Raw genomic sequence first — 514,204 nt, forward strand, 5'->3', positions numbered from 1 at the left:
CGAGCAAAGGCACATCTTACATGGTAGCAGGCAGGAAATTCATGTAGGGGAACTCCCCTTTATAAAACCATCAGATATCATGAGACTTATTCACTATCACAAGAACAGCACAGGAAAGACCCACCTCCAGGATTCAATTACCTCCCACCGGATCCCTCCCATGACATGTGAGAATTACGTGAGCTACAATTCAAGAGGAGATTTGGGTGGGGACATGGCCAAACCATATCACCCTCTCCCCCCAGCCCCTGGCAACCATCATTCCAACTTCTGTCTCTGTAAACATGAACACTCTAGGTACCTCAGATAAGTGGCATGATACAATATCTGTCCTTTTGTGGCTGGCATATTTTACTTTGGTGTGAGGACCTCAAGGTTCATCCGTGTTGTCGCATGTGTCAGAATTTTCTTCCTTTTTAGAACTGGACAATATTCTGTTGCCTATAGATACCATATTTTGTTTATCCATTCATCTGTCATGGATTTGGGTTATTTCCACCTTTTGTCTATTGTGACTAATGCTGCTATCGACATTGGTATAGATTTTTTTAAATAGCTTAACAGAAAGTCCTGCTGTCTGCTTTAATTGGCCACCCTAACTACAAGAGAATTTAGGGCAAGCAGTATTTTACCTGGACACATTTGCAATCCCAAATAATATAATTCACAAATAAAAAAGAGAGACAGAGAGCACTTTGTATAGGCAACCAGCAGACCATGCCACTCTGCTAAATAGTATGAGTCTCATCAAAATGTCTATGGATTCCTAAGAAATTCCCAATGTGCTCCCATGCCTGAACTTTCCTCCGAGACAGTTTGTCTGTGGGCAAAAGGACTGTATCTCCAGAAAGCCCTTTCCCTTAAAAGACTGGCATGTTCATGCCTGAATAAAAAATTCTGCTTTATGTTTTAGGAGTATTTTCACATATCTGTTCTCTCATCTGAAGACCTACATTGGCAATGTTTAACATCCCCTCTTGGAAATCCACTGGCATTTTTACTCAAGAGATCAGAAAAGGTACTTTTCCTCCCCGTGCTCCTCACCTCCCAACCAGCTCTTCCCTCTGACTTCCTTATTTCAAGTCAAATAGATTTTCTTCCTATAACCATAAAGAGTCTTTAATATGATAGTTTATATTGTGAAGCTCCAAAAGAAAGATTTAGACTAGAACACTTTTCAAATGTATTTGTCCAAGGAACCCTTTTCCCCATTTATGAATTAACTCTTGGGGCAGGTGTGCTGAGCAACACATTATGGGGAAACAGCCAACAAGCCTGGAAATGCAAAATCATCTTCAAGTTCTTACCTTTAGTGATTTCCAAGTCACCTCAGTTCTGCCACCACAAAGTCTCTCTCACCTCTCCATTCCCTCCCTTCTCTGCCTTCCATTTCAACAGCCACCGTTCCATCTTTCTCAGTATGACTTCTACCCCTGAGCTAGGGTGTTTGTTTCATTTATCCATTCCACAAACCATACACCAGCAACTGGGTTGGGCACGAGGGATGTAATGGTGAACAAAGCAGTGGTCCCTGTCCTTGTGCTGCACATCCACTACAGTCCAACGAGCATGGAGAGACAGACATCGAGTCACCCCACAGTAAGTGTCAGATGACAAGTGTGTTCACTGCTGCAGAGGAGAGGAGCAGGGTGCTATCTGGCCCTCTGGGACAGTCCCTGGAGAGTGATGTTTGACCTGAGAGCTGAGGGATGCCTAGAAATTAATTAGGCAGATGAGAGGGAAGAGTTCACCAGGCAGAGGGGAACCTCGTGCAAGGCAGAGTTGTGGCGCAGGCAGCCTGGTGAGGAGGGCTGAAAAATGGCCCAGAAGCTGCAGGACACAGAGGAAGGCTGAAGTGGAGATAAACGAAATGGGCCAAAAGAGTGAGGGGGGTCTTGAAAGCCTTGGTAAGAATTTTAATCTTTAGCCTCTAAACCTGGGAGAGACTTATCACCATTTCCACTTTGAAAAGATGGCTTTGTCCACTATATGGAGGATGTGGGACTGTAAACAGGCAAGGACGGATGCACAGAGACCACATGCAGGTCATTGCAAGCCTCCAGGTCAGTGATGGTGGCTTGAGCCAGAGAGGGTTATGGCTATGGAGAAACATGGACAGATCCTAGTGGCATCTAAGAGATAAAACCAACAGGACATTGGATCGGATTGAATTAGGTTATCTGTGGATAGGCCTCATTGTCACTAAGATTTTAAATTCCTTGAACACAAAAATCTGTATCTTGCTTATGTCTTGGTTTATCACACTGAATGGCAAACCTCATATTTAGCAGGAGAAGGCTGCTAAATGTGTTGAAGTGATTATTCACAATGAATATTCAACCTACAGAGAGCAAAGGTCTAAGAAATCTACCCCAAATAGGTACATTTTGATGCAGAAAAGAAAAGGGACACATCCCACCCTGCCAGACAGTCCCTGAGGAGGGCCAACTGAGTTGGCTACCACCGAGGAGCATGTCTGGGCCTATCATGGGGACACAAAAGGCAACGTTATCTCCCCCCTGCTGTACTTGATAGCACAGACATGGAACCACTCTGTGTCAGGAATGTGATAATGATCATGTTCCTAATGCATTAGGGAGACAGACAAAGCCCTACTGAAGCACACAGCTGCAACTATAGAAGAAGACTCGAAGGCCTTTCTTCAAATTAACATTCTGCAACACAGAGCAATTGCTGGGCCATTTCAATTCATTTGGCAATTATTGTTCTTAGATGTTGGTTGTACCTAAAAATTGGAAAAAATAAACGAACCCACAAACAGTAGTCTAAAGAGCTTTTGAAGTAATTGCTGTAGTTCAACACTTAATGTGGACACCGAATAATGGTCAGCATGATCCACCTCTCTTGTGAAGACTGGAAATAAAGAAACATTTTGTTCCAGCCACAAACAGTTGATTTGTTATCCCTGCCCGAGATGCTAAAGAAAGTTCTACGCTCGGGGTTCAATCCTTGCCATTTTCTTCCGTGGTGAAGTGATGGTCCGTCAGAAACAAAGGCCTCCTTGTCCTCATTTGTCTCCTTTTTAACTCTAAGAAACATTAGTGTTCTCCCCAAATCTTGGTCACTGACCCCACACCATCATTACAGCCCAATCTGAAACTTGTCTAGAGTTCAATGGCTTGCACCCACGTGATACACTTAGAAATAGAAAAAGATTGTCTTTGAAACACCACAATGCCATCAAAGCCTGTGCTGCTTTGTAAGTGATCAGACAGCACAGGAACAGCGATGGAATGGGAGAATTGTGAAACAGTAACTGGTCATGGCATAAGAGGAGGAAAAGGCAATGCCTGAGGGGAATTGCTGCTGCTAAGTCAGGACATTTTTCTTTTCCTTTGCTCTGCATTTTCATTAGTTGCTGTCTGGATCTGAAAAGGTCATAGGCCTAATTATACCTATGGATGCTACATAATAGCAGCATTGACATGGTGCCCAATGACCCATCAGGGAGCCCCTCCCCACCAGCCTGGAAGTTCTCAAACCAATTAAGTCAAAAAATCCATGAAATGTGGATGATATTAAAGAACTATTATTGAAATTTTTAAGGCATGATAATGATACTGTGGGCATGTTCAAAAAGGAGAGAAAGAAAGAGTCATAGCTCTTAGAGATACACAGTAAAGTATCTACAGATTAAATAATATGATGTCTGGGAGGTGCATCGAGATAATCCTGTTAGGGATGGGGAGAGAGGGGTGGAGAGTAAATGAAGCGCTGTCTGCTCCTGTGAATCACTGCTGATGCTGGAGGATGGGCAGATGGGGTCAGTATACTATGCTCTACTTGTGTATGTGTTTGAAATTTTCCAGGATTAAAAGGTTTTAAAATATCCTAGGCATTTTCTTCTTTTTTTCAGAGACCCCTAAGAAAGCCAGGCTTTGACACCCAGAAATCCCCTTTCTTGAGGCCAGGAAACCAATATAAATGTGTTTGTGTTACTGCATGATCTTTGTGTTTCTCAGCCATTCAATGTTGCACTCTTTGCCCTCAAAGGAGGGCAGGAAAGCTAGAAATGAGGTGGAGACCCACTCTCACTCCATAAAAATATGGGTCACGTTAACATTTTTTTCCTCACTTCTAATTGCATGTGCCCCACGGCCTGCCAGATGTTAGCCAACCGATTCGTTTCAGGGGAATTTATGAAATTCTACTACTGTCCTCATCAGACACAAGGTGCTGTGGGTCATACACTCTAAACAGGAACAAAGCTGTTATCTGGTTCTGAATTCCATGTTCAGAATAGCTGCCCCTCAGAAGCTATATCCACAGTCTCCCTAGAAAACTTGCCCTGTTTGGAGTTTAAGGATTTCTTGGCCCAGAAATCCAGCTCTTGAAGTTCCTCTTAGATGGCTCAGTTCTCAGCCTTCTTCGTCTCCTTTCGCAGCAAGAGACTGATCGGTCTTCTGGAATTTTCCTCCCACCCTTCTGGCTTGTCCTTCTCCTGCAGAGCGGCGCAGGACAACCTCCTTCAGAGCTCCTGCTACTGCCACCGTCCCAGCAGACACCGCCTCTGTCTGACCAGGCACTCTCCTCACCCAAATCAAGCAGGAGCACAAAGTATTGGTGCCTTCTGTGTAACCAAAGCCCTCCTAAGTCCTGGAAGAAGGAAAGGAGGAGAGTGGGAGGGAGAAATAGAGAGAGAAAGAGATGAAAGGGGCAAGAAGAGGAAGAGCAGGAGGAGGGGAAGGAGGGAAGAAGAGAAGGAAGAGAAAAAGGAAGCAAAAATGACTTCATAATAACCATCTTCCTTGTCTGCAGGACATGAGATTACTTTTTTCCAGAAAATATCTTCCTCAGATTGGCCAATACAGAAACTACAAGAGAGAAAGAACTAAGCCTGATTTTCAAGATTTTTTTCTTCTTTTTCTCTTTTCATCTTCAGTCACCTTGGGTTCAGAAGCTATTTCTGTAAGCTGCATCAGCTGGACTTGGACCATATGGCGGAGGCAGCATCTACATTTGATGATTCAATTGACCCGGCGGATGACTAGATCGTTTTAAAAGCCCTTTGCGTTCTCGCAGGTCGTTTGTCTATATCAGATGCAAAAGGAAGCGCTGTAGCCACCTCAAATCGCCCTGGAATGCTCTCTCAAATGGGCTGGACTCCGTGATTTGTCAAGGAAAATTGGACATTACCTGGTAAAGTTCTTCCTAAACCATGGGCCCAGATGTCTGCTTGACAAATGTCCCTTATGCTTGTTTCAATTTAAAGAGTGTGGTTAAAAGACTTTGGCATGATTTATTTTTTAGTTTGGCGTATTGGTGGAGTGGAGGGAAGGGGGCAGAAATTATATGGCAATTTAAAACGTAACAGATTTTGCTTGGCACTCTTTAGTGGGAATGTGAAATCAAATACAGTAGCAAAGTCATCTGTCAGGGGCAACTTGCTCTGAGGTCCAAGAGAAACTCCTTAAAAATCTATAAGTCATTGAGGTAAGAAATAAGTGACATTTTCATTCCTTCCATTCCTCATGTCTTAGGGATATAAGATGCAAGGAATGAGATCTTGACTTGTAAATCATGGTGACCAGCTGTTAAATCTAAGACAAGGCACTAGGTTAGCCTGTGTGTTCAGCTTGGTTCTAGTTTTCTCTCACCCCACTCTCTCTCACCTCCCAGACTTCTCAAGCCCTGTAGGCTTGTTATACACCTTCATTTATCTTGGTAAGGAAGACATAATGGAAAATTGTTAAGGCTTGAAGGAATTACAAGAAAACGGTCATCTGAAAGATTAAACATAGTCATGCCTTCTTTTTTGAACTTGTGATAAAACTTGTGACAAATGAGGGTGGGGCGAGGGGGAAGGAATTGAATTAAACCAGAAAGTTTTTCTCATACTGAAAAAAATATGTTTTTTGTTTTTCAATTTTTTGACTTTTTTTTGGTGAATGTGATTCAACATTGGCATCTGCTTGAAAGATGTTTAATAACCTGAAGGTACAACTAAGAAGATAAATTCCAGGCTGTTTATGTTCCTTGCACCTAAATGAAGTCAGGTTGTATAGGTTTACCTAGAGTACAAAGGAAAATCAGCACAAATGCGGCCTTGAGTCTTATTTAGAGTAGTGTTTGTATGTGTACATGTGTATATATGTGTGCACAAAGGTGTGTGAGAGTGTGTATGTGGAGGGGCACATGCATGTGAGTGTGTATTTGTATATCTGTTTGTATTGTGAATGTGTGTGCATGTATGTGTGTGCACATGTGAGTGTGTGTGCATGTGTACATATGTGTGTATGTGTGTTGGAGGGGTGTCATGGGAATGTAAGGAGAGGAGTAAGAGGTTGTGTCACTCTGACCAGAGCCCTGGCCTTTTCCAATAATGTGCAGCTGGAGCCCTTCTGCTCGGAGTTCAAGGCTCCCATGTAGACCTGGAGCGTGTGCCCCCAGGGGCTGCCAGCGTGGGTCTCTGCTCCACTCAGTCTTGGGCACAGTCAAGCACAGAATCCAGGAGGGGCTGGGGCTGGGAGGAGGAGTAATTATCTCTTTCTGCCGTGTTGAAGGGCACGCTGCTATTCCATCTCCCCAAGGGCATAAGAAGGGTCTGGCTGACTCCATCTTTTTGCAGAAGGAAAAAAAATGTTATTTTAGTCAAGAAACTGACACTTTGATTTGCATTGGTTCTGGCAGGAAACTGGCAGGAAAGTAAGTTTTTACAAATGAGCAGTGGATGCTGTGGCCCTTAAAATGGCCTACAGCTGTCAGTCATTCACAGCCCCCACATCTAAATGTGGCATCCCCATGAGCAGAAATTTTATTTTTATATGTGATTACTCAGGTTCTCTGAGAATAGTAAGAGATCAAAGGGAGTCAAAGTAGTGGGTAGAAAGAAATGGAAGTCAATTGAAGTACACATGAAACTGAAGCACAAGCTGGTAAATGAATGCAGAGTCACTCTCCAAGTCCAGTCTATAGAATGAGAGTGGCCAACAGCTCCCAGGGAAAGAGAGCAGCCCCCAGGCCCATAGACAGCAGGTTCTCTTCAAGACCAGGAAGACTCTGGCTACCAGTCGTCTTATGTCTCAGGTCAAGGAGAAAAGTGTGTTCCTCTACACCCCTTTCCTCCTTCTCTCCTTGCTCTGAATGCTCTCTATGTCATATTCACCAAAATCACAGGAGATTGGCCAGCAATCCAAAATTCTAGTGTATTACTTTAGGAATAAACATAATGGCCATTTGACCAGACTTCTCATGTTAACCTCATAGAGCCTTCTGTTCCCAGCAGGAAAATCAAAATAATAGCAGGAGGCCAGGCATGGTGGTTCACGCCTGTAATCCCAGCAATTTGGGAGATCAAGACGGGCAGATCACTTGAGACCAGGAGTTCAAGACCAGCCTGGCCAACATGGCAAAACCACATTTCTACTAAAAATACAAAAATTAACCATGTGTGGTGGCATGCACCTGTAAACCCAGCTACTTGGGAGCCTGAGGCACGAGAATCCTTGAACCCAGGAGATGGAGGTTGCAGTGAGCCAAGATCATTGAGATCGTGCCACTACATTACAGCCTGGGCAACAGAGTGAGACTCTGTCTCAAAAACAACAACAACAATAATAATAATAATAATAATAATAGCAGAAGCTTGCTTGATGAATAAAGTTGTTGCTAAGAGGGTTGGACTTGAGGAATATTTTTATTAAGGTATTACAGCTTGGGAAATCATCTTTCTCCTCTAAAGGAATTCATCTGCTACTTGACCAGAGCTGGTTTGTCCTTCCCTTGAGTTTACAGCCTGGAGAACTTTAGGTACACCCCAGATCATCCTGCTGAGAAAGAAGTCAGGAATTTGAGGTACACGAACAATCTATGTAGAAAAAACTTTCGGCCAGGTTCAGTGGCTCACACCTATAATCCCAGCATTTTGGGAGGACGAGGCAGATGGATCACTTGAGGTCAGGAGTTCAAGACCAGCCTGGCCAACATGGTGAAACTCTGTCTCTACTAAAAATACAAAAATTAGGCAGGCATGGTGCCGGGTGCCTGTAATCCCAGCTACTCAGGAGGTTGAGGCAGGGGAATCACTTGAACCTGGAAGAAGGAGGTTGCAGTGAGCCGAGATTGCGCCATTGCACTCCAGCCTGAGTGACAAGAGCAAAACTCCATCTCAAAAAAAGAGAAAAGAAAAACTTTCTCTCTCAGAACACCAAATAAGAATAGACAATTCTCAAAAGAAGACACAAATGACCAACAAACATATGAAAAAATGCGCAACACTAATGATCAGAGAAATGCAAATCAAAACCACCATATGATATCACCTCACTCCTTCAAGAATGGCCATAATCAAAAAATCAAAAAATAAGAGATGTTTTGCGGGCATGTGGTAAAAAGGGAACACTTTTACACTGCTGTGGGAATGTAAATTAGTGCAACCGCTAGGGAAAACAGTGTGGAGATTCCTTAAAGAACTAAAAGTAGAGCTACCACTACTGGGTGTCTACCCAAAGGAAAAGAAATCACTATACAAAAAACATACTTGCACACGCATTTTTATAGCAGCACAATTTGCAATTGCAAAAATTTGGAACCAGCCCAAATGGCCATCAATCAAGTGGATAGAAAAATTGTGGTATATACAAACCACGGAATGCTCCTGAGCCATGAAAAGGAACGAAATAATGGCATTCACAGTGACCTGGATGCAATAGGAGACCATTATTCTAAGTGAAGTAACTCAGGAATGGAAAACCAGACATCATATGTCTTCACTCATAAGTGGGAGCTAAAAGCTATGACGATGCAAAGGCATAAGCATGATACAATAGACTCCGGGGACTCAGGGGAAAGGGTGGGACAAGGGGGAGGGATAAAAGACTGCAAATTGGGAACAGTATATACTGCTTTGGTGATGGGTGCACCAAAATCTCAGAAATCACCACTAAAGAACTTACTTATGTAACCAAACACCATCTATTCTCCAAAAACCTATGGAAATAAAAAATTAAAATTATAAAATTTAAAAAGAACACCGTGAGGCAAGAGTGTAGAGAATTATAATCACAGTAATGGTTAAGAGCTTATGCTCTGGATACAAAGCCTGACTCCACCACTCACCAGCCATGTGACCTTGATCTGGTTCTGCATCCTCTCTGAGCACAAGTTTCTTTGCCTATAAAATGTGATAATAAGGTTGCTGGGAGGATTAAATGAGCTATGAAGCAATAATACACAGTGCCTGGTTCATGGTATATGTTCAATGCATGTGAGCTAGTATAATAATAATAACAATTATTATTATTATTATTATTATTATTATTATTATTATTATTATTATTATTATTATTTTGAGACGGAGTCTCACTCTTGTTGCCCAGGCTGGAGTGCAATGGCACGATCTTAGCTCACTGCAATCTTCGCCTTCCGAGTTCAAGCGATTCTCCTGCCTCAGCCTCCCGAGTAGCTGGGATTACAGGCATGTGCCATCATCCCCAGCTAATTTTGTATTTTTTGTAGAGACAGGGTTTTACCATGTTGGTCAAGCCAGTCTCGAACTCCTGACCTCAGGTGATATGCCTGCCTCAGCCTCCCAAAGTGCTGGGATTACAGGTATGAGCCACCATGCCCAACCACAATTATATATATCATCAGTTGTCTTGATTTTACCATTTTTACCTTATACACTCTCAACCTTGCTTTCGATTTATCTATTATGCAAATAGATAACTGCATAATTATAATTAAAAATAGATAATTGCATATTATCTTGCTTTGGATTTATCTATTATGCTTTCTACTTAGAAATATGGGTTCCACTGACCCACTATATTGCCAGAAATGTTCTTATCAAAGATGAACGTAATTTAAATATTCCACTGGAAAGGAGAGAAAGGACTCACCTTAACATTGCATTCCTTTTTTCTCAAAGAGAAAGTCTGTGGCCACAGTGCCCACTTGGCTGGCACCAGGAGACTTAGGTGCCTCACTCTGGGGCACGGAGGCCACAAAACCATACAAGGGGCATGGAGACCACAAAACACTGTCCTCTGAGTAGGGCCTTCATTCTACCCAGAAGCTAGGCCTTTCATCACCCAGGCCCCATTAGCTTCTGAAAAGATTATATACATGATCTACCTCCCCCATTGCCTTGTCCTCAGCCACCTCTGCCAACTCATAATGGGGAGAACAAAACATTCTCTGGCTTTCTCCAAGTCCAGGGTAATTTTATGCAAAGCAGCTTTCTTTCCAAAGGACTATTCATTTGGGTGTCTCTGTGCATTGTTTGGTGTCCAAGGCCTTGTAACCTATGTGCTCCTGGGATAGAATTATTTTGAGTAATAGCGTATTCTTCAACTACAGATGAGGACAGGTATAGCTTCTAAAGGGGACTTAGGAGGAAAAGACTATGAAAATAGAAATAGAAACCAAAATATCTTTTATCACAAACAAAATAGATACACCATAACCCACATGTAACTTACTACTACCTTTCCCTTGGTTCTAGAAAATAAAAATCTTCATACCCTTCTACCCAAAAATTCCACTTATAAATTTGGCCTGTGTAAGTATATTCATTGTAGTATTGTTTCTAATGATAAACAAAATTGGAAGAAGTCTATGAAACCATAATAAATTATACTCCTATATTTTAGAATACCAAGTAGTAGTTTTAAAAAATGATACAGATCCTCAGGTAGAAACTTGGAAAGATCTCTAAGACATATTCAGGGAATAAAGAGCAAGTTGAAAAGCAAATATAACCCCATGTATGCCAAAATATATACACACATACCAAAACAAAAACAAAATATACTTTTTTATATGCACATATACACATATAAATGTAAATGCATAGAGAAAAGAAAGGAGACTGGGCACGGTGGCTTATGCCTATAATCCCAGCACTTTGGGAGGCCAAGGCAGGTGAATCACCTGAGGTCAGGAGTTCGAGACCAGCCTGGCCAATATGGTGAAATCCCGTCTCTACTAAAAATACAAAAATCAGCTGGGCATGGTGGTGGGTGCCTGTAATCTCAGCTACTCTGGAGGCTGAGGCAGGAGAATTGCTTGAACCTGGGAGGTGGAGGTTGCAGTGAGCCGAGATCGCCCCATTGCACTTCAGCCTGGGCGACTGAGTGAGACTCTGTCTCAAAAAAAAAAAAAAAAGGGGGAAAGTGGGTCTGAGTCACTGGAGAAAGGAGAATGGGACAATTTGGCAAGAGAGCTTTGATTTTCAGTGTTGTTTTAATATTTTACAAAAAAATGTGTGGATTATTGACATATTTAAATATAGATTTATTTGTAAAGAGTTCTTAAGAAATTTAATGAAATAGTATAACCTAAATTAGATGAAAATACTATATCTAACTGCAATGTCATTTTACAGCAGGAGAATCCTTTTGGCATTTACCAGTCATTTCAACAACGGAAGCAACCATTTTGTTTGGCATAGAAGAAAAGCCTGAGGCAAAGATTTAAGGGAATCAGAGGACTACATATTTTAATGAAATGAGGTTTAACAGTCTGGTCAAATTAACAATAACCCCTCACTTGTTGAGAGCCACAAATCATTTACTAAATATGAACCTACCTACCATGCAGGCAAAAATTAACTTGCCAAGCCCAGCAGTGATTCAGCCAAAATCACTGCTCTCCTGCTAATAATGCCTTTACTAAATAATTTTCTGGTTCTCTTATGTTTATAAAGTGGAAGCAAAGAACTGAAGTCACATCTCACACAGCAGGGTAGCCAACATGCATTAGGGAAGATGAACGATTTCCATAAGGTTTTCATAAACTCTAAACTCTTCATTCAGTATCCTGGTGTGGAATAAAATAAAAGTACGATGGATGCTATAAACACGGAGGTAACTGTTAAATTATAAAGTTTATATTCATCAGCTTATTTTTCAGCCATTCAGCTGTAAAATCTCATATTTTAAAAAATAACCCTTCTTGATAAATAAAATGATAAAGAGACATTCTGTATCAAGTTCACACTAAGGCCTGCAAAACACAAATTTAAGCTTTGCCACCCTCCTACCTTACGCCCTCCCTAAAATTGGCAGAGGGGTGAAGAAGTATTACTTATATGGTGAGTAGCCTACTTTTGAAACTCATTTCCCCAGGGCATTGTCAAGAAAAGTTTGAATAAATTCTAAGGACAAAATGAGCATAATATTACGTGGTTGCTACAACAGCCCTATGAAATAGGCACGCTGATAATGATGTTCCCATTGCCCAGTTGCAGAAATTATGAGAAAGTGAACTTAAAAGTCCAATATTGTACAGCTAAACCCTGACACAGCCAGGGCTAGAGTCCAGGTATTGGTTGACCCTCAACCAAGGTCTCCAGAATTGTTTAAGTAAAATATCAGTTTCCTAATTGGAAAAAGGATACTTAATTCGCTAAAAATGACATGACTGGTGATTTAATCAAGTCTTATAGAAAAGACCTCCTGCCTAGGGTGGGCCTTCAAGGTTCCTTAGAGAAGAGCAGATCCATACTTCCCCAGTTTGACTTCTACTCTTACTGTTTTGCAGGTCAGCCTTGTGCAGAAACTTCAAGTTGTATTCAAATATTTCTGGCAAGCCATTGTCATTGCCTGGAATGTTTCTATCCAAATCATGTCAAGTCAAAACGTGGGCACCAGAAGCACATTGGAAAACAGGTGCTATCTGCTTTCTTATTTTAAGACCCACGTGCTGCCCACAGGATCTCTGGATAAAAATTTCAATACATCTCAGAATAAGCAGCAACTTGTCTTGTTGATCCGTCTTTCAAGCTTTTCCACCAAGACGGCAATCTGCATCCTATTAGTAATGCTTCTCCAAGTCTCCCAGCGCCTAGAAATGAGAGCTTCATGACTTTGGAGAGGACTATAGCTATCTAGTGACATCACCCTTGATGCTATTCAGCAGCAGCTTTTCCTTCCCTGGAGAAGTGACTTGCACAAATGACTTGGGGCTGTTATTGCAGGATCAATGACCTGAATATATGGGTGTAAAACTCCCCTAGAGAATTGGATTCAAGAGACTTGGAGCTTCCCAAGAATCTGAAAGAAATGGCATTTAGGTTTTCATGGCCCACTAGAGCCGGTTAAAAGGTCAGAAATAAAAGGTTATTGACCTGAGAGATTTTCTTGAGAGGAGGAGGGCACCAGGACTGTGGCCCCTGGGTCCCTCCAACTCAAGGATCATAAAGGAGCCCACAGGTCACTGACTCCAGAGAAAATGAAAGTGGAGAAACAAATGGAAAAAATCTACTCTGCATTTTACTTGATTTTTACTTGTTACTAGATGAAGTTCTGCTTTCAGAAAGAATAGACCAGCCCTGAAATAAGCTGTATCAGTCTGTTTTGGGTTTATCATCTAAATTCATATTCTTTTAATAATTCCTGCACTGGGACTTCCTGGGGTCCACACAGTTGGGTTCCTGGTCTCCAATTAAGTGAAGAACTGTGTATCTGGCTGGTTCTCTATTATCTCCTAAAAATTACCCCATTGACTTGTAACTGGGAAACAGAGCAAACAAAATCCTTCTTAGCTTTGATCAAGACAAAATGCCAATCATCTGAAACTGCATTTGAAAGGGTGAATGTGCAATAGGAAGTGAACTAGTAAACTGGGCTATGAAACTGGAGAAAAAGAAAAAAGAGAAAGTTCACCGATCAAAAAACCATCACAGCAATTAAGACAAAACATCTCCAGCCATAACACTAGACACTCTTGTGGAAAGATTAGCCTGTAGAAAGTGCAGTTGTGTGTTTCCTTAGCATGTCTGAAAACACTCCATTTCAGAATAATCAGGAGCCTGTGAAAATGCCATTCTCCCTCACAATCCACAACAACCTGGAAATGCCCCGTTCCTGGCAATTTATTACAACCAGCCTGAGCCATTAACATGCAGCTTCATAGACTTCTTGGAGTTTGACACTGGTTGAGCTTGTTTTTCTGGTCCCCTGGAGCAAAAAACAAGCAATAGCCAATAGTAATTTTACATTTTAAAATGTCCTTTCCGCTCCTAAACTTCTCCCCACAACCACAGTGCAATACCTGAGCTCATATTTACAGGAGAAATAGGAAAGCAGATTTGACACAGCTCAGCAGCCAACACATCACAGTGAAACAATAAGGCCATTGGTCATGGAGAGTTGACCACCAATGACTGGACTGAGACCAGAGAACAACTTTGCACAGGCCTCGGAGCAGCCATTAAATGGAAATGACTTGGAGCTGAGTGAGGCCTGAATCAAGTGACTTATTAAGGCATTTTGGTCTGTCATCGATCTCAAACATTATGGTTTCCTATGCCTTTTGATGCTTTTTTTTTTCCAGCTTTTATTTTAGATCCAGTGGGTACATGTGCAGGGTTGCTATCTGGGTATGTTGTGTGATGCTGAGGTTTAGGATACAAGTGATCCCATCACCCAGGTACTGAGCATAGTACCCAGTAGTTTTCCAACCCTTTCTTCCCCACTCCCTCCCTGCTCTAGTGGTCTGCAGTGTCTGTTGTTCCCATCTTTATGTCCAGGAGTACCCAGTGCTTAGCTCCCGCTTATAAGTGAGAACGTGCAGTGTTTGTTTTTATGTTCCTGGGTTAATTCACTTAGTATAATAGCCTCCAGCTGCATCCATGTTGCTGCAAAGGAGTGAGTTTGTTCTTTTGTACAGCTGCATGCTATTCCATGGTATGTATATATATATATATATATATATATACTACATTTTCTTTATCCAACCTGCCACTGAATGTGTACCTACGTTAATTCAATGTCTTTGCTATTGTGAATAGTGCTGCGATGAACAAACAAGTGCACATGTCCTTTCTGCAGGACAATTTGTTTTCTTTTAGATATATACCCAGTAATGGGATTGCCGAGTCCAATGGTAGTTCTGTTTTAAGTTCCTTGGGAAATCTTCAAGCCACTTTGCATGGTGGATGAATCAATTTACATTCTCACAAATAGTGTGTGTAAGTGTTCCCTTTTCTCCACAGCCTCACCAACATCTGTTGTTTCTTGACGTTTTAATAATAGCCATTCCGACTGATGTAAGATGGTATCTTACTGTGGTTTTGATTTGCATTTCTCTGATGATTAGTGATATCGAGCATCGAGCATTTTTTAATATGTTTGTTAGCTGCTTGCATGTCTTCTTTTTAGAAGTATCTGTTCATGTCTTTTGCCCCTTTTTAATCGGGTCATTTATTTTTTGCTTGCTCAATTGTTTAAGCTCCATAAATATTAGGCCTTTGTTAGATGCATAGTTTGTAAATATTTTCTGCTATTCTGTATGTTGTCTGTTTACCTTGTTTGTTGTTTCTTTTGCTGTGCAGAAGTTCTTTAATTAGGTTCCATTTGTCAGTTTTTGGTTTGTTGCAATTGCTGTGCAGAACTTAATCATACATTCTTTCCATATCCAATATCCAGAGTGTTTCTAGGATTTCTTCTAGGATTCTTTTTTTTTTTTTTTTTTTTTTTTGAGACGGAGTCTCTCTCTGTTGCCCAGGCTGGAGTTCAGTGGCATGATCTCGGCTCACTGCAACCTCCGCCTCCCGGGTTCAAGTGATTCTCCTGCCTCAGCCTCCCAAGTAGCTGGGACTACAGGCGCCCGCCACCACGCCTGGGTAATTTTTGTATTTTTAGTGGAGGTGGGGTTTCACCACATTGGCCAGACTGGTCTCAAGCTCCTGACCCTGTGATCCTCCCACCTCAGCCTCCCAAAGCACTGGGATTACATGCATGAGCCACCGCGCCCGGCCTCTTGTAGGATTTTTATAGTTTGAGGTCTTCTATTTAAAACTTTAAAAAAAAATTTGTCTATTTTTATTTTTATTTTTTGTGGGTATGTAGTTACATTTAAATCTCTAATTCATCTTGAGTTAATTTTTTATATGGTGAAAGGTAGGAGTCTAGTTTCTTTCTTCTGCATACAGCTAGCCAGCTATCCCAGTACCATTTATTGAATAGGAAGTCCTTTCTCCATTGCTTATTTTTGTCAGCTTTGTGGACAGTTAGGTGGCTGTAAGTGTGCAGCTTTATTTCTGGGTTCACTATTCTGTTCCATTGGTCTGTGTGTCTGTGTTAGTACCAGTATTATTCTCTCTGGGTTGCGGTAGCCTTAGTATAGTTTGAAGTCAAGTAAGTGATGCCTCTGTCTTTATTCTTCTGCTTAAGATTGCTTTGGCTATTTGGACTCTTCTTTGGTTCCATATGAATTTTAGAATAGTTTTTTTCAATTCTGTGAAAAACAACATTAGTAGTTTGATAGGAATAGCACTGAGCTTTGGGCAATATGGCCATTTTGATGATATTGATTTTTCCAATCCACGAGCATAGAATGCTTTTCCATTTGTTTGTGACATTTATGATTTATTTTAGCTGTGTATTGTGTTACTCCTTGTAGAGATCTTTTACCTCCTTGGTTAGATGTATTCCTAGGTATTTTATTTTCTTGTTTGGCTATTGTAAATGGGATTGCATTCTTGATTTGGTTCTCAGCTTGAATGTTATTGGTGTATAGAAATGCTATGGGTTTTTGTATATTGATTTTGTATCCTGAAACTTGACTGAAGTCATTTATCAGTTCCAGGAGCTTTTTGGTAAAGTCTTTGGGGTTTTCCAGGTATAGAATCGTATCATCCACAAACACAGATAGTTTGACTTCTTTTTTCTATTTATGTGCCTCTTATTTCTTTCTCTTGCCTGATTGCTCTGGCTAGCACTTCCAGTACTATGTTGAATAGGAGTGGTGACAGTGGTCATCCTTGTCTTGTTCCAGTTCTCAAGGGAAATGTTTCGTTTTTGCTGTTTCAGTATGATGTTGGCTGTGGGTGTGTCATAGATGGCTCTTATTATTGAGTTATGTTCCTTTAATGACTCACCTATTGAGGGATTTTATTATGAAGGGATGTTGAATTTTATTGAAGTTCTTTCTGCATCTATGGAGATGATCATATAGGTTTTTTATTTTAATTCTGTTTATGTGGTGAACCATATTTATTGATTTGTGTATGTTGAACCAACTTTGCATCCCAGAAATGAAGTCTACTTGATCATGGTGAATTAACTCTTTCATGTGCTATTGAATTTGGTTTGCTAGTATTGTGAGGATCTTTGTGTCTATGTTAATCAGGAATATTGGCCTGTAGTTTTCTTTTTTCATTGTGTCTTTGTCAGATTTTGGTATCAGAGTGATCTTGGCTTTATAGAATGATTTAGGGAGGAGTCCCTCCTCCTCGATTTTTTGGAATAGTTTCATTAGGATTGGTACCAGCTCTCCTTTGTATATCTGGTAGAATTTGACTGTGAATCCATCTGGTTCAGGGCTTTTTTTTGGTTGGTAGGTTTTTTTAATTACGATTCCATTTCAGAACTCAATGTTGGTCTGTTCAGTGTTTCAATTTCTTCCTGATTCAATATTGGGAATTGCATATTTCCAGAAATTTATCCATTTCCTCTAGATTTTCTAGTTTGTATGCATAGAGGTACTCGTAATACTCTCTGAGAAGCTTTTGTATTCTGTGGGATTAGTTATAATGTCACCTCTGTCATTTCTAATTGTGCTTATTTGGATCTTCTTTCTTTTTTTGTTTGTTAATATAGCTAGTGGTCTATCAATCTTCTTTACCTTTACAAAGAACAAATTTTGGTTTTGTTGATTCTTTGTATGGATTTTGGGGTCTCAATTTCATTCAGTTCTGCTCTGATTTTAGTTATTTCCTTTCTTCTGCTAGCTTTGAGGTCAGTTTGTTCTTGTTTTTCTAGTTCCTCTAGGTGTGATGTTAGATCGTTAATTTGATATATTTCTAACTTTTTGATATAGACATTTAGCACCATAAACTTTCCTCTTAACACTACTTTTGCTGCATCACAGAGATTTTTGCTGTACTGTATATTTGTTTTCATTTATTTCAAAGAATTTCTTTATTTCTGCCTTAATTTTGTTGTTTATCCAAAAGTCATTCAGGAGCAAGTTGTTTAATTTCCATGTGTGGTTTTGAGAGATGTTCTTGATATTGAATTCTACTTTTATTCCACTATGTTCTGAGAGTATGGTTGGTATGATTTCAATTATTTTGAATTTATTGAGACTTGCTTTATGGCTGAGCATGTGGTCAATCTTGAAATATGTTCTGTGTGCAGATAAAAAGAATGTATGTCTTGTGGTTTATGGGTGGAGTATTCTGTAGATTTCTATTAGGTCCAATTAATCAAGTGTTGAGTTTAAGTCCTTTAGATGGCTTCTGATTAGTGCTACCTGTCCAAGGGGAAAAAAGTAAATATATTATTTGTATAGCACTACATCAAAGTATAACAGTCATGTAGGTATAATTCCTACAGCAGCACACCTAGGAAACTCTCAGAGACAAAAGTCATTATTGTGTGTGTTCACAGCATACCTTTCTTTCCTACAGGCTTTTTAAAAAGTGGTCTTTGCTCATTTAGCTCTGCTCTCTGTACTTGTATGATGCAGAATCAGGGAAATGGAAAGAGAACTGGAGAGCAGAAGGAATGGAAGAGACAGGAAACAACAAGAGAAGAAAGGGAGCTGGATATGGGAGAGTTTTTGTTTCTTGGAGGTTGGAGTTACTTATTGGTTGGGATTTAAGGGTGCTGGAGAGAGATATAGGGAAGGACAGCTCATTTCTGTAAAGACCACCCTAAGAGTGGCTGAAATGGAAAAACAAGACTTTGAAGATAATATGGTATAAATTAAGGATGTATTTCCTTCTCTCCTTTTATGGTTTCTCTAGACAAGTTAAAAGTAAAGTTGGTATTATTCATATTTTTCTATTGAACAATGATTTATTTGAAACACTTTGAGACTGGGCCACATGGGGCCCAAGTTATAATCAAGCCCTTGAAACCAGTACTGGCAAAAGGAAGCTCAAATAGGATCCTGTAGTCATTGCTGATTCGGGTTCTATTCAGCAGAGACTAATTTTGCCAATATTAACCAGTCTTACTGACTGATAAGAATGACACCTACATGACTATTTTCCGTTAATGTACTTGAAAGATAAAAGTATATCAGACTAGCATCAACGATATCATTATACTAATAAAAATGTTCAATTAACCAGATGTCTATCTTTGAGTAAACAAAAGATGTAGATGATTAACTAGACTTTTCATTTTCATCTCAATTCTTGCTGTCAGGGAGATATGGTCATTGACTCCTTCAAGTGTCAAAACTCTAGTAGGTCTGGTACAAAGCAGGCTGGTATTTCAGTAGAGAATAAACTAAGAATAAGGAGACTATGTTAAATGATGGTGATGGGGTTCAGAATATGCTACCCCAAAATAAGGGACCTTGGCATTTGAACAAACTGCAAAAGCAGGAAGGTCACTCTCACCTTCCCCTCACCCTTCTCCCCTGAAGCAGGTCATGAGACCCTCATTTCAGAGATGCTCTCCCCATACCCAGAGAAAAAGAACATCTTTATCTCTGAAGACACGGGGACAGAGAAGAATCTGAACAAAACAGGCCTTGCTAAGCTCCCCCAGTTTATTACCATTAGATCATACCCTCTTTGTCCAATCACGCATTTCACAACTGTCCACTCTTCTTCAAACCTAAGCATAAAAATAGACAGGTTTCCCTGCTTCTTTGGGCCTCATTTCCTTCTGAAGGCTCCCATACTACATAAAACTTCTATTGAATATTTTGTATGCTTTTCTCTTATTAATCTGTCTTTTGACAGAAAGGCCTCAGCCATGAACCTAGCAATGGGAAAGAAATATTTTCCCCCTATACTGGAATGAGTCCGCTGGGGAAAAGAATAGCCCATAATCCAAACCACAGTGTGAAAGAAGTAGTGTGAGCTCGGATTCAGTGTTGTAGCCAGAGTATTTGAGACCTTCAGTGAACTATTTTTAACACTCTCCGTAGAAAACAATTATTTTTAGTAATAATCATGTAATAAGCTTAATAATCATGGTTAAAAAAAGCACACTGAAAAAATTTTTTATTGAACTGCCTATGTATAATCATCCTGTTAAAACAATAATAATAAATAACAAAATACATATTAAAATACATAAAAGGAAAAAATATATTAATACTTTCTGATTTACATTTATGAATTTTTTGAAAGGAGAAAAAACTCGTACATACATATTGGTCTCTTATAGTAATGAATCTTGCAGTTCACATTGTTTCCCTGTTTAAAATTTTAAACACACGTAAAAACTCCAAGTGATCATGTTTTTCATGTCACTGTTTTATCACTTTCATTTTTAATCCCCTGGTTAAATGCAGGAATATTTGCTCCCACAGGAATAGAGAGACAAACTTGCACCCTAATTGAACTCAAATGTTTTTGAATCATTACAAACATGGGTCTGAGTCTGCCTCTGTTGGAGACCAATTGTATCACTAGGAGTCCTTAGAATTAGATTCCATGGAAAGTACAATGTGTAAAGGACAATAATAAAAATGTGCTCCTTTGAAGCTTATGTAGAAGCTTATTATAATTATTAAAAGTCAGTTGTTTAGTACTTAGACCAACAAAAGATTTGGCAGAGCGTGGGAATATTTTGTCACTGACATTGTTTAGGATGGTCAGCTCCTGGTGATAATAAAAGATCAAATTTATTTCCTTTTATTATTTCTTTTTAAATGTCTACAATGTGCCCCCTTGTTTTCTGCACCCTGTCCTTTTCCCCCTGCCCTTAAAATGCAATTGTCCAACCAACCTCTTTTCTGGGCAAAGGTTGTCTATTTTGATAAAGGGAACACAGTAGTAGAAATCTCTAAGTCGAGGGAAATGGAGTAGAAATCAGAAACTAGATGCACACAATGGGAGTTGAGATGGTTACAGCTCACTGGGCACTTAACACTGACTCCACACCTTACCTGCTCATAAGAATTAGGTGTTTAGGCTGGGCGCGGTGATTCATGCCTGTAATCCCAGCACTTTGGGAGGCCGAGGCGGGCGGATCACCTGAGGTCGGGAGTTCGAGACCAGCCTAGCCAACATGGTGAAACCCTGTCTCTACTAAAAATACAAAAATTAGCCGTGCATGGTGCTGCACGCCTGTAATCCCAGCTACTCAGGAGGCTGAGGCATGAAAATTGCTTGAACCCGGGCGGTGAGGGTTGCAGTGAGCCAAGATCGCACCACTGCACTCCAGCCTGGGTGACTGAGCAAGACTCTGTCTCAAAAAAAAAAAAAAAAAAAGAAAGAAAGAAAAGAGAAAAGAAAAAGCAAAAGACTTAGGTGTTTAATTTTCTGCCAAGTTTGTTCCTGATGGTTCAGGACCAACTGGATGGGCCAGGGATCCAGAGACAGTTGTTTGATCTCTGCAGTGGAGTGGAGCTGGAGCAGGCAGGTGCCAGCTTGAAGTGGCCCTTCAGGAAGTGTTTTATCAATACCAGGTGATGATTGGAAGCTTGTCAAAGTTCTTCCAATCAAACATGTTCACATTATTATTCCAAAATTGTAATTCTTTATAAAGTGAGTGTTAATTTTGAAAAGTCCTCATCTATCTTTTTCACTAAATAATCGAAGAAATAAAATGGTTAAGTATAAAGATGCTATGGCAATCATTTCTTTTGCTACCTTTCTTTGGGTTTCCGATGTGGCCACTTTTGAAAAACGTTCACAGCCAGGCACAGTGGCTCATGCCTATAATCCCAGCACTTTGGGAGGCTGAAGCAGGCAGATCATTTGAGGTCAGGAGTTCAAGACCAGCCTGGGCAACATGGTAAAACTATGCCTCTACTAAAAACACAAAAATTAGCCAGGTGTGGTGGCACATGCCTGCAATCCCAGTTACTGGGGGAGCTGAGGCAGGAGAATCACTTAAACCCTGGAGGTGGAGGTTGCAGTGAGTCGAGATCGGGCCACTGCCCTCCAGCCTGGGTGACAGAGTGAGACTCCATTTCAGAAAAAAAAAAAAAAAAAAAAAAAAAACCAGAAAAGAAAAACGTTCACAACTTTCCCAAGTTATTAGATGACTATAGTGCTTCAAAAATCACTTGTTCAGCAGGTTCCTGTGCAAACCTTGATTTTTAATTATTATAACCACCATTTATTGGGCATTAACTGTGTTCCAGCACTGTGTTAAGCTACATCTATAAAAGTAATAATAATAATTGGTCTTTTCGGTGCAGATTTAAAAGAGATAGCTCCCCATCACAAATAAGAACAACAAGCAGAGAATAGCTCAAAGGAATTAGTCATAGTCCCAGCTGGTAGATGTAATCATGCCAAAGTATGTCAGAGTCAGGAAATGCCACGAGGTTAAGACTACAAAGTATAAAGATGACTATAATTACTCACCTTTAACTGAATAGTATAATTGAATCACATAATTCATTTCCATTATCTGAGTTCCCGGCTTAGGCTCTTTGAGTACCACGAATCAGGAATGACTATGCTCCACTTCACCCTTCGCTAGTCAAAGACTGCCAGGAGGCCCGGGGTTGTGGTATTCAACGTTACAGACGTAAGGCCCTCCTGCCCACCCAGCACTCCAAATATTTCATGACATATGAAGGCTCTGACATTGCAAACCGGACTACGACAAGCCTTTGACTTCTCCGGGTTGTGAGGAGTTTTAGAAAATAACTGAGAAGCAACTTTTTTGAGGATGATGTATTAAGCAGAGTCCTGTAATAGGAAGAACACAGTATTTGGCAATAGGAAATCTGGATTTGAGTCTCCATTCACACCTAACTGGTTTTGGACTTTAGCAAGGCCACAGCCTCTCAGACTCCTGTCTGAAGTAGCTTGTCTTGCAGGTCACTCATGAGGATTACATGAGACGCTACATGTGAAGGCACTTACGGTGGGTCTTAGTGTTTACAGAAGGAAAAGGTAATCATTAACACACGTATTCCACCTTCCATGCTAAGTGTACGCTAATAACCGTGGTTTTTCTGAGCAACAGATCATATTAAATTGAAAAATTAAATTCAGCCGGGCATGGTAGCGCATGCTTGTATTCCCAGTGCTTTGAAAGGCCAAGGCGGGAGGATCACTTTAGGCCAGGAGTTGGAGACCAGCCTGGACAACACAGCAAGACCCCCATCTCTACTAAAATAAAAATATTAGCAAGGCACAGCGGCACATACCTGTAGTCCCAGCTACTTGGGAGGCTGAGGCAGGAGAATCACTTGTGCCCAGGAGTTTGAGGATGCAGTGAACTATGTTTATACCCCTGCACTCCAGCCTGGGAGGCAGAGCAAGACTGTCTCCAAAAAAAAAATAATAATAATTTCAAAATATACTTTATTGTAACAATTATTTCAGGCAAAGCAATCTTCCTGATTTTCTTTAAAAAACATTGCCCTTTACGAGAAATGGTTTAGTCATTTTGCTTCATACAATCTGCTTTTAATCTTTCTCTCATATTCCGTTGGGCCAAACAGAAACTGAAAGAAGTTAGGCAAGCAGAGGAAGGCTAGGCCAGATTCTTGCATTGTTTCAGTTCCACAGAGAGCTCTGAGAATGACACAGATTTAAGATACAGGGGGTGGGAATGAAGGAAAGCAAGGAAGGGAGGGTATTTCCAACTCTGAGAAAATATCCCTAGCCAGGAAACAAAGCCTCAGGCCTCAGATTCCAGAAAGGCACCAGCTTGGTGACAGCCCGCGCCCACTGGCAGCCCAGCCCTCACCTGCACTGCTTTTTCACAAGAGCCCAGTTGGAAAGCCCACGGGTTGGGCCATAGAACTTGGTGCATTTTGCTGCAGCTTTGTGTTTTGGAGGGCAATATCATTCGTGGCCTGGAGGGCAGTATCAACATCAGAAGAGCGTGTTTACTTAGGTGTGGCAAGGCTGGTTTCATGTATTAGATTAGGAGGCAATTTGCTTACCCTGTCAACCACTCTAGCCATCTCTTTGTTTTGGTGTTTGTGTGCCTTAATGTTTTGTGCCCATTGGTTTGTGTGGCTGAAGGGGGATAAGTTGCAGTGCAGGTGCGTAAGAGCGGTCTCTCAATAGATTATTTCAGATAATCTACAGTCATCCCTTGGTATCTGAGGAAGATTGGTTCCAGGACTCCCCACAGATACCAAAACTCACAAATGTTCAAGTCTTTGGCATAAAATGCTATAGTATTTGCATAGAACCCTTGCACATCCTCCCAGTATACTTTAAATCATCTCTAAATTACTTATGATACCCAATAAAATGTAAATACTATGTTAATCATTGTTATACTACGTTGGTTAGGGAATGATGACAAGGAAAAAAAAAACATCTGTACCTATTCAGTACAGAGGCAATTTTTTTTTTTTCAAATATTTTCCATCCATGTTGGTTGAATCGTTGGCTGCAGAACCCATGAATACAGAGGACCAACTGTACTTCAAATGAAATGATCCATTTTTAATATAAAACAAGCTTTTCAGTGGAAAGTAATAGACCATTAACTAAATCGTATGTCTGGTCCTACCAAACTTCTGCTTGCAAGACATTTAGACTACCTTCACATTTTCTGATTTCCACTTTGCTTTGATACCACGAAAATTTTCTTGCCTGGGAACATATATTATACAAGCGGAAAATCAGTCAAGAGATCATTGAATATTAATTCTCTGTCATTATGTGCCCAACACAGATGCCTTAGGAGTTAAACAGAGGCATGCATATGCTCGACTTAAGACACTGTGTCACCAACCTCCTCCCCTTCTTCATCAGAGGCAAGAGAGAGCCCACAGACAGCAAGCAACCCACCCTTGCCCAGCAGTGACAGGAGCAAGCCCCGTGCCCAGAGACTGCTAAGACCAGCCTTATCATTACAACCTTTTTGGAGAATCTTGCTGAAAGGCTGGGCGCTCTGAAGAGAAGCATGGCATCAGTAAGGGACCAGATTGCCAGTGTTTGCGTCCTGGCCTTGCTGCTTACTAGCTATTCCCCTCAGGCTAGTTTCCAATCTCTCAGCACCTCAGCTTCTTCATCTGTAAAATGGGGATAAACACGGCACCTATTTCATGATGTGATTGTGAAATGTCACTGATTTAATACATGTGAAGCAACTAAAATAGTGCCTAAGTTATAGGAAATGCTTATTATTATTATTATTTGAAAATTACACTACTCAACAATTATACAAAAAAAAAAATCTGTTTTTCCCCTAATCTCTCTAAACAAAGGCACTAAAACTCAAAGAGTTAGTAACAGAGAGAAATAGAACTTTGGTGGTCACAGAAACACTCAACATGGTAGCCACAATCCTAAAACTATGTGTAACAGAAGTAAACCCAGATAGAAATAGCCTTCTTAAGGCAGAGTTCTACAAAGGGGATCCCCGGATTTTCATGCTCTGAGCCCTGATACTGACTTTCAACATCTTGGCGTGTCTACCAAATCAGGTACCTCAATACGACATTACCTAAGAGTTCCTTAACTCACAACCCTGTGAGGACAACAAAAGATACTGTTAGAACAACAAAAAAAAAACGCTCTCCATGAGAATTATGCACAGTTTACTTTGCATGGGTACCATGTATGTGTGCATTTTAAATAAACATAAAGTGTGTATAACTGCTTTTGATCTCAGTTTTAATTTCTCTTTAGCACAAAACCAGTCATAATTTCTTCCCTTGTGATAAACAGGATTGATCAAGATGTGGAGCCTCATTTGTGTTTCCCCAGTTGTTCAGACGATGCCTCTCAGTGTGCACCGCCGGCTTCCGGGCCCTTGTTTCCAACCACAAGTAGTCCTTAGTCTTTGTGGCTTGCTAACCCCAGGAATGACAGCACAGTGTTATCGCTTGTACTCCCAGTAACCACTCTCTCTCTGTCTTACTGTATTGTCCAGCAAATGGAAGGTGTGGCAGCTAAACCCCTTTTTAGTCAGAAAGAACCACTTCCTGCTTAAAGTGAGAGCTAAAAGTGAATCTCTCGTTGTACAAAAATATGGATCCGGGCTGGGCACAGTGGCCCACGCCTATAATCCCAGCACTTTGGGAGGCCAAGGCGGGCAGATCACTTGAGGTCAGGAGTTTGAGGCCAGCCTAACCAACATGGTAAAACCCCATCTGTACTAAAAATACAAAAATTAGCCGGGCATGGTGGCAGGCACCTGTCATCCCAGCTACTCAGGAGTCTGAGGCAGGAGAATCACTTGAACCTGGGAGGCGGAGGTTGCAGTGAGTTGAGATCGCTCCACTGCCCTCCAGCCAGGGCAACAGAGCAATACTCCGTCTCAAATTTATATATATATGCCATGATGCTTTCTCTGAAACTTGAAGATTCTTCTGGCCACAGGAGCAGAAAGTCACTGTTTGATTTTGGGGGGCGCAATATTGTACGAGGGGCTTTCATTTCAGGCAAAGTCTCTCCCAACTTTTTCCTTTCCATGCTTACTGAAAAAAGAAAACCACTCCTAGATACTTGCTCCAGATTCTCTGCTGGAACCAGGCCATGCCCAAGCTCTCCAAAGAGCCTCTGTGAAGCCCCGGCTTTCCAGTTTTGAGGACCCTCGATCTTGAGGTGGTCTTCCTACCCTCAGATTTGGCTAATGTGGGAGGCGAGTTGAGGAATTTTATTTAAAAGCAATATTACTGTTGAACCTTGACTACTAGTCATGAACAAGTTTGCCACTAAAAACAGCAACACTGGAGCCCCACCCTCAAGCTTGAGGCCCCAAGCCACATGGCCTGCTCATCCCCTATTTCTCATGTAGGATCTGTGTTTGTTCCCACACAAATAATTCCCCAGAAGCCTGTGTAGCAGAAATGTGGATAACGTAGTAGTTCTTCACATTTGGGGGAACATAAAGGTATTTAAAGGAATAGACCTATTCTCTAGAAAAAGTATACATCACAAAATTTGCATGAAATTTTGAAAAGCTTTGCACCCATCACCTCCACAGCCCTCTTGGACTTTAAGAGATCTGTGGGACCTGAACCACAGATGGAAGTCAGGGTGAAGGATATACGGAAAGTGTTTACTTCCCCAGGGAGAATGGGAAGCCAGCCCCCACCTGCATTCCAAGAAAAGTCTGTCACCCCATCTTTCATACTTGGTTGATTGTTCCTGGGAACCAACTATGAAAGAACTCAGCTCAAGTAGCAGTGGATTGGGTGCAGGGGGGTTTCAGGAAAAGCACCATCTCGAGATCCTTCTCAGGGACTTGCAGTGAGGAGAGGAAGCCTCGAGCCTCTGCTGCCCACCACAGAAGGCTTAAGCTGCAAACCTTGGAAACTGTCAGGCTATCAGTCGAATTCTCATGAAACACATACTCTGCCTCTAGCTGGAACTAGGTGCTATGGGAAAAGGGGCATTTCCAAAAAAATGCATAAGACAAAGTCACTATCTTGAGTAGATCAAAATCTCTTTGGTGATTGCAAAACACACTTCATTTTAAAAAAACAAAGAGCAAAGCCCTATGGTCAGAGGTCCATCATGGTCTAAATCCAGAATATATTATATCTGGAATATATATACCTAGAATATAGACACCTAGGTCCAAGAGAGCAGAAAGGCTTCCCGGAGAGGGTGGAGCCTAAACTGGACTTATTTTATGTTTCCCTCTGACTACTGTTGTCTTCAAAGAACACTGTCTTCTACCCCACCTCCACCTTAATCCACTAGAATCTGTTTCTCAAATATTGTCTTAGCAACCCGTTTACTGATTAACACTGACAAGCCAAACAGGCCAGCATCAATGCTGCCGCCGAACTCTGACCTCTGGCTCTGGGCTGCTTTTCTTTTTTTTTTTTTTTTTCATTTTGAGATGGAGTTTCGCTCTTGTTGCCCAGGTTGGAGTTCAATGGCACAATCTCGGCTCACTGCAACCTCTGCCTCCCAGGTTCAAGCGATTCTCCTGCCTCAGCCTCCCAAGTAGCTGGAATTACAGGCATGCACCACCACACCCGGCTAATGTTTGTATTATTAGTAGAGATGGGGTTTCACCATGTTGGCCAGGCTGGTCTCGAACTCCTGACCTCGTGATCCACCTGCCCAAGCCTCCCAATGTGCTGGAATTACAGACGTGAGCCACCGCGCCCAGCCTCTGGGCTGCTTTTCTAACATCAAAGAGTGTCAAGGTCAGAGGGACTTTAGAGGTCACCCAGTCCAAATTCCCTTCCCCTCCTTAGGAAAGAGACATCTGGGAACAAGTTCTGCAGACTCCCTAGAAGAGTGAACCTAGTGGCTGTGGAAGTCTGGCCAAGAAAATCAGCCTCAAAGAAGCAGAAGCTGTTAGGACACAAAACACACCTGAACAGTCTCACTGGTGTGAGTAAACGCAATCACCTGGGAGACGCAGGCATCATCACACCCAATTGTGTAATTATAGCCACACATTGAATTAACCCTCAATCCAACCCCAAATCACCAGACCAACCCTGTTGTAGTTATCATGCCTAAATCTCCAACTTGGTGTGAAAGTTAGACAGTTTGTACCCAAGCGATCTTAGCCCAACTTAGAACTCCTGGAGAGCAAGGATTGATCTTCATTCATTTGTGCATCTCAAAGCCTAGTGCAAGGTCTGATATTCAATAGACAGCTTAATGTGGCTTTGTTGAACTGAGCTGGATTGTACTGAATGATACAGAATTCATTATTATGAGTCAGAGCAATACAAACTACAGGAAATTTGAGTGACTGGAAAGAAATCAAAAGAGGCGCCGCAGCTGACGCCTATAATCCTAGCACTTTGAGAGGCTGAGGTGGGTGGATTTTTTGAGCCCAGGAGTTCAAGACTGGCCTGGACAATATAGTGAGACCTCTGTCTCTCCAAAAAATACAAAAATTAGCCAGGTGTGGTGGCATGCTCCTGCAGTCCCAGCTACTCAGGAGGCTGAAGTGGGAGGCTCATCTAAGCCCTGGAAGTTGAGGTTTCAGTGAGCCGTAATCATGGCACTGCACTCCAGCCTGGGCGACAGAGTGAGACACTGTCTCAGAAAATAAAAAATAAATAAAACAAAAAGATGAGGAAACCGACTCCCCTCTTCAATTCCCCAATCACCCTCAGGATCCCTCAATCCAGAGAGAAATATCCATTCATAAGTACTGTAATAAAGGCATTTATTCCACTTAGAAATAATATTCATAATGGCCAACGTATACTAAGAGCTCCGTAAATGGCAGGCACTATGCTCAATTCCTTACATTGAATCCTCACAAAAGTCCTATGAAGTAGGTTCTCTAATGATCTTGATTTTGCAGATGAAGAAACTGAGTCTTAGAAAAATGAAGTTATGATCAGTAATTCTAGAAATGAGGTTCGATTTTGTAGAAGTAGAAATTGGACTGGGTTTCAAGGGATGGGTAAGACTTTCACATCAATATGTAGGTAGAAAAAAAAAAAAGCAATGTGAAAGCACACTGTCAGAGAGGTAGGAAGAGGACCAGGACAGAGCAGTGTCACAGCAGCCAAGAGGAGGTGGGGCCTCAGAGAGAACTCACAGAGTTTCAATGGCAGCAGAGAGGTAAATTAGACAAGGGCTGAACTTTCCATCCAATTCGGCAACTAGGTCAGATTTGACCTTGGCAGGAGAAATGGAATATTTGGGATGGAAGTCAGATTGCAACAGCCAGAACAGGAATGAGAGTCGGAGGCCGTCACGAGAGGCCACTTGGTGGACATAGCCTGAGTGATGGGTGCAGAATCAAGGAAGATTCTTTAGGTTGAGACAAACTTATGTTTGATCACAGGTAAGGAGGCAGGAGCCAGTGAAGTGGGAGAGGCTGGGGAATGCAAGAGAAAGAAGGATGGTAGAGATTGGGGGTATGATTTACCTTAGGAAAAAAGGGGAAGGAACATATACACAAAACGTCCTGTACCTGGCCAACCTTCCTCTTCCTGCATCCTATGCACAAATATTTTTTTAATAGGCTTTTCTTTTTTTTTTTTTTTGAGACAGAGTCGCTCTGTCACCCAGGCTGGAGTGCAGTGGCGTGATCCCAGCTCACTGAAACCTCCACTTCCCAGGTTCAAGCGATTCTCCTGCCTCAGCCTCCCAAGTAGCCGGGACTACAGGTATGCACCACCTAATTTTTGCACCCAGCTAATTTTTGTATTTTTAGTATAGACAGGGTTTCACCATGTTGACCAGGCTGGTCTTGAACTCCTGAACTCAGGTAATCCGTCTTGGTATCTCAAAGTGCAGGGATTACAGGCATGAGCCACCACATCTGGCCTAGACTTGATTTTTTTAGAGCAGTTTTAGGTTCACAGCAAAACTGATTGAAAGTTATAGAGATTTCTTATATATCCCTTGTCCCCACACATGCATAGCCTCCCCTATCAATATCCCCTACTCCCACCAGAGTGATGCACTTGTTATCATTGATGAGCCTACAATGACACATTATTATCAGCCAAAGTCAACAGTTTACATCAGAGCTCACTCTTGGTATCATACATTCTATGGGTTTGAACAAATGCATAATGACATGTAGCCATCATTATAGAATCATATAGAATAGTTTCACTAACCTAAAATCCTCAAAAACCCAGAGTTTTGAGAAAAAATTTAGGTTTGTATTTTTGCTTTTTTGAAAAATGGCAAGGCAAGATGCTTATTTGGTCATTTAAAAGTCTCAGATGCTTAGCTGGCTACAGGAAATAAGACACCAGCCTGGTGACATCTGGTCCCGGTTCTGTGAGGCTGGAGTTCAGGGCATCCAAAATACTTGTGCTGAAGGAACAAGAGCATGCAGCCCACTGCCATCTGCCCACTGAGAGTTCTAGGATGGCAAAGAGAAAAGAATTTATCTTTGGCATTCCCCCGATAGGTCTCTCCTCCATTAGGCAACTCCTAAGTTAGGCCAGTTAATCACCAAATCTTATCATCTTGTCCAGGAAAATAAAGTACCCTCAGGGATGAACAACTTGCTTATTCACTGAACATTTCTTAAGCACCACTATATGCCAGATTGTATCAATTTGATACATAATGATCCACTGCCAAAACAACAAATATGTATTATTTCTCACACTTTTGTATACCCAGGTAAAAATCAAGGATTCTGATGAAGGAATAGTGGTGACCCAAAAATGCACCAGAGTGGCTGTTTCTGCATAAAGAGCCTGGAGAAGGCTCTCAAAAGAGAAGCAATTGATGGTGGCTTCAGATATGGGATAGAAGTTCATCAAGCAGCTGGGCACGGTGGCTCACGCCTGTAATCTCAGCATTTTGGGAGGCTGAGACAGACAGATAATTTGAGGTCAGGAGTTCAAGACCAGCCTGACTAACATGGTGAAACCCAGTCTCTACTAAAAATACAAAAATTAGCCAGGGGTGGTGGTGGGTGCCTGTAATCCCAGCTACTCGGGAGGCTGAGGCAGGAGAATCACTTGAACACAGGAGGCAGAAGTTGCAGTGAGCCGAGCGTCTCAAAGAAAAAAAAGAAGTTCATCAGGCAAAAAAAGGAACCAAGGTGATTGAAGAAAAGGAAATAGAAGGTAACATGCAGAGCAATGTGAAACAACAGCATTGATAAATGCCCAGGAAACCAGCATGAGTAGAGCCTAGGGTGAGGTGGGGGCCAACAGGAGATGACAACGGAAAGGTTGTCATCAGATCTTGAAGGATGGTAGGCTATACAGACAAACCTGAACTCTATCCCATCTGCAGTAGGGAACTGGTGAAGGATTTTAAGCAAGGGAGCCAACAAATCTAATTTTGGGGTTTCTGTTTTGTTGTGTGTGTGTGTGTGTGTGTGTGTGTGTGTTTGTTTTTGTTTTTGTTTTGAGATGGGTCTTGCTCCATGACCCAGGCTGGAGTGCAATGGTGCTTTCAGAGCTTACTGCAGTCTCAAACTCCTGGGCTCAAGTTATCCTCCTGCCTGAGTCTCCTGAGTAGTTGGGACTATATGTTATAGGAAAGGGGTCCCAATCCAGACACCAAGAGAGGGTTCTTGAATCTCACACAAGAAAGAATTCAGGATGAATCTGTAGAGTAAAGTGAAAGCAAGTTTATTAGGAAAGTAAAGGATAAAAGAATGACTACTTCTTAGACAGAGCAGCCCTGAGGGCTGCTGGTTGCCCATTTTTATTGTTATTCCTTGATGCTATGCTAAACAAGGGGTGGATTATTCATGCCTCCCCTTTCTAGACCATATAGGGTAACTTCCTGGCGTTGCCGTGGCATTTGTAAACTAACTGTTGTGGTGCTGGTGGGAGTGTAGCAGTGAGGACAACCAGAGGTCACTCTCATCGCCATCTTGGTTTCAGTGGTGTTTGGCCAGCTTCTCTACTGCAACCTGTTTTATCAGCAAGGTCTTTATGATCTGTATTTTGTGCTGACTTCCCATCTCATCCTGTGATTCAGAATGCCTTAACCATCTAGGAATGCAGCCCAGTAGGTCTCAGCCTCATTTTACCCAGCTCCTATTCAAGATTACCCTGGCTGCTCTCAAATTCCTGGCCCCAAATGATCATCCTACCTCGTCTTCCCAAAGTGCTGGGATTACAGGAGTGAACCACTGTGCCTGGCCTAATTTGTTTTTAAAAGGTTGCTCCGGTAATTAACATGGAAAGGCTGGTTTGGAGGTTGGTATACAGAGAAGGTAGGGACTTAGTGAGGAAGATGCCTAGCTCAGGGCAAGCAAGGCAAAGACTGACCAAATTAAGCCAAAGAAATGGAGACAAGGAGACATTTTCGAGAGCTATTTTGAAGTAGACTTGACAATTGGATGCAAAAAGTCAGACAGGGAGAGAGAAAGATAAGGATGACTCCCAGGTTTGGGGCTGGGGTCATGGAAATTAGTCAGGGTAGAAATTGCTGAAAGAGTAGAGCAGGGTCTGAATGAACAGTGATCAATTTGTGGGGCCTCTGGAACATCCTGAAATGGCTGTTCAATAGGTTGTATCAATTGGTTTGGAGCTCAAAAAAAAGTTCTGGGGTGGGGAGGTGGATTTTCTAGCTGTCAGCATATGTACTATTGTAGGGATATTAAAAAGAATAGAGATCTTAACCGTGAATCATCCCAGCTGGCAAAAAAGGAGAAGAAAAAAGTAATTTCTTTTTAAAAAATGAACAATCATTTTCAAATTATTTTCTCTCCCAACAAAGGAATTAGCCAAGGTTTTGTTTCAAGACCAAACAAAAAGGGGAAAGCAATCAGCTTTCTCCATGAATGCAATGGGTAATTCATGAGGCTCTGGAAAATACAGCTGCAGTTTTGCCAATAATTTCTTGTGCCTGTGTAAACAGTACCATATTCTCTGAAGCTTTTCCCCCTTCAAAAAGGTAAACTTTGCATTGCCAATAAGTAGGGGCAGAACAATATAGTCAGCCTCCAAATTCTTTCTGGGTAAGACCATGTTCTTTACAAGAAATTTCGGATATTCAATGAATGGTTACTCCTATCTACCCTGAAGAACTGGGTTAGGAACATATGAGGTACAAGTGACCAAATACAGTTAGCTGTTATTACTTACATAGCTGATGAAGATTGAGGAGGGGAGGGAAGATGGATGCTGGCAACAGATTTCTCACTGTGTCATTTCCCTTCATTGTCTGTCAGAACTGTTTGCTACTGTTTGAAGAGCATTTTGCTACTCACAAAAAAGAAAAACAAAAAAAGTAAGTTTGTCATCAAGTAAATTTGGAGAATGTTGGATACTAGATCCACTCAGAGGATCACAATAGTGAAGGAACTTGTTTACCTTTAAGTCAGTGTTTCCCCCACATTTATTTGGCTAAGGAAATGTCTTTTCATGGAGTTCTTATTAAGGTCTTATGCAACACCAAAATGCATTTTGGGGAACACTGTCTCCAGGGCATTCGGCCACTAAGCTCTGCAGAATGTTACCAGCGCCTCCCACTAGGCACTTCTAGTTGGGCTAACATGGTATTTGTAAAAAGAGGCAGCACATTAACCCTTCCCCACAGACCTGGGGATGGGATCTCAGCTCTAGGCTATCTCTCCCAGTTTAAATTCTGAATTTGAGTGGTCAAAAACAGCTGCCTCCCTTCCCCAAACCTGCTCAGTTTTCCTATTGAAGAGGAAATCTACCATTTCCTGCCCAAGCAGCGCCTCTGGGCCCAGAGGAGGTTTTGGTGGAGTGGACCTTTGACCTGCTGAATTGGGGGTCTGTCTTTGGGATTTTTTTTCCGGGCAGAGGAAAACCTCCTCTTAGAAAAGATTCTTTGTCCTTGAGCAGTGCACCTCTAGGGAAAACCCCAAAATGAACACAGTCAGATTTTTGTAGCCTTATTTTCCATTCTATTCTGTAAGGTCAATAGGAAGTACTTTTTCTTTTTCCTTCCCCCCAACAAAATCCCATTCAGGAAAAGTAAAAATGTTTATGACAGCATATTTCTTTGAGATATTCTATCCTATTTTATATCAGGAAATACAACATCTGCATCTGCTCTTAAGGATTCTCTTTTTATTTCCTCATCACCAAAGATTTTCTTTTTTAGCTAGCATGTCAGACACTATAAATCTGCATGCACTGTAACTTCCGATGATGATGTTGCACCTTTGAAGTAACTCTGTAAGATGAGACCTGTGATGCTGAGGCAAAGTGCTTAGGAAAAATGGGGAGGAGGGAAGGAGGAAGTGAGTGTTGATTGGCATCGAGCTTCACCTATGACAAACAAATAAATAAATAAGCAAATCAACCATTGCATGGACCTCATTAGGAGATTTCTAACAGCTGGAGAAGTAGGCAGAGAGAAGTAGGGGGAGAGAAGTGTGTCAGTGAATCAGAGACTGGGCCTGTGATGGAGGAGAAGGGTGTCATTATATGAATAACTGACTTTTCATTTTCACTCATAACATATAAAATCGTTAGACTGGAACATTCTAATTGGATCACTTCTTGCATAGGTATAGTGGAGGCAGGGAATAATCCTTAATCTTTCTTCTGAGGTCTTTGACTTGTTCATTCAACTTCTCCCATTATCATCCAGCAAGTGCTCAGGCCCAAATGCCTTTTCCCAGGACTGTATGGATAACCCAACCACTGGAGGTGTCCCAGTGGAAGAAGGAAAGTTGACAAGTTATTATGCTCAGGAAGCTCTTTCTCAAGGGTTTATATCAGTTAGGATTGCGTTCAGCTGCAATTAACCAATAAAGTGACTTAAATAAATAGGAAGAAATCTAGAAGGAGGCTGGTTTCTGTTCAGTACCTTGCCAAAGGCAGACTGATGCCTGCAACTTCTATAGCTTTTCCGTTTCAGCGACAAGATGATTATCTCAGCTGTAGACATCACATCTACATTGAATTTTCTCCTTGGGCTTAAGAAGGGGAGGGTAGATCCAGTGTTGCCTTTCCTTTTTATCAGGAAATAAAAATATTTTTCAGAAGCCTCCGGCAAGCTTTGACTTGTAATTCTTTGGCCAAAATCATGTGACGTGGATATGCCTGGCTTAAGGAAGGCTGAAAAAGAGGGTATTGCGCTTTTCCAGCCTGTAAAATGGAGGCAACAAGAAGATTGTGTAGGTCTGATGGCTTGGTCAATAATAAATGTCTGCCACAGAATTATTATTTTGGGATGATCATCCCTGAAATTAGGTCGGGGCCCCATGATGAAATTAGTAAGGCCACATTCTGTACATCACTCACTGCACTCGACCATGTACAGCTGAGCTATGGTGTGAGTGAGTTAATGTTAAGCAATAACTTTAGGCAACAACTTTGTTACCATTTAAAATAAAAGCTTTTAAATTAGTTTAATGGTTTTTTTCAGGACCACTCATGTCTTCCAAAAACCCTCAAGTTTCTTTGGTTTATATCAAAGTCCTATCTAATTTGCTCCCAAGAGGAAACCTACCACAATAGTAAAGTTGTATATTTCCACAGGGATTTTCCCTAAACTGTTAATGAGTTGTGACTTCCTTATATGTACATGCAGACGAGACTGGTGCACCCCAAGCAGGTAGACAGAATTTGAACCAGATGGTTCAAGGAAAGAAAACTGGATTAGCAGATCATTTCAAACACCTCCATGTGTTGACTGAAATCCGTAAGGGGAATGACAAAACATGTACCTTATTTTCTCAACAAACTGTGCACCGCACTGAATGTTAAACATTAAATTGAGAGAGGGGTAGAGCAAACTCTGGTTTTTCTTTCTTTGTCATTAGAACCATAAGCCTAGTTTTGCCTCATTAATGTATCTAGAGAGATTTTAAAAAATAAATAAATAAGCATGGCTCCTTCATAAATTCATACCACTGAAGGACCCTCTGGTAATCCTGCAGCAGTGGTATTTGAATAAATTGGAGGTGGCAAGGGTGTGTCTCATTTCTATGAGTTCCTGGTTTGGAAAGCAAATCTCATTTTGCTTGTTTTTCCAGTTTAAACAGTAAACCGTAGGGTCATTGAAACTGGGGCCGATGCAAATTAAGGCACTTTCCAGCACTCACGCCCCCTCAGCCTCCCACCTGTTTAATTAAAGCCAAATTTGGTTGGGGAGTAAACTGGCATTTACAAATCAGGAGAAAATCTGGTTCCAGTAATTAAAGGGATTTTCTAAATCTTGTCCTCCATGTTAGAACACTCATTTTAATAGTTAATTAAAGACTCTTTAACCATCCTTTGAGAGAAATTTTAAAAAGAAAAGATTAGGGACCTGCCACACAGATACTACAGACAACAGAAACGGAAATTCTTTTTTAAACCCTTTAGGGGAAACTAAGGTCTTCTTTTCCTTACAATGCTTTGGGCATGAAGACTTTTTTTTTTCTCTTAATAAAAGGAGATACTCATTTGCTTTTGTATTGCTGAGGGTAGCCCTGCAAATTTCACAGCTATTCCATAAATATAAGCCAGCTTGCAAGTCACCCACATACCACTGCCACTTTAGTTAGGGTAGGTTGGGAAAATAGATGTTTTATTCCTTTGGTTTCCCAAGCTATGGGTAGTGCCAAAGAGCCGAACACCTTAGGCAGAGGTCCCCCAGGCACAAGGATGAGCAACATTCCTCCTGGAGATCCATGTGCCTCTCGTATTCCAAATGGTTTTAAACTAGGTGAGGTCGACCAACCAACATTTATCCAGCACTGTGCTAGGTGCTAGGAGGGCACACAGGTGAATACAGTATAGTCCTTGCTGCTCTGGACGTGAACATAATGAAGGAGACAATACATGTTCAGGCAATGCTAATTCAAGGCACACAGATATAGAAGATACACTGGAAGTAGAAACAAAGGACAGGGGGACAGGGAGAGAGACTCTGAACAAGAAGCCCTCCCAGAGAGGTGAGTCAAACTGTTCAATAGGTAGAAGAAGCAGATAGCTGCAGAATAATATTCCCAGACAGAGAACAAAGGCACAGTGGCAAGAGTCTATAGATGCCTGAAGCTGGAGCGAAGGGCTCCTGGGGAAAGGGGTTGAGCAGAGGGGAAGAAAGCATGAGTTCAGCAAAGGCCGTGTTGTGGAGGGACCTTCCCACCAGCTGTGAAATTTGCTTCATAGTACAGAGAAAAGGTTTGGGAGCTATGGAACTAAATGGTTGGGGACCAAAAAGAGACTTAGGCAAAAGACCAATTCAGATGTCACTGCTCAATTCTGTGGCTGTGTTATAGGAAAGGGGTCCCAATCTGGACCCCAAGAGAGGGTTCTTGGATCTTGTGCAAGAATGAATTCGGGGCGAGTCTGTACAGTAAACTGAAAGCAAGTTTTTTAAGAGAGTAAAGGAATAGGCTGGGCACGGTGGCTCACACCTGTAATCCCAGCACTCTGGGAGGCTGAGGCAGGAGGATCATTTGAGGTCAGGAGTTCCAGACCAGCCTGGCCAACATGGTGGAACCCCATATCTACCAAAAATGTAAAAAATTAGCCGGGTGTGGTGGTGCGTGCTTGTAATCCCAGCTACTCTGGTGGCTGAGGCAGGAGAATCACTTGAACCCAGGAGGCAGAGGTTGCAGTGAGCTGAGGTCACGCCACTGCACTCCAGCCTGGGTGACAGAGCAAGACTCTGTCGTGCTCTCATATTCGAAATGAGTTAAAAAAAAAAAAAAGAAGAAGAAAAAGAAAGTAAAGGAATGAAAGAATGGCTACTCCATAGACAGAGCAACCCTGAGGGCAGCTTGTTGCCCATTTTTATGGTTATTTCATGACGATATGCTAAACAAGGGGTGGATTATTCATGCTGCCCCTTTTTAGACCATATAGGGAACTTCCTGATGTTGCCATGGCATTTGTAAACTGTCAGGGTGCTGGTGGGAGTGTAGCAGTGAGGACGACCAGAGGTCACTCTCATCGCCATCTTGCTTTTGGTGGGTTTTGGCTGGCTTCTTTACTGCAAACTGTTTTATCAGCAAGGTCTTTATAACCTGTATTTTGTGCCGACCTCCTGTCTCATCCTGTGACTTAGAATGCCTTAACCATCTGGGAATGCAGCCCAGGAGGTCTCAGCTTCATTTTACCCATTCAAGATGGAGTTGCTCTGGTTCACATGCCTCTGACAGAAGCAGCACCCAGAAGTGAACTCTAAGGCAGACGTCTTCAAAGAGAGCTACTCACATCCCCGCGGTCCGCAGACTTACGGAGGACCATACGCTAAGTGGATCATTCTAAGGGAATCAGTGTCTAGATCCTCAACTTCTGTATGGTGTCTTTTCTAAAACTGTCTAATAAACATAATCACACTTGAAAAAAAAAAAAAGTCATACCCTTAACCTATCCCATATCTTTCTGTAGCAGGGTAATGAGTCATCAAAGTCCCTTAACCCCACAGACTTCCTGTCTTTCCCCATCATCTTGGCTCTTTCTGTTAGGATGAGCCTTGATCTTTTTTGGAGGTAATGAATTCAAAATAATCAACCGCCATACAGATTTGTGGCATTGATTATTTAATGTTCCTGGAACGTTTCCTACAATTATCAACTTTTTAAAAATAAAACCCACAGGTAAAATTATTTATATTTGAATTCATTCTGATTCAGTGTTTCAGAAAGATACTTAAAATCTATTTTATCAAATCTATCATATTTATTTCCGCTATAGTCAGCTCTAATCTTATTTCAAATTATAATATGGTTAATGTTTTCTACCTTCTATTAACAGAGAGTGAACGTCTTTAAATCCATGATGAAAAATTTTAGTTGTTAACTTAAATATTCACGAGGGAACACGTAGTTTTTGAAAAGTCTTTTGGGAGTACCCACACAAACATGTTTGAAGAAACACAATTTCCTTGGAATGTCAGTAGGACTTTGGTAGGGAAACAACATGGCAGAAGGGTGATGGGGCAGGTTTCGGTGGTAACTTAAATTTGAGAAATGCTACATTTCAGTTGAACAGAACTTGGATCCCTTAAGATGCTCATGGACATTAAGATTCTTTCAAGAGGGGGATTTATAGTATTCAGTTTCTCCTGAGTTTTGACCACAGGAGAAGGGCAGCACCAAGGGGTAACTTGAGAGTGTCTTATACCTCCCCTCAGTAATCTCCATTTGCTACGACCACTCCCCATGAAAATAAACTAAGTACAGAATCTTACTATAAACTTGAGCTTCAAGCAGTGTGTGCTGGAGCCTGCTCATACAGACTCACACCAACCTAGGCACAATTGACAATCAAATGTCTCTTCAGAAACACGTTCTGGAGCAACATTTTTTTTTTTTTTTTGAGACGGAGTCTTGCTCTGCCTCCCAGGCTGGAGTGCATGGGCACTATCTCGCCTCACTGCAACCTGCACCTCCCGGGCTCAAGCGATTCTCATGCCTCAGCCTCCCAAGTAGCTGGGATTACAGGTCCACCACCACCACTCCCAGCCAGTTTTTGTATTTTTAGTAGAGACAGGGTTTCCCCATGTTGGCCAGCCGGTCTCAAACTCCTGACCTCAGGTGATCCACCTGCCTCAGCCTCCAAAGTGCTGGGATTACAGGTGTGAGCCACTTCACCCAGCCTGAAGCAACATTTCTCTTTTGTTTATTTGTTTGAGACGCAGTCACTTTGTTGCCCAGGCTGGAGTGCCATGGCACCATCTCGGCTCACTGCAACCTCCGCCTCCCAGATTCAAGCGATTCTTGTGCCTCAGCCTCCCGGGTAGCTCAGATTACAGCTGTGTGCCACCATGCCCAGCTAATTTTTTGTGTTTTTAGTAGAGACGGGTTTCACTGTGTTGGCCAGCCTGGTCTTGAACTCCTGACCTTGTGATCTGCCCACCTCAGCCTCCCAAAGTGCTGGGATTACAGGTATGAGCCACCGTGCCCGGCCGTTTCTCAATATCATTTTGTATGAATACACACAGCTTCTGTTCATAGATCATTTCTGATTTGGGCTTTACAAATGGCATATTCTTCACACCATAACTGTGTAGAAAGAAGCCAGTAGGCTAAAGGCATGAGGCAGAAGTTGAGACAAACCCTGTGATAAAGAACTTCCTGTATCATCAATTCATGCTACAGATCAAATCCTATCACCCATGTATATACCACGTGGTATACCTCCCCAGCGCAACCCAGAATGCTTACAAGTATTGTCTTTCCCCTTCTTGAACAAGATTCTAAAAGTATGCTTGTTGTCCATATAATACCCCTAAAACACCTCTCATTTAATTAATTCTCTGGAAAAACAAAAGATGTCTTTTCAATTCCAAAATTAATAAAATTTCTCATTTGATTTCAATTTAACAAGATGACCTATTGATTGACTGAATCTTTGACTTTTCAACTGAGCATTTTGCCTTTGTGTTTGCCAATGACATATGTCATTGTGCGAAATGGAAAGGCCATCTGGCAAGAACTGCTCTGCTAGATGAAGAATGCTGGTATTCTTACAGCACTGATGCTCAGTATTGAACTATGTTGAATGCTATAAAAATGAAAGCTTCTCCAACAAAAAATGTCCTTCAGAGGCAAGCTTTGTATCTCCCCGTCACATCTGTGCTTTCTCTGCGTGATGACGAGTGATTCTAACATAGCCTTCCTTTGCCCTCAGAGTCCCCACAGAGCAATGTAAAGGAATTGGGTAATTCTCTTATGTAGGGTAAGCAACATATAATTTCAGAAATGAAATGGGAGTCTCTTTTTAAAAGGCAATGCAATTGCCTATTAACTTTCTTTAATTACAACACATCATTACATTATTTTGTAATTACATATTTTCTAAGCCATCTGTTTTGTCTGCTTGACAGAGAGCCCTCCAAGGGCAAGGATTGCTTGTGTCTTATCTTCATATCCCCAATGGCACAGAGACGGACTTGAAGTAGGCAGTCAGTAAGTATTTGTTAAATGAGTGAATGAAAAATGGAATGAATGCATTCAGGATTTGAATCCCTATCTTCTCCTGGACACAGTGATCTGGTCAATCCAAGAACCATCTTAACAGTATCTTTTGGTCAAACTAGTTGCTATGACTTGTCTGCACAACAGTGTAACAGGAAACAACTGACATATCTCTGTCTTAGAAATCTGCTCTGCCCTATATTCTCTGAATAGTTTGACTAAAACGTATTGCCCATTCAATTTTGGAGCTGTTCCAGGTTTAGATTTTCTTTTATACTTTGATATTTAAGTTTCCTACTTTCCAAAATACTAAATACTTCATTTTTCTGATGATGATGACTGCTTTTAAATTTACATTTCTCCCCTGTTCATCTTCTCTGCCACTTTTAAAACACACTAATCCTTTCTGTCTATATTTTCTGATATTGTTCCAGTTAAATTTCTTCTTTGGAAAATAAAAATATCTTTTTTGTTTCCTTTATTTCTTTCCTGTAATTTGTTCCCAAGGCCTCGAGTCTAAAAGCTGTCTTTGACCCTTGAACTTATGCTGAGTTCCCATAGCCACTTCCTCAGCTGGCCTGCCTGGCGCTATCTCTAAAACATTCCTAGAATTGCTCCTTGCTGAGACCGAAACCCATGTGCTCACCTTAATCTCAACTTATCTTGACTTCCAATTTTTCCATATATGGTCCTCATACCTCCCTATTGTCTGAAGGTCCACAGAGGAAATCTGTTCCACATCAAGAAGTATATATATATATACATATATATTACTTTCTTGGTTGTTCTCTTCTCCTCTGGCATTTTGGAACTTTCCTGGGCTAACTTCTATCCTCAAATCTGATATTGGTCTTCAAATTATTTCATTTGAGCCAGTGATCACATGTAGAAGCTTGTGTTTTATTTTGTTTTGTTTTTCCACTGGCTCTGCTACTCACAGGATAAAAAGTTGGAGACAAGGTATTGAACTTGACTCAGTGAGTAGAAAGCAGGGATTTAAAATACTTGGCATATGTCCTGCTTTGGAGTGCAGCTCTAAGAATGAATGAGTCTAAAACCACAGCAAAGAATTTATTATTATAGATCTCTATTAGCAGTACTATCACTTTACTGATGATGGTAATGGAGCTCATAATAATATAAAGAAACGCATTAGCAAACATGGAATCTCAGAAAGACTCTATTACATAGTCTTTAAGAATTACCTGGGCTGGGCTCAGTGGCTCACACCTATATTCTCAGCACTTTGGGAGGCTAAGATGGGAGGATTGCTTGAGGCCAGGAGTTCAAGACCAGCCCGGGGAACATAGAAAGACCCTATTTGTACAATAATAATAATAAATTAATAATTAATTTTAAAATAAGAATTACCTGGCCAGGCGTGGTGGCTCTTGCCTGTAATCAATCCCAGCACTTTGGGAGGCCGAGGCGGGCGGATCACGAGGTCAGGAGATCGAGACCATCCTGGCTAACACGGTGAAACCCCGTCTCTACTAAAAATACAAAAAATCAGCCAGGCCTGGTGGCAGGCGCCTGTAGTCCCAGCTACTTGGGAGGCTGAGGCAGGAGAATGGTGTGAACCAGGGAGGTGGGGCTTGCAGTGAGCCAAGACTGTGCCACTGCACTCCAGCCTGGGCAACAGAGCAAGACTCTGTCAAAAAAAAAAAAAAAAAAAAAAAAAAAAAAAAAAAGTACCTGCCCACAGTGCTACCTCCCTTCTCTAAATCACACTGGATTTTTTCATGACTATCAAACTGCCCAGCGATTAATTGTTCTCTTACCATTTCCTGTGGATTATCTTTGCCCCTGATGAGACCCATGGAAACAAGACCTATGGAGTCCAGCTCTAAGGATGAATAAGTGTAAAACCATAGCAGAGAATTTATTATTATGGATCTCTATTAGCAGTACTATAATTTTACTGATGATGGCAATGGAACTCATAATAATATAAAGAAATGCATTAGCAAACATGGAAGCTCAGAAAGGCTCTATCTTTCTCTTGCACTCTGCAGTACCAGCTTGAGGACAAGTCACATAATAAGCTCACAAGAATACTTTTTGATTGGTGATGAAATTTCATCCTGATGATTCTCTTTATCATAGTGAATAAAGAATGGTTTATGGCTTCTAATAAGATTGCAAAGTTGAAAAATCACTAAGTTCAATTACATCTCTAGGAAAGAATTGCTCTGAGCCTTCCCAAAGCCCTGAACACAGTCCCCAGCAATCCCTGTGCACTTACGGCTGAATTTCCTGCATATTTCCCTGCTCTGGCTAGTCTCCTGCCATGGGAGCCGATGCAGAACAGCACCACCTCTCTTTTTAACTCGCCCACCTTTCCTGACCACATTCCTCTCGGCCTCCTCACGTTTGTAGGTCAAACCCTGGAAAGGCCACATTTATCAGAGACAATTGACTCAAAAGGCATAAAGACCCCCCACAGCCACTCACTGCTGTACTAGCCCCTTAGTCCTCATTCCTCGTCTCTACTGCCAAAGAAAAGGAGAAATTCACATTTGTTAAGCCTCTGCTCTGGGCCAGGGACTCCTCTGTTAGGTTGTTTTACTGGATGTGTGTGTGTGTGTGTGTGTGTGTGTGTGTGTGTGTGTCTTCCCAACTATCTCTCTCCTCCCTTTATTACTCTTTTTGTACTTTCTTCTCTCTCCTTCTCTCTGCTAGAAGTAACTTTGGAACTGGTTTAAGATTGATGTGCTGGAAATGTATAACAAGCCAGATTTTCATGGTGTAATTAGTGCCGTCGTGGCTAATTTCTTTTTTTTTTTCTTCAAGATGGGGTTTCACTCTGGAGTGGCACGTGCCATCACACCTGGCTAATGTTTGTACTTTTTGTAGATATGGGGTTGTGCCATATCACCTAGGCTGGTCTCGAACTCCTGACCTCAAGTGATCTGCCCACTTTGGCCTCCCAAAGTGTTGAGATCACAGGCATGAGCCACTGCACCCGACCATGGCCAATTTCAAGTTACAAACATGGTCACTGAATGCAGACTGAGACGTGCACAATCCACTCCTGTCAGCAGGGTGGAGCGCCTCTGGTTTGGAGTAAGGGTAGGCAGCTCTGCAACTCAAAACTCTCTTTCCCCAGAGTTCTGTGAAACCAATTCATAAAGAATACATACAAATCTGGCTTCTTTCGGTGGGTGTAGGGGGCACAGCAGAGTTCAGTGGGGCATCTTACTTTAATTTTTTTTTTCAGGAATGGTCTTGTTCTGTTGCCCAGGCTGGAGTGCAGTGGTGCAATCACAGCTCACTGCAGCCTGGAACTCCTAGCCTCAAGCAATCCTCATGCCTCAGCCTCCTGAGTAGCTACAACTTACAGGCATGCACCACTACGCCTGGTTAATTTTTCATGGTTTGTTTTTTTTTTTTAATCAAATATTGGGTCTCGCTATGTTTTTGCCCACGCTTGTCTCAAACTCCTGGCCGCGAGCTATCCTCCCACCTTGGCCTTCCAAAGCGCTAGGATTACAGGCGTGAGCCACCGTGTCCAGCCATTACTTTTACATTTTGACTTGTGCCTCTTGTTATATGTGGAGGATCAATTATTTATCCACCACTGCCCAACGTTCATTACAGGAAAAAGGCTGCTCAGCTTGTGAAAAGCGTTTGCTCCAGTTTCTTTCATTTGAAGCATGCAAAGTAGTTTTAACAAATGGCACTTAATAAAAAATAAATGGTACCTTAAGACCGTTCATGCAGAGGACTTCCTGACAATGACTGGAAGTGCCAACTAGCCCATGAGCTAATTATCCTGTAAATTCCCTTTTCTTCCCCAGTGTGGAGGTGAGATCTAATTTGAAAGATTAAAATCTTTGCATGATTACAGTATATCATAATTGTTAAGCTCTATAGTTACATGCTCAATAGCTACTAAGTAAGTGCAAAGAATTACAAGGTGATTTGTGCCTGTAAGATAAATTCCAAGAATTTTGCTTCTAAAAAGGCAGGGAAGTGGAGGTGGCAGAATAAAAAATGTGCTAAGTGAAGTGATTTATTGTGAACTTTAGGAAAGGGAGACTTTGGGGTCTCAGGATTCATAGACAGGCCAAATCATAGAATGCCTTCACATGCATTTCTTAGGTTGTGCTAAACTTTACATAAAAGCACCACTCAAGTGGATGAAGTTGTCTAAGGAGTATTTAGATTGTACTTTGGGAAGGGTTCCAAATGTCTGCTATTCTCATAGTAGAGGAAACCACCAAAGTATATTTCCAACAACCTCAAGCACGAAAAGCCAAGTCCAATCTTCTTCAACTCAGTGCCAGAGAAATAATATGAATACACACACACACACACACGTATGTGAAATAAAAACAATAAAAATGTTAAAGAAGAAAGAAAAATAATAAAGCTTTTAGTAGTTATAGTTCCAACTCCACCACTACTTCGTTTTGTGCCAACAGTTCTTTGGTAGATCTTACTAATTCTTTAGTAGACTTCACACTGGAAAATTCATTCATTAAACAAATATTTATTCAGCACCTAGGGCATACCAGGCTCCTGTTCTTGGTACTGGGGACATGATTTAAAAAAAGATAGATTAAGAGCTCTGCTCTCTTTGAGCTCAGAGTCCAGCAGGAAGAAAGGTTTAAAAATTAAGTATTGGGCCAGGTGTGGTGGCATGTGCCTGTGGTCCCAGCTACTCCAGAGGCTGAAGTGGAAGGACCCCTTGAGTCCAGGAGGTCGAGGGTACAATGAGCCATGATTGAGCCACTGCACTCCAGCCTGGGCAACAGAGCAAGAGCCCGTCTAAATAAGTAAATAAAATAAGTACTAATTACAAGTCCTAGGAAGAAGAAGAACAGGGTGCTGTGAAAAGTGTAAAGGTCTATCCTGGTTTGGGAGTCAAGGAAAGCATGAATGAGAAAGTGACAATGCATAATTTGACCTAAGGATGAGTAGGCACTAGCCAGGAGAAAGGGAGAAGGGCAAAGCCAGGCCTTTCTCCAATCAAGCAATGCAAAAGGAGTTTCTAAAACTATTGTCTGGTAATGCCTTTCTCCTCCCATCCTTGAAGATCCTCAGACTAGTTTGCTCATTATAGCTAAGATCTCTTTAATTTTTCTAGCTGTAACTTCTGATGTTACTGATAGCTGTAGGCATAATTTTAAGAGGACAGGAAATATCAGATTTGATGAAATTGGGCCCTTAGGAAGACAGGCAATAATGAGTTTCTAGAAATTAATTCTCAGAATGGTCCAGGAGTGGCTTGAGAATCCAGTCTGTGCAGGTATCCAGGAGTCTGGCTTACTGACACAACATGGGGTAAATGGCGGCTCACTGGTGGTTGGTAAACAGAACCATCTCAGGCAACCAAAAAGGATACAAAGTGACAAACACAACTAGATAATTGTCCATTTTATACCTCATATTTAATTGTAATGACTCAGCTTAAACCATGTCAATGTCGAGAATTTTTGGAAAATTCACCCATTTCCCTTAAAGGTAGGATTTTTCATCTGACACCAGAATAGGAGCTGCACCATTCACTTATCTTAGCCTACTTAGTATGTTATTATTGGATAGGTTTTAAACCCATATGATTATGTCAATAAATGCAGAAAAAGTGTTTAATAAAATTCAACATCGCTTCATGATAAAAACCCTAAATATATGTAGAAGGAACATATCTCAACACAATAAACACATATGCGACAAACCCATAGCTAACATCGTACTGAGTGAAGAAAAGTTGAAAGCTTTTCCTCAAAGATCAGGAGCAAGACATGGATGTCCACTTTCACCACTTCTATTTAACACAGTACTAGACGTCTCGCCAGAGAAATTAGGCAAGAGAAAAAAATAAGGGGCATCCAAATTGAAAAGGAGGAAGTCGAATTATTCCTGTTTGCAGGCAACAAGATTTTATATATAGAAAACCCTGAAGACTCCACCAAAAGCCTATTAGAACTAATAAATGAATTATGATTTTAGAAGTAGGTTTTGTTCTATAAAGAAAATTAGAAAAGTAAGAAAAAAAAAGTACATCATTAGCCAAATAAAACCATAGCCTATTGTTGGATATAATTCTTTTCAGCCTTTTTTACACATTATTTTTGGGTTTTACTTTTTCTTCTTTTTAATATGACTGATTTAACTCCCCATACAACTGAATGATATTTTATTTTTACTTAACATTCCATCATAAACATTTTGCCTGTTGTGACATACCTTTTGTAAACATTATGTTAAATAATTGTACAATATTTCATGAAGTGAATATGTCATTGTTTGCCTCACCAGTCTTCTGTGGTGGGACATTTAGGGCCCCCATTAACATTCCTTTTAACTAGAAGTTTGTTTTGGTTTGTTTTGGTTTTGCTTTTTGAGACAGAGTCTCACTCTGTCGCCCAGGCTGGAGTACAGTGGTACCATCTTGGCTCACTGCAACCTCCACCTCTGGGTTCAAGCAACTCTCCTGCCTCAGCCTCCCAAGTAACTGGAACTATAGGCACACACCACCACACCCAGCTAGTTTTTTTATTTTTAGTAGAGATGGAGTTTCACCATCTTGACCAGGCTGGTCTCAAACTCCTGTACTCAGGTGATTCACCCACCTTGGCCTCCCAAAGTGCTAGGATTATGGGCATGAGCCACCATGCCCAGCCTTAACTAGAAGTTTTTTTAATCAGTGGGATTACTTTCATAGTAAGGACTCTTAGATGTTGCATAATTGGGTCGAAGGTATAAAACTTTTAAAGATTCCTAAAATGTATATAGTTCAAATTGTGTTTTCAAATAGTATATCAATTTATGCTCCCATTGACAATGTATGAAAGCACCCATCCTTGTCAGCTCGCTCTCTCTCTCACTTTCTCACCATTTACTAAGTGCAACTTTTACTAATTTCTTGGGCAAAAAAAAAAAAAAGAAAGAAAGGATGGTATTTTGTCTTAGTTTGTGCCTTACAAGGCTAACATTACCCTGATACCAAGACCAGACAAGTACACAACAAAAAAAGAAAACTGTAGGCCAATATCTCTGATGGACATAGATGCAAAAATCCTCCACAAAATACTAGCAAATCAAATCCAACAGCACGTTAAAAAGATCATTCACCACGATAAAGTGGGATTCATCCCGGGGATACAAGGATGGTTCAACATAAGTCAATAAACCTGATACATCACATTCAGAATGAGGGATAAAACCCATATGATTATCTCAACACATGCAGAAAAAGTGTTTAATAAGATTCAACATCCTTCATGATAAAAACCCTAATATGTGTAGAAGGAACATATCTCAACACAATAAACACATGTGACAAACCCATAGCTAACATCGTACTGAGTGAGGAAAAGTTGAAAGCTTTTCCTCAAAGATCAGGAGCAAGACACAGTACTAGAAGTCTTAGCCAGAGACATTAGGCAAGAGAAAAAAATAACGGACATCCAAATTGAGAAGGAGGAAGTTGAATTATTCCTGTTTGCAGGAAACATGATTTTATATATAGAAAACCCTGAAGACTCCACCAAAAGCCTGTTAGAACTAATAAATGAATTCAGTAAGGTTGCAGGATAACACTCGACATACAATTCCTAGTGCTATTTTATTTTTATGTAACATCCCATCAAAAATATTTTCCCCATTGTGACATAGCTTTTGTAAATATTATGTTTATGTTAAAATTCTGTGGCATCTGTTGAGAAGCAAGGAGAACAGGAAAAAATTAGTAGCATTTTAATATGCCAACAACAAACTATCTGTAAAAGAAATCAAGAAAGCAATCCCATTTATAAAAACTACAAATACAATAAAATGCATAGGAATAAATTTAACCAAGAAAGTTGTCTAATTTTTCTACAGTGAAAACTATAAAACACTGATTTTAAAAAATTGAACAGGACATTAATAAATGGAAAGCTATCCTGAGTTCATTGATTAGAAGAATTAATAATGTTAAAATATCCAAACTACCCAAAACTGTCTACCAATTTAATGCAATCTCTATCAAAACACCAAGGACATTTTTCACTGAAATAGAAAAAACAATCCTAAAATTTGCATGGAACCACAAAATATCCCAAACAGCCAAAGCGTTCTTGAGCAAAACAACATAGCTGAAGGCACCACCCTAACTGACTTTAAAATATACGACAAAACAGTACTAGGCAAAACAGCATGGTACTGGCAGAAAAACAGACACAGACCAATGCAACAAAATAGAGGACCCAGAAATAAATTCATGCATTTAAAGCTATCTGAGCTTTGACAAAGGCACCAAGAAAACACACTGAGGAAAGGAAGTGTCTTCAATAAATGGTGCTGGGAAAACTGGATCTCCACATGCAGAAGAATGAAACTAGACCCCAATTTCTTACCACTTACAAAAACCAAATCAAAACAGACTAAAGACTTAAATATAAGACCCCAAACTATGAAACTACTAAAAGAAAACATAGGGGAAATACTTCATGACATTGATCTGGGTAATAATTTTTTTAATCAGACCTCAAAAGCACAGGTGACAAAAGTGAAATAGACAAGCAGGATTACATCAAACTGAAAAGCTTCTGCACAGCAAAGGAAACAATCCGCAGAGTGGTGAGGCAATCAACAGAATGGGAGAAAATATTCACAAACTATGCACCTAAAAAGGGATTACTATCCAGAATATGTAAGAAAGTCAAAAAACTCAATAGCAAAAAAAAAAAAAAAAAATCTAACTTTAAAATGGACAAAAGACTGACATTTCTCAAAAGAAGTTATACAAATGGCCAACAGGTTATGAAAAAGTACTCAATATCACTAAGCATTGGGGAAATGCAAACCAAAACCACAATGAGATATCATCTCACCCCAGTTAGAATGGCTACTATCAAAAAGACAAAAAATAAACAAATGTTACGAGGATGTGGATAAAGGGGAACTTGTACACTGTGGTGGGAATGTAAATTTGTATAGCCATTACAGACAACAGTATGGAGTTCCTCAATAAGTTAACAATAAAACTACCATATGAACCAACAATCCCACCACTGGGTGTATATCCAAAGGAAAGGAAATCAGTGTGTGGAAGAGGTATCTGCATTCCCATGTTTATTGCAGCACTAATCACAATAGCCAAGATATGGAATCACCCTAAGTGTCCATCAATGGATGAATGTATTAAAAAATTGTGGTATATATGCACAACAGAATACTATTCAGCCATAAAAAGAATGAAATCCTTTATTTGAGACAACATGCATAAATGTAGAAGACATTAAGTAAAATAAGCCAAGCACAGAAGAGCAAATACCACATGATTTCATTTATGTGGAATCTTAAAAAGTTGATCTCATAGAAGTAGGGAGTAGAGGCTGGGTGCGGTGGCTCACGCATGTAATCCCAGCAATTTGGGAGGCCGAGGCAGGTGGATCACCTGAGGTCAAGAGTTCCAGACCAGTCTGGCGAACATGGTGAAACCCCGTCTCAACTAAAAATACAAAAATTAGCCAGGCATGGTGGCAGGCGCCTGTAATCCCAGCTACTGGGGAGGCTGAGGCAGGAAAATCATTTGAACCCAGGAGGTGGAATTGCAGTGAGACGAGATTGCACCATTGCACTCCAGCCTAGGTGACAGAGATTCTGTCTCAAAAAAAAAAAGTAGAGAGTAGAACAGTGGTTACCAGAGGAAAAAAAGAAGGGAGATGAGGAGAGGTTGGTGAAGAGGTACAAAGTTACAGTTAGATATGAGAAATAAGTTCTGGTGTGATATTGCACAGTAGGGTGACTATAGTAAATAACAATGTATTGCATATTTTCAAAATACCTAGAAGAGAGGATTTTGAATGTTCCCACCAGAAAGAAATAATAAACATTTGAGATAACGGATATGCTAATTACCCTGACTGATTGTCATAACAGTGTATATATGCATCAAAATACCACAATGTACCCCATAAATATGTACAATTATAATGTGTCAATTAAAAACAAAATAGGGCTGGGCACGATGGCTCACACTTGCAATGCCAACAATTTGGGAGGCTGAAGCAGGCGGATCACCTGAGGTCAGAAATTTGAGACCAGTGTGGCCAACATGGTGAGACTCCGTCTCTACTAAAAATACAAAAAAAATGGCCAGGCGTGGTGGCGGGCACTTGTAATCCCAGCTACTCAGGAGGCTGAGGCAGAAGAGTCACTTGAACCAGGGAGGTGGATATTGCAGTGAGCCAAGACAGCACCATTGCATTCCAGCCTAGGCAACAAGAGCAAAACTCCAGCTCAAAAAAAAAAAGAAGAAAGAAAAAAAAAAGAAAACGTTTCAAAAATAAAAAACTAAAAACGATAGTATTTTAATTTGCATTTCTGTGAAATTGACAATTTTCATGTGTTTAATTAGATTGATTTTCTCTTTAATATTCATGTTCCTTTTTATTTTCAATTAGCCCACTGTTATCATTTAAAAAAATTTTTCAGCCAGGCGCAGTGGTTCACGCCTGTAATCCCAGCACTTTGGGAGGCCGAGGAGGGTAAATCACTCGAGGTCAGAAGTTCGAGACCAACCTGGCCAACATAGCAAAACCCCATTTCTATTAAAAATATAAAAATTAGCCAGGAGTGGTGGCGCACGCCTGGATTCCCAGCTATTTGGGAGGCTGAGGCAGGAGAATTACGTGAACCCAGGAGGCAGAGGTTGCAGTGAGCTGAGATCGTGCCATTGCATTCCAACATGGATGACAAGAGCGAAACTCCATCTCAAAAAGAAAAAGAAAAAAAAACTCAGTTTTTGCTTTAAAATATTTTAATATAGAGAACCATTTATGTTAATTCTGACCTGTGACCATCACACAAATAATACAACTTTCATTTGAGATACTTATTTAAATACAACTCATTTTTATCTCAAATTAACTCAACCACTCTAAAACTGACCACAATGTACCCTTTTACTGGACATATAGTCTTTCCTTGCTTATGTTCTTATAGCTTGCCTCTTTTCTTTTCTATATGTATGTTTTTTATGTACAGTCATACACTGCATATTGATGTTTCAGTCAGCAACAGACCGCATATACAATGGTGGTAGTATAAGATTGTAACACTGTATTTTTACTATACCTTTTTTATGTTTAGATACACAAATTGTGTTCCAATTTTGCCTACAGTAACATGCTATACAGGCTTGTAGCCTAGGAGCAATAGGCTATACCATACACCCTAGCTATGTAGTAGGGTATACCATTCAGATTTGCGCAAATACTCTCTATGATGTTTGCACAATGACAAAATCGCTCAGCGACACATTTCTCAGAAAGTATTTCCGTTGTTAAGTGATGCATGACTGTGTATATAAAAGTACATATACAATCATAATACACATGTATATACTTTTGTGTATATACTCCTATTCATACACATGTATATAAAGGAGACATACATGTGTGTGTATATATATGTATGTGTACCTATGTGCACATACATGCATACACAATGTGCAAACAGAGGCAAAAAGAGGAGATAAAATTGAATTTATTCCCTTTGGTTTAGTCACCAGCCCAAGAAAGTATTTGACGAAGTTATAGGTGTCAATTATACATATAGATGTCAAATATTCTTGTCCATAGAAGCATAGAAAATTAAAAACTGAATGTAAAATAAAAATATTAAGTAATGAGAACATTTTATTTAAAAAAAAAAAAAAAAAAAAAGCAGTCATGGGGCCGGGTGTGGTGGCTCACGCCTGTAATCCCAGCCCTTTGGGAGGCTGAGGCGGGTGGATCACCTGAGGTCAGGAGTTCAAGACCAGCCTGACCAACATGGTGAAACCCTGTCTCTACTAAAAATACAAAAAAATTAGCTGGGCATGGTGGCACATGCCTGTAACCCCAGCTACTCGGGAGGCTGAGGCAAGAGAATAGCTTGAACCTGGGAGGCAGAGGTTGCAATGAGCTTAGACGCGCCATTGCACTCCAACCTGGGCAGCAAGGACAAAACTCCATTTCAAAGAAAAAAAAAAAAGAAAAAAAAGCAGACATTTGGGTTTTTTTAAAGTAACTACTTGGAAGGTTGTACATTGATTTCACTGAAAACATTTTCTTAGAGTCCTCATTTGCAATTACCTTCAAAATTAGTTTCTGAGTCTCCTTTACTTTTATTCCAAACGATATTACTCTGGTTGACTATGATTTTTATTCATTTATTTTGATTTAACCTACTTTGGGAGGATTCCAATAGTAAAGTTTCTCTCATGTGAAGTACTAGAGAATTGCCACAATGTATCTGTCCATATTAGTACATATTCCTGAGAATCTAACAGAGGTTGGGAGGAGGTTTTATTTATTTATTTATTTATTTATTTATTTATTGAGACATAGTTTCACTCTTGTTGCCCAGGCTGGAGTGCAATGGCGCTATCTCAGCTTACTGCAACCTCTGCCTCCCTGATTCAAGCAATTCTTCTCCCTCAGCCTCCTGAGTAGCTGGGATTACAGGCATGAGCCATCATGCCAAACTAATTTTGTATTTTTAGTGCAGACGGGGTTTCACCATGTTGGTCAGGCTGATCTTGAACTCCCGACCTCAGGTGATCCACTCACCTCGGCCTCCCAAAGTGCTGGCATTACAGGCATGATCCACCGCGCCCAGCCAATAGGAGGTTTTAGAATACAAATATAAGACATCTGAAGGTGCTGACTTCCAAGGAGTCCAGGTTCATCTGCATATGTTGGTTTCAGTGGGCCTCTCCATCACGTCAGCAAGTGTGCCATGCATAACCTATACCACCAAATGTGATGGCCCTGCTTCTTGAATGTGCACTTGAAAAATCTTTGAAAATCTTGAGTCCTTACTCAGATTTGCTTTTATTTTCCAGAAACTCAGAAAAGTTGTGTAAAATCAAAATTAAACTGAAATTAGTGTAGGAGAGAGAGAGAGAGATCACCTCCACGTCCATCACCCCCACTCTCTCTTAGCTCTCATGTGAGCTCTTTGGCTGTGTCTAGGAACCAAACTGACGTAAGAAAGATGAGCAAGAGAAAAGCATATACATTTTTGTTTTGCGGGGATTTTTTGCTTGTTTGTCTTTGTTTTTAGGGTCTCACTATATTGCCCAGGCTGGTCTCAAACTCCTACAATCTAACAATCCTCCTGTCTTAGCCTCACAAGTAGCTGGGATTACAGGCATGAGCCAGCCACAACCAGCCAAGTTTCATTAGTTTTACATGTACCGGGGGTCTCCACTTTAAGAGTGAAGTCCGAAGAAATGGCCAAAGCAAGATGCTTTTATACTTTTTAGACAAAGAACAATAAATTTGTGAAGAAATGACAGGACAAAGGGGAACTGGCCAGGGACATAAATTCTAGGGGAGTCCCTAGGAGATATATGGCAGAGTATAAAAGCAGTAGATGATAAGGGTTACTTTGGGAAGTTTACTTATTTGGGTCCATTGCAGCCCTAATTCCCAGTCTTCTGGTGATAAGGTCTATTTTCTTGCTCTGGTACAGGAAAGGCCCCCCTCCTGGAGTAATCTTTATGGCTGGCTGCATGCAAGAACAGACAGGTCAGCAAGCCCTTTCTGAAACTATAATTTCTCCAACATTTTCAACTCAAAATAATGAATATAACAATGCAGCATATTTTGGGATGGCATATCCTTCACTACTTTATTAGTAAGACTTCACTATATCAGATTTAACAAGGTTTTGTTAAATGATCTGTGTACCCACAATTTTGAGCACCACATTTTCTGATGAAATATGAATTAGTGAAGTCTACAAAGGTATAATACCACAATTTAGAACATTATCATGTGGCGATCCTTTGAGTATAGAATGGTGTTTATGTCAATATTAATTCTGAAAATTCCTAAGATGCCCATTTTCTGAGGTGAAATCAGCAATGTGATTGATTATTCATTTAAAAAACACTCGGGCATCTCAGCAACCATGAACTAATGTCTTTGGTAGATCAATAATTTTTTCACTCCAATCACAAGAAGAAATCCAGAGCATCAGAAAAGTCATCAGTAAAAACATTAAAAGATATGTGCCAGCTGTTTCTGGCAGAGTGTTGAAGAGGGGATGGAGCAAAACAATAAGAAATGTTTGCCATATGTTGGAAAATGAGGGGTAATGGAAAATATTCATAAACAAAGACTAACACTTGTCTGTATGTTATTCAGGTGCAGAGATAAAGCACATCCATCTTCAGTGACTCTTCTGAATGCAAATGACTCTAAGGCTCAGGCAGTCATTTCCAGAGTCTTGAAATCCCTTATGCAGTCTGAACCATCATTGGTGTCAGTTTTGCCTGCATAAGCACTTTAAGATGAAATCCTAACCTCTGAATTAGCATAAAACATTCTGTATAAAAATCATTCACATTAGAGGCTCTCTGTCAATTTTTGAACTGGCATTGCTATTGTCTTGTATTTTAAATCAGTTTAGAAATCTTTCCCCTTCTCTAATTCGTTTCCTTCGTTCTCAGTCTGACATTCCTCATCATTCCTGTCAGGTGGGTTACATCTGCTGTATTTGCTGGAGCCTACAGAGATTGGGGTGGGGGGAAAGAAAATATGGAATTTGCCCAACTAATGTGGTTCAAATCAAGCTCACGAGAAACCATTTTCCCTGCTTATATTTACACAGGTATGATAGATTTATTTCCCCCAGGAGTCCTCTGTTTTCTCCTGAAATTTGACCATGTGTGACTCATTTGTCTGTATGTTATTCAGCTGCACAGATAAAATACATCCATCTCTTCTAAATGCAAATTCTCAGCAAGAGTAAGCCGAGTAAGCTTTGTCACAGCAAGAAGCAAGAGGGCAGACATAGTGGACAAGAAAAACCCTACCGAGTAAAGGATCTCAAGATGCACACAGCTGTTCCCAAATGTTAGTCAGTGAATGAGGCAGTCATTGATGAATCTGATAGTGAATTTGATAACGTAGTTGGGGCTCAAACACTTGAGAGCTACATCCCCAGGACTTACGGGAGGGCCAGAGAAGCCAGAACTCAAGACTGCAGGAACCCAGGTGTGACTTTGGTGTCCACTATGTGGTCATATGGCCACCGTGTAGCCTCCTTACTCTGGACCACTTTGTTGAAATGGAGACCTATGGAGGTTGCCTAAAAAACTTTGCTTTAAAAATTCTTGAGAAGCAGAGGATTGACTAACTCAATTCTTAAATGAAAAGATATACCCCTGGAGCCATATGGAAATTTGTGGGAGGATTTGATTGTCACACTGATGGGGAGGCACCACTAGCGTTTAGTGGGTGGGGCCAGAGGCAGTAAACACCCTGCAACGTGTGGGATATGGTCCCCATGACAAATTTCCCTAACTTCTGCCCACATTTAAAATGTCCAATCACGGAAGTGAAAAAACACACGATATAATTATCTGAGCCATATATCTAACTCCATTTAACATATACACACAAGGTATTTTTAACAGTTTTAATACACATTGACTTTTTCAAGAACGCAACCATTGTGTGTAAATACTTTGTTTTGTTTGAAATTGACCAGCCTTTCAGTAAATCTCTGAGAACAAGGCATGGGTCTGCATATGTAATGTCACATTTTGTATATCGATACGAATGTACTTACCTTGCCTTTATTTCAAAATGTCAAATATAAAGAAAAAGTGTTGACAATATTCAGTTGAGTATTGTCTTACTTCTGTGAAGCTCAAACTAATTCATTACAAATAGTGGTATCGGACTTAGAACTGTCTTTTAGTTTGGCCATGCCAAAAATATGCACACTTTTATTATAAATTACTTTCCTTTTATTTTTCCTTTTTATTAGTTTGTGCTGGACCCTGCGGGCCCCACTGAGATCCCCACTTCAGGACCTCCCTAGCAGCTGAGAGCACTGATCGTGAGCAGCCAGGGCTTAGGGTCACCACCAACTCCCCACAATTGCTCCTGTCTGAAAAAGGCTGCCTCTTCCAAGGTCCTGCCCCATGACTCCTCCATAGGAGGAGCCCTCATCCACTTACTGGTCACTGGGGGATAATAAGGCCCCAATTAGGCACAATTCTACAAGAGCAATCTGCTCCAGAGCTCCCTGTGGGATCTGCTGGGTCGTGTGGAATTGCATGGCAGCGTGACCCAACTTTTCCCTCTGCCCAAGCCTGCTTCCATCTCCCTCTCACAGGTGTTGATCCCAAGAGTATGTCCCCAAACACCATCTCAAGTTCTTTTTCCTGGGGAACCTGACCTGTGGCACAGTGAAAGCATTATAATTGATTTTGGACATTGGGCATTACATTATATAGCAATTTTAATTTGGGATAGTAAAGGGGGAAAGGAAAAAATATTTGCAATAAATGAGAGGTACCAGATTTCATGGGGTTGAGAACCACTGGACTAGGTGATCTCTTCAGAGTCCCTCTACCTTAAGATCTTCCCCTTTTGTGTAGCAACGCTGCTTTTTCTAGATCCTGAAATTAACCAAGACTCAAAATAATACTTTATGTAACTGTTTTGCACCCACTTGAATAAAATAAGTGGTCCTGTACAGCATCATTGCACATCAGCACTTTTTTTCTAGATTATCCACCCACCATGCGATGTATCCCTGGGGGAGTAATTGCTACATGTGATGCAGCCAGCAAAGCCCAAGGCGTGTGTGCCAGCAGAGCAGTGTGTCTATGCCATAGACTACATTACTCAGGCCTCACAGCAAAGTGGCCGTGGGTATATTTAGCTCTCTCTGAGAGAGAGACACTAGGTATCCAAGAAGATAACAATCTGGCTCAATAACATCAGGCACTTTGCTCTTTGAAAAAAAAATTTTTTTTTTTTTGAGACAGAGTTTCGCTGTTGTTGCCCAGGCGGGAGTGCAGTGGCGCGATCTCGGCTCACTGCAACTTCCGCCTCCCGGATTCAAGCTGTTCTCCTGCCTCAGCCTCCTGAGTAGCTGGGATTACAGGCATGCGCCACTCCACGCCCGGCTAATTGTTGTATTTTTAGGAGAGACGGGGTTTCTCCATGTTGGTCAGGCTGCTCTCAAACCCGCCTCGGCCTCCCAAAGTGCTGGGATTACAGGCGTGAGCCGCCATGTCTAGCCTGCTCTTTGAAATTTTTTAGATGACATAGAGTTTTAATTTTATTCTTAATATCCCAATGTTGTAATTCTCTTTGAACCATCAACTAAAAAAGATTCACAGAGCCAGAGTGCAGCTGAGGAGCATGTGTGCATGTGTTTGAATGTGTGTGTGGTATGTGTGTATGTGTATGCTCTGTGTGTCTGTGTGTGAGCGGGTGCTTGCTGTCCTAAGGGACAGTAGGGGAGGAGAATCCAAAAGTGAGACCAGTGAATACTAAGTTCTTACTTTCTGACCAGGCTGCCCCAAACCAAGAATGCAAAACCCCTTGAAAGCACTTAGTTTCCTCTCATTCCAGAAAAGTGTTATACTCGATCAAGCAGAATGAGGGCTATTTACCTGGTACTGTGACTCCTTTCAAATCAGTTGTTAATCTAAGTCTTCAGTGTGCCACTAGGTCATCAACTTTCTTGGTCATCTGACATTCAACACAGATCAGAGTCTGAAAGCTTGGCCCCACCTCCTCAGCACTAGCCTGCTGCCCCCAGGCTGTCCGCGTGTTGCAGAGGCTGTTCAGTCATTCAGCATCTCTTTCTTAATTCATTTACCTGTAATACTGGGATGCTGGTCAGAGTTCCCACCTTTAATTCTTCTTAGGGGTGTGGGGATGATTAAAGCAATAATGTTTTTCAAGTACAGAGGTATTCCAGATTAAAGACACTACGTAACCTAATGCATTCTGCTTCCAATGACATAAGTTTATGTAATTGCAAGCTAGGAAAATAAAGTTAGACCAGGTGTTCCTACCGCAGCCGCGATACTGTTTGCCTTACTTTCATGATGTGGCGCCTGCCTCAACATTTTTTTAAAAAGCACTAATTCCCAAGAAAGAGGATATTGGTTTAAGAAAGAAATGCTCTCATTCACTGAACTTTCATTTCATTAATACACAAATATGTACAATTCTATTCCACAGTCAGTTCAAGGCTAAAAGTCGAGTTAATAATAAATGGTACATTTACTACTTCGTCATGTCATTTGTACTTCAGAGAGAGCTTTTATAAAGATATTACTTTTGCTTTTAAAGACAGGAAGGCTGTATAAGGTACCCCAGTCAACCTGAGTAAATGCTTTGCATGTTCATTTTCTTCCTGAGATAAACAGGTCACCTTCTCTCCCACATATAATTAGCGTAATATCCTGTCACGCACCTGCTCTGCTGCTCAATGCATCAGCTCTTACATCCCAAGACAGTGTTGATTACTGTAGATCCTGGCACATCACTGTGAGGAGTTCAGCCATGCCAAGCATACCAACCACAATGGGAATATTAAATGCATTGCAAAGATAATAAGAAAAGTGGTTTGAAAGGCTGGGTGTGGTGGCTTACACCTGTAATCCCATCACTTTGGGAGGCCGAGGCAGGAGGATTGCTTGAGGCCAGGAGTTCAAGACCAGCTTGGGCAACAAAGTGAGACCCTGTTTCTAAAAAAACTTTTTTAATTAGCCAGGCATGGTGGTGCACACCTATAGTCTGAGCTACTTGGGAGGCTGAGGTGGGAGGATCACCTGAGCCTAGGAGTTTGGGACTGCAGTGAGCTATGACCATGCCACTGCACTCCAGCCTGGTTGACAGATCAAGACACTGTCAAAAAAAAGTGGTTGGCCAGTCTGAGCTGTTTGCCAACAGACCACTTCTGTAAAATAATGCTATGGAAGATTGAGAAATTCTGTCCCTCGCCAAGCCACTGAGAATACACTACTGATTCCATCCATTCGAACATGCTTGGACTCCCTGGTCTAAACTGATAGGGGAACCAAAGAAGGAAGTTAGAAGTGAAGTACAAGTGTTTATTAGGCAGCTTGAATTGAGGAGGCCAAAGAATGTGAAACAAGAACAAAGACTCTTTCTGGTTGGATGTATCTGGTAATTGAGTGGAAATACAAGCTTAGCCAAGGTGCCTACTTTATTCCTAATGTTTTACATGTCTAACCCCCTTTCAGGGAAAAAGAAAACAAAATGAGAAAAATACTCACATTGAACAAACTCAATATCATATTAAGAGAAAAAGGCAAGTTGCAAATTAATAAGTACAGTATGATTGATCCTCCCTGCTCCATCCATGACCAAATTCACCTGTGCTCAGCAACCAAACAAGTATAGTATTAGGGATCAGCTACATTTGGACCACAAAACTTTGAAAGCCATTATAGAAATTTCACCCATCAAAGATGACATCCTCTCTGGAGAAAGATGTGCCCCAGATTTCAAACGATCAGTTCTTATTTATCAGCTTTTAAATATAAGCCAATCTTAAAGGTGGGCACCAACTCTAATTGTAAAATTACATTCACAGCTACATTAAGCATACATCCCACTTACAAATCCAGCCCCATGCTAGATGAGGCATTTATTAGTAATGAGGAATACATTTTATTTCCCCAAAGTAAAAAAATAAATAAGACTTTTTAAAACTAGTTAAAACTAAAAAGCCTGGTTCTATCCTGGTCCAAAATAAGGGAGAATTGGGGTATGGAATATCATTTCTGAAAAGCTCTCCTTAAAAACTTACTGAAATTGGGACTCCACAGACTTTGAGCCATGGATAACTAATCCAAAAAGCCAGTCCCTATGTGGTATGGTATAGAGAGGGACAAAAATAGGGACCTCCCCAACCCCGACTATCAGAGAAAAGATTCTAAATTTTAAACAATTTTTGTACCCTTCACTGCCACACACACACACCCACACACAAATACACACACACACACACTCATGTGCACAAAACTTGAACTTTCCACACATAAACTCAGGGCAATGGCAGTGTAATTGCCAAAAGTAAATTTGGTCGGAGAAATTCTCTCTCCTCACTTTGTGATTCTGGCACCACCTGCTTGAACTGCTTTGGGATAAAGCACTTAGATTCACCTAAGAAGCTTCAAAAGCTTACAGAAGCATGCACCTGATCCCAGACCAATTAAGTCAGGACCTGGGGCGGGGGCACCAGGACTGAAATTGGGCATAAATAGTTTTTTTTTTTAGATGGAGTCTCACTCTGTCCCCCCAGGCTAGAGTGCAGTGGCACAATCTCAGCTCCGCAAGATCAGCAACCTCCGCCTCCTGGGTTCAATCATTCTCGTGCCTCAGCCTCCTGAGTAACTGGGACTGCAGGAACACCACGAGGCCTGGCTAATTTTTCTTTTTTTTTTTTTTTTTTTTTTGTATTTTTAGTAGAGACAGGGTTTCACCATGCTGCCCAGGCTGGTCTCAAACTGCGAGCTCAGGCAATCCACCTGCCTTGGCCTCCCAAAGTGCTAGGATTATGTAATGGCATGAGCCACAGTGCCCGGCCATTAGTTTTCAAAGTCCTTTGGGTGAGTCTAATAGACACTGAAAGGTTGAGCACCTTCAGGTATTGAGAACCACTGGTTAAACAGGTAACCAATCTGGTCTAGCCCCATTAGCCTGCTATTGGTTGCTGACCCATGGCCTTCATGGATACAAAATGGAACAGGGTGTTTCCTATAGCAATGAGCTAATTAATCTTTTCAAGCAGTTAAATACATTTAGTACTTCTCAGGAGTATACAGTCTTTCAAAAATTCATTAGTTATAAAGGCTTAGCCAAGGATTTACCTTGATTCTTAATTTTTCAAAAGCTGCGTTATTTTAAAAAATTACCTTCCAATAGCAAGCTAAAATGTCAACTTTTTTCAGTTGGGCTCTTGGTGCACTTTTGGGCACCATCCCAAAATAGGTGGGACGTAAAGACCCAAACCTCACTTCCAAAACTGTTTCTTCTAATTCCCTGGAAGATATTCCTATCAGAAACTATGACAATAAGGTTAAATAACAAGTTGAGTACTTATTACTGTTTAAATCAATACAGTTTTATGCACCACACTATAAAAGCAACAGCCTGAGTTACTTAGATATTTTAATTTGGGTAAAAAGAAGATTGAAATTATATTTATCAGGCTGAAATATAAAAAGTCTCCAGTCAACTTTTTCTGCATTGAAAAAACTTGTTCTTCATTATCTGTCATTTCTCCTTCAGTTTAAATTCTAAGATGAATTGACAAGAAGGCAGGTGGCTGTCAGTGATTCTATTTCAGCTCGTCAATATTTCCTCTGGATGAAGGACAACATACTGATTAGGTTTAACTTCATCTTCTTTTAACATTTCAACAGAAGGGGCTCTTCATGGAAGTCGCTGAATAACTCTCAAATTATAAATAATTTCATGAGATAAAAAGGGAGGCCCCAGACTTTTTTTTTCTGTGACTAATATGGTTTCTGCTCCTCCCTCCTTAAGACTTTTAATTAAATCAGAGACAAGCTGGAAACAATGTGTCAGCTTTTTAATGAGCTTTAATTGTCACCACAGAAAATTAAGCATAGGCTGAGAATCAGGATTCAAGATCAGCTGTAAACCCCAGACTGGTAACCAGTTCTGATCCCATGTTGATGTGAGAGCTTTGTCTTTGGGGTAGAGAGAGGGTTCAGAGAAAACCTGCTTGGAACACAGAAAGCTAAGTTGCTACAGACAGGATTCTACCCATTCAGACTACTATCAGTCATTTCCTACACTCTTAGAGTTTGGCCAAGGGATGCAAGATGAGGATTACCGCCTGCAATGCTTGCCCCACTAAGAGGCCCAGACTCTTCTCAGGTCCTGGCAGATGGCATCAAGATAGTTGTTAGGTCCACAACTACGCCAATTGTCAGGTCCAGGGTCAGGTTCGGGCCCGTACTGAGGTCCGAGGGGAGTGGGTGGATAGGCGAATAGCTGAAAGAACACTCGGGGGGCTCTAAGCAGGTGAAATGTAGTTTTATTCAACAGCTCTCTCACCGGCAGCTCTATTACACTGTCCGCCTTTATCTCGGCGGTCTGCTGCGGCTCCGCAGCTCCTCTCAGCAGCCGGCTCTGCGGCTTGGCTGCTCCCACACACAGCTGCACGGCCGGCTCTCCCTTGTCTTCAAGGTCAACAGCTTAACTCTTTCCCTCTGGCCACCAGCGCCAGCCATGTCGAGCTGTGCCATGCCCTGGCTCCCCTCTGTCCATCTGCAAGACAGACAGCTCTGGTTCTCTTTCTCTGGGCGCCAGTGCACCCCCAAGCCATGTCAAGCTGAGCCCAGGAGTGCCTGTACAGTGTCAGCAGGGCAGTTATACCTTTTACAGACCATAGTAAGTAAATTCCGAGCCAAGAATGAGCTTACGTAAACAGGTTATATAACAAGTGGAGGTGTGCACCTGCGCAACAATCCCACTGACTCAAGCAGGCCTGGATGTCAGCCTCAGCCTAATTCTTGACCAATGTACACCCATATACCTTACAATAGTGATGTCAACTTGTAGTCTTTTCCAAGGCATTTTTCTTTAGGCATCTTCCAAAACTATACAGAAGAAACAGAAAACTGACCTGAAGAAAGACACGTGCCGAAGAGGGGTCAGGATATATAATAAACTGAAGGTGACCAGTGTGGGCTTCTCCTGCTTCCAAAGCCAGAAGGTTCTTGCAGATGTATTTAATCAACCTATCTTTTTCCTGAATTACATTCTAGCAGTTTGAAAAAAAATAATGAGAGGAGAAATCGCTGTGGAACTCAGTGTCTTTGTTATCTATTTCACAACAATGCTCAAAGGTCTCCACTGGAAAATCTTGAATAGATGTAATAGGCAGGCATGCTTTTAAAATGATTGGAAAGTGCGGGGGCCATAATGCTATTGTAGAACCACATTATTTTACAATGCACTTTAAATGGTTCCCAAATCCTTTTATTTAAAACCCCAAGATAGGAGGACTAGTTTTTCTCAAAGAAACCACGACTATTTCCTTCTCAGAGAATAAGCTGTTAGAGCTGGTAAGACATTAGCAAATAGCCCATCTGAGCTACAAAGAGCAAATAGCCCATCTGAGCTACAAAGAAAAATAATGGTTTTGTTTTGTTAACCTGGAGAAGCGACATACCTTTAAGGCTTTTTTAATGGATTGCCACAGGATAATTGCTACTGCTGTTAAGCAGAATGTTCTATTTGGATATTAGCTCATTTATGGGGCAGAGTTAGGAAGAGTTTTTGCCCAGGTGACTTGTAACAAAATGAAATAAGCAGATGTTACGTATCTTGAAATTACCACCAGGTTTTTATGCGTTGTTAGGTGCTGAGATGCTCTGAAAATTTTGTCTAAAATTGCAGCGTAGTTGTGAACAGAGCAGTCGTATCACTATGCTCGGGCAGATTGTGCCAAACACTGAGACGTTTTCAAAACCATTTAGTCATCTCCCCAAATATAAAAAAGAAAGGGAAGAAAGAATCCCTCTGGAAGTGAGCTGCTCAAAGATGGGTCACTGGGGCAATCTCGTCCCCTCTAAAGTCTTCCCCTCACCTGCCCCTATACCTGCCCTGCCCACACAGGAAACCACAGGGCCATAAGGATGAGTGATAGGTAGGAATGATTTCAATCCTTGTCTGCAGTTGTAACCCCCCTGATTTAGTTTGAGTCCTCCAAGAAGCAGATGTCAAGGCAGGATTCAGTGAGCAATAGATTTATAGGGAGAAACTCTAGTGAAGTAATGAAGCGGGGAGAGCCAGAGAAGGTAGGGAGCACTTCCAGATCACAACCCAGGCCAGACCCCAGTGAAGGAAAGCAAAGTAAACCAAAGCAAACATTTCTCTAAACTGGGTGTGGTGGTTCACGCCTGTAATCCCAGCACTTTGTGGGGCTGAGGCAGTGGATCGCTTGAGCCCAGGAGTTCGAGACGAGCCTGGGCAACATAGGGAAACCACCATCTCTACCAAAAAAAAAAAAAAAAAACCACACACACACACACACACACACACAAAAATTAGCTGGGTGTGGTGACTACCATAGCCCCAGCTAATAGGGAGGCTGAGGTGGGAGGATTGCTTGAGCTGGGGAGATTGAGGCTGCAGTGAACCACTATCGCACTGCTGCACTCCAGCCTGGGTAACAAAGTGAGACCCTGTCTCAAAAAAAAAAAAAAAAAAAAAAAAAACAAGAAAACATTTTCTCTAAACCCTGATGTTTCCCATTTGGTAGTGGGTAGTGGGGATCCTTTGCTGGGCACAAGCTCCTCCTCTCCTTTACCTGTCTTACTTTGCTTTTCTTGTAGGTTCTACCCAGTAACCATAGTTCACAGAGACTAATGCTATGCCCATTGTAGACTCTGATATCTTTCTAGGCCCCCCTGTGAGTTAGAGTTTGTGTATGTAGGCTAAGCCTGGAGAGAGGAAGATGGACAGGTGGTCTCCTCTCTCTGTCTCCCCTTCTTTCTGCTCCTCGTGGAGGGCTAATGCCTGGCCCCTGGTGTCCAGGTGCAATTCCAGCAGCCCCTTCCAAGACAGCTCCTCTCCCCTCTGGTTCTGAGACAGCATGTACCAGCATCCTTAGAGACAAAGGGAGGAGTCATGCCTATCCCTTGTTCTCAGAGGTAGGAAGACATCTGCTAATGACAGCTCACCACCCAGCCTTCTGTAACTCACTGAATGTTATATGACCAACCACAAGCAGTGCCCACCCAGGGACCTTGGGACTCCAGGGTTCTCTGCCTTTGGTCCTGGTTCTTGGAAAGCAGGAGAACCTGTGAGTGCCATTCCAGAGGTTATGCCAGCAGTCACTGCCCTAGACTCCTCCTCCTCACAGCCTTCTCTCCAGTTTGCTGGGTTCAAAGGGCACCCAGCAGCATCTACACAACCTCATCGTGCCTCTGTGCCCCACCCCATGCATTCTCTACCCCAGGGGTCCCAAGGCTGCCTCTTCACAGGAAGTTCCAGGAACCCTGCCCTAGCCCAGGCCAGCAAGGCCAACCTACTGCCATGCAAGAGGAAGGCTCTGTCTCCCTCCAGCTATCTCCAATCAGCTCTAGTGGAACTCTTTGAAAAGGCCATTGTTCTTCCCAAATGGTTTGGTTTATCTCTTTGAACATTTCCACATTTCTGTCAGTGATTATTACCCTTTTCATGGTTTTTTTTTCCCTGGAAATAAATGAATGAAGAAATAAATTTCTAGTCATATGGACATTTAACTTTCTGCCCCAAGGAAACACCTAAAAAGAAAAATAAAAATATACTGCAGTAATTAAATTTTGAACACTAAGTATTCTAAGAAGTAAAATATTACAGAAATAAAAATTTCTGATTCAGTATTTATACTGGGAGTGCAGATATCTATGGATAGGTATTTGCCAAAATACAGACTAGCATTAACTTATTAGTGAGTTTTGAGTTGGTTGCTGAGAATGTGGGACTCATATCCTCCTAGAAGTGATGTTATAATTGGTAGCTGGGTTCTGGGTCAGCCTTCAGGACTCCATTCTCTGAGTTTCCACTGGTGCTGGCCTGATTCTGGGTCCTGGAACAAGGAATGCAGGAATGAAAATGTTAGGGAACAAGGAATGCAGGAATGAAAATGTTAGAGACAGCAAAAAAAAACTGAATGGGCTTTTTCCCATGCTAACTCAGTCACTCAATACTTTCAACACGAGATGTGGAGTAGGGGTGGGGGTTCCCACACATCAATCAAGCAATTCTGCAGATTCTGCAGCAGACACCAGTGGGATGTCCATTAATACAATTCAATCTGACACAAGCTACATGGAGATAGTGAGACAGGTGAGTTGCCTGACCACTCCCCCTGCCCCCCAACTCCCCCCACCGCCCCCAGCAGGATGTGCGACAGGGGTATGGCTCATCTGTTCAGCAAGCCGCCAAGTGCTCAAATCCCTTAAAGGAGGGGTAGCATGCAGATGGGCAGGTGCAGCAGCTGGGGCAAGTGCTTTTGGGCTCCAGCCCCAAAGTAGCATCTGGAGGTGAGAGCCTGCAACTCCCAAAGCCCTAGTGGGCATGCTACAGTGCTCTTTTAGTTCTGCCATCCACAGACAGCTTAAGTGTTAACTAGCTCAGTGCCCTGTTGGTAGCTGGGATCTTGTCTGGTGTCCAGGAAGAATCCGGTCACACGGACAAATTGAAGGATGTTAAATGCGGGGGATTTTAGTGAGTGATGGAGTTGGCTCTCAGCGGGATGGATGGGGAGCTGGAAAGAGGATGGAGTAGGAAGATGATCTTCCCCTGGAATTTGGCCATCCTGTGGCTGATCTCCCCTCCAACTGTCCCCAGCCAATCTCCTGTCGACATTCAGGCGTTCCTTCTCTTCTCTCCTTCTCTGCCATGCCGCTCTTCTGCTCCTCTGCTCTTCTGTTCATCTGCTCATGTGTTTGTGGAGCCTGGAATTTGGAGTGTATATGGGTACAGGATAGAGGGGTGTGGCAGGCCAAAAGGCAACATTTCGGCGCAAAAAGAGGAATGCCTGCTTTCATTTAGGGCCACGGGTTTCCAGGCTTCAGGGTGGGGCCTTTGTCGGGGAACTGCCCTCTTCTACCCAGTATTTCTGTCTCCTGTCCATACCAATAGTGTCAGATCCCAAAGGCTGAGAGTGTGGTCCCACAAGACTGCCCTTGCTTCAGATGCCTGTCACCACTGTCCAACTGACTGGAAAACAGGGTTCCCACAGCTTCCTAATTGAGTTTGGTACTTTGTTACTTACAGCTGCCCACAGGACACAGAAACACTTTACTTATGTTTACTGGTTTATTATAAGTACAGTAGGAAGGATACAGATGAAGAGAAGCATAGGGTGAGATATATGGGAAGAGACAAGGAGCTTCCATCCCCTCCCTGGATGCATCACCCTCCAGAAACCTCCATGTGGTCAGCTATCCAGAAGCTCTCAAGCCCAGCCCTTTTTGGGTTTTTATGGAAGCTTCATTACATAAGCATGATTGATTACATCCTTAATCATTGGTGATCAACGTAACTTTCAGTCCTGGCATCCCACACAGTTGGAGGAGCTAAAAATCTCAGTCCTCTAATCATGCCTATGCAGCTCTCACCTTGAAGCTAACTAGGGCCCCCCCCCCGCCCCCCGCCCCCGGCCACCAGTCATCTTATTAGCATACAAAAGACACCCATCGCTCTGGCAATTCCAAGGATTTTAGGAGCTGTATGTAAGAAGGGGACCAAATGTATATTTGACAATATTGCAGAGAGAAAGACTTTTCTTTCTTTCCAGTACCTGATGTTCATTCAAGGTAACATTAAAAAAAATATACTCTATGCTTTATTAAACAATTTATCTGACAACCCTAAAAGACTCCTTTTGTTTCTAACGTTTTTGTAGGGTGTTTTGGGGAGAGGAGAGCATTATAGGCTTTAATTTTTAAGAGTAGCTTTAGGTTCACAGCAAAATTGAGCAAAAAGTGCAGAGTTCCCAAATACCTCGAAGCTCCAGACAGGCACAACCTCCCTCTCCTATCAACATCCCAGCCCAGAGTGGTACATTTGTTACAACCTGCATTTCTTAGGCTCCTACTGACACATCATTATCACCCAAAGTCTGCAATTTAATTAGGGTTCAGTCTTGGTGTTGCACATTCTATGGGTTTTGACAAATGTTTAATGGCAGGCATTACTCATTATAGTATCGTAAGAATAGTTTCACTGCCCTAAAAATCCTCTGTGCTCTGCCTATTCATTTCTTCCCCTCTCTAACCATAACACTTTGAAGTAAAAATTTGCCTTTCTCATTCTTCTCCCACACCTCCAAGCCTCCTAATTCCTGGGATTCCCCTAGGTCTGAGCCCCACTCCCAACCCCCCACCCACCCTTCAGATGGACCTGATTCATACGAATGTGTGAATGACTAACAGCCCTCAAAATGCAGTTTAGGTATTCCCGTTTTGAAAAAGGCTGCTGATTGGCCCCCCCCATCTCTTGAATAGGTGGACCCTCTGGAAGTACCAGAAAGGGCTGTGAAGAGGCCACCACTACCAGAAACATTCCGGCAAGGTTGTCTTCTGCTTTTCCTTTCTCCTTTCCTTCTCTGTAGGGGTGGGTTGCCCTTCCCCACACTTCTCCTCAGAGTATAGAAATTATTTCAAAATTACAAAATTTGTTCTCTGCAAATGGTTCTTCTGGCAGCAATGCCTTGGCCAGAATGTATGTGGGTGGGTGAGTGGGGCAGGTGTATTTGCAATTTAGAGTTTTCATATGTGTTCTTTAGAGCCTCAGAGAGACAGAGAGAGAGAGAGAGATTTTAGTTCCCACTTTGCAGGTGCCTAGTTTGTGTCTACCAAAGGGCTGATTTCATCTTCTTTGTGGATACAATATTAGCATATCTCATGGACAAAAAAATCCTCACAGCCTTTCTAGAATATCCAATAAACACTCTCCACGTTATCTAAAAAGCGGGTGTAAAATAACTTTTCATAACAAAACAAATCATCTGATAACACAAGAAAAAGGTTAGTGAGAGTCTTTGCTGAAATTCCAACTGCCTTTTCTTGCTGCAGTCCCCCATCTTTGCAGAGATAAAGATTATGGTTGCCAAGGAAACAGGACCAGAGAGAGAAAGACAGAAACTTTGTCTCATTTGGTTTCCCCAGGACTCACAAAGCGAGCTGGGCTGTAAGCAGAGCTGGACAAGATTATGGTAGATTTATAATTTACTTAGTCAAATTGCTTTTAATTCATCGTCATGCCTCAATATACATTTTTTTCCCTCTGAAAGTTAGGTCTTGCACCTAGTTGTCCAATGTCTGACATATAACAGAGCTTTAAAATTCATTGTCTACGATTAAATTCAAATGCAGGACAGATGGCTTAGTCTGAGTATGTGTCAGACAGGCAAAGCACTTAAGATTTGTGACAGGCAAGACCAGGAATTAACTGCTAAGTTTTTGCTTTTATTCATACATTCATGTGCACCATGAATATGGCTGTAAAACTTATTTAAGTGTTCTCACTTTATTCAAAATATTCCCAAACAAAGCAACTGTTCTCCTTTTGCAAACCAGACTCCCTAATCTCAACCCCATTAACTCAAAATCCATTTTTCTCGTGCTATATGCACTGTGTACATTTTATTTACTCAGACAGTCAGGAGGATAACAGCAACCTTCTGAAAACCCAGCTTGCCTAGAACCCACAATGTTGGTCCCCACTTCATTTTTGTGAACCTTTTTATTGAAACATTTAATTATTTTATCGAGCAAACATTTGTCTGTGGAAATAAACAATGACCAGCCAAATGTGAACAAGCAAAGGCTATTTATTCAGAGCTTGCTATATAGCAAGAGAGTCAGCCACCGTCACTTGCATTTTGGCAGAGACTCAAAGGAAGACAAAGAAAAGGGAAAGTTTCATTGTGGGGAAAAAAGGGATGTCTTCAGGTTTGATTGGAGGCCGTTGGCATGGGGAAGCTGCAAGTGGGCCAACCAGAAGTGGGCATCCTGTGGTGTCTGAGTAGGGGTGCATATTTGGCTTTCTCTGGCTGGTCCTTAGTTAGAAGCAAGGACAAAAATCAGGGAAGTAGTCAGTTATTGGTCAAGTCCTGGCCATTTGGGGCTGACTGTGAATAATATAGGCATTATGATCTGGCTTTCTAAACCAGTTGCCAGAGATAGTGGTCTAACTTCCTACAGGTCTGACTTACGGAGAGCAGGCTGGCTTCCTGGGCTGATCACCATAGACAATGTGTTGGTTTCCTGGGCTGGTTGCTGCAGATTGTGGGTCAGAGTTCCATTTTCATACACGGTCTGGCCATTATCCATGGGTATATTCAATCATTTAGTCAATAAACATTTTACAAACAGAATAGCACAAAAAGCATCCGTGTACAGCTCAATGAATGATCAAGTGTAACAACCACCCAGGAGCCCCCGTTCATTTTTAAATTCTCTACAACTTATCTTCTGAAACTGGCTGTCAAGGAACATTTTGAGTCTCAATCAACTCTTTCCACTGGCTTCTTCAGTCCTCATGTCCAGGGCAAGGCTCACCAGCGGCAGGTCTCCTCGGACCACCTTACAGAGTCATGTGTTCCAGGCACGATGGAATGCAGGGCAGCCCTGGGTTTCTCACAGTCAGGCTCAGCCCTGTGAATCACCTTCCTCTACATTCCTGGACCTGGAGGAGCAGGTCAGAGTGTGTCTTGAAATCCACCTCCACCACTCCCTTGGGCAAGTTACATAATCTCTCAAGACCTGTTTCTTCATCTCCAAAATGAGAGTAATAATAGCACCTGCTCTCACAGGGTTGCCGGGGGGATGAGCAAGGTGAGAGGCTTGCAAACCCTTAACTCAGTCCCTGGCATAGAATAAGCACTCAGATTTTTATGTATGTATCTCTCCCCATAATGTTTCAAAATGGCAACTAAAAATTACTGAGGACCTACTATGTGCCAGGCACTGAGCCTGGTATTTACTCTTAAATTTCTTATATTATTAAATTTTTCTATTAGAAAGAATGTTAGTCATGCTTATTTTACAGATCGAGTATCTATGGCTCAGAGACGTTTAGAAATCTCGCTATATTTACCTCAATTTGTCATGAGGATTAAATGAGATGACTGTAAAGCAGGTCCTTAGCACAATCTCAGCTCATCACTTAATGAATGGGGCTATAGTTTACAATGACTCTTTGATGATTCCCTGTAGTACAGGGGTCCTTAGCCCCTGGGCCATGGCCCAGTGCCCGTGGTCTGTTAGGAAGTGGGCGGCACAGCAGGAGGTGAGCCTTTGGCTAGTGAGCATTACTGCCTGAGCTCCGCCTCCTGTCAGATCAGCGGAGCCGGGGAAGAGGGGGCAGTAGATTCTCATAGGAGCTGGAACCCTATTGTGAACAGCAGATGTGAGGGATCTAGATTTTGTACTCCTTATGAAAATCTAGTGTAGGAATGTCCAATCTTTTGGTTTCCCTGGGCCACATTAGAAGAAGAATTGTCTTGGGCCACACATAAAAGACACTAATAATAGCTAATGAGCTAAAAAAAATCACAAATAATTTAAGGTTATGAATTTGTGTTGGGCTGCATTCAAAGTCATCCTGGGCCACAGGTTGGACAAGATTGATCTGATGCCTGATGATCTGAGGTGAAACAGTTTTATCCCAAAAACATCCCTGCCGCCTCCAGGCCCAGTCCCCATCCATGGAAAAGCTGTCTTCCACAACACCAGTTCCTGGTGCCAAAAAGGCTGGGAACCATTGCTGTAGTAGATAAGCCTACCAACTGCAGAGAATAATCTGTGTATTTCCCCCTCCAACGTCTGCTCTCCCTTTGTTCCTTACTAATTAAATCACATTGCTGTGGGGTGGCAGTGTGCCAGATAAAAGTTCTGCCCTCCCCAAGCTCTCTTATATCTTGGGAAGTTCACATGTCCCAGTTCTGGCTACTGAGAGGTAAGTGTAAGTCTCCCGGTGAGCCTTTTGGGTAAACTATTACTATTCAAAGTAAAAGGGAGAATGTCCTCTGGCCTGAGCCCTTTCCCCTTTGTCTGCCCCACTTTTGCTGCCTGGAAAGCAGATGAGATGCCATGAGATGCAGCTGCCATCCTGCAAGCATGAGGCCTGATGGCCTCATGGGGGTGCTGTCCCGGCCCTGGACTGCCGACCTCCAACCCGTTTGCCTACTGTGGCCAGATTTTTATTACCATAGCTACTGTTTGGTGTGATCTATCTAAATGAAATGAAATTTCCAAATGAATGAAAATTAAGAATTTGAAGTATCTTTTTAATCTGTCTACATGTTCCGACTGAGATGATAAAGAGAAACAACTCCAGAGAATGAAAGATCTGTTCACAATCATGTCTACAGGAACCATTCTCAACCCCTCTAGGGATTAACATCAAGACTTTTTCCTGAGTCTAAATCCCATCCGTCAACTCCTAACTAACCCGCCGTTCTTCCCTGTCATTTGGTGTCATCCATATGGTGTCATCAACAGGGTTTCCACGGGTCTTCAACATCATGCACTTGGAATCTGAAGGCTGACACTGGTCCCCAAAGGCTTGGCTCTAGACCAGCCTCACACAGCACAGAACCGAATGATCCTCCTGTCAAACCCAAGGCATCTGCTCTGGCATCTTGGTCAAAGTCCAAAGGCTGTAATTGCATTATGCCTACTTGTGAGCTCTCCTAGAGTTCCCAATTAGGTAATATTTATTTTCTACCCAGAAAAGGTTATGCCCAACCTTGCTCTGCACACTGAAACAATAAGGGTTCCAACCCAAGTGATAAAGGAGCATCTCAGTGTGACATGAAGCCATCATGAGGTAGGGGCAGGAGGCTTCAACTGGCCTTATGCAGAGCCAGCTAGGACAGCCATCAGCTTGGAACAAACTAAGTATCCCTGAGGGGTTAAACTTGTGCTTTTCTGTGGCAGTACAGAAATAATATGCATATATTTCCACTTTAAATGATTTCTAAAGCAGATGTCAGCAGATGAAAAGAGGATTGAACTCCAGCTCCTTCTCTAACAGCTTTCTGTCAAAATATAACCCACGTGAGGATTTCAAAAAACTAAATTCATTCCAATATAAAGTATGCTGTCTTAATATCGCATGGTGTGTGACTTGTTATATTCCCAGCTATGAATAACCCATAAATGAGGAATTTTGTCTTGCTTAAAGAGATACTCTAATGGTCAGGAAGTTTTATTTAATATGCAAAATTACCTTTGTAAATATCACTAAATGGTGAAATAAAACACGTTCGGAATATCTGAAATGATCCTTCTTTGGATAAACGAGAAAAGGCACACGTTTACAATGCCTCAAATTGTGTCTTATTCAAATGAAGACCCACACACATAATGAAGAGAAAATCTCTAATAATTTATTGACCTTCAGTTTCACATTGTGAAAAAAAAAAAAATAACAGTTTTACAAAACCTCAAAATGTAGTCATAGCAAACAAGTACATATGAACATGAACATTTTCCTTCAACTTATACAGAGTTTTGTACGTGAACCACATGGTCAATAGCCAAGAGAGGGACATTATGCAGCTCTAATCACTCTTATTCAAGACAGGTGTCAAGCCCAAAGAAAAGGGGCTACACAATTATACCAGAAGTGGAGGGCTGCCCTTTGTTATGTGTTTCTACAGCAACCAGCCCACAAAATAAGAAGAACCTTCTCTGTCTTATGCCAAGGTTTTTGTGTGTACTGTGCTGTGAATTGTATTTGCTTCAAAGTGTGGGACGTTTCACAGGGTGAGAATGGTCAAGTAGTGAGACCAAATGCCTATATCGATTCAAAGAGTGGGAGTCCAGAAAGTTCCCTACAGGCTGGGGGCCCAACCCTTACCACAGCTCCCTCTGGCTCACACACAGTAATTAATAGAGGATTCAAGAACAGACCCCAACTTTGAAACAGCTGCAGAAAATTCATCCTGCTTTCAGAAGCCATGCAGTGACACATACATCTCTCTTGGCAGATTTGCATCATAAACTACAGAGCTGTAACTGCTACAATATAAACGACACTGACTATGCCCACTGGGGGACAATTAGACATTTGCATTGCTTAGAACACATCTAGGAACCAGGGACTGACTGCTGGAAAGTACTGTGATTCTTTTCTTCCAACAGCTCATTTATTTAGGCCCAACTACAGCCCACTCATTCATGGCATGGACGGACAAACACAATTAGTCTAAAGTACTAAGGTGGAGAGAAATGTTAAGGATTTATCTGTCATTAGACAATGCAAACACAGTCACAATGTAAAAGGTTGTTATCAGTCTTAACCCCTATTTTCTAAAATACAGCAATGTGAGAAACATGGACGAAAGCAGTTCGAGTTGCAAACTTTGGTCTTCCCCTGCACCTCAGGGGAAGCACCTATCTGAGACTAGCACTAATACCTACGACGGCACATGCTTAGTAAACAAGCACTCCAACTAGCAAAGAATGTATTCACAACTGATTTCCAACTCTACCGGAAAACTTCTCAATAGGGGCCACTGCCTACAATTCTTTGGTGTTTTGTGGCCAAATGTGTTACTTGTGCACCAAAGAGTTTTTTAAAAAGAGATTTGCCTACGGGTGAGCACTGAAGTATACATTGTGCCAATGTAATTATTGTCTTGGAGACCTTCTAGAACTTGCTAAATCATATAGCAAGAAGAGAATGAGTTCAGGCCCAGTAAATCTGGTGAGTTAATTTACATCTGTGATACTGCCGTTTTTCCCATTAAATGTGGTTATGGCAAAGCATTCTTAGGGTAATAAATAAATAAATAAACTTTGGACAATGCCTTTACTTGTGCCCTATATACAGAACTATTCCATAGAATTTTCCAGGATTTCAAGATACTACACAAAGAAAAAAACTGTAAAGCAATTTGGTCCTTTCCAAATTTCAGCAGCTGAGACTGAATTAAGTAAATCAGATGGGAGTGGGGAGAAGGGCAGAAAGCAGCCTCCCCTTACCCTATCAGCACAACCAAACCCCATGAAATCCCATTAAAAGTTGGTGAGTCTGAGAAAAGCGATCTCCACGGTTTCTCTACCTCTAGGATGTCATTTAAATTTCCATTTTGTCATCCTTCCCTGTCTTGACATTTTAAAAATCCACCCCTCCCCAACCCACCCTCCAGTTATGCTCCAAATTGTAACTCAAAAATTTTCATGTTTGTGCAGCAAAGCACATCTCAACAGCCACAAAATGTGCAAAACGTACAACCATTCACACACGTCCATACATGTGAAGACAGCTGTAGGCATTGTTTCAGCATGCAGGCATCGAACAATAAATAGCTAAATCTATAACAAACTTCTTAACAGCCAAGGGAAAGTTTAAAGTCACTTATAAATAGAAAAGAACATCTACCAAATGGCTACCAACAAAGTCCCCATTGTTCAGAAACGTTCCTGGGGAGCAGACCCCTTAGAGATTAACGGAGAGTCCAGTGGTCTTCATTCTTCAGCCAGCCCAGCCAGCTTCCCTCTCGGACCCACAGTTGGGCTTTGAATCTCCAGCAGCAGCTGGTGTGGAGGCTTCAAGCTCTGTCCTCAGAGAGAGGTGACAACCATTTCAAATTCTACACATAAATGGTGGGGCCCATGGAAATCAAATGCTGAATATGGTACAGCAAGGGAAAAGGTCCAGCTTTTCTCTCCCTTTGAGGGGCTGATTAACATTGACATTAATCCACAATTACAAGACAAGGACTAGATCACAGGTTTGTTCATTCATATTTAAACCATGTGCTACTTGCACCAAAAATCCCACCCCCCTCCCTCGCCCCTTTCCTTCATGTCCAGTTAGAGCATTTACAAGGTGCAGCAGATTTTATTCGAGTCTTGCAACTTCTTTTCCTTTTTTTCTCTTCATTAGACTTGGCCTCTCCGAAGTAGAAATCTCATATTATCTCATCGAGTGATGGAGTGAGCTGAAATAGAAGGAAAAGGAAAAAAAACAAAACAAAAAAGCATGAAGGATTTGTGTGATGCCATAGTTTTTAAATTTTTCTTATTAGCCACAAAATTTTTTTTTAAATTAAACTTGGTATGGAGCTGGACAATATTGCTTCCAAAGGTCTTACATGTTCAGTAGGAACTGTGCAAAGATATTTAAAGTACTTGCCTTAAATGCACACACGTGTGCACGTACACATCCATGCAGATGGCTGGCCTGACAAAAACAGTGGTGTCTAAAGAAGGACCTTCACTTCTTTCCTAAGCATACACACTTTCAAATCCAAACCTATATGTCTAGATGCTATTAGGAGTTGCCATCTTCTGCTTCCAACATTCATAAAATTTCTTTCTGTGGTTAAACAGAGCGACTGTAAAGTGATCACTAAGGGGTGAAAAGAAGGGAGATTCCTGTGCAAACCCTCCTTGGCCCATGTACCATGAAAGATTCCAAATTAACTTTACCATCTAGGAGGCAGACATACTAATCCTCTTATTTAAATGCATCTCTGTTATCCATTATGGCAGAAATCAGTCTCGCTTCCTTTCACATGACAATGTATCAGGCCTCAACAGCCCAAGTTTGGAGTTTATTCTCAAAGTTCGTCAGTCCACACGTAGGTGCCAGCAGCTACGGCATGCCAGTGCTACAGAATCTACGTACATCAAGTGTGAATATCAATTCAAAGTGCCGTAACCACAAAGCCTGCACATTTCATAGAGCTTGCATTTCCTCACACTGCTTACTCTTCCCATTTATTTATTTCTCATTTCATCTGGGGAAATTGTGCAGAGGGCTTTTGTATCCCTATTGCTGTAAGTCTAAGTACAGACAAAGGGAATTCTGGAGGAGCCACTCATGACCTTGCACTGAATTCTTTGCTTTTGTGTGTTCAGAAGCCTGATTCATTTCATGAGTTGTTTCTTTTGGCTGTTTCCTAACAGTGATTCAAGCTTTCAAGGCATGCCTTAGACTACGGTGTCATTGCCCCACCTCCACCTCCTTGTAACCTATATGTCAACATTAGGCCAAAAGAATGTATCTTATAATAATATAAAATTTCAAGACAATGCATATTCAAACAGGAAAAAAGGAATACACACACCCTCCCCCCAAAAAATTGCATATTCAAACAGGAACGATAATAAAAAAAAAAAGGACACACAACAACAACAACAACAACAAAATCTAGAGAAGAAACAAAGCAAATCAAAGCCTAAGTTAGGTTGAGGCCACACGGCACCATGAAAACAGAGGATAATCAAAGTAATTTCCTTTCTGCCCTTCCCACCCACTGGCAGAGCAGCAGGAGGCAGATAAAACCTCCTAGGTGGATGAGCTTTAAGACCTAGGGAAACTTTCTGTTAAACACTCTATTAATTCCGTTAGCACCTACATTTGGAGGGCAGAGGAATTTGCAGTTTGGGACTGAGACCCACCTACCCAGCACTTTAAGGCACTCCAACCCCCTCTTAAATGTTTTAGCACTATCTTGTGTAGTAAACTTTAGAAATTTTAACCAACATTCTCCCTGTCGGAAATTCAAAGAGTGGCTTTGATCAGGCGCTTACGCTGCCCTTTAAAAGCAGCAAACTTGGCCCTGTCAAATTTAGTTTTCATGTGCTTGACTCTCTCACTGGTAGCGCCAAGGGTGAAGAGGATGTTATTTCACATATAACTTAACACTTTACTTGCTCTGTTTCCCAGCGACCGGAAGGGTATGATTCAGTTCAAACACCCAGGGTAGGGTGAAGTCAAGTGTTTGCCAACATGTTCACTCTGGGCTGAAAAAGGAGGAACCAAAAGTGAAGTCTAAAGATAACAAGCAGATAATAGTCAAAGAAACCTCATTTTCCTACCACACAGAAAGCTAATTCCACTGCCATTATCTCACAGTAAGTTACTACACGTCAAGCACTGGGCTAGGTATTTTCGCCTCTTTTAACTCCCCTATCAATTGACCCAAGTCTGAGTTGGGACAGATCACAGGAGATTAAAGATCAAACCACTCATTTGACAGAGAAGCAACCTAAAACTCAGGAAGGTCTAGAACTTAAAACTAGGGCCAGAATACACATGTGGCTTCTCTCCTCTTTCTGCCTCAATTTCCTTACCTTGTTCCAAGGATTCCAGCCAGCCTGCCCATTGTCATTTTTTATGTACCACCACCCTGGTAGCAATTTTTATGGCTCTTCTGTGCAAATATAGTCAGTTCTGGACTAACACCCAACTAAGTGTGCTGTTAATTGATGCTTTCGCCTAGGAGGTTCTTTAAACCTGCTTTAGAGGTGAGTCATGCATTCATATCTCAAATGAAATAACCACTTTCAGAGCATTTGTTTATTCAAGATTACTGAGATGCCAGCAAGGCTACAAAAAACCAGTTTGGTGTGAGACACTATTAGCCCAGTTGCTCCCCAGAGGAGGTGTCTGATTGTTCCTGCTGCTTTGAAGGAGTTTCATTCCAGGAAAGCATGACATAACTCAGAACTCTGATAACTGTACGAAGGCTGGAAGAGATAACTGAAGAAGTAAAAAAAATAGCAAGCTGGAGGCCAAGTGCGGTGGCTCACGCCTGTAATCCCAGCACTTTGGGAGGCTGAGATGGGTGGATCACTTGAGGTCAGGAGTTCAAGACCAGCTTTACCAACATGGTGAAACCCCATCTCTACTAAAAATACAAAAAAGCCCGACGTGGTGGCGGGCACTGTAATCCCAGCTACTTGGAAGGCTGAGGCAGGAGAATCCCTTGAACCCAGGAGGCGGAGGTTGCAGCGAGCTGAGATAGCACCATTGCACCCCAGCCTGGGAAATAGAATAAGACTCTGTCTCAAAAAGAAAATAAAATGGCAAGCTGAAATGTGAGAGTGAGGCCAAGTTTAATGATGTTTCTAAATGAGCTGTAAGGGACAGGGAAAGAAAAGACCAATGAGATGAAACCCCTCTGTGCTTAGCTTGCCACTAGGCCTAGATCTCCTTTTCTCCCTTTGAAGTCCCCTTCAAAGGTGTGAAACATACTAGGGAAAACAGAGCCAAAAGTTCCCAAGTAAATGAGTTTGTTTTCATTGTAGTTCCTCCAAAGCAGTTACTTTCTTCTCTTATTATTAGTAATAAGCCCATGAATCACCAAAACAAGTCAACACATCCTGTGTGCGCTGGGCTATACTTACACATGCCTAAGCGATTCCTGGGGCCAATCCTAAGAATGCTTAGCAGCAAAGCAGCCGTGAGCTTTGCGAACTCTGAACTGTGTAGGCCTATTAATTATTTGAGCCAAGAGTATTCTATACTCTTAAATACACAGACAACTATTATGTACTCAGATATATGACTCAGAAACACAACTTTTGTTAGCCTTGACAATAGGGTCGGCCTGACTGATTAACTCTGAAAGGCCATAGTTTGGGAAGTTTAGGTGGCTCTGTGTTATCTGCACAAATTTCTGCTATGTACATGCAACCTTTTACAAAGACAGATATAGATTTATCTTTAAAGGTAATAAACGCCTTAAAGGGGGCTACTTTTTAAGTAAAACATTTAAAATAAGCTAATAATTTTGGAGAGAATAAACTAGGAATGAATTTGAGCAATACATTTTTAAACCCTAATCATTCTACAAAGGGTTTGAGGAAGCAAAATTTGAATATAAATGAAGTATCACCTGGGATGACATTGGTGTCATGGATGTGAAGCTCAAGTTTATTCGGTGGCAGTGCAACACGATGCTCCAGTGCTGATGCCCTAGAGCCAGACCCCCTGCATTGACTTCCTAACCAGCTCCACCTCTTACTAAGCTCTGCTAACTCGGGCAGCTTAGCCTCCGTAATGCATGAAGGTTTTTTCATCTATAAAATGAAGCTAGTAATAATTCCCCACGGGGTTGTTGTGAGGATAGAATGAGATGATCCGTGGGAAACACGTGGCACCGCTGCAAGCACACAGTGAGGGCTCAATAAACATTAGCTGGCATACTTAACAGAGGTCAGGGGTTCTCAACTTGGTTGTTCATTGGAATCATCCGGAAACTTTTTAAAAATACTGATGCTTGGACCCCACCCCAGACCAAATGAAACTAAGTCTCTGGGATGGGCAGTTTTTAAAAAAGCTCTTCAGGGCCGGGTGCGGTGGCTTATGCCTGTAATCCCAGCACTTTGTGAGGCCGAGGCGGGCGGATCATGAGGTCAGGAGATCAAGACCATCCTGGCCAACATGGTGAAACCCCGTCTCTACTAAAAATACAAAAAATTAGCTAGGCCTGGTGGTGGGCGCCTGTATCCCAGCTATTCGGGAGGCTGAGGCAGGAGAATGGTGTGAACCCAGGAGGCGGAGCTTGCAGTGAGCCAAGATCATGCCACTGCACTCTAGCCTGGGTGACAGAGCGAGACTCTGTCTCAAATAATAATAATAATAATAAAATAAATAAAAAGCTCTTCAGGAGATTCTGAGGCTCAGTAAAAGCTGAGAACCACTGGCTAATGCCATGGTGGGGGCTGAGGCTGTGGTCAACACAAGTGGATAAGTTCTAGGGGCACCAGCTCTCTTATTTTTACAGCTTTGGTAGTACTTCTGCAGTACAGTCTCTGTGGATCAGATCTCACCCCATGTACTGAACTTACACAATAGCCTAATTATATGCATACTTACATCTATAGCTAAACTTCTTACCTCATGCTCACTCTCTTTAGAATGTACTGCATTTAAGAAGGCAGATGTTTCCAGGTGCTGACAAATGCAGTAGGAATCAGCGAGTACGGGACAGTGGTGATGCTGTTCCACACGTCTAATGTTGGATCGTAGCAGTCCAAAGTCTTGCATCGCTGAATGCCAAAGTATCCTCCAACCACGTAGAGTTTGTTTCCAGAGGCCACAGCATGGCAGCTCATGCGCTTTGCTGTCACATCTCCCACCTTGGTCCACTGGTAAGTCTCACTGTTGAATTTATAAGCAGAGCAGGCAGAGAATTCTGTATCACCCCCCATAATAAAAATCTGGTTCCCCAGCACAGCTGCTGCTGTGTAACGCCAGGGCTGGGGACAGGTGGCCGGTACAGTCCACCTGTTTTCACACTGATCGTAACACTGAACTTTGGGGAGCTTGTCATGACTGACACTGGTACCTCCGAAAGCAAATAACTTAAGTTTGGCACTCACTACTGCGGCGTTGCTAACGCCTTCTCGGAGTGGGGCCACCATGGTCCATTTGTTGATTGTGGGGTCATAATGTTCTACCTGCTTTAGAGAGACTGAGGGGGAGGCCGGGAGGCAGCCAGTTGCGGCCGTGTGCCCCCCAACCACATACAGGCAGTGCTTCAGTTCAGCAGAGCCATGGCCAAACCTGGCCACCAGCATGGGGGCAGCCTTGGACCACTCCTCGTGCAGGGTATCATAAACCCAGACATCTTTTGAGACCCCATTTTCAGACCCCCGCCCCCCAGTAATGTACACTTTGCAGCCAATCGCACATGCACTAAACTCTTTTCTTGGGCTGGGAATGTCAGCCTTGGGAATGATTTCTTTGGCCTTCTGGTCTACCAGATACAACTTGTCACACATGAAAGTCTGTCCTCCCAGAAGGAAGAGGGCATGGCCAGTTTTCCGAGGTCGGGCACAGAGGCTGGTTACCACACCGTCATTCTGCAGGATTTTCAGTTTGCACCTGATGGCCTCTTCCACAATTTCCTTACTCTTTCTCTGCTTGGTGATGAGTTCCTCCATGGCCACATTCTCCATGAGATAGATGGCTGGCAGAAGTGCCAGCCTTACTGTCTGCAACAGTTCTGGGAGGTAGCAATAGCGCTTCTTCAGGTCATAGCTGATCCAGTTAATTGCAGACTCGTACACAAGCCTTTCATCCTCTGTCTCCAGCTCTTCACTGGACAAGAGTTGCACTACCATGTCCTGGGGCAGCTGGAGGAAATCTTCATTCTTCCTGATGGTTTGGAAGTTGCTGAGACACATTCTCCAAGATAGTTCGTACAGCTTGGTGCACTGGTGTGCATCAGACAGCAGCAGCATGCCCAGGCAGTTGGTGGGATGCAGGTTCTTTTCCAGGAACTCTGCACATGCATCCCGGATGTCTTGAAACTCCAGCATGTCACCAGCTTCCAGGAGCGATTCTGCATTTTCTTCATTGATGATGACCCGGGAGGAGTACGCATAGTCAAGCAGCAGCTCCAAGACTTCTGGGTGGATGGAATTGTCAAAGTTGACCTCACTGTCCTGGCTCTCTTTCAGGCCACCACTGAACATGGCCTCAAAGTAGCGACTGCATGCAGCCAGCACTGCCCGGTGGCAAGGGAAGGTCCTATTTCCGGCATGGAGAAGGACGTCAGTGAAGAGACGCTGCTGGCGTAAAAGATTCAGGTGAGTGAGGACGCTGTCAGCGTAGGAGGACTTGTGAAACAGATAGATGTTAATGGAGCCGCTGCTGGCCCTGGACTTGCGGTTCTCATGCACACTGACTGACATTTTGTTTCCACTCCTAAAAATAATAATAATAATAAATTGAAAATGATGCTCCTGATGTTCAGAACAGCAGAACGAAAGCAACAATGGTTTTGCACAAAAAACAGAACACTTTGTTGTTGACCATGCCACCTACTATTCTAGAATAGTGTATGGCCATTCCAGGACAAAGCCAGAGACAACTACCCGGAAGGAAGGATATTCACTGCTAATACTGTTGAGCTATTTGAACTCTGCACTGTTTAAAAAAAAAAAAAAAATCACTGCATAAAAAGCAGGTTCATCTTGGAAAACCTGATTGCCAACTTTCAGGCCATCGAAGTCTTTTAGAATATAAGTCAGCAAAAGCCAAGAGGAGTGAGTCTCATTCCCACAGCTCCCTGTCCTAGTCCAGCTCATTCACTGCGGGCCACTTAAAATGCCAGGTCTCCTGCTCTTATAATGCCAGGATGGGCACTGGCTTTCATGCCCCATGCAACATAAAGCCATGCGTAAAACAAACACCTAATAATTAATTCCATTAAGAATTCCTTTGGTAAGATCCAATCTCCCAGCACATACAGTAAATGGGAAATGTAAGGCCAACTTCTGCAATGATCAGACCTTTATTTAAATGTTACAGATAATGTATTTCATTTTATATATACTTTTGAGACCAAGTCTCGCTCTGTCACCCTGGCTTGAGTGCAGTGGTGCAATCACAGTTCACTGCAGCCTCGAACTCCTGGACTTAAGTGATCCTCCTGCCTTGGCCTTCCGAGTAGCTGGCACTAAAGGTGTGCACCACCAAACCCAGATAATTTTTTGTATTTTTTGTAGAGACCGGGTCTCAAACTCCTGGCCTCACCTGATCCTCCCACCTCGGCATCCCAACTTAAAGATTAATTTCTAACCAGACAGCTCTACCACTGAAGAGTCCTAAAAGCACCCCAATTTCAACATTAACCATATATTGATCAGCAAGCCTTTAGTCAAAGCACAGAATAAATTCTGGCCATAATCACCAACTACCTGTCTTGCTCGGGACAGCTTCCAATGTGAGGATTTGGCACATAAAAAGAAGAATATTTTGAGTAGCATACTTATGACTGCTGTTTTCTGTTCTTCCCGCTTTATATCAATTCTTGGAAAACCAGCTGCAAGAACAAAAGATCCATCCGTCTTTTGATTAAATAGTGCATCACTAGGACTGTTCCTGTATACCTGCAAATGCTGACACCTGCATAGAAGGAGTTCAAAATGCAAACACTGCTTTATTTAAATCAAAAAATACGTGTGTGTGTGTGTGTGTGTGTGTGTGTGTGTGTGTGTATTTTGCCAGCTGTTGTTAATTTAGGGCCACCCCAGAATTTATTTGCTGACTACAGTGCTTTCCTTGGTATCTACATTGAAATTATAGTAGAATCTAATGCTATCTTTTGGTTTTCTTCAGTAAGAAAACAGTAGGGTAGAGACATAGGAAATGCTTGTCACCCATCTTCAAAAACTGAATCACATGCCTTCATCCTTTTCTTTTACACCATCCCTCTGTTACTTCAAAGGAATGAAGTCCTCAAGAACCTGCCTGTCCAAGGATTCCTAAGGAAGCTGTTTATCCCGCTGTTTATCCCCAGAGGGTAAACTGTGTGGCTGGTTGCAGTATCTGTTCCAGACACATAACAGCCAGTCCCAAAAGCGCAGCTGAAACTCTGTTTCCTTTAACCATTCAGACATTTTTAAATGCATATTCTAAGAATTATTAATAAATGCAAATGAATGATTTGCCACAGATTCATGGGCTAAAATACTAACCTGCACCTCCCCAACCAGATGTGAGCCCCACTATAAGACTGCACAGAAAACCACAAAGGCAGGGGCATGACACATATACCTCATACCATTAGGTGATGCAACTAGTTTTCTTTCCTTTTTGGAATATAATTTTTTATGATGAGTAAACATGGCTGAGTGGAAGAAAGGAAGCAACAAAGTCCTAGAGCTCCAGTGTTAGGAAGACTTTACAAAGCACCCAGTAATTTCCACAGTGACTTGAGATATAAAAAATGGTGAGGAGCCAGCTTCACTCCCACCTCAAGCTAAGCATCTACTGTCTACTCCATTCTAACCAATGCCCAGTGTTTTGGAGAATGACCATATGAACCTATGGGAATGCATCAGGTTTCCAAAGGGTTAAAACATTCATTAGCATTCTCAATGCTCCACCACTGTAGTTGCTATTTTAATTAGTACATTCAATCTGGAGTATCTGGAGGAAGACTTTAAACCTAAACCTCAATAGACTGTCTACTTACTCTTGTGAATCTGCCGCCTCTCTCAGAGCAAATGCTGCCCTGAGTGAAGGAAGAATGAGGCTCCCTGAAACTAGGTGCACAGGCACCAAAATGCTTACACATTGAGCTGGAATCATGCTAGGCCCAGAACACATTTCCTTGAACATTAAATTCAGGATGGTGCAAAACAACATTCACAACCAGACTTACACCTAAGAAAACAATTTGCTTAGAAGACCTTAGGATATAGGATCTACATCTCTCCGCATCCTGTGTTTATGCTCCTGTATGTTCCAGGTTGGCCCAACAAGCCAGAAGGAAGAGCCTAGCCTGTCATCTTGGATACCACCCAGATGGAAAAGCACGTCACAGTCAAAATCACAATCAACATTCTTGCAACAATGTTTGATTAAAATAAAAAGTAAACTTGGAAACCCAAGAGGAAATACTTGCTTTCTGGTTTAAAACTGTGCAAACCTCAAAATATCAGCAGAAACCATGTATACAAGTCACTGAACACACCTTCAACATAAAATGAATCATCTTTCGAGCATTTTTAAGCCCCCAGAGAAATCACATTTGCATACCAAGTAAGTGGCCAAGAAAATGCACACATGTACTTAACCTACGTCTGCAAAGAAGACAGAGAAAGGGCTGCTATTACTGTGAACATCAAAAGGGCTTCAGTTACAGTAACTTCAGTTCACTTCATGCTCCTAACTCAGGCTCTCTGCCTCCAATGCTTAGCGTCCCGCACCCTTCTCCAGGTTTTGAACCTGATCTCAATCCAATCAAAAGAGAAACTAAGCAGATTTTTTTCTGGGCATTTACATTACCGGTAACAATAGAACATTATAAAGATCTTGTTAACAAAAGTAGCTTCTTGCCAGAGTCTTTTTATTAACACTTGCAACGCTATTTAACAAGCTGGCCATGCCTGTGTGACACCAAACCGCATGTGGATAAATTCAGTGTTTCATCTCCAGGCCCACCAATTCCTATCCTTTGTAACTAATAATGTTAACACGACAGATCAAGAAACTAGTTTTTCAGAAAGCAGTTTTCATTCATTCTCTATAGACATTTCCGCCGCAGTGAACATGCCCGCACTCAGGGTGTCTGTGCATGGCCCCAACTTTCCTCCAAGCCGGGGAGGATGCAACGTGGGCCAACCATCCCGCGCGCTCGGCCCTGGAGGCTGCGGGGAGCGACGCAGCGCGACATTCACCCCCAGGAAAGCGCTGCTTTCCGCAGAGGAGAGAGGCTGACTGTATCCTTAGCTCGGCTCCTCGCTTCCCCAGCGGCTCGCCCCAGACATTGCACCGCGGAGGGGAGGCCGGTCGACCTCTCCGGCGATGCCCGGCTTCTGCCTGCTGTGGGAGGGCAGCGGCGGGCACCGTGATCTCCGCACCGAGAAGAGCTCCCCTTGCCCTCTAGTCGAAGCTCCCGAGTGCTCGGAGCACGCTCACCCCTCGCGAACACACCCCTGCAGCCGAAGCAGCCCCTGAAGCCCGCAGCGCCTGCAACAGGTCCGGGGCAGTGGGGGAAACTTACAGCAGTGGCGACTGGCCGCAACGCACAACTGAGTTCTAGCGACGGTCACGGGCAAGGAGGCGACGAACCGGTCGTCTCAGCCCAGGGAAGCGGTGGCGAATGCCCCGGAGAAAGGAGGGCCAGCCGGGGAGAGGACTGCGCCCCGAACGATGGCTCGCGGACCGGCTACCGATGGCGTTCGCCTCCGTCTGTCGTCCCCACGCCGCGGACCCGGTGTCCAGGACCCGCAGAGCGTCTCCGGAGCGCGTCACGGTAGGGCAGAGCAAGCCTGCCACTGCAGGCGCCGCGGAAGGAGGCGGGCTGTGCGCTCGGGGGAGGGAGCTAGAAAGCGCCTTGTGTGCCGGCGGCCGCCAGGCGTCTGGACCGGGTCTCCGCAGCGCCACCGCCGCACCGCCTCCTCTCCGGCTGCCAGAGCAGTCTGCGCCCCGCCGCCGTGCGCCCCGCTATAAGTGGCGCGGCGGGGAGGGGAGGGGGCGCGTATGCAAAGAGACCGACACCGGGGGAGGGAGGAAGCGCATTAGCGCGGCCTGTGGTGTAGGAGGAGGAAGAGGAGGAGAAGGAGTGGGAGGAGGAGAGGAGCTAGAGAAGAGCGTGTCGGGGGAGTTAATCGGGAGAGGAAGCGGGAGAGGGGGGCTGCGGGGAGTGCAGAGAGACAAAGCGGACGCACTGTCTCAGCCGCTGGCAGCTGCAACCCCGGGAACCGAGAATAAAATAAGTTTTCCCGGGTTCGAGTGTCTGCGCCTCTTTGGGCCAGCCTGGTTAATGGACAGCCCCGGATCTGAGGGACCCACCTTAGGGGAGCGCAGCCCGGGGCTGTGCGCTTGGTGATGCCAGAGCCCGCGAGATGCTCTAAAAAGGGCTGCAAGGGGCGAGCTGGGTATCCGCAGGACAGGCCCTGGGCACGCATAGACAGCGCCTTGGGTAGGACACCCAGAGTGGGGAGAGATAGTGGCAATGGACGGGCAAAAGTCTGGACAGTTTAGGGACACTCGGGTTGAGCAAGCCAGGACGTTTAAGTTTCTTGCTGGCAGAGAGCCAAAGAGACTCCAGCCCCAGGCATTTCCTATGTGTCCTCCCTCCCCACTCCCCAGTGGGTGCGGCACCCCCGGCTGGACTCTGCCCTAAGCCAGGCGACTGCAGGGGCAGCCGGGGCGCAGTCCTGCGGGGCGCGCACCACGTGCTTTTCAGCCAATCGCCGCGGCCGCTTGATTCAAAGTGAACTCCTCAAAGCAGCAGCCACGCCGCCTCCTCTCCTAGCGATTAAGCCTCCATCACCTTCTCCTGTTTTTTATCGCTCGGTGGTGTTAGTTTGGAGTTCAGTAAAGAAATGGCCCAGCACACACACACGTTTAATAGTCCCGCGTGTCAGGAGAAGGGAAGGCGATTCGAAAAATAATCTCGCGTGGTGATCACTTTTACGAATCCCATTTATCTTTGCAACTAGAGGCTTGTCTTTCCACTGGGAGTTAAAATATCTGTCTTTTATTCGGTATTTGGAGCTAAGTCTATAAATGAACGGGATAGATGACCGGTCCAGCCCCCTTGTTTTACAGGTGGGGAACCGAGGCCCAGGGAGATGTGAATTGCCTGGCTCGTAGTCACTTAGCAACAATGTCCCAGCTCTGCAGCTCGAGAGTGAGGGCCCCACGACAGAGTTTATTCCGTCCCCGGGTCCCCGCGTCCCCAAGCGCCCGCGCTTCGCCTCCCAGCTTGCTTTAAAACACTAGGCGCAGGAGCGATTTAAACTGGCTAAGGAGGCCCCACATGGCGCTTCCAGAGTCCAGACTGCTGAAACCAAGACTGTCAGTTCTTCATTCTAATTTCATTTTCCTTTATCCTTGTTCCTTCCTGGTATTTGCGCCGAGAAATTTCGCTCCTTGCAAACAAAGAAAGACAGTGCCCTCTGAAGTCCTTTGTTAGCATTAACTCGGCAGCCTCACCACGAACCTTTCAATATATATATTTTTTAATGCAGAGTCTCGGCTTGAGGCTGATTCACAGAGACAGCCCGGATCAATTCATGTCAAGAACCACGTATGGAGAGCCAGGGGGGCTGCGAGGTTAGGAGAGGGCTGGCAAGCAGCACCCAGGTTCTGAAGCAAAGACCAGACAGATGGAAACTCTGTAGACTCCAGAGATAGGTGCTGAAAAGATGGGAGGCGGAAATGTGTAACTATTGCACATATGTCTTTTTAAAACATGTTTCTGTAGCCTGTGGCAAGGTGTGGGGGAGCTCATCAAGGCAGCCACCAACGCACCTTTTAGACACCTCCTAGACCCACTCTGTCTGCTTCCTTTGTGAGTCAAATCTACCTAAAACGGCACCTAGATGACCTTGCCTAGAAATGGACTATGTACATAGCTCAGCTGGTTGGTTGGGGATTTTGCCACAGGAAGCGACAGAACTAGGGACAGGTATGTATCTTTACCACCTAGAAATTGCGGGATGTCCTTAACCAAGGGAACAGCAAAGTTCAGATCCCTTTGCAAAGAACTTTGCTAAGCAGGCAGGGCTGAGAAAGGAAAGAAATCCGCTGGCCATTGTGTCACCATCCGCTGGTGCCACTTTCCTGTATCTTTTCTACCTAATGTTGCCACTTTCTATGCTTCAATAGAAGAAAGGGAAAAAAAGCTGTAGACTGGAAAATCTTGAAATGCATTCAGTGACCGTATACATTCGCTTCATCTGCCTCGGGGAGATAAGCAATACAAGAGAAAAGAAATTAGCTTATGTAAGTCCTAAAAACTGGAAAACATTTTCCTGCTGAAAGTCACAAGAACTAAACTTGCAAGTTTGGAAATCATGGGTGCTACTGATGACCTCCTACAAACTGTACTCTGGTTTGCTTGAGCCAATCTATGACTAGTTTTCGGGCAGTTGGGCAGTTTTTAATGCTTATCTCAGCTGAAAATGATTTGCAAGTTAGCAAATTTATGATCATAGCAATTCAAACGGTGTAATCCCACAGCATCTCTCAGCCAATCCTAAAGGTAACTCTTATCACCCCACTCACACAAAGAAAAGCTGAGCAAGTCTTCATTTTGTACAGGAAGAAACTTCTAAACAGGGCTGTCATCAAAACTGGACGACCATAGACATAGCAGATATCTGAGTCACAAACAAGTCAGGAAATGCTGCTTACACTGTATCCGCATTACACAATAGCCAACACTTCACACAAGACATTAGGCCAGTCCTGTAGGCCCTTGGGAGCAGGTCTTTGCCTCTGTCTTGTGACATCAAACCAAAGTCTCATTTTTTAATGCTATTAAGAAGCTGTGCCCAAGGCTTTGGGCTTGTTATCTCCCCTAACAATGTTATTTTGTTAGGCCGCAAAATAAGCAGCATGCGGTTAAATGTATTAGCTGCCTTCAAACCTAATTTATCTTCATTCCTTCCTAATTTACACTTGGGCTGAATTAATGAGAATGATTTAATTAACACGGTGCGATCATGGTACCAGGGACAGGACAGCTCAGGGAATTAGACCAAACAGTAGGCTAAGCAGCTGCCATCCTGCCTCCGGTGGTCTCCTGAAGCCCCACCCAAATTCAGACATGTTCCCTGCTGGTATTCCAAAAGCGCCCTCTTTGTTTTATGAGGACACTTTCTGAATCTGTGCAAGGAAGATAGCACAGCTTTCCTTCCCCGAGTTATTTGCTAGATGGACTTCAAGGCTGTGTCCTGGAGACAGAGTGTGGCAGAGGGGCCAACTGCCCACCAAAGATTTGTGCTCCCCTTCCATAGTGTCAAGTTCGTGTTGGGAAGTGGACGCCCAGTCAGGGACCACACCTCCCAGTAGCACATATGTTGCGATCAACATCCCTGAAGGGGAAGGGAGGGAAGCAGGGTGGACAGATGGAGATGCTGAGCTGGGATGTGGTCTCAGCCAAGCCTTGGCTGACGCCATGGGGACCTCTGGAGCTGAAATGGCCTCACAGGTTGTCTGCATTTAGGGCAAGAAGGCTTTTATAGGGCTACATCACCCAGTTGCTGAATGCAGCTTGCCCAGGGAAGGGACCATGGCTTTGGGCAAGGTGGTGCTCTTTTGCTGAGGGAGCTGCCAGCACACACAGAGGCTGGAGGAATAAGCCCTCCATTCCCAAAGGAGGATCTGAAGACCTCAGAACAGTGAGAATACAGATATACAAACCTAGGAAAATGAGACCTCAGCTTCCATCAGCAATCCTCTTATTTTTAAAAAGAGAGAGAGAGGAAAGTCTGGCTGTTTATTAAAGAGATGAGAATAAGGAAAAACACAGGTAATCGATACAAGAAATTATCAGCATTTTATAAAACAGTTATCACTTTTTTGTCTGGGGAAGACAAAGGGTCTAAATCGATAGTTTTCTAAATTTTGGTTTGCCATCTTCTATCTTTGTGCGTTAAAAAAAGTTATGTTTATGTTAAATATCTGTCATGATAAACCTTGAGAGTATTCTTCCTCTTTTTTTTCCTTTTTTTTTTTTTTTTTTTTTTTTTGAGACAGAGTCTCACTCTGTTGCCCAGGCTGGAGTGCAGTGGCGCAATCTCGGCTCACTACAACCTCCCCCTCTCAGATTCAAGCAATTCTCCTGCCTCAGCCTCTCAAGTAAATGGGACTACAGGCGCCTGCCACCACATCCGGCTAATTTTTGTATTTTTAGTACAGACAGGGGTCCATCATGTTGACCAAGCTGGTCTCGAACTCCTGACCTCAGGTGATCCACCCATGTCAGCCTCCCAAAGTGCTGGGATTACAGGTGTGAGCCACCACTCCTGGCCTCCTTAGGAGTATTCTTAAGATTGCATCCGAATTGGTTTGATCATATTTTAACATTTCAGTTGCTTCCTACATCCATTATGTGTGTCACCTTATGTGTATTTTGTGAATTAAGCTGGATTGTATAGTATGATTGTTTTTAGAGGTGAGCCCGTGCTAAGTTGCCAGGCTGGAGTGCAGTGGCTATTCACAGGCCGACATGGTTCACTGCAGCGTATAACTCCTGGGCTCAAGCCATCCTCCTGCCTCTTCCTCCTGAGTAGCTGGGACTGCAAGCGGGTGCCATGGTACCTGGCTCCATATAGTATGATTTTTAACTTCAAATTCCAATTGTTCACTACTGCTACATATAAATACAATTGACTTTTGTATTATGATTTTTAATGGAAAATGTTGTGTGAAAGTCTGTCTTTGTCCCGTAAGTACTAAGCACCACTGTTCGTGTTGAGCTCCTCTATTAGGGGCTTGTTATAGATGGGAAATTCATTCTTCCTTTGAGACTCCTTCACCTTATACAGCCCTTCAAGGAGTGACATTTCAAGGAGTAGACAGTTTATTGGCTGCTTACAGGACTGGAGAGAGACATATTTGAGTCACTTTCCTTGTATTACTCTATAAAGTTAGGTCATTAGGAAATCAAGTGATCTAGACTGCTTATGTTGTTTCTACTCCAGGGCCTTTCAAGACAATTATCTTCACAGCCTATTGTAGGTTATAGATTTTAGGGTCAGCATTTAAAACAGCGCTTATTATTTTCTCAGAACAATGTATGGTAGAAATATAGAAAACACAGAAAAGCAAAAGAAGAGCCGCAAACCTATCACTTGGAGATAATGACACTCATTAATCTCCATTTAAGTTCCATTCTTCCTATGTCTGCATACTATTTTTTTTTAACAGTTATGTGATTAAGAGTAGAGACTCTAGAACCAAACTTGGATCCCTACTTTTATATTTAGTAGCTGGGTGTTTGAGGGGCAAGTATGGCAATATCTCGGTGCCTTCATTTCCTAATCTGTAGTATGGGATAGTAACAGTACCTGGCTGGAAGGTTGTTTTGTGGATTAAATAAATTAGTATGTGTAAAGTACATAGAACAGTGCTTGGTATGTGGGAAGGGCTATATAATGCTGGCTTTTATAATGATTCCTTAGTAAACTGCTTAAGGAGAATGATATTCTTGAAACCTGTAGATATTTCCTTCCAAGTAACTCTCCTAAATAAAAGTGACTTGAATCTTTATCAAACTCTTATTTCCACATCTGCTCAGTAGCACTGGGTTAAGGGACACACTGGTGTCTTGAATGAGTTCACAGATCTCTTAGAGTGTTTACTTGAGGCTCTGCTCTTCTTGCACACCCAAAAAGCAGACAGCTTTTGCAACAAAAGCTCAGATTCATGGAGTCTGCCTTTGCCTTTTCCCATCTGTTATTGATACTGTCTTCCTGTTTTGTACTGGGACCACTGGTCTTAAGTTGACAATGAACAAACAATTCATTCTTTTTTTTTTTTTTTTGAGACAGAGTCTCACTCTGTCACCCAGGCTGGAGTGCAGTGGCATGATCTCGGCTCACTGCAACCTCTGCCCTCCGAGTTCAAGCGATTCTCCTGCCTCAGCCTCCCGAGTAGCTGGGATTACAGGCGTCTGCCACCGCGCCCAGCTAATTTTTTGTGTTTTTAGTAGAGATGAGGTTTCACCATCTTGGCCAGGCTGGTCTTGAACTCCTGACCTCGTGATACACCCACCTCAGCCTCCCAAAGTGCTGGGATTACAGGCGTGAGCCACCACGCCCGGCAACAATTCATTCTTCATTCTCCATTACTTTAAAAAACGAAGCTGCTGCAAAGGGAAAAGAATTTAAGAAATCACACGTTTTAAAAAGAAATAGCTAGCTATATTTAGAAGAAGGTAGCCCTGCCAAAACACATCACACATGGAATATAGATGCCTACTTTTTCCTGCCCTGAAGAGCTTGGAGAGTGTGCTTGGTAAAAGCTCACTCAGATCTATCAGAATCACACAAGGCCTCTGTGGGGTGTGGCTTTGCACAACCCAGGGGAATCCTGAACCATTTTTCTCCCTGTTTTTCTTTTGAGTACCCCAAGGCTCCTGGATCCAAACTCTTAATTTGTTCTAAGTAATTACATTCAACAATTGACCGTTGTTTGAAGCAATGAAAATGCAGGTTTTGTTTGGCCTCTATGCTCTGCTTCTAGGGCACAATGCCAAGTCTCTAAGCATGTCTGGGCATGAAGAAGGGACTAGAAGAAGGGACCTTTGTGGTCCAAGGGCTTGCACCTTTGAATGAATATTAAAAGGATTTTATGGTACTCTGCAAGCACAGATGCTACTTACTGCTTATAGCTCAGCTTGGGCAGGAGTCTGAAATCAGGAAGCTGCAAGTTAACATTAGCAGAATGAACAAAGAATGAAGAAAGAGATAGAGACACTGATGCGTGTGTTGTCAGAAAGAAAGTTTCCATAAGTGTTTCTCCTCATGATTTTGAAAACACGACATGAACAAGGATATATACAAGCATCCGCAAATTTCTCTTAGCCTCGTAAGTAATTTTAGAAAACATTCACTATAAGATCCCAAATAAAGTTGGAAGACTTGCAATTTCTTTATCTGAGGATATTTGGAAATATTGACATATCAGGAGGAAATGGTAACTTTTTAAAAGTATGTATATTCAAATAGTTATGTCAGTTTTCATACCCACAGTTATCTGAGAAATTGTGGTTTCATTCATTTAGCCAATCAGTCATTCATTCAACAAATATTTATTTACAGGCATCGTGCTAAGGAATATCCCAGTTTCACTAGGCTTCTCTCCCAGCCTTTCATTGTGATCTTACAGTGTCTAGGCTTGGCCTGCCATCAGTGTACTTGTATTTGCATTTGGAAGGTATCTCCTTTCAACTCTGAAAGACAGAGGTGGTCTAATGGAGGCCAAGAGAACCCATGTTTAGGCTGAAATGCCACCATTTAGCAAATATGTGATCCTGGGCAAAGTATTTATTCTCTCAGACTCAGTTTCTCATCAGTAAAATGGGGCCTAATAATTATAATATCCAGTTTGCAGGGATACTTGAGGATTATAGAGCATAAAAGCACTCTGAAACTGAAGATCTCTGTGAATGGTCTTTTATTTAATGCCTGAGAAACTTGCATTGCCTTAAGAAAATTATCCCAAATGGTCCAAGCATTAGATTATTGTAAGAGATGAAACCATTTCTTCTGACTATTGTATTAAAAAACATATTTACTTTTGTAGTTGACTTTTTAAATTCTTAATATTAGTCAAAGTAGTAAACACACATGGAGGCACACTCAAATAGTACCGAAGGACAAGAGGAAAGGTGCAGTCCCCTGACACCTCCAATCCCCTTCTCCAGCACAATCTGCAGAAAGAACCATGCAACCATTCCTATTTTCTGTTCTTCAGCTTTACCCCACAGTTATATTGCCCTTATACTGTCTTAATAGTGGGAGGAAACATCCCGGGGTTTTCCAAAACTGCACCAATTTCTTCTACACCTCTTCTAGGACACTTGTTGAAAGTGAACAGGAACACCTAGGTACATTCTAATTTTTCAAACAGTGGTTTTCCAGGCAGAATCTTGATCAATGTCATCGGCATACATGTTCATTTTTAAAATTCCATACATAATTTTCTATGGCTTAATAAAATATAAACAACTTTCCACATCCCAATTTTTTGCATGTGTGTTATTATGGACAAAAGTTTGTTTTGCTTTTTTTGCTTGTTTGTGTGTTTCTTGTGCTAGTCACCTAAGAATGAAACTGCCACCCTCAACAAAACCAGGAATGGAACACTGTAGCACAGAACACAAATGCGGGTTTCCACAGACCACAGCACAGAATTTGGGTAAAGCAATAGTGCCCTCTTCTGGCTACAATGAAAAACCAATTATAGAAGGGTCTGAAGATATTCAAAACCAACCCTACCGAAAAAGAAAACAATGAACATTGTGTGTAGACCCTTGTGGATCCGTTTGAGCAGCCACTCTTGCTGTCATAGCCCTAAAGTTTCTGCATTCAAATGAGCAATGCCAAATGTAATCTGGGGTCCGGCCGGCCTGCAACAATGCCGTGAGCTCCTGTGTTCCTTAGACTGGCTAGCAGAGGGCACAGCTGGGTCATGTATTTTCTCAGCAGAGACTGAGCAATTTCCAACTAGCCAACCCAGTGCCACTGCCCCCTCTGTGCACAATAATAATATAAGTTGTCCTGAGGGCCCCTGGACAGGGACTCATTTGTCCAATGGGATGGTCTTGGAGCTAGTAACAATGACTAGAATCCCTAACATTTATATGGTCTTGTGTGCTAGGCACTTTCTATGCTTATTTCCTTTAATCCCCACAGCAACCCTGAAAGAATAATGTCTCACTTCGGTGAAGCCAAGAGCTGAGTGCTTAACCACTGAACTACATTGCCTCCTCTATTTTCCTGATTATCTAAGGCCCATTCTTTTCTGTTCTCTGGAATGCCAGCCTTGAACACCTGGCACATACCCAGTGGATTTCTAAGAAATGATTTTCTTGGTTTACTTTGCTCCATGTTGACAGGCCTGATAAAGGTGTGACAAATGAGAAGCTGGAATCAATTGACTAAAATGGTATAGTTGTGTTTTTTTAATCCACTTGTACTCTTTTACCATAGTTGATTGAATGTCTTACCAGATCATTCTTTCATTCTGGCACACAGTACCCATAAGAGATTGTTACATCAGTTCACAAGCAAAGGAATGTCCTAATCAAATTGCTCTTTTAAATTTAGATCAGACATAGTTCCTTAACTATGGAATGAAGCACTGTTTCCCCAACTATGATCAAATCCCAAATATTGAGAGAAGCATCTTTTTCCCACTTTGAAATCTGTAATCCAAATGTCCAGGCAAGCTCTGGGTATCCTCCTGGAAGGATCTGGAGCAAAAATGCAATGGAAAATGAAGGAAGTGTTTAACTTCTTGGCTGTAGCCAGCAACTGTGACATTATGTTTAAAAACCCACGATGCACAGATTCAGCTGAAGTTTGAAGTCTTTATATAGGACAATGGTTTACAGATGCAAAGCATGCTGTCAGTGAGCGGGCACGGAACCTCCTCGAGCATGTTACAGTGCCTTTCACTTCTTGAAGAAGCCAAACACAGTAAAACCTCAATCGTCTAGAAGCCAGCTCACTAGAATAATTAATAAAACATTTTTCCTACACTGAACTTTTAGAGGACAGATGCTAAACACACAAAAACATATCCCTGTTGGAGCATTCTTTTAAAAGCAAATGATGTTTACCTAAGCAACAAATTGGTAAGATTTACTTGATAAACATGAACTAACAGTATAAGGGCAATATTATTATGGGGTAAAGCTGAAGAACAGAAAATAGCAACTGTTTCATGGCCCCCTCCGCAGATTGGGCTGGAGAAGGGGGTTGGAGGTGTCAGGGGTCTGCTGCCTTTCCTCTTGTCCCTCGGTACTGAGTGTGCCTCCATGTGTAGTTACTACTTTGCCGAATATGAGGAAGTTTTAAAAGTCAACTGCAGGCCAGGCGCGGTGGCTCACGCCTGTCATCCCAGCACTTTGGGAGGCCAAGGCGGGTGGATCACGGGGTCAGGAGATCGAGACCATCCGGGCTAACACGGTGAAGTCCCATCTCTACTAAAAATACAAAAAAAAAAATTAGCTGGGCGTGGTGGTGGGCACCTGTAGTCCCAGCTACTCGGGAGGCTGAGGGAGGAGAATGGCGTGAACCTGGGAGGCAGAGCTTGCAGTGAGCTGGGATCACGCCACTGCACTCCAGCCTGGGCAACAGCGTGAGACTCTGTCTCAAAAAAAAAAAAAAAAAAAAAGGCAACTGCAAAAATAAATGTTTTTTAATACAATAGTTAGAAGAAATGGCTTCATCTCTTACAATGATGTAATGTTTGGATGATTTGGGATAATTTTCATAAAGCAAGTTTCTCAGCCATTCAGTAATATGACCATTCATAGAGATCTTCAGTTTCAGAATGCTTTTATGCTTTGTGATGCTCAGGTATCCCTGCAAGGTGGGTATTATAATTATTGGGCCCCATTTTACTGATGAGAAACTGAGTCTGAGAGAATAAATACTTTGCCCAGGATCACATATTTGCTAAATGGTGGCATTTCAGCCTAAACATGGGTTCTCTTGGCCTCCATTAGACTACCTCTGTCTTTTCACCACTGTGTGTCTAACCCTTAGCGCAGCACACAGTAGTAATGTAACTATTTATAGCATGAATAAATTTAATACGTTTAACAAATGAATGAATGGCTCTTCCTAGTACCTCACAAAGAAATATCAAAATTATGCCCTTTGTTCTATACTCGCTAAGGCAAGAAAGTCTAACAAAACATTTCAAATAAATTTTCACCTTGGACTAACCCCAAATGATTTGCCTTAGGCTATCTAGAAAGCTTCATTTCCAGAATATTTTGCTTAATCAGTTTCATTGGATGCCTCAAGAAATAGGACCACATTCAGGGACATCACTTAAAGGAGGATTCCCCCAAATCTCCAAGCAAGGACGATCATTGACATATGATGAATAAACCTGTACAAATAACCGAGGTCTCTTTTGAAGCATGAACCTTTCTATGGATAAACTAACCAGCATCTCTGTGCTTTTCCTCTCATGATAAGAAGTATTAAATCACCCAAACAGCAAGTCACCCAAAGGCTGAGGTAATTCATTTCTGCTCCTGGGTGATTAATTGGTCTGTATGCCTTGGTGCTAGAAGTGATAAGACTTAGGTAATGGAAAGCCAGAGCATATCTCCAGGTTCACAATAAGTAATGGGTTATTAATTCGAACATGCCAGCACAAATCCTCCTGGCCTGTGGTCAGGTAGGTAAGTCTATTTGCCAGCTCTGTGTAAAACTACTCTTATGCCAGACAAACTAGGACGTGTCTAAAAAGTCAGACACTGCATTCTTTTGCTTGGTCTAATACTCAACTCTGGCATGAGATGTCTACGTGGAAATTAAAATGATGAACTCTTTTACGTGAGTAGGTAATACATATGCATGGATCAACCATAAATAATAATTAATGTCCATTTAGAGTCACAGTGGTTTACCTCTCAACAATCCCAGGAGGTAGATACTATCATTATCTCCATTTTGCTCATGAGGAAACAGGGGCAATGATGCGTTTGAACTTGTGCAAGAATCCAGTTATTAAATGGCAGAATCCAGACCCCTCGCTTTCTTTTTCAGAGCTGTGCTCTCCTAGTGTGTGGGCCTCCTGGCCCACGTGTCCAGCAAGCAAGCCACTCCTGAATACACAGTAGCCGTTTGCCTTCATGTATTTGCTTAATCAATGGTACGAAAATTGCAGCCGCTCCCATGTGTTGGGATGTTTTGCAAAATTTTTTACATTCAAAAGAGTCCTCATAGTTGGGTATAGTTAGGACAAACAGACCATAAGAAAATGTAACTTAATTTTTCTAGAACAGAACTTTTTACCATAAGACCCTAATCTGCTAGTTTGGTGGAAACTTCATTTGAGTCATGTAAGGGATTCCCTCCCTTACCCCCACTACCCCCAGGATTGTGTCCAAGTTCCAAAGTGTTCTTGAGCAGCCAAAAGTCAGGGATAGAGGCTCATCTGGTCCTCCCACATCTGCCCACAGCACCAGCTCCGAGATAACCATCACCCTCTCTGAGCTCCAATAAGGTGGCTACTCAGTCTTGTCTCACTGCAGTCCCAGGCCCATCCCATAAGGAGCAAGGGGGAAAAGCCTCCCTCTTGGGCGACTACACACATCTACGCTAGTGACACATATCCCTTTATATACCAGTCATTTTTAATGCCCTCTTTGCTTTACTGAAATGGAATTTATAGATAATAGACTCTATTGAATATAACTTCAAAAAACTTTAACATTTCTTAACTGTAATGTAAAGGAGGACCCAATAGAAAAGTATAATAAAATTATATGCACTCAAATATGTGAATGCTCTAGCTTGACTACAGTAGGAGGCATTATAAAAAGAGTCAGGTGGTTACACACACATGCAGAGTCATTGTGAATACGCTTCTACAAATGCAGACTGAAACTGGGTACTCTATTGGCCCTTCAAGTACCATGACTCACATTACGTCAATAATTTTTTAAAGTAATTTTTACAAAATGATCAATTCTTGCTAAAGTTTAAAAAAAGTAGCTGTCCCTCAATTTACACAGTAATCCCACTCCTGGATCATTCAGTGAATATTAAAACACTACAAAAATACTATGTAAAAAATATAGGTGGGCAACTTTCCCCTCTGGCCAAGATGAAGTAGCAGGGAATCGCTTTCTGCTCCCACCTGAAACAACAGAAGCCAGCAAAGCATATGAAACCATTGGGTCAGCAAGCTCCAAAAGCCAACCTTCCAGGCCATGGTTTCAGGGCTTCTGTGATCAATTCCTGCAGGATCTCAACTTTAAACCATTAAATACATCCTCTCTCTTTGCTTGAATGTACAATATAGATTTACAGTTTGCTAAGGGGTGCTTTCATAGGAGTTGTGATGTTGATGTCATAGTTACTTTTGGCCAAAAGTGATACTGTCAAGCCCTGATAAAGTTCCTGGAATTGTAAACCTGGCATGACTGAAATCCTTCTGTCAAAATCAGTGGATTGTACACTCTGCTGACCAGAGAGTTATGAAAGGCACAATGGAAAGATAGCACATAAGCCAAAATTCAACAGAAAAAATTTATTGAACGCCTACTATGTGTCTGGTTATAGAGGTCGATAGGTCACATCTTCAAAGAGCTCAGAGACTAGTAGGGGTGTGGTCTAGTTGCAGGCTTCTAAATCAGTAATAAGGCCATGCCCATGCCAAACATCTCAATTTCCCATGCAAAAAAAAGATCAAGGTGTCACTTATCCTATGGACGCCAGCTTGAGGGGCTCCAGGTGTAGACAGTGAGTCCTCCCGGCTCCATCCTGGTGAAGCTGCCCTCACTCCCTTTGCCCCACCCAAGATCATTCTTGTGGACCCAGGTGTAGCCAGCTCACACTAGGTGCTCCTGAGTGTGAGGAGCCAATGCATCTCTGGAATGTGGCTCACTGAAAACATCTGTCTCCAAGACAGCAGGTATTTATCCAGTGCTTCTCAAACTTTAATGTGCACACGAATCACTTGGGGAACTTGTTAAACTGCAGATTCTGATTCAAGAAGTCTGGGATGGGGGCAGAAATTTTGCATTTCTAACGAGCTCCCAGGTGATGCCGACACTGCTGGTCTGCAAAACACACTTGAGTCCAGAGGCCTGACAAGACGCAGCATTGCAGAAGATGGCTGTAACCACAGAATCACACAAAGACATTCCCACGAGATATACTAACAGCTCCCCAATTCCCTGAAATAATGCCTCCTTGGAAGTGAGGTAAACCCTTACTGGTTAAGAGGGTCCAATATATAAATAAATACATTGCATACAGTGTAGAAAAATGAGAGACTTTCTAGGCAGATGAGGGAAGGCTTTCAGGAGGAGGTGATTTCTGAGCTGGGTATGAGAGTTTAGTGGATCTAGAGGGGGAAACGAGGAATAAGGAATGAGCCTCACAAGGCACATGGGGCCTAAAGCCACAGGGAACCTCTGAAAGGTTAAACTAGAAAGACATAATCGAGTATTTTAGAGCAACACTCTGGCTGCCATGTGGGGAGTGCGCTAGAGGGGAGCTAGGCCAGGCCAGGGGCAGCTGTGAATTGAATGTGGGCAATGATGAGGGGCTACACTAAGAGAGAGGCCGGGAAGCAGGACACACACAAACTGCAGATGATGCCATTGACTGGGACAGCGGGGGAGTGGAGAGATGGTGAGCTCAGGACCGCTGAATATGGGAGGTGAAATGTCCAGGGACCTGAAGCTGGTGTTTGACCTGCGGACGGATCTGGATCCCACAGGCACAGGAGCAGGGACCAGGCCATGGGAGCAGGTGAGCCCCCCAAGAGAGGCTCCCAGAGAGGGTGGAGGTGAGTGTAGCACTGGGAAAGCCACACTAGTTTCTCCTTGGTTTTGAGTGCCCCTTCTCATCAGCAACTGCACCAGGTATCTGTTAAGAAAGGGATAGAAAATGACATGGTTGTTCATAACAGGCACTAAAAAGGGCAGCGATAAGAACATCAAGCTTTTAAGAATGTTCTAACCAATACCTGGACAAACATGGAGATAATAACCCTTCAAGCATTAAACTTTTTTTTTTTTTTTTTTTTGAGACAGGATCTCGCTCTGTCACCCAGGATGGAGAGCAGTGGCACGATCTCGCCACTGCAACCTCCATATACCAGATTCATGTGATTCTTCTGCCTCAACTTCCTGAGTAGGTGAGATTACAGGCCTGCACCACAATGCCCAGCTAAGTTTGTTTTTTTGTTTGTTTTTTTAAATGTATTTTTAGTAGAGACAGGATTTCAGCACGTTGGCCAGGCTGGTGTCAAACTCCTGACCTCAAGTGATCCGCCTGCCTCAGCCTCCCAAGTGCTGAGATTAGAGCCATGAGCCACCGCTCCTGGCCTCAGAATCATTCATTTTAATTATTTCTTGAATTTTCTCCACATATATTTAGTGAGCATGTTACTCTCCAAATTGCTAATTAAAAGAAATCAGTTAAAATAATGATTGTCATTTGCATTACTTTTTACATACACAATATCTTTTTATCCTCAAAAATTCTGAATAGAATTTTAGAAAAAATTATCTCCATTTATAGGTAAGAATACTGGCACTTGGAATGATCAAGTGACATGCCTGAGATAATACAGCTGTCAGTAGCAAATTTGAGATTCCTACTGAGATTACCTGTTGCATGATGACAGTCACATAAATATTCTGAAGTGACATAATTCTTCAAGGAAAAGGAAAATATTTAGAATTGACTAGAAAAGGCTATTAAGTAGCTAGTTCATCAATCATTTCATGGACTTTGTAAACAAAAATGAATCCTGAATAAAGCTGGGCCACCTTGGGGTTGGTCTCAGCTGAGCATTGTGTCCAAAAGAATCATGACTCCAACTCCAAAAAAGCCTTGCAACTTAATGTAAGAAGTCCCTTGGAGGCCGGGCACAGTGGCTCACACCTGTAACCCCAGCACTTGGGGAGGCCTAGCCGGGTGGATCACTTGAGGTCAGCAGCGTGGATCACTTGAGGTCAGCAGTTCGAGACCAGCCTGGCCAACATGGTGAAACTCCGTCTCTACTAAAAATACAGAAATTAGCTGGGTGTGGTGGTGGGCACCTGTAATCCCAGCTACTCAGGAGGCTGAGGCAAGAGAATCACTTGAACCCGGGAGGCACAGGTTGCAATGAGCTGAGATCACACCACTGCACTGAAGCCTGGATGACAGAGTGAGACTCTGTCTCAAAAAATAAAATAAAATAAAATAAAATAAAATAAAATAAAATAAAATAAAATAAAATAAAATAAAAGTCAGGAGAAGCAGATGAGGAACCACATTGCACACATTGCATGACACAGAGTGGAACGTTCTAAAATCTTTTTGTTTTGAGATGGAGTCTCCCTCTTTCGCCCAGGCTGTAGTGCAGTGGCATGATCTTGGCTCACTGCAACTTCCACCTCCTGGGTTCAAGGTTCAAGCAATTCTCCTGCCTCAGCCTCCTGAGGAGCTGGGATTACAGGCACATGCCACCACACCCAGCTAATTATTGTATTTTTAGTGGAGACGGGGTTTCACCATGTTGCCCAGGCTGGTCTTGAACTCCTGGCCTCAGGTGATCCACCCGCCTCAGCCTTCCAAAATGTTGGGATTACAGGTGTGAGCCACCACGTCCAGCCTCTAAAACCTTTTTCCAAAGTCTCTCTCATCTCAGTAACAGCCCCCCTTGCTGCTGCTTCGTTGGCTGTGCCCTCTGGATTCCATTGCTTTCCACAGTCACTCCATAACCTTTCTGATAGGAACCCTTTAGCCTCTCAGCTCCCTCTAAGGCTCTTCCACAGTCACCCCTGGTCAACACAGCGACAAGAACAGGAGGCAACACAGAACCTCCCAGACTGTTGGTGGGGAGGGGTCGTGTGTGTGAATTTTTGTTGTCCCTGATAAATGTACACTTTATACCCTCCAGTGGCTTCCATCTCCTTTCCATGAGCCACAAGGCCCTACTTATCCAGTCTCATCTCTGTTCCAGCCACACTGGCTGCCCTGTTTGTCCCCAGATACCCACCACTCTCCAGCCTCAGGACACTGGCACTTACTGTTCTTCTGCCTGGAACTTTTACCATAAATAACCAAGTGACCAGGTCTTTCCTTTCATTCAACTCTCTGCTCAGATAACTCCTATTAGCGAGCCTGTCCCTGAGCTCCTGGTCTAAAATAGCAACCTCCTTGCTCTCCATCCCTTCACCCTGCTGGATTTTCCTTCGGAGCACTTATCACCACTTCACAATGTCTGTTTATTTATTATTTACAACTCCCACAAGGAAGCAAGCTCCACATGGGGAAGAACTTTGTCTATTTTGCTCTCGGCTGATTCCTCATGCACAAAAAATATTTGTTAAATAAAATGAATGGAGAGTTAGCTATTCATCAAAATTTTATTAGAAAGCTAATAAACCCTTAAATAAGAATGTGTTTTCCTTTGAACACTTGACGCTTGTTATTTGTGTAGTCACATGGTTTCTAAAGATCTCTGTGTCCTAGATGCTCCTTTTGCTGCTGTTGTGGCCTCTGTGCCTCACATGTCATGTGGCGTCTTCTGATCTCAGCCTATGTTACCCTTTTGTTGTATATAACAGCCTATGTTACGCTTTTGTTGTATATGAAGTCCGGGTTTTTCAGTCCACTTTCCGATTCAAGCTACTTGGTCTCTTTGAATCCCCTAAGCCTTTGCTCCCAAGAATCTCCAGTGCAAGTGTTCACAGACTGTGACCTAGTTGATGGCAGGTCATCAGCTTCCAGAAATGTCTACTGCCTGTGAATCCCTAGGGTACTGGCATCTTGAAATACTGAAGGCCCCAGAGCCCTTGCCTTGCCAGCACGTCTGATGTCTGTGAGCTTTGGGAACTAGCAGCACTGAGGGCTTCAGCACATGTGCCTCCCAGCATTAGGAGGGCATTCCTGGTGAGAAGGAAAATGGGCCTCAAAGCAACTGCATTTGAAGGCTGGCACCCATGAACACATTTCCTCCTCCAGAATGTCCCTGATGGCCTCTCTTACTGAGCACTCTCCCAGAAGCACCACCACAGATGTCAATAATAACTAAAAAGCAAAGCATTCTGCATGGTAAAGAATTTCGCCTTGCCCAAAGACAGGTCAGCCTTTGCCCTGAGCTGCTTTCTTTGTTTAGGGCAGGGCCTGGACCCACCAGATCTTAGGATGGAGCCAGTCACACCAGAGAGGCCATTTATGTAACTGAGAGTAGAGGCTTTGGGTCACATGGTATCAGTTGACCTAGAGGCTAAGATCAGCTAGGTGGGCAATCAATCAATCAATCAGTCATGCATATGTCTCGGGGCCGCAATAAAACTCCTGAACACTGAGGCTCAAGTAAGCTTCCCTGGGTGGTAATATCCCTTATGTATTATCACTCTTGGGTACCAGGGAAATAATGTGTCCTAGGAATGACAGAAGATTCACTTTTGGAACCTTCCTAAACTCTGCCCTATGCATCTCTTCCTTTGGCTGATTTTAATCTGTATCCTAATCTGTATCCTTTTCCTGCGATAACTAGGAGCATAATAGCTTTTGGTGGGTTCTGAAGTCCTTCTAGTGAATTCTCAAATCTGAGAATGATTTAGGGAACCCACCCTCTAAACTTGCAGTTGGTGTCAGAAGTAAGGCCAATCTTAGGTACTATGTCCTTGAGCCTCACAGTTTGGCTAACTGTGGGTATATCCCCACACCATGAGAAGACTGGAGCTTCTGCTCCAATATGTTTCAATTCAGTACAATATGTAGCTTTCTCCTTGCATTTAACTTTCATTTTAATATATCTTTATATCACATTTAAAAGCTTTTGTGGGAAAAAGAGACTTTTAAAACTGGAAAAAAAAAACTTGTCTTTGGTACTTATATGATATTTGCATCAGTAATCCCAACATACTTTGAGAATACTGAATTTTGAAATTATTTCCCAGAGATGTATAAATTTTTCACCATAAGTCACCTGCCTGAGACCTCACAGCGTTCATGGCAAAACTAAGAACAGAACATGCAGTGCCTGATTTCTTAGTCTGCCCAATAGACCATGGTCAGGGCCAGGAGCACATTAAGCTTGAAACACGCTGGACAGCACACAATCCCCAGTGCAGGGCAGGTGGAGGGCTGATCCTGGAGGAGACAAGGCCACTTGTCTGTCTCAGGGAAATTACAAAAATGATAGCGGGGAAGCCACAGGTGATTCTAAACTCAAAGTTATTGCAGGGTAGTGAAATATGAGTCAGTTAGCAGCAGACATGAAAGTAGAAAGAAAAAATAGAAGGTGTAAAGAAGGATGGGAAGGTTCTTAGAAGATGTGAATATGGAGAAAAAGTGGGGTGGGCCTCCAATAGAAGAAAGGTAAGCGTGAGAGCTGGAGAATAAGCCCAGCTCATTCCTGCTCTGGGAAAAACCATGGATTTTGCTAAATTCTTTCTCCCTTATCTTTTCAATCAGCCAACACTTAACTCTAGGGGACTTCAGCAAAAACTAATATTGCACATGAAGTGCTCTTCTTCAACCCAGGAAATTGAATTTTGATGAGAATAAATGAAATTTAAACCTTAAAACTTTGCTAAATATCTGAAATTTAGTATCATACTTCTGAAGTCAAAGCAAACTCTTAGCGTAGAAATAATGTTCTTTTCCACCTTGAGGATGAAGGGCAGAAGGGGAGGGTGAGGGGAAATGCTCTGTCTATAACTGATGGAATGGAGAGGATTAGGAGACAAAGGCAGAGAGGACATCATCACCTTTACTCAGCAAGAAGCAAAGGGAGAGGAGAGACCCTAATCTTTGTAAAAAAAATAAATGAATAAATAAAGGGACATTTGGAAAAGGAAGAAAGAGGAGGACAGTGGGGTGCAGGGACTCTCAACTTAGCTGGGCTCACTCATCTCATGCCCAACAGCCATTCCTCCCTGATAGCCAAACTCTAATTGTATCCCAAACAATATGTTCAGCCCTAAATAATGACTTGTGATTGATCAAAGCCAACGATTACAATCCTGTTCCTGTTACCAGGCAGTTGATTTCCCAGCCTCCCTTTTAATGAGGAGTAGCTGTGTGACTCAGCTTGTGACAAAGAAATGTAAAAGGAAGCCTGCTAGGAGGTATCTGGGAAAATTTTTGCTTTTCTGTTAAAAGAGGCTGATATGGCTGATGCCACCTCTCTCCCTCTTCCTGCTTCAAACATAGGTCATGATGCCTGAAGCTGTGGCAGCCAGCTTGTAGCTATAAGGGACAAAACAAGAGTGTCACAGGGACACCAGCCATAATATCATCAAGCCACTAAATGGAGCCATCAGCTCCCACTCCAGATGCTCCCAATCCCAGTCAATGAGAAGAATTAGAACTTGTTTGCCTAAGCTACCCTTGGTTGTATCTGTTCTTCCTAGCAGCAGCTGAATGCAATCCCAATACAAAACTCATATTCTAAGAAAATGTTGCCTTTATGACTGGTAAAATCATATTTTGATTACCACTGGAAAAAAAACATAAAAAATGTTCTAGTGCTCACAGATCTCATCAAAGAGGCCTCTGATCCCTGGGGATACACAAATTGCCATTCGAGAAGAACCAAGCTAAGCCAGAGAAGCAACTACAGACAAGTAAGAAAGACAAGGCATTGACTGGAAGAAAAAGATCAACTCGAGAAAGCAAAAATATAGGAAAAAGACACCGGGCATAACAGCATCTCACTTGTAAAGGGAACATGGCAACAAGAAATCCATGGGTCAGTGAGAGAGAGAGAGAGAGAGATAGAGAGAGAGAGAGAGTGGCCTTCACCCTTCATTCCAGACAGCACCAGCTGGAGCCACAGTGAGCCACATGTCTGTGGGCGTCGGGGGCTGCTGAGAAGTTGCCTCTCTGGCTTTTGGGATGACAAGCCCAGAGCTATAGCACAGGCCAGTTGCTTCTGTAATAAGCATTTGTTAGATCACCCTAGCCTTCCAGAAGCTGAACATAAATCGAAATCCACAGTCCTTGAAATCAAGAGTTATCCTCTGACTGAGAACGAGAATGGGGTGAAATCAACAAAAATGAAAAGGAAAATCAGGAAAAACAGGAGGCAAGCCAGCTGGGGACCCATGTCTTCCTCTATCTTCAGAAATCTTTACTCCTTTAGTCCTGAACAGCATGACTCATATTTTTTTAAATAATATTTTCTATTGTTTTAGGACCTTTTGATTGAAGACAGTGGTGTTACAACAAAGAAGTCATGAATTCATTTTCTCTCTCTCTGTGTGTGTGTGTGTGTGTGTGTGTGTGTGTGTGTGTGTGTGTGTGTGTGTCTCTCTCTCTCTCTCTCTCTTTCATCTTGCCAATGTTGCCTAGACTGATCTCAAACTCCTGGCCTCAAGGGATCCTCCCACCTCAGTCTCCCAAAGGGCTGGGATTAAGGGTACAAGCCAGAACATCTGGCCTGCATGACTTATATTTGAAACTGAGTTCTACTTAAAGGAAATCCAATACGTAAAATTCCAAACCTACAAAACAAATTGAAAGATCAATAACTTTTTAAGTGGATAGTTCATTTTCCATACTGCAGGTTTTCTTCATAAAATGAGTTTTCCTAGTACATTTACTCCAAGATTTGAATTAAGCAGGAGTCTTGAGCAGCCTGGCCACATATAGCCAAATACCAAGTGCTTCCTGGTTCACAAAATGACCTGTTTGTCCTCATGACAACCTTATTTGATCTTTATGACAACCCTACGATTACGAGAGGAATAGATACTCTTTCCAGAATGTTTTTTGTTCAAAGAACAAACATTCATTTAAAAAATAGGCTTACTTTTAGCTGAGCATTAAATAAATGTGTTCATTGTAGAGAAGCAGAAAGAAAAAAAGAAATCCTCCATACCCCAGAGAAAACCACCATGATTTTAAGCTTTTTTTTTTCAGTCTTTGTGCTGTGCACAGACATGGTAATACTCATTAGACAATTTTATTTTCAGAAGTTTTTCACCTAACATTATAACATGAATATTTTCTCAGGATATTCAGCTACTCTTACTGTCATTTTTCATGATTGCACAGTATAATTTCCATAATTATTTCTAATAATTGAAATGCTTCTTTGCCCATTTTGTTTTGAGTTACTCTGTGAGTGTCATTTAAGCAAAAATGTAAATGAATTATGCTACTAGAAAATGTAATAAGCTAATCATTCTCCCTATTGTTGAGGTTTGCTTCCTACCAATTATTCTCTGATCAACATCTTTATGTATAACTCTTTTTCTATATCTCAGGTGAATTTTTTTAGAATAAATTACTGGAGATGGAGCTACTGGTCCAAAAGGAATAGATGTTTTAAGGTGCTGTTTGCAAAAGTGCTTCCCAAAATGACTGTACCAATCTACATTCTCAAAATATCCCTTTGACCACACTGTCACCAGCATGGAGTAAGCATTTTAAGAAACATTTGCTTATTTATAGGTAAAAATCATATTTTATTATTATATTAATATGCACAGTTTTATCTCTGAGTTTGAACACCTTTCCAGAAATGTATTAACCAGCTATAATTTGGTTTTTTGTAAAGGATGTGGTCCTAGAGCAGAAACAAACCTCATTTTACTGCTGAGGAAACAAAACCTGGAGGAATTTAAGCCATTTCCCCAAGGCTAAACAATTACTAAACTGGCTAAGTGAGGAATCCAACTCAGGCTTTTTGAAGCTGACCTAAGTAATTTCCCCTCCCCACCACCATCATACGGATTTTTTAATTCTTCAAACCTATCTGCAAGATTTAACAAAATAAGTACTTTTTAAAGTACACACTTCCAAGTCATAGCTTCTCTGTCAGTTTAGAACTCAGTAAACGAAGACCCAAGAACGCATATGGGCATCTGCTACAGACCTAAAGTCAGTGTCTAATTACAAAGATGACCTCTTTCTTTCTTTTTCCTTTTTTTTGGGGGGGTGGAGTGCGGTGGCGGAGTTTCGCTCTTGTTGCCCAGGCTGGAATGCAATGGTGCGATCTCGACTCACTGCAACCTCCACCTCCCAAGCTCAAATGATTCTCCTGCCTCAGCTTCCTGAGTAGCTGGGAGTACAGGCGCCCGCCACCACACCTGGCTAATTTTTGTATTTTTAGTAGAGACAGGGTTTTGCCATGTTGGTCAGGCTGGTCTCTATGTCCTAACCTCAGGTGATCCACCCGCCTCGGCCTCCCAAAGTGTTGGGATTACAGGCATGAGCCACCGTGCCTGGCAAAAGATGACCTCTTTCTAATCACGTGCTGCCTGACTGCTCTTAGGCTTAAGACTTTAGATGCTTGCACAATGGAGATTCATACCATGTTGAAATACAATGGGCAAGCTAGGAGCAAAATGGAAAAGAATTAGTTTCTAAACAGAACTGTTGGGAGTCAAGGGTTTCAAAGTCAGGCAGAATTATGATTTGCAATCAGCAAAAATAGATCAATCCTATCCATTACATATAGATCAAGGGGAAAGAAATTAGTGAATTATCCGTGAAAATAAATACATTTAAGAAAGACCCAGATAGAGAAATAACCTACACTCTCAACGTTTAAAAGATGGATTACTTAAAAATGGAATATTGGGGCCAGGCGTGGGGGCTCATGCCTGTAATCCCAACATCTTGGGAGGCTGAGACAGGAGGATTGCTTGAGCCCAGGATTTCAAGACCAGCCTGGGCAACATAGTGGGATCCTGTATCTACAAAAAACTTTAGGCCAGGCGTGGTGGCACACGCCTCTAATCCCAGCACTTTGGGAGGCCGAGGCAGGTGGATCACCTGAGGTCAGGAGTTTGTGACCAGGCTGACTAACATGGTGAAACCCCGTCTCTACTAAATAAAAAAAAATTAGCTGGGTGTGGTGGCGCATGCCTGTAATCCGAGCTACTTGGGAGGCTGAGACAGGAGAATGGCTTGTACCTGGGAGGTGGAGGTTGCAGTGAGCCAAGATTGTGCCATTACATTCCAGCCTGGGCAACAAGAGTGAAACTCCATCTCAAAAAAAAAAAAATTTAAAAACTAGCCAGGTGTGGTGGTGCACCCCTGTAGTCCCAGCTATTCAGTACACAGTCTGAGGTGGGAGGATCACTCAAGCCCAGGAGATGAAGATCAAAGTAGCTATGATCGTGCCATTGCACTCCAGCTTGGGCAATAGAGCAAGATTCTATCTCTAAAAAAAAAAAAAAAAAAAAAAACAGAGAGAGAGAGAATACTGAATAGATGGCGCTGTTAACCATTTAAAAAAGAATAAATTACATTCTCCCATTTCATGTAGTATGCCAAAATCAGTTCTGGATAGATTTATGTTAAATATAAAAATGAACTATAAAAAAACAAATTTAAGAAAAGTGGAAATCGATAATCTGATTTCAAGCTGGGAAAGCTTAAAAACTGAAAAGGACTCCATAAAGGAAAGGGTTACAGAGAGAAGTTTAAGACTTCTGAAGAGTGTCAGAAGGAGGGAGAGAGGGAAAAAAATCTGGCAAAACAAATAAAATTTTCCAGCTCATCGTCCAAGTTAAGAGGCAAGTATCAAGCTAAGGAGACAATGGCAATTAATAGGGCAGGAAGAGGATGAATATCTTTACTATGGAACTGTTCCTAATGAGAGGACCTAGCACCTGCAGGAAAACAGGATGCTCACACTCTCGTTGTGGGAGGGCACGACATATCCCATTACGCCCTTGGAGAAGCGCATTTGGGACAGTGCATACTAAAACAGACTCAAAAATAAGAGCTCATGCCCTTTGATCCAGTAATTCTACTTTTAAGAACGAATCAGAGGTCTACAAAAAGATTTTCACATAAAGATATTTATCACAGGCTATGGTAGTGAAAATGTCTGAAAATTTAAAATGTCCCCAAATAAGAAAGTGGTTCAATAAAAATTAATCCATCCAGACTCATAACTTAAGAGAATATTTTATAAAAGGAAAAAGTTTTCTGGTATTTGCAGTGATAAAAGCAAGTGACAAAGCAATATAGGAAGCATGGCTAAAATTCTGTAAAATGAAAAGTACATAAGTAAACAGTGGTTATAACTGAATAGAATTCCATAGGATTTTTAAAATTTTCTTTTTTGTACTTCTTTTCCTAACTTTCTAAAAATACATATGGATATCTATACATGTCCTCATGCCCACGCACACTTTTCTCTGTGTGTGTGTGTGTGTGTGTGTAGGAGGAGGAGAGTTGTGCAATAGCAGCCCCGTGGACAGTGTTCTAGGCATCTCCCATGCCCCTGCTTTCCTACACACACATGTTAAAAACATCTTCTTGGAAACCTACAAAGGACTATAAAAATAGAGACTACACAGGTGGGTTACCAGCTAAGCTTTCTTAATGAGAAACTGGGAAGAAGTGAATAGCAAGTTTGATGAAATCATATCTTCAGAAAGCTATAAATATTACAGAAGACAGATAAGAACATAAACAACTGCAAGACCAAAGACTCTGTGGAACAAATTCACTAGGAGAGAAGGGAAATTTTATATACCGAATTCTTTTTTTTTAAGCCAGTTCCCTGTGAGTGTCCAGTTTAATGACTGTTTAAATTATATCTGCAATTTTCTGAGTGGTTCCCTTACTTTTCAAGTTTATAAACCAACACATCAACAATTCTCAGTCAATGGAAGAGCATTTCTCTGGGGAGCTATGAAAATATACCTTGCATTTTAAATGCAATAAAAAGCATGAATAAACATGCCTCTGTTCTTTATAACACAGAAGTACCACATCTGGTCATTAAAAAAATGCATTATACAGAGTTGTACAGATGCCAGATACTTATTACAGAGAACTGTTTTATCCATTTAGCCCAATTTTCCAGATGTTTTATTACTTGGAGACAGGAGAATTGTTGAAACTGATGATTGAAGCCCATTTATTTCCAGGGGCTCGACTGCAAACCATAGAAAGCATTTGAGGGACAAGTAATTTATGACAGGCCACAAGGCAATGCTTGAGGAAGGCTGTCATCTCAATGGGTCACAAATAATACCAACAAAGGACAAAACACCCTATTTTAGTAACCCCAGGCTTCATTTACAAAAATTGCCTCTTAGGCAAGCACTTAGTTGTCATTTCACATGCAAATGTGTATGCACGTAATTGGAGCAATTTTCATAATAGTAGGTCAAGTTGGCAGTGACATTGAAAATGGCCCAGGTTGGCTCTGATTGGAGGCCTGGTTGTCATTGTCTGCAAGCTGGCAAAATTCTCACCTGGATCAGTTGGAAGTCTTGTTCTCATAAAGACAACAGGATCAAGTTCAGCAGGGGCAGGTGCCGCTTCCCCATCCCTTCCCCAACTCCCCCACTCCCTGCTGCCCCCAAAGTCACAGCCCTAAGAGGCCCTGCCCACACTGCAGAGCAGCAGCCTTGGGGCATTAGCAGAGCTGGCCTTGGCAGCCACAGTCATTGCCGCTAATTAGAAGGCACCTCACCATGGTCAATTCTCTCCCTCTATCAATCAACCTGCTCAGAGCAGAAATAGGGACTAGAAAGGGGAGCAGAACCTTTTCTAGCTTCACTCTTCTGAAGCTAGAAGAGTGAACACACACACACATATAGAGAGAGAGAACACACACACATATATATAGGGAAAAGCTCTCAGAACATAATGGAGACGTGTTCTTAGGCCACACTGAAAACTCATCTAAGTCAATGTGTCTAGCAGCAAGTGTTGGGGAATTTAGTTTTTCTATGTTGCTATTTTTGTAAATGCTGGTAGCCTCTGGCATTAGAGACAGTAGGGTCTATAGATCCTCTTCCTGACAACCTTGCTACCAGGTTGCGTATATTACAGTGAAAGGGAATCTGACACCACATTCTGCCAATATTTATTAACAAGCAGGTATTAATTTAAAAATTATTGGCCGGGCACAGTGGCTCACGTCTGTAATCCCAGCACTTTGGGAGGCCGAGGCAGGCAGATCACCTGAGGTCGGGAGTTCGAGACCAGCCTGACCAAAATGGAGAAACCCTGCTCTACTAAAATTACAAAAAAAAAACTATCCAGGCATGGTGGTGCATGCCTGTAACCCCAGCTATTCAGGAGGCTGAGGCAGGAGAATCACTTGAACCCGGGAGGCAGAGGTTGTGGTAAGCCGAAATCACGCCATTGCACTCCAGCCTGGATGAGAAGAGCAAAACTCTCTCAAAAAAAAAAATTACCATACAGTCCATTCTTGTGAGTTTGGGAAAGGTCTCATCTGTCTCTTCAGGCATTACAACAATTCTTTGCCTGAGAGCTTCACTCCAAGGAGGAACAAAATATTCTAACCACAGAATTAGTCAGTTTTCAAGTTCAGTCAGGAGACAGAGTCCACAGGGAAGTGGGAGAAGACAGGGTCAAGTGAATGTCCAGAAGTCAAGTGCTGCTGCAAAGGCTCGGGCTGGGCTTGCTGGGTTTGCTTGTATGAGGGCAGCAGGGCTGGTACAGTCTTTGTAGTCAGCCACAGATTTCAACTTGCATTTCGCTAACTGATCCAATCATTCCCTAACCCCGTGTCGTTAGATTTCAACAACAGTATTCAAATCTGTACTTCTGGAGTGCATCTTCTTGATTAGGGCACTTCAGAGTCACTAATCATCCCTAAGTGTGGATTCCTGATTAAGGGGTCCTCAAATACTAGCCGCCATCACCCCATCACACTGTCTATAATAGATTATATTAACATAAATTACCACACAGGTTATATAACATCCACTGTCCACAAGGAGTAAGACTGGGAAGGGCTAAATGGTTCTCAGGGGACAGACAACCTGTCCTATTGCTCCATAAAGTGACAGAGCCTGGCTCTTCAATATCCAGCCATAAAATGCCTTAATTGTGATCCATTTGGAGACTGGATTACCTGATAGGGACAAGAAACATTTACCTGGGAGAGGGCTTCAGGAGAGTTGCAGCCATACGCCTCTTCCAGCAGCTAGGTTTTTTATTTTATTTTGTTTTTTTGTTTTTGTTTTGTTTGTGTGTGTGTGTGTGTGTGTGTGTGTGTTTCTCAGCACCTTTGTTCTTTGATTTTGAATTCTGCTTTTCTCTTTTCAGTTCTGTTTTTTTATAACTTGTTCATATATCTTCAGGACTGACGGTGGAGGAGGAAAAGCAGTGCAGATTCAGGCTGCAACAGCAGAAGCTAACTTTTTCTTTGCTATGTAAGAGAATTTCAGAGAGGTAGCCTGGCCCCCGTGGCAAGAGAATAGGATGTGCAGTTAGGCCAAGTGGAGTTCAAATCCTGACTCTCAGACTTCCTAGTAGTGCCTCTCTGAGCTTCATATTCCTCATGTGTGAAACAAGACCAGTCCTATGTACCCTGCAGCGTTGTTATAAGGGTTTGAGATACTGTGTGTAAAGAATCTGCTATATAGCAAGGCTGTAAAAATAGTGGCTTTTATTAGCCCCCAGGGACCTCCTGCTATAAGCAGTGGACACATCAAGATACAAAGAAACACAAGTCATGATCAAGAATAGGTAACTATAGTGTAATTCATTAAATGTTCTGATGGTCTCCAATCTTGAGTGATTTAGTCTATGAAGGATTGTGTCTCCTTTTTTAAACTGTACACATATTCAAGTGCAGAAACTGAGACTAAACATTCATCTCTATGTTCATTAAACAATTGCATTTCCTTATTTGGATGCAAGTCTTCTGTCCATTTTTCTACAGAATGTTTATTGGTTTGTGCGGGCATTTTTTTCTTTTCTTTTCCTTTTTCTGAGACAGAGTTTTGCTCTTATTGCCCAGGCTGGAGTTCAACAGCACAATCTCGGCTCACCACAACCTCTGCCTCCCGGGTTCAAGCAAGTCTCCTCCCTAGTAGCTGGGATGACAGGAGCACACCACCACGCCCTATTAATTTTTTGTATTTTTAATAGAAATGGGATTTCACCATGTTAGCCAGGCTGGTTCCAAAGTGTGAGCACTTCATATAGTAAATATACTATGCCATCACTAGCTGTGTTTGCCATGGTATTTTTTAAAGTTCAAAGAGTACCTTTAAATTTAGGTTACTTTTTCGACATACAAAATTTAATTTAACTATTTTTTTTTTCAGTTATGAGCATTATTCAAATCTAAGCTAAAAGGGAGACAGTCCTCCTTCTACCACAGATTTGATAAATATGCACTTTCAATTTCTTCTAGGTTTTAAGTAACTTACCTTATCAATAAATCTGGAATTAATTTTGGGAGGACTGAGATAATTATCTAAATTGATTTTTCCCTAGGGAACTCATCAATTCTTCCTTTGCTATTTATTGAAAATCCTTCTCTTTCTCCCTGATCTGTCATGTCTCCTCCAGCATAAATTAAATTTTTACACTGAATAGGATCTATATCAGGATATCAATCCTACATCATCGATCTGTTTGCCTCTTCTTAAACCAGCACCATGCTGACTGTAGAATGTTGACAAGCAGAGCTAGGGATACAGGGTGCCAAGTGGCTGGCAGAGGAGAGAGGGAGGATTTCCAGGGAAGACAGTGTGGTCTTGGCATAAAGACAGCAAAACGGAAGTTCAGGGCCTCATAAGACAATGAAAAGTCATATCTCAATTTGGCTGAACACTGGGGGAAATAAGTAAGAGACTGGGGAGAAAAAGAACTAGAAGGTAGTGGGCGATGCAGAGACAGGCCAGGAGCCCCAGGTTAACAAGAACTTCCCATGTGCAATACCATAAGTGATATAAAACTGTGGAAGACGTGTTGATAGCAGCAGGAGGCAGACCAATCCTAGGCAGACAGGGGTGGGTCCCCAGTGAAACCTGACCTTCAAACCAAAGAGAGTTTGAAGCCTGAAAGCCAAGGTACTAGTCTTGCATAAATCCATGGACTGATTGAGAACCTCTCTTCCTGTTTGGTGCACTTTCCTCTGATTGATCCCCACCCTTCACCTATTTTACATATACCTACACTTCCCTAACTGGTTTTTTTTGTACACTCTCATGCCCACCTGTGAGTGGTGCCTTTGTTTTAGCCTCTTTTTTTTTTTTGCCTACTCACAAACCAGTCAGTACACACTCCCTATTCTGAGCCCATAAAAGCCCTGGACTCAGCCACACTGAGAGAAACCATCAACTTCAGGCGGGGGACCACCCTCACGTCCCCTCTCTGCTGAGAGCTATTTTATTGCTCAATAAAATTATTCTCCACCCTCCTCGCCCTTCAATTGTCAGCCCAATTTCATTCTTCTCAGAGGTGAAACAAGAACCCAAGACCCACCAAATGCGAATACACAGAAGGCTGTACTACTGTGGCCCTCTGCCCTCCGCCAGTGAAGCGCAGCTGCCTCATGTAACAGGAAGTAGCAGCAGGGCCAAGCCAGCCCCCAGAGCTGCCAGCCAGGGTGGGGCAAGATGCTAACAGAACTGTTAACATGCTGTCAGTCAGGCTGTGGATGGCAAGACTAAAAGAGCTAATTAGCACTCTGTAACACCCCCTCTGGGACTTTGGGGTCATGGGTGCACCTGCCCGGGCGCCACTGCATTCCTCTTGTTTAGATGCTGGAGTCCACTGTGGGAGTGGTTTGCAACACGCCTGGTCCAGCCACAAGACCCACACAGAGCCTGCTCCTGTGCTGCTTGGAACAATTGGCTGGACCCCGCACTTGCTCGCTCACACACCCCCTCCCACCAGGGGCCAAGCACATAGTCACGGTGGCTGCAGGATCTGTACCAGAATGCAGGCCGGGTGCAGCCCAGGAGGCCAAGTGGACAGAGCATCTCTGCAGCAATCCCAGGTCCCAGCAAGGCTGGCAGGAAGTCTCCTGACAGGAAGTCTTCAGCCAGCAAAGTGACCGAGAAAAGTCCTATATCAGTATTATTGTTATCCTCAAGGGATAGGGTGGTACACAGAAAGACTGATGGTAAAAAAACAACTACAGTAAGGGACAACAATGCCACAAGAGTACTGGCAACAAAGTGTTCCAAGACCCATAAAAATAATAATCGTCTCCTCATTAATCTTATGTATTCATCAGACCTTACGTCCACTGAACCCTTGAGTACTGGAAACAACCCAAAGGTCCATCAACTAGTAAATGGATAAACAAATTCCACACCCTGAGTACTACTCAGCAATAACAGGAATAAACTGTGGATACGCACTACAACCTGGATGAATCTCAAAATAATTATGCTGAGTAAAAGAAACCAGACAAAAAAAAAAGCCATATGGTACATTTGTATACAATTCTAGAAAATGCAAACTAACCTGTAGTGACAGAAAGCAGATCAGTACTTGTCTGGATGGAAGGTAGGGCCAGGGGCAGGGAGGGGAGAGAAGGGTGAAGCGGGGAGATTGCAAAAGGGCCTGAAGAAACAAGGGGAGTGATGGGTATGTCCAATATCTGATTGTGGCAATGGTTCCACCGCCATGTATCTAAAACTTACCAAATTGTATACTTTAAATATAGGCAATTTATTGTATGTCAATCACACTCAGTAAAACTGTAAAAATAAATTTTATCTTATACTTGCTGATTCTTTTCTAATAGATCTGGGCCAAAACTCAAACACTGATATTTTTTTCAAAGCTCTCAAGATGAGCCTGATGCACAGTGAGGTTAAAAATCCCAGGTCCCATGATACCTGAGATGCTTCCTGGGTGTCCGATTCTGTCTGTCTGCAATGGGAGGACTCCTTGGTGAATGCTAGGAAAGTATTCTCCTCACATGGAGACCGGCGCCTTGGTGAGAATAGGTGGCGGCCACTCGTTTGCTGTTGGTTATTCCTGCTTCTGTGCCTCACACTGGAATTTGGGCTGATGAGGTCTGTGTGCTTTGTTCCTGCAAAGCTTGCAGTCTGATCCAGGCTTCTGCTATCCCGATATATGTGATGCTTGTTCTCAGGCAATAGCCCCCACCCTGACCCCTCTCTAGCGTCATGACTTTGTGAACTGTCAAAGTGGTCACCACATGCCCCTCATCCATCTCCCTGCCTGTGGTACACACTGCGAGCCCTTCAGGGAATGTACTCCTTGCTCCAATAGGGCAGCCCTCCAGGGAAGCCCAGTGTCCCCTCAGCTAACCAGCATATCTTCAACAAAAAAGCAGTTATTTTTCCACTTGCCTCTGGAGGCTTCCAGCTGAGCTTTCTGGTCCTTTGCACACTGCACAGCTCTTCGTGCCAATATTGCCCAGAGCACTTCCACCAGTGCCAGCTGCCTGCCTGTAAGTCCTGGTGAGAAGTGAGCCCTCACTCCATGCCCCAGAGTCAGATCCACAGCCTCTGAAGCTATAGACCACACTGAATGCCTCTGACAGAGAGCAGAACCAAATTCCAATCCCTAGCCCCCAAGAACATTCTCTCTCACGAAGACAAACTCCCCACCTCTCTCTAGACTTCTTTAAAAGGGAGGAGAGGGCAGGCTGACATGCCAACTGACAGCAATGCCCTCTTAGCAAACCCTGCACTGGGTAGCTAGTGCCATTTCTGCTTCCCTGAGAGATGTCCTGTCACACCTCCTTGTTCATATCCACACGTCAAATTAAGTCCTTTGTCTATTACATTTCCCAGTCCCCTCCCGGTTCAGCTTTCTCCATCATCTCATATACAAGACAAATCGTAGAGAGTGGAAGGAAGGTTAAGAAGGACTATTTTTAAGAGGGGTAGGAGACATGCAGTTGCCAACATGAACTTTGCCCCCAGTCTGGAGACTTTGGATTTAGAAACCTTAGAAGGTTTGCTTCTTGTGGCATCAGAGCAGCCTTTGGTCACCAAAATGTTTCCAGATGGATTCAGATTTTTTTTTCTTAGCATCTTGGTACTTGGTCTGCATTAACAGATCAAATGAATACCCAAATTATATAAATAGTATTCATTAATAGAAAAGGTAGAGAATTGGGGAACAAGATAGTGTGGATTCCCACCAGATGGCACTGTTTAATAGATAAGGAAGAGAAAGTTGTTTTTGTGGCTAATTTTAGCAAAGCAGGGAGAAATGCTTGCCAGTTGCCAGAGCAGATTTAACTCCAAGCCGTCTTCTTGCCCTTCTGGACAGGCCAGTTTAGCTCCCCCTTGCCAGATGGCACTCAATCTCAGTTTTCATAATTGCAGTGACAGAATTCACAAATATTTCGGGTTGCTTATGGATATGTCATGAGAGTAGAAAAATGTGATCATCTAATTTCAGGAGCTCCGTCCCTGCCACAGAATGTTCCCACTTCTGCAGGAGTTAGGCAGCTTTGCTTGCTTGTCTGCCCAGGTCCTAGGCTGTCCACCCACCTCAACAAATTGTATCACTGTCCATGGGGATGCTGAAGTGGCTCACTAGGCATCCATCCATCTCCCCTCCTCCCAGTGTGTCCTCCGGTAGAACAGAGGCTGGCAACTACACTTCCCAGACTCCCTTGCTGCTGGGGTTCCATGTTCTTTAGTTTCTGCTCATTAGATGTGATTGCATGAGCCTTGAATTCAGAAGTGAGTTAGGTGGAGACTGAGACAGGGCATGACGTATCCCTTTGCTGTGTAGACTGGAGCTGAAATGGTGTAATTCTAGAGTTAGCACCTATAGCAGAGGCTTCTCCATCCGGCATGCAGCTTCCTGGTCATGACAAGAGCAGTTACTCAAGAAATTTCAGCCAAGAGCCAAGTTCTTCAGCTCTCACAAGGATTCTGTGAGCCACTCGATACTCTGTAATTAGTTAATTCCTCCTAAAGCTAGCTGGAGTGGATTCTGTTCTGTCAATCTACAATAATCAAAAGGGTCAGAATTTAGTTATACTCAAAGTGTGAGGATGAACCACCCAGAAACACCAACTCCAAAGGAATGGAGTTGGCATTCAGAAGCAGGGAAGTAAATATTTCATTTGTATAGGTGGGAACAGAGGAATTTTTAGCAGAATTACAACATTATTATTCATGTGAGTCTGGCACATTCTTATAGCAATTTAATTGGCTATAGGCCATGTTTCTTTTTGAGAAGGGTACATTTGACATTTTTTAACAGAGGGTGTAATAATCATTGGTTGTTTGTCATTTGGTCTAAACAAACTAGAACAAAGGGGAAGTTAAATCTATAACAAGAGTCCAAGGTCATCAATTAAGAAGAAAGGAGGTTTTCAGCCAGGCGTGGTGGCTCAAGCCTGTAATCCCGGCACTTTGGGAGGCCGAGGCGGGCAGATCACAAGGTCAGGAGATCGAGACCATCCTGGCTAACATGGTGAAACCCCGTCTCTACTAAAAATACGAAAAAATTAGCCAGGTATGGTGGCAGGCGCCTGTCGTCCCAGCTGCTCAGGAGGCTGAGGCAGGAGAATGGCGTGAACCCGGGAGGCGGAGCTTGCAGTGAGCTGAGATTGCGCCACTGCACTCCAGTCTGGGAGACAGAGCAAGACTCTGTCTCAGAAAAAAAAAAAAAAAAGAAGAAGAAGAAAGGAGGTTTTTATCTCAGATGCCATTTATTTATCTCTAGTCATTATACAGAATGAGAAAAATAAGAAAGTAAGCTAATCTATAATCTGAGAACAGAAGTTGTAAGCATATGTGATGCGGATCACAGTCACATCTCTGTCAAGGCTTAAGGCATTTTTGGAGGTTCCAAAAAGCTTCTAAATTTTATTTATTTTCTCAGTTCTCTGTAACTAAGCATTGAATGACTGATAGATTATCTACCTGTAAGTCTGAGCTAGAAATCTGATAAATTTCCTAAATTCCTCTTTTCCTCATTTCCCATAGCTAGCTGATCCACAGATATTGTGAGGATATTATCTAAATAAGTTGTGGTAAAGAAAAAATTATTTGGACACCTGTCAAAATGATAAGGAAGCCTTTATTCAGGACTATTCCAATAGGTGTCAAGACTATTGCAACATGGGAGTCAGATCAGGCTGAACTCTGAATATTGCAAAGACAGCTGGAAATTTATAAGCAACCAGCAGAGTGAGGGGGTCAGTGGATGGCAATTTATTAAAAGGAACCATCAAAGGTAAGAGGATTCCTGCTGAAGGCAGGCCAGGGTGATCAGACATCAAGGATGGGGATGAGAAATTTAATCAGGTATCGAGAGCAATTAAATATCAACAGTGGGGGATTCTTACTAAACTAATTATCTGGATTCTTGCTAGAACTGGGCTATGGAGGTCCAGGGAGAATGGGGGCCAAAGTCGAAGTCTAGTCCAGAAGAGGCTTAGTCAGGTCTCAGAGCCTGACTAAAGTTTGGTCAAGAGAGGGTCTTTGTCAGTTGATACATAAAAAAGTGCTCAGCAAAGAGCAACAAGAGGCTCCACTAGTTCTCTTTCTCCTCCTCATTTTGCTATTATGTGAGGCCATTCTGTGAGGGAGGAGAAAGCTCAGTGGATTTAAGTAAATGAAGGTCACTGCCCCTGGAGCACACAACTGAGGGTGCAAGTGATGTGGTCAGAGAGGTGGTCAGATGCCAGATTCTGCCACACTGTGCAGGCCATATTAAGGATCCTATATTTTATTCTAAAGACAATGGGGAACAAGCCATTGAAATGTTTTAAGCAAGGAAGTGATATGACTGACTTTACATTTTACAAAGATGACTTTGTTAGCTGTGTTTCCACAGCTGACTGGGGTCGGGGGGTGAGGTGGTGGTATAAGCAGCAAGTGGAAAGATCTCTCCAGGCCAACACCTAAAGTTCTACTTCATTCTTGTATAATCTCTCAGAGGAAATTGAGTGGGGAGGGAATCTTATGAATAGCAGCAACAAAAAGAATGAAGCATGCCTAACAGGAAATGTGAAAGACCTAGGTAGAGTATAAGACTTTGGTGACAAGCATAAAATAACTTTATAAATTAACAGAAAGTATTTCTAAGTGGAAAGCCCCAATATGGCAAAGATGTCAGTTTTCTCTGAATTGAGCTATAATGTGAATGCAATTCCTATCAATAGCAGTTTTTGTTTTTTGTTTTGGACCTTGTCAATCAAGTCTTTAATTTCATATGTAAGGAAAAATTATTTTTGTTATTATTATTATTAATACAAGTAGAGGAGTTTATTTGGGCCAAGCTTGAGTAGTGCAACCCAGGAGCATAGATTCAAATTGCCCTGAATATACACTCTGATTACGAACAGTTACAAGTGCACTTTATTTCTTGTAAAGACGGTGTCTCACTATGTTGCCCAGGCTGGTCTCAAACTCCTGGCCTCAAGCAATTAATCTTCCCACCTCAGCTTCTGGACTGAAGTGCCAGTCCAAAGTGCTGGGACTTTAGGCATGAGCCACCATGCCCACATGCAAATTTTTAAAGGGCAAGAAGGGGCTGGGTGCAGTGGCTCACTCCTGTAATCCCAGCACTTTGGGAGCCAAGGTGGGTGGATCGCTTCAGCCAGGAGTTCAAGACCAGCCTGGCCAACATTGTGAAACCCTGACTGTAGTAAAAATACAAAAATTAGCTGGGCGTGGTGGCACATGCCTGTGATTCCAGCTACTCGGGAGGCTGAGGCAGGGGTAGTGCCTGAACCTGGGAGGCGGAGGTTGCAGTGAGCTGAGATTGCACCACTTCACTCCAGCCTTCATGACAGATGAGATTCTCTCAAAAAAAAGGGGAGCGGTGCGGGAAGGTGGAAGAAGGGGCAGTTCCTAGTTGTTTATCCAGAATTTACATTAAAATAACATAAGCTATTGATTGGCTATACATTGTTCTCTGGTTTTTTGTTTGTTTTGTTTTGTTTTGTTTGAGACGGAGTCTCACTCTGTCACCCAGGCTGGAGTGCAGTGGCGGGATCTCGGCTCACTGCAAACTCCACCTCCTGGGTTCATGCCATTCTCCTGCCTCAGCCTCCCGAGTAACTGGGATTACAGGCGCCCGCCACCACACCCCATTAATTTTTGTATTTTTAGTAGAGATGGGGTTTCAACATGTTGGCCAGGATGGTCTCGATATCCTGACCTCGTGATCTACCCGCCTCAGCCTCCCAAAGTGCTGGGATTACATGAGTCACCGCACCCAGCATACGTTGTTCTTTGCATCACAAATTCCAGAAACATGAAGATAATGAATGAAGCAGCTAGAAAAAAACAAAATAAACAATTGCCCCCAAGCATAAAGGGAGGCCAGTTACACATTTGCATGACTAAGTTCCAAACTCTTGCCTCTCTGGGCCTGCAGATTTCACATAGGTCAGACTGCTCTGAGATATTTTCATTTTCTCTGGTGGTAAAGGAGAAATATGATAAATATCAGTTTTACTCTCAGATTCTATTGGGGCAGGACAGCTGTATTGCATTCTATTAAACAGTTTGCATTTCTTTTCTTCTTCTTCTTTTTTTTTTTTTTTTTTTTTTTGGTACTACTCTCAGAGGTCCATGCCAAGTTCAGCTCTCTTTGCCAACACCAGCAATTCAACAGTGCACCTTCATAACAGGTCTTTATTTAATCTTCTTCCTTTCCTGTCTCGCTCTCCCCACTGTCACTGCTTCTTTTTGGAATTATTTTCCAAAGAAACTACCTCAAATTAAGTCTTTTTTTATTATTATTTTTTATGCTTTATTCCAGTAGCTTTTGGGGTACAAGTGGTTTTTTGTTAAAAGGATTAATTATATAGCAGTGAATTCTGAGATTTTAGTGCACTGGTCACCTGAGTAGTGCACAATGTACCTAATGTGTAGTTTTTTTAGCTCCTTTCCCACCCTCCCCTTTCTGAGTCTCCACAGTCCATTATATCGCTCTGTATGTGGAAGGAAAAATTATTTAAAATAGGAAGAAATTTTAGAAATAAAACAATGTGTGTGCATGCTCTTCAAGATATCAAAGCATAACTCAAAATTATAACGATTTAAATAGTGCAGCCAGGAGCAGTGGCTCACACCTGTAATCCCAGCACTTTGGGAGGCCCAGGAGGGTGGATCACCTGAGGTCAGGAGTTCGAGACCAGCCTGGCCAACATGGTGAAACCCCGTCTTTACTAAAAATACAAAAAATTAGCTGGGCATGGTGGCAGACACCTGTAATCCCAGCTCCTTGGGAGGCTGAGGCAGGAGAATCACTTGAACCCAGAAGGCGGAGGTTGCAGTGAGCTGAGATCGTGCCATTGCACTCCAGCCTGGGCAACAAGAGTGAAACTCCATCTCATAAATAAATAAATAAATAAATAAATAAATAAATAAATAAATACCATGCAATATTGACTGCATAGCAAGTGGCCCAGAAAGAAATATGCAGACCAACAGAACAGAATAAAGAGCCTCATCAGAACTATACAGCTTTAAGAAAATTTAGAAGAAACTATACAACATGTTTTAAATCAGTGAGGAATAGCCTATTCAATATATGACATTTTCATGATTGGCTAGCCATTTGGGAAAAAAAAAGCCTTACCTTAACTATGCACAAAAATAAACATCAGCTGGAATAAAGCATACAATTCAAAAACAAAACTATAAAAGCCTTGGGGAAAAAAGGGAATTTTTATCATCGTTGAATGATCATGAATCCTAATCAGGACAAATCCCAAAACCATAAAAGGAAGACTGACAAATTTGATCTAAAAAAAAGTTAAAAGCTACCGTAAAACAACATACCACATAAATAAAGGTAAAAGAAAATTAACAGAAAGGGAGAAAATATTTGTAATATACAGCACAGATGGATACTCCATTTAAAAATCACCCATACAAATCACTAGAGAAAAGAAAACAACACAAAGGGCAAAAAAGGTTCTTAGTAGAAGTTATAAAATGGTTATTTTATTCAATTTCACAAGTAATCAAAGAAGTGTAAATTAAAACAACTTACAAAATTGAAAAAGATTAATAATGTGGAATGAGGTTGTAGAGAAATGGATACTCATACACTGTTGCCGTTTTTGGGGGAAAAATTGGCACTATCTACTAACATTGAATTGTACATATCTTAAGCCTTGGTAATTTGCTACACAGCAATAGATAAATAATCCTTGGGATATATAAACTGATACTTGGAAGTAGGATGCAGCCATAACGAACACCTTAAATATGGGAGTGATTTTGGAATCTGGCAGTGGACAGAAACTGGAATGACATTGAAGATAGGGTTAGTGAAAGCATGAGGTACCTTGAAAAGGCTTTTAGTAGAGGTATAGGCTTGAAGAGACTCACTTTAAAAGAGTGAGGACGATATTATTGGAAACTGGAGAAATAGATCCTTCTTATGCCATGGCAGAAAGATTAGCAACACAGTAGCCAGCAGTAATGTGGAAAGTAGATGTGTCCACCTAAGAGAATTTGTTATCTAACTAAGGAGATTGCCAGCTAGTGTTCAGGGTGACTTCTAGCATGTGAGCAGAGCAAGATATGCTAAAGGGAGGACTGTTGGCCAGGCGCGGTGGCTCATGCCTATAATTCCAGCACTTTGGGAGGCCAAGGTGGTGGATCACTTGGGGTCAGGAGTTTGAGACCAGCCTGGCCAACATGGTGAAGCCCTGTCTCTACTAAAAGTACAAAAATTAGCTGGGAGTGGTGGCCCACACCTGTAATCCTAGCTATCTGGGAGGCTGAGGCAGAAGAATCACTTGAACCCGGGAGGCAGAGGTTGCAGTGATCCGAGACTGCACTACCGCACTCCAGCCTGGTGACAGCGCGAGACTCCGTCTCAAAAAAAAAAAAAAAAAAAAAAAAAAAGTATGGCTTTCAGGCAGAAATCAAGTCCAGGCAACCCCAGGAAAACATGGTCTAAATAGGAAACCCAAGTTGTAATTATAAAATCCCTTAAGACCTCAGAAAGATCTATTGTGGTGTCTTAGAGTACCTTTCAATCAGACAAAATGTCCTCTAAATATTTTAACAGTATGACTGACAAACCCTCTCAAACAATAGAGCGTATCTTGAAGAGATGTGTGGAAGTGGCTTTTGTCTAATGGCATGAACTTCAGTAAGATTAACAAGGAACCAACACAGTCTTTAACAGCAGAAACACTGCCAGCATGAACTGAAAGGGATACTATCTTTCATGAAAAAGGAAGGATGACTCGCAAATCAGAACTGCCCACAAGGTGACATCAAGAGCCATAGGGAATTATTTTCAGTCTTTGAATCCGGATCAAGGAACTTCAACATTTGCCTGGCTGGATTTTGGAATTGCTACAGACTCGTTGTTGCCTCTCATTTTTCCCTTTTTGAACAGGAATGTTTACAGTGGTTATTTTACACCTGTCCACCACTGTATTTTTGTGTCGGGGAGGAGTGGGAGGCAGATAACTTGCATTTAGTTCACAGGTCTTCACACTAAGAGGAACTGTACTTGAAGAACTTTAAGGAACTGCATCCTAGGAATCTCACCCACACCTGGATGTAATTTATATGCTAACATTCTGGATTTCAAGCTGCTTTTCTAAAGGGATGAGATTTTTGGGGTTCTTGGGAGAAAGGGAATGTGTTTTGCATGGAAGAAATAGAAATAATTTGTGGTCAGAAAGTATACTCCTCCCTTCAAAAGGTGGAAGCTAATTCCCCTCCCCTTGAATGTGGGAAAAATAAAAGCAAGGGAAAAATAACAGCAGGTACACATGTTAGGATTCCATTTTGGGGATATTTAGCACACAGTGCACCCAGGTGGAGAAACTTGATTCAGATTCTGATTAGACTAGTAGGTTGATGGTCTTTAATTAAAGGTCTGATTTTACCCTATAGAAAGTAAAAATCCAGTGATGCATTTTAAGCAATGGTGTTACATGTTTAGAAAGGTCCTCAGGGAAACCAGATACCATACAAATGAATTCAGTGGAAACACATTTGCTGTAAATCCATAGTGGTCCACTTTTTCATATTTCAGTCATCTGGGGAAACTTTGTTTCAGCTCCATGTTGTTTCAATTCCATGCGTTAGCTTTAATTAGCTGTGGTATCGTGAGCAAACCATTTAGTTCTTCGGGGCCCTGGAGCCTCAACATAGTCCTCTAAAATGGGGACAATAAAACCTACCTCTTAAGTTGTTTGGGGATAAAATAAGAGGATGATAATAATATGTCTGGCACCTTGTTGTTGGTGAATAAGTTGTAGTGATTATTACTTAGACTAATGGAGCTCAACAAGGTGATATTTGGCAATATCTGGAGACATTTATGTTTTTTACCACTGAGGCTCAGGGGTTGGGGGTGGTGCTACTGACGACCAGTGAGTAGAGCCCAGTTGCTACTAAACATCACGTAATGCACAGGACAGCTCCCCAGAACAAAAAACCATCTAGCCAAAAATGTCACTAGTGCTGAGGTTGAGAAACCCTGATTTAAAATATAACCCAAGCTGGGTGTATTGGTATAGGCCTGTAGTACTAACTATTCAGGAGGCTGAGACATGATTGCTTGAGCCCAAGCCCAAGTCCACCCTGAGTAACATAGTGAGACCCCATTTCTAAAAAATAAAATCTAACCCAACCATGAGTATGTTAATATTGTTCCCGTGTTATAGCACCCTTTTAAATAATGAGTCAGAGTTAATAACGGGGTGCAATAAAAAAGAGATCTGATAGTTTCACAAGATCTCAGGGCTTGGTGAATGTAACTCCAAATCTTCCTGAAACCACCCTCCATCACCCTAATTCCTAAATGCCCACAGTCATTCCCACCGATAATTTATCTCTTCCTAGTCTTCTAGCCTTCAATTTCCTTGCATCTGAGATCCACTCTTAAACTCTTCGGTGACTTACTTCTAAGGAATATAATGTGGTAGCAGTGATGCATGTCACTTACAAGATTACGCTATATAAAGGCATTGTGGCTTCCTCTTTGCTGTCTTTCTCAGATCATTTGGTTGGGAGAAGCCAGCTGCTATATTGTGGGTATGGCAAGTAACTCAGGCTTTCAGCCAGTTGCCAGCAAGAAACTGAGATCTGTTGCCAACAGCCATGCAAGTTAACTTAGAAGTAGATCCTCCGGGGCTGGGTGCGGTGGCTCACGCCTGCAATCCCAGCACTTTGGGAGGCCGAGACGGGCAGATCATGAGATCAGGAGATCGAGACCATCCTGGCTAACACGGTGAAACCCCATCTCTACTAAAAATACAAAAAATTAGCCGGGCGTGGTGGCGGGCGCCTGTAGTCCCAGCTACGCCGGAGGCTGAGGCAGGAGAATGGCGTGAACCCGGGAGGCGGAGCTTGCAGTGAGCCGAGATGGCTCCACTGCGCCCCAGCCTGGGCGATAGAGCGAGACTCCGTCTCAAAAAAAACAAAACAAAACAAAAAAAAGAAGATCCTCCAGCACTAGCCAAGCCTAAAGAAAAAAACCTTCAGACAACTGCAACTTCATGAGATAATCTAATCCAGAATCACCCAGCTAAGACTCCTAAATTCCTGAACCACAAGAACTGTGAGATATTTATCTTATTATTTATCTGTTGTTGTTTTAAGCTCCTAAATCTTGGAGTAATTTGTGACACAGCAATAGATAGCTAGTATGCAATGTGAAGTTGTAATTAAGTATATAGTAATTGCAACAACATAAATTGATGATTGAATCTTGGAAACATTATGCCGTGCTTCCATTGACAGTAAAAAGTGGCAGTAAAGATGGATATTGCAAATTATATTTGTCTTAATTATAAGAATAGGGGAGAATAGTGTGCCACTGAAGTTTTCTTTTATGGAAGAATTTTAAACATGCACCATGTAGGGGTGGAAAGATGTGATACCTTTCCTCATCCATCATGAGTCATGGCTGACACTCTTATAACAAAAGAGCAGATTAACACAAGGAAAGCATAACAGATTTATTTAATCAGTTTTACATGACATGGGAGCCTTCAGAATGAAGGCTCAAAGACCCAGGAAAAGCTGCCTATTTTGATGTTTAGGTTTGATGCAGAGCAGACAGCCAGGCAGAAATGCGATTGGGCAAAAAGGATATGATCAACCTAATGGTAATAGAGAGGAGAAACCTGGCAAGATGTGTCTGTTCAAATTCTTCTTGGCCTCTCTGTGTGGTATTCCTTCCTCCAGGATACGGTGCAGGGCCACTCTGGAACAAAAGTCTTGAGAGCCACTATCAGACAAGGTAGGTCAGAGAACCTCTTTATGGCTGGCTCCTACAGAAAGACACGGCAAGATTAGAGTAATATTTCTAGATTTTATGACTGGCTTTGGGGGCATAGGGGCTCTAGTTTCTTCTTTTTTTTTTTTTCTTTCTGAGACAGAGTCTTACTCTGTGGCACAGGCTGGAGTGCAGTGGTGCAATCTCGGCTCACTGCAACCTCTGCCTCCCAGGTTCAAGTGATTCTTGTGCCTCAGCCACCCAAGTAGCTGGGATTACGGGCGTGTGCCAGCACATCCAGCTAATTTTTGTATTTTTAGTAGAGATGAGGTTTCACCATGTTGGCCAGGCTGGTCTCGAACTCCTGGCCTTAAGTGATCCACCTGCCTTGGCCTCCCAAAGTGCTGGGATTACAGGCGTGAGCCACCATGCCCAACAGTGGCTCTAGTTTCTGTGACCCATTTTGAAAAAGAGGAATTCTAGTTTCTATGGCTTGCTCTGGGGAAGAAAGGGGAGCAGGAGAAAGAAAGGCAGGAGAAGGTCAGAAAGATCTTCTGACTCTCTTTTCTTCAGTTCCAAGTATTCAACATGCCAAAGTGCCACACTTTGGGGTCTCATTTTCTGAGGCCCAATAATCATTACATTTCTTTTCTTTCTTTTTTTTTTTTTTTTAAGATGGAGTCTTGTTCTTGTTGCCCAGGCTGGAGTGCAGAGGTGTGATCTCAGCTCACTAAAACTTCCACCTTCCGGTTTCAAGCGATTCTCCTGCCTCAGGCTCCTGAGTAGCTGGGATTACAGGCGCCCGCCACCACGCCCAACTAATTTTTGTATTTTTAATAGAGACGGGGTTTCACTTTGGTGGCCAGGCTGGTCTCGAACTCCTGAACTTGTGATCCGCCCTCCTTCGCCTTCCAAAGTGCTGGGATTTCAGGCGTGAGCCGCCGCACCTGGCCTAATCATTACATTTCTTTGAAGTCTTTCCTTAAAGCTCTTCCACCCTCATTTTCAGAATACTTATATAGCAGATCTGTGGTTTTGGTCTGCCTAGCGTTTTCTCCTTCTGGTAAGAGAACACCTCTTCTCCCTTTGGCATCTCCAGTCCGTGTTCGTCATGTGACTTCACTGGCTCTTCCTTAGGGATGGGTTATGAAATCAAACTTGTCAGTTGGGATCCTTTATATCGGGACCCACACAGATGAGCCAAGATGTTCTCTCTCAGGATTCCTTGGGCATGCTCTGCCCCAGGGAGTTCTGATAGGAAGGCTTTATTGACCACAGCTGAAGTGCTGTTACAGAAAAGCCTAGACTTAGGAGCAAATAAACTCAGCTCTCATCTCGGTTATCTGGTGGTTGGGCTGAGAGGAGAAAGGTGCTCCTCAAGCTTGGCTTCTCCAGCTTCACCGAAGCCAGGGATCCACAGGAGAGCGCCCGTGTTGACAGCGTGAGCGGCGACCCGGTGTCGGCCTGGCGTCCCGAGCCTGTGCACTGGGCCGTTTTCTTTTTCTTTTCTTTTTTTTTTTTTTTTTTTTTGAGACGGAGTCTTGCTCTGTTACCCAGGCTGGAGTGCAGTGGTGCGATCTCGGCTCACTGCAACCTCCGCCTCCCGGGTTCAAGAGATTCTCCTGCCTCAGCCTCCCGAGTAGCTGGGACTACAGGCACCCGCCATCATGCTCGGCTAATTTTTGTATTTTTGTAGAGTCGGGGTTTCACCAATTTGGCCAGGCTGGTCTTGAACTCCTGACCTCAGGTGATCCGCCCGCCTCGGCCTCCCAAAGTGCTGGGGCTACAGGCGTGAGCCACCACGTACGGCCAGCACCGGGCATTTTTCTTACTTTAGCCATCCCGTGTTTGAGGTTGCTGTCTGGGCTCTGCTCCTACCCGAGGGCACCCCTGGAGGAAATTCTCGAGGTGACCTGGACAGGGCGGGCTGGGCGAGGACGCTCCCGGGGCCTGGAGGCGGAGTCGGGGGCGGGCGCGCGCAGTCATCTGACTCGGTGACTCACCCGCGGCCGCGCTTCCTCTGATCCGGGCCGGGCGGGAAGTCGGGTCCCGAGGCTCCGGCTCGGCAGACCGGGCGGAAAGCAGCCGAGCGGCCATGGAGCTGTGCGGGCTGGGGCTGCCCCGGCCGCCCATGCTGCTGGCGCTGCTGTTGGCGACACTGCTGGCGGCGATGTTGGCGCTGCTGACTCAGGTGGCGCTGGTGGTGCAGGTGGCGGAGGCGGCTCGGGCCCCGAGCGTCTCGGCCAAGCCGGGGCCGGCGCTGTGGCCCCTGCCGCTCTTGGTGAAGATGACCCCGAACCTGCTGCATCTCGCCCCGGAGAACTTCTACATCAGCCACAGCCCCAATTCCACGGCGGGCCCCTCCTGCACCCTGCTGGAGGAAGCGTTTCGACGGTGAGCGCTCCCGGCCCGGCCGGGAGTTGTCCTGGGGGAGGGGAGAGGCGGACCACCCCGGAGCGCTGTGCAGACCCTCACCACCCCACTGCGCAGACGAGAAACCGCCTGGGAGCTGGCAGGCGATCTGCCCAGCGCCACATGGACTGAACCCACGCTCTTGCCCCCACCCTCCTACTGCTTCTTAAGGGACACCTTGGGTGCTCAGGAACCCTGGTTTGAGAGCCGGATAGTAAGTGGAAGAGGGAGTTTGCTCTGAGGCCTTGTTGGGCAAATGGCATGGACGGAGGGGACACCGGAGCTGGGGAGGAAAGTGACAGCTCCTTATTTGAAGGACGTGCAAAGGGATAAGTTACCCGAAGGGCTTAGACAAGCTCTCTTGAGGGACCAGGAATCCCCCAAAGCTGACTGTCATTTATAGGCCAGTTTCGCCCCCTCACCTCTCCTCACATCTCCTGGTAACAGCTCAAATGGCAGAAGTCCTCAGTTTCGAGCACTGCCTAAAACTGCCCTCTCTCCTAAAATCTCTTCCATATAAAATGTGACATGTTTGCATCTGACTACGTTTCTGCGGTCAGTGGTTAGGCAGTATCCAACTTTGTTTCTCAACACCGATCATGTTGCCTGCTCTCCCTGCTTCCTCTTTTACAGACCCCTAGATAGCGCCTCTGTCTCTCTCACCCTTTGGCTGCAGACAGGGTGAGTTTTGTCATGGGAGTCAGCCAATCACACCATAGACAAGGCAGGTTCCCCTGGGGAGATGTTTGAAGACGCCACACACTGTCCCCTCAGTGTGAGACCTGTGTAGGTGGGACTGTCCTGAAGGCGTATCGTGCCCTGCAGAATTGTAATTTGGTGCTAACTGTACTGCCTCCTGGCATTCCCCAAGCCTGTCGCTGTACCCAGTGGATACTATAGAGCTTAAGTGTGCTTGCAGGACCCTGAACAGGTGGGGAGGGAATGTCAAACTAACTGAATAATGTGTTCTGACCCCAGATAGGACAGGTGCCTAGGCTCAAGCTGCAGAGGCCCAAGATGCTGATGGCAGAAATGGTTCATTCTCTACAATCAGAAGGCTCATGGTTTCCTTCTGTTTTGTACAACTAAATGGGTATTATCAGTCTCTATTTTAGACACACACACTAATGAGCCTTTGGTATCCAATCTGCTAAGGCCAGAGTGGGGTTAAGATGTAGAACCAAAGTGTTTGGTTGCATTGGGATATTCAGAAAGATTGCATGGAAAGTACATGAAGGTTGTCTCAGAAGATCATGACTAGGGTTGGAAATCTTTTTAAAAACAAACACGCTTATTATGTTTGCCTTGGAGTTCAGCTTGTAGAATTGGATTTTCCTTCTGTGTCATACTGCTAAGTAAAACAAGGACTTGGTAATATGCTGAACTGACTGTGACAAGAAAGCATGGGTGATGTAAGTTAACAATAGGTAGATAACCAGGACTTAAATCAGCTGAGATGGTTCGAAGGCAAGGCTTGGTATTTCAAGGCATGTGCGGGTGATTACCTGAAGAGTTTGCCTAACTCATGGCCTCTGAGTGAAGCAGCCATTAATTATGCCTGGTATTATTAGGAAGCAGGTCATAAAATGTGTTGGCCCTTATGGCTAAGACTTGAAGGCATGCATGTGAGCATTCTAGGAACTCAGAAGGAGCAGCAGGTATCTCAGAGTAAAAGCACAGTGGAGTTGGAAAGATTTGGAAATATGGGAGTGTTCACAAAGTGCGACGTGGTCAGGAACACACAGTCTAGGCCCCAGATTGTTCAGCATCACATAGCCCCTGTCTCTGAAGAGCCCAGGTTGTATCACAAACCTTGCTTTGAAACAGTATGCTTTTTGCAGGCAGAGAGTTTGGCTGTTAGATGCATAGCTGCTTCTTTAGCTTCTAGAACAGCGTTCATCACATGCTAGTCACTCATTTTTAAAAATAAACAAATAGCTTCACTCCTTCATTTCCTGGAAGGCTAAACTAACCCACATACCTTTGACATACTGCCTCACAGCCCTTTGAGTTTTCTGTTAGAATTTTACTACCTAGGGTCAAGGTTCTAAGCCAGCTTCCAACTCTGATCTCAAAGCTGCCAGCAGCTTTAATTTCTTTTTTAAAAAAATTTTAATTAAGGAAAAAATACACATAACATAAAATTTACCATCTTAACCTTTTGTAAGTATGTATTTCGGTGGTCTTAATTTCCTTTTTAATCTGTCAGGGTTTTCCTATGAGAAGGGCCCTCAACACCTACATCCATTCCATTCTCTCATTGGTTAACTTCCATACACTTCCAAACATGTCAGAATTTTCCGACCTCTTCTGCAAAAAAGCATAAGACGTTCTTACACATAAGTAGCATATATAACCTTCTGGCTTACCAAAATCTGTAAAATATTATTTAAACAGTTGCCCTGAAGCCTATCTGATCTTTTTTATTTAGTGCCTTTACATTTTTATTTAATATTCTGATTTTTGGATACCAAAAACAATTGCTCTGAAGCCTGTCTGATCTTTTTTATTTAATGCCTTTACATAATTTTTATTTAATGCCTTTACAGAATTTTTATGTATTTAACATTTAATGCCTTTACAATATTTAATGCCTTTACAGAATTTTTATTTAATATTCTCTGATTTTTGGATACCAACAAAAGGTACTTTTTTTGTATTTAATATTAATATTAATATTTAATGCCTTTACAATATTTAATGCCTTTACAGAATTTTTATTTAATATTCTCTGATTTTTGGATACCAACAAAAGGTACTTTTTTTTTTTTTGAGATGGAGTCTCGTTCTGTCACCCAGGCTGGAGTGCAGTGGTGCGATCTTGGCTCACTGCTGCAACCTCCACCTCCCGGGTCCAAGCAGTTCTCCTGCCTCAGCCTCCTGAGTAGCTGGGATTACAGGCGCCTGCCACCATACCCAGCTGATTGTTTGTATTTTTAGTAGAGACTGTGTATTTTTAGTTTCACTATGTGGGCCGGGCTGGTCTTGAACTCCTGACCTCGTGATCCTCCCGCCTTGGCCTCCCAAAGTGCTGGGATTACAGGCATGAGCCACTGCAGCTGGCCAACAAAAAGTAAATTTTAAAGGCTCTGGTGAGAATTCTGGACCTTCTTTTGGGGCTTTATATGTAAGCTAGGATACTTTTGCAGGAAGGTAACAGGAACTCTGACTCAATCTGGCTCAAACAATAGGAAAACTTATTTCACACATTAGGATGTCCAAAAGTAGGGATGAATTTAGGGCAAGTTGACCAAGTGGCTCAACAGTGTTACCAGGGATCCATATTCTTTCCATCTCTGCTCTGTCCACTTTAGTGTAGTGGCAACTAGTCCAGCTCTCACATACAGAGAAACGAAGTTTTCTTGTGATTTGCTCAGAACTCCCCCTAACCCCCACATCCTATCACTGGTCAGAATTGGTTTTTCATTCCCAAGAGTGATGGATTACCATGATGGTTTCATTATTGGTTCTTAACGGGGCTTCATATGTCACTTCAGAGTGTGGGGAAGCATTTAAAATTCCCATGCCTGAATCCCATTCTAATAGATTCTGATTCTGAAGGCATGGACGTTGGGATTTTCAAAAAACTTCCCAAGTGATTCTAATGTACAGCTTGGGGTGAGAATCTCTAGTTGGACTTACAATGGGCAGCATGGATTTGAGGAGTTAACTACAATGTTACTAGCACATCTGTTTTAAAAATTTGGCTAAAATCCTTCTAAAATGTGTTTACATTTATTTCTCAAACAGATATCATGGCTATATTTTTGGTTTCTACAAGTGGCATCATGAACCTGCTGAATTCCAGGCTAAAACCCAGGTTCAGCAACTTCTTGTCTCAATCACCCTTCAGTCAGAGTGTGATGCTTTCCCCAACATATCTTCAGATGAGTCTTGTAAGTACCTATGCAATGTGAGTGTATTATATCCCAGGTGCTCGCTGACGGACTTAAGTGCCAAAAACTGACTCCATGCTAGGAACCACTGAGTTCTCAACCAGTGAGTTTATGATTCCTATTTTAAAAATAACCTTTAAAGTCTGATTATAAAAGTAGTACATAGTCTTTGTGGAAAATTTATTAAGTACAGTAAGTGCAGAAGAAGAAATAAATCACTCATAATCCCAGCAGATAGAATTAATCACTGTCATTTTAGGTGTATTTTTTTGCAGAGTAAAACATGTAAACATTTTACATAGACATAAATACAAACATGATAAGCATTGACATGAAAATGGCAGTAATTCTGTACATGTGCTTCTTGTATTTTTGTTGTATTTTTATATCATGCTTTTTTGCAAAATACATTATAAATTAAACATGAATTTCACTAGTTTTCTGTGATATCATTTTCAATGGCTGAATAATGTTCTGTCACTATATGGATGAGCTGACTTGGGTAATCTCTTTTGGACATCTAGGTAATTTCTTAACTTTTTGTCTTTGAAAACATCTGTATCCATGATCTCTATTTATAATCTAATTTTACAGAAAGATAATGCAGAGCTAGGGGAGAGGGTGGGTACAGCAGTTTCATTTGTAATCTGCTGTACAATATAATCAACATTTAGCTGTATGATTTTGTCCTCGTTGTTGCCTAAAACGTTATTCTCTAGGGCTTTTCCCAAATTGTTTTAGAACAAATAAGTGGGCGTGCCATTTCTATAGGGTATACTGCCTGAGAATAATGTGGAATTGCACCAAGGAATCAAAGAAGGGCAGTATAAGGACATGTGTAATATAAGATTCGTGCAAGAAAGAGCAGACAGGGGAACTAAGTGTAAAGATAGAGGCTGGACGCTGTGGCTCATACCTGTAATCCCAGCACTTTGGGAGGCTGAGGTGGGTGGATCACTTAAGGCCAGGAGTTCAAGACCAGCCTGGCCAATATGCTGAAACTGCATCCCTACTAAAAAATACAAAAAGTTAGCCAAGCGTGTTGGTGCGTACCTGTAATCCCAGCTACTCGGGAGGCTGAGGCAGGAGAATCACTTGAACCCAGGAGGCAGAGGTTGCAGTGAGCTGCAATCATGCCGCTGCACTCCAGCCTGGGGGACAGAGTGAGACAGTCTCAAAAAAAAAAAAAAAAAAAAAAAAAAAAAAAAAAAAAAAAAAAAAAAAAAGATAGGATGCCACAAATTTAGAGAAAAGAGCAACTCCATTACCCCCAGACTGCCTCACAGTTAAGTACATGTCTTCATCCTGCTGGTTTAGATGAGATTTCTCAATAATACATCTCTTTGAAAAAAAGCTTTCTTTCTCTTCAATTCCATAGCTGTTCTTAGAAGAGAAATAGGAAAATTCACCAACATCAGGTATCATTTCAATTGATACTCAGCACTCAGACACCATGTGAAGTAGGTTTTGCAACCTGAATTGAGATGGAAATGGTCATTACGTTGCCAAGGAATCTTTGCTGTCCATTGGCAATACAGATAACAGATTGTAAATTCCACAAAATGAAATGTATCGAGACTAGAGAGTCATAGCTTATCTTTCAGTCAGTTCTACAAACCCTCTTTATTCTGAAAGGGAAGTTTCTTGAGACAAGGTTATTGTGAAATTTTCAGCTGAAGAATAAACTAGTTTTTAGTCTTTAAACTAGTTGATGATGATGATAAAAGTAACACATATGAATGGAAATAACAAGATATCAAATGTCCAGAGTGGGAGGACATGTTGGAGGAGGTGACACATGTTAAAGCACCACTATTTATTAAAAATAAAAATATGCATGCCCTGAGAAGTGGACTAGTTTTTACTGCAGATAAATGGACACATAAATCAAGGATGTTTGATGCAGTTTGCCTGTAATGTGAAGAACTGTCAATAAAACTCAATGTCCATCAATAGAGGAATGGCTAAATACATCTTGTCAATCTATACTAAACAGTATAATCACAACAGTTAAGAATAAAGAAGCAGTATTACTGAGAACACACATGGAGAACTGACAAGATAAACTGCTGAGTTGAACAAAGGAAGCTGTATAATTATGTGTAGAGGTGGACCCTGTTTATATATCAACACACGTGCAGGAACACACGCATAAAGCAATACTATATTTTCTCCTTCCGTGTACATCTATGTCAAGCCTAAGAAAATGCCCGATAAGTATTTCCTCTGAGGAAGGTAGAGGGAGTTAGGTGAGTATCTCAAAGGAGATTTTAGCCTTATCTATATTATATTGCTTTTAAACAGAATATATAGATATGTCATTTGTATATTCACCCTCCAAAACAAATGTATTTATGGTGCAAAAAGATACAGAATGGGCTAACTGAAAAGTCAATGATATAATTCCTTTCACACTTCAGGGAAGTGATCATTGTTAACACTAATAACTTGGTTGTGAAGTAAAAATGGAAATTCTATAGCTATGTGTCCATATATTTAGAAAACCAAATTTCTAATTGTTATATGTATTTTCCACTGAGTTGAATTACAGTCCTGTTTAATATCAGCCAGTTGTCAACTATTAGAAAATAATTGGTATCAAATATATGCAATATATTAATGTTTTTTAGGTGACTGTGCTATTTCTGGAAGATCTCAAAACTAGAATGTGGCAAAAAAATGTTTTTAAACAGTGACCAATGGAGCAGTGAGCTCTAGGTAGCTGATTAAGAATTTGATACAGGCTGGGTACAGTAGCTGACACCTGTAATCCCAACACTTTGGGAGGCTGAGGCCGGTAGATGGCTTGAGCCCAGGAGTTCAAGACCAGCCTGGGCAACATGGCAAAACCCTGTCTCTACAAAAAAAAAAAAAAAAAAGAAAGAGAAAAATTAGCCAGGCGTGGTGGCACATGCCTACAGTCCCAGCTACTTGGGAGGTCGAGGCTGCAATGAACCGTGATTGTGCCACTCCACTCCAGCCTGGGCAGCACAGTGAGACTCTGTCTCAACAACAACACAAGAATTTGCTATAGATGTAGAGGAAACATAATTAGACTATGCTCATAAATAGCAATATAGTTCTTAGCCTGGCATTGGCTAACTCATCTAATGGAGTGTGGTTATCTAATGGAAAAGGCTATCTTGTCAGAAGACTATCACCTGAGATGCTCACACTACTGATAGAGCACTTTTGCCTACCTGCAGCTAACTATTCTGTGAGCATCTGAATGGTGGTGGTGGTAGAAGGTGATAAACCACCCCAGAGGACACAGTATTAAATCATTAATCTCCAGCCCATCAGTGTCTTTGCCGTGGCAAAGTCCAAAGCTGTTACACCCTTTAGCTTTCAATCTCTTTACCATCTGTGGGTTTACTATGTGGTTGATTCCACTCCAGACCTCTCTAAAAGACTAAATGACTATTGGGCCAACCTTAGAGTGTGCTTCAAAGATTGAAAGATTAGCCTCTCACCAGAAGCAGCTAACTGGAGTCCCATTCTGGATGATGTGAACTTTTAATTGAGTGGGACAAAGCTGAATTATTTTTATTGAGTGAGACAAAGCTGAACTAAGCTAAAGGGATTTGGAGAGTAAGTCTTAAGGCAGATTTGGATGATACTGAGGGAAGGTGGGTACAGGGCAAGTAGAAAATTCTGAATGCAAAAGAGTGGAGATACTCTCTGGCCTTAAAGGGAGTAGATTTGAGCGACACCTAGGGCGTTACCAAGGATTAGTAGGAACTGAGGAATGTTTGCACTTTCAACTAAACTCTTAGCTTAACTAGGACCCTACTCTGTTGAGGAGAAGTTGGAGAGACTAACTCTTTTAGGAAAATGAGGAAACATGGAGTTGACACCCAAATTCCCGTTCTGAGTGACTCAAGTGACTGGATGGTGGTGCTGTGACTCACTGAAATGAGGAACACAGAAGACCAGCAGGTTGAAGTGTGCGGAGGAGGGAGGGAAGAGTTCTGTTGGGGCATGTGGAGTCGAAGGAACCTGCAGGACATCCAAATGGAGATGTACAGGAGGCAGTTAGAGAAATAGGTCATGTGCTTGGGAGAAAATAATAGTCCAGAAATATCAATGACATGTTTAGGAAACTTATTGTGTGTCATTGAGGGATTAACAAAAGTGTGTGTGTGATTTTAAATCCTCAATACAGATACTTTACTTGTGAAAGAACCAGTGGCTGTCCTTAAGGCCAACAGAGTTTGGGGAGCATTACGAGGTAAGTTCCATGCAGTTTCATTGTTACTTTCCAGTAAAGGAAAATTTTCAGTTGGTGCTTTGTGAAATTAAGCACAGCAAAACTTTGCCGCCTTAGATCCTTTACAGAATGCTTTGTTATGTAGTTCCAAAATGATTTCCATTGAACATGTACTACATAAAGCATGGGAGAGGTCAGCACAGTGGCTCACGCCTGTAATCCCAGCACTTCGAGAGGCTGAGGTAGGTGATGATTGCCTGAGCTCAGAAGTCTGAGACCAGCCTGGGCAACATGGTGCAACTCCATCTCTACAAAAAGTACACAAATTAGCCAGGCATAGTGGTGTGGACCTATAGTCCCAGCTACTCTGGAGGCTGAGGTGGGAGGATTGCTTGAGTCCAGGACGTTGAGGCTGCAGCGAGCCTAGATCACACCACTGCATTCCAGGCTGGGCAACAGAGCAAGACCCCTGTCTCAAAAAAATACAAATAAATAAATACAGCATGGGAGAAAACTCATTTGACCTCTCAAAAAATGTTTGAAGGTTATTACATTCCTGCAGTGCTGTAATTCATTGATGCTCTTGGGACTGTAATGTTTATAGCACTACACATGGCCCCAACCTGTCCTGATTAGGGAATTTTGTTTCAGCTATCACTTCTGTTGACTTCAGAAGCAAGCATCTCTCTTCCCTAATTTTAAATTCCTGTAGATTTAGAAACATAACTAAGTTTGTATAAGGAACAGTGTCAAAAGGCAAATATGCTATAGAGTTGGTTAGAGGCAGTGGGCAGGGAGTAACTTGAAAAGCTTCTCATGAGAATTTCAGAGTCTGAACTTCAAAGTTTGACCTCAGGACATTTGCTGTTCAAAAGTTTCTTTTACCTTTCTTTCTAGGCAGATAAGATACTGTACTGACTTCCGAATAGCAGAGTTTTTAGAAAGGGAATTTAAAAAAACATGAACTAACCAAACTTAGTCATTAAAATAAAGGCTTGGGATTGATCATAGTCACTCACACCTGTAATCCCACCACTTTGGGAGGTTGAGGCAGGCAGATCACTTGAGGTCAGGAGTTCGAGACCAGACTGGCCAACATGGTGAAATCCCATCTCTACTAAAAATACAAAAAAAAAATGAGCCAGGCATGGTGGCGCATGCCTGTAATCCCAACTACTTGGGAGGGTGAGGCAGGAGAATTGCTTGAACCTGGGAGAGGGAGGTTGCAGTGAGCTGAGCTGGCACCACTGCATTCCAGCCTTGGTGACAGAGCAAAACTCCATCTCAAAAAACAAAATAAATAAAGATTTGGAATCTGACTCAGAGTGTTACCTAAAATAATCATTGTTATGCTATATATTTTATACCATAAGATTATAATTTTATTCAAAATAGAATATGAAAATATCTAGATATTTACTACAAATGTAATTTTATTTATGTATAATATTAGTGATTTTAAGCTTTTATTAGTCCAATCTGCCTGTCTCATCTGCGTCTGCTAAGGAGAAGAGACGCTTTTTTTTTTTTTTTTTTTTGAGACAGAATCTTGCTCTGTTGCCCAGGCTGGAGTGCAGTGGTGAAATCTCAGCTCACTGCAAGCTCCGCCTCATGGGTTCATGCCATTCTCCTGCCTCAGCCTCCCGAGTAGCTGGTACTACAGGCGCCTGCCACCACGCCTGGCTAATTTTTTGTATTTTTAGTAGAGACAGGGTTTCACTGTGTTAGCCAGGATGGTCTCGATCTCCTGACCTCGTGATCCACCTGCCTTGGCCTCCCAAAGTGCTGGGATTACAGGCGTGAGCCACTGCGCCCAGCCAAGAGACGCTTATTGATGTTTGTTCTGATCCATACCAAAATAAAGAACTCTAGCAAGGCTGGGCACGGTGGCTCACGCCTGTAATCCCAGCACTTTGGGAGGCCGAGGTGGGTGGATCACTTGAGGTCAGGAGTTGGAGACCAGCCTGGTCAACACAGTGAAATCCCATCTCTACTAAAAATACAAAAATTAGCCGGGCATGGTGGTGCACGCTTGTAGTCCCAGCTACTTGGGAGGCTGAGGCAGGAGAAGTACTTGAACCCGGGAGGTGGAGGTTACAATGAGCCGAGATCGCGCCACTGCACTCCGTCCTGGGTGACAGAGCAAGACTCCGTCTAAAAAAAAAAAAAAAAAGATAAAACCACTCTTGCGAGTATGCAGTGACTAGATTTCTAGTCCAAGAAGTCCATATTTTCTGTTTACCATCAGACTTTCAGAGTAATGTACTCTAAACTGATCATTATTGAACGTAATGTCACTTAACAGAAACTTTCAGAGTTATTCTTCCCAGCATGAACCTGTACTTGACGAGGTTGGAGAGACAGGAAGGCGTAGCAAAGATGACTGAACTGTTCTTAGGTTAAAAATTCCCTGGCTATATAGCTGTCAGCTAGAATGAGGAATCTGAATAAAGTCAAGGCCAGTTAGAAGAATTAGCCTGTCAACTAGTATATTAAGGGAATAATCCACTTGAGTAAAAAATGTTCAGAAGGTAGTCTTTGCAGCTATAAGTAAAATGCTGTATATTGTAAATTGGCCTTTATTTATAGTTTCATGGTTTTTCCAGCCATTTTTCCCTGTTGCATTTAGATACCTTCTAAAAGTGACTATATTTGATTATAAAAATTCTTTCTCATGATGCCATAAATTTATTAAGGAACCAGTATTTTATTAAATTACTATTCTTCTTTTGTCTATATTGAAACAACCCCCAGGGTATGGGTACAATGAAGTAAAGCACTTTTATTAGATGAGTAGAGAAGTGCAATGGATTTTTTTTTAATTTGGCTTTGATTTTAGAAATTATGGTAGAGGGTGTAGGTATAACAATATATTTTAGAGGATAGAGGTATAACACTATATTCAATTATATTTGCCTTACCTGGTTATGAGTCTGTTTGAATAATATAACTTTTATCATCTCAATTTGTTGATTTATAAATTAATGCAATAAATTTTACTTTCCTCAGGTTTAGAGACCTTTAGCCAGTTAGTTTATCAAGATTCTTATGGAACTGTAAGTATGATTATTATATGTTACTAAAAATTGTTAGACAAATTGCTAATAGAAAAAAATGTAACCTGTTTAGCTATTGCTTCCTGAAGATTTCATTTCCCCAGATATTTGTCTTAGCCGGTAAATGTAAATTTCATACATTTTTGTTGTTCTAAATTAATATTTTATGAAATGCTTGTATAAATAGATTTAGTCTTCATTGAGTTCAAGACAACAGAAAATTCTAAAACTAAATCAAAATTTTATTTTGTCATAGTTCACCATCAATGAATCCACCATTATTGATTCTCCAAGGTTTTCTCACAGAGGAATTTTGATTGATACATCCAGACATTATCTGCCAGTTAAGATTATTCTTAAAACTCTGGTAAGTAATTACTTCATTCTAATCTGTTGTCTATTCTGAAGATGTCTCCTTTATGTTGTAACTTTATGTTGGTTACTATTGTGTAGTTTGGAACAGGGGAATTTGTATAAGCACTGGGCATTCTTTCCTCAGTTCCTAGGGAAGTGTATTTCCTCAGCTGTGACGTGGAGGTCCCCTTGAGAATCACCCTCCTGTTTTCAGTGCGAGAGCCACGTATAACATGTATTTAGCCAAGACTGTTAAGAGAAGGACAGTTTAAACACTGCCCATTGGCCCTTTACATATACTCCCATTTGTCAAATCATGTGTCTAGACTTTTGATTAGGAATACATGGCCACCCAGGTGCGGTGGCTTACACTTGTAATCCCAACACTTTGGGAGGCTGAGGCAGGTGGATCACCTGAGGTCAGGAGTTCGAGACCAGCCTGGCCAACATGGCCAAACCCCATCTCTACTAAAAATACAAAAATTAGCCAGGCGTGGTAGCGTGCGCCTGTAATCCCAGCTACTAGGGAGGCTGAGACAGGAGAATTGCTTGAACCCTCCCCGGGTGGAGGTTGCAGTGAGCCGAGATCGCACCACCGCACTCCAGCCTGGGCGACAGAGCAAGACTCTGTCTCAAAAAAAAAAAAAAAAAAAGGAATACGTGGCCACCACACCATACTTCTAGTTAGTGCCATTTAAATTTTGTGACCACCTCTTACTTTTTTTGTAAGTGGCATTAGAAAGGAGTCCGGGAGCTCCTTTATACCTAGGGAACTATTCCAAAGGAATATGGAACCTCAGGGGTGGTATGGGTTAGGAAGAAGGTTGACAATAACTGTTTTCTCCTATGGGCTTTTTTTTATTGGTTAATCCCCACCATCACCTGCCAATTTGTAGGGGTGGGGAGGTTTCCTCCCATGTTTTTTTGCACCTTCACTTGATCATTATGATGAAACTATGCTATTTAAAAATTATTATTATTATTATTTATTTATTTATTTTGAAACGGAGTTTCGCTCTTGTTGCCCAGGCTGGAGTGCAATGGCGCGATCTCGGCTCACTGCAACCTCTGCCTGACAGGTTCAAGCAATTCTCCTGCCTCAGCCTCCTGAGTAGCTGGGACTACAGGCATGCACCACCACGCCCAGCTAATTTTGCATTTTTAGTAGAGACGGGGTTTCTCCATGTTGAGGCTGGTCTCGAACTCCTGACCTCAGGTGATCCACCTGCCTTGGCCTCCCAAAGTGCTGGGATTGCAGGTGTGAGCCACCGTGCCCAGCCAAAAATTATTATTATTATTATTATTTTTTTTTCTTTTTAGTTGAAGTCTTGCTCTGTCGCCAGGCTGGAGGGCAGTGGTGCAATCTTGGCTCACTGCAACCTCCGCCTCCCGGATTCAAGCAATTCTCCTGCCTCGGCCTCCCGAGTAGCTGGGATTACAGGTGCACACCACCACACCCAGCTAATTTTTGTATTTTTAGTAGAGACAGGGTTTCACCATGTTAGCCAGGATGTTCTCAATCTCCTGACCTTGTGATCCGCCTGCCTCAGCCTCCCAAAGTGCTGGGATTACAGGTGTGAGCCACCACGCCTGGCCTAAAAATTATTTTTACATTTACATTAATACTCTGAATTTTTTCTCCAAAAGACAGTCTTGTCACTTTTAAGAAACAGATGCTTAGTGTAAAAAGTTTAAACAATATAAATGTGCATAAAATAGGCAGTCATCCCATAATTTCATTTGCCAAAGATTGACATACATTTTTATGTGCTACTTGTCTCATTTTAGACTTAAAAAATGAATATACTAGGTGGGGTACAGTGGCTCACGCCTGTAATCCCAGCACTTTGGGAGGTGGAGGCAGGTGGATCATTCAAGGTCAGGAGTTCGAGACCAGCCTGACCACCATGGTGAAACCCATCTCTACTAAAAATACAAAAAATTAGCCAGGCGTGGTGGTGCACGCCTGTAATTCCAGCTACTTGGGAGGCTGAGACACAAAATCGCTTGAACCTGGGAGAGGGAGGTTGGAGTGAGCCAAGATTACGCCACTGCACTCCAGCCTGGGCAACAGAGCAAGACTCCATCTCAAAACAAACAAACAAAATGAATATATTAACATATACAATGTGACTTTTTAAAAAACTTAAATGAGACTGTACTTTTGCTACCCCCCACCCCCTTTTTTTTCTTTTTGTGAGACAGAGTCTCGCTGTGTTACCCAGGCTGGAGTGCAGTTGGCACAATCTCGGCTCACTGCTACCTCCGCCTCCTGAGTTCAAGCAATTCTCTTGCCTCTGTCTCTCGAGTAGCTGGGATTACAGGTGCCCACCACCACACCTGGCTAATTTTTGTATTTTTAGTAGAGATGGGGTTTCACCATGTTGGTCAGGCTGATCTTGAACTCCTGACCTCAAGTGATTTGCCTGCCTTGGCCTCCCAAAATGATGGGATTACAGATGTGAGCCACCACACCTGGCCTTTGCTACTCTTTTAACAGTTGAATATTTCATTTTATTTAGTCTCATGCTGATGGACATCTAAGTTAATTAACTATTATCATAAATACTACTGCAGTGTTTTATACATATATATTTGTACACTTGATAAGATTATTTCTGGAGGATAAATTCTTAGAAGTGAATTTCTGGGCTTAAGATGTATATATTTTATTTTTTGGTACATTTTAACTTTTGGTATATACTGTCAGGCTGCCTTCTAGACAGGTCGGTCATAGCCACATATGCTTGGCCAACAGTGTGGTACATCTTTGCCATGTTTGTTGCTGATCTAATGATAAAATATATCTCCTTGTTTTAATGTGCACTTCCTTGCTTTTTAGTGAATATAAGCCTTTTTTTTACATATTAATTATTTGTATATTTTATATTATAAACTGTAAGTTTCCTTTTTTTTTTTTTTTTTTTTTTTTTGAGACAGTCTTGTTCTGTTGCCCAGACTGGAGTGCAGTGGCACAATCTTGGCTCACTGTAATCTCTGCCTCCTGGGTTCAAGCGATTCTTGGACCTCAGCCTCCTGAGTAGCTGGGATTACAGGCATGCACCACCACACCCGGCTAATTTTTTGTATTTTTAGTAGAGACAGGGTTTTGCCATGTTGCCCAGGCTGGTCTCAAACTCCTGAGCTCAGGCAATCTGCCCACCTCGGCCTCTCAGAGTGCTAGGATTACAGGCATGAGCCACTGTGCCCAGCTGTAAGTTTATTTTCTATGTTTATTTTGTCGTCTAGAATGTGAATACCTTCTTTATTGGTTTAATGTTTTAATGTTATAGTTGTCTATAGATTGTGCCACTGATACTTTTATATTTGCTTATATGTATCTTATTTTTAAAATTTAATTAATTTAAATTTTTTATATTTAAAAAAAATTTGTGTAGAGATAGGGTCTCACCATAATGCCTCAAACTCCTGGTGTCAAATGATCCTTCCACCTTGGCCTCCCAAAGTGTTGGGATTATAGGCATGAGGCACCATACTCCACCTTATATTTATATTATATACTTACCCATCATATGTTGTTGTGAATTTTTTCTAAATTTCTAAATTTGTTTTAATAACTGTGTTTATAATGCCTGTAGACATTTACATTTTATTTATTTATTTATTTATTGAGACGGAGTTTTGCTCTTGTTGCACAGGTTGGAGTGCAATGGTGCGGTCTCAGCTCACTGCAACCTCCGCCTCTCAGATTCAAGTGATTCTTCTGCCTCAGCCTCCTAAGTAGCTGGGATTACAGGTGCCCGCCATCATGCCTGGCTAATTTTTATATTTTTAGTAGAGGCAGGGTTTTACCATGTTGGCCAGGCTGATCTTGAACTCCTGACCTCAGGTGATCTACCTTCCTCAGCTTCCCGAAGTGCTGGGATTACAGGCGTGAGCCCCCATGCCTGGCAAAATTTTTTTATTTTTATTTTTTAGCAAAGAACCCTGCTAACATTTTTTTTTTTTTTAAGAGATGGGGTTTTGCCACATTTCCCAGGTTGGTCTTAAACTCCTGAGCTCAGGCGATCCACCTGCCTTGGCCTCTCAAAGTGCTGGGATTACAGGCATAAGCCACCCATGCCCAGCCACAAGTTCTTTAAAGGAGTAGTATATTTCAATGTTATCCTTTCTATCATTTTTGGCTTTGGGAAGTATGCTTAGAATCCTCCTCTACAACAAGGATATAAATATAAAAATAGCCTCTTAAATTTTATTTTAGTATCATTATACTTTTTCTTATTAAATTCTTGATTCTATTAGAATTTACTTTAGTGTATCAAACCTATTAGGTATTTTAATTTTACTTTCCAAATGGTTAGCCAGTAATCCCCTCATTTCTGAGCAATCTACAATTCCCTATTGCTTTCAATGACAATTACTAAATACTAAATTCAGTTATAATTATTAAATACTAAATTCCAATAAATATGGAAGTTACTTTCTGAAGTCATAATCTTTACTACTTTATCTTCTTGGGCCAGTACATGTGGTTTTAATTTCTATAGCTTTAGCAGTTTTTATTTTTGTTTTTGTTTGTATTTTGAAGTCTTAAACTTAGGGAAAAGTTGTAAATAGTGTGCAAAGAACTCCTATATACTCTTTACCCAGATACTCCACTTTAAAATTTTTATTGTATTTATTAAATATTAAATTTATTTAAGCTATATATTTGCTTTATTCTCCCTCTCTAAAAATACGTTTTCTAAACCACATGGGCACATATGATGCATCAATACCCCCTTAATATTTCAGGATGAATTTCTTAAAAAAAGGACATTTAATAACTTCAGTACAACCATCAAAATCAGGAAATTGACACAATACTGCATCTAATACGCAGACCCCATTCAAATTTCGATTGTTCCAACAATGTCTTTTATAGGTTCCACATCCCATCCAAAATCAGGTGTTCCGTTTACTTGTATGTCTCTTTGGCCACCATTAATCTGCAACTGACTATCTTTCCTTGTCTTTTTTTTTTTTTTTTTTTTTTTTTTTTTGAGACGGAGTCTCGCTCTGTCGCCCAGGCTGGAGTGCAGTGGCGGGATCTCGGCTCACTGCAAGCTCCGCCTCCCGGGTTCACGCCATTCTCCTGCCTCAGCCTCCCAAGTAGCTGGGACTACAGGCGCCCGCCACTACGCCTGGCTAATTTTTTGTATTTTTAGTAGAGACGGGGTTTCACCGTTTTAGCCGGGATGGTCTCGATCTCCTGACCTCGTGATCCGCCCGCCTCGGCCTCCCAAAGTGCTGGGATTACAGGCGTGAGCCACCGCGCCCGGCCTCCTTGTCTTTTAAGACCATGACATTTTTGAAGAGTATAGGCCAGTTGCTTTGTAGAGTATGCCTTAGCTTGTCCATTTTCCAGAAGATAATATTCAGTTATGCATTTTTGGCAGGAATAAAGCAGAAATGATGCTGTGTTCTTCTCAGTGCTTATCAGGTGACACAATGTCTTATTTATTTCATTTCTGGTATTGTTCACTTATAACTTGCCTAAGATGTCATCTGCCAGGTTTCTCCACTGTGATGTTAATTAAAAAGCATTTTGTACTTAACAAGTAATTAAGTATCTTGTGGGAAGAAATCTTGAGACCGTGTAAAATCCCATTCTTCATCCAGCGTTCACTCACTAGTTTTAGCATCCACAGATGATTCTTGCCTAAATCAGTTATTACTAAGGTGGCTACCGAGTGGTGATGCTTCTAATTCCATCACTCCTTCTATCATTTATTACTTGGCATTTCAGTGTAAGGTAGAGCAATCCCTTCTCTTTTATTTAAGTATTCGTTATTTTTATCAGTGTGGACTCATGGGTTACTATGTTATTCAGGATTGTAATCTGTTACTTTCCCTGTTTTTTTGTTTGTTTGTTTGAGATGGAGTTTCGCTCTTGTCGCCCAGGCTGGAGTGCAATGGTGCAGTCTCAGCTCACTGCAACCTCTGCCTCCCAGGTTCAAGCGATTCTCCTGCCTCAGCCTCCTGAGTAGCTGGAGTTACAGGCATCCGCCACCACGCCCAGCTAATTTTTCTATTTTTAGTAGAGATGGGGTTTCGCCATGTTGGCCAGGCTGGTCCCGAGCTCCTAGCCTCAGGTGGTCCACCCAGCTTGGCCTCCCAAAGTGCTGGGATTACAGGCGTGAGCCACTGTGCCCAGCCACTTTCCTTGTTTAATAGTCAAATTATCCCAGCTTTGGTCACTGGAAGTCCTTCAAGTTGCCTCTTACATCCCTTGCAGGTTCCCTTTAATTTTGGAGCACTGTCTTACTTTTTGGCACATGATGTTTCAGGCCTGTCTTCCCTGTCCCGGTCTTTTCTGTGTCCTCAGACTTTTCTTCAAGGAACCCTTTTAGTGGTGAACAACATTTTGAAACCAATATCTAGGCTCTAGGTGTGCTCATTGCTACTAGGATGTCATTGCTTGTAGACCCTCTGAGCAGAGAGAGCTAGAAAACGTGTGTACCTGTGTATGTATACATTTGTATGAATACACACACATCTTTCCCTATTTCTATATCTGCTAATATCAGGAGTTGGCAAACCATACCCCAAAGGCCAAATCCAGTTCACCATCTATTTTCACAAACATGGGGTTTTGGTCTCACTGTCACCCCCAGGCTGGAGTGCAGAGGTATGAGCTCAGCTTACTGCAGTCTCAACCTCCCAGGCTCAAGCAATCCTCCCACCTCAGCCTCCAGAATGGATGGGACTACCGGCACTACCGGCATGTGTCACGATGCCCAGCTAATTTCTTAAAAATTTTTTAGTAGAGATAGGGTCTCACTATGTCATGCAGGCTGGTCTCAAACTCCTGGGCCCAAGTGATCTTCCTGCCTCAGCCTTCCAAAGTACTGGGGTTACAGATGTGAGCCACCGTGTCTGGCCTCACAAATAAAGTTTACAGGAATATAGGCACGTACGTTTGTTTACATACTGTCTCACTCTACAATTGCAGAGTGGAGTAGGTGTAACAAACTCTATGGCTTGCAAAGCCAAAATATTTACTGTCTAGCCCTTTATGTAAAATGTTTACCAACCCCTGGTCTATGTTAAAAACCATGAGTTTGTATTAATAAGCTCAATTCCAGTTAACACCTATATTTCTGGCTCCCTTCTCTGAGAGTGAAAACCCTCCTTTTATCCTCAATATATTTATCTGCACAATCCCCTTGTATGTAAAAGATGTCCTAACTCCATCAGCCAAATCCCTTCAGCCTTGATGAAGAGGGAGTCTTTAAGTTTTGATGATCTTGTTGGACAAATCTTCTCCCTTATTGTTTTTCATCTTTTAAAAATAGTGTTTATATTTTATATAAATATTATATTGGTTATTCCTCTAGAGTATATATAAAATTAATAACTCAATTTGCCCAAAAATTTCTCTGGGGGAATTGTATTGAGTTTGCAATGAAATTCTTGGTTGGGACTCAAATTTCAGAACTGTGGGAATTATAAGTCCTGGTACTTAAATGAATGCTCCGTTTTTCCTTTGCTCTATTCCCAAACACAGTGGCAGCCAAGAACCATTTTGCATTCTTGGCAGACTGCTACATATTGGGAATCTTGCTCTCCTCCCATACAGCAAAGTTACAACTCACCGTCTAGAATAAATACAACATCTCCAGAGGCTTTTTGTATACTGATGTGTCATGTGAAGTATATATGATGAAGAATTTCTATTTCTTCTCATTCTTTCTTTGCTGAAAGATAAATTTTAGCCAGGTGTGGTGGCTCATGCCTGTAATCCCAGCAATTTGGGAGGCCAAGGCGGGTGGTTGGCTTGAGCCCAGGAGTTCCAGACCAGCCTGGGCAACATGGCAAAACCCTGTTTCGACAAAAAATACAAAAATTACCTGGGCATGGTAGTGGGCGCCTGTAGTCCCAGCTACTCAGGAGGCTGAAGTGGGAGGATCACTTGAGACTGGGAGGTCAAGGCTGCAGTGAGCCAAGATCATGCCACTGTATTCCAGCCTGGGCAATGGAGTGAGACCCTGTCTCAAAAAAAAAAAAAAAAAAAAAGTTTTAAAGGAAGCAGACATATTGGAAGCAATTCCAAATGTAGATAGGTAATATGGATTGTATATGATATCTGCAGTAAATAATTTTTAAATATGTTTGCTTGCAGGATGCCATGGCTTTTAATAAGTTTAATGTTCTTCACTGGCACATAGTTGATGACCAGTCTTTCCCATATCAGAGCATCACTTTTCCTGAGTTAAGCAATAAAGTGAGTAAATTGTATTGTACTCTGTCTACAAAAACATTGGGTATAGTTTCATTACAAGTTTGTAGCTTAAATGTTTGTTCTTATGGATAGAATCAAAGTGTAAAAATCAGATGTTTATGGTTTTTAATTTTTTTGGCTGTGACTTAGCATTTTACATCCATAAAACTTTTTTTGTTATTGTTATAACGGTTACTGTAATTGTTACTGTGAATATAAACAATCTTGGGGAAGTGTAAATCGAAATTTAACAAGGTAGAAGCCCTGAATAATTCTCAAATTACATATGGTTAAGATAATATATTTATCAAGTTGTCCAACAGTGTATTTGTTTTAAACATAATTGTTTGGAAATCCATAAATGACTATTTTTCTCTCTGAGAAACTACATGAAGTAGGGAATTTTAGAGGTGAGAGTGTTTTCTTAGAAAATAATGGTAGTCTCAGTTAACAGTGTTCAAATTGACTGTATCATGGACCAATGGATCTGGGAGGGACCCTCAGTGTCCCCTAGTTTAATACCCCTGTAATACAAAGAAGGTACCTGACATCCAGAGAAATGATGTGCCTTGTGTAAAGTTGTGGTTAGGAAGGGACAGAGCCAGGACTCTAAATTCTGTCCTCCGGCCATAATTCCAAAACTTTCTCCAATGTTAGGTATGTAGGCTAAAATGTGCTAACAGCACTTGTGTTTTTGTTTCCTTTTGTTTTACTTTTTATTATGGCAAATTTCAAACATATACAGATACAGAATAGTTTAATGAACTCCCATGTTCTCATCATGCCAGTTCAAACATGAATACATGGTCAACCTTGTATCACTTAAACTCCTGCGGACAAGCCCTGCCCCATCCTGTTGTTTTGAATAAAATCCATCATTGTATCTCACTGTAAAAAGGCCTGTTCTTTAAGAAAAAATAACCATAATACATGATTGCAGCTAAAAAATTAAGAGTAATCTAGACAGCTAATCAATATTCACATTTCGGGGGGAGGAGCCAAGATGGCCGAATAGGAACAGCTCCCGTCTACAGCTCCCAGCATGAGCGACACAGAAGACGGGTGATTTCTGCATTTCCATCTGAGGTACCAGGTTCATCTCACTAGGGAGTGCCAGACAGTGGGCGCAGGACAGTGGGTGCAGCGCATCATGCGCGAGCCGAAGCAGGGTGAGGCGTTGCCTCACTCGGGAAGCGCAAGGGGTCAGGGAGTTCCCTTTCCTAGTCAAAGAAAGGGGTGACACACGGCACCGGGAAAATCGGGTCACTCCCACCCGAATACTGTGCTTTTCCGACGGGCTTAGGAAACGGCACACCAGGATATTATATCCTGCACCTGGCTCGGAGGGTCCTACGTGCACGGAGTCTCGCTGATTGCTAGCACAGAAGTCTGAGATCAAACTGCAAGGCGGCAGCGAGGCTGGGGGAGGGGTGCCCGCCATTGCCCAGGCTTGCTTAGGTAAACAGAGCAGCCGGGAAGCTCCACCTGGGTGGAGCCCACCACAGCTCAAGGAGGCCTGCCTGCCTCTGTAGGCTCCACCTCTGGGGGCAGGGCACAGACAAACAAAAAGACAGCAGTAACCTCTGCAGACTTAAATGTCCCCGTCTGACAGCTTTGAAGAGAGCAGTGGTTCTCCCAGCACACAGCTGGAGATCTGAGAACGGGCAGACTGCCTCCTCAAGTGGGTCCCTGATCCCTGAGCAGCCTAACTGGGAGGCACCCCCCAGTAGGGGCAGACTGACACCTCACACAGCCGGGTATTCCTCTGAGACAAAACTTCCAGAGGAACGATCAGACAGCAGCATTCACGGTTCACGAAAAACCACTGTTCTGCAGACACCGCTGCTGATACCCAGGCAAACAGGGTCTGGAGTGGACCTCTAGCAAACTCCAACAGACCTGCAGCTGAGGGTCCTGTCTGTTAGAAGGAAAACTAACAAACAGAAAGGACATCCACACCAAAAACCCATCTGTACATCACCATCATCAAAGACCAAAAGTAGATAAAACCACAAAGATGGGGAAAAAACAGAGCAGAAAAACTGGAAACTCTAAAAAGCAGAGCACCTCTCTTCTTCCAAAGGATCGCAGTTCCTCACCAGCAATGGAACAAAGCTGGACGGAGAATGACTTTGATGAGTTGAGAGAAGAAGGCTTCAGAAGATCAAACTACGAGCTACAGGAGGAAATTCAAACCAAAGGCAAAGAAGTTAAAAACTTTGAAAAAAATTTAGACGAATGTACAACTAGAATAACCAATACAGAGAAGGGCTTAAAGGAGCTGATGGAGCTGAAAGCCAAGGCTCGAGAACTACGTGAAGAATGCAGAAGCCTCAGGAGCTGATGTGATCAACTGGAAGAAAGGGTATCAGTGATGGAAGATGAAATGAATGAAATGAAGTGAGAAGGGAAGTTTAGAGAAAAAAGAATAAAAAGAAATGAACAAAGCCTCCAAGAAATATGGGACTATGTGAAAAGACCAAATCTACATCTGATTGGTGTACCTGAAAGTGAAAGTGACGGGGAGAATGGAACCAAGTCCTACTCTGCAGGATATTATCCAGGAGAATTTCCCCAATCTAGCAAGGCAGGCCAACATTCAGATGCAGGAAATACAGAGAATGCCACAAACATACTCCTCGAGAAGAGCAACTCCAAGACACATAATTGTCAGATTCACCAAAGTTGAAATGAAGGAAAAAATGTTAAGGGCAGCCAGAGAGAAAGGTCGGGTTACCCACAAAGGGAAGCCCATCAGACTAACAGCGGATCTCTCGGCAGAAACTCTACAAGCCAGAAGACAGTGGGGGCCAATATTCAACATTCTTAAAGAAAAGAATTTTCAACCCAGAATTTCATATCCAGCCAAACTAAGCTTCATAAGTGAAGGAGAAATAAAATACTTTACAGACAAGCAAATGCTGAGAGATTTTGTCACCACCAGGCCTGCCCTGAAAGAGCTCCTGAAGGAAGCACTAAACATGGAAAGGAACAACCAGTACCAGCCGCTGCAAAATCATGCCAAAGTGTAAAGACCATCGAGACTAGGAAGAAACTGCATCAACTAACAAGCAAAATAACCAGCTAACATCATAATGACAGGATCAAATTCACACATAACAATATTAACTTTAAATGTAAATGGACTAAATGCTCCAATTAAAAGACACAGACTGGCAAATTGGATAAAGAGTCAAGACCCATCAGTGTGTTGGATTCAGGAAACCCATCTCACGGGCAGAGACACACATAGGCTCGATATAAAAGGATGGAGGAAGATCTACCAAGGAAATGGAAAACAAAAAAAGTCAGGGGTTGCAATCCTAGTCTCTGATAAAACAGACTTTTAAACCAACAAAGATCAAAAGAGACAAAGAAGGCCATTACATAATGGTAAAGGGATCAATTCAACAAGAAGAGCTAACTATCCTAAATATATATGCACCCAATACAGGAGCACCCAGATTCATAAAGCAAGTCCTGAGTGACCTACAAAGAGACTTAGACTCCCACACATTAATAATGGGAGACTTTAACACCCTACTGTCAACATTAGACAGATCAACGAGACAGAAAGTCAACAAGGATACCCAGGAATTGAACTCAGCTCTGCACCAAGTGAACCTAATAGACATCTACAGAACTCTCCACCCCAAATCAACAGAAGATACATTTTTTTCAGCACCACACCACACCTATTCCAAAATTGACCACATAGTTGGAAGTAAAGCTCTCCTCAGCAAATGTAAAAGAACAGAAATTATAACAAACTATCTCTCAGACCACAGTGCAATCAAGCTAGAACTCAGGATTAAGGAACTCACTCAAAACTGCTCAACTACATGGAAACTGAACAACCTGCTCCTGAATGATTACTGGGTACATAACGAAATGAAGGCAGAAATAAAGATATTCTTTGAAACCAACAAGAACAAAGACACAACATACCAGAATCTCTGGGACACATTCAAAGCAGTGTGTAGAGGGAAATTTATAGCACTAAATGCCCACAAGAGAAAGCAGGAAAGATCCAAAATTGACACCCTAACATCACAATTAAAAGAACTAGAAAAGCAAGAGCAAACACATTCAAAAGCTAGCAGAAGGCAAGAAATAACTAAAATCAAAGCAGAACTGAAGGAAATAGACACACAAAAAACCCTTCAAAAAATTAATGAATCCAGAAGCTGGTTTTTTGAAAGGATCAACAAAATTGATAGAACGCTAGCAAGACTAATAAAAAAAGAGAGAAGAATCAAATAGACGCAATAAAAAATGATAAAGGGGATATCACCACCAATCCCACAGAAATACAAACTACCATCAGAGAATACTACAAACACCTCTATGCAAATAAACTAGAAAATCTAGAAGAAATGGATAAATTCCTCCACACATATACTCTCCCAAGACTAAACCAGGAAGAAGTTGAATCTCTGAATAGACCAATAACAGGAGCTGAAATTGTGGCAATAATCAATAGCTTATCAACCAAAGAGTCCAGGACCAGATGGATTCACAGCCGAATTCTACCAGAGGTACAAGGAGGAACTGGTACCATTCCTTCTGAAACTATTCCAATCAATAGAAAAAGAGGGAATCCTCCCTAACTCATTTTATGAGGCCAGCATCATCCTGATACCAAAGCCGGGCAGAGACACAACCAAAAAAGAGAATTTTAGACCAATATCCATGATGAACATTGATGCAAAAATCCTCAATAAAATACTGGCAAACCAAATCCAGCAGCACATCAAAAAGCTTATCCACCATGATCAAGTGGGCTTCATCCCTGGGACGCAAGCCTGGTTCAATATACGTAAATCAATAAATGTAATCCAGCATATAAACAGAACCAAAGACAAAAACCACATGATTATCTCAATGGATGCAGAAAAGGCCTTTGACAAAATTCAACAACCCTTCATGCTAAAAACTCTCAATAAATTAGGTATTGATGGGACATATCTCAAAATAATAAGAGCTATCTATGACAAACCCCCAGCCAATATCATACTGAATGGGCAAAAACTAGAAGCATTCCCTTTGAAACCTGGCACAAGACAGGGATGCCCCCTCTCACCACTCCTGTTCAACATAGTGTTGGAAGTTCTGGCCAGGGCAATTAGGCAGGAGAAGGAAATAAAAGGTATTCAATTAGGAAAAGAGGAAGTCAAATTGTCCCTGTTTGCAGATGACATGATTGTATATCTAGAAAACCCCATTGTCTCAGCCCAAAATCTCCTTAAGCTGATAAGCAAATTCAGCAAAGTCTCAGGATACAAAATCAATGTGCAAAAATCACAAGCATTCTTATACACCAATAACAGACAAACAGCCAAATCATGAGTGAACTCCCATTCACAATTGCTTCAAAGAGAATAAAATACCTAGGAATCCAACTTACAAGGGATGTGAAGGACCTCTTCAAGGAGAACTACAAACCACTGCTCAATGAAATAAAAGAGGATACAAACAAATGGAAGAAAATTCCATGCTCATGGGTAGGAAGAATCAATATCATGAAAATGGCCATACTGCCCAAGGTAATTTATAGATTCAATGCCATCCCCATCAAGCTACCAATGACTTTCTTCACAGAATTGGAAAAAACTACTTGAAAGTTCATATGGAACCAAAAAAGAGCCCACATTACCAAGTCAATCCTAAGCCAAAAGAACAAAGCTGGAGGCATCACGCTACCTGACTTCAAACTATACTACAAGGCTACAGTAACCAAAACAGCATGGTACTGGTACCAAAACAGAGATATAGATCAATGGAACAGAACAGAGCCCTCAGAAATAACGCTGCATATCTACAACTATCTGATGTTTGACAAACCTGAGAAAAACAAGCAATGGGGAAAGGATTCCCTATTTAATAAATGGTGCTGGGAAAACTGGCTAGCCATATGTAGAAAGCTGAAACTGGATCCCTTCCTTACACCTTATACAAAAATCAATTCAAGATGGATTAAAGACTTAAACGTTAGACCTAAAACCATAAAAACCCTAGAAGAAAACCTAGGCATTACCATTCAGGACATAGGCATGGGCAAGGACTTCATGTCTAAAACACCAAAAGCAATGGCAACAAAAGCCAAAATTGACAAATGGGATCTAATTAAACTAAAGAGCTTCTGCACAGGAAAAGAAACTACCATCAGAGTGAACAGGCAACCCACAATATGGGAGAAAATTTTCGCAACCTACTCATCTGACAAAGGAAATATCCAGAATCTACAATGAACACAAACAAATTTACAAGAAAAAAACAAACAACCCCATCAAAAAGTGGGTGAAGGACATGAACAGACACTTCTCAAAAGAAGACATTTATGCAGACAAAAAACACATGAAAAAATGCTCATCATCACTGGCCGTCAGAGAAATGCAAATCAAAACCACAATGAGATACCATCTCACACCATTTAGAATGGCAATCATTAAAAAGTCAGGAAACAACAGGTGCTGGAGAGGATGTGGAGAAATAGGAACACTTTTACACTGTTGGGACTGTAAACTAGTTCAACCATTGTGGAAGTCAGTGTGGCGATTCCTCAGGGATCTAGAACTAGAAATACCATTTGACCCAGCCATCCCATTACTGGGTATATACCCAAAGGACTATAAATCATGCTGCTGTAAAGACACATGCACACGTATGTTTATTGTGGCACTATTCACAATAGCAAAGACTTGGAACCAACCCAAATGTCCAACAATGATAGACTGGATTAAGAAAATGTGGCACATATACACCATGGAATACTATGCAGCCATAAAAAATGATGAGTTCATGTCCTTTGTAGGGACATGGATGAAATTGGAAATCATCATTCTCAGTAAACTATCACAAGAACAAAAAGCCAAACACCGCATATTCTCACTCATAGGTGGGAATTGAACAATGAGAACACATGGACACAGGAAGGGGAACATCACACACTGGGGACTGTTGTGGGGTGGGGGAGGGGGGAGGGATAGCATTGGGAGATATACCTAATGCTAGATGACGAGTTAGTGGGTGCAGCGCACCAGCATGGCACATGTATACATACGTAACTAACCTGCACATTGTGCACATGTACCCTAAAACTTAAAGTATGATAATAATAAAAAAAAGAAATGCTTTAAATTTTAAAAAAAAATTCACATTTCTCCAACTGTCTTTTTCTCTTATTTAAAAAATTATTTTAAAACATTTGCAGTGGGATACAAATAAGCTCCATAATTGTGGTGAGTTAATATGTCTAGTAATTCTTTTTTGATCTACAGGTCTGCTCTTCCCACCTTTTTCTCCTGTAATTGTTGTTGAAGAAACTGAGTCATGTGTCCTACAGTTTCCCACAGTCTGGGTTTTGCTGATTGCACCCCACAGTGTCAATTAATATGTCCCTGTATTTACTATAAACTGGTAGTTGAATCTAGTCTTGATAGAAATTTGATTTGCAGTGCTGGGAGACAAGACTGCTTTTCCGCAACTGAGCACTTATAGGCCATAGTTTGAGAAATGTGCTAAGGAACAGCTCACAACTTTAGTTACAAACAATATTGAGTTCTAATTTTTCAAGTGACCTATAAAGGGACTGAGGTAATCATTAAAAAAAAACAAGTCACTTATTCTGGAGTCTATATGGGAATTTTTCAAGCTTATAGTAATTCAAGCTGATAGTCCTTTGAAGGACAACAGCTATGCTTTGTAATAAGGTGTGCATTTTGACTCTAAAATTGACAAGAGCAGTGTTTTCGGAAGTTTCACTTTGGAGACATTTGTTTTGTTGTATTCTTACATGGAAGTTGAAACAGCATGATAGTAGAAACTCTTGAAACAGGAGGCACTGATGGAGACAGATATTTCTACCAGTAAATCTGCGGTTAGCCCAAAGTATACTGAGAATTTATTGCTAAAATATGGTAAACAAATGATTTGACAAAAGCCCCAAAATGGCTATCATCCTTTGAGTATGTACGACTTAGTAGAAATTTTCTTTCTGAAATTTTCTACTCCTGAAACTATGGCACTATATTATTTTTAAATGAGTCATCTAATATCACATGAAACTAATACATTGTCATAGTGAAAAAATTAGCTGTCAAATATCAAATGCAAGCACAATTGTTAACAATTTCCAGGATCAAATCTACGTTGTACATTTTAACTTGAATAAATATGGCTTTTACAGGGAAGCTATTCTTTGTCTCATGTTTATACACCAAATGATGTCCGTATGGTGATTGAATATGCCAGATTACGAGGAATTCGAGTCCTGCCAGAATTTGATACCCCTGGGCATACACTATCTTGGGGAAAAGGTAAGGAGTTGTATTTTATTTCATTTTATCTTATTTTTTATTTTTTGAGATGGAGTCTTGTTCTGTCACCCAGGCTGGAGTGCAGTAGTACAATCTCGGCTCACTGCAACCTCCACCTCCCAGGATCAAGCGATTCTCCTGCCTCAGCTTCCTGAGTAGCTGAGACTACAGGCATGCGCCACCATGCCCAGCTAATTTTTGTTTTTGTTTTGTTTTGTTTTTTGAGACGGAGTCTCACTCCGTTGCCCAGGCTGGAGTGCAGTGGCATGATTTTGGCTCACTACAACCTCTGCCTCCCAGGTTCAAGCGATTCTCCTGCCTCAGCCTACTGAGTAGCTGGGACTACAGGCGCCCGCCACCACGCTAATTTTTTGTATTTTTAGTAGAGACGGGGTTTCACCGTGTTACCCAGGATGGTCTTGATCTCCCCTCCTCATGATCGGCCCGCCTCGGCCTCCCAAAGTGTTGGGATTATAGGCGTGAGCCACTGCGCCTGGCCAGGAGTTGTATTTTATAAGTTGCAAAAGTGAATATTTGAGGTATTGCATTTCTTATTTTATGACCTAGTGTTTGCTCATTTTGTTCTTAATTGTGATTGGCCTATCAGTAATACTATTGACAGATACAATTCAATAGCTACTCTGTGTCTATTGTGAGCAAGTCATTGTGATTAGGTACTGCCTAAAGTATAAAAAAGGGAATGAAAGAAAACAAAAAGTGATTACAAAAAGTAGAACATGATAAGTGAATTCAAGAAATGGTTTCATAGATGAGGTAACACTTAAAATGCTTTTGAGTGATCACAGAATATATTCATGTTTCTGGTAGAGGAAATGGCATAAGGAAATGTGTGCAAAAAGTGTAAGATATGCTTGACAAGTATGTAGCTGGAGTAGAGTGTAGCAGAGTAGGAGGCATTATAGGGTGGTGATTAAGAACTTTGGCTTTGGAGCCAGACAGCTTGGGTTTGAATCTTGCTTCTGCCATTATAAACTAGGTGACCTTGGGCAAGTTACAATATCTCATCTTCAGTTTCTCCATCTCTAAAATGAGAATTAGTAGTAGCTATCATGTAATTTTTTTGAGAATTAAATAATGTAAAGCACATAGCACAGTACCAAGCATTTATAATTGCTCAATATTATTAGAGTAGACATGGGGAATAGTGAGAGGTAAATCTGGAAAAGCACATTAGCGGGCCTTTGGTGAGGAATGTGAACTTCATCAGGACACACTGGAAACCAGTGAAAATTTCTGAGCAGAGGAGTAACATGATGGGAACCACACTTTGGGAAAACCTTTGGGAAAGTGACAGATTGGAGTTCTGGACCAGGAGGGTGATAGTGGGAATGTAAAATAATGGACAGAACTGAGAGACATTCTGGAAATATCCATAGAATTTGGCAACTGATGGACTCCAGGAGAGAGGAGGTATATACTCTAGGATGACGATGGTACCCTTATTAGAATACGAAAATCAGGAGAAGCTAGAGAAGGGAGCTTAAGGACTGCAGATGTTGTTTTTTGTTAGCTTGTATTTGAAGTACAGCTAGGATATTCAGTTGTATCCAGCAGGGAATTTGAAATATGAATTGAAGCTCAAGAAAAAGCGTTGAGGCAAACTGAAGATTTGGGAGTTACTAACATTTGACATAGATAAAATCTCAGATATAATGGGAAACAAAGAGGCAAAGAGACAGGATTCAGGAAACCCTTCTTATCTGGAAGAAATTACTAGCTCTTAGTAAACATGTTCATCTTTTGTGTATAAAATCTTGTAGCTTCAATAAAATGACGTAGTAAAATCATGTGGAAAACCAGATCTTTATAATGAGTACACTTCTTTTAAAAAGAATCTTAATATTTTCTTCTAGGTCAGAAAGACCTCCTGACTCCATGTTACAGTAGACAAAACAAGTTGGACTCTTTTGGACCTATAAACCCTACTCTGAATACAACATACAGCTTCCTTACTACATTTTTCAAAGAAATTAGTGAGGTGTTTCCAGATCAATTCATTCATTTGGGAGGAGATGAAGTGGAATTTAAATGTTGGTAAGATGATTCCTTAAAACCCCTTTAAAAAAAAAAAAAAGAGAGGCTGGGTGCGGTGGCTCACGCCTATAATCCCAGCACTTTGGGAGGCAGAGGCAGGCAGATCACCTGAGGTCAGGAGTTCAAGACCAGCCTGGCCAACATGGTGAAACCCCATCTCTACTAAAAATACAAAAATTAGCTGGGCGTGGTGGTGGGTACCTGTAATCCCAGCTCCTTGGGAGGCTGAGGCAGGAGAATCTCTTGAACCTGGGAGGAAGAGATTGCAGTGAGCTGAGATCATGCCACTGTACTCCAGACTGAGTGACAGAGTGAGACTCCATCTCAAAAAAAAAAAAAAAAAAAAAAAAATGGAATAAAAAACCTGTTGCATTGAAGTAGCTGTAGAGGGCTCCACACCATAAGGAAGACTTAAGAGTAACATGCCTGCTTGTAAGGGTTTAAACTGGGCAACATGACTCCTGAGATGGTAGATTTGTGGAGAATGTACATTTTGGTATGGCAAAGTAAAGCTTGAGGAAAAACAAGATGCAGAAGAAAATGGAGATTCAAAAAAAGACTACTGTGAAATGAGAACACCTTTAGTGAAAGAGGGCAATCAATGATTAAATAGGAAAGATTTTTCAAATAAAAATTCTCTCTGCAAATAGCTTTAGATGGAGGAGAAAGGTGGTAAGGTAAAGAAAGCCATTTTTAAAGGAAATCAGCTTCTTGAAAAAATTGTTTGCAATGGATAATTAAGATAACTTGTAATTAAGTTTTTAGGCTTCTTTTTACTACCTACAAACTTTAATAGTTTTAAGTCTGCACAACTGATGTTAGGCATGTATACTGCTCTAAATAATAAACTGAGCATATCAAACTTCTAATGAAATTTTAATCACTTTTTGCTTCAGGGAATCAAATCCAAAAATTCAAGATTTCATGAGGCAAAAAGGCTTTGGCACAGATTTTAAGAAACTAGAATCTTTCTACATTCAAAAGTAAGTTGTTTGAAAGCCTATTTCTGTATTAATGCTTTTTGTAAAAGTTTATTTAGTAATGTGCTTTATTTTTTACATTTTCTCTACATCCTTTGCCTAAGTGTAGATGTGAAAAATCACTAAAGGAGGCAATACCCACTGCTTGCTTTAAATCAGTAACATGGTGACTCCAAGTATTTTCCAATAGCTGTTGAAATATAGGAAGGCAGTCATCTGTTCTAAAAACTCAGATTGGGCTGGGCATGGTGGCTCACACCTGTAATCCCGGCACTTTGGGAGGCCGAGGCAGGTGGATCACCGGAGGCCAGGAGTTCGAGACCAGCCTGGCCAACATGGTGAAATCCCATCTCTACTAAAAATGAAAAAATTAGCCAGGCATGGTGGCAGGTGCCTGTAGTCCCAGCTACTCGGGCGGCTGAGGGAGAATCTCCTGGGAGATGGAGGTTACAGTGAGCTAAGATCGCACCACTGCACTCCAGCCTGGGCAACAGAGTGAGACTGTCTCAATCAATCAATCAATCAATCCATCAATAAATATAAAACTCAGCTTGAAGCCCTGGCTACCCTGTGAAGTCTTCACTACCATCCAGCCCCTGGAATTCATTCCATTTTGTCAATTCCAGGAACATATATTTTACTATATACCTGTGCTACCCAATACAGTAGCCATAGCCACAGGTGTCTGTCCATATGTAAATTAATTAAAATTAATGAAAGTTAAAAATTCAGCTACTCAGTTGCATTAGCCACATGTCAAGTGTTCAGTAGCCAGCTGAGGCTAGTGACTGCCATACTGAAAAATGCATATATATATATATATATACACATTTCCATCCCAGGAAGTTCTACTAGACCGTGCTGCTCTAGAGGGATTGGCAAACTTTTTCTGTAAAGGGTCAGAGAGTAAAGATTTTAGGCTTCATGGGCCACATACAATTGCCCATGGACCACATACAATTTTTTTTTAACTTAAAAAAAACCTCAAATTTTAAAACTTAAAAAAAAATGCTTTACAAATATAAAAACCATTCTTAGCCCATGAGACATACAAAAACAGCCTGCAAGCTGTAGTTGCCAACCCTTATGCTGTACCATTTATTTGGCAAGCCCAGATTCCAGCCTTTGCCTGTTCAGCTTTTTGTGTGATGCATTTAAGTGTTATTTATCTGCAGAGCACCTGGCATTATGTAAATATCTGTAAATATTTGTGGATTGTCAGTAACTGTTACATGTAATTTATGTGATATGACAGGCTAGATCGTGGTCCCTACCATTTTAAGACAGCCATAAAATTGTAAGAGATTGCTGTTTGTACAATTTCCTGAGTTGCCTACCAACTCAATTTGAGGCCACTTCTTCCTATCTTAGGGGCATGTTTAACTCATTCATTCAGCAAATGATTATTAAACCCCCATACTATGTTAGGTTCTGTATCAAGTGCTAAAAAGGAGGAACTACTTGTGACACTTCCCAACTTGAGCTGCTTCTGCTATAAAGCTGAACTATACTAAAAGGCACCTCTCAAAATGCAAGAAATCCTTGGTAGAAAATGTACATGTTTTAAATATATTGTTAAGCTTATGATCTAAAATAACTATAATTTTTTTGTAATACTAGGGTTTTGGATATTATTGCAACCATAAACAAGGGATCCATTGTCTGGCAGGAGGTTTTTGATGATAAAGCAAAGGTGAGCATTGTGAAGACTGCATCTGATCAATATAAGAGACTTAATTATTTTTCTTGGGGCAACTGGGAATTTGCAAGTCTAACTACTAGTATTACCTTTCTAGTGTAGTTAGTGACCACTTTGGACCTCATAGTTCCAAGCTAGGTTTGGTAGAAATAAGACTAAAATGCAAGTCTCAGCTTTAGTTAACTGAACCTATGTGGTATCCATATATAAGCAAAAGTTAAATATTCAAACCTAAGGTTGATGAAACTTTTAAGTCCCTAAAATGAGTATCACATGGCACTAACTCTGAAGAAAAGAGGAAAAAGAAAATGCAGATTTTTTTTAAGGATCTTAGAAAATTATGTTCCTAGTAATAATGCCTTAAACTTTCAATTTCATCTACTGTTCTAGGCCTAATAATATGTATTGCAATTTGTAACGTTAATAGCTTGCGCCGGGCACAATAGTTGAAGTATGGAAAGACAGCGCATATCCTGAGGAACTCAGTAGAGTCACAGCATCTGGCTTCCCTGTAATCCTTTCTGCTCCTTGGTACTTAGATTTGATTAGCTATGGACAAGATTGGAGGAAATACTATAAAGTGGAACCTCTTGATTTTGGCGGTAAGTGAAGCAGTTGGTCCAAGTGTTGTGGGTTACTGTGAAGCTGATGGTAAGTGAAGCAACCATTGTTACCTTTGTTTTATGAGTTTTCTTCCCTAACCTCCCACCCCAGAAGTCTTTACCTAGATATTACCTACCAACTATCTTTTATGTTTGATCCTTGATTTTATGTGTTTTTTTAAGTTCAGTATCATTTTAAACTCTCAAGAAACCATACAGTTGCCTAAATTCAAGAACTTCAAAAGTATTATAGATCCCCTTAGATTTTATCTCCATTTTCAGTGATGGCTCCTCACTCTCTACATTCTAAAGGTATTTGATTGCATTAACCTTACATGCCCTCTTCTGAACTGCTTCTCCAATGTAAGACACCTAAGCAAAGCTATAGTTTTAGTTCAGTGGATTTCAGGCTGTGTTGTCTTAGGATTCTGAGGAGTAGAATCCTTGGTGGATGGGACAGGAGGGAACATCTGAAGGGTGGAGCTTCAGGCTCTCAGATCCCCTTCATAAAAAACATTCTAGTTTGTCCAATTTTGTACATTAGCCTTTAGTGAAAAATCACTGAAAAAGGATTTTGCTGTTTAAAAAAGTTTCAAAACCATAGGTCTATTAAGAATTGATAATTTTATATACAATGCATTTTATGAGGACCAAAAAGCGATAATTACTGATTTTTAAAAAGCATTAAGTGGCTGGGCACGGTGGCTGACGCCTGTAATCCCAGCACTTTGGGAGGCCGAGGCAGGTGGATCATGAGGTCAGGAGTTCAAGACCAGCCTGCCTAAGATGGTGAAATTCTGTCTCTACTAAAAATACAAAAATTAGCCGGACGTGGTGATGGGTACCTGTAATCCCAGCTATTCGGGAGGCTGAGGCAGAGAATTGCTTGAACCCAGGAGGTGGAGGTTGCAGTGAGCCAAGATCGCGCCACTGCACTCCAGCCTGGGTGACCAAGCAAGACTCCATCTCAAAAAAAAAAAAAAACACACACATTAAGTATTCAATTTCTGTTTTAAATGCCAAGAGGTAGAAATTAAAGGTAGGCATGGTGGTCACAGTCCACTAAAAAACTAGTATTCCAACTTCTATTCCCTGGCACACTACTAAATAGGCAACCAGGGATTTAAAAAATGGTTTCTGGTGTCCAGGTAAGTTTGCATAAAACCAAAATAAAACTGTTTAATACTGGCCCACTACATTAATCTATGGTGCTAACACGTGCTGTGAACCGTGGGTCAGGGCTGGGGATAAAGTTTGCAACCATTTTTTTGGGGGGTGGGGGAAGAGGAGGGGCCATCTTTTTTGTGCCACAACCATTAGCATCTCCCAAGGTCCTGCTAACCACGGGCAAGAAATGTTGCCCTAGGATAAAGATGGAGGAAACAAATCTTGATGAAATATTGCCTCTGTGTATAAGCTTTGAACTTCTGAACTTAATTCAATGATTTTAATTTAGGTACTCAGAAACAGAAACAACTTTTCATTGGTGGAGAAGCTTGTCTATGGGGAGAATATGTGGATGCAACTAACCTCACTCCAAGATTATGGTATGGGATTTACCTGATAACATTTAAGAATTAAGGTGCCTTAGCTTTCCTTCTCTGTCTAAACACAAAAGTGCTAAACATAAATTTAAACTGCTTGCGGGGGGATGTGTGATTTAAATTTTAGGCCTCGGGCAAGTGCTGTTGGTGAGAGACTCTGGAGTTCCAAAGATGTCAGAGATATGGATGACGCCTATGACAGACTGACAAGGCACCGCTGCAGGATGGTCGAGTAAGAAATCTATTAAGTCCAGTGTGATTTTTAACCTTCTTATTCAGTGTTAGTTTCTTTTGCTATAAATAGAAATGTATGTTACCTAACAAATAGTAATTAGAAGAAACCAGGAATTATTTTTTTGTAAGTAATAATACCTGTAAAGATATATTCAGACTTGTGACTGTTTTATAGATACAAAAAATGTTGGTGTAACTTAGAACTCCATCTTGAGTTGCTTTAATTTTCTTCCCTTATTTTCAGTAATGCTGTGATTTAGTGATTCTAATTTAAGTTTCTAAGATGACATGAATATCAATCTAAAATATCTTTATGAATGATATCAATCTAAATCAATCTAAAATATCTTTATTCATGTTATCTACAGACGTGGAATAGCTGCACAACCTCTTTATGCTGGATATTGTAACCATGAGAACATGTAAAAAATGGAGGGGAAAAAGGCCACAGCAATCTGTACTACAATCAACTTTATTTTGAAATCATGTAAAATAAGATATTAGACTGTTTTTTGAATAAAATATTTTTATTGATTGAACCTTTGACCCTCTATCTTATTACATTTAGAGGCCTGGCATCTTTCTTGTGAGACAAGCTTAAGGACACAAAAGAAACACAACTTTGTGATACCACTCTTCTGAAGGCTACTTATAGTAATAACTTCATAGATGAACAGCATGATTCAGGTACAGTGGCTTTAAACATCAAAGCACATTTCTCATTATATAAATTAAAACGGGTGGCTCCAGTGCCACTATCAAAGCTTAAGTTATATCTTTTATCTAGTTCTCTGAATGTACTGAAACAGTACTTTATTCGTCCAATAAATAAAGCAATAAAAATTGTTCTTACTGAAAATGAAGTAGCTAGGTGCTCCTGAATTTCTCTCCAAAAACTAAAACATTTAGGTCAAACCACTTCTCCGGTTGAGCAGTGTATTTTGATCTTGAGGATTCATGGCTTGATAAGTAGATAGTTCTAAGGCAAAAGTAGCTGAGCCTGATGTTAGCGTTCGAAGCACAGTTGAATAACCCTAATCAAAATAATTTAAGTCATTTATATTATCAAATTTAAGCCTCAAGTTTCTCTTCCTGCTGATTATCTTTTGACTATTAGGGAAAAGTGATGTTGCCACTTTTGTGGCTTAGCCATATCACTTCCTCCAAACAGATGATTTAACTTTTTTCAGGGTAAGTTGGATATAAAAACATTGAGGACAGAAAGCAGAGTAGTGCAAGTGTGCTGCAGATGTATTTGTTAGATGGCTTTGCCGGCAACCCAGGTGCCTGTCCTGGAGCAGAAGAGGCTGACGGGAGAAGAATGATAACTTGCCTTAAAACTGACAATGGTGGAAGTAAGATAAATGCTTGGCAGGGAAAAAATGGTCATATAGGCTGGTACCACATTTTGGGACTGTAAATACCCCCTTGTAGTGCTATAATCCCTGGATTTCGCCAACAATTTAAATTCAAAGTCCTAACCATTCCTGCTGGTTGAAACGAAACTTAACATGTATTCTCTAAATCAAAGCCTTAATGTTTCTTTCAGGTTACTGATTGTCTATTCATTGGCATATAATATCCCCTGAATTAAGAAGAATATGTACTTTTCAGTTACAAAGTACCTACCATAATTTCTGCTAAGGGAACAAATCCAATAACAACTTTGTTGTCCTGGCGAGTCTGAATTTCCTGAATGTTTCCTCTTCTTTGTGCCAGATCTGCCAGGACAGGGCTGAGATAATCTCTAGCTACTGTAACCTCAAGATTCATCAGAGGCTCCAAAACTTGCTTATCAGCTTTCTTCAGAGCCTAAAGAAATTAAAGAATGTTAACTTATCTTTCATAAATAAAAACTTAAAATAAATACAGCCTAGAGCTCATACAAAAAGACATAAGCTTGCTTTAACTCTCTCTTTAAAGATAACGTTTTATAAGATGGCAACAACTATAATATTTGCTTGTATAATAAGCATGATAACAGAATTTATAGATCTTTTGTATGGTATGATGCAAGGGGATGTTTATAAAAAATGCCTGTGAACATGTGGTCAGAGTCACAGAAAGTCCTCCCCTTTCAAAGATTCATTTGTTCATATTTAAACCTCATGTTTCTGTTCCTGATGTCTATAATTACAGTCCATGCCATGCCACATGCCAGAGACAGCAATAAAGGGGAGAGCTTAAAAAAAAGGAAAAATTTAGTGCAATAAGGTAGTAGAAACATTATGTAAAATCTTTTCTTATTTAGAATCTTAGATTTCAAAGGCCAAGAAGAACATGCATAAAGAATGTGGAAACTGAAAATGTCTTTCAGAATAAAATAATGGAATTGAAAAGGATGTAAAAATTAAGAGAAAAAAATCCTAAAAAAGATTGAATTCTGCATATCTAACTAGGGCATACCATGCTCACAGAACTGTTCTTAGTCCTCTTTTCACAATCTTTTCCTGTCAATATTACCTATCTGGAGAGCTTCAAAAACGACTTCAACATGGCTTCCTCAAAAACGTTAAATCCTATGCAGCCCATAGTTTGAGTGCTCCAGTCCTGTACTCCATTGGCCTGCTTTGGGATAGTGTCTGAATATCCGGCAGCTCTCCAACATGTCCCACACTGAGCTCATCATTTTCTTCTCCAAACACTTCTATGCACATCCCTTTTTCTGATGATGACATCAGTAGTCTTCAGTTCACCTTTGACTTCCTTTTCCCCAAGTAAGCTGTAAGATTTTTTTTGTTTTTCCCATTCCTATTGCTGGCATCCTAGGTCAAACTTAGTCCATTTCCTGTCCTCTACTATCTCTTCCCTATTCAAATCCCTTCTGTACTTTGATACTTCTCTCTTCGAAACCTTTAAATTATGCTCCACCATTCTCAGAACAAAGTTCAAACTCTTTAATGTAGTTTTTAAAGTTTTCTCTACAGTCTGAAACCATTTTACTTTTTCAACACACAACTCCCCTGCCTTCATCTGGTACTACAGTTAAAAGGACTCTTATCTGTGTCTGGAATGTCCCCCACCATGCTCACGTCCTCCAAAATCATCTCAGCTCAAATATAAATCTTTCCAAGAATCCTCCCCAATTCCCTGCTTCCTACTACTTTCATGGCATTCACCCATTTTATCTAATACTTTGGCTATATTTAATTCCCTTATGAAATCACAAGCTCCTTTAGGTAGAGTAAAATATAATCCTATTTGTGTCCTTCTCAGTGCCTGGTGAACTATAAGCACAACACAGATGACTCAATAAATACATGAAGCACTTACAAGCAGAGAGAAGGAGATTCCCCATTAGAAGAAGCTTAACAAGGGTAGCAGTACTTCCATTAGGAGTGTTTTGTTTGAAGTAACGAATTAACACTAATGACTAAATGTAAGCCCCCATAAAGTTAATTCTTGTTCTCTGGCATAATCTTATTAAAAAGGCAAATGAACATGGAAATGCAGACTTTATTTTTAGAAGGCATATTACATTTTGAAGGACAGGCCAATATATTGAGGGCTTGGGGTCAATTTAGAAACTGCATTATTTTTCAGATTACCTTAGTTTCAATATTAAAACCAATTTCCAGAGAAACTTTAAAAATTACTTGGGGATGGGCATGGTGGCTTACACCTGTAATCCTAGCACTTTGGGTTTGGGAGGCCGAGGTTGGCAGACTGCTTGAGCCCAGGAGTTCAAGACCAGCCTGGGCAACATAGTGAGACCTTGTCTCTTAAAAAAAAAAAAAAAACAATTTAAAAATTACTTGAGGGTGAATTTTCTCAACAATATCGTCATAACTACTTTGCAGGTAACATTTCCAACATACTCTTAGGTGAACAATATTTAAACTTTTTTCAAAGCTTTGTTTTTAATCAAAAAGCTTTTTAAGAAGTATAAATTTAAACTCATGTCGAAGAGATATCAAGTTTGGCTTTCTTAGGTTAGGGGTTTGGAATACTTAAATTAACTTTGTAATTTCGGATTCAAATAAAACTACAGAAAATTGGGTCTCAAACACAGTCCAAGTATTAAAAAATGGCTATAAAACCAAGTATAAATAATGCAAAAGCAATCACCTAAGAAATTAGGGTAGTTCAATGCTGAGAAGAATGCATGGAATCAGCATTCAGCATACCACACTCCTGGGAGTTAATCCAGTTCTGGTAGGTTCATGAGGCAGGAAGCGGAGGGTCCACGACACTTAAGGACAAACTCCCCAGATAACCACACCAAGAAGACCCATTGCTTGATGCTTTGAGAAGAGAAGGTGCTTAGCCTGAATCTGTTATTCAGTGGGACTTAACTGGTTTCAATGGTCCTTGATTAAAGCAATCTTTATAATTTAATATAAGTAGAGAAATATATGGAACTCTATAAGAATTTGCATGTCATCCTTGTGCAGGGCCATGCTAATCTTCTCTGTATCGTTCCAATTTTAGTATATGTGCTGCTGAAGCAAGCACTAAAGCAATCTTATTTGAATAACAATCTCCAAAACTGGAACCAATATTGGATCTTCAGTGTTCTTTAGATTACAGTCCATTTTGGGCCAAGCTAACCTCAAATCTGGCTTCTACTCAAACCTACCATGCTTGCCTCTAATAGCTGTCTGTCAGGGATGGGGAAAGCAGAAATGTCACTTAAGGAAGCTTGCCTCTTTATCAGAGTATATTCCAATAGCAATCCATGTTACATAGTAATTTCTAAGATCCTCTTTGAAATAAAAACCTGGTGATTAAGAAATCAGAGATTCTCCATGATAAGAACTCTTGTTGACCACAAGGCTGAGGAGGCAAAGACACAAGATAAGGCTCTGTAAACACAGCTGTCTGCAAGATCAGTGGTACTATACTCAGAAGAGTCACCTTAAAGCCATAAGGATTAGGATAGTTCTATACCTTTTGCACGCATCTTGAGACACAGGCAGAAATCATAGTTGTGGAGGTGCCAGGATGAATTGTCAGGGAATGTAAAGTAATTGCTACATCCTGAATTGGGGATCCAAGCAATGGTCCTAGACAAGGGAAAAAAATTGTATCATACTCTGCTAGATGTGAAGTGAGAAGTAACTGAGAAGTGCAAAGGAATAGGGAGAAAACACTAACAAAGTTAGGAAAAAGACTGAAATAATCTGTAATATAAGGAGTGATTAAATGGTTGAGTGGGATACTAATGCTTACTCTCATTTGAGTGTCTTACCTTGGAGACATGCGCTGTGAATTCCATTTTCAATGGCCTCTTGGGAGACCTTCAAAAGGCCTTCATTGATACTTTCAGCATACTCAAACTCAATCACAGGCATAACAGATGATGTTTCAATTGGCCTTGCTTCCACTTCTACAGTCACAAGATGCCTTTTGTCTCCTAAAGTTCTATCTAAGGTATCTGTAAACAAATTGAATATGGCACCTCAGAGATTAATTCTGGAAAGGTATCAAGGTACTATAAACAGCAAAATTATCATCAACAAGCTCAGGGTCTCATACAAGATAAAGTGGGAGAGAATATTAACAATGGCACTAAATACAGTATAAAAATCAGAGTAAAGAGCTCTACCAACAAAGCATCTGCTTCTGTGTTGATCAATGTTAAAAACCTGCTCTGTATCACCTATTGTTTTAACATTAAGATATGTTGAGGCACATGTTACGAAGATTATACTTTTAAACTTTTCAAAATGTCTTGTAGGTGATTGAAATCCTCTTAGTTACAAACTTTTATATTAAAAAAATTAAATGATAAAACCTTTACAAATATAAAAGGTAAGCTAATGAAAATTAAACGACTTTAAATCCTGACAACCCACAAAATGTTTTATATTGTGTATTTTTCCAGCAATATTTTATGCACTTACTGTTTACAATTTCTTTCCCAAAAAACCAGTAAAGTGTTTTTGGTAAGATTGAAAACAGCATCTCTTATTTGCTAAAAACCAACAATCTCCAATATTTTACTATGTCTGTTACCAATCTCCAATATTTTACTAAAACAAAACTATGCCATATTTATGTGAGGGACCATGTAATGCAGTGATTCATGGCCCAAATTCAAAACTAAGAATTATAGTCTATAATTCTTCATAATTCCTTTGTATGCTTACGTTTTATACTGTGAAACATTTTCTATTTAAAATTATACAGGCTGGATGTGGTGGCTTACACCTGTAATCCCACCCAGCACTTTGGGAAGCCAAAGTGGGAGGATTACTTGAGGCCAGGAATTTGAGACTAGCCTGGGCAATATAGCAAGACTCCGTCTCTGTAAAAAATAATAAAAATTAGCTGAGTATGGTAGTGCACACCTGTAGTCCTAGCTACTTGGGAGACTGAGGCGGGAGGATTGCTGGAGCCCAGGAGTTCAAGGCTACAGTCAGCTAAGATCTTGCCATTGTATGCCAGCCTGCTCAACAGAGCAAGACATTGTCTCAATATATACATGTTTATATATAAATATACGTTTATATATGAGTATATACATATTTATGTACAAGCTAAAAATGAGCATTCATGAAACCTAAAACTACTAAAGAGAGTATTACCAATATTTAGATGCCTTCTGAAGCAACCACTATCATATGTTATCCTCATTATTTTCTTTAGTGTTATATCACATATGCATGTATTTCTAAGCAATAGTTTACTTCTGCTTCATTTTAAATTTGTTATGCCATATGTATACGGCAACTTTTTTGTTCTATGTGTTTGGGAGAGTCGTCTGCACTATTTTCCGACTCCAGCCCTACTCCCCAACTTCTAACAGTCAGCACTTGGCATTCCACTATGAGGAAGACCCCTCCCTCTTCTTCCCTATTTACCTATGTATTATTATAAGTATGAACTTAGAAACTATTTTTTCCCAATGGTCTATACTTGGTATTCAAATTAATCCAGATTTGGCCAGCAGAGTCTCTTCAAGCTGGTTCCTGTGTCCTTATATACCCCCTCACCATCATTTTTTGACCATTTCCTCTCTCACACATAGCATGATATTCCATTATCCTTTCTTATGTTTTATTTCATTTTTAATTAACAAATAATTGTATATATTTATGGGGTATGTGATGTTTCAATACATGTATACATCGTGGAATGATAAAAATCAGGCAAATTAACATCTATCATGTCAAAAAACTTATTTCTTTGTACTGAGATTTAAAATATAAATTATTAACTATAGTCACTGTGCTGTGTAACAGATCATGAGAACCTATTTCTCCTGTCCAGCTGAAACTCCGTACCCCACTTCATCAACATCTCTCCTTTCCCCAGCTTTCCAATCCTCAGCCTCTGGTAGCCATCATTCTACTCTTCTACAAGTTAGACTTTTAAAAGTTCCACATATGTGAGATCATGCCCATCGCACCTATTTTTGATCGTTTCTTGTTCCTTACTAACACAAGTGGCCCTTGAATAATGTGGGGGCTAGGCGTGCTAAACCCCCATGCAGTAAAAAATACATGCCTAAATTTTGACTCCCCTGAAACTTAACTACTATAGAATACTGTTAACAGGAAGACTTACCAACAAATAAACAGTCAATTAACACGTTACATGTATTTTATATTGTATTTTTACAATAAACTAGAAAAAAAAGTTACCAAGAAAATCGTAAGAGAAAATATATTTACTATTTATTAAGTAAAAGTAGAACATCATAAAGGTCTTTATCCTCGTCATCTTTGCACTGAATAGCCTGAGGAGTAAGAAAAGGAGGGGTTTGGCTTGCTGTCTGAGGGATGGCAAAGGCAGGACAATAATCCATGTGTAAGTGTACCTGCATACATACTTTAAACCCATGTTGTTCAAGGGTCAACTGTACTTTCTATCGCCTCTCTTATTTCTTCAAAGATAGTATTTTATATTCTACATCTCATAATTCCAATAACTGAAGCCTTTGCTGGTATGACTACCTATTGTTTCTATTGCCTTTTTGCTCATTGTGCTTTTTCTCATGGTTTTCTGATTTAATTTTATTATGAGTTAATATTCTTTTATGTGTGGGGGTTTCTTTTTTTTTTTTTTTTTTTTTTTTTTGAGATGGCGTCTCACTCTGTTGCCTGGGTTGGAGTGTAATGGCACGATCTCAGCTCACTGCAACTTCGCCTCTGGGATTCAAGCAATTCTCCTGCCTCATCCTCCTGAGTAGCTGGGATTATAGGCACTCGCCACCATTCCCAGCTAGTTTTTGTATTTTTAGTAGAAACGGGGTCACCATATTGGCCAGGCTGGTCTCGAACTCCAGACTTCGTGATCTGCCCACCTCAGCTTCCCAAAGTGCTGGGATTACAGGCGTGAGCCACCAGACCTGGCCATGTGTGGCATCTGAGGCCTGGGTTGATGATATCTTTGGAGAAGCCCTTTTTTCCAGGTTCCTTGGGATACTACCAAGCCATGAGCACTTTACACTAAAGAACTAAGTTCTTCTTGGTCTGGAGTTTTTCAGGGCACACTGGTTCTATGAACTTAGGCTAAAGACCTGTATCAGAAGCCTATGATTACAAATTCTCAGAAATCTTGTTCCCTTACCATACAGCCAGACAAGCAAGTTTCCTTGCCCTCTGCTTTTGTGGAAAGGACTTTTCCTAGTTAATTCTTTCCATGAGGATATGGCTCTCAAGCACTAGGTTAGAGACAATTACAGATTCTTCCAGAATAACTCTAGCCTATAGTGCTGACTTATTTTCCCAGATTACTACTCCTACTTCCTTTTTGACTTCTGGAAAATTCTATTACATTCTAGTCAGCTCAGACATTAAAAGTTGTTATTTTGAGTTCTCTAGCATTTTTAGTTTTTCCAGATAAACAGTCCAGAAAGAGAACGCCTCATGCTATTTGCTCCTGTATTCTGCTTAATTTTTCAAGTTTCAGTGAAATGTAACCATCAGGACTTCTCACAAACTAATGAGGAACTTGAAAGTACCTGGTTATCCTAAACGTCTTTTTTTTTTTTTTTTTAAACAATTTCCCACAAACCTTTCCACACTTTCTTCTTGGGGGTGAGTAGCAATAATTGTTGTCATGTTTTTTGGCTTAAGGGAACCAAATTAAAATCATATGCAGAAAAATTGTGAGTTTTTACATTTGGGAATAGAAGTATAAAAACTATAGTTTCTCAAGATTACTATCAGCATAGAATAATCATATTTATTAAGTACTGAAACTGACTTTCTACTTTTACTTTATAGAGTAAAAATAACACATTGACTTCAAATTCTTAGACTAGTTCTGATAGTGAGGACTGGGACAAGCCATCGACTTCAGTGGCTTACTCTATTCCATGACCACTGAAAAGGACACTTGGTTGATGAGTGGTCATCCAGGAGATGTTATGGCTGATAATCAAATAGGGCTTTCTGTATTCAAAACAAAATCCTAAAAAAACAAAAAAACCCCACATACATAAAAACTGTCTCCTCTGATAGAAGACATTAGTGACTATGAACACTGCTTTCAGCAACTAAATAGAGAAAGAAAGACAGAAAGAGAGAAAAAGCAAATCCTAAATGTTTTACTTTTTACCTGTGGCACGAACTGAGTTTAGGATGGTCTCTCGATATGCCACCTGGAGAGGCCCGAGATAGGTCTCCAGTCCATATTCCCTCTTGATTCGATCATGAATAATCTCTATATGTAACTCCCCCATACCACACAGAACAGTCTGGTTACCAGAGGAATGAAATAAAAGATTAAGGGTAAATTATATTTATTGCAGAATACTATATAAAAGTATGATGTTAATACATACTTATTTTTAATTAATTACAGTTTCCTTTGTAATTCTTTTTGGCCCGGGGCTTTTACATCAAAACATTGCTTTTGACTTTTCTGACTGGAATAATGAATCAATAAACAATGAATTACCTGGCCATTCTCTCCTTCTTCTTTGATAGTTGAATTATCTGCTGGGCAAGTAGCATCTGGCTAAGACTAATGATGCCAACACTTAGCTAAATACCAACACTTCCCAACCGCAAAGCCAAATTTCTGGCCAATGGAAGATGAATATAATTGATGTGGACAGCTTCTGGGTGGTGCCTATAAGAGGAGGGTAAAGCCCCTTTTATTTTTTATTTATTTATTTATTTATTTTGAGATGGAGTTTCGCTCTTGTTGCCCAGGCTGGAGTGCAATGGCATGATCTCGGCTCACTGCAACCTCCACCTCCCAGGTTCGAATGATTCTCCTGCCTCAGCCTCCCAAGCAGCTGGGATTACAGGCATGTGCCACCACACCTGGCTAATTTTGTATTTTTAGTAGAGATGGGGTTTCTCCATGTTGGTCAGGCTGGTCTCGAACTCGTGACCTCAGGTAATCCACCTGCCTCGGCCTCCCAAAGAGGTGGGATTACAGGCGTGAGCCACCGCACCCGGCCAAAGCCCCTTTCTTAACGAAAATGTAGGCAACTGTCATGACACATCAGAATGAGGGCTATACCTTGTAAATGGGGGGAATAACCTTTCTAAAAAACCTTTCCCAACAACATGGGCATTTCCCAATCATCCAGGGCACTTTACAGCTTTGTAAGCAGTCAAAACCTTCAGACTAGCTTGAACCTTCATATGAGGGAGAAACTGACTTTTATCTTTTTTGAACCAATGAAGACTAAAGGTATTAGCGTATTAGCTTGAATCTATGGAAGGGACTGGAGACTAAAGGTCAACTACATGGACAGTATGATCAAGCCCCAATAATAATTCTGGCCACCAAAGGCTCGGGTGAGCTTCCCTGGTTGGCAATACTCTGCCAAGAGGGTAACATGTCCCTGAGGATAAAGGAAGCATTGCAAATGTTTAAAACCCTCCCAGACTTTGCTCTAAGTGTCTCTTTGGCTGATCCTAATTTAAATCCTTTTGCTGTAATAAAACTGTAATCACAAATTTAAAAAAAAATCACTTGGTATAGGACTGCTATACTTTAAGTTAAAAAGTGAACTATTTGGGGAAAATAGTTGTAAAATAATACAAATAAAATGACTTGTTTATAGGTATCTGTACATATATACTTGCAAAACTATATTATGCTGCTGCATAACAGCACAGCAGAAGAACATATGTTTGGGTAAAAAGTGTGAAAGGCTATTCACCAAGTTTTCAGTGGTTATTCTGCAGAATGAGATGGAGGAACAGAGAAACGGACTTAATTATTTACTTGGTAGATTTGTGTATTATTTGCTTTTTTTTTTTTTAAACGTAGTGCCAGTTTTTATTTTATTTATTTTTATTTATTTTTTTCAAGACAGGGTCTCGCTCTGTCACCCAGACTAGAGTGCAGTGGTATGATCACAGCTCACTGTGGCCTTGACCTCCCAGGTTTAAGCAACCTTCCCACCTCAGCATCCTGAGTCGCTGGGACCACAGGTGTATGCCATCATGCCTGGCTAATTTTTAATTTTTTTTTTTTTTTTTTTTTTTTGTAGAGACAGGGTTTCCTTATGTTGCCCAGGCTGGTCTTGAACTCCTGGGCTCAAGCAATCCTCCCAAAGTGCTGGGATTACATTTCAATTATTTAAATAATAGGTTTTTTAAAATAAAACATTTCTGTTTTAATTACTGTTATCATACTCTTCAGTATCAATTAAACTAAATTACTACCTCATTTGGCTGGCATTTTGGGAAAACAAAGTACTCCATGCTTTTCCAGGTTAACTAAATCAGTTTATCCTTTTTAAAGATAAATTTATAACCTTTTTAAGAAACTCCTTCTAAAATCTTATGTAAACATTACCCTGTCCTCCTAAAAAGAGGATGCAGAATGTAATTTAATCATTTCTTGATGAATCAAAACATCTGTTCTACTGTGCTATATTATACAGCACAGTTCTGCACCTACTTTAAAACTCCACTTCCTCTCACAGTGTTACATTGTAATCTATCACTTCTCTCCCATTTTAGGTGTTTTACTGTCTTCAAAAGCACCTTCCAATCCTCCTTCTAGTATGCTTCTTTTATAAGCCTTAACGTAAAAGGCTCAAGGCTTTGCCTTGATTAAACCTTATTTCAAAATTTCACAAAAAGCTGTCTTCAGGAATGGTAAAAAATGTTGGGAAATAGTTTATAAATGTGAAGTGTAATTATATAAGGAAAATTTGCTTATTTAGCTTGATAGTCAACATAAAAGCAGAAATTTGTATTATGAGAGAATTTAAAAAGAAAGGTTTTTCTTTCAGGACACAGACTTAATGTTTTAGACACACACACACACACACACACACACACACACACACACACACACACACACACTCTTATAGAAAGGCTTCTGGAGTTTAGCAATAATATACCTACTTGTCCAGAGTCAGGATCTAGCCTCACTTTCAAACTGGGATCTTCACGCTGAAGACATTTCAACGCATGTTCCAAATCTATGGGATAAACAACTGTTATCTTTACATTTCATTTTTTAAATAATTTATTATATGTTCTAGTGGGTAAAACAGATGGATAAGCAAACAAATTTTGAAAAAGAAATTTCGACCAGGTGTGGTGACTCACGTCTGTAATCCCAGCACTTTGGGAAGCCAAGACAGAATGATCGCTTGAGCCCAGGAGTTTGCGACCAGCCTGGGCAACATGGCGAAACCCCGTCTTTACAAAAAAAGAAAAAAAAAAAAAGACAATTTCAAACAGCCATACATACTGCAGAGACAAAAAGAAGCTGATATAATAATAATAATGGGAGGCTACCTGAGACTGAGTGGTCTAGGAAGGCCTCTCCAGGATGACTTGAGACAGAAATGAACAAACTATAAGCAAAATCCTGAAGAAAAGGAATCCCAGATAGAGGGAATGGCTATACAAGGAACAATCTGCTGTTGGGAAAAAGAGCAAGAAGACTAGCAGCTAGAGATCAGTGGGCAAAAGGAAGAATAGCATCAGATGAGGAAGGAGATGTGTGGCAGGGATCATATCATGTAAGGTCTTGTAGGCCATGATGAAAAGTTTGGGTTTGCACTGCGAAGCCACTGAAAGGTTTTAAGAGGAACAGTAACATCATCTGATTTTATTTTCCAAATATCAATTTAGGAGCTGACAAAAAAGTAAAATGCCTTCAGAAAAACTGGCAATAATGAAGTGCCAAAAGGAGGCTAAAATTACATCATGAATAAACAGGTACTAGTATAACTCTATGATGAATTATCACAACCATTGCGAAAATAATGTATATTTTAGATGGCATTAAGTATGCCATCTAAAGTGATATTTTAATACACTCAATTAACTGATAAGTATACTCTCCCTCTTTTTATAAAAGAAATATGTTAGAAGTTCCACAGACAAAGTGTAGCTAAAGAAAAGAGCTGAGCACTGGATTAATGAGCTAACCTTATCAGTCACACATTCAAAGTATCTTAGGTATACAAACCAGGCCTTTTAGACCCACACTATCCAAATGGTAACCACAGCCATTTGGGGGTATTAATGTTATGAACTGCCAGATGCTGTAAATGTAAAATAAACACCAGGTTTCTGAGACTTACTGTGAAAAAAAGAATGTAAAATATCTCAGTAATATTAATAATTTTAATATTGTAAATATTAGTAATTTTAATATTGATATATTGAAGTAATATTTTGATATATTATGAAAATTTATTTCACCAGTTTGTTTGATGTGGCTATAAGAAAATTTTATATTACATATGTAGGTCACATTATATTTCTACTAGACAATACTGTTCTAGACCCTTGACATCCCAAAGTGGGCTCCAAGGACCAGCAACACTGGTAATGCCTGGAGTCTGACAGAAATGCGGAATCTTAGGTTCTGGACCTACTGAGTCAGAGTCTACATTTTAACAAGAATCCCAAGAGATGTGTATGTACGTTCAAGGTTAAGAGGCATTATTGTAGATAATATTTTATTTTAAGCACATACAGATACTCAAACAGAGTACATGCGTATGACACTAAGTGACTTTTGGAATAAAAATAACTTTTACTGTAAAATAAATTATTTTAAAATATTTGTGATGTTAGCATTGTAACAGGTATCGAGGGTTATAACTGGACCATGGGGTAAGTACAATAAAAGCACAAAAAAGAAACATGTAGATCTGCTTGAAAGAAGTCTAAGTAAGGGAGCTTTGGTAAATCCCTTCCTCTTGGGGGCTTAGGACCCCTGAGCTAATGCCCATTAATGAGACTTTGGATACCACACTTTTTCTCCTAAAGTAGTTAAAGGCTTGAGTTCTTAGATGCAAAACTGGCTGGTGCAATTTCACTGCAAGCCCACAATTTGAATTTAGGTGCTCATGCTGCATCTGAAATATAAAATGACTCTCAAATATATTTCAAAGAATCCATGGGTTACTTTGTTTGGGCAGCCCCTGCTCTTAAATGCCTGGCCACTCCTGATACAACCAGCTTGGTTAACTTTGATATACTTAGGCAGCCAGATGCATCATCACCTGATCCTTTTCCACTAGAATAAAAACTATACTTAACTGTCCTCAAGGCATTTAAAGTAACAGAAAAATTGCTGTTAGGCCCATTTTAACTTAAATGCTATTCCTTCAGCAAGTGGACACAAAAAGACTCAGTTTCAGTTTCCTTCAGTACTGGGGGCTGTCTTACATCTATATTCAGATTTCTTTCATGTGAACTCCATTTGGGGAGGTGAGCAACTGTAACCTCTACTGGGCTAGGGATCTTCCTTCTTTCTCCCTACAGGGTCCTCAGGAAGACAAGGGGAGGCAATAGAGATTGCTTTTGTTCTCCCATAATCTGTGAGTCCAACTTGTTTTCAAAGGAAAGAGGGCTTCTAATGCCACTTCTAGAACTAGAAGGTCTGTCCTTAAACAAACAGTCTAATATAGGAATTCAGTGAGAGCCTCATAAAGTGTGATGCTTGAGGTGAGACCTAAAGAAAGGGTAAACCTTTTCCAGGCAGGTTAAGTTCATGGGCTACTATTATAATGCAAGAGAGAACAGAAGAAAAGAAATAGCGATGCAAAAAAGAGCACGGTACCTTCAGGAAATCACAATTATTTTACTGTGGGAGCATAAGGTGTGGCTAGGTACTATAGTTTTATTCTAATTTGGGTTAAAGAAGAGGGTCAAAATGAAGGCGGAAGTTTCACAAGAAATGAAGCCAGGCAAGAAGGCTGTGGCAGAGACTACTAGCAGCCTTCCACTCTACTCTGCTGCTGCCTACTTAAAAGGCTGCTTTTACCAGACTTCCTTGCAACAGGCTGCCATATGTCTCAGTGCTGGCCAATGACATAGAAGAAATCTTAAGAGAAAAGGGGTATTATCTTCTTCCTTCCCCTTACTCCTTTCTGTTGTCAGGAACTCCAAGGTGATGCCCAAGGCTCCAGGAGCTATGCACTCAGGCAGGACAAAAAGATTAGAGCCTGGATCCCTGATAACATTGTGGAGCCACTCTAATCCCTGACTACCAATTCAAGGCTTCTGTTAGGAGATAGAGAGAAATAAATTTTTGTCCTATTAAAGCAATTGTTATTTGGGGGTTTTCTGCTATATGTAACCAAATCTAATTGGAAATTATAATTGGAATCATGGGTTTTACATACCACACTAAAGAGTTTGGGTGTGTGCTAGAAGTAATGAGAAGCCACTGAAAAAAATCTGAGCTAAAATGCTAAAGAACAAAGTTACTAACAAAAGGTCAAACAAGATTATCCACAGTATATAAATATCTTCATTGAGTTCTAGAGGTTGAGGTAGAAAACAAGGTAAAACAGCATTTTTATACATGATGATGACAAACTGAATTGGTTATGAATCAGTTACTGTCTAATCTAATATACTAGAAGGGCAGTTCTAAGGCCAATTACTTAGAATCCCATAGATAGCACTACAAGAGTAAGGAAGAATATAATATGAGAAGAATGGCCAAGAAATAAGAAGAGAAAAAAATGAAGGCATTTGTAAAAATCAAAACATCTTAAAAAACAAGACCAACCACAAGAAATGTTTACCAATATATTCAGATAAAATTTACCTCAATCACATAAGAAATCTCTTGAGGGTATATTGCAACTATTTTATATAAATTATCAGCGCACTAATTAGTTGACACACTAAGACCATTTATACCTGGCTGCTTAGACAGTGATGGGGGTTCTATGGTACAGAAGAAAACAGGTTCTGGAATCTCCACTCCAGCCAATAAAAGTCTCTCTGCTTCATTGTTTTGTCTGTGCTTCTTTTCTCCCTCCCGTTCGGCTCTACGAGCTGCAGCTAATGCACTGGACTTGGATGAGACAATGGTGTCTCCAGTGGCAGTCTGCAAGCAAACAAGATGACTTGGAACGAAAGTGGCATTTAGCAAGCGCTCATCTTACACCAAGAACCACAATATAAGAAAACTTTTTTGTGGCCCTTTCTTTTCATCAGAACTTAAAAGAGAAATAAAATTCAAAAAGCTCATTAATAACTTTGCATAAGTAAAGCTAATTTAACTTGCATAAGAATTCTATCCAAAATACTGTTGTAATAAATTCTAACAAACAATAAAACACACACACATACACATCCAAAATCATTTGGCAAAACAAATGTACCTTCCTAAATTTTCAATCATGACAAGACAGGTTAGGGAGAAGTCCATTAGAGTGTTCTACCACCCATAAGAATTTATTCCTTTTTTACAGAAAATCTCCTATTAACTAAAATATATAATTAACCAGAATACCCTTAACTGTGCAGATTGCTGGCTTCCATGTAGAGCCCAATTATCTTTTAAAAACTGTAATTTCACTTCTAAACTTTTATATTGTGAAGTTCTGTGCCAGTTTCCTTCTCTGTAAAAACAATCCTACTGAAGCAATAGTCCCAATGTATTTGTAGAGCTTCTTCAAATACATACAAGGAGCTCCTGCCTTCAGGGAGATAGAGGGGACATTCCAATGCCAGAAGTCCAGTGACCAGCCTATAGGAATTTTCTACTGAAGGATCTTCAAACTTGAAACTAGTCATGAAGAGTTAAAATGTTTAAAATAACAATGCTTACTACATAAAGGTCAATGAGAAAATATTTGATTTAATCCATATAAATGAAATATCCTTAGTTTTAACCCATGAAAAATAAATACAACATCAAGTATTTTCATCGATTCATCCTACAATTATCTATGGAGTGTCTACTATATGCAAACACTGATCTATGGACTGTAGGGCATTGAACAAAAAAGACAAAAATCCTTGCTCTCATGGAGGCTTTACTAACAAAACATTATAACCTGATCAGTTATAAGTCTAGGTTAAATTTTTTGCAATGCTCAAGATAGGAATAAACCCAATGGGAACAAAACAATATTTTATATAAACTTAAAACACACATATATGTATATACATATATATCCATAAACAGTATGTTATTTTACTTGGATTTGAACTTTATATGAATACAATCCATCCCGTCTGTGGTCTTCCGTAATCTACTTTTCTTCCTAGTAAATGTATGAGATTCAGCCATGTTGACAAATATGCCATAATATTCTTTATTCTACTATTGATGGACATTTGGATTGTTTATGGGTTTTTGATATTACAAGTTGCTTACTTGTAATTAAATATTTAAGCTGTTATTTCCTAGAGAAATCATTTGGTCACTTACATGTTTAAGCCCAACAGTCAAAGCAATGTTACCAGCAGTCAATGAAGGGATTTCTACATGTTGGTCAGCAAACGGCAAAAGCAGACGACTTATTCTCTCCCTGTAAAATCACAATTTTATGTTAGTAAAAGTATTTTTAAAGAAGTGCATACAGTTTTATAAAATAATCTAAGCTTCTACTTACGTGCAGTTTCCATTAATATTATGAATGGCCAACTGGGGTTTTATAGTGCCTGAGTAAATGCGCATAAAAACCAGTGGTCCTCGCTGCTTGTCATGGAGAACTTTAAATGCCAATGCACATAAGTCATCCTTATACCACTGCCTATAAAATAAACATTCCAAAAAGGCCTATAAAATACACTTCCCATAACTGCAGAAACTTAACCTTAATGTCCCCAAAGATCTATTTTATCTTCTAGTAGAGCTACTTAGAGCCACTAAATAATGTCTTTGTTACGTAACTCTCTTCTTCCATTGACTAAATTACTCAATGGAGATCTTACCATTAATTCCTCAAAACTAAAAATAACAGATTCTCTTCCAAATATTACTTCTATTTGTGAATAATTTCATTGCCAAGAGCTCTCCCCATGAAGGCTATACCTGGGAATATCACACTACTTATCAAGAAATCTGCACAGGGTAAATAAATAGGTACTTTCCAATTACTGCTTTTACGCTCTCCTTCCACTTTCTGTCCATTACATAACCATAAAAATCTATACTATAAACTTGAAATTGTTCACATAACCAACACTCTTAACAGAATGATGTTCTTAAACTGGTAATCACTGGTAAGTTTTAGAATTGAGTTCTCCTGCAATTGCCAAATTTTGCGCATCTAAGGAGAGCTCCATATTTTCATTAGTTTCAAAGGAATTCCTGACTTAAAGTAGTTTAAACACTTCTATGACAGAACTTCTCCAATCTTATTCCCATTCCCTCCAATTTTTAACTTTAATACATACTAATATAGAGCTTACTATACCAGGCACTGTTCTTTGTGCTTTACTAATCATTTAATTCTTATAAGAACACCATGAGATAGGTCCTATTCTTTGCATTTTATAGATGAGATGTTAAGGAACTTGGAAAAGCTAGGATTTAAATCCAATAGTACAAAGCCTGTGCTCTTCACCATCATGCCTCTCCAATTTAGAGATATGAAAAGTTATTAATGTCAGGATTAAGATAATTAAAGTCCATTTCTCTGCCATTTTACACATTGCTTACTCAGATTTTAAAGGACTTATTACTTAAGTACAAAGCTTTTAGTGACAATAGGAGTAAAACAATGACCTTTCTTTATAGCCACAAAATATTTTGAGCTTATGAAAAATCCTGAAATCCAGATGAATATAACTATAGAATATTTAACAAACATCCCCAGGATATCACTTTTCTAAGACTAAGATGGCAGGGTCAACACTTACACTTTTACACAGTGAAAAGACATACCTCTTAGCTCTATGTGTAAGACATCTCTTTTTACAAGAGATGAAAAATGTTCCTTTCAAGCAAAAATTACTATGATTCCTTATTACATCATTTGCAATAACACTCACCACTATTATTCAAAAATGGTGATTTAACTACTTTTCATAAAAGTATTTGCCTACTTGTTTCTTCAAAGCTATAGAATTTTAATATATGTGATTGCATACTTACAGAAATTCATAGTTACGCTCTTCAGGTGAAGGTAAGTACATAGTAACAGCATCTAACAAGGGCTGTATCCCTTTGTTTTTCAGGGCACTTCCACAAAGCACAGGCACTGCTGTCTGAGCTAGTGTCACTCTATGTATTGCAGTCTGTAGCTACAGAGCAGAGATACAAATGAGCATTTATTTTGTGTACTGGTCTTGGCGAGAAGCTCAAAATTAGAGGTTTTCTCTAACCAGCCATGTAACCAGCACTCCTCATCACACCTTCATCATTTTGTTGGCTTAGTTTTTAACACTCATCACTATCTGGATGTTAGATATTTATTAGTTTATCTGTCTCCTATTCGCTAGAATGTAAAATCCATATAAGCATTACCCCTGGAAATACTGCTAAATCCCCAGCAACAAGAAAAGTGGTTAAAACAGGTGCTTAAAAATATTTCTTGAATAAATGAATATACTTGTGATTTAACCTTGATAGTCTAACAGAGGAACTGATCATAAATAAAATATGTAAATCTGAGTTACCATTTCTTCAAATAAATTAAATCCATATTAAACAAAATCCTAAGGGAAAAATGAGAAATCCAAGTAGGAAAATTTTTAGAAAGATTTCAAAAAACAAGAAAAGCTTGAGTGTGTTTGCAAGCTATTATTGGTGGGTCAATTCTACTTTAGATTGTGAGCTCTCTGAAAACATAAATCATGTTATGTGAAGATAGGGTACAATAAATATCACATTTAAACACTCAAAAATAAACAGTTTCAAAATTCACATTTCATTCAAAAGAAAAAATACTTTTTTTCATTCTAACTTATGAGTGGCTCAATAACATGTTTCAGCTCTTGTGTTTTTAATTCTTTTAATGACTACTAAGTGAATTTGCTAGGCTCATCTTTGGCTCATTTTACAGATTATTACTTAGAAATACTTTGCTTGGCAACTCTTACGTTTCATAAAGAAAAATAAACAGTAAATTTGCCAAATTCCATGGGGAAAGTCCCTGGCAGAACAAAACAGAGTTTCCTTCAAGAAATCTGTCATAATTCAGTTACTATCAATATTTTAATTGCCTCTTCTCTGGCTTACTGTATGTCAAAAGACAAAAACAAAGAACTGTAATGAGTTTCCATGAAAAATTTAAAAAGATTCAGAAAATAATGTTCTCAGAAAAATGGTAATTGTAGTAGCCTGAAACAACAGTAAATTTTAATATAAACTTTCTGTGATTTCCCTAAACATCCTTAGAGGAATTATCAGAATGAAAAGACTACAGAGAATGAGTAGTTAACTGATGCAGACTCAATAGAAGTTAAACAGATTCAATTTTTAATTTTGTAAAGTATATATGAAAGTAATAAATCACTGCCAATAAGTATTGTATTAGTAGTGACTTTAACTTAATGTTCTCCTAACTTTAAACTTACCACTTTCTAATAATATGCAAAGTTTAAAAAAAAAATGCACACACATCAAAGGCAGAGAAATCAAACTACATCCAATTAGTAAAATTTTGTGAAAGCCATTGAATAATAAAATTTACCTTTTCAGCTGGTAACAAATCAAAATTCTCACTAAATTCTTCTAAAACCAAGTCAGCAAATTCATCATCCAAATCTGCAACCTATAAAGAAAGGTTTTAGAGTTCTATAACTTGCATTTACTTTCATTAACTATTAATTTGTCCAAACACCATAAACAGACAATATTCAAATATTTCAAGACAGCTACCTTACCTAGGCCAAGCAACTCTTCACTTCTTCTAAAGAGATAAAGAAAAATGTTTTTCTTTGAAAGGAAAAGAAATGGAAAACTAAAGATACTATTAGGAGTTTCCTAAATTCACAGAAAGCCAGATCCTGATAAAGCATCTTAATTAAATGCTATCAGTGTGCTCAAAAGAAATCAAAGAAAATGTGCAACTTACAATGATAGCACATACAATGGATTGGCCTTTCTTAGATAAATCTGGAGGTTTTAGTTTATAAAAAAGTTTCATCTGGTTTTCCTCTAATATTCTGAATGTTCACCAGATCTCCCAAGACAGTCAAACTAAGAGAATTAATGTTGCTGTAATCCCGCACTGAAGAAATACATTTATGTTAGGGAAGGGAGGCGTAGGCAATATTTCAATAATAAAAATGCAATTGTCTATTTCACATTCTTTTCATGACCATCCGACTATACGAAATGGGATCATTCAGCTGACAAATTAATAAAACAGCTTCAAAAGCATATAACAGTACAAGGGAGCAAAACGTTCAAACTTGGTAAAAAAAAAAAAAACCACACTGTTAACAGGATTAAGTATAGCAGAAATGTACCTAACCATCCTTCTGGAAAGCATTATATGTGATGGTTAAGCTCAGCTTCTGGAATCAGACTACCTAGAAATGGTTCCACCACTTACCCACTTGTTCAAATTTTGGTCAAGTTATTTCACCTCTCTGCCTTAGTAACTCACAAAGATGATAGTAGTATCTACTTCTTGAGGCTGTTATAAAGATTAAATAATTCAAATTATGCTTTAAGAATATATACTAGTGTATAATAAGTATTAGCTATTATTACTGTGCACCTTCAATATTGGAAGTTGATTCTATTCCACACTAATCTTATCCACTAATTTAAAGGAAAATTTTAAATTATCGCAAAATATACACAACATAAAGTTTACCATTGTACTCTTTTTTTTTTTTGATACGGAGTCTGGCTCTGTCACCTAGGCTGGAGTGCAATGGTGCGATCTCAGCTCACTGCAACCTCTGCTTCCTGGGTTCAAGCGATTCTCCTGCTTCAGCCTCCTGAGTAGCTAGGATTACAGGCGCGTGCCACCACGCCCAGCTAATTTTTTTGTATTTTTAGTAGAGACAGGGTTTCACCATGTTGGTCACGCTGGTCTCAAACTCCTGACCTCGTGATCTGCCCACCTCAGCCTCCCAAAGTGCTGGGATTACAGGCATGAGCCACCACACCCAGCCCACTGTACTCTTGCACAGTTCAGTAGTGTTAAGTACTTTCACATTATTGCACAATAAATCTCCAGAACTCTTTTCAACTTGCAAAACAAACTCCATATACATTAATTAAACAACACTCTATTCTCTCTGCCCTTCCCCAGCCCATGGCAACTGCCATTCTACTTTCTGTCTCTGAATCTGATTACTCTGGATCCATGGATTTGGGTTGCTTCTACCTTTTGGCTATTGTGAAGAATGCTGCTAAGAACATGTGTGTGCAAATATCTCTTTGAGACTCTTTTCAATTCTTTTGAGTATATACCCAAAAAGTGGAACTGTTGGGTAATATAGTAACTCCATATTTAATTTTTTGAGGAATCGCCATATTGTTTTCCATAGTGGCCGCAACATTTACATTCCTACCAACAGTGCGCAAAGTTATAATTCTCCACACCTTTGCCAACACCTATTTTCTGTATTTGACAGTAGGCACCCTAATGGGTGTGAAGTAGTCTTATTCTGTAAATTTTATACATACTTATGTATTTCTTATAATTAGCATATTATTAGCTACTGACAGTCTCAGATTCTTTCTGAGATTTCTGTCACATACTATCACATCCTAGAAGACCATGAGACATGGGCAAGTGTGTGTTGGCTCCTCAACTAGATTACAAGATCCTTCTTAAGTTTATTCTTATAGCTCTTCTGTATTAAAACAACACAAACAAACTCAAAGAGGAATGAATTATTAATAAACGTCAATTCCACTTTTATATCTTCTATGCTCCCCAAATTAAAAAAGCAGTATAACAAAGCGGGTAAGAGCTTTAGCTCTAAACAGATTAACCTGGGTTCAGATTCTAGCTCAGCCACTTTATTAGCTGTGTGACAACTTATTTAAGCATTTGAGCTGCTGTTTCCCCATCTGTAAAATAGGGACAATATAAGGTTCTTGTGAGGGTTTAATTAAAAAGTATATGTAAAGCACTTAACCTAGCACACAGTAGGCCCTCATTAACTCAATAACAAAAATAACAATTATTATGTTAATGATAAAGTTGCAATGATTACTACATACAGTCAGGAATCAGTTAGTGACAGGGATAAGTTCTGAGAAATGTGGTGTTAGGTGATTTCGTCATTCTACCAACATCATAGAGTGTACTTACATAAACCTAGACGGCATAGCCTGCTTTTACACCAAGGCTATGGCCTATTACTCCTAGGCTACAAATCCATACAGCATGTTACTGTACTGAATACTGTAGGCAACTGTAACACAATGGTAAGTATTTGTGTATCTCAACATAGAAAAGGTACAGGAAAAATATAGTATTATAATCTTATGGCACTGTCAACATTCATGTGGTCTGTTGTTGACTAAAATGTCATCATGAAGTACATGACTATACTTAAAAAAAAAAACTATGTACAAAAGATAAGTGAAAAAAAAATGAATGCTGAATAAATTTATTTGGACCAATTCAATTTAGAAGTGAAAAATCAAGGGCTCTGATTCAAACGTTTTTCTCTACCATAATATTCAAGAAATTAAGGTATGTTTTATTTATTGCCATATATACTAACAATATAATATAAAATTACAAATATTAACAATCTTGCTATTTTGAAGATTATAATTTTGAAGGTGGATGAGGCCCAGAGCTATATACCAACTATAAAATTGATGGTTTTAAAATTTTCTAAATAATTTGACATCTGGTGAAAAGTAAAGTAAAAGACATGCATATCCTTTGACCTAACAATGCTACTCCTTAGTTTAATCCTAAAGAAACTATTGCCCATGTGCACAAGTAGATACAAAAATGTTCATAGCCACATTGTTTGTAACAGCAAAAAAGAGAAACAACCTCAAAGCCCATCCACAGGAGAATACCCAATAAAGTGTGGTAAAATCATATATTATAACAATATACAAGATTGAAATGAATAGATTATAACTACACATATTTGCAACATGGATAAAGTTCCAACAATGTTGAGCAATGTCATAAAATACAAACAGTAACATTTCATTTATGTAAAGTTCAAAACATGTAAACCTAAGTTCTTTAAGGATTTATGGTAAACTAAAGAAAAGCAAATGAGGCCCGGCGCAGTGGCTCACGCTGGTAATCCTAGCACTTTGGGACGCTGAGGTGGGCGATCACCTGAGGTCAGGGGTTCGAGACCAGCCTGGCCAACATGATGAAACCCCATCTCTACCAAAAAATAAAAATAAAAAAATTAGCTTGGAGTGGTGGTGCGTGCCTGTAATCCCAGCTACCCAGGAGGCTGAGGCAGGAGAATCACTGGAACCTGGGAGGTAGAGGCTGCAGTGAGCTGAGATTGTGCCACTGCACTCCAGCCTAGGCCGCAGAGCAAGACTCCATCTCAACGAAAAGCAAATGAAAGAGAAATATTGAAATAATAATTTGGGGGACAGGTAGATGATTAGTGGGAGAGAGAGATGAACAAAAAATGGCACATAGCATTTACATTGTATTAGGTATTATAAGTAATTTAGAAATGATTTAAAGTATAGAGGAAGACATCAATAGGTTATATGCAAATACTACATCATTTTATATCAGGGACTTGAGCATCTGCAGATTTTGGTATCCACAGGAGGTCCTGCAACCAATCCCCGAGAGATGCTAAAGTATGACTATATTTTAAGATAAGTGGTGCACACATTGGTGTTCATTTTATCATTCATTATACTTTACTTGTTCAATTAAGGCATTCCTTGCTTCAGTTGTTTCCTTCAGCAATTCAGGATCATTCATTTCCAAGAGGGGCTTTCTCTCAAAGTCTTTTCCATCATTTGAATTGCAATTCCAAAGAAGTTTTTCTTTCATTACTACATCCACCACTCCTTTGAAAGTTTTGGCTTCACCAATTGGTAACTGTAAGTCAGAGTGAGATTAACATTATTACATGATCACTCACTGAAAACTACAATGATGACAAGTCTTTTCTAATTGTACCATTTTCCCCAAAATGTCTATTATCACCATTACTATAATCTGTGGCTATTTCTATTTATACCCCAACTTCTTCAAAAATGATGAGATAGCTTTGGAAATGTATATATTGTCACAAAATAAATTAATGAGGAAACTGAGAAGAAGCTGATGCTATTAACCAATTTACCTGTAAAAGCAAAGGCTTTGCCTTTAACTTCTCTCTGATGCTTTCAACTGCATACTTAAAGCTGTAGAAAGCAAAATAATTATAGTTAAAAACATGGTTAAAAATTCTTTACCAAAGGTATCAAGAGAGGAAAAAAAACTCTTTCAGGTTTTAAGAATGTTTTCTAAAATTTTAACTCACTTTATTCTCCTTAACGCTCACTATTTAACAGTTTTCCATAGGAAAATGTCTGGAATAAACTTTTATGTCAATTTCAGATATCAGTAATTACCCTAATCCAGCCACAGAGCTGTTTAGGGTATTATTATTGTGAGCTTCGCATAACTATACTTTGCAATTAACATTAAATGAATTGATCAAGGTAACAAGGATAATAAAGTGCAGTTGGGATTCCAATGCAAGATTTGTGATAAGCCAAGGATTCTTTCTTCTACAACTAGGTTTACTACCATACAAGGCAACTAGCTTTCTTCCAAGAGCCTGCCTAGTCTTTGGCATTCTTCACATCGTATGCTACGCTATTCATTTCTATGCTAACACTGCAGCTGGCTACCTATAGAACACATGCCATCTTTGGCACACAAGCTGATTTACATGCAGGTCATTCCGGTCCCATTGTTTTTCAGAACCAGCCTATTTTCCAGTCATATCCCTCCCCATTGCCAATGGCACTGCCTGACAATAAATAAGTACTTCCATCTACCACAGGAACTCCAAGCAGAAAAGGGTCAGAACTTGAGGCTAGTACATTTTAAAGGTTGCTGGGCTATTAATAATCAAGACAAGGTTCTTTAAACAAACAGCCTCAGAATTACTATAGAGAGGGAGATAAACACAAAGCATATTAATTACTGTGTAGTTTTAGGGGAGGTATAGTTTATGTTTCATTTTTGCCATTCTCCCATCACAGGCCACAATCTCTCCCTATCACATTTGTTCTAGAATTTTTAATATTCTTGATTCTCTCCCTTTCACATTTTCTCCAAATCTTTCAAATATTCTTGATTATCTGAATTATATTCCCAGGACAATGCATCCACCACTCTGTAAGTCTCTGACCATGACCAATACATCTCAGCATTAACTCTCTTCTGCCCCTACATGCAGGTCTTACAGCATCTACATTCTCTTCTTCCAGTTCTTTATTGACAGTATCTTACCCAGTAGCTAAGAAAATCAGAGAATATGGAAGAACACCTTCAAATGCAGGAAACAGTTCTCTATTCTCTATCTTTAGCGATGATGGGAAGCGCCATACCTTCAGCAATATAGGGACTATACCTGTGTTCTAAAGAGAATCAATGGAATCATCAAGAAGCCACTTTGATCTCAGAAATATGATTCAGTCTCTCTATACTAGAAACAGGATGATTCACCATCTATCAGCTATTACTCCCAAATTGTTATATAACCTATGGATTAGCTGCTTTGAATTTTTTTATGGGAATAAACTGGGATTCCATGGAATATTTATACCCTATAATACAATAGGAAAAAAAATAGCTATTCCTAAATTTAAGTTATAGTTCATTAAAAGCTCAAATTGTAGTTTCACCCTGATAAGCCAATGAAACACATTTCAAATACCTTGCTCCAGTTTTGTCCATCTTGTTTAAAAAACAGATTCGAGGTATATTGTGTTTATCAGCTTGCCTCCATACTGTGAGAGTCTGGGCCTAAAGCAAAGATGAGGAAAAAAATACATACTGAACAAAAGTAACTATGTTACTAGACCTGGAATGAAGAGATCCAAAAATCTACTGTCAGATAAATTGGGCCCTATTCTAGCAGAGAATTAGTGCAACTGCACTTATATTTTTAGGGTCACTCTTTAGCTATCAAGTTAACACAGCCGGGAACGTGATGAAGTGTGAAGGGGAGTGTGCTTCAAACCACTTGAGAATACTCTGGGTGAACTAGGTGGCCACACAAAGAGAATTAACACCTCAGGAGGTACTGAGAATCATGGAAAGTGAACTTAACTGAGAATCAGGAGACCTACTTCTTGTTTGGCTTCACTTTTCCTAGTAAATGTCATATGACACTGAACTCATTTAATGTCAGGTTTCTGATCTATGAAATAGGAATTTTGCCTTAATTATTTCAGACACTTATTTTGAGGTAAAAGAAATATAGGAGTGTACTATAAAGCAGCCAGTTTATTTTTTAGGTAAAATTTATATACAATAAAGTACAGATATTAAGTGTATAGCTCAATGCGTTTTGATAAAAGTACGTTTGTGTAACTACTACCCCACTTAGAACATAGAACATTCTGTTACTCCTGAAATTTTTCTCATCCCTGTCTCCTATAAGCAACCTGTCTTGATTTCTGTCACCATAGCTTCAGTGTCTTATTCTTGAACCTCATACAAAATAGCATGGCTTCTTTGGCTCAACATGTTTTTAACATTCATCCACATTGTTAGGTATTTCCGTTCTTTTTAATTATACATACGTACCAGTTGGCTTTCCTATCCACCAGTGCGGTGGCTCACGCCTGTAATCCCAGCACTGTGGGAGGCTGAGGCAGGTGGATCACTTGAGGTCAGAAGTTCAAGACCAGCCTGGCCAACATGGTGAAACTCTGTCTCTACTAAAAATACAAAAATTAGCCAGGCGTGGTGGTGCACGCCTGTAGTCCCAGATACTCGGGAAGCTGAGGCACAAGGATCGCTTGAACCCGGGAGACAGAGGTTACAGTGAGCCAAGATTGCACCACTGCATTCCAGCCTGGGCGACAGAGTGAGACTCCTGTCTCAAAATAAAATAAAATAAAATAAAATAAATAAAATAAAATAAAATAAAAAAATAAAAAAAAATAAAAAAAATAAAAAATAAAATAAAATAAAATAAAATAAAGAAACTTCCAAATAGTCTTCCAAAGTAGTTGCATTATTTTGCAGTCTTTTTAATTTTTTTTGAGACAGGGTCTCACTCTGTTGCCCAGGCTGGAATGCAGTGGTGCAATCAAGGCTCACTGCAGCCCCAACCTCCCTGCTGGGCTCAAGCAATTCTCCCATCTCAGCCTCTGGAGTAGCTGGGATGACAAGTGCACGCCACCACACCCAGCTAATTTTTTTTGTATTTTATAAAGATGGGGTTTCGCCATGTTGCTCAGGCTGGTCTCTAATTCCTGGGCTCAAGCGAACCCACCTGCCTCAGCCTCCCAAAGTGCTGGGATTACAGGTGTGAGCCACCATGCCTGGCCTCTATTTTGCAGTCTTATCAACAATGTGTAAGATTTCTAGTTGCTCCACATCCTCACCAACATTTGCTATCACTCTTTTTAATTATAAGCATTCTTTTGGGTGTGAAATTGAATCTGTGATTTTAATTTGCATTTTCCTGAGGACTAATGAGATTATACATCTTTTCATGTGCTTACTATTCATTCACATGTGTTCTTTTGTGAAGTGTCCATTCAAGTTTTTTGTCCATTTTCTTCTGGGTTATTATTGATTTATGGTTCTTCATATAGTCTGGATACAAATCCATGGTTATAGATACGTACTATAAATACTTCAGTATTTATTTCCCAAGAACAATCATATTCTCTTATATAACCAATACTATTATTGCATTCAGGAAATTTAATATTTGTATAATATGTTTATCTAACATTACAAGTATCTTCTCATAGTCTATTCCTTGTGTTTTTAATTTTTTTGTTTTAATGAACAGCTGTAGTTTTGATAAAGTTCCAGGAATCAACTTTTGTTATTTATGTTTCATGCTTCTTATGTCCTCTAAGAAATTTTTACCTACCCCAAGGCTGTAAAGATATTTTTCTTCTAGAAGCTATGTATACATAACTTAACACTGTGATCCACTCCAAATTAATTTTTGTGTATGATGAGGTATGTGTGTGAGGCGTGGAGGGTGAATATCATAAATTTTCAAAGAACAAAAACATATTGCAAATCAAAACAAAAAACTCCCACCATTCCACCTGCCAGCTAAAAGCTCATTCATTGTTTAAAACAAGTGCCTTCTCCTTCATGAATTCAGCAACTTCCTATTCAAGCACATTTCAATCTTGTAAGTAATGCAATCTGTTTGAATGATTAAACGTCAAATTTATCTAAAGTTACAACAACAGAAAAATGGAACTATTAGGAAATAAAGTGACCCAGAAAGAAACAGAAATAACAGTGTATAATCAATCTCACACCACAGTGTCTTCTGCCAGAATCCATTAAACTATGGCAGGCTAACTTGTTAGCTCAAAAGTAAGGTAGAATCTCTGATCTCTCAAAGTTCTTGACACCAGCTTTCCTATTTCTCCTTTTACTATGAAATATCTGAGATTACATGTAGATTACATCTCAATATAAATTCTGATTTCCTTTTACCATTATTTGATTTATGTGAACTTACCAAATAGATGGTTACAGTTAACTAAATTTGACATATTCTACTTTTTAAAAAATCATGCTGTTCTAATTCCCTTTACTTTGGCAATATTATTTACCTCTACACCAGCAGAGGCATCAAATACAGCCACTGCACCATCCAACACTCTTAGGCACCGCTCAACCTCCAAGGTAAAGTCCACATGACCTAAGAAAAAGATAAGACGTATAATGCCTTCTTTTTAACAAAACCATCATATGATCCAGCAATCTCACATCTCACTCCTGGGGAGGGGTGTGTGTGTATATATATGTGTATATATATAAAGGTATTGAAAGCAGAGTCTCAGAGCTATTTGCACACCCTCCATAGCAGCACTGGTAGACAAAAGGTGGAAAAAACCCAAATGTCCACTGATGTATGAATGGATAAACAAAATGTGATATACACATACAATGGAATACTACACAGAATAAAAAAGAAAATATTGTAGCACATTGTCACATGCTACAATATGAGAAAATTTGAGGGCTTTATGCTAATGAGATAAGCCAATCACAAGAGGACAAATACGGTATGATTCCACTTACATAAGGCATCTAAGCTAGTCAAATACATAGGTATACAAAGTACACAGTGGTTAGCAGGGGTGAAGGGAGGGGGCAAAAGGGAATTGTTGTCCAATGAATATAGTTTCATTTCTGCAAGATAAAAAAGTTCTGGACATCTGTTTCACAGCAATGTGATTATACTTAACACTACTAAACTGTACACTTAAAAATGGTTGAGATGGTAAATTTTGCAACACATGTTTTTTTACCACAATAAAAAGCAAAACAAAAACCCCAGAAAAACAAAAAAACTCCAAATGACGCAGCATCTCTGTGTTACTGGAATCGTACCATACCTGGTGTATCAATTAGATTGACTCTATAACCTTTCCAATCAAATGTAACAGCAGCTGATTGAATAGTAATGCCTCTTTCTCGCTCTTGGGCCATGAAATCTGTCACTGTGTCTCCATCATCAACATCTAGCCAGGAAAAAGATGATACAGTTTAGTCTTAATAGCAAGTGTATTTTATTCGTGCTCAATATCTACCTGACACAGTTTAACCTGCCTTAAGAAAAATCTTTCCTAAAATATTTGGTTTAATAGAGCCTTTACTCTTTCACTAAGTAAATCCTCATGGTAGAAAAAGTTTTTCAGCTAGATTAGTAACTTTGCCATAAAAGGAATTTTTCATCAAGATGAAAATCTTTTAAGTTTACTGAACTTATTTTACTTACTTACTTCTTTTATTTCTTACATAGCTTAACTATCATTACCCCCTTTTTATCTGATGTCCCTCCCTCCTGATCCCTTGATAGGAGGCCGAGTGGTACAGTGAAAGAACACAGACAGACATAGCTTTAAATCCCAACTTTACCACTTAGCACTCTATGATCTTGAGGCAAACTACTTAACCTAGTTTGTAAAATAAGGCTAGTAAAGCCATCCTTGCTGGGTTGTTATTATAAGGATGAAAGGAGACAATATATATAAAGTACCTAGTCTAGTAGATGATAAATGATAGCCACACGGAATGAGGTAGAGAAAAAAATTCATCCAATATTAAATTATCCTTTACAAACCCATCTCATTACTAAATTTTCCAAAGAGAAGGGATTTAGTTGTACAAGTGCAAGTAGTCTCATACAACTTCTACAGTATAAAGTCACAAAAAAACTATCCTGAACTTTATCCAAAAAGTTCACTGAAATTATTGTGCAGTAAAATTCTGTAGTTGAATTAAGCATATTATTCTAATTAAATTTATAGACAGTAAAAGAAATAAACAGTTGGTCTTTACCATTATCATGGCCTTATACTACCATTTATTTCAGCATTAAACCCCTAAAATGGTAGCTAGTTGCCCCATATATGTGTATGTGTATGTGCATATGTATAAATATGTATACACACACATAGTCTAAACACCAGAGGAGGAAATAGCAAGAAAAATGTATTTGACAGCAACTCAAATATAACTCTATGTTAATATCTATAATTGTATTAGTGTCAGTTATTCCCAACATCACTGCCAAAGAAAATAGTATCATTAAGGATACAGACCAAATAACTAACTATAAGTTCTAAATGAGACAGTAAGTTTTAAAAACACTTACACAGTAGTAAGCATTTTCACAATTATAAAGATCTTTATTTCACATTATCTTTATGATTATTCATATGACTAATAAAGTCAACCTTGGATCAGCAAGTTCTACAACAACCTGGATAGTTTTTAGGCTATGGTCTGAACTAGAAAAGAACTTCAAAAGATAGCCGTACAAAAACACATGGACAATCACTGCAGTTTTGCACTCAGAAAGCCCCATCCTTAGGGGAAGGAGGAGAGCCCCACATCAAGGGAGCACCCCGTGAAACAAAAGAATCTGAACAGTAGCCCTTAAGTGCCAGATCTTCACTCTGACATGGTCTACCCAAATGAGAAGGAACCAGAAAAACAATTCTGGTAACATAACAAAACAAGGTTCTTTAATCCCCCCCACCAAAAATCACACTAGCTCACCAGCAATGAATCCAAACCAAGACAAAATCTAAATTGCCAGAAAAAAGAGTTCAGAAGGTCAATTATTAAGCTACTCAAGGAGGCACCAGAGAAAGGTGAATACCAACTTAAAAAAACTGTTTAAATATTACAGGATATGAACGGAAAAATCTCCAGAGAAACAGCCAGCATAAATAAACAATCACAACTTCTGGAAATGAAGGACACACTTAGACAAATGCAAAATACACTGGAAAGTCTCAGCAATAGAATTAAGTAAGTAGAAGAAACAACTTCAAAGGCCAGGTGTGGTGGCTCACACCTGTAATCCCAGCACTTTGGGAGGCTGAGGCAGGCAGATCACTTGCGGTCAGGAGTTCAAGACCAGCATGGCCAACATGGTGAAACCTTGTCTCTACAAAAATACAAAAATTAGTCAAGCATGATGGTGTGTGTCTATAATCCCAGCTACTCAAGAGGCTGAGGTGGGAGAATTGCTTGAACCTGGGAGGTGGAGGTTGCAGTGAGCCGAGATTGTACCACTGCACCTTAGCCTGGGTGACAGAGCAAGACTCCATCTCAAAAAGAGAAGAAACAACTTCAGAGTTCAAAGACAAGGCTTTTGAATTAACCCAACCTGACAAACACAAAGAAAAAAGAATTTTAAAAAAATGAACAAAGCCTCTAAGAAGTTTGGGATTATGTGAAATGAGCAAACCTAAGAATAACTGGCATTCCCAAGAAAGAAGAGAAATCTAAAAGTCTGGAAAATGTTTTTAAGGAAATAATCAAGGAAAACTTCCCTGGCCTTGCTAGAGATCTAGACATCCAAATACCAGAAGCTCAAAGAACACCTGGGAAATTCATCACAAAAAGATCATCGTTTAGGCACAGAGTCATCAGGTTATCTAAAGTCAAGACAGGAAACAATTTTAAGAGTGTGGGGAAAAAACATCAGGTAACCTATAAATAAAAACCTATCAGATTAACAGCAGACTTCTTAGCAGAAACCCTACCAGCTAGTAGGAATTTGGGTCCTACTTTAGCCTCCTTAAACAAAACAATTATCAACCAAGAATTTTGTATCCAGAGAAACTAAGCTTCATAAATGAAGGAAAGATATAGTCTTTTTCAGACAATCAAATGCTGAGAGAACTCACCACTAGCAAGCCAGCACTACAAGAACTACTAAAAGCAGCTCTAAATCCTGAAACAAATCCTCAAAATACACCAAAATAGAACCTCCTTAAAGCATAAATCTCACAGGACCTATAAAACAATAATACAATGAAAAAAAAAAAAAAAACAAGGTATTCAGGCAATAGATAGTGACAATAGTACCTCACATCTGAATACTAACATTGAATGGAAATGACCTAAATGTTCCACTTAAAAGATAAAGAATGGTAGAATGGATAAGAGTTCACCAAGTACCTGCTGTCTTCAAGAGACTCACCTAACACATAAAGACTCAAATAAACTTAAGGTAAAGGGGGGAAAAAGATACCCCATGCTAACGGACACCAAAAGTGAGCAGGAATAACTGTTCTTATATCAGACAAAACAATCTTTAAAGAAGCAGCAGTTAAAAAAGACAAAGAGGGATATTATACAATGATAAAAAGACTAGTCGAACAGGAAAATATCGCAATCCTAAATATATATGCACATAACATTGCAGCTCCCAAATTTATAAAATAATTACTACTAGACCTAAGAAATGAGATAGCAACACAATAATAGTGGGGGACTTTAATACTCTACTGACAGCACTAGACAGGTCATCAAGACAAAAGGTCAACAAAGAAACAATGGACTGGCCAGGCGCAGTGGCTCATGCATGTCATCCCAGCACTTTGGAAGGCTGAGGCAGGCGGATTACCTGAGGTCAGGAGTTCAAGACCAGCCTGGCCAACATAAAAATACAAAAATTAGCCGGGCATGATGGTGGGCACCTATAATCCCAGCTACTTGGGAGGCTGAGGTAGGGGAATTGCTTGAACCCGGGAGGTGGAGGTTGCAATGAGCCAAGATTGCACCATTTCACTCCAGGCTAGACGACACAGCCAGACTCCATCTCAAAAAAGAGACAATGGATTTAAACTATATCCTAGAACAAAAAGACTTAATAAATATTTACAGAACATTCTTCCCAAAAACTGAAGAATATATATTCTATACATCAGCATGTAGAACATTCTCCCAGATAGACCACAAGACAGGCTACAAAACAAGTCTCAATAAAGTTAAGAAAATCAAAATTATATCAAGTACTCTCTCATATCATAGTGGAATAAAACTGGAAATCAACTCCAAAAGGAACCCTCAAAATCATGCAAATACATGGAAATTAAATAACCTGCTCCTGAAAGATCATTGGGTCAACAATGATATCAAGATGGAAATTTAAAAAGTGAAACAAAAAGCTGGTTCTTTGAAAAGATAAATAAAATTGATAGACCATTAGTAAGATTAACCAAGAACAGAAAATATCCAAATAAGCTCAATTAGAAACAAAACAGGAGATACTATAACTGATACCACAGAAATACAAAAGATCACTCAAAGCTACTATGAACACCTTTACGCGCATAAACTAGAAAACCTAGAGGAGATGGATAAATTCCTGGAAATATGCAATCCTCCTAGATTAAACCAGGAAGAAACAGAAACTGAACAGACAAATAACAGTGAGAAGGAAATGGTAATTAACAAGTTGCCAACAAAAAAAGTCTAGGACCAGATGGATTTGCAGCTGAATTCCATCAGACATTCAAAGAATTGGCACCAATTCTATTGATGCTATTCTACAGATAGAGGGAATCCTCCCTAAATCATTCTATGAAGCCAGTATCACCGTAATACCAAAAGCAGGAAAAGACACAACAAAAAAAGGAAAACTACAGACCAATATCCCTAATGAACACAGAAGCAAAAATCCTCAACAAAATACTAGCTAACTGAATCCAACAGCATACCAAAAAGATAATCCACCATGATCAAGTAGGTTTCATACCAGGAATGCAGGGATAGTTTAACATCTGCAAGTCAATAAATGTGATATATCACATAAACAGAATTAAAAACAAAAATCACATGATCATCTCAATAGACTCAGAAAAAGCATTTGACAAAATTCAGCATCCCTCTATGATTAAAACCCTCCTCAAAATTGGCATAGAAGGGACATACCTTAAAGTAATGAAAGCTAACTATGACAAACCCACAGCCAACATTATACATATATGTGTATATACATACATATACACATACATGCACACCACATTTTCTTTGAAAATGCACATCAAAAGCACAATGCAATACCACCTTACTCCTGCAAGAATGGCCACAATCAAAAAATAACAGATGTTGGAGTGGATGTGGAGTGGACATATACACCACATTTTCTTTATCCACTCATTGATTGGCATTTGGGCTGGTTCCATATTTTTGCGAATTGTGATGTTATAAACATGCGTGGTCAAGTATCTTTTTCGTATAATTATTTCTTTTCCTCTGGGTAGATACCAAATAGTGGGATTGCTGGATCAAATGGTAGTTCTACTTTTAGTTTTTAAAGGAATCTCCACATTGTTTTGCACAGTGGTTGTACTAGCTTACATTCCCACTAACAGTGTAAAGTGTGTGTGTATATATATATACACACACATATACACACCATGGAATACTACTCAGTCATAAAAAAGAACGAAATAATGGCATTCGCAGCAACCTGGATGGAACTGGAGACCACTATTCTCGGATGGAATTGGAGGCCAGGATTCTAAGTGTAGTAACTCAGGAATGGAAAACTGACATCATTTGTTCTCACTCATAAGTGGGATCTAAGCTATGAGGATGCAAAGGCATTAGAGTGATACAATGAACTTTGGGGACTCAGGAGAAAGGGCAGGAGGGGAGTGAGGGATAAAAGACTACACATTGGGTACAGTGTACACTACTTGGGTAATGGGTGCACCAAAATCTCAGAAACCACCCCTAAAGAACTTATGTAACCAACCACCTGTTCTCCAAAAGCCTATTGAAATAAAAAATAAAATAAAATAAGCCTTAGGGGAGAAAACTGTTAACCTAGTTGCTTTTTAGAATATAAAGTCTAAGATTATCTTTAATTATAAATATAATAAACCAGTTATGATAAAGACATAAAATTAAGGGCAATCACAGAGCAAATGTGTGTGTATATAAAAGAGAGAGAGAACATTCTATGTGGGTTCTATTTTTATATATTCAGTTTCTTGGCATCATAAGATTGTGTACATGTCTAGTTTACCTTACTATGAGAGCAAGATCTTGATATTCTCTTTTTTAACTGTAAATAAGTTATTGCCATGACTTTTGTAGGTGATTTTTCAGCTTAGTGACTATAATTACTGTAAAGCTTGATTTCCTTCTTGTTATAATAAACTGCATTAGTTTGAAATAAATAAATAAAAACACATGGAATATTATTCAGCCTTATAAAAGGAATCTTCACTTGAGCCCAGTTTGAGACCAGCCTGAGCAACACACTGAGGCCCTGTCTCTACCAAAAATACAAAAGTTAGCCAAGTGTGGTGGCACCTGCCTGTAGTCCCAGCTACTCAGGAAGCTGAGGCAGGAGGATCTCTTGTGCCCAAGAGTTCAAGGCTGCAGTGAGCTGTGACTGGGCCACTGCACTCCAGCCTGGGCAACAGAGCAAGAGCCTATGTCTCTAAAAAAAAAAAAAAAAAAAAAAAAAATTAAAAAATTAAAAAGGAATCTTGACACATGCTACAACATGGATGAACCTTGAGGACACTGTACTATGTGAAATAAACCAGTCATAGAAAGACAAATACTTACGATTCCATTTATATGAGGTACCTAGAGTAGTCAAAGTCATGAAGAAAAAGTAGAAGGATGGTTGCAAGGGACCGGGGAAAGGGGAAAATGGGAGTTGTTTAATGGGTATAGAATTTCAATTTTGAAAGATGAAAATGTTTTGAAGATTGGTTGCACAATAATGTGAATATACTTAACACTACCAAAATAGTTAACACTTAGAAATAGTTAAGATGGTAAATTTTATGTTTTTTTAACTACAATTTAAAAGACAAAAGATAACTTGGTTAAGGATTAACAAAATCCTCTTTGATGTGAGAATTTAACTTCTGGTTACTTTTTTTGGTTCTTTTCTTCTAGAAACCAGATAACAGAGGTATGTCAACTACATTCCTAGGCAATATAACTTATGGAAAAAACAACTTCTGATTGGTAAACTAAATCTGAATTGCGAAGAACTATAAATGAATTATATATATAAGTACCTTATGGAGATACCGAACTCTGGGCTTCCCTGTGTATGGCATGTACCTTAGGTGACACCTGGAAGCTATGCCTATGAAGTTATAACAAGAGACATTCATTCCTATGGGGCATGAATCTTCTAAGCTAGGGTGGCTCCTATGAATCTTGTCACCTTGCATCTAATCCATTACTCTGGAGCAGCCAAAGAAGATAGCTCCCAGATAGCTACGGGGACTGCTATAAGGACTCTACTAGAAAGAAACACCTAATGCTGGTCTGTTGGTAAGCTGTGGTTCCTGTCCTGTAGCATTCTGAGTAGACGAGTGTCCAGTGGGGCCTATGATAGTCTTACAAGTCTGAATATTTAGTTGAATCTAAGAAGACCCTTTGGTGGGTATTGCAACTATCTTATCTTTAAATTGTGGATTAGACATCAGTAGCTCTATGCCATATTCAAGGTGTGTAAGTTGACTTGTTAACCAAAATATTTTCCAATGATGCTTTTGCTAATGGGGGGGTGGGAAGAGGAGGAATCCATTCTAACCTCCCAGTGATCTTGTATATCCGGAATAGTACAATATTCTTTCTGTGGTGGTAGTTTTGCCTGCATCAATATGAGCCATAATTCCAATATTACGGATTCTGTTTAAAAGGAAAAAATAAGGTAAACTTTACTAAAATTGTAAAACCAAAGTATATATGCTATCCAAATTTCAAAGCTGGTATTTCTATAATTTATAAAACTGTGTAAAAACTAGAAAAATGGAAAACATTTAGAGTATATCCACATTACTCTGATAAGATAGCTAAGTAACAAAAGGGCTAACTACAACCTACAATTTTGAGACTATCTTATATTCATTCTAGAAAAGTGTGCTGTTGTTACATTAAAAATTTTTAGCATTAATTGAGAAAAAATAGCTAAGATACATTATCAACATCTACTTAAAATTGGCTAGGGCAGAAAGTCATAGAAATTACAGCATTCACTCTTGTCCATCAGAAAAAACCTGTAAATTTTCGTGACAGTCTATGGAAAAGCATGATATAATGATAGTACTTACTTAGCTATGGGAGGATTGATGATGGAATGAAGGGATTTGATATCATTTCCTATTAAGCCTAATGAAAAGAAAGTTAAAATTGAACTGTTACATTTATGAAATTTTCCTTTAATTTATAAATGAAAGACTTTAAAATAACTTTAAGCAAATACTGTAAGTCCAAATAAAGTAAAATTCAAGCTAAATAAATCTAAAATAAACTAAAATTTATTTCCTTGCAATGTATAAGGAAAGCTATGGATGACAATAAAACAAGGTAAAAGTTTTAAACATCAAGTTCTAGATCATATCCTCAGAAAAATACAGATTCACCCCAATCTCTGCCACCTACTTCACTTCCATTTACAAAATTGTAGAACTAGAATAAATGCTCATAATAATAATCTTAAGGCAATGATCCTGAATCAAAGAAAAAATTTTAAATGCACAGTCCTATAAACCTGCCTTTTCCAGGGTTTGAAGAGCTAAGAGTGATCCTCATGTCAGCTGATAATGAATTATTATACAATTTGGAACTTGCCTTCCTCAGCAATCCCAGGACACAATACCTTTAAAGACTGCCTGGGAGGTTTCACTGAATAGAAGCTATAACAATTTAATACTTTTGAAAGGCCAAGCAGTATTTCTTAAATAAAAAAGTCCATATGGCTTATTCTATGCTTAATATATAGTTTACTAATATTAAGAAGTAATTTCTAAAGAAACAAGGCAGTTACATTTGTAAATTTAATTAAAGCCTTCCTGTTATTTAAACCATTTCTCCCATGTTTCTATAATACAAAAAGGAGAATTTTATATTATTTTTGAAACTTCATGGTGGTTTGAAGATCAAAAGATAATCTATACTACTACAGTTAAATTCATATTAGCCAAATTCAGAGACCTAGATACACACCAATAACGTAGCCCATTAAATTAATCTGCCCTTGTAAGTCAACAGCCAATCAGTATTTTTATTCTATTATTCTCACATGACAAACACAGTAATGAGAACAGCAACAGAATTAAACTAGTTTCATAGAGTCTACCATACACTTGCTTGTTTCAAACACAGAAAGGACATTCAAAAGTAAGTCAACTCCTCCACCTTCCAGCTTCTGATGCCATGTATCTAACCTAAACAATCCCAAATACTTAGCCAAACTACTTATAACAATCCTCAAAATAAATTATTCTAGTAAATCTCTCTTGACAGAAAACACTTGCATAAAAAACAGAAATAAACTAGAAAAAGAAATTCACAAGAGCACTCTACAATTACACTCACATGTTAAACTTGCAAACTAGCTACTAAAGCCACCAACCTTTCCTTTGCTCAGTTCATCAGCGTGTTCCTCAGATAAGGAGCACAACTCTACTAGTATTTCCTTCTGGCACCTATCTGAACACTCCCGCCCCTAATAATCTCAAGGAAATAGCCAAGAAGTAAAAAATGGTTACAGAGCCCTAATAAGGGAGATTCTTGCAAACAAGAGAGAGAAAAGAGATAAAGCAAACAGCTTAGATAAAATTAGAAGACTCTAACATTTGTACCTGGTAGAGAACTGCAATTTCTTCCAAGCGGCACATGTGGCTTTAATCTTTTTAAACTTGCTCTTATTTTATAGCAGCATATATTCTAGTAAAGAGAAAAAGAAACTTGGCATTAATTTTATTTTAGCATCACTTATTACAGTGTTAATATTGTAATTACGCTTTGTCAGAAGATAAAATATTTTGTATAGCTTTAAAGTAGTCCTAATTTATTAACTCCAATTCTTTTAAAAAGTGACAATCCAAATATATCCTAGGGGAAAGAATAAGGATAAAATTAATACTGATTTGCTATTTTGAGCTGACCTTAAAACAATGGTTTTCCTCAACCTGCAGCATTAGCATGGGCTGAGGGCTTGTTTGAAAAACATGCTTAGGCTCCAATCCAGACAAGAGAATCAGAAACTCTTGGGGATGGAGCCAAACAATCTGTTTAAACTAGCTCTCCAGTTGATTCTAATAGCTACAGATTGAGAACCACAACCCTAAAGTTCTGAAAGTCAGAAGCTGAGTCAGAAAGGTTAAATAAGGTATCTCACCCAGGATACACCTTGGTTTTCCTCTACATCTGCTGAAAGGTCTGTAGGGGGCAATGAACTCTAAAACCATTAGTTGTTTTCAGGATTTATTACAGTTACACATTAGAATCATCTGGAAAGCTTCTTGAAGACACGGGGGTGGGGAGAGAAAATGAGAACTGGAGGAACTGGGCAGTGGCATTTAAAAAAAATTCCCAGGGTGTCTCCAATGTAGCATTCAACTGAGAATCACTGAGTTAGAGCAGGTCTGCTTAAGGCCAAGCCTACCTCCTCTACCTTAGCTGCTTACCTAACCTTCTCATGTTCTCATGTAAAGGCTGAATATTCTCCACCTCAGTTTATGCCCAGACCACTAGATATACATTTAATAGCTGCCAATGTAGTTGGAATTGTTAGTGTATGTAATGATTTAGGGCCACCACAATCTGCTTTTTGTTTCATGAACTGCGTATCTGTGCGATCTATATTATTTCTACATTAGTTACCAAGTTTCTGGCAATAATAAGCTACTATCCTCAGAAAATAATTCCACTGCATAATGACTAGGATAAGACCCAGTGTCTATCACAGCGTGCATAGTCTGAAAGCGTCAGCAATAAAAGCACTGAAGAAAAACTGGGTAACTCCTTGGGCCACTTAATGAGATCACAAATGGAATACAGAAATATATCTTCTTCAAAATGCTGCTCAGGTGATTTTTAAAGTAGCAAAAAAAAATTGTAGATGAATGGTAAGGCTTCTTAGCAACAACAACAAAAAAACTGTAGACGAATGGTAAGGCTTCTTAAGGGTTACAGGTTCTCCCATACAGCAGTCACACCCTATCCACAGGGGTTATATTCCAAGACCCCCAGTGGATTCCTGAAACCTCAGATAGTACAGAACCTAATTACTATCAATCAGAACATGGTTCTGTTCATGTCTTCTGCCCACAAACTGAATACCTTTTCCATCTTAACTGAGCTCTTATCATGTTATGTGACCATAATTTTTGTAGTTTGAAGTGCAACAGTAAAACTAGCAAAAATGTCTTTTTCTTTCTTCACAATTTCATGGATAGAAGATTCATTCCTACCATAGATCTTAGCAACCTCAGCATATGATTTGTTTTTTTCCTTATTAAGCCAAGAATGTTCACCTTTTCACTTAAAGGGAGCACTTTATGGCTTCTCTTTGGCACATCCAAATTGCCAGCATCACTACTCTTGCGCTCTGGGACCGTGATTAAGTAAAATAAAGGTTACTTGAACACAAGCACTGCAGTATCACAACAGTGAATCTGATAACCCAGATGGCTACTGACTCATGGGTGGGGAGTGTATACAATGTGGATATGCTGGGCAAAGGAATGACTCACCTCCCAGGTGGGATTAAGTGGGATGGCATGAGATTTCATCACAGTACTCAGAATGGCACACAATTTAAAACTTATGAATTATTTCTGGAATTTCCCATTTAATTTTCAGACCACAGTTGACTCTGAGCAACTGAAACAGCTAAACAGCAAAACCATGAATAAGGGGAAACTATTGTACTCCCTGTTAAGTCACTGAAGATAAAAAGAAACAACCCAAACAAGCTTTAAAGTAATCTCTCACTTAGCTATAGATAAAAAGGGTATTATTATGTTTGAGATTTAATATCTTTAAGTATACTGAAGATGTGATAGTTTAGAAAATAATTTATAGTGTTTTGAAGAGGATTCAGGAGTCAGACCAGAGCTAAAGACTAAAACAATGTTCCTGAGACAAATATCAGACTGCCGAAGAAGCTGGCTTCCAACAGCTCTGCAGAAGACAGCCAAAAGTAGTTGTATCAACCATTGTATAATTATGTTGTACTTTGATATTAACAGAAACTTTATTTCATAAGAGTCTCAATCCATGGATACTTAATATTACAAAGCACATTATTTGTTAGTAGTTTAAAGATGTGCATTAAGTGATGACATTCTTAGATATAAAACCCTACCCCTCCTTCAAAAACAACTGGCATTTTAGTACTCCATGAGACCAGTATTTAGCTACAGCTGTTCTTTTACTTTTAAATTAAGGTAATTTCCTCTTATATTTCTTAATAAATTAAGGTAATTACTTTCAAATTAGTTTAGCTTGAAGATTTCCAAAGGTTATGACTCAACTAAATTTGGAATCAACAGCTGATGAGATATACTGGGCATTTTAGGCAGTAAAGGAGCTGAGGTTGTTAAAGGACACTTAATTTTATAAGAAATGCTTACATTAATATACACACTGGGTATTGTCTGATGACTCATTGCAAATATCCTCAAGTTGGTCAACATCTTGATCCTCCAAACTGTTACTGTCTGAAAAAATAAATATACAAAATCAAAAAACTAAACTTATGTATTACATGTCAGCAAGGCATATGTAAGTTAGACATATGTAATATGTATGGTAAAATGTATTACTTTTAAAAAGTTGGAACAATATTTTTAGCTACCAAAAATTCAATGCATCATTCAGAAAATGGAAAATTCTGATTAAATATGAGAAATATGGTTTTTAGGTTTAAAATGTCCCTTATTTGTCAATGTAATGTTTAAAGAAAGATATGGCGATACAGTAGAAATCAACTTATTGAAATTACAAAACATTGTATCAACCAAAATGCATTGTTATGTAAATGTATAGAATTAAGCATAAAAAGCTAAGCATCCACATATTAACTTGGTAATTTCTAATTGGCAGTAAAATTTATTGATTCATTTGTATACTCTGATTTTCCTACCATACCATGTAAAAACTAAATCATGTAAAAAATATATAAAAGCAAGTCCTCTTCCTCTCTGATTATAGAAACTAAGCATCTTTAGTTTAAAAACATTTGCTAAATATTCACTATGTTTCAAGTACAATATCAAAGCTATTAGAAATATAAGGACGCAGCTGAGACTGGGGATGCTGGGGAGACAGACAGACCATGTTAAACCAAGCTTGTCCAACCCGTGGCCTGCAGGCCACATGCGGCCCACGATATCTTTATATGCAGCCCAACATAAATTCGTAAACTTTCTTAAAATATTATGAGGTTTTTTTTATTTTTTTTTAGCTCATCAGCTATTGTTAGTTATCATTAGTGATTTTATGTGTGGCCAAAGACAATTCTTCCAGTGTGGCCCAGGGAAACCAAAAGATTAGACACCCCTGTGTTAAACCATTGTGATCCATGTTATTAAGATATGTGAAACCTCATTACTACTCCTAAGTCTGTTCTTTCTGGATCTTAGCTAAGAAACATTCACTACTCTTATTTAGAAAGTCATCTAATACTTACATTTGATTTCCTAAATATATTTGAATCTGTTCCCTTTGTTGTTTTTTTTTTTTTTTTTTTTTTTTTGAGACAGGGTCTTGCCCTGTCACCAAGCCTGGAGTGCAGTGGCTTGATCTCAGCTCCCTGCAACCTCTGCCTCCTGGGTTCAAGCGATTCTCCTGCCTCAGCCTCCCGAGTAGCTGGAACTACAGGCATGTGCCACCACACTTGGCTACTTTTTGTATTTTTAGTAGAGACGGGGTTTCGCCATGTTAGCCAGACTGGTCGTGAACTCCTGACCTCAAGTGATCTACCCACCTCGGCCTCCCAAAGTGCTGGGATTACAGGCGTGAGCCACCATGCCTGGCCTTGAATCCATTCCCTTTTCATTGGTAACGCCAAAGTTCAGGGCCTCATAGTCTCTCCACAGTTGTGACTGTAATAGACATTTTCCTCTTCTTTAACTCAGTGGTTGTCAATAAAAAGATAATTTGCACAACCCAGCCCTCCCCCGCCCAAGCCTATTCGTTCCCATTTATTCAACAAGAATTTACTGTGTGTCTGCCTACCCACTGCTTTCTAGATATCAGCGTTAATGCAGTGAACAAAAGACAACAATCTCTGCCCTCATACTGCCTCTACCGTAGTCAGGGGATACAGACAACAAACAAAAGTAACGAATACAATACATAGTCTCTCCCATGATGATAGGGTGCTGTAGAGAAGAATGAAGCAGGAAGGAGGAATTGGGACAGTTAGAACTGTAAGTAAAGAGATCAAGGAAGGCCTCATTCAAACAGTGACATTTAAGCAAAGACCTGAAGTAGATGAGGGAGGAAATTCGGGGGATTGAGGGACGGCGGGGAGGGGCGCATTAAAGGCAAAGAGATTATATAACGTACTGTACCTAAAATATACAAATGCTAGTTACTATTTCTGGTTTTAAAGAGAATGATGAGATCACCTTAGAAAATGGAGCCTTAAAAAACTGCTTCAAAGGCGGGGCTCGGTGGCTCACGCCTGTAATTCCAGCACTTTGGGAGGCCGAGGCAGGTGGATCACCTGAAGTCAGGAGTTCGAAACCAGCCCGACCAACATGGTGAAACCCCATCTCTACTAAAAATACAAAAATATTAGCTGGGTGTGGTGGCGAGCGCCTATAATTCCAGCTACTTGGGAGGCTGAACCTGGAGAATCGCTTGAACCCGGGAGGCAGAGGTTGCAGTGAGACGAGATGGCGCATTTGCACTCCAGCCTGTGCGACAAGATTGAAACTCCGTCTCAAAACAAAACAAAAACTGCCTCAAAGCCGGGCGCTGTGGCTCAAGCCTGTAATCCCAACACTTTGGGAGGCCGAGGCGGGTGGATCGCTCGTACCCGGGAGTTCGAGACCAGCCTGGGCAACACGGTGAAACCTCATCTCTACAAAAACTACAAAAATCAGCCAGGCTTCGTGGCGCGAGCCTGTAGCTCGCTACTTTTGAGGCTGAGGTCGGAGGATCGCTTGATCCCGGGAGGTCGAGGCTGCGGTGAGCCGAGCTCGTGCCCCTGCACTCCAGCCTGGGCGACTGGGCGAGATGCCGTCTCAAAATACCCATAAAAACAAAAACAAAAACAAAATACTGCCTCAAATACAAGCACTAAGAATTAATGAAAGTATTCTTTTGGTACAGTTCTTTTTGTTCATCAACTGAATCACGCTGCAAGCTGTGAAGTAATTAAGGGAACTTCTGCAACTGTGCAGTAAAAGGGTAAACCTGATAGTGTATTTAAGTAGACGTACTTTCTGGTAGTTAATTACTTCTTGACACTAGGGGGCCACTAAATACAAGTCCACTCAGCATTTGATTCGGTGCACCAAAATGCCTCAGAAATTTCTGGAATCAGTCCTGTACCTCCAAAAAACCAGAATGTTATCTTCTTCTTTTCTAACAGCTGCAAAGCCCCAGTAGTTCCATTTTTCTGTACACTAAGTTTTCATTCCTCAGTATCCTTCACAATCATGCACACATTACACAGAGTGACCGGAACAAAGATGAGTCGACTTCGCCGAATGATAGAGAAAAACTTCCATACTGAGCGAACACCGAGGGGAGTCCGGAGGCCCTGTTGTCCTCTTCCGTGGCTGGCTGTGTCCGTCGCAGCCTGAAAGGTCAGCGGTACCCAGCGCTGTGACAGGGTCACAGGCGCGCGATGTCTCACAGCTCGGAGCAGTACTCACCTGGCATTAGGCCGCGTGCCGCAGGCCAGCTCTCACCGCTGGGCTCTTGAAGCAGGAGGCGCGAGCCGCGCCAAAGTCTGCAACGGCCTCAAGTCTCGACGCCAGCCTAGGCAAAAGGCAATGTATCTAAACGAAAAGAAAATAGGCTTTCTCCGCTCTACCGCCTCGGGCAGCCACACCTCCACACTTCCGGCGGTGTACCGGCCAAATGCCGCCTGCCAGCAACTTCCGTCCTCCTAGCTAAAAGCGGAAAACAGAGGCTCGGAACCGCTGCGTGGTTCTTGCTCTTCACTCGGCCGTTTTAAAGGGTGACTCTTTCCTGTCCCGGCCTGCGTGGTGTGGGCTTGTGGGTCTTTGAGACCCGAAAATTGAGAGCGTTTTCGCACTCCAGCGGCTGCTCCTGGCGGCTCTGCGGCCGTCACCATGGTAAGGAGGATGCCTCGGACGCTCGCGACACACAGCGTCTGAGTTAGTGGGACCTGAGGACTCTGGGGCGCTGGGGTAGGGGGTGAGCGGTGGTAGGCGGAAATGAGAACTGCCAAGAGAAAAGGATGGTAGACCCGTGGGGTGGGCTCTGAGGAGTGGAAACAACTTCACATTCGAGACACAGACGGTATTTGCCAGAACACAAGCTTTGGAGCAAGATTTTACTCTGTCCTGTTTTCTTTTTTCTTTTTGATCCACCGCTAAGAGTCCTAAAAATTCCTGATTTCACCACAAGCGTGGTTATCAGCCCCAGAGCCTAATGGGAATATGGTTGTCCCTTGTACAGTCTTAGATGTCAGTCCCGCCCCCTTCATTTTACTGCTGAGGAAACTGAAGGCGTCCTTGCCAAAGACCAGACAGCTAATGAATTGCGAAGCCGGGCTTAACGGCCCAGATCTAACTGCCAGGTCCTTTCTCTTTGTGTTACGTCTCTATAATCTGCGTTTCTTTGCAAAATGGCATTCCATACACCCTTCATGTGATTGCTGCAAAGTTTATGTGATAGCAGTTGGTAGCAGCACACCTTGTTGGTTGTTACTTAACATTGCTCTCTGTGCTGGACTTGGCTTTGTATCATTTTTATTTTTGCAGCCTTAAAATACGAATAGACTCACGCCTGGCCGCGTGTTTAAAACGTGTCTAAAATGCAAAAAGCATCCCATACATTGCTGGTGAAAAGAAAAATAATGCACTTTTGGAAAACGGTCTGGCAGTAAACACACGTCCACATGAAGACTTGCATGCAGTTGTTTATTGCAGATTTATTCGTAATCACCCAAAACTGGGAACAACCCTGATACCTATCATCTGGTCAGCGGGTAAACAGTGGTGTATCCATACAATAGCATACTACTCAACAATAAAAAGGATTGAAGTTCCTATACCTGCAGCAAATTGGGTGAATCCCAAAAGCAAGAAACCAGATTCAAAAGGCTATGTACTACTGTTGATCCCTGTTTCATTCTGGGAAAGGCAAAACTGTAGGGATAGGTATCAAACTGAGGGTTGGGAAAGAGGATTGACTTAAAAGTTACATAGGGAATTTTAGGGGGAAATGGAAATTCTTTGTATTTTGATTGTGGTGGTTACAGAACTGTGTAGTTAGGAAAAACTTAGAACTGTATACCTAAAAAGGACAGGTTTTACTGTGTGTAAATTATGCTTCAATAAAACTGACTTAAATTTTTTAAATGTGAAATGAAGGTGTTATTAAAAAAGCAAATTATGTCAAGGAAAAAAGATACTGTAATCAGTTCATCCCTTTTGTGGTCCAGTAGATTTTGGACCATTCCCTAATGAGATTATTAGAGATGTAAGCCCTGATGCCTCATATCATTCAAGACCAAAATTTAACTTACATCATGTGAATAAACTTAATGGTGCAAGAATCATTTAAGTAAGTGAACATTTGGATGAAACAGGGTCTTTGTGCTGTGTAAAAGAAAGCATTTTAGAATAATTGTCAGTACTTTAAAAAATTAAAATAATATTTCTTCCATCATTATAGCCACAGAATGAATATATTGAATTACACCGTAAACGCTATGGATACCGTTTGGATTACCATGAGAAAAAGAGAAAGAAGGAAAGTCGAGAGGCTCATGAACGTTCAAAGAAGGCAAAGAAAATGATTGGTCTGAAGGCTAAGCTTTACCATAAACAGCGTCATGCTGAGAAAATACAAATGAAAAAGACGTAAGTGGTCTCATTTATTTGTCATAACAAGTTAACATCTTTTGAGTAATCATTATTAAAACAGATAATCTTGAATCTTTTTTCCTTCTTGGTAGTATCAAGATGCATGAAAAGAGAAACACCAAACAAAAGAATGATGAAAAGACACCACAGGGAGCAGTACCTGCCTATCTGCTGGACAGAGAGGGACAATCTCGAGCTAAAGTACTTTCCAATATGATTAAACAGAAAAGAAAAGAGAAGGCGGTAAGCAATAACAATTGAAGTCTTTGTTTTGTTTAGGAGAATTACTTAAATTCAAATTTGAGGTTCTTGTTTCTCGGTTTAATTTCAAACATGAAGTACAGCTATTATTCCCATTATTTAGATGTTGAAGTCTTTGTAAATTTAATAAAAAACTTGCTTTCTCATCATAAGGTTTTAAAATTTAAGTTATAAAAAAAATTTATTAGAATGCCATATGAAATTAAAAAGCTGGTAAGGAGTGAATTTCAAATTCAATATTTGTCTTCCTGTTTGAAAACCCACAGTGCTATGCAGTCATAAAGAAAAATACAAATGCTTCTTATTTGTGCTGCCCTGTAGTGCCAAACTTGGTTAAAAAGTAGAATGGTGGAAAACTCCCTGAGTTGTCACAAAAAATGTGGCTTTTTAAAACACCTGTAAATAGATTAGCAGAAATCCAGATAAAAGAATATGCAGTATTTATATTTAAAGAATTATTTTTACTGCCTTACACTATTTCAGTTTTTTCATAGAATTTGCACTCAAGGGAGGCATAAAACATCTGGTGAGGATTTTGTCTTGCTAGTGATCTACAGATCCATCTCGGGAAGAAATACAGAGACATATTAAGAGGTGGAAACACTCTTCCAGTATTATGCTATTAAACATTAGTAAACACATATACTGCTTATAGAAGTCACTATCGGCTGGGCACCGTGACTCACGCCTGTAATCCCAGCACTTTGGGAAGCCAAGGCAGGTGGATCACCTGAGGTCAGGAGTTCAAGACCAGCCTGACCAATGTGGTGAAACCCCACCTCTACTAAAAATACAAAAATTAGCTGGGTGTGGTGGTGTGTGTCTGTAGTCCCAGCTACTCGGGAGGCTAAGACAGGAGAATTGCTTGTACCCAGGAGGCGGAGGCTGCACAGTGAGCCAAGATTGTACCACTGCACTCCAGCCTGAGCAACAGAGCGAGACTCCATCTAAAAAAAAAAAAAAAAAAAACCACCACATTACAGGTGGTATTTTCTCACCCATAACACAGCATTAAGATTTTTAGCTTAAGCCAACCATTTATTTAACATACCCATGATATATAAACTTGTTCTGTTTAATTTGCAGCTTATGAGACAATACAGACCTCTAGAAGACGGTTGAGCCAAAAATGTGTTGATGGTCAAGCAAAAAAAATAGATCTATTACTTTGTACAACTAAAACATATTTGACTTATTCTCATTGTCCTTTAATAACAATATAAACTTTTAACTGTGGCATATTTTTAGGGAAAATGGGAAGTCCCTCTGCCTAAAGTACGTGCCCAGGGAGAAACAGAAGTATTAAAAGTTATTCGAACAGGAAAGAGAAAGAAGAAGGCATGGAAGAGAATGGTTACTAAAGTGTGCTTTGTTGGAGATGGCTTTACAAGAAAACCACCTAAATATGAAAGATTCATCAGGCCAATGGTAAGTCCTTGGAAGAGTGTAATGACCGAAATGTTAGTTGACTTTATTAAATCGGATAAAGAACATTATCATTTCCTGAAATTCTTTAAATTGATGTGGAACAGGTTGAAAGATATTTTTATGCAATTTTTGTTATTTTATTGACAGAAGTTATTTAGTACTTTTTCCACTAGTCAAAAATCTTTAGCCCAGTGCGGTGGCTCACACCTGTAATCCCAGCACTTTGGGAGGTTGAGGTGGGTGGATCACCTGAAGTTAGGAGTTCAAGACCAGCCTGGCCAATGTAGTGAAACCCTATCTGTACTAAAAAATACAAAAAATAAGCTGGGCGTGGTGGCGGGCGCCTGTAATCCCAGCTACTAGGGAGGCTGAGGCAGGAGAATCGCTTGAACCTGGGAGGCGGAGGTTGCAGTGAGCTGAGATCACGCCATTGCACTCCAGCCTGGGCAAGAAGAGCAAAAATCCGTCTCAAAAAAAAAAAAAATCTTTTCAGCTTCGTGAGAGATTTGAAAAAGTAGTATCATAAGACATTGTCAGTGAATTCTGACTTTTAAACATGACATATTAGAATCTTCATTTTCCACAGTCATATTTTCCTCATTAAACTAGTGATCTACAATATGCCTGATATTGTCTAGGTCTCAAAACACTTCTTGTCTTTGACAGCAGTTCGAAAACTTGAGTAGGACTGTTTTATAAGAGTCAATTCCAGTTTGATAAGGAAAGTATCTAAATGCTTTTGAAAATCATTGAAAAGCCGGGCGCGGTGGCTCACGCCTGTAATCCCAGCACTTTGGGAGGCCGATGCAGGCAGATCACGAGGTCAGGTGATCAAGACCATCCTGGCTAACACTGTGAAACCCCATCTCTACTAAAAAAAAAAAATACAAGAAATTAGCCGGGCATGGTGGCGGGCGCCTGTAGTCCCAGCTGCCTGGGAGGCTGAGGCAGGAGAATGGCGTGAATCTGGGAGGCAGAGCTTGCAGTGAGTGGAGATCATGCCACTGCACTCCAGCCTGGGGGACAGAGCAAGATTCTGTCTCAAAAAAAAAAAAAAAAGAAAAAAAGAAAAAGAAAATCTTTGAAAAAAGGAAGATAATTTAATATAGCTTAATTTCTGTTGAAGGCAGCAATAGTAATGTGACCCCAAACTTCCCCACCCCTGGGGAGAAACATAGTTGAAGATATATTTTTGCAAAATCCCTTCAAAGAGACTGAACTATTCTCCCAGTTAGATACACAGCCTCAAAAAAACAAAGTATCAGAGAGAGGAAAGTTGCAACATGCCATAATCCTAGTGTTCAACCTGAGTAATTTTTTTTTTTTTTTTTTGGGACGGAGTCTCCCTCTGTATCCCAGGCGGGAGTGCAGTGGCACGATCTCGGCTCACTGCAAGCTCCGCCTCCCGGGTTCTCGCCATTCTCCTGCCTCAGCCTCCCGAGTAGCTGGGACTATAGGTGCCCGCTACCACGCCCGGCTAATTTTTTTGTATTTTTTTGTAGAGACGGGGTTTCACCGTGTTAGCCAGGATGGTCTCGATCTCCGTGATCCGCCCGCCTTAGCCTCCCAAAGTGTTGGAATTACAGGCATGAGCCACCGTGCCCGGCCAACGTGAGTAATTTTTAATAGATTAAAATATTGGCAAATAGCCTGTTTCTGTAAATAAAATTTTAATGGAACACAGTCATGCCTGTTCATTTACATATTGCATAACCCCTACCCCTAGAATTGAGCAGTTGCAACAGAGGCCATATGGCCTGACAAAGCCTAAAGTGTTTACCTATTGGGTTCTTTACACAAAATGTTTGCCCACCCCGGATTATATCATGGACTCGACTTGTTTTGGTTTCATATTCATAGTCTGAATATATTTTGGTAGCCTTAACAGTTCTACAGGGAGAGAATATACAAGTCAGGCTATTCTAGGTTTTCTGTAGTTTCACAGATTTGTCATTATAATCAGATGGCATCCTGAATGGTGTCAGTTTCTTACAAGCTTGATTAATGAGTCTGTTACTAAGAAACTGATTTAGTGATTTTTTCCCCCCATCCCCATGCACACAAAAATGAAGACTGCAAAATGTTGTGACGTTTAAAGTACTACACCCTAAAAGACCTTATTAGGTGACTGGGTGACTCCATAACCAGTTTCTGTAACAAAGACTCCTCTGGGTCTCCTCCAGTCTCATATTGCCATCAACCTAAAGAAAGCTGACAGTCCACTCCTTTTTTCATCATGGAAGGTAGCCGAGTTATATAAAGACTTGGAATCAGGATATTAAGGTTTGAGTCTGTTTACCACTCACCATTTAATCTGGAAACAAGTCATTTAACCTGCTGATCCTTGTTACATCATTTGAAAACAGAGGAGAGGGGATGTGTTTGTTGTGAGGTTATTGTGTTTAAGTGAGCCAGTTGTGAGCTAGCATAGTGGCCTGGTATATATAAAGTCCTTAGTAAGTCTAAGTGTAGATGACTAGACAGTAAAAATCTGGGTATGTTGCTAGGTAGCTATTACAGGGTGAAAAAAAAAAAAACTTTTCAGAGGCTAGCTGTGGTGGCCTGTAATCCCAGCACTTTGGGAGGCTGAGGTGGGTGGATACGTTGAGAGCCCAGGAGTCCAAGACCAGCAGGCAACATGGCGAAACCCCATCTCTACCAAAAAAAAAAAAAAAAAAAATAAGCTAGGCATGGTGGTGCGTGCCTGTAGTCCCAGCTACTCAGGAGCCTGAGGTGGGAGGATGTCTTGAGCCCAAGAAGTCCAAGCTGCAGTGAGCCAAGATCACGCCACTGCACTCTGGCGTGGGCAACTGGGCAAGACCCTGTCTCAAAAGAAAAAGAAATTCTTAAGTATTTGTGTGGGTGTTTTCCCCACATATTTATACTGTAACCATCAGCTTTTTACTCTGTAAAACATATTTTGTTAGCTTCTTTAAGATGACATTATTCAACCATAGTTTTTTGGAGATGGTTGAAAAAGATAAGCGAAAACGACCACTACTCATCACTGTTAACATTTTGGACGTAAACATTCTTATGTTGTGTTTGACTTACTAGGGCTTGCGTTTCAAGAAAGCCCATGTAACACATCCTGAACTGAAAGCCACCTTTTGCCTACCAATACTTGGTGTAAAGAAGAATCCCTCATCCCCACTGTATACAACTTTGGGTGTTATTACCAAAGGTACTGTCATTGAAGTAAATGTGAGCGAATTGGGCCTTGTGACACAAGGAGGCAAAGTTATTTGGGGTAAGTGAATTTTTGAATACAGGGCTGCTGTGTTCTGCAGTACTAATAGAAATACTATTCAAGTTGATGTATTAATAAAATATACAGCAAATTTTTTTAATGCAGTAGAGCTAAAACACTGTAAATCAGATGTAAATATTTAGTAAAAAATACTTTATAGAAAAAGTTGTTATAAATACAATTGTTTTAAAATTTAGCTTACTGGTTTTAGTTACATAAGGTGTAATACATTCTGCTAGATTTATTTTTATCCTTTTTAGCCAGGCACAGCAGCTCACGCATGTAAATCCCAGCACTTTGGGAGGCTGAGGCGGGTGGATCACCTGAAGTCAGGAGTTTGAGACCAGCCTGGCCAACATGGCAAAACCCCACCTCTACTAAAAATACAAAAAAATCAGCCGGGTGTGGTGGCGAGCACCTCTAATCCCAGCCACTTGGGAGGCTGAGGCAGGAGAATCACTTGAACTCAGGAGGCGGAGCTTGCAGTGAGCTGAGATTGTGCCACTGCACTCCAGACTGGGAGACAGAGCAAATCTCCATCTCAAAAAAAATTTTTTTAACCTTTTTAATAAAAATTATTATAAGGGAAGCAGATGCAAAGTTATAACTAAGAAATATTATAAGAAAATAGAATAAATTAACCATGAGCAGAGGAAGGGAGGCATATATCAAACATATTTTAAAAGTGAGGTCAGCTTACATGAAGTATTAGCCAATGACTAAAGATGTCTTCCGTAAGAAAAAATTTCTTTTGCCACAACTTTATATTATGTAAATACTTCTTATATTTACATGCTAACATTAAGAGAAAATACCTATTACATTTAAAGAAATAGAACTATCTGTCCCACGTAGGTAAACTGATCATTGAAACTGCCAGGAGCGGTGGCTCAGCCTGTAATCCCAGCACTTTGGGAGGCTGAGGCGGACAGATCATCTGCAGTCAGGAGTTCAAGACCAGCCTGGCCAACATGGTGAAACCCCATCTCTACTAAAAATACACAAATTAGCCAGGTGTTGTGGCCCACACCTGTAATCCCAGCTGCTCCGGTGGCTGAGGCAGGAGAATCGCTTGAACCTGGGAGGTGGAGCTTGCAGTGAGCTGAGATCGTGCCATTGCACTCCAGCCTGGATGACAGAGCGAGACTCTGTCTCAAAAAGTAATAATAATAATTGAAAGTGATTTAACACAGTTTAGTTCGTTCTGTTAATTCCCATTAACAGGTCTCAGAAATCATGTAGAAGCTTCCAGGCTTTAAAAAGCCCCCTCGCTATCTGGGCGCAGTGGCTGACACCTATAATCCCAGCACTTGGGGAGGCCGAGGCAGGCGGTTCACTTGAGACTGGAGTTGGAGACCAGCCTGGCCAACATGACAAAACGCCGTCTCTACTAAAAATACAAAACAATTAGCCAGGTGTGGTTGTGGGTGCCTGTAATTCCAGCTACTCGGGAGGCTGAGGCAGGAGAATCACATGAACCTGGAGCTTGCAGTGAGCTGAGATCATGCCACTGCACTCCGGCCTGGGAGACAGAGCAAGCCTCCATCTCAAAAATAAGTAAAATAAAAATATTTTGATCTTTTTTAATAAAAATTCTTTATTACAAGGGAAGCAGATGCAAAGTTATAACTAAAAAAAATTGTAAAAAAAAAATAGAATAAATTAACCATGAGCCGAGGGAGGCATACAACATATAATCACACTAGATCAGTAATAATTAAAACAGAAATGTGTCATGCAGTAATTTTAAACGCCCTCATTTGCTTAGTTTTCTACCTTTAGTACCCAGATCCAATTTCTTTGAAAGGGAAGAATACACGCTACAACTTCTTCAGTCATTGGTTTATACTTCATGTCAGCTGACCTCAGTTTTAAAATATGTTGTTACCTTGACTTGAAACTCATTTGAAACTTGATACATTTTCCAGGAAGAATTATGTGAAAAAGTGACAATGCTCAGGTCAATCCACAAAAGCCTGTTAATGCAATGTACTAATAACATGGAGCTGGCCATTATTTGCAAAAACACTATTTGTATGAAAATTGTATTCAGAACTCAAATTTGTCCTTAAATGATTGAATTTTGTAAAATCTCATTTATCCTTTATGGTTCATTTCTTATTTATTGAAAGTGGTAATTAGAAATATTTTAGGCATGGCTGGGCGCAGTGGCTCACACCTATAATCACAGCACTTTGGGAGGCCAAGGCAGGCGGATCATTTGAGCTCAGGAGTTCGAGCCCAGCCTGGGCAACATGGCAAAACCACATCTCTACAAAATACAAAAACAAAAAAATTAGCCAGGCAGTGGCGTGTGCCTGTGGTCCCAGCTACCCGGAAGACTGAGTGAGGAGAATCGCTTGAGCCCAGGAGGCAGAGGTTGCAGTGAGCCAGATCACGCCACCACACTGCAGCCTGGGGAATAAGAGTGAAACCCTGTATTAAGACAAAAAGAAAAAAAAGGCAAAAGTTATATTCTTTAAAATTAATTTTTATTAGCTAACAACCCTCCCTTTTCCCTTTTTTGGTTTTGTTTTCCTTAGGAAAATATGCCCAGGTTACCAACAATCCTGAAAATGATGGATGTATAAATGCAGTCTTACTGGTTTGACAGCAATTTCATATATAATTATTGAGGACTACACACCAATTGAAGAAACTGCCATTACTGTGATGTTTCTGAATACTACCAAACAGCCATACATGTCTGCAATGAAGAGATTTATTAAATTGTAAACATTAAAGTGGTCCAGTTTTATAAATGGTCTTTATTTTGAAATACGCTTTGACCCCATGTTCATAAAACTGAATGATTGAAAAAAAGCAAATATACAAATATCCTACTTCATCAATATCTGCATTTGTGAGTGGGTATTCAGCAATTTCCTGAAAAAACCACCAGTGTTCATTGAAAATGCCTTTCAAAAAGGTTAATACACAATTATGTGTCTGAGAATTTAACTGAAGTATCTTCAAAATCTCGTTAATCATTAATCCTAAAAAAGGTAGGTAGCATTAATACAGATGTTAAGTTTATAGTGTTTGTTTACACTAGAAGTATGTGAGAAGACACTAAAAGTTCAGAAATCTTAGAGAAATCTTTTCACCTGTGAAATCCAGTACAGCAAAGGTCTAGTGAATTCACATTCTAAACATTTTTTTCATCTCATTTACCATGTATAATAATACCTACTTGGCACTATTTTCTACTTGAATCATGAAAATGAAAAAAATATACTAAAGTCTTTGTACTCTCTTAGCATTTTCTGTATTCTAAACAATATATTTATACTTTCAGAATAGTATTAAGAATTAGTTTAAGTAACTCCAGCTAAGTTTTAAAAGGAAAAAGAAGACTGCACTGATTCCCTGAGGAGAAATTTATTTGCAGTTACTTAGATGATGTAAAAAGGTAAGGATTTACGGTTGTAACTTGGTGAAAGCACTTTTGTGATCTGTTATATGTTGTGGTTTTAAGGATGGCGTATATTACATTAATCTATAATCACCACATTGTTTTAAATTGTTTATTTTTTTTTTAAAGAAGTCTGTCTTCAGAGTACAACCAATGTGATTAATTGTGCCTTTAACAAAGTCATTCAATGTCTAAACAAATTCAGTATCTGAAACATCTTCATGAGGAAAACTGAAGGAAAGGAATTTAAAAACACAGACCAGGAAACAATCACAAAATATAGGTTTAATTACTACTTTTAAACTTAAAAAAAAATAAAAACCAAGAAAACAAACATAGGTACTCCAGTAAGACTTGCTACTCTGAATAATGTAACATTTTTTCTAAGTTCTATAAATATATACTGGAAGTTTTAGAACACATACAGACGCTTAGGAAAAGAAAGGCTAGTTCCTTGGAAATGACGATCCAGGATGATACAATCACTTGATGACAGAAGGTAAGCCTTTCTTACAATTAGATTTTAGCAGATAATTTTACCACTAATATAAATGGGTGATGTGTGGATCACAAGTTCTAGAAGGCGAATAAAAATACTGACTCCAGGTAATTTCTGGATACTACAAAAATGAAGTTTGCTTGTTTTTTTTAGAACCAAAAATACTATCTTGTAAGGTACAAAGAAAGCTTGATATTAAGTATGAAAACATAAGCATAACATTTGTAACTAATCACACCCATGAAAGACGACTAGATGACACCTGAAACATTTTTCAAAATACTGTAACACAGATGAGTAATATTAGTATAAATTTTTTATGTACATTAAGATCTGTTTCAGTTTGCTGGTGTGACCAAACCTTAGAAGGTAATCCCAAGGGATAAAGCAGAACATAAGAGCAGATATTTAGATATTAGTACAGGCTCAATTTGATGCAATCATAAACCTTCAAGATTTCTAGTCACTGAAACCCCATTGTAGGTAGTGTTCTGGAGTCTGCTATAAGTAAATCTTTAATGACTAGATGTTTTCCTTACCATCTACACTGAATGGAAATACCATGAATATAGACACATTTTAAGTAGAAGACTGACGTTCTAAATCATGCTGTTTGATTTTATAAAAAAATCATAATAGACCCTCTCACCTTTAAAAGTTGTAGAGGAGCTTTATAATAAATTCTTAAATATACTAATTTCTGTGATGTCTAGCAATTGAATAATTTAAACTTGAAAGAACTAAAATACTAATAACCATCTGCTTTATATTACACAAGGAAATATACACGTATGTACATAAAAAGTGAACTCCCTTCACAAATAAGTTCACAAAGGACTATGTGTAATGTGACTGGACATTCAACAACTAGACTAGCCGGTTGAAATCACATTTTCAGTCCTCTGTAATTGTGAAATTTTTTCTAATGCCTTGCAAAAACTACAGATAACTGATTAAGTTCATGTAGGTTCCTTATTGAAGATAAATTGTGGTATAAATTCTATACTCAAGTTACTGAACATGAGAGTTAGGTTTTTCCAAGTGATCTAACTTTTCCCTCTATAATCTATAAACCCCAAAATAACAATTTCTGTCAGAGAGAATCTGTAACAGAAGTGTTCTTGTGTGCTGAACAAAAAACTTCTAAATTGTTTACAATTCACTTACTATTTAACCCAAACAAGTTTAACAAGAATAAGTTTATACTGTTAGCCCCCAATGGTCATATATGATTAATAAACATTTTTTGTAAACTCAACTATATTCACACATCAAGAGTTGAGCCAGTGAGCTCAATCTTTAAAAAACTACACTTGTCTAAAGAAAGTCTTTTAGTGCTCACTTCGGCAGCACATATACTAAAATTAGAACAATACAGGGAAAATTAGCATGGCCCCTGTGCAAGGATGACACAAATTCATGAAGCGTTTCCATGTTTAAAATAATTTGAAAAGAAAGTATTTTAAACAAATCCAAGTAAAAATAAAATATCTACAAGTGTTTTCAAATCTAAGAAATGAAACATGTAAAGATTAAGAATTTACTGAATCTTAACAGAGTATTTCCCTTTGTGATATTGACAGAAGTTTCTCATAAAATGTATAAAACAGCATAAATGTTTGGTAGATTCACTAATAGTAGTCATACTTTTTTTTTTTTACTTAGTATTAGCATTTGTTGAAAAAATAAATGGCCAAAGTGCTTTAATTTTCATTTAGAATGAAATAATCTGGCTTACCTTTGACTAATTAAAGAAAATATAGGGTAATACAATTGTTCAAAATCTAACACAAATAGGAGCGTTTACTATTTTTGTCTGCTTTAAGATTTTAACTTGATCGAAAATACCAACATCCCCAAACAAAATTTACTGACCTGACATCAGCTTACTATAGACTGAATACACTTTCAACATCAGTCCTTAGCTACCTCAAATAATGACACAAAGTCTTAGTTTCTTTTGCATAAGGATCAAGATCAAGCTATTTTTAAAACAATTTAAATGGTCTCAAAACATTCTCCAACTTAAGTGCAAATTTGAGTACACATAATATTTCCAAAGAGTAGAACTGTTTTTAGATTATCTTTGGATTCTAATAACCATTTTGTCCATTTTTAAATAAATTACAAAAAATAACAGTTCAGTGTTTTTTTTCTTCAAATTTTCCTAGGCCTTTGTTATGGCAACACAATATATACTTAACAGGCCAGCTTGCAACCAGTACTCAGTACAAATCAAAGGATGATTGAAGCCTCCAATATGATTGAAGCCCTTGTAACCACAGCTCCCCCAAAGGCAGTTTACCCCTGCCATATAGGTCTAACACTGGGGGCAGTTTTACTCCTGCCATATAGGTCTAACATTGTGGGGTGCACCTCCAAACCTACCCAAAAATGGACATCAAGGGCATAAGCCGGCAGGCAGGAAGATCTGTTGATTGGAGAATCACTCCATGAGTTACAGAAGTAGATGAAAGCTGTGGGGGAATATAAATAAGACTGTAGAATTAGGGAGGTGGCAAGATTTAAGGAGATGCCTTAGGAAGGAGCCTCATACTTCTGAAATATAGATGTTAACTGGGTTGGGATAAAAGTAAAATCTCCAGCTTAATTTATCTATCTGATCAGGACCAGAAGTCCAAATTAAACCATGTCTCCAAAGTATAGTTGTGATTTTTACCTGATTAAAGGTGAAAGTCTAAACTTCTAGGCGTCTGCACATATGCAGACAAAAAAAATTACAGCAAACTAATACTTCAAATGAAATTTTAAATAATTAGTCCCCACATGCCACAGTTAAATCCCTGACAGTACTGTTAACATCAGATGATAGAATGAATCAGAAACAGATTTTATGTGTACCTTTCCATAGATAGTGAAGTCAAAGGAAAAAACTGCATCTATATCTAGGATTAAGAGGCCAAAACCAAAATATCTTCATGAACCTTTGACCGTAAGTTTCTGTTTTTGTGCTCTCATTTACTTGAAGTTATATTTTTTCTAATTTATTGACACTTATTTTTGTTTAGGCATGCCTACATTTTAAAAAATTGGTGATTAGTTTTGAAATTTAAAACTTCTAGAACCCTCACCAAGTTTTACTATTAAAACCCTTAGTATAAAAGATTTCTGTGATCCTTATAAGTAATGGAAATCCTACTACTTTCACAGCTTTTTAATTATATTTTTGAAATAATGGTCAGATGTACCACCTGATAAAGAAAATATAATATGATCTGGTTTCCCAAAATTGAAACATGGTTAATAAAAATAAAAAATTGCATTTACCAAAAATAGCCTGGAAAATTAAAAACAATGGTGAATTCTACGTTCTAAAGGGAAGCAAAAAACTGCATAGTAAGTAAGTTCAAATTGAAATTTTGGAAATTTTTGTCCTGTGCCCCATGCTGTTTATTAATTACCATATTTTAAAAACAACAACTATGTTACAAAGAAGAGGATTTATCATCCACTTTCTTCTTCCTTCAGGTCAGCTTAGCTTTCTTCTTAGCAGGTCCTTTATGCCCTTTGGCCTTTCTTCTTAAATTCCGCCTGTCTACCACAGGCACTTCCACTTCTATTTCCTCTGAGCTGCTATCCACAGCTTTTTCTGCCGATTGTGTAAACTGATCCAGTTGCTCGGAAGATGCTTCAGACTGCTCCTCTGACTGATTCTTCTGTCCTGCATTCTGTGAAAATGGCACGTCTTCAAGTTCAACCTCTATCAAAGAACTCTGAGGAAGAGCAGTAGATGTTTCCTGGGGCTCAGATACCCCCTCCTCACCCTGGTCTTCCAATGAGGAAGTAGTATTAGGAGACAAATTCTCAGAGACCGGTTCTTCGGAAAATTCAGCTATCACAGAGTTTGGAAAACCACCATCAGATCGTTCTTCATTTGACATAGTAGCAACATTGTCTGAACTCCCAAGATGTGCTTTCTTTCTTGGAAGTAGGGACAATTTCTCTTCCATGTGCCCCTTTTCATCAGATGTGCCTTCATCCATCAACATTTCTGAGTCAGGTATACGTGGGGTCTGAAAATTAAAAACCTGGTCAACAAATAAACTTGTACTACAGTTCTAAAAATAAATTCTCAGGCTCTAATATGCAGTGACACTGAACTAGAATTTAATTCGGTATTCATTACTCAAAATCGAGTATTTTTTTGAATTTCTGTTCTGCTATATGTGTATATATTCTGAATACAACTCAATTTCTTCAAAATTGTTTCACATGGTAATTTTAATACTAAGTTATTACTTTGAGGATATAATGAAATAATTATTTCATAATTAAGACACATTAAGCTTCATATCAAGATTCTTTAAAACCATGAATCAACTCAGTTTTTTTAGTTTCCTGGTGTTACTGGAGCCAGAACCAAAAATACCTTGGGACTTCACTGCGCTACCACACTACGTTTGACTACGATTTCATTAGATAAGTTAGGGCAATGGAAGTTTTATTCTTTTGCTTAGGTGAGACACTAATAATGCCATACAACAGTTTTTTAGCCATAAGTTGTAATATTCAAAAGTAACAAAATTAAATTTCTTTTAAAATACTCCAACAAGTTTTTTCCCCCACTAACCTAATCTGTCTGCCTAATTAAAACAAATATAAATTACTGTTTTGGTCATAGTCTATGTAACAAATATAGGTACTCAAATATTTGGTAAATAATGCTTTATCCAATTTTCTAAGCATTTCCTAACTACAAAGTATTAAAAGTAATAAAACTCATTTTGTTACCACATATCAGATATGAATAAGGTTATTATTTGAATTTATAGAATATTACTGATTTTCTTATAATATCAAATCTAGTATAAAAGTTAATCTTCCTAAAGCACTGTACATGTAAAGGTGGAAGCAAATATATATACCATGCACCCTCCTCGCTAATGTCACCAACATTGGTAAACTTTATTAAAAAATAGCTCATTGCCCCCTTACCTTATCTGGTGCATCTACCTCAGGGGGTTTTGAAGATTCTACCACCAGTGGAACAAGATTTGTAGAGTCTTCACTGGAATTAAAAGGCTGCAATTTTAATTCTTCATCTAAAACTTCACTAGTGGAGTCTTCCTCTTCTGTTATAAGTGAGGTCTTAAGAGAATCGTCCATTATCTCACCATTCATAGGCTCTAATTCAGATTCCTACACCATGAGGAGAGAGGGAAAAAGTAAGGACATGATTACAAACTAACTTATTTGTCATGCATGACGGGTCCCTTCTCAGTGCCTACCTATCCTACACCAAGACTCAAATTTACATTATAGGACATGGGTTAAAGAACAGTCTTACTGGGGGAAGGAGGAAACTCATAAGGCAATATCAGCAAAATAAAATAATCCTGAGTACCCCGTACTCCCACTGCTCTTAAGGAAAGATGGGGCAGGACCAGGATGCTCTGTGGACACACAGTATGGGTCGGAGATTCAATGAAAAGACCCTACCCACTTGTTGTTCCTCCTTCTTAGAGGGCAATCAGGGAAAGAACTTTTTCAGGAAAAAGGCACCAGACAGAGTATAGACTTGATGCTAGCTCTTTACATAACACCAGCTGTTCAGCATCTGGAATCTATGGGAAATTACAGTTTTCTGTGCCAGAGGTAGGAAGCACTACCAGTCTTATGGGAAGTTCAGTTTGGGTGCTGCATCTTGCTGGGAGGAGAGAGCCCTAGTCTCAGTCAACACCAGGGTCATTTCTGAACAGTCCTGCTCCTTGCATATCATTAAAGTATGGAAATGCTATTTGATAACATGAACTCTCCAATTTCTAAAATTCTCCCAATGTTTATCCATTTACTTCTATTTAATATCAAGTATTTCTAATCCTGACATTCTAATAATTAAGGGGAATTTTATTACCATTATTAAAATTATAAAACTGATGCATTCAAGTGTTCACAAATAGATTTGACTGTGTAGGACCCCTAAAAGCATATCAAGGAAATTTTTCCAAAAGAGAAATCACGGTTTTTAATTTTTCTATAGTAAAAAATTTATTAAATTGTTCTAAAATAAAAATTGTCTATAAAATATCTATTTTATTATATCATATGATACACAGAATAGAGTTCACACAGAAGGTAATATAAAGCTCATAAAAATGACCAGAGTCGAGAGACATATAATCTAGAGTTACTGGTCATTCCCATAGATAAAACAGTTGAAGTCATGAGATCGGATGTATTTTCAAAAAAGATAAAATGAACCAAAGTTCAGAAAATCAAGGACTTTTTCTAGAGTGTCCACAATAAGGGGGAAAAGGCAAGTAGGAGAAGAGTCAAAAAATAAAAATAATACTTCAGAGACAGAAAAAACAAGAAACCAGCATGGCCAATATGGTGAAACCCGCTCTCTACTAAAAATATAAAAATTAGCCAGGCATGGCGGCACTCGCCTGTAGTCCCAGCTACTTGGGAGGCTGAGGCAGAATAGCTTGAACCCAGGATGCAGAGGTAGCAGTGAGCCAGAGAGATCATGCCACTGCAGTCCAGCCAAGGGAGACAGAGCAAGACTCCGTCTCAAAAAAAAAAAAAAAAAAACAAGAAACCAAAGTGCAATAGTATTATAAAGTGAGGAGACTAGAGAACTTCAGGAAGAGAGGGTAATCAACCCAGGCTAAAAAAAAAAAAAAAAAAAAAAAAAATAGGCTGGGCCACGGTGGCTCACACCTGTAATCCCAGCACTTTGGGAGGCCGAGGCGGGCGGATCACAAGGTCAGGAGATCGAGACCATCCTGGCTAACATGGTGAAACTCCGTCTCTACTAAAAAATACAAAAAATTAGCCGGGCGTGGTGGCAGGCGCCTGTAGTCCCAGCTACTCGGGAGGCTGAGGCAGAAGAATGGCGTGAACCCGGGAGGCGGAGTTTGCAGTGAGCCAAGATCGCGCCACTGCACTCCAGCCTGAGCAACAGAGCAAGACTCCGTCTCAAAAAAAAAAAAAAAAAAATGAAAATGATAGTTGTCACTGTCACTGGTATATGTCTTATTGATGAAACAGGTTACATGAAGTATGTACAATATAATCTTAACTTTTTAAAAGTGAAAAAAAGGCCAGGCACCGTGGCTCACGCCTATAATCCCAGCACTTTGGAAGCCAAGGCAGGTGGATCACAAGGTCAGGAGTTCAAGACCAGCCTGGCCAAGATGGTGAAACCCCATCTCTACTAAAAATACAAAAATTAGCTGGGCATGGTGGCAGGCGCCTGTAATCCCAGGTACTCGGGAGGCTGAGGCAGAGAATTGCTTGAACCTGGGAGGTAGAGGTTGCAGTTAAGCCTAGATTGCACCACTGCATTCCAGCCTGGGCAACAGAGCGAGACTCCGTCTCAAAAGAAAAAAAAGAAAACCCCACAAATACGTATTTCCATAAACATCTAGATGCATACAAATCCTGTTTTTAAAAAATACGTGCTTTTAACTTCCTATATGTGCTTTTTTTCATTTTCCCAATTTTCTACAATAAAAGTACCATTTAAAAATACAGTTTCCAGCTAGGCGCCGTGGTTTATGCCTGTAATCCCAGCACACTGGGAGGCAGAGGGGAGAGGATCACTTGAGGTCCAGAGTTCAAGACCGGACTGGCCAACATTGGCAAAAACCCCATCTCTACTGAAAATACAAAAATTAGCCTGGCATGGTGGCACATGCCTAATTCAAGCTACTTGGGAGGCTAAAGCATGAGAATCGCTTAAACTCAGGAGGTGGAGGTTGTAGTGAGCTGAGTTCGTGCCACTGCACTCCAGCCTGCATGACAGAGAATCTGTCTCAAAACACACACACACGTATGTATATATATAGTTTCCTATCAAATAGTGGGATAAGGACATGAATAGATAATTCTCAAAAGAAGATATACAAATGGCCAACAAACATGGAAAAATGCTCAACATCACTAATTGTGATGGCTAATACTGTCAACTTGATTGGATTGAAGGATGCAAGGTATTGTTCCTGGGTGTGTCTATAAGGAGATAAACATTTGAGTCAGTGGACTGGGAGAGGCAGACGCACCCTCAATCTGGGTGGGCACCATCTAATCAGCTGCCAGCATGGCCAGAATAAAAAGCAGGCAGAAGAACGTGGAGAGATTAGACCAGCTTAGCCTCCCAGCCTACATCTTTCTCCTGTGCTGGATGATTCCTGCCCTCAAACATCAGACTCCAGGTTCTTCAGCTTCAGGACTCAGACTGGCTTCCTTGCTCCTCAGCTTGCAGACAGCCTATTGTGGGACCTTGTGATCATGCAAGTTAATATTCCTTAATAAACTCCCCTTTATATATACATCTGTCCTATTAGTTCCATTCCTCTAGAGAACCCTAACAGGCTTTGGTACCAGGAGTGGTTCTAGAGGAACAGAATATTAAGGATGGAGTTCTTTCGTAGGTTTTGGGGTTTCTGAAGTTGGCTCCTTAATATGATCAGACACCAAAATGCTAAGGACTCTACTTCTAATAGTATGGAGAACACTGATAGTCTTTGGCATGAACTGTTTAGAGTTATGCAAAATAAATGCATTTGACACTCCTGATACACCGCTCGTGAGAGGGAAGAAGTTTGGTGACTCTAAACATAATACCTTTGACCATATGGAGAACCAAGGAACATAATGAAGTTAGTTGGCTGCTCCTAAGTTCACTGGACAAAGTGATGAAAGACAATGATGAACTCAGGGATTCTAACTCCTGGCTTCAAAAGCAGATACTCGCTTTAAAAGCCCCAAGTGAGAGTCTTATCTCCTGTAGACAAAGAGCTGAAATTGTGGAAAATCAGACACAACCTCTTATCATGTAAGTGGCTGACCTGCAACGAAAGGTGCATGCACAGCCTCGCCAGGTGTCTACTCTTAAAGTGAGGGCCCTGATTGGAAAAGAATGGGACCCTGCAACTTGGAATGGGGACACGTGGGAGGACCCTGATGATGCTGGGGACACAGAGCTTGTAAACTCTGATGAGACTTTTTGCCAGAAGAAACAGCTTCGCCATCCCCAGTAGTGGTAACATCACCTCAGGAGAAGAGAGCCAGCCCTGTTTGCTTCTAGACCTATAACTGGACTAAAGTCCCGGTGGCCTCCTAGAGGTGAAGTTCAGAGTGTGACCCACAAGGAGGTGTGCTACACTTGAAAAGAACTGCTAGAGTTTTCTAATTTATATAAGCAGGAATCTGGAGAACAGGTGTGGGAACGGATGTTAAGGGTGTGGGATGATGGTGGAAGGAACATAGAGTTCGATCAGGCTGAATTTATTGATTCGGGCCCACTAAGTAGGGACTCTGCATTTAATGTTGCTGCTCAGGGAATTTAAAAAGGTTCTAATAGCTTGATTGCTTGGTTAGCTGAAATACGGATTAAAAGATGGCTCACTCTGAGCGAGCTGGAAATGCTGATCTCCCTTGGTTTAATGTAGAGGAAGAGATCCAAAGGCTTAGAGAGATTGGGATGGTGGAGTGGATTAGTCACTTTAGACCTACTCATCCCAGCTGGGAGGGTCCAGAAGATATACCCTTGACCGATGCTTTGCGAAAGAGATTTGTGAGGGCAGCATGTTAATCTTCAAAGAGCTCTATGATTACTCTTCTCTGTATGCCAAATCTAACAGTGGGAACTGCAGTCACTCAACTACAAAATTTAGAACGGGAATAATTGGATCCTGACGTGGCAGAGGCCAAGTGGGAGCACTCAACCATCAAATGCAAGGTGGGCGAGCTACCATAATGGACCGCAGCAGAGGCAAAGCAGCAATCAGAATAATCTGACTTGTGTACAGCTTTTGCACTGGCTAATTAATCACAGTGTTCCCAGAAGTGGAATTGATAGGAAGCCTACTGAATTCCTACTTAATTCATATAAGTGGAAAACTTCCAGGTCGAGTGGACAAAAGACTAATCTGAATTATTAAAAAAAAGAGAGAATCACAGCCCCTCAATTTCCAGACTTGAGCCACTTTATAGACCCAGAACACCTTGAATGAAGCCCCTTGAGGAAGGACCCCACTACAGTAGAGACAATTTATGCTGTGAGTCTTTCTCCCATCCTTCCCCAAGGAGACCTCTGGCCTTTTACCAGGGTAACTGTGCACTGGGGAAAGGGAAATGATCAGACATTTCAGGGACTACTGGACACTGGCTCTGAGCTGACGTTGATTCCGGGGGACCCAAAACGTCACTGTGGTCCTCCAGTTAAAGTAGGGGCTTATGAAGATCAGGTAATCTAATGGAGTTTTAGCTCAGGTCTGACTTACAGTCGGTCCAGTGGGTCCCCGGACTCATCCTGTGGTCATTTCCCCAGTGCCAGAATGCATTAATTGGCATAGACATACTTAACAGCTGGCAGAGCCCCCACAATGGCTCCCTGACTGGTGGGGTGAGGGCTATTATGGTGGGACAGGCCAAATGGAAACCATTAGAGTTGCCTCTACCTAGAAAAATAGTCAATCAGGCCGGGGGCGGTGGCTCATGCCTGTAATCCCAGCACTTTGGGAGGCCAAGGCGGGCGTATCACCTGAGGTCGGGAGTTCGAAACCAGCCTGACCAACATGGAGAAACCCCATCTCTACTAAAAATACAAAATTAGCCGGGCATGGTGGCACATGCCTGTAATCCCAGCTACTAGGGAGGCTGAGACAGGAGAATCGCTTGAACCTACGAGGTGGAGGTTGCGGTGAGCCAAGATCGTGCCATTGCACTCCAGCCTGGGCAACAACAGCGAAACTCCATCTCAAAAAAAAAAAAAAGAAAGAAAAATAGTCAATCAAACACAATATCGCATCCCTGGAGGCACTGCAGAGATTAGTGCCACCATCAAGGACGGTGCAGGGGTGGTGATTCCCATCACATCACGGTTCAACTCTCTCATTTGGTCTGTGCAGAAGACGGATCTTGGAGAATTACAGTGGAGTATCATAAACTTAACCAAGTGGTGACTCCAATTGCAGCTGCTGCACCAGATGTGGTTTCATTGCTTGAGGAAATTAACATATCTCCTGGTACCTGGTATGCAGCCAATGATTTGCCAAATGCCTTTTTCTCCATTCCTGTCCATAAGGCCCACCAGAAGCAATTTGCGTTCGGCTGGCAAGGCCAGCAACACACCTTTACTATCCTACCTCAGGGGTATATCAACTCTCCAGATTTGTGTCATAACCTTGTTCAAAGAGACCTTGATCGCTTTTCACTTCCACAAGTTATCACACTGGCCCATAACATTGATGACATTATGCTGATTGGATCCAGTGAGCAAGAAGTAGCAAACACACTGGACTTATTGATGAGACATTTGCATGCCAGAGGATGGGAAATAAATCCGACTACAATTCAGGGACCTTCTACCTCAGTAAAGTTTCTAGGGGTCCAGTGGTGTGGGGCCTGTTGAGATATTCCTTCTAAGGTAAAGGATAGGATGCTGCATTTGGCCCCTACTACAACCAAGAAAGAGGCACAGCACAAGTTGGCCTATTTGGATTTTGGAGGCAACAAATTCCTCATTTGGTTGTGTTACTCCAGCCCATTTATCGAGTGACCCAAAAGGCTGCCAGTTTTGAGTGGGATCCAGAACAGGAGAAGGCTCTGCGACAGGTCCAGGCTGCTGTGCAAGCTGCTCTGCCACTTGGGCCATATGATCCAGCAGATCTAATGGTGCTTGAGGTGTCAGTGGCAGGCAGGGATGCTGTGAGAAGCCTTTGGCAGGCCCCCATAGGTGAATCACAGCGGAGGCCTCTAGGATTTTGGAGCAAGGCCCTGCCATCTTCTTCAGATAACTACTCTCCTTTAGAGAGACAAGTGCTGTTTGGAGCCTTTGGCAGGCTCCCATAGGTGAATCGCAGTGGAGGCCTCTAAGATTTTGGAGCAAGGCCCTGCCATCTTCTGCAGATAACTGCTCTCCTTTTGAGAAACAGTTCTTGGCCTGTTACTGGGCTTTGGTAGAAACCGAATGCTTGATTATGGGTCATCAAGTCACCATGTGACCTGAACTGCCTATCATGAACTGGGTGCTTTCTGACCCATCTAGTCATAAAGTGGGTCATGCACTGCAGCATTCCATCATCAAATTGAAGTGGTATATATGTGATCGGGCTTGAGCAGGTCTTGAAGACACAAGTAAGTTACATGAGGAAGTGGCTCAAACGCCCATGGTCTCCACTGCTGCCACCCTGGCCTTCTTTTCCCTAGCCTGCACCGATGGCCTTATGGGGAGTTCCCTATAATCAGCTGACAGAGGAAGAGAAGACTAGGGACTGGTTCAAAGATGGTTCTGCATGATATGCAGGCACCACCCAAAAGTGGACAGCTACAGCCCTATAGCCCCTTTCCTGAAGGACACTGGTGAAGGAAAATCTTCCCAGTGGGCAGAACTTCGAGCAGTGCACCTGGTTGTGCACGTTCCAAGGAAGTAGAAATAGACAGATGTGTGATAATACTGATTCATGGACTGCAGCCAATGGTTTGGATGACGGTCAGGGACTTGAAAGAAGCATGATTGGAAAACTGGTGACAAATTTGGGGAAGAGGTATGTGGATGGACCTCTCTGAGTGGTGAAAAAATGAAGTTATTTGTATCCCCTGTGAGTACTCTACCAAAGGGTGACCTGAGCAGAGGAGGATTTTAATAATCGAGTGGATAGGATGACTTGTTCTGTGGACACCACACAGCCTCCTTACCCAGCCGCCCCTGTCATCACCCAATGGGTCCATGAACAAAGTGGCCATGGTGACAGGGATGGTGGTTACGCATGGGCTCAGCAACATGGACTTCCACTCACCAAGGCTGACCTGGCTAAGGCCACTGCTGAGTGCCCAACTTGCCAGCAGCACAGACCAACACTAAGCCCTTAATATGACACCAGTCCTTGGGGTGATCAGACAGCTAATTGGTGGCAGGTTGATTACACTGGACCTCTTCTATCATGGAAAGAGCAGAGGTTTGTCCTCACTGGAATAGACACCTACTCTGGATATGAGTTTGCCTCTCCTGCACGCAATGCTTCTGCCAAGACTACCACCCGTGGACTCGCGGAAGGCCTTATCCATCATCATGCTACTCCACACAGCATTGCCTCTGAACAAGGCACTCACTTTACGGCAAAAGCAGTGCGGCAGTGGGCTCATGCTCATGGAATTCACTATTCTTACCATGTTCCCCATCATCTTGAAGCAGCTGGATTGACAGAATGGTGGAATGTCCTTTTGAAGTCACAATTACAACGCCAACTAGGTGATAATACTTAGCAGGGCTGCGGCAAAGGTCTCCAGCAGGCTGGGTATGCTCTGAATAAGCATCCAGTATATGGTACTGTTTCTCCCATAGCCAGGATTCACAGGTCCAGGAATCCAGGGGTAAAAGTGGAAATGGCATCACTCACCATCACCCCTAGTGATCCACTAGAAACATTTTTGCTTCCTGTCCCCATGACATTACGTTCTGCTGGCCTAGTGGTATTAGTTCCAGAGAGACGAACGCTGCCACCAGGAGACACAACAATGATTCCATTAAACTGGAAGTTAAGATTGCCACTTGGACACTTTGGGCTCCTCCTACCTTTAAGTCAACAGGCTAAGGAGGGAGTTACAGTGTTGGCTGGGGTGACTGACCCAGACTATCAAGATGAAATCAGTCTACTACTCCACAATGGAGGTAAGGAAGAGTATGCATGGAATATAGGAGATCCCTTGGGGTGTCTCTTAGTATTACGATGCCCTGTGATTAAGGTCAATGGGAAACTACAACAGCCCAATCCAGGCAAGACTACAAATGGCCCAGACCCTTCAGGAATGAAGGTTTGGGTTACTCCACTAGGAAAAAAAAACATGACCCACTAAGGTGCTTGCTGAAGGCAAAGGGAATACAGAATGAGTAGCAGAAGAAGGTAGTCATCAACTCCAGCTTCGACCACGTGACCAGCTGCAGAAACCAGGACTGTAATTGTCATGAGTATTTCTTCCTTATTTTGTTAAGAACATGTTTGTGCATGTATACATTTGTACTAAGAAAATATCTTCATTTTATTTCCCTTTTCCTTTATCATGTGACATAAGATTTATTGACATCATATCAGCATTAAGTGTTTATGTAATATTATTTGGGTTGGGGGTTTCCACTTGTACGAATGACAGTTGTATTATGTTAGGCATAATTATTACCTTATTATTGTCTTTATTTGAAGATTATGTATGATCTCAGCAAGTGTGTATGGGTTCAGGCTGACAAGGGGTAGACTTGTAATGGTTAATACTGAGTGTCAACTTGATTGGATTGAAGGATGCAAAGTATTGATCCTGGGTGTGGCTGTAAGGGTGGTATTATCAAAAGAAATTAACATTTGAGTCAGTGGACTGGAAGAGGCAAACCCACCCTCAATCCAGGTGGGCACCATCTAATCAGCTGCCAGCATGGCCAGAATAAAAAGCAGGCAGAAGAACATGGAGAGATTAGACTGGCTTAGCCTCCCAGCCTACATCTTTCTCCTGTGCTGGATGCTTCCTGCCCTCAAACATCAGACTCCAGGTTCTTTAGCTTTGGGACTCGGACTGGCTTCCTTGCTTCCTTGCTCCCTTGCTCCCTTGCTCCCCACCTTGCAGATGGCCTACTGTGGGACTCTGTGATCATGTGAGTTAAAACCCCTTAATAAACTCCCCTTTATATACATCTATCCTATTAGTTCTGTCCCTCTAGAGAACCCTGACTAATACACTAATTATCAAGGAAATGCAAATCAAAACCACAATTTGATACCATCTTACCCCTGTAAGTATGGCCACAATAAAAAATAGATGCTGGAGTGGATATGGTGAAAAGGGAACACTTTTACACTACTGGTAGGAACATAAACTAGTACAACCACTATGGAAAACAGTGTGGAGATTCCTTAAAGTACTAAAAGTAGAACTACCATTTGATTGAGCAATCCCACTACTGGCTATCTACCCAGAAAAAAAGAAGTCATATGAAAAAGACACTTGCACATGCATGTTTATAGCAGCACAATTTGCAACTGCAAAAAATATGGAACCAAGCTAAATGCCCATCAACCAGTGAGTAGATAAAGAAAATGTGGTATATATAGGCCAGGCACAATGGCTCACACCTGTAATCCCAGCACTTTGGGAGGCCGAGGTGGGTGGATCATGAAGTCAAGAGATCGAGACCATCCTGGCCAACATGGTGAAACCCCGTCTCTACTACAAATACAAAAACTAACTGGGTGTGGTGGCATGTGCCTGTAATCCCAGCTACTTGGGAGGCTGAGGCAGGAGAATCACTTGAACCAGGGAGTTGGAGGTTGCAGTGAGCTGAGATCGTGCCACTGCACTCCAGCCTGGAGACAGACCAAGAGTCCATTTCAAAAAAAAAAAAAAAAAAAGTGGTATATATAGACCATGGAATACTACTCAGCCACAAAAATGAATGAAATAATGGCATTCACAGCAACCTGCATGGAGTTGGAGACCATTATTCTAAGTGGAGTAACTCAGGAATGGAAAACCAAACATCGTATGTTCTCACTCATAAGTGGGAGCTAAGCTATGAGGAGGCAAAGGCATAAGAGTGTTATCATGGACTCTGGGGACTTGAGGGAAAGGGTAGGAGGCGGGTGAGGGATAAAAGACTACACGTTGGGTACAGTATACACTGCTTGGATGATGGGTGCACCAAAATCTCAGAAATCACCACTAATGAATTTATCCATGTAACCAAACACCCATCTGCTCCCCAAAAACTACTGAAATATTACAAAAATAGGCTGAGCACAGTGGCTCAAGCCTATAATCCCAGCACTTTGGAAGGCCAAGGCGGGCGGATCACACGGTCAGGAGATCAAGACAATACTGGCTAACATAGTGAAACCCCGTCTCTACTAAAAATAGAAAAAATTAGCAGGGCATGGTGGCAGGCGCCTGTAGTCCCAGCTACTCAGAAGGCTGAGGCAGGAGAATGGCATGAACCCAGGAGGCAGAGCTTGCAGTGAGCCGAGATTGTGCCACTGCACTCCAGGCTGGGTGACAGAGCGAGACTCCATCTCAAAAAAAAAAAAAAAAAAGAAATATTACAAAAATAAACATAAAAATATCATTTCATGAGGGTGGGTATGGTGGGTCATGCCTGTAATCCCAGCACTTTGGGAGGCCGAGAGGAGCGGATCAGGAGTTCAAGACCAGCCTGGCAAACATGATGAAACCCCGTCTCGGCGGATCATGAAGTCAGGAGATCAAGACCATCCTGGCTAACACGGTGAAACCCCATCTCTGCTCAAAATTCAAAAAATTAGCGGGGCATGGTGGCGGGCACCTGTACTCCCAGCTACTCAGGAGGCTGAGGCAGGAGAATGGCGTGAACCCAGGAGGCGGAGCTTGCAGTGAGCCGAGATTGTGCCACTGCACTCCAGGCTGGACAACAGAGTGAGACTCCGTCTCAAAAAAAAAAAGAAATATTACGAAAATAAACATAAAAATATCATTTCATGAGGCCGGGTATGGTGGGTCATGCCTGTAATCCCAGCACTTTGGGAGGCCAAGAGGAGCAGATCAGGAGTTCAAGACCAGCCTGGCAAACATGGTGAAACCCCGTCTTGGCGGATCACAAGGTCAGGAGATCAACACCATCCTGGCTAACACGGTGAAACCCCGTCTCTACAAAAAATACAAAAAAATTAGCCGGGCGTTGTGGCGTGTGCCTGTAGTCCCAGCTACTCAGGAGGCTGAGGCAGGAGAATGGCCTGAACCCGGGAGGCAGAGCTTGCAGTGAGCCGAGATCGCGCCACTGCACTCCAGCCTGGGCGACAGAGCGCAACTCCGTCTCAAAAAAAAAAAAAAAAACAAACACAAAAATTAGCCGGGCGTGTTGGTGTACCTGTAATCCTAGCTACTCGGGAGGCAGAGGCAGGAGAATTGCTTAAACCCAGGAGATGGAGGCTGCAGTGAGCTGACATAACATATGTCATTTCATGAAATAGAGGAAGCAGGAGCTAAATCAGAGTAACTTAAGAAAACAAAATTAGCTGGGCACGGTGGCTCACGCCTGTAATCCCAGCACTTTGGGAGGCTGAGGCGGGCACATCACCTGAGGTAAGGAGTTTGAGACCAGCCTGGCCAAAGTGGTGAAACCCCGTCTCTACTAAAAATACAAAAATTAGCTGGGTATGGTGGGGGGAACCTGTAATCCCAGCTACTTGGAAGACTGAGGCAGGAGAATCACTTGAACCCAGGAAGCAGAGGTTGCAGTGAGCCAAGATCACGCCACTGCACTCCAGCCTGGGTGCAAAGAGCAAAACTCCGTCTCAAAAAGAAAAAGAAAACAAAATTGGTAATATAATTTCACTTATTCACCTGCCTGCTAGACTTGGCAAACAGCTGAAAGATTTTTTCAAGAAATTTATGAACATATGAAAGAAGAAATAGAGAATCTGTGGAAAGGAAAAGATTGAAGATACTAAAGAGAAAAATGGAAATGGATAGAGGAAAGAAAAAAGAAGCTGGGGATAAATACTTTAAAGCTGCAGAAATCAACCCAGATGAAGAGTTTACTTAGTTACCAAGGGTTTATATATTTTTTTCTAGTGTTTAAAAAACATGAATTTAGTTATTTTTCCAGAACTTTGTGAGATCAACAGTCATCAAATTTTTTTTCTGGATTAGTAATTCCTACCCCTCTAACTAAAATGGGGGTGCCCCTGAAGGTTTATTGCACCTGAAAGCATTTTAACTGGTTCTATAAGGTAGATCTTATATCATTTGTGTATGTAAGTGTGTTTAATTCCACAAATTAACTTATACTTTAAATGCACCAAAAGATCTTACTAAACATCTCTATTTTATCTTCGATATAATTCAAACTTTTATAAGCTCAAACTTTTATAAACACAATCATATTTGTAATTTTATCCTCTCCCCAACTCTAGTACCTGACCTTGCTTAATATATATGATTTTTAACACTAAACGCAATTTCTAACACTCTAAAATATATCGCTATACTTTTCTAACAACATGTGATTAAGAAAGGTAAAATTTAGTTTACTTTTTTTCATTTTGCTGAATAAGTGATCTCATACCTTTTCACCATCTTGCTTCTCTTGCTGTGGCTGGGTTTCCAGTGCTGGCCGTGCATCTCTATCACTGCTTTCATCCTCAAATTCAATCCCTCTCTGTTCAGGTTCTTCTTCCAGGAATTCTTCTGAGCTCTCTGATGGGCGTGCAGTAGACTCCAATCTAAAAAACAAAAGAAAACCATTCTGACTTGTTTTATTAAGGATAAATATAAAATCTCAGAAGTCCTTTCTTAAAGTAACATTTTAGAGAATCAACTATGTTGTCAACAACTTCAGATTTTACAAGTCTAAAACCAATCTCTTCATCCTCTTATAATATTACCATCTTCTCAATTATGTAAACTAGACCCTTCTTCTTTTATTCTATCCATATCTTAATGGATCTTTTTTTTTTTCCGAGATAAAGTCTCGCTCTGTTGCCCAGGCTGGAGTGCAATGGCGCGATCTCGGCTCACTGCAACCTCCACCTCCCAGGTTCAAGCGATTCTCCTGCCTCAGCCCCCGAGCAGCTGAGACTACAGGCACCTGCCATCACGCTCAGCTAATTTTTTGTATTTTTAGTAAAGACAGGGTTTCACCATGTTAGCCAGGATGGTCTCCACCTCGTGACCTCGTGATCCGCCCATCTTGGCCTCCCAAAGTGCTGGGATTACAGGTGTGAGCCACAGCGCCCAGCCTGAATCTTTTTTTTTTTTTTAACCTCATTTATACTGAAGGACCATGGATCTTATTCTATTAGAATGAGCATATATCCCAGTTTACCTGGAGCAGTCCCAGTTTACAGACTTTTGTTCATAATTATGGATACTGGCATAATTATTAATAATGCTCCTTTCATTCTCAAAAATGTCACCTTGGACAACACATTATATGGTTTAGTTCTAACTCCAAAACTGCCTTTCAAATATATTCCTGACTTTCTATGCCCATTTTCACAGCTCTGCTTCAGGCCCCAGTTCTCTCTGGACCACTGTACTTCTCCCCAATTCAGCTTCAGACTTGTAGTACATCTTCATCAAGGCTTTCAAAGAGCTGGCTTTCTAATGCACATCATCTACACCTGTGATAGCCCAGCTCAGAAACGTCTGGTGGTTCTCTATAAGCTCAGTGAATAAAGTGTACCTTCTTTGAAAGCCTAACATATTTGTTTGTGTTTGTTTTTGTTTTTGAGACAGGGTCTCCCTCTGTCACCTACGCTGGAGTGCAGTGGCGTAATCTTGGCTCACTGCAACCTCCGCCTCCTGGGTTCAAACGTTTCTCTTGCCTCAGCCTCCTGAGTAGCTGGGATTACAGAAGTGTGCCACCACGCCCGGCTAATTTTTGTATTTTTAGTAGTGACAGGGTTTTGCCATGTTGTCCAGGCTGGTTTCCAACTCCTGACCTGAGGTGATCCACCTGCCTCGGCCTCCCAAAGTGCTGGGATTACAGGCATGAGCCACCGTGCCCAGCCTAGACCCTTATAATTTTATTTACCTTATTCATCAGTTATCCTTAGCAACATCCCTCCTAGCTTTGTGCCTTTGCTCATGTTAGTGCTTTAGTCGAAATCTGTAGATACAATAGCCACGAGACACACTTGACTATTTTACATTTAAATTAAAATTAAATGAAACAATTGAGTTCTTTAGTTGCACTAGCCATACTTCAAGTGTTCAATGGGCACACTGGCTAATGGCTATCATACTGGGCAGTGTAAATACAAAATATTTCCATCACTGCAGAAAGTTCTATTTCTCAGCCTTGGTGTAGATAAGGAGTCAGCAAACCTTTCCTTTAGGCATCGTGGGCCATATGGTCTCTGTTCCAAACACTCAACTCTGCCGTTCCAATGCAAACATTAACTAAAAATATATAAGCTTAATAATATATAAAAATATATATGCTTAATAAACAATAAAAATATATAAGCTTAATGAGCATGGGTGTCTTACAAAAAAATTTTATTCACAAAACCAGGTGGCAGGCCAGATTTGGCCTACAGGCCATAGTTGGTGGACCTTTACACTAGAAAGTCTTCTCTCCCAGCTCTGCTTGTTGAGTTTCTACTTATCTTTGAAGCCCAGGCCCAAATGCCAAATCTCTCCATCCCCTCAATTAGAATCCAACACTCTTTCCTCTGTATCCACAGCATTCTGCACTTTCCATTACTGTTCTATCACAATCCGCCTTACGGTGCTCTTAACTGTGTACATATCTCTCTTTACCCCTAGGCAGTCAATCCTTTGAGGGCAAAGATGATGTTTTGTTCTTCGTATGTTTCAGCAAACAGTCAAGCATAAACTCCTAACTGTTCCGTTTATGAAAAGCAAACAAAATTCCACAATAATTCTGGGAGGTTCAATTTAAAATATATTGTTACCCTTCTAAAAAGGGTACTATATCAAAATATTGCTCAGTGAGAAAACCACAGTTTTCTAAACTCATATTTTTATTACTAGATTTAAATATTTCCTTATATCTATCTTTAACATTACAAATTTTCACCAAAACAAAACATTTACATACTTTATTACCCAAATTTAAAATTATTTGTATAAGGATTAGCACAGCTACAGAATTCTCTACTTGACTAAAATAATTTGACAGTTAAAATGGCAAAGTTATGAATTAACTAAATGGTTGACTCAGGAACAGTTGGCAGAACTGTTAGGGCAGAAATCTTATTTTATTATAAAAGTTAGAGTCTTGCTTTAAGATTCAAAGAAAGAGGATAAAGCTGAGACTCAAGTGTTCTGTTGATTCAGTTGGCAACTAAATTCCTGAAGGAATTCACTGTACTATTTATGGTTATCACTAATTTATATCCAATAGCCCAGTAAAATGAATCAATAAAGTAAAATTGAGGGTATTTTAAAACTGACTAGAGCCCTGTTCACATCGACTGCCCAGAGTCCGTAAATCCTCTGCTCCAAGACCGTCCGGACTGCCCCGACCCCAGCTTTCTCTCCTTTGAAAACACTAAGAATAATGTCACTGCATCAGTTTTTACTAGAGCCAATCAACTGTCGTGCCTGAAACAGGGATCGTACCCAGATTGCCCTCAGTGTCAATAATCACGAAGTGCACATCTATAAGAAGAATGGGCGCCAGTGTGTGAAAGCTCACGAACTCAAGGAGCACAATGGACACATCACAGATATTGACTGGGCTCCCAAGCATGACCACATCGTCACTTGTGGGGCAGACCACAATGCCTATGTCTGGAGTCAGAAAGATGGTGTCTGGAAGCCAACACTGATGATCCTGAGAATTAATCGCACAGCTACTTTTGTGAAGTGGTCCGCCCTAGAGAACAAATTTGCTGTGGGAAGTGAAGCACGACTCATTTCAGTTTGTTACTTTGAGTCTGAAAATGACTGGTGGGTGAGCAAGCACATTAAAAAGCTGATTCGCTCCACAGTCCTCAGCTTGGATTGGCATCCCAACAATGTTTTGCTGGCAGCAGGATCATGTGACTTCAAACACAGAGTGTTTTCTTCCTACATTAAAGAAGTGGATGAAAAGCTGGCCAGCATGCCCTGGGACAGCAAGATGCTTTTTGGGCAGCTGATGTCAGAGTCTGGTGGCGGTGGCACTGGTGGCTGGGTCCACGGGGTCAGCTTCTCCGCCAGTGGGAGCCACCTGGCCTGGGCCAGCCACGACAGCACCATGTCTGCTGCTGATGCCTCAAAAAGTGTGCATGTCTCAATCTGAAGACGGAGTTCCAGCTGCTCCTGAGTGTGTCATCTGTCTCAGACAACAGCGCCGTGGCTGCTGGCCATGACTGCTGACCAATGCTCTTGAACTACGATGACCGTGGCTGCCTGACCTTTGTCTCCAAGTTAGACATTCCAAAACAGAGCATCCAACGCAACATGTCTGCCATGGAATGCTTCTGCAACACGGACAAGAGGGCCACGACTGAGGGCTCCAACATGGCTTTGAAGATGCTGCGCCAGAATAGCATCACTCAAGTCTCTATTTATGAGGTGGATGAGAAAGATTGTCGCAAATATTGCACTACTGGCATCGATGGAGAGCCATGACAATTTGGGATTTCAAGGATAATTTGAAGCTGAGTGAGCCTCCGCCATCCAGCGTGACAAACTATGGCTGACTGCAGCTGTGCCGTGGCACGATGGCTAGGAAGCCAGCCCCAAGGAAACACTGAAAACACATATCACGCCAATATCATGTGGTTTTGTTTGAATATAAAATTGGTGAAAATGTTGGTTTTTTAAAAGCAATGTTTTTGTTTGTTTTTTTTTTGCAATTTCATTCCATTCTTGACCAAAGCTTTTCTTTTAAGTAGTTTATTATGGAAAATTGTCACACTAACTTAAAAGACAGGGAGATATGTAAACTGTCCACTAGAAAATTAAATAAAAGAATTGAATGCGGGGGGAAAAAAACTGACTATATCTCAGCATTACTTAAAACCATACCATCAAATTCAGCGTGGTGATAATGACTAATTTGGGATAATATAATCACTAGAATAGTCTCCTGGATTGTCACACATGAAGTGAGTTTATGCCAGTCTCTTATTAGCAGCTTCTCCCAATAGCATTGTCAAGGCAACACTTAGCACTGATAAACAACTAATAATCTTGTACAATAATTCAAATATAAATAATTCAAATACAAACTCCTACACCAAAGTCATCTGCTACACAAACAATGTAATCGCCTCTACCTTAAATGCTAAATACCAAAAAGTATATTAAAAGTATATTAAAAGTATACCAAAAGTATAATAAACAATATAAAATAGTATATATTATATATAAAATATTAAATATTGATAATATAAAAGTATAAACAAAAAATAAAAGTACAAATAAAAAATGAGAGTAAAATCAACAATTATTTACTTGTTTATTGAAGCTGTAAGTGAAGTCTGGGAGGTCTTTTCATCTTCACCTTGAGAACTGCTAAATTCAGAATCCTGAAACCGCTTTCCAATCTTTGGCCGCTTTAGATTACCACTTCGAGTATGAGTGGAAACAGATGTTTTATCATGACCTGAGGAGAAAAACAGCAAAACTGCACTTAATTGATTATATATTAAAAGGACTACCTATTAAAATACACAGAAATGCAAGAACTACACTAGTTTACACATATCCTCCACATTACACAGGTTCACCCTCCCCTCACTTATGTCAGGCTAAGAAAATTATTTTATAATTTACATCTTTTTCTAAATTATGTAACTTTGTCAAGTTATATGAACTGTGTAAGTCATTCCTCACGTTCCATGTTATCTTGGGCTTTGCAAAGTGTTTTTGTATTTCACTTGCATTCCCTCCCAATAATCTTGGAAAATAAACAACGTAGACATTACCATCCCTATTTTATAGCTAAGGAAACAAGGAAGAGAGAGGTACAATAGCTTACTCAGTGTTCACATAGCAAAATCAGTGGCAGTGGTGGCATGAGAACCCAGATCTAGATTTTAGAGCTGGTTAAGTCTTCACTTTCTCAGGGTGACACACCACACACACATGCATGCACACACACACACACAGCCCTAATTTGAAGTGTCTCAAATACTTACTGATATATCAGTTGAATTTCTTACCTTCGGAAGTGCTTGCAAAGGCATCTTTTAGAGAATCAATCTAAAAAAGAGAGAGATTCAAACCCAAAGTTTTAGACTATTTTTTCTCCCTATGGATCTATTTCACTTATAGTTTCAAAGAAAAACTTGTAAAATGTTTTCCAAATAGCACTTTTTGTTAACAACATTTACTTTAAAAATAAAAAGGTTATAGTTCAGCTTCAGTTTAAAAGACTGAGAACATATGCAAGTCATCTAATATGTCATAGTGTGTCCACTAGTGTCTCCTAGTTCTGTCCTCAGCCACCTTCTCTGCTCAGTCCACATGCTCTCCCTTCACTATGCTTACTTCAGTATCTGCTTATTGATGAATTCAAATATGAGACTTAAGCCTCCAAACTTTCTTCCTGATTTCCAAAGCTTTATTTCCAATGAAATATCTCCCAGTGGATGTCCCATCCAATTTCACACTCAATCATTCCCAAAATGAACTTTATCTTTCCCCAATATTATTCCCTATCTTGCTTAATGACGATTCAGTCAGTCATTCTAGCCAGAAAACAGTGAGTCAGCAATGACTTCTTCCTAACTCACATGTAATCAATCACAAAGCCTTTCAATTTTAACTGAAGAATCTCTCAAAACTGTCCTGTCCTTTGTACTACCATTGCTTTAGTTTATATCTTTAGTCTCTTGAACCAACTATTCCAACAGCCTCCTCACTCATATCCCTCATTCTAATCACATCCCATCTACACCCCTCCACCCTGATGACAAAGTGATACTTTCGAATCACAAATTGTACCATTTTTTTGATAAAAAAAAAAAGAGGAAAAAACTTTTAATGGCCAACCACTGCTTAGAATACAAATTCTCAACCTATTCAATACCAAATACCTCTTTCATATCAAACATGCCATTTCCTTTACACCTCTGTAACTTTTTTACATGCTATCGTCTGGAATGCCCTAAGAAAATTCCCACCCACCCTTTAAAAGTCATCCTCTCCTATGTACCTCCAATTACTTGCTATAATAAAGCAATTATTATGCTATAGTATATTATATATTTCCAACAATGGACCATCTAGTTCTCCCATGTCTAAGAACCATATCTTTATATGTCCAATGCTTGCCATAGTAACTACTTTATTCATCCATTACATGCTTACTAAAACTCCACAATATAGTGGGCACACAGCCTTCAATTTATAGAACAAAAGCAAGGGAGCAATTGTGATAAATCATATGACAAATATCTTGCTTCAACCAACTTGTAGTCCAACAAGAAAAGGTTAAAATGTAGATAAAGATGAATAAATAAAAGGTGCAAAAAGTGTAAGATAAATAATAGGAAAAAGCAGGTAACAATACCATCATCACCTAAAGAATAAATCATGTAGTTGAAATAAACTAAACTATTTGTGGCTACTAACAAAAAGAGATATAAATAGTTTAATATGATAAACATTTCCTTCAACTATTTAAAACATTAAAGTAATATGAAGAATATGAATTTCTAAAATCTTAAATAGGTTAGATTCTAAAATCTAATTTATGCTGTCAACTGTATGATATAGTACCACTGTCATATATTCTCACTCAAATGACACATCTAAAATTATTTGGCTTAGTATTAAAGTAAATCATTGCTCTCGTTACATTTATAGGAAGAGTAGATTTTCTACTTTCCTTGATTTTATAACTGGCCAATACTAAATGAATCTGTGTATCTCTCAGGAATTTGGACTGCAGTAGAACAGGAGCTTATTCTCAAGTCTGAATTTCCAAAAGTAGGAAAAAAAAATCCCAAGAATCTAACTCCTTACATATATTGTTATTCTTAAAAATGTTTACAAATTTGCCACTCGAATAGTCAACTCTCATGCTAATTGAGACAGAAAATAAGCACAAATAATTCCCTAAAGCAGTTGTTTCTAACACTCACCAAAAATAAACTTAGATACACACGTACAACATATGTAGTGTTTCTAACACTCACCAAAAATAAACTTAGATACACACATACAAAAATATGACTGTAATAAATGCCATCCCCCAAAACCCTAGACTTCTAGAGTCCCATCAATGGGCCATATTTTAAGCAGTACCACAAAACATCAGTTCTAGAAAAGGACCTGGTAAGTCCTGTGGAGTTTGGTAACGGGACCTGTCCTTCTACTTTCAGGATACCTAATATTTGCAAAGTGCATTACATTCTACAAAGACTAGCATATACAGCCTCAAACTTTACAACATAACAACTTCATAGTCTTTCACCTACTAATTCCACTTCTGGAAATTTGTATGTTAAGATAAGTAATTACATATACACAAGGATTCATATATAAATGTGTTTGCTCCTGGGTCATTTAAAAATGTTAAAAATTTAAGGATCCTATGTTAAGGAAACAAATAATGATAGTTACATAAAATAGATAATAGAATAGTGTGCTGCTATGTAACAATCACATTTTAATGATTTAATGCCATAGAAAATGCTTCCAATATTACATTAATGGAGAACAGCAGTTAGAAGCAATCCAAGAGAATAAAAATAAAAATACAATATATACAGATACATGCTTTATAATATGCGATATTAAATATATATGCAAAAATTTTAACAGTGGCTATATCTGAATAGTGGGATTATAGATTTTTATTTTCTTCTATATTATTTTATGTTTATTCTAAATTACCCTTAAATTAGCTCATACTTTTAACATCATTAAAATTATTTTTCAAAGAAAATTAAAGTCCTTAGTAATATTAACAGAAGATGCCAGGAAAACTAACACAGTAGAAATTACATAGCTTTGTTGAATGAACTATGACATTTAAAACTCAAATATAACCTGTATCTATTTTTTAAAAACACAAAAATTTTATATACAACAATAAACATATAGACAGTGTACCTACAGTTAGCTGCATCTCACTAGACTGATTGTCTTCAGTTCTTGCTTCGTATTCTGGAACAGATGCAGGACCATATTCTCCAGACATAGGTCTTTTAGGTTCATTTTGAGAAAGTGCTGCGTATAGAAGAATTTTAAAAACTGTAACCGAATCAGTATTTGGTTTTAACTCTAACATTGTACTGATTTTCCTAAAAGCTCTGAAGAGCAGCCTGGACAGAAGGGTCACGAAAATCTAGGTGTGAGATGTTCTCTTCACCAATATCCTATAATGCAACATTGCCATTATATACAATGTTAAATAGTTATTTTAAGTATTTAGTAGCTTTGGGGAGAAGTGCATGAGATTAAGGGGTACTTTGGACCCCCTGGTGCCTATTCTATGCCGTTTGAGTAATCTACGTTTATTTCTTACCCACCAATTCCTACTGGGCTGTTCTAGGTCTCCTTGTTACTAAGGACTCAAAAGTTAATACATTACCAAAATTCAAACCTTAGACAAGAGAGTCTGTTACTAGAACAATCACATTATAATACACTACCACTCTGGACTCTAAGACACAACCATTATTAGCCTCTGCTTTTTAAACTGGACTTATGGGCCAGCAAGGACAGGCTACCAAAAATAAATAAACTGAACTTATGTTCAAACTGAAAACACTCTTACCTAGAATTTTAAGTGCTTCTCTTTGTAATGCTCTGGTGACTGGTATTCGCTGGTACCAGTGTCCAACACCTTCAACTTCCCAAAGGAGTTCATGGTCTCCTGGATACTTCTCAAAGTATTGCTTGCAAGCTGAAAAACACATTTAGAATTTTCTAGAAATCCCAAATATCCACTGTTTTGAAAAACAGGAGTTGAAAAGTAAGCTTCCCAACTCACTTAACGGGGCTAGCATAACCTTGATACCAAAACACCAGCAACACAACTCAAGTATACAGTAGTTTCATTTATAAATAAAAATTCTAAATAAAAATCCCAAATAAAAGTTTTAACACGACTGAACAATAAAAATCCTTTAAAAATGTGCTTCGCTTTTTTTTTTTTTTTTTTTTTTTGGAGATGGAGTCTTGCTATGTCGCCCAGGCTGGAATGCAGTGGCGCGATCTCGGCTCACTGCAACCTCCGCCTCCTAGGTTCAAGCAATTCTCCTGCCTCAGTCTCCTGAGTAGCTGGGATTACAGGCACCCACCGCCATGCCTGGCCAATTTTTGTTAAAAAAGTGCTTTGCTTTTAAAGAAAAAAATGATTAAATGTTACAGAGGGACATAGAAAAACTGAATAAAAAGATTGTCAGACTCAATAGTATAAAAATACCAGTTCTCATCAAATTGATCTATAAATTCCATGCAATTCCAAACAAATCCCAACACAACTTATTTTTTAATGAAACTTAACAAAACTTGATCCCAAATTCAAAAATGAAAGAACAAAGGATAAGAAAATATTCAGTATGTACAACTATTATACATGAATTTAAAAGCTCCAAAAAAAAAAAAAAAAAGAAATAATATTCAGGTCAATTCTGAAGAAGAAAAATAAGGATAGAGACTTGTCCAAGTAGATACCAAGTATTTGAAACAAGTACCAAGTATTTGAAACCAAGCATTTAAAAACCATAGTAATTGAAACAACCTAGTATTGACAGAAGGATATATAAACGGACTGGGAGTGGGAGGGAGAAGGAGAAGAAAAATACCAAAAAACAAACAAACAAAAAATCCACAAATAAGTCACAAAGAAACTCCACTAGGAAAGAACCACACGTACACTACAACTTGCCAAATGACAGAAAAGGCATTACACTTCAGCAAAGAATGGATAAACTACTAAAATAATGGTGCTGAAATAAAAATCCATATAAAAAAGCAATAAAGTCAGATCCTGACCTCACATCAACATAAATTCTAAACAAATTCTAAGACCTAATGTGAAAAACAAAATGTTTAAAAGAAAACATAGGAGAATACCTCTAGGACATTAGGGTTCAGATGGATTCCTTACAAAGACACAAAAATCACAGTCCATGATGAAAAAGTATGATCTATTAAGATTTAAAACCTAGTATATCAGGACTGTGCAACAGAACTTTCTGTGATGATAGACATGTCCTATTACCAGCACTGTCCAATACAGTAGCCACTAGCCACATGTGACTACTGAGGAACTGAACTTAAACTTATATTTAAATTAGTGACTACTGTATTGAACTGCACCATTCTACATGAAAATGATACCAGAAAGACACAGATTAGGAGATATTTAGAGTAAAACAAACAATTAGTACTCAGAATATATAAAGAATTTCTGAAATTGAATTCAAAAGACAAAGTTATCCCAAAGAAAAACTGACAGAGACTATGAACAGGAATTTCACACCTAATGAAATCTGAGTGGTCAATAAACAAAGATAAAGATGATAAACCTCACTAGCTGCCAAGGAAAGATAAGATATGATTTTCACACCTGCAGGATATGACAAGCACCAAGAAGAATAAGGGAAATGGAAACACACACTCTGCTGGTGGGATAATAATTTTGCAACAGTAAAGTTGAAAAGGCTTTTATGATCCAATTCTACTTCTAGGTATAAACCCTAATTCCTTATACAGATGCTCCCTGACTTACACTGGGGTTACATTCTGATAAACCCATCATAAATTGAAAATACCACTAAGTCAAAAATGCATTCACTACACCTAACCTATCAAACATCATAGCTTAGCCTCACTTACCTTAAATGTGTTCTGAACACTTACAGTTCAGAACACAGCCTTCAGCCTATAGCCGGGCAAAATCATCTAACACAAAGCCTATTTTATGATAAACTGTTGAATATTTCACATACTTTATTGAATACAGTACTCTGTAGAGTATTGGTTGGTTGCCCTTGCGATCACCTGGCTGACTGGGAGCTGTGATTGGCAGCCACTGCCCAGCTTCATGAGAGAGTATCATACCACATATCATTAGCAAAGGAAAAGATAAAAATTCAAATGACTGTTTCTACTGAATGAGTATCACTTTTGTACCATCATAAAATCAAAAGCCAAACCATCATAAGTCAAGGGCCATTTGTACATATGCAAAAAACATTTGTAACATTCATTACAGGACTACTTTTAAACTAGGATGACCGGACACAACCTAAGTGCCCAACAGTAGGGAAATATATGAATAAACTGTAATATGTATGTAATAAAAATACTGTGTAGTATTTAAAACAAATGAATTATGGCTACCTAAATCAACATTGATAACTCTTTTAAAAATGCTCAGTAAAAATGTGGGCCAGTAAATGAACAAAATGATGCCACGTATAAAAAGTTTAAAAACACACTAAATAAGGCTAGGCACAGCGGCTCACGCCTGTAATCCCAGCATTTTGGGAGGCCAAGGTAGGCAGATCATGAGATTAGGAGTTCAAGACCAGCCTGATCAACATGGTGAAACCCCATCTCTACTAAAAATACAGAAAATTAGCCGGCCATGGTGGCTACTCAGGAGGCTGAGGCAGGAGAATCACTTGAACCCAGGAGGAGGAGGTACAGCCACAGTGGAAAACAGTTTGACAGTTCCTCAAAAAATGAAACACAGAATTACCGTATGACCCACCAATTTCATCCTCAGGTATACATTCAAAAGAAATGAAAGCAGAGACTCAAACAGGTATCTGTACACCAACATTCATTGAAGCATTATTCACAATAGCCAAAAGGTAGAAACAACCTAACTGTCCATCAATAGATGAATGGCAAAACAAAATACTGTATATTCAAACAAAAGAATACTATCCAGCCATAAAAAGGAATGGAATTTTGATACTGTATATGCTACAACATGATGGACCTCAAAGACATTATGTTTAGTGAAGTAAGCCAGACACAGAAAAATAAATATTGTATGATTCCATTTAGATGAGGTAGCTAGCATGGGCAAATTCATAGGGACAGAAAGCAGAAAACAGGTTACCTACCAGAAGATGGGGGTAGGGGAAAAGGGGAGTTAATTGTTTAATGGGGAGAAAGTTGATGTTGCAGATGATTGAAAAGCTTTGGATATAGACAGTGGTGATGGGTACAAAACACTGTGCATAAGAGCCACTGAACTGTTCACCTACAAATAAGGTATTATGTATAATTTTTTACAACAAAAAATGGTTTAAAAACTAAGAAAGCACACTAAATAATATTTTATAATGTTTACAGACATAAATATGAAACCATAAGTAGGAAAATAAACACTAACTTCAGGAGTGCAATTATCTCTGGGGAGGAAAGGAGAAAGCAGAGTGGTATTAGGGAAGGGTTCAAAGAGAACATCAATTGTATCTTTTATTACAATCAATAAATATTGTATTTAGTTCTCCCTTAAACTAAAACAAATATGGCAAAATCTTCACATTTGTTCAATCTAGACTTGGTACAGAAATTAGGACACTAGTCTATCATTTTTTTCCCTGTATATTTGAAAATATTTCTCATATGTTCTGGGTTTAGTTTCCAAAACTAAAAGGAAGGAAGAAGCTGGAGAAAACCAACACAACAGGCCACAAAACAAAACAAAAAGACATGGCTAATAAACCAACTGTTGAGATAAAATAGAACACTGATAAATACTTCCAAAAGGAAAGAAAAAAGGAGAAAGAACAAATGGGACAAATAAAGAATAAACAGTAGGATGGGAGATGTAAACTAAATAATTTCAAAACTTACTTGCAAAAAATGCACATGGACTAAAGAAAATGAAAAGGCCATGAGAAAGAATTAACAATACACACATATAACAACTCATATCCAGGATACATAAAGAACTCATAACTCGGCCAGGTGTGGTGGCTCACGCCTGTAATCTCAGCACTTTGGGAGGCCGAGGTGGGCGGATCACGAGGTCAGGAGATCGAGACCATCCTGGCTAACACAGTGAAACCCCATCTCTACTAAAAAAATACAAAAAATTAGCCAGGTGTGGTGGCAGGCGCCTGTAGTCCAAACAGCTTGGGAGGCTGAGACAGGAGAATGGCGTGAACATGGGAGGCAGAGCTTGCAGTGAGCCGAGATTGTGCCACTGCACTCCAGCCTGGGTGACAGAGCGAGACTACGTCTCAAAAAAAAAACATAACTCATAACTCAATAAGAAGGCAAGCAATTCAATACAACATAAGCAAAAGATGTGAACAAACACTTTACTTGTTCTACCCTTTTTTAGGGTAGATGATTATCCAGTAATTACATGAAGAGATACTCAAAAATCTTTAGTCTTCAGGAAAACATAAATTGAAACCACATAATGAGTGCTTTCCACTTACTACTAGGAATGATTAAAATTAAAGAGATTGACAAAAACCAAGTGTTGGTGAGTACACAGAGCAACCAGAACTTCCACATATTTATACTAACGGGAATGCGAAATGACATAACTACTTAGCAAATAGTTTTGCAACTTCTCAAAGTTAAACACAATCATAAAACCCAGTAATGACACTCTTAGGTATTCGCTACAAAGAAATGAAAACAAACGTCCATCATACAAAGACATTTTCATGCAGCTTTATTCATAATAGCCAAGAAAGGAAAAAACCCAAATGTCTATCAACAGGCAAATAAATTGTGGTATAATCAAAGGGAGGAATACTCAGCAAAATAATAAAAAATTTAAAAAGGAATGAAGTACTGAGACATGCAACATCAATGAGCCTCAAAAATAAGATGCCAGACATAGAAGTAGAGATACCATATATTTCCATTTTTCATGAAACTCTAGAAAAATCTAAGTGGTACTGACAGAAAGCACATCAGTGCTTGCCTGGAGTGAGAGTTTGGAAGGGAAGGAAGCCGGGGGACTGGTGCACAAAGGGAACTTTTGGAAACAAAGTTATTATCTATCTAGGTTGCGTCTACAGTAGCAAGGGTCCATATGTTTGTCAGAAGTCAGCAAAAATGTACACTTTTGTGTACGGTACATGTACGGTACATGTAGGCTGGGCGCGGTGGCTCACGCCTGTAATCCTACCACTTTGGGAGTCCGAGGCGGGTGGATCACGAGGTCGGGAGATCGAGACCATCCTGGCTAACACAGTGAAACCCTGTCTCTACTAAAAATACAAAAAAATTAGCCAGGCGTGGTGGCGGGCACCTGTAGTCCCAGCTACTCGGGAGGCTGAGGCAGGAGAATGGTGTGAACCCGGGAGGCAGAGCTTGCAGTGAGCCGAGTTTGTGCCACTGCACTCCAGAGCCTGGGTGACACAGTGAGACTCCGTCTCAAAAAAAAAAAAAAAAAAAAAAAGTACATGTTATTGTATGTAAATTATAACTTAATAGATATTTGCCCTTTTTTTTTTTTTTTTTTTTGAAACAGGATCTGGCTCTTTCCCTGAGTCTGGAGTGCAGTGGCTCACTACAGCCTTGAACTCCTGTACTCAAGTGATCCTCCTGCCTCAGTCTCTCGAGTAACTGGGACTACAGGCGCACACCACTAGGCCTGGATTTTTTTTTTTTTTTTTTTTTTCCTTCAGACAGAGTCTCGCTCTGTCACCCAGGTTGAAGTGCAGTGGCACAATTTTGGCTCACCACAAATTCTGCCTCCCAGGCTCAAGCAAAATCTGGTGACTCAGCCTTCTGAGTAGCTGGGATTACAGACATGTGCCACCATGCCCAGCTAATTTTCACATTTTTAATGGAGATGGAATTTCACCATGTTGGCCAGGCTAGTCTTGCATTCTTGGCCTCAAGTGATCTGCCCTCCTCGGCCTTCCAAAGTGCTAAGGCTTTATAGGAAGATAGAAATTAGCTGATAATCATCTGTAAATCATTTGGTATTCAATTTATTTATCATTAGAATCACAGAAGAGAGTAAGTGCTAAGGGATTCTGCCTGCAGTGGATGTCTTTGCATCTCTCCTCAAATTCAGTAAAGCAGTAATTAGGGGGTAATGCATTTTAGGACTATCCAAGGACACACAATGCCCATCCCACTCTCATGTATGGATTTAGAGAGAAAATATGATTCAAGATGGGCATCTAATTCTGTACTTGGTTCCTGTTTTCTGGATTGCTTTTGGTATTAAAGAAGGTGCAGAAGATTTGGAATAAAAATATATTTTCAGTGGAAATAAATGTCAACTGTTAGACTGAAATCAACAGTAAATTATACTTTATAAGAGTTTCTAGGTTAATTACTATCCAGAATTAAATCTTACTTCATTGAGTAGTTGTATACCTTTACACAAATGCAAAAACAAACCCACTAATGGTTTTAAATCACCAAGTGATATGTCCATAAAATGGAATACGGCATTGACGATAAATGGAACTATACGAATCCATATGGATGAATCTCACAAATATAAAGATGAGTAAAGAAAGCAAACTGTAGAATTCATACAGTATGTATTTATAGTTTTTAAATATATAAAGCAACCTGACACATTGTTTGAGAATACACACGTATGTATTACAAGTCTAAGAAATGTATGAGAAAAATAAAGCCAAGTTAGGTACAGTACTCATCCCAGGGAAGGGGAGTGAGTCTAATTGGGTAGAAGTACATAGAAGGCTTCGACCATATTGGCAACAAGCCATTTCTCATGGATGGTACATGCTGACATAGTACATGAGTATTTGATATCTTATTTTTATTTCTTTTTATTTTTTTGAGGTAAGCTCTCAATTTGTCACCCAGGCTGAAGTGCAGTAGTGCAATCTCGGCTCACTGCAGCTTTGACCTCCTGGGCTCAAGCAATTCTCCCACTTCAGCCCCTCAAGTAACCGGGACTACAGGCACAAGCCACCACACCCAGCTAATTTTTTTTGTAATTTTTGTAGCGATGGGGTTTTACCATGTTGTCCAGGCTGGTCTCGAATTCCTGAGCTCAAGCGATCCACCCACCTCGGGCTCCTAAAGTGCTAGAATTACAGGCGTGAGCCACCATACCCAGCCAATGCCTTACTTTTTAAACTTTTTTTTTTTTTTAATTGAGGTGAGGTCTCACTATGTTGCCCAGACTGGTCTCAAACTCCTGGACTCAAGCAGTCCTCCCACCTCAGCCTTTGGAGTAACTGAGATAACAGGCATATGCCACCATTCCCAGCTTCTTTATTTCTTTTTGTATGTCTGAAATTTATTTTGTTAATTTTAAAAGCTACCATAAACAAATAACCCCCCCCCAAAATGGTCAAAGGATCTGAACAGATTTCTCCAAAGAAGATATACAAATAACCATTAAGCACATGAAAAGATGTTCAACATCAAAGCAAAGCAAAACTATGAGATGCCCCTGCACATCCACTAGGATGCCTGTAATAAAATATACAGATAACAAATGTTGGTGAGGATGTGGAGGGCTGTAATAAAATACACAGATAATAACAAATGTTGGTGAGGATGAAGATGTGGAGAAATTGTAACCCTCATATAATATTGCTTATGGGAATGTAAAATGCAGCAATCACTTTAGAACAAGTTGTGGTACAGCCATACAATGGAATATTATTCAGTCATAAAAAGAAATGAAGTACTAATTTACGTACAACAAGAATGAACCTTAAAAACATGCTAAGTGAAAGAAGCCAGACACAAAAAGCCACATGCTATATGATTCCATTTATATGAAAAATGTCCAGAATGAGTAAATCTACAGAGACAGAAAACAGATTAGTGGTTGCTACAGGATGAAGGGGAAATGGATGGTGACTGCGAATTGGTACAGGGTTTCTTTTTGGAGTGATAAGAATGCTCTGGAACTGCTGGCTATGATTGAACAACTATGAATATACTAAAAACCACTGAATTGTACACTTTTAACAGGGCAAATATTATGGCATATGTTGTTTTGTTTGGTTTGGGATTTTTTTTTTTTAGATGGAGTCCTGCTCTGTCACCCAGGCTGGAATGCAGTGGCATGATCTTGGCTCACTGCAACCTCTGCCTCCCGGATTCAAGCAATTCTCCTGCCTCAGCCTCCCGAGTAGCTGGGATCACAGGCACGTGCCACCACGCCCAGTTAATTGTTTATTTTTAGTAAAGATAGAGTTTCATCATGTTGGCCAGGCTGGTCTCGAACTCCTGACCTCAGGTGATCCGCCTGCCTCAGCCTCCCAAAGTGCTGGGATCACAAGTGTGAGCCACTGTGCCCGGCAATTGTATGGTATATGAATTACATTTATAGTTTTTTAAGACTGCCAAACCCCGAGAAAACAAATACATAAGGGCACATTTGCCAAAGTAAGTTCTAGAGAGCCTAAGGTTCCAAATTTATGTGATACTGATATATACACATTTACCGTATTTTGAAGAAACAAGTCGGAAGTGACACAAAGACAAGTTTATTATTTTTTAACTTAGTCCATTTACCTGTATACATGAGAGAAGACAGTGGATACCGCAAGCCAAGCGCATCTTCTGTAAAGGAATCAACAAAGTCCTCCAGCATGTGAAGCCCAAAATCTTTACCTCTGTATTTCTTTCTTAGAAACATTGTATCAAGAACTGGCAATTGGTAACTTTGGGTAAGAAAAGAGGCACATATGCTTCCTGCAGTAATAAGAACAGAAACCCAATAATTTCTCACATTAAAAAATATACATACATTTAGTGACATGAGTTAACAGTCTTTCTAAAAAAAGTTTTCTTCTATATCAAAAAACGTTAAATATATAAATGTTATAATATAAAGTGTTTTTCAGCTACTATTAGACATTATAATGTATAATGTGATAATGAAAGGAGCTATGTATTTTATGTTTGCTAGTAGTATCATCAAATATAGGACAAATAGCTCAGTACCATATTCTAAAATATATACTTCACTATATGTATTATATATATACCATCACTGTCTATAGACTCATGCAACTCTAAAACTCATCAACTATTAAAATTTCAAATTTGAAGAGTATTTGAAGACTATCATTCCAACCTTAGTACCTGAATATCCTTTTTTTTTCTTTGAGGATGTCTCTGATCTGTATTTTTTTAAACATTCATATTTTCCCTCTACATTTTTCCTAACGAGTACCATTTCATTTTTATCTACTTGATGATAGTAAAGAAGTGAATTAGTTCTCCAAATTTTTAAGGACTATAAATTGGGGCGAATTGGAAACATCTGTCTTAGACATGGATAAAATTTCCTGTAGATACAATGCTAAATACATTTTGTATGTTTAAAGTTAAACAGGACAAAAAATTTGTAGTTTCTATATATCTCTCTCCTTATTATACAGCTATGCTGATTTGTCTTTTAAGAACCCTGCTCTATATCTGGGTTTTGACCATTCCAATAGATGTATTAACTCCTTTAATATATCAAAGTAGTTTACAAGTTGAGGGAACGTGGTGGTGTGTCATACTTCCTGTTAATTTTAGAATTCATAGTTATCAGTCATTATTCTATTATTTTTGCCTCAAATAAAATAATCTTTTATTCTCAGATTATTCATATGATTTTGGATAACTCCAATAATGTAGTTCAAACAAGAAACAAAATGTCAAACATCTCACAAATTGTCTTACCAATCATATCATTTAATGAGCTGATCAATATAACAACTTTTTTCAGTTCAACCAAGTAATATGAACTATTTATGACTGAATTGGATTACTTACATAACTTTCTGGAACAATCTCCGAGACTACCGACTAATTTAAATTTAGAATAGGTAATGCATATGGTAATATACTTAGATATTTTTATTTTTTTTCTTTTTTCTTTTTTTTTTGAGATGGAATTTCACTCTTGTTGCCGAGGCTGGAGGGCAATGGCACGATTTCAGCTCACTGCAACTTCCACCTCCTGAGTTCAAGCAATTCTCCTGCCTCAGCCTCCCAAGTAGCTGGGATTACAGGCGCCCGCCACCACACCTGGCTAATTTTTATATTTTTAGTAGAGACAGGGGTTTCACCATGTTGACTAGGCTGGTCTTGAACTCCTGACCTCAGGTGATCTGCCCCACCTCAGCCTCCCAAAGTGCTAGCGTGAGCCACTGCACCCAGCCAATATACTTAGATCTTAATTGCTGACATTTAGTTAGGCTATTTCTAAGGGTCTAGATTTCTTGTACAAATCTAACAAGTAATCTTGTCAGAGGCGTTTGAACTAGCACAACTCCATCTTAAATAGGAACTGGGTAAAATGAGGCTGAGACCTACTGGGTTGCATTCCCAGACAGTTAAGGCATTCTAAGTCACAGGATGAGACAGGAGGTTGGCACAAGATGCAGGTCATAAACACCCTGCTGATAAAACAGGTTGCAGTAAAGAAGCTGGCTAAAATCCACCAAAACCAAGATGGCAATGAGAGTGACCTCTGGTTGTCCTCACTGCTACAATCCCATTAGCACCGTGACAGTTTCCAAATGCCATGGCAACATCAGGAAGTTACCCAATATGGTCTGAAAAGGGGAGGCATGAATAATCCACCCCTTCTTTAGCATATCATCAAGAAATAATCATAAAAATGGGCAACCAGCAGTCCTTGAGGCTGCTCTGTGAAGTAGCCATTCTTTTATTCCTTTACTTTCCTAATAAACTTGCTTTCACTTTATGGACTTGCCCTGAATTCTTTCTTGTGCAAGACCCAAAAACCCTCTCTTGGACCCCTTTCCGGTAACAGTCTCATCAACAAGCTAACGCAACCACTATGTTTTTAATGCCTTGAAATTGAAGGGTTTTCAGAGTAACAATAGCAGTGATCATGAAATTAACACACATTATAAGTAGTGGTAGTCAAGTTTGAAGTACAAAGCAAAAATGAATGAGAAGAGAAAGCACTGTCTAGTTCTAGTTCTCAATACAAAGTCTGAGGATCTATGGTTGTTCATTACTCTACATGCTTCAGGCTCCTTACAAAAGAATACTACTGAAATGCAGAAAGTTTCTCATAAATTGATTTTTTTTTCTATTTTCACAGAAACATTCCTTCTAGTAAAGGGAAATTCCAGTATCTCAGACTAGTGTTAAAATGGCCAGTTTATGGAACAAGCAGTGTGTTCACAACATTTAAATTTCTTCTACTTTTTACTTGCCATGTACATGTTCCTTTCAGAAAATCAGAAAATCATACTGGTTCTCTTCCTTCACCTACACTTTACATATTAATACTTCTGCTCTCCAGGGTCTGACTCATACAAATGCAATCAAATAAAGAGCAGAAAAACTTTCCATATTATCAGGGACTTTTAAGATTCACCAAAAGCTGTGGATTTACCTAGTAAAGCAAAAACTATAACCTGCTGTCTTAGGTAAAGTTTTCATTAAATTTACTAGCTCAGATTACATTTAATTTAGCATTGCACATGTCAGATTGTTTATATTCCTCAAAATTCCACATTTTTCTATGTGCTCTGAGTATTGTTATTCACCCCCCAAGACTTCTGCCATTTATCCAAATGCTGATGACTACTAATGTCTATCTTTAACCTCTATAAAGCATGAGACTTCAAAATCAAGAATGAAAGAGCTCATCTGAATGTAAATAAAACAAAATCTACTTAATCATCTCAATAGCTGGAGAAAAAGCATTTGACAAAACCCAACCTTTCATGATAAAAATACTCAACTTCCTCAACCTAATACAGGGCATCTACAAAAAAACCACAATTAACATGATAATGGTGAACCACTGGATATTTCCTCCTAAGATCAGGAAAAAGACAAGGATATTTACTCTCACCACTTGCATTCGACATTGTACTAGAGGATCTAGCTAGAATAATTAGGCAAGAAAAAGAAAGAAAAGGCATTCAAGATCAGGAAGCTAAATGCAAAACAGTCTCTATTTGCAGGTAACATGATCTTACATATAGAAAATCCTAAGGAATCCACTTAAAAAACAAAACTATTAAAACTATTAAGTTCAGCAAGGTTGCAGGATACAAGATCAATATATAAAAATCATTTGTATTTCCACACATTAGCAATGAACAATCCAAAAAATGGAATTAAGAAAACCATTCATAATAGCATCAAAAAAAATAAATTTAACAACAGACATACAAAACTTGTACAATAGAGATTACAAACATTGTTAAAAGAAATTAGAGAACACCTAAAAAAAATGGAAAGACATCTCATGTTCATGGATCTAAAAACTTAATATGCTAAGATGTCCATATTTCCCAATACAACCTAAAGACTCAAAATCCTAGCGAATTGTTTTGCAAAAAATTGTCAAGTTCATCCCAAACACACAGGAAAATAAGGAGCCCAAATAGCCAAAATAATCTTGACAAAGAACTTGTCAAGACTGATTCACACTTCCAAATTTCAACTTACTACAAAGCTAGAGTAATCAGGACAGTATGTTACTGGCATGGGAACACATACACAGATCGAAGAAATAGAACTGAGGGTCCAGAAATAAACTTTCGTATTTATGGTCAATTGATTTTCAACAGGGTGCCAAGACAATTCTATGGAGGAAAATTATATATTTAACGAATGCTGCTAGTACAACTAGATATCCAAATGCAAAATAATGATGTCAGGTACCTTCCTAGAATCATATACAAATTTTAACTGCAAATGGATTCTAAACCTAAACATAAGATCTAAAACTACTCAAATTCTTAAAAGAAAACATAGGTGCAAGCCTTTGTCACCTTGGGTTAGGCAGAGCCTTCTTAGATATAACACCAAAAGCACAAGTGACAAAAGAAAAAGTAGATAAATTAGACCTCATCAAAATTAAAAACTTCTGGGCTTCAAAGAACATCATCGAGAAAGTAAGACAACTCACAGAATGGGAGAAAACATTTCCAAAGTATGTATCTGACAAGGGTCTTGTATCTAACACATATGAAGGGCTCTTACAACTCAAAAAGAAAAAAAAGACAACCCAGCCTGAAACTAGATTAGTGGTTTCAAGGGACTGTGGGGTAAAGGAAATGGGAAGTGATTGCCAATTAGTACAGGGATTCTTTCTGAGGTGATGAAAATGTTCAGGAATTAGATAGTGGTGATAGCTGTATAAATATATGAATATACTAAAAGTTACTGAATTCTACACCATAAAAAAGTTAAGTCTATGGTCTATGAATTATAACCGGATGAATCTCAAAATGTGCTGAAAGAACCCAGACCCCGCCCCCCCCACCCAACTGCCAAAAAGAGTATATACTGTATGTCCTTATTTATATAAAATCCTAGAAAAAGCAAACTCATCTACACTAATAGGCAGCAAAGTGTTTCCTCGGGAACAAATGGGAGAGAGGAATAGATTACAAAAGGGCAAAGACAAGATTACAGATACGTTTATTATCTTGATTGTGGTGACGGTTTCACAGCTCTCTCTCTCTCTCTCTCTCTCTCTCTCTCTCTATATATATATATATATATATGTCAAAGCACAATTTTCAACTTTAAATATGGGCAGGTTTTCGTATGTCAGTTATATCACAATAAGGCTGGGAAAAATGTTTTTAAAACAACCCAATTAAAAATGACAAACGATGGCTAGGCGCGGAGGCTCACGCCTGTAACCTCAACACTTTGGGAGGCCAAGGTGGGCGGATCACCTGTGGTCAGGAGTTCAAGACCGGCGTGGCCAACATGGCAAAACCCGTCTCCACTAAAAATACAAAAATTAGCTGGGCGTGGTGGCACACACCTATAACCCCAGCTACTCAAGAGGCTGAGGCAGGAGAATCACTTGAACCCAGGAGGCAGAGGTTGCAGCGAGCTGAGATTGCACCACTGCACTCCAGCCTGGGTGACAGAGCAAAACTCGTCTCAAAGAAAAAAAAAAAAAAGGCAAATTATTTGAAATATTTCTATTCAAAGAAGATACACAAATGGCCAATAAGCACGCAAAAAGATGCTCAACATTCTTAGCCACCAGGAAAATGCAAATCAAAATTACAATGGCACGGCTACTTCGTATCTGCTAGGTGAACTATAATCAACAGGACAAATAGCAAGTGTTGGCTAAGATGTGGAGAAACTGCAACCCTCACACATTGCTGGTGGGAATGTAACATGGTACAGTCTCTATGGAAGACAGTTTGGCAGTTTCTCAAAAGGCGAAACGGAGTTACCATATGACCCAGCAATTCCACAACTACATACACACTCCAGGAGACTTGAAGACATGTCCAAACAACAACTTGTATACAATTGTTCATATCAGCATTGTTCAAAATAGCAACAATGACAAAAAACAGAAACAACCCCAAACTGTTATTTATCAACTGATAACAAAACTGGTGTATCTATACAAGGTAATACTATTTGGTCATAAAAAGGAATAAGGTGCTGATACATGCTACCATATGAATAAAACTTAAAAATGTTATGCTAAACAAAAGACGCCAGACACAAAAAGTCACATATTATTCATATAAAATAGATTAGTGGTTGTTGAGGGCTGGGGCCTAGGAGTGAGGAGGAAATGGGGAGAGACTGCTAATGAACAGAGTTTCTTTAGCGGAGGGATGAAAATTATCTAAAATTAGCTGTGGTAATGGTTTCATAATTCTGTGAATGTATTTTTAAAAACTGAATTGTATCCTTTTTTTTTTTTTTTTTTTTGAGGCAGAGTCTCATTCTGTTGCCCAGGCTGGAGTGCACTGGGCCGTCTTGGCTCAATGCAACCTCCACCTCCTGGGTTCAAGCAATTCTCATGCCTCAGCCTCCCTAGTAGCTGGGATTACAGGTATGCAGCACCACACACAGTTAATTTTTTGTATTTTTAGTAGAGATGGGGTTTCACTGTGTTGGCCAGGCTGGCCTCAAACTCCTAACCTCAGGTGATCCACCCACCTCAGCCTCCCAAAGTGTTGGGATTACAGGCATTAGCCACCGCACCCAGCCTGAATTGTATATTTTAAATGGGTGAATTGTATGGTATATGAATATCTCAGGTAGTTGTTAAAAATGTAAAAACAAAATATCAACTTACAAGTGACTCCAATAAACCATTTATAACCAGATTTTGCAGACAGCCCCAAAACCTACTCTACCTAGTTTACCAATTTTTTAGTAAACCTCGCCCCTACTCGCCCACTCTAGGAACTCATGTTTGACTCTTCCTTCACAGCCCACGTACAATCCATCAGAAATCCTGCAGGAATCACTTCATAACTAATCTCAAACATGATCACTTCTTACCACCTCTACCCCATCTCCCTTGTCTAAGCTACTGTCACCTCTCACCAGGGCTTCTACAACAGCCTCTTAGCTAGCTGAACTCAACCCTGCCATCTCTGCAGCACCCAGAACCCCTGCACCCAGTTTCCCACAGAGCAGCCAGATTTGCCTTTTTAAAAGACAAACCAGATGTTACTCCTATACCCAAAACCCTTCAATAGTTTCCCATCACCTGCAGAAAAAAATTCAAATTCTTTCTTTGGCCTAAAAAACCTTTCAGGATACAGTCCCTGCCTCTCTCCTAATCCATATCAATCACTATACTCTGGCCACACTGCTCTTACTATTTCTGAAGTATCCCAAACTTGTTTCTGCCTCAGGGCTTCTGCATTTTCAGCTCTTTGCCTGAAAATTTCTTCTCCTGATCTCACTATTCCATCACTTCATTCAGAGAGACTTCCCCTAACTATTCCGTTTAAAATAGTACCTGCTGTCCCACACGTTCTATTCTTTTAATTTACTTTGGTTGTCTTCACATCATCTGACAGCATATCATCTACTTGTCCATTCATTGCTATGTCTCCTTCTAAAATCTAAGTTCTAAGAGGACAGAGCTTATAAAATATCTATGACTATCTCTCAATTTCTTCCTCTTGCTCTTTCTCACACTTCCCCCGCCTCCCTTTCCCTATCTATATGCACTTAAGATCAACTTTTTAATAAATGAATAAATTTCAGCGACACCATTCAGGTCTATGTATTGAATTCAAGAACAGATATTCTGCCACAACTGAGCAGCTGCTTCTTCTCATAGAATCACCATTCATTCTTTGTCCACCCAGGAATATGCCTTCTCTCCCCTTAAAACTTAACACCTCATGAAGCCATCAGTGTGTGACTGTCTCCATTGAAGACATACATAAAGTGAATTTCAGATTCAGATTATCAGATTCAGATTATTCAGAAATTCAGATTATCCTCAGATGAGCGAACCTGTCATATACCACTAGGTATTCTCATTACAGTCTTCATGCTCTATAAATTAGTTAAGGCAATGCTAGCTGCCGTAACAAACCAAACCTGGAATGTTTAACATAATAAAAGTTCCTTTTTTGTTCAAATTAACAGTTACACGTTCCTGGGAAGTGGATGGTTTCCTCCTCACAATCATGAAGGAACTGTTTCAGTTACCTACTGCTGCCTAAAAACCAGCCCAAAACATATTGGCTTAGAACTAAAATTTATTTCCTATTTATCACAACTCTCATAGGGCATCAGCTAGGGCACTGGGATGGCAGAAGATCCAATGGCCTCACTCCTACAGTGGGACAGTCTGTAGTGGCTGCAGGTGGAAGAAACAGCTGGTCTTGTCAGCCAGAGCCTCAGTTCTCTTCAATGGAGCTGCTGGGGTCTCTTCACCTCAGAGTAGTCTCCAGGTCGTTGTATTTCTTACATGGTGACTAGCTTCTAAGAGTGCCAAAGTGGAACCTGCCAGCCTTCTTAAGGCTGAGCACAGTGTTATGCATTCTCCTGGTTAAAGCAAGTTATAGGGCCAGCCCAGATTCAAACAGGCTACACAAGGATGTAAATACTGGGAAGTGTGGTCCACCAGGGCCACCAAGTTCCTTTTATCCTGTGGCTTCCTCATCCCTTACATCTTCAAAGTCCTCTGTATAGATGAGGAAAAGGAATGCATCTTAACCACTTTGACGCAAAGTCACAGGCATCATCTTTTTCATTATTTTGTAAAGAACTAGTCACACAGCCCCATGTAGTTGTAACAGTGACTGGAAAATAGAATCCCTGACTGGGCAGCTCTGGCCAATGACTAGAATATAGAAAATGAACCACAAATATTTTATGGACAGCTAGCAGCCTCAGCTAACTTTCCTCTTATCTCTCAGCAGATCAACATTTCCTTGTTAACTCTCAGGTCATCAGTGGTCACATCTCAGGAGACACTACCTTTTGCCAGAATACTCCCTCCAGTAATGTTTGGTTACTTTAGGCTGTTTTCAGTGTCATTTCCTCATACCAATATTCACAAATACACTCACTTTATACAACAGTTTTGACTGATCTCATCCACGCTGTAAAATTACTTTAAGTATTCTGGGGCCCACATAAATATCCATACCTCTTCCATGTGCTCCAACTTACATTTCTATGTTATGTCTACTTACATATGCCTTAGGGACACATATGCCCATGTCAAAATTGAACTAAAGTATTATCAAACTACTCCTCTTCTTCTATTCCCAATCTTAATTAACAGCCTCCCACCAATACCTAAGCACCCAAGCCAAAGCCATTCAGATTCATCACTAGTTCCTCCACTCCCCGCCTACACACTATGGAGTTACCACACTCTGTCCACCTGAAACTCTCCCTCAGATGTTCCCTTCTCCACTCCTACTGGTGCTTTCCTAGTTCTGGTCCTTCATTCACCTGAACTACTAAAACAGCTCTTTTAATTGACTTCCCTGACTTTAAAATACAATTTTCCAAGTGCTCCAAACAGTATGTCCCTAAAATATTTAATCATGTTACTTCTACATAAAATTATTTGATAGCTTCCTGGCCAATAAAATGCCACACTTCTTTGTAGGACAATTAAGATCCTTTGCAATGGGACCTCCATCTTCACTTCTCCTACTTGTTAGTCCCACCACCTTATTCAGGATGTAGTTCCAAATATGCCCTAAACTTTCATGACTCTCTGCCTTCTGCATATATTTATATTCCATTCATGTTTACCAAGAATGTTCTTTCCCTTCCCCCTTCTCTTACTGACAAACTACTTACCCTTCAAAACTACTTTTAAATATCACTTTCCCAGTCACACCTCCCTCCAGGCAAAGTTAACTACTTGCTTTCAAAGACTGCCATTGTTGATACCTCAAATGTATTACTTACAAAACTGAATTTTGATTATCTAATAATACAGCTTATCGACTATGATGTTGTGGGTTTTACTGTCTCATCCACTAGATTTTTGGTGCTTTGAGAACTGAACCCATGACAAATCATCTTTGTGTTTCCACTAAAGTCAACTCTATCTCTCGAATAAACAGAACCCTTATTGGCAAGCAAGTGGTTTTTCAGATAGCTAGAACTTCACCTCAACAAAGCAGCCATCTCGTTTCCCAATGATACATTTCAGGTAGCCACAGAGTAGTACGGGACTCTCACATGCCTTTGCACATTTCCCAAAGACAAGAATCACACCTAGACAGACTCAAGTCCTTAAAATATAATCACACTCTCCCAACAAAAAATTCAGCTGGGTTTCACTTTTAGCTATACTATCAATCCTTATAATTTTACATCACAATGTTTGTTATTCCTTAAAATAACCTTAAAAGGCCCAGAAATCTGAATTTTAGTGAACAGGAAGTGAGTAATCTGTCCAAAAAAGTAGGGAAGATCATGGATATAGCCCCTAGTAAAAGGTCTGGAAGCCACAAGGAAAGCTGACGAGTAAATGTGGACAAGAAAAAATGCTTCCATTACAAATCACCTCAAATGAAGATTACAAAAACCAGAAATACACTTCCTGGTATTGGTCACAAATCCCTTCAGTAGTGGGCTAAACTGACTTATAGTAGTTGTTGACTAGATTGTTCTTCCCCAAAATATTAAGTCTTCAAATTGGATCAAGGCAATTGACAGTTGAAGCCAAATAACAATGAGTACTTCAAAAATAGCGACTAATGATAGTGACCTCAATTGTGTTCTCTGAGCTTATCTACACTAAAATACGGTATGCTATTTACACAAATTTGCATCTTTATATACTTCTTGATATAGGCCAAAAGTCACAAAACTTCCACTGAATTAACCAGTGATTTGTTTTGTATTATTTTAGTAACTGTATGAGACTTTTTCATTAATCTTCTAATTAGCACAGCCCTTTAACAGATAGTCCTTATCATTCCAGGCTGAGAAGGATTTATAAAGTTCAGCTAGTTTTGTGGTAGATAGTGATTACACTTTGGACATGGCCTCATTTTTTTAAATGTATACTTCTTGTTTTTAATCAAAGTCATCCATAACATTGTTTAGAATACAATAGTCATATAAGACTTAAGAAAAAAAAAAAGCAGCTCTGTGACCACTTTCCTGATACACACACATACACACACACACACACACACATACACACACACAAACACACTTTCTACACCCCAAAAGCAACCATTTTGAAGTCATTTAGCTGATATTTTCGGTATTTACTTCTACTTCTCTAAGTAACTTACTATACCTCTTGATTTCTATTTCTTCATTTTTCCATTTTAGGCATAGATAGCTAGAACTTGGAAGGTGAGAATTTAGCTCTTAAATACATTCACACACCCCAATCTCAACTCCAACATAAACACACTTCCCATACAAAAAACCCCAACACCCCTAAATAGTAATTTGTGATTTGTTAGATCAATTTTCAGTATTTACATTATGACTATATAAATGCTTTTGACAACTGAGCCATATAGTGTACCATGAATGTTTATTTTTATCTTTATTCTTACACTTTTTGATTTCCCTTAATAATATTTATTACTATCTCTCTCATCCTCCAAAGTCTCCAGTAACTATGTAAATCTTATCCCAATAAATTCAAATACATCAGGTATTCTATGAACTCTATCTTCTTAAATCAACGTCCCAGAGCTTTGTGATCTGCTCCAATCTAGATCAGTCAATCTTTAGAAAAAGAAATGTCCAAAAGATCATTCTGCAATGATGGAAAAGTTCTGTATCTACTCTGTCCAATGCAGTAGCCACTAGTCACATGTGGCCATTGAGCTCTTAAAATGTGGCCAGCATGACTGAGAAACTGAATTTTAAAATTTAACTTCAACAGCCACATAAAGCTAGTGGTTTTAACAAAGAGCAGCTCCACAACTGACATAGCTGTGATGTTGGATCTCCTTTCTTTTCTCTCTTAGTTTCCTAATCCCATCTTTCCTTCTTGATTTTCTTTATCTTAGGAGAGCACAAACTCTACTCACTTCCAGAAAAGGGGTATATAAAAGGTAAATTGTTTTAAGACTGACAGTCTAGAAATTTCCTTCTTTCACTCTCACTCTTTATTAATTTGACGGGGCACAGAACACACTGGAAATCACTTTACCCTTGGTATCTTAAAGGCATTATTCCACTTCTAGTATTCATGTTGCTGTTGAGAACTCTAGTAACGTTTTGATTCTTGATCTTTTGTCTAAATCATTCTCTCACTTTATGGAGGCTTTCAAAATCTTTTCTCTATTCCAGATGCTCTGAAATTTCACAATAATCTTGGTATGAGTGTATCTTAATTCATTGTGATGGATGCTCAATGGGCCCTTTTAATCTGGAAATGTGTGTTCTACAGTTCTGAGAAATGTTAGTGAATTATTTTATTGGTGATTTTTTCTCCTCCAATTTGTTCTCTCCTCCTGAAACATGTATTATTTAAATAATCCCTCTAATTTTATCATCTCTTCCTATTTACCATCATTTAGGTTTGTTTTTTGTTGTTTCTGCACTCCTTTCTGATCAACCTCCTCCAACTCTATTGGATTTGTTTTAGTTTCTAAGAGCTCTGTGAACATTCTTGTTCTTATTTCATAAATGCAATGACTAACTTTTCCAAAAATTTTAAGGGCCACATTTTTTGCATTGTCTTCTCCTCCAAATCTCTTTTACTCTCTTTTGCTTTAATCACCATTTTTCACATCAGTGGCCTTCCTTACCTATGACTATCTGTTCATAATTAAGAATGAGATATTAAAAAGCTAATTAGAAGCTCTGTGTGTATGGTGGGGCTTGCTGGCAATGGACCTCACAGCAGGATGATATGGCTGGAGCCTTTCCTAGGGGAACCATTTATATTGGTATTTTTAGTTTCTTTTTTCTTTTGGCCTAGTCAAACTCCTCAAAGGAGACGTTTTTGCTCATGTAGCCATAAAATAATTTTGAAATACCATATATTCACACATCCTTGTGATATCTAAAAATTTTCATCTAAGTTTCAATCAATAATTACAGAAGATGTTATTTCTGACATATTGTTGACTTTTAAAAAACTATTTTAAAAACAATTGTAGACTTATAGAAAAGTCACAAAAACATTACAAAGAGCTCCCATATACCCTTCACCCTAATGTTAACATCCTATATAGCCAAAATACTATTATCAAAACCAGGAAATTAACATTGCTATAATACTGTTAGCTAAACTACAGACTTTATTCAAATTTCACACATTATTCCACTAATGTTCTTTTCTGTTTCAGAATCCAATCCAGAATTCCTTCCTGCATTTAGTTTAATATATCCCTAAACTCTGGTCTTCGATAATTCCTCCATCTCCCCTTGTCACTCATAACCTTGACACTATGGCTGATTGTCAGTTACTTTATAGAATAACTCTCCTAATTTGGCTTTGTCTAATGGTTTCTCATGAATGAACTGAGATCATAAATTTTGGGCAAAAATGCTACAGAATGATACTGTGCCCTTCTCAGTACATCATATATCATGGGATACATGATGTTGATATGTCTTATTACTAGTGATGTTAACCATAATCTGTTGGTTAACATGGTACCTGCCAGGTTTCTCTGTGTAAATTTACCATTTTTCCCTTTGCAGTTAATAAATAACATTGACTTAAAGAAAAACAAAACTATTACACCCTTCTTTTATATGTATCAAATGGACTCTAGAAACTATAATCAATCTGGTAACTGTTACCATCCATTGAACAAACTATTCCTTAACAGTTTTACACTGCTCCTTCTTCTCCTTGCACTAATATTTCTATGATATTTATTCCACAGAATGTTATCCTGATGTAATATTTTTATGCATGGAAGTTTACTGATTATCCAATCATTTTTCTCTACAAGAATATATTTGTATATAAATTCTAAAAATATCTTGTGATCCTAATGTTCTAAGTATTGATCCAAAAGAAATTTGGAATTATTATAATTATTATATTAGTATACAACAAATCAAAACACATATATCGGGAAAACTAATTACTAAGCAAAATAAAACCAAATATTATTTTAAATACAACTGTTAATGAAATAGATGGAGCTTATCTTTTTTTTTTTTTTTGAGATGGAGTGTCTGTCACCCAGGCTGGAGTGCAATGGTGCAATCTCGGTTCACTGCAACCTCCACCTCCCGGGTTAAAGCGATTCTCCCACCTCAGCCTCCTGAGTAGCTGGAATTACAGGAACCCGCCATCATGCCCGGCTAATTTTTGTATTTTTTTTTGTACAGACGGAGTTTCACCATGTCGTCTAGGCTCATCTTGAACTCCTGACCTCGGGTGATCTGCCCACCTTGGCCTCCCAAAGTGCTGGAATTACAGAAGGGAGCCACCATGCCTGGCCTGGAGTGTATCATTTTTTAATTAGTTTATGAGTTCATGAATTACTTACTACCAGAATGAGACAAAGTTCAGCATTAATCCTATTCCTATTTTTTATTTTTATAGATATAAGTGCTTAAGAACCTTGTTCAAATAAGAAGGAACCAGAAAACCCTTCGTTATAGCAATGTAAGTGTCCTTAGTTATGTGCCACATATCACACAGTGATCTATTATAAAAAATTATCTTTAATAATCTGGCATTATTAAACACAACTCAAATCCTCTTTCATTTTTGTTGAAAACAAATAGAAACCACCTGACTTACAAAAGAATATCATCTAATTATATCCAGTCACTTTTACACTACTACAAAACTATTTAGAGGCCTCTCCCTGCCTTCTTTTTTCTTTTTTTAAAGTGGGACTTCCAGACCTTTTTACAACTCCAGATTAGCAAGATAAAGGTTAGATGAAAGATATACCTTCATTTTGTAAAATGGGAGAAGGAAGATAATTTATTCCCTAACACAAATGTTGCCACCATACCTGAAAGTCTCCATGTGCCCCCAGGAGCAGGTCTTTTCCCAGAGCAAGGCTGGGGTAACTGTCCAGCTGTGCTGCATTAGGGAAGGAACTTTCAGCCAATCCTTTTCTAAGGCTCCACCTCCCAGAAGTAGCTAGTGTTATAATGACTGAACTTTTTAAAGGTTCTAAAATATAAATGTGGTGCTTCCTGCCTTGGGCAATGGCATCTTAGGATTCAGTTACTACATAATCTACCCTTTTCCCAGATTATAAAGTTTTGTTGCTGTTACACTCTCCTCTTACTCACTTCGTCATGTGGGATTTATGCTGTTTAAAAATGTCTTTGGTGTCATTCTGGTGGTGTTTGCAAGAGAGAGTAGAGGCTGAGGCACGTGTTCAACCCACCCTCTTTAACCAAAGCATTAGCACTATAGCCACACCCTGCCTACCACTAGCAATATAAACTCCTCAACATGCCATCCAAATTTTCACTACAAAATTCTGAGAAAAGTTTGCAAGAGTACATGTATGACTTATACAGACTTTGAATACAAAGTTCTACGCCTGAGGTCAATGAATTTTGAACGGTGTCCTGAATAAACTAAAAATATTACATAACTTAGTATAGCAATTATTGTAAAACTCAGTATAGAACAATTTTTTCTTCTTTTACGCTCCCTTCTGTGTCATAAAAAGGCTTTCTCTGCAGTTTTCATCCTTTTATAAACTATTTTTGCAGGTAAGTTTTTGTTACACATGAAGTACTCAAACGGAACGACTATAAAATATCTGATTTTGCAACCATGAACATTTTCTATTATCTTTCATCAAGTGCTTTCCTTTAAGTCTTTAGTGCCATGCCATAAGATAAAGGTATTTGTGGATTTAGCATCTATGGTTTCTTGTGAATGCAAGTCACCACGCAGGTCCAAGATAGGCAATAATTTGTCATTTTCCTATGACACAGATCTAATCTCTATTTGTTGCTAAGCCCGTGTTTTATGAATTAAGTTATATAAACACAGGTACAAAGAAAAGTAATAGCAAGATTTCCTTCCTTAAATAGAAAACTAAAATACTTGAGAGGCTGAGGCAGGTGGATCAATTGAGCCTAGGAGGTTGAGGTTGTAGTGAGCCATGATTGCGCAACTGCACTCCAGCCTGGGCAACAGAGCAAGACCCTAGCTCAAAAAAATAATTAAACGACCCTTTACAAGAAGCCCGACAGGCGTGGTGACTCACGCCTATAATCCCAGCACTTTGGGAGCCCAAGACAGGTGGATCATCTGAGGTCAGGAGATCGAGACCAGCTTGACCAACATGGTGAAACCCCATCTCTATGAAAAATACAAAATTAGCCGGGCGTAATGGCACGTGCCTGTAACCCCAGCTACTCAGAAGGCTGAGGCAAGAGAATCGCTTGAACCCAGGAGGCAGAGGTTGAAGTTAGCCGAGGTCGTGCCACTGTACTCCAGCCAGCCTGGTGACAGAGTGAGACTCCATCTCAAAAAAAAAGAAATATGGGGAATAAAATACAGATCACTTAATGATTTATTCCCTAAGGTGGTAGCATTTTGAATGTTCTACCAAAAGTAATTACTGTATCAACTTTGTTAATCTAATGGTCATTAGGAAAAAGTAAACAGCACAATATTAGAAAAATTAAATAATTCCATTTACCTAGATAAGAATCCCCCTCACACAACAACATAAAAAGAGAGGAAAGAGAAGCCCTTGATGATGGGGAACTTGCAACTTGACTTAAGATTACAGATTACTATAAAACTACCTATAATATAGGAAAAGAAAGAAGTAAACTATAACTCTTCAATGTCGAACATGATGTGCTCAATAAATACCTTTTATTACTAGTCATGATCTGTTGCTACAAGCCTAAAAAACTGACAAGGATAATGAAAACCAAACTTGATAAGTAGAGGGACTGTTAACTATGGATCCTGTGAAGATGTGCTCTAATCCCACTAAGCAATAATGACAACTACAGAAAAAAATACTAACTATCCCAGTGGATTGTGGGGAAGGTGCCAATAGACACAGGAGATTATGAGAAATACAATGCAACGGGTGTTTACTATTAGGAACTATCATTAAATAATTCCTAGCCTTAGAAATGTTATTCAAAAAAACTGCATATATCCCAGTTCACTATAGATCATGTACCTGTCACCATGACTATACATCACATATCTATTTTTTTTTAAACAGGGAATACATAATTTTTACAGTCTGTATTTAAGGAATAACAAGATAATGCCCAAACTTGAAACTATAATGTCTGAAAATTAACCTACTAAGAATAAATCATAAAAGCATTTGACCCAAAATATTGATATATAAATGAGTAGCTGAAGAGTTTTGCATTTTCATAATTTCGCCTATTGAGAAATAATCTTTATTCCTATATAGCATAATGTCTCAGGGTCATACACTGGGGCTTTGATGACAAAACACTACCTGCATTTACTCTTATTGAATCTTCTCTTCTCAAGACTCCAAGAAATAAATCTTCCTTTACTATCTATCATAGTCTTTCAACTTAACAACCTTTCTCTTAAATTCAACTTTTCTTTTGAAAGCCAGACCTGAGACCAAGGATTTCTGCCCACAGACAGTCCCCACTTCTAACCACAGAATTCAGAAAACTTTAGAGCCAAAAGAAGTCTCAACGATCATCTGTGGTCAAGCCTAATTCCCTTATTTAAAGGAGAAAAGTAAAAGCCAAAAAAAGACTGCTACACAACTTACAAGTTAATAGCAATACTATAACAAAACCCAAAATCTCTTTGATACTAATGCTTGATTTTGTCTTACGATAATTTCTGAGTTGTACAGTAGACTAAATAGCGAAGTTTCTAAAGAATAGATTGACTTGTCTGAAAAAGCTGTCCCAATTATTTCATTAATAATTTCTTCAAACTCAAACTCATCAGCAGTCTTGAGGTATGCAAATGAAAAAGAATAGAGAGTAACTAAGGTACAGATTGAATAACCCTTACCCAAAATGCTGAGAACCAGAAGTGACTGGATTTCAGATTTTGGGGGGAATGTTGGAATATTTGCATTTTCCTTTCTTGTTGGGCAACCCTAATCCAAACATCCAAAATCTGAAATGCCCCAACAAGCATTTCCTTTGAGGGTCTTGTTGGCGCTCAGAATGTTTCAAATTTTGGAGCATTTTGGATTTCAAATTTTCAGATTAGAGATATTCAATCTGTGTATTTTCAAATTTCTTATGAATCCTTTCACTGTCCTCGACTTGTGAGGAGTGTGGTATACGTCAAGTTATAAATCATTTTGCTTTGTTCTGCTTCCTCCCTAGAGCTTAAGCACAGATTTGAACCAGCCATCATAACTAAAAACATTATGAGACACGGACAGATCTCAAGAATTAACCATGACTTGAAATCAGTAACAATACCTTCAATCTCACTCAATGTTCTTTTTCAAAAATATTTGATGAAAGAATCAATTACGTTAAGTAAACAACTGTTGGTCAAGGAAGTAAAAACTTATTTTACCAATAAATTAAGATAAATTCAGGAACCACAAGCAACTATTTTCTGAAGCTTTCCTTCAACTGCAAAATAAACACTAATTTAAAAATTTTTTTTACTTCATTTGAAAGACTAGGTTTGAAACATTTGGTGCTTTTGCAGAATTGTTTGAAAATATAAAACATCATATAAATAATGAGAAAAAATGAAACACACCTTAAAGAAATGAGCTCACTACATTAAAATAACAGTAGAAAAAAACAACCAAAAAAACACAAATATCTTTATAAGAAAACTATCTACCTAACCCAAAAAACAAACAAACTGTAAGTCTCTCACAGTGATCTATTTCAGGCAAAGAAGAATTTACATAGTTTCTTGAATTTCATTGTACTGTAAGAGAATTTGACCTCATAAACAAAGTCTCCTTTTTCTATCAAGGCTATTCTATGTCCTAATAGCCCCATAAACTTATTTGCTATTTTAAAAATCATAAATAATAAATGATTTCACAAGACTTTCACTCAACTACAAATCTTCTTAATAAAGATTTTATCTTTTTGCTACTAGTGTAGAAAAAAATATTACATACATATCAGTATATATATGAAATATGTTTATATAAATACATACGTTGTATGTTTATATACTTTATATATATAAATATAACATTTATTTATATATATATACACACACATATCAGAAATACTTCCATCACAAGGTGTTTAGTATTTGTTCTGGACAATTTCTCTAAAATATTTAAATTATGTTTAGGTTTCCTTTGTAGAAAAAACACTTCCAGCCTGAATTAAATGGCTACTGATTCAAAGGCTAGTATAAGCCCACTTAACTCCATTGTTATCTGGTACAACGGGGAAAGAACTAAAATAGTAAAGATGTAAGACAATTAGAGATATATGGAAGGGACTAAAAGTGGCAGATACAGTAGCACCTGGAAACTCAATGCTATAAAATAGTTAACTACCAGAACAAGCAGAAATAGAGGCTAGGTGCCAGAGAAGGAGCCTCAACATGCATAATAAGAAGAGCACACTCCTGCAGTTAAATACTGATCAGAAACACTAAATAGGAAGGCTGTGCCTTTGTGTGTCTTTCATAGAAAGAAGCCCTCAATACAAAAGTATAAACTAGTTATGCTCCAAATGTCTATCAGGTAGGAAACTCCCCTGGAGCCAGTATTAGAAACAAAAAGCCTCCAATTCCCACAGGAATTGCCTTATATAAAATAAATCACAAAGCAATTAATTCACACCCCAACTGCAAACATTAAAACATTTAAAAACAACAAAGTGATGTCTTCTCTGCAATGCACACTAAATTTCCATTGAAAACTCTTTCTCCTCATGTATAATCAGTATTTTTCTGAAGTTACAAAAGTTACTGGTTCTATTTCAAATTTATACAAGAACAGAGACAATAAAGGGCACCCAAAGTATTTACCTAAAGAAAAACCATTTTAAACTGCACATCAGTTTTTTATTCTTGGGAAAAAATGACCTTCCTTTTATGGACTATACGCACTAATTCTCATCACAAATGTGTACTAATTATGGGATCAAGGTATCAGTCACAACTGTTCATTAGATCAGCAGTGAATTTGGTAGGATCTTTAGACTGGATGTGACCAGAAGAACTAAGTTTGGAAAATCTGAAATGGAAATAAAAAGAAACTAAGTGTATTCTCTGTGAAAGGTCTTTTGGTCAAGGTACAAAACAAGGCAGACTTTGTTCTTTGATGGTCACAAGGTGTGGATTGTATGTGTACACAGAGTAAGTAGGTTAGAGCTTCCTGGCTCCAGCTGCTCTAGGGAGCTGAATGAATGGGAGTACAGGTAAAGCAGGTATGAGGTTGCACTATTTTTTAAGGATAGGGTATAGCTGGCTCTTACGATCAGAAACCCAAACTTTAGACTAACAATTTCAAAGCTGTTTGTATTTACTAAATATATTAAAGCATTTTGTTTTTCTTGGTAATTAGCCAAGTTGCTCTTTCATATGTCAGGCTGAATGAGGTGTGCTATGCATAAACAGGCTATGCATTTGGGCCACAGGTAGACTGGGGTTTTAGAAGGAACCTGTAACAGTAACAGCAACAGGAATCAAAGTAAACAACAACTTTTGGAAATGTGAGGGCTAGAAGATAGACAAATATGAGGTTCAACGTACAACTGTGTCTCCATATATATGGAGAAATCTTCTTCGGGATCAAATGTTTATTTTTATTTTGTTTTTTCAAAACACTTTCCCAACAATCCTCACTGTCATAGGATGGTAGAATCAAAGTACTCCCAAGAAATACTAATTAAAATCACCTCAATTTGCATGCTAGAGATTAATTTAACAGAGATATTGATACAGTTGGAGGGGTCTAAAATAGAGATTTCCATAATACACAGTTTAAATAACTTTTAAAGACTCACCTGTAGGCTTAACTGAATAAAACCCAATGGCCTCTCCTTTCTTCCACAGAATCTTAGCATAATCAGTACTGCTATGACACAGGAATGGGATCTCATTTCTCTCCATTTCCTGTTTTCTATAAATAATTCGATTCAGAACATACAGAACCACTCTCTCCCCAAGAGTGCTCACCTACAAAGAGAGTCAAACACCAGGCACAGCAGTTATAATATGCATCAATCACAAGATGCTATTTACTTTGCTCCCTGCTCCCATACCTCATACTGGAATTCAAAGCACTTCAAATGCATTCAAAAAAATTTGCAAAACATTTTATTACCACAGAGATGAGACTAATCATTCACATAGATTACAATCCATTTCCACACACACATATTATGCATAGAATACTGCCTTTCAACAAAATTCTAAATCGGGCAAAAAACAGGTCCCCAATGTACCAATCCCGAGCATGTCTTTCAGCACTCACCATCTTCTTTCTGCTTCCAGCTGCCCAGATCCAGGGTCTTACCAACCCTAATCACAGCCCTCACTATAGTAAACTACTTCAACTGCTTTTCAGTCTCCACATTTAAAAAAAAAAAAAAAAAGGCAGCTTAGTGTTATCCCCTGAACACTTTAAGAACAATTACATCATTTGGTGAGGGAAGCCATAATTACACTCTTGGGAAAGAAATGTGTCTCATCTTTTCCTGGTAAAATGTTCATTTAATAGCCCTATCTTTGCTGTCAACAAAGACGGGGATACCAAAGAAGTCTAATAAAAACATACTTAGGGCAGTAATAGAACAGAAACAGAGTCTCACTTCCTACACACAGGGCTACATGGTCACAGGGACCGCACCAACACTCAGAACTTTCTGATATCAAATAGTGAGGTGTTCCTGATACACAGGCCAGTACGGGGACTCATGCCTGTAATCCCAGCACTTTGGGAAGCTGAGGTGGGTGGATCGCTTGAGCTCAGTTTGAGACCAGCCTGGGCAACATGGCAAAACCCACCCGTCTCTACAAAAAATACAAACATTAGCCAGGTATGGCTGAGCACACCTGTAGTCCCAGCTATTCAGGACGCTAAAGGGGGAAGATCACTTGAGCGCAAGAGGTTGAGGTTGCAGTGAGCTGTGACTGCACCACCGCACTCCAGCCTGGGCGACAGAGTGAGACTGTGTCTCAAAAAAAAAAAAAAAAAAAAAAAAATCTGTACATAAGCCTATATTCCCCCAGGTCTCTTAAAACAAGTTCAGGCTCTAATTAGTTCAGTGGATAGAGAAAAGATTGACCATATACATATACTACTCTCAAAAATATCCCTGGCAGGGGATCTCACATAACAAACATAGGAAATAGCAGCCGACTAGCAATAGCTTCCAAGACAACCCATTCCTTCCTTGAACCCACAGTTCTGACCAACAACAATTCTTCCTTATTCAGAGCTGAAATCTATTTCTCAAAGACTATATTTTGATATTCTGCAGCCACATAGCCTATAAATATTTGAAGATAGAGCCATGATGTTCCCCTAAATTTCACAGCAATGTTAAACATGGTTATAAATGAAGGAAAAGGCTAATCTAACACAATTTGGGGTACTCTTGCCATTTCAGTGCTCTCTCTTGAAATTGCTCCAGATCCATAACATCTCTCTTCATGTTCGGGATGTGGATTTCATGAAGATATTTTGAAGGTGCTGCTGAGACAATGGGGCTTTTCTATATAAACAAAGTTTTTATTAGCTTTTTTGCTTATCTGGATTTTACTGCTAATTAATTAAAGCCCAATACTTTTTCATACGTACTGTTGTTTCAGTTTGGTGTTCATGGTGTACAGTTAATTTTTTGAACCTATAGGTATTACATTTCTCCCTATTTAATTTTATTATGTTAGATCTTTCTCTTTGTTTTTTAATTCTGCCCTTCACAGATTAGCTCCTCCATTCAGCACAGTGACATGCAGAATTGATAAGCATGCCTCTAAGTCACTGACAAAATGAAGGACACAATGGACAAAGTCTTGCAGCATACTACTGAGGACCTCCCGTCCATATAATTGAGCATCAGTTTCCAGGTACAGAGAGGTTTATAAAAATAAAGTCAACTTGCTCCAAGTTAAGTGTTTGTTAAGTACAAAAAGGGTTACACCCTTCTGTAACTTTACCAACCAATTTTTCCTTACTGGCCAGGATTTGACTGGAATAGCAGTCCCCCTTCACTGATTTCTCTATTTAAGAGGGAACGTAGGCCAGGAGTGGTGGCTCACACCTGTAATCCCAGCACTGTGGGAGGCCAAGGCAGGTGGATCACTTGTGGTCAAGAGTTCGAAACCAGCCTGGCCAACATGGCGAAACCGCATCTCTACTAAAAATACAAAAATTAGCTGGGCAAGGTGGCACACACCTGTAGTCCCAGCTACTCGGGAGGCTAAGGCAGGAGAATTGCTTGAACCCGGGAGGCAGAGGTTGCAGTGAGCCGAGATCATGCCACTGCACTCCAGCCTGGGCGTCAGTAAGCCTGTGTCAAAAAAAAAAAAAAAGAGAGGGAATGTTGTCCCTAAGGTAACTAAGGCTGAAAGAGTCCACATAGTTGTAGTCTTATTTTTGGTTTTGACTCCTCCTCTTTTCCCAATCCATATCTGGAGGTTTCATAGTTTCTCCACTTGAACAGCAAAAGCTACAATATACCATCATATTAAGATTTTCCCTTCTCCTTCTCCATCCTTTAGCCTTCATATCTATAATATGCCAAACCTCAGTCATGTTAAAACACATCAGAATGCTTATTTTCTTGACATACATACTTCTTTTCACTATCAGAACTGTTCCTGAGAACATATTATACTCCTTTATTGCTATCTACTCCTCCAATTTTACAGCTTTATGCAGGGATATAATTCCCTCCTCCCCTTCAGTTTCTGTTCAAAGTTTCATATCAGACTGGCAGATAACCAGGTACACACATTCTCCGAGCCTTCAGCAGATGGGCCTACCACTTTGGGAATCTTAAGGCACACTGAAGAATTAATGCAATATCCAAAAGTTACTAATACTTAATAATACTAAGTGCATTATTCTCTTATCCTCCCATCTCTTTCAAAGTTCCCAACTCAAAGGGAAGAAATAAAAACACCCTAGTAACCCGCAAGTTTCTTCAGTTTCTTTTTTTCCTGCTGCCACTGCCCCTTTAAGCAAGCATCAAGTTTTGTTTTTCTGTGAATTGGAGTAACAGGATCAAAATTTCTTGATATGCTTTCCTTGTTTCTTCTGACTGGTTCAACTGCCCACAAAAAAAATGAACAGTAGCTGGAACCCTGCGAATCTGACAAGTTTTTACAGAGTTGGCCTATCCTAGAAGTGTTCTAAAGGAAGAATATCAAGACACATATATATTTCTGTTAAATTCATTCTCCTGTTGGCTGGGCGTGGTGGCTTATGTCTGTAATCCTAGCACTTTGGGAGGCTGAGGCGGGTGGATCACTTGAAGTCGGGAGTTCGAGACCAGCCTGACCAACATGGAGAAACATCGTCGCTACTAAAAATACAAAATTAGCCGGGCATGGTGGCGTATGTCTGTAATCCCAGCTACTCGGGAGACAGAGGCAGGAGAATCGCTTGAACCCAGGAAGCTGAGGTTGTGGTGAGCAGAGATAGCACCCCACTCCAGCCTAGGCGACAAGAGCGAAACTCCATCCCAAAAAAAAAAAAAAAAAAAAAAATTCATGATCCTCATTAAGGCTCTCTTTCTTTTAGGATTAACAAGACACTCTATACTTAATTAATGAATAGTACTGCTTCTCCAAAAAGTCAGTATTCTTTTTAGGTAAGCAAAGTCTAATGCACTTCTACCAAGTCAGTTTCCTATTTCTCCAATATTATTATAAATCTCACTCTTCCAGCCACCAAAGATTTCATCTTTTTTTATTATGCCCTGCCTCCTCAAATATGTTACATCTTGGTTTCTATAGATTTTCCATATCCTGTCCTATTTATCCTCCAATAACTAGAGCACCAGAGATGTCTCTTAAACCCTTTCATCTCTAGCATGAAAACCAGCTTCCTTCCTGCAACGTTCTTCAGCTGGCTGCCTTCTACTATAACCCTGCCGAGGTTGGAAGCTTGCTCTCTCCTGAACCTGGTCATTCCACTGTTAGGAACACTATATAGACCACCTGAAGAGGCCCTACTAATAAACAAGTTTCCTGGTCAGTCTCTCCTAGAGACAGAAGCTAAACAATCACACAAAGGGAACTAGCTTTTCCTCTATCAAATAAGAAAATCAGAAGCTAACTTGGATAAAGGTAGCCAAAGCTCAACTAACCCATAGGTATTCATTCTTCCTCACCCAATCTCAGATACTTATAGAATCACATAAAAATGGAGGAAGCCCAACCCGAATGCTGGCTTCATCGTAAGAATGAAATTCTAGGGTTTAATATAACCTGATTATTTTTAAATGGGGAAGAGCTCAAAAACTATCACTGTTTACAGGAAACACTGTGAAATGGCCTCAAAAGAAACACTCAAAATTAGAGGATCTTGTTACCTGCTTAAGCCCCTCTCTTGAAGGAACAGATGTTTTCACAATATCATCAATAGCCCACCACTGATCAGCAAGGTAAAGTGCCACAGCTAAAATAGAATAAATAATCATTAACACTTGAGTTTTAAAGTACACTTTTAGACTTAATAAGGCCATATTGTACTATAAAGTATCCATATACTTTATATTTAAGAGTATCTATATAAACCTTACCAAATAGTAATATTGTACTTTGTAGCCTCATTTATACCATTTTTATTTCACTGATATGGTTTGGCTACATCCCCACCCAAATCTCATCTTGAACTGTAATCCCCACAATTCCTACATGTAGAGGGAGGGACCTGGTGAGAGGTGATTCGATCATGGGTCAGGGTGGGGGGGTCCCATTATCACAAGATCTGATGGTTTCATAATGTTTGACTGTTCCTCCTTCACACACGTGCGCACACACTCTCTCTTGCCTGCAACCATGTAAGACGTGCCTGCTTCCCCTTCTGCCATGATTGCAAGTTTCCTGGTGGCCTCCCCAGCCATGCGGAACTGTGAGTCAATTTTTAATTTTTTTTTTTTTTTTTTTGAGATGGAGTTTCACTCTTATTGTCCAGGCTAGAGTGCAATGGTGTGATCTCAGCTGACTACAACCTCCACCTCCTGGGTTCAAGCGATTCTCCTGCCTCAACCTCCAAAGTAGCTGGGATTACAGGCATGTGCCACCACGCCCAGCTAATTTTGTATTTTTAGTAGAGACAGGGTTTCACCATGTTGGTCAGGCTGGTCTCAAACTTCTGACCTCAGGTGATCCACCCACCTCGACCTCCCAAAGTGCTAGGATTACAGGCATGAGCCACCGTGCCTGGCTATGAGAGTCAATTAAATCTCTTTCTATTATAAATTACCCAGTCTCAAGAAGTTCTTTATAGCAGTGTGATAGCAGACATTCATCCATCAAACATGTAGCTATAAGCAATTAAGAATTACATTTTAATAAAATTACAATTTGAAACACTTTAAAAAAAAAACCAAATTCCTTCATGTAGCTACCTTTTAAATAAATTTCTAACAGTTTGGAGAAAAATTCCTTAATTTATAAAAATTAAGCAAAAAGAGACCTGTCAGTGAATCTTCAGGTGCAAAGAGAGCAAGAATTTTCTGGGTCTGATCTCCACCATAAAGAGGTACAAAGCCTACATTTGACAGGCTAATAGGAATCTGAAATGACAAATTAATAAAGATTAGTGAACAGTCTGTTAAGAAAATACATTAAAAAAATCAATCTTTTATCAAAGTAGTAAATATTTCCTACGTTAATTTTAATTTATTTTATAGGAGACATTATTTCTAGTCTCTAAAAAAAGAGTAAATCAGATAGACTTCCCTTTTGGAATAATTTTATTGTCTTAGGGAAAATATGAAAAGTTGTTTCATAAATATTATTATGTATCTAGCCACACATCTGAATAAAAACCAAAGCTATAATATGGCCCATAAAGTCATTTAAAAAACAACTATAATTTATCATCTGTTATTTAGCCTACTTGAGGAAGATATTCCATTATCTAGTTAAAAAAAAAAAAAAAAAGCAGGCCGGGCACAGTGGCTCACACCTGTAATCCCAGCACTCTGGGGAGGCCAAGGCGGGCGGATCACAAGGTCAGGAGATCGAGACCATCCTGGCTAACACAGTGAAACCCCATCTTTACTAAAAATATCAAAAATTAGCCGGGCATGGTGGTGGGCGCCTGTAGTCCTAGCTACTCGGGAGGCTAAGGCAGGAGAATGGCGTGAACCCAGGAGGCAGAGGTTGCAGTGAGCCAAGATCGTGCCAATGCACTCCAACCTGGGCGACAGACCGAGACTCCATCTCAAAAAAAAAACAAAAAAAAAAGCAGTCAAGTAAATTAATTTTTCTGGGAAGATACATGCTACTAATATGCTTTAACATTTTTTTGCCTTCATTTAATCCAACACTTATTCCCTATTTAGAGATAACATTACAATTCAGAGAATTATAAAAATATTGGTGCTGGGGAAGACTTTAAAAAATTCTTTAAGTCACCTCCAGAAGAAAAATCTAAGGCCTAGAGAGGTTAAGGAATTTGTCCACCACAGTTCACAGTGAAACCCTAATGGTTCCAAGTCTAATGATCTATCACAAAATATTATAATTTACTGACTAGAAAATTTGATTTTACTTTTTTAGAAAAAGGAAGAAAAGATTCATGGCACAAAAAATATGTAATTTAGTGTTTTGCTGATTTTTTAATTAAAAAATTTTCTAAACTCACAAATTCCAAATCTAAAGTAAATCTGAAGCAGCTCAAATATAGTAAACAGTCTTAGCAAAACTGGTGGTATTCTCACATATAATTTTAAAGCCATAAAGTCAAATAGCAATAACCTGTGGAGTTTCTCTTTTTAAAAACTGATCAACCAATATTTATCCATTTTACTGAATAGATTTCTGTAAAGATTTCAAAAATTAATGATTAACACTTAAAATGATTTTTTTAAAAAAGGATATTTATTTCATGTATAAACTGAACTGAAAAGATTGATGACAATCACTGCAGAACACCTTACCGTAATATTGAGAAGAGAAAAACACTCTGGATTTTCAGGGTCCCCACACCTTAAATCTGACATGTAATCTTCAGCAGAATTTTCCAATTCCTCATGGCTGCAATTTTCCAGCATATCCACAGGGAATGCCATCCTCTTTAACAAACAACATGGAACAAACAATTCAGAATATGAAACGCCATCTTCCTTTACTCACAGAAAATAAATTTTACTACAATGTTGCCATATTTTGTTATAACAAGATTTTTCTGTTTCACTTTGCCCGCAGAATACAACTTGAACCTGCTGATTTAACCATGCATGTCAAAAAGAAAACTTTCAAACATTATTCATTTGTATTAAAAACAGGCAATGAAATAAATTAACAGATACGTCCTTACATAATAAATATGGTCACATAGGCATAAGACATATTTATATGTACATACACACAAAAATACACATATAAATATACTCTCATAAACCACTCAACATAAAAGTCACTGTAAAAGGACACGAGAACTTGTTGGAATAATGAAAATGTTCTACAATTGGATTGTGATGATAGCTGCACAACCCTATAAATTTCAAAAAAAAAAAAATCTAAAAAAAATCACTGCGGGCACAGTGGCTCACGCCTGTAATTCCAGCACTTTGGGGGGCCAAGGAAGGGTGGATCATGAGGTCAGGAGTTCAAGACCAGCCTGGCCAAGATGGTGAAACCCCATCTCTACTAAAAATACAAAAATTAGCCAGGCATGGTGGCAGATGCCTGTAATCCCAGCTACTGGGGAGGCTGAGGCAGGAGAATTGCTTGAACCCGGGAGGCAGAGGTTGCAGTGAGCCAAGACTGCACCACTGCACTCCAGTCTGGGTGAAAGAGTGAGACTCTATCACAAAAAAAAAAAAAAAAAAAAAAAAAAAAAAAAAAAATCACTGAATTGTACGGTTTGCAATAGATGAATATTATGGTATATTATAAATTATAATTCTCATATATATAGCTTTTTTCTTTTTTTTTTTTTTGAGATAGAGTTTTGCTCTGTCACCCAGGCTTAAGTGCATTGGTGCAATCATTGTTCTATGTAACCTTGAACTCTTGGGCTCAAGCAATTCTTCTGCCTTGACCTCCCAAAGTGCTGGGATTACAGACACTAAGCCACTGTGCCAGGACTATCTTGCTGGGTTTTTTGTTGTTGTTATTTGTTTTTTAAGCAAGATTTTAATGGGGAAACACTAAAGGTTTTAACACTAAAGATTAGAAAAACAAGGACTCCACTACTATATAACATTATGTAGGCAATGATCAATTAGACAAGAGAAAGCAATTAGAGGCATAATAACTGGGGTGGGAGTAGGGTAGAAGCGAAGCTATTGCTATATCTATTATTTGCAAATAATATACTTAACTGAAAAATTCAAAAGAATCCATGAAAAAACTATTCCAAGCAACAAGAAAATTTAGTAAAATAGGACATAAAATTAGCATACATAAAGACACCAGTCTTCATACATACAACGTAACAGTAAGAAGAAATAAGGGGGGCGGGGGCAGCAAAGTAAAAATAGAAAAAGAAAGTATAAATAGAGATGAAGACCTCATTTACAACAGCAAAAATCAAAATAGGCTTAAATTCAACAACAGAAACAGTACAAAATCTATATAAGGAAAACTACAAAACATTCCTGAAAGTGAACAAGACAAAAGAGAAACCATGTTCTTGGAAAGAAAGCTTCAGCATCATAAAGGTACTGGATCTCCCTAAGATAATCTATTAATTTAATGCAATCCTAATGAAATACCTTTAAGGTTTTATTTTTTCCTGAGGCAAGAAAAGTTGATTATAAAATTAATTTGAAAGAACAGACAAGCAAAAATAGCTAGAAGAATGCACCCTGTCGGAGATTAAAACATCTTATAAAACTTCTATAATTAAAACAATGTGATACAGGCATGTGAATCAACAAATGGAACAAGATATAGAAATACACATACCTATGGAAATTGAGTATGTAATAATGGAGACATCTCATTTGGCGGGGAAAAGACTTTTTTAATAGGTGGTATTATTTCATTGGTCTATCTTATTTTTAAATGAGACATTAATTTTGCTCATTTTGAACTTCTTATATTTGAAATCATTCAGTATGCTCTTTACTGTGTTAACTCTCTTCACTCAACACTACTTCTGTGAGAAACATGAACACTGTTGCATCTATCAGTTAATTTACCCATTATACTGCTGATGAACATTTGGCTATTTCCAATATTTGGCAATTATGAATAAAGCTGCTATAAGCACTCCTGCATGAGCTTTCTGGTAGACTTACGTGGTCATGGTTGTTAGGTCTATATACCCAGGCTAACCAATGTTACTGAAAGTGAGACAACCCTACTGCATCCTGATGTGATTCAACAAGAAAATCAGACCTAAATCTAACCAAGCCATTAGAGAAATATGTTAAATGATGCCTTAAGTATGCAGTCAACCAAGTTTAGAATAACTCAGTTTCTTCCAAATATATGACATGGAGTTTATAGAAAAAAAGTAAGATGGAAAGAAAATATAAATTAAAAGTAACTTAAGAGACATGTCAATGCACTGCAGAGAGTATCCGGATTTATTTACTCTTGAAAATTTCCATGACAAGGCCGGGCACAGTGGCTCATGCCTGTAATCCCAGCACTTTGGGAGGCCAAGGAGGGTAGATGTAGATCACTTGAGCTCAGAAGATCAAGACCAGCCTGGGCCACACAGTGAGACCTTGGCTCTACAAAAATATGAAAATTAGCCGGGTATGGTGGTATGCACCTGTAGTCCCAGCTACTCAGGAGGCTGAGGTGAGAGAATTACCTGAGCCCAGGAGTTCAATGACGCAGTGAGGTATGATCGTGCCAGCCTGGGTAACACAGTGGGACCTTGTCTCAAAAACAAAAACAAAAAAACAAAAAAAGAAAAGAAAAGAAAAGAAAAATTTCCATGATAAAAAATTAAATAAAAAATAAACTTATGGGCCAGACACAGTGGCTCACGCCTGTAATCCCGACACTCTGGGAGGCTGAGGCAGGCGGATCACAAGGTCAGGAGATGGAGACCATCCTGGCTAACACAGTGAAACCCCGTCTCTACTAAAAGTACAAAAAATTAGCTGGCTGGTGGTACATGCCTGTAGTCCCAGCTATTCGGGAGGCTGAGGCAGGAGAATTGCTTGAACCCGGGAGGTGGAGTGTACGGTGAGCCAAGATCGCACCACTGCACTCCAGCCTGGGTGACAGAGTGAGACTCCGTCTCAAAAAAATAAAAACAAAAAATAAACTTATGATCTAAATCAAATACTAAGCTATTAGTTCTTAAAGGAAGTATAAAGTTAGTATAGAATATCTTGTTTTAAAAGTTACCTAGTTGGCATTTACCCAATAACCTCTTCAATTTTTATTTAAAACAGTTTTATAAAGGGGAAGGCAGAAGATCAACTAAAAGTTACTTTCCTCTTTGAAATGACCTTCAAACTTATTTTATCACAAAAGTATCAGAAGGCAAGAAACTGAAAATCCAGAGAAACACCAAAAAAAGAGATAGGATTGACATACGCTGTAACAGTTAATAACTGAGTATGTTTTTCTGAATTTTCAAGATATGATGATGATAAGAGGAACTATTTTTACCCTAATCTGAAAGTTAAGTCCTAAGGACTTTAAAACTTCATGTACATGCCGGGTGCGGTGGTTCACGCCTGTAATCCCAGCACTTTGGGAGGCTGAGGTGGTTGGATCATGAGGTCAGGAGATCGAGACCATCCTGGCTAACACAGTGAAACCCCATCTCTACTAAAAACACAAAAAATTAGCCGGGCGTGGTAGTGCGTGTCTGTAGTCCCAGCTACTCAAGAGGCTGAGGCAGGAGAATTGCTTGAACCTGTGAGGTGGAGGTTGCAGTGAGCCGAGATTGTGCCACTGCACTCCAGCCTGGGTGACAGAGCGAGACTCTGTCTCAAAAAATACAAATAAATAAATAAATAAAACTTGATGTACATATGGTTGGGAGCCTAATTTTATATAAATATGTACATTTCTACATCAAATTGATTTTTAAAAATCAAAACTTAAAAACAGAAAGCACAAATTCATTTCAACTGTTAGTAAATGTAAATGTCTAAATTAAAGAGAAGGTAAGAAAAACTTGTGAAATGATTTGGGAGTAATACCACAAGATTTGCAGCCAACTTTTCAAAAGCCTATGAATTTCAAGAGAGATCAACCAGGAGCTTATGCAAGTAAGATGTTATAGGTAGAAAAGGATCACAAAATAAAACAGTAGCTCTATTGTGAAGGAAGCTTCTTTGTTAGCTTGGGCAAATCTTTGTATTTCTATCAAATTCTATATGTAAAAGCAAACTAAGGAAATATAACATTATGTTCTATAGTCAGATCTAACAATTCCAATGAAGATTAAAATTGTAGATGAAATTATAAACACGAAACAAATGGTCAATAGTGGATAGAAGTAGTATGACTAGGAAAACAGAACGTAATAACTGTTTTTCTTCTCTTATGGACAAGACTCCTAATATCAAATATCCAAATTGTATCAAAGACTCATACATACAAGTAAAGCACTAAGACATTTATTATACCATATCATTGGCTAGATGAGGCTCAAGGATTAATGTCATAGTATTCTCCTTAAATCAATTCAAAAGATTCACTTGAATATTAGCTACCAAAACAAAGTATGGATGAAACACATTTAAATTTTCATTTACTAAGAGCAATTGTAATCTAAAGAATGAAATGCAAATTTGTATTTGAAGACTGCTGCCAGAAACTCTGTCTATAAAAGCATAATCACAACCACATAAAAATAATATGGCAGCATAAAGAATACAAAATGGACATAAGAGTTTGATAGAACAGCAAGTTCAAGTTCACAAGTGATTTCTTTTTCACTTACTGTTACTATGATACTATGGTTCTTAGAAGATTTTAAATGCTAATTTCATATTTAAAATTCTAAATACGCACGTTATTTTAGATTGATCACTGAAAAGGAGAAAATTCTATTAAATAAGCAATAGGTCATCTAAATAAAGAATCCAAAGTCATAACACAGAATCACAGAACTTTAGGGTAGCAAACAGTCTTAGAAGTCTTGGCCTCAGCCTCCCAAGTAGCTAAGACCACAAGTACACACTATCGCACCCAGCTAGTCTGTATTTTTTATAGAGATGAGGTCTCCCCAGGTTGCCCAGGCTGGTCTCAAACTCCTGGGTTCAAGCAATCCTTCCGTCTCAGCCTCCAGTGTGATTATGTGATTACAGGTGTTAGCCACTGTGCGTGGTCCTAAGAGGCTTTAGATAAGAGTGGTATACAGGCCCACCCTACTACGTCATGGCAGGGGTGAGACTGGAACACAGGACAGGTGTCCCTAAGTCCACTGATCTTTCCTCTATCCCAGTGTTGTCCAAACCTCAGTAATTTGCATACCACCATCAACATTTTTCTGAGTGTCAAGTGCCGGTATCACTATATAATATTTTTCTCAATTCACTTAAAATAACAAAAAACCAAAACGCATTCTTCTCATCCCATCCCTGCTCCCCTTTTATAATTGTGGTAAAATATACATAACAAAATTTACCATTTTAACCATTTTTAAGTATACAGTTCCGTATACTCACAATGTTGTGCAACCAGCACCACTATCCATTTCCAGAACTTTTTCATCACCCCAAACATGGTCTGTACCCATTAAACATTAACTGTCCATTCCTTCCCCCCACCACCCCCTGGTAACCTCTATTTTACTTCCTGTCTACGAATTGGACTATTCTAGGAACATTTTAAGTGAAATTATAGAATAACTGTCCTTTTGTGTCACGTTTATGTCACTGTACATAATGGTCACAAAGTTCATCCACGTTGTAGCATGTATCAGAATCTCAACTCATTTTTTTAGAAACATTTTATTAACCCTAAACTATTAAGACTTGCATGTGGGTACAACAATAAAGGGAAAAATATTAAGACCTATGAAACCACCAATTTGGTATATTAGATTATACATTTTCCTAATCAGCATTAAATTTCCTATAATTTAAATGTTCACCTGAATATAATCTAAAAATATCTACCAAATCGCCAGTAGTATGTCAGCACATTAGAAAACACAGCACTATACAAAAACACACTACTACAGATCAAAGGCAAGTAGAATATCACTAAAGTGTGAAAACAGAAATTAGTGATTCTTCATTCTCTTTTTCAAGTAAGGTTTTTTAACAGAAAAAATGACTTCTCGGCTTATTTTTATTACTGTCAAAGATTTTTTTCATATACAAAATGTTACTTAAATACAAAACAACCCTGTGTCCCAGAGTCTGACAATTTAGATAACCTCAAATTTGCATACAGAAGAGCACCAGGGGAGAAACCCCTTAGTTAAATGTTGTGATTTCTGAACACGGTTTAAAAACAACTGTATCCATCATAGCTTTTAATATGAAAAAAACTGGAAAATACTTCCCTAATTCCAAAGGCCCAGACACACACACACCTATACCTCTCTTCTAAAATATTTTTATGTTTGCAAATCTGTTCTGAAATCCATTACTTTTGTTTCCAGTCATTCTCAGTGCTAAATTTTATTCGAATTTAAAGGAAGATGAAAGAATTAGAAATTATTATTATAAATCAGTAACAGCAGCAGGTAACATTTATTGAGAAATATCCCTTTATCAGGCTTTAGAGAGACTGTCACATTTACTATATAACAAGGAACTCCTATCTGCCCCATTTGATAGATGAAGAAACAGTTTTGGAGTTCAAGAGACTTGACTAACATCATACCACTAGTAAGACTAGAGAAATATGAACCTAGGCAATCAGATATACTTTTAAATATAATTATTTTTATTAAATATGCAAAATCAAATATAGTATTTGTCATGGTTACATAACATTTTCTTTTGTAAAATATAACGATTATATTATTAAATATTCTATTCACATATTACACGAGAAAGAGCACTAGAAATGGAATTCTGTGACCTTGGCTCTGGGGTCAGCTCTGCCGCTAACTAGCTTTATGACCATAGGCAAGTTACTTACCCTCTTTAGGCTTCTGTACTCTCATTGGTAACGTGATGCAACTGGACAGGATAATCCTAAAGACCTTTTCACCTCTAAATGCTTGGAATTGTTTTTTTTGTTTGTTTTTGAGTCTTGGTTAATTTAAGACTATGTAAATTGCAAGCCTAACAGTGGTTCTGCTACTATAGTTTAGAGAGGCAGCGGAAGGGTGGTAAAGTTCCAGAGAGAAATATAGGTTGCTATGATAAATCCCTTGCTTCTCTCTCTTTTTTGTTGTTTTTAAGCTTCTGTTCTATGTTATGTAACTGTAAAGCTGTCAGATCAAATTCTGTCAAGTACTTTATGCTCTGTCCATGAGATAAACCAAAAGGCCTAACTAGATTCTACATGAATGAGAAAGCTTAATGTAGCCTTAAGTGAACTCATCAAAAAACTGACACAGAATGGACAGCGAAGTGTAAAAAGTGTCCAAACTAATTTACAAATTAAGCGAATGGTATGCTCATTAATCCAGGGTAAGCTGTATAAAAACATAATACCAAGACCTCTTATATAAGAGATCTAAGATCATGAGCATCTGCTATATTGTATCTACCTTTTAATAATTCCTTTTTCCCAAAAAAATTATGTATTTGACAGAATGGATAACCTTAAGAAAAGCATGAAAAGAGTTAGAAAACAAATTTATATTATTGTGATTTTTTCCCTATTTATTGTTGATTACTGGATGCCAACTATATTCTGAAAAGATGGGAACATATTCTACATGTTCAGCTCGTAAGTTATTTCATGATTCTTACAGGTTACTGCTATTATTTGGGGGCTTTGTGGAGAGAGGCAGACCCAAAAAGAAGTATGTACACTATAGAGCTGAAAGAATTCTCAGGGAAAAAAATAATTATCTCAACCAATCCAATTCATGATCCTAACTCTCACAATGGTCTCTCCAACACCGAGAATAGGTTAGGTATCCAGGCAACATAATCAGCAATGCTCTCAACCTTATTTCTGAACCTTATTATGATTCCTCTCTTGATCCCTCCCTTTTCTGTTTTCTAACATCATTTCCTTCCCTAATTAACCTGGGCCCTGTACTACATCAGCTCAACTAATCCCTTTACCTTACTTTTTCTTCCATCACTCCTGCCCTACACAAGGTCCTAAACGCTAGATTCCTCTAACCACTCATCTTTTTCTACTATGAGAGCCGAGTTTTTGAATATGACAAAATAACTGCTACAACTATCAAAATCTCAGATGGGCCTCAACACTGTTCAGCAATCCTTTTCTGTTTTCTGGGAAAGTAAAAACATTTAATTATGTATGGGTTAGGACGGCCTATAAATTAGGTAATAGAGCAGGAAGTTGAATGGGATTCATATCTGTTGGCTCTCCTTATTTCAAGCAGGAAGCAAAACCATCTTTTGAAGTTATAACCACTAATCCGATAGTGGACTATGTGCCAGGTTCTATTCCGAACACTTCACGTGTATCACCTGATGTAACTTTTATCTAAAACCCATGAGGTGGGTGTTTTAATTCTCTTCACTTGGCCGAAAAGGAAACAAAGACACAAAGTGGCTGAGTAACTTGTTCAAGGCCACACTACTAGTAAGCAGCAGAGCTAGTATTTGAACCCGGCAGTCGGACTCCGATGTCTGTTTTTTTCCATCACATTGGTATGTCTGAAAGCACAGCATCTCAGGCAGCCCTAATACGGTTAAAGATTGCTTAATATATGTCAGGGGAAGTGTTCCAAGTATTCTTTCCAACTCAAGGTTTAATTCTCTCTTCATGTACAGGAAAATACTCCTAGATAAGAAATCATTTAAGCATGAAGATACTGCGTATTTGGTATGTTTTAGGCCTTCAAAAGCAAAATCCAGCTATATTGCAAAGGATTTTGAGAGTGTGTGAAAGCTGGTATAAAATACTGGTTAAGGGAGTGTATTCTTGAGCCAAACTAACAGGATTACTAGCTATGTAACCATGGGCAAATTACCTGAACATACAGAACACATAGAGGAAAATTCCTTCTGGTTGAGAAAGGAATAAACTGCTGCAACTAATAACTAGAAATCAATCAAAACTTTTGCATCTAAAAAGAAAAAACTCAGAGGCAAATTATAACCAGTATGACTTATACAATCTAATACCTTAATACAGATGAATAATGCAGTGTTTTTTTTAAAAGCTAAGATGCAAATAAATAAGCAAAGGTCATGAATAGAAAATTCATAAAACAGGAAAAACAAACCACTTCTTTTTTTGAAAAAATGCCTACTTGCATTAGTTTTTTGCTTTGTTTTTGTTTGTTGTTAGAGACAGAATCTCACTCTGTCACCCAGGCTGGAGTGCAGTGGCACGAACATAGCTCACTATAGCCTCAAACTTCTGGGCTCAACAATCCTCGTACATCAGCCTCCTGAATGGCTAAGAATACAGGCACATGCCACCACACCCAGCTAAGTTTTTTAAAAGATTAATATGTCTGTACAGCAAAGTCTGGAAGGATACATTATAGTGTTAACAGTAATTACTCCTGGTAAGGTGAAGGAAGAAGAGAGAGGGCCCCAAGGCAGGAAACACAAGAGAAGAAAGTCAATTCCCCTTAGGGCCTCCTTCCTCCAGTAGCTCACTTCGTAGTGCAGTCTCTCTTGGATACGGCCTATCTTGTGATAGGCAAAATTTGGGTTACATGCCTCCATCCTAATTCCAAGGGAGACAAAATATCAATTTTTAGTGTTCCACCCTGGGGAGCCAAAGCAGGACTCATAAGGCTGAAATGAAACTCATAAAGTTATTTCAAAGGTGCTCAACAGTTGGAACACAAAATACATACTGAATTACCACACCCAGGAATGGATGATAAATCATTATCTTAATATCTATATTCTATGAACAGGAAATAGAGAATGCTACTTACTTGCCTCGAAACATTTGCAAAAGCCTAACAATAAATTAATAGATATTTAAGAGAGAAAGAAATAGAAATGGGCTTGTAATTGAAGCTTCCACATGATCCTACTACATACTGTAGTACAGTAAAGTAATACATTTGCCTGTGGAATATGTCAGCAACTCTGGTACTTCACAACCCAGACTACTAAATACTCTTTATAAATCAGCAGTGTACAAAGCTCAGGAAAGAAAAAATAAGCACTTAAATTAATAAATCATAAAATTGTGTCCATTTCAACACTGACAATATAAAATTTCTTACATTATACCTGGCTTCTCTACCACGTATCTGACTATACAGGGACTTTAGTAAAGTTAACAGGGATTGGACATAGTAAACCTCCAGGATACAACCAATTTTTAAAAACACGAGTCTAACTATATGTTCACTGTTGTAGATATTTTTAACATAAAATATCACAGAGATTTGTCTCATTTAGAACAATGAAGACTGATGTTTTCATTTTAAAGGAAACATGTCTAACTCACAACAAAAGCAAAAAGAAACCAAAACTTGGCACTTAATTTTGGCATACCATTTGCGAAATATTCTGCTGAGTCACAATCCCCATCACTACCCGACCAAACTCCCTAGTATTTTCACTAGACAACTAAGAAATATAACCATGGGCTGCCATTATATAGCAGAGTATCTCAGCAATTTGGAAAAATGGCAGCCCCTGAACCACAGGCTCTCCAATTCTGTGCTTTTGGGCCTCTCCAACTCTGCACTTGGAGCTATGGCCTCATTAACCTGCTTGTGCTACTCTCTTGCAAACTCAGGTGGGCTTATTTACCCAGATTCAGTACAATTCTTACCTCTCATTGGCAGCAGGCCCATGGGAAGAAGGTACAAGAGACAGTAGTCTTATCTAACTTCAAAGCATATTTACTAAATAAATGAATGACTGAATAAAAGTTTGTATAAATAAACCAAACACTGGTGCTAGGAGGAAGAGCTGCCACAGATGAACAAGAACATGCTGCTAGATAAAAAGTAACAGATGTCCTTTCAAGAGGCAGATAGTGGGGAAGACCCTCAAAAAGAATATGCTGAATGGATGACTGAAAGTACACCGAGAACGGCAAGTAGTTGGATTTACCAAGAGAGTTAAGGTATATAACGGCAAATGGTGGTGGAAGTACTAGGAAAATAAATTAAGGACAGAACATAGCAGGCCAAGAATCCCAGATTAAAGAATTTAGACTTCACTTGGTATACAAGCAGCAGGCCATTAAGGGACCTTGGGCAGGGAAGAGACATTCAAGGCTATTCTTTAAGACAAATTACCTGACAGCTACATATAGGTTGGATTGGTAGGAAGAACTGAAGGGAGACAAGTTGAGGTGCTGCTATGGTAAGTACCTTGTGCATAAATCTTTTAATATACTTATCACATAACAATACATAATACATAATAATGTGGTTCATTTTTCTTCATCTGTCTCTCCTACCAGGCTCAGACCTCCAGAGAGAAAGAATCTACTTTTTCAGCACATGTAAAAAGTGAGGATGAGCCAAATGATCACTGATAGCCCTTCTCATTAATAACATACAGGTCTACAATGGATTACTTTCCTTCCAAGCACTTATAGCTTAGCTGGAGATGGAAGCTAGGAAGAAAGGTCTTAATTTACAAAAGGATAATAACCTCAAAATGTCATTTACAATCTTTTTTTAAACTCAGAATGTATTTTCTGATGATAATAACAAGAGAACCACCATTTACTGATTGCTTATCTTGCACCTCGCATTGTGTTGAAACACTCTACACATCTCATTCCTCGAAATGATCCTATGAATCAGGTATTCCTATACACCCTTTCTGAATGAGGAGCCTCAGATGTGGAGAGGTTAAGTAAGCTGTCCAAGTTCACACAGTTAGGAAGTGGCCAAGTCCAGCTCTGAGCCTAGGCAATCTGTCTCCAGAGGGGTTTAACCTGGTGGCCAGGTTTAAAGGTCAAGACAACAGGCCAACATAATCCATGATGTATCTAAGTGTAATAAAATTAAAGAATGTAACAACCAGATTATTCAGTCTCTGCTTAGGAGTTAAGTGTTTTCAAACCTTGCAATATAGTTTCTTCGGACTTTCTATATCTAATCACTGTGACCCATCTTCAGAATTTTTTTTTTTTTTTTTTTTTTTTGAGACAGAGTCTTGCTCTGCTGCCCAGGCTGCAGTGCAGTGGCGCCATCTCGGCTCACTGCAAGCTCCGCCTCCCGGGTTCACGCCATTCTCCTGCCTCAGCCTCCCGAGTAGCTAGGACTACAGGCACCTGCCACCACACCCGGCTAATCTTCTTCAGAATTTTTAAATGGTTACTACACAATAAAAATGAAGCCAAGTGTTTTAAAGCTGAAGTTAAAAAAAAAAAGAAACATAAAAACTGATGAAGTAAAATGCCTACCCAATATATCTTTTATTTTTAATTTTTGTGGGTACCTAGCAGTGTATATATTTATGGGATACATGAGATATTTCAATCCAGGAAACAATGCATAATAATCACACCAGGGTAAATAATCATATATAGGTCAGGCGCAGTGGCTCACACCTGTAATCCCAGCACTTTGGGAGGCCAAGATGGGCAGATCACCTGAGGTTAGGAGTTCAAAACCAGCTTGGCTAACATGGTGAAACCTCATCTCTACTAAAAATACAAAAAATTAGCCAGGTATGGTGGCGGATGCCTGTAGTCTTAACTACTCAAGAGGCTGAGGCAGGAGAACTGCTTGAACCTAGGAGGTGGAGGTTGCAGTGAGCCAAGACTGCACCACTGCACTCCAGCCTGGGTGACACAGCGAGACTCCATCTCAAAAATAATAATAATAATAATAATAATCACATCCATCACCTGAGGCATTTATCCTTTGTGTTACAAACAACCCAATCACACTTTGTTATTTTTAAATGTAGAATACATTGTTGACTATCATCACACTGTTGAGCTGTCAAGTGCTAGATCTTCTTCATTCAATCTAACTATGTTTTTGTACCCACTGACCAGACTCACTTCCTCCCACCACCCACTACCCTCCCCAGCCTCTGGTGACCATCACTCTACTCTCTATCTCCATGAATTTAATTGTTCTAATTGTTTTAGCTCCCATAAATGAGAGCATGCAAAGTTCGTCTTTCTGTGTCTGGCTTATTTTACTTAACATAATGATCTCAAGTTCCATCCATGTTGTTGCAAATAATAGGATCTCATTCCTTTTTATGTCTGAATACTACTCCATTGTGCATATGTACCATATTTTCTTTATCCATTCATTCGATGATTGACACTCACGTTGCTTTCAAATCTTAGCTATTATGAATAGTGCTGCAATAAACACGGGAGTGCAGAAATCTCTTTGATATACTGATTTCTTTCTTTCTTTTGGGTATATACCAAGCAGTGGGATTGCTGGATTATATGGTAGCTCTATTTCTAAATTGTGAGGAACCTTTAAACTGTTCTCCATAGTGGTTATACTAATTTACATTCCCACCAACAGTGTATGAGGGTTCAATTTTCTCCACATCCTCACCAGCATTCGTTACTGCCTGTCTTTTGGATGAAAGCCATTTTAACTAGGGTGAGATGATATCTCACTGTAGTTTGTTTTTTGTTGGCTTTTGCTTTTGTTTTTCAGACAGGGTCTGCTCTGTTGTCCAGGCTGGAATGCGGTGGCACAATCCCAGCTCACTGCAGCCTCCATCTCCTAGGCTCAAGAGATCCTCCCACCTCAGCCTCCCCAGTAGCTGGGACGACAGGTATGCACCACCATGTTCAGCTAATTTTTTGGTATTTTTTGTAGAGATGGGTTTTCACCATGTTGCCCAGGCTGGTCTCGAATTCCTGAGCTCGAGCAATCTGCCCACCTTGGCCACCCAAAGCGCTGGGATTATAGGCATAAGCCACCGTGCCTGGCCTTATTGTAGTTTTGATTTCCATTCTGCTGATGATCAATGATGTTGAGTACCTTTTCATATACCAGTTTGCCGTTTGTATGTCTTTTTTTAGGAAATATCTACTCAGATCTTTGGCTCATTTTTTAATCAGATTATTACATGTTTTCAACTATTGAGTTGTCTGAGTTCCTTATATATTCTGGTTATTAATTCCTTGTCAGATAGACAGTTTGCAGATATTTTCTCCCATTCTGTGGGTTGTCTCTTCACTTTGTTGTTTCCTTTGCTATGCAGAAGCTTTTTAACTTGACATGATCCCACTTATCCATTTCTGCTTTGATTGCCTGTCTTGTGGGGTATTGCTCATGCAATCTTTGCCCACGCCTATGCCCTGGAGAGTTTTCCCAATGTTTTATGTTAATGGTTTCATAGTCTGAGGTCTTAGATTTCAGTTTTTAATCCATTTTGATTTGGTTTTTGTATATGGCAAGAGATACAGGTCTAGTTTCATTCTTCTGCGTATGGATATCCAGTATTCCCAGCACCATTTATTAAAGAGATTTTCCTTTCCCCAGTGTATGTTCATGTTACCTTTGTCAAAAATGAGTTCACTGTAGATGCGCAGATTTATTTCTGGGTTCTCTACTCTGTTCCATTGGTCTATGTGTCTGTTTTTACGCTGGTACCATGCTGTTTTGATTATTACAGCTCTGTAGTATAATCTGAGGTCAGATAATGTGATTTCTCCAGTTGTGTTCTTTTTACTCAGGATAGCTTTGGCTATTCTGGGGTCTTTTGTGGTTCCATATACATTTTAGGATTTTTTTTTCTATTTCTGTGAAGAATGTCATTGGTATTTTAATAGAAATTGCATTGAATCTGTAGATTGCTTTAGGTAATATGAACATGTTGACAATATTGATTCTTCCAATATATGGACATGAAATATCTTTCCATTTTTTATGTACTCTTCAATTTCTTGCATCAATGTTTTATAGTTTTCATTGCAGACATCTTTTACTTCCTTGGTTAAGTTTATTCCTAGGTATTTTGTTTGGACAAATATTTATTTAATGAGTTACTCCAAAATAGAGCTAGGGGAAAAATAAAATACACTACATTGCACTATAGTTTTTTAATCATCCATTGCTGAAGGACAGAGACAAAAAAGAAGACCTTGAGATTTAGATGATACTAGATTAAATATGAACCATAACCAAGGTTTTTTTTAAGATTAAATAAATTTTCCATCTAGGGAGGGAAAAACATCCCTACATTTTTCATGGATCAGACAGTATCTGCAGTGTTTTATTCCCTTCCAAGGGGCACATTTTAAGAAAAAAAAAAAAAAGGCCAGGTGCAGTGGCTCACGCCTGTAATCCCAGTGCTTTTGGAGGCCGAGGTGGGCAGATCACAGGGTCAGGAGATCGAGACCATCCTGACTAACACGGTGAAACCCCATCTCTACTAAAAATACAAAAAATTAGCCTGGTGTGGTGGTGGGCGCCTGTAGTCCCAGCCACTCGGGAGGCTGAGGCAGGAGAATGGTGTGAATCCCGGAGCCGGAGGTTGCAGTGAGCCGAGATAGCACCACTGCACTCCAGCCTGGGCCACAGAGTGAGACTCCACCTCAAAAAAAAAAAAAAAAAAAAAATCACACTGCAAAACTGGAATGCCTCCAACGGAGAAGGCCAAGAGGGCAAAGGATCTTGAAACCATGGTACACCAGATAAGGAACTGAAATTGGGAGAAATAATTCTCACTGGGGAAGGGAAGCAAGAAAGCTACCCTTGGCTGGGCATGGTGGCTCACACCTGTAATCCTAGCACTTTGGGAGGCCAAGGTGGGCAGAGCCAATGAACTCACAAGTTCAAGACCAGCCTGGGCAACACGGCAAAACCCCGTCTCTACAAAAAATACAAAAAATTACAGGCCATGGTGGTACGCACCTGTAGTCCCAGCTACTCAGGGGGCTGAGGGAGAATGGCTTGAGTCCGGGAGGCAGAGGTTGCAGGGAGGTAGAGGCTGCAGTGAGTCAAGACTAGACTGCACCACTGCACTCCAGTCTGGGTGACAGAGCCAGACCTTGCCGCGGGAAAAAAAAAAAAAAAAAAAAAAAAAAAAAAAACTTCCCTTAAAATATTTGAAGAAACAATATGCTGATGAAAAGTTTAGAAGTTTAGACTTATTCTGTATATCTTTAAAGGGTAAAAGAACTGAGACTTTCCAACAATAAATTCTACCCAAAAATGAATTAATTACAGTGCATGAAAACATGACCAGCCAACAAACTAGTCAAAGAATACTGTTAGTTACAGTTGGTATGTTTCCAACTAGAGACAGGAGAAACTTCTCTCTGCCCATTGTAAGTACTGTCACAGGCACAAGAACTTCCCTTGGGTCTATCCAAGCCAGTATGCCATTTTTTCCATCCATAGATGCTACTCGGATACAAAAAAATTAGTATTCTCCAAACAAAATTTATTCAGAATCACTTCTATTTCCTCTTTCATGGTTTGAAATTAATTTCAAGTATTTTTAGATATGTATTATATTCTAAAGCCAAATATCAAGATGTCTACAATTTGGGTACTTCATGGAATACTACAGTCAAAAAAAAAAAGAACAAGGCCAGGCGCGGTGGCTCATGCCTATAATCCCAGTACTTTGGGAGGCCAAGGCAGGCAGGTCACGAGATCAGGAGTTTGAGACCAGCCTGACCAACATAGTGAAACTCCGTCTCTACTAAAAATGCAAAAAAATTAGCTGGGCGTGGTGGTAGGTGCCTGTAATCTCAGCTACTTGGGAGGCTGAGGCAAGAGAATTGCTTGAAGCTGGGAGGCCAAGGTTGCAGTGAGCCCAGATCACGCCACTGCACTCCAGCCTGGGTGACAGTGTGAGACTCCATCTCAAAAAAACAAAAAAACAAACAAAAACATCGTGTCCTTTGCAGCAACATGGATGCATGCAGATGGAGGCTATTATCCTAAAGGAATTAACAAAGTAAGAAAAACCGAATACCACATGTTCTCACTTACAAATGGGAGCTAAACACTGGGTACACATGGACACAATGAGGGGAACAACAGACACCAGGGCTTACTTGAAGGTAGAGGGTGGGAGGAGTGTAAGGGTCAAAAAGCTACCTATCAGGTACTATGCACACTACCTCAGTGACTAAATCATTTGTACACCAAACCCCAGCAACACGCAATTCGCCCATTTAACAAATCTGCACATGTCCTCCCGAACCTAAAATCAAAGTTGAAAAATTAAAAAGTAAAAAAAAATTTGGGTACTTTTTTGCTAAATTTAGCTATATTTTCCACTCATGAGTATAAATAATACAGAACAATGCCATATCTAAAATTAGAAGACAGCCTCTTAGTTTGGGATCCATAAAAGCTATAGAGGGGGCTAACATTAATTATTTTCCATTTTTAAAAACAAAACAAGGCTGTGCATGGTGGCTTACACCTGTAATCCCAACACTTTGGGAGGCCAAGGCATGTGGATCACCTGAGATCAGGAGTTCAAGATGGGCCTGGCCAACATGGCAAAACCCATCTCTACTAAAAATATAAAAAATTAGCCAGGCATGGTAGCACATGCCTGTAGTCTCAGCTACTCAAGAGGCTGAGGCAGGAGAATTGCTTGAACCCGGGAGGCGGAGGGTGCAGTGAGCTGAGACAGTGCCATTGCACTCCAGCCTGGGTGACAGAGCAAGATTCCATCTCAAAAAAAGAAAAACCAAAAAACATACATTTCCCCTACATTAATACACAAACTAACAAAAAATGAAGGTTTTCTCTTTTTTTTTTTTTTTTTTTTGAGACAGAGTCTTGCTCTGTCACCCAGGCTGGAGTGCCGTGGCACAATCTCAGCTCACTGCAACCTCCACCTCCTGGATTCAAGCAATTCTCCTGCCTCAGCCTCCTGAGTAGCTGGGATTACAGGCACATGCCATCAAGCCTGGCTAATTTTTGTATTTTTAGTAGAGACGGGATTTCACCATGTTGGTCAGGCTGGTCTCAAACTCCTGACCTCGTGATCCACCCGCCTTGGCCTCCCATAGTGCTGGGATTACAGGCGTGAGCCACCACGCCCGGCGAAGGTTTTCTTAATTTTTAACATTTCTATCAACTCAACTTGTGGTTATACTATATCTCATGTAAATCAAAAGCTGTGATTGATGAGTGATAGATACATCACGATTTTTTTTAAATAAGGAAGCAAATAACTGCTTTGAAATGTACCTCAGCTGAGCATGGTAGCTCATGCCTATAATCCCAGCACTTTGGGAGGCTGAGGTAGAAGGACTGCTTGAGGCCAGGAGATCAAGACCAGCCTGGGCAACAAAGCGAGACCCCATCGCTATTAGAAAAGAAAAGAACCTCAACGAAGTGTCATACATGGTACATGGGGTGGGTGTAGAGAGATAATAAAAGGGAGAAAAGGTAAGAAGATGAGGATCACTGAACTAGATACTAAAAGCTATCCTAATTCCACTGATAATGATATTAGTAGCTCACCATTAATACATTATCACATTGAGGTAATTCTGTCAACAACATTTTGAGATAAATTCTGTAATAACCACTCTTTTACAGATGAGGAAACTGAGGCCAGGAGAGATTCAGTATCTTAATAAAAGGCAGCTAGAAACAGCAAAGTCAGGATTCAAACCTATGCCTATGGGCTTAAACTGTAGATCTGCACTGAGTAGTAACTACTGTTGATGGAAGTATCAGAATAAATTAATCAGGTATATCACAAGCCAATCCAAACTTGAAAGCACTGGCATACATGTATAAAAGCTTTTAGACTACAAAATTCTTTACTAATATGGTTTAGTACTTTATCTTTCATTACATAACAATAAGTCAAACTCACTGACTTTTTCTCCACTTCTATGAATTACTAAATTGGCTTCTGTCCTTATCACTATATTAATACTCCTACTCATAAGATCTCCAATAACCCTCCAAGTCCCAAATTCAATTGATTATTTTCATTCTTACTCCTCTTGACCTTATGACAGACTACACCAAACTGACCACCTTCTGTCACTTAAAAGTTTCTGTCTTTCCTTGACACTCAGGACAATCTGACTTTCTGGAGAGGGATCTAGGCCAATAATACAGATTTGGGAGCTACCAGTGTATATATTTGGTAAATGGAGCCACTAGACAGGATAAGATTTCTAAGTAAGAGCAAGTGGAATAGCCAAGGCTTATAGTTAGGTGAAATATTCTTCTTCTCTCTCTTCTTCTTAGTTTCTTTCAGCAACTGACCCCTCTCCTCTGCACAATCCATAAATGCAGGGATCCCTCCAAATGCAATGTAGCACTAAAAAAAAAAAAAAAAAAAAAAAGTCTAGGCCGGACACAGTGGCTCATGCCTGCAATCCCAGAACTTTAGGAAGTCGAGGCAGGCGGATCACGAGGTCAGGAGTTTGAGACCAGCCTGGCCAACATGGTGAAACCCCGTATCTACTAAAAAGTACAAAAATTAGCCAGGCATAGCGGCGTGCATCTGCAATCCCAGCTACTCAGGGGGCTGAGACAGGAGAATCCCTTGAACCCAAGAGGCTGACCTTGCGGTGAGCTGAGATTGCACCACTCACTCCATCCTGGGTGACAGAGTGAGGCTCCTTTTCAAAAATAAAAACAGTCTAATAAATGGATTTGTTCCCAATTCGTATTTTCAAAAATTGTGTGCATTTAGACTTCAAGGAACCTTTTAACATTTTAACTTATAATATTTCACCTAACTATAAGCCTTGGTTATTCCACTTGCTCTTACTTAGAAATCTTACCCTGTCTACTGGCTCCATTTACCAAATATATACACTGGTAGCTCCCAAATCTCTATTATCTGCCTAGATCTTTGATTCATATTTGCAACAGTTCACGCAATACCTCTACCTGGATTCTCCCTCAGGAAACCCAAAACTAAATAACGTATATCCAAAGTTGACCAGACATAGTGGCTCCCAGCACTTTGGGAGACCAAGACAGGCAGATCGCTTGAAGTCAGGAGTTCAAGACCAGCCTGGTAAAACCCCATTTCTACTAAAAATACAAAAATCAGCCAGGCGTGCTGATGGGCACCTGTAATCCCAGCTACTAGGGAAGCTGAGGAAGGAGAATCACTTGAACCTAGAAGGCAGAAGCTGCAGTGAGCCAAAAAAAAAAGTTAACTTCTCTCCCTCTACAATCCTCTCTTCTTCCTCTCCTCACATTGTATGTTAACAAAGCAACCACCTACCCAGTTGTATGCTAAAACTTATTGAAGTCATCCTTTCCCTTAACACAACTCTTCATTGATATCATTAACAAAATTGGGTGATATTATCATTATGCACGTCAGCCAATGAGCTTTATATACTACTTCTAGTCATTTCAATAAGCTTGCAAGGCATGTCTCATACTCATTTTATAGCTAAAGAGGCCAAGCCTAAGTAACTATCCCTCATTTATACAACCATGGCAACAGAGCCCTGGTGCCCTGACTTAAATCCAGTCTGTGTGACACCAAAGCACATCTCTTTCCACCTCAAATACTGCCTTTCTACTGCAGCAGATGTGTCTCAACTCTAGCCCCTCCTCTGTCACCTCCATAGCCACAGCTTTGCTTCAAGGCTTTGCCAAGATTATCATAAAAGCTCGTATCTTTTCTCCACTCCAATCCAGCGTTTAAACTGCTATTGGAATGCTCTTCCTAAAAAGAGAGAGAGAACCCCATTCTGTTCATTCCTTCCTTTGAAAACCCATTATTGGTTCCCCATCACCATGGAGCAAAACTCATACACATCCATTCACAATCAGGCCCCAACCCACCATGGGACCTGGGCCAGATCAACTGACTTCCCTGTTTTCAGAACAGGACCAGTTATAACTCTATGCTTTAGCATTTGCTGGGACTGTCTCTCGTCATATCCCACATCCCCAAAAGCTTCTGACAAGTTCTCACTCATCCATTGTTCAAGACCAAGTTCAACTGTCACTGCCTCTGTAAAGCCCTTCCAGAGTCACTCAGACAGAATTAATGCAGCCCTCCTCGGCATGCCCCATATCACTTTGTTCAGTTCACTCACAGGACAGAATTATCTGCTTAATGTTTGTCTCATCTTTAAGACTGAATTTCTAGATTACTTTGCACATTCATGTTTTTGTACCCAGCCTAACAGTACACCTTACAAGGACTACTGGAATGAATTTTCCAAATTAAACTAATTCTATACCTGAGAAGTTACAAATAAAGTGTGACAACATGCAACTTGGCGCTTTTTTAAAAATGCAATTTGCTAAATTTGTTCCCAACTCGTATTTTCAAAAATCTTTGTACAGTTAGACCTTAAGGAATTGTTAACATTGTAATCCACAATACTTCACTAAACTATAGACTCCGTGACAGTAGGGCCTGTTTGTGACCTACAACACACAACAGACACTCAATGTTTGTGGAATAAATGAAAGCTATCTTTGTTTAGTCTAAAACTAGCATCTTATTGGAACAGCTAGTAACCAAAACTGTATTCATTTAAAAAAAAAAAAAAAAGGCAGGGGTGGGAGGAATCTAGGTACGTCACAAACTTTCTAGCCTAAAAAATAGGTTAGCATAGATGAGTAGTCCCCTATACAGAGCATGTAAACGTTAAGGTATCATATACCAACTCTAAAACTCCATGAGTCTAATAAGCATTCTAGGATATCTCTGATAAATTATTAGTTTTTCCCTTATTATCTTTAAATCATCACACCTTTTCCTTAATAAATTCTACCTTAAGTGATTTTCTTGTTATCATTGAAACAATTGTGAAATATTCCTACCACCACTGAGGCATACCAAATTTAGAACTTAAATTTCAGAGCTAAATATACAAAAAATAATGGCATGTGAAGAGACTATCGTCTTAAATACAATAATCACACAATTCCTTTTTTCACTTAGAATCATAAAATCTTAGGGGAAGGAACATACAAGTTTTGTTTAACTTCCTACCCAAACAACAATCCTTTATACAGAATCCTTGACAGATATTGTGGGAACCACTACATGAATACTCAACTCTCTTATGTTGTACTTACCTTTAAAAAGTAAATCTTACTGAATTTTTAGGCAGATGACTGAACATAGTATGCTTAAGGCTTAAAACGGAGTATTTAGGTAGGAGCTAATAGAGAAAAATATTCGATTTTTCTTTTCAATTTCTCAACCATTGGTAAATAATGCTCAAAATCTCAAGCAACTTCAAAGACAAAAGCACACCAAGATCACTTCCAAACTGGAGTCAATACAATCTTACCAATTCAGTGAACTTCTCTGACTTGTATAATAACAGAATCAATGTAAAAGTTTAAGAGTTGTGTTTGACTCAGCACTGTTATTTGCTAGAAAAAAAAAAATCTCATTCCCCATAGGCCTAGGATAGGTCCAGACAGGTCACCTGCAATCTCTAGCAGGCAATCTTTGCTTACTTAAATTCCCTAAACCAAGACTCATCTCTAAATGTCCAAGGTTCTTCTCGCCTCCATAATTCTCCCTATAGAATAAACATATCTATAATGGGAAGCACGATATTTTTGCCAGGGATGGTACACAATATGTAATCACTTGTTTGAAGACAAAATTAGTGGGAGAGTCTTCAACAAAACAGAAAATAAATAGTTTAATTTAATAAGGAGGATGGCATGGAAACTTTACCTCAAAAGCACTTAATTATTTTGTTTTCTCCAAATCAAAATCCTTTGTTGGATATATATTCCATCTTGGTGTTTCACTGTTGTTGCCCAGGCTGGAGTGCAAGGGCACGATCTCGGCTCACCGCAACCTCTGCCTCCTGGGTTCAAGTGATTCTTGTGCCTCAGCCTCCCGAGTAGCTGGGATTACAGGCATGTGCCACCACACCCGGCTAATTTTGTATTTTTAGTAGAGACGGGGTTTCACCATGTTGGCCAGGCTGGTCTTGAACTCCTGACCTCGTGATCCACCCGCTCTGGCCTCCCAAAGTGTTGGGAAAACAGGTGTGAGCCACCGCACCCGGCCTATATCCCATCTTTATTAAATAAATACCACTTGTAATGACATGAATACTATCTCAAAGGTCAGACTAATTTGAAGCCTTTTAGAACCTAAAATCCACAGGTAAAACACCTTAATTTATGGTCACTCATGTGGAAGGTCAATGTTGCTACTCACATAAGCTATTTCTAAGTTCCCCAAACAGATCCCCATCATTAACTTAGAGAAAAGTCCACTATAATAGCTACAAGATTTCTGTGAAAGACGATCATGTTTTATCTTTGTTTGCGCTTCAAGTGTTAGGATAAACGGACTTTTCCCAGGTGCCTCTCACCATCTCATTCCTTGCCTTTCCTCCAAAACAAGCAAAACTAAAACACTAAAAATTTTAGTCTGGTCCATACTAGTCAATAAAAATCTTTCCTCTTGTAAACACTTTATAGCACGATAAGGGACGTAGTTTGCAAAGATCATCTGTACATCCTGTGTAAAAAATAAAAACGCATGGCACACCAAACCCAGATCCACTTCGGTGAATTCCCTCCAGGGCCCAAATGTGTGCATTATGCAACAGCCAGCACTCCCGATTGTAATCCCTGTCTGTGATGCAATGACAAAATATAAATGGCTTGGGTATAATCTGCTCAGTTCGTAAGTAGTAATTCGCAAGAAGCCAACGAATTAAAAGAATTCCCAAATTCTCAGGAACCTTGAAAATGACAAATTGTGTCACAGTTCTGTGAGAATCACAATGAAAACTTTCCCTTCTGGAAATTTTTTAGAAATATGTCCCTCCGGTCCCAATCCCCCAAAAACCCGTACACACGTTTTAATTTACGTTAGGAACGGCTCTCCCAGCGGGGGAAGGTGACCTGCATCAGGTGGTTATCTTCGAATCCACCCGATACGATACCCACGCCGCTTCCCAGACGCTGAAAAGCCAGTGAGATGCTTCATCCTTTCTCCCCAAGGACAGTCATGGGAGTCAGTGTAATCCAGACCCCCGAGCCATAAACCACCCAGGGTTCAAGGCTTCACCTCCTGAGGCACAGGCCTCTTGAAAAATGGCATAATGGAGAGCTGAGAACACAATTAGGACAAAACTGCAACGACCAGCATTCCAGAGGAGGGAGAATCATACAATATCTGTTCCAAAAGTAGTTACAGGTAAAGGAAGGCGGTCAGAGCATCTCTGGAGGCCACCTGGTCGGGTGAACCGAGTCTAAACGCTGAAGTTCCACACCTCCCCGAGTCCGCGTCTCCCCAAGCCAAAGCAATCAGCTCGCACGCCAAGCATCCAGGTGGGGAGAGGGCGAGGGGAGGGGGCGGCAAGCCGCAGCTGCGAACCGGCCCGCGGCGGAGGCGAGCGAAGACGGGCATTCCCTCACACAAAATGGTGGCGCCGAGGCGGAGGCCGGCGCACCTGGGGGCGCCACACGCCCTACGGGATCCCCGCAGACCGCCGCCAGCTGGACGCGAGCCCCGGGTCCAGGCGGCCCGCACTGGTCTGCGCCAGGCCCAGCCCGCAGGGGCCGCCCACAGCCGGTGGCCCGCGTCGCCGCTCGGTGTCCGCGGGTCTGGTGCTGGCGGGGGCGCGGGGCCCGGCGCGGCCGTCTCGGCCTCACCCAGCGGTCCGCGCCGGGGAGAGGGAGCGCACTCACCTCAGACGCGCCCCGGGAGCCGCTGGAAGAGCCCGGGAAAGGAGGCGGAGCCGCGCGAATGAATGGAGCCGGCGGCTGCTCGCTGGCGACCTCCGGCCGGTCCCAGGCCGCACAGCTCGCGGCTGCCAGGGCGAGTGCGGCTGCCTCCCGCTCGCCCCGGACGCCCGGCTCCTCGTCGCGGGTCGGCCGCGGCCCACCGTGCCCTCCGACGACGTGACGCACTAGCGCCGCAGCGCCTCCAGCCTTCGCTTCCGCTCCGCGCCCGCGCCCACCGCGAATCCCCCCGCCCGCCAGCGCGGAGCGGCCCCTCCTCGGAGCCTGGGACGCCGCCCTGCCTCCCTCCAGCCCCGGCTTTCAGGCGCCGGCCCGGCAGGTGCGGGCTTGGCCAGCCCGGGGGCGTCACGCGGCCCCCGCCTCGCCACCCGCGCCCCCTCTCTCCGCCCCGGCCGCCGTCACCCGGCAGCGCGACGCCCAGCTCAGGGCAATGGCCTGGTATTAAAGAGTGACCTTGGCTTAGATATAAAAATAGATGCGGTTAAGCCGCGGGGGCTGCAACGCTGATTTTGCGTATTCCTTTAATGCCGACCTTCGCAGGATTCTGTTCGCATAGCCCGGTGGAGTTCTCCAGCCCCGCGTAGGCCCTCCTGAAATTTACCCAGAGTGGGCGCGGCCATCCCGGCCTCGGGACAGGGGTGCAGAGGGCACGGGCGAGGACCGCCGGCCTCCGCCCCACCACTTTCATCCTAAACCTACTGCCACTTAGGTGCATGCAAGTTAGAATCGTGGGCTGCTTTCACAGTCTACAGAAGTCCTAGAGCCCGGACTTTCATCTGGAGATGTCAGGGAAATACCACATTCCTGCGCTGACCTTTTCTCTTTCACCGTTTAACCGGTACAGAATAACCCTGACCCAGAAAGACAACAGGGTTCCATCCGGCTTTCCTCCCGTGCCTCTCCCAGCTCTATTCTACCGTCTTATGGCCTCTGGCGCCTTTGCTAATTACACACTCCTACTGAAAATTAGCCCTCCAGCATTTAAAACATGATAAATTGTCTTTAAGGTAATGCGTATTGTAGTCTAAATATATTTAATAACTGTATTGAGAAACAATATTGTATCTAAGTATTAATGTCAAGACTTTCTTTTACTCATCATCCAAGAACCGTAGTATTATGTTCAGCTCATCCAGAAAAGTTGAAAATTGCTTCTTTCATTCCTGGGAAATATTTAGCAATCACAATACCAACTTTCACGAATTTACTAATGATTAGCAAAATTAGCAAGATCAAAAAATACTTCAAAGAATGCTTGTTGATATAGATATATTTGACCCTGATTTTTAAAAAAAGCTTTTCTGCCATATAAGAATCTATTGTTTCATTTGTATAATATTTAATTAGCCAAAATCTTTACTATTACACATCATTTACCATTTTAATGAAACTTAATGAATTAGATTTAATAGAGCAGGAATTTTGGGTAGTTGGGTTCTACCCATAGCCAGTGATGAATGAAATTATATGACTTGTATTTACATTTCTAGAGCTATGTGTAAGTAGGAGTCCCCAGGGTAATCCCAAACAATTGCCATTTGGGGAAGCTTTGGCTACCAGACTATGCCCTACAGATGTTGAAGCCTCAGGCCTTAGTGTAAAGCTAACCAATACAACTTGTTGATAATATTTGAAATGCCTGGGTGTGATTGACTCTTAGCTATTGTTTTAGAAGTATGCGGGTATTTGTGCCTGGGTCAGGGAGGCCTGGCTCCCAGATGTCTGGCTATTCTGGTAGGAGACAGAACTACATTCACCCAGACCTATAAAAGAAAAGGTCCAATTTTTTTTTTTTTTTTTTTTTTTTTTTTTGAGACAGGGTTTCACTCCCACAGCCTAGGCAGGCTGGAATGCAATGGCGCGATCTCGACTCACTGCAACCTCTGCCTCCCAAGCTCAAGCGATTCTCCGGCGTCAGCCTCCGGAAGAGCTGGGACAGAGGTGCACACCAACGCACCTCGCTAATTTTTGTAGAGACGGAGTTTCGCCATGCTGCCCAGGCTGGTCCTGAACTTCTGAGCTCAAGCGATCCGCCCGCCTCGGCCTCCCAAAGTGCTGGGATTACAGGCGTGAGCCACTGCGCCAGGCCTGATTCTCTTTTCCCTACTTGCAAATGACACTATTTTTGAGAGTTTTTGGTTTTTTCTTTTTAAATCACCATTGACTTCCCTCTTTGGCTGAGATAAATTTTGCTTATCTTAGTGGGCAAAGAACAACAACTAAAAACATGAGCCTTTGTCAGATTAGTATATGCTGAAAATTGTTACCACAATATTTTGAAATATGCTTTGAGGCTTTTTTCTGAACCGTTTTTAGAGTAAAAGGATTATTGCTTTGGTTTTTGTTTTTGCAATGCTTGCTTTAATTATTACTTTGTTATTAGCAAAGGAAACATGTTAAGAGTTCGTTCTGATTGTATTTTTCCTCTATGTTTAAAGAGGAGTGGAACCATCTTAAGTAAAAGAAGCTTGCCACAACCCTGGATTTTGGAGGTTACTAATACACATGACCCAGAAAAGAGCTCTTTAGTTGCACTGGGGAAGAGGAATTCTTAATAGCTAAAATCATAACTGATGTTTTTGACAGCTAACAAATTGCCAGGCACTCTACAGACTTCTTTATGGAAATTAATTCACTTAATCCTCTTACCATCCTTGCAGGTATACACTGTTACCCCCAGTTTACCTAAGAGGAGTCTTGAGGCACACAGAGAAACTAAGCAATTTGCCCATGGTCACACAGATAGTAATCCTAGCATGTTGGCTCAAGAGCACACTCCCTTAACCAGAATTCCATACTGCCTTAAATGTGCACAAAATCCTATACCATATGGATAGATTTTGCTTTTGAAGCCCTAAAACATACTAAATGTCCTATACTTTCAAGTTTAAATAATTTCTTAGATCTAGTATTTTCCCAGACAGGAAGGAAGAATTAAAACTAGTTACAAGTTTACAAGTTAGAAAGAAAACTTGTAAAAACTTCCTCTGGTATATACTAAGCAAAATTTTATAATCTGTTAGTTTTTGAAAAACACATTTTTCATTTTTACATCATTTAAGTGTAATTGCTCTCCAAGTCCCGTCCCCCAGTTCCAGGGCATAATTACAAGTTTTCATTCTGTTTATTTAGCGCGTGGAAAAGACACATTTCCTTAGAAAGATTTATCATCATCTTTGACACTCCAATAAGACATAAATATGTTGGGAACAGGCCCCCCCAAAATCTCGCCATCAACTGGCCCCAAAACTGGCCATAAACAAAATCTTTGCACCACTGTGACATGTTCGTGATGGCCGTGACGCCCACGCTGGAAGGTTGTGGGTTTACCAGAATGAGGGCAAGGAACACCTGGCCCACCCAGGGCGGAAAACCGCTTAAAGGCGTTCTTAAACCACAAACGATAGCATGAGCGACCTGTGCCTGGACATGCCCCTGCTACAGATAACTAGCCAGAGCCCATCCCTTTATTTCAGCCCATCCCTTGTTTCCTGTAAGGAATACTTTTAGTTAATCTATAATCTATAGAAACAATGCTTATCACTGGCTTGCTGTCAATAAATATGTGGGTAAATCTCTGTTTGAGGCTCTCAGCTCTGAAGGCTGTAAGACCCCTGATTTACCACTCCACACCTCTGTATTTCTGTGTGTGTCTTTAATTCCTCTAGCGCCCCTGGGCCAGGGTCTCCCCAGCTGAGCTGGTCTCGGCATAAATGGGTAGATTTAGAATCCATCATATGTTTTAAATACATAAAATCACAGGGATTTTTTTTTTTTTGAGACTGAGTCTCACTGTGACGCCCAGGCTAGAGTGCAGTGGTGTGATCTCTGCTCACTGCAATCTCCGCCTCTTAGGTTCAAGCAATTCTCCTGCCTCAGCCTCCTGAGTAGCTGGGATTGCAGGCACGCACCACTATGCCCGGTTAATTTTTTGTATTTTTAGTAGAGATGGTGTTTCACCATGTTGGTCAGGCTGGTCTCGAACTCCTGACCTTGTGATCCACCCGCCTTGGCCTCCCAAAGTGCTGGGATTACAAGCGTGAGCCACAGGAGAACATTTTAATAACTGAGGTAGCCCAGGGATTTCTAGATTGAAACTATTAGCCAGTCAGCTAACTAGTTAGCTAATAATATCAGCCATGGCAATGTAGAAAGACAATCTTACCTGCAGGCACTAAAAGACGAAAAAGGACAGCTATCCTAGAATGCTTGATTTCTTCCTTTGGTATGTAAGAAAACATGTCACAGGAATGCTTTCAGAATTAAAAGCAGTGTTTTGACTGAGTTTTATTGGTCAAACACTACTATAACTGCAGATTTCAAATTCCTGAGTGATACTGTGCCCTGGGGGGAGAAAAGAACCTGAAGAAAAGAGAAATAAGTTTGAGAAGCCCAGTTGCATTTGTCTTGCTGCTTGATTTGCTTTAATATGTGGTAGAAGGACAGAGAATTTGGTAAGTTTAGTTTAGGTTTAAAAGAAATAAAATGTACAGTTTTTCATATTGTTAATGAAAAATCACATACATATTTACATCCATGGTAGGTACTGCAAGTTGCTTAATTAATATCCATTCTCTTCTTTCTTTAGGACAAACCCAATTTTGTTCATGGTGGCAATGTGCCCCACTAAAACTGTTTTCCTCCCTCAGACTCCTCTAGTAGCTGGGATAGCCATATGGTCATTTTGGCCAACGAGTTGTAAGCAGAAGATTATTAGATGTGTCTTCCAAGAAAGCTTTTATTTTCTGATAAAAGAGGGTGGACTCAATCGGCATATACCTTTATCTTTTGTCAAACATTTGTACTTCTTCCTTCTTCCTGTTTGGAAGGAAGACTTAGGTCTGGGAGCAGAGCAGCCATCTTGGAACCATGAGCTGATCATGAGAATGAAATCCATGTATTAACATGCTAGAGCCAAGAGACGGGAACCTGGGACAATGGTGATGTTATATGGCTGCTACACCAATTCCAGGCTGCTCACCTCCAGTCTTCTCTGTTACTTACCAACAATCCTAACTAATTCTCAAAGTTAAACACTGTCACTTTCATATAGCTAGAAAAAAAGAATACTTCTAGAGTATGTTTACTATACCATATATATTTACCATCCTTTGGCCGGCCATGGTGGCTCATGCCTGTAATCCCAGTACTTTGAGAGGCTGAGGCAGGCGGATCATTCGAGGTCAGGAGTTCGAGACCAGCCTGGCCAATATGTTGAAACCCTGTCTCTACTAAAAATACAAAAATTAACTGGGCGTGGTGGCAGGCACCTGTAATCCCAGCTCCTTGGGAGGCTGAGGGAGGAGAATTGCTTGAACCTGGGAGGCGGAGGTTGCAGTGAGCCAAGACTGCACCACTGCACTCCAGCCTGGGCGACAGAGCAAGACTCAGTCTCAAAAAAAAAGAAAAAAAGAAAACAAAATACCACATATTCTCACTTACAAGTGGAAGCTAACCATTAGATACTCATGGACATAAAAATGGCAATAATAGAAACTGGGGACTTGTGGGGGGAGAGAGAGAGGGAGCAAGGGTTGAAAAACTAACTATTGGGTACAATACTCAGTACCTGAGTGACAGAATCATTTGTACCCCATACTTCAGTATCATGCAATTTACCCATGTAATGAACCTGCACATATACCCTCTGAATCTAAAATAAAATTTGAAAAAGAAAAACAAATACACAGAAAAGTATAATTAAATTTTGCATTTTTAGTTAGAACAAGTAGAAGAATCAGGATGTAGAGAGGGATTCTTTTTTTTTTTTTTTTTTTGAGACAGCGTTTCACTCTTGTTGCCCAGGCTGGAATGCAATGGCACTATCTCTGCTCACCGCAACCTCTACCTCTCGGGTTCAAGCGATTCTCGTGCCTCAGCCTCTCAAGTAGCTGAGATTACAGGCATGTACCACCATGCCCGGCTAATTTTGTATTTTTAGTAGAGACGGGGTTTCTCCATGTTGGTCAGTCTGGTCTCGAACTCCTGACCTTAGGTGATCCGCCCGCCTCGGCCTCCCAAAATGCTGGGATTACAGGTGTGAGCCACTGCGCCCGGCCCGTAGAGAGGGATTCTAAAATTAAAATATTTGGTCCGTGTTTTATAGGCAGCAACCTGGCATATATATCAAAAGTAATGAAAATATGGATATATTTCCCATAATACCACTCCTGGAAACTTATCCAAAGAAATACTTAAGAAAAAAAAGTTATGTGCATGTCACTGAATGATGTCACTGAAACATTTTTTTTAAAAAAAAAAAAAGCCAAAATGTACAAATACAAAAATGTCTAGGCTTGGTGTGGTGGCTTACACCTGTAATCCCAGCACTTTGGGAGGCCAAGGCAGGCAGATCACTTGAGGTCAGGAGTTTGACACCATGCTGGCCAACAGGGTGAAACCCCATCTCATACAAAAATTAGCTGGGTGTGGTGGTGGGCACCTGTAATCCCAGATACTCAGGAGGCTGAGGCAGGAGAATCACTTGTGCCTGGTAGGCAGAGGTTGCAGTGAGCCAAGATCACACCACTGCACTCCAGCCTGGTCAACAGAGTAAGACTCTCTCAAAAAAAAAAAAAAAAAGGATATTTAATAATAGGTATATTGCTATTCATCAAAGAAATACAAAATTTTCACCTATATTATTAAAGACAACAGGGGGCATTTTATAAAATTACTAATAGCAACTTGCAAAGCATATTGGAACATCTATACACTGTAACAGTTTGGCAGAAAGTGGAACACCTGTCTGGATGCAATGTATCATGATCATCATTGTCATTGTTGCTGGATTTCATTTATCAAACGTTTATATGCTAGACATTGTACTAAATATCATACTTAAGTTATCTTATTTAATGCCCACAATATCTGCTTGATGTAGATACTATGATCCTCATTTAACACATGAGGAAACTGAAGCTTAGAGAAGTGAAGAAATTAATCCAAGGCTATGGAACAGGAATTGGACTCTTCTTCTGAAATACTCTAGATTTTGGAGACTAGACTCTAGACTTTACTGTTTTTCAATCAGTATATATCTAGCTTCTAGAAAATATTTATATTAACACTCTCTCACCCAATATTTATGCATTTATTAATTCAACACGTCCTTTGAAATGTCTGTTATGCCAGGCACCATACTAGATATACCCTGTGATGTGATCATGTAACAGTGGAACAGGCAGAGCCAACAAGAAGTTGACCTATGAAACCATGGCTTGTAGCAGAGTGTTGGGTACCAAGAAATGAAGCTGCAGAAATAGGCAGGACCTGTTATTCTTAAAAAAATCCTGTTCAACCATGGTAAGGAGTATGGACCCAGGCCCAAAGGTAATGGAAATCCATTTGTATTAGTTTGTTTTCACACTGCTGATAAAGACATACCCAAGACTGGGCATTTTACAAAAGAAAGAGGTTTAATGGACTTACAGTTCCACGTGGCTAGGGAGGGCCTCACAGTCATGGTGGAAGGCAAGGAGGAGCATGTCATGTCTTACATGGATGGCAGCAGGCAAAGAGAGAGCTTGTGCAGAGAAACTCCCCTCTTTAAAACCATCAGATCTTGTGAGACGCATTCACTATCACGAGAACAGCACAGGAAAGACCTGTGCTGTTAATCACTAATTTGATCACTTCTCACCTGGTTTCTCCCACAACATGTGGGAATTGTGGGAGTTACAATTCAAGATGAGATTTGGGTGGGGACACAGCCAAACCATATCACCATTTAAGGAGTTTAAATTTCAGAGTGACAGGACCATATTTGCATTAGTAAAGAGATGACAGTCTGATCTAGAAGTGACAGTGAGGATGAAGAGAAGTAAATAGATTCTGGAGCTCAAAGGTGGAAAGTAGAATCAACAGGGTCTGGCAAAACAAGCAATATAATAGAGAAGGCAAGCAAGACCATCAGGTTCCTGACTTGAGCCACTGGATAAATAATGGTGTTATTTACTCAAATAGCAATCACTGCAGATAAGGATTTGGGGAGTAAAATTATGAGTTCCATTTTGTCTATGTTGAGTTTTTATGTGCTTGTAAGACATCCAAGTGGGGACATCTAAAATAGTGAGATCTTCAGGACTTCAGGGGAAATATGTAGACTTAAGGTATATTGATCAGGAGATATCAGCATAGGCATGGTAATTGAAGCCTTGGAATGAGTGAGCTTGCTCAGAGAGAATGGCGGGGAAAAGCATAGGTCCAGCCAAAATCTTATAGGGACCACAGAAGATCCTGCAGGAGAAACAGCATGGTCAGAGAGACAAGGGAGAGTGTGATAGCACAGAAGCCAAGAGACAGAGGTGAGTCGGCAGTGGAGTTAAATGCTCCCTTCAGAATTCATCCAAAGAAATAACTAAGGATAAGCCCAAAGACTTGCCTACAAGATTATTTCAATACTGTCTGTAATGGGAAAATATTGGTAGTGGGGAAAGGAAGGGGGAATCCAACAGTAAGATAGTTGTTAAATAAATGTTGGTACATCCATACAATGGAATGTTGTGTAATCTTTAAATCGCATTTCTGAAGAATATTTAATGACATGGGAAAATGTTAAGTAGAAAAAGCATCTGTTTAAAAATTATGATCCCACTTTTGCTTTTAAAATTATGCTTAATCATACAGATATATTCACAGAATATTTAGACCATAATGATATGCAATATATAAAAATGTTAACACCAAAAGTTGGAAATGGATTGGAAACAGGCAAGACTGGGTAGTGGAATTATTGGATGGGTGGTTTGTATTTTGTTGATTATATTTTTCTCATTTTCCATGCTGAACATATAGTCCTTTTACACTAAGAAAAATCTTAATAGGTTTTTGGTTAAGAAACTTATAACACATAACACACAATATGCAGTGATTAAATTTTTGTTTTGTTTTGTTTTGTTTTTTTGAGACAGGGTCTTACTCTGTCACCCAGGCTAGAGTGCAGTGGCACAATCACAGCCCACTGCAGCCTTGACCTCCTGGGCTCAAGCTAACCTCCCACCTCAGCCTCCTGAGCAGCTGGGACCACAGGCATGCGCCACCATGCCCGGCTAATTTTTTTTTATTTTTTGTAGAGACAGGGTCTCCCTGTGCTGCCCAGGCTAGTCTCAAACTTCTAGGCTCAAGGGATCCTCCTACCTTGGCCTCCCAAAGTGCTGGAATTACAGGTGTGAGCCACCATGCCCAGCCCAGTGATCAAATATTATACTTGGAGAAACTAGGTACCAACATGGTACAATATGTGTGCTGTAACATTAAGTTATAGCAGGTTATATTACTTTATAGAAAGATGCAGGATAAGGACTTTGTAGAAGAACTGTCAAAGATAAAGCTGGGGCCGGGTGTGGTGGCTCACGCCTGTAATCCCAGAACTTTGGCCGGCCTAGGTGGGTGGATCACTGAGGTCAGGAATTCGAGACCAGCCTAGCCAACATGGTGAAACCCCGTCTCTACTAAAAATACAAAAAGTTAGCTGGGCGTGGTGGCTCACGCCTATAATCCCAGCTACTCAGGAGGCTGAGGCAGGAGAATCACTTGAACCTGGGAGGCAGAGGTTGCAGTAAGCTGAGATCGCACCATTGCATTCCAGCCTGGGCAACAAGAGCAAAACTCTATCTCAAAAAAAAAAAAAAAAAGATAAAGCTGGATACTAGTTGAAGACAGCAAAGACAGATTTTATTCAGTAATTAACTGTGGTAGGGGAAACAGCTAAGTTCAACTGTGAGTTGCACAGAGGTGTCTTGGAAAATGGGGGAGTAGGGAAGAGGAGCGGGCCTGGCCCCTGTAGCGTCACAGAAGTGAAACATTACAAAAAGTGGGGAAGTGAGGTAGGGTCAATATCCATGTAATTAGGCCATCTGATTCTGCCAACTGGCATTTATCCAAGTTAGGCTTCTACCCTCCCTCAGAGTCTGAGAGACAGAGGCCTTATCCTTCTTCATAACATCAAAGGAATGGGTTTTCAGGGCCTTGACAAAGACACTCCTGAGCTGTAGAAGATACACATCCATCTCAAAGGGACAAAGGGAGTTTTTTCAAATAAATGCTCTGAGAAAGGGATGTGAAGGGCCCATGACCGGGTGTTGCTGGAACAAATGGTAAATTCTTTTGGCAGCCTTGAGCTTTGCTAGACTGGAACTCAAGGTGGGCCAGGTCATCCCAGGCACGTGGCCTTAGGATGCTAAAGCAATGTCAGCCTTTGATCAAGTCTCTTAGAGCAGGGGTTTAGATGGAGATGTTTGTGCCAAATATGCAGTTCTCAAGACCAAAGGTATCCGTGATCAAAGGGTGGGGACAGATCCAAGACAGACGGAGCAGGTCCTTTTCCTGCCCAGCTGGGTAAAGGCCTCTGCCCTGTTAATCATGGAATAAATGAGTCCCTGGACTTTAATGTTTGCCCAGTGCCCCCTACAGAATCAGTTCACGGATGAAGGGACATCCTGGGAACACATGACATATTGTCCTTGTTCTGAGGCCTCCACACACAGCAGGGCCTCACACAAGGTCACGCACACACCAGAGAGGGCACAAGAAAAGGTTGAAAACCTGCCCAGGTTCTGCATGCCAAGCCAAGTGCCCTAACTCTAGGCTTCATCACCCGGAGGAAGAGGTGCCATTTTCTAATCTGCCTGCCCATTGGAAGTACCTTTTCTTTTTTTATATATATATATATATATATATATATTTTTTTTATTATTATACTTTAAGTTCTAGGGTACGTGTGCACAATGTGCAGGTTTGTTACATATATATACATGTGCCATGTTGGTGTGCTGCACCCATTAACTTGTCATTCACATTAGGTATATCTCCTAATGCTATCCCTCCCCCCTCTCCCCACCCCACAACAGGCCCCAGTGTGTGATGTTCCCCTCAGAGGAAGTACCTTTTCTAATCAGAACAAAGTGTCCTTCTATGCTAATGTGACCCTAACTGCATTAGGTTTGACACTGGCAGGCAGATTCAAGATAATTTGGGATCATCTTTTATAGGGCCTTATAACAAGACATAATTCATTATAATTGAAAATTAATTTCAGTACATTATTTTGGTTTTTGGTGGAATAGTCTATACTTTGAGGACTTGTTATACACTCAGTTAGTCAAAACATATGTAGTATTTATACCTGTAAGTGTTTGCTAAAGGTAGAGAGCCATTATCATCCCACCTCCCTACCTCCATTCATCCTCCTGCCCCTCCCATTCCCCCACCCCTCTACCACCAGTTTAATTTACTAATTTAGAAAAATATTGCAAAGCAGAAAGCAACGACGTTACTGCTTGGCTTTCTTTATGTCAGTTTAGTTGCCCAATTGAGGAATTTGATTAACAGCTAAATTCTGTACTGTAGATAATGCTGGAACTAAAAATGCTTTCAAAGTAAAAATTTGCATATGGAAGCAATCGATGTTGTAATAAAAAATACATATATAAAGCAAAGACTATTCCAACTTCAAAAAACAAAAATCAATCACACAAACAAAACCTGTGAAACTGAATACTCCAACTTGACAAGGATGACTTAAAAAAAGATCAGGCAAAACATTTGAATTCTTTTATATTGGAAAGGAGCCAAAATGAGAGACAGGAACAAAGATGAACTTTCAGCTCAAACAAAGACACAACCCACTGGGAAAGGCATGTTCTGCCAAGGCTTAGAGAAGGGACTCTCTTTTTCTTCCCCCATATCAAGGCTGACACAATACACAAAGTCTCTCAATTTTTCATCCTGGCCTTGATCTGAAAATGCTACAGCGAAATGGATTAGTGCTGGGGTGGGGATGGAGTGGAACTAGGCCTTCAGTGTGGGGCAGGCTTCCTTGGGCTCTCCAGTTTGCCCTGGTTCTCAAGCTTCAGTATAAAAAATGCAGAGACCTGGGTCTTCTCTCTCACTGCCTGGGCAACACAGGGAGACCCTGTCTCTACAAAAAATAAAAAAAATTAGCCAGGCATGGTGGTGCATGCCTGTGGTCCCAGCTGGTCAGGAGGCCGAGGTGGGAGGTTAGCTTGAGCCCGGGAGGTCAAGGCTGCAGTGGGCTGTGATCGTGCCACTGCACTTCTAGCCTGGGTGACAGAGTAAGACCCTGTCTCAAAAAACAAACAAAACAAACCAAAACAAAAATGTATTCACTGCATATTATATGTTATGTGTCATAAGTTTCTTAACCAAAAACCTATTAAGATTTTTCTTAGTGTAAAAGGACTATAAGTTCAGCATGTAAAATGAGAAAAATTTAATCAACAAAATATAAACCACTCATCCAATAATTCCACTACCCAGTCTTGCCTCTTTCTAATCCATTTCCAACTTTTGGTGTTAACATTTTTATATATTGCATATCATTATTGGTAGTGAGATTCCAATCCAGGAAATCAGGAATGGGACCAAAGAATTTTAAAATAAGCAATACAGGTCTATCTTTATCAAAACTCTTTATAGCTGGTGAGAAACTGAGACAACAAAACGTAGTATGTCTATGGTGTAGAGAGAAAATGTTGATTAAATTGTTCATCAACTCTCATAGTTCGTTTGCAGATTCTTTTGAGTTTTCTATGTACAAGATCATGACACCTCAAATAGAAATTTACTTTCTCCTTTCCAATCTTGATTGCTTTTATTTCTTTTGCTTGCCTAATTGCCCTGGCTAGAACATCCAGTACAATGTTGAATAGAAATGATGAGAGAAAACATCCTTGTTTTGTTCCTGATCTTAGGGGAAAAGCTTTCAGTCTTTAATCATTAAGTATGACGTTGGATGTGGGTTTTTCACAGATGCCCTTTACTGGTTTTTGTCAAATTTTTTTTCTGTGTCAATTAAGATTATCTTGTGATTTTCTTTTACTCTGTTAATTTGGTGCCTTCCATTGATTAACTTTATTTATTTATTTATTTATTTATTTTTTGAGACCAAGTCTCACTCTGTTGCCCAGGCTGGGGTGCAGTGGCACGATCTCTGCCTCCCGGGTTCAAGCTATTCTCATGCCTCAGACTACCTAGTAGCTGGGGCTACAGGCGTGAGGCACCATGCCTGGCTAATTTTTGTATTTTTAGTAGAGGCGGGGTTTCACCATGTTTGCCAGGCTGGTCTCGAACTCCTGACCTGAGGTGATCCACCCTCCTCGGCCTCCCAAAGTGCTGGGATTACAAGTGTGAGCCACCATGCCCAGCCTGATTCACTTTCATATGTTGAACAAACCTTGCATTTGTGGGATAAATTGATTGGTCATGGCATGTCATCCTTTTTATATGATGCTGGCTTTGATTTTCCAGTATTGAGGAATTTTGCACCCGTGTTCATAAGGGATACTGGTCTGTAGTTTTCTTTCCTTGTGATATCTTTGGCTTTGTTATCAGAGCAATATTGACCTCATAGAATAATTTAGGAAGTCTCCCCTGTTCTATTTTTTGACAGCATTTAAGAAGGACTAGTGTTAATTCCTCTTTAAAGGTTTGGCAGAATCCAGCAGTAAAGCCATCTGTGCTTGGGCTTCTTTTGTGGGTAGTTTTGGATTACTAATTCTTTTTACTAGTTATAGTTCTACTCAGATTTTCTTGAGCCCATTTTTACAGTTTGTGTATTTTTAGGAATTTGTCTATTTCATCTCAGTTATCTAATTTGTTGGCATACTAATCATAGTATTCTCTTATATCCTTGTTATTTCTGTAAGATCAACAGTAATGTCTCCTCTTCCACTCCTGATTTGAGAAATTTGAGTCTTCTCTATCTAAAGACTTGTCATATTTTGTTGATCTTTTCAAAGAACGAATTTTTGGCTTAGTTGACCTTCTCTATTGTTTTTCTATTATCTATTTATTTCCATTCTTTTTTTTTTTTTTTTTTTTCGAGACGGAGTCTTGCTCTGTCACCCAGGCTGGAGTGCAGTGGTGCAATCTCAGCTCACTGCAAGCTCCACCTCCCAGGTTCACACCATTCTCCTGCCTCAGCCTCCCGAGCAGCTGGGACTACAGGCGCCCGCCACCACACCCGGCTAATTTTTTGTATTTTTAGTAGAGACGGGGTTTCACCGTGTTAGCCAGGATGGTCTCGATCTCCTGACCTTGTGTTCCGCCCGCCTCGGCCTCCCAAAGTGCTGGGGATTACAGGCTTGAGCCACCGAGCCCGGCCTTATTTCCATTTTTTATTTACTTCCTTCTTCATGCTTTGGATTTAGTTTGCTCTTCTTTTTCTAGTTTCTTAAGGTAAAAGGTTAGGTTACTGATTTGAGATCTTTCTTCTTTTCCAATGAAGATGTTTACCGGTATACATTTCCCTCTGAGCACTAGTTTTGCTGCATCCTCCAAGTTTTGGTATGTTGTGTGCTTGTTTTAATTCACTTCAAAGTATTTTTGAATTGCTGTTGGGATTTCTTCTTTGATCCACTGTTTACTTAGGAGCATGTTGTTTAATTTTTACAAATTTGTTAATTTTTCAAATTTTCTTATTATTTCTAATTTCATTCCATTGACAAAGACATACCTTATATAATTTTCATCTTTTAAAATTCATTGAGACTTGTTTTATGGCCTAAAATATGGTCTATCCTGGAGAGTGTTCCATGCGCCCTTGAGAGCAATGTGTATTGGGCTGCTTTGCAATGGAGTGTCCTATATATGTCTGTCAGGCCTGGTTGATAAACAGTATTGTTCAAGTCATCTATTTCCTCACTAATTTTCTGTCTAGTTGTTTTACTCATTATTGAAAGTGTGGTATTTAAGTTTGACTATCATTGAATTGTCCATTTCTACTTTCAGTTCCGTCAGGTTTTGCTTCATGTATTTTGGGGCTCAGTTTTAGGTAATTATGTGTGTATAATTGTTATATCTTCCTGATGGATTGACCCTTCTATCATAAAAAATGCCCTATATCTAGTAATTTTTTTGCATTAATGTCTACTTTGATCCTACTATAGCTACTGTAGTTCTCTTTTGCTGTGTGCATGGTATCATTTTCCATCTTTTTAATTTCAACTTATTTCTTTGATGAATAACTTTTTATATGCTTATTGACCACTTGAATATCCTCTTTTGTAAAGTGCCTCTTCATGTCTTTGTCCGTTTTTTATTTTCATTTTTGTCTCTATCTTATTGATTTGTAGCAGTTTTTCATACGTTATAGATACAAGGCCTTTGTAGAATGTACTATTGCAAATGTTTTTTCTGCTTTGTAGAGTCTCTTTTCACTTTTTTCTTTTTTTTTATTTAAAGTTAATAATTTTTATTCAAGGAATTCCATGTTGTGATTTCTTCCACTGTCCATCAACTTCACTTTAGATCCTCTAAAGAGCTGGAGTCAAAAGATTTATCTTCAAGTTAGCCCTTTTTAATAAAACTGATGCTTATTTTAATCCAGTTGTCCTGTCAGCCCATAATTCTTTTATTTTGGCTTCTGTTATCTCCTTTTAATATGGATATACTGATGAAGACTTCAAAATTCACCAAGAATCTTTGGGATCTAATTTCTTCAACCAATTTACTTTAAGGTCCTTTTTACTGTAGGTGGTGGATCTGCCTGGTTCTCAATTTGGCACCCTTCTATTAACATGAATAAGTTCAAATCATATTTATTCCTAAGTGATCACACTTAAGAATGGTACAGATGTGTGGAATATGCCAATACCTTTAACTCCAGACATCATCAAGATAAAGCCTTTAAAACAAAAAGCCATCGTATGTATCAAGTCAATATGAAATTGGAATGCAAAATTAATACTGCTGAGGATTTCCCTCATATCCCATGCTGTTTAACTACCTCTTCTACAGTCCTAGAATCAATTTTTTTTATTAAGAGACAGGGTCTGGGCCGGGCGCGGTGGCTCATGCCTGTAATCCCAGCACTTTGGGAGGCTAAGGAGGGCGGATCACGAGGTCAGGAGATCGAGACCATCCTGGCTAACACAGTGAAACCCCGTCTCTACTAAAAAATACAAAAAATTAGCCAGGCGTGGTGGCGGGCGCCTGTAGTCCCAGTTACTCGGGAGGCTGAGGCAGGAGAATGGCGTGAACCCAGGAGGTAGAGCTTGCAGTGAGCCGAGATTGCACCACTGCACTCAGCCTGGGTGACAGAGCGAGACTCCGTCTCAAAAAAAAAAAAAGACAGGGTCTGTCTTAATAAAAAAAAAGCCTGTTACCCAGGCTGGAGTACAGTGGTGCCATCAAAGCTCAGTGCAGCCTCCAACTCCTGTGCTCAATCCTCTTGCCTCAGCCTCCCCTTCCTGAGTAGCTGCAACCACAGACACATGCCCCAGTATTCAGCTAATTTTTAAATTTTTGTGGAGATGAGGTATTTGTTACTTTCTTGCCCAGGCTGGCCTTGAACTGCTGGCTTTAAGCAATACTCCCACCTTGGTGTGGGATTGCAAGCTTGAGCCACTGTGCCTGGCCTGGAACCAACCTTTATGGCTATCAATACTCCCATCAGTTAACTGTCTCAGGTATCATAATATCCCTTCTTATATGTATCAAAACTCACACTGAACAATGAGTTCTGGGTTGCAAAAGAGAATTTATTTTTGCACCTATCCATAAGCCTTTGTATACAAGTTAAACAAAAACATACATGTCACGCACGTCCGTGTAAAGAGACCACCAAACAGGCTTTGTGTGAGCAACAAGGCTGTTTATTTCACCTGGGTGCAGGCGGGCTGAGTCTGAAAAGAGAGTCAGCGAAGGGAGATAGGGGTGGGGCCGTTTTACAGGATTTGGGTAGGTAGTGGAAAATTACAGTCAAAGGGTTGTTCTCTGGCGGGCTGGGGCGGGGGGTCACAAGGTGCTCAGTGGGGGAGCATCTGAGCCAGGAGAAGGAATTTCACAAGGTAATGTCATCAGTTAAGGCAGGAACCGGCCATTTTCACTTCTTTTGTGATTCTTCAGTTACTTCAGCCATCTGGATATACGTGCAGGTCACAAGGGATATGATGGTTTAGCTTGGGCTCAGAGGCCTGACATTCCTGTCTTCTTATATTAATAAGAAAAATAAAACAAAAGTGTTGGGGTGGCGAAAATTTTTGGGGGGTGGTATGGAGAGATAATGGGTGATGTTTCTCAAGGCTGCTTCTAGCGGGATTAGGGGCGGCGTGGGAACCTAGAGTGGGAGAGATTAAGCTGAAGGAAGATTTTGTGGCAAGGGGCGATATTGTGGGGTTGTTAAAAGGAGCATTTGTCGAATAGAATGATTAGTGATGGCCTGGATGTGGTTTTGTATGAATTGAGAAACTAAACAGAAGACACAAGGTCTGAATTAAGAGAAAGAGAAAAACAGGTATTAAAGGACTAAGAATTGGGAGGACATAGGACATCCAATTAGAGAGTGCCCAAGGGGGTTCAGCGTAATTACTTGCTTTGTTGGTGAGTTTTTGGGCTCTATCCTTGACAGAGTTTTTTTATGTTGTCATACACAAGGCCAGACTGATTTAGGTGAAAACAACACTCTTCATTTAAAAATATACAGAATCCCTTTTTTTTTTTTCTTTTTTAGCAGTGAGTAAGTCGAGGCCTTGGTGATTTTGGAGGAAAGAGAAATGCAAAGCCAGCAATTGTTTGTTAAAGAAGGATTAGAAACAGCTAGGAAAGAGTGAGTGAGATTGACAGTGTGGTGGAGACAGCTGGGGAAGGTATTGTATTTTTAGTAGAAATAGGGTTTTACCATGTTGGCCAGGTAGGTCTCAAACTCCTGACCTCAAGTGATCTGCCCACCTCGGCCTCCCAAAGTGCTGGGATTACAGGCATGAGCCACCATGCCCAGCCAAATTTTTGCTTATTTGGGCTTTTTTTTTTTTTTTTTTTTAACATAGCATTATGGCAATGACTGACTAATACATTAGATATTGCCTACTTCTTCTCCAAAGTGGTTGTCCTAACTTTTACTCAAATCAGCACTATGTTAACATTCCCTTTGCTTTACATCCTCCCTTTGTCAGACTTTTAAACTTTTGAATCGGATAGATGTACAGTATCTTCTTAGTGTGGTTTGAATGTGCATTTTCATAATTACAATAAAATTGAGAATATTTTCATATGTTTATTGACCATTTGAGTTTATGTTCCTATTTATTGACTGTTGATTTCTTATATATATTCTTCCGTACATTTGAAAGATTCAAGAACAAGTTTAAGAAAGAAAGAAAAGCAAAATACAGAATGATATAAGGACACACGTGTGTGTGTGTGTGCTCATGTATATTCAATACATATATATCAATATGTGTTTTTATATGAATAGTTTGTTTTTGTTTTTTAGGCAAAGTCTCACTCTGTCACCCAGGTTGGAGTGCAGGTAATTTTTATTTTTTGAGACGGAGTTTCACTCTGTCGCCCAGGCTGGAGTGAAGTGGCATAATCTCGGCTCACTGCAACCTCCACCTCCCTGGTTCAAGCAATTCTCCTGCCTCAGCCTCCTCAGTTGCTGGGATTACAGGCACACATTACCACGCCCAGCTAATTTTTGTATTTTTAGTAGAGATGGGGGTTCACCATGTTGGCCAGGCTGGTCTCGAACTCCTGACCTCAAGTGATCCACCCCCCCTCGGCCTCCCAAAGTGCTGAGATTACAGGCATGAGCCTGTATAGTGTGTGTGTGTATATATATATATATTTTGTTTTTGTTTTGTTTTGTTTTGTTTTTTGAGACGGAGTTTCGCTGTTGTTGCCCAGGCTGGAGTGCAATGGCGTGATCTCGGCTCATTGCAGCCTCCGCCTCCCGGCTTCATGCGATTCTCCTGCCTCAGCCTCCCAAGTAGCTGGTACAGGCATGTGCCACCACGCCCGGTTAATTTTGTATTTTTAGTAGAGATGGGGTTTCTGCATGTTGGTCAGGCTGGTCTCAAACTCCCGGCCTCAGGTGATCTGCCCATCTTGGCCTCCCAAAGTGCTGGGATTACAGGCATGAGCCACCGCGCCTGGCCCATAGTATATATTTTTTTAAATTAAACAATAAAGTTGAAGAATTATTAAAGGACATTTGTAGTAAACTGTAAAAGCAAACTGACAAAACTTGTAATTTGTTAAAAAAAAAAAAGGTGAAAAAGTAAAGTAAGAATAGTGTTCCTGATGTGGGTGTGGGGAGATGCTTAACATTGCTAGAATTTTGGTGGAAATGAGTAGCACCCAGAGAGTCAGCCAGATGGCCAAGTGAGATTGGATCTCAAGTGAACTCCTGCAAAGTCTTTGATCTCCCTGTGGTAAAGGATTAATGGCCCATGAAGCATAAGTCAATGAACTAGATCAGTAAAACTTCAACCCTGCTGCATGCTAATATTACCTGAGAAACTTCTAAAGTAAGGATCTAGGGCAGGGTGCAGTTCCACATGCCTGTAACCCCAGAACTTTGGGAGGCCAAGGCAGAAAGATTGTTTGAGCCAAGGAGTTCGAGACCATCCTTGGCAACACAGTGAGACCCCCGGTATCCACCAGAAAAAAAAAAAAAAAATAGCCAGGTTTGGTGGCACATGCCTGTAGTCCCAGCATTCAGGAGGCTGAGGCAGGAAGATGGCATGACCCCAAGACTTTGAGGCTGCAGTGAGCTATGATCGCACCACTGCACTCCAGCCTGGGTGACAGAGGGATACCCTATCTCAAATAAATAAATAAATAAATATCTTGGCTGGACGCCATGGCTCACTCCTGTAATCCCAGCACTTTGGGAGGCTGAGGCAGGCATATCACCTGAGGTCGGGAGTTCAAGACCAGCCTGGTCAACATGGTGAAAGCCATCTCTACTAAAAAGAAAAGAAAATTGGCCTGGTGCAGTGGCTCATGCCTGTAATCCTAGCATTTTGGGAGGCTGAGGCGGGTGGATCACCTTAGGTCAGGAGTTCGAGTACAGCATGGCCAAGATGGCGAAACCCTGTCTCTATCAAAAATACAAAAATTAGCCAAGTGTGGTGGTGGGCGCCTATAATCCCAGCTACTCAGGAGGTTTAGCAGGAGAATAGCTTGAACCCGGTGTGACAGGGCAGAGGTTGCAGTGAGCGGAGATCGCGCCACTGCACTCCAGCCTGGGCGACAGATTGAGACTCCATCTCAAAAAAAAATTAGCTGAGCGTGGTGGCAGGCGCCTATAATCTCATCTACTCAGGAGGCTAAGTCAGGAGAATCACTTGAACCCCGGAGGCAGAGGTTGCAGTAAGCCAAGACCGCGCCATTGGCCGGGCGCGGTGGCTCACGCCTGTAATCCCAGCACTTTGGGAGGCCGAGGCGGGCGGATCACGAGGTCAGGAGATCAAGACCATCCTGGCTAACATGGTGAAACCCTGTCTCTACTAAAAATACAAAAAATTAGCCGGGCGTGGTGGCGGGCGCCTGTAGTCCCAGCTACTCCGGAGGCTGAGGCAGGAGAATGGTGTGAACCCGGGAGGCAGAGGTTGCAGTGAGCCGAGATGGTACCACTGCACTCCAGCCTGGGCGACAGAGCGAGACTCCGTCTCAAAAAAAAAAAAAAAAAAAGATCGCGCCATTGTACTCCAGCCTGGGCGATAAGAGTGAGACTCCGTTTCAGAAAAAAAGCTTAGGATGTACCTCAGAATAATTGATCCAAAAATCTTTCTTTTTTTTTCTTTTTTTGAGACGGAGTTTCACTCTTGTTGCCCAGGCTGGAATGCAATGGCGCGATCTCGGCTCACTGTAACCTCCACCTCTGAGGTTGAAGCAATTCTCCTGCCTCAGCCTCCCGAGTAGCTGGGGTTACAGGCGTGTGCCACCATGCCCGGCTAATTTTTTTTTTTCCCCAAGATGGAGTCTTGCTCTGTCCCCCAGGCTGGAGTGCAGTGTTGAGATCTCAGCTCACTGCAACCCCTGCCTCCAAGTTCAAGCAATTCTCCTGCCTCAGCCTCCTGAGTAGCTGGGATTACAGACGCCCGCCACCATGCTCAGCTAATTTTTATATTTTTAGTAGAGATGGGGTTTCACCATGTTGGCCAGGCTGGTCTCGAACTCTTGACCTTGTGATCCTCCCGCCTCGACCTCTCAAAGTGCTGGGATTACAGGCGTGAGCCCCCACACTCGGCCCTAATTTTGTATTTTTAGTAGAGACAGGATTTCACCATGTTGGCCAGTCTGGTCTCAAACTCGTGACCTTAGGTGATGCCTCAGCTTTCCAAAGAGCTGGGATTATAGGCGTGAGCCACCACACCCGGAGTGATCCAAAATCTGAATTGAGATTTTGCAGAAGTCGTGCCTCTGGAAACAGTATTTAAAAAAAAAATTGTCCAGGTGATTACTATGAGCAGACAAGGTTGAAATTCCACAATATAGATGCCAATATGTAAGACATCAAACAACACTGTTTGGGAAAATAAGATTTTTTTGGCCTGCAGTTATTATGAGGTTTTAAACTTTAAGTGTAATGAAATTAGGACAAAGTTGTAGATTTCTGTTAGGTGACATCAACAGAGGGTAAAAGGAAATTATAACTTAAAAAATATTTCTATCTCAAAATAAAGTTTCTTTGAATGACTTTCATTCAATGATTATTTATTGAGAATCAATGACATGCAAAGCCTTGTGCTAGAGCTGTGGGATTTTTAAAAAATGGCTGGGAAATGGCTCTTACCCTCAAAGTTGTTTCAGTCTAGTTAAGAGATACAAAGAATTAGAGACAAAACAGGGCAGAAATAAATGCCAAAGTGGAAGAAACGAAGTGTATGGGAACACTGAGGAGATTAACACTGGTGAAGAGGGTGGGAATGGGGAGTCTTCATGGAGAAACCAGGATTTGAACGCAGTTTGAAGAATGAGCAGCATTTCAGAAGGTGGAGAAGCTGGGAAGGGGCAGAGTCCCAGTCTGGGGAACAGTAGGAGCCACTGTTGATACTTGGAGAGGTATCCATCCAATCTATGCATCTCTCTGTCTCTGTGTCTCTCTCTCTGTTCCTCTCTATATATAGTGTGTATGTAAATTATATACATACATATATAATACATGTTACATATCTGTATACATAAAATAAAATCTTGAGATCCTCAACTCACCATGACAAAGGGAAAGTTAAACTTGGGACCTGAGTCACACAAAAACTGCTTTCCTTTAGTTCACAGATAGCTGTAATTTCACATGCTTACTTTGTCTTATGTAAACTGTAGATGTGAGCACAAGTCAAATGTGTAATTGCCTTTTCCCTGACTCCTTTTTTTCACATGTAAAATGTAGATTCACTGGGTGCTTAAAAAAAAAAAGGCCTCACAAGAATATGACCGCTTGCCTCATTACCTACCCTCTGCCGCTTCTTCCCCTTTCCTCCTTCCCTTCCTGCTCACTATTTCCGCTTTAAATATTGAAGTCCTCCGAACCCTCTTTTGAGGGTTTCCTCTTCTTTTCATATCCTTTGCCCATTTTTCTATTGGGTTATTTTTATTTATCGTTTTGCAAGACAAAGCACAGGACACAGATCCTACTGTGACTTGTGTTTCTTCTTCCTGGGTGTGTCCTCAACCTTGACAAAATAAACCTCTAAATCAATTATTTGCCTCAGTCACTTTTTGGTTTACACATATACATATGGGTTATATACATATACATATGTACATGTATATACACATCACATAGGAATAAACTAAGCAATTGTTTGGGTATATAATTACATATATATTTGATATATTTATGGAGGACCTATCTAATGTCTCTAATATACTGTGTCTATTTATTTATACATTCACATATATGTTTGTGTGTTGCGGGGGTGTGGGGTATGTTTACTCTTTTCCCCCGCTTTTTGAGACAGTCTCACACTGTCACCCAGGCTGGAGTGCAGTGGCTCCACTGCAGCTCACTGCAGCCTCAACCTTCCCAAGTTCAGGTGATCCTCCTGCCTCAGCCTCCCAAGTTGCTGGGACTACAGGCATGCACCACAACATCTGGCTAATTTTGCTATTTTTTTCTTCTTCTTCTTTTTTTTTTTTTTTAGAGAGATGGGGTTTTGCCATGTTGCCCAGCCTGGTCTGAAACTCCTGAGCTCAAGTGATCGTCTCCTCCCACCTCAGCCTCCCAAAGTGCGGAAATTACAGGCAAGAGCTGCACCCAGCCATGTTTACTCTCTAATGTGTGTTGTTTTTATTCAAAAACTGCAGTGCTCCCTTGCCTGAAACCTTTTGCAGACTTCCCATCACTTACCGGGTTAAGTGCAAGCTCTTTGCCTGTTGCGCCAAGCCTATGTGGTCAGGGCTCTGTTTGCCTCTGTCTCCAGCCTTCTCTTGAGCCACTCTGGCCACTTTTCAGAGGGATCTACAGTGGGGGAACGAAAGAAAGAATGCTCCTCCTGAGCACCTTCTTCCAAAGTGGAGTCCTTTCAGCAGTTGTTTTCAAGATTAATATGTCAACAAGACTACTGTTACAGGGATAATGAAAAGACCTTAGGGGAAGCAGCATGAAAGCAAGACTGTGACCATGCAGAGAGGGAGCCAAAGGGCAATGCCTTCTTTATGGGCTCCCTCCCACACTACCCAGAGACAGAGCCACCTCCTCCCAGACTGACTTCCCCATGTTTGGACTTAGCTTTGATGCTGCTGTAGTCATACTGAGAACTTTATAAACTGCCCCTAGGTCCTTGAACAAGCCCAGCTGTTTCACATCTCTGTGACTGTACTCATTTTCATCCCTCAAGCTTGAATGCCCTTACCTACCATGGTCTGCTAGGCAAACTCTAATCATCTTTCAAAACTCAGCTCATGCAACATTGTTTTTTTCCATGTGGAGACCACAGTGAGATATTCCCCACCCAGTGATTTAGAAATAAGATTGCCACAAAATAACACCAGCAAACCACATATATCATAAACGCGATTAGCCCTCTGGAGGAGAAAACCAAGCAATTGTGTATAAATATGTAAATAATTTAGAAATTCTCTAATTTCAAAAAGAAAAAAAGGAGAAAGTGGTGTTGGATACTCTCAAGGACAGAATATGGAAAGAACTCCAATGTAATAAACAGAAAACCATTAATTAATTGTATTTGCCTTGATTACAGCAAGATCATGTGAAGAAAAGGGTCTGGTAAACCCAGGAAACACAGAGTTAGGGTGGGGATGGGGGTAGATGGGTACACATCATTAATTTCCACTGCTATATATTAGCCTAGCATATGAAATCAATTATAATTTATCTTCTACTGGTAGAAATTGATGGTTTTCAATAGTTAGCCATAATAAACAATGCTCAATGAGCATTTCATTCATGTCTCCTTGTGCTCATGAGCTCATATTTTCTTTCTTGAGACGGAGTTTCACTCTTGTCACCCAGGCTGGAGTACAATGGCGCGATCTCAGCTCACTGCAACTTCTACCTCCCTGGTTCAAGCGACTGTCCTATCTCAGCCTCCCAAGTAGCTGGGATTACAGGCGCGTCACCACACCCAGCTAAGTTTTGGATTTTTAGTAGGGATGGAGTTTCACCATATTGGCCAGGTTAGTCTCAAACTCCTGACCTCAGGTGATTCGTCTGCCTCGGCCTCCTAAAGTGCTGGGATTCGAGGCGTGAGCCACTGTGCCCAGCCTCATATTTTCTTTTTTTTCTCTTCTTTAAAATCAAGAGAGGGTCTTGCTCTGTCTCTCAGGCTGAAGTACAGTGGGGTGATCATGGCTCACTGCAGCCTTAACCTCCTGGGCTCAAGTGATCTTCCCACCTTGGCCTCCCAAAATGGAGATTATAAGCGTGGGATTGTAAGCGTGAGCCACTGCGTCTGGCCTAGCTCATATTGTCCCAAGGTATGTGTTCAGGAGTGGGATTACTGAATAATAAAGTGTGAACCTATTCATCTTTATTAGATAAGGTCAAATTGTTCTTTAAAGTGGTTGCACCAGTTTATGCGGCCACCAACAGTGTAACAGTGTTCTTGTTACAGAAATGAAAGACACCTGAGGAAAATGTAAGCAGAGAGGCTTTTTGTGGTTGACCTAGAGTGATGCATGAAGTAGGTATTCAGAGTAACATTTTGCATTATAGTGAGAAACAATCTGAATTTTAGTAGTAAATTGTTTTACCAATTGTACATTTATGTAATAAATTAATAAAATGCTGTAAGTTTAAAAAACAAACAAAAACAACAAAAACAACAACAAAAAAATAGCGTTCTTGTTGTTCTGTATTCTTACCAACACTTGGTATTGTCAGACTTAAATGTTTGATAATTGGATGCAATGGAAATGCTATCTCATTATTGTTCTACTTTGCATTTCTTTGGTTAGTACTGAGATTTCACATCTTTTTATATGGCTATGGCCACTTGAATTTCCTCTTATTTTCATATCCTTTGCCCACTTTTGTACTGGATTATTTTTATTCTATTTATTGTTTTGTGGGAATTCCATATGTCTATGTATGTATTGTGAGAGAGAGAGAGAGAGAGTGTGTGTGTGTGTGTGTGTGTGTGTGTGTGTGTGTGTGTTGGGTTTATTCTCCTGGTTCATAGCTTGCTTATTCATTTAAAAAAAAAAACCTCTCTGTTCCTCAATTTTCTCATCTGTAAATGTGTATGTAAATTATATACATTATTAAACAATGTATGTAATGTCCTATAACAGTACCTAGCATATTAGAAAACACAATATAAACATTTGCTTGTATTATTATCAGCATCTTTGGATGAAGTTTTAATTATTTTTAAAGTATCTTTTAATAAATAGAGAAATTAAAATTTTAATGCCTACATTTATAAATATTTTCCTCTATAGCTTATGCTTTTTATATCTAACACTGGCTTTTTATATTTACTCTATGCTTTGCCCATTCTCTTTTTTTTTTTTTTGAGATGAAGTCTCACTCTTTTTTCCCCAGGCTGAAGTGCAATGGCACGATCTTGGCTTACTGCAACCTCCGCCTCCCAGGTTCCAGCGATTCTCCTGCCTCAGCCTCCTGAGTAGCTGGGATTACAGGCACCTGCCACCACACCTGACTAATTTTTGTATTTTTAGTAGAGACGGAGTTTCACCATGTTGGCTAGGCTGGTCTCAAACTCCTGACCTCAGGTGATCCACTCGCCTCAACTTCCCAAAGTGCTGGGATTACAGGCATGAGCCACCGTGCCCGGCCAATGCTTTGCGCATTCACGAAGTGTTTTCACTAATTGAAAACTTTCCCATCAAACACTCTAGAATCTATTATAATTGGGAGAATATGGAGAATACCTAAATCATTTCCTAAGTGTTTTAAAGGATGATGATTGCTTTTCTAGATATCATCATGAATACCAAAGCCATGCTTTTGTTCACTGAGTTTAACTCCCTAAAACAAGGGTTTTTAAAATCATGATGTCTTGTTGAACACATACTGGTGGTTCTTGTATGGTATTCAAATTTTAAATTTCTATTTCTGTATGTGCTTTTTTTCTTAGAGACAGGGTCTTGCTCTATCACCCAGACTGGAGTGCAGTGATGCAGTTATAGCTCACAGCAGCCTCAAACTCTTTGGCTCAAGTGATCTCCCTGCCTTAGCCTTCTGCATAGGTAGGACTACCGGCACACACCATCACACTTGGCTAATTAAAAAAAAAATGTTTTTATAGAGACAGGGTCTTGCTATATTCCCCAGGCTGGTCTTGAACCCTTGGGCTCACGTGATACCCCCTGCCTTGACCTCCTGAGTAGCTGGGCCACCAAGCCCCACCTTTTTGTTTCTGTTATTTTCTTCCCCCATTTTTTCCCAGCATTGCAAATGCCCCCATCTTTTCAAATGCTGATATTTTACTTATATACCAGAATTATTCTTCTTTTACTCTTGTAAATCTTACTAGACTTCAACAAATATATAAATACTTTAACAAAGACCACGTCTGTTCAGTGAGCTGAGTTGATTTGCTGTTCTGTGAAATAAAACCTTACACATCACATTAGCTATGTATTGTAGTCATCTTGCAATGTCACTCTTAGTGATGAAAATCACTTCCAGAACCCTCAGTGGTGGATTATTTCCTTCTGTTCTACTGAAGACATGATAATACTTGTTGGGAAAATTTCATGGCTACAAAAGTGGTAGCAGTCACTATTCAGTGGAATTGTTGGCAGATACAGAGCAACCCTGTTGAAACACAGAGAGATCAAGACGGGCTATAAGCCACAAAACTTCACAGGACAACTTTGATACCTGAAATAAATGCTATGGAAGTTCCAAAGCTCCTTCCTGAAGAGAAGTCCTGCTTTGCCTAGATACCTCAGGGATTTGTCTCCAGAGCTCCAGTAGTTTCTGCTTAGCCATAAATTTTAAGAATTTTAGCTTTCATGATTAGTTGTCTACTTTGCCACCTTCTTGGGATTTACAAAGAAAAATGCTTGCACACCAAACCCTCCTCAGAGAATATATATGGAATTTTCTGTCATTCAATTTATATCAGAAATTTAGCCCAAATAATATATATTCCAGGAAGATTACTGTATTAGTCCATTCTCGCATTGCTATAAAGAAAATCTGAGACTGGGGAATTTATAAACAAAAGAGGTTTAATTGGCTCATGGTTCTGCAGGCTGTGCAAGAAGCTTGCAGCATCTACTTCTGGAGAGGCCTCAGGGAGCTTTTACTCCTGGCAGAAGGCAAAAGAAGAGCAGGTGTCTTACATGGCAGAAGCAGAAGCAAGAGAGTAAAGGGGGAGGTGCTACACACTTGTAAACAACCACATCTCATAAGAACTCACTCACTGTTGCAAGGGCAGTACCAAGGGAATGGTGCTAAGCCATTCATGCAAAATTCCCCCGCATGATCCAATCACCTCCCAATAGGCCCCACCTCCAACATTGGGGATCACCTCTCCCACCAGGCCCCGCCTCAGATATTGGGGATTACAATTTTTTTTTTTTTTGAGATGGAGTCTTGCTCTGTCATCCAGGCTGGAGTGCAGTGGCACAATCCCAGCTCACTGCAACCTCTGCCTCCTGGGTTCAAGCAATTCTCCTGCCTCAGCCTCCCAAGTAGCTGAGATTACAGGTGCATGCCACCAAGCCGGGTTAATTTTTGTATTTTTAGTAGAGATGGGGGTTGGTCAGGCTGGTCTTGAACTCCTGACCTCAGGTGATCCACCCGCCTCATTCTCCCAAAATGCTGGGATTACAGGTGTGAGCCACCACACCCAGCCAATAATTCTTTTTATTTTATTTATTTATTTATTTATTTATTTTTATTTTATTATTATTATACTTTAAGTTTTAGGGTACATGTGCACAATATGCAGGTTAGTTACATATGTATACATGTGCCATGCTGGTGTGCTGCACCCATTAACTCGTCATTTAGCATTAGGTATATCTCCTAAAGCTATCCCTCCCCACTCCCCAAGAATTCTTAGTCATCCTTAATCCTTCTCTTTTTCTCATGCTCTGTGTCTGTCAGGATTTGCTAGGTTATGCTGCAGTAACAAACAGCCCCAACTCTCAATGGCTTAACACAACAGAAGTTTATTTCTCATCCTAACTACTGAGTTAGAGCAGACGCTCTGCTCCACTCTCAAACCAACTCTAGGATCCAGGATGATGGAGCAGCCACAATCTGCAACATTTTTGTTTACCACAAGAGTCAGAAAAGAGTTCCAAAGGGTTTCCTGTTGGCAATTTGATGCTTAGCCTAGAAGTGACACATATTACCTCTGCTAGAGCTGTTAATAACTGGCTCAACCACCCAACCACAGGAGGTCAGAAAGTATAACACTACCAGGTGTCCAATAGAAAAATTAATAAGCAGCATTATTGACTACTACACTCAGGATGGACTCCCCAGAAGTAGACCCTAAGATGAAGATTCATGTGAGAGCAATTTATTCGGAAGTGTTTTGAGGAAAAAACAATAAGGAATCAGGGAAGAGAGACAGGGAAGGAAGGAAGCCAAGCAAGTGTTCAAGAGCAAACAAAATCCCATAGAGGATAAGGTAGGCTCAATCCCACAGAGCAATTCTGGAGACAGTCATACCTCAGAGCGGTCTGGACTGGGGCAAGGAAGCTGGAGACTTTAAACTTCTGTACCAGGAGTCATTTGTAGGGCCCTTGCCAGGGAGATGTAAACCCTAGGCATTTCTGGATCTCCTTGCAGATATTGGCTGTTGGAAGTGAAAACATGGCATGAAATTGGTAAAGGGATCCAAAAGCACAAAAGTGGAGCATTAATACACTTCTGTTACACAAACCCCAATCCTATAAATCACATTATCCTACTAGCTCTATATCCCATACATTTCCTAAATCATCCATTTTTCTCTATTCTCTAATTGTCCCTCCCTCAAGTACCCCTTGAGCCTGTCATCCTTGGTCTTCTGCCCTATTGCAACCAGGATACTGAACTGCACTTTTGATATCTCTAATCTACTCTTCACACTGTAGTCAGATTGTTCTTTCTGATCCAAGTGGCTTTTCCCTGGTGATATCTCAAATTCATCATGCCTGCTTTCTATTCAGTATACAATCCCCATTAAGCAGATGAGAAAACTGAGGCACAGAGAAGTTAAGTAACTTGCCAATAGTCATTCAGTTAGTAACTGGCAGAGCCAGACTGTGAATCTAGTATCCATTAACCCCAAAGCCTTTCCTATTGTATTTCACTGATCCTGGATTGTGATTAATTTGCCCACTTTGTCCTGATTACTACCAGTTCTATAAGCTTCACATACAATTTGTTTAAAACCAAATTTATCATCTTACTTACCTCCCTCACCAAATGCCTCTGCTCCTGAGATTCCAATGTCAATAATGGCCCTGCTATCCTTTGGTGTTATGCTTGACTCTTCCTTCTTCTTTCTCTATTGTTTGAAGTTATTTCCACAGTTATTGTACTTCTGACTCCTAATGCCCATTGCTGCAGGTAGGCCTGGCTTTATATGCCCTAAGCTGTGGTATACAGAGTACCCAACAAGTACCCATATGTGGGAGGTCCTGGAGCTGTGCCCAAAGAGGGCTCATTAGCAGTAGATAGCATTCCAACAATACTCTGCGCCAAGAAATGAGATCAGAATCCAGGGAATGAAGCCAAACTTGGCTAGTCTGTTGCCAAGCTGGAAGTTCTTGGACACGGTTATAAGCAAAGGGAAAGAAGCCAGTAGAGAGGGAGAGATTGACTGATGATGAAACTGAGAGAAGCAGTAATGGATGGGGCAGGGTCCTGGGGGAGGCGATCAAAAGGATCGCCGTATGTCTCCTTGGGAGTGGGCTGGTTCTGATGATTGGGGTCTTGGGGAGAGGGAGTTATATGCATGGCATATACTAGGTGCTCAAAATAGTACTGAGAGGCGTTAATGATATCTGTCCTTGAAGATCGAGACCATCCTGGGCAACATGGTGAAACTCCGTGTCTACTAAAAATACAAAAAATAGCTGGATGTGGTGGTGGGCGCCTGTAATCCCAGCTACTTGGGAGTCAGAGCCAGGAGAATGGCTTGAACCCAGGAGGCGGAGGTTACAGTGAGCCAAGATCATGCTACTGCACTCCAGCCTGGTCACAGAGGAAGACTGTCTCAAAAAAAAAAAAAAAAGAAAAAAAAGAAAAGGAAATATCTGTCCTCTATTCCTGGAGGCAACTATTTTGAACTAACTTAGCTTAAAAAAAAAAACAAAAAAAAACAAAAAAAACCCAAAAAACCCTGACATTAACTTTCATATTTCTAAGTAGTATACTTATATTATTTCTTGACTTATCAACTTGAAACTACTAATTTCCTATTAGGTGGATGGATCACTTTGTCTGTTATATTACTACCCTCTACTTCTCCTCCTCTTTTCCCACAGTTTAAAAAAATCTTGGATAAATCAGTGGTCCGTGTAATATGTAAATATGTAATGTCAATGTAACTATGGTTTGGTGATGATCCTATTCGTTGTATATTTTATCTTGTACAAATTTTTATTTTTTCTGGAATTAATAGTTTAAGACATTATGTATTCCATGTACCTATCTTTAATGTTTCCTGAAGTGGTCCATCTGCTCTGTCAATTTTTGAGGGTTTTTTTCCCCCACCATGCTGAAGCATATTAGGTAATTGATCGTTTCCATATTTTCTTGGAGTCCTCCCTCCCACAGTGCCTTTCCCACTGCTGCAGCCTGGACCAGGTGCTGCAAAGCCCTAGTGCACAAGCTGTCACCCTGAGATCTTCTGTACTACCACACTGTTTCTTTTCTGTTGGGGCTCCTTTTTCTGGATCCAGTGAATTCTTTTCCTTGGTTTGGTCCACCCACATACTTGATTCATGGTTTGGCTGGGTAATTTTAAGGGCAGTACTCCACTATCTTCCACTATCCAGTTGTGTTGAGAAGTCTTATGGCACTCTGCTTCTTGTTATTTTGTTATTTTAGAGGTGAGAGCGCTTTCTTAGAAAATAATGGTAGTCTCGCCGGGCACGGTGGCTCACGCCTGTAATCCCAGCACTTTGGGAGGCCGAGGCGGGTGGATCACGAGGTCAGAAGATCGAGACCATCCTGGCTAACACGGTGAAACCCCGTCTCTACTAAAAACACAAAAAATTAGCCGGGCGTGGTCGCGGGCGCCTGTAGTCCCAGCTACTCCGGAGTCTGAGGCAGGAGAATGGCGTGAACCCGGGAGGCGGAGCTTGCAGTGAGCCGAGATCGCGCCACTACACTCCAGCCTGGGTGACAGAGCGAAACTGTGTCTCAAAAAAAAAAAAAAAAAAAAAGAAAAAGAAAAAAAAAAGAAAAGAAAATAATGGTAGTCTCAGTTGACAGTGTTCAAATTGACTGTATTATGGACCAGTGGAGCTGGGAGGGACCCTCAGTGTCCCCTAGTTTAATACCCCTGTAATACAAAGAAGGTACCTGACATCCAGAGAAATGATGCGCCTTGTGTAAAGTTGTAGTTAGGACGGGACAGAGCCAGGACTCTAAATTCTGTCCTCCGGCCATAATTCCAACACTTTCTCCAATGTTATGTATGTAGTCTAAAATGCTAAAAAAAAAAAAAAAAAAAAAAAAAAAAAAAGCATTTGCGTTTTTGTTTCCTTTTGTTTTACTTTTTATTATGGCAAATTTCAAACATATACAGATACAGAATAGTTTAATGAATTCCCATGTTCTCATCACGCAGATTCAAACATGAATACATGGCCAATTTTGTATCACTTAAACTCCTGCAGACAAGCCCTGCCCCATCCTGCTGTTTTGAATAAAATCCATCATGATATCTCACTGTAAAAAGGCCTGTTCTTTGCGAAAAAATAACCATAATATGATTGGTTGCTCTGCAGAGTTTTACAATTGCCTTTTTATTCCTGATGTCCTGAAATATTCACGATATTAGACACTTAGAAGGGCCTTTCAATGTGGAGAGTCTGCATCCCTCTGGGAAATTTTCTTGTATTTTGCCTTGAAAATATTTCTGTCTTTCCTTTTTTTCTTTTCTCTTTCTATAATTCTTGATCTTCTGGATTGATCCTCTACATTCATCTCCTTTCTGTTCTGTTTTTTATTTTTTATTCTTTGGATACAGAGTCTCGCTCTGTCGCCCAGGCCAAAGTGCAGTGGCATGATCTCAGCTTACTGCAACCTCCGCCTCCCAGGTTCAAGTGATTCTCCTGCCTCAGCTTACCGACTAGCTGGGATTACATATGTGTGCAACCACGCCCGGCTAATTTTTGTATTTTTAGTAGAGACGGGGCTTCACCATGCTGGCCAGGCTGGTCTCGAACTCTTGAACTCCAGTGATCTGCCCATCTCGGCCTCCCAAAGTGCTGGGATTACAGGCATGAGCCACTGCGCCCAGCCCTGTTCTGTTTCTTTATCTCTATTTTTTCCCCATTTACTGGAAGATAAATGGCTTCCCAGCTCTTTGACTAAAATGTTCAATTTCAGCTTCCCTAAGTTTAAATTTCCAAGTGTTCTTTCTTGGCTTTATTTTTTATTTTTTATTTTAGACTGAGTCTCACTCTGTTGCCCAGGCTGGAGTGCAGTGGTGTGATCTCAGGTCACTGCAACCTCTGCCTCCTGCATTCAAGTGATTCTCCTGCCTCAGACTCCCGAGTAGCTGGGACTACAGGCACCCGCCACTATGCCCAGCTAATTTTTGTATTTTCAGTAGAGACAGGGTTTCACCATGATGGCCAGACTGCTCTCGAACTCCTGACCTCAGGTGATCTGCCCGCCTCGGCCTCCTAAAGTGCTGGGATTACAGGCGTGAGGCACCATATCCTTGGTTTATGGATGCAAAAACTTCTGTTATTTTCCCATGGTATTATTTGCTTATAGGTTTTGTTTTCTTTTGTTCTTATTTGCTTCCATCAGGTTAATTTTTCTGCTTGTTTTGTTCTCTCTCTTCGTATTGGGATTTTACCAATTTTTTTTGTTTCTAATATGCAATATGCAGCATCCAGATGCCATTTAAATATCAATATGAATTGTGACCTAAAAAATAGGAAGAAAAAAAAGAAAAGATACTGAATGATCAAGTTCAGAGAGGTGTAATAAGAATAATATACATGTGGGAAGAATCCTATGCAATGCCATTAAAATAACTTTTGAGCCATGCAGAAAGACAATTACAATATCTTAAGAAAGCCACAAAGGTAACATCTAAACAAGGAGCAAATAGCAAGTTATAACCTATGTGAAGTAAAGTTAAAATGAAATAGCAGATTCAAATCAGACAGAAGAAGAGCTAATGTGTGACTTCAATCCAGAGAATGTGTAAGCCCACGACCAGTCCTTTTAAGGTAGAAAGCCCTATTTATAGGCTCATAATGTCTCAGTAGTGACTTATGAAAAAATCAAATTCTGAGTCTCAGCTAAAAAAATCTCTCTGGTTGATGTATAACTTCAGTAGGCTGAGATAAGGACCTCCATGTGCTTAGGTATAATTGTGTTTTTTTGTTTTTCTTAATTAAAAAAATTTATTATTATTATTTGAGTTGGACTCCACTCTGTCACCCATGCTGGAGTGCAGTGGCGTGATCTTGGCTCACTGCAAACTCCGCTTCCCAGATTGAAGCCATTCTCCTGTCTCAGCCTCCTGAGTAGCTGGAACTACCAGCATGTGCCACCATGCCTGGCTAATTTTTGTATTTTTAGTAGAGACAGGGTTTCGCCATATTGGTCAGACTGGTCTTCAACTCCTGACTTCAGGTGATCCACCTATCTCGGCCTCCCAAAGTGCCAGGATTACAGGCATGAGCTACTGTGCCCGGCCAGGTATAATTGTTTTATGGATATCATTTGACTCTGGAAAAATTAGAATTTAGCATTAAAAATAAAGTATACGGCCGGGCATGGTGGCTCATACCTGTAATCCCAGCACTTTGGGAGGCTGAGGTGGGTGGATCACCTGAAGTCAGGAGTTCAAGACCAGTCTGACCAATATGGCGAAACCCTGTCTCTACTAAAAATACAAAAATTAGCCAGGCGTGGTGGCACGTGCTTAGTCCCAGCTACTCAGGAGGCTGAGACAGGAGAATGGCTTGAATCTGGGAAGCGGAGTTTGCAGTGAGCCAAGATCACGCCACTGCACTCCAGTATGGGTGACAGAGTGAGAGTCCATCTCAAATACAAAAATACAAAAATTAGCCAGGTATGGTGGTGCATGCCTGTAATCCCAGCTACTCGGGAGGCTGAGGCAGGAGAATAGCTTGAACCCGGGAGGCAGAGATTGTAGTGAGCCAAGATCCTGCCACTGCACTCCAGCCTGGGACAGAGCTAGACTCCGTCTCAAAAAAAACAAAAAGTATATTACATCTATAATATTAATATTCTTATGTTAAGATTAAAAATACATTATTAGGCTGGGCGCGGTGGCTCACGCCTGTAATCCCAGCACTTTGGGAGGCCAAGACGGGCGGATCACGAGGTCAGGAAATTGAGACCATCCTGGTTAACACAGTGAAACCCTGTCTCTATTAAAAATACAAAAATTAGCCACGGGTGGTGGCGGGCGCCTGTAGTCCCAGCTACTCCGGAGTCTGAGGCAGGAGAATGGCATGAACCTGGGAGGCGGAGCTTGCAGCGAGCCGAGACCACGCCACTGCATTCCAGCCTGGGTGACAGGGCGAAACTCCGTCTCAAAAAAAAAAAAAAAAAAAGGACATCAGTTTTTTATTGTTGTATAACTAATTACCACAAACCCAGTGGCTTAAGTGTATTACTGCATAGTTTCTGTGGATGAGGAGTCTAGGCTGGGTCTTCTGCTCAGGCCCTTGTAAAGCTGTGCTCGAGTTACTGGTTGTATTTTGATCTAGAGGCTCAACTGAGGGAAAATTCACTTCCCAGCTCATTCAGGTTGTTAGCAGAAATCAATTCCTTGCTGTTTTGCAGCTGAGGACCCTGGCTTTTTGCTGGCTGTTGGCTGGAGGCCTGTATCAGGTTCTAGAGGCATCCACAGGTTCCTAGAAGAGTCCGCAGTTCCTTACCACACAGGCTTCTCCAACATGCCTGCTTATTCCATCAGGCCCACAAGGAGCATTTCACTTCTGTCTGCTGAAACAGAGTCTCATATAACATAACATAACATAACATAACATAACATAACATAACATAACATAACATAACAAACGTAACGTAACGTAACATAATCACAGGAGTGACATCCCATCATCTTTTCCATATAATACAACCTGATCAAGGGACTGACATCCCATCACCAGTCCTGCCAACACTCAAGGGCAGGGAGTGTGGCAAAGCATGAATACCAAGAGATAAGGAATCACGGGCACTTACCTTACAGTCTGTCTGCTAAAAAGAATGATCTGTATATGTTTGGTACTTAAAGTCCCTGTAGTGTTTAAGAAAATTTGGCAAATTGGAGTATCTAAGAGACCAGCTTTGTGGTCCCAATTTAGAATGAATGAGTAATTGATTTAGATTTGGAATTTTGAGTTGAGTTGTAAGAGAGTTTTAATAAGTTTAGAAATTATATTGGACCATTTAAAACAACTTAACATCCACCATACTTACATGTTTACTGTCTTACGAATATTAGAATTTCTAAGTACTTGAAAGGGTAGCAGCAGCCAGTCTCCAAAGATGGCCACCATCAATGCATGTTCTTCGTGTATGTGCATTCTGCTCCTGATAACAAGAAGAGGAGTTTCCTTCTCCTCTCTCCTCTGGGCTGACCTTGTAACTGGCCCTGATCAAGAGAATGTGGCAGAAGGGACATTCTGGTCATTAAGCCCAGGCCCTGCAAGGACTGATAGCTTCTACTTTCTGCCTCTTACAATGCTCTTTCTTGGAACCTAGCTGTTATGCCATGATAAAATAAATGATATACCTGATTGCAGAATATATAATGCACTCTTTTTATTTATTTATTTTTTTTTGAGACAGAGTCTTGCTCTGTCACCCAAGCTGGAGTGCAGTGGTGTGATCTTGGGCTCACTGCAACCTCTGCCTCCCGGATTCAAGTGACTCTCCTGCCTCAGCCTCGCCAGTAGCTGGAACTACAGGCCCACGCCAGAATGCCTGGCTAATTTTTGTGCTTTTAGGAGAGACAGGGTTTCACCACGTTGGCCAGACTGGTCTTGAACTCCTAACCTCAAGTAATCTGCCCGCCTCCGCCTCTTAAGTGTTGGGATTACAGGCGTGAGCCACCACACTCGGCCATATAATGAATTCTTAAAACTCAATAACAAGAAGACAAACAACCTGGTTAAAATAAATGGGCAAATTTTTCAACAGACATTACTAAAGAAGACATAGGAATGGATAAAAAGCATATGAAAAGATGCTTGGCCAGTCATGGTGGTACACGTCTGTAATCCCAGCTACTCGGGAGGCTGAGGCAGAATTGCTTGAACCCAGGAGATCCCAGTAAGCTGAGATCGCACCGATGCACTCCAGCCTGGGCAACAGAGTGAGACTTCATCTAAAAAAAATAAAAAAATAAAAAAAAGAAGAAAAGAAAAGGTGCTTAACATCATCAGTTATTAGGGAAATGCAAATTTGCAAATTAAAACCACAATGAGCTGCCTACCATTTCACACCTACTAGAATGGCTTTAGTTGAAAAGACAGACAATAACTAGTGTTCGTGAAGATGTAGAGAAAATGGAACCTTCCTTCATGGCTGAGACAAAGTAAAATGTTGTAGCTACTTTGGATAAAAGTTTGCCAGTTTCTTAAAAAGTTAAACATGTGTACTAAACATGGCTTTTTATTCTGATGTTTTGACATCAGGGGCCTTACAGATCCTGTGTAGACTGCAACTCCCAGGGCTAGCCAACACCTAGAAATAGCAAACAACTCATCTTCCATGTGCAAACCAACGAATCCTAAGCCTATTTCCTAATTACCTCCTCAGTTGAGCTCTCACACATCTTGCCACTATTCCCCTGCCCTAATCACCTCAGGGCTGGGTGCCAGATAATTACAAATATTCTCTATGCCCCAGAGTTCAGTTCAAATTGGCCAATCCTAAACCTGCTTACCTGGCCTCACCTGTTCCTGGGGAAACCAGAATAAAGGCTCTTGCTCCCGCTGTCCCGACTGACCCTGCCGCTCCCCCATGTGGCCTGGCATGGTGGAGCACACACTCTCCTGTCCTGGGAACTGTCTCAGTCTGTCTTTTCAAGAGCAGTCATCTCCTGATCTGTTGGCCTCTCCATACCTGGATAAAAATAAAATCAACATTTTAAAGCAATATGTTTACCATATGATCCAGCAATTTCATTCTTAGGTATTTACCCCAGTGAAATGAAAACATATTTCTATACAAAAATCTATACATGAATGTTCATAGCAGCATTATACGTAATAACTACAAAGTGGAAACCACCCACATATCCATCCAATGATGAATAGAGAAACAATGTGTTCTATCCATACAATGGAATACTTATTCAGAAATGAAAGGACTGAACTATTTATAAATGCTAAAACATAGATGAACCTGAAAATAATTATGAGTGAAAGGAACCAGGCACAAAAGACCACACACTGTATGATCACTTTTATAGAAATGTTCAGAAAAGACAAATCTATGGAGAAAAAAGAGTACATTTGTGATGGCCTTGGAGCTGCAGTGGGAACAGGGGTTGATTGCTAACGAGCATGATGGTTCTCTTTAGGATTATACAAATATTCATAAATATTCTAAAACTGGATTGCAGTGATGAACAGTCTGTAAGTTTGTTAACCATCATTGAATTGTACACTTAAAATAGGTGAGTTTCTTTTTTTTTTAAGATTTTCTTTTTAATTATACTTTAAGTTCTGGGGTACATGTGCAGAATGTGCAGGTTTGTTACATAGCTACATGTGTGCCATGGTGGTTTGCTGCACCCAACAACCTGTAAATTTTTTTTTTTTGAGATGGAGTCTCACTCTGTTGCCCAGGCTGGAGTGCAGTGGCACAACCTCTGCTCAACTGCAACCTCCACCTCTCAGGTTCAAGTGATTCTCCTGCCTCAGCCTCCCGAGTAGATGGGATTACAGGCACACACCACCATACCCAGCTAATTTCTGTATTTTTAGTAAAGACGGGGTTTCACCATATTGGTGAGGCTGGTCTTGAACTCCTGACCTCATGATTCGCCCGCCTTGGCCTCCCAAAGTGCTGGGATTACAGGCATGAGCCACCATGCCCGGCCAACCTGTAATCTACATTAGGCATTTCTCCTAACGCTATCCACCCCCTAGCCTCCCATCCCCCAGCAGGCCCTGGTGTGTGATGCCCACTCCCGTGTCCATGTGTTCTCATTGTTCAACTCCCACTTATGAGTGAAAACCTGCGGTGTTTGGTTTTCTGTTCCTGTTAGTTTGCTGAGAATGATGGTTTCCACCTTCATCCATGGCCCTGCAAAGGACATGAACTCATCCTTTTTTATGGCTGCATAGTATTCCATGGTGTATATGTACCACATTTTCTTTATCCAGTCTATCATTGATAGGCATTTGGGTTGATTCCAAGTCTTTGCTATTGTGAACTGTGCCGCAATAAACATATGTGTGCATGTGTCTTTACAGTAGAATAATTTATAATCCTTTGGGTATATACCCAGTAATGGGATTACTGGGTCAAATGGTATTTCTATTTCTAGATCCTTGAGTAATCACCACACTGTCTTCCACAATGGTTGAACTAATTTATACTCCCACCAACAGTGTAAAAACATTCCTATTTCTCCACATCCTCTCTAGCATCTGTTGTTTCCTGACTTTCTAATGATTGCCATTCTAACTGGAGTGAGATGGTATCTCATTGTGGTTTTGATTTGCATTTCTCTAATGACCAGTGATGATAAGGTATTTTTCATATGTTTGTTGGCTGCATAAATGTCTTCTTTAGAGAAGTGTCTGTTCATATCCTTTGCCCACTTTTTGATGGGGTTGTTTGTTTTCTTCTTGTGAATTTGTTTAAGTTCTTCGTCAATTCTGGATATTAGCCCTTTGTCAGATGGATAGATTGTAAAAATTTTCTCCCATTCTGTAGGTTGCCTGTTCACTCTGATGATAGTTTCTTTTGCTGTGCAGAAGCTCTTAAATTAGATCCTGTTTGTCAATTTTGGCTTTTGTTGCTATTGCTTTTGGTGTTTTAGCCATGAAGTCTTTGCCCACGCCTATGTGCTGAATGGTATTGCCCAGGTTTTCTTCTAGGATTTTCTTTTTTTTTTTTTTGAGACCGAGTTTCGCTCTTGTTGCCCAGGCTGGAGTGTAGCGGCGCGATCTTGGCTCACCGCAACCTCCACGTCCCAGGTTCAAGCGATTCTCCTGGCTCAGCCTCCCACCTCCTGAGTAGCTGGGATTACAGGCATGTGCCACCATGCCCAGCTAATTTTTTTGTATTTTTAGTAGAGACGGGGTTTCTCCATGTTGGTCAGGCTGGTCTCGAACTCCCGACCTCAGGTGATCCGCCCGCCTTGGCCTCCCAAAGTGCTGGGATTACAGGCATGAGCCACCGCACCCGGCCCCTCTTCTAGGGTTTTCATGGTTTTAGGCCTTGTGCTTAAGTCTTTAATCCATCTTGAGTTAATTTTTGTATAAGATGTAAGGAAGGGATCCAGTTTCAGGTTTCTGCATATGGCTAGCCAGTTTTCCCAACACCATTTATTAAATAGGGAATCCTTTCCCTATTGGTTGTTTCTGTCAGGTTTGTCAAAGATCAGATGGTTGTAGATGTGTGATGTTTTCTCTGAGGCCCCTGTTCTATTCCATTGGTCTATATATCTGTTTTGGTACCAGTACCATGCTATTTTTGTTACTGCAGACTTTTTTTTTTTTTTTTTTTTTTGAGACAGAGTCTCGCTCTGTCGCCCAGGCTGGAGTGCAGTGGCGCGATCTTGGCTCACTGCAAACTCCGCCTCCTGGGTTCACGCCATTCTCCTGCCTCAGCCTCCCAAGTAGCTGGGACTACAGGCGCCCGACGCAACGCCCGGCTACTTTTTTTATATTTTTAGTAGAGACAGGGTTTCACCGTGTTAGCCAGGATGGTCTTGATCTCCTGACCTCGTGATCCACCCACCTCAGCCTCCCAAAGTGCTGGGATTACAGGCATGAGCCACTGTGCCTGGCCTTACTGTAGCCTTATAGTATAGTTTGAAGTCAGGTAGCATGATGCCTCCAGCTTTGATCTTTTTGCTTAGGATTTTCTTGGCTATGCAGGCTCTTTTTTGGTTCTATATGAAATTTAAAGTAGTTTTCTCTAATTCTGCGAAGACAGTCAGTGGTAGCTTGATGGGGATAGCATTGAATCTATAAATTACTTTGGGCAGTATGACCATTTTCATGATATTGATTCTTCCTATCCATGAGCATGGAATGTTTTTTCATTTGTTTGTGTCCTCTCTTATTTCCTTGAGCAGTGGTTTGTAATTCTCCTTGAAGAGTTCCTTCACATCTTACAAGGGAAGAGTTACATCCCTTGTAAGTTGTATTCCTAGGTATTTTATTCTCTTTGTAGCAATTGTGAATGGGACTTCACTCATAATTTGGCTCTCTGTTTGTCTGTTATTGGGGTATAGGAATTCTTGTGGTTTTTGCACATTGATTTTGTATCCTGAGACTTTGCTGAAGTTGCTTATCAGCTTAAGGAGATTTTGGGCGGAGATAATGGGATTTTCTAAATATACAATCATGTCATCTGCAAACAGAGACAATTTGACTTCCTCTTTCCTAATTGAATCCCCTTTATTTCTTTCTCTTGCCTGATTGCCTTGGCCAGAACTTCCAACACTATGTTGAATAGGAGTGGTGAGAGAGGGCATCCCTGTCTTGTGCCAATTTTCAAAGGGAATGATTCCAGTTTTTGCCCACTCAGTATGATATTGGCTGTGGGTCCGTCATAAATAGCTCTTATTATTTTGAGATACATTCCATCAATACCTAGTTTATTGAGAGTTTTTAGCATGAAGGGCTGTTGAATTTTGTCGAAGGCCTTTTCTGCATCTATTGAGATAATCATGTGGTTTTTGTCATTGGTTCTGTTTATGTGATGGATTACATTTATTGATTTGTGTATGTTGAACCAGCCTTGCATCCCAAGTATGAAGCCAACTTGATTGTGGTGGATAAGCTTTTTGATGTGTTGCTGGATTTGGTTTGCTAGTTTTTTTTTGAAGATTTTTGCATGAATGTTCGTCAGGGATATTGGCCTGAAATTTTCTTTTTTTGTTATGTCTCTGCCAGGTTTCAGTATCAGGATGATGCTGGCCTCATAAAATGAGTTAAGGAGGATTCCCTCTTTTTGTATTGTTTGGAATAGTTTCAAAAGGAATGGTACCAGCTCCTCTTTGTATCTCTGATAGAATTTGCACTGTGAATCTGTCTTGTCCTGGCCTTTTTTTGGTTGGTAGGCTATTAATTACTGCCTCAATTTCAGAACTTGTTATTAGTGTATTCAGGGATTTGATTTCTTCCTGGTTTAGACTTGGGAGGGTGTATGCATCCAGGAATGCATCTATTTCTTCTAGATTTTCTAGTTTATTTGCATAGAGGTGTTTATAGTATTCTCTGATGGTAGTTTGTATTTCTGTGGGATCAGTGGTGATATCCCCTTTATCATTTTTTATTGCATCTATTTGATTCTTCTCTCTTTTCTTCTTTATTAGTCTGACTGCCAAGACCAGCTCAGTCAGGGAGACCCTAACCCAGCGGCGCTAGAGGAATTAAAGACAGACACAAAGAAATATAGAGGTGTGAAGTGGGAAATCAGGGGTCTCACAGCCTTCAGAGCTGAGAGCCCCCAGAGATTTACCCACATATTTATTAACAGCAAGCCAGTCATTAGCATTGTTTCTATAGATCTTAAATTAACTAAAAGTATCCCTTATGGGAAATGAAGGGATGGGCCGAGTTAAAGGAATACGTTGGGCTAGTTAACTGCAGCAGGAGCATGTCCTTAAAGCACAGCTCACTCATGCTATTGTTTGTGGCTTAAGAATGCCTTTAAGTGGTTTTCCGCTCTGGGTGGGCGAAGTGTTCCTTGCCCTCATTCCAGTAAACCCACAATCTTACAGCGTGGGCGTTATGGCCATCATGAACATGTTACAGTGCTGCAGAGATCTTGTTTATGGCCAGTTTTGGGGCCAGTTTATGGCCAGATTTTGGGGGGCTTGTTCCCAACGTCTGACTAGTAAGCTATCTATTTTGTTGATCTTTTTGAAAAACCAGCTCCTGGATTCATTGATTTTTTGAAGGATTTTTCATGTCTCTATCTCCTTCAGTTCTGCTATGATCTTAGTTATTTCTTGCCTTCTGCTAGCTTTTGAATGTGTTTGCTCTTGCTTCTCTAGTTCTTTTAACTGTGATGTTAGGGTATCAATTTTAGATCTTTCCTGTTTCTCTTGTGGGCATTTAGTGCTATAAATTTCCTTCTACACACTGCTTCAAATGTGTCCCAGAGATTCTGGTAAATGTGTCCCAGAGATTCTGGTACGTTGTGTCTTTGTTCTCATTGATTTCAAGAACATCTTTATTTCTGCTTTAATTTCATTAGTTACCCAGTAGTCATTCAGGAGCAGGTTGTTCAATTTCCATGTAGTTGTGTGGTTTTGATTGAGTTTCCTAATCCTGAGTTCTAATTTGATTGCACTGTGGTCTGAAAGACTGTTTGTTATGATTTCCATTCTTTTGCATTTGCTGAGGAGTGTTTTACTTCCAGTTATGTGGTTAATTTTAGAATAAGTGTGATGTGGTGCTGAGAAGAATGTATATTCTGTTGATATGGGGTGGAGAGTTCTGTAGATGTCTATTAGGTCTGCTTGGTCCAGAGCTGAGTTCAAGTCCTGGATATCTTTGTTAATTTTCTGTCTCACTGATCTGTCTAATATTGACAGTGGGGTGTTAAAATCTCCCACTATTACTGTGTGGGAGTCCAAGTCTCTTTGTATGTCTCTAAGAACTTGCTTTATGAATCTGGGTGCTCCTGTATTGGGTGCATATATATTTAGGTTAGTTAGCTCTTCTTGTTGCATTGATCGCTTTAGCATTATGTAATGCCCTTCTTTGTCTCTTTTGATCTTTGTTGGTTTAAAGTCTGTTTTATCAGAGACTAGGATTGTAACCCCTGCTTTTTTTGCTTTCCATTTGCTTGGTAAATATTCCTCCATCCCTTTATTTTGAGCCATGTGTGTCTTTGCATGTGAGATGGGTCTCCTGAATACAGCACACCGATGGGTCTTGACTCTTTATCCAATTTGCCAGTCTGTGTCTTTTAATTGGGGCATTTAGCCCATTTACATTTAAGGTTAATATTGTTATGTGTGAATTTGATCCTGCCATTATGATGCTAACTGGTTATTTTGCCTGTTAGTTGATGCAGTTTCTTCATAGCATTGATGATCTTTACAATTTGGTATGTTTTTGCAGTGGCTGGTACCAGTTGTTCCTTTCCATGTTTAGTGCTTCCTTCAGGAGCTCTTGTAAGGCAGGCCTGGTGGTGACAAAATCCCTCAGCATTTGCTTGTCTGTAAAGGATTTTATTTCTCCTTTGCTTATGAAGGTTAGTTTGGCTGGATATGAAATTCTGGGTTGAAAATTCTTTCTTTAAGAATGTTGAATATTGGCCCCCACTCTCTTCTGGCTTTCTAGGGTTTCTGTTGACAGATCCACTGTTAGTCTGATGGGCTTTCCTTTGTGGGTAACATGACCTTTCTCTGTGGCTGCCCTTAACATTTTTTCCTTCATTTCAACCTTGGTGAATCTGATGATTATTTGTCTTGGGGTTGCTCTTCTTGAGGAGTATCTTTGTGGTGTTTTCTGTATTTCCTGAATTTGAATGTTGGCCTGCCTTGCTAGGTTGGGGAAGTTCTTCTGGATAATATCCTGAAGCGTGTTTCCATTCTCCTCATCACTTTCAGGTACACCAATCAAATGTAGATTTGGTCTTTTCACATAGTCCCATATTTCTTGGAGGCTTTGTGTGTTTCTTTTCACTCTATCTTCTCTAATCTTGTCTTCTTGCTTTATTTCATTGAGTTGATCTTCAATCTCTGATATCCTTTCTTCCACTTGATCGATTTGGCTATTGATACTTGTGTATGCTTCACGAAGTTCTCGTGCTGTGTTTTTCAGCTCTATCAGGTCATTTATGTTCTTCTCTAAACTGATTATTCTAGTTAGCAATTCCTCTAACCTTTTTTCAAGGTTCTTAGCTTCCTTGCATTGGGTTAGAACATGCTCCTTTAGCTTGGAGGAGTTTGTTATTACCCACCTTCTGAAGCCTACTTCTGTCAATTCGTCAAACTCATTCTCCATCCAGTTTTGTTCCCTTGCTAGCAAGGAGTTGTGATTCTTTGGAGGAGAAGAGGTGTTCTGGTTTTTGGAATTTTCAGCCTTTTTGTGCTGGTTTCTCCCCATCTTCGTGGATTTATCTACCTTTGGTCTTTGATGTTGGTGACCTTTGGATGGGGTCTCTGAGTGGATGTCCTTTTTGTTGATGTTGATACTATTCTTTTTGTTAGTTTTCCTTCTAACAGTCAGGCCCCTCTGCTTCAGGTCTGCTGGAGTTTGCTGGAGGTCCTCTTCAGACCCTATTTGCCTGGGTATCACCATCAGAGGCTGCAGAACAGCAAAGTTTGCTGCCTGCTCTTTCTTCTGGGAGCTTCATCCCAGAGGGGCACCTGCCAGATGCCAGCCAGAGCTCTCCTGTATGAGGTGTCCGTAGGCCCCTACTGGGAGGTGACTCCCAGTCAGGATACATGGGGGTCAGGGACCAACTTGAGGAGGAAGTCTGTCCCTTATCAGAGCTCAAACGCTGTGCTGGGAGATCCGCTGCTCTCTTCAGAGCTGTCAGGCAGGGATGTTTAAGTTTGCTGAAGCTGTGCCCACAGCTGCTCCTTCCCCCAGGTGCTCTGTCCCAGGGAGATGGGAGTTTTATCTATAAGCCCCTGACTGGGGCTGCTGCCTTTTTTTCAGAGATGCCCTGCCCAGAGAGGAGGAATCTAGAGAGGCAGCCTGGCTGCAGCGGCCTTGCTGAGCTGTGGTGGGCTCCACCCAGTTCAAACTTCCCAGTGGCTTTGTTTACACTGTGAGGGTAAAGCTACCCACTCAAGTCTCAGCAATGGTGGATGCCCCTCCCCCAACCAAGCTCAAGTGTCCCAGGTTGACCTCAGACTGCTGTGCTAGCAGCAAGAATTTCAAGCCAGTGGATCTTAGCTTGCTGGGCTCCACTGGGGTGAAACCCGCCACACCAGACCACTTGGCTCTCTGGCTTCTGCCCCCTTTCCAGGGGAGTGAATGGTTCTGTCTCACTGGCATTCCAGGTTGCACTGGGGTATGAAAAAAAAAACTCCTGTAGCTAGCTTGGTGTCTGCCCAAATGGCCACCCAGTTTTGTGCTTGAAACCCAGGGCCCTGGTGGTGTAGGCACCGGAGGGAATCTCCTGCTCTGCCAGTTGCGATGACCATGGGAAAAGCGCATTATCTGGGCCAGAGTGCACCATTCCTCCCAGTACAGTCTCTCACGGCTTCCCTTGGCTGGGGGAGGGAAATCCCCCGACCCCTTGTACTTCCCAGGTGAGGTGATGCCCCACCCTGCTTCAGCTCGCCCTCTGTGGGCTGCACCCACTGTCCAACCAGTCCCAGTGAGATGAACTGTGTACCTCAGTTGGAAATGCAGAAATCACCTGCCTTCTGTGTCGATCTCACTGGGAGATGCAGACTGGAGCTGTTCCTATTCAGTCATCTTGCTAGCAAATCAAAACAAGTGAGTTTTATGGTATGTAAATTATACCCCCAGCAAAGCTGTTTAAAAAAATAAATAAGTCCAGAACGAAGAAGTTAGTGCCTTGCTGCTGCCCAGGGAGTAAATACAATGCTTTAGCAGAAATGTCAGGGCACTGTTCAATTTTCCTACATCTATCAGATCATGTCAGATAGAAGTTCTGAGGGACGCCCAAGAAACCATCCTGATTAGACTACACAAAGTCTGTGCAGACACAGTGAATTCTCCTTACCTTGGGGCCATCCAGCCTTAATGCTTTGTTGTACGTATGTGTAGAGGAAGACGTGTGCTTCAGTGGCAAATTATAGCATGCTTTTCTACATGGCAGATTCTAATTCCTTGGGAGTTATTGTACAACACTGTATCTTATAGGTAGCAGATACAAATGCAAAATGGTTTTTGTCTATAGACATGCAAATTCTGTCCTGTCCAGCAGAAGTGCAACTGACTTCTTTCCCCCACTGTGGAGGAAGTGAGTGTTGCCTGCATTTGCACATTCATTGCAATATTCCGGCTAAATAAATGTGTCTGCTCTTTGGCTTTTCCTTTTTTTAAGTTTATTTTTTATTTATTTTATTTTTTAAGACAGAGTCTCACTCTGTTGCCCAGGCTGGAGTGTAGTGGTGCGATCTCGGCTTACTGCAACCTCTGCCTCCCGGGTTCAAGCGATTCTCCCTCCTCAGCCTCCCGAGTAGCTAGCTGGGACTACAGCCATCCGTCACCATGCCTGGCTAATTTTCGCATTTTTAGTAGAGATGGGGGTTTCACCATTTTGGCCAGGCTGGTCTCGAACTCCTGACCTTGTGATCTGCCCACCTCAGCCTCCTAAAGTGCTGGGATTACAGGTGTGAGCCACTGCGCCTGGCCTTTTTATTTTTTATTAGAAGAGATAGGGTCTCACTATGTTGCCCAGGCTGGACTCAAACTGCTGGCCTCAAGTGATTCTCCTACTGCTGCATCCTAAAGTGCTGGCACTACAGGTGTGAGCCACAGCACCCAGCCTGACTTCTCCTTTGAAACGATTTTAATTTTAGTATATGTGCTGCCAAAGCGAGCACATGAACCAGTTTTAATACTAGACTGATTCCTGAATTCTGAGTTAAGCAAAATCTTTAACATGTTCATTTTTTTTCTGAATAAGAATAATGATTTTATCTTTTTATGTAAATTACTTTTAACACATTGGTTTTTAATTTTTTTTTAAAGAGCAGTTTTAGGTTCACAACAAAATTGAGCAAAAAAGACAGAGAGCCCCTATAAGGCCCTGCAACCCCTCTTCAGCTATCCCCACTACTGACATCTGGCACCAGAGTTTTATAATTTGTTATAATTTATTAGAATTGATGTGTTTACACTGACACATCATTATTATCCAAAGTCCACTTAATGTTTTTAAATATCAATAAGTTTTTTGTCATCTTCATAAAATCTCAAGGTAACCTTTCTAGGAATCATTCTATCTATCTATGGTCTAGATTAAATCCCCTAAACAAGCGAATTCAGCCTGCCCTTTCAGAATTCTGCCTTGACAGTTTATTTCTGCCTGGGTGTGCTGCATGTTATAATAGAATGGCAATCTCCATCCACAGAGAAGCCAGTGGGAATCCTTAGAGAGCGAGAGGGTAATGTTCCTCTTTCAACTCTCTGTATCAAGCATGCATATATTCTTGTGCTTTATTTCATAAAAGAATTAAAATGAATTGAACTGAATCTCATTTCACAATTCACTTGGTTGCTTGCACCAGAAGCCTGTAATCATTTTAGACTCTCTCTTTCCTTCTCTTATTTTTTGGTATTCAACAAATCTCCATCAGGGACTTACTGCCCATGTACCTAACCTGGGCAGTAAGGTCTGCACTACCAGACCCTGGAGATAAAATAATGCGTGCAGTCCCATTCATGTGGAGCTCATGATAGATAGATAGGGGATACAACAATCACATAATCACACAAAGATATCATGAAAACATACTGTGAAAGATACCCATAGGTCCGGTTTGGTGGTTCATGCCTGTAATCCTAACATATTGGGAGGACAAGGCAGGTGGATTGCTTGAGCCCAGGAGTTTGAGATCAGCCTAGGCATCAAGGCAAAACCCCTCTACAAAAAATACAAAAATTAGCCAGGCATGGTGGTGTGTGCCTATAGTCCCAGCTACTTGGGAGGCTGAGGTGGGAGGATTGCTTGAGCCCAGGAGGTTGAGGTTGCCTTGAGCTGTGATTGTGCCATTGTACTCCAGCCTGGGCAACAAAGTGAGACCCTGACTCAAAAAAAAAAAAAAAAAAAGAAAAAGAAAAAAAAGAAACCCATGACTTAAAGCAGGGTCCCTGATTTAGGGGAGTAGGGTGGGGGGTCAGGGAAGGCTTCTCTAAAGAAATGACATTTGGGCTGGAACCTGAAGAATGAATGAAGGTGGCCAAGGGGTGTGTGTGTGTGTGTGTGTGTGTGTGTGTGTGTGTGTGTGTGGTGTATGCACAGAATGGGTGTGGCAGTTAAGTAGATCTGACCAGAGGGCAGCTAGGGGAAATTCTGTGAGGAGGGAAAGAGCATTCTGGTTGCTACAAGGTCACCATGGCTAGAGTTGGGGCAGAGAATAGAGAAGTGAGGCTGGTGAACTAGACAGAGGTCAGTCACTGGAGGTCTACGTTTTTTTTGTGTGTGTGTGTGTTTTTTTTTTTTTTTGAGATGGAGTCTTGCTCTGTCTCCCACGCTGGAGTGCAATGGCGCAATCTCAGTTCACTGCAACCTCCACCTCCCAGGTTCAAGCGATTCTCCTGCCTCAGCCTCATGAGTAGCTGGGACTACAGGCATGTGCCACCACACCTGGCTAATTTTTGTATTTTTTAGTACAGACAGGGTTTTGCCATGTTGGGCAGGCTGGTCTTGAACTCCTGACCACAAGTGATCCACCTGCCTTGGCCTCCCAAAGTGCTGGGATTACAGGCATGAGCCACACTTTGGTCTATTTTAAGAGCAAAAGGAGGCCATTAAAATATTTGCATACTTTATAAAATACTCCAAATTTGAAAAGATCATTTTATGGAGTATGGTTGGGTGATTGTGGCAGTGGAGTTTGAAAGAAATGGAGGGACACAGGAGATATTCAGAGAATAAAATAGAAAGGAGTAGGTGATGGGCTAAATGTGGGAGGAAATACTGGAGAGGGGTGAGTGAAGGTGAGTCCTAGATTAGCAGCTTGAACCACCAGCTGGGATCTCTCACTGAAGCTGGAAACACCAGAGGAGGCTATATTCCCTCATTCCCTGTTTTAGTCTCAGCAAATCCCTCTAGCTTATCTCATTGGGTTTGATTCCTTGCTTGAAGGCAGTGAGTGGTCACTCTCCTGTCCCTAGAAAATGACCAGCATACTCCCAAGACAAATGAAGATTTTTCAAAATAAAAGCCAGGAGAGGGGGCTGTCTTGTGCAACATCTCTTTCAGGTCCAACTACACAAATGCCCCTGAACAAAGACACATTTAAAACTGGCCAGCTTCTTGAAATGGGGAATGGAAAATGCTGAGAGAAAGAAAAAACATTGAGTTGGAAAAAATAAGTAAGAGGAAAGTGGAATTTGTAGTTCAGGAACTTAGAAGGCGAGAAAAGTCATCTCTTGATGATAATTCCCAATAGGTCACATCCAATTAATCACCAAATTCTATTGATTCTGCTTTCTTAATAATTTTTGAGTTTCTTAATAATTTGTGAATTGACCCTGTCACCCCTAGTTTCACTGCATGAAGTTATACAGATAAGACAGGAAGTTTCCTGACTTCTAGCTGTGAAGACTTCATTTCACCATCTTTATCCAGAGTGGGTGACCACATTCTCACAGCTTCTTTACCTGAATTTCTGTAAAACCAGTGATATCAGGATGGTGTTTGGCTGTAGGTAGCAGAAAAACCCAAACATAGTAGCTTAACCAAAGAGAAATGAACAGTACAGAGCAAGAGGCAGCAGCTTGAAGAAGTTATCAAGGATCCAGGTACACCCCCAAAGCTGCATTCCAGGTAGGAAGATGAAGTGAGAAGGGAAGATGGTTTCTGATCAGGAAAGTAGAACATTTCTAGAAATTCCCAGTAGACTTGCACTTTTGCCAGAACTGTTGTCACAGCTACCTTAACAGCAAGGGAACATAGGGAATATAAATACTAAGCAGTGGATTTTTTTTCCAGTGGTTGTTTTGTTTTTTACTATAAGGAAGATGGGGAGAATGAATAAGCGCTAGGTCAATGATAGTATCTACACACAAGGCCCTTCAGGATTTGGCCCCTGACTCTTTCTAAAACTATCCCCCTTCTCTCTCCTTCAGGCCCCATTGCTCCAGGCATACCTGCAAGTCTCTAAATTTACCATGCTGTCACAAGTCCATACAGCTCTGCACACGTTTGTTTGTTTGTTTTTTCCTGGATTGCTGTTTTTCTTTCCTTCCAAACTAGATCCTAGTTTTCTTTCAGACTTCAACAGCAGTGTAATTTCTTCTCACAAGTCTTTCTGGTCTCCTCTTCTCTTTTCCTATAGTTTCTCCAGTTTATCTCTCTCTTAGGTGGCACTTCTCATGCCACACTCTGATAATTGGTTTGCTGGGTCATGAGCTGCTCAAGAGTAGAGACCGTATTTCACTCAATGCTACTCACAACAGTGTGAGTCATTAGGAAATGTTTGCTGAACAAATAAATCCAGCCCTATGTTCACTTTCCTTAGCGGCTGCTGTGATTGGAATGTGTCCCTCAAAGTCCATGTGTTGAGAACATAATCTCTAATGCAACAGTGTTGGGAGGTGGGCCTTCCTAAGGGGTGATTAGATCTTGAGGCCTTCTGGCCTCATGGATGGATTAATGTTGCCATCTCAGGAGTGGGTGAGTCATGATGAGAGTGGGTTTGTTATATAAGCGAGTTCAGCTGTCTTGTTTGCTTGCTCTCTCTAGCACATGCTCTCTTGCCCTTCCACTTCCTGCCAATGAGATGACCAGTATGAAGGCCCTCACCAAACGCAGCCCCTGGATCTTGGACTTCCCAGCCCTTAGAATCATGAACCAAATAAAGTTCTACTGTTTATAAATTATGCAGTTTGTGGTATTCTGTTATAGCAAAAATGGACTAAGACAGTGACCTAGTCACATCCATCTTCCTCACCTTTACTTTCACTCACTGCAAATTAGACATGAAGTTACACAGACGAGACAGGAACGTTTTTGACTCCGCACTATAGCTTGGTGCATTGGTTTTCTAGAGCTGCCATAACAAAGTACCACAGACTGGGTAGCTTAAACAACAGAAATTCATTTTCTCATAGTTCTGGAGACTGGAAGTCCAATGTCAAAGTGTCAGCAGGGTTGGTTTCTTCTGTCTCTCTCCTTGGCTTGCAGATGACTGCCTTCTTGCTGTGTTCTCATGTGGCCTTTCCTCTGTATGCACACATGTCTTGTGTGTCTCCTTGTGTGTCCAGATGTCCTCTTCTTATAAAGACACATGCACTTTGGATTAGGGCCCACCCATAGGACCTCATCCTAATTTAATCAACTTGTTTAATTTAATCATCATATCTTCAGTACAGTCCTATCCTGAGACACTGTGGGTTAGGATTCCAGCATGATTTTCTGGGGGGAGGGGCACAATTCAGTCCATAAAACTTAGTCTTCTCCATGTGCTGATTCCCACAAAGGACCCAGTGAGTGGCAGGCTCCATCGGGAAACTCATTCCAAGTCCTGGCCTTGCCCTAAAGTAGGGGAATTTGGAATTATTGCTCCTTTCTAGAGTAGATCAGTGTAAAGAGGGGCCCATGATATGTACTGAACAACCCCAACCCTTGTGGGAAGCCCCAGAGGACAGCCAGGACACTGGAGAAGGAGACATGGCAAATGCTTCACCATTATCTTTTAAGGATCTTTGGAGTAGCTGAGAGCATCAACCTCCTTTTCTACAGAATATTTTCCAAACCGAGAGGAAAGTAAAATTTTCTTGATTCTCCCTTCCTTTCCTAACCTCGTCTATCTGGCACTGGTGGAAATTGCAAAAGATAATAAGGTAAACAAAACACAAAGAGGCAGAAACATAGTTTGCACCATGGACTCTTGCATAAGTGAAAAGCGGGCAAAGAGTGTGCCTTGTTCATTTGCAGAGACTTTGCAGCCTGTTACGAACTGAATGTTTGTGTCCCCCTATCCCCAAATTCATATATTGAAGCCCTAACCTTCAGGATTTAGAGTAACAAAGTAATTTAGGTTAAATGAGGTCTTAAGGGAGGGCTCTGATTCAATAGGATTAGTGTCTTTATAAAAAGAGACACTAAGAAGAGTTTTTTCTCAGGCTCTCTCCATTCACATACCCAGGAAAGGCCGTATGAGGACACAGTGAGAAGGTGGCAGGAAGAGACCCATCACCAGAAACCAAATTGACCAGAACCTTGATCTTGGACTTCTAGCCGCAGAATGATGAGAAAATAACTTGCTACTGTTTTAGCCACCCAGCCTATGATTTTTGTTATTGGCAACCTAAGTAAAATAAGACACAGCTTTGGGATATGCTTTCTACATAGTGAGTAGTCAATGAATGTCAAATGTGTAGATATATAATGATTTGTTTATAAAAAAGAGTTCTGTTAAAAATAACTATCTGAAGATTGTGACTATGGGTGATTTTCATTTGGTTACTTACTTTTCCATATAATCTGAACTCTTTACAGTATAGGTATATTACACTGTAAAGTTTTTTAGAAAGAAATTTTAAAAGCCTTATCTCATACATAGCTAGATGGCTTAATACTCACGACACAGTAGGATGTAGTCATGGGTCACAGAGACAATGTTCTGGATCTTAGAGCAGCAGACACATCCCTTGTGGGCTGCGCATGATGTCTCCTAACAAGGCAAAGCCGTCTGTTAGGGTGAATTTTCTGAAAGTCTGCTTATATATGCTAGGATGGATGTCACAGGTGTGAGCTCTGTAAGGCTGGGGACAGTGTCTGGTTTTGCTCATCATTATATTCTCAGTACCTAGGACAGTGGCACATAGCAGCTAATTTTTTCTGTTAAAAGAAAATAAAAACCATCATTCAATGATTAACTACGCAGAGTAATAAATATTCGATGAACAATCAAATGAATGACTGAAGGGCATCCCAGACATGAAGTGATTATTTCTTTTGAAATTTCAGAGTGAATATATCTGACAAGAATCAAGTTACAGGAGGTCGAGGTGGGGAAATGAAGGAGGGCCCGGGTGGCATGCAGAGGAATAAACCACTGCTTGAACCCCACTTTCTGAATTGCCGAGCTACTGTCCCTTGTTCTCTTCAGTACACTGTTGCCAATTGTTGGGAGCCCCTAAAATTCGGAATTAATGAACCTATCTGGTTATGGAGATCCTGGCTTGTTGGGAATTAAGTTCAAGAAGGCTTAAGATTTCAATATAATTTGTGTGCTAGGGACCTCTTGTGGTAACTCTGTGTACTTTATCTTTCAGCACCTAGAAATAGACACGCATGCGTGCGCGCACATCCCCCCCCCCCCCACTTCAAAGTGAAAGAATTATTATTATTTGGAAATATTTTTAAAATGTTATTTTTAACATGTTAAATGTTAAAAATGTAAAAATACAAATATTCAATAAATGTCTAAAATTTTTCAATATCTCTTGTAAAGAGATTTAGGCGGGGCATGATGGCTGTAATCCCAGTACTTAGGGATGCCAAAGCAGGAAGATCAAGACCAGGAATTTAACACCAGCCTGGGCAACAAAGTGAGACCCTGTCTATACAAACAAACAAATGAACAAAACACAAAACAAAACTGGTGTGGTGGTGGTGGCACGCATCTGTGGTCTCAGCTACTTTGGAGGATGAGGCAGGAGGATTGCTCAAGCCCAGGAGTTTGAGGCTGCAGTGAGCTATGATCATTCCACTGTACTCCAGCCTGGGCAAAGGGGCAAGACCTCATCTCTCTCTAAAAGAAAAATAAATTTAAATTAAAGGATGTGTTTGTCTTAAAGAATTTTAAAAAGGACTAGTCCCAGTGTCAAGATGAAGAAAACAGGCATTCCTGTATGTTTGGTAGGAGTGTATATGGACACAACAATGAGTACAACCACTTATTGGGGAAAAAATTAGGCCTTACAATTTCTTTAAAATGTTCATATTTCCTGACCCAGTAATTCCACTTCTAGGAAATTTTCCAGTAGGAAAGATAGAAAATACAGATAGGTTTCGCATATTAGGATTTTCATCAAGTTATACAGTAGAAAAAACAAGCCAAAAAAAGAAGATAGTTCAGTAAATTATATATTCATATAAAGTGATATTACTTACTTAAAATTGTGGTTTCAATTAATATTTATTGACATGGAAGAATACTTTTTTTGAGATGGAGATTCACTCTTGTCACCATGGCTGGAGTGCAACAGAGCCATCTTGGCTCACTGCAACCTCCGCCTCTCGGGTTCAAGTGATTCTCCTGCCTCAGCCTCCTGAATAGCTGGAATTACAGGCGCCTGCCACCATGTCTGGCTAATTTTTTGTATTTTTAGTAGAGATGGGGTTTCACTATGTTGGCCAGGCTGGTCTCGAACTCCTGACCTTGTGATCTGCCCGCTTGGCCTCTCAAAGTGCTGGAATTACAGGAGTGAGCCACTGCACCCGGCCAACATGGCAGAATACTTATATGTGAAGGGAGTAAAGCAGAACATAGATCAATTACAACTGTAATTTATATATATACATGACAGATGGAAGAAAGGAAAGAAAGAGAAGGAAGCAAGGTTGGAAGGAAGAGAGGGAAGGAAGGAGGAAAGACATGAAAGAAGAAAGAAAGATGAAGCTGGAATGCTAACAGGTATTATTTTTGTGGGGAAGTGTATTGAGCCATTTTCTATTTCCTTCCTTAAACTTCTCTGCATTTACCAAAATTTAGACAATAAATATTCCATCAAAAAAATTAAACAAGTAATATATAGTCTTATTATAAAACATTAGTTTGGATTTTACATTTTTAAACTTAGAGCCATACTATTTATAGATATTGTTCTAAAACTAGCTTTTCTCATTGTATCTTTTGGAGATAGTTCTATCTCAGGCTTTACAGTTCAGACTCACTCAAATAAATATATATTTTTTTATTCTGAGAAACTTTTAGTTGTTTTTGTTTTGTTTTAAGACAGGGTCTCACTCTGTCACCCAGGCTGGAATGCAGTGGAAGAATCTGGGCTCACTGCAACCTCCAGCCTCCTGGGCTCAAGCAAACCTCCCGCCTCAGCCTCCCGAGTAGCTGGGACTACAGGCGCCCGCCACCACACCTGGCTAATTTTTTTGTATTTAATGTATTTTCTGTGGAAAACTGGAAGTTGGAGTACCTTTCAAAAAATTAGGTTTTTTTTTTTTTTTTTTTTGAGACAGAGTCTCACTCTGTTGCCTAGGCTGGAGTGCAATGGCGTGATCTCTGCTTACTGCAACCTCTGCCTCCTGGTTTCAAGTGATTCACCTGCCTCAGCCTCCTGAGTAGCTTAGCAGAGGCTTACCACCATGCCCAGCTAATTTTTGTATTTTTAGTAGAGCTGGAGTTTCACCATGTTGGTCAGGCTGGTCTTGAACTCCTGACCTCAGGTGATCCGCCCAGCTCAGCCTCCCAAAGTTCTGGGATTACAGGTGTGAGCCACTGCGCCTGGCCAAAATTAATTAGTTTTTTTTTTAAGTGAAAACTACACACACACACACACACACACACACACACACACACACACACACACACGGTAAAAGATGAAAGCAGTCCAAAAACCACTGTTCCTCTTACCTCAGATCCCTAGGTCTCCTTTCTCTCTCTCCAGAAGAAACTGTTAGCAGTTACAGATGTACTCCACTAGCATATTATTTGCGTAAAAATAGTGAGTCCAAATCCGTCTCTGACCCCCTTTACTAAAACACAAGTGGGAATGTACTATATACATACTCTCCAATGCCATGGGATTTTAACAAAATATAACAATATATCTAGTAGACTTTAAAAAAAAACACATAATGGGACTTCAGAAGAATTAAAAAAATAAGTTGGGAATATTTACATTACTGGCAATATGATAAATATGTTGAAAACTATTTCCGCTATAAAAATATAAATGCTACATAAAATACAATTTTTAAAAACACATGTGGCTGAGTTAGTAAAAAGTGAGGGACCAGCTCTATGGGAGGCCGAGGCAGGCGGATCACGAGGTCAGGAGATCGAGACCATCCTGGCTAACACGGTGAAACCCCGTCTCTACTAAAAATACAAAAAATTAGCCGGGTGCGGTGGCGGGTGCCTGTAGTCCCAGCTACTCAGGAGGCTGAGGCAGGAGAATGGCGTGAACCCGGGAGGCGGAGCTTGCAGTGAGCAGAGATCGCGCCACTGCACTCCAGTCTGGGCGAGAGAGTGAGACTCCGTCTCAAAAAAAAAAAAAGTGAGGGAAATGAAACAAGGGTAGGAGCCCAGAGAACTGTGGAGTGAGGGCTGAAGATGTCAGCTCTCCCGAGGGCATCAGCTCCTCCCTGAGCCATCTTGAGTTCCTGCTGTCTTGTTAAAATTGTGGTAAATTGGCCAGGCCCGATGGTTCACGCCTGTAATCCCAGAGCTTTGGGAAGCCGAGGCAGGAGGATCAGGAGGTCAGGAGTTTGAGACCAGCCTGACCAACATGGTGAAACCTCGTTTCTACTAAAAATACAAAAATTAACCGGGCGTGATGGCATGCACCTGTAATCCCAGCTACTCGGGAGGCTGAGGCAGGAGAATCGCTTGAATCCGGGAGGCGGAGGTTGCCGCGAGTGGAGATCACGCTACCGCACTCCAGCCTGGGTGACAGAGCGAGACTCCATCTAAAAATAAATAAATAAATAAATAATATAAAAAAATAAAAAAAATTGTGGTAAATTATACAGAACATGAGGCTTACCATTTTAACCATTTTTAAGTGTCCAATTCAGTGGCATTAAGTACATTCACCATGTCGTGTAACTATCACCACTATTTCTGAAACTTTATTTCCTGAAACAGAAACTCTGTCACCATTAAGCAATAATCCCCGTCTCCCTGTCCCCAGCCCGCCCCTGGAAACTACTATTTTCTTTTTCTATGAATTCAGTTGTTCTAGATACCTTGTAGAAGTGGAATCATACAATCCTTGCCATTTTGTCTGGCTTACTATACTTAACATAATGTTTTCTTTTCTTTTTTTTTTCGAGACGGAGTCTCGCTCTGTCACCCAGGCTGGAGTGCAGTGGCGCGATCTCGGCTCATTGCAAGCTCCGCCTCCCGGGTTCTTGCCATTCTCCTGCCTCAGCCTCCCAAGTAGCTGGGACTACAGGCGCCCGCCACCACGCCAGGCTAAATTTTTTTGTATTTTTAGTAGAGACGGGGTTTCACCGTGGTCTCGATCTCCTGACCTCGTGATCCGCCCGCCTCGGCCTCCCAAAGTGCTGGGATTACAGGCGTGAGCCACCGCGCCCGGCTTAACATCATGTTTTCAAGGTTCATCCATGTCGTAGTGTGTATCACAAGGTCAATTTTGATATGGCTAAACAATATTTTATTGTATGAATATACCACATGTTGCTTATCTGTTCATCTGTCTACGGATACTTTTGTTATTACTTAATTTTAGAGATGAGCCTTGCTCTGTCGCCCAGGCTGGAGTGCAGATCATAGTACACTGCAACCTTAAACTCCTGGGCTCAAGTGATCCCCCGTCTCAGCCTCCCAAGTGGCTGGCACTATAGGCATGAGCCACTGTGCCTGGCTCAGTAATTACTTTAATAGATTAAACATGCCAATTAAAAGACACAGATTGGCTGAATGGATTTTTTTTAAAGGGTGGATAAAGATACTCCATGGGAATTGTCAAGTTTTTGTTGTAAAGTCTATTTAGTCTGATGTAATTATGGTTACCCTACTCTCTTTAGGTTCCTGTTTGCATGAAATATCATTTTTTACCCTTTCACTTTTAGCCTATGGGTGCCCCTTAGGTCCAAAACGATTCTGTTGTAGACAGCACACAGTTAGATCTTGTACAAAATAACTTGGAGAATGCATCTATAGGTTATAATTAAAGTCTTATAATAGCTGGGTGCAGTGGCTCACGCCTGTAATCCCAGCACTTTGGGAGGCTGAGCGGGGGTGGATCACCTGAGGTCAGGAGTTTGAGACCAGCCTGGCCAACATGGTGAAACCCCATCTCTACTAAAATTACAATAAAATTAGCTGGGCGTGGTGGTGGGCCCCTGTAATCCCAGCTACTTGGGAGGCTGAGGCAGGAGAATCACTTGAACACAGGAGGGGGAGGTTGCAGTGAGCCAAGATTGTGCCATTGCACTCCAGCCTGGGCGACAAGAGCGAGACTCCATCTCAAAAAAACAAACAAACCAACAAAAAAACTCCTACAGTGAAAACTTTACTACAATAAGGGTGCTTGCTTGGACAAGGATGTTCAAACACATATACACAAGAACGCTCAAAATGTATCAGCTTCAATTCTTTCAGAGTGAGCCAAAATAATTTAGGGGAAAAATTATTTTGACTAAAAATTACATAATGAAATAATGACTAATAATGACAGAAGCATTACAATCTAAGCACCATGAGGACCATGCTAGATTTTTTTTTTTTTTTTTTTTGAGGCAGGCTCTCACTTTCTTGCCCAGGCTGGAGTGCAGTGGTGTGATCATGGCTCACTGCAAATTTGAACTTGTGGGCACAGGCAATTCTCCTATCTCAGCCTCCCAAGTAGCTAGGATTACAGGAGTGTGCCACTATGCTCAGCTAATTTTGTAATTTTTGTACAGGTGAGGTCTTTCCGTTAGCCAGGCTAGTCTCCAACTCCTGGCCTTAGCAATCCTCCCACCTCGGCCTCCCAAAGTGCTGCTGGCATTCTAGGCATGAGCCACCACTCCCAGCCAAAAAATCCTTCTAATCAGAAGTTCATTTTGAGGTATTTACGTTGATGGTAGTGTTTTGTTGTCACTGAGCACAACTTTGTCCCCAACCCTTTTTAACAGACACAAAGTAGACATCAAGTGGCTAAGGTGGTATACTGAATTTCTACTCTTCTAAGATTTTTAAAAATAATCAAATATTTGTAAGACAGCTAGCAACCTCATGAGCAAAAAAAAAAAAAAAAAAAAAAAGATCTGAAAGCTTTGTAGGATAAATTCAGAATTCTTTTTTTCACCTCTAGATGGTGCAAACTAAAAGTAATTTCTGTTTGTCAGGGTTTAGCTATGATAGATGAGTCCTAATACCTTTAGGTTTACTTTTCCTGTGTAACTATATAAAAGGCATTCCTGGCCTTATTTATCACAGTTTGCTTAGTTTATTTCTGAATACACTTACTTATGACCTATAGAAGTCTTAATAAATATGGAAGATCAATTTTACTAAATGCTCCTAATTGTCACTTTTTTTTTTTTTTTTTTTTTTTTGAGATGGAGTCTGGCTCTCGCCCAGGCTGGAGGGCAGTAGTGCAATCTCGGCTCACTGCAACCTGTGCAGTAGAGACAGGGTTTCACCATGTTGGTCAGACTGATCGTAAGCTCCTAACCTCGTGATCCGCCTGCCTCGGCCTCTCAAAGTGCTGGGATTATAGGATTACCACCACGCCTGGCTCAGTCTCAGGCATTTCTAACAATGCAAGAACGGCCTAACACAGCCAGTACCTCTCATCCATGGAGTTGTCGCTGCTTTCCTGAGGGCAATGTTTGTCCTTCGGTGGCAACTTAATAACTGCTGACTGACCTTGAACTCTCTCTCAGAGCATATGGAATGCCATCAGTTTATCTTCTACACAATTCAAAGTATTACTTCTAAATGTGAAGAAGTAATGGGCCATATTTTCCACTTTGAGCATATGTTGTAAAATGATGAGATAGCTCAGAGTTTGAAATCTTAACCAACTAATGCCTACTATAAGCATTTCCCTAGGAAATTTATATCTGTATAACACTGGTCTGTAGGACAAAAATTAAGGAGCAATTGATGTGATTTTGACAAGAAGCTGTTCCACAAATTCTATTTTTTAGTCGTTAGCCAACTGAAATAAGGTCTTAAAAGCAATATTCTGGGGACAAGCCCTAAAGACCCTCCAAGTACATTGGGATCATATTGTCTGGGCCAAACAAGACAATAATATCTATGCCATCCCAACTGAGTAAGTTTATATATGTGAACCACAGACCTGACTGAAGACAATTCCAAGAGGTTGAGCATTTTACAAAATATTTTATCTCTCTGGAATCTGAAGGTTTCAACATTTAAAAATTTTCATGTTAGATACTCATATATGCCAGTAAATTTGCATTTGTATATGATTTGAACTATGAGGTTTTGAACAGATTATTTCAACAAAGCAATGTACTAGTTCTGAAATTATTCTTATTTTAAATATCATTTGCATTTCTGTAAATGGAAAATTATATAAAAAATTCTAGCTCTTTTGACTGTCATTAGTATTTGACTAACACTGACTCCCCAAAGCCCTAAAAGAAAATAGCAGGAGTTGAAATTTCAGTTGCATTGGAGAAAATATGTACTTTGTTCCCTTAGAAATAAAGGAGAGCATGTTAGATGACCAGCCATGAAGAAGCTTGTCTCAATATGTTTTCTTTTGAAGCTCTAAGATAAAATAAGAGCTGTGCATATTACTGGGTATGAAAACCATCATGAACAAAAATCCAACACTGAGTGTTGCCGAAATGATACCAGTGTTGGTACAGAATTATATGGACAGGATAGGGGGCATTCATTATCCCAGATACTTCACTTTCCATGCTCAGCAGTGTGAACATGTAAGTAAATTGTAACTTATTACTTGCGGGTCAATTGATTTCCCACTGGCACATCTCTGGATTCATTTCTATTGGGTCTCCTCTTAGACAGTTTTTACAGAGCCTCAAAATGCGTATAGCCTGGAGGAGGCCATCAGTGTCTTAATTCACAACCTGGTGTGTGTGTGTGTGTGTGTGTGTGTGTGTGTGTGTGTGTGTGTGTGTGTAGAGAGAGAGAGAGAAAAAAAAGGAGGAAGAGAGAGAGAGAGACAGAGAAAGGGACGGAGAGGAAATTGTTCTCTTTCTCCTACTCCCTCAGAAGAGGGGGCATGGAGCTGTGGGAAAGGTGGGGCCCTCCAGGAGGCTAGAACCCTGCACCACCTGAAAGAGTCAGGAGGGCCCAAGTGTCTCGTCTCCTGAGGGTGTGTGTGTGTACACTACCATCGTGTGTCCAGGAGGAGATTCCTGTCCTAGAAGGGATTTCTCCTCCAACATTCCTTCTCCCTTGGGTAACCAAGTGAGGTGCTGAAACCCATCCTCTTAATTAACAGAGGTGCTCTGGGAGGCCTGAAGTCTCTTCAGACTGCTGGCTCAAACAGACCTGAGAGTGGCTGCATTTGTTTTTATGAAGCCCTACATGTGATCAGAGCTGCTCTGGGCAGCCCCAGACTATAGGCCTGAATAGAAAAATATCCTCTCTCTGATCCAGGATCCACTAGCAAAATGAGCAAGGGTTTTGTTTTTTCCTCTGGTGAAGGGAGGAACTCATCAAGTAGTTAATATGCACTACTTGACTTGATGCAGGGAAATACAGAAAACCATGAAATTTACATTTATATGACTTTATGAGAAAAGGCAGATAAACACTGCACTCGCATCCACTGAAATGGTTTGCGCACTGGAAAGTCTAACTCGTGGAAATTACCTCTCCGACTGTCATTCCTAACATTGTGAGGCTTGAGAATTCATAAACAAAATATGATGGCATCTTCCTGAACCACAGTACCCAAGTTGCTTTGCCGTGCATACAAATTCTGGAGGAATTAGATGAAATAGAGTGTAGCTTTTGCTAAAGAAGCTAGAGCATGCTTCTATATGAAGCAACAAAACTTTTCCAAGTTTTGAAAGATAGACTTGTGACATCCCAGATTGGTTGTTATTATTGGTTCTATAGCAATTGTCTTCCTTCTTTGGTAGAAACATGTGGAAGATGAGATAATGTATTTAAGCCATTTGTTGATGTTTTCCAGTCTAATCACCCTTGTTTGCTTGACAGCATTGTTGGTATGTTGGTGATATGGTAAAATATAAACTCCATCTGCAGTTATCAAAGCTTTAGTACCTCATCCTCCCATCTGAGCTAATGGATGACGTTCTAACTAACCAACAGTGGCACTTTGTGGCTGGCTCAAACTCAGATCGTTTTCCAAAGATGATGTTAGGAACATTTGTTTAGCATGTAGCATACAATCAGGAGCTATTTTTCTTTACTATATTTTTCTCTTGTTTGTTTTCTTTCCTTTCTGGATATTCTGTTTTGTCTTTGCCTATTTCTCTGGTTCACAAAGGGTCCCTTCAGTTATAATGTTAGGAGGCCTTCAGAGTTTTGGCTTCTTTTTCTCCTTCTTCCCCTTCTCCTCCTCTTCCTTTTCTTTCTTTCCTTCCCTTCCTCCTTTCCTTCTTCCTTTTTCCTTCCTTCCTTCCTTTCCTTCCTCCCTCCCTCCCTTTCTCCCTCCATTCCTTTTTCTTTTTCTTTCTCTTCTCTTCTCTCCTCTCCTCTCCTCTTCTCTTCCTCTTCCTCTTCTCTTCTTTCTTGATAGGGTCTAGCTCTGTCTCCCAGGTTAGAGTGCTGTGGTGCAATCATGGCTTATCACAGCCTTGACCTCCTGGGCTCATACGATCCTCCCACCTCAGCCTCCCCAGTAGCTGGGACTACAGGTGCATGCTACCACAACAGGCTAATTTTTTTTTTTTTTTTTTTTTTTTTTTTTTTTAGATTTGGGATTTTGCCATGTAGGACAGGCTGATCTCAAACTCCTGGGCTCAAGCAATCCTCCTGTCTTGGTCTCCCAAAGTGCTGGGATTACAGACATGAGCCATCTCACTGAGCCCAGCATCTTTCTTGATGCCAGGTTCATTGTCATTGCTGTTTGTTTTTTGTTTGTTTCAGGGTTTAGACCTTCAACATTATATGGACATTTGCTATCAGTTTTCTTGAAGATGATGGGTTAACTGCCCAAACAACTGACACACAAAAACCCAAATCACAAGAATCAGTATAATTTATTATTATTATTTCTACTCTTTGAGTTTTCATCTTTAGGATTTAAGGTACTATGGTCCTACAGGAGTCTGAGCTTATTCTAAATTCCTCACTTTCAGTCTGGGTGCGGTGGCTCACGCCTATAATCCCAGCACTTTGGGAGGCCAAGGCGGGAAGGTCGCTAGAGGTCAGGAGTTCAAGACCAGCCTGGCCAACATGGCAAAACCCCATCTCTCTACTAAAAATGCAAAAATTAGCTGGGCATGATGGCACATGCCTGTAGTCTCAGCTACTCGAGAGGCCGAGGCACAAGAATCACTTACGGTGGAGGTTGCAGTGAGTAGAGATCACACCACGGCACTCCAGCCTGGGTGACAGAGTGAGACTCTGTCTCAAAAAAAAAAAAAAATCCTCACTTTCTTCATTAAAAATATAAAGCATGTAAAGATTAAAGTTAAATTGGATCAGGAAGTGGATCCCGTGGAGTGAAGATCAGACCACGGTGGATTGACTTCTAAAGACTCTTGGTACACGAGGAAGAAACCTGGAAGAGGAAGAGGAAAGCAAAGGGGTCAGGGATGGCTCTTCCTCAGGGTCTATTGACATTCAGGGATGTGGCCATAGAATTATCTCAGGAGAAGTGGAAATGCCTGAACCCTGCCCAGAGGACTTTATACAGAGACGTGATGTTGGAGAATTATAGGAACCTGATCTCCCCGGATATCTCTTCCAAATGCATGATGAAGAAGTTGTGATCAACAGGGCAAGGCAATACAGAAGTGTTCCACATAGGCACATTGTAAAGACTTGCAAGTCATCACATTGGAGATTTTTGCTTCCAGGAAATTGAGAAAGATATTCATGACTTTGTGTTTCAGTGGCAAGAAGATGAAAGAAATGGCCAGGAAGCACCCATGACAGAAATAAAAAAGTTGATGGGTAGTACAGACCAATATGATCAAAGGTATGCTGGAAACAAGCCTATTAAAGATCAGCTTGGATCAAGCTTTCATTCTCATCTGACTGAAATGCACACATTTCAGCCTGAAAGGAAAATTGGTAATCAAGTTGAGAAGTCTATCAACGATGCTTTCTCAGTTTCAGCATCCCAAAGAATTTCTTGTAGGCCCCAAACCCATATTTCTAATAAGTATGGGAATAATTCCCCCCATTCTTCATTACTCACACAAAAACAGGAAGTACACATGAGAGAAAAATCTTTCCAATGTAATGAGACTGGCAAAGCCTTTAATTGTAGCTCACTCTTTTTTTTTTTGAGACAGAGTCTCGCTCTGTCACCCAGGCTGGAGTGCAATGGTGTGATCTCGGCTCACTGCAAGCTCCACCTCCCGAGTTCACGCCATTCTCCTGCCTCAGCCTCCTGAGTAGCTGGGACTACAGGTGTCCGCCACTACGCCCAGCTAATTTTTTGTATTTTTAGTAGAGACGGGGTTTCACCGTGTTAGCCAGGATGGTCTTGATCTCCTGACCTCGTGATCTGCCCGCCTCGGCCTCCCAAAGTGCTGGGATTATAGGCGTGAGCCACCGTGCCTGGCATCCCAGCACTTTCAGAGGCCGAGGCAGGTGGGTCACATGAGCCCAAGTATTCAAGACCAGCCTGGGCAACATGGTGAAACCCCTTTCTCTACAAAGAATACAAAAATTAGCTGGGCATGGTGGCACATGACTGTAGGGCCAGCTGTTATGGAGTCTGCAGTGGGAGGATGGCTTGAGCCTGGGAGGTCGAGGCTGCAGTGAGCTGTGATCATGCCACTGCACTCCAGTATGGGTGATGGAGCAAGATACTGTCTCAAAAAAAGAATACTTATGGTAAAGTTTGGGTAGAGGAATAAAGAAATCATTGATGTTTTATGAAAAGGTTATGGAGACGATGCCCAAAAGAAATCAACAGTTTGTAAATGAAGAACTCATTTTGATTTGGGACAAGACAGTGTTGAAAGTGATGCACGGAGCGGCAGGCAGACCATCCCCATCAGTTTCACACACACACAAAATAATCTTGTTCATACCACAGTGAAGAGGACTGACAGCTAATAGCAGAAACAATAATCAGGAGTTTGAGAACAGGCTGGTTAACATGGTGAAATCTCGTCTTTACCAAAAATACAAAAATTAGCTGGGTTTGGTTGCGGGCACCTGTAATCCCAGCTCTACGGAAGTCTGAGGCCAGAGAATTGCTTGAACCCAGGAGGCGCAGGTTGCAGTGAACCGAGATGGCACCATTGCACTCTAGCCTGGGCAACAAGGCAAAACTTTGTCTCAAAAGAAAAAAAAAAGTGTCAAGCCCCTTCTCTTTTTTTCTCCGCCATCGTGGTGTGTACTTGACTGTGCTTCTCACCAGATCTTCTCACAAGACTTTCAGAATTAAGCGATTCATGGCCAAGAAACAAAAGCAAAACCGTTCCATTCCCCAGTGGATTCAGATGAAAACTGGTAATAAAATCAGGTACAACTCCAAAAGGAGACATTGGAGAAGAACTAAGCTGGGTCTATTAGTAATTGCACATGAGATGGCACACATATTTATGTTGTCTGAGCGTCACAATCACATTACCATATCAAGCTGAAAATGTCACCATTATCTGGAGAGTTGGACATGTTTTATTTGGCATACATTTTTTCTCTCTGAATCTGTTATGAATGCATTGGTTGCCTGGGTTCAGTAATAAATATGTGAGACTTTTCATTAAAAAAATTAAAGTTAAATTTCCATGCCATTAATGGAGAAAAGGAGCATTTTAACAAAAACGGTTTCTCCCCACCCCATTTCCATTTGATGCCAATCAAAACATATCACTGGCCATTCAGTAAAAATAATTTAATAAGCCCAAGAACAAAAGCAGCGTGCTTGTACACAGACATATAAATTAAAGAAAATGAAAGAATAAAGAAAACTAAACTCTACTTGTTAGCGTATCCTGGAACGAAATTGTAGTTTTCTAACTGAGAATGTGTCTTTGTCTGTAGAACACAGTTCTGGGTTCAAGTAGCAGGTACTTTTTTTTTTTTTTTTTGAGATGGAGTTTCGTTCTTGTTGCCCAGGCTGGAGTGCAATGGCACGATCTCAGCTCACCGCAATCTCTACCTCCTGGGTTCAAGTGATTCTCCTGCCTCAGCCTCCCAAGCAGGTGGGATTACAGGCATGCGCCACCATGCCTGGCTAGCAAGTACTCTTTTTTAAATAGATGCCTCCTTTTTTGCTGCCCAACACATCAATTGTATCTTCTCCCTCCACTTTCAGCTGTGCAGGTATCTACTTCATTGATTTGCTGCTTGTCAAATGCAGATCTGATCTGCCTGACAAACCCCATCCCTCACAATAGGCTCTGGCATTTGAAGGCTTGGCTGGGACTAGGATCTGTTTCCAAAGTGGCTCACACATATGACTGGCAAGCTAGTGCTGGTTGTTAGCAGGAGGCTGCAATTCCTTACTACAAGGACATTTCCGTAGGGTTTCTTGAGAGTATCATGACATGGCAGCTGGCTTCCCCCCACTGTGAGTGATCCTGGACTCAGGTTTTGATAGAGAGAAAGGAATTCCTGCTACCATAACTTTCCTAGCCTATCCCATCACCTCCACACATTCTTGCCCTTGGGAGGAAGGGGAGTTTCCGGTTGGTAAATTTAGTGGAAGGAATTAAGTGTGGTCAGTTAGCTTCCTTGGGCTTATTTTGGAGCAGGTTAATCCTCAAGAGGCAGACATTCTACTCTCATCTATTTTTTTTTGCCAGACGAAAGGGCCCACTCTTTAGGGGAGTCTTTGACTTGTCCATCTATGCCAGGAACTGAGTGGGCTGGGTTGAAGGTAAGCCCGTGTGGCTGTAGATCTAAAGTCACGACCTCCCGTCGGCATTGCCAGTGACATTTTGAGCTCCACCAATATGATTCGATATCAGTTAGTTCTCAACAGTGGAAGAGCAGATGGGACCTCTTCCAACCTGAAAATTTGATGGAAGGGAATAAAATTAGATTAATTCAGCAAATAATTTGAAGAATGAAATTGTTTCCCACTGGGTAAATCTGAACATCTTCAAGGCTGAGGATATTACTGTGTTCAATTCTTTTCCTTACAGCCTAAGAAGGTACCATCAAGACTTCTTCCAGAGGAGTGTTTGGATAGGGAGAGCACAGGAAATCGGGGGTGGAAGTGTAGAGAGAGAGAGTCATTTTTGTTTATCATCCTTGCCCTTAAGTTTTCTCACGTGCTTTGGTCAAATGTCTAGTGGTGGTACTAATGTGAGAAATATCAACCAGTTAAAATTTTCATGGCAGACTTTTGACTCCAATCTCTACTTCCTGTTGTAACAACAGATCCTCAACAATGACGACGACTACTACTATAATAATAGTACTTACTATTTTTGAGCACCTACCATAAGCCCAACAGCATCCTTTGAACTTTACATACATTGTTTCTGATATAAATATCAGATACCTAAGAGGTAGATATTATTTTCATTTTACAGGTGAGGACAATAAGGCCCAGAGAGATTAAGAAACATGCTGCAGGTCACACAGAGATTGGAACGCCTTTCTGTCTGACTCCAAAGCTGGTGCTCTTTTCATTCTGTCACATCTCAACTTTTCAGGGTGGAGAGGGCAGTTAAAGAAGAGGGTGTTCTTGCTTTTTGAGGCTCCTTGACTTCTCCTAGGAGGGTTTTCCAGATAACCCAGAAACTCAGGGGACATTAAGGCAGAGGATTCAATTCAGAGACCATCTTACCCTTCCAACAGTCCCATCTCTTGCCCCACTTGCTTCCCAGCCGTGAAACTGTTATCACATCTAACTCGGAACTGTGCTAAGAGGCCATCTGTTCAGCCAGGAGGTGCCATTATCTTTTATGGTCCTTTAAAATGGCCGTTGCCTGAGTAATTGAAACTGCATTTGACAATGGAAGATGAGATTCTGTGTCTCTGAGGGACCATATCTACATTGCTATTTTGTCTTCCCATGGCAAAAGGAACTTGAAAGAACTCGAATGTTGAGAGGGAAGAACAGCAATTACCTTAATAGGTGTGGTAGTCAGAATGATGGCTTTCCACAGCTATCCATGTCTTTTTCCCTGGGACCTGGGAATGTGGTTCCTTACATGGCAAAAGGGACTTTGCAGATGTGATTAAATTAAGAGATTTGCATTGGAGGAGATTATTTTGGATTATCTGGTGGGCCCAATATTATCACAAGGGTCCTTAGGAGGGAAGGAAGGAGGCAGGAGAGTCAGAGAAGATGTGACTACAGCCGCAGAGGATTGCTGACTGGGGGTCATAAGCCAAGGAATGCAGGAAGCCTCTAGAAGCTGGAAAAGGCAAGGAAACAGATGTCCCCTAGACCCCTAGAAGTAACACAGCCGTGCTGACACGTTTTAGTCCAGTGAGACCCAGTCAGATTTCTGACTTCTAGAACTGTATGTTAATTTGTATTGCTTTAAGGCACTACATTTGTGGTCACTTGTTACAACGGCAGCAGGAAATGAATACACTAAGATACTCTCTACTCTTCCTCACTTAATTATTTATACAACTGGCCATTAAAAATCCTGGCCAGAACCTTTGTGTCTACTAGGGACCTCGCCATCTAGTCTTTTCTCGCAAAGCAAGAGGCATCGGCATATCACGTCTGGCGTACCATGTTGTTATTGCCTCTTTTCATAATGGCCTTTTGGAGCAAAGAGCTTACACAATACTGTTTCATACTGATAAGTAAAGAAACTTTGACAGATCAATACCATTTCTGTGGAGTCAAACACTAGGGGGCTCTGCATAGCCTGTTACTTACTCTGAGATGTAATAAATACAAATCAGCAATAGTACAATTAGTAGATGGCATATGTCCATTTGTGGCTTGTGCTTCTGGAAAACAAGGCATGGCTATCACCACTAGGCAGCTCCCTGGGTTTCCTGAGTCAGCTATTACCAACGGAACTGCTTCAGTGCTACGGGAAATGAGGTGAAAAAAGTCAATGACTACCAGTCAAGCTCCAAAGGAAATGGCACAGCTAATGTAAGTTCCTCTGAAGCTGACCCGGTATCTGCTGGTTGACAGTTAATGACCCTGGTTGGGACCCCATTAGAGAGTGGGGTAAAGAGCATCTTTGTTTTCAGCTGAACACTTTAGAAACTGCCTTGTGGATTAAAGGCGTCCACTGACTAAATGCCAGCCAGCAGGATAATGATTTAACTAACCCTCCTGCTGAAGCTGGTGGAAACCCAGAGCAGTCATTTCCTGGTAGAAACTCTTACCACAAAACAAATTCAACTGATTTCTGCCTGCTCCTCTCATCCTCTGTGGAGATCAGAAAGAGCAAAACAGTTTGAGCTGGTTAAACCAAAGATGCCTTCCGGAGGGCTTCAATTTGCCAACACCGCAGGAAGCCAGGATGAGCCGGGGTCCAATAAACCCCATGCGGCTTTGGCGCAGAGTGTCAGGTCACTTCCAGATTCTTACACTCCTCTGTGCTCTGGGCTATCTCCTCTATGCACTCTCAGGGGAAAGTTCCCCTCATTAATTAAATGCTGCATTACCCCTTAATGAGTGTTATGCACTGGTCACATTACTGCTAAAGCAGAAATAAGGCATTACTGCCTTAAGCATTGGAAATCATCCCAGTAACTGGCTAACGCTAAGCTTGTCAAGATACCAGAATCTAACATCGAATTAGTCAACCAAATTACCAGAAGGAGATAAAGTGACAGTTTGGCATTTCCATTTTACTGACAGGGTTAGAAATCTATGTCCCTTACAACGTATTCCCTGAGCACCTCTGACGTGCTGGCACACTTAGAAAAAGCTAACTAATCCTATGTTAATGTGTACAGTCAGGACCCGAGACCTAAATCTAGGTAGTGTCTCAGATCATTCACTATTTGGGATTATTTGCATTTCTATTATTTTGTCGCTAGGAAGATGGCAAGATGAACTTAGACAAAATTTAATTCTTGGGTGGGCACTCTGCCAGATGTATCATTTAATCTACAGACTAACTTGGTGTCAGTTTGGGTCTTCCAATAAGCAAATGCTGAGATAGACTCACAGTTATCGGGGAATAACACTAGTGTCTCTATTTCATTTACTTCGGCTCTGATCTTTGTGATTTCTTTTCTACTGGCAAATTTGGGTTTGGTTTGTTCTTGTTTTTCTGGTTCCTTGAGATGCAACATGAAGTTGTTAATTTTTGATCTATTTTTTTTTTGATGCAGGCATTTAATGCTATAAAATTCCCTCTTAGCATTGTTTTTGCTGTACCCCAGAGGTTTTGGTATGTTGTGTTTCTGTTTTAATTCATTTCAAAAAAGTTTTAAATTTACACCTTAATTTATTCATTGACCCAGTGATCGTTCAGGAACATGTTGTTTAATTTCCATGTATTTGAATAGTTTCAAAAATTCCTCTTGTTGTTGATTTCTAGTTTTATTCTGCTGTAGTTTGAGAAGATACTTGATATGATTTTGATTTTTAAAAATTTGTTGAGACTTGTTTTGTGGTCTAAAATATGGTCTGTCTTGGAGAATGTTCCGTGTGCTGATAAGAACATATATTCTACAGTTGGTGTGCAGATTAGTCTATAACATTCTAAGTCTATTTGGTCAAAAGAACAATTAAGTCCTTTTTTTTTTGTTATTTTTCAGTCTCGATGACCTGTCTAGTGCTATGACTGTGGTATTGAAGTCCCCCACTACTGTATTGCTGTCTATCTCTTTCTATGGGTCTGCTAATATTTGTTTTATGACCCTGGGTGCTTTGGTGTTGGGTGCATATATATTTAGGATTGTTATATCCTCTTGCTGAATTCATTCCTTTATCATTATATAATGACCTTCTTTGTGTGTTTTTATTAAATTGTTTTTGATTTAAAGTGTGTGTGTGTGTGTGTGTGTGTGTGTGTGTGTTGTTTTGTTTTGTTTTGAGATAGAGTCTTGCTCCGTCACCCAGGCTGGAGTGTAGTGGTGCAATCTTGGCTCACTGCAACCTCCGCCTTCTAGGTTTAAGTGATTCTCCTGCCTCAGCTTCCCGAGGAGCTGGGATTACAGGTGCCTGCCACCATGCCCAGCTAATTTTTATATGTTTAATAGAGACAGGTTTTCACCAGGCTGGCCAGGCTGGTCTTGAACTCCTGACCTCAAGTGATCCACTTGCCTCGGCCTCCCAAAGTGCTGGGATTACAAGTGTAAGCCACCACACCTGGCCCTAAAGTCTGTTTTTTTTGTTTTTGCTTTTTTTTTTTTTTTTTTTAAACGGAGTCTCGCTCTGTCGCCCAGGCTAGAGTGCAGTGGTGTGATCTCAGCTCACTGCAAGTTCCACCTCCTGGGTTCACACCATTCTTCTGCCTCAGCCTCCCGAGTAGCTGGGACTACAGGCGCCCGCCACCATGCCTGGCTAATTTTTTTTGTACTTTTATTAGAGACGGGGTTTTACTGTGTTAGCCAGGATGGTCTCGATCTCCTGACCTCGTGATCCACCTGCCTCAGCCTCCCAAAGTGCTGGGATTACAGGAGTGAGCCATCGCGCCCAGCTAAAGTCTGTTTTATGTGATGTAAGTATAGCTATTCCTGCTTGCTTTTGGTGTTTTTTGTTTTTTGTTTTTTTTTTTTGACTGAGTCTCGCTCTGTCACCCAGGCTGGAGTGCTCACTGCAACCTCTGTCTCCCAGGTTCAAGCAATTCTCCTGCCTTAGCCTCCTGAGTAGCAGGGATTACAGGCGCATGCCACCACTCCCAGCTAATTTTTGTAATTTAGTAGAGACGGAGTTTCACCATGTTGGTCAGGCTGGTCTCGAACTTCTGACCTCTTGATCCGCCTGCCTCAGCCTCCCAAAGTGCTGGCATTACAGGCGTGAGCCACTGTGCCCAGCCTCTGCTTAGATTTTAAAAAAATCTAAGAGGAAATTTTTCCTAACTCATTCTATGAGGCCAGTACCACTCAAATACCAGAACTAGACAAGGTCATAAGAGAAAAAAAACAAAAAAACTAAAGACCAATATCTCTGGTAAATATAGATGCAAAAATCCCCAACAAAATACTAGCAAACCAAATCCAACAGCACATCAAAAAGATAATATACCATGATCAAGTGGTTTTACACTAGGGAGGCAAGGTTGTTTCAACATATGCACATCAATAAATGTGACTCATCACATAAAGAGAAGGACAAAAACCACACATGATCATCTCAATAGATGCAGAAAAAGCATTTACTGAAATTCCTTCATGATAAAAGCCTTCAAACTAAGCATAGAAGGAACATACCTCAAAATAATAAAGGCTGTGTATGACAGTCCCACAGCCAACATCATACTGAATGGGAAAAAGTTGAATGTGTTCCATCTAAGAGCTGGAACAAGAAAATAATGCCTACTTTCACCATTCCTATATTCAACATACTACTCAAAGCCAGAGAAATTGGGCAAGAGAAAAAAATAAAAGTCATACAAGTTAGAAAAGAGGAAGTCAAATTATTCCTGTTCATTGATGATATGATCTTATTTCTAGAAAACCCCAAAGACTCCACCAAAAAACTCTTAGATTTTATGAATAAATTCAGTAAAGTTTTATGATAAAAAATCAACCTGCAAAAATCAGTAGCATTTCTATATACCAGTAATGATCAAGCTGATAACCAAATCAAGAAGGCAATGCCTTTTACAATAGCTAAAACAAAACAAAACAAACAAAACAAACAACAACAGCAAAAAAAAACCACCCTAGGAATGTATTTAACCAAGGAGGTGAAATACCTCTACAAAAAAACCCAAAAAACACTGAGGAAAGAAATTTTAGATGACACAAACAAATGGAAAAACCTCCCATGTTCATGGATTGGAAGAATTAATATCATTAAAATGAGTATACTGCCCAAAGCAATCTATAGATTCAATGTAATTCCAATCAAAATACTGTCATTCTTCATAAAATTAAAAAAATCCTGATTCATAATGAATAATAAAAAAAAAGAGCCCAAATAGCAAGAGCAATCCTAAGTAAAAAGAACAAAGCTGGAGGCTCACTTTACCTGACCTCAAGTTATATTGCAAGGCTACAGTAACCAAACCAGCATGGTACTGGTATAAAAATAGACACACAGATCAATGGAACAAAATAGAACTAAGAAATAAAGCCGTATATCTAAAGCCAAGTGATCTTTGACAAAGTTTGACGAAAGAATACCCTTGGGAAAGGGCAACCTTTTCAAAAAATGGTGTTGGGAAAACTGGATAGCCATATACAGAAGAATGAAATGAGATCCCTGTCTCTCACTATATAAAAAAGTCAATTCCAAATGGCTCAAAGGCTCATGTAAGACCTAAAACTATAAAAATACTAGAAGAAAACCTAGGGAAAATTCTTCTGGGCATTGATCTAGGCAAAGAATTCATGACTAAGATTTCAAAAGCACAAGCAACAAAACCAAAAATAGACAAATGGGACTTAAACAAAAAACTTGTGCACAGCAAAAGAAATAATCAACAGAATGAACATACAACCTGCAGAATGAGATAAAATATTTTCAAACTATGCATCCAACAAAGGACAAATGTCCAGAATTTACAAGGTACTCAACTCAACAACGACAACAAAACAAATAGCCTTATTAAAAAGTGGACAAAGGACATGAAAAGACATTTTTCAAAAGAAGATATACAAATGGTTAATAACATATGAAAAAATGCTCAATATCACTCATATAATTAGAGACATGCAAATTAAAACCACAATGAGATACCATGTTGCACCAGTCAGAATGTCTATTAATAAAGACAAAAACAACATATGTTGGTGAGGATGGGGAGAAAAGGGAACACTTACACACTGTTGGTAGAAATGCAAATTATTACAACCTCTATGAAAAACAATATGGAAAATTCTCAAAGAACTAAAAATAGAACTATTCAATCCAGCAATCCCACTACTGGGTATCTACACAAAAGAAAAGAAATCATTCTATCAAAAAGATACCTGCACTCATATGTTTATTGCAGCACTACTCACAATACCAAAGATATAGAAGCAACCTAAGTGTCCATCGACAGATGATTGGATAAAGAAAATGTGGTATCTATACCCAGTGGAATACTATTCAGCTATTTAAAAAGAATGAAATAATATATTTTGTTGTAATATGGATGGAACTGAAGACCATTTTCTTAAGTGAAACAAGTCAGACAAAGACAAATGTTGCATGTTCTCACAAGTGGGAGCTAAATAATGTGTACACATGGACATAAAGTATGAAATGATAGACACTGGAGACTTGGAAGAGTGGAGGGCTGGGAGCGGGGTGGATGATGAGGAATTAGTTAATGGGTATGATGTACATTAATGGGCATGATGTACACTAAAAGCCCAGACTTCACCACTATGCAATATATTCATGTAGCAAAATTACACTTGTACCCGTTACATTTATACAAATAAAAAAATTAAATTAAAAATGATGCAGTAATCCAGGCAAGAAATGATGAAGACTTGGATTGGGCAGGGCATGGCGGTGGGGATAATCATATTTAGGACGTATATTTTGAAGGTAGAATTGATGGTATTTGCTGGTAGACCCAATCCAAGGTGTGGGAGAAGAAAAACATCAGAATGACACCAAGGTGGTTGGCCTATGCAGTGAGAGGTATGGTGTTGCCACTAGCTAAGAAAGAGAAGACTGCAGGAGCAGCTGGTTCAGAGGGCTATTAGAAGCTCATGCAGCTGTGGTAAATTTGAGATATGTAGGCAATAGACACAAAGGTCTGGAGTTCAAAGTAGAGTTCTGGGCTGGAAATATAAATGTTAAGAACCATTCACTTATAGCTGAAAAATTAAATTTAAAGCAGTGAGTGCAGCTGACATTACCAAGGGAGGGAGTGGACATAGATAAGAGAGGACCAAGGTCTGAACCCTGGACTCTCCAACCTTTAGACACCAAAAGAGATAAGAAGAAATTAGCAAAAGAGATTGAGAAGAAGAATAGGAAGAAAAACAGCTAAAAGAAGCAATTATTTCAAGTGATCAACTGTGTTAAATGCTGGTGATGGGGTATGTAAAGTGAAAACTGTGAAATAACCATTGGATTAAGAATGTAGAGAGATCGTTGGAGACCTTGAAAAAAGTAGCTTCAGTGAGATAGTGGGGGCGAAACCTGACTGAAGTGGGTTCTAAAGAATTTGGAAACAGTGTATATATTATTATTATTCTTTTTTTATCACTCTTAGAATTGAAATATATATATATATTCTAAGGAACTCGCTTGTAAGGAGGAGAAAATTAGGGCAATGTTTGGAGGGAGAAGTGAGATCAAGAGAGGGTTTTAGAATATGGGAAATATGACAGCCTGTTTTTATATTGGTGAAAATTGTTCAGTCAAGAGGAAAAAATTGATAATACAGGAGAGAGAAGGGAGAATTTCTAGTGTGAGGTCTTGAGTAAGAGGGGTGAGAAGGGATCTAGTGCATGTGTGGAAAGGCTGAAAAGGTGTGAAGATTCAAGATGTGGAATGATATGGAGGAATTAGGAAATGAACAGAAAAGAACCCTTCAGAATTTGCCAGTCACTATAACCCTTTTCTTGATTATTTTGGGCACATGTACTTGCCTCATACAAGCCAACTTTGATTGTCAGGCCTCCTCCAAAGTAATAATTTAGTTGGGAGGTGGGCCATGTAGCATTAGTAATTTGTGCACAGTGAGGGCAGCCATATGACCCAAGCATGGTATTCTTTTTTTTTTTTTGGAGATGGAGTTTCACTCTTGTTGCCCAGGCTGGAGTGCAATGGCACCATCTCAGCTCACTGCAACCTCCACCTCCTGGGTTCAAGCGATTCTCCTGCCTCAGCCTCCTGAGTAGCTGGGATTACAGGTATGTACCACCACGCTGGGCTAATTTTTGTATTTTTAGTAGAGATGGGGTTTCTCCATGTTGGTCAGGCTGGTCTTGAACTCTCGACCTCAGGTGATCCACCCGCCTTGGCCTCCCAAAGTGCTGGGATTACAGGCGTGAGCCACCGTGCCCAGCCAAGCATGGTATACTTCTTCAGAACTTCTATAGCTGCCATATCACACTCTTGGCTCCTAAGTGTGTGGTCAACTCAGATCTCAAGATCACCTTCACATACGTTTAACTCTGAGAGAATAGAAATGGAACAGTTAAACATGCAGGAAAAGGGAGACAGCCCTGAAAGCTTCAGAATTAGACAAGAATACAGAGGTGAGGCACAGGAAACAGCACGATGGTGCTGAGCGCCCAGCCACAGAAAGGAGTCGCACTGGAGGGAGCTTTGGGGTAGGGGTTCTAATAAGTGGAGAGATCTGCTTATTAAAAAGATTCTGTTGGGGGAGATATTCATTCACATTCTGCTTCTATTACTAAATTTCATTCAACATTTCAATAAATTCAGCGGTTGGCAAAGGTGAAGCATAAGACAATTTTCACTGACTGGCTCTCTGCAGGCTCCATTAACTGCCTTCTACACCAGGATGTGAGTATGGAGAGCTTCAAATGCTTACAAGGTAACAATAGAGTGCTCAGCATTACAAGGGAGTGAGTGAAGGAAGACTTGGCACACAATGAAATGTACCACTCTGTGCCTTTACCTATTCCTTTCTTAGGTCCACATACTTCCTCCCTTAGGAAATCTTCAAGGCAGGGTCACAAATTATATAAAGAGGATATATTTGAAGGTTGAAAAATTAACTTGATCTAGTAATAATCCACAGGTTGTAGTCCATGCCTTTATTTATTTATTTATTTAGAGACAGAGTCTCGCTCTGTCACACAGGCTAGAGGGCAGTGGCGCGATCTCGGCTCACTGCAAACTCCACCTCCCAGGTTGAAGCAATTCTCATGCCTCAGCCTCCTGAGCAGCTGGGATTACAGGCATGTGCCACCTTGCCCGGCTAATTTTTTTATTTTTAGGAGAGATGGGGTTTCAACATTTTGGCCAGGCTGGTCTCGAACTCCTGGCCTCAAGGGATCCGCCCGCCTCGGCCTCCCAAAGTGCTGGGATTACAGGCATGAGCCACCGCACCCGGCTGATGCCTTTATTTTGACAGAATAATAAAGAAATGTACATACAATAACCAACTGTTATCTAAAAATTGAAATGGGTAACAGTTAAGTAGAACACAAAGTCCATATAGATTATACTTAATAAAAAATTTTACTGCCAATATACAACTAAAAATCAGCCAATTAGTCTAGATACGACAAAGAATAAACACAAACTCAATGTATGCCTTTGAGGCTTGACAGCTTTGCTGAATTATGAATCCCTCAGGGAAGACAGACATAATTTGTTACCTAAATATAAGAACTACGAGCAACAGTTTCCTATCACTTGTTGGCCATTTGATGAATTGATTCTTGATGATTGACACTAACAAACTGATTACATATGTGTGTATACACACCTTAAGGGAATGGAAAGATAGCCGTGAGAGAAGAAAAGGATGGTAAAAGAAAAAAAAAAAACACAACAGTGATGTCTTTCAAAGGCAGATAACTGAGTTCTATCTGTAAACTTCCTTTGCTTGTGAATTCATTTGTAAACACTAATCCATATCTAGTTCACTCAATTTGAGAATATTTAATAAGAAAAACTTCATTAATTAAACACACTTGTTTTATTTTTTGGAAAAGGAAAAGATAAATGTAATTATAAACCCACAGTAACAAACCATAGAAAAAGTTAAGTATCTTTCCCAAAGAATGAGAATAACTTAGGAGAAGAAACTAAAACATTAGTAGGACTCTGAGAAAGTATTTCCCAGCATTTTACAAGCTCTAGCAGCCTCTGTAGGGTTGAAAAGGTACTACCCATCACCAGGGTCATGGCAGATACTCCTACAAAAAAAGGCAGGTGAGCAAGAGAGACGCACAGCACATTTGTTAACAAAGTTTTATGTGACATGGGAGCTTTTTGAAATGAAGACCCAAAGATCCAAGGAAAACTGTGTAGTTTTATGGTTTTCTTTCACGGAGAATGGACAAGCATGTAGAAATGTGATTGGACAAACGATTGAATGAGAACGAACTGAGAGGGAACCCACTAAGACCTGTTTGTGCAGATTCTTCCTGGCCAATCTGTAACATTTCTTCCTTTGGGGGTCGAGGGCAAAACACCTGTCATTTCGCAGCCTTTAGGGGAGAAGGGAGAAGGTCAGACAGTAATATTTCTTGCTTTGAGGGAGAGGAGTTCTACTTTCTATGGCTTACTTCAGGAGAGAAATGAGGGAAAGTGAAGGAAGATGGGAGAAGGTCAGAGGGAATTTTTTGCTCTTCTAGGGATGGAAAAATTCCACTTCCACCCTCTTAGGGTCTTGGCTGGGTCTGAGAATTAAATTAACATAATATAGATTAACAGGTGAAAAACATACAAATTTATTTAATACAAGTTTTACATGGCAGGGGAGCCCTCATGCATAAATGAAGACCCAAAGAAGCAGTTAGAGTGAGTTACTTATATACTGAATTGGACAAGGAATTACAAGTTGTGAAGAAGCAACTAACTTGTGTGGAGAGGCTTTAAAAGATAAGAGTGATTCTATCAAAGTCTACAGTATTCTCTTGGTTTTAACTTTTCATCCCTGAAGATAAGGATGCTGTCTTTCCTCCTAGTACAGGGAGAGTGTCTTCCACACTGGAATTTCATCTTCTGCTCTTAAGAAACAGCATGAAGGTCAAAGTGATCTTCTGGCATCTGCTGTTTTTCAGGTGTTTTTAGCTTAAACAGTTAACATGCCAGAATATCATATTTGAACACCTTAACTTCTGAGGCCCTTCCATCCTCCTTCAGTCCAAAGTACCCACTATGCCAAAGTACCAAATTTTGGGGTATCACGCTCTGAGCTCTAATACCTCTTAATTAAATATAGTGATGGTCATTTTAAAACATACTATTTTTATACAAAAATATGTAGGTATTAGAAAATATACACTTTAAAAAATTACTTGCAATTCCACTTTCCAGAAAGGATAGAATTTGCATTTTGGTGATTATATTTTCAGAATGTTTTCTATATGGGGCTTTGAGGCAGAGAAAAGAAATGAAGTGGCAGAGAGGATATCAAATATTGTGATATTTTGAGAAATCCTTTGAGGAATTTTTACAGATATATATATATAAATATTTGACAATTCCAAATTATTTCAGAGTAATTGATAAATCCAAAAATTTGCACAAGAAAGAGTAAGACCTAGAAGATGATGAAAACATCACAGAGAAGGAGTGGGGGTAGATACCAGTCATGAGAGGTGATCTATTTGTAAGTCACAAAACTAATACTGTTGTCTTGACTGGTATTGAAAATTCAACAAAAGAGGAGGAGGAGGTGGAGACATAAAATGAGAACTATCAGAGTGTAATTTTGAAACTTGTTTCAAGTGTGTGGGCAGGCAGTGGTCGGGGAGGGCGCTCTGGTATATCAGTGCACTCCATACTTGAGTTGAGGTTAAAAAATGCATGCATATCACAATAGCAGATTGAAACCTTATACACTGAGCCCTTGGAGAGCAGAACAAAGAGGAAGTGGAGAAAGGATTCCACCACCAGGTGATAATACTCACCGGTCCAAAGGGAAATAAGAGAGGGAAAAATCATTGCATTCAATCAAAACCTTATGCTCTGATGCCAAACTTACACTGCCCAGCTAATGGAAGTGGTTTGACCCATTGACCTGCAGGGTACAACATTAATACTTTAAAGACTCATCACATGTCCTCTTGAGAAAAGAGTGCACTCCTTCCAGGATGCTTCTGACACTTCACTCCCCGTTCCAGTAGCAGCTGAAAGATTATGCCTCTTTTGACTGGGTTTCCTTGTAACCCTGACTAAAAACTACCTTAGGCTTGAGGGGTTGGATGGACTATCTCCCTGGGTCAAGCCGGGAGTCAGAGGTTCTTAGTGAATTCAACTGAGATTAAATTTTGCTATGTAATTAAATCACAGCAAAAACTACAATGATATGGAGGAGAGAAGACAGCCTGTGGTTTGGAACATAACTCAGTCTGCTATTAAAATGCATAGGGTGTCTATAGCTAACAACAGTGTACTGTATATTTCTAAATAGCTAGAAGAGAAGAGTTGAAATGTTCCCAATACAAAGAAATAATAAATGTTTGAGGTGATGGATACCCTAATACCCTGATTTGATCATTACACATCATATGCATGTTCAAAATATTACATATGCCCCATAAATATCTACAAATATTATTTATCAATAAAAAATGTATGCATAAAATGAGCAGGGCATGAGTATAATGTACTGTTCTGGATGACTTGAAGAAATACTGCCATTGAACACAAAAACACATTTGCTAGAGTGCAAAGGTCAGGGTGAGAATGAGTCATTGAGTCCTGGAGACCTCAGGGCCATTAGCTGTAGTCAAATATCAGCCCTGCCAATCATTACTAATTGATGACCTAGGATTCTGCTCAGAGTCCCCTACTAAATGCTAGCCATGTGTCAGCCATCATGCTACCCAAGAGAGTCGTTTGGTGGACGTATTGAGAGATCTGCGTGCCTGAGCCAATGTGAGAACAAGATGGCAAAGTTCACACACGTAAGTGTAAAATTCATCACTGCACTGTAGGTGAACTCAGGTTTGGTCTTTTAAAGTCATTCATCAAAAAAGAAAAGGCAAATGCAAAGGTATTGTCTTCATAATTTTTCCTCATCACTTGAGAGCACAGACTGGGAAAATGAGGCTCCAAGAATGCCCAAATATGTTGTTAGTGCTACATGGAATTTCAAAGAATAGGGTATGGATCCACTTGGAGAGATCAGACATGATTTAAACATCTAAAGAACAAGTCATGGCAATATAGACCTTATATTCAGGGCTTTTCACCTATATCTTCTTTCTATTAACTAGTAGTGTGCTACAGGGGAGCCCAGGGCAGCTGCCTTTTAAGCCGCAAATCTATCTGTTCTCCTTAACTTCTCTCTGGGTAGGGGCACAGAGTCTCAGTCCTCACCACACCTCCAATTCCAAGGAGTAATCTGGAATTGCAGAAGCATTCAGTTATTTCTTTCCCTTGCATCAAAAACATTCAGGTGAATCTGAGTCTAGAGAGAGGAGCACATCCTAAGTGTAAATGGCTCCTTTCAAACCTTTTAGAGTCTTTCTTTTCCTTCTTCCCTCTCTCTCCTACGTTTACCCATCCTGAGGTCCTTCCTCAGGAGCACTCTCCGAAAAGGGCCTAAGATTTGCTGCTGTGTTCCAATTCTGGTCAAATCTCTATTTGGTACTTTAATGGGTTAGAGAATTTGAAAGATCAGGGGAAATCCTAAACTGGACAGAACCTAGATGTTTACAAGAGCCTCTCCCTTGGTCTTAGAGTGAAAATGACATTTATTTGATTGAGTCCCTGTGGTGTTGCAAAGCTTTGCATGTAGGGGATGTAAACTTTTTCTGTTTCACTGATGATTTTAGTCGTATAATAATAAAATCCCCACTCCCTCCAAGACAACCTTTCTCCTCTCCTGCTTCTTGATGAAAGTCTATTCTTGGATTAATGTCAGCTGTTTATCCAAAGCTGGGCTGACAAGCTTCAAAGACATTTTAGTAATAACCCCATTGCTGTTTCTACCACTTACTTATCACTGTGATATGAGAACACAGAACTAGGAATTTTGGGTGCTCCTAGCCCCCAACAAGGTGAAATCTGGTTCCCGAGAGAGGAGAGTAGGCTGTCAGCTAAATTGCACACAGAGCATCTTGCCTGCAAGAGCTTCTGAATGCTCTGAAAACTCTCTGGTCTTATGATGCCTCTACTCTGCAAAAGGATCATTGCTGAGGTCAAATGACTCTCTCTGTCATCACTCAGTAACTGAACAGCTACACCAGATATAGAATCCTGCCTAGTACTCCTGTCTCTCAGGCAGGACCGTAAAACACTGCAAACAGGAGGAAGCAGGAAGAAGTCACCCATGAAGTCCTTGCCCCTGATAAAAAACAAAACTCATCCGGCCTCTGAAGTCATAATAGTTCTTGCAGCTTGGAGTGTGCCGCCATCCTCCCCAAACACATCTCGACTCTGAAAGTGACCCTATGAAGGCTATGACTGCTAAGCAGCAGGCAGAACAGGTGGGTGCATTTGCTATGTTGAACAGCAGCATTCCGGGAGGATAATGTAAATTCTACTTAAGCCAAACTGCTACTGGGGGCTGGGCTCAAGTCATGCCCTCAGGTTGCAGAAAGGGGATGATGGATGCTGGCCTTGCAGTTCTCTGCGCTTGCTGGATGATACATGGAGCAGTGGTGTTGGCCTCTGAGGGTGGCTGCCCAGTCGTTGGCTGGAGCAGGGGTACAAAGCAGCACAGCACAGTGTTGGCTAAGGTTCCGCAGTAAGACTACCTGAGTTCCAGTCCCATTAGGCTTGCTACCATTTAGCTATGAGAATTTACTTCACTTCTTTCTGTCTCCATTTCTTTATCTGTAAAATGCAGATGATAATAGCACTTACCTCATAGGGTCCATCGTTAGGATTAAGTGAGCTAATGTGAGTAAAGTACTCAGTACCTGGCGTATAGTAAGAACTAAACTTCACTATAATATATCACTCCATGGGCTAATAGGTCACTTTTAAAAATTACAGTTTTAGGCCGGGTGCAGTGGGTCACACCTGTAATCCTAGCACTCTGGGAGGCCGAGGCGGGTGGATCACCTGAGGTCAGGAGTTCAAAACCAGCCTGGCCAAAATGGTGAAACCCCATCTCTACTAAAAATACAAAAAAATTAGCTGGACATGGTGGCATGTGCCTGCAGTCCCAGCTACTCAAGAGGCTGAGGCAGGAGAATTGCTTGAACCCGGGAGGCGGAGGTTGCAGTGAGCCGAGATCACGCCACTGCACTCCAGCCTGGGTGACAGAGCGAGACTCCATCTCAAAAAAAGAGAAAAAAAAACAAACGTGGTTATAAATAGCCATGTGCTGGTAAATGTTTAACAACCAGCTCTTTAGGAAAAAAGCTCTGACTTGTAATGTTTACTGATTTTCATGGTTTAAATATTTCCACCATGATTAATTACAAGCCACCAACGTGACAGCATTGGATGCAGAGCCGGGAGGAAGTGCTCACAGTCAGCTCCCAAGAGCCAGCATACCACAGTTATGAAGCCCAGCTGGTAAAATGAAAGATGTGAAAAAATAAGAATAAAATTTGAAATATAAAATTATCACCAACTATGTAAAAAAAAATTGTGTGCACAGAAAAAAAAGAAAGGAAATTTACTGGATACTGACTGTAGTTGTATTAGAAGAGTGGTAGGAATGTAATTAACTCTTTAATAGATATATTTTTGTTTTCCTTAAAGTGCTTATGTTAATTTTATAGTGGAAAAATGAGCAGAGTTAACTACATACGTACACACACACACACTTTATATTATGGAAAATTTCAAACATATGGACTAATAGTATAATTTAAGTACTCATTAGTGGCTCCAAAAATTATCAATGTTTTGCCAATCTTCTTTCATTTCAATTAAATAAAATTTCTTTCATTGTATTTATCTCAGAGACCATGTCATTTCACCTGAAATAGCCCAATATATATTTTAAAAACATAACTACCACATCATCATCAACATTTAACAAAAATCCTAATAATTCCTCAATATCATCTGACACCTAGTCCATATTCAAGTTTCCCCAATGGAGAAAGATGGCTTTTACAGTTTGTTTCCTTGAACGAGGGTTCAAACATGGCACTGTGTTATTACTTTAAATCTTTTTTTATTCCATAATGGTTATCCTCTCTTTCTCTTTCATGCCAGCAATTTCTTGAAGAAGCTGATCATTTGTCCTGTGGAATGTCCCATGTTCCAATTTTGGCTAATTGCTTCCTTATGGTTGCTTGTTTCTCTAGTCCCCACATTTCCTGTGGCCGCTGGTTGGACTAAGAGAGTGATCCAGGCAAGAGTTTTCACGGGTGGTGCCAGATACTTCCTCCTGTGTCATATTCTGACACATTTAATGCCCGGCTGTGCCACTTTTAGTGACGCTAAGATTGCATCTAAGTGTAATACATTTAGGAACAAAATTAAATAGGGGGAAATACTTGGAACAACAGAAATGCCAGACACAGAAGAAACTGATTTCAGCAAAACATGAGACAGGGTTTTCTCTGAATTCCTTTGGCCCTCCTGAGGGCTTCACATCCCCATCCTTGGTCACTACAAAGCCTTGGAATGCCTCTACCTGGACCTGTACCTCCAATCATCCTTCGCACTGCAGCCACCAAAGTTCTAAAGTGCAAATCAGACCACTTCACCATCCTGGTTTAACTTTTCCAGTGGCTTTCTGTGGTCTGCTGGAAAAATGTAAATTTCTTTAGTTCATCACTTAAGCACCCTCATGATCTAGCCCGTGCCTACCTTCCCTACCTTCTCACCCATAATTCTCTTTCTCTCTTCCTATATATCATGCTTCTCACCAATGCTCCAACCACACTCAGCTCCATGTAGTTCTATTTTTATTTTATGTTTCATAGAGGCAGGGGTCTCACTATGTTGCCCAGGCTGGTCTCAAACTCCTTGACTCAAACAGTCCTCCCACTGGGGCCTCCCAAACTGCTGGGATTGCAGGTGTGAGCCACCTTACCCAGCCCATGTAGCTCTCTTGATATGATGCTCCTTCACAACTCTGGGTCTTGGATTGGTTATCCTCCTGCCTAAAATGTCTTTCCTTTCGTCTGCTTGGCAGTTTTCCACCCATCTTTCAAGACTGCTGAGCCAGCCATTTTTGACCTCCCTAGTCTAGTGTGAATGCCTGTCCTCTGTTTCTTCATGGGTCCTCATGAGTACCTCAACTTATTCCATCATTCCATCCCAGTGGGCTTTACTGGGCTTGGCACACTGCAGGTGCCCAGTGATCATCTGTTGAATGAAAGAATTTAAAATGAAGCACTGTAGAAAGGATGAAAAAAGTGCTGGGTGAATTTGCCATTGGCTGAACAAGCACACCCAAAAGATTGCTAAGTGCTGAGTATGCTGAGTGACCACATCTGTACCAGAGCACCCTCACTGTCTTTATTTCTGCTCTGCTCAACATTTTCATCCCTTTAGGAGCTTGAGTTTGCTTGAATTGCAAACATAAGCAAAACCTACCTTGAGCTATTTCCTTTAGGTGCCTATATTAAAGAAAAACACAATGTAAGCTCAACCAATCAGAAGCAGCCAATGAACTTATATAACTAAACTTTCCAACAAGATAGACCGAATAAAGCAACTGCATAACTGTAACCAATAAAATATCTTTTTTGCTTTACTTCTGTGCTTGTCCTCTAAAAGCCTCCCCATTGTGTTCTCTTGGTGGATCTCCCCAACCACCTCTGGTTTGGAACTGCCTGACTTGCAAACTGTAGCTTGCTCAAATGAACTCTTTAAAATTTCACTGTGCTTCAGTTTATTTGTTAACAATAGTATCCACCACAAACTTTGTTTTGAGGATTAAATGAATTAATATACATAAAGTGCTTAGAACACTGCCTAGAACATAGTTCTATTCAAAAGCTTGTTATTAATATTCTGCATAGGTCTTCACCTCTCTACTTGTTAGCTGGCTCTGCATACTTTGTGTTTAAGTTTTGTTTTATCCACAGCACATCTGGCATAAAGCTTTAGAGGATGAATGAATCTTATAGAAGCACTTGGGAGATTGTTCAGGGTGGTAGTAAAGAGGATGAACTTTGGAGCCTGGCTGCCCAGGTTCCCACCCTGGCTGCCCCTCTGACCACTGAGTAACCTTCACCACACAGATGGAAGCCTTCTGTAGCTGTTTCCTTGTCTGTAAAATGACAGTAGTCCTGGGTCTGTTGTGACATTTACATGAGATCATTCATGTAAAGCTCCCAGCATAAAGGCTGGCAAATGGGAATGGCTCACTAAATGTGATTTCCTATTAGTAAGTATTTTCCTTCCTTGGGAATTTGCATTTTAACATGAACTAAGGAGGGGGCCTATTTGAAGGCAAGCCAGCATTTTGGACCTATCCCAATAATCAGTAATCTTATTTTTTTTCATTCTATCTTGACTATCACATCAATCCTGTTTATACTTGCACAAATAAAGTGGTTGGAATCCTGCCTGTTCACCAGAATGAATGACATGAATGACTTCTATTTCTGTCATTGGCTGTATTCAGCATAGCCCCTCTCGTTAACTCAAAGTAAAAAAAAAAAAAAAAAAAAAAAAAAAGCAACCAAATCATTCAGGTTCAAGGGGATGGGAACAATCCAGGGACTCAGAACAAACGTGATTCTTCAGCAGCCCACTAATCAGCCAAGGCGGGTGAGACTTCCCAAAGGGCTGTGACTTCACAGCCAGGGGCCTCAGGCTAAAACTGTCCCTAATGGAAATCAAATAAAAATTCAGGGATTGCTTCAACAACCCAGCACTGGACTTCAGCTGAACTGACCATTCCTCAGGGAGGGCACCTTCATAGGCAGCAAGAACCACTTAGCAAAGAAGATAGGTGAAGTGGCCTGGATCCCGGCATCCTGAGAGCTCCAGGGAAATGGCCGGTGGAAGGAACTGAGTAGGGATCTCTCCCAAAGGCTTCTGTATCCTAGCTATGCCGTATTTTTCCCTTGAAAGTTTATCTGGGAGCTGTCATAAACATATTGTCCCTGCTTTTTAACCCAAGATCAAATGTCCACTTCATGTGATTACTTGTTAAAAATGCATCACTCTTAAATCTCACTCTTCACCAACTCCCATAGAATTACTGGTACTAAAAAACTCGTATGATAAGCTTTCAGATATTCTAACATGTTTCTTGCTTCAAGGTTAAGTTTCATGTACCTACCTGATTTATCGTGATCAAGGTGGTGGGGAGTTTTTGAGGATTTGGAGTCTTTCCTCTAATAATATCAGCTAACACTTACTGAGCATTTACTGTATATAAATATGTTCCTGCACGATCTCATGTAATTGAAGAGGAAGTGGGGTCAGGTACCATCCCTGACCCAATATTTTTTTTTTTTTTTTTTTTTTTTTTTTGAGACGGAGTCTTGCTCTGTCACCCAGGCTGGAGTGCAGTGGCGCGATCTCGGCTAACTGCAAGCTCCACCTCCCGGGTTCATGCCATTCTCCTGCCTCAGCCTCCCAAGTAGCTGGGACTACAGGTGCCCACCACCACGCCCAGCTAATTTTTTTGTATTTTTAGTAGAGACGGGGTTTCACTGTGTTAACCAGGATGGTCTCGATCTCCTAACCTCGTGACCCGCCTGCCTTGTCCTCCCAAAGTGCTGGGATTACAGGCGTGAGCCACCGCGCCCAGCCCCCAACCCTATTTTCATATGGAAAACTGAGGAGGCAGAGTTAAAATAACTTGCCCAAGCTTGTTTGAAACATTTCACACCAGGAGGGTCTGACCTGAGGGCTGAGCTTTTAAGCTGTGATGTGGACCATTCCTTTCCTTTCACCAGTCCCATGTTAATATGCATGCATGCGTAGGACTGAGCCAAAAACAGAACTACAAGGGTATGGAACTCATGGTGATCACGCCCTTCCCTAGCTCTGGGAAAAAGCCTGAGGCACAACATCCCTCACCCTCACTATCATTTATTCTTGCAATCATTCATTCAACAAATATTTGTAATTGAGGACATTCCATGTGCCACATCCTCACCAAGGACACAGTGGCCATCAAAACCAGATGGGACTGCTCTTACTGGGCCTACGATTCCCATGAGACACCAACACGAGGGTGGAATTTACGCTCACATAAACTTACAGCTGCAACAAGAGCTGTGAGGCACAGGAACAAGATACTGTGAGAATATGTAAAGGGGAAATCGCCTGATTAGGTCAGGGAAGTCTGTGAGTCTGTGACAGAAAAGGGGACATCTATAGAAACAGGAGAGGGGAACGTGTAATGGGGGATAAGAAGAGCATGGGGGGAGGCCCTGTGACGGGAAAGGAGCATGGCACATCCTGGGAATGAAAGTAGACAAGGGCTGGAGGAGGCCCAGCCATGCTTAGGACTCATTCTTTATGGTGAAGGTAGTGGGAAGCCTTTGAACCACCAACTTTGGACTGCATTCCTGAGCAGTTGCTCAAGGCCAAACAGTGCCCCAGCAGCCACCTTCTGTGTCTGTCTGCCATCTATGGAGTTATCAAGGAGGCAGATCTTCATAGCATCAGCATCCTTGAACTGTGACTTTAGTCGTGGTGATGGCCAGCTTGGGATCAGAGAGAACCAGGCCCTGGCAGCTTCCTGCTCTGTCCTGAAAGTTGACTTCCTTTGGTCTGTTGAATCATGGCATTTCCAGGAAGATCAAATATCACAAGAGAGAGATAGTAATTACACAATGTATTTGGGACAAAGATCACTCATACTTCTTTGCAAATAAGTCAGCTAATAATATTAAGAGTAATTTGGCTGGGTGCAATCGTTCATGTCTGTAATTCCAGCACTTTGAGAGGCCAAGGCTGGCAGATAGCTTGAGCCAAGGAGTTCAAGATTAGCCTGAGCAACAGAGCAAGACCCCCATTTCTACAAAAAAATTGTAAAAAATTAGCCAGGTGTGGCACGTGCCTGTAGTCCCAGCTGCTTGGGGAGGTTGAGGCAGGAGGATCACTTGAGCTGAGGAGGTTGGGGCTGCAGTAAGCCAAGATCACACCACTGCACTCCAGCCTGGGTGACAGAGCTAGACCCTGTTTCCAAAAAAGAAAAAGAAAAAAAAATGAATAATTTCAGTGTACTGAATTAACAGAATTCCACAGATTGTACCCTGCTATCTCTGCCTTTTCTGCCTTATCTCACTGTAAATTATTTGCTTGAGAAATGTGTTTATGCATAGTTTTCTGGAACAAAGCTGCCCGATGGCATTCCACAAGCATAGAAAAAATAATGATTATGGTGACTCACTTCTTGCTCGTTACTTAAATATTATTCACTAAACTTTGCTAACAAGAAAGAGTTACTATAAAATCGCTTCTCTGCCTCACTGGATATAATTTTCTCTTCAGTTTCAGATGCCATCTCCAGTGCTATTTAAGAGAGGTTTGCATGTGGATGTGAGAGAGATTACTTGCTTATTTATCTATTGCTTATTTACGCTTTTGTTTCAATATTTCTAGTGACCCCAACTGAGTGATTCGGATGTGAGCATGCACAGTCCCTTTACACCATGCACCTTACAATGATGGAGAGTTGAACTCATCAACATAATTTTCAAAAGACTGACACTTTTTTTTTCAGTCATAAATGCTTATATTTTGAAGATGGAGATATTATCTAGAGGCTTCTAGATAAACCATTTAACTCTAAAGAAGAGAAAACAGAATAACCCTTCACTGAGGGAATTCCATTTATTGATTAAAAAGCTGATTGGAATTTGCATTTGCACAGGTAGGGGGAAATCCCAATTTGTAGTCTGTGTCAAGTGGGGCCAGCCCCAGGTGAAATTGGCCATCTCAGCCCATGAAAGCAAGAGAAAATGTCAGCTGGGGAGATCCTCAAGAGAAAGTGTGGGGGATGGTGAATTTTATGTGTTAACTTGACTGAGCCATGGGATGCCCAGATATTTAGTCAAACAGTATTCTGAGTGTTTCTGTGAGGGTGTTTTTGAATGTGTTTAACATTTAAATCAATAGATAGTGTAAATGTGATTGTCCCCCAAATGTGATTGAGAATCATTTAATCCACTGAAGGCCTAAATAGAACAAAAGGCTGACTCTTCCCCATTAAGAGGGAGTTCTTCCTACTTGACTGCCTTTGAGCTGGGGCATCATTTTTTTCCTTGCCTTTGGACTTGAACCATGAGCTCTTCCTGGGTCTTGAGCTTGCTGGCCTTCAGCCTGGAACTATACCATCAGGTCTCCTGGGTCTCCAGCTTGCTGACTGCAGATCTTGGAACTTGTCAGCCTCCATAATCACATAAGCGTATCCCTTATAATTCTCGCTTTCCATACCAACACACACACACACACACACACACACACACACACACGATATATACATCATTTTCTCCATTTCAGTATCAGCTGATGGGAGAGGAGACAAGAGGAATGGAGGTGTTCCACTTGGAAAGGCCAGGCTCTTGGTTAGGTGGGAGGTTGGAGGTCATCTGATCCAACCTCCTGCCTGAGGCAGAAGGGCTCTCTATATCATGCTGTACATGTTCAAGCATGCGGTTCTTTGGCTTTGGCCTGAATACCTCAGAACGGCACTGCTGTGCGATGTTATCAAGGGCTCTGGAATCTGATGGCTTGTGTTTCACCTGGCCTAAACTTCCTACCAACCATGGCCTTGGGCACATCCTTACTTGACTCATTTCTAAAATGGGATAATAATACCGCTCATCTCAGGGCTTGCTAGGATGATGCCTGGAGAATACAGAAGAACATAGTCTAGTGGCCAGTATCTATTACAATAAATGTTAGCTATTATTAGTCCTGCCATTTCTAATCTAACCTTAATTTGGGATGTAAATGCCCAGATTCAGTAATTCCATGTTAGCTTTTCTTTTAAACTTGAGGGCAGCTGCAGATTTGATAACCATAGCTTCTATGTATTCTAAGGCCTTGCTATTCAAAATGTAGTCTGCAGAGCAGCAGCATAGATAGCACCCGGGACCTGTTAGAAATGCAGAGCTCTGGCTGGGCCCGGTGGCTCACGCCTTTAATCCCAGCCCTTTGGGAGGCCGAGGCAGGTGGATCACTTGAGGTCAGGCGTTCGAGATCAGCCTGACCAACATGGTAAAACCCCTACTCTACTAAAAATACAAAAATTAGTCAGGTGTGTTGACACATGCTTGTAAACCCAGCTACTTGGGCGGCTGAGGCAGGGGAATCACTTGAACTTGGGAGGCAGAGGTTGCAGTGAGCAGAGAATGCGCCACTGCACTGCAGCCTGGGTAACAGAGTGAGAGTTCGTATCAAAAAAAAGAAAAGAAATGCAGAGCTCAGGCTTCAGCCAATGATAAGTATTAATGTTTAATCTAAGGCTCCAAACAAAGGTGACAAGGAACACTGGGCTAGTGATAGAGTTCTATGATAACACCCTGGAGACTCCTCTCAGTTTAAAACACTGATTAACATTTAACTTTAGCCAACATAATAAAAAACAGATTTCTGGGAGGATTCTAAATATTAGAAAGGGTAGGATGAGGAAAGGGCAAGATCCCAGGCAGCAGTTGGAGCTCCTAGACTCTTCCATGTCACTGGCATTAGATGCCTCAACTCTGCCCATCTTCTGTGTATTCTATTCAAATTCTGATTAGCCCAATCTGGGTCAATGTCTTCTACTCTTGGACACCTGGCCCTGGCCAGGCTTGAATGCACAGCCAGGATGATGCTGAGTCAGAAGCCAGCCCAGTGTGTGTCCACTACAAAGACCATGTTTCAGAAAGATGCATAAGTACAGGTTTTTTGCTCAAACAGCCTTCGTAGATGTCCACTACTTGACTACGGTGGATCCTAAACAAAGTTAATACAATGTTGGGCACCTCAAACTTGCTTCAAGGAAAAAATGGAGAAGGGAGCCTGACTTAGAAAGGAGCAAGTTATTTTTGGAGGAGAACAGTATATTTACCCTATGAAATCATTGAAAACAACTGCTAGCGTATTTGGGGTGTGCACTTAGCAGAGGCTTCATTTGGAAAGTTTAATAATACAGAGATCCTTTGTTTGAGGGGGTGTTAGCTTCCTTTAAAAATACAATCTTTAGAGGAACAGGTAGCTCCTGGATCTGGAAAATAAAGCCTGAATTTCCCAGAGGGCCATAGGTGCATAGTTGAGAACTGAGTTTAGAATTTGAACTATGGTCATCTGAGGGAAAAGATAAGATTATCTCGTCACCTTTATCGAACCTATTGTTTAATCTTTGACAAATATATGCATGTTGATAAAATCCCAACCACCCGGAACTCAGGTCAGGAAAAAGAGACATGTTTTTGCTCCAAGTCAGCCACTCCATTAATAGGAATATCATAGCCACATCTTTGAAAGTAATGACACCACTGTTCTCTGGAGTGTGTTCAGGTGGGTGTGCTGCATTCTAAGGAGGGCATTGAAAACTGTAGGGATTCCAGGTAAAGAGCATCAGGGGAATGAAGAAAAGTTCTGGAAACCATGTTACACAAAGAACCATATGATATAGAACCAGAAACCAGGTGGCCATGTGGAATCGACTGCAGACATTCTCTTCTGCTCCTGAGGGCCAAACTAAGGCCATCAAGTGGAAATTATGGAGAGTAGGATTTTGGATGAATATAAACATCACTTAAAAATCTCTGACGTAGAATTTGTTATGGATAACATGGTTTGTGATTGGGGAAAATGCCTTGATAACTCTAATTTGTGTTGGAGAGATTGCTGGAGCAGGAATGTTGTCAGACTTTATAAGATTAGAGGAGGTCAGGGAAATTCCTATCAAGAGGCAAGGAGGGGAATTTGTTGTGTTCCTGAGAGGGAAGAGTGAACAGAAAAGTAAGAGAGGGGAGAGGGAAGCTAGGAGAAGGGTCAGAGAGGATGGAAAGGGTTTGGAAAAACAGAAACATCTCTTCATTCTTCATTCATTCATTTATCAATGTATATTTTTGAGTACTCAGACCTCTGTGCTAGGTGCCATTGTAGCCACTGGGGATAGGACAGTGAATAAAGTAGATGAAGTGCCTACTCTCAGGGTGGGGCGCACATTCTGGTGTAGAGACAGACAATACACTAACACAAATAAGTATACAACATGTCAACTCACAGTAGTGTTGTGAGGAAAAACAGAGCTGAGGAAAGCAATTGAGTGGCAGGTTGGTCAGGGAAGGTCTTTCTGAAATGATGTTTAGGCGGGAAACTGGATGAGGTGAGGGCTTAAGCCTGGGAAGTATCTGTGGGGAAAGCTTTTGGGAAAAATATATTTAGTCTGGGTGACTTGAGCAGAACTTTAACATGCTATGAAATTGTTAGGATTTGAACCAATCTTATCTAGATCTTGCAGGGGAAAGGGATTCCCACCTATATCTGATCAATAAAACTTGGAGTCTTCGCTCCAGAATGTTCTTTGGTTGGTCGGTTATTTCAGAGATAGGGTCTCCCTCTGTTACCCAGGCTGGAGCATTGGCTTGATCATAGCTCACTACATCCTGGGCCCAAGCAGTCTTCCTGCCTCAGCCTCCAGAGTAGCTGGGACTACAGGTGCATGCCACCATGCCCAGCTACTTCTTAAAATGTTTTGTAGAGATGGGGTCTTTCTATGTTGCCCAGACTGGTCTCAAACTCCTGGCCTCAAGAAATCCTATGTCCTCAACCTCCCAGAGTGCTGGGATTACAGGTGTGAGCCACGCCCCCACCTGGCCTCTCTCTAGAAGGTTCTCATGGGTGTATTGAACATCTATCAGCCAGAGGAGGGTTACTGTATTGGGTGGGAGGTTGAATTAAGTGGTTCTTATGCCTGGCTTAGTATCAGAATCACCTGGAAATTGCTTTAAAATTATAGGTTTCTAGGCCTCACTCCAGAAATTCTGCATCAGAATCTCTGGAAAATGGGGATCAGGAATCTGTACTTTAAAACAAGTTTCTCCAGTGCTTCTGATGCAATTAGAATACAGACTAGCATTTGGAAACCACCAAATTAGTTGACTTTTAAGGTTTCCTTCAGCTCAGAGAGTTTTTGATGGCATGAAATGCAGCTTCTCCATGAAGTCAATTCTATCTTTCCGATTGGAGTTTTAAAAACTTCTTTATAGCAGGGTGTGGTGGCTCACGCCTGTTATCCCAGCACTTTGAGAGGCAGAGGCAGGTGGATCACCCGAGGTCAGCAGTTCAAGACCAGTTTGGCCAGCATGGTGAAACCCTGTCTTTACTAAAAATACAAAAATTACCCAGCCATGGTGGTGCATGCCTGTAGTCCCAGCTACTTGGGAGGCTGAGGCAAAAACCCGGGAGGTGGAAGTTGCAGTGAGCTGAGATTGCACCACTGCACTCCAGTCTTGGCGACAGAGCAAGACTCTATCTCAAAACAACAAATAAATAAAAAATAAGAAAAAAAAATCCACTTCTTTTTAGGTGTTAAAAGGAACACAAGCTTGCTGTTAAAAAAATTCAAATGATAAAAAAATATAGGCTGCACATCCTAGAAATAACCATTATTAGTGTTTGGTGCATATTATTCTCGATTTTGCCATATATGTAGATTCCATACACACACACACACACACACACACACACACACACATATACATAATAACATTTTGTTGTTGTTTTTGAGACAGGGTCTTACTCTGTCACTCAGCTTGAGTGCAGTGGTATAATCGGCTTACTGCAGCCTTGAGCTCCTGGGTTCAAGTGATCCTCCCACCTCAGCTTCCCAAGTAGCTGGGACTACAGCTGGGACTACATGATCAAGCGATCCTCCTGCTTCAGCCTCTCAAAGTGCTGGAATTATAGGTGTGAGCTACCATACCTGGCCCATAATAAAATTTTTAATCCTTTGGTTTACAAAAATATGATCATAATTTACTGCAATTTGCTTTATACGCTTGTTAATACATCTTAAATATACTCCTAAATCAATACATATAGAGCGACTTGATTTTTCGTGTGTTTTTTTTTTTTGAGATGGAGTTTCGCTCTTGTTGCCCAGGCTGGAGTGCAATGGCACGATCTCAGCTCACCTGCAAACTCTGCCTCCTGGGTTCAAGCAATTCTCCTGCCTCCGCCTCCCGAGTAGCTGGGATTACAGGCATGTGCCACCATGCCAGGCTAATTTTGTATTTTTAGTAGAGATGGGGTTTCTCCATATTGGTCAGGCTGGTCTTGAACTCCTGACCTCAGGTGATCTGCCCGCCTCGGCTTCCCAAAGTGCTGGGATTACAGGCCAGCCACCACGCTCAGCCTGTGACTTGATTCTTATAATGACTGCCTAGTGTTTCATTGTATGTCTATATCATAATATAATGGACATTTAAGTTGTTCCTATTTTTCTGCTATTACAGCCACTACAGCAATTAACATCATTGCAGCATATTTTCTTGGTATTCATTGTAAGTGAGTATTCGGCATAAATTCCTAGATTTGGAATTTTTCAAATATTCCTGTAAGGTGCTACCGGTTTATATTCAGACCAACCATTTTATAGGAAGGTTCCTGTTTCCTCACCCTCTTACTCTTCACTGATATTATCTTTTAAATTTAAGATAATCAGTTACATAAAAATATCTTATTGTTTCAATTAGAATTTCTTTGGTTCTTGCTGAGAATGAGATCATTATGTTTATTGCACATTTGTTTTTCTTCTATAAATTATCTGTGTCCTTTGCCATCTTTCTATTAGATGGAAATTTCTTATTGATTTGTGTAGGCTTTTTATTTATATGGCTATTAATCCTCTATGTAGTTTCTCTAGAGTGTTGTTTATCTTTTTATTTTATTAAAATGTAAGGGTGGATAATACATTTTATAAGATTCAAAAATCAAACCTACACAGAAAGGTAAACACAGAGGAGTTGCATTTCCACCTCTGTCCCTCCACCTGTCCCTCCCAATCCCTTACATGGAATCATTTTCCTGTGCTTCATTGTGTAGATATAAGCAAAAATGCCTGTATAGTGTTTCTCTCCTTTATTTTTAAAACATAAAATGTAGCACATGATAAAAAATCTGGAAGAAACCTAAGTGTCCATCAAGAGACGAATGGATAAAGAAAATGTGGTACACATACACAATGGAGTACTGCCATAAAAAAGAATGAGATTCTGTCATTTGCAACAGCATGGATGGAACTGGAGGTCATTATGTTAAGTGAAATTAGCTAGGCACAGAAAGACAAACACCGCATGTTCTCACTTATTTGTAGGTGCTAAAATTTAAAATAATTGAGCACATGAAGATAGAGAGTAGAATGATGTTTACCAGAGGCTGGGAAGAATAGTGGGATGGTGGGGACTGGGGATGGTTAAAGGGGACAAATATATAATTAGATAGAATAAATAAAATCTAGTATTTGATAGCATCACAGGGTGACCACAAACAACAATAATTTATTATAAATTTAAAAATAGATAAAAGAGTATAATTGGATTGTTTATAACACAAAGAAAGGATAAATGCTTGAGGAGATGGAGACCCCATTTACCCTGATGTGATTATTATGCATTGTATGGCTGTATTAAAATATCTCATGTACCACATAAATATATACACCTACTATGTACCCACAAAAATGAAAAAATTTTAAGAAACCCTGCAAATCTAACCAAAAAAGAGGGACAGGCAAAAGATCTAGAATGTTTCAGGAACTCCTCTAAGAAAGTGCTTCTTGACCCACCCTCAACCCAATTATTCACTCCTGTAATACCCTGTATATTCACCTATCCAATAAGTGGAGTTACACTTACCATGTCCAATAGAAATTTTCTGGTTTTGGTACTCATATCATCATCACTTTCTTGTATTTATATCTATTTTTTCATATATGTATATACAATTGATGTATAAAGGTGTTTATCTCGGAGTGGGCAAGATTTCAGGTGATTTCTACCTTATCAGGTACTTTTCATATTTAAATGTTTACAGATTAAGAATACAAAATCTACAAACAAAAAAAATTCTTTCACAAAAGAGAAATAAATGTTCTGATATTATTTTTTTCACTTAATATTGACTTAATATAAACTACTGATATCCAGGTAACTGCTCCATATCAGTCCATAGGGATCTTCTTCATTCTGTTTTCAGCTGCGTGGTACTCTGTTGGTGGATGTACCATACTCTATGCTGGGCACTTGGGTGTTTACAATTATTTTATCATTACAAACAAAACAAATCAGTTTTTGCTTATTTCATTTTGTATCTCTGCAGTGTAGTGTATTTGTAGAATAGATTCCTGAGAAGTGAAATTGCTGGTCAAAAAGTTGTCACCTTTCTTTTTACTTTGTGATGATGACTTTCATTATAAAGAAGTTTTCATTTTTTGTGTTAATTTTTTCTACTTATTGTTTTTGGATTTTGTAGTGCCTTCTTTGGGAAGAAAGGTCTGCTTGGACTATAAATTATAAAGGCATCCTTTACCGTTTTCTCCCAAAGCATGCGCGCACACACAATCTTCACTGTGTATGGATTTCCTATTGTCTGTGATGTAAGAGTCTAATTATCTTCTCCCATAAGGATATCCCATAATACTTTACGCCTTATTTGAGGAACTTATCACCTTCTTCCTCTTTCTGCCTGGAAAGATAAATCTGTGTCAAATATTACCTCTCCTACTAGACAGTGAACTCCTGGAGAGCAGATATTATGCCTTATTCATCTTCACATACCTGATAGTCCCTACCACAATCCTGACTCATGACAGATGTTAAATACTTCCTTCTAAATTTAATAGAAAGTGTAGAATGCCGGCCAGCTTTCCAATTTTCAGGATAGAAAATGAACTTATATTGTTATTAGAGATGAAATCTGTGTTGGGATAAACTTCTAGAACTCCAGTAATATGAGACATTGGTGTGACGATAAGAAAGGAATTCTTCCAGGTCTCTTCCAGTCTATGAAAATTCTTTGTGAAACAAGTTAGAAATGTGCAAAGGCAGGATTTATAATACTGGCAGTGGACCAAAACACAAGTATACGGAGGGGAATGTGTTTCTATCCCTTTACAAATTCACCTTATAGAATCACATCCAGACATTTGTTATTTGTGCCCCTCTACATTTTATCTGAGAAAGTTTATTTATTTATTACACAAATATTAGACTGGACTGTATGAAATGGCTCATACTTAATTCTTATCCACCAAAGCTTCAGTTTCATTAGGTTCCATCCAATATGTACTGAACCCTGTGTTTTAAGTAGTGTGTAAATGTAGCGAGTGGCAGGAGGTATTTTAGTGAAAACATAAACATGGTCCCCGTCCTAACAGAACTGAAAATTTACTGAGCAAGACAGACACTAAACAAGAAAGAACACAAAATAGTATAATAATCAGGAATTTCTGGATTAGCATGTTTTTCTGACACTTACATGAATCAATAAAAATATGTTGAAGGTACTACATATAGTTTAAATGAAAATGTGCTCTTTATGTTTTGCTTTACTCTTAAGTCTATATATCTTCTAAGTATTTTGTTAATCTTATAAGCATTCAGTCAAATTGTTTTAAGTATATATATTAAGTCAGTTCTACTGAGGCATAACTTATATGCACAAAAAATTCATTCCCTTTAGGTGCACAGTTCAATGCATTTTGACAAATGGGTATAGTGTATAACCACATCAAGATATAGAACATTTCCATCATCCCCAAAAATTTTCTCATGCCATTTGTATTTGATTGTTGAACTGATTTTAACTGAACTGTTTGTTGGCAGGCTGGGCTCCTCCAGACCTCTGCCTCTTATTTTACCAAGAGCCTTGTCTTCCACGACTGAGGACAAAAGGTCTGGCATATAGTAAGGAAGTTGCTGGGATCTTCACTGGATCTTCACCGTGGCTAGGAGATCTAGAGTTTATCTGAAGAAACAGGTTGTTCAGTTCAGCTGGGATCAACCAGCCTGCCTGGAGAACCTACAATGTACCAAACATCTCTGGGGACATTTGTTCTCAACTAGAAAACTCAGACCACCTGTGTACATTCATCCTTTTAACTTACACCCACTCTCTTCAGTTGTGCATTTTTCTTATCTTAGCTTTTCCGAATGCTTGAGCTTCCTCTGAAACCCTGAACTTTTTAGATCTGAAATTCATGGTCTCTGGATGTCTGTGGAGGATGCTGCAAGCTTGCCCTTTGTTTGAAGGGTCTGAAATTGGAGAAAAGGGAAGATGACTCTAGCATATAAAAACCTCAGCAGAAAGAGATTCAGGGATGTTTGCACTGATTCATGGGGAGAATTATAGTAAGGGACAAATCTTATGATTCAGTTGTGGATTCAGCAACTCTGCAGAGATAATGCTGAAACATCAGTTATAGCTTTATTTTCTTGCTAAGTATAATTGGATGAAGAATAAATATTGTCATGCAGCCTAGTCCATGCTACCAACCTTCCAGAGAAACACCAGCCACTTTGGTTTTCAGGGTTTACAGCCACAAAGCAGACTACTTATTTTGAGAAATGATGTACACAAGTAAACCAAAGTAGCAAGAATGTCTAAACCAAATCTTACTAATATGTGCAGTATTAGATAATCAATGAATCAAGAAGTAGTCCCCAAACTTGATTCTTAGAATTACCCTCAGAGCTTGCTGAAAATACAGATTCTCTGGAGATTCCAATTATCTGGCAAGGGGCCTGGGAAATTGCATTTTTGCTAAACTGCCCTGTTGGTTCTGATGCTGCCTATCTAGAGTCTACCCTTTGAGGGCATTGAATTTAAAATGAGAGGCCTGAATTTCCAGGGTTCCAGGGGGGGTTCTATTTCCTAGCTGTGTAGGCTTGGCTTAGATATGTCATTGCTCTGGGCCTCAGTGGCCTCATTTGGGAAATGGATCGTGAGGTTTTTGAGGACAGAAGCATGGGTAAGAGGCATGGTTTGAGAGATTAATGTGGTAGGTCTATATGGATGGGCTAAGCCTGAGACATGGGAGAAGGAGGCTAATTAGAAGGTAGTTGCCACAGTGCAGGCAGAGCTGTGAGGACGGGGAGGAAAGGCAAGGAGGGGCCAGAGGTGAGAGGCCACACAGAGTGGGAGTCATAGGATTTGGTGACTGGATATGGAGGGTGAGGAACAAGAAGGGGAAAATGGGGCTTCACACTTGGGTGACTAGGTGAATGAAGGCTTCATTTAAAGAAATCAGAAAATCCAGAAGTTTAGACGGATAAAACACTTGATTGTCCCTGTAGAGGTTCCTCCCTGATGGCACTGTGCTGCATTCTGGGATGTCCCCTCCTCTCTGATTTAAGAGGATAATATAAATGTGGATGACAGAGGCAGACAGCAGCTCTGGGGCCACTGACTCCTCCCATTACCTTAGGCAAATCATCTCACCTCCAGGAACTTAGTTTCCTCATTAGGAACTAAAGTGGATGGACTAGAAAACAGGGATTCTTGTGGGATCTCTGGATGACCTTCAAGAATTTCATGAATTCCCTGAAACCATATGCAAGATTTTCATGAGTAGGCCTATCTAGAATTTTCTATGGAGAGGGCCCAGAGCTGACATCAAATTCTTAAAGGAGTTAGTAACCCGAGAGGAGTTGATAATGATTGCAATAGATAACTTCTTTAAAAAAAAAATCTTATTATGGGTGTAACCAAGTACCCCATTTTCCTAAAAATTATCTTTTACCTTTTCTCTTTTTCCCTGTGTGTTCACCTTTTACTTAACTCTTTAGGAATGCAACTATAACCTTTACCTTCTCTCCACCAGGCACTCCCTGCACTGCCAGCTTATCTAACTATATGTTTGCTTAGAAATTCTAAGAACCGAATGTTGAACCGAACCAGGTACCCTTCAGGATTCTTCCCCACCAGAAGATAGCCTCGAGGCAACAGCTAATTTACAATATAAATTCTGTTCCAAGGGGACTCTCCCCAACCAGATTTCCAGGGGACTGTGGTCAGTCTGCTACCTAGCTCTGCCTGCGATGGCGCCAGCCAGACTACCTGTTAGATAAGACATCCAACAAGTCACTTCCTTGTCTCCTCCCCTCTGTGCCATCCATGCCAGGTTCTCCTTTAAAGCCTCTGCTTTCTGGCCTGAAAGTGGAAGCATACCCTTAAGGCAGGAGGAGCCTGTAACTCTTCCCCTCAGCTAAGCTCTGTAATAAAGGCAATTTCTAGCAGACCTCAATCTTATTAATTGAACTCTGTAAGCAGTGATCAGCTGGACCTGTGTTTGGTTACAGGGGGAATTTCGACTATACAAAAGAAGAGGATAAATGAGAGCTATTCAGTTATTACCCAACTCCAATACTTGAAATGATCTCTTAAGTGCTTTTTAAAGTATATTTCATTGTATTCATTTATATGTTGGATTTTTTTTTCATGTATCACCCCTAAGTGGGTTTTACTCTTATAAAGATAGGTGTTCAAAGAAGGAAATGGTAATATTCACAGGCCTCTATTTAAGGTACTCACTAGATGCTATCTCTTCTCTCTGTTAACCAGGTTGATGAATGTCCTTGCCTCTCTCTACAACACGTGAGCTGTTCTTTTCCCACTTCTTTAATGGTATACTTACCAGGAGTCAGTTATGTCTGTTTCCAAACCTGTTTGTGCCTATTGTACCAAGTCTTAACATTATGTAATTTCATTAAATATGTACCTAATGTATTGAGAAAGAAGTTGGAGGTATGCAAACTTTTTAAAAAAATCAACTTTATTCTTTCTCAGATGTGCTGCATTGGATTTTCCATCCTGCCATTGGGTGATCTCTCCAGCAGATCCCATAGCATTTCCATTCAATTTCAGATCTTAATAAATGGCCCCACTTTTAGTTGTTAAAAGGTGCCATCCAGTTTCATATCAAAGCTTCACCTTCTCCTCCAGGTTGGGCCCGACTCAGGCTCAGAATCTCACTGGGGGCCTGGTTGGCTCTTTGTTATCCCTTCATCCTACTCCTAATGCCTCCTCCCCCAGACACTGCTGTGTCCAGATATTCAGGGATGAAAGTGGGCAGCAAAAGAGAAAAGGAACATATGTGACCAGTGACTTTGTAATGTGACACCAGTGCCCCTGAGTGGCACATGCCCTGAAGTTTGCTCTTTCTCTCGTGGGGCACTTTTGTGGGTCCTTCAGAATCCACCCACCATCACTAACACTACATGGATCTTCCCCTTCACCATTCCTCCATGCAGGAAATGCCCCCTCCGTTTGGCTGTTATAATTCTCCTCTCCCCTCAGTGCTTTTTTTTTTTTTTTTTTTCTTTTGAGATGGAGTCTCACTCTTGTCGCCCAGGCTGGAGTACAACGGTGTGATCTCAGCTCACCGCAACCTCCACCTCCCAAGTTCAAGAGATTCTTCTGCCTCAGCCTCCCAAGTTGCTGGGATTATAGGCATGTGCCACCATGCCCCGCTAATTTTGTATTTTTAGTAGAGACGAGGTTTCAAAATGTTGGTCAGGCTGGTCTCGAACTCCTGACCTCATATGATCCACCGGCCTTGGCCTCCCAAAGTGCTGGGATTACAGGTATGAGCCACGACGTCTGGCCATCCCCTGAGCTCTTAACTTTTGATGAGTACATTGCCCTGGCAGGCAGATCTCTTGAACAGAGCCCTTTCTAAATGATCAAGCCCAGCTGTCTTCAGTGTCCACACTGGCCCGTGGGAAATACACATCCTTGCCCAACATTGCTGGAAGTACAATGGTGTTCTTACTGTACTACTCTCTCCTCCTCTGCAGCCAGAGGAAGCTTCTTACCTTTAAACCTTTCTAGGTACAATCCAGCTTCTAGTCCTGGTGACCTTCAACTCTAAGGATACACATTATGCTCTTCTGGCAATTCATGTAAAGATCTCCCTGACCCCAACTTCAAAGAAATTCCTTTTATCAGTCTTTTTCACTGCTCTTCCCTAATCTCTTATGTGGCCTGGGAGTTGGTGGCAAGCTAAATAATGTTGGAAATTTTTGGTCATATTCCTTAGCAAGTTCTATAAGGATAATCTGGGTCCTCTCTTCAGAATGTGTGGGTGCTTAATAAACTTTGTGCTTAGTTTGTGGGCATCAGTCAGAATTGAGATAATGGAGGCGGGGCGCCATGACTCACGCCTGTAATCCCAGCACTTTGGGAGGCCAAGGTGGGTGGATCACCTGAGGTCAAGAGTTCGAGACAAACCTGGCCAACATGGTGAAACCCCATCTCTACTAAAAATACAAAAATTAGCTGGGCGTGGTGGTGGGGACCTGTAATCCCAACTACTTGGGAGGCTGAGGCAGGAGAATTGCTTAAACCCGGGAGGTGGTGGTTGCAGTGAGCCAAGATCACGTCACTGCACTCCAGCCTGGATGACAAAGTGAGAATCTGTCTCAAAAAAAAAAAAAATTGAGATAATGGAAATGTTCCATTTTAACATCCACCTTAGAAATATCACTTAATTGGGAAAAATGTGAGTGTGAAAGGGAGCTGTTTTTATGGAAGCTAAGTTAGTTGTTTAAAAAAGACAAAAATTCAACAACAATAAAAAGACCTCATATCAAAATAATTAAGATCCCATAGAATTAGGTGTAGAAGAATCAACTATAGATTTGGGGGATTGTAGAAACACTTTAAATACTCCTTAGAGTGTTTAAGATTCTCTAAGTTCCTGCTTCTCTTTAAGGAAGCTAAATTGATGTCTGCTTAGAGAATGCAAGGCTCCAAATAGCAGCCTCATACGCAAAGAAAGTGATGAATGAACGTACTCTGATATGTTAGAAGTTAAAAGGAATATTTAAGGTAAATATCATTAATTTTTTTTTTGTGATTCCCTGCTTTAACTGACTTTTAAAATTATCAAACCACCACCAGTTTTAACAGAGCTAGCTAAGAAGTTTGCAGAGAATGCGGTTTTTCCTTCACTATCCATCCTTCTCTTCTTCCATGTTAACAGAGTTCCAATTTTTAGCTGGACTCTAGTCCCCCAGAATAAAAGTATTGCTTGGTCCCTTGCAACTCGGCATAACCACGTGACTAAATCCCGGTCAATATATATATCTTGAAATATCTTTTGGCAGCTTCTGGGAATGCTCTTTAAGCAACAGCTACTACAATGTGCACTTTGCTCATTTCTTCTTTGCCTGTCTTATGCCACCTGGAATGCAGATATGACAGCTGGAGCTCTAACTACCATTTTTTTTTTTTTTTTTTTTTGCCATAAGGAAAAGGACTATACCTAGAAGATGGTGAAACTCTGGGTTGGAAGGAATTTGAGTCTTTGAGGGCTTCATGGAATCAAACTGCCAGAACAATATGGGAATAAATATTTGCCTTCTTTAAACTGCTTTTATTTTAGATCTTTGTGATTCAGCCAACCTAATCAAAACCGATCTAGAGGCTTGGACCTTAGTTATTTTTTCTGAACTGAAATGCAACCTGCCCTACATATTCTATTAAGAAACTTATAAACAACTAATGTCTGTGTAGACTTTATCATAATCCTCAGGAGCTTTATATAGACAGGACACCTGAATTAGAAAGAGAAGCGTCCTCAGCCCTTTTAGACTCAAAGATTCTACAGTGCACTATTTTACTTGAAGAATATTCTTTTAATAAAAAATTAACAGAAAGTCAATGCCTTGCCCTGAGACAATTCTAATAAAGTCAATGAGTTGACTTAGTGTTTATGGTAACTATTTCTATGTTCTGCCATTTCATCAGGCCATATTGATTTATTTTCCCTTGTCTAACTTGAGAGCTGGCAACACATTTTCAGAGCCAGGACCAGCATGTTAACACATAGTTCCTTGACAACAGAAGTGCCACATTCCTTTAGTTCTGAGATTCTCTCAATTGAAGATACATTATTGGTTTCATAACAACTTTTTGAGAAAAAAGAAAACTATATTAAATGAACCTTTTTGTCTTAGTAAATGTCAATAGTATATGCACACAAACACACAAATTCAAATTTTTTATTTTGTACTGTAAACAAGGTTTGAGTTTAAATCTATTCATATTCAGTCTAAAGATTCCTTTGAATCACTTTTTGTTCCACAGCACACCGGCTCCCTGATTCGCTTAACCAGTTCTTGTGCTTCTGGGGTCTTTTGCACCTGTGCTACCAGTACTATGAATGGTTAATATACTTCTAAGGGAGGAGACCACCCCTTATATTGTCTTATGCCCAATTTCTGCCTCCAAAGAAAGAAAAAGTAAAAACTAAAAGGTAGAAATGAAATCCACAAGCAGACAGCCCGGCGCCACACCCTGGGCCTGGTAGTTAAAGATCAACCCCTGACCTAATTGGTTATGTTATCTATAGATTACAGACATTGTGTAGAAAAGCACTGTGAAAATCCCTATCCTGTTTTTTTCCGATCTAATTACCAGTGCATGCAGCCCCCCATCACGAACCCCCTGCTTGCTCAATCGATCATAACCCTCTCACGCGCACCCCCTTAGAGTTGTGAGCCCTTAAAAGGGACAGGAGTTGCTCACTCGGGGAGCTCTGCTCTTGAGACAGGAGTCTGGCTGATGCCTCCGGCCAAATAAACCCCTTCCTTCTTTAACTTGGTGTCTGAGGAGTTTTGTCTGCGGCTCGTACTGCTACACTTCTATTTAATTGTATTCCAGTAAAATTCTTTTTATCCCTGTCCCTATTTTTAGAGACAATAAAATCTTTTGGAGAAAATAAAATTGGGCTCTACAGGCCTGACTCTTGTTTTGAAAGCTGACTGATGAAATTCTGGCACATGGCTTTAAAAATGCAAGATATCATAATGAACAAAAAGAGGCTCATAAAAAGATGAAGGTGTCTCTTTCCCCTGAAGCTTCAGTGGGAGAGGATCATTTATGTCACAGATCAGTTAACAGAATCAGTATTGATAAGGAATTAGAATGTAAAACCTTGCAAGAACATTTATTCTTGTTGTCCTGTGCAACATGAAGACTTGTATGAAGGTGTATAATTGTAATGAGACCTTGAAGGCATGATTTGAATTGTAATGGGATCTTGAAGGCATGATTTGAATAAGGAATCCTGCAAGAGTCTAAAGACTCTTTAGAAACCTGCAAGTCTGATTGGCTGTTGTTATGGTTTGAATGTCTGTGTCCCTTGAAAATTCATATATTGAAACCTAACCACAAAATGATGGTACTAAGTGTGCGGCCTTTGGCAGGTAATTACGTCATGGGGGCTCTCCCCTCATGAATGACATTAGTGTCCTTATGAAAGGGCTGGAGGGAGTTTGACCCTTTTTGCTCCTTCTGCCATATGAAGACACAGCAGCAGGGTGGCACCCATGAAGCACAGAGCAGCCCTCACTAGACACTGAATCTGCTGGTGTCTTGATCTTGGACTTCCCAGCCCCTAGAACTGTGAGAAATAAATTTCTATAATTTATAAGTTACCCAGTTTAAGGTATTTGTTATAGCAGCAGGAACAGACTGAGACAGTTGTCTTCATAATTCGCTACCTTGGTACTAATGTATTGACATCTGTATCCTTACCTGTATACCTGTATGATTGGTGTCAAGTCAGAAAAGCATTATTAGCACTTTTCTATCACATGCATGATAGAAATACCAAATGCTATGACTCATTTTAACAATGAGATTGAGAGTCTTACTTCTTTTACATTTATATCATAACTTCAAGGCACATTTTAAAAAATCAGGTTTCTGTATATCCTGGTAAGGTTTTTTTTCTTCTTTAACATATGTTCTGAGACTGAATCTGATTTCAGAAGTGCAGATATTTTCAGAAATGTAGATTTTTAAATAAATCTTAAGGAAAACTTGGCATTTAAACAAATGTAATTGTTGGCATTTTAATTCTGTGTGTCAGTGGATATTCAATTGTCAGAGTTATGCTTCTGTAATCTTGAGGCCATTCTTAACAGCGTATAAGGCTGAGAATAAATTACACTGTGCATCCCCTTCTCCCTATCCCCTAATATTTTGTTCTGGGGAAATCTGTTTAAAATATTTATCAAGAGCAACTTAAAAGGTAAATTAAAATGCAGAGTTACAAAGAGACAATAACCAGCATTCTAAATGGTGTGTGTGGAAGATACAGGAACCCTTGATGCTTCCTGGCCATCAGTCAGGTGACCCAGGGCATAAGGAATATTCTGTTAACTTTATGTAGACACCTTGGGTCTTTCAGAAAACCATCTGCCTTCTTCTATAGCTTGTTGGCTTCTCAAATCCTTGCAAAACACTGGGCATCTGATTTCCTAAGCAGTTTGGGACCCCAAAAGATTCTTTCATTTTGCTCTGCCTGAGGGCAGTGTTTCCACCTTTACGGTTCAGCTATCTCTGTATTATTTACTTAATATTTTTATAAGGCCTTGCTCTGTTTCCTTAAATGTATTTACTTTAAAAGGACACTTTATATTATGATCTTAAATGGAAAAACTGGTGTCAGACAAAATTCCAACAAATTTAGTTATAGATTGAATTTGGCTTTTGTTTGTAATTCATGAATGGGGTGGCTTTCATTCTAAAATAGAATCAGAGTCCCCCATTCCCACCGCCACCCCCACTCTGGGCAATGGCAGAATGGTGGGTTTTGCAAGGTGGGGACAAGAAAACAGAACAAGAAAAAAAGGTGATTGGTCAATTTCAGGTTACTTTTTTGATAAGGGTTAAACAGAGGGGACTTCATTATTATGCCAACTCAGGTAGACTGGAATCTCTCCTGTTTTCAGCAAATATAGGGCTGTGGGGACGTATCTGTTTCCTTAAAGTTTCAGTTTGATTACGTGGCATTTAGCATGAGTGACTTCATTTTGGTTTGGACTGGTCTGTTGCGGCCTAGTGCTAGAGCTCAGCCTAAAAAATGGCCTCCCATAATTTTTGTTTACACTAGTATCACACTATAAATGGAAGGCAACTTCAGGCCAGAGATGGGCTCACATCAGAAAAATCCAGAATTCAATCATGTGCCCCGATTTAAAACCACCAATGTCTTTTGAAAGCCTTTCTGGGCTGACAAAGTTCTGTGTGATTGGTCTCTGATACCACTCTCTCTAGAGCTTCACCCCCTACAGTGCAGGCCTATTGACCTTCTTCTAGGCCCTAGACTTGCCAAGCTCACTCTTCCTCTGTATTTGGTGTGACCAGCTTTTTCTTGTCATTCCAATCTCTGCTTAAATGTCGCCTCCTGGAGTGGTTGCTGTTGGTGTCCTGCCCAGAAGCTTAGGTACCTTTACTAGCTCTATTTGACCACTCCCTTTCCCCCTAAATCCTCCATGTCACCAACAGCATATTTTACATACAGCATTTTGTTCAAAAAATATTTGTTGAATAGAGGGGAAAACATAGATAAATGGCTGGATTGACACATTTGAAGAATTATAATAAATTGATTTGAATAATTAATTGATAAGACAGAAAACTTATTAATTATTATCTACTAACCACAATAGTTTTCAGAATAATCAGCTAAGGGAATAAAACAAAGACAGGATGATTTAGAGAGGAATTCTCAAGATTGGGCATCATAACCAGAGGTGTCCCGAGTTAGCAGAGAGCGGGAGGAACGCTCTGCACATCTGGGGACTGCCATTGGGACCACTAAAGACAAATGTACTTGCTGTTAGTTTCCATTAGACAGACTCATAAAATACTACAGTTTGGTGTGCAACACAGACTGAGCCTTGAGATGACACAAAGCACAATGCCTGCATCGGGTTACCATATTTGGCAGATTGGAAAATGACTGTCAATGCCACCTGAAGGGTCAATGTGACTGTTTTAGATGATAAAACTCTCACAATCTCTGTCCCTTATAGAGTATGATTTCTGATTCCCTAGACTGATCAGAAACTTCTAGTGTCAAAGGGATGTGAATCATTTGACTGCATGTCTTCCTGTCTGCCCTCCTCTCAGCTCATTTGAGGTAAATGCTTAGCAGACACGTTCCCACTGATAAAACTGCATGCATATTTACTCTTCACTTTCTTGTTCTTTCAGACACAAATGCACAGTCTTAATCATAATAGGAGACACATTTGTAGTCCAAGAGTTGCAGCAATAATCTTACTGATTTTGCTTTTCTGCTTGCTTTTTCTGAGAAGACACGTTACTGTGATGCAAGGTGTGAAAGCTGCTGATGTTTACAGGAAACAGATTGGAACAAGATATCAGCACAGACTGAGGTACCACGTTGTAGGGAGCCTGCCACTGCTTCCCAGGCCTCCCTGCCACCAGTAGCCCATTGGTGGCCTGCCCATTTGGGGTTTTGGCTGGTACCAAATGTGCAATTGCTCACTGTATCACACTTACAGCACTTATAAAGAAACTCTGACACTGTAAGTGCCAAGGTAGGGAAGGGGAGGGAGGTGGGATTGGAGGATTTTGCTCACTTCTACATAGCCTTCATTAGCATCCCCTAAAGCTGCCTGAAATAAACATTCAATCTAAATAAAGACTTATTTCTTGATATGTAAATGCAGCTTAAAAATAAGTCCCTTTCACACCTCTTTTAGCCACAAGATTGCCCCGAACCCCTTCTGGAAAGACATTCTGAACTCAGGGAGAACTTGGTACAGAATTCTTCTTTAAGACAAGACTTGTGAATTAAAGTAGTATGTTCAATATCACTATATTTACCAATATCTGTTCCTTCTCCTATCCTAGGCATATGGAAGACTGTACTTCTCAGTTTCTTTGCAGTTGGATAGGGCCATGTAACTAGTTATCATGGCCAGTGTAATGATACACATCATTTCCAGGTGAGACAGTGTGATTCGCCCAACTCTTTCTTCCCCAACTTAGGCAACCATGGAGAAGATTGTATGCTGAGATGGAAGACCCAAAAGATTGAAGCAGCCTGGATAACTCGGGTACCACACAGAGGACAACTGCCCTAGAGAGTTGCCTTGACCCGCAAAAGACATTGCCTGAGATGAAAATAAACTTTTATTGTGTTAAACCTTTGAGATCTGGGGCTTGTTTGTTACTGCAGCATAACTTAGCCCATTCTTACTAACATAAGAAATGCCCAATGGAGTGCCTGTCAATTCTTCTCGGATCTCATCCTACCTCTCTTCCAGCCAGATACTATCTTACAAGCTAGTCCTCTCTCCTCTAATACTCTTCCACAGCCAACCCATCTTTAGACTCTCTAATCACCTAAACCTTAAGATTTTTCTTCCTCAAGAATCTTTCTCAAGCCACATTTGCCTTAGCAGTTCATTCTTCTGAGAATTTATTCAATTGTTTCATGAAACAAATAAAGTCTCATGGAGAATTAGTCTCAGTATCCAGGGAAGAGAGAATATTTGATTTTCTTCACATAATGTATTTTTACATGACTAAATTAAAAAGTAGGTCGTTTGTCTTTACTAGGTGAAGATAAGAACTACTTTCCCCTTTTCCTGACACTTCTAAAGTTAATCTTAGGACTTAAAATGCTGGTGTAAAAATAATTGCTTTTTCCTCTACTGTAAAGTTAACACCTAAGTGCCTAGAGACTCTGCCAGTGACCCAAACTTAAACTCCAACCATTTGCACAGAATGATCTTTCCCTGGCCAAAGAAAATGCCTCCTTGGGTCTAGAAGTTAGGCTTGCAGTTTTTGAACTGCTCCATCAATCTACGTGAAACTTCACACTTCTCGGCCATAACTGCTAGGGAGAATGCTAGAAACAACTGGATCTTTATTTTCTCCGATCACCTCTGAGTGAACGAGGCAGAATAAATAAAGCAATGGACCCTTAGATGTACTTTACTGAGTTGACCTTTAAAGTTAGTGGAGTAGAATTCACTTGGATTCTATGTCCACTTGCTCTTTTAACTTTAGTTAAAAGCAAATAACAGAAAATTTAAATACAGAGGCTGAAACGATTAGTAGTTTAATTGATGATTTCTTTTTGGTCTGATATTTTAGAGATTCAAAGATCTCCCCAAAGGTGAGAAGTAACTTCTAGAGGGTGTTAGAATGTTATCCCCAGCCTTCAGGACACAGAAACCCTTATCAAATATAGAAAGGTTGGAAAGCAGCCAATTGTCAGAAAAGCCTGGGTGGACTGTATCCAAGGCAAAAAGACCCAACTGGAGAGATAAGCTGGCCTTACTTTGTGAAGATGACCCGGTTGGTTGCCTCAGTTACAGAGCTCCAGTATCCTCTATCCCCCACCCCCTCCTTCTCTAGTTCTTTTGGGATGGCAATATGTCAGCGCTAAATCACACTTAAACATAAACCAATCATGACAACACTGTTTCCTGTTTTCCCAGACTTCCTTGCAGATAAGGATGGCCAGGTAACCTCATTGTGGCCAATGAGCTATTTAAGTAAGTTTGTTGGGTAACTTTTTGGAAAAGATTTTGCATTTATAATGACATGGACAAGCATGATTAGCATTAAATCTGCATTAAATGTAAATATAATGCTTAGTGATAGAACAGCCATTTTGGGATTATTAGGCCCTAAGCATGAGGGAAAGTTTCAAGAGAAGGATTAAGATGCTAGCCCACTCAGGGACTTCTTTTTCTGGCCAAAGTGAGACTAGATTTACCCTTCTGCTTGAAGTGAACATAAAAGATGACAGAATATATGAAATGACAGATTTTTTAAGACATTGGGACATCAGACAAGAAGAATAGAGATACAAAAGGGCTGGGGTGTGGGGGTGGGGAAGGTGAGCGCTATGATTGCCCTGGATTACCGCCTTGAAAGAGTTTTCAGGCTATGGAGGAGGCGGAATCCAGGCAGAGGCCAGCAGACTAAGTTGAGACGATAGAGCCAAGCCACCAAGAACAACGCCGATAAATCTTGCAGGCCAGAGTACCACAGAAGAGATTGCTGTGCACAGCCAGCAATCCAGAGATCTGCAGAGGGCCCTCCTTGAGCTTCAGCCAAGTACTGATCACCACATGCATGTGAGGAAACCACCTAAGACCAGGAAGGAAACCACCCAAACAGATTATGGGATGTTGCCTGACCACAATGGAATTAAAATAAAAATTAATAACAGAAAGATCTCTGAAAAATCTCCAAATATTTGGAAACTAACTATGATCAAAGAAATCAAAAGGAAAATTACAGAGTGGTTTGAACTTAAAAAAAAAGTAAGAAGGAAAAAACATAATACATTTTATGAAATGCCACTTAAACAGTGCTTAAGGGGAAAACCATAGCACTAAACATCTATATTAGCAAAGAAGAAAAATCTTAAAATCAATGGTCTCAAATCAATGGTCTTAACATCCATCTTAAAACAAAACAAAACAACAACAAAAAAGGCTGGGCGTGGTGGCTCACGCCTGTAATCCCAGCACTTTCGGAGGCCAAGATGGGTGGATTGCTTGAGGCCAGGAGTTCGAGACAAGCCTGGCCAACTTGGCAAAACTGCATCTCTAGTAAAAACACAAAAATTAGCCAGGCATGGTGCACGCCACCCTGTAATCCCAGCTACTCTGGAGGCTGAGGCAGGAGAGTTGCTTGAACCCAGGGGGTGGAGGTTGCAGTGAGCCGAGACCATGCCACTGCACTCCAGCCTGGGAGACAGAGCAAGACTCTGTCTCAAAAACAAAACAAAACAAAACACAGAAAAAAAGCCAATAAAACCCAAAGTCAGCAAACGAAAGGAAATAATAAAGATCAGATTAGTGAAAGAAACCAAAATATTTTACCCCAAAATAGACTTCAACATATTTTGAAATGGCTGGTCTGAGGGCCTGCAAGCAGAAGTAGCCCTGTGGAGCTATCTTTTGTTGGGGGTGATTTGCATTTGTAGAGGAAGTAAATGACAGATGCAAACAGGCTTTCTCTGAAGGCCCCTTGTCCAGATCTAGGAAATATTAATGAGAGTCTGAAACCTTTAAAAGTCTGATGGGAACATTTCCCACTGGCTACCATCTCTTCTTTGTGAGGGCTGCTATCTCTGAGGTTTCATCTGCCTAGCAAGACTGCCCTTGCTAGCCAGGGCTTTCCTCTTCTCTCTCCTGTAACCTGTCTGGCCACCATAACCTGTTTTGCCATGCTTTAAGCCCCTATTCTTTTTGTAATCTCAAGATGGTATAGAAGTGCCAACCATCTGGCCATCTGAGTTCTTATATTTGTATGACTACTGTATACGTTAATAAATCTGTATGGTTTTTCTCCCATTAATGTGCCTTTTGTCAGTTGATTTTCAGTGAACCTTCAGAGGATGAAGGGGAAACTAAAACAAGGGGGAGTTTTCCCTTGGCCCCTACAGTAGAAGTCAATAAAGTAGAAAACAGAAGAAAAATAGAGAAGATCAATGAAACAAAAAAACAGCTTTTTGGAAGATCAATATAATTGAAAAAACTTATCAGGAAAAAAAAAAAAAACATGCTGGGCGTAGTGGCTCATGCCTGTAGCCCAGCACTTTGGGAGGCTGAGGTGAGCAGACTGCTTGAGCCCAGGAGTTCCAGACCAGCCTAGGCAACATGGCAAAACCCCATCTCTACAAAAAATACAAAAAATTAGCCAGGCATGGTGGCATGTGCCTGTAGTCCCAGCTGTTCAGGAGGCTGAGAGGTGGGAGGATCTCTTGAGCCCAGGAGGTCAAGGTTGCAGTGAGTTGTGATCATGCCACTGCACTCCATCCTGGGTGACAGAGTGAGACCCTGTCTCAAAAACAAAAAAACAAACAAACAAAAAAAGAAGAGGCCGGGCGCAGTGGCTCACGCCTGTAATCCCAGCACTTTGGAAGGCCAAGGTGGGAAGATCATCTGAGATCAGGAGTTTGACACCAGCCTGGCCAACATAGTGAAACCCCATCTCTACTAAAAATATAAAAATTAGCTGGGTGTGGTGGTGTGTACCTGTAATCCCAGCTACTCAGGAGGCTAAGGCAGGAGAATCACTTGAACCTGCGAGACGGAGCTTGCAGTGAGCCGAGATCGCACCATTGCACTCCAGCCTGGGTGACAGAGCAAGACTCCATCTCAAAAAAAAAGAAAGAAGGAAGAAGGAAGGAAGGAAGGCAAGAAGGCAGGAAGGAGATATAAATTGCCAATGTCAGAAATTATACAGGTGATATCATTTCTACGTGATTCTACATGTAGATTCTACAAATTTTAAAAGGATATGGATTCTACAAATATTAAAAGGATAATGGAATATTATGAATAATTGTATGCCAATAAAATTGATAGCTGAGATGAAATGGAAAAAAATACCTTGAATTATACAAATTGCCAAAGTTTACTCAGAAAGACACAGACAACCTGAATAGCCTTATATTGATTGACGAAATTGAATTTGTCATTAAATGTGTTCCAATAAATAAAACTCAAGGTCCAGATGGCTTCACTCATAAAATCTACCAAACATTTAAGGAAGAAATAATACTAATACTATAGAATCTCTTCCTAAGAAATTGAAAATGAGGAAAATACTTCCCAGCTCATTCTACAAGGCCACTATTACTCATACGAAAATTAAACCAAAATATTATAAGAAACCTATAGCCTAATGTCCCATATTAATATAGATGCAAAAATTCTGAACAGATAATAGGAATACAAAGTTGGTTTAACATTGAAAAATCTATCAATGTATTTCTCCACATAAAGTAAAAACCAACTCCATATGATCATCTCAATAGATGCAGAAAAAGCACTCAACAAATTCAGCATTAATCCTGATCCTAACTCTTAGCAAACTGGAAATAGGAAGACTCTTCCATAACCTGATAAAAGGCGTTTACTAAAATGTAGTTTACAACATACCTTATGATGAAAGACTGAATGCTTTCCTTCTAAGTTCAGGAACAAGACAAGGATGACTGCTCAACACTTCTACTCAATATTGTCCTTGAGGTGCTAGTTAGGGCAATCAGGGAAGAAAAAGAAATACGAAGCATCCAGATTGGCAAGAAAGAAAGATAATTGTCTATTCATAGACAGCATAAACTGCAGAAAATCCAGTGGAATCTCCAAAAAAAGCTATTATAATGAATAAGTTAGTTTGGCAATGTTGTAGGATGTTTGTACAACATTAAAAAATCAATTGTATTCCTATTCACTAGCACAGAACTATCAGGTATTGACATTAAAAAATACAAATTACAATAGCATAAAATACCTGAAATACCTAAGTATAAATCTAACAAAAAAACTTTAATGTCTGTATATTGTAAACATTATTGCAAGAAAATTTAAAAACATAAATGAACAGGTAAAATGTTTTCATGAATCTAAAAACTTAATATTGTTACAATGTCATTCCTCCCCAGTCTATAGATTTGATACAATCCAAACCAAAATCCCAAGAGGCTTTTTTTTTTGTGGAAATTGACAAGTTAATTTAAAAATTCATATTGTAACGCGAAGGACCAAGAATAGCTAGCCATCTTTAGGAAAAAAATAATGTAGGACTTACATTACTGGATTTCAAGACTTATGATAAAGCTACAATAACCAAGACAGGATAATACTGACAAAGCTAGACAAATAAATAGAACAGAGAGACCAGAAATAAACTCACACATATATTGACAACTGATCTTTCATAAAATTGCAAAAGCAAGTCAGTGGAGGAAGATAGTTTTCTAAACAAACTAGATGCTAGAATGATAGATTGAATATCCATGTAGAAAAAAAAAAGTGAAGTCTGGTCCATACCTCACACCATCTACGAAATTTAATTCAAAATGGATCATAGATATAAATGTAAAATCTAAAACTACAAAATTCTAGAACATATAGAAAACATTTGTAACTCTGGGTCACAAAGATTTCTTAGATATATCTCTAAAAGCATGATGCATAAAAGAAATAATTGATACACTGAATTTTATCGAAATTAAAAACTGTGTTTTTGAAAGACACAGTCAAGAGAATGAATAGATAAGCCTCATACTGGGAGATAATATTTGCAAGTCATACATCTGGTAAAAATAATATATAACTCTGAAAACCTGATAACAGGAAAACAAACAACTCAATAAAGAAGTGGGGAAAATTTTGGACAGTCATCTTACCAAGAAAATGTATTGAAAATAAGCACATAAAGAGAATCTCAACAGCATTAAGGAAATGCAAATTAAAAGCACAATGCGCTGGGCACAGTGGCTTATGCCTTGTAATCCCAGCACTTTGGGAGGCAGAGGTGGGCGGATCACATGAGGTTGGCAGTTCAAGGCCAGCCTGGTCAACATGGTGAAACCCCGTCTCTACTAAAAATACAAAACGTAGCCAGGAATGATGGTGTATGCCTGTAGTCCCAGCTACTTGGGAGGCTGAGGCAGGAGAATCTCTTGAACCCAGCAGTCGGAGGTTGCAGTGAGCAGAGATCACACCACTGCACTCCAGCATGGGCGACAGAGCAAGACTCTGTCTCAAAACAACCCAAAACCAAAACCAAAACAACAACAACAACAAAAACAAAAACAAAAATCCATGATGAGATACACTATACAACTTTTAGAATGGCTAAAAGCTTTCTTTTTTAACCACCATACCAAGTGCTGGCAAGGAGGTACAAGAACTGGAACTCTCATACACTGCTGGTAGGGAAGTAACGTGGTAGAACCACACTGAAAACATTTGGGGTTTTATTAAAACAAATTCAATATTTATTTACCATACGACCCAGCCATCCTACTCCTAGATATTTACCCAAGAGGAAAGAAAATGTAGTTCATACATACCATTTTTTTGTCGTTGTTTATTTGGAGACAGAGTCTCGCTTTGTCACCCAGGCTGGAATGACTGGCAGGATCTCGGCTCACTGCAACCTCCACCTCCCAGGTTCAAGCTGTTCTCCTGCCTCAGCCTCCTGAGTAGCTAGGACTACAGTTGCCTGCAACCATGCCCAGCTAATAATTGTATTTTTTAGCAGAGATGGGGTTTCGTCATGTTGGCCAGGTTGGTCTCAAACTCCTGATCTCAAGTGATCCACCCAGCTTGGCCTCCCAAAGAGCTGAGATTATAGGCATGAACCACTGTGCACGGCCATACATAGACTTTTACACAAATGTTCTTAGTAGCTTTATTTGTAATAATCAAAAACTGGAAACAACCTAAATGCCCTTCAATAAGTGGGCAACATTTATGGATAAACAAAACATAATATATCCATAAATGAAATACTCTTTAGTAATAAAAAGAAAGAAACTATAGATACACACTACAACATGGATCAATCTAAAAATAATTATGCTGAGTGAAAGAAGCCAGACAGAAAAGAGTACATACTACTCTATAGAAAATTCTAGAAAATTCGAATCAGGCTACAGTGACAGAAAGCAGGTCCATGGTCACCTGAGGAGTACAGGAAGAGACAGGAGGGAGAGATTATAAAGGGGAACCAAGAAACTTTTGGGGGTGATAGACATGTTCACTATCTTGATGGTTGGGTTGGTTTCATGGGCATATACAAATGTCAAATTATCAAATTGCACCCTTTATGTGGCATTTATTCCATATCAAGTATACCTCTTTAAAGCTATTTTTAAAAGAAGGAAAAAAAAAAAGATTGCTATCCCTGACATTGTTGAGCCACTTAACCAATGGACTGCCTATCTCTAAATCTTTTGATTATGAAAAAAAAAAAAAAAAATGAAGCCATAGTAAGTCAGTTTTCCTGTTACTTGCAGCTGGAAGCATAACTTACCACTGCAACTACACAACACCTTGGCTTATATAATAAAAGTCACAGAATATTCAAGCTTGAAGAGATCTTGGGGATCAGCCATTCAAAGCCTATCCTGCCTGCCCCACTCCACTGCCATCCCCCCCAACTTTTCTTTACAGATAAGGAAACAGAAATTCAGAAGCTTGGAGGGACTTGCCCAGACTGACACAGCAGATCTATTAGGAGCTGCAGGATGAGAGCCGCAGTGTCCCGGTGTCCTGACTCCAAAAGCTGGGCTCTTTCCAGTGCACCATATCGCAGTCTGCCTTTTCAATTTTTAATTTCTAAATTTTATTTCCTTAAAACAGCAAAGAGAAAAAAATACAGGGTGGAATTTAATGCTCACAAGTAGAATTACCTAGAGGAATCATTGTATGTTTTATAAATGAGGCAACAGAGCTTTGGGGTGCAGATGAGAAAGGGATATTTTCTCTTAGTCACAAAGCCAACATTAAACACAGGCCTCTTGAGACACTACTTGCCCTAATGATTCTCAAATATATGACTTATTTCTAGTAGTCAACACCTGCCTTCGTGAAATAAACACTCCTCTATGTGTGTGTGCCTGGAATAGCAATCCTGATGTTTCTAAGGGTATTCACATTTTAAAAGTGAAGTGTAAAAATTCAGTCATTTTGTGTTGGTTGACATTTTTTAAATGGCATGTCTTTTTTTATAACTGAAAACTAAATTTGGTTTAGGTTAGGCTTACACATGAAGAGCTGAAAGGTTGTTTTATTCCTTAAATGTTCCCATCTTTGAGCAGAGGCCAAACAATGAAAATTCTAGCTGGGATAGAATAAGAACGTTATTATCACCAAGTCATGGGTAACTGAAATTTTCCTGGTTCCACATGCTATTAATATCCTACGTGTCAAACAAAAGTTAGGAACTGCTAAAGAAAAGATTATTCAATCCTTCTTATTAAAGCACAGTAAGGAAGACTTTATTGAGGCCCTCGCTATAGGTACAGTGACAACTGCAATGAGGTTTTGGAGTGGGGGAGGAAGATTGAGTTCAACTGTGAATACTGCATGAGCAAGTGGAAATTTATAGCCAAGGAGGAGGGTGGGGACCAGTGGATGGAAAACTACTAAGAGGGAACATCAGGGGTAAGGGGGATTCTGACTAGACAGGCCTAACAGGATTCTTGCTGAAGACAGGCCAGGGTGATCAGACCTCACCTGGGGGATGGTGGAGGACGAGGAACCTCATTAGATATCAACGGGGATCAGATATCAAGGGTGGATGTTTGGGGGGGATTCTTGTGAAACTGACTTAGCTGGGCTCTTTGCTAAAACTGGATTTCCCAAGGAAGTGCGCTGATAGGTTCTAAAAGGTTTAGGAGCCTAAAATTTGGCCAAGCAAAGAATCTTTGTCAGAACACAGCATCGACCTAAAGAAAGAAACTGAGGAAAATTAATATAGGTAGAGAGTTTATTTGGGCCAACGGTGGGGACTGCCAACTGAGAAACTCTTCCAAGTTGCTTTGGGGAGTGCTCCAGAGAACAAAGGGCAGGCATGAGTTTTTAAAGAAAAAAGGACAAATCAGGAGAGGAGGTGATTACAAACGTTGTTTTTCAGAATTTTCATTGGTTCCCAGAAATAACATTCATCAGTATTGGCTATATACGTTGTTAAACTATGGGGTATGAGTTATGGCGTTCAGAGTGTGGCATTGCTAGGTGGCAACACTCAGTTTAGAGTCCATACAGCAGGCAGTTTCAAGAGATGATTATTCAGCTCAAGGTGGGGAAGTGCGGCAAGACTGATGCCTCATTCCTATGCTTTGCTGGGCCTGGTAATTTTAAAGGGACTGCATCACTCAGGTGTTTCTTGTCTTTCTCAGTCTCTCACCTGTGTGGTTATTTTACTTTGCTTTCCTAGAGCACAGCACCAATACACATACCTTATACAACCTTACACACATACCTTGCTATCCTTCCTTTATAAGAAAGGTGACTCCAAATCTGAGCTCACAGGGGATGTTGGAAAGTCAAAGTGACTTGGGGAAAAGTTATTGAAATGACTACATTTTTGACAAATATGAACAAACGATAAGGAAAGATGAAAGGAATTGAAATCACTCAGCCTCAGACAAGTTAAGAAGATATTCAGTCTCCACCTGATATTATTTTCAAGGCTTCCTGACCAAATTCTGCTGAAATTGTTCACGACATTAATTACATGGTAAGAAAGACGCTGATATTTGCCTCTCTGAAATCCATTCCAGCTTCTTCTTCACCAAGCAGAAACACAGTTTTGTTTAGGAGTGGCACAACCTGACAAAAATCCTCTCCCTGGCCAAACTCTAGCCAGGCCCCTCTGAGCCCTCTTCTTGGTTAGGCCTCAACCTTGGCCTATAAGAATGACAGACTCTTGGCACAAATGATTTCCACCCTTTACCCTCCGTATATATGCATATATATATATTTGAGACAGGGTCTCACTCTGTCATCTAGGCTGGAACACAGATGCTCAATCTTGGCTCACTGCAACCTCTGCTTCCCAGGCTCAAGTGATCCTCCAGCCTCAGCCTCCCGAGAAGCTGGGAATACAGGCATAAGCCACCAACACCCAGATAATTTTTATATTTTTTTGAGAGACAGGGTTTCGCCATGTTGCCTGGTTGGTCTCAAACTCCTGAGCTCAAAGCAATCTGTCCACCTCAGCCTCCCAAAGTGCTGGGATTACAGGTGTGAGCCACTGCACCTGGATAACCCTCCATATATATATATATGGTTTTTTTGTTTTTTTTTTTTAGACAGAGTTTCGCTCTGCCGCCCAGGCTGGAGAGCAGTGGTGCAATTTCGGCTCAATGCAAGCTCCGCCTCCTGGGTTCATGCCATTCTCCCGCCTCAGACTTCCAAGTAGCTGGGACTACAGGCGCCCACCACCATGCCCGGCTAATTTTGTTTTTGTATTTTTAGTAGAGACAGGGTTTCACTGTGTTAGCGGGATAGTCTGGCTCCTGGATCACGATGGTCTTGTGATTTGCCCGCCTTGGCCTCTCAAAGTGCTGGGATTACAGGCATGAGCCACTGCGCCCGGCCCATGTATTTTTAAAAAATCTTTGACTGCAAGGATTTTACTATGTATTTTTATGTTTAATTCATAGTAGGTGCATATACTTATGCACTTACTATGGTACATAGTAGGTATGTATATTATGGGGTACATGAGATATTTTGATACAGGCATACAATGCGTAATAATCCCATTATGGAGAATGGAGCATACCCTCCATATTAAGAGACTTGACCAGACACTAGGGTCGTTTCCAGTGTCGTTAAAGTGCCCCTTTAAAGTACCTGCCTGAGAAAAGCAAAGGCTTCGAGGAGAATTCACTATTTGTTTTTAGCCAACCCCTGAGGATAAGCCCCACCACTTTCAGAGCATTTACTATAAAGGGCTTACAATTGAGGATCCTCTTGCTGCCCCTTTGAGATATCTAGGTATCACCTACAACTCAGGGGTATCTTACTCAAGCATGTGAAGGTAATTCCTTTACAATGATAATCATCAGGAAGGAAGGGGCCTCTGTCTCCCAGCCTATGTGGAATCCTAACTTCAATAAATGCCAGCTGGCAGATGCAGCTGCCTCATGGGCATTTACACTGACCAACCCTTGTAATTTTTCACCCTAACTCTACTGAGCCCCACTCAACCCCTCCCTGCTGCCTCACTCTCCCTTTATTTTTTATCGAGACAGGGTCTCGTTTTGTTGCCCACAGCCATGTGCCACCACACCTGGCTATTTTTTTTTTTTTTTTTTTTTTGTGACAAGGTCTCAACTCCTCCTGCCTCCACCTCCCAAAGTGCTGGGATTACAGGTGTGAGCCACAGCACCAGGACCATTCTCCCTTTAAAATACCCACTCACTTCTGTGCAAATCAGAGTTGAGTTCAGTTCACACTGGACCCTCTTCCCTACTACAATTGTGTATTATGGGCTAAAAGCCGTCCTTACCACTTTAGTGTCCAGCTGTATTTACCTTGGATGGTGCTGAGTAAAATTATTCCCCCACCCCATTCCCTGCAGCAAAGGGTGGCCAGGGGACACTCACCTGACCACTGAGACATACGCTGAGTTTCTGGGAAGACATTTTTCTCTTGCCCTCCTGCACTCCTCCCTCACACCTTCTTTTCTGATGGCACAGGGACAGGAAGCCTGGAGACGCAGCAGCCACCTGGAAATATGAGGTCACAAGCATGAGGAAGACACAGCAGGTAGCAGACTGCCTCCTGAAATTCTACTAAGATGTTTCTCAGGCATTTCAGTCACGACATGCCCAAAAAGGAACTCTAGGTCTTTCCATTTCTACCTTTGGAATTTCCAATTTTGATAAATATCATTGCCACCCATGTGTTGCTATTGTCAGAAGCTTGGCGGATGTCATTGACCGACCCTTCTCCTCGCAGACTCCTTGCATTCATTTTTTAAAAAATTGTGGCACAATACATAAACAATTTACCATTTCAACCATCTAATTTTTTTTTTTTTTTGAGACAGAGTCTTGCTCTGTCGCTCAGGCTGGAGTGCAGTGGCACAATCTCAGCTCACTGCAGCCTCTGCCTCCCAGGTTCAAGCCATTCTCCTGCCTCAGCCTCCCAATCTCTTTAATTTTTATTTTGTTTTTTTTTTTTTTTTGTAGAGATGGGATTACAGGCATGAGCTGCCACACTTGGCCATTTTAACCATTTTAAAGTATACAGTTCAGTGGGGTTTGACACATTCACAATGTTGTGCAAACATCACCATAATCTAGTTCTAGAATCTTTTCATCACCCCAAAAGAAAGTCCCATATTCATTAAGCAGCACTTCCTATTCCTCCCTTCCTCCAGCTCCAGGCACTAATTTGCTTTGTGTTTCTGTGGATTTGCCTATTCTGGATATTTCATAAAAATGAAACCATATAATATGTGGCGTCTGTGTCTGACTTCTTTCATTCAGGATAATGTTTGCAAGGTTCATCCATGTTGTAGCATGTATCAGTACTATTCCTTTTTGTGGCCAAATAATATTCCATTGTATGGATATACCACATTTTGCTTATGCATTCATCAGTTGAGGGACATTTGGGTTGTTTCTATCTTTTAGCTATTGTGAATAATGCTGCTATGAGCATTTGTGTTTAAGTTTTTGTTTGACCATCTCCTTTAAATTTTCAGGGTTACATACTTGAGAGGAATTGCTGGATCATATGGTAATCTGTGTTTAACTTACTGAAGAACAATAAACAATTTTCCACAGCAGCTACCTGATTTTACATTTCCACCAGCAAAATATGAGGGTTCCAATTTTTCTGCATCCTCACTACACTTATTATTTTCTGGTATTGTTTTTAATTATAGTCACCCTAGTGGGCATGAAGTGGTATCTCACTGTGGTTCTAAGTTATATTTCCCTACTGACTCATGATGTTGAGCATCTTATCATGTGCTTTGTTGGCCATCGTATACATTTCTTCTTTGGAGAAAAGTCTATTCAAGTCCTTTGTCCATTTTTATTTATTTATTTATTTTTTGAGACACAGCCTTGCTCTGTCACCCAGGCTGGAGTGTAGTGCTGTGATCATAGCTCACTGCAGCCTCAACCTCCTGGGCTCGAGCGATCCTCCTGCCTCAGTCTCCCAAGTAGGTAGGGCTACAAGTGAATGCCACCATGCCCAGCTAATTTTTAAATTTTTTGTAGAGACAGTGTCTAACTCTGTTGCCTAGGCCTGTCTTGAACTCCTGGCCTCAATAATCCTCCTGCCTCAGCCTCCCAAAATGCTGGGATTGCAGGTATGAGCCACCACACCCAGCTGCACATTTTATTTATTTTTTTTTAAATGGCATCTCACTCTGTCACCCAGGCTGGAGTGCAGTGGCATGATCTTGGCTCACTGCAACCTCCACCTCCTGGGTTCAAGCAATTCTCCTGCCTCAGCCTCCCAAGTAGCTGTGATTACAGGCGTGTGCCACCATGCCTGGCTAATTTTTGTATTTTTAGTAGAGATGGGGTTTTACCATGTTGGCCAGGCTGGTCTTGAACTCCTGACCTCAAGTGATCCAACCACCTCAGCCTCCCAAGGCTGAGGATTACAGGTGTGAGCCACTGCATCCAGACTCCACCTGCACATTTAAAATGGAATTGTTTGGGTTTTAGTTGTAAGCATCCTTTATATATTCTGGATACTAGACCCTTATCAGATGTGTGATTTGGTGAATATTTTCTCCATTCTGTGAATTGTCTTTTCAGTCTCTTGGTAGTATCCTTTGATGCTACAGGGGCCAAAGGAAAACTTCCCCTTTGCCCTCTGAAGTTCTGCTGAAAAATCACCTGAAAAAAGGCAGATTAATAGGGGAAAATGATATGCAAACTTACTAGCCTGTGTGGGAAAAAAACCATAGAATGATTGCTCAACCCCACAATGGGGCACAGATAGTTACATTCCCTTCTTAGTGGGGGAAGGGAGACAAAGCATTGTGGATAATTTTAGCAGGGATAGTAAATGATTTTTAGGGGAATTCAGGGGGCTTGAAGAACAAAGTCTGTTTGAAGGACAAAGTCTGTTGAACCCACAGAGCCGACGATGGTTCTTGACAAAAGTCTGTCCAGGTGTGTTAACAGATTTCAGTCTTTCTGCAATATGAGTTCAGTTAATGAAAACCCAAGGAAGGGACCAGAGGTAATTGCTTTCTTTTTTTTTTTTTTTTTTTAAAAAAAAAAAAAGTAGTTAGCATTTAATGAACCTCCCTCCATGTGGCTTCAAGCCACCAGGACGCAGATCCCCTGCGACTCCCTTCATCTTCTCCTCAGCTCTTCTGCTGAAGAATTTGGCCTTCATGATGACAGGTTGCTTTGGGAGCTTTCCCTTTCCCAGAACTTTGTAGTAGCCCAATAGCGCCACATCAATGATGGGAGCAGCCCCAGTCTTGTTTTCAGCAGCATTTGCCCATGTCTGCTCGCTGACCAAAGTCCACAGTTTGTCAAGGTTGACAGTTGGGCAGAAGCTCTGGTTCCTCTTTAAGTGGTAATGCGTCCTACCAACTTTCCCAAAGTAGCCTGGGTGGTATTTGTTGAAGCTGGTCCTGTGGTGATGTGTGCCACCAGCATTACCGTGGCCTCCAGGGTGCTTCTGGTGCTTCCCTTATAGGGTCATGGCTGTGGATCACGTGGCCCTGAAGTTTCCGGGTCTTCCTCAGTCTGGATGGCACGTTGGTGGCCCGGACGAAAGGGCAATTGCTTTCTTCTTTGGTGAGTCCAGACTTTAGGCAGATTTGAGAACTTAGAGAACTTCATCCTGAGCTTAGGGAGAGATAAAAGATTGAGAGGTAAGAGGCAGGGGGAGGGTCAGAGAGACCTTGAGGCTTCTTGCTCAGTTCAGCATGTCAAAGCGCCATACTTTGGGGTATCGGTTTCTGAACCCCAACAATGTATAAAAGTTTTTCACTTTGTTGAAGTCCAATTCATCCACTTTTTCTTCTGATGCTTGTGCTCTATGTGTCTTACATCCATTCTTGAGTGTTTTATTCCATGCACAGAGCATAAGGATATTTCAAATACCTCAATCTGATCATGACTCCCTTGCTTAACACCTTCAATAGTTTCCCATTGTATTTAAGATAAAGTTCAAAATCCTCTCTATGGACTACAAGGCTATGCATGATTTGGTCCCTGTCCTTCTTTTGGCCTCATTTTTCCATATTTTTCCTCGCCTTCTTTGCCATCGGTTTCTCAAGTATAACAGGCTCTCTTAAATCCCAAGACCTCACTTGCCATGGTTCCTGCCTGGAATGGTCATCCTCCCCTCTTCTGTACTTTGCTAATTCTAATTCATTCGTCATTTTAAGTGTCACTTCCACGGGAAAGCCTTCCTTAACCCTCTGCTCCAAACTTATTCCCAGCTTGCGAAAGGTAGAATTTTGCAAGCCGATTGTTAAACACCGCCATTATTATAAATTAAGTGGTATACATTTACAATTAAGTTATAATAAAAACAAATGCGAGAAACACTTAAAACTTTTCATGTTCTAATTATTTTATTATATTCTACATTTGTGCTCCTGAGGTCACAATAGAAATAGAACGGAATGTGTGGTGGAAATAGAACAGAGTGGCCTGCTACTGTGTGTGCATCTTGTGCTAGCTAACCCTGCTGTGGTGGCAGGAGAGCTTGACATCAGCCATGGTGGGAGTATTTGAGCAAAGACTACAAATCAGGCTGGTTTAGTGAGGCTTTCTGGAAAGCAGGGGTTAACATTCACACTGCCAGTCAGATTTCCCATTACATGCTGACATGGCATCTTGAACTTGTCTACTGTGGTCCTTTCCGTGGATGGAATCTTTCAATTTATTATTTGAAATAGTATATTTAATGTCTGTGTTTCTTACAAGAACGTGAACTCTGGGAGGGAATGGGGTGCACACTGTTCCCTATTGATATCTGTATCCCCAGCACCTAGCACAGTTCTTGGCACTGGATAAATACTTAATTATTTGTTGACAGAAGGTCAATAAGGCCCAAGAAGCAAAGTCCAATGTTTTAAATATAGATGGGTCGATGGCAGGCATTCATCTTGGAAAGTATAAAGTTTTCCATTTCACTCATTGGCTATCTTGAGGGTTTAAATATTGATGATCATTTGATTATATTCAAAGCTTACCAGGTTTAAACATTTCTTTGATGCCTTTTTAATTAGATGATAGCTAGTGATGGCCAAAGGCAACTTGACCTTAGCTATGTATTAGTTTCTCATGGCTGCCATAATAAAGTAAGCCACCCAAACTGGATAGTTGAAGACAACAGGGACACTTTCTGTCACAGCTCTGGAGGCTAAAAGTCTCGAAAATCAAGGTGTTCACACAGCCATGCTCCCTCCGAGACTCTGGATAGACTCCTCCCCTGCCTCTTCCTAGCTTCTGGTGGTGGCGAGCAGTCCTTGGTATTCCTTGGCTTGCAGCCACATCACTCCAGTCTCCACTTCCATCTTCACAGAGTCTCCTCTTGTATTTTCTCAACATCTTCTTATAAAGACACCAGTCATATTGGATTAAAGGTCCACACTACTCCAGCAGGACCTCATCATAATTAATTACATCTAATTAGCCTATTTCCAAATAAGGTCACAGGCTGAGGTACTGGGGGTTAGGATTTCAAGATTGCTTTTTTGGGGGACATAATTCAACATAACACCCTGCAAGTGGCCTGTTTCATACAGTGCATGCCTGGTGTATTACAACCAACTGGACCAGGCAGGTTCCAGCTCATCTATACAGCTTCATGTGATTTGTCTATAAGGCTGTTTATTTCCTCTAGCTCCAGACTTTGCCTTGGTTATGAGTGGGGAGTATCTCAGAACCCCCAGATGACCTCAAGCCCAAATATAATAATTATATTTGTTTTGTTTGAAATAAAACAACCCACAAACCATAACTGACAGGGATTGGAACCTGGCATAAAAGCACAAAGACATACTTTTAGCCCCAGGCTGGGTTACCTGAGAAGAGGGAGCAATATTCGGGCCAATTCTATATAAGCATTGAAATGCCGGAAGTGATCACTGCCCTCAGGTACTTCCAGTGAAAGAGGTGGTGAAGGTAGAGCGAGGTCCAGCCCTTCTGAGTCATTTCTCCATAAAAGCAGATTATGTCTCTACATCCTTCTGGGGACATTTATTTTCAGTAAGAATTCGTATAGACAGTGTTTGTCAAGCTAGAAAGATCCAGAGAAGTTAGCCAAATCACCCCTTTATTCTACAAAACCCAGAAGGCCAGAGAGGGGGCCTGTCTTGCCCAGGGTCATCAGGTTAGAGAGTGACAATGCCCAGGCTAGAATCCAGGTGGTCTCCATCCGGGGTAGGTGCTTAATCCACTGCTTTGCTGTAGCTTTGCGGTGTGAAGACCATGGCTGCAATGGCCAGCATCTTTTCCCTTGCTTCAAATGTAAGGTTAAAAACCCAAGGGAAGAGTATGGAGAGTAAACCAGTACAGACACGCTTCTGATATCCAGGAAACGACATGTCTACTATGACTTCCTAATGAGAAGACAGAAAGTTACATATTCTTTTTTTTTCTGGTCAATACAACACAGTAGGATTGCTACCACTAGAAGCATTATGGGAGAACAAAACACACGAGTATTAATGAGGCAGGTTTAACTCTTACTAACAAAATACTACCATCTTTGCAATCAGTTCTAAAAGTACTAGATTTGGAGTTCTGCAATCCAATTTCATTTTATTTAGGACTTAAGATTGTGAAATAGGAGCAGGAAAACCATTATCATCTGCTGTGATCATACTCTTATATCCCAGAGACCAACACAGCTCTCATTCTGCATTCCTGCGAAGGTAACTGAGTTAAAAGTGATTACCATTGTTAAAGTAAATTTGGCCTGAGAAAAGCCACCATACTGGCATACTTGAGTCCTTACATAATAACTGCAACCAAACTTAGTATGTAAATAAACTGAAAACCCAGCTTAGGAGTATGCTTTTCTAACAGATAGCTGAGTCTCAGCCAATCACAGCAGCCATGCTTCAGTCAGTAGCAGGCAGCCACCTGCTCATGTTCAAATAAGGCAAGCACTGGACTGTAACCCGTCCAGTTGTTTCTGTACCTCGCTTCCATTTTCTGTACATTGCATTTCTGTTTCTGTTCATAAGTATTATTCGACCAGAGTATTAAACTCCATGGGAGCCCCAGTTTCTCTGTACCTGTTTTGGTGCTGAGAACTGCCTGATTCATTTTTTGCCCAATTAAACTCTACTAAATGTAATTTGTCAAATGTTTCTCTTTTAACATCATTATTAAGTACTCTGATTTTTTAAAAAGGCTCTGGAAAATTTCTGGTTAAATGTGGTAGATTAGACACTTACTTTTATCTCCACTGTCTCATGAAATCCCACTAAAGTGATAGTAAAGGGGGAAAGAAGGCAAACCACAAGTTCTAAGGGATTGGAAATGGAGACGACTGAGAAAAAAAATCAACCGAAAAAAATATTGGGAGCTGGAAAGAGAAGAACGTGCATTGACTGGTTTATCAAACCAAGGGAAACAGAACCCCAAGCCTGCAGTAGAAGAAGGCAGCAAGAAGGTAACTCACTCTGCCGAACATGGCAGAACCTGGGACTCGGAAAGCAGGGGTGCAGAGAAGGGCTGCAAACAAGGCAGCTTAAATAAATGGGAGCAGCAAGGCTCCCAGATTCCCTTCTTGACCTACACCGCAGATGATGCCCTTTCTCCAATCCTGGCAGGAGACTGGAGGTTTATTCTGTGGAGAAACCAAATCAGAGAAGACTTGGGAATCCAAGCCAGGCCTGAGACACCCTATTGAAATTAGGTGAAAGTCTACATACCAAATGAAGAGATTTCATTCTTCTTCTCCTACTGCACCCTCGCAACACCAGCAGCCAGGCATATAAAAATCCATGCAGGAGATGAGGGGATTTGACTCTGGAGCCTCTGACTAGCCCAAGTTAGATCCTGACAAGTGGGTAGTTGGGTGAGGGGTGGTCTTCCACTGTGAAGAGATTGGGCCTTGCCTGATCTCTCAACGGTGGTTCTCAAACTCAGCTGCACATTAGAATCACCTGGAAAGCTTTAACATGTGCTAATGCCTGGAGATTCTGACTTAATTAGTCAAAAGTACACAGCCCCAGCGTCAGGAGTTTTAAATGTTCCCCAGGTGATTCTAATGTACAAGTAAGCCTGAGAAACTCTACTTTAATAAAACCTATCCCTCAACAGCTTCTTGTAAGTGCCTCTTTCCTGATCTTTACAAAGAACCAACTTTTAGTTTGATTGATTTTCCCTATTCTTTGTCCATTTTCTATTCCATTGATTTCTGATCTTATTTCCTTTTTTCTGCTTACTTTGGGTTTAATTTGCCCTTCTTTTTCTAGTTTCTTAAGGTGGAAACTTAGAACACTAATTTTTGACCCTTTTTGTTTTCTAAAAGCAGCACTTAATGCTAAAAATTATCTTAAATCACTGCTATAGCTGCATCCCACAAATGCTGTTACGTGGGGCTTTCACTCTTGTTCTGTTCAAAGTATTTCCTAATTTCTCTTGTGATTTTCTTCCTTGGCTTATGGGTTATTTAGAAGTATGATTGTTTAATTTCCAAGTATTTGGGGTTTTTCCAGATATCTTTCTGTTACTGGTTTTAAGTTTAATTGTGTTGTGGTCAGATAATATGCTTTGTATAATTTTGATCTTTTTTATGTATTAAGACTTGTTTTATGGCTCAGAATATGTTCTACCTTGGTGAATGTTTTATGTTCACTTAAAAAGAATGTGTATTCTGTTGCTGGGTGGAATGTTCTATAGTTGTTAATTAGTCAAATCAGTTGAGAGTGTTATACAAATTGCCTATATCCTGACTTATTTTTTTGAATCTTATTATTGTCATAAATTTTACTTTACAGGTATTTTAAACCCTGCAATACATCTTTTTAAAATTTAAATAATTATATTCAAAATAAAATTTAAAATAAGAAAAAATGTCTTCTATAATTACCTACATATTTATAATTTTCAGCATTCTTCATTCCTCCTCAGCCTCCCAAAGTTCTGGGATTACAGACATGAGCCACCACGCTTGGCCAGCATTCTTCATCATTAAGTGTAAATCCAAATTTCCATTTGGTATCAATTTGCTTCCTCTTGAAGACCTTCCTTTAACATTGTTTTGTATTGTAGGCCTGCTGGCAATGAATTCTTTCTGCTTTTGGTTGTTTGAAAAAGCTATACAAGCAGCCAACAAACATATGAAAACATGATCATCATCACTAATCATCAGAGAAATGAAAATCAAAACCACAATGAGATACCATCTCACACCAGTCAGAATGGCCATTATTAAAAAATCAGAAAATAACAGATGCTGGCAAGGCTGTGGAGAAAAGGGAACACTCACACACTGTTGGTGGGAATGTAAATTAGTGCAGCCACCGCGGAAAGCAGTTTGGAGATTTCTCAAAGGACTCAGAACTACCATTTGACCCAGCAATCTCATTACTGAGTATATGCCCAAAGGAAAAGAAATCATTCTACAAAAAAAACACATGCATGCTATTCACAATAGCAAAGACATGGAACCAACCTAGGTGCCCATCAACAGTAGAATGGATAAAGAAAACGAGGTGCATAAACACCAGGGAATACTACACAGTCACAAAAAAGAACAAAACTATGTCCTTTGCAGCAACATGGATGCAGCTGGAGGCGATTAACCTAAGTGAATTAACACAGGGACAGAAAACCAAATATTGCATGTTCTCACTTATAACTGGGAGCTTAACATTGAGTACACATGGACATAAAAATGGAAACAATAGATGCTGGGGACTACTAGAGCGAGGAGGGAGAGGGATGTGGACTGAAGAACTACCTGTTGGGTACTATGGCTACTATCTGGGTTATTTTGAAGGTATCACTTCAGTTTCTTATGAATTGTATAGTTTCTACTGAGGTCTACTTAGTTTTGTTTGTTTGTTTGTTTTCCTGAGACAGAGTCTTACTTTGTCACCCAGGCTGGAGTGCAGTGGCGTGATCTTGGCTCACTGCAACCTCTGCCTCCCGGGTTCAAGCAATTGTCTGGCCTCAGCCTCCTTAGTAGCTGGGATTACAGGTGTGTGCCACCACAACCGGCTAATTTTTTTTTTTTTTTTTTTTGTATTTTTAGTAGAGACAGGGTTTCACCATGTTGACCAGGCTGGTCTTGAACTGGCTGCTCTTGAACTCCTGACCTCGTGATCTAACCACCTTGGCCTCCCAAAGTACTGGGATTACAGGTGTGAGTCACCGTGCCCAACCGAGGTCTACTTTAATTTTTGTCTTCAGTTTCTAAATGTAAATTTCCCGCATCTGGCTGCTTTTGTGATTTTCTCTTTATTATTGATTTTTGGCCATTTGTGATTTTCTTAATGTTTCTTCTACTTGCAATTGAGATTTTTGGATCTGTGTATTCATAGTTTGAATCAAATTGGGGACTTTAAAAAAAGCCATTCTTTTCTCAAATATTTTTCTGTACTCCACACACCCCGCCCTGCCATTACATGTATGTTAGAAAGCTTGCTATTTTCACACAGTTTACTGGGGCTCTATTCAATGTTTTCTGTCTTTTTGTCTCTCTGTGTTTCATTTTAGGTAGTTTCTATTGCTATATCATCAAGTTTACAGATCTTTTCTTCTGCAGTATCTAATCAGTGAATCTTATCCAGTACACTTTTCATTTCAGATACGGAACAAAATATATATGACTTGATTTTCTTAGAGCAGTTTTAGGTTTACAGCAATATTAAAAGGAAGGTACAGAGACTTTTCATATACTCCCGACCCCACACTTGCACAGCCTCTCCTATTATCAACATTCCCCACACAATGGTACATTTGTTGCAACTGATGAACCAATATTGGCATATCATAATCACCCAAAGTTCATAGTTTATCTTGGGTTCACTCTTGGAGTTGCATATTCTGTGGATTTGGACAAATGTATGATGTGTTCCACCATTATAGTATCATACAGTGTACAGTCATCTCTTGGTATACGTGGGGGATTGATTCCAGGACTGCCTGCATATAGCCAAATCCACACTTACTCCCATCCCACAGTCAGCCCTGCAGAACCCACATATATGAAAAGTTGGCAGTCCATATACTCAGGCTTTGCTTCCCTCAAATACTGTATTTTCAATCTATGCACGTTGTTGAAAAGAATATCCACGTATGTCAATCCCTCATTGTTAAAGGGCCAACTATAGTTTCACTTCCCTAAAAATCCTCTGTGCTCCACCTATTTGTCCCTTCCTCCCCACTAGCCCCTGGAAACCACTGATCTTTTTCACGTCTCCATAGTTTTGCCTTTTCCAAAATGTCATTTAGTTGGGAACACACAGTACGTAGCCTTTTCAGGTTGGCTTCTTTCACTTAGTAATATACATCTAAGATTCTTCCATGTCTTTTCATGGCTTGATAGCTCATTTCTTTTTAGCACTGAATAATACTCCATTGTCTGGATATACCACAGTTGATTCATTCACATGCTGCAGGACATCTTGGTTGCTTCCAGGTTTCAGCATTTGTGAATAAAGCTGCTATAAACATCCATGTGAAATTTTCACATGGATATACATTTTCAGCTTCTTTGGGTAGATACCAAGGAATACAATGCTGGATCATATGGTAAGAGTATTTTTAATTTTGTAGGAAACTGCCAAACTGTCTTCTACCATGGCTGTACCATGTTGCACTCCCACCAGCATTGTAGCAACGAGTAAGAGTTCCTGTTGCTCCACATCCTTGCCAGTGTATGGTGTTATCAGTGTTCTGGATTTTGGCCATTCTAATAGATATTTAGTGGTATCTCATTGTTTTAATTTGCATTTCCCCTTTGACAGATGATGTGGAGCATCTTTTTATATGCTTATTTTCCATCTACATATCTTCTTTGATGAGGTGTATGTTAAGGTCGTTGGCCCATTCTTAAAATTGGGTTGTTTGTTTTCATATTATTGAGTTATTTGTGTATTTTGGATGAGTACATTATCAGAGGTGTCTTTTGGAAAATTTTGTCCCAGTCTGTGCTTTGTTTTCTCCTTCTCTTGACATTTTCTTTCATAGAGCAGAAGTTATTAATTTTAATGAAATCCAGCTTATCAATTATTTCTTTCATGGATCATGCCATTGATGTTGCATCTAAGAAGTCACTGCCATACCCAAGGTTATCTCGATTTTCTCCTGTAAGTTTATATAGTTTTGTGTTTTATATTTAGATCTAGGATCGTTTTTAGTTAATTTTGTAAAGAATGTAAGGTTGATGTCTAGATTAATGTTTTTGCATGTGGATGTCCAGCTGTTTCCGCACCATTTGTTGAAGAGACTGTCTTTGCTCTATTCTGTTGCCTTTTCTCATTTGCCAGAGATCAGTACACTATATTTATGTGAGTCTATTTCTGAGCTCTCTATTCTGTTCCATTTGATCTACTTGTCTATCCTTCTGCCAACACCATACTAACTTTATTATAACTTCGTAGTAAGGTTCGAAGTCAGGTAGTGTCAGTCCTTCACCTTTGTTCATCTCTTTCAATATTGTGTTGGCTATTCTGGGTCTTTTGCATCTCTGTATAAACCTTAAAATGAGTTTGTTGATATCTGCAAAATAACTTGCTAGAATTTTGATTGGGATTGCATTGAACATACAGATTAAGTTGGGAAGAACTGACATCTTGACAATATTGGGTCTTCCGGTACATTAATATGGGATATCTTTTATTTAGTTGGGAAGAACTGACATCTTGACAATATTGGGTCTTCCGGTACATTAATATGGGATATCTTTTATTTAGTTCGTCTGTAAGGAATTATTATAATTTCTTCCTTAAATATTTGGTAGACATCATCAGTGAATCCATCTGAGCATAGTACTTTCCATTTTAGAAGGTTATTAATTATTGATTCAATTTCTTTAATAGATAGAGGCCTATTTATATTATCTATTTCTTATTGTGTGAGATTTGGCAGATTGTGTCTTTCAAGGAATTATTTCATTTCATCTAGGTTATCAAGTTTGTGGGCTTAGAGTTGTTCATTGTATTCCTTCATTATCCGTTTGTTTGTTCGAGACAGAGTCTCACTCTGTTGCCCAGGCTGGAGTGCAATGGCATGATCTCAGCTCACTGCAACCTCCACCTCCCAGGTTCAAGCGATCCTTATGCCACAGCCTCCTGAGTAGCTGGGATTACAGGCATGTGCTACCACGCCAGGCTAATTTTTGTATTTTTAGTAGAAACAAGGTTTCACCATGTTGGCCAGGCTGGTCTCAATCTCCTGACCTCAGGTGATCCACCCACCTTGGCCTCCCAAAGTGTTGGGATTACAGGCATGAGACACTGTGCCCAGCCTAACAAATTTAAAATAACAGAATTTACACTAATGCCTGATTTCAGATCACAATGGAATTAAACTCAAAATCAGTAACAGAAAATTAACTGGAAAATCCCAAAATACATGGAAATTAAACAACACACTTCTAAATAACACGTGTCAAAGAAAGCTCAAGAAAAATATTAAAATTTGTGAACTAAATGAAAATGAAGACACAACTTATCAGAATTTATGTGCTACAGAAAAAACAGTGCTTTGAGGGAAATGTATAGCATTGAATGCATATATTAGAAAAGAAGAAAGATCTAAAATCAGCAATTTAAGTTTCCACCTTAGGAAACTAGAAAAATTAGAGTAAATTAAATCCAAAGAAATAATAAGAATTAGAACAGAAATCAATGAAATTGAAAATAGAAAATCAATAGAGTAGATCAATTACAATAAAAGCTGGTTCTTTGTAAAGATCAATAAATTTGATAAGCCTCTAGCCAAGCTGACTAAGAAAAAGAGAGGACATGTATTACTAACATCAGAAATGAAAGAGGGAAGGGACATCACTATAGATCCCATGGACATTAAAAGGATAACGAAGGGCTGGGTGCAGTGGCTCATGCCTGTAATCCCAGCACTCCCATATATCTGTATATCTATATAACTATATGTCCTATTAATTCTGTCCCTCTAAGAGAACCCTGACTAATACAGTGACAGAGTGAGACTCCATCTCAAAAAAAATTATGAGAGTATGTTTTATGGAACAGAACATAGCCTGTCTTGGTGAATGTTCTATGTAAGCTTGAGAAGAAAGTATATCCTGCTATTGTTGGATGAAATAGTCAATTACATCTAGTTGATTGATGGCATTATAGATATCTAACAGAGTTCAACTATCTCTCCACTGATGTTTTTTTCCTTCTGGATCTGTCCATTGCTGATAGAAGGGTGCTGAAGTCTCCAACTATGATAGTAGGTCCATCAGTTTCTCCTTGCAGTTCTCAGTTTTTGCCTCATGTAGCTTGATGCTCTGTGTTAGGTTACGTGTCAAGGATTGTTATGTCTTCTTGGGGAACTAACCCCTTTATTATTTTGCCCTTCTTTATCCCCAGTAATTTTTCTTACTTTGAAGTCTGTTTTGTCTGAAATTAATATAGCTACTCTTCCTTTCTTTTGATTATTGTTAACATCATATACTATTTTCCATCCACTTAAATTTAGTGTGTATGTGTCCTTATATTTAAAGCAGGTTTCTTATAGATATCACAGAGTTGGGTCTTGTTTTTTTGACCAACTTTGACAATCTCTGTCTTTTAATTGGTGTATTTAGACCACTGGTTTTCAAAGTAATTGTTGAAATATTTGAATTAATATCTACCATATTTGTTACTATTTTCTATTTGTTGCCCTTGTTCTTTTTTTTCTGTTTTTGCCTTCTACTCTTTTTCTGCCTTTTGTGATTCTATTGTATTTTATTTATTTTCTTTCTTGCTTCTTGCAGAGCAGGGCTAACTGATAGGCATGACCCATAGTGCCCACAGTCAGTTCTTTTGTGATTTTATTTTATTATTTATTTATTTTTGAGACAGCCTCTCACTCTGTTGCCCAGGCTGGAGTGCAGTGGTGTGATCTCAGCTCACTGCAGTCTCTGCCTCCAGGGTTCAAGTGATTCTCCTGTCTCAGCCTCCTGAGTAGCTGGGATTACGGGTGCATGCCAACATTTCTGGCTGTTGTTTGTATTTTTAGCAGAGGTGAGGTTTTGCCATGTTGACCAGGCTGGACTTGAACTCCTGACCTCAAGTGATCTACCCACCTTGGCCTCCCAAAGCGCTGGGATTATAGGCGTGAGGCACTGTGCCTGGTCCTCTATGTGATTTTAACTGGACATTTATATTATTCCATTTTCTCTCCCTTTTTTTGGCATTTAGTTACACTTCTTTATTTGCTTTTTCTAGTAGTTACCCTGGAGTTTGCAAAATGCTTTTACAATGAATCCAAGTGTGCTTTCAAATAACAGCACACAGGTAGCACGAGTACCTTTTAATAACAAAATGTAGAATGAGCATCCCAAATCCAAAAATCCGAAACCGGAAATGCCCCGAAATCTAAAACTTTTTGAACATTGACATGGCACTGAAAGGAAATGCTCACTGGGGCACTTTGGACTTTGGATTTTCATATGCTGAACCAGTAAGTATAAGGCAAACATTTCAAAATCTGAAAAACATCTGAAATCCAAAACACTTCTGTTCTCAAGCATTTTGGATAATGGATACTCAAACTGTAATCCCATTTCTTCCCTCCTGTCCCTTGTATCTTTGCTGTCATTCATTTTACTTACATATAAGCAAGTATACACATAAGATACATACATAAGAATCACAGTGGAATACATTGTTGCTATTATATTTTGAACAAACTGTTACCTGTTAGAAAGATGTAATTTAGTTTTTCTCAGTTCCTCTCCCCAATTAGATGGAACAGGATGGCTACAGTGGGCCAGGATGGAGTCTTTCCCTTCTCCAAGGTCAGTTAGGCTCTGGAAAAACCCCAGCATATAAGGATCTGGATAAATAGTTTCTCCTGAGGGCAGGCATTGTTAAGAAGAAAATGCCTTGGCGTATTTCAAAATAGTTCCTTTTCCTCTCCCCTTGCCAGAATCATTAGGGATTTTTTCTCCAGTACGTACTGCCGGAACATGGTCAAGCTCCTGGAGGTAAAACTCACAAAAGTGTGGCTACTTCCCTATGACTGGGTCCTTTTGGAGTTTTTAACGTTCAGACTTGTCCATGCTGAGCCTCTGGAAATTCATCGATTATAATTCAGGTTTTCCCTCCTAAAACTGGTTCCCACAGCAGTTTCTGCTCCTGAGTCTCTGCCCAGTAAGCTGTGACTCCTTCTAGAGGCCTCCGTGTCTTTCCAGACTTGACGACAGTGGTTTGCCCTGTGTCCTCCCCTCTCCTACAGATCCAAGAAGAGCTGGTTTTTTAGCCTGTTCAGCTTTGTACTTGCTAGGACAGAGTGGCAACTTCCAAGCTCTGTACATGTGGAATAGAAACTGGAAGTCTCCATTTCAGATACTTTTAATCTCTGAAAATCTCCATTTGATTTCTTGTACCTTCCATTTCACTTCTTATCATGTCCATGTCCTTGGGCATAGAAAACACATTTATAACAGCTACTTCCATGTTCTTACATCACCATTATCAGTTCTTTTCTGTTTTTAATTATGGATTTTTCATCTAGTCATAGGCCTCATGGTCCTGCTTCTTCACATGGCTCATGACTTTTGACTGAATGCCAAACATGGTGAATTTCATATTGTCAAGTGCTGAGCTTTGAATGCCTTTAAAGAGTATTGAATTTTTCCTGGCAGGCAGTTTAAGTTACTTCTAGATTAGTTTTATCCTTTTGAGGCTTTTTATCTCTTTTAAGGTAGTTCTAGAGTCTATTACCCTAAAGCAATTTAGCTCTACTTTTAAGTCATAGCCCTCCTGGGGTCTTTGGTATTCAATAAAACTTCTCTACTCCAACTGGTGGGAACCTGAATGGTTTTCAGCCCTATGTGATATCTGAGATTTATTTGTCTCAAAGCTCCTTGCAACTGTTTTCTCCTTGGAGGTTGTTCTTGTCCAGCCTAGTGGAACTTCACCATATACACAAACAGATTGGTCTTCAACCTAAATCTCAAGGGAGTCCCCATGTAGATTTCTAGAGCTCAGTGAAATTCCTGTCTTTTAGGTACTCTGCCCTGAAAATTTTAGCCACTTTGACCTCTCCAAACTACAGTCTCTGTTTAGATTTCCCCTCTGTATAGTCTCTTTTGTATTGCTATAAAAGAATACCTGAGAGAGTAATTTATAAAGAAAGAGATGTATTTGGCTTAGAGTTCTGCAGACTGTGTAAGAAGCATGGCGCCAACATCTACTCAGCTTCTGGTGAGTCCTCAGGAAGCTTTTATTCTTGGCAGAAGACAAAGTGGGGGCAAATGTGCCACATGGTGAGAGAGAGAGCAAGAATGAGGGGAGAAGTTTCCAGGTTCCTTTAACCCGCTAGTTCTCAATGTGAACTAATAGACTGAGAACTCACTCATCACCAAAGGGATGGTACCAAGTCATTCATGAAGGATCCTCCACCAATGACCCAAACAACTCCTGCTAGGCCCCACCTCCAATACTGGGGATCACATTTAAACATGGGATTTGGAGGGCACAAGTATCCAAACCACATTACCCTCTGTGAACCTCAGTATAGGCATTATCTCCAGGCAGAGGCCTACGTAATGGAAAGCTCACCTCACTTGCTCCCCTTTTCTCCATGATCACAGCCCTATGCTTCCCACTGGCCTATATCCAAAAAGAGTTTCTTCTCTTTTTTCTTTCAGTTTTCTAATTGTTTATGGTGAGACGGTACTTCTGTGTCATCTTACTTTCTCATCACTGGGGGAACAAGTACCTGTCTCATTCCTTCCAGCAACGGAGTACCAGATTGTGGGAGCCTCCAAAAGGAAACACAGAGACTAAAACAAAGGTAGAAAAGGAACCAAACAAAACAGATAATATGGGGAATAGAAGAAAACATTTTAAAATTTATAATTAAAATCCTCAGAGACCTAGGAGAAAACACTGCATACCTGAAAGAAGAACAGGATGTCATAATTTTCTTTTTATCTGCAGAGGATAAGAATGTTTTTAAAATTTAAAATGTTAGCAGAATTTAAATCTCAATGGAAGGTATCAAATGTACAATTAAAGAAAATTTTCAGACAGTTGAACAAAAGGACAAACAGAGAAAATATAAAAGAGACAAAACTATTACAGGATTCGTTAACAGCCCAAATTTTCAATTAAAAGGTTCTCTAGGAAAAGAGAATAGAAAAAAAATGAAGGGCAGTAACTGTGTAAAAAGGAAAAAAAATTCTCAAACTGAGGCTCAGGGGCATCTAGATTTAAAAGGACCACTGACTGCCCAGCTCAATGAATTTTAAAAAGATCTACACCAAGGTATACCATGATAAAAGTCCAGGACATCTGAGAGAAAAAGACTTCAGGCCAGGCGTGGTGGCTCACGCCTGTAATCCCAGCACTTTGGGAGTCCCAGGTGGGCGGATCATGAGGTCAGGAGTTCGAGACCACGGTGAAACCCTGTCTCTACTTAAAATACAAAAAAATTAGTCAGGCGCAGTGGCGGGCGCCTATAGTACCAGCTACTCGGGAGGCTGAGGCCGGAGAATGGCATGAACCCGGGAGGCGGAGCTTGCAGTGAGCCAAGATTGTGCCACTGCACTCCAGCCTGGGTGACAGAGAAAGACTTTGTCTCAAAAAAAAAAAAAGAGGACTTCAAAAGCATACAAGGGATTGGAAATCAGAATGGCATAGCAACACAAGACACTAGAGGCCCAATGCCCACAACCTCTAAGAGGACAATTTTCATCTGTAATTTTATACCCAGACAAACTATCAACCAAATATGAGGATATAATGAAGACAATTTCAAACACGCAGAGTAACAAAAATTTTACCTTCTCTTCCTTCTTTCTCATGAAGCAACAGGAGAATGTGCTCCATCAATCAGGCTGAAACACCCAGAGGAAGACACAGGATCCAGAAAATCAGAAACCTCTAGCAGGAGATTGTGGGAAGACCCAAAATAATGCAGAAGGGAAGCTCTGGGGTTACAGCTGTGCAGCAAGCCCAGGAACAGTCAGTGTAGAATGAGTACAAGGGGATGATTTCAAAAATAAAATAAATAAACTGTATTTTATTGTGTTGTAAGGAGTTTTGTTTAGCATGTTATTTAGAATTATGAAGGCAGATATAAAAAACAGTGAAAAGGGCTGAAAATAGTTCCTTCTGGGTAGTGAGAACTGGAGATCAGGAAGGCCATGGGGAGGTGAGCATATTTTTTGCTTCAGCTGTGTGCTTTTTGAGTTTTAAACCTTTATTAATGTATTATTTTGGTCATTTTTTTTCTTTTTTAAGACAAGGTCTGGCTCTACCACCCAGGCTGAAATGCAGTGGCGTGATCTTGGCTCACTGCAACCTCCACCTCCTGGGCTCAAGCCATCCTCCCACCTCAGCCTCCCAAGTAGCTGGGACTACAAGCATATACCACCATGCCTGGCTAAGTTTTGTATTTTTGCAGAGATGGAGTGTCACTATGTTGTTCAGGCTGGTCTTGAACTCATGAGCTCAAGCGATCTGCCCTCCTTGGCCTCCCAAAGTGCTGGGATTACAGGTGTGAACTACCATGCCTGGGCAATAAATTGTTTTAAATTAAAACGTAAGAGCTAGAAATCTTTATTTTAAATAAATGGTTTTTTTTGTGTTCCTTAAAAACAAAACAAAAATCACAAGTTTAATACTAATCCTTTGAAACACTGTACACTAAACAAAGCCACCTTACTCATGCAGCAAGTTGGTCTAAGTTCTCTTCTGTTTGCCAGATGATTCTCAATAACTTCTGCAAACAGATTCCTCTTCAACAGTTTATATGCAAGAGGTAAAAGCTGGCCAGCAACTTTACAAAAATAATGTGAGCCATAGCAAAAGAGGTCCATTTTCTCAACTCAAGCCCCGTGCCATAGTCAGATTCATTAGCAAATGGCACAAGAGTCATCATTTCCTGAATAGGAGCAAAAGCTTTTAGTCTCTCCTCTTCACTTACAGCCTCAATTATTGTCTTGCAAATTCTCTTGAGGTCAGCGGTAAAAGGCCTAGAAATCCAAGTTTGCATATACCAAAGACATTCCTTGCACAAATTCTTTCCTGATCTCCCAAAGGATGCAAGTATAACTGTTATGTGAGGTCAGACCTCATGGGGCTTTGACTCCATGGGCACAGGTTTAGGGCCTGGTCTTTTAGCCCTGCAGATCTGCCCCATTGACAGCCTAATGTCAAGAGATGCTGGACTGCTGAAAACTGTAGTACCTTATGCGAATTTATGAGACTGTACTGGAAAGCCAATTTAGTCATTTACAGTGAGAAATATAACTGTCAAGAATGATTGGAAATTCTTGTAAGTCTGCACATTCTTTCCTTAATAGGGAAGCATAGTTGAGAAAATCTAATTACATTCAGGAGTTTGCTTAATAAAAAAGGAATGAAATTGAAGAAGAGCATCATAGAGTCCTCAGAAATATTTTAAGCAGACCATGGTAGCCTGATTAGTCAACTTCTTCCTTTAATAGCTATCAAAGATCAGCAACCTTTTTCTGTAAAGTATTGGATATTCTATATTTTCAGATTTTGCAAGCCATCTCTGTCGAAACTACTTAACTCTGCGGTTGCAGAGAGGCATGGGTGATATGTAAACGAGTCGGCGTGGCTGCATTCTTACGGCACTCCCCCTGGATATCATGCAGACTACAGCTCCGTGGGGGTGACCAGATCTCTCCCCTGCACAGTCTGAAGATGACACATTCTTACTGTCAGACTCACTTTCTTCATTTCAGTAACCTTTTATAATGCCTTTAAGCTCTGAGACAAGAGAAAAATTGATCTGATTTTAGTTCTGAGTATCTGGGTTAGATAAAGGAAAATATCTTAAAGTCCATAGTTAACTGGCTTCCAAATCATACTGTATGGAAAGTTATTTGGGAGATTTTTTTTTTTTAAGACAGAGTCTCACTCTGTCACCCAGGCTGGAGTGCAGTGGTGCGATCTCGGCTCACTGCAACCTCTGCCTCCCGGGTTCAAGTGATTCTTCTGCCTCAGCCTCCCGAGTAGCTGGGATTACAGGTGCACGCTGCCATGCCCAACTAATTTTCTGTATTTTAGTAGAGATGGGGTTTCAACATGTTGCCCAGGAGGTCGCGGACTCCTGAGCTCAGGCAATCCGCCCAGCTCGGTCTCCCAAAGTGCTGGGATTACAGGCGTGAGCCATCGCGCCTGCCTGGGAGATTTTTTTCTTAGAGGCAATGGGCATGCAAATGATGAATATAAGTTCTTGTGTCTTGTTAGAGAGTAGATATTCTTCCTTCCTTCATCCTTCTTCCCTCCTTCATTTCATTTCTTTCTTCCCTAATGGTCTCCTTCTTAAGCCTCCGAATTTCCGGTCATCATTGTTAAAGTCTTATTTGTCTTTACTCTAAATGTTTTACAGACTTTTTGAGATACATTATTACAAGCATCTGGTATAGCCAGCTTTCCTTTGAAAAGTGGTTACAGCGTTTGTGATCACTGGGAGAGAAAGGCTGCCAGTGTCAACTACACACTTGTGTTGGGCTGGGAGGTACAACTGGGGAGCTGCCTAGCAGAGATAAATAATACAGGCTCCATCTGTAGGGAATGCATCCTGTCCACCCTGAAGATTTCTGTGCCAACAGTTACCAAAATGCTTCCCAGACCCTGCTTCAACCCCATTAGAGGGCAAGATGCTGTTTCTATATGATAAAGTGAAATATTTTCCTTTCCCCCTAGTGTCACAGAGCCCAAAATCCAAGACAAAGCAGATTTTTAGAGGAATGCCATATGGTCAGATAATTCAGGAATGGCAATTGCTCCTTTTTCTAATCCCCAGGAGTCCCCAGTATTGATTCCATAAACCTGCTTGCTTGGGATTTTATCCTGGGATTTCCCAGGATATATTTTTAAACTGCTTACTCCCTTTTACAAATTCGTGTCATATTGATCCAGAGGACTGGCTTCTTACAGATACCCAGCCCCAGTGAGAGTCACAAATCTGAAGGGGATTGAGACCACTCATGTGTTCATTGATGGACCAGGTGCTCTGAACAAATGAAGTGTATTCATTGAAAAATATATATTTTGGCCGGGCACGGTGGCTCACACCTGTAATCCCAGCACTTTAGGAGGCCGAGGTGAGTGGATCATGAGGTCAAAAGATGAAGACCATCCTGGCCAACATGGTGAAACCCCATCTCTACTAAAAATACAAAAATTAGTTGGCTGTGGTGGCACGAGCCTGTAGTTCCAGCTACTTGGGAGGCTGAGGCAGGAGAATCGCATGAACCCTGAAGGCGGAGTTTGCAGTGAGCCGAGATCACTCCACTGCAATCCAGCCTGGTGGCAGAGCGAGACTCCATCTCAAAAAAAAAAAAAAAAAAAAAAAAAAAAAATATATATATATATATATATATATATATATATATTTTATACCTGCTACATGCCAGGCATTGTTCTAAGTGGTAGGAACCCTGCTGTTAATGAAACAGCATGTTTTGCTTTAATGAAGCTTATGTTATGTGAGGTGGGAAATGAGGATGACACAAAACAAATAAATATATAATGAGTCAAGTAGTGATACAAGCTATGAAGAAAAATACAGCAGGACAAAGCAGGTAGAGACCATTAGAAGTAGGAGGGGTTTCTAGTTAGTTAGCAGGGTGCTTGGGGAAGGCTTCTCAAATATGGTGATACTTGAGCAGAGACTTCAATGTAGTGAGAGAGGAAGCCATGTGGGTACAGCGTGGATACGGAGGGAAGAGAGGCCTGGGCAGAGGAAACGGCGACCACAAAGCCCCTAAGGGCTGATCTGTCTCAATTGTACCCGCAGGATTTTAATTTATGGTGGCTGAGTGACAACCTGGAGAGGTTAATGCCATTGAAAGAAGAATTTATTACTTATAGTTTCGGAGAGGATGGGGCAGGCCAGGCCACACTGGGCCACCTGGGGAAGCAATAGGTGTGGTCAGGAGGTAGGAGCAAGGGGAAAGCATAGTTTAGAGCCTTTATTGGTGTTTTTGCAAGTAAGGCAAGGCAAGGCAGGGGAGACTGCTTAGGAATGTCTAGTTTAAGTAATGTCACTGAGCTTTGGGCTATAGGGGTTGTCTTTAGTTGTCTGGTACCTGGCTCTGGGTGATTTAAAGCAGGGAAAATCCTGGTGTGGTTTGTACAAGTTAGATAAGAAGGTGGTTCAGAGTATGAGATCTGGATCACAGGGAAAATGGAAATAACTTTGGCTATTAGTCTGATACTGTTAGACAAATACGGAATCTAAGAAAGCACAGTTAGAATGTGATCATGTAGGGCCTTCCAGATCTTGTTAAAATTCCTACTGTGTGCAAGCTGGATATGCCTGGGAGGGCAGGAATACTTTGTTCAACACCAACCACAGTGAGAAGAGTAACAGCCATGCAGGGGAGTGCCAACTGCTGGTGCTCAGCTTTTGTTAAAATTCCTACCTGCTTCCTGCTTCTGTTATGCTCTATCCCTGTGGTAATTTGTACAAGTAATTATAAGTTTTATTTGACTAATTTTGGCCTCCTTTAACATGCTTTGCCTTTTAATTTATATCCTATATATGTTATTGTTCCAACAAAAATAATAGTGGGACTTGTATCAGTGAACTTTCTAGAAAAAGATGTCTGTTGATCAAGATATCAGGAAGAACTTATTCGTTTTGTTTTGTCATTAATCTTTCATTTCATGGAAGAATGTTTCATGAGATTGTTGCTTACTCATGCACAAGGACAATTTGAGGTTCTTTCTGTATACTTACAGATGCTTTCTTAAAAATTGAAGAGGCTATCTCATAGCCTAGCTATCTTTGTATTCACTTCTTTTCACTACAATTGAAAACTACAGCAATTACTTAATACAGGGAACTGGAACAGCAAGAACTAGTGTTTGAATCATAGAAAATGAAAATGTTGCTTCCCACTTGTTGCATTCTAGCTTATTTAGTCTGAAAGCTAAAATGGCAAAATAAACAATGTTTTCCAGGAGCTGTCTCAGTTCAGATGACAAGGAAATGTCAGTTGTAGATTCAGTCACAGAAAGACCAGAATTTCATTCATTCAGCAAATATTTACTGGGCATTTGCTGTGTACCTGGCACACATAGGACATTGTGCTGAATAAAACAAACTTTGTCCTTGCCCTCATGAAACAGAAGTCTAGTGAGGGTGACTGACATTTTAAAAAACAAAACAAAACACCTAAGTGCATATATAATTACAAATTGTGATTAGTGTCATAAAAGAAAAGCAAAGAGAGGGAAATATAATTTAGACCATAGAGGAGATAGCTAAGGAGATGTCTTTGAAGACACGTTTTTTGAACTGAGCTTAAAAGATGAATAGGAATTTCCAGTTACCTATTGTTGCATAATAAACTGTCCCAAACTTAGTGGCATAAAACAATACCATTTTATTATGCTAAAACATTCTTTAGGTCAGAAATTCAATGAGGCATGGTGGAAATAGCATATCTCTGCTCTATAATGTTTAGAGTCTTAGCCAGGAAGACTTGAATGTCTAGGGGTAATGCAAACAGCTGGGGGCTGGAATCAACTCCAGGCTTCCTCACTCATATTTCAGGTGCTATAGTGGGCTAAATAGTGACTCCAAAATAATATTTTCAACTCCTTTTTTTTGAGATGGAGTTATGCTCTTGTTGCCCAGGCTGGAGTGCAATGGGGCGATCTTGGCTCACTGCAACCTCCGCCTCCCGGGTTCAAGCAATTCTCCTGCCTCAGCCTCCCGAGTAGCTGGGACTACAGGCATGTGCCAACACACCCAGCTAATTTTGTATTTTTAGTAGAGACAGGGTTTCTCCATGTTGGTCAGGCTGGTCTCGAACTCCTGACCTCAGGTGATCTGCCCGCCTCAGCCTCCCAAAGTGCTGGGATTATAGGCATGAGCCACTGTGCCCTGCTGTTCAACTCCTAATCTCTGGTACCTGTCAATGTGAAATACTTATTTGGAAAAAGGGTCTCTGTAGATGTAATCAAATTAAGATTCTCAAGATCATCTTGTATTGATGGTAGGCCCTAAATCCAATAACTGGTGTCCTTAAGAGAAAATAGAGGGATATTTGAGTAGAGGAGAAACATGGAGGAGAAGGCAATATGGAGACAGAGGTGGAGGTGGAGATTGAAGTAATATGTCTATAAGCCAAGTGTGGGGGAGGAAACACCTCTTCTACTCTCTTAGGTTCAGTAGCTGAGGCCTGCAAATCAAACTTGGAGAAGACTAGTTAACATGAGAAAAAAAACACAGAGTTTACTTATGTGCACAACATGCATGCATGAAGAAGAACTGAGTGATAAATAACTCAAAAGGGGTGGATAGAATTTCAGGCTTATATACCATTACCATCTAAACGAACAGCAATGGGTTTATTGAGAAGTGACAAGACAGGAAAAGGGATTTGGGCTTCTAGGGTCAGTAATTTGTGGTAAGATAAATATATGGAGGAAACTTATGGAAGATAAAGTTTGTTTGTGCAGACAGAAATCTGTCTGATGTTCTGTCTCCGGTGATAACGGTTGTTCTCCTCCTGATATGGCCGCGGTGCGGGACCAGGAGGGGTGGGGTGGGGGGCGGGACAGTGGGTTGTAACACCTTCAGAAAGGGAAATTTGTACCCTGCCTTTAGGAAGAAACAGGGAGAATAGAGAGCTCCTTTTGCATCTGTTGTGTCTCAATTGCCTTCAGCTCAAAATTATCCTCATGCCTAAGTGGCATGTTTTGGGTGGCATATTCTGATTCCCTGCATAAGGAAGGTTAAAGATTGCCAGCTACCACCAGAAGCTAGGAGGGCATGGCACCTGCTATCCCCTCCCAACACTTTGAATACACACTTCTGGCCTCCAGAACTGCAAGAGAATATTTTAAACCACCAGGTTTGTGGTAGTTTCTATGGTAGGCCTAGGCTGGGATACAGCAACTACATGTGATCTCCTGTGTGGCTTCAGCTGCACGCAGTGGGGTGGCTGGGTTCTGAGATGCAGCTTCCTGGGGGCAAGTGCCCCAAGAGTATGACCTTCAAGAGCCCAAGGCAGAAGCTGCAAGGCTTTGTCTTACCTAGCCTTGGAAGTCACATAATGTCACTACCACCATTCAGTCACAAGCCCACCCAGATTCAAGGAGAAGGGATAGAGACCCCATCTCTCAACTGGAGGCATGTCAAAGAATTTATGTTCATGGTCCATAGCCACCTCAAGGAGTTAGCCATTTGGGGAAAGCAGTAGAGTAGAGCCACATTAATTAATCTAAATTAATTAAAATAAAATAAAAAATCAATGCCTCAGTCACACTAGCCACATTTCAAGTACTCAGTAGTTACATGTCTGTGCTGCCATATTGGACAGCACAGACGTAGAACACTTCCATCATGGCAGGCAGTTCTACTGAACAGTGCTGCCCTAGACAGAGAGAACAGCATGGACAAAGGCTCTGAGTTAGAAAATAACTTGGCTCGTAAGAGAAACAGAAAAAATTGGCTTTAGCATCATCCTGGTACCAAAACCTGGCAGAGATACAACAACAAAAAACTTTAGGCCAATATTCTTGATAAACATTGATGCAAAATCCTCAACAAAATACTGGCAAACCAAATCCAGCAGCACATCAAAAATCTTATCCACCATGATCAAGTAGGCTTCAACCCCAGGATGCAAGGCTGGTTCAACATATGCAAATCAATAAATGTGGTTCATCACATAAACAGAACTAAAGATAAAAACTGCATGATTATCTCAATAGCTGCAGAAAAGGCCTTTGTTAAATTCAACATCCCTTCATGTTAAAAACTTTCAATGGCCGGGTGCGGTGGCTCATGCCTGTAATCCCAGAACTTTGGGAGGCTGAGGCGGGCGGATCACCTGAGGTCAGGAGTTTGAGACCAGCCTGGCCAACATGGTGAAACCCTGTCTTTACTAAAAATACAAAAATTAGCCAGGCATGGTGGCAGGCACCTGTAATCCCAGCTACTCGGGAGGCTGAGGCAGGAGAATTTCTTGAACCCCGGAGGTGGAGGTTGCAGTGAGCTGAGATCATGCCATTGCACTCCAGCCTGGGCGACAAGAGCAAGACTTCGTCTCAAAAAAAATTTGTTTTTTCAATAAACTACGTATTGAAGGAACATGCCTCAGAATAATAGGTGCCATATATAACAAACCCACAGCCAATATCATACTGAATGGGCAAAAGCTAGAAGCATTCCCCTTGAAAACCAGCACAAGACAAGGTTGCCCTCTCTCATCACTCCTATTCAACATAATATTGGAAGTTCTGGCCAGGGCACTCAGGCAAACAGAAATAAATAAAGCATATTCAAATAGGAAGAGAGGAAGTCAAACTATCTTTGTTTGCAGACGACATGATCCTATATCTAGAAAACCCCATTATGTCAGCCCAAAAGTTTCTTAAGCTGGTAAGCAACATCAGCAAAGTCTCAGTTTAGAAAATCAATGTGCAAAAATCGCTAGCATTCCTACACACCAACAACAGGCAAACCAAGAGCCAAATCACAAATGAACTCCCATTCACAACTGCCACAAAAAGAATAAAATATCTAGGAATATAGATAACAAAGGAAGTGAAGGACTTCTTTGAGGAGAACCACAAACCACTGCTCAAAGAAATCAGACATGACACAAACAGATGGAAAAACATTCCACAGTCATGGATAGGAAGAATCAATATCATTAAAATGGCCATACTGCCCAAAGCAATTTAGAGATTCAATGCTATTCCCATTAAACTACCATTGCCATTCTTCAAAGAATTAGGAAAAACTATTTTAAAATTCAAATGGAACCAAAAAAGAGCCCAAATAGCCAAGGCAATCCTCAGCAAAAAGAACAAAGCTGGAGGCATCCTTCTACCTGACTTCAAACTATACTACAAGGCTGCAGTAACCAAAACAGCATGGTACTGGTACAAAAACAGACATATAGACCAATGGAAAACAATAGAGAACCCAGAAATAAGACTGCACACCTACAAGCATCTGATCTTTGACAAACTTGACAAACACAAGCAATGGGGAAAGGATTCCCTATTTAATAAATAATGCTGGGAGAACTGGCTGGCCATATGCAGAAAATTGAAACTGGACCCCTTCCTTATACTATATAAAAAAATCAACTCAAGATGGATTAAAGACTTAAATGTAAAACCCTAAACCATAAAAACCCTAGAAGGAAACCTAGGCAATACTATTCAGGACATAGGCACAGTCAAAAATGTCATGACGGAGACATCAAAAGCCATTGCAACAAAAGCAAAAATTGACAGATGGGATCTAATTAAACTAAAGAGCTTCTGCACAGCAAAAGAAACCATCAACAGTGTAAACACACAGCCTACAGAATGGGAGAAAATTTTCGCAATCTATTCATCTGACAAAGGTCTAATATCCAATATCTGTAAGGAACTTAAACAAATTTGCAAGAAAAAAACAACCCCATTAAAAAGTGGACAAAGGACAGGAACAGACACTTCTCAAAAGAAGACAAATATGCAGCCAACAAACATATGAAAAAGAGCTCAACATCACTGATCATTAGAGAAATGCAAATCAAAACCACAATGAGATACCATCTCACACCAGTCAGAATGGTGATTATTAAAAAGCCAAAAAACAACAGCTGCTGGTAAGGTTGTGGAGTAAAAGGAATGCTTTTCACTGTTGGTGGGAGTGTAAATTAGTTCAACCATTGTGGAAGCCAGTGTGGGGATTCCTCAAAGATCACAGAGGCAGAAATACCATTCAATCCAGTATTCCCATTACTGGGTATATATCCAAAGAAATATAAATCATTCTATTATAAAGACACATGCATGTGTATGTTCATTGCAGCACTATTCACAATAGCAAATACATGGAATCAACCTAAATGCCCATCAGTGATAGACTGGATAGAGAAAATGTGGTACATATATCACGGACTACTATGCAGTCATAAAAAGGAATGAGATTATGTCCTTTGCAGGGACATGGGTGGAGCTAGAGGTCATTACCCTTAGCAAACTAATGCAGGAACAGAAAACCAAATACCGCATGTTCTCACTTATAAGTGGGAACTAAATGATGAGAACACACGGAGGTGGGGAGGGAACAATACACACTGGGGCCTATTGGAGGGTGGGGGGTGGGTGGGTGGGTGGGAAGAGGGAGAGGGATCAGGAAGAAAAGCTAATGGATGCTGGGCTTAATACCTGCGTGATGGGAAGATCTGTGCAGTAAACCACCATGGCATACATTTACTCATGTAACAAACCTGCACATCCTGCATATTATGTACCCCTGAACTTAAAATAAAAGTTGGAAATTAAAAAATAAATAAAATTTCAATGTGGAATCTGAAATTATATCAAAATAAAATTTTTGTATTTTGTTAAATTACAAAAAATAAAAAAGCTGGCTTTAAGGGCATGTTCTGTGGCTGTATTTTGCTGCTGTATGCCCAGTGCCTAGCATATAAGGCCCTCACAAGATACTTGTGGAATGAAAGAATGCATGCAAATGGCTCAAGTATACCAAGTGTATCAAGCTGTGTCTCTTTAGAGTTACATATATACAGGCTGGTATAGTGACTTTATAATAATCAGAAACCCAGGGTTTTGGTTGAGGTTTCTACCTCATTATCCAAGATATTTGCTTTTCAGCCAGCAGAAAGAAAAAGGAGAAGAGCTGCCACCCTTTGTATCCAGGATGATCTCTTCTTGAAATCCTTGATTTAATTATATCTGCATGACCCTTTCCCCAACTAAGGTTATATCCACAGTTACCGGGGGTTAGCACTGGGACATCCCTTATTTTAAGAACATGTCTCAGAAAGTTGCACAAAAAACTTCTACTACATCCCATTGGCCAATGATTCTTACATGATGACACCTGCCTTGCAAGAGAGGCTGGGATATGTACTCTTTATGCTGAGACGCACACGCTCAGCTTAAAAGGAGGGTTCTATTATTATGAAAGAAGGAGAGATGAGACATGAGGAGCAGTAACAATTAATCTCTGACATAGTTGTTTGCACATATGCATTTCCCACTAGACTAGAGTTCCTGGAGGAGAGGGAGCCAGTCTTACTCATCCTCAATCCTCAGCACCTAGCGTGATGCCTAGCATCTAATAACTCATCATCACTGATTGTGTGCTGAACTGCATGCTTGCTCAGATTTACAGTTGTTTTTGAATCCCAACATCTTTTTCAGATTTATTTCCTGGAAGCCACAGCTTTTTTCCCCTCCATTGGAAGCATGAAGAAATTTTTCTCCAGTCTTCACCCTGAGAATTTGGTGGGGCCCCTCAAGATAAAACAAAAGCTGGGGTGTGTCCCTAGAACTGGGGCATCTGGAATTTTTAACTCAACACTGCCCACAGTGAGCATTCAGAAATTTTCAATTTCAGTTTCGGTGTTCCTACCTGTGTGCTCCAGATGTGGGCTTCTACTCTTGGTAAGTTGGGATCCTCTTTATTTGCCTGTGTCTCCAATTTTCAGAGTGAGGTTTGTCCTGTGACTTCAATTTTCTGATGGATCTAAGAAAAGTATTGGTTTTCAGTTGGTTCAGCTTTTTTTCTTGTTGAGAAGATGCTTTAGGAAGGGGGTGGATTTGTAGGGACAATAGAGAAAAGGGAGAGCAAAGGTGAGGGACAGCGAAGGGAGGCAGGGCATGCAGAAGAACAAAGACCCTCCGGAGCCAGGACCTCCACTTTCCCGTGACCATGCCGCACCTTCCGCCCGCCAGGAATCTCTCTGCTGGCCACCCAATTCCTGCTGCCACTACAGCCTCCAATGTGGTGGTTTTCACTGATTATTCATTAGAATCCCCTGGGAGCTCCTATGAATCCCTGCACCTAAGCTTATCCTAATAAAAAGCATCATAGAGGGTTTTAATGTGTAGCAGGTGCTGAGAACCAGTGATCTAGATTCTTGCATGTTAAAGAGGGGTGGGTCTATGGACCAGCAGCACTGACACCACCAGGGAGCTTGTTAGAAATGCAGCAACTCAGGCCCAATCCCAGAAATACCAAATCAGAACTTTCATTTTAAAAGACCCACAAGTAAGATTTCTATGCCCGTTAAAGTTTGTGAAGTGCTGCCAAGATGATCCTCCTATCTCTCCAATTATTGTTGTTCTCTTGAAGCAGACATCTCCCTGGGAACTGCTACGTGAGCCAGGTGATGACCACATGATAAAAGCAGAGAAACTTACAACTCAGCATAGATGTTGTGCCTGCTGTGAGTCACCGGGGGTAACATGTTTATTTTTTATTTTTATTGATTTATTTTTTTGAGATGGAGTCTCACTCTGTTGCCCAGGCTAGAGTGCAGTGGCATGATCTCGGCTCACTGCAACTTCCGCCTCGTGGGTTCAAGCGATTCTCCTGCCTCAGCCTCCTGAGTAGCTGTGATTACAGGCTTGTGCCACCACGCCCAGCTAATTTTTGTATTTTTAGTAGAGACGGGGTTTCACCATTTTGGTCAGGCTGGTCTCAAACTCCTGACCTCGTGACCTGCCACCTTGGCTGGTCTTGAACTTCTGACCTCGTGATCCCCCCCAAAGTGCTGGGATTACAGGTGTGAGCCACCAGTAACATGTTTTAAGTGGAGTGAATTAGATCTTCTGACAGGGGAAGGGGATTGAACTCTTCAGTCTGAAATACCAGTACTGGTTTAATTAGTCTGGATTGACCAGAGCAAAAAATGCTATAAATGAACATCCACCAGAGTTGAGGTTAGTTTGCAGGCTAGGGTTCAGTTTAAAAAACTTGAGTGGAAAAGCAGATAAAGCAAGAGGCAAAAGGAATGAACATTAGGAGTAAGGAAGTGAGGGGAGGAAGACCAGAGGCCAAGCCAGGTCAGGGGAAGAGAAGCACCACAGGGAGGGCTGGGGATGCAGAGGGAGGATGACGAGAGAGAGGAAGTGCAGAGGGTGGTCCTACATACTGACTCCCCTGAGTCACAGGGATGCAATTCCTCAATCCTGGCTTACTTTTATAAGCTCCTTTCCTACAAGATCTCAGTACTTTGTTGCTATAGACTGAATGTTTGTGTCTTCCCTCCCCCAAATTCGTATGTTGAAATCCTAACCCCCAATGTGCTCATAAGAGGAGATAGAGCCTTTGAGAGGCAATTAGGTCATAAGGGTAGAGCTCCCATAAATGGGATTAGTGCCCTTATAAGAAGAGACACAGAAGCTTGCTCTCAATCTCTGCTCTCAGACATACGAGGATATAATGAGAAGACAGCCACCTGCAAACCAGGGAGAGAGCCCTAACCACACACCAGATCTGCCAGCACCTTGTTCTTAGACTTCCCAGCTTCCACAAGCGTGAGAAATAAATGTTTAAGTCATCTAGCCTGTGGTGCATTTGTTACAGCACCTTGAGCTGACCGAGACATTTGTGGAATAAAATATTAATAGGCATTTGTCTGGCATATTAATGCTCACCAGGACCAGCGCAAAAAGCACAGGTTGGGTATAGCAACGAAGAGCTTGGACTTGGGAGCCACACAACTTAAAATCCCAATCTCAGCTCTGACAGTTATTAGCTGGTGACCTCAGCCATATCTGTTGGCCTCCCTGGGGCCCTTTCTCATTTCCTGGCATGATACTGGCAATTACTTCATAAAAGCAAATGCAGAAAACCTGTGAAGCAAAATCACAATGCCTGGAATCTGTAAGATTTTATATATATAACATATTAATGCAATATATGTATATTTAGTAATATACACAAGGAGCTGAGACAATTCTTCTAAATGTTGTTGATTGAAGATTGTCCACCATTCCATATTAGTTGCCTAGGTTCCTTTTAAGTGACAGTGCTAAATGAGAGTAAGATCACTTACAAAGTTATTTTCACTAAATTAATGTGTAGACCTTGTTTGGATCCTGATTTAAACAAATGGTGAATACAAAGACACATATGATACAGTTGGAAAATTTTGAAAATGGTTTCACTGTTAGACATTAAGGAATTATTCTTAATTTTGTTAGGTGTGATAATGGCTTAGTGGTTATGTCAGGAAAAAAGAGTTTTTGGCAGTTAGGAGACTCATAAGGTACATGGATGTGCTTTGGTCAAGGAATAGGCCGAGGTGGACATCCAGGCCAGAGTGACTCAGCGAGTTTAGGGCACAGGTGCATACTCCACTTGTTATATAACCTGTTTGTGTAAGTTCATACTTGGCTCTGAGCCCCTATTGTCTGTAGAAGGTATAACTGCCCTGCAGATGCTGTGCACGGGGCTCAGTTTGGCATGGCACGGCACGGCATGGCACGGCACAGCTTGCGTGCTGCTGCCCAGAGAGAGAGTAATGCTGGGGACCCCTGTAAGGGAGAGCCAGTTGCTTCGAAGGCAGACAGAGGGGGAGCCAGGAACTGGCTTGTGCCCAGAGGGAAAGAGTTAGGCTGCTGACCCTGTGGCTGGCCTTGCAGGCCAGGGAGTGCAGCTGCAAGCATGGGAGTGGCAGGAGCCACAGAGCCAGAGCAGACAGGTGGACAGTGTAAGAGAGCTGCTGATGAGAGAGCTGCTGAATAAAATTACATTTCACCTACTTACAGCCCCCCGAGTGTTCTTTCAGCTATTCGCCCATCCACCCACTTGCCTCAGACCTCAGCTGAGGCTGGAATCTAACCCCAAGCAGGACATTTGGCATAGTCGTGGCCGTGGACCTGACACTGTTGAAATATTAGGTCAGAACACAGAATATTGCCAATAGTTGACCACTTCTGACCTACAAAAACAGCAGTTTCATATGGTTCAATCTATTATTAACAAGTAAAATAATTTGATATCTAGAATTATTTTAAAATATTTCTGTGGGAAAATGGGGTGAAGGGGTGGATAGATGAAATAGGATTGTCAAAATATTGACAATAGTGGGTCTGAGTGATGAGGATGTTGGGATTCATCATGCTCTTCTCTCTCTCTGTTTGTGTTTGCTTGAAACTTTCCATAAGTTTTGTTTGGTATTCCACTGTGTATTATGACTACAAGGTAGTTTTTATGACCATAAGTGAACTTTAATTTAATTTTGTGTAAACACACAAAAAGGAGAGATTGAATTGGGCTGTGTAAATGAACCTAAGGGCAGGTGGAGCTGGTGTCACCAATGATTGATTGACTGCCTTGAACATCTCGAGGACCCCCTCTGTCATTGTCTTTCTCTTCCCTGTTCCTTTTGGAACATTAATTCGCTGATACAAACTTGTCCAAGTAGTGGGGTGTGGACACAGAGAGAGCTGTGCTGGGCTAGCAAGCCCACATCCTTATGTTTTGTGATTAAAAAAGAAAAAGGAACAAGAGGTTCTTATTCTCTGGCAGGAATTTAACAAGTCCCAAGAGCCCTGATTAGCCCCGTTTAGATCAGGCGCCCACTCCTTAGACCAATTAGTGTGGCCTTGGCTGTGAGAGGCTGTAATTGGCCCAGCTTGGGTCACGTGACCACCTCAGTAGCCAGGAGGGCTCTTTGTGCTCTGAAGATTCTGGGATGGAAGAAGGGCTGAGTAGACAGAAACACTAGCCACCCTTATAAGGTTTCTGGTTCTTTGCACTAGCTATTAGATTACAAGCAGTCTGATCACAGATCATGTCTTTTTCCTTACCAGTTAATTATTTGTTTCCCCAGTTTTTATTTCAAAGTTTAAAGACCTGGTTGCAAGGCTTGTTGCAAAACAGAATCAGCATTCCCCCTTTCCTTTCCTTGGAGGTGACTAGTAACTCTCTGAAGTGGTTCTTTTGGTTTTGCTTCCACAAATTGGAGTGACATCTTTCTATTCCTCTATTTGGTTTTTCAGTTACAGGCATTGTCTACCTAGTCCGATCATTGAGATGATTTTGATGTCTTTCACACCCACCCACACTCCTACCCAACATATTCATCCTTTCTATCCCCTCATGTTGCCTGTAAATTATATCAGTAGCATTGATTAGGTCAATATTTAACATTTACACGATCCTGAGTATGTAAACTCTATCTCTAGCCAAGCTACACCTGCACCACTTTGTATTCTCCTTAGAGTTCATAATTTTTTTCCCATGGAAATTTTTTCTTAGCTGGGTAGAGGCCATCTCACTAGCATACATCTTTGTTTTATAGAATTACACATACGTCTGAACTCGAGATTTCACCCCCATGATTTCAGGTTACTCACACCCTCCAAAATTCATTTGTTTTTCATTGTATTTTATAAAATAGTTACAAGTATGGCAGCCATGCGGTTGAAAACAATTTTAGGAGGACCTATAGTTACAGAAATGCATCAAATTTGGTCATTATTTTAAAAATATAGATAGCTACCTCTTCAACAATGTAGAGAAAGCATATAAAACAGCATATAAAATATTTCTGAACTTTTAACTATAGTGTCTTAGGATCAAGAGGTATGTATGCTTATTGCAAAATTTGGTGGTTTCTAAATATTAAAATCAGCCTAATGCTTGCAATGTTGAAATAATGTTCAGGAAAGATATCCTAACAGTGGTTCTCAAAGCATAGTTTAGAACAGCATCAATCTCACTTAGGAACTTGTTAGAAATGCAAATCTCCCTCCCCTTTAATGAGAAAGAGGGAAAGGCGGGGAGCAATCTGTGTTTTAGAAGGCCTCCAGATGATTCTGATGCAGACTGGAGTTTGAAAACCAGTGTCCTAGACAAACATTGTGTAAGTTAGGGATCATGTCCAGCTGTTAGTAATAGAGACTTGAGATGACAGTGGCTTAAAGCACATACCAAGTTTTTCCTTACATAAAAGGAGACTGCAGGTAGGTAGTCTTGGATGATTCAGATGTCATATTTTCACTCTGTCCCTGCCATATAACTCCCATCCTCATGGTTTTAAAATGGTTGCTGAAATTTCAGCTATAACAAACATTCTAGGCACAGGAAAAAGCAAGAGAGATGGGGAGAAGGCAAGCTAGGTAAATTACCTTCCAAGCGCACTCTCAGATGTCCCACCCAGTGACTTAGGCTTTAAACTCATTTGCCCACCACCCCATAGTTGAAAGGGAAGCTGGGAATTAACAGCTGGTCACATTGTTGCTCAGAATATAACCAGGGATGCCAGAAAGAATGGATATTAGAAGGAACTAGCAACTTCTAGATCCTTCCTGGAATGGAGTCAGTCATCAAAGTTAAGCCTTTAAGAACATTATTCTGAAATAGCTCTTTACTACCCATGCATTAAAACACCATCTTTTATCTGCTAGAGGAAAAACTACTTCCTTGTTTTAGGCAAAAGTCTTGGCTTACTTTGAGAATCTGAAGAGCCATTTATCAGAATAAATGAATACAATTTCACATAAGTAGAGGCTGTAGTTGTATACATCAACCAAGCATCCTGCACAGTTTCTGAGAAGTTGATTTATAACAAACATACATGAAAAACAATCAATTAAAAACTCCATTCTCTTCAGGATTATAATTTCTCTCATGGAAATGCATCATAAGGAAGTAATTCAAGGAGAAGCTGTACGAACAACACTGTTCATAGCACTGTTATTTATGACAGCAAAAAAAAAAAGTAGTTTACAATTCAAATGTCCTACAGTAAAGTAGAGGCTGAGTGAATTGTGGTATGACCATTACATAGCCATAAAGACCATGTAGCAACATGGCAGAGTGATTGTAAAAATATTGGCAGTGCGGGCAAATGTCAAAACACGTGTATGTAGATAAGAGCATTCAGAGAACTATAATGCTTTTGTCAGGATGTTAGAATTATGAATATACGTGGTTTCTGTTTAATTTCCTTTATTGTTCTATGAGAAACAACAAAGAACAAAACAAGAAACAAGAAGAACAAAAAAATAAATTTACCCAGGTTCCTGGCCATGATTTTCCCTGAGATTCTTTTCTGGCTGTTTGTCTTATGCATGATTCAACCGAGGGTGCTCCAGGAGGGCGTGCTTTGCTGCTCTGTGGGAAGGTTGTATGTAAGGCCCGATGAAGAGTCTTCCTGTGGCTTTGGTGTGTCCACGTGGGTTAACACCCTGATCATCTGTCTCTGAAGCCGTTTGTTTTGCATCACCAGATTTTTTTTCCAGTACTGAGAACAAATTTACAATCATCTATTCATTCTCTCTTGCCACAGTTTCCTCATAATCAGTTTCATGTAACTAGAAGCCAATTGTCCCAATTTAGGTGTAGATTTGTAGGTGCCAATGGGAACAAAAAAATATGAAACTTATGTAGGAATCAAATCAGTCTTTAATATGATGCTGTGTATAGACCTGCCTCACCACCACTGGCACCAAAAAATAGTCCCCTGTTCCTGAAATTACTGTGAATTTGCACAGTTGTCCAGCTTGGTAAGAGCTAGAATTAACCTTAGGTTGAGTATAGTGTTTATTTTTTTAGGTTGAAGATTCCCCAAATGCCCCAAATTCCTTGAGATGGATTGAGATTTGTGAGTGAAATATGCAAACCCCTGGCATATCTACATACTGGGTAGGCTGGTGACTGTTATGGGTTTAGAAATGGTGAAAGAAAAATGGCCAGGGAGCTTCTCAGCGGGTGGGGGTTGATGATAACAAATACTCAGCTCAGTAGAGCTGGGAGAACAGAGCAGAAGCTCATCAGGAATCCTCCACCAGCAAGGCCTGGGGACACTGGGGGTGTCTGCGTGCTCACAACCAAGGCAGGAGTCCTTCAAAGAAAGGGAAGAATCTTGGCTGGGTGCCTTGGCTTATGCCTGTAATCCCAGCACTTTGGGAGGATCACGAGGTCAGGAGTTTGAGACCAGCCTGGCCAACATAGTGAAACCCTGTCTCTACTAAAAATACAAAAAATTAGTTGGGCATGGTGGCGGGCACCTGTAATCCCAGTTACTTGGGAGGCTGAGGCAGGAGAATTGCTTGATCCCGGGAGGCGGAGGTTGCAGTGAGCCGAGATCGCACCACTGCACTCTAGTCTGGGTGACAGTGCGAGACTCCATCTCAAAAAAAAAAAAAAAAAAAAAAAAGGTAGAAAGGGAAGAATATTGATTTTCCAGGAAGTGAGGGACCTGAGATAAAAAGTTCAACCTACCCTATTGAAAACTACTTCCATAAAGTAATCAAGCAAACAAGAGTATTTATCTTATTAATCTTACAGGAGAAACCAACCTGAAGTAGGAGGAAGACAGGTAAATCCTGGAAGACTCTTTGAGACTTTACCAAATTAAATGGCTTAAGTTCATGTGCCTATATTGTGTATAATACACATGCTGAATTTCTTTTACACTGAAGTGAAATAAACTCTGCTCTTTAAATAAGGGGCAAGTGCCATAAACTGAAAGAATCTTTGTGGGGAATCAGCAAAACCAGAGAAAGGAAAGCTCATAAAGTCCAAGGGTTTGGGTTTTTGGAGCACATTTTATTTTACAATACCAGAGAATCAACATCTAGTAGTAGCATAATACAAAATGAAACACCAATCTATTTAAAACTCATGTAATGGGAACTGTATTTCAAAAATGATAAGAAAACAAAATAGGAGATTTAGAGACCAGTCGATATAAATGTATAAAAAGCCCCCAAAACTCTCATTTCATCATCAGTGCAAACAAAAATCATTTATAATAACATACATATGAATACATTCACTTACACTCACAAAGTGGATTATCATTTTTATTTTCCATGAAATATGTCAAAATATATGCAAGTATATCTTCACATTCTGATGGGCAAGATAAATCTTCAAATTAAAATATGTACATTTCACTTAAATTAACCAAAATATTAAAAATAGCAGCAACACTGGTCTTTAAACACGTCTAATATCCCAAGAGATTGTTCACACAATATAGACTATTTTGGTAGCTCTTTCATTATTAATATTATTTAATATCCACATACAGTTTAGAAACTCTAAGGTTCTGGTCTGATCTCTGAATAACTTAAAGTCTAGATTCAATAAATACAAAGAATAATTATAAAACACAGACTGCAGGACATTATCAAGACCAGGGAGGAAATCATACCCAAAGGTTTTAGGGAAGAATCAGATATGAAGGCGTACAGGAAATCTGTAGGATTTCCAAGGCAAAAAGGTGTGATCTGACAAGCTCCCTGATATGTTAACAGACTGAGTCCAGAGAAATGTGTGAATGTCTCGAAGGCACTTTCTCCGCTTCATCCTTCCATGTTCCCTTTGAATACGGCATTTAAGTGATGAACAACTTTGGAAATTTCCCAATAAACAGGGGATAGAATCATTTCTCACCAGGAGGCAAGACAGTGGATCAGGAGGTTATTTGTTTTTCAGCATTTACGTTTATTCTGATGAGCAAAGGCATAAAAACCAAGATTTCAACAGGATTTCGTGTATTTCATCCTAGATGGTGGGAAAAGTATTTGTAGCCCCATTCTCAATGTGTCACTGTACCAACCTGTAACCCTATTGGCTTAGAAAGAAACCCCAAATGGGGTTACAGGAGTTTCCTCAGATCTGGATTTGGTTACAGAAGTTGCCCCTGTGACTGGGGACTCTCTTTATATTTCAATAGTTTTTCAGAAAAGGTAAATGTTTAAGCCTTTCGATGGGGTTGGACCTTTGCCTATACTACTACAGGTATCACTCTCTGACATTGAAATGTCAATAGTTTGTACCTATTTTCAAACCACTTCATATACTATTTCAATCGATTCTCACAAAAAAAAAAAAAAAAAAAAAAAAACACTTGTGTGGAAGCAAGGATAGGCATCCAAGTGCTCATTTCAAAGATCTGGAAAACTGAGGTTCATAGAGACCAAAGTGACTTACCTGTCCACAGTCGCACACGAGTGAACTGGTATGGATCTTTTGCAGAACTTGGCTCTATACAATGTTTACTTATTTTGAAGAATGGGGCTTGGTAATAGTTATTTCCAAAGAATGAAGTAATTTGAAGGGGGTAAATAAAAAGGGAGAAAAATGAGTTCAAGAGAAGAAAGGGAGCGAGAAGTGGTGTCAGTTGGCAGTTAGTATTATGAACTTTAAAATGAGCAAAGTGCATTTCACATTTAGAACACAGACATTTAAAAAATATGTAATACTTAAATCTTCCAAATTGTCCTATTTTGGGCTAGATTTACTACATCTTTAAATATAATATCTGAGGCTACATTTTTATTTACTGAGGCTGCCATTGAGACATATCATGACCAAGAAATTTTTACATGAGTTCTACAATTTCCCAAGAGACTGGTGAAAATGTTATTGCCTATTCTCAGAACCCCATTCCTACCCCATTTTACTTCCAGAACAATTCCATTATATATATAATATATATTCATTATATGTTATATAATATATATTTATATATATATAATTATATGTATATATAATATATATTCATATACAATATATGTATATATAATATATATATTTATATATTATATATGTAATGGAATTGTTCTATATATAATATATAACATAAATATATATTACATATATATAAAATATATATTATATATATATATTTTTGACTCATTGGGTGGTTTTCTCAAGTGTGGGTTTTAGAAAATATCCTTAATGAATATTCTTGCTGTGTCCTTAGGAAAATTAGCTTTTTTCTCTCTGGAACTAAGCTGAGAAAAAGACTGCAAGAAACTTAGAGCTTTTATCACTTTAAATCTGGATTCCAGTTGGACAGTTGCCAGAGAAGAAAAAATTTTAAATGACTATACAAATTAATTTAGAAAGCTGTCATATTTCACACAACCTTTTGAAGAAAGTTTAGTGACTCTTAGCTTGATAGTTCCATACAACAGAATTATAATGATTCCACAGAAAGTATTCCATTGTAAAGAAACTTATCTAGAATGATAACTTATGAATTGAGGACTTAGGCTTAATGTTCTGGTGTGTGACACTTGGAGCTATTGGTCAGTTCTTATTTTTAATCAGTAAATGCATTTTAAAGAAACAGTTGAACTAAAAAGGAGGCCATTCATGATACTGTTTTGTAACATGATAAAAATGTTGTATAAATCCCTTCGCTCCTCTTTAGGTACTACCTGTCCCAACCCACATCCTCACCCCCTTCCTTAACTTTCATACATTATAAATGCCCCCCAACAGTCTCCTCAACCCTGAATTGACCAAGTAATGCACCAAAAGGCAGATTATGCTTTGGCAAGCAGGAAATTGGACTATTCTTTGAGATTTTTCTGAGGTAGTGAGTCTTTCCTCCTCTGCTCTGATGGTTAAGAAATGTCTTGAAAGCTGAGTTAAGAGACAAGTGGAGTGTTGGTCACAGTACTTAAACACTACTCTGAAATGGGTGGTTTATATGATCAGACGATTACCACAAACTTCAAAAGCTTCTTCAGTAGAATCCTGACTGTTATGTGGAGAACTTAAAGATACCGAGGTTGCTATGATGAGGATAAGCCGCAGTCTCTAAAAAAGTGCCTGTCATATAGTTAGGTGCTCAATAATGTTTGATGACTGACTGAATGTTTAAGATCTCTGATTTGGCTCAGTGAGATTACAAGCAAAAACAAATATTAAAAAAACCTAGCCAACTGCAGGCTAATAACATCAAAGGCTAGATCACTTTCCCTTGTGTATGGAATTTTGGACACCTTTTAAAATATGGGAGGACTGAGTTTAAACAGTATTGGGCATAGTATGGTATTCAATTCCACACTGACTCCATTTATCAGGCACCCTCTTATTTCCATCCTGATTTTACTATCATGATGTGGTAGTGAGATTTCTATCCATAAATAACTTTTCTGAGGGCAAAGTGATCCAGTCTCTCTGCTGTTCTTCAAGCTTTTCTGCCAAGCATTTAATCAAGATAGGGTCCACCTTAGAATCAAATTTATTAGCAAACCAATGTCCATCTTTGATAAGCCACCTTAATTCTGCAGCTCCATAAATACACACGCTTCGAAGGTGAGATCCAGTACAACTGGGATAGAAAAAGCCTTCATAGTAATTCCACTTGACAAGGCGAGTCTTACTCTGCAGATCAGACACATCCTGGGCTGATCTGGAAATCTCCCCAGGTATTCCTGGAACCCGAATCAAGGTAGCCCAAAAGTGCTCATCAGGAGAGTATGTGTCTTTAGACCAGGCAAAAAAGTCTTGAACGATGGAGTTGTTGAAAATATATTTAACAAATGCTTGACTTAAAACAAAATAAGCACTGCCAACAAATATCTGAATGTTATGGGGGGGTGCTTCCTTGGAGATGTTTGTCCTTATTGGTAGCTTCACATATTCATAAGGCACCCGTCTAAGTTCATGATGGTAAGTGAATCTTTCCAATTTACTGTTTGGGGGTTTCACCGTCTCCAACATATTTGCTCCATTGAGTTTTTTCAACTCTGACACCAATTCAAAATTTGACTTCAGGGGAAAATCTTGCCCACACAAGTTGATAACATATTTCCACTGGATTGAAGACTTCAGAAGGTCCGACAAGCAATTTAAATCAGCCTGGAGTCTGGAAATGTGGGCATATTCCACAGCCTCTAATTTGGAAGCAATGAAAATATTGGAGAAGCACTTAGCTAAATTGTTCATGGCAACTTTGAAGGTATCAGGTGCCTTACGATCATAATGGATGCAGTAAATATTGTGCTGGTTGTATATAGCATGGATAAGCCTTTCAACCATAATTGCATCTTTGTGGACAACCAAAGAATAGGCTATTGGGAAGCTTTTCTCCTCCTTTGAGACAAGCTTTTGAGCATAACCTCTTAGAGTCTGATAAATGTCACAATCACTGGTCATTGCCACAACATCATCATCCTCCAAGTCAATGATGTCCCTTCTTCTTATTTCCAGACTCTTTCCAATTTCCAAAGGCTCCTGTTCATAGATACCCGAACAGTTAACTTCATACCTGACTTCATCCTTAACATGAGTGTATCTGTTTCTTACAAAAGGCGAGGTACTTAGGGAGTACTCAACCAAGTAAATGTCTTTTTGCGGAAAGAGTCGTCTCACATTTAGAAGCTTTAACAAAGAGAGCAGCCATAGGGTTAAAAACAGGATGAAAACTTTCTGCTGTAGGGTATGTTTAAAATAACATTTGAATATCTTCATTCTGTAAGAGGAGAAAGAAATAATCCAGTTGGAATATTAACAGAAAATCAGGTCAGTTTATCCAAAATCTACTGGGCGCCTACCACATACTAGGCAAATGCTGCCCCAAAGATGAATGAAACAAGGTTTTTACCCTTGAAAGAATCCAGAAATAAGGAAATGGAATTATGAAGAATGGTGGTATTTTGGGGTATTCTGTGTTAACTATACCTAATTTTGAGAGATGTTGGTTTCCAAACAGAAGGGAAGGTAATGTAAACTCCTAAAATATAAATATAGTGTGTCTTATATTGTCTGCATTTCTGCTTAGCATATTTGAGGAGGGATTGCTCTGGTTTGGGCAGAGGTCTAGAGAACTGGATGTCATCAACAGGGCCTCAGAGATGCAAAGGACTCACCTAAGGCCAAAGGGAACATTCGTCTTGATTCTACCTCCAGATCCCTATTAGATCCAGGTCTGAAGTCAAACAAGGAAAGCCCAGGGAACCCCACGTTCAGAAAGAAGGGTGGTGGGCAGACACCCAAAGGAGCTATGCTAAGTATTAGAGACTGTAAAATGTATAGATAACAAAATTGGGTAAGCCTGCATATTTTCCTTATTTTTTATTTTGTTAACACCCATTTTCACACAGGGATTAGCAATTTAGCCCTTAAAATAAAAAGGGCCTGATTTTTCACTGAGAGTAGTAGGTGGGGTGTAAAAACTACGTTGGGGGGCAATTTGGCAATACTTGTCAGTTTTAAATGTACCCACCCTGAAGATCCCGTGTGTGTGCAAAGTCAAGCACAAAGAGGTTCCCTACAGTGTTTTGTATTCAGGCAAGACAGAAAATCTCTCAAACATCCTTGAACAGTGCATTGATTAAATTACATCCATGCTATAATATGTGAAAAGGCCTGAGACCACTCTGCATGTACATGCCAATGGGGAACAATCTCTAAGATATACTGTGAAATAAAAATAAGCAAAATGCAGAAGCATGTCTAGTATGCTTACATGTCTATACATACAAAGAACATACATTAGCAAACTTTTTCTCTCTTTTTTTTTTTTTGAGACAAGGTCTTGCTGTGTTACCCAGGCCAGAGTGCAGTGGTACAATCATGGCTCAATGCAGCCTTGAACTCCTGGGCTCAAGCGATCCTCCTGCCTCAGACTCCTGAGTAGCTAGAACCACAGGTGTGTGCCACCATGCCCGGCTAATTTTTTCTTTAGTAGGGACGGAGTCTCACTGTGCTGCCCAGGCTGGTCGTGAACACCTGGTCTCAAGTGATCCTCCTACTTCAGCCTCCCAAAGTGCTGGGATTACAGGCATGAGCCACCACCCTCAGCCTAAACTTTTTCTTAAAGGACCAGATAGTAAATATTTTTGGCTCTGTGGGCCATATTGTCTCAGTCACAACTACTCAATTCCGCCCGTTATGGTAGGAAAGCAGCCAGAGATTATATTTCAATGAGTGGGTGTGGCTGAGTTCCAATAATACTTTATTTACAAAAACAGGCAGCTGGCTGGATTCAGCCCACAGCTGTAGTGTTTCCAAAAGGATATTGTATACACACAACACTGGTAACGGGAATTGCTTTGCAGGGTAGAGTGGGAAAGGACTGAGGAATGGGGCCTAGGTAGGAGGAGGATTTACTTATCACTGAATATCTTTTAGTATCATTTGCATTTAAAAATGATTATATTACTTTTTCAGATGAAAACAGGCTGACTAGGAGGAGGGTACAGATGTACTTATAGGGAGCAGCAAGAAGGGCGGCCCAGGAAGTACTAGCCCAAGGCTCCAGGACAGGAAAGCTGGCAGAGCTCCTAGGGCTGCTTCAGGAGGCTCAGATACTGAGACCTGGTGGGGTCTGAGCACCCCTGTGCAATTTCCTAACATATCTCAATAAACCTTAAATGGAAGACAATCATTGTATCCAATTTCATTCAAGAGAATTGCCAAGAACTTGGAACCCAGTTTAATTTTGTAGATTTCATCTATACAGACCCATTGACAAAACTCTCCCCTGGGAATGAGATCCCACCTTCCTCATTCACCTCCGCTTAAATCCCTCTGTTTAAAGAACCACACCTTCACCACCATCAACTGTACTGCAGAATCCCACCTCTCCAGCCACATCTCGTCTCTCCTCTGTGGACTGCCCCAGGCTCCTATCCTCTGCTCACTTCTCTTCTCCTGCATACTTGCCCCCATCTCCAGATTCCACCTTCCACACTGATGCCTTTCCATATTCCAACACCTTTCCCTCCAGCCTTCACCTCTTGCCCAAGCCTCAGAGGTGGACCTGCAGTTGCTGGATGGACATTGCTTCCTGATATCCCACAGGCACTCAGCCTCCACGAGTCCAAAACTGAACTCGACATCATCACCTCGCCTGCGTCTTCTGTCTCAACTTATGGCAAGACCATCCACTCATGGCCCATGTTTGAAACTAGAGTTACCCAACTTGTCCATTTCACTCATACCCATGTCAACCTATCACCTCATAAATGTGCCTCAAATCCATCCTTTCTTCTCCATCCCCGCTGCCAAGTCCAGACAGCATCTTTGCTGCATCAGCACCCAGGTTAAGAGACTCCTGGTCAGGCTCATAGCCCAGGGTCTGTTGACTGGTCTCAGCTTTTTGCTCCTCCAAAGCACACTGAACAGGGTCCCATCACTCAGGCTCAAGGCCAGGGTTCTTGCCAGTTGTTCTAAAGCTGTGGAAAACTGTCCCCACTCCCTTGCCTGACACACAAGGCAACTCACTGCAACTCCAGAAGCCTGGGCACATGTGTAGAATTGGGTGTTGTGGTACAGTAGAAGACTAATCAATCCCAAATAGGGGTGTGTGTGTGTGTGTGTGTGTGTGTGTGTGTGTGTGTGTGTGTGTGTGTGATTAATTCATGGTTATTAGGTATAAATAGTATGTAGCTTACAGAAATGGCTAGAATTGGAAGGGGTCTAACTCAAAGTAAATTTTGGCTATTTCTTTTCTCACTGTATTAGTCCATGGAGTCTCTAATTAATGTTAGCACTTCCCCCTGACACCACAGTGGTAAAAAGAAAAGACCTCACATTCTAAAGAGATTTACCAAGTCTCCCAGAGTTGTCATGTCATTTAACTATCATCTTCACACTTAAATAAAAAAGACAAAGGCCAGCTCCCTGCCTTGTCACTCATTTCCAGGGCCTCTTCTGCATCCAGGCATCCTTGCCCTTCCTGAGAAGGCCTGGGGCACACACATACTGACTCTAGCCTGGGATGGGAGAGTCTGAGCTGGGCAGGAGGTCATGGTTGCCTGCCCAGACATAGAAGCTCACAGGACATCCAGGGAAGGAAGAGGTGGGAGGCACCCAGTGAGAAGTCCTTTGGAAACTGGCTCAGGGGCCCACATCTGAGAGCCAGGAATGAGAGTGAATTTCAAAGAAAGAAGGGTAGGAAAATGGGACAGCCCAGGCACCTCGCTTTCTGATATACCTTCGCCCAAGGCATCTTTAAGGGGGAGAGTTTGTTTGTCTTGGGGTCAGCCTTTGATATCCTTTGAAAGGAGCAGCCCTCTCCAATATTACCCTGTCCCAAATCAAAATAAAACCCCTTCACCTGCTTACCACGGCCAGAAATCCCTTTATTTATTTATTTATTTATTTTTTTTTTTTTACTTTAAGTTCTGGGATACATGTGCAGAACAAGCAGGTTTCTTACATAGGTATACACGTGCCATGGTGGTTTGCTGCACCTATCAACCCGTCATCTAGGTTTTAAGCCCCGAATGCATTAGGTATTTGTCCTAATGCTCTCCCTCCCCTTGCTCCTCACCCCCCGATAGGCCCCAGTGTGTGATGTTCCCCTCCCTGTGTCCATGTGTTCTCACTGTTCAACTCCCACTTATGAGTGAGAACATGAGGTATTTGGCTTTCTGTTCCTGTGTTAGTTTGCTGAGAATGATGGCTTCCCACTTCATCCATGTTCCTGCAAAGGACATGAACTCATTCTTTTTTATGGCCGCACAGAAATACCTTTAACTGAAAAGCATTCCTTTCCCCAAAGAGGTGCGTAGGTGCAAAGCCACTTGGTATGGAGTTTCTGTCAAATCCTAAAAGGGGATGTTGGCCTCTTCCCAGCTGCGGTGGGCACTAATAGTGAGGGGAATGCTGGCAGGAGGTTGGAGAGGACCACCGGTCCCCAACCTTGGTTCAGCTGGCTTTGGCTTCCTCTGAAAAGAACATCTGCATAACACCCTTGGGACCCTCCCATTGGGCTCTGCAGGGGGTACACCCCCAGAGCAGCACAGCCCCAGGGGACACAAGTTGCAGGGGGTGGAGGTGGGCTGGTAGAGGCCCCGGGCCTGGAGGAATGGGAACCAGCTCCTTAGGTCTGACCAGAGTCAGCTGGGCTAAGGCTGGCTGTCATGTTGGCCACATGGTTCCTAAGAGACCAGGCTAGCAATGTCACCTTCTGCAAGCACTGCACCCAGCACTTTCCCTCTTAAAGGCTTATGGGCAGGAAGCAGGCAAGTGTTTTGCTGCCAGGAAGTGGTCTTACAATTACATTACAAATAATGCCCCACCCACGGGAGAAGCGGTATTTCCCCTTCTACCTGCCCGGGTAGACAAGGAGGTCTGACCTGTTGTGGAGTTTATTGCCACATAGGCACAAGTTCCTAGTGATGACAGAACTGAAAAAGCTGTTGCAAGGTTTGGTGGCTATAACTCAGGTGAAATATGGTCTATAATAATTCAGTAAAAACCTACTCCTCACTAAAGTCCCAATAGGGATGTTGAATGAGGCATTTCCCTCAAACCATGTTCTTCTCCCAACCCATCCAGGCATTGTTGGAGCCTTCAAGGAAGCAGCAAGAACACAGAGGTGCACCCCAGCTAAGCGGACACGACCGCATTCAGGGACACCCCAGCTAAGCGGACACGACCGCATTCAGGGACACCCCAGCTAAGCGGACACGACCGCATTCAGGGACACCCCAGCTAAGCGGACACGACCGCATTCAGGGACACCCCAGCTAAGCGGACACGACCGCATTCAGGGACACCCCAGCTAAGCGGACACGACCGCATTCAGGGACACCCCAGCTAAGCGGACACGACTGCATTCAGGGACACCTCAGCTAAGTGGACACGACCGCATTCAGGGACACCCCAGCTAGGTAGGCACGACTGCATTCAGGGCTAAATGGCTACAACCATTAGCAGCTCTTCAACTAACTCTTCTTACCTTGGCAATTTAAAAACCCAGGACTTTCAAAGAAGTACAGATGCTTCCTTTCCCAGGGAAGAAAGGGGAATGGTAAGTCAAGAATGAGAGGAAGACTGAGGAAAAAAGGACAGAGTAAGGCTGAGTTTAGGGACCAAGAATGCCTGAGCTTTTTTCAGGAACAGGTTGTGGGGCACTGGGGAGAGAGGAAGAAAGGAGCTGCGCTTCAGGATGCCACAGACCTTGGGCCTGAGTCCCTGGACGAACTCTTAGTAGCTCTAAGACTTTGATCAAACTATTTAAGCTCTCTGAAGGCCAGTTTTCTTGTTAAAAATGGGGCTGGACTACTCTAGGAAAATGTGGCCAGATTGCTTTTTAAAGCAGCTCTATGATCCTGTTCCTCCTCACCGGGTGTGACCTCCCAACCGGGGTCTCCAGCTACCCCAACGCTGGCGCTTTCTGACTGACAGAGGTTTCAAACCTCCCTGGGATGCAGCTCCCAGAGGGATGGGCAGGCCGCCATCTTTGCTGTTTTGCAACTTGACTGTTGATACCTGCAGGTACTGGAAAATCTGAGATGATTAGGGACTTCATGGCTTCTTTAAAGATCCTGCCCAGACCTGTGGCTTATTGTCCTGTTTTTCAATCTACCTCCTATTTCTCCACAAAGTCTTAACAAATTCAGTATTTTAGAATTAGTGCACGAAGGCCTCCATGTAATGCTCTTTATTAATTTTATGTATATTCATCCCTCAGTATATGCAGAGGATTCATTCCAGGGCCCCCGTCCATAACAAAATCTATGCACACTCAAGTCCCACAGTCAGTCCTGAGGAACCAGGTATGGGAAAAGTTGGCCCTCCATACATGTAGGATTTGCATTCTGCAAATACTACATTTTCAACTTGTATTTACTTGAAAAAAAAAAAACCTGTGTATAATTGGACCCCCTGAAGTTCAAACCTGTGTTGTTCAAGGGCCATACTGTAGTTATTAATAATGTAGAATCACTCAATCAAGAGTTGTCACTAGGTGCACTATTCTAAGTACTCTAGATGTAATTCAATCCCCTCAAGAGATCGATGAGGTAGGTACTACTGTTATCCCTCTATTATAAGAAAGGAAACTGAGGCACTGTAAGACAACTAAATAAATGCCCAAGGTTACAGTTCTAGAAAGTGCTTTAAATGGAACCTGAACTCAGAGAGTCTTGCTCCAGACTTGCACTTTTAACCCTTTATGCAATAGTGTCTCTCAGAATATAAAGAAAAAATTCTCCATATTTCCCGCAACAGTTTTAGCACTTGACTAAATTTTCTCATTACTATGTCTTCTCTAAATGTCCTAGAACAGGAACAGGAATGGATCCCAAACATGGTCGAGGAGATCTTCCACCCTGTTTAAGAGATGATTTCCATGGAGAATGAGCCTGGAGGAATGCTGGGTGAGGAATCACATTCTGTCTCTGCAGTCAGAGGCTGAGACTGATCAATGAGCTAATGAAGAGGTTAGTCAGTCTTCCAGCCCGTAGAATCAATTCAAGGAAAAGAGAGCAAGCTCATCCTGAGGGACTCTGCCATTGGTTACTCCTGTCCCGTATCCTGTCACCAATGACTATCGATTCATTTGTTCTTATAGTTATCTGTGACACCATTTAAGCACAGAGAATTGCTAATTGTTTTAGAAAACTTTCTGGGTTAAATTTCTCTTCATGTGGAGAATATTCCCTCTTCAGGCCACCTTAAAGTTCTTAAACTTTGTATTATTACATATCAGTTTGAGAAATAGGATATGAAGAGCTTATTGATTTAGAAATGTCAGGGCTTTTGCTTCTGTCTAAAGCCTTACTAAGAAGAATCACCAGTTAAGAAGATCAATATAAAGACGAACTCACTAAAAAGCATCCTGATCTAGTTGAATAAGCTAACATCCTGCTACTGCAGCTCCTTGATTTCAATGAAGTCACTGATTCTCCCTTGGTGACTCGCTCACTGCCAAGCCCAGGGGATGTTCTGGAGTGAGACCATTAGGTGGGAGGATGACTCAGTCAGATGCAGTTCCTCCACACTCCCACAGCACTCCAGGAGTCATGCAGAGGAGTGGAAAGACAGGTTTCTTGCCTAGATGACCTTACATTCTTATTGTTCTGGAGAAAAGATTGCAAAAGCAAATAATAATCAGATTGTGAGCAGGTAAACATACCAACTATGCAAAACACAAGGAGACGTATGACTCGGTCAGAAATCCAATACAAATTGAGGACAAGCATTTCTCAAATAATAATAAGATATGGTCTCTAAAAGGAAAAGATTTTCTATTCTCTTTTTATAAAGTAAACACTTTCAGGCCGGGCACAGTGGCTCACATCTGTAATCCCAACACTTTGGGAGGCTGAGGCAGACTGGCCTGAGTGCAGATCACCTGAGATCAGGAGTTTGAGACCAGCCTGGTCAACATGGTGAAACTCCGTCTCTACTGAAAATACAGAAAATTAGCCGGGCATGGTGGCACACACCTGTAATCCCAGCTACTTGGGAGGCCGAGGCAGGAGAATTGCTTGAACTTGGGAGATGGAGGTTGCAGTGAGCTGAGATCATGCCAGTGCACTCCAGCCTGGGCAAGGCAAGATTCAGTCTCAAAAAAACAAAAACAAAACAAAAAACAAAAAAAACAAAAAACAGAAAAACAAAAAAACCCAAACCACTTTCATTAAAAAAAAAAAAAAAAAATCAGAAAAGTCCAAAAACGAAAATAAAGCTCACCAGGGGCCCATCACCTGGCAATAACATCTTGTAGACAGTATATCCTTCCAGACTGGTTTTAAGAAACACATTTTTTTTTTGGCTTTGCTTTATAACAGTCTCACTATATAGGCATTGTCTTACCTGTTTCTTTCATTTCACAGTATATTATGAACAAGTCCTAACCTAAACTGGGTCTGTAAATTATTACAGTGTAAACAAATCCTAACAGAGGTAAACATACTTTTCTACAGGAAAAAAACCATTCAAATAATAGAATTCATGTATCTAGGTCTTCTCCACCAATCCTTAATTAATAAACCCACAGTTCCTGAAGAAGCCCAGAAGTGCAATATTAAAACGGAAAATAACTTTACAGGTGGTTGAGCCCATATTTCTTCTCTAAATGTGTCTAGCCATCATTTAACCCCATCTCATTCCTGGGGTACTGGGAACACCTTCCCCCTTTACATATGTGTCTTGGTTCATTCCTGCTGCTATAATGAAATATCTTAGACTGAATAATTTAGAAACGATAGGCTTTTATGTCTTGCAGTTCTAGAAGCTGGGAAGTCCAAGATCAAGGCACAGATTTGGTGTCGGTGAGGGCTGCCCTCTGCTTCCAAGATGGTGCCTTGCTGCTGTGTTCTCACATGGCAAAGGGCAGACGGGCAAAGGGGGGGAGAGGTGAATGAGCTCCCCCAAAACATCTTTTATAAGGGCACTAGTCCTATGCCTTAGGGCTCTACCCTCATGATTTAATCACTGTCTAAAGGCCCCACTTCTTAATACTCTCACACTGGTGATTAAATTTCAACACATGAATTTTGGGGAACACATTCAGACCATAGCAGTATGTGTCTATCCAACTGCTCCCTATCAAGGGATTGGACAGAGGAGGGATGCCCAACTGCCCCTATTCAGGTCCCTTACGGTGGCATTTGGTCCAGACTGGCTCTACTCCCCACTCCATGGAGCCTGCTCTGGCTAAAGTCAACAAAAGCCTTCATGTTGCCAGAGTCAGCGACACATACCTGTCCCTTCCTAATGATCGATGCTAAGAGATAGCACTATTTCCATGATCTTATTCACTGTTTTTTTTTGTTTTGTTTTGTTTTGTTTTTCAGACAGGGTCTCACTCTGTCACCCACGCTGGAGTGCAATGGCACAATCTCGGCTCACTGCAACCTCTGTCTCCCAGGTTCAAGCGATTCTCCTCTCCTGCCTCAGCCTCCCTAGTAGCTGGGATTATAGGCACCCACCACCACGCCTGGCTAATTTTTTTGGTATTTTTAGTCGAGACGGGGGTTTCACTATGTTGGCCAGGTTGGTCTCGAACTCTTGACCTCAGGTGATCCACTTGCCTCGGCCTCCCAAAGTGTTGGGATTACAGGCGTGAGCCACTGCACCCGGCCTCTTATTGTTCTTACCTTATACTCCATTCAATTATTCTATACTCCATTCAGTAAATCTATGAGATAGGTACGATTATCATTATCCTCATCTTTCAGATTAAGAAATCAAGTCAGAAGATAAATAACTTACCTTAGTTCATATAGCTAGTATATTGGAGGAGCAAGGATTTTCAACCATGGTCCAATTTTCAACTATGGTCCAATTTCAGAGCCTATACTACTAACCACAATTCGAGACTGCCTTTCCAATCTCCTGGCAGTAGTAGAGCCTGTTCTACAACCAAAATGTATTTCAAATCCACCCACCTCTTTCCACTCCATGGGAACCTCTCTAACCCAAGCTAGCATCAACTCTTGCCTAGATACAAAATAACCTTACCTGGCTTCCCTTGCTTTCCTCTAATCCATTCTCTGTACTGTAGCCAAAATGATTTTTTAAACATACAAATCAGATCACTTCCCCTCCCTAATCCCACTCCCTACATCTAAAACCCTTCATTGGGATTTCATGTCATGTAGAATACAATAAGAAATCCTTTTCATGTCCATAAAGGCCCAGGCAGTTCCCATGGCTGCCTTACTCTACGAGTTCATCTTATTCTACTCTGTCTTTCTCATAAAACTCTAAGCAACACCAGCCTTCTAAAAGTTCCTAGAACATCCTAGTCTCTTCCTTGCCTCAGGATCTTTGCAACTCCTGTTTCCATGTCTAGACTACTTTTCCTGGATCCTAGCATGACCAGCTGCTCCAGGAAAAGAAATAGCTTTTCCTCAGGTCCTCTCTGATAACTTTTTTTTTTTTTTTTTGAGAGTCTCGCACTGTCGCTTAGGCTGGAGTGCAGTGGCGCCAACTCAGCTCACTGCAACCTCCGCCTCCCAGATTAACCCTTCTTAAATCTCTCTCCTATCACACTCCTTGTTTTCTTCTGAGCACTTGCTACAAGGAGTAGTTACTTTACTTGTTTAGTACCTGTCCTGAGACAGAAACATAAGGTCTTTGAAGGCCTCACTCACTACTTTACCCCCAGTATTAAAGACATCCATACCTGGTACGGGGTAGTTGCTCAATGGGACAGAGTCAGAAGACCTAAGTTCTAGTCTGGGCTCTGCCACAAAAAATTCTTCAAGTGACTCTAGCATATCACTTAATCTTGGCAAATCTTTCTTTCCCATGTGTTAAATGGGATAATGTTTTTTCTATCCCACAGTGCAACTGTGAAAGTCTTATGATGTAATGTATGTGAAAGTCATGGGGAAAAAGACAACTTTGGTATGCAAATGTCAGGTATGAGGACCTCCACAAGAGGAATGGTTTCTTGGGAAAACTGAGAAAGAGTCAATGTGTTATAAGTTGGTTTTATTTTTCTAAAACAGTACATTCATTATTCCCTTCATTCTGACATTCTAATCATTATTGGTTTTTCACTACTTGACAGCATTCTTTTTTGTTAATATCTGGAGTATAAATTGTCCCTAAAGTTTCAGAATTATGTAGACAAACACCTGTCTTGGATTTTGAGAGACAGGAAGAAATGTAGTTAATCTTTAGAGTTTTTTCCCCAGTATGCTCGATATTTTTCAAAAGATTAATAACCAAAAAAGTTATTTAAAAGACAGCCAAGAGCACGTGCAATCAGTTTCATGCAGTTATGATTGGCTAAACGCGGTCTGTAAGTATGTGTTGCAAAAGCTATAAGCTTTTCCTGTAAGTTCATTATCTTTTATGGGCAATTCTCCAGGTATTGCAAAAATGCAATGACTTGTTCTTGCATCCCTGTTTGGTGAAGCCATCCCTAAGGACCACGGAACCCACAAAGCAGTACTGAAGATTCTGCAGCAATGTGAATACACAAACACACCCTCACCCAGGGCCTTTGCCAGTCCTCTGTCATTCAGATCACACATCAGTGAGACTGGCTCAGCTCAGTGAATTGAGATGCCCTCAACTAAAGGAGCTCTGTTTGATGTTCCTGTGGAATGTATGACAATTGACAGCTTTCTCTCTAGGCCTGCAATTATGAACGTCATCATCTTCCCTGAATAAAGGACTACTTTACCTGCAAGATTTGGAGAATAGAGACCTAAAGGAAAACACTGAGCATGAAAATAATTCTATCAACCACCTCTATAGATTATAATTCTTCTAGCTAGAAACTTTACTGGAGCCTCTCACATTTGGGCAGAAATAAAGGACCTGTAAGATTACATGGGAAATGAGTAACCCACATCAGGATGTACATACCCACGCATAGACCTCTCAAGGTCATTGGAAATCTGGGCTGTAGCAATGTAACAACAACAACAACAACAAAAAGAAGCGCAGAATTCAGCCCATGGTCACACCAATTGGGAAACAGTAGACTTGATTCTGGGCTTTATTTCATCTGGTCCACAGGGCAAATATCAAAAGCTGACTGTGTGTGTATCTAGCTGGGCAAAGATACATGGCTAAAGTCTTTAGCAGGAAGTGTAAAGGGCCACATACAATGAAACTGAATGAAAAGTTTTTGTTTTGTAATAGATTGTGACCCTCAAAAGGGAGTAAAACATTAACAGTTTTTCTCTAAAGAAAATTCTAAAAAATATCAGAAGATGGTGAATTTCAAAAATACTTATGCCTTCAAATTTCAGTTTGATGAAAAAGCTCACATGAAACGTTTGCTTCTTTTTAGATATAAAGGATTATGAAAAAGGGGTGAATGAATGCATTACATCTTTGCCTCTCAAGCTTTATCAAAGAGGTTTCATTCCTTCTTGGGATCCCCGTCTTCTCTGCCCTTCTCACTTAGCTTGACACAACATAAAGCCAAACTACATTTTATGTTTCATGTTCTAAGTTAAAAATATGGGTTGAGAATATTTTGGCTTCTTTTTCTATAAAGTAGAAAAACTGAATTGAAAAACATGTCTATTTTTGAAAATGTGTATCTATTGCACTAGAAAGAAAATAACTTTCTCCACCTAATATCTACATGGTATGCTTTTTTTTCCCCCTCAGAAATTTTTGGAAGCATTTATTTTGGTATTATATGGCTAACTCCATATTTTTCAACTGGCCAAAATTAATTCCTCAAAGATTCCATGGCTAGCTGAAGAGGTATGGGTAACTGATTTCTAAATGTGCATTTAAAGTAGAATCTCCATGTCCATCGCAGAGGCAGCACAGGGATAAACAGACATGAATCAAGGGTATTGATGTCAGAAATGGCTTGAGGCCAGACCACACTCTTCATGAATGGATTAGACACCCTGAGTTTAAAATCATCACCCTGAAAACCCTGAGTTTTAAGTCATGAGAAGAGCTTGCTTGTTTGTTTTCTGGGTTCTTCCAATGTGGTGGGGAGCTCAGCTGGAGACTTCAACATGCTTCTGCACTTCCACTGAAAAACAGGATTGGCAGCTCTTGGCATGACTTCACCATTTAGCTAAGATCTGTGTGTTTCTTGGCTTAAAATGTACATATTGCTCTCAGATCTTGTGTGCATATTAGACACAATAAAATTAAGACTCAGGAATTCAAAAATTAAGTTAAAAGGATGGAAGAAATAAAAATCTGCAGTGCTTGGGAAAATTCCGCCACAATAGGAATTTCAAAAGCAGAGATTTCAACCTACCAAAAGTCAAATCTAGAAATGATTCCAGAAAGCTCTCCAACAGCCATCTCCTACAAGGATCCCTTCTAGCCGTAGTTTTAATTAAGTTAACAGGTCTTTCTCAATACGTAGGTTTTATTTCAGGTTAATAAAAAGTAAAAAGATTGTTTAGTTTACTAAGTGTCTAAGCCAACTTATATGTCAACTGTATACAAAGCAAAAGCAAAAACCAGACTCTTCAGATTTTCCAACAGATTATGATGTTAAAACAGTATGGTCTGGTGCCAGCATAAAAAGAGATCTGTGGGATAAAATCCAGAAACAGATCCATAGGTAAGGGTTTTACATATGGCTCTGGTAGAGAGCCAGTTGCCTTCCAACATCCATCCTCTCTTCTTTACTAAGAGAACCCTATATTGTTGGTGGTAGAAACATGTCTCTTGAAAAGACTTTCCTCTAACTTCTATTGTAGAGGAATAAAATATAATGTGGGATTTTGGGAAAGTTTTCCTATAGGAGCCTGATTCAGGTAGGAGGTACGCCATTTTGTTCTTTCTTTTCTTCTTCTTCCACTTTTCTGCCTGGAACTCCAATATGATGGCTAGAATTGTTGCACCCACCTTGAGACCATGAGGAACAGACCAAGAGAATATCAGAGACCTCAGCCCCCGTATCCTCAAGCCACTGAACCACCACTAGCAAACACCCACTTTGAATTCCTGTTACATGAGAAAAGTAAGCCCTTATATGTTTAAGCAACGTGCACTTTGAAAGATGACCGTAGGAAAAGGAAATGCTTAACCAACATATACATACGCATGTCCAGGAGCCAAATTAAATTTAAACCAGATTAAAGTGGCTACTTATACAACAGTACATTCCTATATATAGCCAAGTGCAAAATAATGTGTCTTAAATGATGCTGAACTTCTCATCCATCTATATTTAGAGGCAGATGGAGGCTTTAGGTAAATATCTGAAGGAAAGCAGATGCCAAGATTTACCAAATTAACTCTGATGTTGGCAAGAACTGTGCAGTCTGCTCGCCACGCCTCAGTTAAGCACTCTTCAGCTGATGGCAAACTTCCTCTGTGTATGGTTTCTAGTCACAGGCAGGGTACAGGTCACATAATCCCTGAAGGTCACCTCGCAGGTGGGCTGTCTTCTTGAGAGCTTGTTATGTAACAGGGGACTTTGGAACCAGCTTTTCAACAAATAGCTATCAGTACCATGTAGATATCAACCCAACAAGTACCATGTTGAATAGTTCTGAGCCACCGCCTGAATGTGCCCCTTTTCCCTCCCCTTGCTGCCTGACCCCATTCCTCTTCTTTCTGCCCCACACTGGACCCCCTCCATGTTACCTTCCTGCTTTACTTCTGTGTACATCATACAGGTTTAGAATTTAAAGCCAATGGTTCTGAACTGAAGTCCTGAGTCTGCTGCTAATAATGTCATTAATCTAGTAGCCTTCTGCCTCCTCATCTGTGAAAGAGGAACAAGGGCACTGACTCAAACGGTTACTGCGATGACTAAATGAGCTAATGCACTGGGCACATTTTGGCAGGAAAACCAGCCTGGCACAGGGCTGGATGATGGTAAGGGATCAAAAGCATTTGAAGCAGCCCAGTGTCATTGACCAGTGGCCATTCTGTAAACAAGGACTGGGCTTCAGCTTCAGCGTGCTGCATGCACTCCCGCACCCAGACACCATCTCCAAAGGCAACAGCCACGGATTTCTGCGGGGTAGACTGGTACAGAAACCACATCAAAGGCCTCCACGCTTCTCATGGTGAAGGAAGAATCAGACAAGGGCCCACTTGTACTATTTTTACAATTTTTCTTCAGGTTTGACATTTTTTCAAAATAAAAAATTGATTTTTTAAAAAAAGAATCATAGGGATAATGGGGAGAGGGCAGAATGAAAGAGCTCTAAGTCTCTGCCCCATATTAGGATTCAGGCAACACAGTTTTAGTAGCACAGTTTTGAATATTTTTTAGGTCTAGTGTCATTGCTGTCTTCTTGCTATAACCTATACTTTCCAAGTATTACCTGGTTCACTTCTTTGTTATAAAAATAACTTTTCTTGTTTCTTATTTATGAATTAGTTGATGAACATATTCTTTTTTTCTATTATGGTGGTGAAATATACATAACATTTACCACTTTAATCAATTTTAAGTGTACAGTTCAGTGGCATTAATTACATTCATATTGTAGTGCAACCATCACCACAATCCATCCACAGAACACGGTCATTTTCCAACTGAAACTCTATACAAATTAAACACTAACCCCACAATATCCTGCTTCTGGGCCCTGCCAACCACCATTCTACTTTCTGTTTCTACAAATTTGTTTACTCTAGGCCTCTATATCATAGGAATCATACAATATTTGTCCAATATTTGACTGGCCTATTTTACTTAACATGTCTTCGAGGTTCATCCATGTTGTAGTGTGTGTCAAAATTTCTTCCCTTTTTAAGACTAAATAATATTCCATTGTATGTATACATTACATTTTGGTCATCCATTCATCTGTCAGTAGATATTTGCTTTGCTTCCACCCTTTCAGCTATTGCGAATAATTCTGCTATGAACAAGGGTGTACAAACACCTGTTTGAATTCCTGCCTTCACTCGTTCAAGAATATCCCCTATATAAACCTTATATTCTTAGATATCCAGTTTCTATCCTGGTTGCCCATCCATCCCACAAACATTTACTGTGTGCCTACCATGTGCTAGGGAGGCACTGTGTTAGATTCTGGAGAGATACAACTAGAAACTCTACTGCCTGGAGGAATGCAGAGAGAAATAAACAGTGAGGTCCTAAGTGACTGATAACACAATTCAAGAAATCCCAGTTATTTTGTCACATTTGAATTTCTTTTCTATAGAAATTTTCCAGAAAAGACAGGTCACTAGCTAGCATTTGGAAATGTTTTTTTTTTACATTCAGGGATTTTCTTGCCATGATGTTGAATGGATGTTCAATTCAATGAATGATGTTCAATTCAATGTTCAACATCAGTTGAAATGATGTTCTTCCTTTCTGAGGATCTCTTCTCCAGTTCTGCATCCCATCTTTCAGCTCTACAATCATTCCATTAATGTTTTTTTCACATTGTAACTCTGCAACCTAATTAGTGTCTACCTTGTGTATCATTCCATTTCTTTCTCCTGACACATCTGCCATTATGTCTCTCTGAATTTGCCAACCTCAGAAGAGGGCAGGAGGGTTGCTGGAAAGGCTAAAGGAAGAAGGAACCTGGTAGAAGGTGATGGCTGGGCAGAGTGAGCTCCTCCTTGTTCCACTGAGGTAGAATGTGGGGGTGTAGAGAAAGGACACAGCACAAATATTGCAAATATGCTGCAGTGACACAGAGAGCAGGAGAAGGAAGAAAAAAAGGAGCCTTGGCAACCACAGGAACTCCGCTAGGTGTTGTTCCTTCTGGTCCTGGGCCGAACTGTCCCCCCTCTGCTTCAATCTGAAGGAGCTGCTCTCTCGTGGACTGTCCAGATCTTGTAGATGACCATGAGAAATGTCAGGGCTTGCAGACTCTTTGGAAACAGGTCTAACCTACCCAAGAGCAGACAGGCTGACTGGACAAGCCCGGGCACAGCCAAGAAGCAATTCTCCAAAGGGTCATCCTTGCCAGTTTTCTCCTTAACTAGATTAGAAACCAGAAAACCCAGAAAACCAACAAGAGAAGACGGGGTTGCACAGGGGAGGGAAATGAAAAGCAATAAAAGAGCTAGAAGCACAGAGGATTCCTGGGGAAGGAGTTAAAAATAGGCCACTCCAAAATACGCCACTCTGATATTGACTTTTGAGTTAACGGCACTTGCAAAATAGCAGGTACAAGACCATTCTGCCCTTCGTGCCGTTTCTTAGATGCAGGAGATGAAATCCTTAAGTGAAATGAGAAAGTTGACGGACAGTCTACTTAACAGTCTTATCAAGGACAGAAAGCTGTGGCTGAGAAAAATTTGTACAAACTTTGTTACACAACCCTTATCTTCCTAGCTGCTTCTCCCAGTTAACTACCCTAGCCCAGGCCTCTTTTTGCCTTGCTACATTTTTATAATTTCCTACTTTCTCCAATCCACTATATAAGTGTTCAATTCTCACTGCATCTCTGGGGCTTCATTTCCTTATGAGGGCTCCCCTGTCACATAAAACTTATATTAAATAAATTTGTGTGCTTGTCTCCTGTTGATATTTCTTAAGTCAATTTAATTCTCAGGCCCAACTGAAAAACTGTAGGAGTGCAGAGGTAAATTTTTGCCTTCCCTACAACAGAGATTTACTTGAGACTACAAAGAACTTTATTATCACCAGGTGTTTTTTCCATTTTATTTATTTATTATTGATTTGCTTACTATGGCAAGGGAGCACATGGCATCAAAAGAGGTTTGGAAGCATTTTGGAGCATCTTGGAGGAGGAGAGTGGCTGGATTTTATTGAGATGTTGAGGTTTGGTTTAAGGCTGGAATTTCACTGTGGGTGGGGTTTTGGGGGAGGCTTGACTTGGATTAGTTAAGGATAATGATACAACAGTTTAGGACTCCAGGTACTTTTTCATGCTCTAGAAACCACAGCTAAAAGCATTCCTACCACAAAGTTGTTCTGCCTTTTGCCTTTAAAAACAATTTTCTGCAATTATATTACCTAATTGTACTCCTCTAAGAATCATGTATGAGCAACATTTTAGGGTTTTTTTTTTAAATTAAATAACCTGAATCTCTTGGTTAAATCTAGACTTTAGCACAAAACTCTTAGGTTTTAGAGCTTGGGGGAGGTAGGTAAAGCAGAGAGAAATTACAAGGCACAATTTTTTGCTTCCTATTATTCTGAAGCTTCTGAATTCATCTTAATCTGACTATAAATAAACTGAAACTTACCTTTGTGTCACCTCCAAAGAAAACCCCAGGCTGATGGTATAAACAGCGTAGGGAAAGGAACATCACCGTCAGTTACTGAGGAGGTGCTACAGATGGCTGTACTGGGACAGTGACCGAGGATGTAGTTCTAGAACATGGGCCCTATAAAGAGAAACCATGTGCAGGAGGACTTTAGAATAACAGTAATTTAAATGCAAACAATGATTGCACTGATGACAACTATTCCTCTGATGTTAACCCAGAAGGACTGCAAAAGATGCCAAGTTTTTGAGCCTCATTAACTGTGAGGAAGGCCTCTAACAAAGATGCTCACGTTATTATTAACCCCTCAACCAGGATATCAGCACCCAAATTGGCAAAGGACACAAAGCTGAGACTCAGCTTATATGGAAAATAACAGAAATAGGAACCAAGCAGATTACCTGGATCTAGTAAGATAAATTTTAACAGAGAGAAGTACAAAACTAACACGTGCAAAAAATTAACTGTATTCGTTAATTGAGAACCCTGGTTCATGGAGAATTGTGGTTCGTGGAGAAACGTGGTTTGACAAGAGCATCTCTAGAGGACAGTTCAGTGTTTTGGCTGACCATACATTTGGCACGAGTCACAGTTTAGTTCGAGACTGTCAAAAGAAAGCAAAATGCAGCAAAACAAAAACAAAACCAAAACCATCGTGCTCCTGGACAGCATGCGAACCACAAAGCTGCAGAATGCGAAAGCTGAATGCAGGCTGCAAATCCTTGTTTCTATGAATAGTACCACCCAAAAAGGAAAGCATTTCCACAGTTTAGACCTTGGGACTAAGGAAGGGACCAACCCACTCTGCTCTGTACTGAGCAGACACCCTGAGAAATGAGTTCATGTCTGGCTACATCCCTCTGCTGGGTAGTAACTGATAGAAGTTAAGCAGCCCAGTGAGAAGCTAGTGACCACAAGACGGACCTGGAAAGGTTAAAGCTGAAGAAGTAATGACTCAATAGAGGAGTGAAAGCTGGCTCTAAATATTTAAAGAACTTATTAAAACACAAATTGCTGAGCCTCACGGGTTCCCAGGCGATGCTGATGTAACTGGTCCTGAGGCCACACTTTGAGAACCGCTGCTCTAAGTAACAAAATTGTAGTTTGTTTTTGTAATACTCTGTAGTTCTAAGATTCCACTAAGACCCGATGGCCTGTTTCTCAGTAAATCCACATTGGGAAGAATTTACTGGTTTTGAAGCCTCACACATTTGTGATTAAGATTGTTCTTTTTAACATTTCATATCGCTTAGCAGAAATTCAATCTTTCCTTTCTGCCCCTTAGTGTTTCTTATTAGTTCAGCTTCATAAAGCAGACTTCTGTTTCTGCTTCATTTTCTGGCATCTTATATGGTAGACATTTTTCCTCTGGTCTTCTTCCACTTTGCCTGTATTTTTCTGTTACGTTCAGCAGATCAAACTTCATAACATATTAAGTTGTGAGCTACCTTTATCAAATGATATCTGGCTCCCCACATCTAAAATAGTAAATACTGATCCAATCCTGTCTCCAAATGCCCACACTGAGCCCACCATCCCCAGAGATCTATTAGGATGGAAACGGCTGCATTCAATTCCTGATTAATTTTCTTTTCTCTTATATACTTGAAGCTTCAGTCTTTAGATCCCACTAGGAAAATTACAAGCATATGGGAATGCATATAAATGACATGCAAAGTAATGCAAATTAATACAAAACATACATCTCTAAATTGCTTGAGAAAAGTCTGTAAGCCTCAATGTTGATGTTATCTGCTTTGCTTCACTACACTCTGGCAAGCAGTGACTGGATCCCTTTATTACAGTTAATTTTATACAGCATCGAGCACCTGACACTTGTTGACACATTAAGTAGAAGGTGCCTTGCCTTGTGAGTCAGGCAAATCGGATCCTGGCCTTAACTTTGCCATTCCTTGGCTGTATGGGCTTGGACAGGTTCTCAACATTCTCTACGTTTCAGATTCTACAACCAGAAATGATAGAAATGGCATCATGATAATAAAACCACCAGCACTAAGGTTTACTGAGCACTTTATGTGCTTGCATAATGCACACAGGCAATCCTTACAACAGCCCACAAGGAGGTGCTGTAGAGCACGTACCCCTTAGGTGTGGTGCCGTTTCAGAGACCAGGAAACTGAGACAGGAATGTCAGGAAGCTTGGGCCTGGTCCTAAGCTAGGCAGTGACAAGAGTCAGACCCAGGAGCTCAGCAGTCTCACTGCGAGGCCTTGCTCTTAGCCATGCTGCATCTCTGTTGCGTGATTATCATCCATGTTTCTCCTAAACATTACATTTGTATGATCTGTGAAGTAAATCACTCGCAGTCACACGTGCTTTAAAACACTGTTTCTGTAAGATGTTGACAGTTTACATTACATGAGCTTGATATCAAAATACCATCGCAATCCAAGGGGGAGGGGATCCAGACATCCTGTGTGTTCAGCTTCTCCTTCCAACTCGCTCCATCGCATTCACATATGTCTAAGGCTCCCTCATCTTAAAGTACCTAGCCCTCCGTCCCACCTCTCACTCTGGGAGCAGCTTCCAGTCCTCAGACACCACCGCCTCGCCCCACCCCATCCACCCCAGGATTCAGACCACACCCCTCGTACAGAGGACCACCATCTGTGGAGAGTCAGCCAGCGAGTGCACTATGTGGCCACTAGGGAAGCCATTCCACTTAGGAGCCTCGAAAGCTGCCCAGACCCAATAAAACCAAACTTGTCTTTCCTCCTCCAATGTTCCCTGTTTCCGTAAATACCAGCACCCAAGCTTAGAGGGAGTCACGCTGCACTCTCACACCCTACACAAAACTCATCTGCTCTCACACCCTACACAAAACTCAGCCCCAGGTCTCTCCAGAGCCGGCCTTGAATCCGCCCAACGTGTCATCCCTACTGGCACTACCTCAGTCTCAACTGCCAGGCCTCCTGCACCCTCTGACCCAGCCCTGTCTACTTAGGGGCTCCTCAAGTCCATTCTCCACGGGGCAGCTGGAGTTTTGTTTTGCTTTTAATCCATATCTCATCTGCGTACTATCAGGTGTGAAACTGTCCTGAGGATCCACTCGCCACAATGCCCCTTGGCATCACCTGGCAGTGGTATCTGCTGGCCTCCCCGGTGCCATTCTCCATCCTCCCCTCAGGTCATACTGAACCTGTCTTTTCTTCCACCTCTCAGGCTCTCCTCTCCTCTGGTCTCAGCACACACCATTCCCGGGGATGGGAATACTCCCCTTTCTCACCTCTCCCCTCCCCCATGGCTGCTTAGTTTACACAGCTCCCACTCATCCTTGAGCCCACCTTCAGTCTCCCCAGCAAGGCCTCCTGCCTCAGCACAGATGCAGTGAGCTGCAGCACATCTGCGCCTCACAGCAGCCAATGCGCTGTTCACATTGGGACAGTTCACAGCCTGGTTCACAGCCAGTGCTCAACACAGGTGGCCTGAAGAACTCACTTTTCAGCCTTGCTTTGCTCATTTTTACTGTCTCACTGCTTTCTTCCCGCCTTGTAGCCTAAGAAGGAAATCCCCTGAAGCTGACTCCGTTTTACCTCTCCTATGTGGTGCTGTGATAAGCCCCAGGTCACCAGGTCATGCTCCCAGCACCCGTGGGTCAAGGATGAGGCAGAAACAGCACCGTCAGGTACAGGGCCCTCTACCTGCTCTCTCTCCCTCTCCCTTCCTAGAAAACAACCATAGGTCATTCAAAGTCAGTTTGGGAAGCACCTGTATTTATGGCCTGCTTATCTTGAAGGCACTTGGCCAGGTGCCATAAAGTGCTAACTCTGACTGCCCGACTATGCCATTCACCCCACCTACCTCTGTGCAGGAGATGTGACATTTAGCAAATCAGTATAAACTTTTTCCCCCAAAGAAAAGAGTATAAACCTTCTCATCCCACCACCACCCCGCAGCAGGAAACTCCTTTCAGTCTCCCCATAGAAAATTCAGCGGCCACACAGTTCCTTGGCTATTGTTTCTCTCCTGATACCAGAAAGAGATAAATCAACAACACATCTTAACTGGTCATTTCTCACACAAAATTGGATCCTTAGAAAGTGCAACATAGGATATGCTCTCTATAATGATTCACTTTTTCACTTTTAAAGATTTTACTTCCTTAAGAGACTATCAACAAAAGCTGTCAGAATGAACTGTTAGTTTCTAGAATGTTTTAGGCTTATTGATGCTTTAATAGGGACATGTTTTATGAATGCAAGATCAAAAAGGGCGACTTCTGTCTACTCACATGAGACAATTAAACGCATTATATTAGCCCCAACTCTGTTAATCTTCTGGTTTGTTGTTCTTCCATTTTTAAAGACAAAAAAAAAAAAAAAAAGAAAAAGAAAAAAATGAATTTAAAAAGTGCCCCAAGGCCAATATCGCCTCTCTGCCTGCCCAACGAGGGGACAATACACTGTTTCCCAGACTACGTGACTCGGAAAACTTCCCCGTCAGGGAAAGCTGAGTCTTTAAATTTACAAAACACCCACTCGCCCCGTTTACCTAGCACCGTTTCCTACGTGAAGACTGCAAATGGACTCGAGCGTCCCGTTTCTCGGCTCGGATCCCAGAAGCTCCCGACCCGCTGTGGTAGGCACCGCCACCTCGCAGGCAGACGATCCCGGCCCGCTCTGCGGCACAAAAAACTTGACCTTAAAAAGCCCAGAAACTGGTCTCTGGGAAGGGCGCGGCCTGGGAGGCGCGGCCCGCAGCTTCCGCCCCCAAAGAACAACTCGGAGGCCCCCTCCAGCCCCGGTTGCCCTGGCGCAGAAGCCGCGGTAGCAGTCCTTTCAGGCGCCCCGCGTCCCTGTCCCGAAGCCCAGGGGCGGGGGCTCGGGCAGCATCGCTTGTCCCCTCTGGTCCAGGGCTGCGGAGAAGCGGCAAGCGGCTCCGAAAGGCAAGCGTCACGAAGCCGGGCTCAGTAGCTCCCCCGGGCCCCCTGCGCCTCGCAGCGGCGCGGGCCAGGCTGGGCGGCGCTGGGCTCTGAAGGGCCAGGACGGCGGGATGCCCCTGCTCCCGGCAAGGGCGCGCCCACGAGCCGCTTCTTGGCACTTGGGGAGAGTCCCGGGAAAGCCCGGCGCCGGCGCGCTCGCGACTCCAGCCTGGCGGCTCCACTCCGCCCGCGAGCCCAGGAAGCCGGCTCCGCGGCCCGCGCCCGTTATCCAGGACACGCTCCGCGCCCGCCGCCCGCTGCCCTTTCCCCCCGCTGGCCTCGGGGAACTTCCCCGCGTCTGGCCGCAGGCGGCGGCTGCCGCGGGGAGCCCCGAAGTTGCGGCGTCTGCTAGGCGCGCGCCGGGTCGCCCACCCGGCCCGTGACGCTGTGTCCGTCCGCCGCGCGCTCTGGTGGCCCCGGGGCTCCTGCAGGCGCGGAGAGAGGCCGGGGTTCAGCCCGGTTCCCCGCGCGGCTCCGAGAGGGCGCCCCCGCCTGCCGCCTGGAGATGGACGCGGCGCCGAAGTTTTCCCCGGCGGGAAAACGAAAGTCGTGAGGAGCAGAGGGTCGGGGCGTCCCGGCGGAGACGAGGCTGAGACCGGGTTAACATCTCCAGCCCCGGGCGACCCTCGCTCCCCCGCGTGGCCAAGTCGACTTACGAGAGGGAGCGGGCCAGCCCCGAACGCGGGGTCCGTGCGGCTGCGGAGGCCGCCCCGGCGGGGGCCGAGGGTTGCGCTCTGGGTTCCCAGGCTCTCCGCGGCGGCTCGCTCTCGCCGCGCTCCTCCGTCGCCCTGCTGGGGAGCCGCTCTCGCCCGGCCCGGGGTGGGAGAGCGCTGAGCGGCCCCCGTGACGTGCGGAGAAAGTAGGAGCGCCTCCGCGCTCCCGCAGAGGGAGCTCCCTGCCCTGCGCTCCCAGTCCCCGGGCCGCGCTTCGGACAAAGTTCTCAGGCGCGCGCGGTGATCTCGGCTCTCCGCCGCTGCCCGGAGCGTCATCCACGTTCGGTTCCCTCCCACATTAGACAAGAAATCTGAGGTCAGGAGAGCTAAGTAACTTGCCCAAAGTCGCTCACAAGGCAGTGACGAAGCAAACTCACATCCGCGGCTCCTTTTTTCTCCTTGAACGCCGGGCTCTGCGGAGGCTCAGGCCCTGCAGGAATCGCCCAACCAGACAGAAGGCAGCTCGCTCTCATGGGTGAGACGAGGAGTGTCCCACGCAGCCGCGAGAAATATTATCAGCAGCGTGGGAAGGTGGAGCTTTTTGCCGAATAACTAGAGTGCAAAGTTGTTTTTCAAACAGTGCCTACATGCCAAATCGGCTTGCTTTTTATCCTCAAGCGAGAGTGAGGGTGGCGGCTGTGCGGACGCCAATCGGGATCACCGAATAAGTGCAGTGGAAAGAAAGCACACAGCCACTTAACCAATTGGCCGACATCAAGGACTTGGCCTTCCGAGCGGGTTCTTGTGAATATGCTAACTTTGTAAAGCGGGCGCACCACGCTGTGCTTGCTATTCACGCACTTCCAGGAGTCTCCCGCGAGGCTCCACGTCCTTTCGGGGCCGGGGGCTCCCAGGGCTTGCCTTTCAGGGCAGGGAGTGGCACCAGACAAGTCAATCCCAGTCGGTTTGTTCCTTTATCCCTTGCGTCAATCAGTGTTGACTGAGGGCCTGCAATGTGCATGGCTGTTGGGTGGGGAGCTGGGTAGGACCTAGGACCTAGGACCCAGTGAATCTCAAAGAGGGAGGGTCACATGGGTCCCCATATGCTTCACTCCCAGAATCTGGAATCTGCCCAAAGCAGTAGAGAGACTTTAAGTCTACCCCAGCCCCCACGCCTTTTTAAAAACTCCCTGTGTTCGGAGAGCAAGTGTTTTAATATTCGTTTTACAGACGTACTTTCAAGCAAATGGCCAGCTTTGCCTTCATTTTCTCCCCATGGGACCGCCTCTTTCTGGAATAATAATTTACACTTCCTGGGTCTCCCTCATTTGCACATGATGATGGCGATAGTCATGATGGTAAAAACAATTAAGGCTTCTATTATCCACCCTGGGCACTGTTCTAAGCAATTTATGCGGATTAACTCTTTCAATCCTCACAACTTTATGAGGGAGGTGCTATTTTAATTCTGATTTTACCGATGATGAGAGGGAGGCAGGTGAGGTGACATAACTTGCCAGTAAGTGGGTGGTCTGAATGGTGTCCATGCTCTTAACCACTGAGGTCTCCAAGACTGGAATTTAAAGGGACCACTAGCCATCATTAACCACAGCTTACACATCTCAAACAAGCCATGCTAGGAAATACATGCACTTCCTCCTAAAGAGGTCAATTTTATTATTTTGCGTGTATCATGTCATAAAGTGGATATCCATTCACTCACTTGCTCCTCTATTTCCAACTTCCAAATCAACTATTTTGTCCTAAAGCAAACTATTTCTTAAAAACCTATTCATCATAAAGTTTCCAATTTTTGTTTTGGATTGTTTTATTCTCAGACCATACCCAGCTGTTTCCCTCTCCTTTCTACTCACTGCCTTAAGTTACGCTTTTTTTTTTTTTTTTTTTTTTTTTTTTTTGTGAGACGGAGTCTTGCTCTGTCTCCCAGGCTGGAGTAAGGTGGTGCAATCTCGGCTCACTGCAACCTCCGCTCCTGGGTTCAAGCGATTCTCCTGCCTGAACCTCCTGAGTAGCTGGGACCACAGGCGCACACCAGCACGCCCAGCTCATTTTTGTATTTTTGGTGGAGACGGGTTTCACCATATTGGCCAGCCTGGTCTCAAACTCCTGACCTGGTGATCTGCCTGCCTCGCTTCCCAAAGAGCTGGGATTACAGATGTGAGCCACTGCGCTTGGCCAGGTTACTCTCTTTCATCCCTTAAAAACTTGTTGTAACCGGCCCTGCAGGTCTTCTGAAAGTGGGTTGCCCAAAGATGGTAGTGGCCCCAGAATGGTCTCTGCCACATTGTAAGCATGCTCATTGTGCTCAGCATTCCTGTGTTATTCTCCTAGGACTGCCTAACAAATACCACTGACTGCACAACTTAAAACAACAGAAATGTATTTCCTCATAGCTCTGGAGGCTGGAAGCCTGAAATCAATGTGTTAGCAAGGCTGGGATCCCACTGTGCCCCCTCCTAGCTTCTGGTGATTGCTGATAATTCCTGGCATTCCTTGGCTTGCAGATGCATCATTCCAGTCTCTGGCCTTTTCCTGTGTGTCCTCTGCAAACACATTTCCCTCTTCTTTAAGGATATTGGTCATTGGACATAGGGCCCACCCTAATCTAGTATGACCTCATTTTAACTTGATTACTTGGCAAAAACCCTATTTCCAAATAAGGTCACTTTCACAGGTTCCAGGTGGACATGAATTTTCAGAGAATGCTGTTTAACCTGGTGCAGTCTCCAAAAGTCATTGTTAATAAAAACATATTGCCTGAGCTAAGGATGCAAAGAGGTGTAAGTCACAGCCCCTGCCCTCCAAGAAACTCTAGTTACAGAAGTAGTCCTTGCACTGAGAACATAAAGACAGGCGTCACTAAGAGCCAACTAACTGAAGCCAAATGAAAATCTAGGGACCAAATGGCAGCTGTACACAAGGAATTCAGCCAAAGGGGCACATTCACTGAGGATACGGCTGCAAGACTTCACTCAAAGGTGAGGGTGATTCAAACACATCTGTGAGGGAAAAATTGAAAAAGCAAAGAGAAATAAGGAGAGCTTCTCAGAAACACAGCTCCAAGGGGAAGAGCATGCTGGCAGAATTTTGCTTCTTGAGTTTCATGCAGAAATGAAAGACTGAAGGGATGCAAATACCTACCATCCTGAGTATAAGAACATGGTGAATTACTCTTACTGTACTAATAGCATGCTGTAATGCTATAACAATTAGCATGCTTTAAAGTGCTCTCTTCACTGGGCACAGTGGCTCATGCCTGTAATCCCAGCACTTTGGGAGGCTGAGGCGGGAGGATCCCTTGAGGTCAGGAGTTTGAGACCAGGCTGGCCAACATGGCAAAACCCAGTCTCTAGTAAAAATACAATAATTAGCCGACGTGGGGTCGGGCACCTGTAATCCCAGCTACTTGGGAAGCTGAGGCAGGAGAATCGCTTGAACCTGGGAGACGGATGTTGCAGTGAGCTGAGATCACTTCACTGCACTCCAGCCTGGGTGACAGAGTGAGACTCCTTCTAAAAAAAAAGAAAAGAAAAAAAGTGCTCTCTTCTTTCAGTAATTTTATTTGATCTTTATGACAATCCTGGGTGTCATCAGAGAAAGGGACATCATATTTTATAACCAAGGATCCCAAGGTTCAAACAGTCAAGTAACTCGCAAAGGTCAAACAGCAAATCATTTATAGAGTTGATATGAAGCATATTTGCATGGATATTCCTCAGTTAGGAATGTCCCCATGATGTTGGCTCGTGGGCCAGCCTTCCAGTATTTATTGCATTGTTTTTGGTCCAAAGAAAGCATTTAAAGAAAAAGAGAATCCTGCAAGAAATGGAAAGTTTTTCTAACAGCTACGTGAATCTCAAACTGGAATTGTGAAAAACCTTCCCCAGACATCTGAACTGGTTTCACTAAACCTTCAGAGGATTTGCAAGTGTATTGAAGTCTCCTTTAGGCCTTCAGAGACTTAATAGGATCTAGTGGGCTTCTGCAGAACTTCGCTGATTATCTTAAAGAAATAGGGGTTGAATGAAACTTTGAGGGCACTCAGAACACTGAGAAGTTGAGGGGAAGCTGAGTAAAAAACAAGAAATTACATTACAGGATGGTATGCCAGCAGAAATTGACAATTAAAACTCAGTATCTGATCTCACCAATGTGTAAAGTTATACACAGACGACCAGATCATGGCATGTTTTGAAAATTTTCTGATAAGAATCTGCAACTATGACTAGCAACGGAAAGCAAGCAGGAAGTCTAGTGTTGGGCTGAGTATCTGATGATTTAATGTGTTTCCCTGGATTTTCCTTTGCTTGGCAAGCAGGTAACTTGCTGAATCTTCTGCTGGCTATCTTTAAAAATATATTTAAGCTTGAAATGCTTTTGATTCTAGTGTGATTCACTGAGTCTTGGTTGTGCATAGTGCTACACTGGTTGCTATGGGAGAGTACAAAAATATAAAAGACAGCTCCTGACCAAAAGAAAATCTCATCTAATTCAGGACACATGAGACATATAGAATAAAAATTATATAAGTGTGGTTGCAATGGAATTTGTAAGCAGTTATTACTCAGTTCACTGTTCAGATGTGACTTCTTGAAAACAGGCCCTCCTTGGCTACTCTTTTTAGAACAACGGCCTGTCCCACCTCCACATCACCTGTTGGCCTTTTTCCTGCTCTGTGGTCTTTATGACACTTATTACTATCTGAAATTAAATTGTTGCTTGTTTACTCTGCTCCTAGACATACTATCTCTGAGGGCATGAGCTTTATCTTATTCTCTGCTGTATTCCTAGCACCTAAAGAAATGTTGGGAACATATTAGGTGCTCATTAAATGGTTGTTAAATAAATGAATAAAATACATATTAACCAACTGAGAATGGACTAAGATAGCTTGGATTAATGCTCCTCACATTTGCCTGATAAGACTCATCTAGGCATTTGGAAAAAAATTTGCTGCAGGTTCTGATTCAGTAAGCCTAGAGTGGGGCTCAGGAATCTATAGTTTTAAGACATATCCCAGGTGATTCTTTTAATAGGACTGTCTGGGAAACGTGCATTACTACAGTAATAGAGGGTTGGTGGGAAAGAAAAGTGAATTGATAACAGCAGGTTGCAGAGGTCAGTGGCTGTTCATTGTAGTTATCTGGAGGAGATTTTAAAAATACTGATACCCACTCCAGACCAATGAAATTAGAATCTCTTAGGTGGGGGCAAACTTGGGCAGGGTATTAAAGCCCAAGGCAGAGCCCTCATGATGTAATCACCTCTTAAGGGTTCCGCCTCTCAACACTGTTGCATTGAGGATTAAGTTTCCAACACATGAACTTTGGAGAACACATTCAAACCCTAGTCCCTGGGACTACTGATGCTCAGACTCATTCTCAAAGATTCTGCTGTATTCGATATAAGGGAGTTGTTTTTCTTTGTGTGTGTGTGTGTGTTTGTGGGTGGCAGAGAGGAGAGAGAGAGAGAGAGGCCGCAGTGTTGCTAATTAGAGGTTTAGAAAGAAAGAGGAGAGCCTGGCCCATATAATCTTCATAATAACAACAGCTATCATTTATTGAGCAGTCACTATGTATCAGCCACTGTGATGCCTGCTTTGCACAGAGTACCTCATTTAATCCCCCACAAAAACTGTAGGAGGGAGGCACATTGGCAGCCCCATTTACAGACATAGGATGAGACTGGGGAGGATTACAAGGTTCTATGACTAGGGATTGGTAGAGCTGGGATGTCAGCCTAGAACTTATACTCATATCCTCTGCCAAAAACAGGTCTGAAGAGAATGTCAACAAGGAGAAATTCTCTGTGGTAGAGGTCACGTCCAGTCATTTTAAGCTATTTGCTGTGCTGTGTTGTGCTATAATTCTTTCCTCTTTGCCAGCAAGCCTTAAGCAAAGCTTGTTCCACATCAGCTGGCATGGATGGTGCTGTGGGGAAAAAGGAACCAGGTGGGGTGAGGTTAGCATAAGGCAGAAGGATGGAGGAGGTGGCGACAGCACTAGAGACTGACAGCAATGCCCAGGGACCAACCTGACCGGCAGGCTGATGGAGAGTTTCATAGAAAAGCAGCCATAGTGGGAGAATGTAACTTCTTGGGGAAAATGTAGAGAAATGGGGTAGAGGTACTAAAAGTGGGGTGTTAGTGGACTGCGAGGCTCAAGTCATCCCACAGTGCTTCTAAAGGAAAAGACGGTCCACAATTCCAGAGGGCTAGGGCCTCTCTGGGCTTGCATTACTACATATAAAGTCATTTGTGTCACAGAGCTGGGCTCTTCTAAATTTTACTGTCTATTTTTTTTTATTTATCCTGGATTTTGGGTGGGGGCTAAGACACATTTTCTTAAACCTTTTCATTTCCATCATCAGCATTTCTTTTGGGGCCATTTTTACACAAAGAAAAATAGTTTTGACTTTGCTCTATTTAATCATTTCATGACAGTTACTGTGTAGGCAATAAGGAACAGAGAACAAAAAAGCTATGCTGAGATAAAGATGTAAGGTGACTGGTGAGGCTCACCCACCAGCTAGGCAACTTGCCTTACCACTTCCTTGCCTCCAGCTTTGAAGGATAACATAGAACCTCATATCTCAGCCAAACTGCCATACGTCACGGAACTTTAAGATGTCTTGAGAACAGCCAAAAACATAAATGTTAACTGCTTTTAACTTTTAGAATACCAGTATTGACATTACAGCTTCAAATGTTTGCATCTACCATTTCTACTTTAAAGCTTAAAAAGCATCGTAGCCCAAAAGAAAAAAATAGGAACTTAAAAATATGTCCAGGAATTGAGAAGTTAACCACAAATCCTGACCTAGGGGCTAAAGTCTGAGGCAAGTTGATTTGACATGGCCTCAAATTCTGTTCCTCTTATTTAGATGGCTAAAAAAAATTAGGGACATAAGAACATTAAAATGAAGTTTAAGGAGAAATGAATCACATTTCTTGGCTTTTACATGTTAAGAAAGATGTGTCCCTCGTTTCCTTAAAATAGGCTTCAACAAAATGAGATGAGAAAAAAATTGGAGAGGGACTCCAAAGAAACACATGCAGAGCTGATGTGCTCGTGGCCTTCAATAGCACAGAAAATCCAAAGGGACTTAAAATCCAGGCCCACTGGGCACATACATTCACTTAAAAGCAACAAGCTAGTTCCCAGTGCACATTGAATTTGAGAAATATCTCGAATGGAATAAGATTTGAATAAAGCTTTTTTTTTTCTTTTTTTCCTGGAATGCGCTAGATTGGAAAAGAGAGAGACTCAAGAGCAGGTACTAATGTGTTTATATTAGAACTTATCAGTGAGGCTTCTGCATTCCATTTTCTCTCAGTGAGTTTATGTTTATCTTTTTAGAGACAGGGTCTCACTCTCTCACCCATGCTGGAGCACAGTGTTGCAATCATAGTTCACTGTAACCTCGAATTCCTGGGCTCAAGCGATCCTTCTGCTTTAGCCTCCCAAAGGGTTGAAATTACAGACGTGAGCCACCCAGGCTTGGCCCTCAATGAGTATTTCTGTCTGCCCTGTCTGCCTTTCATTCATTCGAAGGGAGCAAAAGTTGACTTCCCCAGCATGTATAAGTGGAAGGAATCAATAGGGCCACCATTACTCAGAATGATTCTGACACTGTTTTAATAATTTAACGTATATTTTCAGGTAAATACTTTTGGTTGAGCAAGAGACATACACAGTGCCTAACAGCATGAGCTCTGATGCCAGATTACCAGGTTCGAATCCCTGCTCCACCATTTGGTAGTTGCTATGTGGTCACATTACTTCATCCTGCACCTGCTACCTCATGTGCAAAATGGGGATAATAATAATCTCCCACCTTTTAAGTTGTGGTGAGGATTAAATGAGTTAATACATCAAAGGTGCTTATAACAATGACTGGTATATATAAGTGCTCAATAAATATTAGCTCTTACCCCAATCTCCTCCATCCTCCCTCCCCCATTTTGTTTCTGCTTGCTTATTTGTTTTTTAGCTGGCAGAGTCTGGAATTTGTGCAGCGGACTGCTCACCTGCACATGTGCATGTACTTCTCTCAACCAATTAAGGTAACACCACTTCCCTGGCTAGAGAGGAATGGTAGGTGGTACAGTTCTGGCCGATGAGACACAAGTTTCCTGGGGTTAGAGTGTGTTCAGGGAAGGTTTCTTTCCAAAATAAATGTCTTGGAAAAAATGTCTAATTCCTTATCCTAATGATGCTATTTCTACATGTATAACAACCTGTAACAGCACAGCCATCTTGGCACTGTGAAGGGACCAAGAAGAATTGTGAAAACAATAATGACATTGTTGAGTTGAAGACTTAATCAACCCTGAAGTTCCTGCCTCTGGATCTGTTAAATGAAATGATAAATTTTCCTTATTGCTTATGCCATTTTGAGTAGGGTTTTCTGTTGTTGTATCTGAAAACACTAACTGGTTGATATTTCTCGATCACCTACTATGTTCAAGATATTTTATAGGGAATACAAAGTGTAAAACCCTGAACCTGTTCTCAATAAGTTTTTCAGATACATGAGGTAGATAAACCATAAACAGAAAACTAGTAATGTCAGTGATATGGTTTGGATCTGTGTCCCCACCCAAATCTCATGTTCAATTGTAATCCCCAGTGTTGGAGGTGGGGTCTGGTGGTAGGTGACTGAATCATAGGGGTGGTTTATAATGGTTTAGTACCATCCCCCTAATGCTGTTCTCATGATAGAGTTCTCATGAGATCTGGTTGTTTAAAAGTGTGTGGCACTTCCCCCCACTTCCTCCTGCTCCCACCACGTAAGACATGCCTGCTTACCCTTTGCCTTCTGCCATGATTATAAGTTTCCCAAGGCCTCCCCAGAAGCCAAGCAGATGGCCAGAATCATGCTTCCTGTACAGCCTGCGGAAACGTGAGCCAATTAAACCTCTTTTCTTTATAAATTACCAAGTCTCGGTTATTTATTTATTGCAATGTGAGAAAAGTCTAATATAGCCATGCAGTAAATGTTAAGTGCTTGGATTGGGATGGTCTGAGAAAGCAACACAGGTGGTCATATCTGAGGAGAGGCCTCAAAGAATAAGAAAAACACAGATGGGCAAAGAGAGGAGGGAACATTCTAAGTAGGGGAAATAGTGTAAACAAATGTAGGGGAGAGTTAGGGATTAGTTTGCTAGGGTTGCCATAACAAAATACCACAAAATGGGTAGCTTAAAACAAGTTTATTTCTCAGAGTTCTGGAGGTGTGAAATCCAAGGTCAAAATGTCCACATGGTTGATTTCATTCTGAGGCCTCTCTCCCTGGTTTGTAGATGGCTGCCTTTTTGTTGTGTCCTTACATGATCTTTTATCTGTGTGCATGTATCCTGGTGTTCCTTTGTGTGTCCCAATTTTTTCTTCTTATACGGATATCAGTCAGATTGGATTAGAGCCCCCCCCAATGACCTTATTGTAATTTATCTTATCTTTAAAATACAGTCATAGTCTGAGGTACTAGGGGTTAGGACTTCAAAATATGAATTTTTGGGGTACAAAATTCAGCCCATAACAGAAATGAAAAGGGAGTTTAAGGTCAAAGGTTAGAGAGCATTGGGAGGTAAAGTTGAAAGGTTATGTTAGGGCCAGATAGTTAGGTAATCTTGAATACTGGGCCTAGATTTTACTTTTGCAGCAGCAGGGAAGCAACATAGATCTTTAAGAAGAATAATTTGGCAGCAGTGTGTCACAGGTGTATAATAAGGGAAAGAGTGGGAGTATGAAAAATGGGTTAGGATTGCTGCTGCATATAGTCCAGACAGGCACTGATAAGAACTGAACTCAGGAGAGGAAGTTGAAGGGATTGAATGAAAGAGAAACTGAGAAGGAAAAGACAAGATGTATGTTTTAGTCTATTTTCTGTTGCTATAACTGAATACCTGAGACTGGGCTATTTATAAAGAAAATAAATTTGGTTTTCTTGTTCTGGAGGCTGGGAAATCCGTGGTCTCAGGGCCACATCTGATGAGAGGCTTCTTGCTGGTGGGGACTCTCTGGAGCCCCGAGGCAGTGCAGGGCATCATCACAAGGCAGGGGAGTTGACCAGAGAGAGCCAACCTGGCTTTTTATACAGGCCCACTTTTGTGATAACTAACCCACTCCCATTATAACCCATTAATCCATTAACTCATGAAAAAATTAATTAATTTATTGTTTATGAGGCCTGGCCCTCATGACCCAGTCACTTTTTTTTTTTTTTTTTTTGGAGAGGGAGCTTCGCTCTGTCGTCCAGGCTGGAGTGCAGTGGCACGATCTCGGCTCACTGTAAGCCCCGCCTCCCAGGTTCACACCATTCTCTTGCTTCAGCCTCCTTAGTAGCTGGGACTACAGGCACCCACCACCACGCCTGGCTAATTTTTTGCATTTTTAGTAGAGACGAGGTTTCACTTTGTTAGCTAGGATGGTCTCAATCTCCTGACCTCGTGATCGGCCCGCCTCAGCGACCCAGTCATTTCTTAAAGGCTCCATCTCCCACCACTGCTACATTGGGGATTAAGTTTCAGCATGAGTTTCAGAGGGAACCACGAAGCCATAGCAATGTATGTTTAGAATCTTCCAACAGCCAAGCCAGTGGAAGCTGTGCCATAATAATTCAGCTTGTAAAAAAAAGAAGTATTATCATTTAGAGTTGTGAGGCCTGGAACATAGGGGTTCCGGCTTTCTAACACTGAGGACTACCTGTTTGAAAAGGAATAGGCTTCCTTTTTGGGTATGGAGTATTCCAGAGATGTTCAAAAAATCAGTTTTATAAAAAGGATAAAAATACCACGTATGAGATTGATTAGATATTTTTCATCTATGGTTTAGGGTCAGAAGCCTAAGCTTTCATTTAGAATCCAGAGTAGGTAAAACATGTAGCTAACATCCTAAATTGCCCAGTCTTCTCACAGAGATAATCTAGGGTAAGGTAGTTCTCTCCAACTCTGGTTGGAGTAGACCCTTTTGTTGTTTAGTTTGGGCAATGCTCAGCATGCCTGAAGGGCAATGGATGTTATTTCAGTCACCAGTTGGTATATAAAATAGAGTAAAAGGGCTTGGGAAATTAAGAATTTAATCACCAAAATGAAAACTTAGAATTGCAAGATCTTTTGTATTAAAAACTTAGCATATATGACTTTCATAGATTGTAATCACTAGACAAAATGCCTGTTTTAAAAATTATTATCTTAAATTTTTTTTAATTACAAAAGACATGTGTGCCTAATTTCTTCTTAAAGTCGAAAGTAAACTATAAAAGTACCCTTTCATCCTCCTCAGTCTAGCTTCCTTAGGGATAGGCACTATAAACATTTGTATCTGTAGCATTCTAGAACTTTTACTGAACATACCCCCACCTCCACCCCACACGCATAGAAACACACATTTTTGGAGCTATTTATTAAAAAGTATATATTATATATTTATATATAGTATGCATATATAATATACCTTATCTACATATATACCAGTATATGTGTATATATTATGCATGCAAAGGTATATAATTTTTCTTTAATAAGCCAGTACTTGCATTAAACATTGTCCAAAAATTTACATTTTATTTATATATATAATTTAATTAGTACATATATTCTCAAATGGCTCATATTTTAATTATCTTAAATAATAAAGCAAAATACAGAATAAAGTCTCATACAGATTATTTAAGAATTAGAAAAACAGGCACTCCAAGGAAATTATAGTGAAACAATATAATTTTCTGTTGGTTCTCAAATATAACAATATGTAGGGTTATTCTATCCTGAACATTTGCATTGGACTCTTGAAGGAAGAAAAATAAAATGATTTAATATGTCCTTACACTTTTATTAATAGACAAATATTTCCAGGTACATGTAGTCAAAAGTAGGTCTTTTTCCTTGGTTCTCCAGCCCCGTAATTTATTTCTCCAGAGGCCACTGTTAAGCAGTTTCTTATATATTCTAAAGATGTATCTTAATGTTCTATACGTTTAAAATAAGAAAATATTCAAAAAGCAACACCATATCACCACCCACCAAAATCACTGGACTTGCATGAGAGCAGGCACACCTCATTTTATTGCACTTTGCAGATATTATCTTTTTTTTTTTTTTTTTTTTTACAAATTGAAGGTTTGTGGCAACCCTGCATTGAGCAAGTCTATCAGCACCAGTTTTTCCAACAGCACGTGCTCACTTCGTGTCTGTGTCACATGTGGGTAATTCTCAAAATATTTCTAACTTTTTTGTTATTATTATATCTGATATGATAATCTGTGAGCAATGATCTTCGATGTTATTATTATAGTTGTTTTGTTCCGACAATATTGAAGTTAGGCCAGTTAGTAACCCTATAATGGCCTAAGTATTCAAGTGAAAGAAAGAGTTGCACACCTCTCACTTTAAATCAAAAGCTAGAAATGATTAAGCTTAGTGAAGAAGGCATATTGAAAGCTGGGATATGCCTAAAGCTAGGTCTCTTGCATCAAACTGTTAGGTAAGTTGTGAATGCAAAGGAAGAGTTCTTGAAGGAAATTAAAAGTGTTACTTCAGTGAACACACAAATGATAAGAAAGCAAAGCAGCCTTATTGCTGAGATAAAGTTTGAGTTGTCTGGATAGAAGATCAAACTGGCCACAACATTCCTTTAAGCCAAAACCTAATCCAGAGCAAGGCCCTAACTCCAATTCATGAAGGCTGAGAGAGGTGAGGAAGCTGCAGAAGAAAAGTTTGAAGCTGGCAGAGGCTGGTTCATGAAATTTAAAGAAAGAAGCTGTCTCTACAATACAAATGCAAGGTGAAGCAGCACGTGCTGATGTAGATGTTGCAGTAAATCATCGAGAAGACCTGGCTAGATTATTGATGAAGGTGGCTGTACTAAACAGATTTTCATTATAGATTAATCAGCCTTCTGTTGGAAGAAGATGCCATGTAGGACTGTTAGAGCTAAAGAGAAGAAGTCAATGCCTGGTTTCAAAGCTTCAAAAGACAGGTTGACTCTTGTTAGGGACTAATGCAACTGGTGACTTTATGTTGAAACCAATTCTCATGTACCATTCTGAAAATCTAGAGCCCTGTGCAAAATCTACTCTGCCTGTACCCTAGAATTGGAACAATAAAGCTTAGATGACAGCACATTTGTTTGTTTACAGCATGATTTACTGAATATTTAAAGCCCACTGTTGAGATGTACAGCTCAGAATAAAAGATTTCTTTCAAAATATTACTGGAGTACTTTTGACTTTCAAGTCTTATTATTTAAGAAATATATTTTGTAAGGCTACAGCTGCCATAGATAGTGATTCCTTTGATCTGGGCAAAATAAATTGAAAACCTTCTGGAAAGAATTCACCATTCTAGATGCCATTAAGAACATCTGTGATTCATGGGAGATCAAAATATCAACCTTAACAGGAGTTTGGAAGAAGTTGATTCCAATCCTCATGGATGACTTTGAGGGGTTTAAGACTTTAGTACAGGAAGCAACTGCAAATGTGGTGGAAATAGCAAGACAACTAGAATTAGAAGTGGAGCCTGAAGATGTGACTGAATTGTTGAAATCTCATGATCAAACTTGAATGGAAAAGGAGTTGCTTCTTACGAATGAGCAAAGAAAGTGGTTTCTTGAGACAAAATCTACTCCTGGTGTGGTGATGTGAACACTGCTAAAATGACAACAAAGGATTTAGAATATTCTATAAACTTAGATGATAAAGCAGCAGCAGGGTGTAAGAGGATTGACTCCGATTTTCAAAGAAGTTTTACTGTGGGTAAAATGCTATTGAAAAGCAATGCATGCTACACATAAATCTTTCATGAGAGAAAGAGACTATTGATGTGGCAAATTTCATTGTTGTCTTATTTTAAGAAATTGCCACAGCTACCTCAACCTTCAGCAACCACCACCATGATTGGGCAGCAGCCATCAACATCAAGGCAAGACCCTCTACCACCAAAAAGATTACAACCTGCGGAAGGCTCAGATGCTCATATTTTTTAGTAATATTCTTAAATTAAGGTACATACATTGATTAAGATATGCCTTTACACACTTAATAGACTACAGTATAGTGTAAACATAACTTTTATAGAAACTGGGGGAAAAAAAATCACGTGACTCCCTTTAGTTGACATTCGCTTTACTGCAGTAGTCTGGAAGTAAACCTGCAGTATCTCTGAGGTATGCCTGTTATGTTTATTGCAATTTTGACTTCTATACTCAAAAGAAATAGAAGGGATAAATAAGGCCATGGAGCCAAAAGCTTATTTGGGAACCTGGGGTAATGAAGGACAAGGAAAGAGTAACTTGGCTATCAAAGGATTAAGAGAGACCCTTGAGAAAACTGAA

At 40.6% G+C, this 514,204-nt stretch overlaps 6 protein-coding genes, 4 long non-coding RNA genes, 1 other non-coding gene and 6 pseudogenes across 60 annotated transcripts, besides 42 other annotated features; 8 read left to right on the forward strand and 9 right to left on the reverse strand.

Moving 5' to 3' along the window:
- Positions 23,251-23,470: an enhancer, noted in NCBI's record as "active region_22668". NCBI's record gives its function as "activates an Ori minimal core promoter by ATAC-STARR-seq in GM12878 lymphoblastoid cells {active_cell/tissue: GM12878}" and the evidence as "EXISTENCE:reporter gene assay evidence [ECO:0000049][PMID:35858748]".
- Positions 23,681-23,850: an enhancer, noted in NCBI's record as "active region_22669". NCBI's record gives its function as "activates an Ori minimal core promoter by ATAC-STARR-seq in GM12878 lymphoblastoid cells {active_cell/tissue: GM12878}" and the evidence as "EXISTENCE:reporter gene assay evidence [ECO:0000049][PMID:35858748]".
- Positions 38,361-38,721: a transcriptional cis regulatory region, noted in NCBI's record as "candidate enhancer chr5.1766 targeted for multiplex CRISPR interference". NCBI's record gives its function as "positively regulates ENC1 gene expression with high confidence in K562 cells {active_cell/tissue: K562}" and the evidence as "EXISTENCE:mutant phenotype evidence [ECO:0000015][PMID:30612741]".
- Positions 40,600-40,894: a silencer, noted in NCBI's record as "tiled region #12094; HepG2 Repressive non-DNase unmatched - State 23:Low". NCBI's record gives its function as "represses a minimal TATA promoter and a strong SV40 promoter by Sharpr-MPRA in HepG2 cells {active_cell/tissue: HepG2}" and the evidence as "EXISTENCE:reporter gene assay evidence [ECO:0000049][PMID:27701403]".
- Positions 57,483-57,983: an enhancer, noted in NCBI's record as "H3K4me1 hESC enhancer chr5:73906972-73907472 (GRCh37/hg19 assembly coordinates)". NCBI's record gives its function as "activates a minimal SCP1, AML or CMV promoter by ChIP-STARR-seq in naive H9 embryonic stem cells {active_cell/tissue: H9 hESC(naive)}" and the evidence as "EXISTENCE:reporter gene assay evidence [ECO:0000049][PMID:30033119]".
- Positions 57,984-58,484: an enhancer, noted in NCBI's record as "H3K4me1 hESC enhancer chr5:73907473-73907973 (GRCh37/hg19 assembly coordinates)". NCBI's record gives its function as "activates a minimal SCP1, AML or CMV promoter by ChIP-STARR-seq in naive H9 embryonic stem cells {active_cell/tissue: H9 hESC(naive)}" and the evidence as "EXISTENCE:reporter gene assay evidence [ECO:0000049][PMID:30033119]".
- LOC124901005 (uncharacterized) lies at positions 70,185-71,244 on the reverse strand. Its single transcript, XR_007058822.1, has 2 exons — positions 70,587-71,244; positions 70,185-70,430 (listed from the first exon to the last, which is right to left on the reverse strand). It is a non-coding gene; the product is annotated as an uncharacterized LOC124901005 (long non-coding RNA).
- Positions 71,218-71,719: an enhancer, noted in NCBI's record as "NANOG-H3K4me1 hESC enhancer chr5:73920707-73921208 (GRCh37/hg19 assembly coordinates)". NCBI's record gives its function as "activates a minimal SCP1, AML or CMV promoter by ChIP-STARR-seq in naive H9 embryonic stem cells {active_cell/tissue: H9 hESC(naive)}" and the evidence as "EXISTENCE:reporter gene assay evidence [ECO:0000049][PMID:30033119]".
- Positions 71,720-72,219: an enhancer, noted in NCBI's record as "NANOG-H3K4me1 hESC enhancer chr5:73921209-73921708 (GRCh37/hg19 assembly coordinates)". NCBI's record gives its function as "activates a minimal SCP1, AML or CMV promoter by ChIP-STARR-seq in naive H9 embryonic stem cells {active_cell/tissue: H9 hESC(naive)}" and the evidence as "EXISTENCE:reporter gene assay evidence [ECO:0000049][PMID:30033119]".
- Positions 73,745-87,064, reverse strand: ENC1 (ectodermal-neural cortex 1). Of its 7 annotated transcripts, none has more exons than XM_011543697.4 (4): positions 86,643-87,064; positions 83,901-83,954; positions 81,020-82,834; positions 73,745-76,328 (listed from the first exon to the last, which is right to left on the reverse strand). In XM_011543697.4, the coding sequence occupies exon 3, from the start codon at positions 82,819-82,821 to the stop codon at positions 81,052-81,054; it is 1,770 nt and encodes a 589-aa protein (XP_011541999.1). In that variant the 5' UTR covers positions 82,822-82,834; positions 83,901-83,954; positions 86,643-87,064; the 3' UTR covers positions 73,745-76,328; positions 81,020-81,051. The 7 variants fall into 7 exon arrangements, 6 of the variants coding, with proteins under 6 accessions (XP_011541999.1, NP_001243504.1, NP_001243503.1 ...); NM_001256575.2 differs by having other exon boundaries at positions 83,830-83,954; NM_001256574.2 differs by having other exon boundaries at positions 83,901-84,037.
- Positions 77,245-78,058: an enhancer, noted in NCBI's record as "NANOG-H3K4me1 hESC enhancer chr5:73926734-73927547 (GRCh37/hg19 assembly coordinates)". NCBI's record gives its function as "activates a minimal SCP1, AML or CMV promoter by ChIP-STARR-seq in naive H9 embryonic stem cells {active_cell/tissue: H9 hESC(naive)}" and the evidence as "EXISTENCE:reporter gene assay evidence [ECO:0000049][PMID:30033119]".
- HEXB (hexosaminidase subunit beta) lies at positions 86,359-167,624 on the forward strand. 2 transcript variants are annotated; one of them, NM_001292004.2, is made up of 14 exons: positions 86,359-86,894; positions 135,664-135,809; positions 139,975-140,040; positions 143,029-143,075; positions 143,332-143,442; positions 151,555-151,656; positions 159,842-159,971; positions 161,846-162,026; positions 162,923-163,009; positions 164,627-164,699; positions 165,133-165,307; positions 166,764-166,854; positions 166,979-167,083; positions 167,454-167,624. In NM_001292004.2, exons 6-14 carry the CDS (start codon positions 151,561-151,563, stop codon positions 167,509-167,511), a joined length of 996 nt encoding a protein of 331 aa, NP_001278933.1. In that variant the 5' UTR covers positions 86,359-86,894; positions 135,664-135,809; positions 139,975-140,040; positions 143,029-143,075; positions 143,332-143,442; positions 151,555-151,560; the 3' UTR covers positions 167,512-167,624. The 2 variants fall into 2 exon arrangements, with proteins under 2 accessions (NP_001278933.1, NP_000512.2); NM_000521.4 differs by lacking the exon at positions 86,359-86,894 and adding an exon at positions 131,569-131,895.
- Positions 86,513-86,872: an enhancer, noted in NCBI's record as "active region_22670". NCBI's record gives its function as "activates an Ori minimal core promoter by ATAC-STARR-seq in GM12878 lymphoblastoid cells {active_cell/tissue: GM12878}" and the evidence as "EXISTENCE:reporter gene assay evidence [ECO:0000049][PMID:35858748]".
- Positions 86,913-87,172: a silencer, noted in NCBI's record as "silent region_16094". NCBI's record gives its function as "represses an Ori minimal core promoter by ATAC-STARR-seq in GM12878 lymphoblastoid cells {active_cell/tissue: GM12878}" and the evidence as "EXISTENCE:reporter gene assay evidence [ECO:0000049][PMID:35858748]".
- Positions 87,334-88,049: an enhancer, noted in NCBI's record as "H3K27ac-H3K4me1 hESC enhancer chr5:73936823-73937538 (GRCh37/hg19 assembly coordinates)". NCBI's record gives its function as "activates a minimal SCP1, AML or CMV promoter by ChIP-STARR-seq in naive H9 embryonic stem cells {active_cell/tissue: H9 hESC(naive)}" and the evidence as "EXISTENCE:reporter gene assay evidence [ECO:0000049][PMID:30033119]".
- Positions 88,050-88,763: an enhancer, noted in NCBI's record as "H3K27ac-H3K4me1 hESC enhancer chr5:73937539-73938252 (GRCh37/hg19 assembly coordinates)". NCBI's record gives its function as "activates a minimal SCP1, AML or CMV promoter by ChIP-STARR-seq in naive H9 embryonic stem cells {active_cell/tissue: H9 hESC(naive)}" and the evidence as "EXISTENCE:reporter gene assay evidence [ECO:0000049][PMID:30033119]".
- Positions 89,680-89,974: a silencer, noted in NCBI's record as "tiled region #10699; HepG2 Repressive DNase matched - State 6:EnhF". NCBI's record gives its function as "represses a minimal TATA promoter and a strong SV40 promoter by Sharpr-MPRA in HepG2 cells {active_cell/tissue: HepG2}" and the evidence as "EXISTENCE:reporter gene assay evidence [ECO:0000049][PMID:27701403]".
- Positions 95,385-95,464: an enhancer, noted in NCBI's record as "active region_22671". NCBI's record gives its function as "activates an Ori minimal core promoter by ATAC-STARR-seq in GM12878 lymphoblastoid cells {active_cell/tissue: GM12878}" and the evidence as "EXISTENCE:reporter gene assay evidence [ECO:0000049][PMID:35858748]".
- Positions 124,472-124,650: a silencer, noted in NCBI's record as "fragment chr5:73973961-73974139 (GRCh37/hg19 assembly coordinates)". NCBI's record gives its function as "represses an EF-1alpha promoter that drives an FKBP-Casp9 reporter gene in an ReSE screen in K562 erythroleukemia cells {active_cell/tissue: K562}" and the evidence as "EXISTENCE:reporter gene assay evidence [ECO:0000049][PMID:32094911]".
- Positions 131,257-131,596: a silencer, noted in NCBI's record as "silent region_16095". NCBI's record gives its function as "represses an Ori minimal core promoter by ATAC-STARR-seq in GM12878 lymphoblastoid cells {active_cell/tissue: GM12878}" and the evidence as "EXISTENCE:reporter gene assay evidence [ECO:0000049][PMID:35858748]".
- Positions 131,257-131,781: a biological region, named in NCBI's record as "H3K27ac hESC enhancer GRCh37_chr5:73980770-73981270".
- Positions 131,281-131,781: an enhancer, noted in NCBI's record as "H3K27ac hESC enhancer chr5:73980770-73981270 (GRCh37/hg19 assembly coordinates)". NCBI's record gives its function as "activates a minimal SCP1, AML or CMV promoter by ChIP-STARR-seq in primed H9 embryonic stem cells {active_cell/tissue: H9 hESC(primed)}" and the evidence as "EXISTENCE:reporter gene assay evidence [ECO:0000049][PMID:30033119]".
- Positions 132,287-132,336: an enhancer, noted in NCBI's record as "active region_22672". NCBI's record gives its function as "activates an Ori minimal core promoter by ATAC-STARR-seq in GM12878 lymphoblastoid cells {active_cell/tissue: GM12878}" and the evidence as "EXISTENCE:reporter gene assay evidence [ECO:0000049][PMID:35858748]".
- Positions 132,397-132,446: an enhancer, noted in NCBI's record as "active region_22673". NCBI's record gives its function as "activates an Ori minimal core promoter by ATAC-STARR-seq in GM12878 lymphoblastoid cells {active_cell/tissue: GM12878}" and the evidence as "EXISTENCE:reporter gene assay evidence [ECO:0000049][PMID:35858748]".
- Positions 132,457-132,546: an enhancer, noted in NCBI's record as "active region_22674". NCBI's record gives its function as "activates an Ori minimal core promoter by ATAC-STARR-seq in GM12878 lymphoblastoid cells {active_cell/tissue: GM12878}" and the evidence as "EXISTENCE:reporter gene assay evidence [ECO:0000049][PMID:35858748]".
- Positions 152,505-153,005: an enhancer, noted in NCBI's record as "H3K4me1 hESC enhancer chr5:74001994-74002494 (GRCh37/hg19 assembly coordinates)". NCBI's record gives its function as "activates a minimal SCP1, AML or CMV promoter by ChIP-STARR-seq in primed H9 embryonic stem cells {active_cell/tissue: H9 hESC(primed)}" and the evidence as "EXISTENCE:reporter gene assay evidence [ECO:0000049][PMID:30033119]".
- Positions 153,006-153,506: an enhancer, noted in NCBI's record as "H3K4me1 hESC enhancer chr5:74002495-74002995 (GRCh37/hg19 assembly coordinates)". NCBI's record gives its function as "activates a minimal SCP1, AML or CMV promoter by ChIP-STARR-seq in primed H9 embryonic stem cells {active_cell/tissue: H9 hESC(primed)}" and the evidence as "EXISTENCE:reporter gene assay evidence [ECO:0000049][PMID:30033119]".
- On the reverse strand, positions 167,542-213,453 carry GFM2 (GTP dependent ribosome recycling factor mitochondrial 2). Of its 10 annotated transcripts, NM_001281302.2 has the most exons (22): positions 213,274-213,453; positions 211,371-211,488; positions 210,016-210,102; positions 207,238-207,322; positions 205,705-205,762; positions 205,185-205,282; positions 197,704-197,829; positions 196,915-197,003; positions 194,028-194,116; positions 192,441-192,501; positions 192,014-192,193; positions 187,865-187,945; positions 186,325-186,473; positions 184,838-184,978; positions 184,654-184,753; positions 183,132-183,321; positions 179,358-179,434; positions 176,596-176,734; positions 172,277-172,462; positions 171,976-172,091; positions 168,715-168,897; positions 167,542-168,119 (listed from the first exon to the last, which is right to left on the reverse strand). In NM_001281302.2, the coding sequence occupies exons 2-22, from the start codon at positions 211,440-211,442 to the stop codon at positions 167,991-167,993; spliced, it is 2,436 nt and encodes an 811-aa protein (NP_001268231.1). In that variant the 5' UTR covers positions 211,443-211,488; positions 213,274-213,453; the 3' UTR covers positions 167,542-167,990. The 10 variants fall into 10 exon arrangements, 9 of the variants coding, with proteins under 9 accessions (NP_001268231.1, NP_115756.2, XP_016865475.1 ...); NM_032380.5 differs by lacking the exon at positions 211,371-211,488; XM_017009986.2 differs by lacking the exon at positions 211,371-211,488 and having other exon boundaries at positions 212,948-213,453.
- Positions 171,436-171,540, reverse strand: RNU6-658P (RNA, U6 small nuclear 658, pseudogene; annotated as a pseudogene).
- Positions 213,166-213,605: an enhancer, noted in NCBI's record as "active region_22675". NCBI's record gives its function as "activates an Ori minimal core promoter by ATAC-STARR-seq in GM12878 lymphoblastoid cells {active_cell/tissue: GM12878}" and the evidence as "EXISTENCE:reporter gene assay evidence [ECO:0000049][PMID:35858748]".
- On the forward strand, positions 213,585-226,449 carry NSA2 (NSA2 ribosome biogenesis factor). 6 transcript variants are annotated; one of them, NR_073403.2, is made up of 7 exons: positions 213,585-213,699; positions 215,267-215,454; positions 215,550-215,700; positions 216,967-217,146; positions 218,649-218,757; positions 220,204-220,396; positions 222,940-226,449. NR_073403.2 is itself a non-coding variant. In NM_014886.6 (6 exons), the coding sequence occupies exons 1-6, from the start codon at positions 213,697-213,699 to the stop codon at positions 223,005-223,007; spliced, it is 783 nt and encodes a 260-aa protein (NP_055701.1). In that variant the 5' UTR covers positions 213,585-213,696; the 3' UTR covers positions 223,008-226,449. The 6 variants fall into 6 exon arrangements, 3 of the variants coding, with proteins under 3 accessions (NP_055701.1, NP_001258594.1, NP_001351435.1); NR_157205.2 differs by having other exon boundaries at positions 218,651-218,757; NM_014886.6 differs by lacking the exon at positions 218,649-218,757.
- On the reverse strand, positions 223,910-313,302 carry FAM169A (family with sequence similarity 169 member A). Of its 15 annotated transcripts, none has more exons than NR_164753.1 (13): positions 312,501-312,723; positions 287,881-288,015; positions 286,410-286,509; positions 285,301-285,386; positions 260,176-260,355; positions 251,492-251,620; positions 250,825-250,941; positions 247,926-247,965; positions 247,216-247,366; positions 242,366-242,522; positions 237,451-237,777; positions 229,267-229,470; positions 223,910-228,344 (listed from the first exon to the last, which is right to left on the reverse strand). NR_164753.1 is itself a non-coding variant. In XM_047417083.1 (13 exons), the coding sequence occupies exons 1-13, from the start codon at positions 313,267-313,269 to the stop codon at positions 227,796-227,798; spliced, it is 2,130 nt and encodes a 709-aa protein (XP_047273039.1). In that variant the 5' UTR covers positions 313,270-313,302; the 3' UTR covers positions 223,910-227,795. The 15 variants fall into 15 exon arrangements, 12 of the variants coding, with proteins under 12 accessions (XP_047273039.1, NP_056381.1, XP_047273041.1 ...); NR_164754.1 differs by lacking the exon at positions 237,451-237,777 and adding an exon at positions 280,762-280,933 and having other exon boundaries at positions 247,265-247,366; positions 250,829-250,941; XM_047417083.1 differs by lacking the exons at positions 237,451-237,777; positions 312,501-312,723 and adding exons at positions 280,762-280,933; positions 313,156-313,302 and having other exon boundaries at positions 250,829-250,941.
- Positions 225,645-225,749, forward strand: RNU6-1330P (RNA, U6 small nuclear 1330, pseudogene; annotated as a pseudogene).
- Positions 240,759-241,259: an enhancer, noted in NCBI's record as "H3K27ac hESC enhancer chr5:74090248-74090748 (GRCh37/hg19 assembly coordinates)". NCBI's record gives its function as "activates a minimal SCP1, AML or CMV promoter by ChIP-STARR-seq in naive H9 embryonic stem cells {active_cell/tissue: H9 hESC(naive)}" and the evidence as "EXISTENCE:reporter gene assay evidence [ECO:0000049][PMID:30033119]".
- ARPC1AP3 (ARPC1A pseudogene 3) lies at positions 245,230-246,742 on the forward strand (annotated as a pseudogene).
- Positions 261,292-261,979: an enhancer, noted in NCBI's record as "OCT4-NANOG-H3K27ac hESC enhancer chr5:74110781-74111468 (GRCh37/hg19 assembly coordinates)". NCBI's record gives its function as "activates a minimal SCP1, AML or CMV promoter by ChIP-STARR-seq in primed H9 embryonic stem cells {active_cell/tissue: H9 hESC(primed)}" and the evidence as "EXISTENCE:reporter gene assay evidence [ECO:0000049][PMID:30033119]".
- Positions 262,947-263,690: an enhancer, noted in NCBI's record as "OCT4-NANOG hESC enhancer chr5:74112436-74113179 (GRCh37/hg19 assembly coordinates)". NCBI's record gives its function as "activates a minimal SCP1, AML or CMV promoter by ChIP-STARR-seq in naive H9 embryonic stem cells {active_cell/tissue: H9 hESC(naive)}" and the evidence as "EXISTENCE:reporter gene assay evidence [ECO:0000049][PMID:30033119]".
- Positions 298,378-298,557: an enhancer, noted in NCBI's record as "active region_22676". NCBI's record gives its function as "activates an Ori minimal core promoter by ATAC-STARR-seq in GM12878 lymphoblastoid cells {active_cell/tissue: GM12878}" and the evidence as "EXISTENCE:reporter gene assay evidence [ECO:0000049][PMID:35858748]".
- Positions 312,170-312,339: a silencer, noted in NCBI's record as "silent region_16096". NCBI's record gives its function as "represses an Ori minimal core promoter by ATAC-STARR-seq in GM12878 lymphoblastoid cells {active_cell/tissue: GM12878}" and the evidence as "EXISTENCE:reporter gene assay evidence [ECO:0000049][PMID:35858748]".
- Positions 312,229-313,611, forward strand: FAM169A-AS1 (FAM169A antisense RNA 1). The gene has a single exon (NR_134288.1). It is a non-coding gene; the product is annotated as an FAM169A antisense RNA 1 (long non-coding RNA).
- Positions 312,410-312,659: a silencer, noted in NCBI's record as "silent region_16097". NCBI's record gives its function as "represses an Ori minimal core promoter by ATAC-STARR-seq in GM12878 lymphoblastoid cells {active_cell/tissue: GM12878}" and the evidence as "EXISTENCE:reporter gene assay evidence [ECO:0000049][PMID:35858748]".
- LOC124900209 (small nucleolar RNA SNORA40) lies at positions 328,992-329,119 on the reverse strand. Its single transcript, XR_007059158.1, has one exon. It is a non-coding gene; the product is annotated as a small nucleolar RNA SNORA40 (small nucleolar RNA).
- Positions 329,030-329,902: an enhancer, noted in NCBI's record as "NANOG-H3K27ac hESC enhancer chr5:74178519-74179391 (GRCh37/hg19 assembly coordinates)". NCBI's record gives its function as "activates a minimal SCP1, AML or CMV promoter by ChIP-STARR-seq in primed H9 embryonic stem cells {active_cell/tissue: H9 hESC(primed)}" and the evidence as "EXISTENCE:reporter gene assay evidence [ECO:0000049][PMID:30033119]".
- Positions 335,537-344,405, reverse strand: LOC105379039 (uncharacterized). Of its 2 annotated transcripts, XR_001742748.2 has the most exons (4): positions 344,275-344,405; positions 342,157-342,250; positions 341,428-341,554; positions 335,537-335,766 (listed from the first exon to the last, which is right to left on the reverse strand). It is a non-coding gene; the product is annotated as an uncharacterized LOC105379039 (long non-coding RNA). The 2 variants fall into 2 exon arrangements; XR_001742747.2 differs by lacking the exon at positions 344,275-344,405 and having other exon boundaries at positions 342,157-342,302.
- Positions 346,610-347,431: an enhancer, noted in NCBI's record as "H3K27ac-H3K4me1 hESC enhancer chr5:74196099-74196920 (GRCh37/hg19 assembly coordinates)". NCBI's record gives its function as "activates a minimal SCP1, AML or CMV promoter by ChIP-STARR-seq in primed H9 embryonic stem cells {active_cell/tissue: H9 hESC(primed)}" and the evidence as "EXISTENCE:reporter gene assay evidence [ECO:0000049][PMID:30033119]".
- On the forward strand, positions 376,100-376,357 carry LOC100131411 (zinc finger protein 28 pseudogene; annotated as a pseudogene).
- On the forward strand, positions 377,944-378,346 carry RPL39P21 (ribosomal protein L39 pseudogene 21; annotated as a pseudogene).
- Positions 394,503-422,094, forward strand: LOC105379040 (uncharacterized). Its single transcript, XR_948485.3, has 2 exons — positions 394,503-394,726; positions 421,938-422,094. It is a non-coding gene; the product is annotated as an uncharacterized LOC105379040 (long non-coding RNA).
- Positions 400,700-400,994: a silencer, noted in NCBI's record as "tiled region #2499; K562 Repressive non-DNase unmatched - State 21:Repr". NCBI's record gives its function as "represses a minimal TATA promoter and a strong SV40 promoter by Sharpr-MPRA in K562 cells {active_cell/tissue: K562}" and the evidence as "EXISTENCE:reporter gene assay evidence [ECO:0000049][PMID:27701403]".
- Positions 419,949-420,450: an enhancer, noted in NCBI's record as "NANOG hESC enhancer chr5:74269438-74269939 (GRCh37/hg19 assembly coordinates)". NCBI's record gives its function as "activates a minimal SCP1, AML or CMV promoter by ChIP-STARR-seq in naive H9 embryonic stem cells {active_cell/tissue: H9 hESC(naive)}" and the evidence as "EXISTENCE:reporter gene assay evidence [ECO:0000049][PMID:30033119]".
- Positions 436,484-436,992, reverse strand: RPL27AP5 (ribosomal protein L27a pseudogene 5; annotated as a pseudogene).
- Positions 440,388-440,437: an enhancer, noted in NCBI's record as "active region_22677". NCBI's record gives its function as "activates an Ori minimal core promoter by ATAC-STARR-seq in GM12878 lymphoblastoid cells {active_cell/tissue: GM12878}" and the evidence as "EXISTENCE:reporter gene assay evidence [ECO:0000049][PMID:35858748]".
- Positions 453,089-453,711: an enhancer, noted in NCBI's record as "NANOG hESC enhancer chr5:74302578-74303200 (GRCh37/hg19 assembly coordinates)". NCBI's record gives its function as "activates a minimal SCP1, AML or CMV promoter by ChIP-STARR-seq in naive and primed H9 embryonic stem cells {active_cell/tissue: H9 hESC(naive and primed)}" and the evidence as "EXISTENCE:reporter gene assay evidence [ECO:0000049][PMID:30033119]".
- Positions 463,305-500,396, reverse strand: GCNT4 (glucosaminyl (N-acetyl) transferase 4). 14 transcript variants are annotated; one of them, XM_047417277.1, is made up of 5 exons: positions 498,765-498,894; positions 498,505-498,563; positions 494,233-494,373; positions 483,468-483,719; positions 471,682-476,374 (listed from the first exon to the last, which is right to left on the reverse strand). In XM_047417277.1, exon 5 carries the CDS (start codon positions 476,371-476,373, stop codon positions 475,012-475,014), a length of 1,362 nt encoding a protein of 453 aa, XP_047273233.1. In that variant the 5' UTR covers position 476,374; positions 483,468-483,719; positions 494,233-494,373; positions 498,505-498,563; positions 498,765-498,894; the 3' UTR covers positions 471,682-475,011. The 14 variants fall into 14 exon arrangements, 12 of the variants coding, with proteins under 12 accessions (XP_047273233.1, XP_047273232.1, XP_047273231.1 ...); XM_047417276.1 differs by lacking the exons at positions 498,505-498,563; positions 498,765-498,894 and adding an exon at positions 500,285-500,396; XM_047417275.1 differs by lacking the exons at positions 498,505-498,563; positions 498,765-498,894 and adding an exon at positions 499,851-500,396.
- Positions 482,912-484,111: an enhancer, noted in NCBI's record as "P300/CBP strongly-dependent group 1 enhancer chr5:74332401-74333600 (GRCh37/hg19 assembly coordinates)". NCBI's record gives its function as "activates an origin of replication core promoter dependent on BRD2, BRD4, P300/CBP, MED14 and CDK7 cofactors, with strong dependence on P300/CBP, by STARR-seq in HCT116 cells {active_cell/tissue: HCT116}" and the evidence as "EXISTENCE:reporter gene assay evidence [ECO:0000049][PMID:35650434]".
- Positions 499,141-499,390: a silencer, noted in NCBI's record as "silent region_16098". NCBI's record gives its function as "represses an Ori minimal core promoter by ATAC-STARR-seq in GM12878 lymphoblastoid cells {active_cell/tissue: GM12878}" and the evidence as "EXISTENCE:reporter gene assay evidence [ECO:0000049][PMID:35858748]".
- Positions 499,611-499,660: a silencer, noted in NCBI's record as "silent region_16099". NCBI's record gives its function as "represses an Ori minimal core promoter by ATAC-STARR-seq in GM12878 lymphoblastoid cells {active_cell/tissue: GM12878}" and the evidence as "EXISTENCE:reporter gene assay evidence [ECO:0000049][PMID:35858748]".
- Positions 499,781-500,150: a silencer, noted in NCBI's record as "silent region_16100". NCBI's record gives its function as "represses an Ori minimal core promoter by ATAC-STARR-seq in GM12878 lymphoblastoid cells {active_cell/tissue: GM12878}" and the evidence as "EXISTENCE:reporter gene assay evidence [ECO:0000049][PMID:35858748]".
- Positions 501,996-502,586: an enhancer, noted in NCBI's record as "OCT4-NANOG-H3K27ac hESC enhancer chr5:74351485-74352075 (GRCh37/hg19 assembly coordinates)". NCBI's record gives its function as "activates a minimal SCP1, AML or CMV promoter by ChIP-STARR-seq in primed H9 embryonic stem cells {active_cell/tissue: H9 hESC(primed)}" and the evidence as "EXISTENCE:reporter gene assay evidence [ECO:0000049][PMID:30033119]".

Source organism: Homo sapiens, chromosome 5, assembly GCF_000001405.40.
Source record: "Homo sapiens chromosome 5, GRCh38.p14 Primary Assembly".
NCBI lineage: Eukaryota > Metazoa > Chordata > Mammalia > Primates > Hominidae > Homo > Homo sapiens.

What these genes read in the sequence shown, in the direction of transcription:
- GFM2 (NM_001281302.2), bottom strand. Translation starts at nt 211,442, where the DNA reads ATGAAAAGGGAATGGATTCAAGGCCAGGCATGGTGGCTCACGCCTGTA. An exon ending in CAAAGCCTTTGCTTTTACAG is followed by an intron (nt 192,194 to 192,440) that starts GTAAATTGGTTA and finishes TCTGACTTACAG; the next exon opens with TTACCAATTGGTGAAGCCAA. An exon ending in TAGATCCTGACTCTGGACAA is followed by an intron (nt 176,735 to 179,357) that starts GTAGGTATATTA and finishes TCTGGTAACCAG; the next exon opens with ACTGTTCTGTGTGGTATGGG.
- HEXB (NM_000521.4), top strand. Translation starts at nt 131,597, where the DNA reads ATGGAGCTGTGCGGGCTGGGGCTGCCCCGGCCGCCCATGCTGCTGGCG. An exon ending in AGTTTGGGGAGCATTACGAG is followed by an intron (nt 140,041 to 143,028) that starts GTAAGTTCCATG and finishes TACTTTCCTCAG; the next exon opens with GTTTAGAGACCTTTAGCCAG. An exon ending in TTCCTGAGTTAAGCAATAAA is followed by an intron (nt 151,657 to 159,841) that starts GTGAGTAAATTG and finishes TGGCTTTTACAG; the next exon opens with GGAAGCTATTCTTTGTCTCA.
- FAM169A (XM_047417083.1), bottom strand. Translation starts at nt 313,269, where the DNA reads ATGCACCTAAGTGGCAGTAGGTTTAGGATGAAAGTGGTGGGGCGGAGG. An exon ending in CTTTGCAAGCACTTCCGAAG is followed by an intron (nt 247,367 to 247,925) that starts GTAAGAAATTCA and finishes TTTTCTCCTCAG; the next exon opens with GTCATGATAAAACATCTGTT. An exon ending in CTTACAGCTTCAATAAACAA is followed by an intron (nt 242,523 to 247,215) that starts GTAAATAATTGT and finishes TTTGTTTTTTAG; the next exon opens with ATTGGAGTCTACTGCACGCC.
- ENC1 (NM_003633.4), bottom strand. Translation starts at nt 82,821, where the DNA reads ATGTCAGTCAGTGTGCATGAGAACCGCAAGTCCAGGGCCAGCAGCGGC.
- GCNT4 (XM_047417280.1), bottom strand. Translation starts at nt 476,373, where the DNA reads ATGAAGATATTCAAATGTTATTTTAAACATACCCTACAGCAGAAAGTT.
- NSA2 (NM_014886.6), top strand. An exon ending in AGAAAAGAAAAGAGAAGGCG is followed by an intron (nt 215,701 to 216,966) that starts GTAAGCAATAAC and finishes GCATATTTTTAG; the next exon opens with GGAAAATGGGAAGTCCCTCT. An exon ending in AAAGATTCATCAGGCCAATG is followed by an intron (nt 217,147 to 220,203) that starts GTAAGTCCTTGG and finishes TTGACTTACTAG; the next exon opens with GGCTTGCGTTTCAAGAAAGC.